General features: G+C 44.9%; 2 protein-coding genes across 2 annotated transcripts; both read left to right on the forward strand.

Moving 5' to 3' along the window:
• Positions 1 to 739: 739 nt before the first annotated feature.
• rab12 (RAB12, member RAS oncogene family) lies at positions 740 to 35,147 on the forward strand. The gene is made up of 6 exons (XM_078541025.1): positions 740 to 1,114; positions 10,719 to 10,779; positions 12,896 to 13,034; positions 18,343 to 18,432; positions 23,505 to 23,609; positions 33,513 to 35,147. The coding sequence occupies exons 1-6, from the start codon at positions 844 to 846 to the stop codon at positions 33,621 to 33,623; spliced, it is 777 nt and encodes a 258-aa protein (XP_078397151.1). The 5' UTR covers positions 740 to 843; the 3' UTR covers positions 33,624 to 35,147.
• A 62,225-nt stretch (positions 35,148 to 97,372) lies between these two features.
• Positions 97,373 to 321,668, forward strand: mtcl1 (microtubule crosslinking factor 1). Its single transcript, XM_078541012.1, has 14 exons — positions 97,373 to 98,789; positions 111,477 to 111,701; positions 116,136 to 116,294; positions 200,567 to 200,626; positions 209,101 to 210,426; positions 213,507 to 213,662; positions 220,595 to 220,717; positions 227,725 to 227,955; positions 230,778 to 230,954; positions 245,538 to 245,705; positions 247,831 to 248,082; positions 273,078 to 273,154; positions 285,060 to 286,611; positions 319,735 to 321,668. Exons 1-14 carry the CDS (start codon positions 97,794 to 97,796, stop codon positions 319,948 to 319,950), a joined length of 5,718 nt encoding a protein of 1,905 aa, XP_078397138.1. The 5' UTR covers positions 97,373 to 97,793; the 3' UTR covers positions 319,951 to 321,668.
• Positions 321,669 to 576,716: the final 255,048 nt, after the last annotated feature.

The following is a 576,716-nucleotide window of genomic DNA, read 5'->3' on the forward strand; positions in this document are numbered from 1 at the left end:
AAGGTTGAGTTAGATGGATTTTTCACTGATAAGGGAGTCAAGGAATATGGAAGGTAGGCACGAAAGTAGAGTTGAGGCCACAATCAGATCAGCCATGAAATGGCAGAGCAGGCTAGAGGGGCCAAATGGCCTACTCCAAATTGTATGTTTCTATATCTGTACTGCTCCAATTCTGACCTCCTGAGCATCCCTGGTTTTTATTGCTCCACCATTGGCACCAGTACCTTCAGTTCTCAAGGCCCTAAGCTCTAGAATTTCCTCTCTACACTTCACCTCTTTCCAGTTATCAACAGATCGCATGTAACTCTTTCGAGTACAATCACAGTTCTTGGTTTCCGGGAGTGGGACATGAACCCACAACCTTCTGATTCAAAGGCGAGGGTGCTATGAACTGAGCCACAACTGACACCTCCTTTCCTCCTTTAAGATGCTCCTTAAAACCTACCTCTTTGACCATGTTTTTGGCCCTCATGCCTGATATTGAGGTATGTCGCGCCAAATTTCACTTTATAACTCTCCAGCTTGGGATGTTTAACTACCTTAGAGGCACTTACTTAAAAATAGCGAACCCACATATAACAATTGGGTGAAAATCGCGTGCAATCAGCGCCTGGATGCTGCTGCCCCCCCTCCCCCTGCCAAGTGCCTGTTTCAGCGCCCCCTGACGGTTTGTGGCAGTGTTGCATCTCATTAATATTAATGAGCCGTGGGCCGGAGCGTCAGACGGCCCTCGCGGTGCCATGTGGGATACTGGAGGAGTCAGGTCGGGTCCTCCGGGCGCTGGATTGTTGTTGGCGGAAGGGAAGAGGCGGTGACACAGCGGGGGGGGGATCAGCGAGGCCGATGGATCGGACAGCCGGACCCAAGAGGCGAGGGCCCGGAGGCGGAGGCGGCCTGAGCTCCAACTCCCGGTCGCTTTCGGCCAACAGTTTGTCGGCCGGCGGGGCCTCGCCGAAGCCGAGCCCCGCTAGCTCCCGCCGCAGGAGGCAGCCGCCCCGGCCGGCCGACTACAAGCTGCAGGTCATCATCATCGGCAGCCGCGGAGTGGGAAAGACCAGCCTGATGGAGCGCTTCACGGACGACACCTTCAGCGAGGCCTGCAAATCCACCGTGGGTAGGTGTGGTTTTGGTTTGGGGGGAGAGAGAGAGAAGGAGGCGGCTCCCTGGGGCACCCAGTGTCTAGGCCCCCACCCCCAATACCCCCCCCCCCCTGCCACCCAGTGCCCAGGGCTGCCTCCTGCCCCCTTACCCTGGAAGGTGGGTGTTCTTGTTTACCCTTGTTACATTGAGTCAGCACCACAACCCCGCATTTCACCCTGCCTGTGTCTGCAAAGAGCATTTTTTAGCTCCCAGCAGCAGTGGAGAGGGGGGACACGGGAGAGGGGGAACCAACACTTTTTTTCCTTTTGGCTTGAATTCTTTTTTTCTCTGAAGTGCCAATGCTAGAGGTTTTGTGGGTGGTCGTGGCATCTTTGCCTTACTTCTCTCCAAGTTGATTTTAATCACTCTGCCATTGATGGCACTTGCTGATGCCCTAAACTCTGGATTTCCTGGCTAAACCTCTCTACTTTCCCTCCTTTAAGACACTCCTTAAATCCTACCTCTTTTTGATTCAGATACCTCCTTATGTAACTTGGTGTCAAATTTTATTTGGTAAAGCTCCTGTCAAGTGCCTTGGGGTGTTTTACTTTGTTAAAAATGTGAGATGACTGATAACTGTTGGTGACTCTATTTCCTAACACCCACATGTAATAAGCATCTATCCACATTATTGTGAAGTTTTATAAACGTGTTTGCATTCCAGTAATCTGGAATGGGGGTTAGTGCCCTGATTTTGTTGCATTTAATTCATGAACTCTTGGATTTATTTTGATAAATGCCTTTGAGTCAATGACCTATTCTGAGATATGGAAGTTCTGTTGCTTCTATATTCCCCAATTCTCTACAATAAAGGATTAAAGGATAACCACAGAGCTGACTGGGAATTGATTACCTTTGACTACTTGGTGAAAAATTCAAAAGCAAAATACTGCAAGTGCTGGAAATCTGAGCCAAAAAACAGAAAATGCTGGAAATACTCAGCTGGTCTGTTAGCATCTGTGAAGAGAAATGAGTTAGTGTTTTAGATGGATGACCCTTCTGATCATTGACCCAAAACGTTAACATTGGTGAAAAGTTCAGTTGGAGTAATCAAACCAATGAGACTAGAATGAGGATAGTGAATTAGATTTGGAAACAATACTTGTCTCTCAACAGTTTAGACATCTACAGTTAATGTAGATTTATTTTACTCTTCTAGAACCTCAAGAATAGGGGACATATATAGCTGAAGGGAAGGAGTGAGAGAGAGAATGATGAATTAATGGTTAAGTGAAGTTTTAGTTTTACAAGCTTGAAGTTGTTAGACGGTTATCAGATCTGTTAAAAATTAATTTACCTAAATGTAGTTAGGGTGTCAGACTCATTGTGGACTAAAGATGCTTCTTATTGACAACAGTTGTATCCCCTGTAAAGAACTCATAGAATGGGATCTGAAGCTGGATTGGGTACATGGAAGCAACATGGACTGACTTACACAGTGCAATTTATTGCGCCCCTCTCTGAGTGTCACGAGTTACGATGTGGCAGCTGTTTATTCCACACAAGTAGCTTAAGTTAAGGCTGCAATTCCAACGATTGATAGGTCCATCTGTGCGATTGAAGTGGTTTATCAGCTCAGGGTCCCTTTGTTTTGTAGTAATAGTGGGTCAGATTCAGGTTTGCCTTGTCAGTCACCATCCAGAGCCATCTGAACTTCAGCTTCTCAGATCATCTGAATTCCAGGGCTGGCTGAAACTCAGGAAACTCAGCTAAGCTACTGCTCAAGACATGGAGTAAGGCCAGATACCAACTTCAAACTCTATCTTTTGAAATAGCAACAGTGGCACTCCACTGACCACTGCTGCTATATCTGATTAGCAGCACAGGGACTTTATTGAAGCAAAGTCTTTGTCAGGGCTTTGCACAGAGCTGGAGTTCAGCAGTTATGTAGAAATTGAAACCTGTCGAATCCCTAACCTCCCACCCGCCCCTCCTTACTGACATTAGTCTGAAGCCCAGTGAATCAAATGTAGGAAAATTATTTGACCATCTCATCAGTAGCCAGTGAGATTGCTAGTGCAAATTTACAAGGTCACATGTTTGAGATTGCTCAAAAATGGACTCTCCAACAGAGTAGATTAATTCTGAGTCAACAAAGGCCTAATGAAAGCAGCCTCATGTTTAATATAAGATGGTTATATTAGAATGTTTTGCAGCTGCCACCTACAATATCTCAATGTGTAATTAAAATCTAAAGAGTGAAGAAGCACATCTGCTATTCAGAATAAAAGATTGAACGTCACTGATGTATCCTAAAAAATGAGGTACACTGGATCTGCTCAGACTACACAATTTAAATTCTATCCACGCTGTCATGACACTTCACAATAATATGAGCTTCAAGTCCAGAATTTTGGGAGAGGCTGAAGCCTTTGAAGCATTGTAAACATTAGAAACATGGGAGAATTCAATGGTTAAATATAATCATCTTATTGTGAAAGATGTATTTTTAAAAGCTTGGCTAATACATTTGGACATTAGATATTTGATTTGCCTGGCTGTGGATGGATATTGTGGAGGGATACATATTTCCCTCCATAAGGATTGTGAAATAAAAATATGTGAAATACTCAGCAGGTCAGACAGCATCTTTAGAGAGAGAAACAGAGTCAATGTTTCAGGTCGATGACCTTTCATCACATCTAGCAGATATTGTGGTAGCGGGCAGGGTGGGTGCAGAGAACAAATGGGTAGATATCTTAGGGTGGAAGACAAGAGTGATTAAGTGACAAAAGGGTTGGTGGTGTGACCAAGAGGGAATAGTGATGGGACAAATAAAGAAACAAAAGATGAGTCTAGATAAACTGTAAATGGTACAGCAGAACCATGACTAACACCTGCTGTCTGACGAAATGGGAACAGTTGTTACAACGTGAAGTTGTTGAACTCTTGAGTAATTGTGGAAACTCAAGTGTTCAGATTGGCGGCAACCTGATTGTCAGACTGTGTATAATCAGGTGACTTCTTCACCTAGGCATTTCTATTATGTGAACACAAAAATACTGATGGAAGAGGTTGACACTGAAAGTATGGCAACATCTACGATGGCCCAAGGTGCTTCACAGGACTGTAATCAGACAAAAACTGAGGCACAGCCAAAGGAGATATTAGTACAAAAATAAAAATACCTGAAAAAACTCAGCAGGTCTGACAGCATCTGCGGAGAGGAACACAGTTAACGTTTCAAGTCTGTATGACTCTTCAACAGAACTAAGGAAAAATAGAAAAGAGGTGAAATATAAGCTGGTTTAAGGGGGGTGGGACAGGTAGAGCTGGATAGAGGGCCAGTGATAGGTGGAGATAACCATAAGATGTCATAGACAAAAGGACAAAGAGGTGTTGAAGGTGGTGATATTATCTAAGGAATGTGCTAATAAGTGACATTAAGGGGAGAAAGCAGGACAAGCAAGGTACAGATAGCCCTAGTGGGAGTGGGGTGGGGGGAAGGGATCGAAATAGTCTAAAAGGTAGAGATAAAACAATGGATGGAAATACATTTAAAAATAATGGAAATAGGTGGGAAAAGAAAAATCTATATAAATTATTGGAAAAGGGGGGGATCAGAAAGGGGGTGGGGATGGAGGAGAGAGTACATGATCTAAAATTGTTGAACTCAATATTCAGTCTGGAAGGCTGTAAAATGCCTAGTCGGAAGATGAGGTGCTCTTCCTCTAGTTTGCGTTGAGCTTCACTGGAACAATGCAGCAGGCCAAGGACGGACATGTGGGCATGAGAGCAGGGTGGAGTGTTGAAATGGCAAGCGACAGGGAGGTCTGGGTCATGCTTGCGGACAGACCGAAGGTGTTCCGCAAAGCGGTCACCCAGTCTGCGTTTGGTGTCTCCAATGTAGAGGAAACCGCATTGGGAGCAGCGAATGCAGTAGACTAAATTGAGGGAAGTGCATGTGAAATGCTGCTTCACTTGAAAGGATTGTTTGGGCCCTTGGACGGTGAGGAGAGGGGGAAGTAAAGGGGCAGGTGTTGCACCTTCTGCGGTTGCGTGGGAAGGTGCCATGGGAGGGGGTTGAGGTGTACTTTTTAAAAAGCCAAGTGTATCCAAAAGAAAAACTCCAAATATTCTGATTTACTCTTTATCCTTTTCATGGGATTTCAGCATCACTATCAAGGCCAGCATTTGTTGTCCATCCCGATTGCCCTTGAACTGAGGGCAATTAAGAGTCAACCACATTACTGTGGATCTGGAATCACATGTAGGCCAGGCCAGGTAAGGATGGCAGATTTCCTACCATAAAGGACATTAGTGAGCCAGACGGATTTTTACAATAATCAATGATAGTTTCACGGTTGCCATTCTTGAGACTAGCTTTATATTCCAGATTTATTAATTGAATTTAAATGCTGCCAACTGTCATGGTGGGATTTGACCCCATGTCCCCAGAGCATTTGGTTGGGTCTCTGGATTACAAGTCCAGTAACATTACCACTACCCCACCGTCTGTCCCAAATGAATGAATATGAATTTGGTTATGTTTGGTTTTTGTTGCCCCAAATTCTTAACTGTAACAAGATTCCACTGTAATTGCAAATTCATTGCTTCATATTTCAGCACAAACTTCAGTGCTTCAGTAAACCCTTTCCACGCAATGGAATTAAGTATACAGACTAATTGTACCTTAATGTGCAAACTGTCGATCTTTGTCTTGAAAATTTCATTTATTTAAGACTGTGCTTCCTTCTTCTGAATTTCCTCAACAACGGAAGTAATTTAGCTTGTCTAATCCTGTTATCATTTTAAGCACCTCCATTAAATCTTCTAAACTCAAGAGAATACAAGCCAGGTTTATGACAGTTGTTCCCATAAAGTAAGCCTTTAAGCCCACGTATAATCTGGTGAATTTTCCAAGGCCAACATACCTTTCCTGAGGTTCAGTGCCCAAAAGATGGGGTTTGAGCAAGGATCTGTGCAACTAAAGCTTTACTTCCTCACTTTGGCGTTCCTTAACTCTATCCATAGTGTTTCACTGCCTGGCCGCATTTACTGAAATCCCTCTTCTGATGTAAGTGTTGCCTTTTTGACCTGGTAAACTGTTTCCTGCTAGGCATGACGCTCCCCTCCTGACCCCCTCCGCCAGCTGATTAAGATTGAGTCTGCAACAATTCCCATTTTTCTGGAATATTTGGAATTTTTCTTTTGGATACACTTGACTTTTTAAAAAGTAACCACTTTCTCAGTGATAATTGGAACAGAACTTTATAATTTTTAGTTTATATTGAGCTGTAAGCATTTATAGTGCTCCATTTTTCTCTTTGCTTGCAAACCTTTTTGTTTTAAGAATGGGCTGCAATTCCAATGATTTGAAGTGCTTTATCAGCTCAAGGTCCCTTTGTTTTGTAGCATTAGTGGGTCAGATTCACTTGTCAGTCACCATCTTGTTTTATTTGTCTACTTGTTTTAATACTTTTCAAAGAATATTTTCAATGTTCCCAAAACCCACTCTCTGTTGTCTTTAATAAAATTTGCTCCATAGTTCACAGCCTTGATCTGATGGTGCATTTGTTCTCCTATCTAAAGACCAAGAGAACAGGAATTGGGTTATACTAACTTGGTAAGCAACGCTATATGTAAAATACCGCGCGTATAAAATCATTCTCTAGGTCGTGCTGTGCAAGAAACATTGACAAATTTTAGCAAGTCTAATTCCATTCCTTTCACTGCACCTGTGCCCTCCAAACTCAATCATTGATTTTTGCTACTCCCTGCATCCCTTGAAGCTAGCAGGCTTTAACAACAGGATGAGGATGGGGGAGGGGAAAAATAAGTGAGAATGTGTTAATGGGATAGAAAGAAGCATTTTTTGCTGAGTGTGCAGTCAATGTCAGATGTTTCTTCCCATTGGTGGCATTCTCCAAGGAGGTCTTCAGGCACTTAACATTGGAGATCCACCTTTTTGGAGATTTCATAACCCACAGTTGAGCCTACATACCTGCAGATGAATAACACTGAAATGGGAGTAGCAGTGGTGGGTCTCTGCTTGAGTGCCAGCCTCATTGGACCAAAAACCGATCAGCTGAGGCTGAAGTAAAGCAGACTATATAAAAGTGAGTACAGCAATGCTATTGATGAGATAAAATTAATGAAAGAAAATGTGACTGACAACCAAAAATAATGTTGGGGAAATAGATGTCTGTGTGTGCAGTAGCACTTGTACTAATGAAAGGAGCAAATCTGACATCCTGAAATTGGCTGAGTATTGGTGGGATTTAAAGGAGCTTTAACTTTCAAACCACCTTTTTAGGAGGAGAGGTAGTTGGGGGAGAAAGAGAAGACGCTTTTCACTGTCCATTCTCCAAACTGATGGTGATTACTGCCACAGGGTAGTGTACAAGTTGGTGTTATCACCTGGGTAGATTTATTTCACTGCTAGAAATTTTGACCTCACTGCCAATCGGCTATGCCATATAAGACTGTAATCAGCTCTGCTTATCAGACACTTAAGTATTTTACTAATGCCTTTGGTTCTCAGTGATTTGCTTTCTTAGATGAGGTACTTTAAAAATATTTTTGGAAATTGGGTAATGCTAACCAAGCTGTATTTATTGCTCAACCCTATTTTCTCTCAGAAGGTGGTGATGGACCATCTGAGCTGCCCACAATCCTTATGATGCTCCCACAGCGGTGTTTGCTGGGGAATTTCAGAGTTTTGACTCTAACAACAAAGGAATGACGCTATATTTTCATTATGACAGTATATAACTTAGAAAAGAGCTTGTGGGTCATGGTGTTCCCATGATGTTGACCCTCTTGTCCATTTTAGCATTCAAGGTATTGGAGATTCGATATACTGTTGAAGTAATCTTGGCGAGTTGCCACAGTGCATCCTGGAGATTGGTTGTGTACGTACTTTGTGCACCAGCACCAGTGTGGGTGGGGTATTAGGTTCAATGCCAGAGGAGTTGATCGAACAGTCTGTTTTATTTTGGATGATATTACAGCTGTACCTATTTATCAGATTATTGATTTGAGCCTCGTTGGCAAAGTATAGCAAGGTCAGGCAGTGAGCCACTTGTGAGAGAACCCAGCCTCTGCCCTGCTCTTGATATTGCTGGTATTATTGAAGCTCAGGATGTTGATGTTGATAAAAACAAAACACTACTGCGGATTCTGTTTTTGTTTTGTTGATGTTGATGTTGGTTTAGTGCTGATGATACTATCCTCAGGAATTCCTGCAGAAATATTCTGATGATTGGCTTCTAATAACCACAACCATCATCCTGTGTCTTGGTTTGGTTCTGATCACTTCTGGGTTTTCTCATAAATCTCAGTTTCTCTAGGGTTCCAGGTGCCCTAGCCATTTGGTTGAATTTGATGTTCTTTTTTATTCTTTCATGGGATGGCAAGGCCAGCATTTGTTGCCCTTCCTAATTGCTCTTGAATTGAGTGGTTTGGTAGGCCATTTCAGTGGACAGTTAAGAGTGAACCACATTGCTGTGGGTCTGGAATCACATGTAGGCCAGACCAGGTAAGGACAGCAGATTTCCTTCCCTAACAGACATTAGTGAACCGGATGGGTTTTTATAACAATTGATGATGGTTTCATGGGGCAGAATTTTACACTGATTGAGCGGGCGCGCGAGATGGTGTTGGGCGAGCATCCCGGCATCATCCTGCGCTCATGCGATATTTCGGACGGCGACATATCGTGCCTGCTGACAATTAACAGGGCAGTTCAGCCCATTAACAGAGCAAATGACTCTGATTTTTCGTGGTCCGTCCAACCTCATAGTTGGCAGACGGGCGAATCGGCCAGATGGTTGTTACATTTTTCATGAAACCTCTTCCAAGGGCGGGGTGAGGTTTCTATTATGAAATAAAAATCTATGGGCAGCACTTTTATCATGCATTTTTTCAGGCGACTGATTGTGATGCTTAAACATTTTTTTCCTGATTTTAAAAACTTTATTTAATGCTTTTCGGGTCTTGAGCTCCCTAAGGCAGCTCACTGCCTTCAGGGAGCTTTCTGTCAGTGCTTGCCCGCGCCCACACTGACGTCAGCGCTCACCCTCCTTCTGTCTCTACCCCGACAGCACTGAGCTTCTCAGCACACGCTGCCGTGAAATCACAGTCGGCAGTCCATTTCCCGGCCGATCGACCTAAAATTTCTCCTCATGATCACCATTACTGAGACCAGCTTTATATTCCAGATTTATTAATTGAATTCAAATTCTGCCAGTTGTCATGGTGGGATTTGAACCCATGTCTCCAGAGCATTAACCTGAGCCTGTGGATTACTCATCCAGTGACATTACCACTATGCCACTTTCTTCCCTATGATGATTTGTTGAGCATTGCTAGTACATAGAAGTGCTTTAATTTGTAAAGTATTACTTTCAACAACTTGCTTGCATTGCTGATGCACCCATACTTTAAATAGTGTTGGGCCATTATTTAGGTATTTTCCTTCCCTATTTTGTCCCGTTGACCCAAGTAAAGGTTCTAGGTATAGTTAAATATCTTGTGGTAATATAAAGTTAGCACTTTTTTTCCCAAAATGATTACTACATTTAAGCCATAACACTTTGATACATAGTCCATTTTGTTTCTAGCTAAGCTTAATTCTGAGTAGCCTAACAGCTACATGTCATTCTGTTCTGGAGTTCTGGCGGTTGTGAAGCTCTCCAGTGTTCTTTTACCTCTGAGGGATGCTGTAATTAATTTCCACAGAGCATGCACCATTTTTCAATTGCATCCGAAGTTCTAAAACACATTAACAGCTAAGCATCTACTACATACCAACTATTTTCTCTAAAATGGACACGCAGGTGTTATTGCATTTGGTATCTTTTATTTTCTTTATTCTTTCATGGGATGTGAGCATCATTGGCAAGTCCAGCATTTGCTGCCCATCCCAAATTTCCCTTGAGCTGGATGGTTTACTAGGCCATTTCAGAGAGCAGTTAAGAGTCAACCACGTTGCTGTGGGTATGAAGTCACATGTAGGCCAGGCCAGGTGAGGATGGTAGATTTCCTTCCCTCAAGGACATTAGTGAACCAGATGCGTTTTTACAATATGGGTTTTTACCGTGGAAATAAAATTTAGATTCTGTGCAACATATTCTATACGTTAAAATTTAAAGTGAATGCCGAGACCTTTGGTAAATCACCCGATAGTCAGCAGCGGGTCATGCAGTGCCATGTAAGAAGTTTATTCCAGTCAAAAGGTGATGGAGTTCCCTGGTTTCAGCCCTAACAAGTGACTTTTGTAATATATCCTGTATTTTAATTTACGGCACTAGTATTTCACTTATACATTTAAGGTGTCATAACTGATAGTGCTGATAAAAGTTACTAAAATATTTATTATGTAACATCATGCTCTAAATTAGAGTGCATGCATTTCATCCGCCTGGACAGTGTATGTGCAGAAAGTTATAGTATCTCTCCTAATGTGTTGGGCAGCCTAACCTTTTCCATCCTTCCCATACAGTTATTTTCTTTCACAGCGTGTTTTGTATCCTGTTGGAAATGGTAATTTGTTTGCCTTTTTGCTTTTGAATTCAATCTTGTATTTGCTTTTGCTTCTTATTCCTCCTTTTCCTTTTACTATATTTTGTCTGTAGGTGTTGATTTTAAAATCAAAACAGTAGAACTAAGAGGAAAGAAAATTAGATTACAAATCTGGTAAGTGACCTACATGTCTCCAGCCATTGACTTGTTCACATTCCTCTTCCATTACTCCTCACTGATGAAATTTCTCTTACAAGCTCATTCTTGGCATTGGCTGGTTTTCTACTCTTGATGAGAGCTTGTGCAGTAATGTTTTGTGGCAATATACTATCTGATACAGCCCTAAACATTTTGAGACCAATTGGGATATCAGCATATTGTACACCAACTTTAATTTTTTTTTAAAAAAACACTGACTGAAGATGGATTTTTACTTATTTTATCTGTTGTAAATTGCTTCCATAGCTATAGTAAATAGTTTGAGGATTAACCTAGATTTTCAAACTGAGGTTTTATTTCCATCTCTTCCTTATGCAGTGTGCTTCACATTGGTTATGTTTACGTCACCTTAAAAGATCTGAGGCAAGGGAATATCAACAGTGTCCTGGACAGAGTGTTATGTTCTGTTTACATTCTTAACATTCCTTTAGCATGCGCCCTCAGCAGTCATTTCATGTTGTCCCTCTGCCACAACGCTCTCATCTTTAGACTGGGTGCCTTGTTTTCAAGCCCCCTTAGCTGCATCTCGAATCAGCCATTGTGAAGCCAGACCACTAGCCTGCCCCTTGTTCTGGTCCCCAGGTCACTCGTGTAACATTTCCTATTTTGTGTCCCAATGTTGTGGAAGAAAGAGAAAAGATTATCTTGACTTGCCTTTAGTAGCAGAAACTGTGCTTTCTGTTTGTGAAAGATATGGTATGTCTACCTGGACAGTAAAAGCAGAAACCAATAGCATGAAAACATGAGAGAGCACCTTAAAATTTAAAATAACCTGTGTTCCGTTAGAATCAATTCTTCCTGCTAATTCAGGTAATGTCTTTATTCCTTTTTTTGAGCCGTAGCAGTCCTAATTAAAAGTCACATAACTCAAATTATCGAATAATCGAATTATTGTGGGCAAAGAAATACTTCTGTTTGTCAGGGGTAAACAATATTCAAAAGTTAAGAATTTGCAAACAACAGAAAACAAGAACTGCCTTGTCTGTCTTTGAAGAGTATAAACCACCTGTGCCAATGTTGAGTGTTCCTTGGTCTTATTTAACACAAAGCATCTAATAAACTTGCAGGGCCACTGCTGCTGTATGCACTAATATATGGTGCGTAGGATTCCAGTCTTCCTAAATGACATCTGGCTGCCATACTGCCCCATCAGTGAGAATGAGTAATGCAAATATTCTGGCAGATAAAGTCTGTGTGACACATGGTTTGTTGTCAGTTGTCTTTGTTGTCATGCACTCTTTTGAACGGTTATAAAAAGATTACTAACACCCCTCACCCCCCAACCCTGCCACCCACCCCCCAACTTCCCAGCAGGACCTTGGCTTCGGATTGCTGCGTCACTCTTGAGATTCCTTATTCATCCATAGTCTTCAGTTAACAGTAGTCTAATTTCTAACTGTCTGTGTGTTCTCATCCCTCATCTGTGTGACTCTTAAGATCTGGCTGCAAGAGGCTGGCAAATAATAGCACTGTATCTACGGGAGCTTATGGAGGTAAAATGTACTACTTTATTCAAGCTGTGTTGTGTATTTGATAATACTGACCACTTGTGTTTATCCTTCTGCACCATCCAGGTCAAAATAAAGTTATTGAACTTAATAAAACTCTTTGGATTCTTTACCTGTCAAGCTAAACAAAATTAAATTCATGAACAACATTGAAGCCCTTTTTCTAACAATTTTTAAAGTTAAATGGTATTGGCCATCAATGCTGTAATGATTCATCCAAAGAAACCTTGTGCTCCTAATAATCTACGGCAATGTTTTATATATTCACTTAGCCTTTAACAAACTGATATTTATCAGCTGCTGAATATCTGGATGAATACTGTTCTGACCAAAATACTTTAATAAACCAGACATTTTATGGATTTTAATACTAAAAGGATTACGAGAATCTCTATTGCAGAGTTCTGGACTCTGCAATAGACTGCAGAACTCAATGTTTTGATTAGGATGGTGGCAGGGAGAAATGAACCAACTGGATAATGTACAAGAATGGATGTACTTCTTTGATATACCCAACTGTAAATATTCTTGATTTTTTTTTTTTAAATCACTTTTTTCTTCAGGGACACAGCAGGACAGGAGAGGTTCAACAGCATTACTTCAGCGTACTACAGGAGTGCCAAGGGAATTATCTTAGTGTATGACATTACTAAAAAAGAAACTTTTGAAGATGTACCAAAATGGATGAAAATGATTGACAAGGTAATGAAGATGTAGTTTTGCACATTCTTTGTAGTGTTAGTCCAAATGGTTTAAACGAATGAAAAGTGTTTTAAGGCTCTTAAAATTTCTATAGTTTGTAGTACTAAGTCAGTAGATGGGAATTTTCCAAATAAATTATAAAATTTCAAGATCTATACTGTTTGAGTCAGGCAATATATTTTCCTTTGATTTTAGTTGGTATTTAAAGAAAAAAATAGCTGGGCAGGAGTGCCTTTTAAGTCTGGACTGGTGAAAATTTCCACTTTACCAGCAAAATCTATTGGTTAATTGCATTTTTACCCATGTTTTATGATGGAACCACAGTTTGCATTTGCCTAGTGGTATAGGTAACAATTGCAGCCTGATGTAATATCTCTTTTTATAACACAATGACTGGCACAATAATAGCCCTCACCATCATAACCATAGAGGATTTCTAAATTAAGGGCACTGCTGATGAGTGGCCAAGGAGGATGGCTTGTGTGTAACTTTTGACTTAAGGCTTGTGTATGTAGAAATTTTCATTTTCCCCCTGTCTTCCCCTCCCAACAGTCTTCAAAAAAGACTTGCTGGTCACATTTATCAGCATAATGAGAGAAAGAGCAGCAAATGATTCAAGTTCAAATGTAACAACTCTAAATAATTGTTTTTTAAGTAACGTCAGAATGTTGTTAGAATGGTATTGTATCGCTTGCAGAACTGAAATTGTAGCCTCTGCACAATGCCGGGCATCCCTTCTCTGTTTTCATCTGCAGAGTAATTGTTCACTCAACCTTCATGGTGCAACTTTGTATTGGAAAAATGATATCTTTATTTACCATAATAACCATCATTGTGCGCTTGAGCCAAGTGAAATTGCTGTTAGTTCAGGAGTAATTGGCAGTTTTATATGATAGAATTGCTGCTACAACAAATATTTATATAGTACCTTTAATGAAACATCCCAAGCACTTCACAGGAACATTATCAAACAATACACCACTGAGCCACATGAGATATTAAATCAGATGACCAATACTTGGTCAGAGATAGGGGCTTTAAATAGTATCTTAAAGGAGGAAAGATGAGATGAAGAGCTATTGGGGGGGTATTTTAAGCTTGGGGCCTGGGCAGCTGAAGGCGAGGCCACCAAAGGTGGAACAATTAAAATTGGGGATGTACAAGAAGCCAAAATTAGGGGACCACAGATAGCCCGAAGGGTTGTGGGGCTGGAGGAGATTAGAGATAGGGAGAGGCGAGACCGTGGAAGGATTTGAAAATAAGGAAGAGAATTTTAAAACCCAAATTTTGATTGACCGTCATTCACTTCCAGTCAGAGAGCACAGGGGTCATAGGGGAACAGGACTTCCTGCAAGTTATGACACAGGCAGCAGAGCTTTGGATGACCTCCAGTTTACTGAAGGTAGAATGTGGGGACCAGCAAGGACTGCACTGGAATAGTTAAATCTAGAGGTAACATAGACATGAATGAGGGTTTCAGCAGCAGATGAGCTGAGATGGGTGCAGTCAGGTGATGTTAGAGGTGAAATATGTGTTCTCATTGAAGGCATGAATATGAGATTGGAAGCTTGTCTCGGGACCAACTGTGAGACCAAGATTGTGAACAGATTGGTTTAATCTCGGACTGGTGCCAGGGAGAGGAATGGAGACAGTAGCGAAGGAATGGATAAAGGCAAAATACTGCGGATGCTGGAAATCTGAAATAAAAGCAAAAAATGCTGGAAAAACTCAGCAGGTCTGATAGCATCTGTGGAGAGAAAGACAGAGTTAACGTTTCGAGTCCGTATGACTCTTCAGAGTTAAGGGAAATAGAAATGTGGTGAAATGTATACTGTTTAAGGGAGGTGGAACACGTGAAGGTGGATAGAAGGCCAGTGATAGGTGGAGGCAAAGGAGAGATTGAGAAAGATGCCATAAACAAAAGGTCAAAGTGTTGTTAATAGTGGTGGTACTGGCTAAAGGAGGTGCTAATGGTGACATTAAGAGTGGAAAGCAGAATGTGATAATGGCAGGACTCTGGAAAGTGACAGATGGCCCTCGTGGGGTGGGGTGGGGGGAAGGAGACGGTTTTGGGGAAAATAGATCGAAAAGGCTAGAAGCTGGGGATAAAACAATGAATACAAATGGAAATAAATTTTTTAAATAATAATAATGAAAATAAGTGGGGGAAAAATACATAAATAAATCATTTTAGAACATTGGAAGATCTCTTGATCAAAGTCATCCAAACAGTATAACTGGTCATTTATGTTTTGCTGTAGAGAAATTTTGTTTTTGCCTATGGTTTTGCCTACATTGTCAGTTGTTGAAATTAAATAACTTGAATATGGCAGCATAGAGACAATGTTACTGGACTAGTAATCCAGAGGTAAAAACAAAAAGCTACTGCGGATGCTGGAAATCCAAAACAAAAACAGAATTACCTGGAAAAACTCAGCAGGTCTGGCAGCATCGGTGGAGAAGAAAAGAGTTGACGTTTCGAGTCACTAAGGTGGGGCCCCCACCTTAAACCAGCTTATATTTCACCCCTCTCCTAACTATACTTCAGTTCTGTTGAAGGGTCATGTTGGACTCGAAACGTCAACTCTTTTCTCCACCGATGCTGCCAGACCTGCTGAGTTTTTCCAGGTAATTCTGTTTTTGTTTTAGTAATCCAGAGGCCTGGGCAAATGGTCCAGTGACATGAGTTCAAATCTCACCGTGGCAGCTGGGAAATGTAAATTTAGTTAGTTAAAAATAAATCTGGAATAGAAAAGGAAACTACCAGATTGCCCCAGAAACCCATTTGGTTCACCAGTGTCCTTTAGGGAAGGAAATCTGCTGTCCTTACCTTGTATATGATTTTAGACTCTCAGCAATGTGGTTGACCCTTAACTGCCCTCTGAAATAGCCTGGCAAGCCATTCAGTTGTCTCAAGTGATGGGCAGTAAATGCTCAGCTTGCCAGTGAATCACATGAATGAATAAAAAATAAACAAATAATGAAAGGATGCAAGGTGTTTTGGGATTTCCTCAGAATAGGTACGCTATAAATATAAGTCCTTATTTTATTGTTTTTTCATGGGATGTGGGTGTTGCTGGATCGGCCAGCACTTTTTGCTTGCCCATCCCTAATTGCTTTCGAGGAGGTGTTGGTGAGCTCAGACTCATAGACATTTACAGCACAGAAGGAGGCCGTTTGACCCATCGTGTCTGTGCCGGTCAACAAAGATCTGACTACACCAATCCCATTTTCCAGCACTTGGCCTACAGCCCTGGAGGCTATGGCAATACAAGTGAATATCTAAATACTTCTTAAATGTTATGAGAGTCTCTAACTCAACCACCTTTTCAGGCAGTGAGTTCCAGACTCCCACCAACCTCTGGGTGAAAAAAATTCTCCTCAACGCCCTCTTAGCCTTCTACCTCTTACCTTAAATTTATGCCCCTGGTTATTGACCCTTCTACCAATGGAAAAAATGCCTTCCTATCCACCCTATCTATGCCCCTCATAATCTTATACACTTCTTTCAGGTCCCCTCTCAACCTTCGCTGCTCCAAGGAAACCAACTCCAGCCTATCCAATCTTTTCTCATAGCTCAGACCCTCCAGCCCAGATAGCATCCTGGTAAATCTCTTCTGCACCCTCTCCAGTGCAATCACATCCTTCCTATAATGTGGTGACCAGAACTGCGCACAGTACTCCAGTTGTGGCTTAACCAGCGTTTTATATAGTTTCAGCATAATCTCCCTGCTCTTGTAATCCTACCTCAGCTAATAAAGGCAAGTATCCCATATGCTTTCTTAACCACCTTATTTACCTGCCCTGCTACCTTCAGGGATCTGTGGATATGCACACCAAGGTCCCTCTGATCTTCAGTACTTTCCAAGGTCCTACCATTTGTAGTGTAATCCCTTGCCTTGTTAGCCCTCCCCAAGTGCATTACCTCACACTTTTCTGGGTTGAATTCCATTTGCCAATGCTTTGCCCACCTGACCAATCCATTGATATCCTCCTGCAGTTTATAAGACTATACTCCTCACTATTTACCACCCTACTAATTTTCGTGTCATCTGCAAATTTCTTGACCATACCCTCTACATTTAAGTCCAAATCGTTTATGTACACCACAAACAACAAGGGCCCCAGCACCGAGCCCTGCGGAACCCCACTGGAAACAGACTTCCAGTCACGGAAACATCTCTCTACCATCACCCTCTGCTTTCTGCCTCTCAGCCAATTTTGGATCCAACATGCCACTTTGCCTTGGATCCCATGGGCTCTTACTTTCTTGACCAGTCTGCCATGAGGGACCTTATCAAAAGCTTTGCTAAAGCCCATGTAGACCACATCAAATGCATTACCCTCACCAGCACTGCCATCTTGAATTGCTGTAGTCCATGTGGTGTAGGTACACCCACAGTGCTGTTTAGTAAGGGAGTTCCAGGATTTGACCCAGCCACACTGAAGGAACGGCGACTATAGTTCCATGTCTGGATGATGTGTAGATTGGAGGGAATTTACAGATGATGGTGTCCCCATACATTTGCTGCCCTTGTCCTACAAAGTGGTAGAGGTCGTGGGTTTGGAAGGTGCTGTCGAAGGAGCCTTGGTGAGTTGCTGCAGTGCATCTTGTAGATGGAACACACTGCTGCCACTGTGTGTTGGCAGTGGAGGGAGTGGATGTTGGAGGTGGTGGATGGAGTGCCAATCAAGTGGGTTGCTTTGTCCTGGATGGCTTTCTTTAGGATAACTTTAAGGAAATTAAATTAGGAGGAACAAAACAAGGTTATTTTTAGCTGACTAGGGAATGGCCACTGATGGTTTTTGAGTGCCCAAGTAGATGTGCCAACTAGAAGTTGGTGACTTTCATTCTCTTGTTTGTTTGACTTGTACTCATTTTACACACACCTAGTGTCAGTAAGATTCTAATGTTGCTAATTTTGCAGGTTACTGAAGCTGTGCAACAAAATGGCCCAAGTCTTTCTACCCATTCTGATTAATTTTGTTTTACTCATTTGTGGGACATGGGTGTTGCTGGCTAGAACAGCATTTATTGCCCATCCCTAATTGCCCTTGTTCATAGGGCATTTAAGAGTCAACCACATTGCTGTGGGTTTGGAGTCACATGTCGGCCAGACTAGATAAGGATGGCAGATTTCCTTCTCTAAAGGACATTAGTGAACCAGATGGGACTTTACAACAATCAGCAATGATTTCATGGTGATTGTTGAACTTTTTTTAAGTTCCAGGTTTATACAGTCCTTGTATATATTCCACCACACTTTACTCCAAACAAATATTCATTTACTTGTTTTGTGATACACAGTATGCTTCAGAAGATGCAGAGCTACTATTAGTGGGAAATAAGTTAGATTGTGAAGTTGACCGAGATATCTCTCGACAGCAGGGAGAAAAGGTAAGAATCAATCCTAAAATATGACTCAGTTATGATGGAGGACATCCCAGAGTAACTCTGGTCGGTAAGTTCTTTGTTTAAAATCTTGCTCAAACTGTAACCCCAAGGAGTTAATGCTAGTGTTTACCATTGTCATAGAAAATGAGATATTCTGGCAAAAGTACATACAGAGATCACAAGATAATTAAGATGAGGAAGGCTATTTGGCCTTTTTCCTTGCAGAGACATTCAGTTGTAAAAACATGTTTGGATTTTCAATTCTGTTACAATCCCTGCATGTCTGTCCTGTATATTGATCACACACACTGAAGTAGAATTTCCAAACCTCAGTCCTAAATCTATCTTTATCTTGATTCTGTGTACTCTTCTCCTATGCTCAGATTTTAATCTTAATATTCTGGATGAACCTTTTTCATTCTTTTACTTGTTTTATATGTCTCGGTGCTGTGCTGTCACTCCTGGTATGCATTATGAATTTGATCATTATTACTTCTGACTTGTATTCTGCTGTTCTGACCATCTTTAGCCAAAAGTGCCAAGTGGTTTCCTACTGAGGTCCCCGGGATCATAGATGCTAGTCTTCAGCCAATTCGAGTTACTCCATGTGATATCAAGAAACAGCTGAAGGCATTGGATACTGCAAAGGCTATGAGCACTTACAATATCCCAACAGTACTACTGAAGACTTGTCCTCCAGAACTAGGTACCCTTCTAGCCAAGCTGTTCCAATACAGCTGTAACACTGACATCTACCCAATAATGTGGAAAACTTCCCAGGCATATCCTATGTACAAAAAGCAGGGCAACTCCAATCCAGCCAATTGCCACCCTATCAGTCTACTGTTGATCATTGGCAAAGTGATGGAAAGTGTTGACGTTTATATCCAATGGCACTTATTCACCAATAACCTGCTCACTGATGCTCAGTTTGAGATCTGTCTGGATCAAACGACTCTGGGCCACTTTACAGTATTGATCCAAGTATGGAAAAAAGAGCCGACTTCCAAAGGTGAGAGTGTGTGCCCTTGACATCAAGGCAGCATTTGACGAAGCGAAATTGAAGTAAATGAAAATCAAGGATAAACTCTCCATAGTTGGAGCTATGCCCAGCACAAAAGATGATGTTTGTGGGTGTTGGAGTCAACCATCTCAGCCCCAGGACATTGCAGCATGAGTTCCTCAGGGCAGTGAACTATGTTAGAACTTGGATCGCTGGCCAGTGAAGGATAGAATCATGGAGCCTAATTTTTATATACTTATGCCTGTACACTTATTTCCAGAAAGAGAATTGCACGTTGTATGCCTCCAACTAACAAACAAACTTTCTGTTTGTGCTTATAGGTGAGTTCCCAATTATTGCCCACCAACTAAATACAATTGACTCTCAATTAAGATATGATTAACACCCTAGGTCCAACCACCTTCAGCTGTTTCATTGATGTCTTTTCCTCCATCGTACAGTCAGAAGTGGGGATCTTCACTGATTGCACAATGTTCAGTTTCATTCACAACTCCTCGGATGACAAGTTGTGGGGAGGACGAAGTGGTAATGTCACCGGACAAATAATCCAGAGACCTAGGCTACTGCTCCGGGGACACAGGTTCGAAGCGCACCATGGCAGCTAGTGGAATTTAAATTCAATTTATAAATCTGGAATTAAAAAGCTTGTCTTAGTAACAATGACCATGAAATCATTATCAATTGTCATAAAAACCCATCTGGCTCACCTATGCCCTTCAGGGAAGAAAATCTGCTATCTTTACCTGGTCTGGCCTATGTGTGACTCCAAATCCACAACAATGTTGTTGACTCTTAAATGCCTGTTGAAATGGCCTAGCAAGCCACTCAGTTGTATCCAACTGCAACATAGTCTACAAAAGGAAATGAAAACTGGACGGATCACCCGGCATCGACCAAGGCACTGGAAATGACAAAGGCAAACCAGCCCTGTCAACCCTGCAAGGTCCTCTTTACTAACACCTGGGGGCTTGTGACAAAATTGGGAAGGTAACAGCCTGACATAGTCATGCCCACAGAATCATACCTTGCAATGTCCCAGACACCACCATCACCATCCTTGGGTACATCCTGTCCCAACAACAGGACAGACCCACAAGAGGTGGCAGACAGTGCTATACAGTTGGCAGGGAGTTGCCCTGGGAGTTCTCAACATCGACGCTGGACACCATGAAGTCTGATGGCATCAGTTCAAAATGGGCAAGCAAACCTCTTGCAGGTTACGACCTACTGCCACCACCACAACCACCGCCCCCTACCCTTCAGCTGATGAATCAGTACTCTTGCATGTCGAACACCATTTGGAGGAAGAACAGAGGATTGCTAGGGCACAGAATGTACTCTGGATGGGGGACTTCAATGTCCGTCAACAAGAGTGACTTGGTAGTGCAACTACTGACTGAGCTGGCTGAGTACTAAAGGACATAGCTGCTAGACTGGGTCTGTGGCAGGTGGTGAGGGAACCAACAAGAAGAAAAAAGCCACTTGACCTCATCCTCACCAATCTACCTGTCGCAGATGCATCTGTCCATGACTGTATTGGCAGCAGACAAAGTCCTGTCTTCACATTGAGGATGCTGTCCATTGTGTTGCGTGGCACTAACACTGCTAAATGGGATAGATTTTGAACAGGCCAAGTAACTCAAGACTGGGTAGCTGAGGTGCTGTGGGCCATCAGCAGTAGCAGAATTGTATGCAACTACAAGCTGTAACCTCATGGCCCAACATATCCCCCACTCTACTGTACAAGCTGGGGTATCAACCCTGGTTCAATGAAGAGTTAAGGTAGGCATCCCAGGAGCAACACCAGGCACACCGAAAAATGAGGTGTCAACCTGGTGAAGCCAAAGCACAGGGCTACTTGCATGCCAAACCATGAAAGCAGCATGCAGAAAACAGAGTTAAGCAATCCCACAACCAATGGATCAGATCTAAACGATCCCACAATCAACGCATCAGATCTAAGCCCTGCAGCTGCCACATCCAGTCGTGAAGGGCAGTGGACAATTACACAACTCCCTGCAGGAGGAGGCTGCACAAACCTTCCCACCCTCAATGATGGGGGACCCCAGTACAACAGGAAAAGACAAGACTGAAGCAATTTTAGCCAGAAGTGCCAAGTGGATGATCCATCTCGTCCTCCTCCAGAGGTTGCCAGCATCGCCGATGCTAGTCTTCAGCCAGTTCCATTCACACTGTGATATCAAACAACTGAAGGCAATGGATATTGCAAAGGCTATGGGCCCATGGCAAAAATCTGAACAGTACTGAAGACTTGTGCTCCAGAACCAGCCGTGCCATTCCACACCACCGTGAAAAATTGCCCAGGTATGTCCTACCCACAAAAAGCAGGACAAATCCAACCTGGCCAATTACTGCCCCATTCTCTCGATCATCAGCAAAGTGATGGACAGGGTTATCAACAGTGCTATCAAGCAGCACTTACTTAGCAATAACCTGCTCACTGACTCTCTGGGTTCTGCCAGAGCCTCTCAGCTTTTGACCTCATTACAGCCTTAGTCCAACCATGGACAAAGAGCTGAACTGGAGGTGAAGTAAGAGTGACTGCCCTTGACATCAAGGCAGCATTTGACTGAGTGTGGCATCAAGGAACCTAGCAAGATTAGCGTCGAGGGGAATCGCGGGGGGAAAACTCTCCACTGGTTAGTCATCCCTAGCACAAAGGAAGATGGTTGCTGGTTAGATGCCAGTGTTGTAGCTGTAGTTGAACAGCTTGGCTAAGGGCACAGCTAGTTCTGGAACACAAGTCTTCAGTACTAATGCTGAAATGTTGTCAGGGTTCGTTAGTCTTTGCAATATCCAGTGCCTTCAGTCGTTTCTTGGTATCATGATTAGCAAATTGAATTGGCTGAAGATTGGCATCTGTGATGCTGGGGTCCTCAGGAGGAGGCTGAGATGGATAATCCTCTCAGCACTTCTGGCTGAAGATTGTTGCAAATGCTTCAACCTTGTTGTTTGCACTGATTTACTGGGCTCCCCCTTCTTTGAGGATGGGGATATTTGTGGATCCGATTCCTCCTCCGGTTAGTTGTTTAATTGTTCACCACCGTTCATGACTGGATGTGGCAGGGATATAGAGCTTATATCTGATCCCTCCAACAAGAGAGAATCTAGCCACCTACCTTTAACATTCAATGATATTACTATAGCTGAATCCTCCTCCATCAACATTCTGGAGGCCACTGTTGACCGTAAACTTAACTGGACCAGCCACATAAATACTGTGGATACAAGAGTAGGTCAGAGACTGTATTCTGCAGCAAGTAGCTCACCTCTTGACCTTCCACAGTCATTCCACTACAAGGTGTTGATTGAATATTCTCCACTTGCCTGGGTGATTGCAGCTCCATCAACACTCATGAAGCTCACTATCGCCAAGACAAAGCCCTCTTGATCTGCACTCCATCTACCATCTTAAGCATTCACTCCTTCTATCCCAGCAGATAGTGCACATTATCTACACGATCCACTATAGCAACTCACCAAAGCTTCTGCAAAAGCACCTTCCAAGTCATGGCCTTGACCAAATAGAACAGGGGCAACAGCTCTATGAGAACAGTACCTCTTCTAAGTATCCCTCTCGAGTCAAACATCATCCTGATTGGAACTATATTGCCATTCCTTCACTATTGCTGGGTAAAATTCTGGAACTTCCAATCAGACAGCATTGAGTGTACATACTCCACATAGACAGCAGCGGCTCATGAAGGCAGCTCACCACTGCCTTCTCTGGCTGCATGTTTGCAGAACAAGATGGGAGAGAGGATTCAATTATTTTCAATGCCTTTGTTGCCTTAACCTGTTCTCAGTAAAGCATAATAAACTTGAGGAGAGATTCGTCTGTGACTCATTCTTTCGTCTTGATTTTTGTGAGAATAGATTTGTATGTATTCCTTAACAAGTTGCCTATGTAGTGCCTTTTCTAATTAAAATGGACTTGTTGACACTTTTAATGACATTTTTAATTTAAAATAAAAATGAAATTCTGGCTACAGGTGCCTTGTTAAATATCTTTAATGCTTTGTTTCCTTAGTTTGCCCTGCAAGTAACTGGGATGCGTTTCTGTGAAGCCAGTGCAAAGGACAACTATAATGTCAGTGAAATTTTTTTGAAGCTTGTGGATGACATCTTAAATAAGGCAAGTTCATTTAATTGAAGAATGAAGATTTAGAACATCAGGGTCTACTGTAACACTTCTGTGATCTTTATATATGATTGAGGCAATTGAGTTCATGTTACTCTAGATGCTCAGAATGCTGCATTGCAAAGATCAGTCCAAAAGTGGTGTATGAATTTGAATTGATTCCAATATGGTTTTAAAGTACTGTCTTACCACGTGGATGGTGTTCCTATACATGGAAGCAACTTCAAAACATTCATACAAAAGCGAAATACTGTGGAATGAAAACCGAGAATGCTGTAAATTCTCAGCAGGTCAGGCAACATCAGTGGAGAGAGAAACTGAGTTAACATTTCAGGTTGACCGTCTTTCACCAGAATTGGAAAAAGTTAGAAAATTAACAGGTTTTAAATAAGTAGAGGCAGGAAATGGGGGAAGAAGAGAAAAGAACAAAAGGGAAGATCGGTGATGGGGTGCAGGCAGGGCCAATGAAAGACAAAAGGGATGACAATACAAGGCAAAAGAGGGTGATAATGGGATAAGTAAAGAAACAAAAGATGGATCCAGAGCAGAGGTGGATTGCCCTTTTGGCCAGAGGACCACAGCTGGGTATGGGGACTGGCCATAAATGCTCAAGAAACTAACATAATGAAGATAAATTTTGGTATAATTAAGCACATAATCTTTATTATCGTGATAATTATGCTATCATAACGATGCATTACATACAATAGCAAAACCAAATGCACGCCGTTTTTTTGCACCCTCTTGGCTGAATGTGAACAATGCAGTTGGTCACCCCTCTTACAATAGTATCAAAGAACAAAGAACAAAAGAACAAAGAAAAGTACAGCACAGTAACAGGCCCTTCGGCCCTCCAAAACTGCGCCGATCATATTGCCCGTCAACTAAAACATTTTGCACTTCCGGGGTCGGTATCCCTCTATTCCCATCCTATTCATGTATTTGTCAAGCTGCCTCTTAAACACCACTATCGTACCTCCTTCCACCACCTCCTCTGGCAGCGAATTCCAGACACTCATTACCCTCTGCGTAAAAAACTTGCCCCACACATCTCCTCTATAGTTTTCTCCTCTCACTTTAAATCTATGTCCCCTAGTAATTGACTCTTCCACCCTGGGAGAAAGCTTTTGACTATCTACTCTGTCCATGCCACTCATAATTTTGTAAACTTCTATCAAGTCGCCCCTCAATCTCCGTCGCTCTAGTGAGAACAATCCGAGTTTCTCCAACCTCTCCTCATAGCTAATAACCTCCAGACCAGGCAGCATCCTGGTAAACCTCCTCTGCACCCTCTCCAACGCCTCCATATCCTGATAATGTGGCGACCAGAATTGCACGCAATATTCCAAGTGTGGCCTAACCAAGGTTCTATACAGCTGCAGCATGACTTCCCAGCTTTTGTACTCAATACCCCTGCCAATGAAGGCAAGCATGCCATATGCATTCCTGACTACCTTATCCACCTACGTTGCCACTTTCAGTGACCTGTGGACCTGTACACCCAGATCCCTCTGCCTGTCGATGCACTTAAGGGTTCTGCCATTTACTGTATAATTCCTGCTTCTATTAGACCTTCCAAAATGCATTACCTCGCATTTGTCCGGATTAAACTCCATCTGCCATTTCTCCGCCCAAGTCTCCAACCGATCTATATCCCGTTGCATCCTTTTACAATCCTCTTCACTATCTGCAACTCCTCCAACCTTAGTGTCATCTGCAAATTTACTAATTAGCCCAGTTACATTTTCCTCCAAATCATTTATGTATACTACAAACAGCAAAGGTCCCAGCACTGATCCCTGCGGAACTCCACTAGTCACAGCTCTCCATTCAGAAAAGCACCCTTCCACTGCTACCCTCTGTCTTCTATGACCAAGCCAATTCTGTATCCATCTTGCCAGCTCACCTCTGATCCCGTGCGACTTTACCTTCTGTACCAGTCTGCCATGAGGGACCTTGTCAAAGGCCTTACTGATGAGGGACCTTGTCAAAGACCTTACTGATGAGGGACCTTGTCAAAGGCCTTACTGATGAGAGACCTTGTCAAAGGCCTTACAAAGTTCGGTGCCATGATTTTTCTCTCCACAAGTGTTGTCTGACCTGCTGAGTACTTCCAGCATTTTCTGTTTTTATTTCAGATTTCCAGTATTTGCAATCTTTTTTTCTCTTGCCAATACAAATATTATTTTACTGTGATCTACAGTATGGTGTTACGAGAGCCACCAAGGGGAAAACGGCAAAGAAAGGAGAGAGAAAATGTGGAGAGACCAAAAGCATCTCAAGGCAGTCAGCATATCATGTGGGGAGTACAGTGACCTGCATCTCTTACCCCTCATTCCTAGAGCTGGGATTTAATAACCTCAGCACATTTTTAAGAGGTGCTACCAAGTGCATCTGTAGCCTGTTCCACGAACTTGGTGGACCCTTTGTTGTTCGAGTATGTTCCTAATTTTCAGTTTTCTCAAAATGCAAAATCCTAACCTGAGCTCACAAGCTCTTCATTTTTTATTGCATTTGTCATCTTTCTTCTAAAAATCTAAACCTTAGCTGCAGACCTAGCAGGAACCAAAAATACTTTTCCAACTTTTATTTTTAGAAGTGCAGAAGCAACTAATCTGTGAAATGTCCATCTCAAAATGTAGAAACAGAGATTGCTTGTGGAGATTTTCAGTCATATGTCTTGGGACTTGGAGCAGGTAGCAGCATTTATGCTTCAATATTTCAATCCCTTGTTCACCAGCAGAATCGAAGGTCATGTTTTTGTTGTGAATACAAATTTTCTACCCTCTGGTTCATTTGCCAATTACCTTAAATCTGTCTTCTCTGGTTACTGACCCTGCTGCCAGGAGAAACAGTTCCTCCTTATATACTTAATCAATACAGTTCATGATTTCAAACACCTCTATCAAATCTATCCTTAACCTTCTTTGCTCTAAGGAAAACAATCCCAACTTCTCTCATCTCCCTCCACATCCTTAATACCATAAATACGGCTAATGGAATATATAATGTAAAAAGTTGATAGGGTGTGTACACAGATGCAAATTTTTTTTAATAGGTATATAGCCATTTTAGTGGGTGAAGACATTCTTCGTTTGCCAGTGCAAACCTAAAGATCCCTGGCACCCATGGCACCAGACATCAACAAGAATCCTTCAGTGAGGGATTGGGAAAAATGGGGAAACAAAACAATATAAGAGTTGACTTGACTTTTCATAGAGTATTGAAATCTATGGGTAAAATAAGTTGAAGTTTTGAAATTTCTGTGTATATACTTGCAAAATCAAAAAGCTAATCTAATAAATGCTCTTGAAATGTATACTTAACTATGTGCAGCTTTCACTGTTTCCCCCATGCGCACTCATCCCTAACGTGGCAGCCACGCTCCCCAAATAGATTCTAGCTCCAGCCTTCGATCTGCTTCTGTTGGCCTTGAAGCACTTTCCTTGAAGCTCTTGGGCATTTACGTTTTACTTTCACAGCTCCCAATGCCAATCGACCAGTCACCAGGAGCAGTTGCGCATGCACACACAGTGCCATAGAAACATAGAAAATATGAGCAGGAGTAGGTCATTCGGCCTTTCGAGCTTGCTCCGCCATTCAATATGATCATGGCTGATCCTCTGTCTTAACGCCATGCTCCCGTTCTCTCTCCATACCCCTTGACGCCTTTACAGTCTAGAAATCTATTCCCTCTTTCAATATATTCAGTGACATGGCCTCCACATTGGCCTTCTCTGTGGTAGAGAATTCTGCAGGTTCACCATCCTCTGAATGAAGAAATTCCTCCTCATCTCAGTCTCAAATGGCCTACCCAGTATCCTGAGATTGTGACCCCTTGTTCTAGACTCCACAGCCAAAGGAAATATCATCCCTGCATCCAGTCTGTCCAGCCCTCTCAGAATTTTATACATTTCAATGAGATCACCCCTCACTGTTCTAAACTCCAGTGAATATAAGCTTAGTCAACCCAGTCTCTCCTCATATGACAATCCTGCCACCCCAGGAATCAGTCTGGTGGACCTTCACTGCACTCCCTCTATGGCAAGCAAATGCTTTTTCAGGTAAGGGTACCAAAACTGCGCACACTACTCCAGGTGTGGTCCAACAAAGGCCCAGTACAGCTGCAGTTAAACATCGTTGCTTCTATACTCAACCCCCCTCGCAATGAAGGCCAACGTACCATTTGCCACCTTAACTGCTTGCTGCACCTGCATGCTTGTTTTCAGTGATTAGTGTACAAGGACACCCAGGTCCCTTTGTATATCAACATTTCCCAATCTATCACCATTTAAAGAATACTCTGCCATTCTGTTTTTTCCACCAAAGCGGATACCTTCACACTTATCCACGTTATATTGCATCTGCCATGTGTTTGCCCACTCTTTCGAACCCAATCTGTAACCTCGTGGCCTAGCATAATTCCCACTCGGCCTGGCTTGATAGTAATGGTAATCAACCCTGATTCAATGAAGAGTGCAGGAGGGCATGCCAGGAGCAGCACCAGGCATATCTAAAAATGAGGTGTCAACCTGGTGAAGCTATACCACAGGACTACTTGTGTGCCAAACAGCATAAGCAGCAAGTGATAGACAGAACTAAGCGATCCCACAACCAATGGATCAGATCTAAGCTCTGCAGTCCTGCCACATACAGTCGTAAATGGTGGTGGACAATTAAACAACTCCCTGGAGGAGGAGGCTCCACAAACATCCCCATCCTCAATGATGGAGGAGCCCAGCACATCAGTGCAAAAGGTAAGGCTAAAGCATTTGCAACAATCTTCAGCCAGAAGTGCCGAGTGGATGATCCATCTCGGCCTCCTCCAGATGTCCCCCACATCACAGATGCCAGCCTTCAGCCAGCTTGATTCACTCCACGTGATATCAAGAAATGGCTGAAGGCACTGGTTACTGCAAAGGCTATGACAATATTCCGGAAATAGCACTGAAGACTTGTGCTCCAGAACTTGCCACTGTTCCAGTACGACTACAACACTGGCAACTACCAGGCTATGTGGAAAATTACCCAGGTATGTCCTGTAGACAAAAAGCAGGACAAATCCAATCCGGCCAGTTACCGCCCCATCAGTCTACTCTCGATCATCAGTAATGGAAGGGGTCATCAATCATGCCATCAAGCGGCACTTTCCAAGTGATAACCTCACTGACGCCCAGTTTGGATTCAGTCAGGGCCATTCAGCTCCTGACCTCATTACAGCCTTGGTTCAAACATGGACAAAAGAGCTGAACTGAGATGAGTGACTGCCCTTGACATTGAGGCAGCATTTGACCGAGTGTGGAATCAAGGAGACCTAGCAAAACTAGAATCAATGGGATTCAAGGGGAAAACTCTCCACTGGTTAAAGTCATACCTCGCACAAAGGAAGATAGTTGTGGATATTGGAGGTCAGTTATCTTAGCTCCAGGACATCACTGCAGGAGTTCCTCAGGGTAGTGTCCTCGGCCCAACCATTTTCAACTGCTTCATCAATGACCTTCCATCATAAGGTCAGAAGTGGGGATGTTTGCTGATGATTGAACAATGTTCAGCACCATTTGTGTCTCCTCAGATACTGAAGCAGTCCATGTCTGAATGCAGCAAGACCTGGACGATATCCAGGCTTGGGCTGACAAGTGGCAAGTAACATTTGCGCCACACAAGTACCAGGCAATGACCATCTCCAACAAGAGAGAATCCAACTATCACCCCTTGATGTGCAGTGGCATTACATCAATGAATCCCCCACCATCAACATCCTGGGGGTTACCATTGATCAGAAACTGAACTGGACTAGCCATATAAATGCTGTGGCTACAAGAGCAGGTCAGAGGCTAGGAACCGTGCGATGAGTAACTCCACTTCCTGGCTCTTCAAAACCTGTCCATCATCTACAAGACACAAGTCAGGGGTGTGATGGAATACTCTCCACTTGCCTGGATGAGTGCAGCTCCCACAACACTGAAGAGGCTTGACACTGCCCAGGACAAAGCAGCCCGCCTGATTGGCACCATATCCACAAACATTCACTCCCTCCACCACCGATGCACAGTAGCAGCAGTGTGTACCATCTACAAGATGCACTGCAGGAATTCACCAAGGCTCCTTCGACAGCACCTTTCAAACCCACGACCACTATCATCGAGATGGATAGATGCAAATAGATGGCAACGCCACCACTTGGAAGTTCCCATCCAACTCACTCACCATCCTGCCTTGGAAATATATCGCCGTTCCTTTACTGTTGCTGAGTCAAAATCCTGGAACTCCCTTCTTAACAGCATTGGGTGTACCTATACCCCATGGACTGCCGCGGTTCTAGAAGGCAGCTCACCACCACCTCAAAGGCAACTAGGGATGGACAATAAATGCTGGCCCAGCTAGGAAGCCCACACCCCACGAATGAATTTTTAAAAAAAAATCACTCAACTTGTCTAAATTGCCTTGAAGCTTCTTAACATCCTCCTCACCACTCTCATTCCCACCAAGTTTTGTGTCGTCAGCAAACTTGGAAATATTACATTTGGTTCCCTCATCCAAATCATTGATAGCTGGGGCCCAGTGATACCCCACTAGTCACCGCCTGCCACTCTGAAAAAGACCCATTTATTCCTACTCAGTTTCCTGTCTGCTAGCTGATTCTCAATCCATGCCAATGTAATACCTCCAATCCCATGTGCTTTAATTTTACACATTAACCTCTTTTGTGGGACTTTATCGAAATCTTTCTGAAAATCCAAATACACCACATCCACTGGTTCTCCCTTATCTCTTCTACTAGTCATATCCTCAAAAAACTCCAGTAGGTTTGTCAAATATGATTTCCCTTTCGTAAATCCATGTTGAGTTTGTCTATTCCCGTTGATATTTTCTAAGTGTCCTGTTATCATACTGATGTTAGGTTAACTGGTCTGCAATTCCCTATTTTCTCCCTTCCTCCTTTTTTAAATAGTGGGGTTAAAATTGCCAGCCTCCAATCTGCCAGGTCTGTTCCAGAATCTACAGAAGTTGGAAGATGACAACCGCATCCAGTATTTCCATGGCCGCCTCCTTTAGTACCCTGGGATGTAGATGTTCATGTCCTGGGGCTCTAAAGGCTTTCAGTCCCATTAATTTTTCCAGCAGTTTCTTTTTAGTAATACTAATTTCCTTCAATCCCCCCTTCTCACTAAACCCTTGGCTCCCTCGCATTTCTGGGAAGTTTTTTGTGTCTTCCTCTGTGAAGATGGATCTAAAGTAATTGTTTAATTGTCCTGCCATTTCTCTGTTCTCTATTATAAATTGTCCCATTTTGGACTGTAAGGACTGTTGGATTTGTCTTCACTAATTTTTTAACATTTTTAGAAACTTTTACAGTCCACTTTTATGTTCCTTGCAAGTTTACTCTCATCATCTATTATTTCCCTCTTAGCAAAGGAGGACCAAGAGTTTGAGTTATAAACTGCTCCCAATCCTCAGGCTTGCTACTTTTTCTAGCAAATTTGTATGACTGCTCCCTGGATCTAATACTATCCTTAATTCCTTTTCCTGTTGTATTTTTGTGCCAGAAAGGAATATATAACTGTTGCAATGCATACATTCGTTCCTTAAATATTAGCCATTGCCTATCCACAGTCATGCCTTTTAATTAAGTTTCCCAATCTATTAGCCAATTCACTCTTCATGCATTTGTAGTTCCCTTTGTTTAAATTTAGGACCCTAATTTCAGATCGGATTACTTTACCCTCTATCCTAATGAAGAATTCTATCATGTTATGGTCACTCTTCCCTAAAGGACCCTGCACAACAAGATTATTAATTAACCCCTTCTCATTGCACAATACTAAATCTAGGATAGTCTGTTCCCTCGTTGGTTCAACATACTGGTCTAAAAAAAACCACCTCGTACACACTCCAGGCATTCATCCTCCACAGTTTGTCCAGTCTTTATGTAGATTAAATTCACCCATGATTACTGTAGCACCCTTGTTACATGCATCCCTAATTTCCTGTTTAATGCCGTCCTCTACCTTACCACTACTGTTTGAAGGCCTACAGACAGCTCTCACTAATGTTTTCCGTGCCTTGTTGCTTCTTTGCTTTACCCAGACTGATTCTACATCTAGATTTTCTGAGATAATATCCTCTCACTATTGCACTGATTTCATCCTTAACAAACAACACCACATCACCTCCTTTTCATTTTTGCTTGCCCTTACTAAATATTGAGTACCCTTGGATAATCCAGTTCCCAGTCTTGGTCACCCTGCAGCCATGTCTCCGTAACCACAATCATGTCGTACTCATTTACATCTATTTGCACTGTTAATTCATCTACCTTATTGCAAATGCTCCATGCCTTCAGATACAGTGCCTTTAGACTTGTCTTTTTAACATTTTTACACATAGAATGCGGCGCCTGGACAAGGCCTGTGCACCTTATGTATCCTTCCCTGCTGCAGCTGCTGACTAGATTGGAAGCTCTTGTGGTCTCATTTGCCCAGGTCTGGTCTAGAGAAGGTGTAAATGGGAATAGCAGGACCATTACCAACAATTGTTGTCTGAAAAAATGGGGGCGGTGGCTGTGATCTGAAATTATTGAACTCTTTGTTGAGTCTAGTAAGCAGTAAAGTGCCTAATCAAAAGAAGAAGTTCTGTTCCTCGAACTTCCATTAGGATGTTCAGCAAAGCAATCACCCAATCGGCGTTTGGTGTCTCCAGTGTAGAGGAGATCTCATAGTCAACTGTGAATACAATATACTAAATTGAAAGGAGTACAAGTAAATTGCTATTTCACTTGGAAAGTGTGTTTCTGGCCTTTCGTCGTTGGGATGCAAAGAAGTAAAAGGCCAAATATTACATCTCCTATACTTGTGTGGGAACTTTCAATGGAAACGGGAGAGGGTGTTGGAGGTGATTGAGGGGAGAACCAGGATGTCACGGAGGGAGCAGTCCGTTTGGAATGCTGAAAGGAGAGGGAAAGGTGGCATTGGTGACATCAAGCAGGGCTTGGTGCCATTTTGAAGGAGGACGATCTGTTGCATGTGGAAGCTGAGGCCAAGGGGAACTCTGTCATGTGTCTGGGAGGAGTGAGAGCAGTGGTGTGGAAAATGGGTTGGGTGTGATCAAGGGCCCTGCTCACCATTGTGGAGGGAAATCGCAGTTGAGGAAAAAGGACTTTGTGTTGGTCTGCTCTTGGTTTCATCTCATTCTTTATCTTTCTTACTTTTCCTTCCACTTTCAAAGAAATATGATCTAATGGATGATGCATCCGATGTTGAGTGCTCGTGGCTGTCATGCATTGTCCAGTGATTTGTAGTGCTAGCAATTTATTTCATTGCAAACTGAACAGATGAACACAAAATCATAGTTAGCCTTCAAGAAATATTGAGTGCTACTTTTAACACCACACCCAATTTCAGGGCTGCCTCTCTTGAAGATTTAGCATAAATGCTACCAGTGGAGCAAGTGGCTGTTTTCACTTGCTGGTCTAGATGGACATCCTCCAGCACTGGGGAATGGTCTGTGGCCAAGATTGTTGCAACATAACAGACTGTGTGCAATCTTATCCAAGTTGTTTATCAATGTTTTCTGCAACTCTAGAAGCCTCGCTGTCAGTGTTTATGCTTCACATCAACCTCCCCACCAATCCTGTCCTTTAGTCCTATCAGTAAAGCCTTCTATTTTTTTCTTCTGTATTTGTCCAACTTCTCTATAAATGTGCTGTGCTGGAACGTTCTATAATACTGAACTGTGTTGGAAATTTACAATGAATGATTAAACATTATAGCAATGTTTATTATTCTATAAAGTTTGTTTTCTTTTCTGAAGTGTGCTTCAATCATTTGCCTGGATTTTCTTGAAATTGATTTTGAAACTTGCAGAAATGTAATATTTTATTTCCACCCTAATTTTCAGATGCCCGATGTACCCAGACGTGAATTATCAAACAGCATCCTATCGCTGCAACCGGAGCCTGAAATTCCTCCGGAACTCCCGCCACCTCGACCGCATGTTCGCTGCTGCTGACCAGTACTTTTCTGCTCCCACGCCATACTATGCTCGTACCCATGTCCCTGCGTTGCTGTAATACAATCAGCCTCGCCGTTGTCATCGTTGCACTTTGTAGGAATGATCAAAGAGGAGCTCAGACTAACTTTGTCTATGTGTGAGATTTTAAAATGGTATAGGATCAAATGACACTTCAGAATAACTGCACATGGTTTTTTTTAAAAAAAATATCCTCTGATCTCTGGCAAAGTTGATGTTTTCTATTCTAGTACTGTATTTATTGTTGGCGTGCAGTACCACGTGTTTCTAATGAGTTCGAAAGGACAGTTTTTTGGTACTCTAAAGAAAATCAGTCTGCTGAAAATGGCTGTCTAATAACTAGTGCAAAGCTGCCGTTTCCCCACAGTACGGCACTTTAATGCTACCTTCCTTTCATGAATAGTGCAAGATACGCACATTACAGCGGAACTAATAAAGCAAATTTGGAATATATTTTAGGAGGAGCGAATCCCATTAGGTACACGGTTTTAGTCTAGTGCATTTGTATGTCGATGCAGAGACTGCTATATGTACTTCTTCCTCCCTCAACCTTCAAGTGTTGGGAACTAAAAGGTAACGCTAAATTGCGATTTCAGTCACTTAGAAAAGCACAGTGTGTACCATTTGTAGCATAAAGGAATTGTCCCGAATCTGTTGCAAAGAATAATCAATGCACAGTGGCAGAAAAGGGTCATGCAATTTGGAACTTAATTTACTTTGTTTCAAAGACATAACACTATATAGTGGAAAGAGCAAAACTAAGATCCTTCTGCTTCAGTTCTCATCAGAAAGCTGACTGTTAAGAAAAGACACTTTGTGCTCACTTTGGAAGCACATATACTAAAAGCTAGGGGTGGTGTGGGCTAAGATTTTAGGTGGGTATTTTATAATGTATATGAAATTTCAAGTGGGCATTTTATAGAAGTTGCCTTATTAAGATCAAATATTTAAATTTTGGTCTGTTCAGAACCGTTTTGATTGTGCAAATGACTGCACCTCACACTTGCATCATAACAGTGAGCAGCACTCCCTCATAATATTGTTGAGTTTCAATTTCAGGTGCCAAGCACATTGTAAAATGGGTGCATTTTTACTTACAGAAAACCCACTTCAGACATGGCTCTTAATGCGAGCAACAAAGTAGCTTCCGTACCCAGTATTGCAGATTATTGTAGAAATATGTCAAATAAGAGTACAGTATTCATTTTGTTTATATTAATGGACAAGGAAGTAATTTTGATAACTTAAAGAACATTATGTATCATGGAACCCACAACAGGACAGATTCACTTTACACCTATACAGCTGTTGATTCCAGATTGTGCTCGAAGACATTGCTTTACATGGAGTATGAAGTAGGTCTTCCAACCCATTAGTGCATGTGTTATTTAAAAAGTGAAGTCTGTCTCTTTTGTTGGTGTAGCTGATTTTTTTTTTGATGGATTAAAATGTAAGCATGGTATGTAAAATTGTGACCTATTAAAACTATATATGCCTAAACTACTGAGCTGTTAACATTTTCATTTCCTAAGCAAAGCAATATTGACAATGGTCAACTCCAAAGGGGAATATGTAAGGATGCGACTCTTGCCCCATGTTTGGAATGGCAGTACAGGTGAGCATTGTTCAAGATCATTCCTTGGCTCTTTTAAAGACAGCTGCAACTTGTTGCCATGCACACACATTTACAGTTACTACACATGATTAACAACTATACTGTATATGATTATGTACTTTCTCAAAAAAAAAAGCTTCAGCAAAGATTTGGAAGAATTTTTATAGGCCTTAATGCTGCTTAAAATGAATGTTGGCTTGGGGTATGGCGTATGTGGGCCAATTTTTTATCGATTTAGGGCCTTCAGGGCCCATTATAAGGTTATTCCAAGCCTTAAAAGAATATTTGCCATGCTTTACAAAATGTAGCAACTCTTTTGAGGCTATGGGTTTTATTTAAGTGAATTGGGAAAGCTTACTGATGCTGTGCATGGTTACTATTTCTGCCCTTGTACCTCAAAAGTTACCTTCATTAATTCAGCTTCAATACTGACTAGTTTGTTAATTACTGCACCCATAATTTGTATGCTTCGGGCCTCAAAAGACAGAAGTATACTTCAAGTTTGGATCTTCCTTTCCCTGTGTAACTATCACTGCACATCAGAGGAGATCAGTCCTCATGTCATGCTAAGACATTTGAGAAACAAGGTGCTATATGTAATATTGATTTTCCTTCAATCAAGTATTACATTGTCTGCAAATCTTCCAAGTCTTTACTGTGGCTTCAGAGCCTTAAGCAGATTGTTTATAGAGTCTCCTCTTAGAGGGAAAGGTAGAAGTCAAATATAATGCTTTATAATTGTTTCATTGCAGCAAAATAAAATTAAACTTTAAACATGTATTTTTTAACCACTGAGTGAGGACCCCAGCCCCCCACTCCAGCTGTAGGCTATCTTTATTGATACATTTTTAAATACTTTGTACTAAGTAACCATGGAAAAGGGCAGTGGAATATTCTGATCACTTGGACTGTAAATTTTCTTCAGGTACAGGGTACTTAGGAGTCAATGCTCTCTTTATAACTAGAGCAGACGTACATTATTTTTCCAATCTCCAACCAATCATACAAACCTCAAAAAGGTGTTCTTGACTTGAATTCTACACTACTACACCTTGTCTAATACAGAGGAAGGTAAATAGTCATTTAGTACAGAACTTGAGTATTGCTGAAAAAAGAGACTTTTTGTCTTGGAGCCATCAGGACTATTTGCACGAATACCAATGTAAGGGAAAACAATTTACACTATGTGAAGAGAGTATATTGGTTGGCAAGTGGACTCTGATTGGTAGAGGTGTTGCCATGGAGAATGCACCAGTTAATAATGACTGACAGTTAACTGCTGAGCATTGTTTGAAATTTAAACCAGGCAGCTTGACTCTGTTCAAAGCATTGCCCTGAGGAATGAACCAGCGAATGGCTGTCACTTATTTTGTTTAGCTGAAACAGGTGCAATGTGTGTACATGTTCTTTCTGTCTGCAAAGAACAGGGCCTGTGTATTAATATATGTAGCTTCTAGTACACACAAATGCGCAACACCATGAGTCTGACTGACAGTCTTAAATTGGTTGTCAGTGTAAATCTTAGCACGCAGGATTATTTAGCAAATGCTTTACAATCACGGAATCACATCTAATGTTGGATACTTGTGTTTTGAATGCATGCTAGTCTTAATGATGGGTCTGAATTTGTATTCCTTGGACCTGCCGCTCAATATAACCTGACAGCTCAAAAGTTTAAAAAAACGCTTATTGGACTTGTGTAAGAACGATAAGCTGCCACGTGATATATATATAACCATGTTCTTCCTCACAGCTCACTGCATCTGCATACATTTGGGCTGCCCAAGACACAAAATTGATGTCCCTTTACGCACTATCTTATCTGTGACCATTTTTGCACAACATGAATTGGTCAAATGGTTGGGCAAATTGTTACATTGCCTATTTGACATTGCCAGCCTATTCACTAATTTTCTGCTTTGGGAAGCCATAGATATTTGCGCTGCAGCACTATATCATGGCGATCTTGACTGACCGACCATTGTCTGAATCGGTATTCAATGAAGTTATGAACTCGACAACTCGCGCAGCTGAGTTCAGTTTTAATGACATCATGTGCTCCCAAACTGATGGAGCTGCCATGGGATTTACTGCGGCCCAGCTCTTGCAAACATCTTTGTTGGGTTCCATGAGAAACGTGTCTTTAATGCATTGACACCCCACCCCTTGTATATTGCCAATAAGTGGATAATGTGTTTGCCATATTGAAATCTGCAGCTGCATGTAATAATTTCCATGCATGACTTAATGGGCTCCATTCAGCGCTCAAATTCACCTTTGAAATGGAGCAGTCAAATGAACTCCCCTCAGTGGATTCTCTACCACGGTCTACAGAAGCCTTCCGTCACTGGTCAATATAGGCATTGGGATTCTTACAGTTCTATGCGCTGTAAGATTGGCCTTATCGGCAGTGTCGTAAATAGGGCCTGAGCCATCATGCAAGCTTGATGCTGAAATAGGGCACATCAAAGGCATCCTGCAGAACAATGTCAACCCTGATCAGATCATTTTATGCTGTAAATTGAGCAAACCCAGTCTACCTCCGATTACCCTGGAAGGGCAAGGTATCGCAAAAGTTTGAGCAACAGGTGAAGCTAGCTGTTTCACGCTGCTAATATGGAGTAGCGACATGATTGGTATTCGCCACAATAGCATGCTGCCATCAAGTCAAAAAAAATTCTACCTGTCATGCATATGAATAATGCGGTATATGAATTTCAGTGCCAGTGTGATGCTAGGTAGGATCGTATCAAACAGCATGTCCCTTTCGTTGTTTGCAATTGGCAGGGTGCAGACTGTATCCAACCAGCCCGTGCTTGCGTAACTCAAAGCACAGTGTTCAACATTGGATGTGATTCTGTGATTGGACAACATTTGCTAATGCTGACAACCAATTTAAGATTGTCAGTCAGGCTTGCAGTGTGGTGTGTTTGCATGTACTGGAAGCTACATATATTAATGGAAACAGAAAAATAGAAGCAGGAATAGGCCATTTGGCCCTTCGAGCCTGCTCCGCCATTCAATATGATCATGGCTGATCCTCTATCTCAACGCCATACTCACGGTCTCCCCATACCCCTTGATGTCTTTAGAGGCTAGAAATCTATTTCCTTCTGAAATATATTCAGTGACTTGGCCTCCACACCCCTCCTGAGCTAGAGAATTCCACAGGTTCACCGCCCTCTGAGTGATGAAGTTTCCTCATCTCAGTTTTAAATGGCCTACCCTATATCCTGAGACTGTGACTCCTTGTTCGAGATCCCCAGCCAGAGGAAACATCAACCCTGTACCCAGTCTGTCCAGCCCTGTTAGAATTTTATGGGCTGAACTTTCCCCCTGTCGGGGGGGCGTTGTGCAGGGGCAGGCGGGAGCAAGAAAGAACCCGATCGGGTCCGCGCCGCCATTTTACGTGGGCGGGCCAATTAAGGCCTGCCCAGCGTGACACTCCCTGTGCGGGCGGTTGGGGGGCGCGGGGGGAGATTCCCAGAGTTGGGGCCTGCACTGCTTCGTGCAGAAATCTCCCTGAGGCACAGAGGCGCCTCAGGGAGATTAAGGTTTTAAAATTTAAATACATGGGGAAAAAAACTGTTAAAACATGTCTCATGACAGTGTCACATGAGCTGGGACATGTCAGTGAATTTTTAAAATAATTTTTATTGAATTTTAAAACACTTCGTGAAACCTCATGCCATTCGTGGATGACGTTTCATGAAAAATGCGAAGGCCGCCTGGGCTCTTCGCCTGCCCACCAACCTTAAGGTTGGACGGGCAGCTTATTTAATTGTTTTAATTAGACTTTAGCAGGCCTTAATAGACCTTTGACAGTTCGGCGGGTGCACAGCCAACTCGGCTGCGCGCCCGCCGAACTGAAAATCTAAATGATGTGCAGTGACATCGGGACACCCACCCGATGTCACCGTGCATCGTTTTACATGTCAGCGAGCGGGCCACGCCCCTGCTTGTCGACCGGAAAATTCTTCCCTGTATGTTTCAATGAGATCCTCTCATTCTTCTAAACTCCAGTGAATACGGGCCTAGTTGGCCCAAAATCTCCAATCTCCCAGTCTTAATACACAGGGCCCTGTTCTTTGCAGATAGTAAGAACATGTACGTATATTGTACCTGTTTCAGCTAAACAAAATAAGCGACAGCCATTCGCTGGATGGTTCATTCCTCGGGGCAATGCCTTGACCAATCAAAGTCAAGCTGCCTGGGTTAAATTTCAAACAATGTTTGGCAGTTAACTGTAAGTCACCATCAACTGGTGCATTCTCCATGGCAACCTCTCTTCCAATCAGAGTCCACTTGCCAACCAATCAGCACTCTCTTCTCATATAGTATAAATTTGTTGTTTTCCCTTACGTCAGTATTCTTGTGATTTGTCATGATGACTGCAAGACAAAAAGCTTCAACAAAATGTCTCTCTTTTTCAGCAATACAGAGGAGGGTACTTGATACTCCTGTACAGGTACTCCTGTGACAGCACAGTTGTAATTGGGAACTCTAAGGTAAAATGTATATGAAACCTTTCTTTTCTATCACTGCAGCAGTATTTAGTGATATTCTAATGAACAGTACACTGGCCAAGTTCCAGACAGGAAATTTGTATTTTTAGTTTCGTCTGAAGAAAGATAAGCTGGGGATCTATGAATAAAAAGAAGTTGGATGCAGCCGTAAGAAAGGGAAATGTCTGCTGCATAGGGTTCCTGTATCACATTTTGTTAGATATGAAACACATTTATTTGAAGCTTTCATGGTTATATCGGTGTAGGTCAGGTGTGCACATGCCCCCTGACTGAATATGGAAAGAAACGTGAGATGTGATCAAGAGTTCAGTTAAGTTGTATTGTTTCTTGGACGTTGGTTACGGTAAGGATTTTTTTGTTGACATACAGTTGGTATATGACAAACATGTATTGTTTATTTTGTATTACTTGATATTAAATTATGTACAATGTTTTCCTTGGCCATTGAATGTAGTTAAATAAATAAATTGGTTTCCTTCCCATACCAGTTACATAAATAAAATCTGCATGTAAAATACTGTGGTTGCAATCTCTTGGATATAGTTAGTTTTTCCCTAAATCCAAGTGAGTTCAAAAATCAAAAACATGTTTTGCATTTTAATATTTTCATACAAAAAAAATCTGTATTGCCTTGATCATCTGACAATGGCTTTCTGGCTTATTGTGATATCTGTGCTCAATCCTTTATTCACCTGATGGGGAAGAGTTGCAGACAGACTTATAAAAAATAATTAGAACGTGCATTGAGAATAACCAACCATCACGTCAATCATTGGAAAAGAAAATTGAAATGTGATATATATATTCCACTTCCCACCATTGCATGCTCAAAATCCAAAATGTTGTTGCAACAGATTCAGAAGAAAGCAAGCCAGCAAATGTTTGAGTATACTATTGCAGATAGCAAGCCCATGAATATTGGTGTACTTTGAGAATTATATTCTGCTACTTGGCTGAGTTTCTTAATTTAGCAGTGATGGCTCTTAAAAATTAGAGAGAGGGAAAGACCCATGAAATAAACCATGTTTATCAATCCTATAGGTAGGTACCTCTTATGCAATAATATATATGACGTCATGATCCCTGTGGGGAAGCCGTACACCAAAATAATCAAATTTATTGAATAGCCCCCAAATGAAGAGATTACCAACAAGATTCCACTTTTTGTAGCTTTTACTTTAAAACAAATCAGAACCAGCACAAATTACACATGAATTAACAAGTAAATTATACTTCAAATAAAGAGGTAAATTTCACTTTAAATAGTCAACACAACAAAGAAAAGTCTTATGCAACCATGAGCATCTGCTTCACTCTCTGCACAAATGTGGCACTGCATGTATACACAATTCCACAATATGCCAATCTTTATTCACACAGGGTAGATCGTGATTCCTATCCAACAGCACCTTTCACAGTCAAGTTTCATGGGTATAATTATCATTAGCAAGGTACACTTCTATAACCCTCTCTTCCTGGTGTAGCTGTCCAGGGTCCCTTTTCAACTGACCGACCAATAGCACCCCAGTTCATGGATTGGCCACTTCAGGGAAAACACCCTGCTCTTTAGCGCCTTTGGACTATTCACAGAGCTTTCCAAGTTTTAGACCTTTTTAGCCAGCTCACGTAATACCATCAAGAGCTACTGTCTCCTTTTCTGCCAAACAGAAAAACTGACTTCTTCCTGAGAGTGATTTGCCGTTTCCCCTCAAAAGAATAATTTATGTTCCTCTTTCTGCCTTTCCCACTTTTTTTGTATCTGCATCTGTGCACTGATCGCCCTCACCCTCCAGCTCCTCTGCTTGTAGCTCTCGCTTGTGTCTGCCAGCCACATGGCTCCTTGTCTTAATTTTCTTCCTGTTGGCACTGCCTCCAGGCCAAGGGTCACCAGGTCACATGGACCAATATTTCTTACTATCCAAGAAAATTACAATTGATCCCTTTACAACAGATGCAAGCTCTTAGAAGTCCTTTTCAAACATTCTTAAAAACAATTACAGATTCCATAGACATTTTAAAGAAATTACAGATTCTCTTTACTGCTTCTGGGTCAAAGCTTGTCATAATAGTGATTGGAGACATTTAAGGTGTGATCAATGCATGCTATATAACATAATAGATCTCACACATCATAGCTCGTGGATAATTCAGGGGAAATGGTAGTATTATGGTTCTGTTACTGGACTAATAATTCTGAGGCCTGGATTAATGATGCAAGATGCAAGTTCAAGTACCACTATGTCAATTAGGGAATTTAAATGCAATAAATAAATCTGGACCATAAAACTATGGGATTCGTGAAAAAGTCATCTAGTTCGCAATCATCCTTTGAAAAAGGAAATCTGCTGTCCTTACTTGATCTTGTCTGTATATGACTCCAGAACCACAGCAATATGGTGACTCTTAACTGCCCTCTGAATTGGCATAGCATGCCACTCAGTTTTATAGGGATGGGCAGTGATGCTGACAGACTGTGAATAAATAAATAAAAGATGAAGATGAGGAGATTGAACATTATGGGGTAGAGTTAGAGAGGATGTTCAGGTCAGCAATGCAGGCCATAAGGCTTAATTTTGAAGTCATGTTTTGGAGCAAGGCCAGGAGTAGAAACATTTCTGGGACTGTGGCCAGGATGCAGTGGGTTCAAGAGCTGGGACCAGACATGCAGTCATCCCTAAGGTTGAGCCTATGTACGGGTTTGTGTCCATGGATACAAAGTTCCTGGCAATGAGGCTAGAGGGAGCAATAGGTTCAATTCTCTAATTACAAAGAACATTTATGCACTATTATAGATACGTTAGAAAATTTCACATACACATGCTCATAAATGCTGCTTTTAGCTGAGATCACAAACATTTGCATCTTTTTTATCTTAAGTATAGTTACCTACATTTATCTTAAAGGAAATAAAAGAAAGATTTGCATTTCTGTTGTGCCTTTCTTGATCGCAGGACTTCTCAATGCACTTACATCCAATGAAGTTCCCTTGAAGTATAGTCACTGTTGTACAAAACGTGTCAGCCAGTTTGTGCACAGCAAACTTCAACAATGACCTGTTTTTGCTATGCTGATTAAGAGATAAATATTGCTCAGGACACAACGCCATTGCTCTTTGAAATAGTGCCCTGAGGTTTCTTACATCCACCTCTGTGGGCTGACAGTGTCTCACTTTATCATCTCATCTGAAAGACATCACCTCTGACAGTGCAGCACTCCCTCAGTACTGCACTGAAGTGCTGGCCTGGATCTTGCACTCCAATCATTAGAGTGGGTTGTGAACCCCCACCCCCCCCCCACCCACCTTCTGACTCAGCGGTGAAAGTGCTACCACTGAGCCGCAGCTGATAACTTTGACTGTCCATTGTGAAGTAAAGTTTATAAATTGATGCTTTACTATGTTCTTATTTCTAATGCAAAAGAAATTCAGTTACCTTCAAGCATTCGTAACCAACAGTTGCTTCCATGGTTTCAGTGCAGTGATGTTTTTTTTTCTACAACTCAAGTAGATGAGGCATAGAAACGGCAAGCAATTGTGTGTTGTGAATAGACAGCGTAACTGTCTGATTAAAATATTGTAACCTTTAATTTTGAAATGTGACCTTGCTACTTTCAGGAGAGGAGCTGAATTCTGGGAATTGAAATGGTCAGATTGCTCGCACACTGACTTGTACCTTCTTGGAGTTGGCAGTCAGGTTGAGCTTTGGGAAGCATGTGAAGCCAAGCATTGGGTCTCTTGTAGAGAAGCAGATGGAAAAAATGTTTTTAATGTTTCAAGCACACAATTAGGTAGCTCTAGATATTTGAAGGTGTTATGGGTCAATGGGAAGAATTTTCTGCCTGTTGGGTGGGCGGAGCTGGAGCAGCCGCGAGCGGGCGTGGACCTGATTGGCGCCCGCGATTGGGACTGCGCCGCCATTTTGCGCGGGCGGGCCAAGTAAGGCCCGTGAATAGCAGGAGTGTGCGGGCTGTGGCGGGCGTGCACAGACCTCCGGGTCCAATGGCGACCTAGCTGTCTGTTTAAAGGAAGGCCTGGCAGCCTCCTGTAGGCTGCTCGCAATGTACTGTTGCCTTGTTGAAGGTATCATTTTTTGGAGGAAATATTCTAGTATCTGCCTACTTTGGTGCCATTTAAGATCCTGTGTGCTGCTCAAAGAAGAGTAGAGAGACCTCCTGGCCAACATTCATTCCTCAGACAACATCAATCCTGTGATTTGCCTTTGTCAGGAGTTTGCAATGTGCACACTGGCTGTCACATATACATTTCAAAAAAGTAATCTGTTGATTGACAGGATGTCTCAAAGTGCTTTACATTATGAGGAGATTTTATGCAATGTATGTCATTCTCTAAATTAGTTTAATCCTAGGAATTAAGTAATCTCTCCTGTAATGATATTAGAGATCATATTTCACTGCCATGTCCTCAGTTTACAGATTGCAGCTGAAATTACTTTCAAAATATATTTTAAATTAATTTATTGGTTACCTATTTATTGATGGCTATTTGCTTACTGATTCCTAAATTGATCTCTCTTTTGCTAGTTTACTATTTGCTGATTTAATAGATTCTGTACAATGCACTTATAATTTGTTTGGTTGAAATGACATCTATATATTTTTTTAAAATACAGCCAGGTGCAGGTTTAATGTGCACTTTCATAGGTGACATAAAATCATAAGAAATAGGAGCAATGTCAATATTTTCCTAATATTACTGTGGGACACTCAAAAACAGGTTATTGTTGGTGTGTGTGTATAGTGTGTGTGTGGTTAATTTAATTAAACTAGAGATGATTAGACTGCAAGGTTTAAATTATCAAAGGAGCTAAGTGTAAAACAGGCATTTGAAGAGGAGATGAGTAAAGCTAGGGTGAGGTCAGCAGATTCAGTGTGAATGAAATTTGCATTTTTTAGATAAGTGGAGAAGTGTTTGATTTTCAAAGGGACATGGAAAATATTTACAACTGGCAAGATAAATAAGGCAAGTTTATTATGTTGATTTTTCCAGAAAGTGCTGGCCATAATGATAACATGAAAGATTGTTATATTCTGGGAAAAGTAACTTCTAAAGGCAAGTTGAAACAATGGGATTTTCAGATCAAAAAGGGAGAAATATATTTAAAGAGGGATAGAATGCTGTGTGAGGTGTGGGATCTCGAAAGGTGACTGTGTGAAACAGATTTGGGGAACCAAAGTTGTGTTAAAAGCTTTTGGAATTCCATTGTCCAGTGGGTGCTTGTGGCGATATTGCTGGATGACTTTATAAATATGGAATCTATTTGGACTGTTGCCTTAAAGGACACCTCCTTGGGAGTCTGGTTAAGTAGAAATTTTGGGAACTGTTATAACTGTATAACTGTGTATCTTGGGCATGTTTAAGTTTTTCCTTCTTTTGTTAATAATTGTTTTAATTTAATCTTTAAAATCTCTAAAGGCGATAGTGGACTCATTACTTCTGAATTCAGTGCACCAGCCATCTTGTAATAAATTCAAATTGCAAAATTGTTGTAATAGCGTGGCCAAGTTTCCCTTGTGGATTTGGTCAGCCTGGCAAACACCACCTGCCATATTATAACAGCAGGTGTAGGCCCTCAGCCTGCTCCACCATTAAATAAGATCATGGCTGAAATAAAAAAACAGAAAGTGCTAGAAAAACTCAGCAGGCTGGCAGCATCTGTGGAGAGGGAAACAGAGGCAATGTTTCGAGTCCAATATGACTTCTTCATGTTCTGTTGAAGAGTCATACGGACTCGAAACGTTAACTGTGTTCCTTTCCGCAGATGCTGCCAGACCTGCTGAGTTTTTCCAGGTATTTTTATTTTTGTTTTGGATCTCCAGCATCCGCAGTTTTTTGCTTTTATGACTTCTTCATGGCTGACCTGATTGTGGCCTCAACTCTACTTTCCTGCCTGTCCCCCCAATAACCCGTGACTCCCTTGTTGATCAAAGATCTGACTAACTCAGCCTTAAATATGTCCAATGACCCAGCCTCCGCTACTCATTGGGAAGAGAACCCCAAGGACTAACAACCCTTTGAAAGAAGAAATTCCTCCTCAGCTCCATGTTATTTTTAAACTGGACCCCCTAATTCTAGATTCCCCATGAGGAAAACATCCTCTAAGCATCTACTCTGTCAAGTCTCCAAAGAATCTTATGTTTCAATAAAATCATCTCTCATTCTTCTAAAGTCTAGTGAGTACAGGCCCAAACTCCTCAGCCTTTCATCATAAGACAAACCCCTCATCCCAGGAATCAGCCTAGTGAACCTTCTCTGAACTGCTTTTAAAGCAAGTATATCTCTCAAGTAAAGAGACCAAAACTGTACACAGTGTAACCTCATCAATGTATTGTAGCAAGACTTCCCTAATTTTATACTCCATTTACTAAAGACTAACATTCCATTTGCCTTCCTAATCATTTGCTGTACATGGTGGTTAACTTTTTGTGATTCATGTACAAGGACACCCAGATCTCTCTGTATCACAGCATTCTGCAGTCTCTCTCCATTTCAATAATATTTTGCTTTTCTATTCTCCCCACCAAAGTAGACAACCTCACATGTTTCCACTGATTACTCCATTTGCCAAAGCGCTGCACATTCATGATATCTATATTCCTTTCCAGGCTATTTGTATCCCCTTCACAACTTGCTTTCCTACTTATCTTAGCATCATCAGCAAATTTGGCTACAATACAGTTGGTCCCTTCATCCAAGACATTAATATAGATCGTAAGTAGCTGAATACATACTTGGATGTCTCAATTTTAGCTGCTGTGGACAGACTGGACAGAAGACTTTATATTCAAGAAGCTTAAATGACTGCAACTTGTATCTTGCTGCAACTTAATGACTGGAAAAGGAACCTCTTTTAATAACACTCTTTTTTTTAAAAAATAGTAAATTCAGGCCCAAACTGATCTAAAAGTTTTATTGTTCAGGAATAACAATTCTGATTCTCAAAATTAACTAAAATGTTTTAAATCAGTTTATTAGTTCCTCGTTTGTTGGCAGCTGACTGATTCCTAAATTAGTAGCTCTCCTTCTAGCTAATTAATTTAACAAATTTAAAATGACGCTGTGAGTTCAGTGAAATGGCCTTTGCAGAGTTAGAAAACAAGAATTTTTAAAAATTCCTTTGAAAGTTACAGTAGAAATTTGATGTGAAATTGTGTGGCTAGTGAAGTAGGAGGGTTTCTTTTGTTCCATATGCTTTGTAATTGGCATTTTAACTAAGAATTAAATTGGTAATTACAAAATAATTTGCAAGTGTAATTTCTATGGGCTCATGTCTGAGAAGTTGCAGAAATACAGAATAGCCACCAGGAGTCACTAGAAGATAACTGTTACTCAGCCATTGCTCTGGGCTAAGTAGCAGAAGTTAGATTTAATAGCATCAGGCTATTTTGTTAATCTCCACAATTGTTCTGTGGGTGGCTTCTTTTTTTGTGTTTCTGAAGGCAAAGGTTATTCATGTTATAATTAATCATTCTCATTTAAAGTAGTGCCGGCAATGGTACTAAAGACTTATGCTCCAGAACTAGCCAAGCCGTTCCAGTACAGCTACAATACTGGCATCTACCCGGCAATGTGAAAAAATGCCTGTCCACAAAAAACAGGACAAATCCAACCCGGCCAATTACTCCCCCATCAATCTTCTCCCAATCATCAACAAAGTAATGAAAGGGGTCATCAACAGTGCTATCAAGTGGCATTTACCAGCAATAACCTGCCCACTGATGCTCATTTTGAGTTCTGCCAGGGCCACTCAGCTCCTAACCTCATTGCAGCCTTGATCCAAACATGGACAAAAAAAAAGGTAAACTCAAGAGGTAAGATGAGAGTAACTGCCCTTGACAACAAGACAGCATTGACCGAGTGTGGCATCAAGGAGCCCTAGCAAAACTGAAGTCAATGAGAATCCACTGGTTGGAGTCATACTCTCTTAACTGCAGGGTTTACATGGCTGGTCCAGTTCAGTTTCTGGTCAATGGTAAACCGCAGGATGTTCGTGGTGGTGCATTGAGTGATGGTCATGCCATTGAACATCAAGGGGGGAGGGTGAGATTGTTGGAGATCAATATTGCCTCGCACTTGTGTGATGCAAATATTACTTGCCACTTATCAGCCCAAGACTGAATGTTGTCCAGGTCACAGGCTGTTTCAGTGCATGAAGAGTTACAACTGGAAATGAACAATTTGCAATCATTCGTGAACATTCCCACTTTCTTATGATGGAGGGAGGGTCATTGATGAAGACACTGAAATGATTGGGCCGAGGACAGTATCTGATGGCTTTGCAGCATCTGTTTGTTCTAGTTTATAGGACTTACTGCATATTTCCAGCAGCCCCAGGACAGATTTTCTCTTCATCGGGCGGGCCCAGGAGCAGCCGGGAAATGGGCCGCCACGCGCAACCGGGCCCCGACCGTGATTTCACATTGGCTGGCCAATCAATGACCAGCCAGCGTGAAACGGGGGTGCTGAGAACCTCAATGCTGTCGGGTGGGGGAACGATGTGGCTGCCTCAGGGAGCTGCAGAATTTTACATTGAAAAATGAAGATTTCAAAAATAAGGGAAACATGTCCCCGCATGTGACTCAGTCACATAAATAGGGACATATTAAAAATGATGTTTAAAATTTTTTATTTTTAAAATTACTGTTGTAAACCTCATCCCGCCCGTGGATGAGGTTTCCTAAAATATCCAAAGGCCGTTTGGCCGATTCGCCCGCCTGCCAACCATAAGGTTGGACGGGCAGGAAAAAATACTTCTTAATTAATTGATTGATGGGCTTAATAGCCCTCTTAATTGTCGGTGGGCGTGCGCTGCTGACACTCGCGCGCGCCCACTGACCGAAATATCACGCGAGTGCACGATGTCGTTGGGACGGTCACCAGACATCATCGCGCACTATTTTATGCTCGATCGGGTCAGGCGCGCGCCTACCCGTGGGATGTAAAATTCTGCTCATTGTAAAGTTAGCTCAGTGTGTTCTGAGATGTGTCCTTCTACCTTGGACTGTAGGCATGGGATTTGGTTCTTAGATAGACTGTAGACATAGTCTGGTATCTGTGTAACACCTGTTTATTAGTACTACATCTAAACAGGTTACAGAGTAGGCATGTTGCTCCTAGGCATGATTCCAATCTCTCTCTCTCTCTATAGAGTCTAACACATGACCTACTGATGTTAGTGGTACATCATCATCTGCGTCACACATTAGCATATCCCATCTGTTAATCCTTTATACTACACCTCCCTCAAGTGTACTGCCCTATTTTCAACAACAACCTGAAACTTATGTCTTTAACTATTTACATTACATTTCTGTAACTTGTTTTTTACAACTACAGATTCTACCCAACTCTAACTCCTACTCTTCCCCTCCCCAAGTCACAGTCCTGGGAGATTCAATCTCCCACAGCATTCTTGGCCCTTAGGAAAGACGTCTTCAAGACATGAGGGCTTTCTTCTGCATCTGGTAGGACATCGTCATCTACAGAATAGGACCACAACTCAGCAGCATTGCTGTCAGTAGAGCTGAGAACCTGAGTGTTGGCTGCAGGATGACTGAACTGCTAAGGCAATAAAGACTTTTCAATGAAAGACTGATCCAAAAGAGAGGACTGAAAAGAATCGACATTAGGACCCTCTGGGACTAGAAGAGAAGAACGCAGGGTATTCTGAGGAACTTGTTGCTCCCTTGACGGACTCTAGGAAGAAGCTTCAGAAGAAGAATGATCTTCAACTCCAGGGAAGACTGTCACAGCTGTGTCAAAGACTGAAAAGGCATTGAAGATCAGAGATTTCAATGAACTCAGATGATGAAGGAAAAAAAAACAACCAACTTCCTGTAAGACTCTCAGTAAAAGAAGAGATGATTTCCCAATGAAATTTTGGGAGTACTGTCTACTTTCTGTGAGCAGTGGTAAGAGAGCCACACTGCTCTCTGTGTGAGGTTATCCCACTATGGGCAATGGGAAGAATTGTTGGGGATATGGAGACAAGACAGCCTCACCTTCTGTAATGAGACAAATTTCCTGCAGACAATCAACCAGGGGACAAGATTGCTGTACAGGATTCTGCAGCTTCAGAAGTGCTAAAAATGCTGCCGCCGGTTCTGTGCTGACTTCCACCTCTGGAGGGAAGAAGACTTTCAGCTGGGACTGAAGTATGGGTGGCAATTGACTTTTACCCTTGGAAGGTTAGCTCTTTAGTAGCGTGATCCTCTATGGACTGTAACCTGGACTCAGGCAAAGCATTCTCTGTGGAAGATTCTTAGGCAAGATAAAGTAGGCAATACATTGGTAGATTCAGTGGAACTAAGATCTAAATGCTGCTCAGCCACTAAAAACATAGCTGAATCACTTAAGGAGAAACAGAGACTTCATATGGTGTGTCCATCAACTGGAAAGACAAACCATTCTCTTGGACCTCCACTTCCAAGGTGTCACTCAGTACAGCAAGGGATTCTTCTAGGAAGAGCCAATTCAGGTCCAGCAGGCCTTCGTGGGGATGGTCACTGTCTGCTGCAGTGCCTTCTGTATCTGATACCTCTGGCTTTACTTCATGAAGAACTGAGTGATTCATAACCTCAATCTCTGCCCAGGGTCTAGTGGATGGTGTCTCTGTGAAAGAAAGGAACTTACTGCTGAGCGTATAAACTTCCTCAGCTCCTGAAGGCTGAATTTCCACTGCTTCTAAATAAAAGGTTGAAGATTGTAGCGTGAAAGCCAGTGAGCCATTCAAATGATCAGCATCATCTGGGCTTTCTAGGATTCCTGGAAGTATGCCAACATCGCCACTTAAAAAGGATGTTGATTGTGAAGAACATAGAGAGAATCAATGATCTGTGACCCCTTGTAGCTGAGAGGAGCAATCACCCTGCCTTTAATTGGAAGGTCTATGCCGCCTGGAACTTGTAAGTTGATGTCTGATAGATAAAGGGTCATTGGCTGAAGCCAGTCGAGGTCATCTGCTACTATGTTATCCAGTATCAATTTTATAGGTAGTATTGAAGCCCTGAACTTGGACTGTAACCAACAGTCTGGATTAATACTACCTACTTCTCCTAGAAACTCTGTAATTTTGTCTTTTTCTTGACTCTCATTTCCTGGATAGAACTTTCAATTAAAATTGTTGGATTTGCAAAAACGCTTACAATGTCTGGTTTTGCCACACTGGAAGCATTCCATACCCCTTGCTGGGCAATCCTGGCGTCTATGCTGGGTTTTCATACCACAACACAAAATGGCTGCCACCATGTAGTTTCCCGCCCTTCCGCCTGGTTTGGGTGGGGCTTCTGCCCCTGGGTCTAAGCAATCTACGGAGCGATGTGAAGCCTTGGAGTTGCCCTGAATCTAAGCTTGGCCTTGTCTCACATACTGGACCGCTTGATCCAAAGTAAGTTCATCTTTGGTCTGCAGAAATTCGTTTTTCATCCTGGGTACCTACGACTATGAAGAACAGATTAGCTCACTCCTCAGCGCCCTGTACCCGTAAGAAGATATAGGTCAGTTAGAAATAATTCAATCACTTTCCCAGGTCATTGTGACCACTGGTTAAAATGTGATTGTTCAATTTATAAGTTTTGCTTCAGGTTAAGATAAGCATCATGAGACTTTAACTCCAAACTTGGAACAGCACCCCTCACTGTACCAGTATGATATTCCCATTTCACAAATCAAATATCCTTATGTCCATTACCTCCCCCGTGACCTTTATCACCAAACTGTTCAAAAGGACCTTTGTGTGGAAACACTGTCACTTTCATGAAGCAGCCCATGCCCAAATGGAGCAAGATCTGGACAATATTCAGGCTTAGGCTGACAAGTAGCAAGTAACATTTATGCCACACAAGTGCCAGGCAATGACCATTTCCAACAAGAGAGAATCTAATCATTGCCCCTTGACAATCAATGGCATTACCATCACTGAATCCCCCACTATCAACGTCCTGGGAGTTACCATTGAGCAGAAACAGAACTGGACCAGCCATATGAATACTGTGGCTACAAGAGCAGTTCAGAGGCTAGGAATCCTGAGGTGAGTAACTCACCTTCTGACTCCCCAAAGCCTTTCCACTATCTACAAGGCACAAGTCAGGAGTGTGATGGAATACTCCCACTTGCCTGGATGAGTGCAGGCTCAAAAACACCCAAGAACCTTCACACCATTCAGGACAAAGCAGCCCGTTTGATTGGCACCCCTTCCACAAACGTTCACTCCCTCCACTGATGAACAGTAGCAGCAGTGTGTACCATACACAACATGCACTGCAGAACTCACCAAGGCTCCTTAGGCAGTACCTTTCAAACCCACAACCGCTACCATCTAAAAGGACAAGAGCAGCAGGCACATGTGAACACTACCATCATTCCCCTCCAAGCCGCTCACTATTCTGACTTGGAAATATATCACCGTTCCTTCACTGTCGCTGGGTGAAAATCCTGGAACTCCTGCCCTAACAGCACTATGGGTGTACCTACACTGCATGGACTGCAGTGGTTCAAGAAGGCGGCTCACCACCACCTTCTCAAGAGCAATTAGGGATGGGCAATAAATGCTGGTCTAGCCAGCGACGCCCACATCAAGTAACTTAAGTTTTAAAAAATGTCCACGCCACTGTTCACAAAGGGAGGGTACAGACAGTACCTAACCAACTCCTGCTTGCAAAACTCAAAACCCAGTGTTCAACATCAGATATGATACCGCGATTGGACAACATTCGCTAAATAAACCTCAATGTGCTAAGGGTCATAGAGTCATAGAGGTCTACAGCATAGAAAAAGGCCCTTTGGCCCATCGAGTCTGTGCCGGTCAAACAAGTACCTAATTATTCTAATCCCATTTTCCAGCACTAGGCCCCATAGCCTTGTATGCCATGGCATCGCAAGTGCACATCCAAATACTTCTTAAGTAATTTGAGGGTTTCTGCTTCTACCAGCCTTTCAGGCAGTGAGTTCCCGATTCCCACCACCCTCTGGGTGAAAAAATTCTTCCTCACGTCCCTCTAAACCTCCTGCTCCTTACCTTTAATCTATGCCCCCTGGTTATTGATCCCTCCACCAAGGGGAAAAGTTCCTTCCTGTCCAGCTATCTGCCCCTCATAATTTTATACACCTCAATCATGTCCCCCCTCAATCTCCTCTGCTCCAAGGAAAATAACCCCAGTCTATCCAATCTCTCCTCATAACTAAAACTCTCCAGCCCAGGTAACATCCTGGTAAATCTCCACTCTCTCTAGTGCAATCACATCCTTCCTATAATGCGATTCCAGAACTGCACACAATACTCTAGCTGTGGCCTAACCAGCATTTTATACAATTCCAGCTGACAACCAATTTAAGATTGTCAGTTGGGCTCACAATGTGGTGTATTTGTGTGTACAGGAAGCTACATATATTAATACACAGGGCCCTGTTCTTTGCAGACAGAAAGAACATGTACACACATTATATCTGTTTCAGCTAAACAAAATAAGTGACAGCCATCTGCTGACTCATTCCTCAAGGTAATGCCTTGACCAATCAGGATCAAGGTGCCTGGTATAAATTTCAAATAATGCTTGGCAGTTGTCAGTCACCATCACTGGTGCATTCTCCATGGCAATGCCAACTGAAGGGGAGCTACTACACTCTCCGATTCCACAACGACCACACGAGACTCAGGCTTCTTTTAACCGGTTTATTCGAGCAAGGGAGCTGCTACCATTCTGTAAAATGGCAACCCAGCTCCCCGATCGAGTACCTTCCATTACTTTTGTACTATTTTCTTATCATAATACATTTGAGTACATTTGAATACATCCAATCGGTAACCGACATACCGGTTCCATGCTATCTCTATCCTATTGAGTACATAAACATGTGATTTTGCTACCCAATTATTCTAAAGCATGTATACATAATTATACTATCCAATCAGAATGAACTGCCTTCTTGAACTACTGCAGTCCATGTGTTGTAGATACACCCACAGTGTTATTAGGAAGGGAGTTCCTGGATTTTGACCCAGCGACAGTGGGTGGTGAAGGGAGTAATTGTTTGTGGATGTGGTGCCAATCAAGCGAGCTGCTTTGTCCTCGATGGTGTCAAGCTTCTTGAGTGTTGTGGGAGCTGCAATCATCCAGGCAAGTGGGAGTATTCCATCACACTCCTGACTTGTGCCTTATAGATGGTGGACAGGCTTTAGGGAGTCAGGAGGTGAGTTACTCGTCGCACAATTTCTAGCCTCTGACCTGCTCTTGTAGCAGTATTTATATGGCTTGTCCAGTTCATTTTCTGCTCAATGGTAACCCCGAGGATGTTGATAGAGGGGGTTTCAATGATAGTAATGCCATTGAACACCAATGGGCAATGGTTGGATTCTCTCTTGTTGGAGATGGTCATTGCCTGACATTTGTGTGGCATGAATGTTACTTGCCATTTGTCAGCCCAAGTCTAGATATTATCTAAGTCTTGCTGCATTTGGACATGGACTGCTTCAGTACCTGAGGAGTTGCGAATGGTGCTGAACATTGTGTAATAATCAGCGAACAACCCCACTTCTGACCTTATGGTGGAAGGAAGATCATTGATGAAGCAGCTGAAGGTGGTTGGGCCATCTGTAAAGATATTGCTGGGGTAAAGGAATAGTGGGAATTTGAATCGTCTTCTTGTGTTTGCATTGAGATCTTTCTGATGTAATACAGTTAATTTTTCTTGTTTAACAAATATTTTATTCTTTGTGTTAAAAGTTCATCAACAGACTCCTGTGAATTTGTTCAGTAACTTTCCTCCACAGTTTCTTTAAAAAAAACATTAGGATCTATCAAGCCAGGTTTCACTCTGGGATCTAACTTGTTCAGTATTAACAGCAGCTGGGATTGCAGCACCACAGTGCTGTTAAGAGACGGAGTTCTAGGATTTTGACCCACTGTCAGTGAAGGAACGGCAATATAGATCCAAGTCAGGATGATGTGTCAACATCGTGAAAGCAATTCTGCATAATGCAACACCTCATAAACTATGAGCTTAAAGATACAGGCACTTTCAAGTTATTTTTAACAGTGAGTTATGCAAATGCGCTCTCCTCCATAAAATAAATTTATGAAGCGTTTCCACTGAATCTTTATGTTTGTTGATTTTCGAATGAAACAAGATTTCAGAGACATCATAAATCATTTACTTGTTTTATTTTCCCAGTAGGGGAGTCCTCTTGATCAAATGACTATGATTAATAAAATTTGCTTATTAATTCTCAGCATACTCTGAGGATTCACTTTCTCCTCAAGCTACTTCTGGCCTGCTGGTTAATATTTATGCTGTTTTGACATGGAGATGGTAAATTGAGAAAAGTTGTTTCCACTGGTTAGTGATTCGGTAACTGGAGGATGTAAACTTAAAGTCCTCACCAAAAGAACAAAGGTGAATCTGTAAGAATTTTTTTCAACATAGAGAGTTGCAAGGACATAGAAGACCCTGCCAGAGCTAATGATGTTAGCAGAACGCATAGTCATTTCTGAAAGGGAAGTAGTTAAGAATCGGAAAAGAAAAATATTGGCAGGTTATGGGGGGAGGCCAGGGGAATGGTACTAATTGGATACTTCCTTCAGAGAGCTAGCATATGCATGATGTACTCAATGTCCTCCTTCCGTATTGTACAAATCAATGACCTCACAATGCAGTTGTTAGCTTGTTCATGTTAACATCAGTGAGGGTCATTTTGACTTTGTGTGATAATAAAATGGACGATAGCAAATCAGCAGCCTGTTTCACATTTTTCTTGATTGTCATTCCAGTTGGCTTCAAATCGAATGGTGAGCATAGATAAATAACTCTTAAGTATAAAGCAAGCCACCGCATAACATTTTTATAACATACTCCATGGCTTGTTATGCTAAACATTAAAAGATTGTGGAAAAATAAAAGCCCATAATTGATTCCTGTCCTTCCGGCTCAGGTTTATGGTCTAATTTCAGATTCTTTGTGACACTAATGATTTCCAGCATTGCTGCTACTTCGCAACTTAATCACACAGCAATGAGCAGTAGGGGGTGCTGATACACAAGACAAATGCCATTATGTTTCCACACATTAGCCTCCGGAACATCAAGAAACTGGTTGCAAGAATTCCGATTGTAAGGATAACCACCTTGTGAGGTGAAAATAATTATTTTACGTTTATAAATAACATCAGTATATTAACAAACTTAAGACTGTACTGTGCACACAAACATTCAAACATCCAGCATTCTAAGGCCCCTCCCAGGTCAGTAAATTGGGAATTAGAGAAGAGCACTTATCAATGGATAACACAAGAGGGTACTGCAACTCACACCTTGGAGTCTGAACCACCTGTAAGCTTTCTACACTAGGTACCGGATGATACTGAACACTTCAAAGAACAGTTTGAATCCAAGATTACATTGTGCTCATGATAGGTCTATGAATTCATATATCAATATCTGTCCCTACAACCCTTTGAGATATCTACGCTCCTACAATTCTGGCTTCTTGAGCATCCCTGATTTTAACTGCTCCACCATTGATGGCTGAGCCTTCAGCTGCCATGGCCCTAAGCTCTGGAATTCCCTCCCTAAACCCTTCTGCCTCTCTCGCTTTCCTCCTTTAAGACACCCCTTAAAACCTACCTCTGTGACTAAACGTTTAGCCATCTGCCCCAATGTCTTCCCTTATAAGGGAGCCAAGGTCACAATCCGATCAGTCATGATCTTATTAGAACAGACTAGAGGGGCCAAATTGGTCTACTCCTGCTCCTATTTCTTGTGTTCCTTTATTGCTGTGTGTCAAATTTTATTTAATAATGCTCTTGGGATATTTTACTACATTAAAGTGCTACATCAATGCAAGTTGTTGTTGTTTTAGTACACTCTCTGATACAACCCTGAGTAGGTCAGCTTCATCATCAAATCATTTTCCTTGAAGATGGACTTTCATCAATATCCTTCCATCTACGTAAGATGATGGTGCGAAGGCCTATGTGCTTTTGGGGAAGAAACCTAAATTTTATGTTGGAGTGATGGTCCCCTAAAGAACTAGGTTCCTCTGAAATGGCATTTCTGGTGAAGCACATGGCTTCCAGTAACTGATCATATGACCAAGTTGCCTGGGAGATAACTAATAGAAACAGCGTCCACCAAAAGTTAATTATAGTAGGTTCCTGGACGTAGTTCTGTTTTGCAAGCAGTTTGAGCTTAATTAGTTTTACAGTGAACATCTCATTCCAGCAGAGTTCAGTTGAAATTCTGTGTGCTGCCAAAAGATCCTTTCAAAAAAAACCCTTGATGACTGAGGGAACACAAAAGCAAAATTCTACAGATGTTATAATTCTGAAAAAAAAATGCTGGAAAAACTCAGCAGGTCAAGCAGCATCTGTGGAGTGAGAAACAGAGGCAAGCTGAGAGCATTCCATCGCACTCCTGACTTGCGCCTTGTAGATGGTGGGCAGGATTTGGGGAGACAGGGGGTGAGTTACTCATCGCAGAATTCCCAGGGTGGAATTTTACAGCCCCACCCACCACCAGAATCATCAGGTTTCGCTGAAAGTCAATGAACTTTTGCCTGGGCTGCCACAACCCCTGTGGCAGGTCCCACCACAGCGCGGTTGAAAAATCCCGGCCTCAGCCTATGACCTGCACTTGTAGCCACAGTATTTATATGACTGGTCCAGTTCAGTTCCTGGTCAATGGTAACCCCCAGGATGTTGATGGTGGGGGATTCAGCAATGGAATGTCAAGGAGAGACAGTTAAATTCTCTTTTGTTGGAGGTGGTCATTGCCTGGCACTTATGTTGTGCAAATATCTCTCACCGCTTATCAGCCCAAACCTGAATATTGTCCAGGTCTCATTGCACGTGGACAGGGACTGCTTCAGTGTTTGAGAAGTCATCAATGATGCTGAACATTGTTCACTGATGATTGCACATCGACAGTTCTGATTTCATGATGGAGAGGCGGTCATCAACAAAGCAGCTGATAGTTAGACCTAGAACACTCTCCTGAGGAACTCCTGCAGCAATGTCCTGGGTCTGAGATGATTGGCCTCTAAAAGCCACACCCATCTTCCTTTGTGCTAGGTATGACTCTAACCAGTGGAGAGTTTTCCCCGATTCCCATTGACTTCAATTTTGTTAGGACTCCTCGATGCCACACTCAGTCAAATGCTGCCTTGATATCAACGGCAGTGACTCTCACCTCTACTCTTGAATTCAGCTCTTTTGTCCATGTTTGGAGCAAGACTGTAATGAAATCTGGAGCCAAATGGCCCTGATGGAACCAAGCTGAGCATCAGTGAGCAAGTTATTGCTGTGTGAGTGCTGCTTCGTAGTACTGTCGGTGACACCTTCCATCACCTTGCTGATGATAGAGAGTGATGGGGCAGTAATTAGTTGGTTTGGATTTGTCCTGCTTTCTGTGGACAGGACATACCTGGATGATTTTCCACATTGCTGGGTATTTCCAGTGTTGTAGCCAGATTGGAACAGCTTCACTCGGGGCATGACCACCTCGGGAGTGCAAGACCTGAGCACTACAGCTGAGGTATTGTCAGGGCCCATAGCCTTTGCTGTATCCAATGCCTTCAGCTGTTTCTTGATATCATGGGGAGTGAATTGAATTTGCTGAAGACTGATGTCTAGAAACCCAGCTTCACACTGCGCCATCTCAGCATCTGGGTTGACTCATTGACGGGCAACAGCATGGACACTGGCAGAGTGGCAGGGTTCAGAGGACGAAAACTGTCTTCCTGAGAAAGGACATCAGATGTGTGTTCCATGGGGCCACTGCCTCCCCCCAACCCCACACCCTGCTCCACCTCCCCGGGCAGAGCGTCAGTGATGCTGGCTATCTGCCGGAGGGAAGATTGCTGGAATGCTAGGATGCCCTCCAAGACCCTTTGAAAGTGCCGGTATGTGAACTGGTGGCTGAGGGTGTGAAATCAAGTGATGGTGCTGTGTCTTCATCATCATTCTTTTCTAGCTCTCCATCCACTGCCTGGGCAGGTTGCACTTCTTGAATAGCTGAAACACCTCAAGAGTAAGATTGTTGTGAGGGGAGGGGGAAAAGTAAGATGTCTATGCTTACTCTATCTGTAGTTTTTAAGTCAGAAGAGACTGTGTATGAGGTGGAAGTGTGATGTGAGAAGAAGGATTAGGTATGAGGATAATGTCATCTTCCATGGATTCAGCCACACTGTTGTCCTCTATAATAATGTCCAGTCCACCCAAAAGGAGTTTGAATATGCACGCATACTCTGCCCCTCCAAGTAGTTCCTGCTCCCTCCGTTTGTGCAGCATCTTGGCCTGCAAGGGAGAGAAAAGTGCATGATGATTGTCATACAATTTGGATGGTACAGTTGTCATGGTTGATTGGTTGGCAATATGTGCATGATCTGTAAGATTTGAGTGTGAGGATCTGGTGGACCATGTGAATGTCAGGTATAAGTCCCAATTGATAGAGATTGTTGGTAATTAAGTGATGGGGGTGTGGCAAACTGAGCATTGGCTAGGATATAACATTTGAAGATTCAGTGACTGACCTTAACCACTTGTGTAAGGTCATTAAGCTTCTTGTGGCACTGCATCCAGGTCCTTGGAGCTAAATGCCTGGCATTCTGGCTATCTGTTTCCACTATATTCTAACCATGTGGCTGAAGGCCATCCTGCAGATACAGGGTATCTCTCCTGTCGAGGAATTATTATATTTTTCCTAATATTATTGTAGGTTGCTTTAAAGCAGGCTTGTGTGTGTGTGGGTGTGCGTGTGTGTGTGGCTAACTTAATTAAATTAAAGATGGTTAGACTGCAAAGTTTAAATTATCAAAGAAGTGAGGTGTAAAACAGGCATTGGAAATGGAGATGAGTAAACTAGAGTGAGGTCAGAAGATACGGTGTGAGTGAAATTTGCATTTTTAGATATGGAGAAGTGTTTGATTTTCAAAGGGACGTTGAAAATATTTTAAACTGGCAGGATAAATAAGGCAAGGTTATTATGTTGATTTTTTCCCCAAAAGTGCTGGCCATAATGATAACAGGAAAGATTTTTCTCTTCTGGGGAAAGTAACTTTTAACTACAAGTTGAAACAATGGGATTTACAGATCAAAAGGGATAAAATATAATAAAAGAGGGATAGAAGGCTGTGTGAGATCTTGAAAGGTGACTGCGTGAAACAGACTTGGTGAAAAGGCCTCTAGCCACCCAGCAAAAGGTTACTGTTCCAGTAACCAATGTTGTGTTAAAGCCTTTGGAATTCCATTGTCCAGTTTGTGGTAACATTGCTGGCTGACTAAATTTGGAATCTATTTGGCCTGTTGCCCTAAAGGGAGTGTATAGTTGGGAGTCTGGTTAAGTAGACATTTTGGGGAACTGTTATAACTGTGTAACTGTAATCTTGTGTGTGGGTATAAGTCTTTTCTTCTTTTGTTAATAAATGTTTTAATTTAACCTTTAAAACCGCTAAAGGTGGTAGTAGACTCATTACTTCTGACTCCAGTGCACAGGCCTTCTCGTAAGAAATATAAATAGCAAAATTGTTGTGATAGTGTGGCCAAGTTTCCCTTGTGGATTTGGTCAGCCTGGCAAATACCACCTGCCATATCATAATACTCCTCCTTTATAACTCCTCCATCAAAACCACCAGTTCAGCATTGAAAAATCTTGGTGCCCCCTTTCTCCCATAATGAACCAGTGTTCTTTGTTGTACAGCACTGTTCTGAATGATGTCAGCAGCTCTATCAGCCAGAAAGGTAAGAGGTACAGACTAGCTTTATTCTGCACGGGCTAGCTTTTAAGTAGCCCTAACAGGTAGTAATATTGCTGATGTGTGCAGCCAATGAACAATGTGAATATCGCTGACTGCACACAGCAATCAGAACTATGAGCAGGCAACATGAAGTTGGCATGTTGCCAGTGTTGTGTTGAACGGGTGTGCAGCAATGGTGCATTGCAATACCCGCGCCTGTTTCGGAGACTATCCAATTCAGCACCCCAGTCATTGTAAGCTAACTCATTGAGGTAACTCATCACTGCCAATTTCTTAAGAAACAATTTGTGGCCGTTTGTTGGGAAATCTTTTACTTGAGCATGTTAATTATAAATAGATAGTTCGTTGATACTCTAGTATGTAAAATCATGCCGGATTTATTACTAAGTCAGAAGAACAGAAGGCCTCAGATTCATTTGTAGTCTGTGGCCAGAATTTTATGTACCCAGGGAGCGGGCTGATAGGCGAGGAGGGAGTATAAAATCGGGTGGCATGGCAGGGGGAATGCCAGACCCATCACCTATCCACCTCTTCTGGAATGCCCTGTCATGTCCATCTTTGGGCCAATTGGGGCCCTTAAATGACCAAATAATGGCCACTTAATGGCCTCTTCCTGTTGCCCCGGTATTCGCCTGGTGAACCCTGGTGGTGGCCTTGTTGGCGGCTGTGGGGGTGCACCCCTTTTCGGGCACCTTGTGCCCAAACAGGGACATGTGTCCCTCCATGGTTCCCCCTGCCCACACCAGTTCTCCCCCTCTATTACCCCCCCTTTTCCAGGGACTGCCTCACTGGGCCTGACGCTACTGGGACTGGAGAGCTGCTAGCCATATAATTGGAAGGAAGTGAAAGATGATGTTTTAATCAAAATGGTGGAATATATCACCGAACTGCAATGTTATCACATACTGTACTATCTGAGTACTATTAACTGGTCCTCTTCTTCTGGTCTCTAACCTCCTCTCCTGCTGTTCCTCATCCAGCTTAGCCCATGTCCCATGAAATAATAAGAAAAGACGGGGTCTGAAGTCTCTCCCTGAGCCAATTAACAGCCCAATGGCTGTAAAATCAGGTCAGGGCTTCCTGGCCATGAGGAGGGAGCGTTCACTCCCAGGCGAGAGAGGGAAGGGCCACTACCTCTGAGTAAAGTTCCCGTCTGTGTTGAGTTTGCTGATAGCGGAATAGCTATCAGGTTGCTACAATTGACTGAGAGAGGGAAAGAAAATCAACCAGGATGCTAACTTCTGACCCATGCTAGACATTGGGTAGCAACAGAACTGGAGACGTTTGTGATGACATTGGGGTTGACTCATCTGCCAACACTCATGGTCAATTCTTGGACATGGAGAACAGCTATGTGTGGGACCATAACCCAGTTAACTAAACTGTTTAAGAAAAAACATATAGAGGAAGAAATGTTCTGGTCGCTAAATGCAGCAAAAGGCTTTAATTTTCAATGCATTGATGGTTTAAAGTAACAATCACAGCAATTGTATCCTTCCCTATAATATCTATTAATAAATGAAGAGAACCTGCTGCCACTTTGAGGCATCCCATACAATTTGGTTCCAGATTGGGCATTATTTACTGTGATTGCAGAAGCACGTTTTGCTGATGTTTCAAATTTACATGGGACTGGTTATGTGCACTGTCGATCGCAGAGCATTCTTGACATTTGTATGACTCAAAGGGATGGGAACAGGCATCAGTGAAATCAAGATGAGTCTGTTCACTGGTTACAGTCTAAAGTAGAGGACTGGATCTCAATGAGGCAGTTCTGTGTTTGGCTCCAAAGTATATTTCATCTGGGACCAAACTTTTCTCCAGTGCTCAATCTGTTTGTCCCTAGGCAATTGGAAAGTTAAAATTCCGAATTATAGTCTTACAAAAAAGTATTTTGTGCATTTTTTTAATTGAAATGCTACTTGTGAGTTATTAAATGGGCATTAGTGTAGAGAAAATGTATGAATCGGCCCCAGAGTAAACGTGCTGCTGCATAAACTAGAATGGAAACTGCCTGTTTATAAACCATCCCACCACTCCTGAACTTACTCAAAGCACCAAGCTTACAACTAATAAAATTAAATGCAAAATAAAATCTCAGTCAAATTGGGTTTTCCAGGATTAGGATTTCTTGCATGAATCATTTGCAGGTTTGATGATGGTTCTAAATTGGCACAGTCGACACAATAGGTATCCTTATGCCTGGCAAAGGGTCCCCTTAAAGATCTACTAATCTACTACCTTCATTGATTCAGGAATACTTGTCCTTCTATCTAAGTACATACGATCCAAGGAATTTTACCTATTACCTTTTCTCTTCTTGTTGCCACTATCTTCCAATACAGCTGTTTGTCTTTTACAGTGATGATACGTTATTTTGTGCGGGTCCGTTGCATTTTTCAATATATAGTTCTTCTCATTCCTGTAGCTGAGCTGAAAGAGCGAATGGATTCCATGTGTGTTAACCACACATCTGCTGCTTATTATTCATCACCTTGTAGGGTCTGTGCAGCCTTAAAACAAGTCAACTGGGGACAGTCATCTGCAATGTTTCTGAAATGTTTAATCTGAAGCTGACCTTTATGCTTAACTGCTATTTCCACAATCTCCAATGAGAACATCAATTGCCATCAGCACTTACGTTTTCAAATTATGTGCAAGTCATTTTACTACTAAAAGATTAATGGGGACAAATTCTTCAGTACATTAGGGCTGTGTTTAATTTAACTGTGCATTTAGCGGTAGTAATTTTATATATTAACACTAATAGTAAGGTACTGACTGTTACCCCTGAAACTCTTCCCGTGCATAAACAATTTGGAAAAACATTGACATACAAACCTGTCATTAACAGGGTTTTTTTATTTTCATTTGTTAAGGATCTGTAATTTAGCAATGAATTTGGTTCTTGCAATCTTACTCAGGCTACACTACACATACATATCGTGTCGTTGACACCAGTAAAACTCGGCAAAATTAAACAGAGGGGGCAGGCAAGAGTTTAGTAAGGATCAAAGTAGGAGACATGTAAGGAGCTAGTGAACTAGTTGCATTGCAGAATGGGAGCAACAGTGTCCTATCTGGCTTGCTGTAGTCATGTGACCTCTACCATGAGGATCTCCCTGCAGGCGCCCATCTTACATTCAGTCCAATAAAGACACTACGTGAGAAGGTCTGTAGTCTTTGAGCTTGTAACATGGTGTCAGGAGTGGTGCTGAAATTGAGTTTAGAAAAGCTGGAAGAGAAGCCACAGCTACTGAAAGCAGGATACTGAAATGTTCCAACCTGCTAAATTACTGCAAACAAACACAGACAAGGAAAAGCTAACACAAGCTGAAGGCTGCAAGCAAAATACTTACTATCTGCTCCAAAGTGTCTGCAAGGAATGTTACTTCAGTTACAGAGATATCATCTGGACAAAACGTACAAGCAAGGGAAACAGACGTACATCGCTGACATGCTGTCGAGAGCAGATGAAGAAAGTCGAAGATACTACAATAGAATGTGAAATCTTCCAGATTCAAAATGAAGCAGCAGCTTGGCATGCTCTGGAAGTCATCAACCTAGCAGAGAAAGAATCTGACTGAAAAGCACCTTGCTCAAATCAAGTAACTACCCAACAAGATGCAACTCTCTAGGTGCTGCAAGAAGTAGCGATGAAAGGATGGCCTGAGAGCATCATGGACACACCTGTGGTCACGAGAGCATATTGGGCATACCGCGATGAAGTGACAGCCCAAGATGGCATCTTGAACAAAGGAAATTGAGTCATCATTCCTAAGGAGGTGAGAGGAGAGATACTGAAGTGCTTCCATGCAAGCCATCAAGGAATTGAATCGAGCCTGAGGAAGACAAGAGGAGTGCTTTACTGGCCAAACATGATCAATGAAATTAAATACCATATTGGCCAGTGCGGTGCTTGTAACTAATACCAAGCTAAACAAGCTAGAGAGCTGTCAATGACGCATGACTTCCCAGGCAGACCATGGATGAAGCTGGGAGTAGACCTCTTCACTATAGCAGGAACTCTTTATTTTGTCACCACAGACTGCTATTCTAACTACTGGGAGACTTCAACAATGACAGGAGAAATAGTAGAATGCTTGAAAGCACACTTCAGTCATTACGGCATTCCAGACATTGTGATGAGTGATGATGGCCCTCAGTTCCTGAGTGAAGAATTCAGCCGCTTCACAAAGCATTGGGAAATGCAACATTATACATCATCTCCACAATATCCCAGTCAAATGGAAAGGCTGAGGTGGCAGTGAAAATTATCAAAGGAATCATCAAGAAAATCCAACACAGATGTATACAAGGCAATCCTTGAGTGGAGAAACACACCAACTGAAGGCATGGAAAGTAGCCCAGTCCAAAGACTAATGTCACGTTGCACCCAATCTACTCTTCCAATGGCAACAAAAGCTACTGAAACCAGAAGTAGTAATATGCGTGAGTGAAAAAATCAAGGTGAAATGGCAGAAAGCCAAATTTCATTTTGGCAAGGCTGCCAAACCATTACCAGAGTTGAGCATTGGAGAACCAGTCAGGGTACAAACCTTCAACACTCTCAATGGTCAGCCCACGTGGCAACTTGGGACATGTGTAGAGCAGTTGTCACCTCGATCGGACGTGGTGGAAGTGAACGACCAAAGATAATGGCTCAACTGCAGGGGAGGTGATGGCGTAGTGGTATTGTCACTGGCCCAGTAATTCAGGGTAATGCTCTGGGAAGCCGGGTTTGAATCCCACCATGGCAGGTGGTGGAATTTGAATTTGATAAAAAATAGGAATTAAAAGTCTAATGATGGCCATGAAACCATTGTTGATTGTTGTAAAAACCCACCTGGTTCACTAATGCCCTTTAGGGAAGGAAATCTGTTATCCTTACTTGGTCTGGCCTACATGTGATTCCAGACCCACAGCAACATGGTTGACTCTTAAATGCCCTCTGAAATGGCCTAGCAAGCCACTCAGTTGTGTCAAACCCCTACAAAGTCACAAAAAAGGAATGAAACCGGGCAGACCACCTGGCATCGACTTAGGCAATGTGGTGCACCTAAACCATATGGACTGCAGCAGTTCAAGAAGGCAGCTCGCCGCTACCTTCTCACCTGGCATCTAAGGATGGGCAATAAATGCTGGCCCAGCCAGCAAAACCCACACTCCATGAATGAATGAATAAAAAAAAAAAAATACGAACAACTAGAGAAGCTGTACCTTTACTGCAGGTGGCCGATCAAGAAGCTGAATGACCATCTCTCCCAGAAAACCACTGGTCCCTAACAATGGGAATGGAACAACAGCAACAGTTTCCATGGCAACAACAAATGCCACGGGAACAATACTCCATGGAGAGGGAACATCACCCAGTCGAACATCCAATGACAATGCACAGGCCTGCACGATTTAATATCTATGTATGCAATGCATGTGCAGTGAATGACGAGAATAGCGAGCAGCTTGTTAATGCATGAAATTGGTTGTGGTATAGTGGGTGACTTGGGTAACTCACAGTTACACATGATAGTGCACGCAAACTTGTCTTTTGTTCTTAGGAAAAGGGGATGTTTGTGTCTTTTGTTCATTATGAAAAGGGAGATGTTTGGGTTTTGAAATGCAATCATTACGGCATGTCCTATCTGACTTGCTGTAATCACAAGACCTCTGCCATGAAGGGGTCCCTGCAGGCAGCCATCTTACAGTCAGTTCAATAAGGACACTACACTTTGAGCTTTTAACAAACAGCAAGTCTCACTTTGCTAAGCTGAGGAAGGAGTAGCAGGAGAGGTGGTTAGAGACAGGGGAAGAGAACCACCATCGCATACTAATACTCAGATAGTACAGTATGTCTATCGTATGTAACAGAGGTAACCCAAGCTCAGTAAGAAATTCTGTACAAGGAGACTACACCTTACCTGAGATAGCATTTGAGAACTCTGTCATCTCCTAGAATCACACCTACATTTAAATAGCAAAGCCAGCATGATATTTGCTGTTGTTGCTAAACTTTTATTTTAGCGGGTCCACCAGGCATGTGCAGAAGACTTCAAATGGACCAACCAGTTTGCAAATCAGCACCACATTACAGAGACCACAGAGCCCCTGTTTTGATATGCCCGTGATCACATTAAGCTCAGCACTAGAATGAAGCAGCAACTGGGAGAAGCAGACACAGCTCTAGCCAAGTTGTGGATTGCCTTCGTATAGGGCCTATTGCATGCATGTACCCGTACAAAATCCAAGATGTTCATTAAGAGGACAGTTTGTAATCACGGGTAAAAATGGTTTTGTATGTCAATGACTATCTAAGGCTTCTCTATTAGAGTCTCCTTGAACTGTGTACAACCCACTTTCCTGAGGCTCCGTCCACTACTAAGTACCATCTACTTCTGCAAGGAGAAGGGCAATAAGCATTGAATGAGTCACCATTATTGAGCAAGAAGCTAAGATTGTAACAGGATGGTTGGCCTCTTGCACAGTAACTTCCCAAAGCACCAACCATTTCATTGTGTATATCCACCTCCTGTCGGCTGCTCCATTGAAGTCATCATCTGAGTCCTCTGCAGCGGAACCCATGTACGGCTTTACCCACCTCCGAGCTGGAAGCTGTCCTATCCCTGTCCACAAACCTGGCTGTAGCACACTCATTCCCTGTGTCTCACCACATGCAGATCCTGCCTCTGATCTATCCTCCAAGAGCTATGCGCAGTGTCAGTGTCCGAGCTGGTGGCTGCGAATGTGAAATCAAATGGCAGTGCTGTGACTTCATCATCACTCTTGTCTCACTGTTTCTCCATTGTCTGGTCAGACTGCACTTCTTGGGAAGGGAAAAGGCACAAGGTTAAGGTTACAGTGAGGGGAATGGGGGAAAGTAAGAGGTGCATGTTTACACCATTGCAACTTATAATTGAAAGAGATTGTGGGATGAGGGGGTTGTGAGATGTGAGAGGGAGGATTAGGTATAAGGGTAATGTGATCTTCGACGGTTTCAGCACCTCCGCTGGCCACATCCTCAGACAAACACTGATAGGCACAACAAAATGTTTTAAAGTGCATTGTCAACCACACCACTAAGAGCTCAATGACTAACTATGCAATGTAAATACTTCTGTCCCTAAGTTCCTGTGGGGATGAAATGTGCAACTTGGGCGAATGGGCAACAGGGCCAGATTTTGAGAGTCCACCCAGTTCCGAGTACCACTTTAAATTTGGGTAGGAAGGATTAAGTCGGTCTTATTCCCCCACTGCATAAAGTGGGTGAGTCTGGGGGATTTTCCAGGCTACACAAGGAATTCCACCAGTATACCCTTATAGAAGCTTAACAGCACTTACACCAGCTTACAGCTTGTATTGAATTTCATGGAGGACCCATCAAAAGCCTTGTGCAGATAGGAAGATACCTGAGTGCTTGCTTGAGAGCTGAATATACCCTTGTTTATTTTTACCTTTGGCTTGGCAAGGGCTTTGGTCTTCCTAGTTATGCTCACCAACATCAGTTAAGGGTGAGTGCCACTAAAGTGTCCATACAGCAAAAGCCACTTATCCTAACTATGTTAGGCTTCCACAGTTCCCCGGGTTTTTTTAAATTCTTTCAAGGGATGTAGAAGTCGTTGGCTAGGCCAGCATTAATTGCCCATCCCTAATTGCTCTTGAGAAAGTGGCGGCGAGTTGCCTTCTTGAACTGCTGCAGTCCATGAGGTGTAGGTACACCCACAGTGCTGTTAGGAAGGGAGTTCCAGGATTTTGACCCAGTGACAGTGAAGGAATGACAATATAGTTCCAAGTCAGGATGGTGTGTGGCTTGGAGGGGAACTTTCAGGTGGTGGCATTCCCATGTGTCTGATGCCTTTGTCTTTCTAGATGGTAGAGGTAGCAGGTTTGGAAAGTGCTGTTGAAGGAGATTTGGCGAATTGCTGCAGCGCATCTTGTAAATTGTACACACTGCTGCTACTGTGCATTAGTGGTGGAGGGATTGAATGTTGAAGGTGGTGGATGGGGTGCCAATCAAGCAGGCTGCTTTGTCCTGGATGGTGTTGAGCTTCTTGAGTGTTGTTGGAGCTACACTCATCCAGGCAAGTGGAGAGTATTCCATCACAGTCCTGACTTGTGCCTTGTAGATGGTGGACAGGCTTTGGTAAGTCAGGAGTTGAGTTACTCACTGCAGAATTCTCTGCCTTTGATGTGCTCTTGTAGCCACAATATTTATATGGCTAGTCCAGTTCAGTTTCTGTTCAATGGTAACCCAAGGATGTTGACAGTGGGGGATTCAGTGATGGTAATGCTATTGACTGTCAAGGGGAGATGGTTAGATTCTATTTTGTTGCAGATGGTCATTGCCTGGCACTTGTGTGGTGCGAATGTTACTTGCCACTTATCATCCCAAGCCTGAATATTATCCAGGTCTTGCTGCATTTGGACATGGACTGCTTTAGTATCTGAGGAGTCACAAATGGTGCTGAACATTGTGCAATCATCACCAAACATCCCCACTTCTGACCTTATGGGAAGGAAGGTCACTGATGAAGTAGCTGAAGATGGTTGGGCCTAGGGCACTATCCTGAGGAACTCCTGCAGCAATGTCCCAGGACTGAGATGATTGACCTCCAGCAATTACAACCATCTAGGTATGACTCCAACCAGCGGAGAGTTTTCCTCCTGACTCCCATTGACTTCAGTTTTGCTAGGGCTCCTTGATGTCACACTCGGTCAAATACTGCTTTGATATCAAGGGCAGTCACTTTCACTTCACCCCTGGAATTCAGCTCTTTTCTCCATGTTTGAACCAAGGCTGTAATGATGTCAGGAGCTGAGAGGTCCTGGCAGAATGTAAGTTGAGCGTCAGTGAGCTGGTTATTGCTAAGTAAGTGCCGCTTGATAGTTCTGTCGGCAACATTTCTCATCACTTTACTGATGGAGAGTAAAATGATGGGGCGGTAATTGGCCAGGTTGGATTTGTCCTACTTTTTGTGTACAGGACATACCTGGGCAATTTTCCACATAGACGGGTAGATGCCGGTGTTGTGGCTGTACTGGAACAGCTTGGTTAGGGGTGCAGCAAGTTCTAGAGCACAAGTCTTCAGTACTATTGCCGGAATATTGTCAGGGCCCATGGCCTTTGCAGTAACCAATGCCTCCGGCCATTTCTTGATTTCACGTGGAGTGAATTGAATTGGCTGAAGACTGGTATGTGTGATGCTTGAGCTTCCAAAGGAGGCCAAGTTGGATCTTCCACTTGGCATTTCTGGCTGAAGATGGCTGCAAATGCTTCAGCCTTGCCTTTTGCACTAATGTGTTGTGCTCCCCCATCATTAAGGATGGGGATATTTCTGGAGCCTCCTCCTCCAGTGAATTGTTTAATTATCCACCACTATTCATGACCGGATGTGACAGGACTGCAGAGCATAGATCTGAACTGTTGGTTGTGGGATTGCTTATCTCTGTCTATTGCATTCTTCTTCCGCTGTTTGACATGCAAGTAGTCCTCTGTTGTAGCTTCACCAGGTTGACACCTCAATTTTAGGTATGCCCGGTGCTTCTCCTGGTATGCCCTCCTGCACTCTTCATTGAACCAGGGTTGATCACTTGGCTTGACAATAATGGTGCGGTGGGGGATATGCTGGGCCATGAGGCTACAGATTGCAGTTGTATACAATTCTGCTGCTGCTGATGGCCCACAGCATCTCATGGATGCCCAATTTTGAGTTGCTAGATCTGTTCAAAATGTATCCCATTTAGCACGGTGGTAGTGCCACACACGATGGAGGGTTGAATGTGAAGATGGGACTTTGCCTGCATAAGGACTGCGGGTGGTCACTCCTACCAATACTGACATGGACAGATGCATTGGCAACAAGTAGATTGGTGAAGACGAGGTCAAATATGTTTTTCCCTTTGGTTGGCTCCCTCACCACCTGCTGTAGACCCAGTGTAGCAGCTATGTCCTTTAGGACTCAGCCAGCTTGGTCAGTAGTGGTGCTACTGAGCCAATTGAAGACCCCACTCAGAATACATTCTGTGCCATAACAACCCATTTCAGTGGGCATTTAAGAATCAACCACATTGCTGTGGGTCTTGAGTCACATGTAGGCCAGACCAGGTAAGAACGGCAGATTTAATTTAGTGAACCAAATGGTTTTTAAGACAATCATAAATGGTTTCATGGCCATCATTACTGAGACAAGCCTTTAGTTCCAGATTTTTATTAATTGAATTCAAATTCCACCAGCAGCTCTCCCCAGAGCATTAGCCTGGGCCTCTGGATTTCTATTCGTGTGATGTTACGACTGCACCACCGCCTCCCCCAGGTTACCTGACATCAGCAGGCTTCTTGCTTGGATCCGCTTCCACTAGTGGAGTGCAGCATCAGGATTATGTGTGTGTGTGTGTGTGTGTGTGCGTATGTGTGTGTAATGACAGTTGTCAGCTTGGCTTAGCAGTAGCACTCTCACCTCTGAGTCAGAATGTTGTGGATTTAGGGTTTAAGCACATAATCCAGGCTTACACTTCAATGCAACCCTGAGGGGGTACTGCGATGCTGTCTTTCAGATGAGATATTAATCTGTGACTGTGTCTGCTCTTTCAGGTCAATGTAAAAGATCCCTTGGCATTATATGAGGGAGAGCTTCACCCTGACCCAGAACAGACACTGATGCCCTAGAGAAATTGGGAATCCTTCCTTCTACAGCATGGGGATGAATTACCTTGGGTTCCCCTGATTTCATGCTGTAGTGTGGCAGAGCAGTAGAGACTCCAATGAAATGGTAGCAATGCCCGTTTTTAGTCATTTGTACCATTTCCCAGGCCTTCTTTGATCTCCCACTGGAAAACCCCAGCAAAAATTCAAGTTGTACCTATTAAGCCTCATATTTGTGTTTGCTCTGCCCCTTCCTAACTGGCCTAGTGTGTAGAACCAGGAGTCATCCTAAGACTATTCTCCCAGACTAACATCTAACTAACTAATCACCCATTCCATGACATGACAAAAACCTGATCTTCTCTACTTCATTGTTTCTAAGGCCATAAGACCATAAGACCTAGGAGCAGGAGTAGGCCATTGGGCCCATCGAGTCTGCTCCGCCATTCAATGAGATCATGGCCGATCTGATAATCCTCAACTCCACTTTCCTGCCTTTTCCGCCCATGATCCTGAATCATGATTTTAGGTAATAAATAAAAGCAAAACACTGCGGATGCTGGAGATCTGAAATAAAAGCTGAGAGTGCTGGAAAAACTCAACAGGTCTGGCAGCATCCGTGGAGAGAGAGAGTTAACATTTTGGGTCGAATATGACTCTGCTGAAGGAACGGTCATATTTGGCTCGAAACGTTAACCCTATTTCTCTCTCCACAGATGTTGTAGGACTTGCTGAGTATTTCGAGCACTTTCTGTTTTTATTTCGTGATTTTAGGTGGATCACCCATTCTTTCCGGAATGTTCTCTACTTTTCCCTGTCATGTCCATTAGCCTGGCACCTGGATGGAACAAACAGTTTTGGATTCCTCGCCACTTTCTACCACAATGATATCTGCCTTTTTTTTTGGCATGAACTATTTTTTCTCATTGGGTATCCATTTCTCCCAACACGCTGTTTGTTTGAGAATTCTCTTCTTTGTTTAACTGTCCTTGTCTGCGTGATAGTTGACTAAACATTGTATATCTATCAAACAATTTCAGACTCCCAGGAATTGCCTGCCAGAATTCTCCTTCTTCCCTGATGGATCGCCAGCCACTTCCCTCCCTCTGCCTCACTACTGCTCCCTAGCTGATGAGCGAGCGCTGCTGCAACATACATTCTTGATGCTGGAGCACATAGCAAGCATGGATCAGATCGTAGAAGAAGGGAGCCCCCTCGGTGTGTGAAATGCAAGTTCCCCAATAGCAAGTTTGAACTTGTGAAAGACTTGTCAATTTTTGGGCATCTTCAGGCCTCCATGTCACTGAGCACATTAACATCCCCCAATGAGGGCGGAATCATCCCAGATTTGCACTAAGTGCGGTAGCGGGCATGAAAAAGGTTTCACCCGCCGGCCGCAATGGTGGATTTTCGCACCGTATCCTCCCCTTCCCATCTCAAATTGTGAGTCACAGGAAACACGCTGGATTGCTGGCGGGCGGCCTCTGACTTGCCCGCTATGCCGTTACCTTGCCACTTCCCCACCCCAGCCGCCATATTTAAGCTGCAGTTGCATGCACAGTTCTCAACGCTTGCAGCAGAGGATTGCTCTGGTGAAGACATGGCCTCAAAAGCAAGGAAGAATGTCGGCCTCCGATCCAATGACGCACCCCTGGAACACCTTCTGGATGCCGTGGAGGCTTGCCGTGATGTCCACTACCCCAGCTCTGGCTACAGGAGGCCCACCAGTCTCACCATTCCAGCTCGGGAGGCAGTGGCAAAGGTGGTCAGTGCCAATGCTGCACACAAGAGGTCGGCCATCCAGTGGAGAAAATGGATGAATAATCTCATCCATGCCGCCAAGGTAAGTCAACCATCTCATCAACCTCAACCCACTCACTCACAAGCCCATCACACATTCACTGGCATCTCACTCACTGCCAGCTCAAGGTACATCACCACTCACCCTCTCACACACACCCTCTCATCTCCATCTGGCTTCATCTCCTCTGGAGATAGGCTCCTCATCCTGTCCATGGATGCACTCAGCACATACAAGCATGGCATCGTTTTCATTTGGCCTGGCATGTGCCTTGTTCACACCCTCTCCATCTGTCTTTATGCAGGACAATTTCACGCACAATTAATGGGAGAGGTCCCAGACTGGGAGTGGAGTGCCGGACATCAAGGTCCTCATTCTGTTTGAGAGTTGTGCGTTGGAGCTGGCTGGAGAGGACGTCAACCGTTCCTGCCCCAATGCTGAGGTCGGCAGCGAACACCCACATGAGGATCCTGCACCACATCATCCCTCTCTCAAGGCTACTTCAAGTCCACTGTTCTGTGTTCAACACAACTGCCAAGCACTCATAATCTTCACTTTCTGTCCTAGGCACATTGACACATTCCCTCAGACAACCTTGACCCCGGCCCCAGTGCTGAGAGCACCTTGGATGAAGACCCACTGAAGACCTGTCACGCCGCTCACCCATACCCTCCACCAGCACAGCGACACACACCTCGGTGGGACCTAGGTGTAGAGTAGCCTCGGGATCACAACCTGGTGGGCACAGCACACAATCTGTCCCACAGTCGGCAGAGGCAGGGACATCTTTGTTCACTGGCACTCAGAGGACTGCTGGAAGCAAGGAATCTGCTGAGTCCGAGTCAGATGATGAGTCTCTGGACTCAGTCCTCAAATCAGTTGGTGGAGCTGTAAAGACAATCACAGGAACGTCAGGAAGGGATGTCTGGTGCATTCCTCAGATTGCAAGCGTCAATGAAGGAGTCTGTCCGCCTTCAGTCCAAGGTGATAGCACTGGCATGCCGACGCATCGAGGTCAGCACTGGCACGATGGCAGCCACCATGGAGACCTTGGTCCAGGACATCGGTCCTGCGCTGCTGCGCGGGCTGAACTCTATCGCTGATGCCCTAGTTGGCCTCCAACAGTGTCTACATGAGAGGGGTGCCGGGTAGCTCAATCTCACTCCAGCTTCCCCTTCTCCTCAAGGAATCAGCCAGGGGCCATCAGGCACCCATAGGGAGGAGGACCAGCAGCTTAACACCCTGGGGCCATCCACCCAGGTGCCTCCAGGATTGTCCGGCCGATCCAAATCCCCTCTTCCTGTGAGCCCCGCACCTCCAGTTCCACAGGCCGAGGAGGGTGCAGCTGGTCCACAGCAAGGCATGCAAAGCAGGCCAGGGCCCTCCAGGTCTCTGCCCTGCAGAAGACACCCACCAAGGTCATCACAAACAGGGCCTAGCATTCAGCAGGCTGCCTCCAACTCCACTGTGGATGTTGGGAAGCACCAAGATGTAGCGGCAGGGTTAGGAAGGTTGAGAAGATGTAGTTGCACAGCCTGGGCATGGGTGTTACTCACTTGTACATAATGTTCTCTATTGTCAATAAACTCCCAAGAATATCTCCTTGCTTATGGCTCCTTGTTATGATGAGCAGTGTCCGAGTCACTCAGATGTGAAACCTTGGTTGCCGCGCTAGATACAGACAGGTGTCCCAGGCCAGGGCCTCTTCCCTGTGCAGTGTGTAACCTTCAGACCAAAGTGATGGTCCAGCCTCACACTCACTGGGCACATTAGTGACTCCTGCACCTTGACAGTGCTTGTCATTGCTGCCAGAATGTCGTGGGCAGGTGTCACAGAGTTCCGTCATTCTCTCTGTGCGCTCTCAGCACCTTTGAGGTGGGCTGGCCCCCCATCACTTCAGGACCTGTGACTGGTGACACTGTGCTCCTGAAGGAGTCAGGTACTGAAGGCTGACAAAGGATCAGGTATATTTAAAGTTTCACGGCTGTGTCTCCATGATATGACGCTGATTACAGAGCACACGTGAGCTGCCCTCAGCCAGACACGAGTCCGACATTCACAGAGGTTTTGTGAAGATCTATGGAGTATCCCCATTGCATGTTGTCATCATCCTCCTGGAATCTAGAGACTATTAGAGCCTCCATGACATGAGCCTGAGCACTGAGGGTATGTGCGCTGCCATCAGCCCCACAGGAGTTAAACGTTCACAGGTGCAAGGTGAGGATGTCAGGACTGCCCTCACTGCAACTCGTCATCGTTTTCATGAATCTTGCAGCATGAGGGCCTCCAGACAGGCTTCGTCTGGCCAGTACAATGGTCTCATCGCTGACATCCTCGCCTTTCAGGACCTCATCACCGTCATCCCCTTAACTGTTCTCCTCATCGGAGGAGATGTGCAGCTCTTCCATCTCCTCCTCAGCCAGCTCCTCCCCCCGTTGCAGCGCCAGGTTGTGGAGCACACAGCAAGTGACAATGATGCGCGACACCCTCTGGAGACGATATTACTGTGCTCCACCGGAACTGTCGAGGCACCGGAACCTCATTTTCAAAATGCCTATCATTTGCACCACCAAGGTTTGGGTCGCGGCATGATCCTCGTTACACCATCGCTCTGCTGCAGTCTGAGTCCGCCGCATGGGCATCCTCTGCCACTTCCTCTGTGGGCAGCACTTGTCCCCAAGGAGGCAACCCTGCAGCCTCTCTGGACCCTGGAAGATGTCAGAGATCTGAGGCCTGCTAAGGATCTAGGAATTGTGGGCACTTCCTGGGAATTGTGCGCAGACTTGTAGGGTGCGTTTGTGGTGGTCGTACACCAGTTGACCATTCAGCGAATGAAAGCCTTTGTGGTTGACGTAGTTGATTGCTTGTTGCCATGGAGACCTAAGCGCCTTTTGAGTGCAGTCAACGGCACCCAGGACCTGTGGAAAACCAGAGATCTGCACAAATCCCAGCGTTCATGCCTCTGAAATTTCCTGATCTGAGGGGTAGTATACAACAGCAGGGAGGTAAGGCTGGAACTGTATAAAACACTGGTTAGGCCACAACTGGAGTACGGCGTGCAGTTCTGGTTGCCACATTATAGGAAGGATGTGATTGCACTGGAAAGAGTGCAGAGATTTACCAGGATGCTGGCTGGGCTGGAGGGTCTGAGCTATGAGGAAAGATGGGATAGGCTGGGGTTGTTTTCCTTGGACCAAAGAAGATTGAGAGGGGACCTGATAGAGATGTATAAGGTTATGAGGGACATAGATAAGGTGTTTGAAGGAAGGCACTTTTTCCATTCATAGAGGGGTCAATAACCAGGGGGCATAGATTTAAGGTAAGAGATAGAAGGCTAAGAGGGGAGTTGAGGAGAAATTATTTCACCCAGAGGGTGGTGGGAGTCTGGAAAGGGTGGTTGAGTCAGAAATTCTCAAAACATTTTAGAAGTATTTAGATATTCACTTACGTTGCCATAGCCTCCAGGGCTATGAGCCAACTGCTGGAGAATGGGATTAATGTAGTCAAATCCTTGTTGACGGGCATGGACACGATGGGCCGAATGGCCTCCTTCAGTGCTGTAAACATCTATTAGTCTATAAGACTGTGCTGTTAACTTGAACCATAATGGATACTGGTCTAAACTTTAATAAAAACATTGCAGGAGGCTGTGAACGCCTCCACCAGTAACTTCACCATGGTCACCTTTCACAAGGGGATTCTACAACTTGCCCAGTCGTCCAATTGTTCTGCTGCCCCCTAAAATGCACATTAATTTGCAGTCTCTGCCCGTTCTGGAGCATTTGGTGGCATTTTCATGCTTTTGTGTTGTTTGAATGGGCAGGAAAGCTTCAGAGGCCCAACTCCAAGCATATCAATGGAGCGGCAGCTGAACAGCCTCAGCTGCGGAAGAATGCTGACTTTTGACAAGCTTTTCCACATGCGTGGCCGCTTCCCTCTCCCTCCCTCGGGCATGTGGTTGTGTAATTCCTTCAGTCTGTGCTGCCCTGCAAAACCCCACACACCCCCCTCCCCCCCTCAAGACACTGGAGCCCTTGCCCCAACACCACACTGAAAGCCAGCCAGAAAAATAATGACTTGCCTGTGCCCCCTGCAAATGTGTGTTGCCTCTTCCTGGATGCCTTATGGGTGATGCCCGCAAGTGGAAGAGAAGGCTCCACAAATATCCCCATCCTCAATGATGGAGGAGCCCAGCACATCAGTGCAAAAGGTAAGGCTGAAGCGTCTGCAACAACCTTTAGCCAGAAGTGCCGAGTGGATGATCCATCTCAGCCTCCTCTGGAGGTCCCCAGCATCACAGATGCCAGTCTTCAGCCAATTCGATTCACTTCACGTGATATCAAGAAATGGCTGAAGGCACTGGATACTGCAAAGGATATGGGCCCAAACAATATTCCAGCAAAAGTGCTGAAGACTTGTGCTCCAGAACTTGCTGTGCCCCCATCCAAGCTGTTCCAGTACAGGTACAATACTGGCATCTACCCAGCTATGTGGAAAATTGCCCAGGTATGTCCTGTACACAAAAAGCAGGACAACTCCAACCCGGCTAATTACCACCCCTATCAGTCTACTCTCAATCTTCAGTAAAGTAACGGAAGGTGTCATTAACAGTGCTATCAAGCGGCACTTGCTTAGCAATAACCTGGCGCCCAGTTTGGGTTCTGCCAGGGCCACTCAGCTCCTGACCTCATTACAGCCTTAGTTCAAGCATGGACAAAAGAGCTGAATTCCCAAGGTGAGGTGAGAGTGACTGCCCTTGACATCAAGGCAGCATTTGACAGAGTGTGGCATCAAGGAGCCCTAGCAAAACTGGAGTCAATGGGAATCAGGGGGAAAACTCTCCGTTGGTTGGAGTCATACCTCGCATAAAGAAAGATGGTTGTGGTTGTTGGAGGTCAGTCATCTCAGCTCCAGGACATCACCGCCGGGTTTCCTCAGGATAGTATCCTCGGCCCAACCACCTTCAACTGCTTCATCAGTGACCTTCCTTCCATCATAAGGTCAAAAGCAGGGATGTTCGCTGATGATTGTACAATGTTCAGCACCATTTGTGACTCCTCAGATACTAAAGCAGTCCATGTCCAAATGCAGCAAGACCTGGACCACATCCAGGCTTAGGTTGACAAGTGGCAAGTAACATTCGTGCCACACAAGTGTCAGGGAATGACAACCACCAACAAGAGAGAATCCAACCATTGCCCCATGATGTTCAATGGCATTACCATCACTGAATCCCACACTATCAACATCCTGGGGGTTACCATTGATCAAAAACAGAACTGGACTACCATATAAATACTATGGTTACAAGAGAAGGTCAGAGGCTAGGAATCCTGCGAAGAGTAACTCACCTCCTAACTCCCCAAACAAATCCTGTCCACCATCTACAAGGCACAAGTCAGGAGTGCGATGGAATACTCCCCACTTGCCTGGATGAGTGCGGTTCCAACAACACTCAAGAAGCTTGACACCGTCTAGGACAAAGCAGCCTGCTTGATTGGCACCACATCACAAACAATCACACCCTCCACCACTGACACACAGTAGCAGCAGTGTGTTGCATCTACAAGATGCAGTGCAGGAATTCACCAAAGCTCCTTCGACAGCACCTTCCAAACCCACGACCACTGCCATCTAAAAGGACAAGGGCAGCAGATAGATGGGAACAACACCTCCTGGAAGTTCCCCTCCAAGTCACTCACCATCCTGACTTGGAAATATATCGGTGTTCCTTCACTGTTGCTGGGTCAAAATCCTGGAACTCCTTTCCTAACAGCACTGTGGGTGTACCTACACCTCATGGACTGCAGCGGTTCATGAAGGCAGCTCACCACCACCTTCTCAAGGGCAACCAGGGATGGGCAATAAATGCTGGCCCAGCCAGCGAAGCCCACATCCTGTGAATGAATAAAAATAAGGTGTGCATTTACCTCTGAGTTCCCTTTGAAGTTCAGGTCACCATTTACATGCCTTTTAAGGGCATTCCTGAAGCATGCTGACGTGGGTGGTAAATTTGACATGGGGGGATGATTCTGGTGAGCAGGGCTTATAATGAGATGCTAAAATATTGAAATTAGGTTCTTGACATGCGGTGGTGGGAATCACAGCCGGCCATTGACGGGTGGAGCGGACGATCGCAAACAGGTTTCATGACAACATAAAACTGATTTTTGGCCTTCTCGCTATATTGTCTGCTCACGCCCACCATGATGCCTGCCGCCAATGGGACCGGATGATTCCGCGCTGAGACTAAGCATGGCAGTAGCACCAAAGCTAGTGCAAATGTCCAGGATCACAGACATTTCAGAGAGCTTCTGGAAATCTCTCCTCACAGCCATTGCAGCTTATAAGAATTTTTTAAAAATTCACTTACAGGATGTGGGCATCGCTGGCTAGGCCAGCATTTATTGCCCATCCCTAATAGCCCTTGAGAAGGTGGTAGTGAGCTGCCTTCTTGAACTGCTGCAGTCCCTGTGGTGGAGGTACACCCACAGTGCTGTTGCTAGCCTCTTAGGCCTAAAACTGTAGTCTCAAGGGATAGAGCCCAACATTTTTCGCAGAATTTTAACGGCACAGAAGGAAGCCATCCAGCTCTCCAAATGAGCATTATGGCCTAGTGCCATTGCCCTGCCTTTTCCCCGTACCCCTGCACATTATTTCTATTCAAATAATCATCTAAAGCCCCAATTTTAACCTGGAATGTAAGTGCAGTGCACCAGGAATGAGACCTGGGTCATTTTAACTCCTGGGCCTGATTATAATTTCTCGAGCCTGATTCTGCTCTGAAACCGATGGGAGTGATATAAAAGGTCCTGGAAATTGAGTAGCTGCAGGCTGCCACTGGGAGCCATTGGAAATGATCCTTGGCAAGAGAAGTAAAGAGGAGGAGGCACCATCACGATTGCAATTGAGATTGGAGGAACCCAGGGCAAAGGAGGCTCAAGGTTTGCTTGTGTGGCCAGGAGGAGCACTCTTTGATCACAGAATCACAAAATCTTTACAGAGCAGAAGGAGGCCATTTGGCCCATCGAGTCTGCGCTGGCTCCCGGAAAGAGCATTCCATCTAGTCCCACTCCTCTGTCTTATCCCCGTAACCTTGCACATTATTTCTTGTCAGGTAGCAATCCAATTCCCTTTTGAATACCTCGATCTAACCTGCCTCCACCACCCTTTCAGGTAGCTCATTCCAGGTAGTTCATTCCAGGCTCCAACCACTCCCTGGGTGAAAAAAATGTCCTGACATCACATTTACTCCTTTTGCCAATTATTTTGAATCTTTGCCATTTAGTTCTTAATGCTCTCTCGAATGGGAACAATTTTTCACTATTTACCGTGCCCATACCCCTCATGATCTTGAATACCTCTATCAAGTCTCCTCTCAGCCTTCTTTTCTCCAAGAAAAAGAGCCCCAACCTCTCCAATCTATCCACATAACAGTTCTTTATCCCTGGAATCATTCTTGTGAATTTCCTCTGTACTCTCTCCAATGCCTTCATATCCTTCCTCAAGTATGGCGCCCAGAACTGGATGTAATGCTCCAAATGAAGCCTAACTAATGTCTTATATAAGTTTAACATGACCTCCTTACTCTTGTACTCAATGTCCCTATTAATAAAGCCTAAGATACTATATGCTTTATTAACTGCTCTCTCAACTTGCCCTGCTATCTTCAATGACCTATGTACTTATATACCGAGGTTTCTCTGTTTCTGTACCTCCTTTAGAGCCTCTCTTTATTTTATACTGTCTCACCATATTCTTCCTGCCAAAATTGATCGCCTCACACTTCTCTGCATTGAACTTCATCTGCCGCTTGCCTGCCCAATCCACCAACATGTCTATGCTCTTTTGAAGTTCAAGACTATCCTCATCACAGTTGACAACATTTCCAATCTTCGTACCATCTGCAAGTTTTGAAATCATGCCCAACACACCACAGTCTAGGTTATTAATACATATCAGGAAGAGCAAGGGTCCCAATACTGACTCTTGGGGAACTCCACTACAAACCTTCCTCCAATGTGAAAAACAGCCATTTATCACTACTCTCTGCTCCTGTCATTCAGCCAGTTTCTTATTCCTCCATAAAAGGACATCAGGTGAACCCTTGAAGAAAGGTCTGAGAAGGAGTGTTTCTGATAGATATAGGGAGTATGATGAATGTCATGTAAGAGACTTGTTATAAAAATTAAGGCACGTTGTTTAATAAGAATGTGGCTACCAGGATAGAGAGATGGTGAGGAGGCAATCAAAAAAAGAGTAGGAGTAAATGGAGGTTTTTTGGATTAGTGGAATGCAGTGTCCCAATGATCTATAGTGAGACATCCTTTCACTTACAGAAAGGGCAAGTGGCAACTCCACAAACCTTTAGCCTCTCATTCTGTACGAGCCACAAGCAACAGAAATGTTGGGGAGTTCTATTGAAGTTCTGGTGATGTCAGTTCTTGCTTCATGAAGAATTTCTGCTTTTCTTCCTTCTTATCTTAAACATACATCTTAGAGCACATCAGTGTTCCTCCTGCTCTGTATGTTAGCTGTGATGTCTACTCCCCACCTTAGCAATGTAACCACTTCTCCTTTGCTTTATCTGTATGTGCTGATTGAAGATCCAGCTTCAATACATCTGTTTAATACAGAATCTTACAGAGAGAGGCCTGTGAGCCAATGTTAGCTCTTTGAAAGAGCTATCCAATTTGCAGACTACCCTTTCATCCATAGTCCTGAAATATTTCCTTTTTAACCAGCATTTTACACCATACTCTGCCACTCACCCAATGTCTCACAAACAACAGCTCACAGATATTCCTACCAGGGATGTAGATTGTGTTTACATTGGATAAGATACTCAACACATGTGAGCAGGAATAACCACTGGTGCTTTTCCTTTCCTCTGCAGAATTCTTGAAAATGTTGCCACTTCCCAAATCCGTGTCCATCTTTCTTGGAACTCCATCCCTTCAATCAGGTTTCCGTCCCACCACACGGAACAGCTCTTATCAAAGTCATAAATAACACCTGACAAAGGTAAACTGTCTCTCCTCGTCCTTGTCAAAATGTCTATAGCCACACCATTCTCCTCCAATGCCTCTCCATCATCATCCAGCTGGGTGGGACTGCACTTGTCTGGTTTATCAACCAAAATGTAATCAGATGTAGTCAAATCTGCAATGGTTTCTCTTTCTGCTCCCGCACTGTTATCTCTGGTGTCCCCCAGGGACATTCTTTTATGAATACTCAGATGGCTGCCATAGAGCCTCAAGTTCCAGAGTGGAAAGGGTTTTTTCCTCCTACAGTTTTGGACATCGTTTAGGGAGAGTGCTTCACTAACTTAGTTGGTGTCAATAAGCAGTGGTCATGGTGAAGAGGTGACCAGTAGGAGAGATAAGGCTAAAATGACACAGGTGATCATGCTGTCTCTCAGTATAACAACCCTCCCTCCAGCCTCTTCCAATGCCTGCTCAGGTAATGAAAAGAAAGCAGGACTAGGCTGTTCACACAATAGCAGAAGTATTGCAGCCTACAGTATTTCCATCTCAAGACTCAGCTATCCCGAAGTGAGGCCATCTCAATTTTAATAACACAGAGCTGGCGGTAATCTCATGCACTCCTACACTGAGGTAGTATCTAGCTGTAGCATCAGGTTAGGGTTATCTGGACTCACTTCACACAATAAGAAGCCAAGTGGCAGAAAAGAGTAGACACACACACACAGTGCTCAGAGACTAAAAATATTTGCATTATATTTGATGTTTGTGCAGAGGGTGACTTTCATCAAGCGGCATGAAGGACAGATTTGTGGGTTGCATTGAAAATGGAATGAATTACAGGTGAAAGCATTTGTGCAGAGCGAATAGGGAAAGTGTAACATTTGCAATTCAATTCTTCTTTATGAGAGTTGAATGAATTACTCTTGCAGGCAGAAAAATGTTCAGTTCCATGGGCTTGTGCTGTTGCTGCAACTCCTCTTGATAGTTCCATTGCTGCATTTGAGGACTTCTTCATAAGTCTCATGGCATCAGGTTAAATGCTTCATGTGGTAAAGGGGTAAAAAAAAAATCCTTAAAATTCTTGTTGAGTTGTTTTACAGGACACCCAGATACTGGAGATGCTACTTCAGCATGTCAACGGCATACTCAATAATAACTCTATGGGAGACAAGCACTTCATTATGTCTGTATTCAGCTGATGTTCTGAGTTACCACTTAGGTGTTATGCACCATGTCTTCTGCGCGGAGGATAAACCAAGGAACCTTGCTAAAATGAGGGCATTGTGGCAGTTTCCGGGGAAGTGAACATTAACTTGCAGAATGTGCTGATGGTTGCAGACGAGCTGAATATCTTTTGTGATTCATCTAGTGAAAATCTGCCTCTGAATTGCTTAGCAACTTGGTTTAAACATTCTGAAACGATGAAGATGACAGACTTCCATCTGCGTCATACTCCTGCTTGACCCAAATATGTTCCCAGCCTCCACAGATCTACTGTGTGGGCTTTCTGTTAAATGTCGATGCTCTCTGTGCCTTTCAAAAGGCATTGTTTCCTACAATGCTTCAAAGATATGCAAGAGAAAGCAGGTCCCTTTCAAACTAAGTTCTTGCCATTGCATGCTCCTTCCTATTTTGGTGGTAACACTATGATCATTGGTCCACTATTAATTCCTCTTTTGTTCTTGTCAGCTTTAAATGTATCCTACACCCTTTCCTCCATTGAACATCCTCAGGCTGTCAAAATTAAACATTGTCAGTTTTCTAAGTAATCCTTTCCCAAGGCCTCAAAACTGTGCAGTTCCTTCAGTCTCCCTTCCCTCCCATTGGGCTTTTAAAATGTAAGCTATTTGATCAATATTTCCTCTTTTGGCCCTTCTCTATTTTACTAATTCTAACCACGGTGCTGGACTGCACAATGGAGCTTGATTCTTTGCTTTGATTTAATAAAAATTGTTCTAGTACGTGGTGTAGTTACTGTTTCTTCACTTTAAGAAGTGGATTACAACATTTTCCATTCACCTCTTGTATTTGCCTTCCAAGTTGAGACCAACATGTACTCATGAAAGTCCTCCTTTGGCTGGTTACGAGAGGCAGTGGTACAGTGGTAGTGTCACTGGACTAGCAATCCAGAAGCCCAGGCTAATGCTCTGGATTCTCACCATGACAATTGAAGGAAGTTGAATTCAATTAAGAAACCTGGCATTAGTCTTGGTAATAGTGACCATGAAATGATTGTTGTGAAAACCCATCTGGCTGTGTGCTCCAAAATTCAATTTCAAGCGAGTTGTTCTACAGCATAATTATAATTTGGACATAATTATCAGTTGCACTCAAAACAAAATATAAGGACATGCAGGAACAAGTTTACTGATGTCGACAAGGCTGCAATTCTGATGCTAAGGTTAAATTGTATTGGAGCGGTTTAGTTTACACTAATCTTGGCTAATCCATCTTCTCCCTAGCTTGGGAATACTAAAAGAGTAGGTTAATAAATTTATACTCCCAGTTTAGGAATTTAGGTGCTCTCCCTATGATTTTCTGTTCATAATTATCTGTACAATTGTGCAGAACCATGATGTGTGCCTTCAACAGACAAACCTCCAGGAATGCCTCCAACCAGAGTTACCAGCTTCCAGTGGAAGGAAATATCAATTGGACAGAAGGCACAGCTTTAACCTTGTAGAAGGGATCTCTACATAGTGCATAGGGTCACACATGGTGTCATATCAGGTTCTACATAGCAGCCCCGTTGCCATAATGAGTAGAAACAGTTTTCATTCAATTAACGTTCATGTTCATATATTACCTGACTAGACAAACATCATAATGTATACCCAGAATACAGCTGAAATGCCTCATCCCAATTGGAAGAAGAAACACAAAGGATTGCTCTAAAGAGAACAGTGTTGCATATCTTTCTGCTGGTTCATTGTGAACAATTTGTACCGTATCATTTTATCATCACAACTTCCCTTCATCTGCAACCCTTTAACAGTTGCCTCACTGCATTTTTCTCTCCTGAGCCATGTATTTTTTTTTCTTTCACGAGATGTGGGCCATAAGACCATAAGACGTAAGAGCAAAAGTAGGCCATTCGGCCCATCGAGTCTGCTCCGCCATTCAATAAGATCATGGCTAATCTGATAATCCTCAACTCCACTTTCCTGCCTTTTCCCCATAACCCTTGATTCCCTTACTGATTAAAAATCTGAATATACTTGAATATATTTAACGACCCAGCGTTTACAGCCCTCTTGGTAAAGAATTCCACAGATTGACTACCGTCTGAAAGAAGAAATTCCTCATCTCTGTTTTAAATGGGTGACCCCTTACTCTGAGATTATGCCCTCTGGTCCTAGACTTTCCCACATGGGGAAACAGCTTCTCAGCGTCTATCCTGTCAAGCCCCCTAAGAATCTTATACATTTCACTAAGGTCGCCTCTTATTCTTCTAAACCCCAATGAGTACAGCCCCAACCTACTCAAACACTCCTCATAAGAAAATCCCTCCATACCCACGATTAACCTAGTGAACCTTCTCTGAACTGCCTCCATTGCCAGTATATTTTTCCTTCGATAAGGGAACCAAAACCGTTCACAGTATTCTAGGTGTGATCTAACTAGTGCCTTGTATAGTTTTAGCAAGACTTCCCTATTTTTATACTCCATTCCCTTTGAAATAAAGGCCAACTTCCATTTGCCTTACCTATTACCTGCTGAACTTGTATGCTAGCTTTTTGGGATTCATGCATGAGGACTCCCAAATCCCTGTGCTGCAGTTTTCTTCAGCCTTTCTCCATTTAAATAATATTCAGCTCCTCTATGCTTCCTGCCAAAGTGCATAACCTCACATTTTCCCATATTATATGCCATCTGCCAAGTTTTTGCCCACTCACTTAACCTGTCTATATCCCTCTATAGACTCCTTGCCTTCCCATTTATTTTTGTGTCATCCGCAAACTTGGCATTCACTTCCCTCATCTAAGTCATTAATATACATTGTAAATAATTGTGGCTCCAGCACTGATCCCTGTGGCACTCCACTAATTACAGGTTGCCATCCCGAAAATGCCCCCCTTATCCCAACTCTCTGTTTTCAATTAGTTAGCCAATCTATCCATGCTAATATACTACCCCCAACACCATGGGCTCTTATCTTATTCAGTAGCCTTATGTGTGGTACCGTATCGAATGCCTTTTGGAAATCCAAATATATGTCTACTGGTTCCCCTTTATCTATCCTGCTTGTTACCTCCTCAAAGAATTCTAATAAATTTGTTAGGCATTATTTCCCCTTCATGAAGCCATGCTGACTCTGCTTGATTAGATTATGTATTTCTAAATGCTCAGCTATTACATCCTTTATAATAGACTCCAATATTTTCCCAATGACAGATGTTAAGCTAACTGGCAGATAGTTACCTGTTTTTTGTCTCTCTCCATTTTTGAATAATGATGTTACATTGGCCATTCTCCAATCCTCTAGGAGTTTTCCAGGATCGAAGGATTCTTGGAAAATTACTACCAGTACATCCGCCATCTCTGTAGCTACTTCCTTTAATATATTCACCAAGGCTCCTTCGACAGCACCTCCTAAACCCACGATCACTACCATCTAGAAGGACAAGGGCAGCAGATACCTGGGAACACCACCACCTAGAAGTTCCCCTCCAAGTCACTTACATCCTGACTTGGAAATATATCGCTGTTCCTTCACTGTTGCTGGGTCAAAATCCTGGAACTCCCTTCCTAACATCACTGTGGGTGTATCCACACTACATGGACTGCAGTGGTTCAAGAAGGCAGCTCACCACCACCTTCTCAAGGATAACTAGGGATGGGCAATAAATGCTGGCCCAGCCATCCCCTGAATGAATAAAAAATCCGAGGATGCAACCCATCTGGTCCAGAGGGCTTATCAGCCTTAAGCCCCATTAGTTTCCCTAGTACTTTTTCCCTAGTGACAAATGTTGTATTTATTTCCTCCCCCCCGCCACCCACTTTTGTCCTATGATTATTTAGTATTTTTGGAATGCTATTAGTAACTTCTACCGTGAAGACTGAAGCAAAGTATTTATTCAACTCCTCTGCCATTTCCTGGTTCCCCATTATTATTTCCTCATCTTCATTTTCTAAGGGACCTATGTTCACTTTGGCCTCTCTCTTCCTTTTTATTTATTTAAAGAAGCTCTTATTGTCTGTTTTTATATTACTTGCTAGTTTACCCTCAAAGTTTAATTTCTCCTTTTTTTTGTCATCTTTTGTTGGTTTTTTAAACTTTCCCAATCCTCTGGCTTACTACTAATCTTTGCCACGTTGTATGTTTTTTATTTCAATTTAATACTGTCCTTAACTTCCTTGGTTAACCAAGGTTGGTTTATCCCCTTCCTTGAATCCTTCTTCCTCACTGGGATATAACTTTGTTGTGAGTCATGAACTATTTTCTTAAACGTCTGCCATTTTCAACAATCGTCTTTTCTGCTAAACTCCTTTCCCAGTCCCCTCCAGCCAACTCTGCCCTCACTCCATTGTAATTACCCTTATTTAAGTTTAGCACAGTTGCTTCCGACCCAAGTCTCTAACTCTGAAACAGAATGCTAAATTCTACCATATTATGGTCACTGTTTCCTAGGGGATTCTTTACTCTGAGATCATTTATTAAACTTGCCTCATTTCACATAACCAGATCCAAAATAACCTGATCCCTGGTTGGATTCACAACACATTGTTCTAAGAAACTATCCCGATTATACTCTAAGAATTCTTGCTTGTGTCTACCTCTGCCAATTTGATTTTCCCAATCTACATGAAGATTAAAGTCACCCATGATTAATGTACTCCGTTTTTTACATGCCCTCATTATATCCTGATTTATTCTCTGTCTTACAGTATAGCTACTGTCAGGGGGCCTATAGACTACTCCCACCAGTACCTTCTTCCCCTTGTTATTTCTTACCTCCACCCATATGGATTTTACATCTTCTGATCCAAGTTCCTTTCTTGCTATCGTACTTATTCCATCTTGTACTAACAAAGCTACCCCATCAACCTTTCCTTCCTGCCTATCCTTTTGAAAAGTCACATACCCCTGAATATTTAGTTCCCAGCTTTGATTTCCTTCTATCCATGTCTCTGTAATGGCTATAAGGTCATACCCATTAATCACTATTTGTGCCGTTAATTCTTTTATTTTGTTCTGAATACTACGTGTATTTAAGTAAAGGGCCATTAATTTTACCTTTTTACCATTTTTTCCCCTTTTGACCCTATTTGCTGCTGTTTTTTTATCTTTGTACACTCTATCCCTTCCTGTCACACTCTGAGTATCATTACCTAAATAGCTGCTCTGCCCTGTCCATGTCCTTTTGCTTTGTAAGCCTACATATCCCCTTTCCAGAGCCCTACCCCCCTCTATTTACTTTAAAGACCTCTCTATAGCCCTACTTATTCAGTTCGCCAGGACATGGTTCAAGTGAAGCCCGTCCCACCGGAACAGCTTCCTTCTACCCCAGTACTGGTGCCAATGCCCCATGAACTGAAACCCATTCCTCCCACACCAATCTCTGAGCCACACATTTAACTCCTTGACTTTATTTACCCTATGCCAGTTTTCCCATGGCTCAGACAGACAGCAATCCCAAGATTATTACCTTGGGGGTTCTGCTTTTTAATTTAGCTCTTAACTGTTCAAATTCTTTCAGCAGAACCTCCTTTCTAGTCCTATCAATGTTGTTGATACCAACATGGACGACGACAACTAGATCCCCTCTCTCCCACTCCAAGTTCCTCTCCAGCCCTGAGGAGTTGTCCTAAACCCCGGCACTGCGCAGGCAACACAGCCTGTGGGACTCATGCTCATGGCTGCAGAGAACAGTATCTATCCCCCTAATTATACTGTCCCCTGCCACTACTTCATTCCCTTTCCTCCCCCCACTTGAATGGCTCCCTGTCCCACGGTGCTGTGGTGAGTTGGCTCATCCTCTCTGCAGTCCCCAATTCGTATCCATACAAACTTCCCTTGTTGGACAGTTGCAGGGACTGAGGCACCTCAAACGCTACCCCGTGGATCCCCATACCTGCTTCATCTGCAGTCACACTCTCCTATCCCTGATCACAGACCAAATTTGAATGACCTAATTTGAGGGGTGTGACTGCCTCCTGGTGCAAAGTGTCCAGGTAACTTCCCCCCTCCCTGATGTGGCACAATGTCTGCAGCTCGGAATCCAGCTCCTTAACTTGGGTCCGAAGTTCCTCGAGATGCAAACACTTGGTACAAATGTGTTTGCTCCGGCTCACCTTATTGTCCAGCAGCGCCCACATGCTGCAGCAGCAACACATCACCCGTCCTGCCATCGCTATCGTATTTTATTCAATTTATTAATTAATTTCTCTAGTATCCCCACTCTTTACACTTCATTATAGTTTTTTTTATACACACCAGTATTGATCTTATACTTAACAAACTATATTTAACAAAAAGAGAGAAAAAAAGACCAGAGATCTAAACACAAACTAAAGACCTTACTTTACTTTAAAGGCTAGAAATACTCACGAATCAGCTGCTCTCCACGCTCTTTTCCCTCTCACGCTCTTTAATTGTCTCACACTCTCTCACTGTGAATGGCCCTACTGTTTTTCACACTCTATCACTCTAAATTACCACGCTGTTTCTCTCTCACTGTAAATGCCATTGTTTGCAAGGCCAGCATTTATTGCCCATCCCTAATTCCCCTTGAACTGAGTGACTTGTTAGGTCATTTCAGAGCACAATTAAGAGTTAACCACATTGCTGTGGACCTGGAGTCTAGGCAATGGATGGCAGATTTCCTTCCCTAAAGGGAATTAGTGAACCAGATGGGTTTTTACAACAACTGTCAATAGCTTATGGTCACTATTACTGAGACTAGGTTTCAATTCCAGGTTTTATTAATTGAATTCAAATTCCTCCAGCTGCTGTGGTTGGATTTGAACCCATGTCCCCAGAGCATTAGCCTGGATCTGCTAGATTACTTATCCAGTGATATTACCACTACTCCACCATCTATTACAAGATAAATTGTGTGGGTCATTTATTTGAAGTATGGAATAGGAATCCATTATGAAATTTGTCATGGCCATGTTACTGCTGCAAGCGTAGATACAAGAATGCACAACCCCAATTTTGCTGGGATTACAAAGCTGGCTAGCAATCCTGAAATCCAATCACAGAGTGCTGCTATTGATGAGGACCCAGTACATCAATGATCATTACCCATTTAAAGGTGATTTGTATATATGTAAGTATTTCTTAATGCATATGCTGGTGAATGGGGTTTCTAAATTGTCTCTGTCAATACAGCGCAAAATTCTTCCAGGAGTTCAGACTTACTCCTTATGACCTTAAAAGGGCCTCAAAATATACAGAGTGTTTATATTGGGAAGCAAACACTGAGGGTATGATCTTCAGTTCGAGTCAGTTTTACAATCGGAACATAAATATGCACAAGTGCAGCAATAATACTATCTTAGTTACATAGAGTTTTAAATCTACTTTTTGTGTGAAGACATATGTTAACTGAGCCAGGATTGTCAAATGTTACCAAGTATAAGGCAGAGGATGGATAGGATTTAGGAAAATAACTTTTCAAAAACTATATTTGGGCAAATGAGTTTGACAGCTGCATACTCTCATCCTTCAACTGCCCATGCTCCTGATCTCCATTTCGAGGTCCTGTGGCTTTTGCAAACATTTTGTCTGGTTTTGATATTTTGAGGGTAAACCACAAAATAAAGTCTGCTGAAAAATAAACCAAAAAGGGAAAAACATTCGCAAGCCTGGAAATCTGCGGCTTGAAATTCGGATGGATACGGCCTGTTGTTTTGGTTGTATTGATGCCTATTGAAGTAGCCAAGACGTGTGCACACTTCTGGGATGAGTTGCAGCAGACGCCATATTAGTGAGTGTGTTACCATGGGTGTAGTGAATGTCTGCTGGAAGTATGCAGAGAAGGTAGATCATGACATCAATCAGCGTGCAATGCCCCAGCTAATGTCCTCTCTTAACCATGCACAGCTCAGTATGCATTTAGCATCAGGAATGATCCTCCCCATTAGCGTTATTTAAAAGAATCATCTGACACTTACAGTTTAGTTGCTGGATAATTATTTGTGGCTGTTACTTCGATTCTGCAAGTGTTTGGTGCTTTCCAGAGTTGTTTAAAGTTGTAAAATTCTACAGGGAGTGGCGTGGCAGGTGATGAAGGAGTTTTTATTGACTTCAAGACTTCTGTACAAACAAACTGCTCCACTGGAGTATGAGCAGAGGTCACACAGAATAGGGCAAGCTGCTAGAAGAGGGAGGAGAAGCAATGGGGAAAAGGACTCTCAGTGGGAGATCGTAATCACCCAGCATGCTCAGGGAGCAATTCTTCTACCTGCACTTCTGCAAGATACAAAATAGGCAGAATTTTCATGTCAATGTAAAGGCAGGTTTGGAGGTGGGCAGTTTCTCACTGCCAGCTAGCATGACGCTTCCTGCCTTTTCAGGAAGGCGGCTTCTAGGGGGTGATCGCTATCTGCCAGTGGCAGGTAGACAATTTGATCTATTAAAGATCTTCCCGAGAGTGGATAAACCCCCCCACCACAATGTGGAGTGCATAGATGGAATGATGGCCTCCTGCAGCAGGGCATAGGTTGGGGGCGGGGGGCTGGGGGGTAGGTGAATAGAGAGGTGCATCCTGCAAAGCAACAAGCATGGATCTCCTGCAATTGTGGCCTGCCAGCTGTGGCCACAGTATCTTTTGTTTCAGGTACAAGTCTTTAGAGACACCTTTCCCTGACGGGCCAGCTGCTGAGAGCCTCGGATTTTCCGATTGGCTTTCCTGAGCCCGTTTGGCATCCTTAATTGGATGGGGCTCCTGAAGGTGGCCGCTTAATTGGCTACCTCCTTAAAATCTTTTCCAGGATCTCACCATGGCTACTCTGGGTTCCTGACTGTGGAGGCAGCAGCACAGTGGTAATGTTATCAGAGGACCAGGCTAATGCTTTGGAGACGTGAGTTCAAATCCCACCACAGCATCTAGGGGAATTTCAATTCAATTAATTAATAAGCCTGGAATAAAATGTTACATCTTATTAATAATGACTATAAAACTATCGGATTATCGTATAAACTATCTGGTTCATTAATGCCTGTGAGTGGAGGAAATTCACCATCCTTACCCAGTCTGGCCTACAATTGACTGCACTCTGAAACGACCAAGCAAGCCAATCAGTTAAAGGTGGTTCACCACTACCTACTCAAGGGCATCAAATGCTGGCCTTCACAGTGATGCATAAACATCCCAAGAATAATATAAAACAAATGCAGCCCAATGTTGGGATCAGGAGTCTGGAACTATAGTTCAGCCCGATGAGTGATGTCTGTGCTTCAGCAAGGATGTCCTCACTGAAATCTGCCATGTGCTGCAGTCACAACTGCAACCTGGAGCAGAACGAGGACCATGTTGTCCAGTGGCTGTGAAGTTGACCATGGAGATGTGTTGGTTTCCTTCCAGGGTGGAGCTAGAAATATTTGCAACATCTCGCAGTTTGCCATTCACTGTTGTGCCTATGGACACTCTTTCATTGAGAGCTAACTACATTTCATTTTCCCTTGCATGAGAGAAGCAGGGAGATTGAATGTATAGCTTCACCATGATTACAGACTTCGCCAGAATGCAATGTGATGTTGACTGCATGCAAATCACTTTGCAGGTGCTGTATGTCAACTCTGCCCTATATGTTGAGCAACTCAGCAGCAGAAGCATGAAGGGGGAGCATGTGTGGTTCATGCTGGCTGCACATTGCAATCGTGTTAATTAGCAAGCAGCATGAAGTTGGTGTGCTGCCTGCATCACGTTGAAAGGGTGTGGCTTAATCATGCATCATTGTCCCCACCCATTTAACCCCAACCCCATCCTCTGGCTAGAGTTGGCAACTCTGGTTGGATGTACAACCCCCATATCCCTGTTGTGGATGTGCCAGGTATGTTGAGTGGGCTGGAAACAGCGCAGAAGTCTAGGACCCATTCAACATTTGGAGCAGCAAATGACAGATCAGGGTGACCTTGAAGGCGAACACCAATGGAGCCATCCTCCACCCTCCCTCCAGCTTCGCCATTGGAGGAAGTCAAAGTTGTTTGGTGTACGGGGTTGGGGGTGGGGGGGGCAGTCCTGAGTATGTCGTATCAGCGGCAAGACTGGACTTGTGCCCATTAACTGCAGTGCCACTTTCTGTCGGAACTGCAGGCAGAAGGACATGTAACAAAAGACAGTAAAGAGATCAAGTGCTGCAACCTGTGTGGGGAGGTCAGCCATCTCTACAAGGCCTGCCCAAAACACAGCGCTAGCTACACTCAAATAATCAAAGGAGGAGCAACAAACAATGCTGTCTCAAGCGAGGTTCATGCCCAACAAGAACAAGGAACTTGGTGCACAAGGCAGTGCAAAGGAGGACAAGGCTTGTGAGGGGATGGTGGAAAACGCAACAGAAATTGACCAAACCCTTCCTCCTCCCCTCGAGAAGGAAAAGTCAATGGAAAAGGAAGCAGCAGAACAAGAAGGTGCTGGCAAACTATGAACAGAAAAAAACCTGAAGAAAAAATACAAAAGAAGGGAAAAGCCACTGTCCATGTGAGCAGCAAGAAGAGGCTGATGTCCTAAACTGACACCAGTGCTTGCTCCTCTTCAGATGATGAAGGACAAGGAAGCCGCCACGACAGAAAAAGCGGCAAAGCACCAAGGCAGGAACAGAGTCGAAGGGCCACCAGCCGACAAACAGTGGAGGTGACCAAGGGCCCCGGGAGCACCAGCTGTGGGTTGATGGGAGCAGCAACATGAACAACACACTCCAGTCCCGGGAAAATGAGAGCTATGACGCACCCCAGACCTGGGGATACCGGGAACTGCAACACAACCAACACACCCAGTCCCAGGAAAATTAGAGCAATGGTGCAGGAGCAGCAACGTCCTAGATGAGGGACAGAGTGCAACAACAACCTACTGAGGATAATCCAGACCTCCCTGGGTACACAACTCCTCTGATGTCACCCAGTCGATACAATGCTCCCAAGGTAGAGCAGGACTGTTATCTGAACCCTGCGATTGTGCAAGAGTTGGAAAATGCCACAGGTATGCAGGAACACACCCTGGAATTTGAACTTGGATTTGAATAGACATTTGGACTTTGGGATGGGTAATCTAAAATCTTAAAATGGGTTTAAGAATTGCCTCTATTAACGTGCAAAACATTAAAACCACTTTGCCTTGTATTGCCACCTTTGGTTACCTGGCTAACATCAAATCTGACATGGAGTGTGGGATACCGCACCTCAGCAGCTACAGATGGTGGTCAAGCTGATGGTCCCATGGGCTATCGATCTGGTCAGGAGAGAACAATTCTCTTTCCTCTGGCCTGGGTATCCTGCTGTGGGGAGGCAACTTCACCATCACTGGGCGGTCGCCTCCTCATAGCACATGTAATGTACAAAAATGCTTCCCTAAGACAATTAATGTGTACACCCTGGTTCTGAAGAACGAATGGCTGGCTGTCCTTCAGTAGCTCCCACTGCTGCTGGCCACATCCAGGCTGGTCATTCTGGGTGGTGACTTCACCTTAACATTGATGCAGCTGGACGATCCGACAGCAAACTGAATGCAGCGTCTAGACTCCTGATAGAAATGGTCAAAGATGCGTCTTCAGCAGCCCTGCAGATGGAGTGCAGCGCAGATACACCTGGTTGCTGCCAGATGGGTCCGTCCATTCCAGGTTAGTCTTCCTCTTTATGTCCCGAGCGTTCACTGTCAGATCCATTGATGTCAAACACGTGTTCTTCTCTGACCACTGCCTCCTACTGGCTAACTGTCAATTACAGGAAGACCAGAAGATTGGCAGGTGGACATGGAAGCTGAACGTGAAACTGTTGACCCCAGAGAACACTGAGTAACTCAAAGGAGATTGCAAAGTTTGGAGAACCATGAAACTCCTCTGAGTCCCGGTCACACTGGTGGGAAGCGATCAAGGAGAACATCAAGAGGTTTTTCATCTTCAAAGGTGTTCAGAAGCCAAGGCAGACACAGCGGGAAATGTCCCGACTCCAGAAAGACATGCAAAATCTGCTCCAGCAGCATTCAATGGGTGTTAATGTCAAGGAGGATCTCCAAGAGGTGTACATGGATGTTGCCATCTTCTGCTCGGATCCACTGTCGGTGCACAAACTGATGAACATCTGTAACTAGTTCAAGCTGGCCTCTGGAGCCAAGGCAAATCACGGCAAGAGTGGGGCCATGTTCTTTGCGAACTGGGATGACTGATCCTTTGTCCCCTTCACTGTCAGGTCTGACTACCTGAAGGTGCTAGGGATAAGGTTCGGAGAGGCTGGGTGTGTGCCAGAAACTGGGAGGAGTGCACAGCCAAGGTGAGGCAGAAACTGGGAATGTGCTAGCAAAGGCCCCTTTCCATTTCAGGTAAGAACTCGGCCATCAGGTGTGAGGTGTTCTCGGTGTTGCTGTATGTGGCATAGGTGTGGCCCATACCCTGATTCTGTGCTGCGGCGGTCACTCGAGCCATCTTCTATTTCACCTGGAGATCAAAGAGGGATTGTGTCCATAGGGACACCATGTCCAAACCTCTGGATAGAGGGGGAGAAACATAACCAACATCGCCCTCATCCTGATGGCCACCTTTGTGTGTGGCTGCATCAAGTTGTATGTAGACCTTCGGTACGCAAACACCAAGTGTCACTGCATGCTGAGGTTCTACCTGACCCCAGTGTTGCAGAGATGGGTCTGGCCATGCTGCCGCGGAACGCTCCAAGTAATTGGACCACCTGTCCCTCGTGGAAGGATTTATACAGAGAAACACCTTTGGCCAGAAGCTCATCAGGCAGTTGTCTGCATGTAACGTCATCGAGGCCCTGAGGGAAAAGGAGATGGTAGATCCTGTCAGATGGTTCCCTGAGCAGACTGTCAAAGTCATTTGGCAGAATGCCTCATCGCCAGAGCTTTCAACCAAGACCTAGCTTAGCTGGTGGTGAGAAGGGCACTCCCCATCAGATCCATCATGCATGCCCAAAGCCACTGCGTCACGTCACACTGCCCTTGAAGTGGCTGCCAGGGGTGGGGGGGGAGAGAGACAGGGCCACACCTCTTTGTGGAATGTGCCCTTGCAAAGAAGGTCTGGAGAGAGATGCAGTGGTTTTTGTTGAGGTTCATCCCGAGCAGCTCCGTGACGCAGTACTCTGTGCTCTATGGGCTGTTCCCCGGGACGCACACTGAGATAAACATCAACTGCAGCTGGAGGATCATCAACTCATTGGTCTTCCAGTGCAAAGAGTTGTCTATGACCAAGTGTTGCAGACTGGCACATTCCAATGTCCAGGACTACGTGCTGAGGGACAAACTAAAGCTTGAGGCAGGGGCCACAAAGGCACAATGGGGAAAGGCCAGCGCATAAGGCCTTTCAACTATGGTACACCTTTCAGCTCTAGAACCCCTCGGACTGTAAGCATGTTCATCACCGTATGTAGTAAATGCAGCTGTGTTGAAACACCTCAGACTGCAACATGACCTATGTATATAATTTGAATATCATTGCACTTCCTCTAAAGACCATTTTGAAATGTTTGTGATGTTATTTTGTTGTAATGAAGCCCCTCAGAGTGCAAAATGATCTATCATTGCACTTTCCTGTTATCACAATTTGAAATGTTTTGTAATGTTCTTTTAGATATTTTATGAATAAAGTATATTTTTTCAAAAAAATCCTCTGGTTGGATGTCTTCCCAGAGGTTGCATTGTGTTATTTTCTACCTTAAAACATAAAAAGAAAGAATTTCATTTAGATAGCGCTTTTCATGACCACAGGATATCTCAAAGTGTCTTACAGCCAATGAAGTACTTTTGACGCGTCCTCACTGTTGTAATATAGCTGATTTACACACAGCAAACTCCCACAAACAGCAATGGTCAAACAATCTGTCATTGTGATGGTGACTGAGGGATAAGTATTGGCTAGGACAGCAGGAATAATAAACCAGTGTTCAAAGAAAATTATTATTTTTTAAAAATTGGCCTTTAATTCCTAGAAACTTCAGGATAATCCTGGAGGGTTGGCAACCTTGGCTCATTTCAAATTAAGGACAGAAGTCATTCCTGCCCCCAAAAAAGACTAAATATTCAATTTTACGCATATAAACCCGATGCACGTAAAATTTTTTTATGGTTTACACGTACGCATAAGGCTACAACCTGCTGGCTGCATTTACTACACCAATGCTGGCTCCCAGTGCTTGGTTTACAGTGGGGCTGGCTGAGTACACACGCATGCGTTCAGCTACTGGCGTCAGGCGAGGTTGCAGCTTTTTATTATTTCTCAATCAATCAGGTCGGGAGCGGAGGGAAAGAGAGAGAGACAGCAGAGAGAGAGACAGACAGAGAGAGAAGGACAGGCATGGAGGAAACCTAACCCACAGCAGAGCAGGGAGGATGGGAGGCAGAGAATTGCCACATCACAGGCTGGATTGGTGTAAATAAAGAGGGATTAAAAGAAAGGGAGATGGCCACCCATTTGCATTTGCAATTTTCCGGGCAAGTGTGTGCTGGGTTTTAAATACAACTGGATCTGGACGGCCAGCAGACTTCTTGGAGAAAGACACAGAGAGAGAGAGAGAGAGAGGGGGGGGGGAGAAAAATAATCATCATATCTAAGGGAGAAGTGATGCACACAAAACGAGAGAGAGAGGTTGCTGGTGTGTTTTGCAAGGCTGCTCGGTGGGGATTGCAGATTCTTGAGCTGCTCTGCAGGGATGGAGACGGTGAATGAGAGCTCGGAGATTAAGCAGCAGCAGCAGCAGCAGCAATATGTGGAGAAGAAGCGGTTGAACCGGGCTCCCTCCCCGGCCAGACCTTTGAAGGATCTTCACTGCCGGGCTTCTGCTGCCAAGCCCTGCCTGCCATCCAAGTCGGGGGGATTGCCTTCGTCGTCTTCATCCTCCTCGCCGACTCTCTCCCTCTCCAAGCACCACCATCAGCAGCAGCAGCAGCAACAGGTCCCCGGGGTGCTGGCCCCTCAGAACCGGCTGTCCAGACGGAGCAGCGCCCTGGGGGCCAAGGACAAAGCCTCGTCCGCCGGCAAAGCGGGCTCCCCCTCGGCCAAGTCGCCGCTGTCCGCCTCCCACTTCACCAAAAGGGCTTCTTCCAAAGTGCACCAGGAGAAAGGCAAACATCAGCACCACCACCACCACCAGCAGCAGCAGCAGCAGCAGCAGCAACAACAACAGGGAGGCGAGCATCACCACCACCACCACCACCATCACCACCACAAGAACCAGGTGAGGAAAGCCAAGAAATGCCTCCTGATCGAGGCCAGCCCCGGGGCAGCTCCTGCCTCGCTGGCCGGCCTGGGGCTGGCCAAGATCAGCCACACCGACAGCAGCTCCGACCTGTCGGACTGCGCTTCCGAGCCGCTGTCGGACGAGCAGCGCCTGGCCCCGGAGCTGGCCACCACCAGCGACGCCGAGTCCTGCACCGGCTCCAGCGACGCCGAGAGCGGGAGGAAGGGCCGGGAGAACCGGGAGCAGCAGCAGCAGCAACAGCAGGAGGAGCAGGAGCGCCGGTCCCCGGTCAAAGCCGGCAACCCGGCCGACGGGGAACAAGGGCTGAGAACGGGGAAGGCGAGGCACGAGCAGCGGGCGGGCAAAGCCTCCAGCCCGGCTGAGCTGCCGGAGAGCGGAGGGAGGTTGCTGCAGCAGGAGCTGCTGAGAGAGATCGAAGAACTCCGGTCGGAAAATGACTACCTGAAGGTGAGGAAGAGATAGTCCGCCCCGCATAGACATGTTTTCTTTTTGTGTGCACTGCTCTTTATCTCCAACCGGGACTAACTCTTAACTCATCTGATTTCTCGTCCCCTAAGATTTGTCCCCATTTTATTTTCCTGCCCAATTTTTTTTTGTGTGTCACTCAGAATCCCTCATTCATCCTTCCCTTCATTAGGCTGTAAATTCTGTCACTAACATCCCCCAATTGATGATTTCCCCCCCTCACGATTTTAATTTTAACCCCCTAATTTTTATGAAGATCACCCTCATCGATGATCTCCAATTATGATTTCCATGTTAGTCTCTTCATTATTTGGTCACTAACATCCCCCAATTGATGATTTTTCCCCCCCTCACGATTTGATTATGATTTTAATTTTAACCCCCCCAATTTTATTTGAAGATCACCCTCATCGATGATCTCCAATTATAATTTCCATGTTAGTCACTCCCTTCATTATTTAGTCACTAACATTTATGATTAACACCACCCCCCCCCACCCACCTCCCTCCAATTTGATTTAAATATGGGTGCCCCCCCATTATTTTACAATAATGTGTTTAGTGCATGACTTGCCATCTGTAAAGTAAATGTCAGGAAAGTATTTCTTATCGGCTCAGTTGTAGCTGGGGGGGTTGAAGTAGAGTTTGCAGCAGCGCACGGCGCACTCCAGTCGGCGCTTCTGGACACTGTTTATTTTTAACGCTGTGGGATCTTGTTTCAAACAGTCCCATCCATCCTGTCACATTGCACGGATTCAAAATTAGCCAACGGGAGATGTCTGGCGGAGGGGGGTTGTGGTCGTGGGGAGGGTGGGGTTGCTGACTTTGAGAAGAGGGCGTCAGAGGGAGCTCTGGTTGGATAAGCGCTGCCGTTTAAGTTTTGTGACTGGCTTCTTGAAAAGATGCCGGTTGCCCGATGGATAAATAAGCATTTCGTTTTTGGTTGGTCGGGTTTGGGTGGGGGTGGGAAAGTAGTGTAGTTTTGTGGGGATGAGCATTTTTTGAATGTTGGAACGAGTGTGCGCGCACACACACACATATGCGTTAGCGGAGCATCCCCTGTGTGAACAGCAAAGGATGCCTTTGATTGTTGGGCGCAAGGAAAGTAACCCATCACACACACACACACACACATACATACATACAAGAACCCAGCCATTATAACGGACCCAGGTTTTGCCGTCAAAAGGGTGAGGCTAATGGTCCTCCCTGTTATTTACCAATTCAGGCGAGGGGCAGAAACGGGGTTTAACTCAAAAATCCAAATGTTGTTGCCCAGGTTGTGCCCCTGTGCCGTGGGCCTCACGGCAGCTCAATGTCTGCCTCAACGTTGAAATGCATTGAATGGCGTGAAGTTGCTCAATTTGCATGGTCAATCTGAACAGAAAGTTTGTCAAATCTTTTTCAAACCTAAGTGCCTTTTACTGATTACTCATTATTGCCAGTTGTGTTAACTACTACCAGTATGGGGTCTTATTCCTTCAACTTTTAATTGTAGTTAGAGTTGCTTTTAAAAATGATTTTTAAAAAAAACTTTTACTTTCTGTCTTTTCTCTCTCTCTTGCAGTCATTCTCTCTCTCTCTCTATTTTTCGTTAGTACCTGGTTTGCCATTGCATTCACCAATTTCATTTACATTTCCATCTCAGTCTTTCCACTTTTTTTTCTCAATGCTTCAATCTGATTGGCCCAGGAGATACACCGTTATTAGCTCTGGTCACTCAGATTGCAAATGTCCAGTTTCTCTCACCGTGATGTTATCAGTTCACATGTTGAGCAACTTATTGCACGAAAAATTTAAAAATCTAAACGTGCAAAGATAGGTCTAACTAGCGGCAGAAGCCATTAGATGCCCTGCTGCAGATTTGACCCAGTAATGATAAAAAAGAAAATTACATGGAGTGTCTGGGTGATGTATATCACTGCTGACAAAGTGACAGTTTGCTACAAGTCAGTTAATGTCCTAAGTCTGTGTTCCTTATTAGCCAGCTGGGGCCGTGGTAATAACACACTCACATTGCCAGATAATAACAACTGCCTTTGCATTATCTGTATGTATTGCCGTACAATGCACTCAGCCTGCAGATCCTTTCTAATAGTATTCTGGCTAGATGACTGATCCCCCCACAAAGCTGTTACAACAAAAGCTTATTCATATTCCGCTAGGATCATTTACATATTCTTTGTTATAGAGATGGCAGGAGATATTGCTCCCCATTTTTACACTGGAACGTGAAACCACCATTTGTGGACACACTGCATGTATCAAACTAAATCAGGCTTGATCAGAACAGACCCAGTTCATAATCAGCATTGCATTGTTTAAATTTCTTGTATATAAACAAATTTCAAATGGACAGTTGAGTAGTTCTATTAAAACCAGACCACTTAATTCTTGTTTGCTTGCAGTATTGGTTTGCAGTACTAGATTGGGATCTAAAAATAACTTTCAAATACATTTTCAAAAAGTAACTTTTCTGTAGCCAGTGACTGGATTCCAAATTTTACTGGAGTGATGTATTCAGCATAGAGTTTTGCTGCACACACATTTTGTGTGTTTAACTACATATGCTGAATGTTTATTTATGTACTATAATATGTACCAGAATTTGTCCATGTAACTGCATAGGCGTATAGATAGCATAGCTAGACATATAATTACATGTATAATGGATATAATTACATAAAGCATGATTCTTGATTCCTGAATCAAGTGCATAGGCCACGATACACACTTTCACTGAATGACTACCCAGTTGCCTGAAGACTGTGTAATATATATGTAATAATTAGTGCGGTGATATCATTAGGTTTATATAGTGCATCAGATCCAGTACTCTATGAAAAGATTGAATTTTGATCAATATGCTTTAATGTTGCACCAGTAATCTTGTGTGATATTTTCAATTTATCACCTCAAATTACACCCATTACGAGTGACTGACCTACAATCAGCAAACTTTATCATGGTATTTTTCACTGTTCAAGTGGGCATTTCCCTCCCCAATCATTTCCCTTATCTGAAATCATGACAACATTGAGGAAGACTGTATATAGATAGTTGTTCAATGTGAGCTTTATTCCAGAAGGAAAATATAGTGGATAATTTGAAAATATAGTGGATAATTTTAGGGGAACTCTTCATGATTATTCTATCAATTAATTTTGTTGCTGGTTTCTGAACAATATAAAGTTCACTTACATTTTAGCAATGAAGCTGATGTAGCACAAGCAATTTATATTAATAACTTAGATGAAGAGACCAAGAGTTTTGAATCTAGGTTTGCTGACAACAGAAAGCTTGGTGAGAATGTAAGTTGTGAGGAGGACACAAAGAGGCTGCAAAAAATGTGGACAGGTTAAGTGAATGGGCGACAAAGTGGCAGATGGAGTATAATATGCAGAAGTGTGAGATTATTTATTTTGGTAGTAAGAAGAGAAAGTATATTTTTTAAAAGGCATCAGACTTCTAAATGTTGATGTTCAGAGAGACTTGGGTGTAGCCGTGCAAGGGACGCTGAAAGTTAGCATAGAGATAGAGCAAGCAATTAGGAAAGCAAATGTCATGTTGACCTTTATTACAAGACAATTGAAGTACAGAAGTGACGAAGTCTTGCGTACAGGGCTTTGATGAGATCACATTTGGAATACTATGTGCAGCTTTGGTCTCCATATTTAAAGAAAGAAGAGATTTACCAGGATGCTGCCTGGGTGGGAGGGTCTGAGCTATGAGGAAAGATTGGACAGGCTGAGGTTATTCTCCTTGGAGCAATGAAGGTTGAGGGGGGACCTGATAGAGGTGCATAAGATTATGAGGGGCATAGATAGAGTGGATAAGAAGGCACTTTTTCCATTAGTAGAGGGGTCAATAACTAGGCGGTATAGATTTAAGGTAAGAGGTAGAAGGATAAAATGGGAGTTGAGGAGAAATTTTTTCACCCAGAGGGTGGTAGGAGTCTGGAACTCACTGCCTGAAAGGGTGGTTGAGTCAGAAACTCTCATAACACTTAAAAAGTATTTAGATATTCAATTGCGTTGCCATAGCCTCCAGGGCTATAAGCCAAGCACTGGAAAATGGGATTAGTGTAGTCAGACCTTTGTTGATGGTGCAGACATGATGGGCCGAATGGTCTCCTTCTGTGCTGTAAACGTCTATGAGTCTATGAAAGAAATATTTGCACTGGAGGTATTACAGCGAAAGTGCACTAAATTGTGTTCTATGATTAGAGAGTTGTCCTATAATGAGAGGCTTTTTAAAAAATTCATTCATGGTATGTGGGCTTCGTTGGCTGGGCCAGCATTTATTGCCCATCCCTAGTTGCCCTTGAGAAGGTGGTGGTAAGCTGCCTTCTCAGAATAAAAAACAGTCTCTCATCACAGAGAAACCAATATGGTGAACCTTCGCTGTAACACCTCCAATGCAAATATTTCTTTCTTATATGGGCCTATATTCTCTGGCATTCAGAAGAATGAGAGGTATCTCATTGGAACATAGAAGATTCTGAAAGGGCTTGACAGCATAGATACTGAGAGGTCAAGAAGCTTGACACCATTCAGGACAGAGCAGCCTGCTTGATTGGCGCCACATCCACAAACATTCATTCCCTCCACCACCAACGCACAGTAGCAGCAATGTGTACCATCTACAAGATGCACCGCAGGAATTTACCGAGACTCCTTCGACATCACCTTTCAGACCCACGACCACTACCATTTAGAAGGACGAGGGCAGCAGACAGATGGGAACACCACCGCTGGAAATTCCCCTCCAAGTCACTCAACATCATGATTTGGAAATATATCGTTGTTCCTTCATTGTCGCTGGGTCAAAATCCTGGAATTCCCTCCCTAACAGCACTGTGGATGTACCTACACCACATGGACTGCAGTGGTTCAAGAAGACAGCTCACCACCACCTTCTCAAGGGCAACTAGGGATGAGCAATAAATGCTGGCCCAGCCAGCGAAGCCCACATCCCATGAATGAATAAACGAAAAGGTTGATTCCCCTGGCTGGGAATCTGGAACACAGATGGCATGGTCTCAGGATTAGGTCAGTTGATCAGTTAGGACTGAGATGAGGAGAAACCTCTTCATTAAAAGCGTTGTGAATCTTTGGAATTCTTTACCCCAGAGGGTTGTGGATGCTCCATCGATAAATTTCTAATTAAAGCTAAGATAGGCAGATTTTTGGTCTCTTAGGAAATCAAGGGATATGGGGAGCAGACAGGAAAGTGGAGTTGAGACAGACCATCGGCTGTGATTGTATTGAATGGTGAAGCAGGCTCGAGGAGCAGTATGGTCTACTCCTGTTGCTGTTTCTTATGTTCTTATATCCTAGGCCAGCCTACTGTGCACATCAGTTAACTGGCAATCATTAATGGGGATTGGTGATGGAGTGTTTGTGACTGTTTATTACGGAGGAACTGGAGAGATTTGTTTCATTTGGCTACTTTGGCGGTTTTACACTTTTGCCATGGAGTTAATTAAAAATACAAGGACAAACAGTTCCCTTTTGCAAGCATGAGAATGTTTGGCTTTTGTTTGGGGTCAGCTACAGAGCAAAAGGTTTGGTGTTTGTGGTATTGAGACACCAGAATAAGTTTATGTGGTTACAGCTGATGCTCGTATAATGCCGACATGTCCAGTGGACAACTGTTTGGTTCTCTTTTTCCCCCCAACTGCTGACTATTTTTGGGGAAGTTATTCCAGTCAGGTTGCTAATTTCGTATTGGAGCAATAAATTCTGCAATGTGGATCTTCATCATGTCACATGAGCCACATAGGTTGTATGAAGAGAGTTGAGTTTGCAAATGGTTAATATGGTTAATACTACATTACTACATGTGCTACTTTCACATAGGTGTTAATGGTAATAAATTGAACTGGTCAATGTATGTGCAACAAAAAACTCACAGAGGAATGTAGCATGAGCAAGTTGAGAATTTCTGTATGAAGTTCACCGATTGGAATTTCTGCCTTTCCAAGTGAATCAGTTCCTTTCTGCTACTGTATTTATGTACAAATTAATTTCATATTTTTATTCTGACCTTTAAATTCATGGAAGCGCTTTGACTTTCCTGTCTTTCTATGCTTGACAGTGCTTGGAAAGTTGCTGGCTTTATTCTTCACTATCCCACAGTTCTGGCTGTGTTTTATATGCACTCCCACTGGACTATGCAGCAGCCCCCCGTAAATCACCTACACGTATCAGGGAATAACTTCACAAGATCATTGAAATGATATAGCACGAAAGGAGGCCATTCAGCTCATGGTACCTGCAGCGACTCTCAGCTGTTCCATTAGTCCCATTCCTCTGCCCTCTCCTCATAGTCCTGCAATGTATTTTCCCTCCAAGTATTTATCCAATTCCCTTTGAAAGTTACTATTGAATCTACTTCCACAACCCTTTCGGGTAGTGCATTCCAGGTTATAATTCGCTGTGTAAAAAAGATTCTCCATATTTCACCTCTGATTCTTTTGGTATTTGCCTTAAAGCTGTGTCCTTAGGCGACTGACCTGACTGGCAGTGGATACAGTTTTTTTTAATACTATAATTTGTACTATAAACTTCAGAATTGACAAAATAATTAGAAAGCAGGTGCAGAATTTGAAGTAAAACTTTTTATTTAGGTCAGTTGGCCACATTTTCATACAGTATTCCAAACAGAGTTTAAGTAACATTTTGTACAGGTTTAAAATGACCCATTCTAATTTACAGTCTATAAAATGAAACCCAGAACCAGGGCTAGGATTTTAGGGTCCCTCACACCCGAAAGGATATTACGGCCCTACGGAACTGAATGGAAATTTAAATGGCTCGTCGCACCCGTTGCCAAGGTGGGGAGAGACACACCATAGCGGGGCCATGAAATCCTGGTCCAGATCAGCCTTTTTGATAATAGCTGCAGATTCACCCGATGCCCATAATCACACCCATATCTGTTTCTGTTTCTCATTGGTTGTGGTATAGTTGAGAAAGAGGAAGTATAAAGGGCTCATTCTCTGATTGCGGGATTGTGACAAATCGAAAGTTCACCAGCCATTTTGAAAAAAATGATCAGTAGGCTGTTGAGCTTGTTAAAGAGGCAATTGACTGCAATTTTATGTTGCCCAGTCCATTTTTTGGTAGTTGCATAGGAAAAATGCTAGAGTGATTTACGCTAGGCATTAGGGGGCGGCACCTGCCTGGACCACAGGGTGCACCTGTCCCTGGATAGCTGGCCTCCTCTGTCTCCTCCTCATTTCCTCCTCACTGGAGGAGCCTCCTCCATGGAGATTGTGCAGGCAGGTGATGGACCTGCCGCTGAACAAGGACATGCAGAAGAGAGACAACAGTGGCAAGTCTGTGGTAGGCGAAGACACTATCCTGCACAGAGAGTCTACAGGTAAAAGGATGAATTACCTTCAGCTCTCAGAAGGCCAGTGTCTTTGCACAAGCCAGAGACGTTTGCGTCATATCTTAAGCTTCGGCTCACCATTGCATAAAGGAAGTAATGGATCCGATGTTTAGGTGAGCAAATGACTTCATCTCACTCACTACTAATGACGTTAGTCAAACTGAGAGAGCCAGATACTCCCCATGCATTGCTGGATACCCCAAAGATAGATTGCATGCATGTGGCTATCAATGCTCCATCGGGCCAGCCAAGGACATTTGTCAAGCGTAAAGATTTTCATTCCAGTGTTCAAGGTATGTGTGACCATCACCATGCAGCTGTGTGCCCACTATCCTGAGAGTAGTTCAAATTGTGAACACTGAGATAGGTAGATCATTGTTAGATAAGAGCATAAAAGGGTAGAAGACAAAGGTGTATACATGGAATTGATCAAAATTAATTAACAGAACAGGCTCAAGAGTCTGAATGGCCTACACCTGTACTTTTATTGCCTAAATATTCTTTTATTTCCATTCCCAATATGCAAAACCTAGCCTTTATCTACTGTTATGATTTCCATGGAGACCAATACTTTAAAAAAGATTTAAAACTTGCAGTTAATTTCTGAAAGAATGACGTGTAAAAAATTTACATTTAAAAACTTTTACTGTAACAATTGACTAAAAAAAAATTGATCAAACCCTATTTTCCTTTTGTAGGCATCTAATCTCTTCAGCTACAGAAAGGAATGTTTCCCTTTTATACTTAATCACCCACAGCACTCTCCACAGAATTACATTCTTTATAGCAAACAGTCCACAGTTGCTCCCAGCTTACAATGGGCTTGCATTTCTCCATTTCGCCAAGTAGTAACTTCAAGTGACTGCCTCCAGGCCCTTCGCTTAGTTTCTGGAGAGTTTCCTAAATCCACTACTCAGAGTAAAGCCTATCCCAATGATTCTTCCCCACTGGCCATGCCAGGATGAATCTCGTGGAACCCTTAGATAGCTGTGGGGTGCATCTTTTCAAGCAGACAGCATCTCCGTCCCACATCTGGCTGTGGTAGCACACAAAGCCAAGCAACTTTTTCTCTCAGCTGACACCCAGAACAGCTGTCTGTCTGTGATATTCATTGATTTGTGAGAAAGCCTGTAACCTGATCTCAAAAATGGCTTCCTTTACATCCTTCCCCAAGGTGACATGAATCTTATGGGCCTTATATCTAGGTAGAATTGCTAATTAGCTATTCTTGACCCTCAACTATCTTTCATCTTAGAAGTAAATGGACAATTTATAGCACAACTGTTTACAACCCGGTGTTTCCAACACCTTTCTGGGATTTCAGGAGACTTAAAGTCTACCCATTGTAAACTCAGAGACCGCTGTCATTGTTTCCAACTGTAAACACCCTGCGCCGCCTTCTCAGCTTTTTAAAATTTGTCCATGTGATGTGGGCATCACTGGCTAGGCCAACGTTTATTGCAAATCCCCAATTGCCCTTGAGAAGGTGGTGGTGAGTTGCCTTCTTGAACCACTTGCAATAAAAAAAACTAAGCCTTCCTTTGATCTCTAGCAATCAAACCACCTAGGCTTACTGTTAGGCAGTCACACACCATCCTGACTTGGAACTGTATTACTATTCCTTCCCTGTTGCTGGGTCACGACCCTAGAACTCTCTTCCTAACAGCACTGTGGTGTATCGACACCACATGGACCCCAGCAGTTCAAGAAGGTGGCTCGCCACCACCTTCTCAAGGGCAATTAGGGATGTGCAATAGCAATACCCATATCCCATGAAAGAATAAAAAAAAAACATGGGCATTGCTGGCTCACAAGCTGCCCTGGTGTACTACAAACAACAATGGAATAGTGCCCTGTTGAGGGGGTGGTTGGCGCATCTCCCAGAGAGTAGGAAGTTCCGTCCCTTAGCTCGAATTTCTGTGTCCGGATTGGCTGGGGGCTAATGGAGTGTTTTTAGTAGGTGCAGTCAGATTTATGGCAGATTTAGCTGTTGATGTGTTATACTGGGGATCCTTCCGCTGTTGGATCAGCGAGTCCAGCAGCAGCTGATCTTAGGAGCAAGATCAGTGGAGGTTAGTGATTCAGAAAGGAATGATGGGGGATGTAAAAGTGCATGTATTCAGAACTCAAGAGTATCAATCAACAGCAGCGTAATTTGCATCATCTGTTTGCTTCCATTACCCTCTGGGTTGTGGGGGATGGGCCTGTTTTGTGGTGAAGAATTGAGGACCCACTCTGTAACACAAGAGAAACCCTTTCTTTATATAACATTTCTGAAATGGAAAATTACCTGACAAATATCTCATAAACTGAAGCAAACCTATTGCACAATAATTTCCCCGTGGATGGGAAGTGACCTTGTGAAGAATATTGTGTTTTGAGACTGCAGCACAGATTCCATAGTTAGTTAGTGACTGATATGGGAGGTCTGCAGCTGGTTGCTTTATCCCCGAGAAAATGGGCAGTTCATCTTCTTGATTTCTTCTACTGTGTATGACGAGCGTTACTTTAGGTTCAGAGTATTTCCCCTCCCACACCTCTACCAGATAATAGTGCTCCCTTTTAAAGAGAATCCTGGAGAAAACCAAATTTAATGGACTCGATGTTCAATGGTTCAAACCCTAAATCTAGCCATCAGCTTTACTGTCGAACTGACGGTGGTTCCTCTCGTCAAATAAAACACTTATGGATCACTTATAAATAGGAGGGTGTGGCTGAGATTCAGCCCCTAACATCTTATTAGCAGTGGGGGAGTAACATAAATCTGGCAAGAACACAAAAGAAAAATAGCCAGAGTTTAACTTTTTAAACAAAAACATTTAGAAGTTACTAAGGAGTCCCGCACTGTTTGGAATTGTAAGAGGCTACTTCAGTCATGTAGCCTTGCAGTCTCACAAATGGTGTCCCCTGAATGAACACACATGTCAGGAACATCACCAAGGAGCAAAAATAGTTTGGAAGAGTGTTAATTTGTTTGAAATAAAAGTACAACTAACAATCGTAACAATAGAATAGAGAGCTGGGACAGAAGTTTAATCGAATCAAAAAGATTTCGCCACAGACAGCTGTTTTATTGGTAACAGAGAAACAATAACAGAACATGTTGGGACAAGCTCAGCAGGCCAGGTAGCATTTGAGAGAAACTTCTTGTGCTTCTCGATCTACAGATGCTGCTTGAGCTGCTGAGCATTTTCAGCATCTTCTGTTTTTATTTCAATTCTCAGCGTCTGCAGTGTTTTGTCAACCGACTACTCTCATTCTAAATTCCTTGCCCTTTCTTCGTATCCGCGAATGTTTTTTTCTCTTTAATCAAGTGTTTACTTGGGGAAAAAAAATTGTAACTGTGTAATGGAATACTCTCCACTTGAGTGCAGCTCCAACAACACTTAAGGAGCTTGACACCATCCAGGACAAAGCAGCTTGCTTGCTCCTGTCCACCACCTTAAATGTTCACTCCCTCCACCACCGGTGCACAGTGGCAGCAGCCTGTGCCAACTACAAGATGCACTGCTGCAACTTGTCAAGGTTCCTTCGATACCACCTTCCAAACCTGCGACCTTTACCACCTAGAAGGATAATGGCAGTAGACACATGGGAACACCACCATCTGGAAGTTCCCCTCCAGCCACACCCCATCCTGATTTGAAAATATATCACCGTTCTTTCACTGTCGCTGGGTCAAAATCCTGGAACTCCCTCCCTAACAGCACTGTGGGTGTACCTACACCACATGGGCTGTAGCGATTCAAGAAGAGGGTGAGGTGCTCACCATCACCTTCTCCAGGGCAACTAGGGAGGGACAATAAATGTTTGCATTGCAAGTAAATGGGATTAGGTAGGTAGGTCAGGTGTTTCTCATGTGTTGGTGCAGACTCGATGGGCCAAAGGGCCTCTTCTGCACTGTGATTCTGTGAAGTGATGCTCAGATCCCATGAAGGATAACATTTTGTATAAATTCCTGTGTATGTGCGGGTGAGGAACTTTCCCTGCTGTCTGAACATATCGGAAAACCATAGGTTTGCTGCCCGCACTTTTCTTTCCATTAATGTCTTATATTTCCGATATGTGTGCTGGTAGTGGGAGAGATTCCTTCATCTATGGCTCATGTTGGAAAACTCTCACACTGATTACCTCTTACAAATGTTTGTGTCCGATTCACATGTTGCAAGTTCTTAACTTCAGATATGAGTGAAGTCAGGTAATATTTTACCAAGCACAGGTAGTGGTTTGTGAAAGTGCAAAACACAGATTTAAAGTAACCCCTGTTAAACTACTTTGAAAAGAGATATTAAAGGCTTGGTCCACAGACTGGAATGGAACAGTTCAATTGAAGAACTGTCCATTCACCTTTGAAGCCTGGATTGCTGTTTAAAGTGCTCTAAAGTAATGGAGCTTGGTCATCATCTGTGCTGGCCAAAATGCTCAAATTTAAAACTCAATCACTTTGGCCCACATGATTGCCAAATTGGGAATCCTACACCATACGAGCATGACTGGTGTGTGAGATGGTAATGGCACATTGATGAAGTGATGGCTGTTCCTTTGGGGTTGAGATTAATACCGGAACTGTTGGGACAGAATAGAGAGAGCTTAACTCTGCAGCTGGCCCCTGCAGATGTGTGTAAAGAGAGAAAAAAAAACTTCCATCATTCTCCCAGCACGGAAACCTCTCATGTTAACAAGGTTCACTCAAAACAAAATTAAACTAGAAACAAAGTATCTTTTGCTAAAAAAGATTTTTTACAATACAAGTGGAAAATGTGAGATTTGTGAAATCAAACCTTTATTTTCACATTGTTTTGTCTCCTCAAGAGAGTAAATTTTCCCCTACTCCTCACTTTTCTTTTTCTTTGCCAGGCCTGAAGCTTGTATTCTTGAGGGCAGGTGCCCCATCTGCTTCCAATGCCCCAGCTGCCAGGAGATGCCAGCTGTGACTCTCTTGTCCAATTATTCCTCAGCTGGAAGACACTGCAGCATTCCCACATTAGATGATTCAGATCAGAAATGGGGGAGAGTGAGGCTCAACTCAACATCCTACCCCTCTCAGGCAAACTGATCCCAACCGCCCCCACCCACTTATTGAGGTTGCCACGCCAGCACTCGTGCCATCCCACTGCGCACGGGAATCAATTATCTTAATCGCACATGTGCAGGCTGTATGCAGCTCTTTCACATTTTGTTCATTGTTAATGAGACATTAGAAAGAAGACTACAGAGAATGTTGTGGCTAAACTGCTGTTAATTAGTGCTGTGTGCATGTTTAATGCCCAGGATGAGCTGGACGAGCTCCGGTCAGAAATGGAAGAAATGCGGGACAGCTATCTGGAGGAGGATGTATATCAGCTGCAGGAACTCCGCAGAGAGTTAGATCGTGCCAACAAAAACTGTCGGATACTGCAGTACCGACTCAGGAAAGCTGAACAGAAGAGCTTGAAAGTTGCTCAGACTGGCCAGGTTGACGGCGAGCTGTTAAGAAATCTGGAACAAGATTTGAAGGTAAGGTGGATCCTTTGACATGCTGTGCCTTGTTCTAATGTTACGATCCCTAATGGGAACCATAAACCAAAAATAACCAAATTTATCAAACAACCCCCAGATGAAGAAATGACCAAGAAAATTTCACTTTTTGTAACTTTTACTTTAACATGAATAAGAACCAATGGAAATTAAATATGAATTAACAGCAAATTATACTTGATAATTAAAAAAAAGGATAAATTTCACTTTAAATAGTTGATACAACAAATATACATCTCATACAACCACAAGCATCCGAATCACTCCCTGCAAAATGTGGCACCATGTGCAATCTCAGAGTCTTGCCAACTTGGCCTCTAGTACATAGGATCTCTCACTTTTCCTGTCAATCAATTTGGCCCTCAAGTCACGTTCACCGGCATCTGTATTCCATTCGAGATCTCCAGATATGGTTAACACCAACAAAGCACATGTCTATGAATCTTCTCTCACTGGGGTCACATTAGTCCCGATGGCATAGCTTTCCAGAGTTCCTCAACCGACAAACCAATAACACCCTAGTTTATGTTTGGCAATAAAATACCCAGCTCTTTAGCATCTCCAAGCTTTACAGTTTTCCAGGTTTTAGACCTTTTTAGCCAGCTCACACAGTACTTCAAAGAGCACCTTCTCCTTTTCTGCCAAACAGGAAAACTGACCTCTTCCTGAGAGAGATTTGCTTCCTCTCCTCACCACAATTTGGTGTGTGCTTCTTTCTGTCTCTGTCTGTCACTCATCACTCTCTGTGTCTTCATCTGTGTGCTGATTGCTTTCACCCTCTATTTCCTGTCTGTCTTCTCTGTGTCTGGCCACACAGCCTTTTTGTATTCTAATGTCCCCTGTTGGTACTGCTTCCAGGTCAAGGGTTGCCAGGTCACATGGACCAGTATTTCTTATTATCCAAGAATCAAACCCTTTACAATTGTGCAAACTCTTAAAAGTCCTTTTGAAGCATTCTTAAAAATAATACAGATTCCCTAGACATTTTAAAAGAAATGACAAATTTTCCTCACTGCTTCCAGGTCAAGTACCCATGTGAACAAAATGCAGACTTATACTAGATACTGGTGCAGTGCTAGATAAGCTAACACCACAATGTACTTTTGTGAAAAAAAAGGAGCTTTACCCAAGTGCAATTTCTAATTTCTAATTGCCTCTGCCTGTGTCATTTATATGGCAGCTTTGTACCTATCCACACACCAGTTAACTGTGGACTCACAAAATCATTTAGTCTCCCTCACTGGATCCCTGACATACAAACTGCTGTACTCTTGCCAGTTTCATTCATGCTCAGTCACATACACCTTCATTTATTCATCCATACCCGCATATTCATATGAGTCATTCATAAACAATCGTCTTGAAATAAATTGCCACAGCCATTAATGCACATATACTCATCAAAATAGAAAATGTTGGAAATGCACAACAATTTTGCGCACATAATTAAAGAGAAAGATACAATAATGTTTTTGCTGTGAACTGCATCTTTCAGCATTTGCAAGGTTTTCTTTATGTGCCTGTCTGTTATTCATTCATTTCTGCATAGACCTGTTCTGGTGGTGCAGAACAATATCAGTGAATTATTTCTGATCCCAATTCTACTCCTCAAGATAGCAAAACAGAAAATGCTGGAGACGCTCAGCAGCATATTTAGAGTGAACTGACTAGTAGGTGTTTTGAGTTTGCGACTCCTTCGTTAGAATTGAACTGGTTTACACACTTTACTCACCCACTATTTGACCCTGTATTTTGTTTCTGACTGTTCAGGAGAGAAGCAAATAACACATTCCTCACAATTTCTACCACCACAGGAAAAGTGAAAATCTGTCATTCATCAAATTCCCCCCTAAGATGCGTGCATGCACAGCCATGGAGCAATCTGGAATGTTCCGCACATTCACAATTAAAAGTCTGCTCACAACTTTGTAAGTGTGTCAAGAGAAACTTCCAGCATCATAAAGGTCATGACTTTTAAAATGTAAATATCCCATGGTCAAAAAGTAGTGCTCAGAGGAATTTGTAGATGTCCCCTCGTATAAAGAAAATTTAGAGGGAACATTGTCACTCATCCCAACTTGGCAGGGGCGGGGCCGTAAAATGCAGCGAGCCATTCAAAATTCCATTGACTTCGGTGGGATTGGAAGATCCCACTGGCGGGAGGGGCCATAAAATTCTGCCCAATGTCTTCTTAAGTTCTGCCTTTCTGTACAGCATCTCTTTTCCCGCCGAGCCCGCTTTTGTTTCCTATCTCTAGTCTGTTGCCTCCCTTGACTTCTTCATGGCCCTGTGTCCTTGCATCATTGATTCATTACATGGTTTCCCCTACTGTCCCTCTACTGTCCAATACCGATTCTTCTTGTCCCCTATCTGCATTCCTGCCTGTAGCCCTTACCTCAGCCTGGTGATTTTCTGTAGTTGCATTAGCCCTTCAAACATCTGTGTTCCTCAGGTGTACTCAGGCTGCTGAAATAAAAGAAACCATGTGTGTTATTTAAAAATTTTCCACTATCCCTTGGTAAAACATACACATGACACAAGATGCAGCAGAGTTTTGGGAGGAGGGAGTTGCACTTAATAAACAGCTAATGAGCAGTACCTTCACTGGGTTATGTGCATCCACTAGTGGTTCATCTTACATTGAGTCACCTATTGCCATTACTCTATCTGCACATGCACATACTTATTTGTATACAAAAAATTAATGCTTATTACGTACATATTCATGTTTAATCTCCATCATACTTGCATAAAACAATTGGCATTAAAATTGTTTTTGTATTTTCGAAGTTGGCTGACAATCTGGTTTTAAATTATTATTATTCCACTATTATTCCAGGTACTAACAGATTGGAAAAATATCACATTTCCTCCAGCATGCTCTACTATTAAGGTTACAGTAAAACATGGACACCATGAGCTCAAAAGGCTTTTGCTGAAGTGTGAAAATGCTCAGCACTTTTTATGAATGGAATGAAACAGATGAGAGCAATAGTAATGCAACTGAAATATTGGATGACAGAAAGGTGCACACACATCTGTGGACCATTGAGGACCCAATTATGTAATGGGAACTGCTCTGTAAATGTAGTGGTGTGAATGGCATCACTTTACAGAGGGTGAAGTTTGTATTGTTTGATTTTGAAGCCAACTGTAGGGCCTAACTATAAATCCTGCTGCTGACCATTTCATTAGCTGTTGAAGTACTGTTCGACAACTGTTTAGCTAATGAAGCTGTTGAACTCTATAGAATGACTTGGCATCTGAAGTGACAGCTTCCTTTCTGCACTGAGGAGCCTGTGATTATGGGGATCCTTTAGCTTCTTCGTCTAATAAGAAAGAAAGACTCACTGGCTATCGCAAAGTTCTTTACAGCCATTGAAGTACTTTCAAAATATAGTCACTGTTATAATGTAGGAAACGTGGCAGCCAATTTGCACACAACAAGTAGCAACATGATAACGACCAGATAACCTGGTTTTTGCACTGTTGGTTGAGGGATAAATATTGGCCAGGACATCAGAATTAACTTCCTGCTTTTCTTTGAAATACTACTGGGATTTTTTACGTCCACCTTAAAGGACAGGCAAGGCCTTGGTTTAACGCCTCACCCACAAGATGGTACCTCTGACAATCTAGCATTGCATCAGTGCTGCACTGGAGTGTCAACTCTTGATATTTGCGCTTGAGTCCTGTAGTGGGACTTGAACCCACAACCTCTGACTCAGAGGCAAGAGTTATGCTAGCTGAGCCACAGCTATAGGTATGCTAAAGAAAATTGACTTTCAATGGACCAATGTTGGGCTGAATTGCTTTTATGCATTGTTAACTTTTCTTACATTCTTTTCAAATTTTAAATTAGAAATTGTCAAAATTATTACTGTGCGTTCACACGTGTGTGTAGAATTTTTGGTGTGCTCCAACAGAGTGAAGGAAACAAATCCCAACCATTGCGTCAAAGACTGAAACATAAATGAAAATCAATTTGCAGAAATTTTCCTCTCACTAAATAAACACACCGCGAGGAACCCAAAAGGATTACTCACTGTGAAACAAGTACTTGTTTTCCACAACAAAAATATTTTGCTTCAAAATTTTTCCCCCTGCTGTAGGCACTGATCCTTACGGGGATAAGATTCCACATGCATTGTCTTCATATAATTCAACTAAGTGATAATTCTTTCTGTCTGAATCCAGTCAGTAATTTAGCTAAGGAATAATGAGGATACCTGTAATGCCATTACAGCGAACTTAGAACTGAGCATGGATTGAAGTCTGGTTTATATGGCACGGTATCAAGTTATGCATTTCATTTATTTTCAGAGCCTTGAGGGATTATTTTGAAGGATGTTTTTCCAGAGTACACCAACAATTTGAACTGCATTGACTTCGTTGTTCTGCTGTTGCTCCCAGGTTGCCAAAGATGTGTCCGTGCGCCTGCACCATGAGCTGGAGAGCGTTGAGGAAAAACGTGTCAATGTGGAGGATGAAAACGAGTCCCTTCGGCAGAGACTGATCGAAGTAGAAATCTCAAAGCAAACACTGCAGAATGAGCTGGACAGGATCAAAGAGGTAAGCGGAGGGTTTCAGGCATCCCTCCTATTGTACAGTGTTATTTCATGTCGAAGCCACCCTGTTTGTTCTAACTGTTGACATTTGGAAACCCACCAGGTTCATGTTGTAGAACGGAGTCAAAACCTTTGACAGTGACGCAAAAACAGCTTTGCATGCACAAGCCTTTATGCGGTGAAACCATGACTTTTGTTTTGTGCCTGGGGATCTTTCCTCGTGTCAGTGGGTTAGTCTGTACAAATCGGCAATGTGCAAAGCAGACTGCTAGCCTTTACTGGCTGAGTGAACCATCCCACCCTCAATGAGGAAAGTGCTGCCATATGGCAGCTCTTTACATTTGATGCAAGTGGAGCCATGTACCTGGTGTCATGAGAGAAAGGAGCATATCTGAAGCTGATACCATCAGAAACACGTGTGTCATCTCAGTGATACCATAGTGTTACCATCAAAGTCACGTCGCCCCTGCTAGTAGATTTGCAAGATAAATGTAATGTAGTGTTATAGCGTGTTTCAGCATTCCACATGAGAGCACTCTGCTGTGCAGCTCATCAATATGTTTGCAGTGCTTAATCCATGCAGTGTTGTACAAGTCACATTTTAGGCTTGATAATGTTTGGCAACCAAAGAGTAACTTAATGATCAATTATCATTATTTCTTCACAAATGTTAGTGTTATGGAGAGTTATTGTTGTCTTTTTGCACATATTTTGGCTTTGTTTGCTGTCTTTTTGTTTGTTTTTATATTTAAATAGTAAGTCCTAGCATTATCAGGAGGGACTACCTTGGAGGAGTTACTGAGCCCTACACTGAAGGAGCTAAATTATGGGAGCACTTATTGTTAAAGCACCTGAGGTCAATGCCTGTAATTCAACTCCCTCACACTGTGAAGGCTCAGTAAAAAAAAAGTCAGGGAAGACATACAAAATCATATTAATGATAGTGATTCTTTGCAATATTTCAATTCTTAAAAGAAGGTATTGGGGATGTTTGTTCCTTACAATGCTTATCTCTCATCTGCTCTTACAGAATTTAACATCATGATTGAATGGGATAGCCGTTACTTTGTTTGCTTTCATGATTGAAAAGCCTTGGTAAAGGACAAAGACAATCATCTACTGATACTGTTAAGAAAATAACAATTGAAAACTTTGGTCTAGTATATTGATTGTGTTTCTATTTTTTTTTCCTTGATTTTTTCATGGGACATGGGCATCATTGGCAAGGACAGTATTTGTTGCTCATCCCTAATTACCCTTGAATTGAATGGCTTGCTAGGTCATTTCAGAGGGCAATTAAGAGTCAACCACATTGCTATTGGTCTGTTTCTGGAGTCACATGAAGGTGAGGATGGCAGATTTCCTTTCCTAAAGGGCATGGAATTTTAACAACAAGTATGAGACTAGCTCATATTCCAGATTCATTAACTGAATTCAAAATCCACTAGCTGCCATGGCAGGATTTGAACCCACGTCCCCAAAGCCAGGGCCTCGGGATTGCTAGTTTAGTGACATTACCAGTATGCCATTATTTCCCCTAATTGTAACTGTGCTCCCAGCTCAGTACACAAACTGTACTGTCTCTCTTGCACCACAGGATCAAATTCCTTCTACCCATTCGTAAGGAGCACTTAAAGCGACCTAACTCAAGTTTTCACAGCTATGAAGGAAATTGTCAAAACTAATCCAGGCAAAATTTCCACCCTACTGAAGGGTTTGCATGCCAGGGACTCAAGTTTAAAGAACCACATGTATTTATGCAGCACCTTTAACATGGTAAATCATCCCAAGGTTCTTCACAGGAGTGGTGTCAAACAAATTTTGATCTGAGCCACGTAAGGAGATATTAGACAGGTAACCAAAAGCTTCGTCAAAGAAGTAGGTTTGAAGGAGTGTCTCATAGGAGGAGCGAGAGGTAGAGAGGTGAAGAGGTTTAGGGTGGGAACTCCAGGGCTTAGGGTTTCAACAGCTGAAAGGTAAAGGGCAATTATGATAGGAAACAAAATAAGAAAGGAAAGCATTGCAACCAAAAGGAATGAGTTACCAGGGACCTCAGTGGATTGCAGAACAGGCTTGAGGGGCTAAATGGCATACTCCTGTTCCTTTATTCCCCTGGAAGACTATTGAATTGGACAGTATAATTGGGCTGCACAATTGGATATGTTTCTAGAAAGAAACAGGATTGAAAAGGGAAGTAGGTGTTGACATTAATCAAAATGGGATAGATGTGAATCTAAGGTCAAATGGTAATTTCCAGTCACTAAATTTCATGTAGTATTTACTTATGTTACATGAGAAAGGAACATTAATACATTTTTCTACTTGACATTGGTAATGTGAGAACATGGAAGCGATTGTCTTCCAGCCATCCTGAGTGGAGTAGAGCACAGTGCTACAATTGGTTTCAGTCAGCAAGGAGCTTGACGCTTTCAGGAATCCATCACCACGCTAAGGAATCTCCAGATAAAGATAGTAATAAGTCCATGTAGGCAGAGTCTCTGGCCAGGATTTTCCGTGCCCACTGGCGTCGGGCATGTTCGGTAGCATGAGTGGACGATATGGCGAGAAGGCCAAAAATTGGTTTCATGACATCTTGAAACCAGTTTACAATCGCCCACTCTGCCCGCCGGTGGCGGGCCGCGTTCCCCGCCATTAGACGGAGTTGGGACCCTCATTGTAAAGCATCAACAAATCATTATAAGGCCAGCCCGCCAAAATCATTCCCATCCCCCCGCCCCCCCCACCATCAAATTGGATCATCCACCCATGTCGGCGGGAAAACATGCCGGTTGCAGAACACGTCTTGACAACTGTGACGTGCAAAAGTCGGGACTTACCACCAGGGCCTTGCTCACATCGTGGGCATCCAGGGAGCAGATGGTGCTGGAGCTCGACAACAACGGGATCCTGGAGGAACGCCCATGGCCTGCTGGGTGGATTCTCATGGACATGGCTCCGCTGTGAAGCAGCTCACGGAACGTGGAAAGTCACCGTTAATGCTCACGATGGATGATGGGTGGGAGAGTAATATATAGGGTCAACCGGGAGAGGAAGAGGTGCTGGGGGCTGAGGTTGGAATTGGGGGATTGAAGGTGTCAGAGGGGGTGAGGTTGGGAGGGGGGAATGAAGGTGTCAGAGGGGGTGAGGTTGGGAGGGGGGAATGAAGGTGTCAGAGGGGGTGAGGTTGGGAGGGGGGAATGAAGGTGTCAGAGGGGGTGAGGTTGGGAGGGGGGAATTAAGGTGTTAGGGGGTGAGGTTGGGATGGGGAGGAGGTGGTAACAGGGGAGAAATGGCAACTGGAGAGGTAGGTTTACAGGCGGCGGAAGATGTAAGAGAAGGAATTCAGAGGGGTGAAGGAGTGCAGAGAGGGGAAGGAGTCCAGTGGGAGGAAGGAATGCAGAGAAGGGAGGGAGTCAGTGGAGGGAGGAAGGAGTGCGGAGGGGGGAATAAGTCCAGGGGGACGAAGGAGTGCAGGGAGGGGAGGGAGTAAGGGTGGAGGAAGAAGTAAGGGTAGAGGAAGGAGTCGGGAAGGGGTAAGGAGTAAGGCTGGAGGAAGAAGTAAGACTGGAGCAAGAGGTAAGGCTGGAGGAAGGAGTCAGGTTGGGGTGGGAAGGACTAAGGGTGGTGGAAGAAGTAGAGGTGTCTAAGGGAGTCAGGAAGCGGGAGGGACTTAGCTGGGGGGGAGAGAGTCCGGTGCTGGGGCTGGGAGGGGGCACGGGTTGGGGTGGGATGACTAAGCTGGGGGGGGCGGAAGGGCTTCCCGGGGGTGGAGGGGGTTCCAGGATGGAAGGGGTCCGTAGGGAGGAAAGCGTTCCAGTGGGGAAGAGGTCCGGAGGGGGGATGTCCAAGTGAATGTGCAAGGGTGGGGTCTGATGAGTCCATGGCTGCCTCCTTGGGAGTGAACTGAGGGTGGGCGTGGGTATGAGGGAATGGTGAGAATGACCGAGGGCAGAGTGAGGCGCTAGGGTAGGAGGGTGAGGGTTCGACGATAGCAGTAGAAGGGACAATGAGGGTGTTTGGTGGGGACTCAGAGGCAGACATGGATCCTGGGGGTGGGAAGGAGGAGGTTGGGAAGGTGAGTGTGGATGGGGGTGGGATTTTCAGGAAGGAAGGGAATGCGCATGTTCACCTGGGCATCCCTGAAGGAAAAGGGTTGAGGCTGGTAGGTCATGGGGGGGAGGTGGAAGGTGATGCTGGGGGCTCAACTGTGATGGGGGAAAGGAAATGGGCGACTGGGGGAGGGGAAAAGATGGGGGAGCACACGAAAAACCAAATCCAGACCATGCTGTCCAACTTAAAACAGTCATGGTGGGTGAGATCATGTGATGCATGGGAGTGTGATCAGTGGGTGGGCGGAGATGCAGGTCAGCTCAGATGGACAACTGAAAGTGAAGCCCAGCAGGCAGCATTGAAAATGCTGAGGTAATTGAGGTGTGTATGTGAAGGACCCGCGTGCGTGGGAGAGTGCTTGCACAGACTCTGAAAGGCCCTGCCACACACACACACTTCTCCCTCCAGAATCACTTGTGGGCCAGCTGCTTCCTCTGCGGTGACAGAGGACGAGGTTGAGGGGCTCATAGGCAAAGGGGACTCGGAGGGAGAGGACAGCCTCTGAGATTCATGAGTGGATGACCCAGGGGTGTCCAGCTGCTGCTCCTCCTCCCCTCGAGGGCCCCGGCCTGACTCCTTGAGGGGAAGGAGCAGCTGGAAGGACATCGAGGTGTCCCATTCCTTCTCGCGTTGCCACTGCAGGAACTTACCCATGGCTCCCACAATGGGGTGCAGGTCTGCACACATCTCCGCGTTCTGCTGGACCAGGGTTTCCGTGGCATCCACCATCCTCCCTGTGGAGACCTCCATACACGCACATGTGGGCACCACTTTATCAGAGAGCAGCTGGACGCGCTCCTCCAACTCGTGTGCCACTCTGCCGAGGGCTTCCAACAGCTCTGCGTGATGCTTCCACTCCTTCAGTTGACTCTCCAGGATGAGTTGGAAGGCTGAATCCAGAGGCTCGTCTTCTGACTCAGACCTCACAGATGCCCGATTCCCAGCAGTCCTTTGTGTGCTGGGGAGCTTGGCTGAACCTGCCTCCTGCTGCTGCAGACATATGCCAGATTGTGAACCTGAGCCTGTTCTGGATCTAGGTCCCACCGAGGTGTGTATATCTTCGCTGGTGGAGGGTCTTGGTAAGCGCTGTGATGGGTCTTCCAGGCTGCTTATTCCCAGCTCTTCAATGGAGGAGGAGTCCTCTTGGCTGGAGATGAGGACATGGATGGAGCTGAGGGACTAGCTGGCTGAGGGTGTTGGTCGCTTGGCAGAGCTCCCTATGAACCAAAGCAGAGAGAAGTAGTGGAAGGCAGCAGAGTCAAAAGCAGGAGAGAGAGAGCACTCACGTTTGCGTTGAGAGAGGGATGATATGGTGCAGGGTCTTCGCCGCTGACCTCACCGTTACCGCAGGCACGGTCCATGTCACCAGCCAGTGCGATGGCACATTCCTCAAGGTGGGTGAGGAGCCAAGTGTGGGCCCGGCCTGGGACCTCTTCCCACTATTGTGAGCCAGCTTCTCCTGCATGAAACCAGATGGAGAGAGTGTGAGCAGGACACATGGCACTGCGTGGAATCTTTGTATGGTGAGCGGAGCCATGGACAGGATGAGGTTGTGAGCTCGAGAGGGTATGAGCCTGATGGAGATGTGAGGGTGTGTGTGAGAGTTAGTGGTGTTGTCTCTTGAGGGTTTGTGAATATGTGAGTTGAGAATGATGAGAACAGTGAATTACCCTGGCAGAACAGATGAGACCATTCATCCTGTAGCGGCACTGGGTGGCTGTCCTCTTTTGCAGAGCATTGGTGCCAACCACCGCTGCCCGTGCCTCCCATGCTGGATTAGTGAGGTTGCTGCCCATCCTGTGGCCAGAGCGGGGGTAGAGGACATCATGGCAAAACCTCCTCTGCACGAGGGGCGTGCCATTGAACCTGGGAGCTGCAGTCTTTTTGCCTTTCAGGATGTTTTCCATGCAGCAGTCGTGGACTGGAAGCACTGGGAGGTTTGTGCATGACTGGACTCTAAATATGGCGCCCGGTGTGCTGGTGCGGCGAGTTGATGGTGTGGCAGGCGAATGAGAGTCCGTTTGCCATGGGAGCGGCGGGTTTCCTGGGAATACATAATTAATGCGACGGGTTTGGGGTGATACGGTGTGAAAAGCCACAAAACGCCCCTCTCCCCACTCGCTACTGCACTTAGAAATCGTCCCAGATTTGCACTGTTTGCTCGATGAAATATCTGCCCTTTCCGTAGGCGCCCTGCTTATCTAAGTCTAGACAGCTCAGGCACAGATTGACTACAGAGATCCCTAAGTGTGCAAAGGTGCAATGCTGAATTTTTAAGCAGGTTCAACATTGCAACTTGCCAGCAGGGGCCACCCGTAAGTTTTATGCTGGTTGTCCAGTTTGATCCCCTCACCATACCCATTACAGTGTTGGATTGCAGTTTCATCTGATGCCAAGTGGGAAGAACCCCAGCCCCCTGTGGCAGGTCCAGCCCTCCAGACTGGTGGCCTTTCACCAGCAGCTCCCAGGACTCCTGTGGACCTGTTGGAATTAAGCTTTGGATTACTTTAGTTGCCATGAAGAGTTAACTTGATTTGCCTTCCATCAGCAAGTATTTAATTTCAAAGCCACCCGAATGCAGTAGACACCTACCTATTTTCTCACCTTCGCTCCCCTGGCAAGGAAGATAGCCACTAGCTGACCCTCAGGCAACTAACAAGCACAGGTTTGAGCCTTTGCTAGTTCAGACAGCAGATGCAGAGAGCATGTCTTGCTGAACAAATTTCGCCAGGCATCACCATTTATTCTTCTAACCAGAGACACCCTCTTGGACACAAACTGTATCCCACTGCATGCTGGTTCCATCTGTTCAGCAGCAATTTTCCCCCTGTGCGACCCGTATGTGATAAGCTCTGATCTCTGGATGTACAAGTACATTGTCTTGTAGCCAGTTTCGAGTCACATGCTCAGCTACCTCTTGCTTTTAATGTGACACTGCTGTTTTTGCCACTTCACTTCTGCTGTCATTGATTGTTTTTGCATTTAACATTCAGACTTTATTCTAAGTATTCTGTCACCAAAATCTGCTGAGTGCTTTAGTGGAAAATGTCAGATTGGAGTGCATTCCTGCAACTATCAAGTGCTTTTCCAGACCTTCAAACCTGCTATGCGTTGATAGGGAACATCTGAAGGTGGAGAGGCAAGCGATACATTTTCTGTGGATCCAGCATATAAGCCTCTTGTATTGGTCTGACACTCTTGTGCCACTGCTATTAATACTGCTGTTTCATGCCAGGACATAAAATAAGGCTGCTAAGCAGAATGTGTTGTTCAGCTGTATCACTTTACAACACAATACCATAAGAAATATGCTGATAAGAAATTTAGTGTCAATTTTTCACACTACTCCATTGCTTTTAGACTTTAAGATGCCCAAATGGACTATTATAGATTCCAATATCTCTGTTTTTCATGCCTGAATTCTTGAAATGTGTTTATCAAAAAACAGCTATGGGTTTTATTGCTTTGTTTTATTGTCCTGGTAAGATGCTAATAGGAAACCAATTTTTCCCAACAAAGGTAATTCTTAAGAATGTTATTCACCCTGAAGGTTTTAGTTTTCAGGTGTGTGCATCTGTATTCACACGTCACAGTCTGGTCTGTGGAGAGAAGGACTTATGCTGACCACTGTGGTATTTGTAACATGCTGTGTGAATAAGAGAGGTTGGGCTCAGATATTTGGAATTTTTTGAAATCTTGTATTGATTACTTAGTTAACTTGGACAGAGGGCTTAAAGAAACCATTGATGTATAATGAGGTATTCACCATCCAACCAATCCGATATTTGTAATGTTTGTTTAAATTTGTAGCTATTGTATTCTTTATCGCTGTAACAGGATATTTACTTCTCATTTCTTTTCACCCATCGTTCCCTTCCATGATATTATTGAGCTGTGCAATATTAATGGCATGTCAATTTTATTGTTAGGATGCACAGGTGAGGGGCATTGTTTAATTAAGTGCTTGGAGCCCATATAAATAGGGGATATCTGGGACACTGGGAGTGTGGGAGGAGAGCTGTGAGGCTGAACAAAGTCAATAAACTCTCTCTTTAAAGAAAAGCTCTGTGTCTTGGTTTCAACTTCACCAACCGGCTTGGATCCTATTAACATGCAGCACCATTGCTGAGCAGCAATTGAGCAAATTGTCTCTAGCCATCTGCCAATGCTACTCTACATAGTTTGTCATTGGCATAGGCATGATCAGATTTTGATCTCCTCCGTTCTATGATCATGCCTGTAACCTTAAAATCAGATTTACGCATTTATGATTTTTCCAATCAGATTTCTAAACAATATGATAATACCTGTGACTTTAAGCCAATTAACCTCTGCTCTTAAGAACATAAGAAGTAGGAACAAGAGGAGACCATACAGCCCATTGAGCCTGCTCCGCCATTCAACACCACCATGGCTGACCTTTGGCTCCAACACCCGTTTCCTGCCAGCTCCCCTTATCCATTGATTCCCTGAGAGACCAAAAATCTGTCTGTCTCAGCCTTACATATATTCAATGATGGAGCATCCGCAACCCTCTGGGGCACAGAATTCCAAAGATTCACAACCCCTTGAGCGAAGAAACTTCTCCTCATCTCAGTCCTAAATAATTGGCGCCTTGTCCTGAGACTGTATACCTGTGTTCTAGATTTCCCAGCCAGGGGAAATAACCTCTCAGTATCTACCCGGTCAAGCCCCTTCAGAATCTTGTATGTTTCACTGAGATCACCTCTCATCCTTCTAAATTCCAGAGAAAACAGACCCAATTTATTCAGCCTTTCATCACAACCCCCTCATCCTAGGGACCAACTTAGTTGAAGCTACTTGATGACATTTAATCAGATACCTTGACAATGTGATGATATCTGGTGACTTTAATTTTGATATCACTATCGCGATGATACTTGATAGTATTATAGCATTTTTTTTAAATGAGCAAGATTAATTTTAAAAGCATTGATATGGAAAAATTCCCTTTTCGTTTGGGTCAGTGGTGCAAAAATTAATTGTTTGCTGTAACATATCCTTTCCCCTTCTTCTCCCTCTATCTGGGGCAAATGCTCCTCTCTTAACTTGCCAAAAGGGACATTCTTCACATGAACTTAGGTAGGCACATTAACCATGAGTATCGTAGCTGGGCGTAGTCCTCCACACATGCGTAGCATAAATTACTGGCTAGCAGTGTTAGAACAGTAAAATAATCTAAGAATTTAGGATTCAAACGAGGTCAAACTGAAAGCATTTAACCTACTAAGTTATAATTTCCTGGAAGTTTTCCCCAGAGAAGGCAAGACTTCCAAGCCAACCATCACAGTCTTCCTATAATTAAACTTAATGAGTTTGACATAATGTGCATAGCGGTCCAGGTTAGGATTAAAGAGCTAAAATAGATTAATCTCCAGTGACGGAGAGTATATTTCCAATGGTGCCAGGTGAGACCAATATGGAACCTGCAATGATCATTTTAGGAAGAGAATGAATATAAAGGAGGACCCACTGAATTTTTCAAAAAAGGCAATGAAATATACACAGACATATTGGTATTGCATTGATAACCACCTAGAAGGACAAGGTCAGCAGGCATATGGGAACAACACCACTAGAAAATTACCCTCCAAGTCACACACCGTCCTGATTATATCACTGTGCCTTCAATGTTGCTGAGTAATATCCTGGAACTGCCTCCCTAACAGCACCACAAGGACTGCAGCGGTTCAAAAAAGTAGCTCACACCTCCTGCTTAAGGGCAGCTGGGGATAGGCAACAAATGCTGGCCTTACCAATGACCCTCATCTCCCATGAAAAATAAAAAAATCTACAGATCCAGTTAAGTTCAGTTAAGTCAACATGGAGTAGGGATCAAAACCAAGATCTTCCTGGAGCATATGGCTTAGTGGCACATCAGGCATTTCATTTTCTCACTGAGCTATTAGGGGAACCATGGAAATGTTGTCCGATTGTTAGGAAAGGACATTATTAAACCAAGCTAAATTAATTATTTCGTTCACCTGAAACTGTCACACTACATTGGTTAATTGAATTAGTTGGTGGGTGAGTAGCTGTTCAATGAAGCAGGAAGCAGGAAGGGCTAGAGCAGATAAGAGTAACACCAGGCCCAACCATCTTCAACTGCTTCATTAATCACCTTCACTCCATCATAAGCTCAGAAGCAGGGATGTTCGCTGATGATTAAAGCATTCAGTGCCATTTGCGACTTCTCAGATACTGAAACAGCCCGTGTCTCATGCAGCAAGACCTCTACAATTCAGGCTTAGGCTGATAAGTGGCAAGTAAGATTTGTGCCACACATAATATCCATCTCTAATTAAGAGAGCATCTAACCACCTCCCCTTGACATTCAGTACCATTGATGAATTCCCTTACCAGCGACAGGCACATCCTGTGAATGCATAAATTAAAAGAAAAGTTGTTTTTAATGTTCTAATGAAACTATCCCATTTTAATCCAAATTAGTTCAACAATCTGACAGGGATGGAAAAAAACTGGCTGCTACAATTGCGCATAGTGATATTCACTGTTTTTCCCCAGGACTTTCCTCTGTTAGAAATATTCCTGCTTCAACCTGGCCTCCCACTGCTGGTAAATGTGTACATAGCAGAAATACTCATCCCTATACTTGCACAGCTGGATGTATTATATCTCCTGTTGAATGGACAGTGAGCAATAAGTAGTACTTACTGGTGGATTATCGGATGAGATATTCAATTTCTGATAGGGTTATGGGATAGAATTTGTCGTCCCATGGGCGTGTGCCTGACCCGAACGGGAGTGGAATAGTGCATGATGACACCAGGCGAGCGTCCGATGTCATCGCACACTCTCGCGATCTTTTGGTTGGCGGGCGCGCGAGAGGCAGCAGCATGCCCACGGACATTTAAGAGGTCTATTAAGGCCTTTAAGTAATTAATTAAGCTGCATTTTTCACTGCCCGCTCCACCATTTGGTTGGCGGGTGTGCGAATTGTCCAGGCGGCCTTTGCATTTTTAACGAAACCTCATCCACAGGCGGGATGAAGTTCTGATGAAGAGTCATTCGGACTCTAAACGTTAACTATGTCTTCCTCTCCGCAGATGCTGTCAGAGCTGCTGAGTTTTTCCAGCTATTTTTGTTTTTTATGAGGTTTCCAAAAAAAAAACAATAAACATTTTTTTCACATGTCCCTATTCATGTAACTGAGTCACATGTGGGGACATGTTTATCTCATATGTTAAAAGTTTATTTTTGTATTTAAAATCCGTCAGACCCCTGAGGCAGCTCTGCGCCTTCCGGCAGCTGTCAGTGCGCGCTCCCCCACGCACGCGCACACCTCAGCGCGCGCACTCCTCCCACCCCCACCCCGGCAGTGCTGAGGCTCCCAGTGTGCGTTAATTGGCCAGCCAGCATGAAAGTGGTTGGAGCCTGATCACAGGCGGCGCCCGCCCAAGGAGGGAAAAATTCTGCCCATGGTTCCTCGATTTAGTTTTTTTTTGGGAGTTGGAGTAGAGAAACACTCAAAATGGCGGGTGGTTCTTATCTGTCCTAGGTGAAGGTATTCTATAAGGCAATACAGCGTCCTAACAAAGGATGGGACTGTCAGCATCTTGTGTTGCATGCCTTGCTTTTAGTAACTTTGCTGATAATAGAAAGTGGACTTTCAAGACCTGATTTAAACTTGGAGTTGGAGAAGATTCAATGTTTGTCAGCAACCAGGATCTAACTATGATGCATCCCAGCTGTGAATCTTTTATATCTAAACTTCTCTAACATATGCTAGTCATCACTAGCACAATAAAACTAAGTCAGATAGAATAAAGGCCAACATTCTTTCAATAGTAATATTCCTTTGAATAAATACCCCTTAGCAGTTTTCCAGAATATGGTGCATGTCCATGTGGAAAAACTGCTGGATTAGCCAAAATGTGCATTCGGTGCTGCCATTCTATGTTGACTGAGGGCTTGTACTGGCCTTCCCCAGTTGACCATTATTGCAAACACAACTCTAGGGCAACTGCACATGTGCTGTTCTCCCAGTTGTTGCAGTCAAACTCTACACAATGAACCAGATGAATTTGCAACACACAATCACTATGCGTGGTTTCACGATATAAATGGAATGTAAAAACTGAAGAAGAGGAAACTAAGTGCCTGCATTTGGGGGAATAAAGTGGAAATACTTGTCAATTTTTTAATGAGATGCAAGTTGTATCTTTATTAATGTGCAGCTGTCAGCTATGCTCCTATTCTTCAGTAGGTAAGTTCATTCTATAAAAAGAGAGAAGGATGCATTAATGGATTAGAAAGAAGCATAGAATTCATATTGTGTGGAGACGTACAATTGGACTGCATGGAACTGTGCTATTCCTGATAAGGGGAGAATTGTGAAGTATCATCTTTTTCTGATTCTCGGTGTCATTGTTATGCAGACAAATTAGTTCAGTTTGGTCATGAATGAAGGCTTTTGTGCAGTGACCTGATGCGTAAAGTACACATTGATTTCAGTGGCCGTGTAATATGCAGAGCTATCAACACAGTTAACATGGGGGCAAAGGCATCAATTTGTATGCAGGCCCTGTCCTTCAACCAATGCTGTCAAGCCAATGATATTAAACTGAAAAAAAAATGTGTAATCGTGTATTGAATACTAATTTGCTCAGCATGGAAATGTTTTCCTTTCTCTTAGGATAAGAGTGAAATAGTACAACTGCTCAAATTATAGACAGGAGCAAAACTACAGTTCCCAAGGGGTTGGAGTTTATAGTTAATTTGGTTACTCAGTGCTAAGGAGGGTAATATCTAAGCTTCAGCATTTTAATTTTTCCTGTTTCAGCCACATAAAAAAGAGTTTAAATATATTCCCCTGCCCAGGGTAGTGCTAACCAATGTTTCAGCTGCATTCCATCCTCTTGTCGCTTCCACTGTTAATATTCCTTCACTCGTTGTTCCAGTGCTCCATTTTCTGGGTCATTGCAGAAAAATAGCATGAAAGCAGAATTTAAATACAATTATTCGAAGCAATCACCCAAAGTGTGAACCTGCAGCTAGCAATATAGCAAGAAACAGCAGACAGCCAGGTGGAGTGGGGTGAGGGGGTGGTCTTCTTATCAGTGCCTAGCACAGAACAGTATCTAACGGATCACTGCAGTCCAGCTCTGTAGATATTTGGTGTGCTTTATACAAATCTTGACTTCAGCTGTCAAGAAACCAGAACTCTGCGTCCCGATGAAAGTAAACATATGGCCAAGTGGCTCCGTTTATGGAGTTCTGCTGTAAGGTGGTAGCCAGTCAACCGAAAGGAGCACAGAGCAAGGGTTTGTTTATACCTGGAGAGCTGTCAAATTGTTATGATCTATATTCATTTGCAATGGAGTGTTTACATGATACTTTACCTGATCAAGATTAGATCTCTTTTACTGTGATTGTGATACGTCACCTGTGGAATGCCTTCTGCTAACAAGTACTGCCAGTCTCATCTTGTCAACCAAGATAATGTTCTGCTGTAATACTGACAAAAAATATTACATGGACATACATTTAAGATTTTTATGGTACCTCTTCTCAGTGACCTGCAGCACAATCTGGGCGAAGAATCTTGTGCCAATGCCTTTTGCCATCACGAGACACCTGACAACCGATCCTATGACCCACTTTCCCTCTCTTTTGTTCTTTCCCTCCATGAGAAAAAAATTCCTATCCTCTTAGCTGTTTACATCACATTGATGTCCCTTTTCCATATTCACAGCTACCCCTTAACCCTCACTATCTCCTATGGCCTTGAAACCCCTGAAGATGACCACCCATCTCCAATTATTCTTTTGTTTCCCTCACCACATGTTCTCCTATCATCATTCAATCCCACTTCCTTCTGCATCCAAACCAGAAAAAAACTCAGAATCACACTCTCAAATTCCCACTTATCACAATAACTCTGCAACTGTTATCTTGCTTAGTCACTCCTTCACATTCATCCCCGCCTTTTGATATCTTCATCATCAGCAAAGCTTTCTCTGTCTTCCATCCCTATGGTTCCCACTCTGGTACTGCAATAATCTTTACTTCCTCAAGTCCAAAGGTGCAAGCCATTGGTCAGCAGATCTGACTGGACCACATCAAGCTCTAGTGGGCCTTGCTCTCCTCTGCTACAACCTGGAGAGCGGAAGTAGCCCCTGGCTCTTTTTTTGCACCATAAACCATCTCCTAATCCCGTTCCTGCTGCTCCCTCCAACATCACATTTCTCAAGCGGGAGCTGCTGATGAACTTTTTGGTAACAAATATAGAGAATGCCTGTTCCCCTGCCTCTCTTTTCACATTCCCCACCACCCTGAACCTTCCCCTAGCTCTGAACTCCTACCCCTCAAGTTCCTCTCCCCATGCCCTCTCACAGCTCAACGTGTCCATGAGTCCCAACTCCTCTTTTGTCAATCGCATGTTCATGGAACTCCTGATTGCCCATCCTGGCTTCCATGCACCTGATATTGTAAATGATTTGTGTGCTGGTTAGGCCACAACTGGAGTACTGCATGCAGTTCTGGTCACCATATTATAGGAAGGATGTGATTGCACTGGAGAGGGTGCAGAGGAGAATTTCTTGGTCTGAGCTATGAGGAAAGTTTGGATAGGCTGGGGTTGTTTTCCTCAGAGCAGCAAAGGTTGAGAGAGGACCTGAGAAAGGTGTATAAGATTATGTGGGACATAGATAGGGTGGATAGGAAGACACTTTTTCCATTAGTAGAGGGGTCGATAACCAGGGGGCATAGCCCTCCAGGGCTATGGGCCAACCGCTGGAAAATAGGATTAGTGTAGTCAGATCTTTGTTGACCGGCGTGGACACGATGGACCGAATGACCTCCTTTCTGTGCTATAAACACCTCTGAATCTATTTATTCTTGCTAAGTATTGACCCTTTTGAAATTGTCATTGTCACCCCCATAACGTAGGTGTTACAAACAGATCATTTGATTGAAGTCTTCAACCAATCCCATGGTCGCCTCTTTTAACTCTTATGCTAACTCCTGCTGAATTTCCTTACCCTTTCGTGAAGCACCTCGCGATATTTTTCGTTGTGTTAAAGGCTTCACAAGACTGCATGAGTACAAGTTATTATGACCTATGCTTGATTTCTCTATATTTCCAAACTATCACCCATCCCTAGTTTCTCTTTCCACTCCACACCTCTTGACCTGTTGTCACCTCTCAGATCCATAACCATCTTTTCCTGCAGCTCCATGTTTGAGTTCCACAAATCAGATTTCCGCTCTTTTCAATCACCATAAACAAAGTAAAAAACAACCTTTTCCGTGACTGTGACCTTTGTGTATTATGCCCCTTGGCCTCTCTGCAGCCTTTGACACAGCTGACCACATCGTCCTCTTGCAACATTATTCAACTGTCTGTAACGCTGTTCCTGATATCAGACTGTGCAGTATCTCACCTGCATGGATAGGGGGTCATTTCAAGGAACAAGTACGTGGGTTGAGATCGCTCCCTAGCAGTTGCTCATTAACTCTCTAGCAATTTGACTGCCAATTTAAACGTTGAGAATGTCGCATGTTGAAGTTAGTTTGAAAGTAAACAGGATCCATCTAGGATCTGTTTCCTGCGATTGCATGCCTTTCTGATAGCACAGTCATGCCCTCCTTACACTGTGGTGGTTAAGCCCACTTTTAGACCAGTTCCGTAGGCAGAGGCTACGTTGGGCCGAATGGCCTCCTTTCTGTGCTAAAAACGTCTCTGAGTCTATTTATTCTTGCTAGGTATTGACCCTTTTGAAACTGTCATCGTCACCCCCGTCACAGAGCCTGTTCAGCTCTTACGGTTTGAAAGAAGAACCGCGAATATGAAACACCAGAATCAGTTGCAGTTTCAAACAACAGCAAGTTGCTCAGTGTCATAAATAGAAATAAGAATCAGGTTAGACAGTCAAATGATCTGATCTTACCTATAATGAAATAAAAATAGAAAACGCTGGAAATGCACAACTGTTCAGTCAGCACCTAAAAGATACATTACATATGAATACAGCCCTGTGCCCATAGCACGGCTGCTCCTATCTGCCTAGTCCCCAATGCCTCCCAGTTACTGATTCCCTCAAATATCTATCCAGTTTCCCTTTGAAGTTTCCACACTATGTTTGTATCAAGTACCTTAATGAACAGTGCAGTGCACACATTCACCACCCTCTGACTAAAGTAATTAAATATATGCATTCCTGTCTTCTGAGCCTTTGCTTTCTGTTCTAGAGTTTGTGGCTATTGCAAACATATTTTTGAAGTTGAATTTATCTATCCCCTTAAGAAACTTGCATGCTTCAATAACATCTTTTTCCTGAGTTTTTATCTTCTGTTTTTCTCCTGACCAATTTTTATAATTTCCGTTCTCTTGTTTGTTTTTAATTTCATCTGTGCTGCTGGTCAGAATGGATTAATTTTCCTTTTCTCATTCAGATACTGACTGAACTGCTGTTTTTTAACTCACATTTCTGGCATTCCAGTTTGTCTTTTCATCCCTGAATTGTTATTAAGGTTTTATTCTGCCTTTATGAACATTATTAACATTGAAGAGTAAGCTGTTGTTTTATTGTGCCACCATGAATGTGAAATGTCAATCTTATTCTATAACTTTGGTATCACACGATTTTCTGTGTAGAGTCAAGGGATAGTGCAAGTGGGAATAATAGAGTTGTAATTTAATCCAAGAGTTTAGATAGGCCCTCAGCTTGAAATAAAATGGTTTATCAACATTGCTTATTCTTCACTCTTAAATTGTATTTTATAATGCCCGTTTACATCTTTGTAAAGTAAGGACAATGTGATTGACAGTGAAAAGTGACACTGAGATTACTTGGACTGAGAGGGTTTGTAATGTCATTGGTGTAGATTGGCAGGCTTAGATTTTGCTGGTGGGCCAGATGTTTCTCCATGTCATGGCATCCTGTCCCCAGTGTACCTGCGAAGGGTCATAATCAGGTCAACTTTGGTGGAGGGCTCCTGGCAGTAGATTTGGTGGCCTTTAAATGTTAAAGCACCCTTCTGTGACCTTGGCATTACTGGACGCCAGTAGCCCAATGCTGAGGCAGGAAATATGTTCACAGGCTCTGAATTTCAACAAGAGGCCCATCAAGAGAGGAACATCAACCAAAGCCATGGGACATTAGGTGCCCGCATTTAAATTTCGATAAGTTTACACCAGGTCAGCAACCATGTGAATTAGAAACCCACCCACTAATGCAGAATGAAGCACAGAAATTGAAAAACAAATACAGGAAATATAACTTGAAGAAGGTGAACCCTGTCTGGATTGCTCAGAATTTCTGTTTGCAGTTACTAAACCAAATTGAAAAGGTTACTTAGTCCGGAGACTATGTTATCAATGAGTTTGCTTTTATTTTGTCGTTTGGTTAATGTTCTGGTGAGGAGACAGCTTAGCAATTAAATGTTGACGTAACTAGAAACAAGGCCTGGGTTTGCCTAACTGCAGATCACACGGGAATAAATAGCATGAATATAGACAGACTATAATTGAGGGGTTCCCATGATAGAAGCCAAGCAAATGCAGTTCAAGCAATGTTGTAGGCAGCATAATGGTAAATTATAGCCTTGTATTCACTCAGAACCATTTGTTATTTGGATTTATGTAGAAACATTCACTTGTGTTACTGTATTTTTGTTATCAAGCGCAACTTGGCAATGCCGGCAGGTCTATTAAATAAAAGTACAGTAGTCCTGTGGTTATGGCACTGCACCAACAACCCAGAGTTGGGTTTGAATCTCACAGTGACAAACTTTGAAATTGATTTCAATATATCAGATTAGTTTGTGGACCAGCATAAGGAACCAAAAAGGCAATTGGATTGCCATAAAGATATAAATTGTTCACTAAAGTCTTTCAGAAAAGAGAGCCTGCTACTTTTACCAATTCTGCCCTTCACATTCTAGTCCCATACTATGTAGTTGACTCTCAATGCACTCTGAAGTGCCCTAGCAGGTCACTCAGTTATCAACAACTGCTAGTGGTTCACAGAATCACAGAATCATTGTACAGAAGAGGCCCTTCGGCCCATCGAGTCTGCACTGACAGTAGAAAGTTCACCATATCCTTAGGGAAATTAAGGGTGGATACGAAATGCACCCTTGCCAGCATTGCCTACATTCCAAGAGCAAGTAAAACAAAGAGGAGATGCTCTTTGTGGTCTAGCATGTAACATCCAACCACTCAAACTGCATCTAGCGATTGTTACTGACATTGTTTCTGCTGCAGTCCATGTGTTGTATGTACTCCCTAACAGCACTGTGGGTGTACCTACACCACATGGACTGCAGCGGTTCAAGAAGGAACTCACCACCACCTTCTCAAGGGCAACTAAGGATGGGCAATAAATGCTGGTCCAGCCAGCCAACCCCACGTCCCGTGAATGAATTAAAAAAAAATCACAACTTGTCTAAATTGCCTTGAAGCCTCTTAACATCCTCCTCACATTCCCACCACGTTTTGTGTTGTCAGCAAACTTGCAAATATTACAGCGAAGCCCACATCCTGGGAATGAATTTTTTTTAAAAAAATAGTTAAAACAGAAAAATATAACCTATGAGAAAAAAATTCAGCTTTGTAAAGGATAGTAAGGAAGACTTGCTTTTATATGGTGCTTTTCATGACCACCAGACATCTGGTGTTGTTAGAGTAAAGGGACTGTATTCAACAGAACATTAATGCTGGAGGAAGGAAGAGTGACAAATGGTGACAAATGGTTTTGAGGTTAGGAGCTTAATACTTGGGAAGCTTGTGTGAATCAGCTCTCCACACTAACTGCAGTAGAGTCCTGAGGCAACCCAAGGTTATGCCAAGGGATTTAAACGAGATAAGACACAAATTATGAGCAGAGTGGAGCTAGTATGAGATCAGAGCAATTATTACTTTTTAATCAGGTCCCAGTGATTATTCTAAATGCACCTTATGCGTAAATGGTAATGTAGTGGTAATATCACCGACTGGGAATCTAGGTTCAAATCCCACCATGGCAGCTGATGGATTTTAAATTCAATGAATTAATTAAAAAAAAAATCTGGCATTGAAAGTAATGGCCATAAAACTATTGTTAATTGTTGTTAAGAACCCATTTTGTTTTGTTCATTAATGTCCTTCAGGAAAGGAAATCTGCCATCCTTACCTGGTCAGGCCTACATGTGCTGGGAATTGCACCAGAAGAGTGTTTGATTTTTGGTCTCCTTATCTCTGTTTCCCCAGGCTGGGGAAAATGCTGTACCACGCAGAACAAGAGGGTCCTCGGGCTGATCCCTGGCCAATGCTGAGTGAGTGTCAGCCTGGGGTCAGGTGCAATAGAGTCCCTAAAATTTCCTTTTAGCAGACCCGAAAGCAGAGAGGATAAAGGCAACTTTTAGAAGTTACTAAGCTCTGAAGAAGGGTCATACAGCCTTGAAAGGTCAACTCTGTTTCTCTCTCCACAGATGCTGTCAGACCTGCTAAGTTTTTCCAGCATTTTCTGTTTTTGTTTCAGGTTTCCAGCAGCTGCAGTATTTTGCTTTTATTTTAGAAGTTATTATTGGTTTTCTGGGTGTCACCCCCCTAGGCCAGCATTTATTGCCCATTTCTACTTGTCAATCGCAGCTAAGTAGCTTGCTCGACCACTTCAGAGGGTAGTTAAGGGTCATCCACTGGAATCGCGCATGGGCCAGTGTGAGTAAAGATGGCAGCTGGGAATGAGCCACCTTGTGTGAGGGAGTTGTAACTATCCAGGAATGCACAATACAATTGTACAATTTTTACCGAAGGCTTGTTGCTAAATTTGTTGAGGACACAAAGATGATAGGAAAGTAAGCTGTGAACAGGACACAAGGATGCTACAAAGGGATATAGATAGGTTAAGTGAGTGGGCAAAGATCTGGCAAATGGAGTACAGTGTGGACAAATGTGAAATTGTCCATTTTGGTGGGAAGAATAAAAAAAGGAGCATATTATCTAAATGGTGAGAGATTGCAGAGCTCTGAGATGCAGAGGGATCTGGGTGTCCGAGTGCATGGATCGCAAAAGGTTAGTATTCAGGTACAGCAAGTAATTACGGAAGCTAATAGAATGTCATTGTTTATTGTGAGGGGAATTGAATACAAAAGTAGGGAGGTTATGCTTCAGTTATACAGGGCACTGGTGAGACCACATCTGGAGTATTGTGTATAGTATTGGTCTCCTCATTTAAGGAAGGATGTAAATGCATTGGAAGCAGTTTAGAGAAGGTTTACTGGACTAACATCTGGAATGTAAGGGTTGTCTTATGAGGAAAGTTTGGTTAGGCTAGTCTTGTATCTGCTGGAGTTTAGAAGAGTAAGAGAAGACTTGATTGAAACATATAAGATCCTGAGGGGTCTTGACAGGGTGGATACGGAAAGGTGTTTCCTATTGTGGGTGAACCTAGAACTAGGGGTCACTGATTAAAAATAAAGGGCCAGCCATTTAATGCCAATCCATGCCCCTCTACTCCCCACATGGCCCCTCATACCCCCATGTGCCCAGATCCTCATGGCCTTTTATAGCCCCTATGCCAACTTAGTTCCAACTCATGCCAACACATACATCTCACCCACGACCGTTCGCCCTTATCCCATCCATGCCAACTCACCCAGTATCCTTTGACAGTTCTTTGACAGCATTGATAATCCTTTGACAGCTTTGCAGTTCATTGACAGCTTTGACAGTTATTTGACAGTTTGACAGTTCTTTGACAGCTTTGACAGTCCCAAAGAGCTTTTGCACTTTTTACACACAATCATATTTACTTTAACAATCCCAAGGTGTGCCTTACCTCTTCCAAAGGGTGCCCCACTTTTCCAATGTGTGCCTTACCTCTGCTAAATGTGCCCTGGGACCATTTTTCAAAGGGGTGCCTTACCTCTTCAAAGGCGTGTCTTGGCAATCCGACTGAATCCGCCAAGTGCAGACCAGCTCTTACCTGGTCTAACCTGCACACTCTGGGTTTCACAGTCTTGGTCTACCAAAATACCACTTCAGTGGAGGCTGCTGCTGATTCAAATTATCAGCTCTTTAAATCATGCATGCGCGAACTGTAGCTCAACTCCGGTCCTCTGAAAATAGGAAGTGTCATGTTCGGGGGCGAGGATTTGTGGGCTCGTCCACCATTTTTGCTATAACAGAGAGGCTCTGCCATGTCGAAAATTTGGGCCAATCATTGGAATTCATCCCTCATCAAAGAGTCCATAACCGCTTGTAGCTGTCAATCAAACAGTGAAATGGTAGGCAACCTACTATGATAATGGATGGTTGTGAAATCAGTCATTCAGCACTAATTCAATCATGAAAGCCCTTAGGCTTATTGCAACAGACAGAGTGAAATAGCAAGCAATCTTTTTGGGGACATGTTCCCAAAGACGTAAAGGACTGGACTTTTAAATGCCTTGACAGCTTAGCAACTCCCTTTACCAGGTGTTTCTGATATGTTGACAGCAAAGTTTGACAGGTCTCTTTAACAGGCACTTCTGACAGTTTTGATAGTTGATTTTGACAGACCTGATGACAGTTGCGATGAGCTTAACTGTAATGAGCTTATGCACATTTTACACACAGTTACACCTGCTTTTAACAATTCCAAAGGGCACTTGACTGCCACCAAAGGGCACCGTAACTCCCCCAAAGAATTCCCGGGACCAAATCCAAAGCAGTACCTCACCTCTCCAAAGGAATATCCGGGCTATCCAAATGAATCCACAAAGGTCAGACACCTGCTGTCACCAGGCCGAATCTGCAAACTTCTGTTTTTGTGTTCCAAGGCTACAAAATCCCACTTGAGTAGAAGTAGCTGATGATTTAAATGGCCAGCTGTCTCCCTAAAAACATACATACCCGAAACCCGCCTGTCCCAATTCCTGCCCCTGCGAAAGTGTTTGGGGTCAGGACTTTTTTCGGCCACTTCCACTATTTTCGCCATGACAGAGAGGCTCTCTGTTGAAGGCTTTTTGGCCTTAATTTATCAATAACGTCAAATATTAAAATGGTGCTAATGGCTTAATTTGATAATGCAGAGCAGAATATCAGGATCAGATGTGAGAATGGAGAGTGTGAGCGGGGGAGGGGTGAGGGAGGGGGGTCCCGAGCATCGCAATTCGATTAAAGCAGGATAGATATTCAAAATTTCTATTGGGATCATTAACCTTCCTTAAATTTTACTGTTTTGTTTCCAAAAATAAAAAGGTTTTTTGCTTCAAGGACTGTGACAGAAGTTGATAAACTATGTCTCACCTTGTGTTCAGACACTCACTGGCAATGCTCTTATGGATAGAGATGCTTCATGCTAAGTCCTTCGCCTGAGACAGAATTTAATAGACTCTAAATACATGCCCTGTTTCAAATGAAATTACACTGCACGATGTGAAAGTTTTACAGCGTACTTACACTTTATATGGCCAATCTTGGGGAACCTGTGTTCAGTCGAAGAGAAGGATCTGGCTCCAATTGCACTCTATCAGTTAAGTCCTACCTTTCAATGCTCCTTTGCCTTCTCTCATTGCAGAGCCAGAGAAAACAAAAAGTGCTGTGGAGGAAGAGCTTTTCCAAGGATTGATGGTGCCAGAAGTGGTTCCTTATTCAGCCCTTCCCCAAAGTGTTCTTTTTCCTTCACTGTTTCACCTGTATTTATGCATGCTTATTCAGCATCAGCTGTTGGCTCAGTGGGTAGTATCCTCACGTTTACATCAGTAGCTTGTGGGTTGAAATCTCATTCTGGAGACTAAGGCACAAAATCTTGGCCGATACTACAGAATAATACTGATGGACCGCTGCAACATTGGAGGTGCTGTTCCTCAGATGAGAAGTTAAAGTGACCCAGTCTCTCCTCTCAGGTGGATGGAAAAAAAAACGTAATTATTTTGAGGAAGAATAGGGGAGTTCTCTCTGGTGCCGTGATCCAAATTTATCCGTCAACCAACACCGCCAAATTGGGAAATTTGTCTCACAGACTAGCCAAGCAATAGCCTGACATAGTCATACTCACAGAATCATACCTTACAGATAATGTCCCAGACACCGCCATCAACATCCCTGGGTATGTCGAGTCCCACCGGCAGGACAGACCTAGCAGAGGTGGTGGCACAGTGGTATACAGTTGGGAGGGAGTTGCCCTGGGAGTCCTCAACATCAACTCCAGACCCCATGAAGTCTCATGGCATCAGGTCAAACATGGGCAAGGAAACCTCCTGCTGATTACCATGTAACGTGCTCCCTCAGCTGATGAATCAGTGCTCCTCCATGTTGAACACCACTTGGAGGAAGCGCTGAGGGTGGCAAGCGTGCAGAATGTTCTCTGGGTGGGGAACTTTAACGTTCATCACCACTAGTGGCTTGGTAGCACCACCACAGACTGAGTTGGCTGAGTCCTAAAAGACACAGCTGTCAAACTGGGTCAGTGACAGGTGGTGAGGGAACCAACAAGAGGGAAAAAACATACTTGACCTCATTCTCACCAACCCGCCTGCCGCAGATGCACCTGCCCATGACAGTATCAGTAGGAGTGACCACCGTACAGTCCTTGTGGAGACGAAGTCCCCCGTATTCACATTGAGGATACCCTCCATCATGCTAAATGGGATAGATTTCGAACAGATCTAGCTACTCAAGACTGGGCAACCATGAGGCGCTGTGGGCCATCAGCAGCAGCAGAATTGTACTCAACCACAATCTGTAACCTCATGGCCTGGCATATCCCCCACTCTACCATTACCACCAAGCCAGGGGATCAACCCTGTTTCAATATAGAGTGCAGGAGGGCATGCCAGGAGCAGCACCAGGCATACCTAAAAATGAGGTGTCAAACTGGTGACACTACAACACAGGACGAACTGCATGCCAAACAGCATAAGCAACAAGTGATAGACAGTGCTAAGTGATTCCACAACCAATGGATCAGATCTTAGCTCTGCAGCTCTGACACACTCAGTTGTGAATGGTGGTGGACAATTAAACAACTCACTGGAGGAGGAGATTCCACAAATATCCCCAACCTCAATGATGGAGGAGCCCAGGACATCAGTGCAATAGATAAAGCTGAAGCATTCGCAACAATCTTCAGCCAGAATTGCCAAGTGGATGATCCATCTCAGCCTCCTCCAGAGGTCCCCAGCATCACAGATGCCAGTCTTCAGCCAATTCGATTCACTCCACCTGATATCAAGAAATGGCTGAAGGCACTGGATACTAACAATGTTCCGGCAATTGTACTGAAGATTTGTGCTCCAGAGCTTGCTGCTCCCCTAGCCAAGCTGTTCCAGTACAGCTATCACACTGGCATTGACTTGACAATGCGGAAAATTGCCCATGTCCTGTACACAAAAAGCAGGACAAATCCAACCTGGCTAATTACTGCCCCATCAGTCTACTTTCGATCAGCAGTAAAGTGATAGGGGAAATCAACAGTGCTAATGGGTATTTTTTGGAAGAAAGTTTGTCATGGGGTTCCCCAGAGATTGGTATTGGGACTTTTGCTTTTCCTGATATATATAAATGATCTAGATCTTGGTGTGCAGGGGACAATTTCAAAGTTTGCAAATGACACAAAACTAAGGAGAACAGTGTAGAACTTCAAAAGGACATTGACACATTGGTTGAGTGGGCAGATATGTGGCAGATGAAGTTCAGTGCGGAGAAGTGTAAGGTGATACATTTTGGTATAAAGAACATGAAGAGACAGTATAAAATAAAGGGTACAATTCTAAAGGGTGTGCAGGAGCAGAGAGACCTGGGTGTATATGTACATAAGTCATTAAAGGTGGCAGGACAGGTAGAGAGAGCTGTTTCTAAAGCATACAGTATTCTAGGCTTCATTAATAGGGGCATAGAGTACAAGAGCAGGGAGGTTATGATGAACATATATAAGACTCTGGTTAGACCTCACCTGGAGTACTGTATACAGTTCTGGGCGCCACACTATAGGAAGGATGTGAACACATTGGAGAGAGTGCAGAAGAGGTTTATGAGAATGGTTTCAGAGATGAGACACTTCAGTTATGAAGAAAAATTGGAGAAGCTGGGACTGTTTTCCTTGGTGAGGGGAAGGTCTGAGGAGACTTGATAGAAGTTTTCAAAATCATGAACGATCTGGTCGGAGTAAATAGGGAGAAACTGTTCCTGCTCATAAATGGATCGAGAACCAGAGGGCACAGTTTTAAAGTGTTTTGCAAAAGAAGCAAATGTGAGGTGAGAAAAAACTTTTTCACAGTGAGTAGTTAGGGTTTGGAATGTACTGCCTGGAAGTGTGGTGGAGGCAGTTTCAATTGAGGCATTCAAGAGGCCATTGGATATTATCTAAATAGAAACAACATGCAGGGGAAAAGGCAGGAGATTGGCACTAAGTTAAAATGCTCAGAGAGCCAGTGCAGACACGATGGGCTGATTGGCCTCCTTCTACACTGTAACAATTCTGAGGTTCTGTGATTCTATCAAACAGCACTTACTTAGAAACAACCTGCTCAGTGACATAAAAGCAGAGTACTGTGGATGCTGGAAATCTGAAATAAAAACTCGCTGGCCGCAATGGCAGCTTTTCACACCGTATCGTCCCAAACCCGCCACATTAATTATACTTTCCCGGGTTGCGCGCCATTTTGATGACGGGCAGGTGGGTGGGCTCCGATTTGCCTGCCACATTGTCACCTCGCTGCTTTATCACGCCAGGCACCACATTTAGCCGCGCTCAGTGCTTCCAGCCCGGGACTGCAGCAAAGACATGGCTCCAAAAGGCAAGAAGACTGCAGCCTTTTGGACACTGTAGGACTGCTGTGATATCTTCCACCCTGCTCTGGCCACAGGAGGGGCAGCTACATTACCACCCCGGCTTGGTAGGCGATGGCCGTGATGGTCAGTGCCAATGTTGCACAGAAGAGGTTGGCCATCAAATACAGACAGAGGATGAATGATTGCATCTGGCAACCATCCCATCACTCTAAACTCACACATTTAAGCCCATCACACATTCATTGGCCTCTCACTCATTGTCAGCTCAAGGGACATCACCATCCATTCTCACACACACCCTCACATATCCATCTGGCCTCATCTCCTCTGGAGACTACCTCCTCAGCCCTCGCCATCTTGAGGCCACTTGCACTGATCAACATGTGCCCCCACACATATGAACACACTCGACCTCTCTGTCCAGCAGCACCGACTCACCCTATCTCAAAGCTGTCTTTGTCCCCAGTTTCATTTTATTTTTCATCCCATCTGATGCCTTAACAAGAAACTTTTCCTCTTCTTTTCAGGTGCTAAGGAACGCAAGCTCCAACAACTTATTGATACCAACACCCATCTAGGACCCCCCATCCCTTCCCGTCCCTCTGATCCCATCCCGTCTTCTAATCCCAACCCTTCACGTGTATACATCATACTCTCTAACCTTCCCCTCTCTGTTGCTGAATGTTCTGTACTCAGTGAAGGACTCAGTTTCATACCCTTACGCCCTCACCTCAATGAATCTCGGGCTCGGCACGATGCTGAACTCTTCTTCCACCGCCTTCGTCTCCGTGCTCACTTCTCTGAGCAGGAGCCCTTCCCCCTCGTTCCATGGATCCTTTCACCCAACTCCAGTATTCTCCTTGCACCTGGACCCCTCCCTCTGGCCTCTTACCTGCCCTTGATCTTTTCATTGAGAACTGTTGGCGTGACATCGGCTGTCTCAATTTCTCTGACCCTCTCACCTACTCTAACCTGTCTCCTTCTGAATTTGCTGCACTCTGTTCTCTTAGCTCCAACCCTGACTTTGTTATCATACCTGCCATCAAGGGTGTCTGGCATACTGACCTCTATCTCACAGAGGCTGAGCGCCAACTCTCAGACACTTCCTCCTACCTCCCCCTGGACCATGACCCCACCACCGAACATCAAGCCATTGTTTCCAGGACTGTCACTAACCTCATCTCCTCTGGAGATCTTCCCTCCACAGCTTCCAATCTCGCAGTCTCCCAACCCCAGACAGCCCACTTCTACCTCTTCCCAAAATCCCCAAACAGGACTGTCCTGGTAGATCGATCGTGTCAACCTGTTCCTGCCCCACAGAACTAATTTCTTCCTATGTTGACTCCGTTCTCTCTCCCTTTGTCCAGTCTCTTCCCACTTACATCCTCATTTCCTCTGATGCCCTACGCCATATCAACAATTTCCAGTTCTCTGGCCCTAACTGCCTCCTCTTCACTATGGATGTCCCATTCCTCTATTCCTCCAACCCCCACCAGGATAGTCTGAGGGCTTAACCGAGATTCCCCCGCACTGTGGTTGACAGGGCCCTCAACCATGTCCAATCTATCTCCCACGTCTCTGACTCAAACCTTCCCCTCCCTCCCAGAACCATAATAGGGTCCCCCTTGTCCTCACTTTTCACCCCACCAGCCTCCGCACTCAAAGGATCATCCTTCGCCATTTCTGCCAACTCCAGCATGACGCTACCACCAAACACATCTTCCCCTCATCCCTTCTGTGAGCATTCCATAGGGACCTTTCCCTCCGGGACACTCCTCCATAACCCCCAACACCTTATCCCCTTCCCATTGGCACCTTCCCATGCAACCGCAGAAGGTGCAACACCTGCCTCTTTACCTCCTCCTGCCTCACCGTCCAAGGCCCAAACACTCCTTTCAGGCGAAGCAGCTCTTCACTTGCACCTCCTTCAATTTGGTCTACTGTATTCGCTGCTCCCTATGTGGTCTTCTCTACATTGGAGAGACCAAGTGCAGACTGGGTGACCACTTTGAGGAACACCTTCGGTCTGTCCACAAGCATTACCCAGACCTCCCTGTCGCTTGTCATTTTAACACTCCACCCTGCTCTCATGCCCACATGTCCGTCCTGGCCTGCTGCAATGTTCCAGTGAAGCTCAACGCAAACTGGAGGAACAGCACCTCATCTTCCGACTAAGCACTTTACAGCCTTCCGGACTTAACATTGAGTTCAACAACTTCAGACCATGTACTCTCTTCCCTATCCCCACCCGTTTTTTAATCCCCTTTTTTCTACATTTTTATTTTTTATCCACTTAATCTTATTTTTATTTTCATTCATTTATTCATGGTTTTATCTTCTTTTTTTATCCCCCCTTCTATCCCATTTTCTATACTTTCTATCCAAGAAGTGGTCTTTTCCCTTGCCTGAGGCCAGCTTCTCCCCTTCCCCAAGCAAGCCCTAGCCCTGCAGCCATTAAAAGCCATCCCCACCTTACGGCTGGTCTGGTAGGTGGAGACCTGCCCGTGAACCCCCCTAAAAGTGATGTGGTGCTGCCTGTGAAGCCTGACGCTGATGACTGCGAGTGCTGCCCAAAGCAAGGTAGAGAAACAAACCCTGAAGTCCCGAGTGAAGTGCAGCACAGTAATGCTGTGCTGTTGTGAAACATGCCGGCGTGTTTTCCCGCTGATGTGGGCGGACGATCCAGCAGGGAGTGGGGAGATGAGCCCGGCTGGCTGGCCTTATAATGATACACTGATGTGTTATGATGAGGTTCCCCACGTCCAATGGTGGGGAATGAGGCCCTCCATTGGCGGGCAGAGCGGATTCATGAAACCGATTTTTGGCCTTCTCGTCATATTGTCCGCTCACATCACCAAACATGCCCAATGCCAGCAGGCACGGATAATCCTGGCCTCTGTTTCTCGCTCCACTGATGCTGCCAGACCTGCTGAGCTTTTCCAGCATTTTCTGTGTTTATACGTGCTGACTGATACTTTAGTTTGGGTTCAACCAAGCCCGCTCAGCTCCTGACCTCATTACAGCTGTATAAATACTGTGGCTACAAGAGCAGGTCAGAGGCTAGGAATCGTGCGATGAGTAACTCACCTCCTGACTCCCCAAAGCCTGTCCACCATCTACAAGGCACAAGTTAGGAGTGTGATGGAATACCTTGCCTGGATGAGAGCAGCTCCCACAACACTGAAGAAGCTGGACACCGTTCAGGACAAAGCAGTCTGCTTGATTGGCACCACATCCACAAACATTCACTCCTTCCACCACCGACACACAGTAGCAGCAGCGTGTACCATCTACAAGATGCACTGCAGGAATTCACCAAGGATCCTTAGACAGCACCTTCCAAACACATGACCACTACCAGCTAGAAGGACAAGGGCAGCAGATAGATGGGAACACTACCACCCGGAAGTTCCCCTCCAAGTCACTCACCATCCTGACTTGGAAATATATCGCTGTTCCTTCACTGTTGCTGGGTCAAAATCCTGGAACTCCCTTCCTAACAGCACTGTGGGTGTACCTACACCACATGGACTGTGGCAGTTCAAGAAGGCAGCTCACTACCTCCTTCTCAAGGGCATATATGGATGGGCAATAAATGCTGGCCTAGGCAGCGACATCCCATGAATTAATTAAAAAACAGATAGACAGAGTAAAATAGCAAGCACTGGTTTTTTTCAACACTGCAGACAGTTTTTTCAATTATTTAGGGGTAGTTTCCTTGACAGTTCCCTTGATAGATGCTTTGACAATTCCAATGAGCTTTAGAATTTCAATTAGTTTATCTACTTTTTATACACATTCATGTCTACTTTTAACAATCCCAAAGGGCTCTTTAAGTCTCGTAAAGAGACTCCATACCTCTCCCAAAGGCCATCTTACCTTTCCCAAAGGTGTCCCGGAATCATATCCAAAAGGGTACCTTAGCTCTGCAAAAGTGTACCCTACCTCTCCAAATAACTTTGCTAACTTTAGACCTTCTACTGACAGGTTCAAAGCACACAAATCATGTTTTGGAAGTCCTACTAATGAAAATTGAATCCAACTGAGGCAACTGGCATTTTAACATGGTGCAGTTGCCTCCATGAACCATGGATGTGCAAAGTACAACCCACCCTTCACCCCCCACCTGCTTCCCCCATGACCATAGGTGCCATGTTTAGGGGGTGGGCCTTCCAGATTGAAACTTCTAGTGCCATTTTGGCTAAGCTGGGATGCGCTCCATCTGCATGAAAATTCAGGCTGTAGTGTCCAATTCGGGGAACTGCACTTTAGGGAGGATTTGGAGCTACTGGAGAAGGTACAGAAACTTGGCAGTGTGGCAAAAAGTGAAGATGAGGAGAATTACCTGCAGCAGGACATAGATAGGTTCCCGGAAATGGCAGATGGAATTTGATACAGCGAGGTGTGAGGTGATGCATTTTGGCAAAAGGGACGAGGTGAGGCAATATAGATTTACTAGCACAATCCTAAGGGGTCGGCAGGAGCAGAAGGACCTGGGGCTGCATGTACGTCAATCTTTGTAGGTGACAGGACATATTGAGAGAGTGGTTAAGTATAGCATATGAGATCTTGGACTTCATAAATAGAAGCAGTGAGTACAAAAGCTGGATAGTTATGCTGAACTTATCTAAAGCTATGGTTAGGTCCCAACTATAGTATTGTGTCCATTTCTGGTCACCACATCACCACACTTTAAGAAAGATGTGAAGGTCTTTGAGAGGGTGCAGAGGAGATTTACCAGAATGGTTCCAGGGATTTAGAAGATTTTAGTTACAAGGCTGGGTTGGAAAGGCTGGGGTTGTTTTCCTTGGAGCAAGGAGATTGAGAGGAGATTTGAAAGAGGTGGATAGGATTATGACAGGCTTAGGTAAGGGAGACAAGGAAAAGCTCTTCCCATTAGCTGATGGTACAAGGACTAGGGGACACAGGCTTAATATTTTGGACAAGAAATGTAGGGGGAATGTGAGGAAGAACATTTTTACACAGTGAGTGGTCGCTGTCCATGGGGGGGTGGTGGAAGTGGAAACAATCAATGATTTCAAAAGAAAATTGGATGGACACTTAAAGGAAATAAACTTGCAGGGTTTTGGGGATCAAGTGGGATTGACCAGATTGCTGTACGGGGAGCCGGCATAGACTCGATGGGCTGAATGGTCTTCTGTGCCGTAATTAAGTCTATGATTCTATAAATTACTCTATGAAAAGATTTACGAGAATGGTTCCAGGAATGACAGACTTCAGTTTCGTGGATAGATTGGAGAAGCTTGGCCTGTTCTCTTGGAGAAAAGCATGTTGAGCGGAGATCTGGTAGAGGTTTTCAAAATCATGATATGTCTGGGCAGAGTGGGTAGGGAGAAATTGTTCCCATTGGCACAAGGGTCGACAGCCAGAGAGCACCAATTTAAGGGAATTGTCAAAAGAACCAGAGGCGACATGAGGAAACATGTTCTACGCAGTGAGTGGTTAGGACCTGGAATGCACTACCTGAGAGGGTGGTGGAAGTACATGCAATCTTGGCATTCAAAAGAGAATTGGATAAGTACCTGAAGAGAAAAAAAATTGCAGGATTTCGGGGAAAAGGCGGGAGAGTGGAACGTGCCGGGCTCTTACAGAGAGACAGCACAGACACAACCGGCTGAATAGCCTCTTCTGTGTCGTAATCATGCTATGATTCTCTGGTTCACTGTTGACTTTATTTCACAACAATGGAAGCAGCAGGAGCGATTTCCCCACTGTTTGTTCAGTGAGAAAGGCAGGGCCCCGTAAATGTGCGAGTGAGGTATAGCAGTTAATTTGGGGGAGGTGTGGGGGGTGCGATCTTTTGATACAATGGCTTTTCTTTGAAAGTGCTGATGAGTGTGTGATTGAGTAATACCCTCACTGAGGTACAGTAAAGCTTCACTCTTTAAATGTAACACTGTCAAAGGTCTTTCATTGCTCACAGTGAGTCAGAGGATATGCTGCCTTCTAACAATGGGGTATTGTCATTAAAGAGCGATGAACAAAGTGTGATGAAGGCAGTGATACAGGAAATGGATTTGACACTTACGGCAAGTATGAGTTATAAACCAGATTGTTAATTGCTTAATAGACAACTGGGGACTGATAAATCTAGGACCAGATTTTTATTTTGCGTTACTGCAGGAAGTAATTTTGTTTTGCCAATTCTTCCTTGCTGCAACAAACAAGGTTATTCACAGGCACACTGACAGAAATAGGTCAGTGGTGAGTCTTTTCAGGTTTTGCTAATTAAAACAGAAGATTAAAGTGTGTGATATTTATGAGGATATGAATTTCTCAGAGGAATAATGAAATCAAGAGCTTAGAGAACTTGTTGTACTGAAGTAGGTTGCTGCTTAATCTGCAGCGGAACTGGCCCTTGTCCCCTCTCAATCCTCTGAAGCTTTAAATATCGGGCTTGTCTGCAGAAGATCCAAATCAATAGTTACATTATGGGTGGCATTTATATTATCTAAGAAAAACAGAAAATGCTGGAAATACTCAACAGGTCATGCAGTTTCTGGAAACAACCTTTCAGAATGAGAGGCTCTGACATGTGTTGCTGACCTGCCATGTTAACTTTTGTTTCTCTCTCTCCACAAATGCTGCCTCACCTGTTGGCTATTCCCAGCATTTTCTGTTTTTATTTCGAATTTCTGGCATCCTCAGTATTCTGCTTTTGTCTTGGCTTTTGTATTGTTTCTCTACAGGCTGCAAAGCTGCTATGTGAAATGAGTTTGCATAGTCTGAGGCAATTCCTAGTAGGCTCACAGGCCTACAACAAAACAGTCCAGAATTTGGCAGTGAACTGGACATTTCTAGATTAACGTAGAATTATAGAGGATTTTACAGTATAGAAATATGTCATTAAGTCCAATATGTCTACAACTGTGTTTATGCTGTACATGAGCCTTTTCCTAATTTACTTCATCTAGCCCTAAAGTATTCTATTCTTTCTCCCTCATGTACCTATCTAGATTCCCCTTAAATGCATCTGTGCCAATGGCTTTAACTATTCCCTGTATCAGCGGATTGCACATTCTCAGCACACTCTGAGCAAAGAAGTTTCTCCTGAATTTCTTTTTGGATTTATTACTGACTCTCTTAGATTTAAGGCCCCAAATTCTGGGATTATCTGAAAGTCAAAACATCTTCAAACTATCAAACTCCCTTTGTAATTTTAAAGAGCTCTATCAAGTCATCTCTCTTCTCTTTTCTAGAGAAAAGAGCACTAGCCTTTTAAGTCTTTCCTGCTGGTTATAAGCCCTCAGTTCTGGTATCATAACTTGTAATTTTTTTTTTGCACTATCCTTTTGCTATGTAGAGACTAGAACTTTGCACAGTACTCTAAGTGTGGCCTGCATGGTCAAGCTTCCATACAAGTTAAACATAACCTTCACTTTTGAACCCTGTTCCTGTAGAAATGAACCCCAGTGCTATCTCTGCATTTTGATGGCTTTGGTAACCTGCTCCACTATCTTTAATGATCTGCACCCTGAGATCCTTTGCACCTCTACCCCATTTAGACTCTCTTTTTCCAAAGAGTAGATAGGTCCTCTTACACTTGCTACCAAAATGCATTATCTCATACTTGCAAGTTTCATCCCTCCTGTGATTTTGCTATGGGTCGACCATGAGGGTGTAAAGTGTTGCATTCACCACCCTGCTTTGGAGAAAAAGAAACCCTTCTCCCGTTACATCCAAAAAAGAAAAAAAATCGGAGTGATAATTTGTATTCAGACGTATCATATGCCAGAAAAGTTGCTTTGTTTTCCTTGCTGAAAACTTCATCCATTTCAATGAGACCAGTTTTGGCTGATGAGACTAGGTGGCAGGGGGTTGGATTACTAATACCAGGGATAGAACAAGTAAGTTTCAAAAGCTAGTTTACTTGGATTTCAATTTTCTGCAGAGAGAGAGACAGAACAGTGGTGAACATGTTTTTCTGACTGCAGGGAAGTATGCAGTGGAGTGCCCTAAGGGTCAGTAATAGGAACATTGTTTTTTTCCATTGTTATATATGAATGACCTGGACTTTAGTATAGGGAGTACAATTGCAAGGTTTGCAGATGATAGAAAACTTGGCAACATGGTAAACAGTGATGAGGGTTGGGCTTCAGGAGGACATAGACTGGTTAAATGGGTAGACAGATGGCAGGTGCAGTTTAATGTGGCTTAGTGCGATGTGATGTATTTTGGGAGGAACAGCATGGAGCGTACCGAATGGTACTATTTTGAAGGAGGTGGGATGGGTGGTGCAAGAGCAGAGGGACCTGGTAGGGGGCATATTGCCAAATCCTTGAAGGTGGCAGGGCAAGTTGATTAAGAAAGCACATGGTATGCCTCAATATTGTAAATACAAGCGCTGAATGCAAAAACTAGGAAGTCATGATGAACCATTGCAAATCACTGATTAGACCTCAACTGGGGTACAACTTTTGACACCACTGTTAAGGAAGGATGTTATCTGGGAATTTGGGATTGATCTTTTTAAAGCAGAAGAGGCTAAGGGGAGATTTAGAGGGATTCAAAATTATGAGGTGTTTTGATAGAGCAAGTGGGGAGAAACTGATTCTACTGAAAGTGGGTCCTTGACCAAAGGCCATAAATGGAATGTAATCGGCAAGAGAACCAGAGGGGGAAGGAGGAGAAATATTTTCCACACTGTGAGTTAGAGTCATAGAGTCATAGAGGTCTACAGCACAGAGAAAGGCCCTTCAGCCCATCGAGTCTGCACCAGTCAAACAAGTACCTAACTATTCTAATCCCATTTTCCAGCACTAGGCCCGTAGCCTTGTATGCCATGGCATCGCAAGTGTACATCCAAATACTTCTTAAATGTTATGAGGGTTTATGTCTCTACCACCCTTTCAGGCAGTGAGTTCCAGATTCCCACCACCCTCTCGGTGAAAAGATTCTTCCTCACATCCCCTCTAAACCTCCTGCCCCTTACCTTAAATCTATGCCCTCTGGTTATTGATCCCTCCACCAAGGGGAAAAGTGCCTTCCTGTCTACCCTAGCTATGCCCCCCATAATTTTGTACACCTCAATCATGTCCCCCCTCAATCTCCTCTGCTCCAGGGAAAATTACCCCAGTCTATCCAATCTATCCTCATAACTAAAACTCTCCAGCCCAGGCAACATCCTGGTAAATCTCCTCTGCGCTCTCTCTAGTGCAATCACATCCTTCCTATAATGCAGATTCCAGAACTGCACACAATACAATACTCTAGCTGTGGCCTAGCCAGCGTTTTATACAGTTCCAGTATAACCTCCCTGCTCTTATATTCTATGCCTAGGCTAATAAAGGCAAGTATCCCATATGCATTCTTAACCAATTTATCTACCTGTCCCACTACCTTAAGGGACCAGTGGATACGCACACCAAGGTCCCTCTGATCCTAGGTACTTCCCAGGGTCCTACCAGTCATCATGTATTCCCTTGCCTTGTTTGTCCTGCCCATCACCTCACACTTATCTGGATTAAATTCCATTTGCCACTGATCAGCCCATCTGACCAGTCCCTCTATATCCTCCTGTAATCTAAGGCTATCCTCCTCACTATTTACCACCCCACCAATTTTCGTGTCATCCGCGAACTTACTGATCAACCCTCCTACATTCAAGTCTAAATCGTTTATATATACCACAAACAGCAAGGGACCCAACACCATTCCCTGTGGAACCCCACTGGACACAGGCATCCAGTCACAAAAACACCCCTCGACCATCACCCTCTGCTTCCTGCCACTCAGCCAATTCTGGATCCAATTTGCCAAATTGCCTTGGATCCCATGGGCTCTTACCTTTGTTATCAGTCTGCCATGTGGGACCTTATCAAAAGCCTTGCTGAAGTCCAAGTAGACCACGTCAAATGCATTGCCCGCATCTACACACCTGGTCACCTCTTTGAAAAATTAAAGAAATTAGCATAGAAAGGGAGGAGGTTCTAAGTGGGCTTAAAAGTAGATAAATCTCCAGGCCCAGATGAAATGTGTCCCAGGCTGTTGAGAGAGGCAAGGGAGGAGAAAGCAGGGGCGCTGGCAATAATTTTCAATACCTCTCTGGCCACAGGAGAGGTGCCAGAGGACTGGAGGACAGCCATTGTGGTACCGTTATTTAAGAAGGGAGGAAGGGATAAACCGGGAACTACAGGCCAGTCAGTCTAACCTCAGTGGTGGGGAAACTATTGGAAGCAATTCTGAGGGACAGAATTAATCTACACTTGGAGAGGCAGGGATTAATCAAGGACGGTCAGCATGGTTTTGTTAAGGGGAGGTCATGTCTGACCAATTTGATTGAATTTTTCGAAGAAGTGACCAGGTGTTTAGATGAGGGCAATGCATTTGACGTAGTCTACTTGGACTTCAGCAAGGCTTTTGATAAGGTCCCGCATGAGAGACTGATAACGAAGGTAAGAGCCCAAAATTGTTAAGATTTGGAACACACCACCTGAAAGGATGGTGGAAGCAGATTCCATTAGAACTTTCAAATGGCAATGGGGCAGGTACATGATGAGGATTAAGGAGTTCGGGAAAAATGTGGGAACGGGAAAATATGGTATGGGAAATTGGTCACTCTTTCAAAGAACCAACAAGGGCATGATGGGCTGAATGGCCCCCTGTGCTGGCAGATTCAATTTCAAGAAGAAAACAGTTGCCTCTCATGACTTAAGGATATTCCAAATTGCTTTACAGGCAACGAAGTGCTTTTAAAATGTCGTCACTGTTGTAATGTTGGAAACAAAACCAAACAAGACCAAACCAAAATATGTTGAGAAATCTATTCTCGCAGTGGCAGTTGTGCTTCTTACTGTCAGCTGTATTGCCTATATTAAGGCATAGAGAATGGCTACAGTCTTCACTGTTTAAAATAATTTTGATTTATGTGTTCAACTTTGCCAGGAAATCACAACAATTGCTTAAGAGGGAAAAATGCCATTTTAGCGTGTCTTCTTCTGTGTTATATTATCTTGTGTCAGTCACATTTAAAGAGGAGAGTAGGATTAAGCAGAATTAACTCTGTTCTTCAAGCTGAGCTGAGAAGAAATGAAACGTCTGTTTGTCCAGTGTAAAAGAAAATGAAGTTACAGGGGAAAACACATTCTCTTAAATTGAACCATAAACCCTAAATGTTATATAAGCAGATAAATTGTATACTTACCCGCCAAGGCAAGTGATACACTCCAATAGCAATTCAGGGTGCGAGGACACTCCTTAAAACCCACCTCTTTGACTAAGCTTTTGCTCATCTGCCCTAATATTTCCTCATGTAACTCAGTGTCAGCTTTTGACTGATATCACTCCTGTTGTGCGACATGGGATATTTTACTATGTTAAACGCATGTTGTCACTGTTGTTGTTGTAAAGTCCTTTGATGACATGGTTAAGCTTCATATAAATTTCAGCCTTTTTGTCATATAATTGTAAGCATTTTTATTATAGAAATGTAAGCTGTTATTTTCTTATTCATCTGTTTTATGCTTTGGAACTCCAGGGGGTCAGAGACATCTGCTGTGCAGAACCTTATCCCATTTGATGCCATAAAAAAAAGGCAGTGTATTGTGGGTAGATTTCCCCTTCCTTAATGCCAAGTTGGGAACTAGAGCAACAAATGTTGTCAGACATAAGTCACTGAGCATCATCATCATATATGGCAAGAAAAAAAGCTTTTCTCTTTCACACGCAAAAGAAGAGAAAATATAGACACCTTTTATTACACTGATACTTATGGACAGTTTAGTGGACTGCATTTTCTTGGAAAGACTCCCCTTTTTTAGCTTGCACTTTTGTTGCTCAGCAGCCTTCAAAGTGTCAGTGAGCTTCAGCATCATATGTGCCCAAGAAACCCTTTATCTTTACACTCAAAAAAAGGAGAAAAAGAGCCATGATTGAAGTGCAAGTCTGTAAAGCATCTTTTCACTCTGGAGGCTGTGGACACTCAGACACCAATTTTAAAATGGAGGCAAGACCTCACTTAAATAAAGTCCTCGGAGTCCCACCCGACCGCCAATCAGATTCACTACCTGGCCGGCAAGAGGCTTCATTCTGAGGCCTGTGGGAAGAAGCCTTTGTCTTGCTGAGTGCAAAACTAAGCCTTCCCTTAACCTGTAGTACAGAATATAAGTTTTCCCTTTTAGCAGTCTGACCTTCAACCTCTCTTTGTGGAGACAGGCAGTGTTGAGGTTGAGCATGCCTTTAGTGACTACTGTCATACACAGTTCCATGAGGGAGGAGGTGCTGAGGATGCAGTTAATGATAAGTCAGCTTCTTTGTCATCGGACTCTGCTGGGACAGCAACTAATTCTAACATTTGTTTTGTTCATTTTTAAAAATTTATTCATGGGATGTGGGGTTCGCTGGCTAAGCCAGCATTCATTGCCCATCCCTAATTGTCCTTGAGAAGGCGATGGTGAGCTGCCTTCTTGAACCGCTGAAGTCCATGTGGTGTAGGTACACCCACAGTGATGCACTGTACCTACAAGATGCACTGCAGGAATTCACCAAGGCTCCTTCGACAGCACCTTCCAAACCCATGACCACTACCATCTAGAAGGACAAGGGCAGCAGATAGATGGGAACACCACCACCTGGAAGTTCCCCTCCAAGTCACTCACCCCCCTGACTTGGAAATATATTGCCATTCCTTCACAGTCGCTGGGTCAAAATCCTGGAACTCCCTTCCTAACAGCACTGTGGACTGTAGCGGTTCAAGAAGGCAGCAGACCACCACCTTCTCAAGGGCAACTAGGGATGGGCAATAAATGCTGGCCTAGCCAGCGAAGCCCACATCCCATGAATGAACCAGCAACAGTGAAGGAGCTGCGATATATTTCCATGTCAGGATGGTGAGTGGCTTGGGAGGGAATTTCCAGGTGGTGGTGTTCCTGTTGTTTATTTCTTCCTTCCAGAATTGCTAATGAAACCCATGGGGCAGAATTTCTAGTTCGGCAGGCGGGCACGCGCCCGACCCGATCGGATGCAAAATCGCGCGAGATGACGTCAGGTGAGTGTCCCAATGTCACCCTGTGCTCGCTCAATTTTCCTGTCTGCGGGCGCGCACAAAAGCCGGAAGCGCAACAGCCGACAATTAAGAGGCCAATTAAGGTAATTAAAGGTGCAAGTGTGTCAGATTTTTTGTGGTCCGTCCAACCTTATGGTTGCTCCCACTCGCTTCCAGCAAGGTCTTTTGGCTTCTGCTTGTGCCACAATGGAAGCTGAGACATCGGCCATCAGAAGCTGCAACGCGGTTGGGTCCGCAAGTGCTCCCATGGAATTTGCTACAGCTTGCATGCTGGAAAGGAAGGGCTGCAAGCTCTGCGTGAAGCCCTGTGCCAAGTTCGAGCAGGACTCCTCCATTCTTCCCTGCAGTGACAGCAGGCTTTCTGGAAAGTCTGCCGATGCACCAACCATTTCAGTATGTGTGCCAATCCTATTTAGCCCATTTACAAATACAGACATTTGTGATGTAGGAAAACATTGCAGCTATTTTGCACACGAATAAACCCGGAAACAGCAATAAGAACAATGACCAATTGTATCTTATGGTGATATTACTTTTATCGGGTAGGAGGGGTGTCGGGCTGGGGGCGAGTGCCGTATTGAGACCGAGGGACCCCCCCCTTCCTTGAGCAAGAGACATTGGCTGGCTGGGACAAAACAAGGCCTGGCTGTATGTGAGATTAACAACTCTAAATTCTGATCACCAGACAACATACATTGGCAAGAGCATAGAAAAGAGCAACAAATTCTGACCCCCAGTGTAAATGGAATGAGCTGTGAAGAAAGATTAGATGAATGCAGACTATACAGTGAAAACCACCAATAACAGATTAATTAGTCAGTGCTGTTTGTTGGGAATTTGTGTGCAGATTTCCACATTTGCCTCTATAATGGTGGCTACAACAACAGCTTGCATTTATGCAGCGCCTTGAACATAGTAAAAGATCTCAAGATGCTTCACAGGAGCATTATCAAACAGAAGTTGAAATTGAGCCACATTAGCAGATAATTAGAACCGAGATCAAATGCTTAGTCAAAGAGGGAGATTTTAAGGAGCGTCTTAAACAAGGAGAAGGAGAGAAGTAGAGAGGTGCAGAGGTTTAGGGAGGGAATCCCAGAGCTTAGGACCATGGCAACTGAAGGCACGGTTACCAATGATGGAGCAATTAAATCAGGGCTGTGCAAGAGGCTAGAATTGGAGGAGCACAGAGATCCTGGAGGGCCGTGGGGCTGGAGGAGATTAGAGAGTTAGGGAGAGATAGGTAACACCATGGAGGGATTTGAAAATAAGGATGAAAATTTTAAAATTGAAGCTCTACTGGATTGGGAGCCAATGTAAATCAGTGAGTACAAGGGTGATGGGTGAGTGGGACTTGGTGTGAGTTAGGACACTTCAAAAAAGTATCTGTGAAGCACTTTAGGTTGTTCTGATGATATGACAGATGCTAATTATAAATACAGTAGTATGATGATTTGACCTGCAACTCCAGGGCCAAGAGTTCATAATACCACTCTAGCAAATTGAGGAATTACATTCAATAAATAATAATCATTTATAGATTTGCATCAGAAACAAATTACCTCAAAAACTGCCAGATTGTTGTAAGAACCCAACTGATTAATTCATGTCCTTCTGGGAAGGGTCCTGCCCAGTCTAGTCTGCTTGTGACTCCAGCCCCACACTGTGTGGGTGACTCTTAAATATGTCCTCTGAAGTGGTCTAACAGGTCGGTCCATATTAAAGCTAGAAGGGCAATGAACGCAGTCCTTCAAGTGTCACCCACATCCTGGGAACAAATGAGAAAAGTTCTTTCTTTATAGCAGGGATCTTGCTGAGATCCATAAAATATTAAATGACAGAGAAGATAATCCCTTTGAAGTAAGAGTGGTGGAGTGAGTCCAGATAACATGACTTTAAAGCGTTGAGAAGTATATTTAAAACAGATACTCTAAGAGTGATAAATGATTGAAGTAATCTGCCAGGGTAAGAGAAACAAAAAACTGTTCAAAATGCAGCTGGTTGCTATCATTAGAGAATTAGGTAAAGACAGAGATGTTCTTTAGTGGTCCATATGTCCTGTACTTCTCCTATTTTTATGTGGCGAGTTCTTAAGCTTCCGGTTCTGCAGTGACCAAAATGGTCAAATCAGTTCTCTCTGTTCTGTTTTTTAAATCACTTCTCCCATTTGTGCCTTCAGTACATCACTGTGTATAAAACCTACTGGATATCAGACAGTGTGTGATTTAATATACCCTCCATCCTCTCTTGGGAATTGATTTCAAATCTAGTACAGACAGCTGCGATAGGAAATAGGGCTATTCTTTTTGCTGGCTGGTGGGCCCTTCTAAGTGCAGTAAACTTTGTGCTATCCGGCACTGTACCAACAGAATTCCTAACAGCGCAATTTATTTTAAAGCCGGTCACTTTCAGTGTTCAGGTAATGCATTCTTTAAAAGAAAGCTAATAACCATAACAGTAGATTGCAAATCTACAGAAGTCGTTCTTTGGCTTTACATTGAAATTATTAAATTGTTGGGTAAGCTTTGGTTATTGTACCTGAACAAAGATATACTGCTCAAAGCAACTGTCAGTCAAACTGACAGCTCAATTTTTTTTAAAAAAGCTGGTCTGAGGGTTGTGGTGTCAGCCGCGGTGTCAGCTTGGTCTTCAGTTGTGGTGGCTTTATTGTGATGCCCTGCTGTGCTGGGGCTCTTCACTGCCCAGCTGCTTCCCCTCTTCCCTGATCCCCTCAAAGACAGAGCGGCACCTTGCCTTGTGTCCGGAGTAACGTAACTCCTCATTAACCGGCATTTTTGATTAACTGGCACAACTCATTCCCAGAGCATCCTGGATAATAAAGATTTTCCTGTATGACAGAAAGAAAGAACTTGCATTTGTATATCACATTTCAGGGCCTCAATGTCCCAAAGTGCTTCAGAACAATGAAATATTTCTGAAAAGCAGTTACAGTTGTAGTGCCAGAAAATGTTGCAGACAATTTGCACACAGCAAGGCACCATATGGAGCAATGGGATAAATGACCAAATAATCTGTATTTTTTATATACTGATGCTGATTGAAGGGATACATATTGGCCAGAACCTTGCGAGAACTCTGCTTTGCTTCTAAAGTGGTACCCGTGGGATACAGTGAGAGAACAGAAGGGGCCTTGGTTTACTGTTTCATCCAAATGATGGCACCTCTGACAATGCAGCACTCCTACAGTGCTGTACTAAGTACACTAAAGTTGCCCATTGTTAGCTCTGTTCCTAATCAGCAACACAAAATAGACCATAATTTGACACTAGATTGATCCTCTCACTCAAAGAAGCCTAAAGGATAGCTGATGATAGCTGATAGATGATGGCCTATATTGATAGGCCATTGTAGACACATCTTTACCTTAGATCCAAATGACTTTTTTGTTAACTTTGAAAGGGTAAATATGCAGTATTTTTCTTTTGATTCTTATTCTTTTCTGGTACCTCCAGGCCCTACATCAAGTGCCAATGAAAGGGTAAATAGGCCATCAGAAGTGTTAACACTAAGAGACCAAATTTAACCCTTTAATTTTCTTCCCTCCATGTGGGTTTTGCATTATGGCCATCACCATCATTTGTGTCCGAACGTTCTGTAATATCAAGAAAAGCCTTGCCTAGTCAGTCCCCAAGGCATTGCTGGTAGAAGAGACCGCAGCGGTCTGTCACGTAATGTTGAGGAGTCTTAATGAAGTTAATGAGTCATGTAATGTTAAGCTGAATATGTCAACTACAGGTGCATGAGCATTACTATTTTTACACATCATTTCCAATATATGATAAACATGTTTTATTGGATTGGTTTTCTCTACAGGTATACCAGTCTGAAACCCTCAGAATGTATGATTTTGTCTATAATAATTGAGATTGTAGTCAACACTCAACAGTAAAGTAGATTTATACTTCTCTCCCTGCTCTGATATACCATGAAAACTGACATTTCACTGGCTCATGAAAGTGATAAATTGTTCAGCACATCGAAAGTAGTGATTGATGTGGAACGTGATGTAGGGCAGCCAGTGAATTGATGCAACATCTATGAACTTTATTAGCCTCTTAAGGTTTTAAATTACAGTGTGTATCTCCATCCACATTTATGTTACTTTAAGTGATTATATATTTTCGATAATTTCACAGTAAATATTGGGAACACATTCATTTAGAATCTGGACACTAAGAAGCGCAACATTTTGAAAACTATATTCAGGAAAGTGGTATCAGCTTGTGTGTGGCATCAGTAAAATGGAAAAGCACCATCATAGGTGAATGTACTTTGATTTTCTACCCACATTAGTTTACTAAGCATAAGGCAGTTGGTGTATATTACAGAGACTAACACACAGGAATAGATTTTTAGCCCCCTTTGGGGGCGGGCACAGAGGCGGGCAGGCATGGAATTTTGCGTTGCCTGCCTGCATGCCAGTTGCCCAACTCTATCCCACCCCTGGGCCATTCTCCCTAAGGTGAATTGGGGGCAAGGAGCAGATGGCAATTGAGTCTGTTAATGGCCACATAAGCCCAATTGTCAGAGGACAACTCGGATTTTCCAGTCGGCCTCCAGGTCCCCACAGGTGGCGGGGCAAGGTGCAGCTGCCTGGACCCTCTCGGGGTGGGAGGGTGGTGGTGCGGGGGCAGCTCCCCAGGCAGGCTTAGAGGCCCCCCTTCTGCCAGTTTCGGTTCAGCAGCAGCCACAGGTCCATTGTAGAGGGCCTCCACAACTCCACCTCTCCCCCGCCACTGTGGCGGCCCAGCTGCAAAGGTGTTTTTTTTTATATTTCAGATTTGAAAAAGTTGGAGAGAGGGTGCCTCCATTTTGGATCTTCCTCTACCTCATTTACCTGTGAGGGCACCCTGCTGCTGTTTCCATGCTGTAGGGCCTCCTGTTGGCCCTCTAGCATCAAGAGTCTGCTCGCTGTCCTTAATCTAACGGTGAGCCTGCCCTCTGGCCACTAATTGGACAACTCAGGGAAAATCACAGGCGAGTGACTGTTTCCCACAAAGTGCAGGCTTCTGACCACCATTCGAACCTGATGGTGGTCAGAAGCTCGCAGTCTGCAGACTGTTGCATGGCCACAATTCAGCGAGGGGTTGAAATGAAAGCTCCAGGTATGTTGCTGCCCTACAACATAATACAGATTGTATTATTACTGTTAAGTAAACCAATGCCTGTAAGCAAAGCAAATTCTTAGCAGTTTTGCTGGATAAAGAGACATGCTGTCAAAGCTTTTTGAACTGCACTCATCAGGACAGAATTCACAAGACTACCAACTGTAAAGAGAACGTCAGTTTATACTGCATTAGAAGAGCGTGCTGATTGGTTGGCAAGCAGACTCTGATTGGGAGAGGCGTTGCCATGGAGCACGCACCAGAGAGCAGTTAACTGCCAAGCTTTAGTTTAAATTCAAACCAGGCAGGTCGACTCTGATTGGTCAAGGCATTGCTATGGGGAATGAACCAGGGAATGGCTGTCCCCCAAGCTTTCGTTTAGTTGAAAAATTCTCCTTCTGGGCCTCCTTGCCTTCTCTTTCTTTGCTCCCTCACTGTACAGACTCCTAAAACTCAAACTCTGTACTGTGAGAAGATTGCACTGCATATTAAATGATAGGAATTTTAACCATGGCTTGTCGCAAAGGCCTATAAAATACAAGAGAAGAAGATATGCCAGTCTCAATGAGAAAGAATGTGAGCAAATGCAGTCCAGACAAAGAGGACAATCTTTCTGCAAATGCAATAGAGCACTGCCAAAAATCTTGTGTAATTAAGAAAACCAGCATCTTAATTTGATTTGAAATGTAGTTTGGGCCAGCTTTTGTCAGTGAGTTAGGACACTGTCCTTTTTGAGCTTATGTAATGAATAGTAAAATAATAAAAGGACCCTGTTGTCAGGAATACAGGGCAGAGGCTGCCAGAACTATGCCTTGAATGGGAACATAGATGGCTACATAGTCTGGCCTGTGGATACACAGAAAATAATCACAGTATTCTGCAGGGGGTCCACACCTCTAGCGTTTTTTGCAAGTCACTGTGACATTGGGAAGGTCCGGAACAATCGGATATAATCTTAAAATTAGAGCTAGCCATTCAGGGATGAGATGAGAAAGTTCTCCTTCAACAAAGACTTGTGGAAATCTGGAACCCTCTTCCCCAAAAAGCTGGGGTGGTCAGTTAAATTTGCAAAACCGGGCTTGATAGATTTTTGTTAGGCAAGTTTATTAAGGGCAGAATGTTTCGTCCCGCGGGCGGGCATGAGCCCAACCCGAACGGGAGTAAAATAGTGTGCGATGACGTCGGGTGAGCGTCCCAACGTCATCGCGTGCTGAGGCGACATTTCACTCAGCGGGCGCACGCGGGTGCCAGAGTGACCTGCCATTAATTAACGGGCCACTTAAGGCCATTAACAGTCCAATTGTCTGTGATTTTTCCTTGCCTGTGCAATGAGCAGAAAATCGCACAGGCAAAACGGGCAGGTGGCCAGCCTGACATTTTCACAAACCTCATCCAAGGGCAGGGATAAAAAGGGTCAGCAGCATTGCCAGTGTGAGCAGTGGAGAGTTTGGGAGACAGTTTGCAGCTGGTTGCTTATTGGTACTTGGCAGCTTCATCTCTGTTTGGGGCTTCATTTCAGGACTCATTGCTGCCAGGCCCCCAGGGGATTCAGACTGTGTGGACCCTGCCAGGTATCGGACAGCCTTCCCTTGCCCTGTTAATGGGGATTGCGGTCTCTGCTGGAGGTGCCTCCTCTGAGGAGGAAGAGAGAGAGAAGGGAGGGGAGGCCAGGTGTCCCGATGCAGCTTCCAAGAGATGGACTGGTGGGAGGAGAGGCGCAGGCACAAGGGGCGCTGGGCCAGCAGGTAGTCCAAGGTGGAAGGGGCTGCTGAAGATGTCACTATCCAGCTGCCAGGGTTTACGGGCAGTGATACTGCTACCTCAGTATGTCTGAGGTACGATGCCGAAGGAGGCTCCGACTCTCAAGGGAAAGCATGACCCCCATTTGCCAGATGATTGGGCCTGATATCAGCTCCGACTGTGTGGGTGGACAACCCATGCCAGTAGCTCTGAAGGTCACAGTGGCCCTCAACTTCTATGCCTCCAGCTCTTTCCAACGGTCAGTGAGGGATCTGTGTGAAGTTTCCCAATCAGCTGTCCACAGTTGCATCAAGCTGCTGACAGAAGCTCTGTTCAGGCGGGTGCTGCCTTTTATTCTTTACTGTACGGACTCCAGCCAGGCTGAGCGAGCCAGAAGCTTTGCAGCGAATGCCGGATTCCCTCACATCCAGGGTGCCATCGACTGCACACATGTGCCCATCAAGGCGCCAGCGGGTCAGCCGGGTGCCTTTGTCAACAGGAAGGGATTCCACTCCATGAACATGCAGATAGTGTGTGATCACAGGATACAGATTCTGCAAGTCTGTGCAAGGTGCCCTGGCAGCTCCCATGATGCTTACATCCTGAGACACTCCCAGGTCATATATACAGCACAGAAACAGGCCCTTTGGCCCATTGTGGCCATGCCGGCCATCAAGCACCTATCTATTCTAATCCCATTTTCCAGCACTTGCCTCATAGCCCTGTATGCTATGGCGTTTCAAGTGCTCATCTAAATACTTCTTAAATGTTGTGAGGGTTCCTGCCTCTACCACCCCCTCAGGCAGTGTGTTCCAGATTCCAGCCACCCACTGGGTGAAAACAATTTTCCTCAAATCCCCTCTAAACCTCCTGCCCCTCACCTTAAATCTATGCCCCCTGGTTATTGACACCTCCACTAAGGGGAAAATTTTCTTCCTATCTACCTTACCTATGCCCCTCATAATATTGTATACCTCTATCAGGTACCCCCTCAGCTCTCTCTGCTCTAAGGAAAACAACCCTAGCCTATCCAGTCTCTCTTCATAACTGAAATGCTCCAGCCCAGGCAACATCCTGGTGAATCTCCTCTGCACCCTCTCCAGTGCAATCACATCCTTCCTATAGTGTGGCAACCAGAACTGCACACAATACTCCAGCTGTGGCCTAACTAGCATTTTATACAGCTCCAACATAATCTCCCTGCTCTTATATTCTATGCCTCGCCTAATAAAGGCAAGTATCCCATATCCCTTCTTAACTACCTTATGTACCTGTGCTGCTGCCTTCAGGGATCTATGGACATGTGCACCAAGGTGCCTCTGATCCTGGGGTCCTACCATTCATTGTGTATTCCCTTGCAGTGTTAGTCCTCCCAAAATGCATCACCTCATACTTCTCAGGGTTAAATTCAATTTGCCACTGCTCTGCCCATCTTACCAGCCCGTCTATATCATCCTGTAATCTAAGGCTTTCCTCCTCACTATTTACAATATCACCAATTTGCGAATTTACTGATCATACCTCCTATGTTCACATCTAAATCATTAACATACACTACAAACAACAAGGGTCCCAGCACCGATCCCTGCGGTTCACCACTTGTCACAGGCTTCCAATTGCAAAAACAACCTTCAACCATCACCCCCAGCCTCCTGCCACTAACCCAATTTTGGATCCAATTTGCCAAATTGCCCTGGATCCCATGGGCTGTACCTTCTTGGCCATTCTCCTATGTGGGACCTTGTCAAAAGCCTCACTGATGTCCATGTAGACTACATCAACTGCACTACCCTCATCTACACAATTAGTCATCTCCTCGAAAAATTCAATCAAACTTGTTAGACATGATCTCCCCCTGAAAAAGTCATGCTGACTATCTTTGATAGTCTTTGACTTTGCCTTTCCAAGTGGAGATTAATCCTGTCCCTTAGAATTTTTTTCAATAGTTTCCCTACCACTGATGTTAGACTCACTGGCCTGTAGCTACCTGGTTTATCCCTACTACCCTTCTTGAATAATGGTACCACACTCGCTGTCCTCCAGTCCTCTGGCACCTCTCCTGTGGCCAGAGAGGATTTGAAAATTAGTGTCAGAGCTCCTGCAATCTCCTCCCTTACCTCACATAGCAGCCTGGGATACATCTCATATGGGCTGGAGGATTTATCTGCTTTTAAGCCCACTAAAATCGCTAATACCTCCTCCCTTTCAAATGCTAATTTGTTCAAGTATATCACAGTCCCCCTCCCTGATTTCTACAACTACACCATCCTTCTCCATCATGAAAACAGATGAAAAGTAATCATTTAAAACCTCACCTATGTCCTCCAGCTCCACGCACAGATTGCCACTTTGGTCCCTAATGGGCCCCACTCTTTTCCAGGTTATCCTCTTGCCCTCAATATACTTATAAAATGCCTTGGGATTTTCCTTTGCCCGCCAGTGTTTTCTCATGCCCACCAGTGTTTTCTCATGCCTCCTCTTCGCTCTCCTAATTACCTTTAAGTACCACCCCCCCTCCCCCCCACCCCACACTTTCTATACTCCTCTCGGGCTTCTGCCGTTTTCAGCCTTCTATCTGCCATAAGCCTCCTTTTTTTCCTTATCCAATTCTCTATATCCCTTGACATCCAAGGTCCCCTGGACTTGTTGATCCTACCCTTCACCTTTACGGGAACTTGTTGACCCTGAACTCTCACTATTTACTTTTTGAATGACTCCCACTGGCCTGATGTAGACTTTCCTACAAGTAGCTGCTCCCAGCTCACATTGGCCAGACCCCGTCTTATCATATTGAAATCAGCCTTCCCCCAATTCAGGATCTTTATTTCTGATCCATCTTTGTCCTTTTCCATAACTACCTTAAATCTTACAAAGTTATGGTCACTATCCCCGAAATGCTCCCCCACTGACACTTCTACCACTTGCCCAGCTTCATTCCCTAAGATTAGGTCCAGTACCGCCCCTTCTCTCGTAGGACTTTCTACATGCTGGCTCAAAAAGCTCTCCTGGATATATTTTAAGAATTCTACCTCCTCTAAGCCTTTCATGCTAAGACTATCCCAATTAATGTTGGGGATGTTGAAATCCCCTACTGTTATTACCCTGTTATTTTTACACTTCTCTGAGATATGCCTACATGTCTGATCCTCTATCTCCCCCTGACTGTTTGGAGGCTGATAGTACACTCCCAGCAAAGTGATTGCCCCCTTTTTGTTTTTAAGTTCTACCCATATGGCCTCATTTGAGGAAACTTCTAAGATACCATCTCTCTTACTGCAGTAATTGACTCCTTGATCAATAGTGCAATGCCACCTCCCCATTTACACATCCCCCCCCCACCCCCCCCCCCCCCCCCCACCCCGCCCCCTGTCATGCCTGAGGATTCTATACCCTGGAACATTGAGCTGCCAGTCCTGCCCTTCCCTCAACTATGTCTCCGTGATAGCAACAATATCATATTCCCATATGTAAATCAACGCCATCAATTCATCTGCTATACTTGTAAGGCTCCTTGTATTAAAATAGATGTAACCCAACCTTGCATTATTGCCTTGTGCCTTAACAGGTCTATATTTGCTCTGCCTCCCAGACTGATTTAGTTTCTCTCCTATATTTGGTTGTGCATCATCCCCTACTGTACCTCCAAAGATGCCGAGGCTCTTCAGTGCCCTAGCCCGATTGAATGGATGGCTGCTGGGTGGCAAGGGCTGTCCGTTGAAGAGGTGGCTCATGACGCCTCTCCGCCACCCAAGAACAGAGGCAGAGCAGCGTTACAATACGAGTCATGCCTCCACAAGGGCGGTGGTAGAGAGGACCATAGGTCTTCTCAAGATGCGTTCCGATGCCTGAACCGTTCACTATAATACTCCCAGAGCGGATGTCACTGATTGTGGTTGCATGTTGCACTCTCCACAATCTGGCACTGGCAAGGGGGGGACCCACTGGAGGAAGGGGATCTTGACACAGCTGCACAGGCCACAGATGATGAGTGCAGTAGTGAGTCCGAAGATGAGCACGATGAGGAGAATGCTGAGGGTGTGGAGCCAGACCTTGGCAACCTCCAGGGAGGGAGGGACACCAGGGACGCCTTGATCCAATGCTCCTTCAGCTAGGCTACCAAAGATCAGCTTCAAACGCATGCCAGGGCTGCCGCCTCCATCCCAGATGTCTGAAAGGACCCTTTCATTTGAACACAAAGAACACTCAGTGCCTGTGTAATAAAGTTCAGAGCCACGTATGTCCAGCATTACAGACTGGTGTGCCCTGCACCAATAAAATAAAGAGGAGAAGCATGCTCAGGCCATGACAACAAAAACAAAATTGATCTCTTTTGACAGTTCCAAACTATTTACATAAAATTATCTGCTCTTCATTCCCAGACCAGTATAGATAAAGTAAACATAACTAAACATAAAATCACTTGTGACCTGACCCTCATATGCTCATGGTGCCTTTAACTTACGTTTGCGAATGCTACATCCAGGTGCTCCCCCTCGCTGGCACCGGCATTGGAGATAGCCTGCTGACTCTGCTGTCTTGTTGGCATTGATGACCTTGGCCATGGTCCTCTGGCCTGGGAGCTGCTGTCATCATCCAGAGTGCCCTGAGAAGAGCCCGCAGAGCTGACAGGCAGCTCGTGCACCAACGTGAGGTCGCTGTGAGCCTCCCTGCACAAAATTGATGGACGGGCACCTAGCTGGGGTACTGGGTGCCTCATCCATCTCTCACACTGACACTGACCACCTGAGGTCAGTGCCTGCGTGAGGGTTTGCAGGTCCAAGTGCAACTGCAGGAACCGCTGATTCTGTCCCTGGAGCAACCTCTCCATGAGAGTTGCCAGTCTCTCAATGGAGGAGGCATTGCGCTCGCTCATGACAGTCAACGCAGTTCTCATGCTCCGCATGGACTCCTCCATCATGGAAACCATGGCACACAGACCCTCATGGATCTCCGCCAGATCCTCCCACAGAGCTCGCTGGACATCCAGCATCTGCTGCTTAATGGACAACTCCAGAGGCCCATCATCAGCCTTTGACTGAGCATCGTCCTGGTCCTCAGCAGTCCTCTGACTGCCGGCGCCCTGGGCATTCTCTGCCTCCGCTTGCATCTCAAGCGAGTGTGAAGTGCCCTCAACAATGTCCACCAATATATTAGCCGCCACTCTAATGCCCACTGAGGCACTGGTATCTGTGCTGGTGTCTGCTTCAGAGAGCTGGTGTTACGCAGGTGCAAATGATGCCTGGTGGTTCTCTGGTGTCAGGGGTGGCCCCTCGGGTTCTGCAGATCGGACGCCTGCTGGTGAACCTAAAAGGGAAAAGAAGGACACCTCATTAGTTAAAGTCATCAGACTGTCACTGTGCATGCCAGGCACCCTGGTGAGACAATGGAGATCTGCATTATGGTGCCATCGTCTTTCAGTGATCAGTGGGGGCTCCAGGTTCAAGGCTCACATCAATGAGCAACCTACACTAGAATGGTTGCACAACCCGAAAGCCTTACCTCTGTGCACTGCGCTCTTACCTTTGTCTGACCCTCCTGCCTCTCCACGCCCGGTTACATGGGAGCGTGCTGGCTCTCCAGCTCGAAACAGGAGAGCAGCAGCAGGTTGGGTGGGCCTTCACCTGGACGTGCCCTCTCGGCTTGGTTATGGCTCATCTTCTCCTGAAAGGACAGAGGAGCATTGATTAGTCCACTTTTTACCTGCAGCGCTATTGCCGCCTGGCCAATCCCAGCTGAGGAACACCTTGCACTTGCAGGGCACATCTGAGTCGTGGTCCTCGAGCTGCAAGGCACTCAGTCCAAACAGCCAGGGCTCACCCCCTTGGCCAGCTCTGGCATCATTGACAGTTGGCACTCAGACTCTAGCACCCCTGAGGTCCATGGGGCGTTGGCCACACCCTAACACATCTGCACACTGACCCATGCCAACACGGTATTCATCCTTCCTGCACGCAGCAGGTCATTGAAACGCTTCCAGCACTGCACCCATATGCACTGCACCACGTCATGGCTGCTCACCAGGGCTTCCACCTCCACCCATGTCCTCTTGGTGAGGTGCGGTGGCCTCCTCCAACCATCTCTGGGGACAAAGATGTCCCTCCGGGCAGCCACCTCCTCCAGGAGTACAGTGAGGCACTCAGCAGAAAAGCGGCTGCCCGAGTGCCCTCCTGCCTGGTGTTTGCAGCCGCACTAGGCTCCATTGCTACAAAGGCAGACAGGCGTCCTTCCCTGGCAGCCATTCTGGGGCTGTCTGGGCCATTTTTAAACCGGCCGCCGGGTCACCATTGGACCTGGCAGCCCCCCACACCCCGCTCAGGCCTTCCCAGCCAGTGCGGAGCCGCATTTCACACTGCGTGAAATCGCGGTCGAAGCCTGATCGCAGGTCAGTTTCACGGCCGCTCTCAGGCTTGCCCGTTTTGCCCGCCTGACGAGGGGGAAATGCTGCCTAAGGGTTAGGGCTGATCTGTATTTTTGCTCCATGTACCTGCCTTGGTTCCTTAACATCCGCTAGTTCTGGATTTTCCCAATGTCACAACAACTTGCAAAAATCTAGAGGTGGGGACCCCTTGCAGAATACTGTGATAATTTTCTGTGTACCCACAGGCCAGACAACTGTAGCCATGCTATGTTCCCATCAAAGGCACAGTCCTGGGAGCCCCTGTCCCGTATTCAAATTAAATGTCGGAAGTGCTTGAATGGCCTATTCATGTTCCTATGCTCTTGTTCTACAGTAGAAAGGGTTGACTTGCCTCAGCCTCCATGGCCTCTATCGGTGGAGCTGTAGTGCTGGCTGCCTCTACCTTTCTCTCCCTCCACTGTGGGAAAAGCACCAGGCTGGTTTGCTTCCAGTCTGAACGCAGCTTTTTCTTTTAGTATTTCCTTGACACACACAACACACACATACTCAGTCAAACCGAAAAGAAAGCTCGGTGATCAGATTCTATTGAAAACAAACAGCTCCCACTGACGTCAATGCCATGCAGCGTTCAAACAGCCACAGAATACAACTTCTCTCCGGAAAGTCGGAGTGGTTGCCTCAAATGCTTCAAGAAAGAGTTTCTCTGTCCAAATTTTGCAACGGCCGCTCAGAAAAAATATCAGCAGTTTTGTTTTCTCAAAGGGAATCAGAATCAGTGAAGGTAATTATCAAGCACGTGCGGGTGTGGAAATCTGGCAGTAACAGGTGGGTGATCTGCTGAATCTACCCCCACTCAAGCCTGTTGTTCCTTTCTGCTGAAGTCAGTTTTCTCCCCAAATGAAATTGAAAATTACCACCATGAAAATATCAGAACAACAACAACTTGCATTTGTACAGCTCCTCTAATGCAGTAAAACATCCCAAATTGGATAATTAGACAATACTTATCCCAAAATAGGTGTATTAGAAAATAGCTTTTCCTCCTAATTTCTTCATTGCCCATGGGATACAATTAGGTCACAAAACTAGTGGGAGAGATCGTAAGCATTGTCCTTTAAATATCTTTCTACTTTCAGGCTCCCTTTTTTCATCTTTTGTTTTGGATAAAGCTGGACAAAAGGCTGCAGACCAGTGGAAACCAGCTGGACAGCCAGAGGCAGCTGCAGTTTTATCCACATATCCAGTAGCATACTTCCTGGCTGATATTCCCTTCCACTCACTTTCATGGAACTGAATATCAAGCAGGGCCTATAACAGGCTGCTGATGTGGTAGCGCTATTTAGCTCTACTGCCCAGACCAAATTCCAACCCAGGGTGTTCTTAAACGTACATATGCAACCATCCATGTGGTGGAAAACTTCCTGTGATACCCTTAACTAGGCAGGCATTAGTATCTCCTGAATGTTCATTAAAAAATCATTGGAAAGTGATAACAGAACTTTCCTTTATTATTAAAAGCAAAATACTGCGGATGCGGGAAATCTGAAATAAAAACAGACATGCAGAATCAGACATGCTTAATATGGAAATGAAGGACACACATCATGAAGTGCATCATTCTTTCATTGTACAGAAGATAGTCATTTTGTTCCAGAAAGAAGTCAAACTGAACATATGTACCTCTTAGCTAAAAGTAAACAGGAAAAGCAATTAGCAGTTACCTGACTGAAAATACATCTGATGGAAAGCCATGGTACATTCACGCTCTTAAAAAAAAATGTTCTGAGTGATAGGTAGTTGTTAACAGTTAAGATGTTAATGGACCAATGTTGGTTGTCTCCTCACGGACTATAAATAACTGCAACAGCAATAAAAAAACACCTCAAACCAATTGTGTTGAAAAGTTTTGCGGGTTGTGAACAAACAGCATGAGATAAAACACTAGCAGTTAAGTTTCTGACGCACAATGCTTTGAGGTAGTCAGGCTGTGGAAGGTTTGAGAAGGTATAGGAGAGATCATAGTGCTTTGAGAAGAAGTCTCAGGTTCACCTTCCCAAGGGCAACTAGAAAAACGATGAAACAGAAACAGAATGCAGAATGCAGAAGAGTCATACGGACTCGAAACGTTAACGCGGTCTTTCTTCTCCAAAGATGCCGTCAGACCTGCTGAGTTTTTCCAGCCATTTTTGTTTTTGTTTCAGATTTCCAACATCCACACTATTTTGCTTTTATCTTAGAAAAACGATGGCCTTGGCACGGATCGCTGGCCAGAGAATTTAATTTTAAGAAAGTTCCGTTGCCAAGTGCATTTTTTTGGGGGGGGTGGGGGTGGGTGCAGGGCTGGGGAGGGTGGATCCACATGCCGGTTTGCAAAATTTTTGCATGTTCAACAGCTGGATGAACAAAATAGTCGTCATTAAACCTGTTAAAGGCAACTTAGTTGTGCTGGAAGGAGTATTATATTACAGGTGCATCGTGATTGGTTTATAGAGCACAAAGTCACATGGCCCACCATTTTCATTTCGAATATTAACCTACATAGCATGCAGAAGATTTATCCTTTGATCCTTTAAAATTAATCCTTTAAAAAAAGGATAATGGGCGGAATCTTCCGGTCCCGCCAGCCGTGGGAATTGTGGCGAGCGGGGGAGCTTAGTTTGACAAAAATCAGTTTCGCAACATCAGGATGAATTCTGTTCTCGGGACTCCAAAGGCAACAAACAATGTCGGGAAGCCCGTGTGCAGGCATTAGTATCTCCTGAATGTTCATTAAAAGGCCACGTCACCGGGATTAAGTTCCTCACCAGCGAGAATTTCGAATGTGCAGTTTTATGACTGTATATAAATGGCGTGCCCCAGGCGAGCTTCACTTCTGTTATGTCAGTAGGTGCTGCTTTCGCCTTCTTGGGCACTGCTCATAATGTCACTCATATCGGCTGCTGGTATCACAAACCACGCGAAGGCTGGAAGGGGGTGAGTAGGGTGGAGCGGAGGCTGGACCCGTGAGACAGGCTAAGTGGGGAAGAAAGGGAGGCTGTCTGGGTGCCTTTAAATATGGCGCCCAGGCCTTTGAACCCATGAGGGAACAGCGGGGAGAGCCAATTCCTGTCCACCCCCCCACCATGTGATTCGCCGTGCTCTGCTGGATGCAAGATTGCCCGTGTTCAGCCATCCCGCTCTCCCAGTGGAAATCCCTCGCACTTCAGCGCCCACCACAGAACTTAGATTTCAGAGTGGAACCTTTTGGATGAGTGGCTCCATCCGCCTGCTCTGGTGGATGTAAAGGGTCCCTTGGTACTGTTTCAAAGAGGTGCAGTGGAGTTAGCCCCGGGTGCCCTGGCCAATTATCTGTCAGTGGGAGATTATTGTGTGCAAAATTAGCCGCTACAGTTCGTACATTACAAACGTGCCCACACTTGAAAAGTAGTTCAATACCTGTAAAGAGCTTTGAGATGCCCGCTGGTGATGAAAAGTGCTTTATGAATGCAGTTAGATTTCCAGAAGGCATTTGATAATGTGCCACATCAAAGGTTATTGCAGAAAATAAAAGTTTATGGTGTAGGGAGTAACATATTGGCATGGATAGAAGATTGGCGAGCTAAGAGGAAGCAGAGGGTAGCCTTAAATGGGCCCTTTCCAGGTTGGCAGGATGTGATGAGTGGTGTGCCATAGGGAAATGGGCTGGGACCTCAACTTTTTACAATTTATATGAATGACTTGGATGAAGGGACTGAAGGTATTGCTGCTAAATTTGCTGGTGACACCAAATATAGGTAGAAAAGTATGTTGTGAGGAGGACATAAGGAGGCTTACAAAGTGACATAGGTAGGTTAAGTGAGTGGACCAAAACCTGGCAAATGGAGTATAATGTGGGCAACTGTGAAATTGTCCAGTTTGGCAGGAAGAATAAAAAAGCTTATTATCTAAATGGTGAGAGTTTGCAGAGCTCTGAGATTCCGAGGGATCTGGGTGCATGAATCACAAAGGGCTGGTATGCAGGTACAGCAGGTAATAAGGAAAGCTAATAAAATGTTATTGTTTACTGTGAGGGGAATTGAATACAAAAGTAGGGAGGTTAATCTTCAATTGTACAGGTCACTGGTGAGACCACAACTGGAGTACTGTGTACTGTATTGGTCCTCTTATTTAAGGAAAGATGTAAGTGTGTTAGAAGCAATTCAGAGACGGTTTAATAGACTAATACCAGGAATGATTGTGTTGCCTTATGAGGAAAGGTTGGACTGGTTAGGCTTGTATCCATTGGAGTTTAGAAGAGTAAGAGGCGACTTGATTGAAACCTTTAAAATCGTGAGGGGTCTTGACAGGTTGGATGTGGAGAGGATGTTGCCCTTTGTGGAAGAATCTAGAGCTAGGGGTCATGGTTTAATAATAAGGGGTTGCTCATTTAAGACAGAGATGAGGAGAATTTTTTCTCTCAGAGGGTTGTGAGTCTTTGGAACTCTCTTCCTCAAAAGGCAATGGAAGCAAGTTCTTTCAATATCTTTAAGGCAGAGTATGATAGATTCTTGATTAACAAGGGGTGAAAGGTTATTGGGGGAACGCGGGAGGTTACAATTAGATCAACCACGATCTTATTGAATGGTGGAGCAGGCTTGAAGGGCCAAGTGGCCTGCTCCTGCTCTTACTCGTATGTAAGTCTTTTTTAAATGTAATTTCAGGGAGTGATTTTCCCCATATACTCCAAAGAGCAATCAGAAATGGCCAAGGTAAGGTCTTGAGCTACAAACTCAGTTTAGCCCGTCATCTTGGTAAAGGTTTTGAAACGCTTGCGCTAGGAATGGCCACCCCCAAGGATCATTAAGACTGTGATTGACAATGAACTTGTCCACTCATTAAAGAGGCTGTACATCATTTTGGTGGCTTGTGCTTAAACTAACAACCTCTCCTAGCAGTGACCAGCTGAACAGGAGTAAACAAGTTGTTGCTGAGGGTCTTGAGCACTACTTTTGAAGCTTTCAATGTTTGCTTGCTGCTGGTGATGAATTGCGTTTGAAGAGGATTTTTGAGATCCATCGGGAGACTTTCTGGGACACTTTGTTGAGACCTCACTAACGCCCTATTAACATTTTGCCCAAAAGTTCTCTGAGGACCTCATCTAAAGAGAGTTTTTTGTTATTCATTCACGGGATGTGGGCTTCACTGGCTAGGCCAAAATTTATTGCCCATTCCTAGTTGCCGTTGAGAAGGTGGTTGTGAGCTGCCTTCTTGAACTGCTGCAGTCCATGCGGTGTACGTACACTCACAGTGCTATTAGGAATTTGACCTAGCGACAGTGAAGGAACGGTGATATATTTCCAAGTCAGGGTGGTGAGTGGCTTGGAGGGGAACTTCCAGGTGGTGGTGTTCCTTCTGCCCTCGTCCTTCTAGATGGTAGTGGTCGTGGGTTTGGAAGGTGCTGTCTAAGGAGCCTTAGTGAATTCCTACAGTGCATCTTGTAGGATTCCTAGTCTCTGACCTGCTCTTGTAGCCACAGTATTTATATAGCTAGTCCCGTTCAGTTTTTGGTCAATGGTAACCTCAGGATGTTGATAGTGGGCGATTAAGCGATGGTAATGCCATTGAACGTCAAGCAGCAATGGTTGAATTCTCTCTTGTTGGAGACAGTCATTGCCTGGCACTTGTGTGGCGCGAATGTTACTTGTCACTTGTCAGCCCAAGCCTGGATATTGTCCAGGTCTGGCTGTACTACTCTACCTCATTGAAGACATTAGAGGAGTCACTATGAGGAAAGGAGTGCTTAGTTATCAGGATCTTACAAGGTATCCCCCTTGATTGGGAGGAGGAGATGAGGCTAGGCTTGGTTTTGTAATACCAGCACACTCCACACCTTCAGTGGAGTTATATGTCTAGAAGTTACATATACAGCTCCACAAAAGTTGCTTCCAAACAGCGCCACCAGGCATGTTTAAATTATGGTAATCATCAATTAACTTTAATATTGTGGGCTAAAACCAGACTTTCAAACAGACGTGTCCTATTAGCGCAGCACTCAGTTAGCATCTGTTTGCACCCTTTCACCAAAATAACCCCCTTACTTCTTTCTGTTATTATCTGCCTTTAATGATGTCCCATGGTAGCAAAGTTCTTCAAGAGCCATTTATGCTGTCCTTTCTTGTCATTAATCATGTTATTAATTAGTTGAATACCTGACTTCTGCCCTAATTCTATGATTGAAAGTGGAACACTCCAATTGCTTGTCTTAATAAGGACGTTACCAAGTCTCTCTGTAATAAACTGAAGTGTGTTCTTGCATAGAAATTACAGAAATTACCACACAGAATGCAGGCCATTCGGCCCAACCTTAGCCTCTGCATGACCATGGGTTTGTAAATTCAGCCCTGGGTACCACCACGTGTGTGAAACTTCGAGATGAAATTTACAGGCCACCCACAGAAAAACAGGTGGGGTGAACTCATAAATTAGGGCCCCATGCCATCGGCTGGCCCGCCCATCCCTGCCCCCACTACAATTTTAAGGGCACTGGGGGAGGTTTGGATAGGTCACCCACCCGTGCTCCAATCGAGGTCCTTAAGTGAACAATCAGGGCCTCTTCCTGCCGCTGTTCTGATATAACAGGAAGTAGGAGAGGCCTTTGCCCAACGTGTAACCCTGTGAGCTGTTGGTCAGCAAAAGCGGGGTGGGGGTGCCTCCTTCCTAGGTCTCCGTGTCAATCGGAGACCCACCTACCACAGTTTTGGCTCCCCACATCCACCCTCCCCTCTGCCCTATTCAACATGGCCCCACCCTGCCCATGCTGGGGCCTGTCAGCCTGGTCCCCAGCGAGATCTAGGACTTAGCTGAATGCCTGGGTCCATCACCACCTGCAGGAGCCGCAGTGGCCTGCTTGGCACTGCTGGTGTGCAGCGCTGACGGTGCTTCCGATTGGCTGACAGCTCTGTGAGGCGGGACATCCCCCTGGTGATGTAGAAGCCCCGCCTCCTACTAATTAAAGGGCCGTCACCTGAAAAATTAAAATGTGGCAAGCCGACTAAGCCAAGGCAGGCTCACCCCCAAAACCTACGCTGGGGTGCGGGGAGCCCTTCCTCAGCATGAAATGCAGCCCAGGATTTCTAAGATCCACCCAGGCCTGGGAGCAGTGAAAAAAAACCGTTAACATTCTTGGGATTTTTGTGGAGGATTTTTTTCCCCCCTATTGATGTTCCAGTTTGTAAAGTCAATGCTGAAAGGCTCCAGTAGAATTTTAAATTTCCACATTTGAGACCTGTTTTCAAAATGTGTGTGAATGAGCACCATTACTGCGATACCAGTTATAACGCTTCACATCCTGTCAGAGAGTCCTTTCAGCAGTGCGCAGTGACATGCTGCCTTTTCATAGTGCAGGGCCTGTTCCAAACTATCAAAGAAGGGCTTATTGTGAGATGGTGGAAAATGATCCTGAAAGAAAGGATGTCAAGCAGCCTTCCACATTCCACAGCTAAGGCCTTGAAATCTAGTTATCCAAAGAGCATGAAACACAAACATTGAGTGCTCAGACTGAGAATCAGTTTCCTTTTATTCTTGGGGTGTGGGCGTCTCTGACAAGGCCGACGTTCATTGCCCATGAGGAGGTGATGGTGAGCCGCCTTCTTGAATCTCCTTCAACAGCCCCTTGGGATCAAGGTTGTCTCTGGTTCGATGGATTCTGAGATGCCTGATCAGCCCAACACTCGATCTGCCGTCTCTGCCACATGCGGGGAAGGTGGTGCTTGAAGGGTTTGGTAGGTGAGGTGCTTGGAGGTCTGTTCGCTTGCTCTGACGCCTGGACTTCATCTCTGCATGCTCCCGATGGAGTCTCTCATTGCCTTCCCGAACACACCTTCTACATTTTGATCGGTCACAAGCCAGGGACTCCCATGAGTCAGCAGGGATGTTTGACCCCTTCAGGGATGTTTTGAGGACAGCCCTAAAGCATTTCCGCTGGTCCTCTTGGGATCCTTCTGCCGTGATCCAGTTCCAAGTAGAGCAGTTGCTTTGGGAGTCTGGTGTCAGGTACACGAACAACATGTACCGCCCAGTGGAGCTGGATTTGAGTGATTAGTGCATCGATGGTGGGCACGCTGGCTTGGGGAAAGATGCCACTATTGGATCAAGATTCTTTCCACGTTCTTAAATACAATGGAGGGCTTGCAAGTGCATTTCAGAGTGCTGTGGGTCTGGCCAGATTGGGTAAAGATGACAGATCTATTTCCCTAAAAGATATACCCCAACTCGCCACTCACCACATGGCTCTATCAAACCCCCTCTGGACATGAATCAAACATCTCCAGCTCCAAAACATTGATGAAACCTGGAGGAAATCTTTGCTAAAAAACACCCTTCCAAATGAACATGTAGGGTGGAATCTTCTGGCCCTGCAGGAGGTGAGGGAGGGCGTTGGGTGGAGGGGGGGGGGGGGGGGGGGCCTGAAAATTTGGTGGGTTGGCATCAGGTCCGATACCCGACGCCTTCCTGTCGCCACCCATGGTAGATCTTCCTGCTCCACCTCCCTTTCAGACCCTTTTAATTAATGACCACTTAAGGGCCTCTTCCAGCCTCCATTGTAATTTTTGCAGGTCCGGGCAGGCCCATGCGGCCTACATGATTTGGTAAACAGTGCGGCTGCATGTCAACTAGTGTTGAAGGGGCAGGTTGCTCAATCTGCACTAACCTGTGCATGATTGAGAACATGGGCATTGGGCAAGGGGGTGGCTGCTCCCCCATCCCCCTGCCTTTGCTTCCAACTCCCCTGCCCTCCACTCCCTGTGACCCCCACCCCAAGAAACACCCCTCTCCCATTACTTACCTTTCTTCTGGGTCCTGGGATTCAGGAGGGTGCTGTTTCAACAGCAGCCACAGCCTCCTCCTCGGCACTGTCGGTCACAGGAGCCACCAGCCTCTGATTGGCCGGCAGCTCTTGGTGGGTGAGACTTCTAACTCCAGGGACTTGATTCTGGAGGAAGGCCCACTGGTAGCCCTGAATCTACCTGATTGGCATAAGTTCCGGCAGGCCTTCTAAAGAAGGGGCAGTGAGGATTTCACACCAGTCCCCAACCAGCAGGTGAGACCCTCGCTACCAACAGAATATCCTGCTCATTGTCTCAGACTCAATATCTCAATAACCAGGTTCTAATCTCCCCTGCAACTGTGGACAACCCTCAGTAGGGTACTGACAGGACATAGCCACCTGATGTACATGTGGCACCCCAAAACATCACCCGGCTGCAACTGCGGAAACCCTGACCAAACCATGGAGCACATAATAACGTCTTACCCTCGACTCAAGTTTGAGGGCATCATCCTGGAGTTACACTTATTCACCAGGACTGGTTAGGAAAATTGACATTAAAACTGTGACAACAGTTTTCACTCCTAAAGCCACCTTCCAAACCCATGACCATCTAGAAGGACAAGGGCAGCAGATAGATGGGAACACCACCGCCTGGAAGTTCCCCTCCAAGTCAACCACCATCCTGACTTGGAAATATATCGCCGTTCCTTCACTGTCGCTGGGTCAAAATCCTGGAACTCCCTTCCTAACAGTGCCATGGGTGTACCTACAACACATGGACTGCAGCGGTTCAATAAGGCAGCTCACCACCACCTTCTCAAGGGCAACTAGGGGTGGGCAATAAATGCTGGCCCAGCCCGTATTGAATGAATGAATGAATAAAACAAAATTGAAAGAAAGAAAGAATACCAGAATTCTACAGGAGCCAACAGTTGTCAAACACTGCGAGCGAGTTGGCAGTACCTGGAAAGCAACGTCTGAAACAAATTCTGCATTAATTTGTAATGCTGGGGAGAAAGCATCATGCCCTGTGTGACTGTTGCAATCTTTTTCTTGTCCTTCAACACCAGCAACATTTGACACCCAAGCAGAGATCACTTCACCCTTGCGGGAATTGCAATCTGTATTGGGTCAATTTTCCTGTAAAGGAGCATTGACTGTGACTCCACCAAAGGATAAATCCACACTCTTTACCTCAGATGAACCCATGAATCAATAGCTGAAATTACTGCTCAAGTTCAGGAAAAAAAAGCTTTTCTCTCGTCAACACAACTCCAGACAGTGATGTTGTCGTGGAAGTTTCACTTCTTGGCTAGAGAGTGTACAATGGTTTTAAATGTTATTGAATCTCTCTGGGCACAGTGTCACACGAGGGATCCATTCCAATTTAAAAATCTTCCTAAGGAAAGGCTTCAAGTTGATGATTAATTATCAGGGAGCCTCCTTTCCAAATTGTTTTTTCAGTTCAGCCGATCCACTTCTTCCTGCCTATTTTGACATTATCTTTGTCCAAAGTATCTTTACGTCAACAGGTGTTAGACCATTCACCCTTCAAAGACTTACAATGCTCAAAACAACAGATCCTATATCCAGTAGGATAAGATCCTTTTTGGTCCTTCTTGGTGGATAGGAGGTTCTTATTCCCCTTGGTTCAAGGGTCCATAACCAGGGGACATGGATTCCGAGTTAGATGTAGGAGGTTTAGAGGGGATTCAAAGGGAAATTTTTTCACCCAGAGATGGTGGCGATCTGGAACTCACTGCTTGAAAGGGTGGTAGAGGCAGAAATCCTCTCAACATTTAAAAAACTTCTTGGATATGCACTTGAAATGCCGCAGTTTCCAAGCCTGCAGACCAAGATCTGGAAAGTGGGATTAGGCTGAATGGCTATTGGCCAGCCAGCCTGGACATGATGGGCCAAATGACCTTTTTCCATGCTGTAAATTTCTATGATTCTGTGATTAAGTTTCTTTCGATGAATATATTGCCACCGTGCCTGTAAACATTTCCATGTCTAGTGTTGGAACTCCTTTCTTCTATGGGGTTCATTGCCATGTGAAACTCTGGTAAAATGGGTGTAGTAAATCCTCGAGAGGTATGCTATGGTTGGCTGTGGTGTTAGTTGTGACAAAAATGGTCCTTATGTACATGTTTTGCTTAGCTTTAAACCCCACACGGCGAGGTCCATTTTTTATTTAATAAAAGCAAAATACTGCGGATGCTGCAAATCTGAAATAAAAACAGAAAATGGTGGGAAAACTCAGCAGGTCTGACAGCATCTGTGGAGAGAAAGACAGAGTTAACATTTTGAGTCCGTATGACTCTTCTTCAGAGCTTTTAACATATGGGCTCGAAACGTTAACTCTGTTTCCCTCTCCACAGATGCTGTCAGACCTGCTGAGCTTTTCCAGCATTTTTTGTTTTTATTTCAGATTTGCAGCATCCGCAGTATTTTGCTTTTATTAAAGGAAAAATGGACCTCGCAGTGTGGGGTTTAAAACTAAACAAAACATGTACATTTTCTGTTTTTATTTGCATTTTTTCTTCATGTATCTCTTTTTCTTCTATTGGTTTTCCTCTGTCGTGTATTGCACCATTTCAAAGGTCTCGCTTGAGGTGCAGTGGTGGCTAAGGGTAATTTATTCTGTCACCTTTTCTCCCGTGCCTTCCTCTTGGGAAGTCTTGGTTTGTTTTTAGCATGGAATGCATGAGGTGGGCACATTATTGTACAATGTCTATTGGCATCACTGTGTTAGCTAATGAGTTGCACTGTGTCAGTCATTGAGTTGGAGGTGGGTTGGGACTTAGGACAGAGCTCACAGCCTACAAAATCTTATTTAAACCAGCACAAAGTCTCGAGAGCCTATTTTTTTAAACAAGGGCCGCTAGGAACTAGAGGAAACAGAACTCAATACAGGAATTACATTAACTTCTCCTGATAAAAACAGGGCGATCTATCCAGCAACATGCAATGATTGAGCGGCAGTTACACACTACAATTTAATTATTTCTCCAGATTGCAAACTCAAAGTACTGCAGATGCTGAAAATCTGAAATAAAAACAGAAAATGTGGGAAATACTCCACAGGTTAGTCATCATCTGTGGAGAGAAAAACAGAGTTAAAATTCCACCTCTGTGTCCTTTCATCTGTTTTTCATTTATCATTTATGATGATGATTTATGATAATTATTTATGAAACTTCTGTAATAAAAAAAACACACAAGCAACAAAGTACATTATCTTTCTTCAGATTTTATTTGATCCACTCTCTCTATTTCCTTAGGTAGATTCCCCTAGTAAAGCTCATCATGCATGTCCCATTGTGCTTGTAGCAAGTAGTAAAAACAGGAGCAGCTTTGTCAGAGGTGATGTAGTGTGCTGGATAGGGATAGTTTGACCATGACATGTAAACAGCATTGCAAGCAAATGTTTGAAAGGCGTTTAATTTGTGAGGAGTACGACTGGTTGCACACAGTTGGGACCTCCATAGCACATCTGGTACGCAGTTGCATCAGTGTAGGGATTAATGCATCTGAGCTGAACCTGGTGAGAGGGATATGCATACGGTTGGGATTTCTTTCCATCTGAGATGCACGCGGGTTGATTTGGCCGAATTCACTCAGTTGAATGCTGCATGTGTTTGTCAGTGGTCCATCCTGTCATGAGTGCAGTTAGAGTTATAGACATCTGATAGAAATCTTTAATCCAAGCAAGATGTCTTGTAAAGGCCTGACTCCGAAATGGCTGAGCAAGCCACTCAGTTCAAGGGCAATTACGGATGGGCATAGCGAGCTGTGACAGGCAGGAGATTATCTATAGAAGAGATTTGTTATAGTTTCTAATGGTAATGTAGTCTTAACAGTTTCATATTGCATCTTTGTGAGATGATTGTACTTTGTGCTTTATTGGCTGCAAAGTACTTTGAGATATCCAGTGCTTGTGCAAGGTGCTATAGGAATGAAAGTCTTTTTTTATATGATTCCAAAAATTCTAAGCAAGTAAAGGCTGGAATTCTGAGAGACAGCACAGTAATTTGCTGCTACATGTTTTGCGTAACATAGTATTTCAGTGGAATGAGAGTAAAATCTCCTGCTTTAGATTACAACGCACAACTCCAGATTTGTTGGTTGCCTCGAAAATCCACAGGCAGGATTTTTAGGTCGGCGTGTGGGCGCGATTGGCGGGCCTGGGAGTGGCCGGGGAAATGGGCTGTCGCTCGCGATGGGCCCTCGTCCGCGATTTCACACTGGCCGGCCAACGAAGTGGATCGGCTGAACTGAAAAAACAATTTGGAAAGGAGACTCCCTGATAATTAATCATCAACAACTTGAAGCCTTTCCTTAGGAAGATTTTTAAATTGGAATGGATCCCTCGTGTGACACTGCGCCCAAAGAGATTCAATAACATTTAAAACCATTGTACACTCTGTAGCCAAGAAGTGAAATTTCCACGACAACATCACTGTCTGGAGTTGTGTTGACAAGAGAAAAGTTATTTTTTTCTGAACATGAGCAGTAATTTCAGCTATTGATTCACGGATTCATCTGAGGTAAAGAGTATGGATGTATCCTTTGGTCACAGTCACAGATTTCTTTCCCTAAAGGGCATTAGTGAACCAGATGGGTTTAATGACAATCGACAATGGTTTCACGGTGAGCATTAGACTTTTAATTCCAGATTTTTAAATTGGAATCAAATTTCACCGTTTGCTTGTTATTCGCAGTAAGAGGTTGTGGTGGAAGAATTAATCCAGGCTGGTCTTTTTGGTTCAAGCTGGTTTATTTTCAAGACAACTTCTCGGTGCTACTGACTTCCAAGTCGCTTCCCCACAAAGTGTTCCAGCTGTATCTTTTTATTCTATTAAGATGGGATAATCAATACCCATCACCTGTTTAGCTAGCAATTATCTTTAACAAGGTGATTGCCATGTTGACATTGCTGTGGTGAGATTTGAACCCAGGTCCCCAGAGGATTACCCTAGGTATCTTAAGTACTAGCCCAGTGACAATACCACTACACCCCCTTGCTTTTAGCATTGCTTTTAATAGGAAAATCTGATTCGCTTAAAGATTTTTCACTTAAAGTTGCACTATTCCAGAACACAACAATACTTTAAGTGAGGAAGCACTGTGTTTAATTCCTTATTTAACAGCACATACAGTTACATTCTGGTTTGAGGAAGTCTAGATTAGCATTGGGGTTTCTTGCTCTAGACAGGGATATGTTCAAGCTGGCCACTTTGGAGAGGCAGTAATTCAACTGTGTCATGTTTAGCCGTGATTAGAATTGGCCGCCGCAGTGACTACCATGCCTGTTCTCAGCAGTTCATTACTGGAGCAGCGCTCATCAGAATTAAAGGATTATTGAGTGGATAACACTGGAAGTAATCTGCCCACCAGACTGTGATGGCCCAGTGTCAGATTCAGGGAGGTGACAAGGATTCACCCTATCTTGTCAAAGAAACGGGTGGATGTTTATTCCAATAAATGTCTTGTGACAGTTGATAGACAGTTGATATATTGTGCACCTTGACGGATAATCGTACCTTTTTTCCATCCAAGATTCAATTGAAACTGTCCAGATTTCTTGAGAGCTCCCAAAGTTATATACCAGATTGAAGACGCAACAGTGTTTTGCTCTTGTTGTTGGTGACGATGATCGGAGCGAAAAGGTGGCCTTATCTCAAGCAGCCAACAAATTAATCGCAGCTTGTAAATAAAATCGTGCCCATGTACAATCCACAACAATATCTTGCATTTATGTAGCATCTTTAACATAGTAAAAAGTCTCAAGGTGCTTCATAAGAGAGTTATCAAAAAGAAATTTGACTCCAGGCCACATAAGGAGGTCTGACAAAAAGCTTGGTTGAAGAGGTAGGTTTTGAGGAGAATCTTAAATTGAAGAGAGAGGGGGGATTAGGGAGAGTATTCAGGGTTTATGGCCCAGACAGCGGAAGGCAAAGCTCCTGGTGATGGAGCAATTCAAATCAGGGCTGCACAAGAGGGTCAAATTGGAGGAGCGCTAAAGTCTTGGAGGTTTGTAGGGTTGGAGGAGATTACAGATATAGGGAGGGGCAAGGCCTATGGAGGGATTTGAAGGTAAGGGCTGAATTTTGTCAGCTCCGAAAAAATCCGGCCACTGAGGCCGAAACTCCAGTGGGCCAATAGCACCCTTGACGGCACTTTGCCAGAACCGGCCAATTAGGAGGGTACTGCTGGGGCCACCATCCAGTTGAGGAGGATGGCCCACCTTCCCGAGCTGCCGGTCCATTCAGAGGATGGCCGCTGATCAGGTTGCAGCATGTGGAAGAGGACACTTAATGCTGAGACGCCTCTGAAAACATGTAAGTGTCTGTGAGGGGGCTGGAGCCAGGCGGTCAGCGTGGTTGGGGGAGGGGTTGTATTCGGAGTGGTGTGGCGTGTTCGGCGCAGGGGCAACCATTGCAGTTGGAGGGCATGGAGCATCAATAAGTAGGACCCCCCCCCCCCCCCCCCCCCCCCACCCCACCCCACCACCCCCCCACCACCCCCTAGCCCCCAGGAACGGGCTGAGAGGCCACTAGTGTTTACCTGATGGTCTCCCCATGTGGCAGTGGAGCCTCCAGGCATGGAAGAAATGCCTACAGAGGTGGGGAGTGGCCCTTTAAGTGACCATGCGGTGAGAAGACATTGAGCTGCCCTCCTGACGCTGTCACCCACCACCCACTTGCCAGCCTTCCCGCCTCCCAGCCCGCATCCAAAGGGCTGGGAAAATTCAGCCCAAAGACAAGAATTTTAAAATCGAGGTTTTGCCAGATCGGGAGCCAATGAAGGGGTCAGCGAGGAGAAGATGATAGACAAACAGGGTGGATGCTACAGTGAGCTCCTTCTGTATCAAAAATAGGCCAGTGCAACCTGAATAACACTGTTTGGTTAGACTCAAACCAAAAATCAAACAAAATCTGACTAACTGAAGAAAATCTGCAGGACTATATTTCATCCTGAACTCCTCTTGCAACATGGAGAGAATTGCTGGCCTGATTACAAGGCTAGCAGCCAGTGAAGGGATTCCTGCTGGTTGTTCGTATGCTGCACATTTTCCCAGAGGGCTTGTGGGAGGTGCTTGGGTCGAAGGTCAGAAGGAGCATTGTAAGCACCAGGTTCGGGTCCAAGGGGCGGGATGGGGGAGAAACAAATGGTAAAAAAACCATGTCTTTTTTTAAAGAATATTAAAGTTGGCCTCTCTACTGCAACTCCCTCCACCTCCGACACACAGTAGCAGCAGTGTGCACCATCTATAAGGTGCACAGCAGGAATTCGCCAAGGCTCCTCAGTCAACACCTTCCAAATCCACAACACTACCATCTAGAAGGACAAGGGCAGCAGACACCTGGGAACACCACCAGCTGGAAGTTCCCCTCCAAGCCTCTCACCATCCTGACTTGGAAATATATCGCCGTTCCTTCACTGTCGCTGGGCCAAAAGCCTGGAACTCCCCCCCTAACAGCACTGTTGGTGTATCTACACCAGTTCAAGAAGGCAGCTCACTGCCAACTTCTCAAGGTCAACTAGGGATGGGCAATAAATGCTGGCCGAGCCAGCGAAGCCCACACCCCATGGGTGAATAAAACAAAAATCATTCAAAATGGATGCTGTGCAACTTGAAGCATTGCCTAACATTTAATTTAAATAGAAGCCAGCAGTCGCACCAGCCTAGCGCAGGGTTGTGTTACCTCACCAAACTACATTCACCAACCTTGTTGGGATGTGCTGAGCACCTGAAGGACTGCAGACCTCTGTGGCCTATGCTCCAGGTAATGGGCACTCAAGGCACTGACAATATTGGTTAATGGTCTCATCCTGTATGCATGAGTTTGACTTAATAATCCCTGAAAAGCATCAAGCTCCCGCTATCACACACCAGTTTTATTCAGTGAAGATTGATCCCTGGATTTCTGTCCATAAATGGCCTGCATTGAAGATTGAATTCTTCTCTCAATTTTCTTCCATTCTTATCAAATGATTAATGTTTTGCCCACCACTGTGATGGGATAAGCAAATGTTCTAAAAACAGTGGTAAAATCTAGAAAAGTGTATATCTTACTCTTAATTTTCCTCTCTCTTTCTCTGTCTTGTGTCTGTGTCTCAGCTTAAAACCATAAAAACACAGGAGTACAGGTAGTCCATTCGGTCCACCACATCTGTACTGGCACATTGTTGGAGCAATAATCCCACTCCTTGCTGTTTTACCATAATCTTCCCTGATTAAAGTATTCAATCAACTTTCACTTAAAATAAGCCATAGTTTCTGCCTGAACCAGCCCCTTTGGTGAAACATTCTGTGCTCCCACATCTCTCTGTTGACAAAAATTTTCCTAATGTCTCTTAGTGACAATTTTAAAATGATATACCTTTATACTGACTTTCCAATCAGACAAATTAACACTTCCCTAAGCACTCCATCAAAATCCTTCATAGTTTTCGAAAAATCTACTAAACCACTTTTAACCTTCTGTATTTCATTGAAAATAATCCCGAACTTCAACACTCTTCTCATAACAATTTCCCAACCCTAGCATCATTCTGATGAATTTCCTCTGCATGCTCTCTATGGTTATAATATGCTGTTACAATCCCCGTAAAGACTGATACCTTTTAAAAAGAGGTTTGAATCCCCAGTGACTGACTCTAAGGATCACCCAACAAAATTTCATGATTTTACTGTAACAAACTAAAATCCACATCGACTAAACATTACTTGGTAGGCGACCAATACACTAAACAACTGAAAAGGTATCCACTGTGCCAAAACTTACTCACACGACAAAAACCCCACTCTGTGTTCATACATATTTCCACACTCTCTGCAGAACTGTAACCTTTACAGGAACCAGTCCAAAGTTACTCCAAGCTTCCAACGAGCTCGCTTCTCCCTATTTTGCTGAGTTATAACATGCAGTGACTGTCGAAAGTCATTTCCCTCTGTCTTCTGAGAATTCCCAAAACGACTTCCAGCAGGAAGGCCCACTCCAGCGACTACCAGGGTGAATCTTCCAGTGTACTTAAAAGGACATAAGGACAAAAGGACTCTATAAGGGCATAAGAATATAAGAACATAAGAAATAGGAGTAGGCCATTCGGCCCCTCATGCCAGTCCATCATTCAATAAGATCATGGCTGATCTGCCCCAGGCCTCAACTCCTCTTTCGTGGCAACTTCTCATAGCCCTCAACTCACCAATATTATAAAAACCTTTCTATCTCCTTTTTAAATACTTTCAGTGATCTAGCCTTCATAACTCTCTGAGGTAGAGAATTCCAGACATTCACTACCCTCTGAGAGAAGAAATTCCTTCACATCTCAGTTTTAAATGAGCATCCCCTTATTCTGTAACTATGTCCCCTAGTTCAAGACTCCCCCACTAGTGGAAACATCTTCTCAACATCTACCCTGTCAAGGCTCCTCAGAATCAATAAGATTCTTCTAAACTCTGATGAATAAAGGTCTAACCTGTTTAGCCGTTCTTAATAGGTCAACCCCTTCATCCCAGGAACCAGTCTAGTGAATCTCTTTTGAACTGCCTCCAATGCCAGTATATCCTTTCTTAAATGCGGGGACCAGAACTGTACACAGTACTCCAGGTACGGTCTCACCTACACCCTGTATAGTTGTAACAAGACTTCCCTATTTTTAAACTCCAAGCCCCTCGCATTACAGGCCAAAATTCCATTTGCCTTCTTAATTACCTGCTGCACCTGCATGCTAACGTTTTGTGTTTCTTGCACAAGAACACCCAGATCCCTCTGTGCTGCACTTTTTTGGAGTCTCTCTCCATTTAAATAATAGTCTGCCTTTTGATTTTTCCTACCAAAGTGCATGATCTCACACTTTCCTACATTAAACTCCATCTGCCAAGTTTTTGTCCATTCACTCAACCTATCTAAAGGCCCTGCCTCTTCAGCTAGAGAATGATCTTCCACCTGCATTCTGCCTGGTGGCCAACAGGGAACAACCTTTCCCCCTGCTGTTCACATCAGCTAATATTTCCCTGTCTCTCTCTTTGGGACTCTCCCTCTCTCTCTGTCTCTCTCTGTCCCGGCTCTTTGAGTCAGACTGCCTGACAGTCTGTAAGTCTGCCCATAGTAAAGCCAGCTGCTCATTTTTTTATGTCCAAGAGTGAAGGCTGTTAGGTTTCAATAGGAATTGACCTGGGCCCCCTAGCCCCCATGGCAACCAGGTCACATAGGTTCATCGTCAGTACGAGGTCACATGTCCCTCTCCATTACTCCATTTTACTTTTAATTTAAGGAGATAGTTTAAAACATAACCATTTCATAGAACCCAAACATAACCATCTCATAAGAACTCACACTTGTAACAGCACATTCCATTATGGGCTATCAAAAAATTGTATATAGCCTAACTCTGTAGCCTAACCACTTTTTCTACATATTTGTCATTACTTTGATGTTCTTGCACTCTGTACTTTATGTTACAAATTCAAAGTTTATATGTTCGTTGTGTTTTTGGGGTTATTTAATTTAAGGCAAAATGCAATGAAGTGGGGTTCATATGACTTGCTCCAAACCTTGCTTAACACAAGCCTGGATAGCTTGATTGTTATGGGGACAGTGAGGCCCAGATTGTTTTACTGGGAAGAAGATGCAAGATGTTCTGCAAACACCTGCAAACGGTGTCAAGAACATCTGTGCTGACTCTGGGTAGACTATTGGTCTCCAAGTCTCACAGGGAGGTGTTAGGAATGTCAGGTTTTATAAATTGTTGTGCTTTAAACTGGGTATTTCATTCCAAGATCGAACTGAGTTGGCGATATAGAACATAGTTAATCAGCATTTCTCTCCCGATACAAGGTCTGTGTGATTCATGTTGCCATGGAGATGGGCTTCAGGATGGGAGGTGGTGGCAAAGTGGTATTCTCACTGACTAGTATTAAGAGACCCATGGCAATGCCATGGGGACATGGGTTCAAATCCCTTTGTGGAAGATGGTTAAAATTTGAATTCAATAAAAATCTGGAATTAAAAACCTGATGACAGGCTTGAAATCATTGCTGATTGTTATAAAATCCAACTGGTTCACTAATGTCCTTGAGGGAAGGAAAACTGCTGGTCTGGCCTACATGTGGCTCCAGACCCACAGCAATGTGCTTCACTCTTAAATGCCCTCTGGACTGGGGCAATTAGGCATGGGTGATAAATGCTGGCCTAGCCAGTGATCCCATGAATGAATTTTTAAAAATGCCACAGAAAGCCATTGTAGTATCGACGTATTGTTTTCTTAAGATGTCCCTTATGCTCACAGACTTGTCAGCCTGCAAGAATTTGGGAGAGAGTGAGAGCAGAGACATAGAGCAGAATTTTGCCCTCGGATGGCGAGCGGGCCCCACCGGCTCGGCGGCGGGCAGCCAGCCGACCCCCGCGGCCTGCCCGACAGGAAGTGCTCTGCGCTTCCTGTTTGGGGGGGGAAGGAATCCCCATCTGTCAAAGTGCGCTCTTTTGCGCATGCGCACGAAAGAACGCGCTGCCTCCTGAGACCAAGTACTGCCTCAGGGAGATTCGTGACAGGTAAGTTAAGTGTAAAAATAGAAACATTAAAAAATTATTAACATGTCCCCCTCATGTGACAATGTCACAGGAGATGGGACATGTTAATAAAAAACACATAAACTTTATTACTTTTTTACAAAACGGACATGAAACTTCATCCCGCCAGTGGATAAAGTTTCATGAATAATCTGGAGCCCGCTGGGGCTCCCGACCTGCCCGCCAGCCTTAAGGTTGGCCGGGCAGGTCTTTATTTACTTTAATTAGCCTCTCAGTGGCCTCAATTGATGTGTGCCACAGGCAGCAAATCATGCAGTTCAGTGCCCAGTAATCTGGCAACAGTCACAATGCTTTCATGTGCCAACTGCACTTGAATCACCAAGGCCAATCAAAGGTTGGCTACTGGGCAACAAGAGCTAATGACTCCATTGGACAGCCCATGCACACACCCACAGTATCCATGCAATAAAAGCCATGCTACCATACTAAATGCGATAGAGCAGACCATTGAGTAGATCCATTGCTCTTGCCGCTTGGACTGCTCTGGAGAAGCCTTGCAGTACTTGGCAAAGCAGGTGTCAAGACTCATGGTGCTCTGCTGCACGCTACACAACTTCGCCAACCTGAGAGCCAGCTCTTGCAGTAGCAAATGGCGAGTGTGCGGAGGAGGAAGAAACATGGAGGGATCAATCGAGACTACCCCTTTCTTCGTGGGCTGTCCGTGAAGAACTATTTTGAGTGCAATACCAGTAACCGCTATCTCAATTCTCCATTCAATCCTACATCTGATCTTCCCTCTGTCTCTGACTTTCCCTCTGTCACTGACCATCACAAAATCCACTTGGCCGCGATGCAAAAATAAAAAACCACTGCAAAATAAACATTCGAAACCAAATTTAGAAATGAAATTATTCCCTATTTCGTACACAAATTAACTAAACTTTGTGCCTGTCTCCTGTGTGCCTTTGCCTGTCCTGGTGCTCCTACATTGTGCTAACCCAGTGGCTGCAGCATGGTTGGTGGAAGGCTGCTGATTCTCAGTGCAACAGGCTGCGGAGGACCTTGGAGGATGCCCTCGAGCAGCTCTGTGCCCAGTCGGCTCGGTTTCAGGCTGTACCATCTCAACATGGGTGACAGCAGCCTGGGCTGCTTGGCTGATGGGCACTGTTGGAGTGGCAGGACGGGAGAACAAGTACCATCATCTGAGGGAGGACGGCAACGTGGAGCCGCTGTCACCCCCCCAGAGCAACACCTCAGCAATCCTAGTAACCTGGACTGCTGTCACACTCTGCAAGGCTACAGGCCTGATAACAGCTTTCTGAGCTTCCACTGCAGCAATCAGATTTCTGGTGGAAGATGTTTGTCCTGTAATGGAAGCTGAGACATTGACTATCAGGCACTGCATCATAGTTGAGTCCACAAGTGTGTTGATAGGGTTAGCTACCACGTCCATGTTGGAAAAGATGGGCTCCAAGCTCTGCACAAAGCCCTGTGCACTTTGTTGCTAGATTCCTCCATACTCCTTGACATTGACTGCAGGCTTTCTGGCAAACTTTCCAAAGCATCAGCCATTTTGTTGTGCATTTTTTTATTTGTTCGTGGGATGTGGGCAGCACTGGCTAGGTCAGCACTTATTACCCATCCCTAACTGCCCTTGGGAAGGTGGAGGTGAGCTGTCTTCTTGAACCGTTGCAGTCCATGTGGTGTGGGTACAGCCACAGTGCTGTTAGGGAGTTCCAGCATTCTGACCCAGCGACAGTGAACGCATAAGCATTGTAGGTCGCCCTACTGAAGACCTCATCTGAGTACTCTGCAATGGAACCCATGTACAACCTTGCCCTTCTCCAAGCTGGGAACCCATGCTATCCTTGCCCACAGCCCTGTTTGCAGTGCACTCATGCCCGGTGTCTCACCACATGCAGACTCTGCCTCTAATCTATTCTCTAATGTGGAGTGGCAATATCTGAGCTGCTAATGTGAAATCAAGTAACAGTGTTGTATCTTCATCATCGCTCTTTCCTGGCCAGATTACACTTCTTGGGCACAAGAGCAAGGTGGTAGTGAGGAGAGCAGGGGAAAGTAAGAGGTGCATGCTTACATCATCTACAGCTTGTTAGCAAAAGAGATCATGAGATGAAGTAGGAAGTAAGATGTGAGGAGGGGGATTAGGTTTGAGGATACTGGCATCTTCAATGGATTCAGCCCACCTCTGGCTGTGGCCTTATCAACAGTCATTCCAAATATGGCCAATACTGCCGCTTCTGTGGGAGTCTTCTGTGCAAGCAGCGCCTGTCCTCTTCTGGTTAGCTCCTGCAGCCTCAGGTTATGCACAACTTTTGTCCTGCAAGATTGTGTCAGTGAGTGCTGTGTAATCTGTCTGGATGGTGTGGCCCTCATGGTTGAATAACTGGAAGTGTGCATGCAGCCTTGAGATGTTGCTGTGAGGCTTGTAGCTGTGCTAAGTATGTGAGGGTGCAGTGAAGTGTATGGAAGTCAGGTACGAGTCCTGATTGATAGAGATTGTTGGTAGGTGAGTGATGGGAGTGTGAATTAAACAGTGTCTGAGACTAGTGGTGCAATTGGTATGATATGGGGTTTGAACATGCATTCTCTGACCTTGACCACCTAAGCACGGTTAGTGAACTTCTTGAGGCATTGCATCCAGCACCTCAAGACTTTGCTCCTTTACCCTCTGCTCCCAGTGCCTTTTGATTGTGTCTCTGGAGAGCCTTCTGCTGCTACAGGACATCTCTCCTCTTTTCAACAACCTTCACTAAGGTCCCCAGTGCAGCATCCAAAAACGCTGGAGCCTGTGCTCTCTCCCATACTCTGCCATTCTTCACTGTTTCTCAGGATAGATTCACTTCCATCCTGATTCCCAGCATCTATTCTAGTCATAATGCATTTCCCCTTTAAGAGGTGCAGGCTTGCTTTAAACGGTGCTAGGAAGTTACAATTTCAGGACCCCCTGCTGATGTGCACAGCCAGTGAACAGCATGATTAGAGTTGGTTGCTCACAGCAATCATCATGATGAGCAGGCAGCACAAAGTTGGTATACTTTCTGCAGTTCAATCAGCAGGCACCGGTTAAGCGTGCATCCTGATCCCTGCAGCTGTTTTTGGAGCTATCCAACTTAGTTCCTTCAGCCTTTACTTCAATAGCATTACCCCTTTCCTTATTGTTTTTTTACGACATGTTCACACCCTACAGTCACTTTCTGACCTTGCACTATTGCTGGGTAACATGGGGTCATTTTCTGAACTTGCAGTGTTGGCAGGGAACCTTGAGGTCAGGGATCTGTCTGGGTAAGCGCTATTCAAATTTTCCACCTGTAATTTTTGCATGCTGAAATTCCCAATGTGTATGTGTTCCAGTGGGCGAATCTCCTTGCTGGCAAAAAAAAATTGGAAAAGGCCCGAAGAGAGAGTCACATTGGACATGAAACATTAACTCTATTTCTCTCTCCACAGATGCTGCCAGACCTGCTGAGTTTTTTCCAGCACTTTGTGTTTTTATTGTAAAAGTTACCCTGCTGTCTCAGATCATAATTTCATACAGTACATGCTATGTTACAGATTACACTGTTACATACATAGAGGGCATGTAAAATACTGAATAACTGTATGGCCGTGCTTGATACTGGTGTTATAGACAGGAGAGAGGGGCAAAACTGAATTCCTTTATTCTCTCACCATCGTCCATAAGCAGAGGTTTTTTTTGTTTTAAAAATAGGCTGAGGTGCTTATTCCAAAAACCATTTGTTTGTGCAATCAATCTTTAAAGTGACCCACTCCAAACTCTTAGGAATGAAACAGAAGTTTAGTTTATTCACACATTCAAACCAGGGAGGATGATCACAACTTCACACACACACAAGTATACATTAAGGGGATAGGATAGAGGAGTTTTACAACAAGGACTAACTTAACAGCTAAAAAGAACCACAGAAATGGATATCAGTTCACGTTCCAGAGCCCAGAACACCCAAATTCAGAGAGGGTTCGCTCACAGAGAATTTCCAGTTCAGATGAGTTCCTGGCTGAAGGCAGGAGTGCAGAATTCCTATAAGATGATGGTGCCGCAGTCAAATGTGATTGATATTCAAAGACTTGGTCTGCTTGGCAGGTGGTGGCCAGTAGCTTCCAGATAAACAGACTTTGAGGAGGGCTTGCTGCAGGCTGCTTGGTCAGCCTAGAGTCCTGCTGGCAGATGCTTGAAGATGGGAGATAAATTAGCAGACTATCCTGCTTCTGGGTTTTCAACTGTATATCGAGATTTTGAAGTGGTCACTTGGGTCATGTGACCTCCTTCCTCCACAATTATTTCATAAGGGGATGTTTATCTGTTGTCTGGATCTGGCTTATGTTTGGTGGCTCGTAGTGTCCCATCCATTACCCTCTGAAAGAGTCATTATCCATATTGATGACCCTGTTCCAGGTAGCTATTGTTTTGGTAGACCTTCCACTAGAGGTGTAAGCTTATAAAGGTGCAAATGACGTCTGTTTCCTTTCAATAGTTCTTTTTTGAAATGGACCTTGTCAGTCCCAGGTATGTGATTCTATGAGAAACATGTCAGGGCATGTCTCCAGCACAATCCATATAATGCCTTAGTGGTCACTTTACAATTCAGGTGACTTGTGGCATCCATCTTTTGGTTCAGGACAGTTCCTTTTTAAATAAGCAAAATAGAATGGTTTGACTTGTATAGTTTATGATTTCTTTCATTCTTAGAGACGTGTCACTGGGTCCAATGTTATTACTACTGAGGGGAATTGGTGGCTCAATCTAGCTGAGATGGCTAGGGTCATAGGAGGCTGGTCCTTAGCAAGGGGCCCCTATCTCCTGCGGTTTGTTCAGTTGCATACACAGCCTGTGCATTACTTGCTTTCTTTTTGTTCACTCCCCTGTATTTTTAGCTGCCTGTCTCCTGCAGGCAGCTGGCTGGAAATTTGAGAGTGAGATGGGCTCTTTGATTACCAGCCCTGGCTCTTTTCCTTGCTGGAACCATCAGGAGGTGGAATGACCTCAGTTGGAGGTAGCTCATGTGTAGCATTTGACCCAGGCTGGGATGCCTTGCAGTATCTGCCAGCTTAGCTGAGCATCAGATGCTCAGTGGGCCTGTGGCATCTTCAGAAGGTATAAACGTATGCAATAGAATCAACCACTATGAGGAATAGAGCTACAGAAATGCTGGGAGAGTGAGTTAGAAGGTATTTTGTGGCCCCCGTATCACACTCTCCGGTTTTACAAAAGTCTTTTTCATGTTCTTCACTGAAGATTAGTCAACATGTCTGAAGTTTTAGTACCTCAGCCTCCTCAGTACATTACACTCTAATGCTGAATACCTTTTTTTTTAAACAGTTCCCTCATTAACAGACACTTCTCAATTCACCCCTCTGTGTACACCAATTTGTAAAGCATATGTTTCATATAAAATGTCTCTCTTTGTGATGTATTTCCACTGCTAAGCTTTCTAAGTAATCCACCCTTCTCTGTAATGTGGATCTCCAATAAAAGACTGCTTGTTGCAGAGCCCGTTCTCAATAAAACACATCTATCTGTACCGTGCTTCTCTCCGTAATTCATGCACCCTATAAAAAAGCCCTTGCTGCACTGTATGTGCCCCATAAAATCTATTAGCACATCCTTCAACAAATCCCAATAAAATTCTCATTTGTAAGATGCCAAGTAAAAGCTCTTTTTGTACTGTTTTGAGTTCCAAAGCGTGATATAAATCACATTCTTCATGGTTTTTTTCACCAAGCGAGAAACCTGCTTCCAGTCTGCTCTGTAAAAACCCCTAATGTGTTAAATCAGATATGAACCTGCAAAATGTGAAAAGGGCAGCTGAAAAATAACCTGTGTAAAATATCAATGATGTGTGTCACTGGTGTGGCTCGCTAATGTAAATATGGCTAACAACATTGATTTGCATTAAAATCTGTTCCTATCATTCTATGAGACTTACTATTAATTCTATTTTCTAGGGATATAATAAATAAATACTTTATAGAAGTAATATCATATTCCAACCTTAAAGAAGCAGTCAACACCAAAAAGGCCATTGTAATTCACTCATCGCCTGCTCTTATCCTTTGCTGTTACAAAGAAACTCTTAGAACGCAACGTCAGCGACAAGGAATTCTCTGATTTTCAATTATCTAAACAACACAATCCTGTTTTTGTGTAAATATTTTTGATTTATCAACAGTAGACATTACACATATGAAGGCTAGAACTGGCTGTGGGCATTGCTGGAGATCAAGGTCTGCCACAGTACAAAGGAAGATTAAGCACAGTGCTGCTCTGTGAGGTTGGAGATTGGAGTCTCCTCCTACATACTCACATGAGACAAAATAGGATTGAGAGGAATGCAATGAAAGCACCACAAGATTCACAGTGTCTATGCTGTGCACTTTCACCCACATCCATGGACAATCACACAGAGTGCAGTTCAGGAGAGAGCATCATTCAGTGTTGTGACCTTGACCTCGTGCTGGTGAAGTTATTGGTTTCACCTGTGAGGGTGAAGTGTATGACATGCTCGTCTTAGTTTATTTATAATCTCGTGGATGGTATTTGTTTCATATGTGGCTAGGATCCTAGGAATACTTAAATATAAGGTCATAATATTCACTTTATGGTATTATCCGATGCTGCACAAAGCTGTAAATTTAAACTGGGCTTTGCTTAGCTTCTATGTCAGTAAAGCTCTGAATTGTCTAAGCCTTTATTATGTTGACATTCCTGAGATCTCTATCCATAAAGGGCATTTGCATTCAAAATCTATGGGCAGAATTTTCCGGTTGGCCTGTGGGAGCGTGCCCGACACACCGATGTGTAAAATGACGCGTGATAACGTTGGATGTGCGTCCCGACGCCATCGCGATATTTTGTTCAGCAGGTGCTCACTGGAGTCGGCTGCGCGCCTGCTGAGATGTTAACGGCCTATTAAGAAATTAATTGAACCACTTGTGAATGTTGCCCGTCCAACCTTAAGGTTGGCGGGCAGGCGAAAAGCCCAAGCAGCCTTCGCGTTTTTCAGGAAACTGCACCCACGAACGGGATGAGGTTTCCTGAAGCTTTTATCAAATAAATTTTCATAAATATAAAAACATGTCCCCACTCATGTGACACAGTCACAGGAGGGGATATGTTTAAATAAGTTTTTAAATTGTTTCTTTAATTATTTTAATATCCATTCAATCTTCCTGAGGCAGCTCCATGCCTCAGGGAGATTGCTGCGCGCATGCGTGAAAGAGTGTTGGCCCTGAACTCCCTCCTCCCCCACCCACAATGCTACCGGTCCTGTATTACGCTGGGCGGGCCTTAATTGGCCCGCCCGCGTAAAATGGCGGCGCGGAGCCGATTGCGGTCGGCAATCAGCTCTGCGCCCGCTCCCGCCCGGAGAAAAAGAAAGGTTTGCATTTATATATCATCTTTCATAACCACCAGATGTTTCAAAGTGCTATACAGCCAATGAAGTACATTTTTTTTTAGTGTAGCCGCTTGTAATGTAGGAAATGTAACAGCTAATGCGTACACAGCAAACTCCACAAACCGCAATGTGATAATCTGTTTATGTGATGCTGATTGAGGAATGAGTATTGACCAGAGCATCAGGGATAACTCCCCTGCTCGTCAGTGCCATGGGATCTTTTTTGTCCATCTGACAGGGCTTTAGTTTAACATCTCATTGAAAAGGCAGCACCTACAGCAGTGCGGCACTCCCTTAGTCTTGCACTGAAGTGTCAGATTTTTTGAGGTCAAGTTCTGGAGTGGGACTTGAACCCCAAAGGCTACAGTGCTACCAACTGAGCCACAGCTGACATTACTAGGAGAAAGGCAAAGTAAACTAGGAGGAAGTATGTTAAAATTGGGGATTAAAGGCCTGTAGATAGCAGGAGAGAAGGGAAGACCGAGGGAGCTAAGGATATATTGGGTTGTGACAACCTGTTAGAGTTTAATTGGTTATGAGCATGGTACTCTCATTTCGGCATGTGTGCTGGCAGACAGTGAAAGGAATCCTGAGCATTCTCCACATGTCAAGTTCATGATCTCAGCCCGACTGCCAGGATGGTGCTGAGTGTAAACCACACGGAACTGCCTAGCAACAGAAGGAAAAACTGAAGTCAACACAGGCTGTTCTGGCATATCCCTTAGAGGTCAACTGCAGACTGGACTTTGCACTCTTCCTGGAGTGGGTTGATTGACCGCCTTCTCAGCCCCAGTGTAATATATCGGTGAGGAAAAACTAGACAAGTGAAAGAGGTGAACAGCAATCATTAAAATTCTGCACATGGAAGTCCTATTCCTGTTCTGGGGCCTTAAAACTGTCTCTACTTTCCAGTGTGGAGGTTTGAATGGAACAAATCTCTCTAATGCTGTGGGTTGTACCAGTTAAACAGATCAATTGCTTGGAAAAAGGCAAGATGATGCATTATCACACTTGCGAGTTCTAAAGGTTTTCTTCATAAATTGGTGCAGCATCGAGTGTTGAATATCTCCAAACCAGCTGCCTTAAGTTTGTTGAAAGATCTGCGGAGAATGTGGAGGAACAGCGCAGATGGGGAGCTGTTGTGAAATTTAGTGCCATTGATATTTTACATAATGTGTCATAATCAGAACATGACAGAGACCAACTATTCTCTGCACCACCATATTCAGTGTTTGAAACCTGAATATACTGTAACAATAAAGAAACTTTGGAGGGCCAAGTATCAGTGATGCTCTCTAACTGAGAGAACAGAATGACTGAAAACTTGATAACGTAAAAATAAAGAAGGGTTAAAAAAATAATAGGCACAGATTTTTACGAAGTGCAGTGCTTTAAATAGGATTGGACAGAAAGGCAAACTTGCATTTTATCTAGTGCCCTACCATAACTGTTACAGTCTCCCCGTAACCCCCAGACATGGAATGTTAAAATCCCATTCTTGCCAGCAGAGCTCTCCATGGCCTCACTCCTTGCAACCTTCTCACCCCAGTTTCTTCTGGTCCTCTCACTGCTGCATTCTTTGCTCCTCAACCTGCTACCTCCACTGTGGCAAAACCTACTGTTAGTCCATTCTGTGGAACTCCCTTCCTAAGTCTCTCTGTCTTTCCTCATCATTTTCCACATTTAAAAGCCTCCTGAAATAATCTCTATGGCTTGAGTGTCTGGGTCACCTTAACTGCCCCACAAAGACCCGGCTTCTCTTGCTGCTTGCCCTTGTCAAGTTGCCATTGTTATTCCAACACACATGGTAGAGAGTGAAACACTTTAAAGTGCTGTTGTTTTATTTGTAAGGGCAATTGTTTATTATCCTGGAGAGGGAAAGAATCTTTGTGTTATCATTTAGTATATACGGCACAGAAACAGGCCATTCAGTCCAACAGATCCATGCCAGTATTTATGCTCCATGCGAGCCTCCTCACACCCATGTTCATCTAATCCCATCAGCATTTCTTTCTATTCCTTTCTCATTCATGTGTTTATGTAGCTTCCCTTAAAGTATTCACCTCAACTACTCCTTGTGGTGGCATGTTCCAGATTCTAACTATTCTCTTGGTAATGAAGTTTCTCTTGAATCCTCTATTGGATTTATTCGTGACTGTCTTTCATTTGTGGCCCCCTAGTTCTTGTCTTCCCCAGGGCCAGGATTTTACAGCCCTTCCCGCCTGGTGCGATATTACGGTCCCGCCGAACTGAACGGAGGTTTGAATGGCACGCCGCATCCGCTGGGGGGGGGGGAAGACAAGCCGCAGCAGGGCCCGAAAACCCTGGCCCAGATGTGGAAGCATCTTCTCTGAGTCAGTCCTATCAAACCATTTCGGAATCTTAAAGACCCTATCAGGTCACCCTAAAGTGCACTATTTTAACTTTAAATGCTGCCATCACAAGGGATATAAATTGGCAAAAATGAAATTTATTTACGTCACTTTGACACATTTCCACATCAAATCAGAATATATATGCTCCTGAAAAGTGTGAGCAATAGCAGTAGAAATGTTCCATTTGGAATGTCTAGTCTAATCCTATCCATTCCACCCTCTTCCAAGACCACCTAGTGATAGATAACAGTCCTGGTTGGTGGTGATATTGATTATTAGTTTATAGTTTATTATTATTTTATTGTTTATGATTTTAGTTGCAGCTTCCTCTCTCTTTCTCTCTCTCTCTCTCTCTCTCTATCTCTCCTAGTTCACCCCAGCCCCTTACCTACCAGGTTCTCAGCCAAGGCCTTCAGTAATAGAATTGGTACAGGTTTTAGCCAGAGCACACCTTGAACGTCACTGGTGGGCTCACCATTGCTTGCTTGGGGTTGGTGGTTGGGGGAGGGGGTGGCGGTGGTGGTGGAGCTTGCAGTGGAGGGTTGGGGGGGCCTATTGACTCTCCATGAATAGTCAACCTGTTATTTTAGCAATGATTCACGTGAACTCACTTCCCAGTGACTCTGCACCAAAAAGGGAAAAAATAATATTTAGCACAGTGGAAGCTTTTCCTTCTTTATTCTGTCAAGGGATGTGGGCATTCGTTGTGGGCAAAGCCAGCATTTATTGCCCATCCCTCGTTGCCCTTGAACTGAGTTGCTTGTTAGGCCATTTCAGAGGGCAGTTAAAAAGTCAGCCACAGTGTTGTGGGCCTGGAGTCACAAATAGGTCAGGTCAGGTCAGGTGAACCAGATGGGTATTTTCAACAATTGATTATACTTATCATGATCATCATTACTGAGATGAGCTTTATATTCCAGATTTCATTTGAATTTAAGTTCCAGCTCTCATGGTGAGATTTGAACCAGGAATCTACAGGTTTGCCCCAAAATCAAGGCTACTGTCCTGTGTCCCGGGTTGAAGCTTTATACATATTTCAGGCATTTAAAGTTAATGCATGCGCAGTGCACATATGTGCACCTGCACTGCTCCCGGCTGTGCCCCCCCGCCCCCCCCAAAGCTATATCAGAAGCTCCCTGCCCCCCAGTTTCAGACGGCCTGATAGCCCTTCCCCCTCCTCTCATAGGTCTGCAAACCACCTCCGCCCTCCCATCTCTAACAGGTCCACTAGAGCCACCCCCCTTAGCCACCACCCCCCCCCCCCCCCCCCCCCCCCCCACCCACTCATATGGTCCCCCACATCAAAGTGTCCCTTAATTTCTTTCCCTCAGAGTTGGTCAGTGGCTCTGCCACTGTCTCCTCCATAAGGCTAATGCATTAAAAGAATTAACTGTTTAAAACAGAGGAGGACTGTGATTAATGATAGCTTTTAAAAAGGAATGGAGTCTTATCACAAAGGTTATCTGAGCAGCATCAGCCTTCAACAGCTAACCTGCCTGAGGGCAGCAGATGTCTTTCTGCACCCAGAAAAGCTGAGGACTAGTGAAGCCGTAGACTTAAGTAGAAAATAATTCAGCAGCCATGTCAGGAAGACTATTTGAAGGGAAGGGTTTCAGCACTCAAATCATTACAAATTAAACAATATTTCCAGTTGTTGTATAAAGGCTGAAATGACCATGGTGACAACCATATAAATGTACTTCATTGACTATAAAGCACTTTGAGACGTCCAGTGGTCATGATAAGGATGAGATAACTGCAAGCCTTTTCCGATAAAAAGGTGAAAAGATTGTCAAATCATTGTTCACTGGTGCAATTATTATACAAGTTTAAAAATAATTGTTAGATTGCAACACTTCGAAGTGTTCTTCTGCCACTTGCCTACCATATTAACTGAGGTGTTAAGCTGTTTATTTTAAATCTTTTTATAAGTGGGTGGTGATTTTGTTTTTTCTCCACCTGCACCCGATGTGAATGTTTATGTTATATCTTATCTTTTTTTCACGATAGCTCTTTGGCCTTTGTATCTTACAGAGCTCTTTGAAGAGAAGAGGAAGCCGAGAGCTTTACAAAGATAAGAAAAGTGCTACTCAGGTAAAGCATCAGCACTGGGGAGACCCCCACTCCACAGTAATGTGTTCCCTGACCCTCCATGTTTGATTCAATTCCTGCTTCCTTTGGGGCCAGATACCTTTCAGCTGACTTGTCAATGTGATGATTTAATACAATGGTCCTTCATTTTTTCGGAAGAGTCACTGACTTAAGTTGATATATAAAAAAAGCAATAAACTCATTTTGTAACTTTAACCTTTTTATTCCAAGGTTTATTACGCGACTTCCCCGTGTGTATTTTTGTGTGAATGGTGAGTGCTGACGAATCACTGAGGGAGTGGCAGGGGGGCACTGGGGAGGAAGGAGGCGAGGGGGATGAAGCAGTTATTGTCCCAACCATAGGAGGAAAATTAATTAGAGAAATATTTTACAAAGGTAAATGGCAGCAATTAAGAAACTCACTTAAACTACATTAGTGAAGCCACCAAAGTGAAGGGACCGCCCATTCTGGCAAATAATAGAAACAGGAAGAGGAGTGAGAACTTGGGGGTGGTGGGGGCATGTGTGCAGGGTGCAAGCCCCTGGTTACAATGTGAATGTGGAGAAGGAAAGCCATTCTGCCCATCTTATTTGTTCCATCCTGAAAGACCGTGTCGTCCAGTTGTTGTTTAAATATTTCCAGGGTTTTTGCCACTATACCACCTTACCATAAAGTGCATTTTGGTCACTTTTTATGTGTAAAAGAATTTGCTGGTATCGGTCCTAAATCAGCCATTAATCAGTTTGAGGCAGTGCTCCCCTTGTGCTCGTCATTCAGTTTCAATTCATTTATTGGATACACCTTCGCCAGGCATGATATGCTGGGGTCTCCTGTGGGATTGCAGATGACTCTCAGTTATTGTGGGGAAATGATGGGAAAGGAACCTGGTCCTAGATGAACAATATCACTGAAAGCCCATTGATCAATTACCTTGAGCACCAGGCACTTGGCACTGGATCTCACAACCTTGCATTCATTAACAGACAACCTGCGAGACATCATGCCATTGTGATCCCAGTTAATGTTGCAAGATTTTACAGTGGCCTTCGTTGTATTTTTAAAGCTTTTAGCCTGCCCCCTCTGTTGTGATATCCAGACTGCAGATCACCATGGAAAATGGTATTGAGAATTCTACAATCACTCACATGAATGACATGGCCAGACCAACACAAGATCTTCTCACTTGTGGCCTCGATTCCAATCCAGTTGCTGCATTTCAGATTATCTGCGCTAGGCCTCCTGTCCTGCCACTTGATGCCTGTGATACTTTGTAGATAGCGCAACTGAAAATGGCCAAGTTGACTGATTTCAAGGTGGTTGCAAATTCACAACCCCAATCCCTGTGAGGGTAATGCTTGTTATATACCCGACGTTTGTTGGCAGGCTGTCTCATTCTGAGAATGTCTCCACTCGAGCCTGCCAAAGATGAAGCTGGTTTTGCCAACCCAGTGAGTGACACCATGGTTGATTTGTGGCATCCCATGAGAGAAAGTAACCAAGGCAGCAGAATTTGACTGTGATCTCAAGTGGAAAGTTACTGCTTGAAGCCACAGTGGTTGTGGCTGATGGTCTGGTATGAGTTGTGCCATGACTTCACTTCTTTGTTAAATGAACTTCAAGGGCAAAGCGCTGTGCCACCCGAGCAAAGCAATCAGAGAGCAATTGGATGTCCTCAAGAGCTTAGGCAAGTAACACACAGACATGGGGAAGAGCATGTTGTGAGTGATTATTTGCATTACTTCAGTTTGAAGATGCCACCACCATTATGATATCAGGTATAAATTCCTGTCAGCTCTTGAACCCCGCAAGCCATTCCACGGTAAACAGTGCGTGAAACAAACTAGGGCTAGAACACAAACTTATTTGATGGTATTAGTGCCTGCAAACAGTAATGGCATGTGGCCATGATCTGTTACCAGAACTATCATACCAACATGGAAGTGGCCATGCTCTCGAAGGGCACCAGAACATCACAGAGAACGGAGTCGAATGCCTTTGATAAGTCAACAAAAAGCACAGAAATCCTGATGCTCTTTACATTTTTCCTCGATTTGGCGGGGCTGATGTGCGGCCAGTCTAATACCTCATTGGATTTCTGGAAGAAATATTTTCTGTTAGTTTGCTTGTTCAGTCGGCAGAGGATGATGGATGGAGGTGAAAATTATGCCAGCTATTGATAAACGCGACAGCCCGCACTTGCAGGAATGCACATTGTTTGCATCTTTGAAACTTTGTGTCCATTCCATGTGCCCAGTCTTGATCCTAGAGGGCCAGGAGTCTGCTCTTAACATTCCCCTGCCTTGCGCAGAATGTGGTTGATGAGTCGTGTCTTTTTTAACATTCTAAAGTTACTGGATATTCACAAGTCCCCAAGTTGCTATGCACTGCTGGTAAGCTCTGCCTCTTCCCACCTGCTCATCTCAATCCTCACTACCAGCTGATCTGCTGGCTTGCTGCTCCCCCCCTCAAGTCCACCTACAGCTGCCTGGCCTCCCTTGGAGCGGAGAGAGCTCACTCAGAAATGCCTCTCCTATGCCGAGTAAAACTCCTCGCTACAGATTAGAGCGCTAGCGGCAGCAAGCGCTCACCTCCAGTGATCCAGTGTTGGTCACACTTCAGCAAGCTGATCTTAGTAGAACAGCCAACATTAAAATCAGTGGAGCTGTACTTTTTTTTTAACCTTCTTGTGCTCAGCAACAAAGTAAAATGCTGACAGCCCCAGTCACGTGGAGCTCCCGTTTCAGGCAAAAAGTGTAGCAGGTAATCGTCAAAACAGATCATTACACTGCACAGACAAAAGTATTTTTGTGTCAAGAAATACTGAGATAGTAACAAAAGTATTGAATTCTTGGGAATTTTTTTTGACCAAAAACCAAAATTTACATGTAAACACTAAAATTTATCTATGCGTTGTTTGTTGATTTATTGTTGGTTACCTGATGTGTTTTTTTATTCATCCATGGGATGTGGGTATCACTGCCTAGGCCATGCATTTATTGCCCATCCCTAATTGCCCTGGAGAAGGTGGTGGTGAGCTGCCTTCTTGAACCGCTGCAGCCCATGTGGTGCAGGTACACCCACGGTGCTGTTAGGAAGGGAGTTCCAGGATTTTTGACCCAGCGACAGTGAAGGAACGGCGATATGTTTCCAAGTCAGGATGGTGAGTGACTTGGAGGGGAACTTGCAGGTGGTGGTGTCCCCATCTATCTGCTGCCCTTGCTGTTCTAGATGGCAGTGGTCACAGATTTGGAAGGTGCTGCCAAAGGAGCCTTGGGGAGTGGCTGCAGTGCACCTTGTAGATGGTGTACACTGCTGCCATTGTGCTTTGGTAATGGAGGGAATGAATGAAAGGTGGTGGATGGGGTGCCAAACAAACAGCCTGCTTTGTCCTGGATGATGTTGAGTTTCTTGAATGGTGTTCGAGCTTCACTCACCCAGGCAAGTGGAGAGTATTCCAACACACTCCTGACTTGTGCCTTGTAGATGGTGGCTTTGGGAAGTCTGGAGGTGGATTTACTCTCTGCAGACTTACCAGCCTCTAATCGACTCTTGTAGACACAGTATTTATATGGCTGGTCCAATTCAGTTTCTGTTTAATGGTAACCCCCAGGATTTTGCTAGTGAGGGATTCAGCGATGTTAATGCGATTGAATGTCGAGGGAAAATGGTCAGATTCCTTCTTGTTGGAGATGGTCATTGTCTGGCACTTCTGTGGCACAAATATTACTTGCCATTTATCAGCTAGCCTGAATACTGTCCAGGTCTTGCTGCATATGAACACGGAATGCTTCAGTATCTGAGCAGTCACGCGGGGTGCTGAACATTGTACAATCATCAGCGAACATCCCCACCTCTGACCTTATGATGGAAGGAAGGTCATTGATGAAACAGCTGAAGATGGCTGGGCCTAGGACACTACCCTGAGGAACTCCTGCAGAAATGTCCCGGGACTGAGATGACTGATCTCCAACAACTATAACCATCCTTCTTTGTGCTAGGTATGATTCCAACTGGCAGAGAATTTTTCCCCTGATTCCCAATGACTTCAGTTTTACTAGGGCTCCTTGATGCCACACTCGATCATATGCTGTTTTGATGTCAAGGGCAGTCATTCTCACCTCACCTCGAGAGTTCAGCTCTTTTGTCCATGTTTGAACTAAGGCCAAGAACTGAGAGGCCCTGAAGGAACCCAAACTGAGCAGGTTGTTGCTGAGTAAGTGCGGCTTGATTGCACTGATGATAGCACGTTCCATCGCTTTGCTGATTATCGAGAGTAGACTGACGGAGCAGCAATTGGCCGGGTTGGATTTATCCTGCTTTTCGCGTACAGGACGTACCTGCGCAATTTTCCACAGAGCCAGGTAGATGCCTGTGTTCTAGATGTACTGGAACAGCTTGGCTAGGGGCATGGCAAGTTCTGGAGCACAAGTCTTCAGTACTATTGCCAGAATATTGTCAGGGCCCATAGCCTTTGCAGTATCCAGTGCCTTTAGCAATTTCTTGATATCTTGCGGAATGAATCAAATTGGCTGAAGACTAACATCTGTGATGCTGAGGACCTCCGGAGGAGGCCAAGATGGATCATCCACTTGGCACTTCTGGCTGAAGATTGTAGCAAATGCTTCAGCCTTATCTTTCGCACTGATGTGCTGGGCTCCCCCATCGTTGAGGATGGGGATATTTGTCGAGCCTCCTCCTCCAGTTAGTCGTTTAATTGTCCATCACCATTCACAACTGGATGTGGCAGTACTTCAGAGCTTAGATCTGATCCATTGGTTGTGGATTCATTTAGCTCCATCTATCGCTTGCTGCTTCCCCTGTTTGGCACTCAAGCAGTCCTGTGTTGTAGTTTCACCAGGTTGGTACCTCATTTTTAGGTATGCCTTGTGCTGCTTCTGGGATGCCTTCCTGCACTTTTCATTGAATCAGGGTTCATCTCCTGGCTTGATGGTACTGGTAGAGTGGGGGATATGCCGGGCCATGAGGTTACAGATTGTGATTGAGTACAATTCTGCTGTTGCTTATGGCCCATTGCGCCTCATGGATGACCAGTTTTGAGTTGGTAGATCTGTTCAAAATCCATTTAGCATGGTGGAGGATATCCTCAATGTGCAGACAATCTCCACAAGGTTGCTCCTACCAACACCATCATGGACAGATCTACGATAGTTAGATTTGTGGGGACAAGGTCAAGTAGATTGTTCCCTCTTGTTGGTTCCCTCATCACCTGCCGAAGACCCAGTCTAGGATTTGGCCAACCTGGTTAGTAGTGGTGCTACCGAACCACTCTTGGTGATAGAAATTGAAGTCTCCTACCTAGAGTACATTCTGTGCCCTTACCACCCTCAGTGCTTCCTCCAAGTGGTGTTCAACATGGATGATTCATCAGCAGACATGGTAACCAGGCCCAGGAGTTAAAATGGCCCTTAACTCACATGGGTGACGTTATTGACGCTTCCCACTACCACCTTCGAATCAAGATTGTGCGCATATCTTGGGATTATTGTATTCAATATTACAAATAAGTACCTGTCACCAATTGGTGACACTGTGGTGAATATAGCTGCTACATGGAGACAATTCTCAATCTGTTCCCCCTAAACTCATGATGGGAAACCCAGCTATGGGAACATTAAGAAATATCAGATAGCGGAATCTCAGCACAAATTCAATGGATTAGGCAGGAAAACTTAACACCCCTGTAATATGTATCATCATGATTATGTCACGGAATTAATTGGCAGTAGGGACCCGCCCCTGACATAGATTAATTTTAATGAGGTAACTATGTTTTGTCATACTTTTGTTCAATTTATTGAAGACACCAAGGCTAACATTAATCAGATCAGTAATTTGGAAAGTGCTGGTTTCCTGTGCCCTTCTGCTTTTCTTTAAGTAATAGGACATGGTTCGGCAACCTCGATTTGCCTGTATAGATGAGGTTACACCAGAGTCAGGTGGGCACCTTGTCTGCCTGAAAAAAACGACCCAGTGAAAGTGGCAGTGGGTGGGAATAGGACAGTAATTTTTCTGAAGTGATTTTAACCCACCGTGCCCAGTAGGAATGGAAGGTCTAAGTGATTTTAACCACTTAGACCTTCCATTCCTACTGGGCACAGTGGGTTAAAAGTGCCCCCTCCTACCCACCCCCAGCCCTCCTTGTCAGCATATGATGTTCCAAGTTCAAAGATCAGGCACGGTTTGACTAAGGTAATATAATGTTGTTTTTCCTGTATATTTTCATATGTGATTGAGACCAAAAATTTCTCTAGCACTGTAGCTGTGTAATGCTGCAGTGCTAGTTTCTCATTTTTGAGATGCTTTAAAGATATTTGATGGGTCAGCCTCCCCGACAATCTGAACAGAATTGCAGCAACTCTTACCCTGTGTAATGTTCACCAATTCAATTTGATAATGTTTACACAGGCATAAATTTGTCAAATCTCACCAATCGGTATAGCATGTGTCAATTCCTTTGTTGCTCCTCCCAAAATAAAAGATTCCATTGAGTTATAGCCACAGGAGGAGGCCATTCGGCCCATTGAGCCTATATCAGCTCTCTGTAGAGCAAGTCAGCCCCACTCCCATGTAGACTAATTGATCAACCGGTACCATAATTCACCTTTCAGTTTGAATTTATAGATTAATGGTTTCGGCATGGTAATGTTCAAATTTTTCCACAGGAGAATTATCCACCCTGCAAAGACACACATTCCCCTCATTGATTTGCCCTGAGGCTTGTCTGACAGGAATGGAACGTGTTGCTGGGCCGGCACCAACATTACTCTCAGCGAGCTGCCAGCAGGTACATCAAAAGTGTCCTGATGAAGACCCAATATACAGGCTTCCGTTGTCCCTTACACGGAATGAAAGATAGACAGACCCACCTCATTAAAACCTGCTCTCGGGCTTTTGCGAACATTAGCCTTCGGACTGGGCTTTGACTGATTGGCTTGTGGTACAATTTCCACTCGCCCCCTCTGCAGAGGCACCAGCCCTCCATGTCAAATGAAAATTTGCTTTGGCTTCAACCCGCAGGCTGGGAAGGGAGGGGAAAAACGTCAGGCAGATTTGTCGTACTTGCTGACCATCCAGTGATCCCTCAAGCTGGGCTGTGATGCCCCGCATGGTTACATAGCCTGCAGTTAGTCTATGTGTAAAGGTATGCACGAAGAATCGAAGCTGGAGAAACGATCAGCATCTCCTACAGAGCTAATTAACTTTTTTTTAAAAAAAAGCTGGGCACTGATATTTTTCAAAGATCAGACCTTGATAATTAACTTGAAAATGAAACAATTCCTTTAGCGAGACATTGCAGCTTTCCATTAGAAAAATAAGCTTCATGTGGCTACCCTTTATTGGTTTATTTTTTGCCTCATTAGGTTGTGTAGAGTCTCCATTAATGGCACTATTAACCTGGTACAAGTGTAGCCTAGGGCTTTTTATCTGATAACACTCCTTTAAAACCCCTTAGGACATTCCACTATATTAGAGGTGCCATGTAAATGTAATTATCTGATTGTTTGAGGGCAATCTGCCTCTTGGTCACACCCCCCTCCATCTCCCTCGGGGAGATGCTTGGTATGTACTTCACAGCAGTTTACTCATCCTTCAAAGTTGATCTAAATGGAATATGATAAAAAAAATTGATTTAAGTTGTCCGCATCAAAGTTTTACTTGCACGGTATTCACCAGCAATCAAAGCTTGAAATGGGAATGCATTAATTCCTCACCCACAGGTTGACCTGCTCAGCATGTGAATTTGCTGTGAAGTGCTTAGGCACATCCTATGGTCATGAAAGGTGCTATATAAATGCAAGCCTTTCTTGCTTTTGTAGCTCAGCGATCCAAATCGGACACCCCAGTTAAGTAAAACCCTAGAAGTGAGAAGAACGTTGAAGAAACTTGCTTATGTGTCTCCCTAGGTATAATTTGGAAAGGCTGTCGAGCTGTATGTGTGGGATACTTGGGTTACAACATAGAAAGACTTGCCTGTGTTCAGTCCTTTGATCTGTGTGCAAGTTGAATTCTTGGGTCTATGACGGAAAGAATTTAGTGTGATCATTCCTCTTCCTGTGTTGTGTCAGTGAGTGATGACTTGGCAATTCCAAGCCTTTAAAGTGTATTAGGAATCCACAGTTGTGCTTTCCAGATGTGATGTGGTACTTTCAGGGAGCTCTGGCCAATTGGCATTATCTAGTTTTCCTTCTGTTTAAATCAGTGGAAAGTCAGGTAGAGTGAGTGTTCAACTTCCTGTGTGTGTCGTTCTGCACCATAAGTGCCTGACCTTATATACATTTAGATCCTTAAATTAATCACTGATAAACCTCATTAAACTCAGTTTTCAAAAGTGTGCATACTGAATTATTGAGTAAATGATTGGAAGACTTTGGTAACTGGCCCTTCTAGTCACAATAATCATTTTTAAGGTTGACTTCTGTAGAGCTCATTGACCTGTTAATCTTTCTAAATTCAGGAAGATAGTGCTGACCTCAGGTGCCAGCTCCAGTTTGCAAAGGAGGAAGGCTCTTTGATGCGCAAGAAAATGGCAAAACTGGGGAGGGAGAAGGATGAACTGGAGCATGAACTACAGAAGTACAAGTCCATCTACGGGGACGTGGACAGCCCACTTCCCACCGGAGAGGCCGGAGGACCCCCCAGTACCAGAGAGGCTGAGCTAAAACTGCGCCTGAAGCTCGTGGAGGAAGAGGCCAACATCCTGGGCAGGAAGATCGTTGAGCTGGAGGTGGAGAATAGGGGGCTCAAGGCCGAGATGGACGACATGAAGTGTCAGCACGATAAGGACTGCCTTAACCAGGAATACGTTTCAAGCATTCCTACCTCACCGCACGGCGACTCGGTTGAGTCCGCCACGGAACTGCGACGGCACCTGCAGTTCGTGGAGGAAGAGGCTGAGCTGCTGCGGCGCTCCATCAGCGAGATCGAAGACCACAACAAGCAGCTCACCAACGAGCTCAACATATTGAAGTGTGGGCCCGGCCAGGAGCCCACCTGGATCGAGGATGGTGCACTGAAATCCGGCGGATCCCTTCAGGAAGAGCTGAAAGCGGCTCGGCTCCAGATTAATGAGCTGAGTGGCAAAGTGATGAAGCTCCAGTACGAGAACCGGGTGCTGATTTCCAACGTGCAGCGCTACGATCTGGCGTCGCACCTCGGCCTCCGCACTGCCAGCCCCAGGGACAGCGACGCCGAGAGCGACCCGGGGAAGAAGGAGAGCGATGGCGAGGAGAGCAGGGGTCCGCCCCAGCCCAAAAGAGAGGGGCCCATCGGCGGGGAGAGCGACTCGGAAGAGGTCTGTGAGAAAACGTCTGGCTGCGGGAGCAGCAAGCCCTCTGACATCACCGACATTTGCACCTTGGAACTGCTGAGGAAGAGAGAAGACACGGAGTCGCTCGTCAACATCAAACGCGAGGCCGAGCGTCTGGGCAGGACTGTAGACCGTCTTATTACAGACACCGACAGCCTGATCTATGATGCCAAGCTGCTGGTGACGAGCGCGGCCTCGGACCAGGGGTTCAATGAAGACGGGGAGAGAAGTGAAAGCAGAAACGAGCCTGAGCTTTTGGATACAATCAACACCAGGATGAAGGCGTTTCGCTCGGAGTTACACACCTTCATGGAAAAAGTTGACCATCTCGGGGAAGGGCTCAGGGAACAAATGGATGACCTGTCGCCAATGCCAAACCTGACAGAGTCTGCCAGCTTTCTTTCCTCGGTGACGTCCATGTCTCGAGACTCTCCTGTCGGCACGCTGGGGAAGGAGCTTATCACCGACTTCCAGGTAAGCAAGCGGGCCTGCCTGCTTTTAGATACACGCTGCTGTTGCTTCTGCTACTGCCTTTAAACTAAATAACACTTTGCTTCTTTACTAAGCATAAACCAAACTACACTAAAACACGTACTAAATACATTCTGTACTCAGCTCATGGATCTTGATGTGAAGCCTCAAACATACTTGGAAAAATTGTAAGACCAACAATTAGGCAGGCCTGTTAGACTCTAATGAGCAGCGTTCATTTACATCCAAGTGTCAAAAGCTCATAGAGACTGGCTCAAATATAATTAGGCTACTTAAAGTATGGCAGTATTCAAGTTCTAGATTTTCAAAAAAATTATAAAACCCCCTTTTACTTTAAAATGCTTTTTTTTTACAGTAGAACTGCCATTCATTAAAAAAATACACAGCCCCTGTGCTTGATTTTCTGACCATTCCCTTTAATGCAGGGAAAAATCAGGAGCTGATGGGCACAGAAACAGAAATTCGACCCTCTGTAGGTTTAAGGGCAGTGTGCCATCAAGTCTGCTCACTCTCTGCTGTTCCTGGGCCATCACAGATCAGGTGCAGTGGCAAATTCAGTGGTGCAAAATGTCATGTTTATCACACGTTCTCTTGGTGATAGTCAGACGAAGGGATTGGGGGAAGGGAAGCAGCTGCTTCATCCCTGAACTCGAGCAAGCCCAGAACAGCTGACCTCAGGCAGGAGGAGGAAGTGCCCCCCCCCCCCCCGCTCTTCCAGAACAGATTTTCCCAAAATATCGGTATATGCACCTTTAGAGTACCGGTCATGAGCTGCGAAGCCACTATGCGACTGAAATAGTAGCATGAACCGTGCTTTAATTGCTTGCTACGTGAAGCAAAATAGGGTTTGCACTTGTTTGGTGCAGACCAGACAGGCCAGTCTTACTGTCAGCTGATTGGACATTTCCAAAATTTCTGACCCTTGAAGTAAAAGCCCAGCTCTTTTCCCACTGGACGAGGATGAATTGATTATTTGGGTTATGAAAGCTTTCAATAAGTTTCCAATGGCTTCACCTCAGATTTAAAGCCATGATTAATCCCTTTCTGACCTTTCTGTCATTGGACCCTTTGCTGTCCTACCCTCCCCTGTTTGATTTTGAACTTTGCAAAATATGACAACTTTGTTTAGACCGTTTGAGCGTGTTCATGTTGGCGTTACAGAATGAGATTTCTAAACCTGACAAAGCTGACATCCTGATAGCTCAGTGGTTAAGTGCACTATGTAATGGAGCACTGACCCAAACAAACAGGATCGACAATTGCTTTATGCCGAGTTAGTTCATCACAGCAGGGAAAGTGGTGGGGGCACTACAACCGACCTCAGGCTAGTTAAGCTGGCACATACCATGGCAGACAGGTATATTTTACGAAGCTATAGGTTGCCCTGTGAATTGACCCTGCTCATTTCTTTGTTGTGCTGCAATTCGTTTAGCCCATCACAATGGACTGTTAAATTAAACTAGTAAAACTTTCCACATAAGTGTGCAGATTTTTGTAATTCAAGGCTATTGAGGGATAGGGACCAAAGTGAGTAAATGGAATTAGGATTCACATCAACCAAGGTTTAATTGAATAGTGGAATAGCTGGAGAGGCTGAATGGCCTGCTGCTGATTCTATGTATATCTACCGAAGCAGTTAGAAGCCATGATTTCATTGTACCTGACAGCTGAGTAAAATTTATATAAAACTTTAATTAATATTCTTAATTCCTTTTTATATATAAATGGTAAGGAGTTTTATCTATTTCATTGATAGGCCTGAGAAATCTGTAAATGTTGAGCTGTCAGACTCCACCAGTCAAACAGCCAATCTCACTGGTTACAATTCAGTTTGTGCCTTCCCAATATGGCCTTGCTTGGGTAGAAAATGGCAGCAAGCTTGGCGGGAGTATTAATGATTGGAAAGTGCACGTACAAACTTCAAATTGCGAGCTTCAGCCCCACCTCTCCTCTGCCGTAGACACCTCCAGGTCACTAATCACTGACAAGCGTTGTGTTGATTGTGGCTAGTTTGGAGTTTATCTCCAGTGCTTTCCATGGTTGGAATAGTTTGCTGGCAACCACTGTCCAATCCCAGATGTCAAAAATAGCCACTTTGGCAAGTTGCTAGAGGCCTGATGACATCCAATGAAATGCTATCTCAGTATGAGCTATTGACTTCAAAGAGGAAATGGAAACAGAAAACATTAACCTCTTCAACACTGCACATAGCATATTGAAAGGCTGTTATGATTAACTTAAGAGTAGTTTATAAAAGTCACTAGACTTCCTAAACATTACTATTGGTGATGTTAGCAGATAAATGTTTAATACATTTGTCCGGAAGTGTAGTGAGGTAATACCTTATTTAAAATAAACAGGTTAACACCCATGTTAAAATAGTGACCAAAGCAATATAATTTCCCCATTGTCATCATCAACAGGAATGAGTAGGCTTAGCTGTTCATTAGTTCATTCGTTCTAATCACTATGAGTTTCTCGGGTCCCTTGGATCCCATTCCATGAGCTGAATTACAGAATATCAGAGGCGGTTCAAGATTCACAATTCGCTTAATGATCCATGGAAAGACACAAGGTGCACATGCCATGAAATCAAGCATCCCGCCTTCCTCTACGCAAGGGAGTGCGTGGTGTCCTCGGACGCAGCACAACGATTAACGGATGGTACTTGCCATTGGCTGAGGAACCACCCCTGGATGATGCTTTATGCATGGCTACTGCGAGGATAGGCAAACCTTGTACCAAAATTCTTTCATGATCCGTAAGCTTACCGTTGGTTTGATTCATGCATCCTTCATTGCATGCGCCTCATAACCAGTGTTTGCATTCTTTTTTCCTCTCTTTCTCTTTTTTCTTTTCAGATGTTTCAGCCCATCATTTTGCTTATACTCATTTTGGTTCTGTTTTCATCACTCTCTTATGCCACTGTGTTTAAGTTGGTTTTTCTTTTCACGCTTTTCTTTGTCTTGTAGTTTTTTAGTCGTCTACTATACCCATTTTTGTTTTTTTTATTTCCCCCCTGTCCTTTGTTGTTTTTGTTAAATCGCCCATGCACTCAACAGTCCAAACTGAGGGACCAGCCAGATTGGCAGCTAGTCCCTGATCACAGAGAGGAGCAAGAGACCCTCCAGACTCGAGGCGCCATGGACCAAATCCGCAAAGCTGATGGAGACTACAAAATATATAGGACAGAAGACGAGAGCTGTTTCAGTTCAGAGGTAACTAAAGAACATGCTGTCTGTGTTTTGAAGGGAAAGAATTTTGAGTGACATAGCAGTTCCAGTCCTGTGGAGCTAGGTTCCCAATTCGGTGGAATAGGTTCAAATCCCTTGGTTACGATCCCCATAGAAACTGATAACTTTTAAAAAGAGATATGAACTTTTTACAGACTAAACAGAGGATCGAATGACAAGATTTCACATTTTAAAAATGTTACTATAACAATCCAACTAAAATCAACATTGAATAAACGGTATTTAGTCGGCATCTAATACACTACATTACAAAAAGGTATTCCTAATTCACTTCTGAACACAACTAAAATCCCCACGCCACAAATATACATTACCCAACACTCTCTATAGACCTCCAGTCTTGGGCCTAAAGCCAAACTCCTTCCAACTCTAACAGGATACCTTCACCCTGCTTCACAAAGGTAAAGGTAAGCCTTGGTTCGAACATGGACAAAAGAACTGAACTCCAGAGGTGAGGTGAGAGTGACTGCCCTGGACATCAAGGCAGCATCTGACCCAATGTGGCATCAAGGAGTTCTAGCAAAACTGGAATCAATGGGAATCAGGGGGAAAATTCTCCACTGGTTGGAGTCTTACCTAGCACAAAGGAAGATAGTTGTGTTCACTGGAGGTCAAACATCTCAGTTCCAGGACATAACTGCAGGAGTTCCTCAGGGTAGTGTCCTAGGCCCAACCATCTTCAGCTGCTTCATCAATGACCTTCCCTCCATCATAAGGTCAGAAGTGGTGATGTTTGCTGATGATTGCACAATGTTCAGCACCATTCATGACTCCTCAGTTACCCAAGCAGTCCATGTCCAAATGCAGCGAGACCTGGACAATATCCAGGCTTGGGCTGACAAGCGACAAGTAACATTCGTGCCACACAAGTGTCAGAAAATGACCATCTCCAACAAGAGAGAATCTAACCATCACCTCTTGACATTCAATGGCATTACCATCACTGAATCCCCCACTATCAACATCCTGGGGGGGTTACCATTGACCAGAAACTGAACTGGACCAGCCATATAAGTACTGTGACTACAAGAGCAGGTCAGGGGCTAGTGGTCCCTCCTGACTCCCCAAAGCCTGTCCACCATTTACAAGGCACAAATTGGGGGTGCCACTTGCCTGGATGAATGCAGCTCCCACATCACTCAAGAAGCTTGACACCATCAAGGACAAAGCAACCGCTTGATTGGCACCACATCCACAAACTCCTTTCACCACCACCGACACACAGTGGCAGCAGTGTATATCATTTACAAGATGTACTGCAGCAACTCAGCAAGGCTCCTTGACAGCACCTTCCAAGCCTACAATCACTACCATCTAGAAGGACAATGGCAGCAGATACCTGGGAACACCACCACCTGGAAGTTTCCCTCCAAGTCACTCACCATCCTAACATGGAAATATACCGCCGTTCCTTCACTGTCGCTGGGTCAAAATCCTGCAACTCCCTCCCTAACAGCACTGTGGGTGTACCTACACCACATGGACTGCAGCGGTTTAAGAAGGCAGCTCACCATCACCTTCTCAAGGGCAATTAGGGATGGGCAATGAATGCTGGCTTAGCTACTGATGCTCACGTGAATAAAATGAATGAATTAAAAAACTCCTCCAATGTCCTTTTAAACAAAGTTCCTTTCACCTAATCCTTTGAGCATAATTGAATGGACTTCCCATTGCAAGTTTCCCTCTGATGATTCCACAGTCTCTAACTTTTCACAATTCTTTTTCCCTCAAACATGGGTTCTGTCCTTACCAGCCCTCTGCTTGCTGCTTATCCCAAACACAGTCCTTTTCTTCTGCCTGGCATAGCAGTACCTGTTGTGGGTCATCTTCCCCGAAACCTTCAGCCTGCCTTCCACTGTGAGTCTGCACTTGGCAAGGCTAGTTGCTCCGCCCTTTGTGACCTGGGGCAACATTTTCTCCCCCCACCATGAGGGGGGATGTGCGGGAGCGAGCATGGGCAGGCGGGCAGACGGCCCTCCAATCGGCGCCCCCAATTGGGTGCACGCTGCCATTTTTTATGGGCGGGCCAATTAAGGCCTGCCCAACGTGACGTCCGCACGGAAGCGCTATGCTCTTCCTGTGCGAGCGGGGAGGATACCAAATGCAGAAGTGCTCTCCGCTCTCCCTGAGACTAAGTGCTGCCTCAGGGAGATCGGTTCCCAAAGTGAAAAAGTTATTCTGTCGAGAATATCATTTACCATCCATGTCCCCATATGTGACGATGTCACATGAGTTGGGACATGGACATAACTTTAAATAAAAGTGAATCTTAATTTCTCAATTCAGTCATGAAACTTCATTCTGCCCGTGGAGGAGGTTTTGTGCTTTTTCAGGTGGCCGCCAGCTTCACAACGTCCCCCATACTAGGGCATTCTGTTTAAACTTATGTTAAAAGAGACAGGTTAAAACATAACCATCCTATAAAACCTAAAGTCTCATAGAAACCTATAAAATTCTAACAGGACTAGACAGGGTAGAAGCAGGAAGGATGTTCCCGATGATGGAGGAGTCCAGAACCAGGGGTCACAGTCTGAGGATATGGGGTAGACCATTTAGGACTGAGATGAGGAGAAATTTCTTCACCCAGAGTGGTGAGTTTGTGGAATTCGCTACCACAGAAAGTAGCTGAGGCCAAAACATTGTATGTTTTCAAGAAGGAGTTAGATATAGCTCTTGGGGCGAAAGGGATCAAAGGATATGGGGAGAAAGTGGGGGCAGGTTATTGAGTTGGATGATCAGCCATGATCATAACGAATGGTGGAGCAGGCTCGAAGGGCCGAATGGCCTACTCCTCCTATTTTCTATGTTTCTTTGTAATGCTTGGCTTGAACATTTGGGATTGCCCATGAGGGCTAGCTTTGCCTTTGATCATCGATAATTGGGAGGATTGTAAAGGAGACAAAAAGAAGGGCATTCTCGAGTTGCAGAGATCATGATGTTGTCTATGTAGTTCAGCAGATCATGATTGAAGGCGTGAACATTTATCAATATCCTGGAGTTTTGTTTACCTAACGCATAGGATCAGTGAGTATAAATGCATAACTTTCTCTTAGAAATGCAAATGGGTGGGGTAGAGCCTGAGGAACTGTACATTAGGGGGAATTTTACGATCCCTGGTTGGTAAATTTGCAGGTGGTGGGTGGACATGTAAAATAGAATGGGTGGCTAGCCCAAAACCCCAGGCTCACCTTTCAGTGCAACACCCATGTTCCTTCTCCTTGGGATAGCTTGTAGCCTCAGCAGCGGCCACTACTGAGTTCTGGCATTGCTGGGATTGCTCACCTGCCGATTAATCCGATTGGCCGGAAGCTCCCAAGGGTGGGACTTCCTTTCCCTGAAGGACACAAGTCCCACTCTCAGCTCGTTAAGGCCGCATCACAGCCCTTTTCAAAGTTGGTTGGCTCAAGGCTGACTTTTCTACTGGGTGCAGGAGCAATACATTCCCCTCACCAACCCCACAACCTCCCACCCCTGTAAAATTCACTCCGTGATCTCTGGAAGGATTGGCTATGATGAGGTGAATTATTGGTTAGTCAATGTCTGATGGGTTAACTAAGGACCAGCTCTGAACACCAATGGAAGTACCCCCCCTCTCTTTCTCTCCCTCTCTCTCTCCCTCTCTCTTTCCCTCTTTCCCAATAGGAAACGATCAATTTAATAACAAGAAAAATGCAGGTAGACTAGAAACAGTCCAAAGTGAAGACAGAGGCCTATGTAAGAAAAATAGGGCCTTTCCCTGGAGTGGAATCTGACCACACTGTGTTTTTGCAACAGGATCAGTCTGCATTCCAAGTTACACCTAAGCATTGGAGCGATGAATCATACAATCCTGACCTTGCGTTTTAGAAACATGCGTTTTTTTTTCTGTTTCTGGCATTGAGTCAGTTTTAACACTTCCAGTGTACTCAATTTCTTATCAGTATGACAGTGTCCAACATAACCATCCACACACCACAATTGTAGGGAAGCTCCTCATTAGAAAATATCTTTATTTAGAATGTATTTGTGATGGTAGTTGCAAGAGAAAGATGACTTGGATAGTTTGTGCTGTGTACAATGTTTCCCACCAGTAGTTGGAAAATCAGCTCTTGTGTTTGCACTTGATAGACGCGTGTGGGACATGGGGAGTGCCGGAAATTGTTCTAGAAATAGCTTGCCTCATTTTTTTCGTGGAGGTGTTTGTAGAGCCAGGATAAGTAGGAATGCAGGGGTAGCCCCACAAATGCACTGTGGCCCACTGCCAACTGCTCAACATCTCTCTTCCCAACCCTTTCATTCCTCACTTTTAGTGGCCGATCTTGACTGGCTGGCTCGCTCATGGAGTTGCCAGATTTTCAGACCTCTGGGTGGAAAAAAGTGCCTGCTGACGTTCATTGAGCACTCGGCAGTTGGCACAAATGATGATGATGAGACCTGAATCTATCAATGACTAGGCCCTTCGATGCTGACCTTAGGCAGATCCACCAATTTTGGGTAAAAATTCAAAAACCGCTCCTGAGAGCTTGAGTTTTGCTGACATTTTGACACACCTAAGAAAGGAGAAAATAGAATTTACAACATTTTAGTTAGTGGAAAACAAATTTTAAATAGATATATCAGGAAGAACATTTTTACCTAAAGAGCAACAACTGTTCAGAGTAATATTTGAAGTACAGTAATGAAGACAAAAGCAATATTTGCAGTTAGATCCCTAGAGGGACAACCTTTACGGAATAAATGACCATACCTTATACATGGAGAAGAAAACAGTTGACGTTTCGAGTCCTCACGACCCTTCGGCAGAACGAAGGTCGTGAGGACTCGAAATGTCAACTGTTTTCTTCTCCACCGATGCTGCCAGACCTGCTGAGTTTTTCCAGGTAATTCTGTTTTTGTTTTGGATTTCCAGCATCCGCAGTAGCTTTTAGCTTTTTGTTTTTATACCTTATACATGACTGTTCTCGTGTTCATATAATCGCAGGTTATTTCATTTTTTTTTAAAAAGAAAGTTAAATTAAGTTGATTTTGCTTATCACTGTCCTTTTAGAATTCTATGTCACCTCAGTACACGTTAATGAGATGTTGTAGGCCTTAGGTTTGTTTGCACTGAGAGTGGTGATGAATACTTTCAACATAGCTCGATATTAATAGATGTATATTAGTAACCTGGACTTGAGTATACAGGGCATAATTTCAAAGTTTGCAGACGATATGTAACTCTGAAATGTAGCAACAAAAAAAAATGAGGTAAATAGTAACAGACTTTAGGAAGACATTAACAGATTGGTGAAATGGGAAGACATTGTAGATTAAGTTTAATGTGGAGAAGTGAAGTGATGCATGTTGATAGGAAGAATGAGGAAAGACAATATGTACAATTTTAAAGGGGTATAGGAACAGAGAGACCTGCAAGTGTATGTACTCAAATCTTTGATGGTTGCAGGACCATTTTAACAAAGAAATAGAGTACAAAAGAAAGGACGCTAAGCTTTTTTAAAGCACTTATTATGTTCATTTCTGGGCACTGCAAGGTGGGAAGGATGCCAAGGCCTTAGAGAGGATGCAGAAGAGATTTACTAGAAGTGCAGCAGGCATGAGGGGCTTCGAGTATATGGAGAGACTGGAGAAGATGTTTTCCTTAAAGCAGAGAAGGCGTTTTACTAAAGGCATTCAAAATCATGAACATGAATCAAGAGTGAAAAAGGAGGAACTGTTCCCAGGGTCAGGAATCAGAGGGCACATATTTAAGGTGCTGACAAAAGAACCTGAGACGACATGAGGGAACTTTCATTAGTACATTAACTCTGGAATACACTATCTGAAAGGGTGATGAAGCAGATTCAACAGTAACGTTCGAAAAAATTGGAGAATTACGGGAAAAGGGGAAAAAAATGAGGCTAGGGAAAAGGACAGGGGAGTAGGTTTAATTGGATAGCTTTCCCAAAGAGCTGGCACAAGCATGATGGACAGAATGGCCTCCTCCTGTGCTGTGTCATTCTATGATTCTAAGAGGAAGAGGGAAAACACAGGAAAGAATACAGGAGGCTTCAGAAACCTCAATATTAGGAAAAGATAAAGGTGGAAAGATTAGGAGAACACAAAACATGTGGGGATTGAGGAGAAACAGGTCGATGTTGTGAATGTACAATTTAATTTTGGTCTTTTTTATGAAACTGTTCAGCCAGGAGAAACATTAATCACTTCTGTTCTCCCATTCTATTCTACAGCGTGAATCCTTCTGCGGTTAAGGTTAGACCATGATGCTGCTTTTGGTATCTGGTGGCGTACAAAGGTTTAAATAGCTCCAAGGAAAACTGCATGTGTGGTTTTAATGCAACGCAGGTGTAGGTTTTCCTTAAGGTCAGATCTCCTGTTGTTCATTAGTGGGGAGCTCTTTAATGAGAAATAGTAACTAGAAACACCGCAATCCAATATTCAGAGAAAGCAGGTAATGATAAAAGGCCACATTTGGAGAATCAGTTGGACTAGCACATCTCAATACTGATATCACTGTTTGTCAATAAATATTTTAGCATCTTTAATCCTGAAACAGAGAACTGGAGGGCAATTAAATACGAGGGGTGAAATTCCTTCTATTGGTAATTATACTATTTAAAAATCCCATTTTGTCGTCACCTGCCCTTTCCTGTGAAATTACTGACAGGAGGGAGTTCATTGCAGCTCAGGCACACAAGTGGTCCATTATTGCTGCTGTGGTTTTCATCTGCATTAACAATGTGCACAGTCTTAGATTTCACAGTCACACACAGTGGGTAATATCCAAGGTTCAAGAGTAGAAGCTTCATTATCATTTCTGTAATAACTCAGAAATTCTTGAGGAAGAATTCTGGAAAAGTGTCAGGATATTTATTTATATGGCTTCAACTGAACATGTTCCTTTGTCTCAAAATGCACAGCTCAGGGAATCCCGTGTTTTACCGGAACAGGACCTATCTGTTCAAGAGCTCCAGGTTCGTCTGGAACAGGAAAGACAGCTTCGGGAGGATGAAAACGAAAAATTCACCAGCAAGATCATCCAGGTGGGTGCAGGCAATTGCTGAGTAAAACTATCCAAGTAGGTTAATGCAAGATGCTCAAAGAAAGTTACACTTAAAAAAAAGAATGGTATCCTTGCTAATTGAAGTGCTGCAGAATCATTAAGTCCCAAGTTTAATCCCTTGGTCTCTGCTCAATCAGCTTTTCTCACTCAGGTCTTTATTTGGATCGCTACCGTTGGTCTTGGTGCCTTTAGGTGAGGGAGAGGTTCTTGCACCTGATTCCTATCCAGTGAACTCAGACCATGAACTCTGTCCTCCATTTTGAATTTCTCCCCCCAGCCTTTATCTTGTCCTCGTGTTTTTCCTTTCAGACAGTGTTGATCTTTATTCTGCCATTAATACTTACTCTGGACCAATGCTTTGTTTCTTTAACATTATCATTACTAGTCCCTTTGCTTTATGTTCTTTGTCATTTAATCACCCCTGCCCTCTAACCTATCCCTGAACCCTTTTGCTCCACCTGCCTCTCCCCACCTTTTCAACAGTATAAAACCCATTACCTCTCTACCTCCCCAGTTCCGAAGAAGAATCATATTGGACTCAAAACGTTAACCCTGTTTCTCTCTCCACAGATGCTGCCAGACTGCCTGAGCTTTTCCAGCACTTTCTGTTTTTATTGCTATCCCAGTGATCTCAGTCGGAAAGTATACGTGTGGGTATTAGGTGAGGGTGATGGAACCACTCGCATAGTTTAGGTTCGCAGCTCAAGAAAGGCAATTTGACTAAGAAACAGAGGATGGGCAGCAGCTATGGAACCATAAACCAGAAGGAGCTGTTTCTTTTTCAGAACGAGTGGGTTAAAAGTCAGGATAGATTTGATGGATGAGTGTTTAGCAAGGAGGCCAATTTTTCGCTGTTTAGGTTGGTGTCATCTCATATGTGATTAGAAACCAAATCTTGATTTGCAGTTCCATTTGCAAGAAGGGATAATGGAACAACAACACAGTATTCTATGGCACTGATGTCCAGGACACAGCCCCAAAATCCAGCCAGAAAAAGAAGAATTAGAAATTGTATCTTTTTTTAAAAAAAGAAAGCATGTCCTCGTAACACTTGGGAATAAGAGGTGATTTTGGACCTGTTCCAAAGTTCTCCTCTATTGGGATTTTTCTGGGGTCAAATCTGTTGTCTTTTGTAGACTAATTGATAGAAGCTGACCTGCTACAGAGACTGACCTGCTATGTAGACTTATTGACAGAGATTGATTTACTATGATTAGATAACAGCTCTATTATTTTTATCCTGTGCGAGTACCAGGGTGGTAGAAGGTAAACTTGATGGATCTTGGTCTTTTCTCATCTAGCCATTCTTAAGTTCCTAACAGGAGTCTCTTATGGTCTCCCTTTGTTTTTGCTTTCAGTGACCTTAGTTTCTTTGTGTATAGGGAGTCAATGTGTGAGCCTTGTGTCTGGCTCCCAGCTCCAAAGAGTTGAACATTCCTGTTTCCATGACTGTGGTGTTGTGATTTGCTGGTCTTGGCATTAGTACTGTGGGTAGGTGCCAAGCAGAAACCCTGGTGTGGAAGAGCATGCCTCCTGACAGCTTGCTCTTTATGGTAGAAATGGGGCCTTGGAGCAGGTGACTTGCCATTTTGTGCATAGGTAATTCATGACCCTGACAAAAGTACATTGTTTGTGAACATTCAGAACGACCTTTGCTATCCTAATGAAGTAATGCGGTTAGCATTCAAAGCAAAGCATTCTGCTCTTTTTGATATTTCAGTGAAGAGAAGGGGCAGAAAGTCGGGGCGGACATGAAGAGGTTCTTTTTTAACTCAGCAACTTGGATGTAAACTTAAAAGGGAAACATTTGCAGGGGTATGGGGGCAGAGCAGTGGAGTGGGGCTAAGTGGACAGCTTTTACAAAGACCTGGAAACAGGCGTAATGGGCTGAATGGCCTTCTCTGCCGTATGACGCTGTGTATGAAAGACAGCGATTACCTCAGACCGGGTTCTTCCCAAAGCCTTCTGAACGATGTGCTGCTGGGCTGTGTAGAAATCTACAACTGTATTTGATTTTATTCTCTCGGCTGTGGTGTAGCAATTGCTTGTCTTCCATGCTGCGTATTCGAGGAAGGAGAATATCATTGCAGCTCATGCTTTTTGCTAGGCTTACTGTAAACCTTTCCAGGGAATTTCGGCTCCAAGACAAAAGGGGATAAATGCAATGTTGCTCCAAGCCAAGTTTCTGTGCAGAGTTTTACAGCCACGATGATGTCATCCTTCCCACAAGCACACCACGTGAAGAAGCAGCAATAGTTTCCGCCAATCATGAGAAAATGAAAAGGGGGGACAAAGAGAATTCCCTCACAAAGCTACACTGAGGTTAAGAAACATTGGCAGGGGATTGTGTTCATGTGGAAAATATAGAGTCAGATTTGTCATGAGACTTATTGAATCGCCTGGAAAACAAATAGGCTCCTTTGGTGAAATGTAATAATCATTTCGCGTAGCAAATGTTGTTTAATTTCTAGAATGTAATGTTACTGGCCTAATACCTCCTTTTCCAACGCAGATCTTTCAAGTCCTGCCAGTTGAGGTCATTGAACCAGGGATGGCTACAGGCTTTTTATTATGGTTCCAGTTGAGTTGGTGATTAAAAACATACCGTTACATCTTCCACACTGGGATTTCTAATTATATACAGCGCTTTATTCAAGATTTGATTAATAGTGGGTGGCGCAATGGGTTAGAATCAGGTCCTGAATCCTACCCAAATTGATAAGGAGCTTCATGTGTCTGAGGGAAATCAGGCAATACAGATTTGCACTAAGGGCGGTAGCGGGCGGGAAAAAGGACGTTTTAACCGCCGGCTGCAATGAGGACTTTTCGCACCGTATCATCCCTTTCCCGGCGCCTTATTAATTATGCATTCACGGGGAACACACCGGATTGCTTCCGGGCAGGCTCGGATTTGCCTGCCACACTGTGACCTCAGCGCTTCCTTGCTCCAGGCACCACATTTAAAGTGCACCAGAGTGCAGCCTACTTCATGTCTTCAGATCAGGCCTGCTCCAGGCGACAGATGGCCCCGAATGACAAAATGTCAGCAGGCCCAAATTTAGAGATGCCTCTCTGGGTGCCTGCTGGACACAGTGGAAGGCCGCCGTAATGTTCTCTACCCATGCTCTAGCCGCAGGAGGTCCACCAGAGTCACCATTCCGTCCTGGGAGGTGGTGACAGCAGCGGTCAGCACCACCTGAGCACAGAGGAGGTCAGCAGTCCAGTGCAGGAAGAGGGTGAATACTCTCATCCATTCCACCAGGGCAAGACAACCACCTCATCACTCTCAACTCACACACTCACAAACCCATCACACACCTCAAGGGACAGCACCACTAACCCACACACACGCACACACACTCACATCTCCATCAGGCTCATATCCTCTGGAGCTCAGGTCCTCATCCTGTCCATTCCACTCACCACACAAACATTCCATGCAGGGCCATGTGTCCTGCTCACATTCGCTCCATCTGTTTTCATGCAGGAGAAGCTGGCTCACATCAGCAGGGAGAGGTCCCAGACTGGGAGTCAAGTGGCCCACATTAGGCCCCTCACTCTCTTTGAGGAGCATGCCATCACGCTGACTGGTGAGGACATGGACCATGCCTGCAGCGACAGTGAGGTCGGCTGCGAACACCCACGTGAGGATCCTGCAGCCCATCTTCCCTCTCTCAACACAACTGTGATGTTCTCTCTCCTGCTTTTGACTGTTGCCATGCATTAATTATCTCTACTTTGTTTCACAGGGAGCTCTGCCAACTGACCAACACCCTCAGCCAGCCAGGCACTGAGCTCCAGCTAAGAGGACACCTCCTCCATTGTAGAGCTGGAAATAAGCAGCCTGGAAGACCTGTCACAGTGCTTACCCACACCCTCCACCAGCGCAGAGACACACACCTCAGTGGGACCTAGATCTAGAGCAGGCTCGGATTCACAATCTGTTGGTCACCACACGGATACATGTCCGCAGCAAGGGGGGGCAGGTTTAGCCCAGCTCCCCGGCACTTGGAGGACTGATGGGGTAGAGACATCTTTGAGGTCCGAGTCAGATGACGAGCCTTTGGACTTGGCCTTCCGATTCATTGTGGAGAGTCAGTAGAAGGCGGGGGAACGTCACGCAGAGCTGTTGGAAGCCCTTAACAGAATGGCATGCGAGTCAGAGGAGTATGTCCGCCTGCTTTCTGTTGAAATGGTGCCCACGTGTACGCGATGGAGGCCTCCAGGAAAAGGATGGCAGATGCCATGGAGACCTGGTCCAGCAGAACGTGGAGTCGTCTGCAGGCTTGCACTCCATCACGGTAGCCATAGATGGGTTCCTGCAGTGGCAATGCGAGAGGAAAATAGGGCACCTCAACATGACTCCCGGGGGCTCCTTCCCCTCAAGGAGTCAAGCCAGGCCCTCGGACATCCGAAGGGGGGAGAAGCGGCAGCTGGACACCCCGGGGTCATCCACTCAGGAATATCAGTGGCTGTCCTCTCCCTCCGAGTCCCCTTTGCCTCCTTGTGTCTGAGATTGCGCTGAATTTGCTCAGAAAATGGTTAGGACCAAGCAAACAGCGCACAAATCCACTGGAGGGAAAGCTCCTCGCAAACAGCTGGTACCAAACCGGGCCGGAAGAGTGCTCCTGCCACAGGTAGAGTAAAGTAGCCTCAACGCAACAGACCCGGCACTATGGCTCTGAGGGAGATCTGCTGCTACCAGAAATTCACCAAGCTGCTCATCCACAAACTGCCCTTCCAGCGCCTGGTGCGAGAGATCGCTCAGGACTTCGAGACAGATGCCCTCAACCTCGTCCTCTGTCACTGCAGAGGGAGCAGCCAGCTCACAGGAGATCAGCCAAAGCAAGCCGGGACCCTCAAGGCTTCGGCTCTTCAGAGGACGCACGCCAAATTCATCAGAGGCAACAGAGCCAACCATTGTACAGGTTGTCTCCACCCCTGCTGTGGATGTCAGGGCAGCACCTAGCCTAGAATTTCTGATCACAAGTGGTTGCATGGATGAACACATTTTGTCACTTGATAATCTGAAAATAAATTAAATTTCACTGAATAATGTGTAATGGTGCCTTTCAACTTCATTTACAGGCTTCACGAGTCCTCTCCCTGCATCCCCCGTGCCCACGAGCAGTTCAGCTACACGCAGCCGGACCACGAGTGATTCTGGAGGGAGACGTGTGTGTCTGTGGCAGGGCCTTTCGTGCAAGCTCTCTCCCAAGCACACGGAGCCTTCCTCCATCACACTCATCTCACTGTCCCGAGCATTTTCAATGCTGCCTGCTGGGGTTCTCTTTCAGTTGTCCATCTGAGCTGACCTGCATCTCCGCTCACCCACTGATCACACTCCCATGCAGCACCTGTGCCCGTCCAACGAGAGGCTCCGCTCACTTGCAATATGAGAAAAATTGTAGTCATCATGTTTTTCCTCAACACCCCTGCCCTTTCCCCTCCTCCATTCACCCATGCCCTTTCCCCCATCACTGCTGACCCCTCCTGACATCACCTTCCACCTCCCCACCATCACCTACCAACTAGAACCCTTCAACCCTTCTCTTTGCAGATGTCCAGATGAACATGCAGGTTCCCTACCTTCCTGAGAATCCCACCCCCATCCACATTGACCTCCTCGGTCCCACCTCCAGGGTCCATGTCTGCCTCTGAGTCCCCACCAATCCCCTCGCTGCACCTGCTACCGCTGTCATCGCACCCTCACCCTTCCACCCTTCCGCTCACTCTGCTTTCTGTAATACTCACCATTCCCTCCTACCACACACACACACCCTCGTTCGACCCCAGGAGGCAGTCATTGACTCCACAGACCCCTCCTTTGCACATTCATCTGGACATTTCCCCCCTTAATCCCCCCTCCACCCTTACTGCCCCCTCCACCCTTATTCCATCCTCCAGCCTTACTCCTTCCCCCGTCCAAACTCCTTCCCCCGTCCAAACTGCTTTCCCCCCTCCGAACTCCTTCCCTCTCCAAGCTCCTTCCTACCACAAAGTCCTTCCCCTCTCCAAACTCCTTCCCTTACTTTTTCCTCCCCTTTTACACCTACCTCCCAACTTGTTGCATTCTCCCCATTACAAGAGCAAGGCTCTAATGATAAGTCCTAACTTCTGCCCGTCACACTTGTCCAGAAGTGTTTTTTTCCCACTGGCATAATGGTAGATCTGGCATGGGGGGTGATTCCGGCCAGGCCTTACTCTGCATCCCATTAGTGGGATGCAAAGCGGGTTCGTGCTGGCCTCTAGCAGGATTGGCGTTCTGCCATGGTGGACACCATCGGATGATCCCACTGTGCTTTCACGCTGGCATGAAACCGATTTTTGGCCTTCTCGCCATATTGTCATTCCCCCCCTGCCTACCCTACACCAATGGGGTCGGAAAATTCCAGTCAATGCTGCACTTCCACATGTTGAGTTGGATTCAACTCCATGTCAAACTGGTGAGAAGGAGCTCTTCTCTATCTTTTGCTTTAGGTGAATTTTGACCGTGTTTCACTCGGCTCCAATTGGGAATAAATTTCACAAATTACACAAAAGCATATTGTTCAGCAACAGTTGACACAGGATCGGCACAGAGGGATCTGAGTGTTGGTGTAGCAGACGTAAGTTCCCCTCAGATGGAATATGGTACAAAGCTCAATGTGGCCTGAAAGTGCTTGATTTTAGATGTAAAAAGTTTTTAAAATTGCTCCATTTTCAATGCTCGATGAGACAAAATTCATTTCTCCCAGGACGTCAAAATTGGCGTACACTCAGTACTCAAAGACCTTTAAACTTGCATGTGTTAATAGTGCTTCTCCTGTATGTGTGAGGTGAAGATTGGAGTAGAAGGATGTAGTGCAGGTACCAGGATCTCATTTTTTTTGAACCCCTAAGTAAATCCTGGGGTGATTTGTTCTCCTGGAATCTTTAGCTTCATTTTTTGGTAAACCCACGGTGCTGTTAATAATATTTTGTTTGCCACTAATTGTTGTGCCCCAGATTGAAGAAGAGAACCAGAAGAACCTGCTGAGGAAAGACTTTGAAGTGCAGAGCCTAAACTTGCAGAACAGACTGGAGCAGAAGTCATGGAGCCACGAGAGGACCCTGCTGCTGCAGGAGATGAGAATGTTCAAACAGAGCACGTTCCTGTTCTACGTCAAACTTAAATGGCTGCTCAAACACTGGAGGCAAGGCAAGAAGAGAGAATATGGTGGGGAGGACATATTGGAGGTAGGTCCAAACTCTGCATCATCAAATCTGCACAGCTATTTTTCAGCCTTCAACGTTTATTTATTGGAAGTGACATTTGGTGAATAGTTGAAAACAGTGTGGGCAAGGCCTGTACAGCAAATGGTCGGATGCTGAGAAGTGTAAGGGACCAAAGAGACCTTGGAGTGCATTGTCTGAAGATCCCTGAAGGGAGCAGGGCAGGTTGATGAGGTTGTCAATGAGGCATCCAGGATATTTTCCTTCATAGAATTTAAGAGCAGTGATCTTTATGTAACACTAGTTAAGCCACAGCTAGAGTATTGCGTACAGCTTTGGTCACCACGTGACAGGAAGAATGTGATTGCACTAAAGAGGGTATAGAGGAGATTTACAAGGATGTTGCCAGGAATGGAGAAATTTGGCAATGAGGAAAGATTGGATAGGATGTTTCTTTGGAACAGGGGAGGCTTGCTACCAGCTGAAACAGGGCTTAGAGATTTTGATAGAGCTATTACATATCTATTGCAGGAAAGGATACCTTGTGTTAAAACTATAGATTGTGCCAATGTTGTAAAGTCTGCTCCCCTCTGATTTCTTCAGGTTTTGTGTTTGGATACAGCTTTTTCACCCCAGGCTAGGAACAGTGTAGAATGAAATGTAGAGATCATGTTGTTATTCGCAGTCAAATCAAACAGAATGGAGAGTGAACAAGTCAGAGTTCCGGATTTCCTCACAGATGTGAAAGAATTAATTGCAAAGTTACTTGAATCTTGAGTGCTGCGGACTTGGCCTAGTTAGCATGAACAATTGGTGCCACCGTGTTAAATAGATCGGTTGAATTAAAGAACACTACGGTGCATATGTACTTGAGCTTTATATGCAGCAACATGTTTAATGTGGACACATTCCAATGAAAATTCTGTTGCTAGATCAAATCCGTTTCTTTTTGTCGAACTTGAATGACCTTTGATAAAGGGACTGCGCAGACCTGTTAGCGTCCAAGAAGAGAGGAGGGAGACTGTTAAGATTTGCAGTGGAGTTACTTTGTCGAAGCATTGGCAGAGATCTGGGCTCTAGGTGTGGACCTGTCCTTTATCTTTTCTCGCAATTGTTGGCCCATGTTTCATTCTTTTTCCTCTTTAATGTTTCTTTATTTCTCATGCTCTTGTGACACCCCTCCTGTGCCTTCAGCTTGCAGCAAGCACCCTCCCAGCTCACTCCACTATTTCCACTTTCTATAAGTCGTCATTATTTCACTTATGGCCTTTTATTTCACCTGTTCTCTATTTAGCAGAATGAAAGCCATTGAACACATGACCTCCCTCTCTGTGGCCTGTTGGTTCTCTCATCTTTTTCACCATCCTTCGCCCCTTTTCTCACTATTTTCTCAACCACACTGAAACACCTGTGAACCTCTTAGCTGACCACCTAATGAGGGTCCGGTCAGAATGTTAAAACATGCCTTTTGTCATTTTTGATGTTGAATTGGCCTATTGTGTTTGCTCAGTATCTTGTGTCTTTATATCAGTCATAGTTTTAATCTGGCTGAAGATGCTGCTGTATGAACAGGGAGGCACCATTGTGAGATGAACTAGTTTTACTGACAGGAAACCAAGGCTACAATACAGGGCATCAAGAAAGGACAAGGTATATTGACCGAATGACTAGGTGATGACCAACATGGATTTTAAAAGCTGCAGTTGGTGAGGATTGAAAATGCTAAGAGAGGGAGAGAGTTATGAGGGTTGAGAAAGGATGAGTTTGGATAGGAGACAATCCGGATGAAATTTGACATGGACAGAGACGCCCCTTATACATTCTGATGATATTCATGGTTCTGATGTCAGTGGAACTGAATCTCAAGTGAGTGGTATCACCGGCAATAGGTGTGATAGATTCTATCTACTTTGTGTCCCTACCCATGTCCAATCTCATCTTTGAGTTCTGGGGAGTAACTTCTTGAGAACATGCTGCCAGTGGAGAACCTTACCCACGGACAACAGACAGCTGACAATCATGGGCACACTGCCCAGGCTTTTCTGATCATTCAAACTTTCCTAGTTCATCCACCCCCCTCCTTGCAACTTCACAGGACTAGAACCAGAGGTTGTAGGGAGCAGGAACAGCATCTGGGGTGACATATATGGAGCTTAGGGGGATGGCAAGAGAAGAGTACAGGTGTAAATTCTTCTCAATGAGGAGGGAGCATAATAAAACTGTTTATTTCTAATAGATTATATTTTAAAATACAGATTTTATAAAGACTTGTTTTTGCGGTCCACAACATTTGCGGCTGGATAAGTGAATGACGCAGGGGGCTAGTGACAATCAGTCTGGTGCAATTGTCCAGTTTTAACACTGGACAGGTGTTTCGGTCCATTTTGAGACAGCGAAAGCTGGTTGAAGTCACAAGGTGGCAAGACAAAGCAGTTTAGAATGAACAGCTAAATCCTAAACTGAGAAGAATACAGGATTAGTATTCTGGAGGCATGCAATCAATTAGGCAGAAGGATTATTTTCAACTGAATTGAATTCTGTAAAAGTACACAGCTCTCTTGTAGCCACTTTACATCACCATTTCTTTTGAGCCACTAAATGCTGACACCTGGGTGACGTGCAGAAAGCACCAGACCACTGAAGATCAGGATTAAGCAGAAGAAAGATGTTAGCTTCTAGTTGTGAACGTCCCAAATAATTAAAGATTTTTTGTATTAAAAAGATGGAAACTGCATCACTAGGGGAAAAATTTGGGATAAATTAATGTTTATTCCAGAAATACTGACTGTGAACTTGCACGGTTAAAATTTCAACGGCTTCTTTAACATACAATGATATGTTTTCAGTTTGAACAGATTGAAAACTTGCCTGAACTGAACCTGCTTCTTGAACAGAAAGAGCAAGACCCTGACCAAGAGGATAGTGGCTGTGTGCTGACTGAATACTCCCAGCTTTCCTCTGCAGAGAATGATGACCATAGACCACAACTACAAACAAAAGAGTTACTTCAACACCAAAAGCAGGTGTGTATCACCTTTTCAAGCACACCGCACACCGTACATTGTTCTCCTCCCATCCTCTCCGGCTTCAATTAGTTAGAATTTATAGACTGATCTTGAAAAAGAACCAGCTGATGAGGCTGGGGGTCTCCCAGTACCAGATCAGCAGGTGGATCTTCAATGAATAAAACTGCCCCTTTCTGTAAGATAAGAAGCCTGATGCTGTCTTAAAATTAAATTGTTTATCTTGAACATGATTGTTGGCATAATCTTACTGGAGGTTCCATGATCGCCCGGGGACTTGATCCTCTTTTCTAAGAGTGCTAACAGACTGCAACAATTTGTCTTCACTCATTAGGGCCATCTTTCAGTGATTTGGTCATTTACTGTTCAGCTCAGTCCAAATTTCTTGCTTATTGGGCTGTTTCTAAAGTCTCCTGATGATTGCACTCTAAAAGTAGTTCGTTGCTCTTTGAAACAATTGCACAAAATGGAAGACACAGGAGTTGATTTGGGATGCAGTATACAAGTAATTTGTGATGTGATATGTGGTAAATGTAGCATTATTTGGGAAGATTTTAGGCCTATGGTTGCCATAGCACTCCACCAACAGGGTTTTCCTCACGTCATGACTAGTTCTGTTGTAGACTAATTAATAGAGATTGATTGCATTAATTAGCAATGCATGTAAATGCAAAGCTAGTTTTTTTGGACACTAGAAATACCAAGAATACAGCTCAAATAAGCCATTTCAACCGCTAAACATTTTTGTTCACGTTCTGCCATCTCACAACCATTGAACCAAAACCTCATATCACATCATAAGATATCCTCTTTGCATAATCTTCCATTTGCAACAAGTGGCAAGTCCCATGTGGTTCTTCTCTACCAAAGCTGCTTTAAAATTGACTGTTACAAGGCAGTCCAGAAATGTTTGTTCCTCCACTTTCCCTCCCTCCATATAAGCAAAGGCCTGGCCTACACTTTGCACCCCTCAGTAGCGCACTTTAGATTGAGAGCTTGAAATTCAGATATAGTTACGTATTATATTTGGAATACAGTATTGGAGTAATTTGAGACTTGACATGTGGTAAGTGTGGCATTGATTGGGAGGAACAGGTGGTTTTTTTGATATATGGTTCACAAAGCTCTCCACCTCAGGTCATGTCTGGGTTTGACTGTCTGGGATCTGATTGGAATATGTAATTAATAAGGATTGACTGCTATGATTAGTCAACAATTCCATTAACATTGGATCATGCAATTCCAAGGTGGTAGTTGCACCTTGAGGAATGTGGAAGAGCAGCAGCAGGTGAACCTGAAAATGAGGTGCCAACCTGATGAAGCTACATGCATGTTAAACAATGGAAGAAGCATGCGATAGTCAGAGCTATCAATGGATCTGATCAAAGCTCTGAAGTCCAGCGACATTCAGCCATGAATGATAGTAAGCAATTAAACAGCTAATAGGAGGAGGAGGATGACCATTCCTTCCTCAACAATGGTGGAGCCCAACTTGTAAATGCAAAAGACAAGGCCGAAACTTTTCAGACATGTTCAGCCAGATATGTCAAGTAAATGATCCATCTCAGCCTCCTCCTGAGCTCCCCAGCATCACAGAGGCCAGTCTTTAACCAATTTGATCCACTACACATGATATTAATAAACAGCAGAGTGCATTGGATACAGCAAAAGCTATGGGCCCAGACAACATCCCAGGTGTAGTTCTGAAGACTGGTGCTTACAACCTAGCTGCGCCCCTAGTCCAGCCTTTGCAGTACAGCTGCAGCACTGATATCTGCTCAACAATGTGGAAAATTGCCCAGGTACGTCCTGTCCACAAAAAGCAGGACAAATACAATCCAACCAATTACTGCCCCATCAGGTTATTCTTAATCATCAGCGAAGTGATGGAAGGGGTCATTGACAGTGCCACGAAGCTCCGTTTGGGATCCCACAGTACCACTCAATCCTGACCTCATGGTCCAGATGTGAACAAAAGAGCTGTTGTCAAGAGGTGAGATGACAGTGACTGCTCTTGACATAAAGGCAGCATTTGACTGAGGAAGGCATCACAGAACCCAATGGGAAAACAGTGGGGAGGTCTCCACTGGCTAGAATCCTATGAAGCACTTAGGAAGGTAGTTGTGTTTGTTGGAGACCAATAACCTCAGTCCCGGGACATCACTGCAAGGGGTTTCTCAGGTTAGTGTCCTAGGCCCAACCATTTTCAGTTGTTTCATCAATAACTTTCCCTCCATTATGAGGTCAGAATGGGGATCTTCACTGATGATTGCACAATGTTCAGTACCATTCACGACTCCTCAGATACTGAAGCAGCCCATCTCTAGATGCAAGAATTGGACAACATTCAAGCTTGGGCTTGATAAGTGACGAGGTAACATTCATGCCACACAAGTGCCAGGCAATGACCATCTCCAGCAAATGAGAGTCAAACCATCTCCCCTTAAAATTCAGCTGCATTTCTGTCACTGAATCCCCCATCTTTAATATTCAGAGGGTTACCATTGACCAGAAATTTAACTAGACCAGCGATATAAATACTGTAGCTAATAAAGCAGGTCAGAACTAGGTATTTTTTGGCACATGACTGGGGTTCATTGCTACAGGGATAGACTTGAAAAGCAGAGAGTTATGTTAAACTTGTACCAAACCTTGGTTAGACCACATTTGGAGAACTGTGAACAGTTCTGGTCTCCATATTGTGACAATGATATACAATGAGAAGGTGGAAAAAAGATTTACATTAAATCAAATTGTGTCATTTATTTTATCATCAGAGTGTGCCTAATCTAACGTCATGTGTCACTTTAGAAATGTGAGTAATGACAGACAGAACTTATCAGCTGGTAGGGTTGGTGGCAGTCAGTGAATACGCTTTACCACTAACGTTCCGATTTATTAAGGAGTATAGAGCACAGTGGATTTGGTTAATGGTGATTGAAATGGATGACAAGGGTTACAGAGTGCCCATTCCTCTTCCACAATGGATCATTGAATAGTTAGTTTTTTTTAATGCTGTGTACGGGTTGCAGTGTGGAGGCTATGGAGTCATAGGTGGAGTCACTCTATAAGTATTCAGATCAACAGCATTATACTACCATAAACCATTTGAAAGACAGATTTTGAGTCATGGACATTTAATTAACATCAGTGTTAGGGGTATTATTTGCAAGCTTGTTTTAAAGACAAAAAGGGGAGAAGCTAAATCTGTGTTTTACAGCCAGTCTCCCAACACCCACCGCCTCCTTCACCACTAAACCTCAGTCCCAACCCAGAAAACTGTAATCGTACAATTCAGAGGTATTCTGAAAAAAACATTGTATCCAGAAGCTAGGTTTATTTTTAACATTATTTGTATTACAGCATTAAGCTATAAATGTAGCTTTTTGTGGCTCTGCCCATTGGTCTGCATTTTTAACATTAATTCTCCCTGGGGCCAAAGGGACTAAAGCAAAACCTGCCAAACTCTACAGGCAAGGGAGCTAGAAAACAAGCACTAAGTTTGTCTATGTTTCCATTGTCATCAAATATTGGGGGAGGGGCAGGTATCCGATTCTGGGCAGAATATTTCAATAGGTGTCTGCTAATGTTGGGCCATTAGCCACATAAGTCAACTCAGTTGTATAAAACTCTTCGTATTGGAACCTGCATACTTTTAAGAAAATGAAGGCTGATCACCTTTGTTTAGAGCTTTGAGGTGGCCAGATTTCAATTTTGAAGATCATGAAGGAAGTTCAAGTCAATGTTATCGATGTAGTTGTTCACCATAACAAAGGATTCAAATACTAGCAGGCCTTAATAGTAAGAAAAGAAACCTTATTACGCTAAATATATAACTTTTGGAAAAGCCAACTAGAGAAAAATCATCAAATAGTATAAGTGAGTGTGCAAAGGAAGTCCTGATGAAGAGTCATACGGACTCGAAACGTTAACTGTATTCCTCTCCACAGATGCTGTCAGACCTGCTGAGCTTTTCCAGCTATTTTTGTTTTTGTTTCAGATTTCCAGCATCCGCAGTATTTTGCTTTTATGCAAGGGAATTAGCTGCGTTTCTGGCCTCTCCTGACTGGCCTCCCAACTTCCACCCTCCATCAGGTCATTCAGAATTCTGCTGCCTCGCTCACCTATTACCCCTGTACTTAGTGAGTTATGCTGGCTCCTGGTTAAGCAATGCCATGCCCCTCCCTACCTCTGTAACACCCTCCAGCTCTACAACCCTCTGGGAAGTCTGTGATCCTCCAATTCTGAGCTCTTATGCATCCTTGATTTTAATTGCACCACCATTGATGGCTGTGCTTTCAGCAACTGAGACCCTAAGCTCTGGTCTCTAGCCTTTCTTTCTCCCTTTTAAGGTTGTCCTTAAAACCTTACCTCTTTGACCAAACTCTTCCCTAATGTGGCTCAGTATCAAATTTTGTTTGATAATATTTCTGCCTTGGGACCTTACGTTAAAACTATATAAAAGGCAGTTGTGTTCTGGAAAGGTGTGAGGACAAGCCAGAAAGGTGGGATTTAGATCAATCCAAAAGGGACACACTTGTTGGCCTCGATATTTAACGGGGTGCAGGGGCAGTCAAAAATTGCCAAAAACTCTGACAAGGCTGGGGTCGCAGAGTTCCTGCCGATCTTGACGGCTGTACTTCATTATAATTATTTGGATCCTTTTCCTGCTTAGCAGTGGACTGGCAGGTAAAAGCAACGGCAGGAGTTGACAGTCAGGGACCCTTTGGGCTGTCCCCTGACATTCGGGAGGGGGTAAGTTGGTGGTGGTGGGGGAAGGGGTGGGAGGGCAGAGGATTGGGCGACTGTGGCAAGGAACAGAGTAATCTGACACCAGGAACAGAGAGATAGGCTGCAATCAGAAGGGAGAGGCCAAAGGGTTCCTTGAGGGGCCAGGAGGCACTCCAGTTCCTTCCGATGCACAAGCACAGCAGCAGTGAATTTTAAACGGTGCTCCCAATTACACGGTGGGGGGCCTGATTTAAATGTCAGTGAAGTGTCCCACCTCTCCGTTTCTGGACACTCAGACAGCACGATATCCATGCTTGTAAAGAGAGTTAGGATCGCTTTGTTGTCCAGGGGAGAGGCTGAGGTGGGGAGTGGTGGGGGTAAATAGATTAATGTCCTCAAATCCAAAAATGTCTTTTCTTGACAGAAGTTTTGAATTTTTGAGAAGGTACAGTACTGGAGGACCATATTCTCATTACAGAGCAATGTTGCCTTGTTAAAAGACATCTGGAGTAATTTGGGAAGCTGCTTTCTTAGTAACTATAGTGCTGTGTAATAATGAATGAATAGAATTCCTCATTCCTGTAGGCCACAGCTTATTAGCACAGTATGAGGGGAGGTTGCTTCCACCCTGCATGAAAAGGTGGTTTCCTTCCCCCGTTTCCATTTTAATTGGTGCCCAAGAGACAATCAGGGCAATCAGAGCAGGCAAACTGCTCTTCCGACCTTTAGAAACCTTCCGTATAAGCTTTATTTACGTGACAACGATTGTTGTTGTGTTGCTGCCTGTTTCTAAACGTACCCTGATGAGTCACAGGACTCAGTTCATAACAGTTTTTGCTGACAGGGAACACATGAAAGTTGTCCTAACTTGTACTGTACAGGCTGGGCAATGTTGCTACCAAATGATTGACAGGTAGCTGAGGTTGTTCGAAGTAAAGTCACATTAGATTCCTTGAAAGCATTTTGCTTTGCACGCACTTCCCAGGGTTAACTTGTGATTGATAGCTTCTCCTGTGACCTACTCGTAGTTGTAATGATTGTGCTGACGCTCATTCTACACTGATTGCAGCCAAGTTGAACAACACATTGCTATAGATCACTATCTGAACAACAAGATCATAAAATATAGGACTTTCTGGTGGCAAGCTTCGTACTTCCACACATCGGCTGACCACCCCTCCCCCTAGCCTCTCTGAAGGAGTTGGCATTTCAGCCTCTGACTAGCACCCTAGGTAGGTGAGGTATTCTAAACAAATTTTTAAACAGTTTGGATTTGGACAAGCTGAGTGAATGGGCAAATGCATGGCAGATGCAGTATAATGTGGATAAATGTGAGGTTATCCATTTTGGTAGCAAAAACAGGAAGGCAGATTATTATCTGAATGGCTATAATTTGAGAGAGGGGAGTGTGCAACGAGACCTAGGTGTCCTTGTACACCAGTCGCTGAAGGTGAGCATGCAGGTGCAGCAGGTGGTAAAGAAGGCAAATGGTATGTTGGCCTTCATAGCCAGAGGATTCGAGTACAGGAACAGGGATGTCTTGCTGCAATTGTACAGGGCCTTGGTGAGACCACACCTGGAATACTCGTGCAGTTTTGGTCTCCTTATCTGAGGAAGGATGTACTTGCTATAGAGGGAGTGCAGCGAAGGTTTACCCGACTGATTCCTGGGATGGTGGGACTGATATATTAGGAGAGATTGAGTTAGGATTATATTCGCTGGAGTTCAGAAGAATGAGGGGAGATCTCATAGAAACCTATAAAATTCTAACAGGACTAGACAGGGTAGATGCAGGAAGGATGTTCCCAATGGTGGGGGAGCCAAGAACCAGGGGTCACAGACTGAGGATATGTGTAGACCATTTAGGACTGAGATGAGGAGAAATTTCTTCACCCAGAGAGTGGTAAGCCTGTGGAATTCGTTACCACAAAAAGTAGTTGAGACCAAAACATTGTATGCTTTCAAGGAGTTAGATATAGCTCTTGGGGCGAAAGGGATCAAAGGGTATGGGGAGAAAGCGGGAGCAGGCTATTGAATTGGATGATCAGCCATGATCATAATGAATGGCGGAGCAGGCTCGAAGGGCCGATTGGCCTACTGCTGCTCCTATTTTATATGTTTCTATGTAAATCACCATTACTCATGCAAAAGAAAAATGCTGCAGATGCTGTAAATCTGAAATTAAAACAAAGAATGCTGGAAATACTTAGCAGGTCAGGCAGCGTATGTGAAGAGAGAAACAGAGTTAATGTTAGGGTGAAGATCATTAACCTGGAACATTAACTCTGTTTCTCTGCCGGAGGGACTGCCTGACTTGCTGAGTATTTCCAGCAGTCTCTGATTTCTTTTGATCACCATTACTTATGTTAACAGTGAATGTTAATTCGGGGTTGCATCACAGCTAAGTTTGGTTCCACCCATGGTGGACTTGCACACCGACGTACTGACATTACTGAACAGCAAGAAAGAGCAGAATCCCTTGGGCGCCCTCTCCATAACTCAGAGGCACTGAGACCAATTGCCATTGTTAAATGTCAGACAACTTAGCACAAGCCAAGTATAGGACCTTATACTGGCTGGATAAATCCTCTCCCATCGGGGGAGCTCATGAATGGGATCCTCACTCATTGGTGGAAAGGAAAATGCGCTTTCCATTTTCTCCACTCCCCACCTAAGGGTGCTGACTGTTTACAGCACAGAAGGGGGTCATTTGGTTCATGATATCTAAGAATATAAGTAGTAGGAGCAGGCCATACGGCCCCTCGAGCCAGCTCTGCCATTCAGTAAAATCATGGCTGAACATCTATGTCAGCTCCACCTTCCAGCCCTATCACCATAATCTCCTGGTTTCCTTAGTATCCAAAACTCTATCAATCTCAGCATTGAATATGCCCAATGACTGAGCATCCACAGACCTCCAAAGATTCACAATCCTTTGAGTGAAGAAATTAGTCTTCAATGGTTGACCCCTTATTCTGAAACTATGGCTAGAATTTTTGCGCGACCAGAGAGGCTCTGCAAAAATGGCAGAGGCCTGGATCTGGAAGTCCCACCCCAAACCGCCATTTTGTAGAAGGTGGAATGTTCTAATGTTCACATCCATGGCTCATGGAGACAGCTACACATGTTAAACTGCAGCTGCGTCAGTCAGATCTGATTTTGGCTACTGGGATGTTCAAAACACAACTTGTGCACTTTACACCTGGTAGGGAAAAGATTAAAGTTACCAGGGTTCTTTGGAGAGGTGAGGTACTATTTTGGAGAGATAAGGTACCCTTTTGATTATGGCCCTGGGGTACATTTGAGAAAGGTCAGATGCCTTTTGGGAGAATTAAGGTCTCCTTTGGGAGAGGAAAATTGCCCTTTGGGATTGTTAGAAGTAGAATGGACATAAAAAAGTTAAAAAGTGCATTAATTCATTAGAACTGTCAAGCTCATTGGAACTATCAAGAGAACTGTCAAGCTAGCAAGGCATTTAAATGCCCAGCTCTTTAAATATTAGGGGAAAAAACTATCCTCAGTGTTAAAAAAAATCAGTGCTTGCCATTTCACTCCTTGTCCGTTGACATAAGCCTGGGGGTTATAGTTCCAACCTATCATTATCACAATAGGGTGCCTGTCAGTTCACAGTTAGATTGACAGTTCTAAGTGGTTATAAAGTCTTTGAAATGAGACTATGAATACACAAGCTTGTTTCCATAAGGGATTAAGGGAATTTAAATGTAGTGAATGGGTTTTTATCAACTAGAGTTTTTTTTTAAAATAGTGAATTCACCAATTGACACTTAAGAACTTTATTTAATCTCGGCATGGGTCCTGAGGTCTGCCCATGGTGGACTCTGGGTAAGTTGGCATGGAAGATATAAGGGCAAAGAGTGGTGGGTGGAGGGCATGAGTTGGCACTAAGTTGACTTAGGGGCTACAAAGGGCCATGGGTGGTTGGTGGAGGGGCATAGGTTGGCTTTGAAGGTATGAGGAGCCATGGTGGTAACTGGAGGGGAATAGGTTGCCATGGACAGTTTGGGGGCCATGAAGATGGGTGGGGTCAGGGGGTGGCATGGGTTGGCATGGATAGGGAATGAGAAGTGTGTGGGTGGTGAGGGGGTGTGAGGGTTGAGGGCTGGAGGGCAGTTTTTTTGCTTTATTCATTTTTTGATACCTTCGACAAAGTGGCAGAGCACCGAGGCCGGCCTTCCATCCAGCCAGCCAGCCTGGCAGCCTCTGAACTCTTTCCGGGGACACCCGCCACGACTCCCATTATTACCTGCCAACGCCACCCACCCCCACCCCCAACCAAAAATCAGAACTTCCAAGACACTTTTTCCCAGGTCAGTTTTGCGGAGCCGGGAATTTTCTCGACTCTGCACTCTGCACTCACCCAAGAGCGAAAATTCAAGCCTGTGGGTTGAACTTTCAGGGGTGGGAATGGAGGTGGGCGGGACCCAAAAATATCGGCGCCGGCCAGTGTGCCAGTTTCCCACGCCAGTCCTGGTGCTGACCATTTTTGATGGGGGCAGGATCGGGGTTGGCAAGGGCTACCCGTCCAGGTGCAGCAAGCAGCCAATTAGAGTCGTTAAGGGCCTAATTAAGGCCAATTAAAGAAGGCCGACTTGGATTTTCCAGTCAGCATACAATTTCTGACACTAGTGGGGGCCAGTTTAGGTGCACCGGCAGTGGGAGGGGGGTGGGGGCTGGCGGTTTTAGGAAGCATTAGTTGGGCCTGGTTATGGATCCCAAACCTGCCCCCCAATGGAAAATGTAGCTGTATCGCTCCTAGACACTGCAGCCAGGGGAAACAACCTCTCAGCACCTACACTGCCAAGCCCTCTCAGAACGTTATGTTTCAAGAGCGTGCTCTTTGTTAGAACAATACATAAACTAACCTCACTGCCCTGCATTTTCCCCATTATCTTGCATTTCTTCTAAATATTTATCTGATTTTCTCTTCACAGGCACAATGGTCACAGCTCCAACATCATACTGCAGAAATACATTTCTCCTGAATTGCATGCTCATTCTCAATGACAGTTTTTAATTGTTCAGTCCAATCTCCTGCAGGACAGAGCTTGCCTTATTGTCTGAAATTTGGAGGAATGTTGTCTCGATTTCCCTTTTCCTGTAGCTCTTACCTCCAGTACATTCCACTCACAGAGCTTCTCCCGGCTTGGCTTGTCCTTGTCTCTACCTTCCTTTGATTCCGCTCCCATTGTCTGATTCCAGTCCGTCCCAGTGCCTGTGATGCTCAGCACTTCCTGTGGTGCAGCAGCGGTTTGCTAAAGTCGCAGAGGACAAATAAAACTGCTTGAGTCATGGCAGCAGTAAAGTGAAGATTTTTCCAGCCAATGATAACATTCAACCTTTCCCCCCTCTGCTGGAGTTGCTCCATTTTTGGCTAATCCTAAGGGCACCTGATGCACTTTGGTATCTCCAAATGGCCATACCTGGTTCTTGAGAAACAAGGTTGCAGCTACTACCAGGGAATGCTCCCGACCACATCCACAGCTTGTGCATTTGGTGTGGGGATTAGTTATAACCTGGCCGGCCCATTGGGGTAACGGACGAAATTGGGTGCAATACTGGAATGACAACCCCGCAATTTTCCTGGATGTAAACCCTGCATTTCACCTGACCTCGTAGGTTTCCCACCCAGTGAGTTAAATTCAAATTAATTCCATTGGCTCTAATTTGTCCTTGTAATCCATACTTAATTTTAACTGTAAGTACCCGTACTTACAAGAAATAAAGAATTTCAGTGCATAATATGCAAAGTGAAGGGTTTACCAACTGAGGTAAAATCTTCCCATCCCGTCAACCTATACTGACAAGGTAGAACATGAACCTTTTTATTAACTAACAGCTGTGCCTCTATTCCAAGGGATGTTTCATCTTATGCTTGACACACATTATTGTCTGTGGCAGCAGCTGATTCAAATACAATTTTACTTCAGAATTAGAAACTGAATGTTTCTAAATACCGAGGGTGGTATGTCTTTCTCAGACTCCGTGCTGTATAAGCAAGCCAAGAATTTCCTTATGGGTATTGAGAAAATAACAAATTCAGCTGTAGAATTAAGCTGATACTCCATTCTAACATTGCAGTACACAGGGGACATAGTGGGGAGAGAAATGGGTTTTAACTACCATAAGTCAAAAATAATGCTGAGCATTCTCCAGGGTGGCATTGGCTTGTGGATTGGCTCCATGATTTCCTGAAAAACTATTTCCTGCTTGGAATGGCTACAGCCAAATTGTCAGAAACAATCAACAACCAGCTCTTAATTATGGATTTCTTTAAAAACCCATATTGTTCTGCTTTATCACAACTGCCACATTTTAAAACTACAACTTTGCTTCCGAATTTGTTATTCTGAAGCTTGTGGTGGAGCTGATATACTTGATGTCAACAGTATCAGTAACTTGGGCACCACACAGTGTGTATCCTAGCCATGAGGAGACCAGGACTAGGAAATCGTTAGGTGAGAGGGGCTTGTGAAAATTATTTATCCAAGGTGAATGTGCAAACTCCCTTTCCCCCGGTCAAGCAGTTTTAACCTCTTAATAAATTGGATCCAGACAAAGGAAACATGATTCAATTGAATCTATGGGAGTCTTATGCCAGTTGGCTGGCTTCCCCGGATTCGCAGCGGTTGTTATGACTCACTGCTCCCCATTGTTTATGAGCAGTTTTAACTGCATCTTTAGACATATTTGGGACCGAGGATATAAGGTAGCGTGTTTGCCATCGGTTTTCAAATCGGTTTTGAAGGAGAACCACATGATATCATCAGTTCCGTTCTGTCGGTCTCACTTCATCTCTATACTTGTCAGTTTGATAATGCATTTTTTCTGTGGCTGTGTATGGATAAAGAGAAACATTCTCCACATAGATAGAGATGTTTTTCCTCTGGTGAGGCAACAGTTGTCTTTCAGAAGTTAGCACAGGAATGCGTCAGCATTTACGACTAGTTCATTCAATAGAAGCAACAACGGCCAACAAACTCTATTGTTTTGTCAGCAACCATAGTAGCATTGCATTGTATTGCTATACCTCTGTACCTCTACCTTGGAATTGGTAGATCGTGCGGTCACGTCTCACTCCAAGGCAACAAGCACACAATACTAGGGGACATGCAAGTGTAAGGCTGGGGAGATGCTGAATTATTGCAGGGGCAGTCCTCTAGCAGAAATAATCTGAAATGCCATCTCTCAGTTCCAGGAGGTGTTAAAGATCCATTGGCACTATTCAAAAAAGTGCAAGGCATGCGCCTTGTTTCCTGGCCAACATTTATCCCTCAAACAACACCATCAGAAACCAATCAAGTGATCATTTGTTTCACTGCCACTGGGGATGTTAGCATAGTGGTAATGTTACTGGAATAGTAATCCAGAGGCCTGGACTAAAGCTCCAGAGATATGACTTCATAATCCCATGGCAGCTACAGAATGTAAATTTAATTAATTAATAAAATCTGGAATAAAATACTAGCCTCATTAAAAATGATCACAAGCCTACTAGAATGTCCTAAAAACCAATCTGGTTCACCAGTATCCTTTAGGGAAAGAAATGTGTCAACCTTACCTGGTCTGGCCTACATGTAGCTAACTCTTAAATGCCCTCTGAAGTGGCCTAGTAAGCCACTCAGTTGTAGGTGGCTCACTACCATCTGCTCAACAACAGCTCTCTCTCTCTCTTCAGGCACTATGCCCTAAGAGTGTAACATGAGCCTCCATGTTAATCTTGCTCCGGAGGTGTGGATCATCTTCGTCGGTGGTACGTTCATCCAGTTTGCCAGGCTCTTTAAAAAGGATCTTTCTTTGTCTTATCTTGATCTCTTTTACCATTGACCTTTCCCATTAGCATCAGACTTTCTAAATCATGATTTCGCATTACATGCCCGAGAAATTTCAACTGTTTCTTCTGACTTTGGATAGCCCAGTTCTTTTGGTCTCTGACGTTATTAGAATCTCTTCATTGGGAGTGTGACTTGTCCAAGATATCTTCATTATTCACCTCAAAAACCAAAACTCTGCAGCCTCAATTCTTCTCTGCACTGCTTCACTGACCGTCCAACACTTACTTCCGTATGTCAAAATTGGTGCGATGTAGCGTTCCAGGATTCTCAGCTTTGTTTTTGTGGCTAATTTTGAGTTGATCATAATCTTTTTCATGTTTTGAAATGCATCTTTGATCATTCCAATCCTTCATCTTATTTCTTAGTCACACTTTCCATCCAATGTTAACATACTTCCTAGGTAACAAAATGTGTCTACCTGTGTGACCTTTTCATTCTTCACTGTGACCTTACATTCTGGCATGTTTTTTTTCTGGACACCACTAGACATTTTGTTTCTTTCCATCTTTGCTCAGCCCTTTCTTCTCACTTTCACTCATTCCTCTATCTTTTGCAGTTTCTCTTCAGAGTCGGCAATAAGGACGGCGTCATCGGTGTTTCTTATATTATCAAAGCAGTAACCTCCAACTAATAATCCAGGAGGGTCTTCAATCTCTCTTTAAATATTTCCACTATGCAAACTGAATAAATCTATGAGAAAACACACCCCTGTCTGACCCCTCTTTTAATCTTCACAAAATCGCTTAGATCATTCTCAAATTTTAAGGCTGGAGTTTGTTGCCAATAAAGATTTCTTTTCACTCGCAGGTCTTTGGCTTCAAGGTTAAGACACTCTAACTTGATCGTCAGTTCTCCATGTTTAGAAATGCTGGTCTTTCCAGCGATGCTCACATCGCAAGAATTATCTTTTTTTTAAAAGTAGAGTTTTAATGGTTGCGAAATGCCTGCTACATTTTATTACGCAAGTCAAGGGGAGTGTTTAAATGCAAATTTTTCATAAGTTGCAGCGTTGGAATTCTATGCCCCCTCCTTCCCTAAGAGGAATTGTATTTTAATCACTAGTGCTTGCAGGGCTCTTTTATTATTTTCCGATTTTCTCCTGACTCATGCTGAGGTACGTTTCCATGGAGACAGGCAGCCCTCCATTCCTTCCCCTGAACTGCCATTCTTAATGAAGAGGGTAGACAGGTTTGGGTCAGTGAGCCTTTTTCTATGGAAGTTATCACAGCCAAGTCTGATCTTGTGAGCTCTCTCTTCAACAAAGTTTCAGACCTTCTGCTGAATGTTATCAAGGTTACACAGAAATTTGGTGATTTACGCTAAGTGTAGCATTGCATTAAACAAGGATAAATTGCCTCTAATTGACTTTAGGCTTTAGGATTGTATTTTGACAGGAAAGAGTTATACTTAACAATAGGAGAAAACCCTGTTTATTTTTGCAAAACAAGGGTTACTGTAAGTTTTGTGTTAAAACAGTTGCATGATGGCAGAGTTAGTGCCTCTGGTCAGGAGAGAGGAATGTCTTCCTGGCTTGCCACTCCCAGTTGTGGTGTAGTGATCCATGCCGGGAAGTAGATGTGGGTGTTGGGGTTAGGTCAGGGTCAAACTTTGGACACAGTGCTCTCTGTGATTAAAAAGCCTGCTTAATAAAGAATGAGCACGTGGGCCTATTATTGTCCATGGAATTCCATCAAGAGTTACTATCTTCAGGAGAAAAAGGTATAAAATTAAGGACACAGAAAATTGGGGAAAGGGGCTGGAGAAATCCTTGACCCATTTTAGAAACACATTTAAAAATGTGGCGAATAGCAGGCAGTAGTTGCATTTAAGGGGAAGCTAGCTAACACATGAGGGACAAAGGAATGGAAGAAAACACTAGCAGATAAAGAGGTGGCTCCTGTGTGGTCATAAACATAAATGTGGGCCAGTCAGGCCAAATGGCCTGTCCCTGTGCAGTACATTTAGTGCAATTCTAAAAGTGAGTTCCTCATTTCCACAGGCCAGAGAAAACCGAAGGATTCTGATTGCTCTGAAGTCTATTTTGGAGGAGTTTGGTGCTGAGCTCGGCGACGAGGAGAAGCGTCGCTACGAACTACAGCAGCAGTATGCAAATGAAAAAGCTGCCTGGGAAATGGAATACACCGAGCAAAAATGTCAACTTGCCCAGGTACTGGCAACACTTACCTTGCCCAGTATGTGAGCAGTGAATGACAACCTCCAGAACTGGGTAAAGATAGGTTCAAGTTCACTGCTCTCATTCCCTGCTGTGGGCAGTTTAGCTTCCGATACTTGCTGTGTTCTCTGAAGAAGTAACATACAAAAGGACAGTGCCGATCAACCATAGCTTTAAAAATTAATTGTTAAAAGCCATTAGTTAGTATAAAATGACATTTCTCTGTGGTGGTTAACATTATTGCTGTACTGAGTGTGACAGTGACCCTGTGAAGGGGTAGATACATGAAAATGAAGGTCCAACACATACTCATATTTTGCCTACTCACTTTCTTCCTTCCTAATTTAAAGCTCAGACTTTCTTGCTGGAGTACAGTTGCCTAGGTGCCAGCAACCTTCAGGGTACTGGTCATTCACCACGGACAATGAGCGAGGACTATTAATTCCTCCCCTCCCACACCCCTCCCCCAACTCCCCGTTCACTTGGCACTGGTGAGAGGTGGTGGGGAAAACAGGAGGTGGGCAGTTTAAAGGGAGTTTAATTTCAACCGTTCGCTTCCCAACCTTGCCGACAGCAATTTCAAAATTGCAGGTGGCAAAGAAATCCGTTTGAAGTCTTTAAAAATGGCCCCATCAAAGCCTGACTGCTAATTTTATCTGAGGGCTGAGCAGTGATTGTTTCTCCACCAGCCCACGGCAACCAGGAGCTCCAACCAGGGCCAGAAGATGCCCAGGAAAGTGAAGTTTTAAAAATGTATTAGAAACTTTAACGTGAGCTGAAAGAAACAGGATTGCTCCTCCAGGTCTCACAAGGGCACCTCAGACCTTCCCTATCCTGGACCTCTGCCCCCTCCCCCAACCGTTGTGGCCAGGATGTTGCCATGTGACATGCTCAGTCGATTCTGCTCCCAAATGGGTCAATGCTGCTCCTAGCTGGACCTGCTGCTCACTAGACCCGATTCTCACCAATGTTAAAATGCACCCCTGGGTGCCAGTAGACTGTGTGAACATCGGAGTGCCCCTCGCTCACTGCCCAAACATGATTGCAAGGAAAAGAAGGAACCCTGGCTGATTTTATTTTCTGTGACACGAAGGGTCAAATGTGACACTTGTACAGCTGCACTCACTGAAGTCAGCTAACTCAACACTACTTGCTGTGCGTGGTGGTGGTAGAATTGGTGGAAACAGGGCCGCAACGTGAACGCTTCTACCTTGGCCCCTAATGTTTAAGAGCTTCATGAACAGTGTTGTTCCGTTACAATCAACCCCATCTGAAGCCCACATCGCCTTGTGGAAAGACCGGCTCGCCAGTCTCAAACAACCCCCAGCGATGGAAATTCTACTAGATGAAAGCCTTCCCCCAGGAGCTAATTGCAACTGGGCAACCTGGAAGTGCCTTAACAGACTTAGGACTGGTGTAGGTCATTCAAAGGTGTCACTAAGCAAATGGGGATATACAACCTGCCCGACATCTTGTGAATGTGGAACTGAGCCACAGACTATGCAACATCTCCTGCAATGTTTACCGCTAGAGGAACCCTGCACTGTTGCAGATCTTGCCGAATTCGACAACAAGGCACAAAAATGTGTCCAGTTCTGGCTGGGCCATGTATAGACTGTTTGAGGATCGCATCTGGAAACCTTCCTGATCCATCTCACTCAGTTGGAGCATCTATCCATTTTTTTTAATATTTGTTCATGGGATGTGGGCATCACACGTTTATTGCCCATCCCTAATTGCCCTCATTCAGAGGGCATTTTAAGAGTCAACCACAGAGTCACATGTAGCAGATTTCCTTCCCTAAAGGGCATTAGCGAACCAGATGGGTTTTTACTGATATTCATCATCAGGCTTTTAATTCCAGATTTTTTATTGAATTCAGATGTCACCATCTGCTATGGTGAGATTTGAACCCAGGTCCCTAAAGTATTACCCTGGGTCTTTGAAATACCAGTCCAGTGACTATGCCACTGCCTCCCCCAATTTGCTGCAACTAAGCCTGTCAAGCTGTTATGAGATTTCGAATTTCTTTGTAGAGTTCCTGATGTTAGAATTGAATAAATACTTCAGCATTAACAATTAATTTTGGTATTTGGAAACTACATTTTTTTTTTGGCAGTTTGAAGAGCGGGTCGGGAAGCAGTCTGCCAAGAAGGGCTCCATTGATCCCAAAGATGTGTTCAAGCGGGAAAGGGAGGAGCACCGGAAGCTGTTGGCCGACAGTCACAGTCAGGTGATGGATCTCCACTGGCAGCTGCAGCACTCTGAAAAGAGCTGGAAACACGAGAAGGTGGAGCTGCTGGACAGGTTTGACCGAGAGCGACGAGAGTGGGAATGGCAGATGAAGGAGCTACAGAGCAAACTGGAGCAGGTGGGTTACAAGGAGGAGCTTGTCAGGGGAAAAGGAATCACCTTGTTACTGAAGAGGCTGTCAGTGGTTGAAGCTGGTTACTTAATGTTGGGCTCCATCGCCTACCGAAGTCTGGCTTTACATCCATTGCTACACTGAGTTTATTCAAAGTGGACGTGTGGTACTGCAGATGTAGCTTGCAATGAAAGAGTTGCCAAAATAATATCTCTCATCGGTAGGGTCAATTTGAGTCAGGGGAAGAGGGAATGTGAGATACCGTTCTTCATAATAAATAAAATGCAATCTTTACCATTCAGAACAAAAGGTGCATTTAGCAGGAATTGACTGAGAAAAATAGTGTGCTGCTGAGATTTTGTACTCAATAAGGAAATCTTCCCTCTGATCACTGTTTGTTAGTGAAGTCAGAAACCAGTTCTCTTAAGGACATTAAAGGCTTCGCAGGAAATAACAAACATTGGATGGAGAGAGCGAATTTCCTCACCATTTTCAGCATATTTCCAGTACATCAGTCCTACTCTTCACAGAACAATTTCATTGGCTGTAAAGCACTTCAGGATGTCCTGAGGCTGTGAAAGGCGCTGTAAAAAATGCAAATGCATTTTTGTGGCAGAAAAATCAGGCACAAGATGTGGCAGCCAGTGTTCTTCTGTAAAAATCACACCCCCGGCACTACCTCAGGTTTACGTGTCCCTCTCATAATGTGACCTTTTATATGAAGGGGAGGGGTTTCTGACTCTGAAGATTCTTAATTAATGAGCTTCATTGACAGTTTCTTCTGTTGGGAAACACATTTTGGGCCAGTTTATTTCTTGCCATTCTGCATAAACGCCTGGACTTGCTTCACAATACTTATAATAGAGTCAGCCCACCAGCAGATCATCCCCCCTTCCCCCTCCCGCACCGCTTATCATAGTCTGGGCTTCTCAGCAGCAGGTATGGCATTACCTAGGGGAACATGCTTGTTCTCCATTATCATGGAGGAAGAAGAGCAGCAGAGGAGATTCAGGCAGCCTGCGAGGAGAACGCTGTGGAACTTCAAGAGGACTTAGACATGTTGGTGGAGTGGGCAGATAGGTGGCAGATGAAGTTGAATGTGGAGGAGTATGAGGTGATGCATTTTGGTAGGAAGAACATGGACAGATAATATAAAATAAGGGGTGAAATTTCAAAGGGGGTGCAGGAGTAGAAAGACTTGGGTGTATATGTGCGTAGATCATTGAAGCTGGCAGGACAGGTGGAGAGAGCATTTAATAAAGCATATAGTATCCTGGGCTTTACTAATAGGGGCATAGAGTACAAGAGCGAGGAGGTTATGCTGAATTTATATAAGACACTCATTAGACCTCAGCTGGAATATTGTGTACAGTTCCGGGCACCATATTATAGGAAGGATGTGAACACATGGAGAAAGTGCAGATGAGGTTTACAGGAATGGTTCCATGGATGAGAAACTTCAGCTATAAGGATAGATTGGAGAGGTTGGGACTGTTCTCCTTGGAGAGAAGGTGGCTGAGAGGAGATTTGATAGAGATGTTCAAAATCATGAGGGGGCTGGACAGAGTTGATAGGGAGAAGCTGTTCTCACTCGTAAAAGGATCAAGAACGAGAGGGCACAGATTTAAAGTGATTTGCAAAAGAAGCAAATGTGACGTGAGAAAAAACTTTTTCACACAGCGAGTGGTAATGGAAACAATTTGCTGGGATATGGGGAAAAGGCGCTAAGTCATAATGCTCATTTGGAGATCCGATGCAGACATGATGGGCCAAATGGCCTCCTGTGCCATTACAATTCTGCGATTTTTTTCCTGTGGCTCTGTGATTTCTAAGGAGGCTGCACCTCACGCGATATTATCCTCATCGTGGAATGCACAGGCAGTGTACAATGAGATGTGCATGAGAACTGTGAGCTTCATCAAAGAGGCAGTAGGGCAACACTGTCACCTGCATGAGGAGCTGCAGCCAGCCTCTTTTGCCTGCATTGCTTTCTCTGTGGCTATGAGAACAAGAACACAAGAAATAGGAGCAGGAGTAGACCACAAGGCCCCATCGAGCCTGCTCTGCCATTCAGTACGATCTTGGCTGATCTTGGGCTTCAACCTCATTCTCCCGCCCGCTCCCCATATCCCCCAATTCTCTGAGAGACCAAAAATCTGTCTATCCCAGCCTTAAATATATTCAACAATGGAGCATCCACAACCTTCAGGGATAGAGAATTCCAAAGATTTACAACCATATGAGTGAAGTAAATGAATGCAACCACAGGACTCAATAGTCATGGCTCATCAGGCAACCATAGGGGATCCCAACACGAAGTCAGCCCACCAGCACTCTAATTTCCATGTGCTAACACCAGATTAATCACATCCTACATAGATTTTATGCCAATCATTACCCCCAGTGAATATGAAAATTCATCCTCAGGAAGTGTTCCCACTATATTTATGACATCACTAGCAGACAGTGATCAGAGCAAATCTTCCCTAAAAAGTGGGTGAAATGACAACTTTGAAATTAGGTACATAGGAAATTAACTATAGTCCTCAAGATAATGTTGGCATCGCTCTCTGTTAGAGAGAGAGGGGGAGAGACAATGGTTATATAATTTGAGGGGCACCACTCTACATCAAGCATGGGGCAGGATGAGGAGGAAGATCCCTAGTCTACCTCAGCCAGAATGGGACTTGAACGCATACGTTGGAGGCAGTTCAGAGGAGGTTTACCAGATTAATACCTGGAATGAGCAGGTTGTCTTATGAGGAAAGGGTAGAACAGTTGTTTCCACTGGAGTTTAGAAGAGTGAGGGGTGACCTGATTGAAGTATACAAGATCCTGAACGGTGTTGACAAGGTGGACGTGGAAGGGATGTTTCCTCTTGTGGGTGAGTCCAGAACTAGGGGGCACTGTTTTAAAATTAGAGGTTGCCCTTTTAGGACAGAGAAGAGGAGAATTTTTTTCTCTCAGGGGGTTGTGTGACTTTGGAATACTGCCTCAGAAGGCAGTAGAGACGGAGTCATTGAATATTTTTAAGGCAGAGGTAGTTAGATTCTTCTTAGGCAAGGGAATCAAAGGTTATCAGGGGCAGATGGAAATGTGGAATTCGAAACACAAACAGATCAGCCATGATCTTGATGAATGGCAGAGCAGGCTTGAGGGGCCGAATGGCCTACTCTGTTCCATTTTGTATGTTCATATGTTGGTGTTATCCTGAACCACATGCTAGCCATCCAGGTTAACTGGCCCATCAGTCTTAGAATTATGCTTGAAATGCTCTTTTTCCAGAGGCTGTTTCGAACCTTAGGCTGGAAATGCCATTTCTGAACATTTTGATCAGATATAGTCGTACAGTAGTTGGTTGGAAGTACAGGACTTGATTTATGCTGAAAAAAGAGACATGTCGAAGATTTTCATCTTGCACCCATCAGGACATTTCATAAGAATACCAATGTAAGGCCAAAACAACAATTTATACTGCATGAGGAGAGAGTGCTGATTGGTTGTCATGTGGGCTCTGATTGGTAGAGGCATTGCCATGGAGAATGTACCAGTGATGGTGACTGACAGTTAACTGCCAAGCATAGGAACCATAGAGGTCATATGGGTCCATAGGGGTTTTTGGGGCCATATCTTGGCATGGGGGCATGAGGGGCCATGGGCTTTGTCTTAGAAGCATACCTTGGCATGGGAAGCAGGAGGAGGACCTTTTAAACTTACCCTTTAAAAGGTCCCCTCATGCAGACTGTGGTTCACGACATCTCTGAGCTGCTATAAACTACGTCTCATTGAAAACCTGGCTCGATTCCGTGAAAATTGCAGAGGACTAGGGCATGCCTATCCATTCAATGGAGTCGACCAGGTCATACAAACATACGAGCTACAAGTAGGAGTAGGCCACTCAGCCTTTCAAGCCTGCCCCGCCATTCAATAAGATCGTAGCTGATCTGACTGTAACCTCCCGCCTACCCCTGGTAATCTGTCACCGCCTTGTTTAACAAAAATCTATCTACCTCTGCTTTGAAAACATTCAGAGATCCTGCTTCCACTGCCTTTTGAGGAAGGGAGTTCTAAAGACTCACTACCCTCTGAGAGAAAAAAATATTCTCCTGATCAGGTCGGGAGTGCAGGGTGCAGGCTTTTGACCCAAACCAGCCTGCATCCTTAAAAGATGCTACCAAAAGTTGGAAACCCTGGGAATGGGGTCGGGAATACTGGAATCAGGTCCCAGCTGCCACTTTTAAAGGGCTCCTGAGTCATCCTGACTCAGTGGAAATCCAGCCCATGGTCAGCGATAGGGCCTTGTTATTTATATATCCATTTATTGTCCTGGTTTGTACGCTCTCAGCTTCAACTTGACAATTCTGAAAATCTTCTGATTGAAACATCAGAAAGAAAATCCACAAGTTATGGGAGAATGTTGCACTGAATCAGGGGTTTTGGCTGAGCATATGGGCCTGCTTACTAAACCACAGTGCACAAGTATTCACATTTGATGCAACTGAAAATGGATATCAAACACAACCCTCCAACCTCATACTGCTTTTGTGGCACCCCGCGCCTACAGGATAGCAAAACCACCAATAAACCGGACCCTAGGAAACCATGAGCAGATCCAGAATTAGGACACCAATGAGCTAAAATCTGTCTGTGCAATATTAGTAACCAGCGGGTTTTCACAGCCATTAAGTAATGCCTCAGTTTGATATTTTAGCGAAAGTAATATCTTGTTTTAAATAATAATTGGTGGGTAGAATAAATTTCACAAATTCAACATTATTAATGCATGTGTTGCTGATATTTGTGATTACAGCCCACAGGATGTTGCACACAAGCCAAAGAAAGGGAAAAGCAAGCATTCATATCTGAATACAAACTGGGAATGGCAGGGTAGTGGTTATGGGCAGAATTTTACTTCCCGTGGGCAGGCGCGAGCCCGACACGATCAGGCGGAAAATCGAGCGAGGAGACGTCGGGCGAGCATCCCGACATTGTCATGCGCTCGCCCGATATTTCGCATAAGTCGGAAGCGCGCCCGCCAACAACTGAGAGAGCTATCAAACCCATTAACAGCGCAGTTGTCTCCAATTTTCCATGGCCCGGCCAGCCCTACAGTCGGCGGATGGGCGAATCAGCCAGGCGGCCTTTGCACTTTTCATCGAGCCTCACCCAAGGGCGGGGTGAAATTTCCGTTATGAAATAAAATAAAAATAAATATCCGTGGAGCGCATTTTTAATCAGCTATATTTCCAGGTGCTTGATTGTGATGCGTAGGCATTTTTTTTATGCAGCTTTTTAAACCCTTATTTGATTATTTTCAGGTCTGCAGCTCCCTGAGGCAGCTGCCTGCCTCCAGGGAGCTTTCTTGCAGCGCTCACCCGCACCCACGGAAACGCCATCGCCCGCCCCCACCCCGCAGTGCTGAGGTTTTCTGTGCGCATGTCACGCTTGCTGGCCGTTAATTGGCCAGCCAGTGGGAAATTGCGGTCAGGGGCCGATCACCGGTCGGGGGCCCATTTCCCAACCGCTCCCGGGCCCGCTGATCGCGCACGCCCGGCAAAGGTAAAATTCAGGCCTATGTTACCGGACTAATAACTCAGACAATGCAAATTCAAATCCCACTGTGGGTCTTTGTAAATTTAAATTCATTTTTAAACAGTTTGGTGCTAAAATCTGGTCTCAGTGAACGTAGATGGTATTCTCAGATTTTCCCTGGTGTTTTGCCTTGCGTTGTATCTCTCCTAGCCTTATTCTATTATAAGCCTTTCATGTATAACAGAAAGAACTTTAGTGTTGCCATCTTTTTGGACACATTTCTCTGTCAATTTTTCAATATTATAAATTCTTATGGGCACATTTATCATGTAAACGCATCAGACTATAACTCTCACCACTGGATGTCGCCCTTCTGCACAAATTATTTAAAGTGCATTTTGGAAATTTTTCAAGCAGCAATTTCTTCTCAGTAATTGAAATTTCTAATGTCCAAAATAAGAGTTTAAACATACTTCAAAATGGCGTGATTAAACTAAAACACTGATTTTATTTTTATCCCATTCAATGCCTTCATTAAAGGTTTTCCTTGAAAGCATCAATTATTCCTCAAACATTTGGCTTGATATTCTTTGCCCAGAGCTGTGATGCCATGAGATGAATTTGCCACAGGACAAAATGGTGCTGATTGGATGCTGAGTTGACTGATTGGACGAGCCATTGCCGTGAAAAGAACAATAAGATCATTTTCTCCTGTAGTCTAAATTACTGTGATCATTAGAAATTTGGAATTCTTCCATTTGTCCTGATGAGTGCAAGACAAAAAGCTTCGGCAACATCTCTCTCTTTTCAGCAATGACCAAAATCTATTTTGTCATTTTCAATAGAAAAGGTTTTATACAGGTACAGAATTTTGTAAAGTAATCGAAATGGGCCGATTACAGCCTCTTTCGTGCCCTGTTTTTTGCTATGAATTATCATTGTGTCTTTTGACTAGCAAGATGGCAGAAGAATAACTAGATAAACCTTGGTCTTGTTTCGGCCAGCAATTCCTATATTTCTATATGGGATATGGGGTAGACCATTTAGGACTGAGATGAGGAGAAATTTCTTCATCCAGAGAATGGTGAGCCTGTGGAATTCATTACCACAGAAAGTAGTTGAGACCAAAACATTGTATGTTTTCAAGAACGAATTAGATATAGCTCTTGGGGCGAAAGGGATCAGAGGATATGGGGAGAAAGCAGGAGCAGGCTATTGAGTTGGATGATCAGCCACGATCATAATGGCCTACTCCTGCTCCTAGTTTCTATATTTCTATATCCTGTCTAAGCATTTGCATTGTGCCTGATGTCCTAGGATGCATTAATACCATTCTGGTTTCCAAGATTACTGGAAACCCTGGAGAAATTGCTGTTTACTCTATTTTTGAATTCTTTCTCAGGAAGTGGTGATTACTGGCAAAGCCAGCATTCATTGCCTGTTCCTATCAGTCCTGAGAAGATGGTGGACTCCCTCCTTCAGTCACTGAAAGGAGTTTGATAAAATTCAGTAGCTTGTTTTGCTGCTTCAGCGAGCAGTTAGTGTGGGATTGACATTACACGTAGGTAAGGGTAATATGTACAGAGTATGGCAGTGCAGTGGTTTTGTTAGTCGGCTGGTACTCTGAAGGTTTGGACTAATAATCTGAAGGTGTGAGTTCAAGTCCTACCACAGGTATTGTTAAATTCAGTTAATTAAATAAATGTGGAATTAAAAAACTACTGTTAGCAGGTGGTGATCATGAGATCACTGGGGATTGTTGTTAAAGAGCAATTTAGTTCAATAATGTCCTTCAGAGAAGTAAATGTTCTGTTGTTACCTGGACTGGTCGCCATCTGACTCCAATCCCCCTGCAATGTAATTTACTCTTAACTGCCCCCTGAAATGGCCTAATAAGCCATTCAGTTTTATCAAACTGCTACAAAAAAACTGGAATCCACACAGGCTACAGTGGCTGAAGAAAGCAGCTCACTTTTCACGGGCATTTAGGGTCGGGTAATAATTGCTGCCCTTGCCAGAATCTCATGAACAGATAAAAACGTTTTCTTCATTAGTGAACCAGTTAGATTTTTACAATAACCTGACAGCTTCCTGGTCACTTTCACTTTTCAAACTCTCCAACTTTTAGGGTGGAATTTTCGGGATTATTCGTCGCGTATGTGAGGTTGGGTCTCACAGCCCTTTCAGCCTGTGGGTAGTCCTGACAGATCACCAGCTTTATTTTAATGAGGCTCAATGGATAAATTAGGCGCGGGGAATGCAAAGCAGGACGGGAACTCCACTGGTCTCTTCCATGGAGCCAAGCCACCCATTGTGATCTAAACAGGAGGGCCAGTCAATCAAAATGAGCTCAAAATTCTTAACAATACTCATCTATGGTAATTTCATAGCTGGCTTCGGCCATCCCTTTGAGGACTGCTGACCTGACTGCTTTGTCTATAGTTCCACTGGGCCAATTCAAATTTCGTCAGAGCCATATCTATGTCTTGGAGGCATTACACATTAATGACGTTCGAGCGGGAGCCCAAGGTGTCTATTTTCCCGCATGCGCCATGATAGGGGAAAGCCGCAGGTCAGTTGCAACAGAATGTTAAGTCCTCCAGTTTCACCTTCGACCCCCTACAACACCATTCACCGTATCACAGAATCTTTACAGTGCAGAAGGAGGCCATTCGGCCCACCGAGTCTGCACTAGCTCCCTGAAAGGGCATTCCACCTAGTCCCACTCCTCTGCCTTATCCCCGTAACCTTGCCCATTCTCTCTTTTCAGGTAGCAATCCAATTCCCTTTTAAATACCTCAATCGAACCTACCTCCACCACGCTTTCAGGAAGTTCGTTCCAGACTCCAACCACCCTCTGGGTGAAAAATGTTTCCTCACATCACTTCTACTCCTTTTGCCAATTATTTTGAATCTGTGCACTCTAGTTCTTGATGTTCCCTTGAGTGGGAACAGTTTCTCACTATTTACCCTGTCCATGCTCCCCAGGACCTTGAATACCTCGATCAAGTCTCCTGTCAGCCTTCTTTTCTCCAAGGAAAACGGTCCCAACCTCTCCAGTCTATCCTCATAGCTACAGGTCTTCATCCCTGCAATCGTTCTTTTGAATTTCCTCTGTATTCTGTCCAATGAATGACAGTATAGCAAAAAACAAGGCGTGAAAGAGGCTGTAATCGGCCCATTTCGATTACTTTACAAAAATCTGTACCTGTATAAAACCTTTTCTATTGAAAATGACAAAGTAGATTTTGGTCATTGCTGAAAAGAGAGAGATGTTGCTGAAGCTTTTTGTCTTGCACTCATCAGGACAAATGGAAGAATTCCAAATTTCTAATGATCACAGTAATTTAGACTACAGGAGAAAATGATCTTATTGTTCTTTTCACGGCAATGGCTCGTCCAATCAGTCAACTCGGCATCCAATCAGCACCATTTTGTCCTGTGGCATAAATTGTTGTAATCATTTGAAATTTGGCATTCTTGCATTTGTTCTGGCGAGTGCAAGATGAAAAACTTCAGCAACATGTTTCTCTTTTTGGCAATATTCAAACTCTGTACTACCAATGACTGTAAAATAGATTTTATTAAAGAGTTAGTGCAAGAAATTCTATCTTTTGACCAGGTGAAATATTACTTGTGCATCTTGGAAAATGGCGCACATTACATATGTTCAGTCTACAGCGTTGATCTTTAGCTAGCAACACTTCAAAAATAATTCAGTTGATAAACTTAAACAAGTTGTCATGAAATGGGTAATGTTCCGGTGCTTTTAATTTCTTTCTAAATTTTACTTTGGGAGTTAAAAATTTCAGCTTTTGTTTATTCATCCACGGGATGTGGGCTTCGCTGGCTGGGCCTGCATTTATTGCCCATCCCCAGTTGCCCTTGAGAAGGTGGCGGTGAGCTGCCTCCTTGAACCGCTGCGGTCCATGTGGTGTAGGTACACCCACAGTGTTGTTAGGAAGGGAGTTCCAGGATTTTGACCCAGCGACAGTGAAGGAATGACGATATATTTCCAAGTCAGGATGGTGAGTGACTTGGAGGGGAACTTCCAGGTGGTGGTGTTCCCATCTATCTGCTGCCCTTGTCCTTCTAGATGGCAGTGGTCATGGGGTTGGAAGATGCTGTCGAAGGAGCCTTGGTGAATTCCTGCAATGCATCTTGTAGATGGTACACACTACTGCTGCTGTGCGTCGGTGGTGGAGGGAGTGAATGTGGATGTTGTGCTAATCAAGCGGGCTGCTTTGTCCTGGACTGTGTCAAGCTTCTTGAGTTACTGAGAAAAAAACTGTGGACAAAGGTTTTTTGAAAAAGTATAATGAATGAACCATTGGCTCATCAACTTACCGTGATGGCAAAAGTTCACATGTGAAATGTGTACATAGGAATTTACAGTGGAAAAAATGGACATAAAAGTGTGAGCAAAATATGTTAGATTTGTGGACAGTAGTTGGGTTCAGACATAAGGGGAGGGATTCTAAATGCATATGGGTTTCTGCTTAGGAAACTATTGGTTTCAGTTAAATACCTGCCCAGCTGCAGCAGAATGACATTTATATATTACAGTAAAACTCTTGAGGTCAATTTTAACCATACTTTCCCAGGGGAAACTGGTTGTGCAGGCAGTTAAAATCAACCAGGTGACTAACTCACCCTCTCTAGATTCTGCCATCTTTAATTTTAACCTGATCTTTTGAACAGGCAGCAAAAGCTCCCAGTTATAACCAGTGCCCTCCTTCTTCAAGCATGCACATTGGCATCAGGTGATGTCATCAGGCCCCCCCCCAAACCATCTTAATTCTGACCTGAGTGGGGAAGTTTACTCTTTTCCTGCTGGTTAAGGTCAAGTGAGAAGAGGATCAAAAGCAAAAGAGGCAATTTTAACTGCTGGAACTCATCAACGTGTCACTGACTGACTTGCCTCCTGGAATGAGTAAGAACAGGGCAGGAGGCGACTGCTGGCCTCCAGAGATCTGTGTAGTCGCCGGCTGCCCGCTGATACTCAGGTATGTGTAAGGTGACGGGGAGGATGTCTCACGATAAAGAAGCAGGGAGGCCTAAACTTTTCCTTGTGGGGACTGGAGGAGCATTCCTGCTCCTCTGGTCCCCCACAGAGGCAAGTAAAATCTTATCGTGAATGACCAGTTTTGCTTCCAATAATCTTCTCACTTCACATACCTGACGGGGAAGCCACAATGGCTCCCCAGCTCAGAATGGAACTTAAATTGCGATTGGAGTTGATGGCATAGTCAGATCCTCTAATTATTTTTTAAAGGACGCTACTGGTTTCTGGCAGTTGCCTTTGCTGCCTGCTCAGGAGAACAGGTTAAAACTGCAGACAGGGGACGTGATGGGTAAGCAACCCAGTCGATATTACTTGACGACCCGGCCTGTTTTCAAAACTGTCAAAACCTCTTCAAGGCCTCCGATACTATCCAGCTCGGCATTTAAAAGGTTTAGTCTGGACCTCAGCACAGGAAGGGGGCCAGAGGGCCCAACCATAGCCCCAGCAGTCAGGAGGTATAACTGACGTAATGTATTTCACACCCTCAAGACAGCAGAGCTGGAAGTGGCCTGGAGACAAAGACAGAGGAACAACAGATGGAAGATGACAACAAAGCCAAACACAAGATAAAAGCTAACGGAGAACCAGATGGTTTCCTGATCTATTTGCTAATGGAACAGAAGCACTCCTGACAGTGCGCTCACACCTGTTTACACTTGGAAATGCATATCCGTCACAAGGAGGTGACAAAAAACATGCAAACCAGCCTGCCACCGAAAACCAATGTTCCAGTACCTTGATATCAGGACTGGCCTCATCCATATTAAACTATAAAAAAATTACAATCAAAATCAACACAGAAACAAAATCAGAACATGTCTGAAACGCATATAGTCACGTAGTTTTAAACTACATCAAGATCTCCGCACCTCTGATCTGTGATTTATGACGAAATTGTTGGCTTGGTTTGCAACATGTACTTCACAAAGGCCTGGATTTTCACTCCTGGGTTGGGAGTGCAGGGGCATTTCTCAGCTCTACAAACCTGACCTGGGAAAATGTGCCCCGGAAGTTGGGATTTTTGTTCCAGCGTGGTGGGGTTCTCTGGGAGTCGGGTGCCTCAACCCCCGGGATCGAGTGCCAAGGTGCGAAGGCCTGCCTCTGTGCTCCAGCACTGTGCCCAAGCTTTTAAAAAAATCCCTCCAACCCTCACCACTCTCACCCCCTCATCCCGCCACACTCCTCGTGCCCCACCCATGCCAACTTATGCCCCTATAACCACTCCATGGCCCTTCTTAGCCCCGATGCCAATTTAGCTTAAATTTATGCCAACAAATGCCCCCCACCTTTGCCCTTACACCTACCATACCAACTCACCCAGTATCCATCATGGGCAGACCTCAGGACCCATGCTGAGATTAAATAAAATGAAGTTCTAGGTGTCTGTTACAGACTTTATTTAAAAATCTCTCATTCATAAAAACCCATTCACTACATTTACATTCCTTCAACTACATCCTTAGAAAAGCAAACATTTCATTCATGTTTAACCTCTTATCAAAACAAACATTGGAATTGATAGTCCCACTTCAAAGAGTCTATAACTACTTGGAGCTGTCTATCAAACTGTGAAATAGAAGGCACCCTACTGTGATAATGAAATTTATGAAATCAATTATGCATCACTAGTCCGGTAATGGTAGTCCTCAGGCTTATGTCAGCAGAGTGAAATAGCAAGCAGTGACATTTTGAAACACTGCAAACATTTTTGAAAGATTTAAAGGGAAGTAGTTTTAAATGCTTTGTCAGCTTGACAGTTGCTTCTTGCAGTTCATTTTGATACTTTGACAGTTGCTTCTGACAGTTCATTTTGACATTTTTGACAGTTCCAATGAAATTGACAATGAATGAGTTTATGCAATTTTTTACACACATTCATGCCTACTTTTCACAATCCCAAGGGGTACCTTACCTCTCCCGCAAAGGGCACCTGACCTCCCCCAAAGTTGTCCCAGACCATATCCAAAGGGGTACCCTACCTCTCCAAATATCCCACCTCCCCACAGGACTCCATAAAGTTTAGACCTTCTCCTACCAGATCTAGTCCATGCACGTTGTGTTTCACGCACAAAAGCTACACATAAGTGGTGGCAGCTGCTGACTTATATGGGCAGCTGCCTCCGCAAAATGGTCAAGCGCAAATCCCGACTGGGGCCCATTCCTGCTGTCGAGAAAATGGGAGGTGCCGTGTTCGGGTTGGGATGGGGGGGTGGCGGTGCAGGACTTCCTCGGATTTCGGCCTCTTCCGCCATTTCCGCAATTATGGCGAGCCTCTCTGTTATTGCGAAATCCAGGCCAAAATGGCTGATTTATTTTAGAAACAGAGAACACTGGAACGCCACAGTTGATGGAGGCCACGGTCACGTTAGCCTATCTTCTCTCAGAAGCTGACGACTAACCTGTTATTCCATTCCAACTTTTCAATATCCACACAGTTCATTCTAACTTTGATATTTGATTCGAATCTATTGACTCTAGCTAACGCCTCGTGGAGAGCTGGAGTGTGAAAGTGCTGGTGCAGAGGCAGGTTCATTTGGCAGTCAGGAATGTGAAAAATGTCACTTTTTAGAAGCTCAGCACTATTGTAGAATGTGGCTGGAAATATCTGTCAGGGGCTGTTTCCACGTTTGATGAAGTATCAGATAGAAACTTCTAGAAGCACAAGATCTTGCAGTAAGAAATTGAATTGAAATGAAATGTATTGATAAACAATACAATAGACAATATTCTGGTTTCTAGTATCTAGCTTGTAATATGTAGAAAGGGAGCTGTGGTGTAATTATGTGCAGTCAGCTTCCTGCACGGTTAGTCTTAGAGGATTAAAGGATGTTTGCCATGGATCAGTACTGTGCCTGCCCCTGTTTGATAATGAAATTTAAAAATATTTTTGACCACTACACCCTTTATTACTTTACAGAACCACTGACAGCTGGAAGATTTGTGTGTGGAAAAAGCCAATTATTTTTAATAGTAGGGATTATGCTTCAGCAATGGGGGAGGGAAGGGATTGTTTTGAGGATAACCCAACAGTAGTGTAGGATAAAGATTAAAGGGGACTTCCTTATGGAAAAATTTATGAAGCTTCTTAAACTCTTGACTATCTCAGTCAGTGATTGTGTCATATCATAGCCATTTAACACAGTGAGTAGCCTCGTGGGAAGTGACACAGGGTTGGCCCTTTGAATGAGGCCTGCTGTATTTAACTGTGAATCCTGTGTCACAACCCGTGTTCTTAGCAGCTGGGAGCTGTTCAGAGCGATATAATGGTGCCACTGTCTGCGGTGTTCAGTCTATGGAGATTTTAAGGTCTATCGGTTTTCTCTAAAGGCAGCTTGCTTCAGTCAGTGTCTCAGAACTTCGACAGGAGTTGGGCACTCTCATATGTTGTTTAAAACCTTCCCACCAGCCCATTAATGTTGCATATGAAACTAATGCTATTGTAAACATTTTTGGCTCATTTCTCTTAACAAATTTGTGCCGGCCATCTCAGTGCTTTACATGGTATTGTTAGTATGCTGTGCTCTGCCTAGAGCAGCAATGCTGGGCTATGAAAAGCAGCGCCACAAGTAGATCGTATGGTCTCTTCTTCATGACCATCCACTCCCGATTCTGGACCCGTTGTGGAAGAGATATTGATTCAGAAACACAAGCAAGCATTTGTCTCCCTGAGAGCAAAGAGTGGAGTGGTGAACCCAGTACTTAGCTGATTGCTCCACAAGGAAACTCTTCCCAATCCTGTTTCCTTCAGGGCCTCACTGCATCAGAGTCATGAGCTGCCTGATTAGGTTTATTTGTGATAGAGAGAACAGTAATTATAACCATCTGAACTGTTCAGATGAGGAAGATAATATTGATTTAATCTAAGCTGATTTTTTTCAGCCTTGTATTATTTTGCACGTCTGATTTGGCCACTTGCCTTTGCCCGTCTAAAGCTTAAAGAATGGTTGCACATTCCAACAGCAACGCAACTTGAATATATAAAGAACTCTATCACAGTTTCCAGCATGTAAGACACATTTCTAGCACTGCAGACAAAGTTGGCAGGATTTTGCTTTTCACAACAATACCCAAGTGAAACCTGTGGGAAGGAGATGTGCACTGACCTTTCAAAAGAAGAAAGACTTGCATTTGTATAGCGCTTTTCATGACCACCAGATGTCTCAGCCCAATGACGTACTCTTTAAAATGTAGTCACTGTTGTACTGTAGGAAACGCAGCCGCTAATTTGTGCACTGCAAGTTCCCACAAACAGTAATACGATAGTGACCAGCTATTCTGTTTTTGCAATGTTGATTGAGAGATAAATATTGGCCAGGACGCTGGAGATAACTCCCCTGCTCTTCTTTGAAATAGTGCCCATGGGAGCTTTTGCACTCACCTGAGCAGGCAGATGGGGTCTCTGATTGGCATCTCACCTGAGAGATGGCACCTCCAACAGTGCAGCACTCCCTCAGTACTGATTGGAGTGTCTAGCAAAGCTTTTGACTTCTTGTGCTTTCAAGCTGTAAATTTGCAGTATAAGGTCAGGCCATGAAAAGAAGGCTTGAAGGACCAGCTGGTCCTTTCCTATCCTTCAAATTTGTGCTTGTTTTGTATATTTTTTTCTCTCGAGACACATGCATAGCTTTAACAGTGGTTGCTTTTTCTACAATGATCATTGGCAAAGGAGCCAGGCTGACAAAATGTAATTGGAGACATGATAGCGACTTACCAACAAGGTTCAGTGAGAGGGGCAGAAAAGAATGGGATTGCAACAATGATGGTGAGGTGGAGCAAAGGTTGCAGTGGTAAAAAGTACCTACCAGCAAGATTCAGAGCAGAGAGCCCCATAATCAATATGAAGTTGGTGGGATGTATAAGTAACTACAAAGGTTCGGTTAAAGACTGGGACTCACCAGGGAAGGGTGGCTGGTAAACTGAAGAGTGAAGAATTGGATTTGCTTAGCACAATCAGGAAAGGAATTTTGGCAGCACATAAGGTGACGATAGACACCTACTTACCGACTAAGCATGACGGGCAGGATTCAACAGAAACACTGCTGATAGACTTCACACAACTTTCCCTATGTTTTTTTCAGCATTGCACTCATGCAATTGAGGTCAAAGGTAAGGTTACCTCATCACAGCTCTGACCCACCAATCCGTGCTGCCTGATTTTCTGCAAAAATAATTTCTTATTGAAAATCTAAGGCCCGGATCGGGAGCCCTTTAAAAATAGCGAGTGGGATCCGATTCTGGGATCCCTGCTCCCGTTCCTGTTTCTGGCAATTTTTGCCAGCAAGGGCTAAGGGTGCGGGTTGCCCACCCACACGCACCATCCCACCCTTGCCAGCTCTTCCATCGCATGGTGGGCAGTTCAAACCCCCGCCCCCACCCGTCCAAAGGTTTGTCGAGTTTGGTCTCTTCCATAAGTAAGTGTGGTTCCCGGCACCTCAGAGGAGTGGTGAACCATAGGAAAACCCCAGTCCCAATACAAAAGGAACCTGCCCCTCCAGTTTCGATAGTTAGATGCTATAGTATAAATTAGATAGTATTTTTACAGCAGCGAGTAATGATAGGGCTCTGTCCTGTAAATGAAAGTTGACCATTATGTTGATCAGCATTGTGTAGGTGTTGAGATACACTACAGCACTTTTCCAATTGGAAAAAGTGCTATTATGCATTCAAAACTAAAGAAATCAGTGCTTGCGAACTCTAGTGTTATCGGAAGTGATTTAAATGTCTGCAGTGCTTTAAATTTGAAAAAAAAAACTGGTCTGCAGCTTTCACTTTCCATCTCTGAACAGCAGTGTACTTCACTTGTATGTGAATGTTAAACTACTTAGCTAGAATGAGAATAATACACTTAAATTATAGAGGGCAGAATCTTGTTGAGGCTTTGGGGAGGGTCTCATCTGCCAGCTGGAGAGCTGGCGAGAGACCCTCGCTGCCTCTTTTTGGGAAGGTCCACTGAACCACACGTCAATGAGGCAGTGGCGAGGCCAGAGGTAGGACTTCCCCTGGAATCGAGACCCCGCCTACCAAGAGCTGCCGGCCAATCAGAGGCTGGCAGCTCTCATGCTCAGCAGCACCACAGGGGAGTCTGTGGATACTGCTGGAAGGACAGACACCGGAGTCCCAGGATTGCGGAGCTACCCAAGTCACAGGTAAGCAATGTGGGGGGGTTGGTGTTTGTGGGGTGGGGTGGGTAAGGGGAAGAGGGCATGGGTGGTCAGCAGCAAGGACTGGGGTGTGGCTCTCAGCGGGCCCCCCTTCCCGATGCCCAGTCCCTCGATAGGGCGCTGATTGCCTTTGATCGAGGGACCACCCCCACCCTACTGGGAGCTGACAGGCCCATCTGCAGCTGAGTTATTCCCAGCGGCGGGGGATTATGCACTTAAGTGGTCATTAATTGACCACTTAAGGGCCTCAATAGGCCACAGGGTGGGAAGGTCAACATGGGCCTTCCCATCCAGAACTTAAACCTGGTGGAGGCAGGAAGGCAACAGGGTTCCAGGACACCACCATCCCATCTAATTAAATGTCCAACCCACCTCCAAGCTCATCACCAGCGACAGCAGAATATTCCGGGGTTGGGACTACAAATTGGCCAGACTAGTTTTTGGTTATGGAAATTTCTGAATGTAAAAGTGCGGTGTTAGAATAAGGTCCATTATTTCTGGTTACTTCTGTGGCTTGTGATGCAGAAGCTTTCATTATTACATTTACAAAGGCACTCATTTTCATCGGCAACGAAGCAAACATCAGACCTTGAACCATGATCGCATGTCCTCCCCTGCCTCTACACCGGTTTTGGTGAAGCATGGCAATCTTAAAACCTAGCTTTCGCTACAAACAGTGATCGTAACTAGGCAGTGACTTTGAGCATGAGAGATAGCCCATGTAACATTCCGCCAGCCTCTGTGTACTGGGCCTCTGTGAAGTTAACTCATGCGTCTGCTCCAGTACTGCTGCCTGGAACAGAGGAGACAAGCACACCAGAGGTCAGTGCATGGATACCAAGCTTGTGAGCATCCTAACCACTATGCTCTGAGGCAATGGAGCAGTGGTGGGTGATTCATATGGAGACCATTACAACATAATGCCACATTCTCAACAGCTGCTTCCATTCCGTTTTCAGCTGTTAAAACAATTGCCTGTTAGAAACCACCCTCTTGTGTTCCTAATGCAGCTTCAGACCCAGCCCTGGAAAGGAGAGGGCCATTTCACTGACCAACAGGAGCCAGTGCTGGAGGCCGTTGGACAATGTCCGGCACGAGAGAGCCTTCACAGTCGTCGCTCACAAGGCCACAGGCCTTTCTTGGAATCAGAGAAACAGCCGTGCAGAGAGCATGCTGCATCCTTTACTCTGAAGGAAGGTAACAGGTTCCACACGCCTCCAGATTTGTTCCTTGACGCCTTGTCACTTGACCCATTAAGTGGTACCGAGGGCCCTCAGCCTTTTGGCTTGGAAAGCAAGAAGAAAACGTTTGCCATCTGCCTTAGCGAGGTTAGTCCTAACTGCGGCATGAGCCAGCCTGCTGTCAAACGATATAAACGTCGAGGCATGTGGCTGTACTAACTGACGCACCATTTCCTTCACAGGGATTTGATATCATTTACAGGAACCTCCTGGTAAAATTCAGGCCATGTCATTTTACCCAGTTTGTAAACTGAAGCTGTGCAGTGACATATTTGGTAATATGAAGATGTTGAGTCATAAGCTGTATGCTTCTGCTCATCCTTTTCCTGACAGCATGAACTGAGCTTCTCCGAAACTCCAGAAAGTATGACCATGCTTCCGAATGAGTTAGCTGTGATATTTACAACTTCATAGGAGCTTTTACTTTGTGCACTAGATGGAACGAATGGTAAACTCAGTTTACAAATAGCAGCTTAACAGTTTGCTACACTTGACATTGAAAGAGCATCCTTTCCCACATGCTTTTCAGTGTAGGCCAGTTCAATTAGACTCTACTAGGTTTCTGTACTTACGTCAACCAATTGAAGGGTAAATCAGCTCCTCCAAAGTGACCAACGCAAAACTTTTTATAGTTTAAAAAACTCTGACATTTTTTGTGTTAACAAAACGCCATCAGAACAATGCACTTTTCATTAACATGAAATGTCTCCGGCATTTAAACAGCAGTGAACAAAGCCCTGTTTTGTCTTCTGAGTGTGCAGAGAGAGAGAGACCTATATTGCCTGAGCACAGAGTGCTGCATGAAAGCACTACTGTCAGAGGGGACACCTGGCTGGGAATGCTGAAGCTTTGCGGCTGACAGTTCATTTTTAATTTGAGGAAAAAGTTGCATTTTTTTCTTCAAAGAAGCACAAATTGTTTTTCCCCGAAGGAGAGGAAGATTGCTCTATCTACATTGAACCACAAAAGGCCGCTTGTCCCACAGTGTCTACTCTTGAATTCTAATACGCTGAAGTCAATTATGTGATTTTTTAAAATTAATATGAATCAGGGTTTTGCACTGTGAAGTAAAATTGGAAAAGCTCACTGTAAGGAGGGCGTAGTGCCACCCCATTCCTATAATCAAGGTTGTTTATTGGGCACAAACTGCAGCTCGGTGGCACCAGTTCCTGGGCACGATCAGCATCGTCCAGTAATCCCCTAGTGGTTTATCATCCGCTTAATTGACAGCTTCTGCTTCCAAACACTCAAGGCGCCTGCATAAAACAGACGTTTGGCCCCCTTGAATATGTTAATCAGGGGCAATCACCTGCTCCAGAACCTCAATGCCAAATTTGACAAAAGCTACACACACCTCACTCAGTTTTTCCCAATCTACAGTGTTCAAACAAGCGTCCTTAAATGGTCACTGGAGGCTGCTGAATGAAGGACCAAGTCTCTCCTTTTCTCACTTAATTCAATCTGGAGCACTCCTGCTCTGCCTGGTTTTACAGCAGTACTGCAGGCCAGTGATGGCCCATGTTCACCCCCTCCCGTTTGCCTGCCTCCCCTCCTAGGATTAACCTGCAGGCCCATCCCACTGGCTAAGCCAGCCTTTTCATGAAGATCCCAACCAATCAGGATGCCAGAGTGGCATACGCAGCTGGTTTGGTATCACAGAGATGAGGTCAGAGGGCCAGTCTGGAGGAAGCCTTGGACTCCTATCATCAGGCACAGATTGCAGAGGCATCAGCAATTGGGAACTGATTCACAGAGATTCTTTGATTAGAAACAAATTCTCTTATTTTGTGGTCAGTGTTTGCTGTTCAAAGAAATTGCCTCCCTGAGATCATTTCTCATTTTAACTCTTATTTGACAAGGATATTTACTGTAAATTCCATGCAAAAGAAAATGGAGGCTGCTTTGTAACTTCACACAACCAGCTTTTGTTGAATTAACTGAGGACAGAGGGGCAAACATAAGATGAAATACTTCTCTGTTGCAAGCTGTCCCTGGTGTAGCCTAGGCAAGGAATGGTAAAACGCTTTACAACTGTAGCTCTCAGACAACGGGATCTGCTGCTTCCTGTGAGCTGCAGTAGTAATGGACTGGGATGCTGAGCTGCATTTTAATCAGGGTCTCAACTAGAACTCAGACATGGTACATTCTGCAAGTGTGTTCACTATATCTCAATGCGGTGCCTCACATTGACAGCTGCTCCATCTATCGAGTGGGGCAAGAGATAACAGGATACTCCATCTTGAGAGGAAGTTATTGCTATTTAGCTAAACTTCAAACAGTTTTTTTTTTCAATTTGCCTCGCCAAATGGAGATGTATTTCTGTGCCAGTCATGTTCTTGTGCCTTCATGCCATGTGCAATTTGTCTTTTTTAATCCAATATGCCCAGGTACAGTAGCAAAAGTATATTTTTTTCTGCACAGATCTTTGCACCCCGTCAATGCTTCAGAACTAAGTTTCAGGCAAATCTTTCACTCTTTCAGGATGATGATATAGGAGGTTGGGAACGCAAGTTAGGGATCCAAATTTAGCAGGTTTCAGTAATTTTCCTTTGGGCATTAAGGTTGAATTTGCCATATTACAATATTATGACATACCTTGGAAAATTGGTTCCATCCTTGGCCTCCTCCTGTTTCGCATCGGAATGTCATCCCTCAGCAACATCACCCAAAAACATTGCATCTGCATTGGATGTGGCGATGATGCGTAGTTTTTACCTGCCCACTTCCATGACTGTCTTTCGCACATTACGCTGTGAATGAACTAATATCTAACAGTGAGCAAAGGCACCCTGTTTGGTTGCCATCAGAAATTCAGTAGATCCCATCCCCTTTACAGGATTCCCTGTCAAGTTCGAGCCAACAGTGCACAGCTTCGATGTCCACATCCCTGAGCTGAGTTTCAGCACACAAATCCAATTAGTTACTAAGACTGCCTATGTCCACCTCTGACATGTCACCCATCCCTTTCTCTACTTCAACCCATATCTGCTGAAACCCTCAACCACACCTTCATCACCCTCAGATAACTTTTCAAATGCCCACTTTGCTGGCCTTTTGAGTTCCACCTTACATAAGCTCCAAATCATCCAGAGCTCCATTGTCCATATTCTGTTCTGCAAAAATCCTTCTCATGTATTGACCTTATCTTTGCCTCCGTTATCAGTCTCCATTGGTTCATTGTCCATCTGCATCTTGATTTTAAAAACGTGAAATCACTCCATGATCTTGCCCGGTCTTAAATTTTCAACTATTTCAACACTATCTCCCTGTCCACCATTTCCATACTGTAAATTTTTCCCTCCCACTACTTTAACATTAGCGTCAGTGCCTTCCACTGTACCATAAGGGTCTGGCATAGAAAGGGTTAACGTGGGACTGGGTAATGTACTTCCCATATTGTGATGTAAGGGAACATATGACCCAAGTCTAGAGGGCAGTTTTGTACTGGATAGAAACGTGTGTAGAGGCAAGCATGGAGACAGGTCCAAGTTTAGAACGTATTCTGTATATATTTATAGTTATGAGTAGTTAATAAACATTTACTATTAAACTGTACAAGACTCAGAATCTCATCATGAGACCTACTGAACTACACACATCTTACAACATGGTGGCAGCTATTGGAACAACCCAAGACCTCACAGAAGCTGAAGGAGAAGTTTAAAACCTGGAAGATTGAAAAAGCAGCATTCTGACCGGACCAAAAGCACCAGAAGCAAAGGCACAGAATGAGATCACCAGAGAAAAGCTCAAAAAAGCAAGAATGGCAACAGAAGGCAGAAATAAAACCCCGCACTACAGCAGAAGACATCATTGAGCCCTGTGCTGCCAGACCTGACGAGTTTTTCCAGCATTTTCTGATTTTATTTCAGATTTCCAGCATCCACAGTGTTTTGCTTTTAATTGGGGATGTTGGAGAAGGAGATTCCTTAGATGTATGATTGCTTCAGGCCTAGGCAAAGAAACAGAAGCTGAACTGGTTAACACACTACTTTATTTGGTAGGTCCAATGGCCGACCATTTAATAGCTAGACAAGGAATCAATGAATCCTCAGCAAAATTTGACAAAATTTTAAAATCATTTGACACATATTTTAACGAGAGCAGTAAAAAGATGCTTAAAATAGCAAAGTGTAACAAACTTGTCCAACAGCCAGGAGAACCTGTTAACTCCTTCATTAATGAGCTGCACAGAATAGCTGAAGATTGTGACTACGGTGACCTGAAATCAGAGCTAATCAGGGACAGAATTATTATATGAGTGGCAAACGATGCGCTCTCAGCCAAGTTCCAAGCTAAGATTTGACCCTTGAAAAGGCCATTCAGATTGTCAGGCAATCCAAAATCCATTTTCAGCACAGATCCATCTTAAGGGGCAAAAGCAAATCATGGTACAGAGCAACCCCCACTGTCCAGCTAGTAAAACAGCAGAGGATCAGGGACACTCTCGGCCAAGGGAAGCAATACCTTAACTGACCACTAGAGAGTGAGCGACCATGCCAGCTGTGGAGCCAAGCCACCCCACAGGCTTGATCAATATCTGCCAGTCTCAGCACAGTTTTTTAATTGCAACTGCATAGGACACCTTGGAAAGCTATGCAAAGCTAATACAACCAGAAGTACAGGTGATCCCAAGACTATTCACAAAGTCGAGGTACCACACTAAGAGGAAATACAAACATGCTACTTGGGTCACTGATGGGATCAGAGATTTCTGTTCTGGAACACGGAGATCTCAGTTAATGGTGGCCTCACAAACTTTAAATTGGACACAGAAGCCAGTGTTACGATCCTCTCAGACCAGGAACCATAGCTGAGAGACCTCTGGCTATGAGCAACAGACACACAACCCTATGGGCCTGGTGGAATTCGATTTCCAGTCATAGGCATGATTCTGGAACCATTAATGTATGGTGGCAAACAAACTTTTGAAGTCATGTACGTCATCTGTACCCAGTCTTTTTCTCTTCTGAGCAGAGATGCCCGTGTTGCCCTGAACCTTCTTCAAGTGTCAGAAGACGTCAAAACAACCTCTGGTCATCAATTACACAGAACGGCAAATTCCCAAGAGTCCCAACAGAAAATATGCTCTCAACAAGGACTTCAGCTCTGAACTGTCTTCATTCTTTGCAGAACTGATTTGTCCACGTTCTTTGCAGGTCCCAGAAGATTCTCGTTGGTCAGACCAGCCAACCACTCAAATGGTTAGCATGATGTCTCGAGTGAAAGACAGCCAAGAGATGAACCAGCAGCCAGAAGAACCACTGGCTCTGACATCTGTTGGTAAGATACCTCAAGACACCGCGACACAGACGCTGCAAACGTCCGACCAGGCAACCATTAGCCAGATGATGCTGGAACAGAGAAGCAGCCATCAACTGACCACAGCACACCTCAGTGAGAAGCAAACCAATGTGAACATTATTACACAGAAAGCTAAACTGCAAGATGAGCCCATTGATAGATCACACCCACACAACAAACATCACGCCAAACCACACGTAGAAAGAAAAACAGAATGAGCACTATAGATGAGTTGCTCTCCCCATAAGGAATGGGATAAACCAATGACCATCGGTAACACCAGATGGGAGTTGAGAAGGAGAGGTTCAACTCCAAATGAAAAAAGAGAATTACGCCAGAACGACCACATCCAAAGTAACCTCCTATTCATCAAGGTTTACCCAATACAACAGAGTCTACCATTCCTCCGACTGTTGTAAAGAAAAGATCTGGAAGAATTATAAAGCCTTCAGACCACCTGAGCCTGTAAATGCGGAGACTTTAGGGGGGGAAGAAAGGGCAGTAGAAGTAACATAAACATGTTGAGTAAACAGGAATGTATTTATAACCATGTTGGATAAAGACTTAGTCTTAGGGAGTAGTATAAGGGTCTGGCATAGCTAGTGTCAGCATAGGACTGGGTACTATACCGCCCATATTGTGATGTAAAAGAACACATGACCCAAGTCTAGAGGGCAGTTTTGTACTTTGATAGAGACATGTGTAGAGGCAAGCATGGAGACAGCTCCAAGCTTGGACCTTCTTCTGTATTAGGTATATAGTTATGAGTAGTTAATAAACACTTAATGTTAAACTATACAAGACCCAGAACCTCTTTGTGAGACCTACCAAACTACACACATCTTACAACATCCACCATCTCACTCCCATGCTCTGAAGTCACTCCTCAAACCTGTTTTTTCTTGGTGTATCTTGCCCTCTCTTCAGATATTCCATTAAAATCTATCTCGTACGTCACATGCTCTTCATCCTATCTAATCCTCTTTAGGCCTGACACCCAACTCCAGGGCGCCTTGAACAACCTTGCGACAGTAAAGTCACTATACAAGTTGTTTAATGACATTTGCCTACGGTGAAGAGCTAAAACTTGTGAAGCAAGGAAGTCAAACTGTTCTCCAGCACTAATTATATCATCAAAGTAACCAAGTTGAACTGACCCAATAATAAATTAAAGATGCCTTTCAGCTGTTGTGATTATAGTATTTAATGCAGTGTGATTGAGCTGATAGTATAGGCCGGAATTTTCTGGCCCCGTCAGAGCGGAATGCGCCACGGGAGATTCGGCAGCCCAGCCAAAAGTCCATTGGCTTTTGGCAGGACCGGGCGATTCTGGCAGTGGGTGGGCGTCAAAGATCCCTTGGACTGGAAAATCCCACCAATTTTCTTTAAAGACATACAGTGTATTGCATGGTGATGCTGCGTTCCTTTGTTTCTAAATGAACATGCAAGATCAACTGCTCAAGGGCATTTGCAGGTCACCCACGGAGCCGTTTCATAAGCAGAAGAACATTTGGAACTCACCATCACTTGTTAAAATATATCATTTGACACATTGCAATTGAGGCAGGTTGAAACTTCTCTGGAGTGTGCTTAGTGACTTTTTTTATATTAGGAAGTGTAACAATAGGGTGTAAATATCAACACTGTCACAGAATAGAGCTCTGTGTAACATGCAAAGTGCTTCTTTCCATTTTACAGGCTCTGAATGAAATATGTGAGACCAAGGACACGGCTGAGTTCCAAGAAAAAGAAACTCGGAAAGCAAATCTTCAGAGGTACAAGATCAGATTTTGTTGTAATGTTCAGTTGGTGCTTGCTGGTTCTCCGAGCAATATTTAACTCGGCCCCTCGAGCCTGCGCCGCCATTCATTAAGATCATGGCTGATCTGGTTGTGTTTTGAGTTCGACATTCCCATCTACCCCTGATAACCTTAGATTCTTGTTAAGCAAGGGAATCAATCTACCTCTGCCTTAAAAATATTCAGTGACCCTGCTTCCACTGGCTTTGGAGGCAGAGCTCCAAAGCTGCACAGTCCCCTGAGGGAAAAAAAATTGCCCTCGAGTCTTTCCTTAAAGGACGACCCCTAATTTTAAAACCATGCCCCCTAGTTCTGGACTCATCCACAGGAGGAAACACTTTTTCCACATCCACCTTTTCAAGACCATTCAGGATCTTGTATACTTCAAACAAGTCACCCCTCACTCTTCTAAACTCCAGTGGATACAAGCCCAGCCTGTCCAATCTATCCTCATAAGACAATCTGCTCATTCCAAAACCCCAGGACCTGATGGCTTACATCCTAGAGTTCTAAAAGAGGTCGCTTCAGAGGTAGTGAATTTGTTGGTTATGACTTCCCTAGTCTTTTAGGTTCTAGTGCAGTCTCAAATGATTGGAAGTTAGCAACTGCAACACTGCTATTCAAGAAAGGAGGGAAAGAGAAAATAGAAAACAGCAGGACAGTTACCCCGATCAGCTGTTGGGAAAATGTGGAATCTATTAGTAAAGACATTTTAATGCACTGAGAAAATCATGATATGATCAGATAAAGCCAACATGGTTTTACAAAAGAGAAATCATGTTTACAAAGTTATTAGAGTTCAGAATCTCATACAAGAACAGAATTACCTGGAAAAACTCAGCAGGTCTGGCAGCATCGGTGGAGAAGAAAAGAGTTGACGTTTCCAGTCCTCATGACCCTTCAACAGAACTGAGTAATATAAGGAGAGGGGTGAAATATAAGCTGGTTTAAGGTGGTGGGGGGGGTGGGGAGAGAAGTTGGGGGGGGGGTGGTTGTAGGGACAAGCAGTGATAGGAGCAGATAATCAAAAGATGTCACAGACAAAGGAACAAAGAGGTGTTGAAGGTGGTGATATTATCTAAGAGAATGTGCTAATTAAGAATAGATGGCAGGACACTCAAGGTACAGCTCTAGTGGGGGTGGGGTGGAAATACTGACAGGGCATTACAGGTATAGATTTAAAAATAATGGAAATAGGTGGGAAAAGAAAAATCTATATAAATTATTGGAAGAAACAAAAGGGAGGGGGAAGAAACGGAAAGGGGGTGGGGATGGAGGAGGGAGTTCAAGATCTAAAGTTGTTGAATTCAATATTCAGTCCGGAAGGCTGTAAAGTGCCTAGTCGGAAGATGAGGTGCTGTTCCTCCAGTTTGCGTTGGGCTTCACTGGAACAATGCAGCAAGCCAAGGACAGACATGTGGGCAAGAGAGCAGGGTGGAGTGTTAAAATGGCAAGCGACAGGGAGGTTTGGGTCTTTCTTGCGGACAGACCGCAGGTGTTCTGCAAAGCGGTCGCCCAGTTTACGTTTGGTCTCCCCAATGTAGAGGAGACCGCATTGGGAGCAACGAATGCAGTAGACTAAGTTAGGGGAAATGCAAGTGAAATGCTGCTTCACTTGAAAGGAGTGTTTGGGACTTTGGACGGTGAGGAGAGAGGAAGTGAAGGGGCAGGTGTTGCATCTTTTGCGTGGGCATGGGGAGGTGCCATAGGTGGGGGTTGAGGAGTAGGGGGTGATGGAGGAGTGGACCAGGGTGTCCCGGAGGGAACGATCCCTACGGAATGCCGCCAGGGGGGGTGAAGGGAAGATGTGTTTGGTGGTGGCATCTTGCTGGACTTGGCGGAAATGGCGGAGGATGATCCTTTGAATGCGGAGGCTGGTGGGGTGATAAATGAGGACAAGGGGGACCCTATCATGTTTCTGGGAGGGAGGAGAAGGTGTGAGGGTAGATGTGCGGGAGATGGGCCGGACACGGTTGAGGGCCCTGTCAACGACCGTGGGTGGAAAACCTCGGTTAAGGAAGAAGGAGGACATGTCAGAGGAACTGTTTTTGAAGGTAGCATCATCAGAACAGATGCGACGGAGGCGAAGGAACTGAGAGAATGGGATGGAGTCCTTGCAGGAAGCGGGGTGTGAGGAGCTGTAGTCGAGGTAGCTGTGGGAGTCGGTAGGCTTGTAATGGATATTGGTGGACAGTCTATCACCAGAAATTGAGACAGAGAGGTCAAGGAAGGGAAGGGAAGTGTCAGAGATGGACCATGTGAAAATGATGGAGGGGTGGAGATTGGAAGCAAAATTAATAAATTTTTCCAGGTCCCAACAAGAGCATGAAGCAGCACCGAAGTAATCATCGATGTACCGGAGAAAGAGTTGTGGGAGGGGGCCGGCGTAGGACTGGAACAAGGAATGTTCCACATACCCCATAAAGAGACAGGCATAGCTGGGGCCCATGCGGGTACCCATAGCCACACCTTTTATTTGGAGGAAGTGAGAGGAGTTAAAGGGGAAATTGTTCAGTGTGAGAACAAGTTCAGCCAGACGGAGGAGAGTAGTGGTGGATGGGGATTGTTCGGGTCTCTGTTCAAGGAAGAAGCTAAGGGCCCTCAGACCATCCTGGTGGGGGATGGAGGTGTAGAGGGATTGGACGTCCATGGTGAAGAGGAAGCGGTTGGGGCCAGGGAACTGGAAATTGTTGATGTGACGTAAGGTGTCAGAGGAATCACGGATGTAGGTGGGAAGGGACTGGACAAGGGGAGAGACATCTTTTGATTATCGGCTCCTATCACTGCTTGCTTGTCCCTACAACACCCCCCCCCACAAAGCCCCCCCGCCCCCCCCCCCCACTCCAACTTCTCTCCCCCCACCACCCCCCCACCTTAAACCAGCTTATATTTCACCCCTCTCCTAATATTACTCAGTTCTGTTGAAGGGTCGTGAGGACTCGAAACGTCAACTCTTTTCTTCTCCGCAGATGCTGCCAGACCTGTTGAGTTTTTCCAGGTAATTCTGTTTTTGTTTTGGATTTTCAGCATCCACAGTAGTTTTTTGTTTTTATTTCAGAATCTCATAATTGTTTTGAGGATGTAACTAGTAGGGTAGAAAAAGGGGAGCCAGTGGATGTTATATACCTGGAGTTCCAAAGGCATACAATGATGTGGCATGCACAAGGTTAACATACAAGATAGGGCACATAGAGTTGGGGTAATATATCAGAGTGGATATGGGATTGGTTATCAGGCAGGAGGCGGAGAGTAAGAATAAATGGGGCATATTCAAGTTGGTAGGCTGACAATGGAGTGCTGCAAGGATCAGCTCAACTCGTTACAATCTATATTTATGACTTGGATGAAGAGGCAAGAGAGTAACGTATCTAAACTAGTTGGGAATGTAAGAGAGCATGAAGGAAAACGTGCATTTATATAGTGCCTTTCACAGCACCAGGCATCCCTCCTTTAGAGGCAGTGACATGCTTTTTAAAGTTTAGTCCCTGTTGAAATGTAGGACGTTTGGAAACCAGTTTACACACAGCAAGTTGCCACAAACAGCATTGTGATAATGGCCAGATTATCCATTTTTGTGATGTTGATTGAGGGATAAATATTGGCCAAGACAATGTTCTTGTGTAATATAATGGGGACAACTCACCTACTCTTTGAAATGGTTCCAAGGGATCTTTAATGTCCACCTGAGAGGCAGACAGGACCTCAGTTTAAGCTCTCATCCAAAACTTGGTAAACTGTAAGGAGTTTGCAAAGAGGCTGCAAAGATGGATGGACAGATTAAGCAAGTGGGCAACAAGTTGGCAGATGGCGTCTAATGTGGGGCATTCTGAGGTTATCTGCATCAGTAGTATAAATAGAATAGAAAAACAAAGTTTTTTAAGTGTGTGAAATTTCTAAAATGTTGATGTTCAGAGAGACTTGGGTGAACTTGTGCAAAGAACACATAAAGTTAGCATGTAGGTGTGGCAAGCAATTAGGAAAGCAAATGACATGTTGCCAAGAAGATTGGAGTAGAACAATAAGGATGTCTTGCTACAATTGTCCAGGGCTTTGGTGAGAATACACCTCGAGTACTGTGTGCAGTATTAATAGAGTGTATTCGGGATGGTTTCCTAGAAGAATATGTTGTGGATCCAACCGGGGATCAGGCTATTTTGGATCTGGTAATGAAGAATGAGACAGCTTTAATAAATGATCTCAGAGTGAAAGATTCTCTAGGAAACAGTGACCATAACATAGTAGGATTTAGCATTCAGTGAGAAACTTGGGTCGGAAACAACTGTGCTAAACTTAAATAAGGGTAATTACAAAGGAATGAGGACAGAGTTGGCTGGAGTGGACTGGGAAAGCAGTTTAGCAGAAAAGACAGTTGATGAACAATGGCAGACATTTAAGAAAATAGTTCATGACTTACAACAAAGGCATATCCCAGTGAGGAAGAAGGATTCTAGGAAAGAGATAAACCCATCATGGTTAACCAAGGAAGTTAAGGATAGTATCAAATTGAAAGAAAAAACATACAATTTGGCAAAGATTAGTGGCAAGCCAGAGGATTGGGAAAGTTTTAAAAACCAACAAAGGATGACCAAAAAATAATAGAGGGAGAAAATAAACTTTGAGGGTAAACTAGCGAGTAATATAAAAATGGACAATAAGAGCTTCTTTAAATATATAAAAAGGAAGAGAGAGGCCAAAGTGAACATAGGCCCCTTAGAGAATGAGGTTGGGGAAATAATAATGGGGAACCAGGAAATGGCAGAGGAGTTGAATAAATGCTTTGCATCAGTCTTCATAGTAGAAACACTAATAGCATTCCAAAAATACTAAATAATCAAGGGGAAAATGAGGGAGGAGGAAATAAATACAAAAACTGTCACTGGAGAAAAAGTACTGGGGAAACTAATGGGGCTAAAGACTGATAAGTCCCCTAGACCTGATAGGTTGCATCCTAGGATATTAAGGGAAGTAGCTACAGAGATAGTGGATGCACTGGTAGTAATTGCCCAGGTATGTCCTGTACACAAAAAGCAGGACAAATCCAACCCAGCCAATTACTGCTCCATCAGTTTACTCTCGATCATCAGCAAAGTAATGGAAGGGGCCATTAACAGTGCTATAAAGCAGCACTTGCTTAGCAATAACCGGCTCACTGATGCCCAATTTGGGTACTGCCAGGGCCACTCGGCTCCTGACCTCATTACAGCCTTGGTTCAAACATGGACAAAAGAACTGAATTCCTGTGGTGAGATGAGAGTGACTGCCCTTGACATCAAAGCAGCATTTGACCAGGTGTGGCATCAAGGAGCCCTAGCAAAACGAGTCAATAAGAATCAGGGGGAAAACTCACCACTGGTTGGAGTCATACCTAGCACAAAGGAAGATGGTTGTGGTTGTTGGAGATCAGTCATCTCAGCTCCAGGACATCACTGCAGGAGTTCCTCAGGGTAGTGTCCTCGGCCCAACCATCTTCAGCTGCTTCACCAGTGACCTTTGTTCCATCATAAGGTCAGAAGTGGGGATGTTTGCTGATGATTGCACAATGTTCAGCACCATTCGCGATTCCTCAGACACTGAAGCAGTCCATGCCCAAATACAGCAAGACTGGACAATATGCAGGCTTGGGCTGACAAGTGGCAAGTAACATTCACGCCACACAAGTGTCAGGCAATGACCATCTCCAACAAGAGAGAATCCAACCATTGCCTCTTGGTGTTCAATGGCATTACCATCACTGAATCCCCCACTATCAACATCCTGGGGGTTACCATTGACCAGAAACTGAACTGGACTAGCCATTTAAATACTGCGGCTAAAGAGCAGGTCAGAGGCTAGGAATCTTACAGCGAGTAACTCACCTCCTGACTGCCCAAAGCCTATCCACCATCTACAAGGCACAATTCAGGAGTGTGATGGAATATTCCCCACTTGCCTGGATGAGTGCAGTTCCCACAACACCAAAGAAGCTGCTTGATTGGCACCACATCCACAAACATTCACTCTCTCCACCACCGACGCACAGTAGCAGCAGTGTGTACCATCTACAGGATGCACTGCAGGAATTCACCAAGGCTCCTTCGAAGCACCTTTCAAACCCAAGACCACTACCACCTAGAAGGATAAGGGCAGCAGATAGATGGGAACATCACCACCTAGAAATTCCCTTCCAAGTAACTCACCATTCTGATCTGGAAATATATCGCCGTTTCTTCACTGTCGCTGGGTCAAAATCCTGGAACTCCCTTTCTAACAGCACTGTGGGTGTACCTACACCACATGGACTGCAGCGGTTCAAGAAGGCAGCTCACCACCACCTTCTCAAGGGCAACTAGGGATGGGCAATAAATGCTAGCCCAGCCAGCGACACCCACATCCCGTGAATGAATAAAAATAAAATCTTACAAGAAACCTTAGATTCTGGAAAAGTCCCAGAGGATTGGAAAACTGTCATTGTAATACTCTTATTCAAAAGGGGAGGGAGACCAAAACAGCTAACTTTAGGCTAGGTAGCTTAACATCCATCACTGGGAAAATGTTAGAGTCTATTATAAAGGATGTAATAGCAGAGCATTTAGAAATGCATAATATAATCAAGCAGGGTCAGCATGGCTTCATGAAGGGGAAATCATGCCTGACAAATTGATTAGAACTCTTTGAGCAGTTAACAGGCAGGATAGATAAAGGGGAACCAGTAGATGTAATACATTTGGATTTCCAAAAGGCATTCGATAAGGTACCGCACATACGGCTTCTTAATAAGATAAGAACCCATGGTGTTGGGAGTAGTATATTAACAAGAATGGAGGACTGGCTAACTAATAGAAGACAGAGAGCTGGGATACGGGGGGGGGGCATTTTCAGGGTGGCTGTAAACTGTAACTAGTGGAGTGCCACAGGGATCAGTGCTGGGACCACAATTATTTACAACTTATATTAATGACTTGGATGAGGGAATGAATGTACTATCGCCAAGTTTACAGATGACACAAAAATAGGTGGGAAGGCAAACAGTGAGGATGACAGAAAGGGCAGAATTCTCCGCACCTGCCCACTGCCGGGATCTTCTGGTCTCGCCACAAGCCAATGGATCTCTGGCTGGGGCACTACCTCACCCGCGGCGAGTCCCGCCCACAATGGGGCCGGAAAATCCCAGCCAAAGAGTCTACAGAGGGATATAGACAGGTTAAGTGAGTGAGGAAAAACTTGGCAGATGGAATATAATGTGGGAAAATGTGAGGCTATGCACTTTGGCAGGAAGAATAGAGGAGCTGAATATTATGTAAATGGAGAAAGACTGAAGAAAGCTGCAGCTCAGAGGGATTTGGGGTCCTCGTGCATGAATCACAAAAAGCTAACATACAAGTTCAGCAGGTAATAGGGAAGGCAAATGGAATGTTGGCCTTTATTTCAAAGGGAATGGAGTATAAAAATAGGGAAGTCTTGCTAAAACAACACAAGGCACTAGTTAGACCACACCTAGAATACTGTGAACAGTTTTGGTCCCTTTATCTAAGGAAAGATACACTGGCATTGGGGACAGTCCAGAGAAGGTTCACTAGTTTGATCCCTGGTATGGAGGGATTTTATTATGAGGAGAGGTTGAGTAGGTTGGGCCTGTATTCATTGGAGTTTAGAAGAATGAGAGGCGGCCTTATTGAAACATATAAGATTCTTAGGGGGCTTGACAGGGTAGATGCTGAGAGGTTGTTTCCCCTTGTGGGAGAGTCTAGGACTAGAGGCATAATCTCAGAGTAAAGGGTCGCCCATTTAAGATGAGGAGGAATTTCTTCTCTCAGAGGGTAATGAATCTGTGGAATTCTTTACCACAGAGGGCTGTGGAGGCTGGGTCGTTAAGTATATTCAAGGCTGAGATAGACAGATTTTAAATCAGTAAGGGAATCAAGGGTTATGGAGAAAAGGCAGGAAAGTGGAGTTGAGGATTATCAGACCAACATGACCTCATTGAATGTCGGAGCAGACTCGATGGGCCAAATGGCCTACTTCTGCTCCTACGTCTTATAGTTATGGTCTTACTCAATGTGCAGTTCATCTCAGCTCCTCTGGGCTAGGGCCGGAAAATGCATTGACTGTGACTCCCACAGGAAAGTATTCATCTGTGGGCATCAGGTGAGGATAGGGTTGGGGTCAGCTGTGATGCTCTATTTGGTAAAATAAAACACCAGCACTCACTAGGGCACGTATTGATTCCTCTACCATTCTGTCAAATGGGGCAGTGGCAGGATTAAGAACACTAAAAATAAATGAATTACTGCCTCACTGCCGCTTACGTCCGCCCTGTTTGCCCATTTGGGTCCCAGCTGGGAAATGGTCAACCACAACTGCCACTACAAACAACAGGGCAAAAAGAAAAAAGAAGTAACCTTTACATAGTGCCTTTCCCAACTGCAGGGTGTCCTAAAGTTCTTTACAGCCAATGGACTACTTTTGAAGTGTAGTCACTGTTGCAATGTAGGGCATGATGCACTTAGGAGCTCAATGCCATTTTAGAACTCCCAAAAGGTGACATGTGCTGGGCAAGCCTTATTTATATTCTTTCATGGAATGTGGGCTTCACTGGCAAGGCCAGCATTTGTTGCCATTCCCTAATTGTCCTTGAACTGAGTGGCTTGCTAGGCCATTTCAGAGGTCAGTTAAGAGTCGACCACTTTGCTGCTGACCTGGAGTCACATGTAGACCGGACCAGGTAAATATGGCAGATTTCCTTCCCTAAAGGACATTAGTGAAGCAGATGGGTTTTCGTGACAATTGACAATGGTTTCATGGCCACCATTACTGAGACTGGCTTTTCAATTCCAGGGCCAGGACTTTACTTATGGCGGGCGGGCTGGGCGGGGGTGGGCGCGGAGCCAATCGCCGCCTGCGATCGGCTGTGCGCCGCCATTTTACGCGGGCGCGCTAATTAAGGCAAACTCCTGCGTAATGCGCGGCCAGTAGCGCTCAGCGCTACCTGTGCAGGTGAGGGGAGGAGGGAGAGTCGGAGCCTGCGCTCTTTGGCACATGCAGCTCCGTGCCTCAGGGAGATTGAATAGACAATAAAAAACTTCAATGAATGATGTAAACATTTATTCAAATATGTCCCCTCATGAGGCAGTGTCACATGAGTTCGGACATGTTTGTAAAGGTGGGGAAATTTATTTAATTGTTTTATAAAAGCTTCAGGAAACCTCATCCTGGCCGCTTGGGGTTTTTGCCTGTCCGCCAACCTTAAGGTTGGACAGGCAGCGTTCTTAAATACTTTAATTACTTTTTTAATGGCCTTAATAGGCAGTTGACATTTCGGCAGGCGCGCACCCGCCGAATGAAATTTCGAGATGATGCGCAATGATGTCAGGACGCACGCCCGATGTCATCACGCGTCATTTTAAGCGTCAGCATGTCGGGCCCGCCCCCCCCCCCATGCCGACCGGAAGATTCAGCCCCAGATTATTAATTGAATTTAAATTCCACCAGCTGCAATGGTGGGATTTGAACTCCTGATCCCAGAATATTATCCTGGACTACACGCCACCGTCTCCCCCACCCACTGCAAGCTATGCCCAGTGGAACTCAGTACAAAGTAGTCTAATTCACGGAACATAAAGGGATCACTGGAGGCTGCTTCTAAATTGCCGCACAGCTGAGTGGTTTCATGAGTTTTGGTAGAACCAAGAGGAGCATAAATGCACATTCTGACCCCTCAAATATTTCGCCACTTGATGCTTGAGATTCTGAAGAGTCCCATTCCCCCTCCGCACCTGGCACAATCGCCTGCCCCCACCCCCCCTTTATGTTGAAATGGCGATCTTAGCTCTGCCGAGGAATTGCAGGATTTACAGCCCCATCCCATCTCCGTCAGCTAGTTGGAAATGCACCAGTAGCTTGTCCATCCAGTTTATATCAGGCCTGACCACATCAAAACGGCTCTTGGTAATCTTCCCAAGAAGCATCACACATTAAAATTTACCACAGTCTCTTGACTCAATTATGAATATTGGTTGCATGGACAAGCTGCTGGAGGTCACCATGAATGCCATTATGAATCAGTTCCTTCCTGAAGAGAAGTGAACAGATTAGAGTAAAAGAGACAGGCTTGACAGACTAATTAGTCTTTTCCTGTCCACCAATATTGAATGTCCATAAGAGAAAATAAAGTTCATTTGTGATGAATGTATTTTTGGGATTGTCTCATTTTTTTGACAGTGGCTAGAACAAAAGCTGGCTCTTCCATCTCAAGTGTTCCTATCATCAATCATTGCCTTTCAGCCCATTGTGACGATATCGGGCAGATGATATTTAAAACAGCTATATTTCAGATTTGAAATATGAGCCAAAATGTGAACTCAGCTGATAGACCTTGCGCTGAATTATCTGCGCTCATTTTAGGACAATTTGGAAAGAAGATGTCACCTTTTTTGGGTTGGCTTAGGCTGGTTGTTCTAATCTGTTTAGACATAAGTGGAAGTTCTCAACGACCATCACACTCCCTAGTTCCCCCAACCAGTGTTCAGTTGGTAAATGTTCAGCCCAATATAGGCCATCAAGATCTTAGGTTCAATCACTAAAGTGTGGCGACTTAGCTGGTGGGGTAGCTGCAGGAATGCTTGAATCAGAACCTTAACCTCTGGGTTAGAAAAAGGGAAGAAAAAAAATTGGTCAATGTCTGTTCACAGCAATCCCATGAAAAATGCATCTGGATGTTTGATGAGGACACAATTGATCCCATTACTTTCTCTAGAAAAGAGAAGGGTTAAGGATGATGTGACAGAATCTTTAAGATTATGAAATGGTTCAATAGGACAGATGGAGAGATGTTTCACTTGTGGAAATCTGACCAAACTAAGGGCCTTTTAAAAAAAGATAGTCATCAATAAATCCAATAGGAAGTTCAGGAGAAACTTTTTTATCCAAGGAGTGGTAAAAATGTGGAAGTGGCCACCACAAGGAGTAATTGAGGCAAATAGCATTGCTCCACTTTAGGGGAAGCTAGACAAGCACATGAGGGAGAAAGGACTGGAAGGATATGTTGATAGGATTAGATGAAGAAAAGTGGAGGGAGGCTCTTGTGGAACATAAGGATTGGCTTGTTTCGGTGCACCTCTATGTAAGTCAATGAAGATTAAGATTTGAGTAGTTCTGAAGAGGTTACAGCACCTATGGGTAGCCTGCAGGGTGCTGACATAATGTATTCCACTGTCACCTTGGGTCAGTTGGAAGGTTGTGGATTTGGGACCCACACCAGGAATTAGAGACAATATCACCAATGCAGCAATGCTGCCCTGTCAGAGGAGGTGCAATCCTTTGGTTTTTTTAAATTCATTCATGGGATGATGGACAAAATTCCCTAACTGCCCTTGTTCAGAGAGCATTTAAGAGTCACATTGCTGTGGGCCTGGAGCCACATATAGGCCAGACCGGGTAAGGACAGCAGATTTCCTTCCCTAAAGGGCATTATTGGTCATTATTTGATTCAAATTTCACCATCTGCCCTGGATGGAATTTGAACCTGGGTCCCCAGAGCATTACCCTGGGTCTCAGAATCACTAGTCCAGTGACAATACACCATCGAGAAGCTGAAGTCTTTACAATCTTTTCCTTTGGCTCAGGTGAACAGTAATGATCAAGTGACAAGATTCAGAGCAGGAATCTTCTCCCAAGTATTGGCCAACATTCCTATTTCAACTGCAAAATAAAACAGATTAAGAATCTTTCACCTCATTCTTGCTTTTACAGAATAGCTGATACTTTTGTACACATAGCAACAGCCTGGAGACTCAATGAAATTGATAGTGTGAAGTGGTACAACCACTGTCTGAGTTATTGTTTGATAGTACAGTCATTTTCAATCCTTAAGCCACAGCTAAAAATGTTCTTGTTTTATTCAAAGGGCAAAGTCGGTTTCCTCCATGTCAGAGTTCCAACGCTTGATGGATAGTTCCCCTTTCCTGCCCGAGAAGCACTTACCCGGTAGTCCTGAGCTACAGATAAGCATCACTAAGGATGAGACGACCCCACCTTTGTCTCCGGATGACCTGAAGTACATTGAAGAGTTCAACAGAAAAAACTGGGAGTACACCAACAGGGATAAACCAACAGAAGCCTGGACGGAAAAGACTGAAAGTGAGAAAATGGTTAGCAGTTTACCCCCGGAACCTTTCCAAGCTGCCTCATGGTACCTCACAACTAGCACCACTATAACAACGAACACAACGAGCAGCCAAGATTACAATCAAAAGCAGCTACAATGGAGCAGCGTGGTTCCAGATAAAATTGGAGTGCGACTCTATCACAGCCCACCACTCATCCGCAGGTTTGATGAGTCAGCACATCCAAATAAAGATGGGACAAAGGTAGTTGATTCAGATTATGCCTTTCCCAAGATCAAATCAAATGGGAATGTAGTTGAGCCAAAGGGAGGATCGCCTGATGTATTTGGAAGATGGCCATGTGACATTGGCAAGCACCACAAAGATCTACTAGAGGGTGGGCTCCGCCCCATGGAGCACCCAATCTGTAGTACTGTTGGCTTTGCTTCATCCCTGCATGACCTTAAAATATCTGGCAATATGAGTGATGACATGAAGGAAGTAGCTCATTCAGTCATAAGCCGAATACGTTCTAACTCAATGGAGCCCCAGTTCAAAGACATTGCATGTCAGACTAATGGTGTCACAAGTACAGGAACACAGACCACCCAGACCATCAGTGTAGGTCTGCAGACAGAGTGCCTTAGGAGCATCAGCAGCAGTCCACACAAGTGTTTGACACCAAAGGGAGGCTCAACTCCAGTGTCGTCGCCCTCGCGAAGTTTGCGGAACAAACAGGTGGCTCCTGGAGTTGAGAAAATGCAGGCAAAATTTGAACGTGCGTGCTGTTCACCAAAATACGGCTCGCCAAAGCTGCAAAGAAAAATTCCAACAAAACCTGATCAGCCTAAAGATCGAATTTTGCCCAACAATTCACAGAAGGGATTTAATGAATCAGCCTGGGCCAGATCGACTACCACCCGAGACAGTCCAGTTCACACTACCATTAATGATGGCCTTTCGAGTTTGTTCAATATCATAGATCACACGCCTATAGTTTGTGACACTGTACAGAGGTTGTCCAGGTCCATAAGTAGGTCTAAGCCCGCAGAACCCAGGTCAAATTATGTCTTAGTTCAGGAGTTTTTGAAGAGTGTCCGAGGCAGATCGCCAAGTCCTGTCTTGGCCATAGAATCAGAGATGGAAGGAGATGGTGAGGATCTCATTGCAAGGCAGGGACTGTCTCTTTCTCCAGGATACACGCTTACTGAAAACTCTGCCAGGATTTTAAACAAACAACTTATTGAACAGGCCTTTAATGAGGAACAAAGTCCAACTAAGAACAACCAGAAACCTGCCAATGATGATACGAAGGCAGAAGATGCAGATGGAGCTTCCCCAGGCACCCTTGAGGTAATTCTTTATCCTTACCCTGCCTGACATTGTTTAGAATGTTGTTAAACTAAAACTTTAATCATTAAAAAAACTACATATTTCTGTGTACTTTGCAAAGGACCTGTGGCTGCAAGCTGTTACAGGTGAAGGGCCTAGAGTTTTATTTTGGACTTTATATTCAACTAAATCCTAACACTATGAGTGATGGGGGATTGGGTTCACCAAATTATGGGCTCACACAGTGAGATGAAAGTTAGTTTTTGCCTTGTTCATGAGGAGCGTGTGCCCAAAGTCCCAAGGCTGCTCTGAATTTTAAATGAGTGTCAGGATTGATCTCAGAGCTTGAACATTTGCTAAATGCCCAACAAAGCAAGCGGCTTTTACACCTTGTAAATATCTACAAGTCTCCTTTCAAACCAAAGTGTTGCATTAACAAAGTGAAAACAAAATCGTATTGTCTCTGGTCACCACTTCCAAGGACTTAATGACAAAGTCATAACTTTGGAACCTATCCTGGATTTTGTGATGCAGTTGCTGATTAATGGTGCAAATGTTTGGTTCACACTAAAATCAGTCGGGAACCCATGAATTGACTAAATTTATAACTCCTATTTTAGATCTCACTTAGGTGCTTGGCTGATCCTAAGAGGCAGTGCTTTACCCTGTGTCCATACTTGTACTGAGTCATTATTATACTGCATGGCAAGTGCCACTCCAGTGGATAGAAAATTGTGCAGGTGCTGCTGACGTTCACAATTCCCGTTCTCTATCCCTGTTGCCATGTCCTTTGTCCACTGTCACATCTCACCTTGGACTTTAAAGTGACTTTTCTCCCTTTCAATCGTGAAAGCCCCACTCTTTTAGGATAGATTTCCACTGGCATCATTTGTTCTTTGGTCCTTCATTCACTGGTACATTGGCCAGTGATTTAACCTTATGGGACCTTACAGTGAAGCCTTACAATACATATGCCAATGGGGGGTGTTTTCCAACAAGGGTGACTCTAGAGGGATTAGGACCCTGAATGATTTTGCCTGCATGACTCAAGAGCCACTGATGCCAAGCATGGCACTGTCCAGGCTGAGATCAGTTGCCTCAGCACTGAACACTGGACACAGGACTTCTAATCTTCAGTGCTCAACAATTCACAGAGTGAAATCACTGAGCTATCAGACAGCCTTGGGGGAAAAAAATGCTAAAATGCTTTATTTTTATTCTCAAATTCCTTTGGAAGCAGTGGAGGTAGGAGCGAAAAGTGCCAGTAAAGGAGAGCAAGAAATGGCTGCAAGAGAGTGAGAGCTGCAAGGACTGAGGTGGCAAATTTGGCAGCTGTCAGCAGGAATTAAAATTAGCTGCCCAGTGAAGCCTCGCAACTGAGATCTGGTCACATTTATTGGAGGAATAAGTCGGTCGGAAATGAATTCTTTTGTCCCCTATGAAGAAATGTTTTGACATTATTTTGTTTTATACTGTGAATCCCCCAGGACTGAAAGAGAACAAGCCATCAAATAGGTCACCTGTAATTAGGAACCTTTTAGGACTTAGAAGGGAATTGATAAAGTAGATAGAGAGAGAGAGAGAGAAACTTTTTACCACTGGGTTGAGGAGTCCAGGACAAGGAAACTTAACCTTAAAATCGGAGGCAGACCATCCAGGAGCGCAGTTAGGAGCATTTCACCCCATAAAGGGTGGGAGAAGTGTAAAATGCGCTCTCACAAGAAACAATCGATGCCAGCTCCATTAATGATTTTAAATCTAAATCTGAGATCACTAGATTTTTGCTAGCCAAGGGCTAAATGGATATAGATCAGGCTAAGGCAAGTAAATAGAATCAGGTGCAGATCAACTCTGGCCTCATTGAATGACAGAACAAGCTCGAGAGGCTGAATGGCCCACTTCTATACCCATGTTCCTACAACACTGAAGCTAATTTACAATTCAAACTTCTTGCTGTAGTTCGTTTTGAAAATGCTGGAGCAAACCGAGCAGTGTGAGCCTCAAACCTACTTGCCCCTCCAGTGACATGAGAGCCAGTCCTCTGCCTTTGGAGTTACAGAATAAGCCAATGCTTGTTGTAACACCACAAGCTAATATTTGGTATAACTGGAGTCAATAGGAATCAGGGGGAAAACTCTCTGCTGGTTGGAGTCATACCTAGCACAAAGGAAGATGGCTGTGGTTGTTGGAGGTCAGTCGTCTCAGCTCCAAGACATCACTGCAGGAGTTGCTTAATGTAGTGTCCTTGGCCCCACCATCTTCAGCTGCTTCATCAATGACCTTCCTTCCAAAATGAGGTCAGAAGTGGGGATGTTCACAGATGATTGCACAATATTCAACACCGTTCACGACTCCTCAGATACTGAAGCAGTCAGTGCCCATATGCAGCAAGACCTGGGCAATATCCAGGCTTGGGCTGACAAGTGCCAAGTAACATTTGCACCACACAAGTGCCAGGCAATGACCATCTCCAACAAGAAAGAATCTAACCATCACCCCTTGACATTCAATGGCATTACCATCACTGAATTCCCCACTATCAACATCTTGGGGGTTACCATTGACCAGAAATTGAACTGGGCCAGTCACATAAATACTGTGGCTACAAGAGCAGGTCAGAGGCTGGGAATCCTGCAACCAGTAGCTTACCTCCTGACTCCCCAAAGCCTATCCACCATCTACAAGGCACAAGTCAGGAGTGTGATGGAATACTCTCCACTTGCCTGGTTGAGTACAGCTCCAACATCACTCAAGAAGCTTGACACTGTCCAGGACAAAACATCCTGCTTGATTTGCACCACATCCACCACCTTCAACATCCACTCTGCCCACCACTGATGCACAGTAGCAGCAGTGTGTACCATCTACAAGATGCACTGCTGGAACTCAGCAAGCCTTCTTAGACAGCAGCTTCCAAACCCACGACCACTACCATCTGGAAGAACAAGGGCAGCAGACAGATGGGAACACCACTGCCTGAAAGAACCCCTCCTAGCCACTCACGATCTTGACTAAGAAATATATCGCCATTCCTTCACTGTCACTGGGTCAAAATCCTGGAACTCCATCCCTAACAGCACTATGTGAATGTACCTACACCACATGGACTGCAGCAGTTCAAGAAGGCAGCTCACCAGCAGCTTCTCAAGGGCAATTAGAGATGGGGAATAAAAGTGCTGGCCTAGCCAGCGATGCTCACATCCCATAAAAGAATTTAAAAAAAAGATCTCCCCAAGACCTTTGACTCAGTACGCTGGGAAGCTCCATCTTCCCATTTGAAGAATTGTGAAGGTGCCAGCGATTCACTCTGGGGGTGAATGGAGAAGCTATTTTTAACATAAAATATGAAAATAGAAACCATCATCAAACTGTCAATGCAGCTCTTACCCTGCCAAGCAGCAGCTTCGTAAAGTGTGCTAAACCCACAGAACCCAGGCCATTAGAGTTAGCTTCATTAGCTTCTTTTTGGCACTAATGTCCCAGGAAAAGGAGAGAAGGACAAGGGATAGGCTGTCCTTGCAAGGCGAATGACTAGCACTCAGAATTATAAGTATAAGAAAGGCTTCCATTCACGGGGTAGTCAAAGAAATCCAATACAGAAAGTTGTTGGAATTTGGAACTCGCTACCACAAGGAGTAGTAGATACAAATTTAATAGGTAGAGAAAGCAAGTTAAGCACTTGAGGGGGAAAGAATTCGAAGGATCTGTTAATGTTAGATGAAGAGGAGTAGGAGGCTTGAGTGGAGCATAAACAACGGATGGACCATTCGGGCCAGATGGCCTATTTCTTGCTGTAACTCTTTCTAAATAAGATGCAAACACACTCTGCCATGCCAAGCCTCAGACTCGGCATCTCCAATGTTGACTGCTCTGTCCTTTTTTATGGTGACCTTTTCCTTAGGGATCAGTGTTTGCCATGAAGTGGATGCTCCTGTTTTGCTAGTTGTTGCCTTAGACAAGGCTTTTCAACATGATTGAGCCAGTCTACTGTAGTGGGCACAATAACAGGTAAAAGCGTAGAAATAAAGGGTGTATCCAAAACAGGGACAAGTTCCCCACTGACTTCTCCGGAGAGCCTTTGCTCTCTGGACTGAAACATCTTAAATAAATTATTTTCTCATTAACAATGAAGACAAGAAAATCTTTAAAATGATTTATCTTACTATATTTGCAATGTACAAGCTATTTATATGCATAATCTTGTTTCAAATTAATATTTTTCAGCTGTTTCTTTTTGATTTATAATCTGTGGGTTTATATCGATGAGAGCTTTCGTATTAACTCAATGGCCTATGCACAGTCATCATTGAGACCTTCAATTCTATTTTAATACCAAGATCCACAGTAAATTTGTTAAACCTCATTGTATCTAAAGCAGTAGATCGGAGACAATTCGGTCAAACCAGATGCTTCATTTGTCAATTGATTTTCGGTTAGTGAACAACTCATAGAAGCCACAACGGAATTACAAGTGAGCTAAAACCAATAGGTTGCTCGTGTTGGAAATTCCCATTTTGTAACTGAGTCATTGGGGAGAATATGCAAGCCCTGACATCTTGTACGAGTATCTTGTTTCTTCATCTGTGACTGATCTATTTGGAGAAGGTCCTGTAATACTATTAATCACTGCCTTCAAGAACCTGATTGTTTATCATTGTCCCAGTTGGCAGCTGTGGCTCAGTTCCACTCACTTTTTGAGTCAGAAAGTTGTGAGTTCAAGTCCCACTCCAGGCACTTGAGCACATAAATCTAGGCTGGTACTTCAGTGCAGTACTGAGGGAATGCTGCAGTGTCAGAAGTATCATTTTTTTTTTTGGATGAGGCCAAAACTGCCCCCTCAGTTGGATGTAAAAGATCCAATGGCACTATTCCATTCAAGAGCTGAGGAGCTTTCCCAGTGTCCTGGACAGTATTTATCCCTCAATCAAGGCCACAAAAAAACAAATTATCTGGTCATTATCACATTGCTCTTTGTAGGAGTTTGCTGTTGCAAATTGGCTGCTGCATTTCCTACATTCCAACAGTGACTACATTTCAAAAGTACTTCATTAGCTGTAAAATGCTTTGGGACGTCATGAAGACACTATATAAAAATGCAAGGCTTTCTGTTTAATAACAACTGTGTCAATGTGTAACTTTGCTCTTTATTTTGTCTTATTTATCTTCTCCTGTCTATTCTGCCCAGAGCCAAACTCTCTTACTAACCACCCCCTGGGGACTCTAACCCTGCCTGCCTCACTGCTGTAAGTTCCTTGTTAACAACCTTAGTGACGTTTGATCTATCCGTTTCATAAATATTGGCGGAGAGATGCTTGATTTTAGTTTAAAAACGAGTTACCTGTGTTATTACATTGAGACTGGATCTTCCATTCTTTGATCAAGTTTATCACTATCAAACCTTCTCAGCTATACAGTTTTAGGAGAATGAGATTTGAGTGGTCTGACTGAAGTTGGAGTGAAGAGGAAGGCTAGGTGGTACAGTGTCTTGCCTTTAACATTTGTCTTCAATTAAGTGTATCAGGCATCTTCATACTAAACCTAGAGCATCTGAGGTGAAGCATGTAGTTTCTCTCAAGTTAACATGTACCAAATGTATTTAGTATCTAAGGATAGAGTATGGGGTATGGAAATGTAACTCTGGTGTAATATAAGATGATTTCATTGGCCCCAAAAATTCTATTTGCCCCACTGTGGCAGAGTGAGCCCTCTGAGTCCGCAAAATCTGGGAAACCTCAGACCCTGTTCCAAATTATGGAGACTAGTATCTCAGACCTGTAAAGATGCCTCAATGGCATCATGTCACTCAATAGCTGAGAACAGGCTTGGGCCACTCCTCAGATTGTCAGGGCACACAATGACCTCCAGTATCATTTACCTATGGCTTCTAGTCTTCTGGAGTATTTACTGTTGCCTTAGTAGGGCTTAACCCAGCTCTCAGCTGGCATTAGTTCCTTTTAGGCCTACCAAGATTACAATGGGTCAAACTCCAGCATTGCCTGGGGACTCTTCCAGACATGTCTGCTTGTTGTGGCAGGGGTCCAAGCAGAAGAAGTGTGTTTTCCTCCCCTACCTGGGAAATTAGAGTTCACCTGTGGGGTATGCCCAGCACAATTGCTTTCTGCCTAGTATTCTGGCTTCCCTGAAGATGGATCTGCCACGTTAACACCCACAACTAATTTCAAATTTTGGACTCCGAGGTTTAAGGGTTGGTGTTCATTGTTGGACCAATACGCAACAGTGTATTTCCACCTCACATGTACCTACTCCTACAGAACAGCAGAAACAGCATCCCACTGAGCTTTCACCCTTCACTTCAGAGCAGCATGCAATCATGACAGATCTTAGATGTGAGGTAAAATGCTCCTGCTGAGGAACTGGCTGAAGTGCAGTTTGATATGATATTCAATAGACAAAGTTCTGTTTATAAAGGTGCCTATACATTTGAAGTTTGCTATCACATTATATGGGGAGATGATGCTGTACTGGTAATGTCACTGGACTAGCAATCCAGAGGTCCAGGTTAATGCTGTAGGGGACATGGGGTTCTAATCCCACAGCAGCTGGTGGAATTTAAAATTCAATTAATAAATCTGGAATATAAAGCAAGTCTCAGTAATAGTGACCATGAGAACTATCATTAAAGTTGTAAAAACCCATCTGGTTAATGTCCTTTAGGGAAGGAAATCTGCCATCCTTACCTGGTCTGGCCTACATGTGATTCCAGATCCCCCACAGTAATGTGGTTGACTCTTAACTGAAATAGCCTACAAGCCATTCAATTAAAGGGCAATTAGGGATGGACAACAAATGCCGGCCTTGCCCACATTGCATGAAAGAATAAAGAAACATATCACTGGATAAGACTGGTGTTGTCCAAGTCCAATCAGGTGGTTGAAGTTCAAATTTTAAAGTTGTGAGTTCAAGCTGCATGATGGATTTGAGCTAATAAACTTGACTGGCACTTCAGTGCAGTACTAAGGGAGTGCTGCATTGCCAGAGATGCCATGATATATGGGAGACCGCTGTCTATCTGCTAAAGTTGGACATAATAAATTGTATGGCACTGTGAAGACCAGCAGAGGAGTTTTTCTCGGTGCCCCGGCCAAACACTCTTCCCTCAGCCATCATTATCAAAAACAGGTCATCGATTCATTTACTGTTTATGGAACTTTGCCTGCATTCAAATTAGATGTCTATTTACCGCGCAACAACAGTGACTACTGCAGAAATGAATAGCCTGTGAAACTTCCCCACCTGCACAGTAGCCCACTCCAATTGCCCCCTACTCAGAATTACCAAAGGGTCATTGCTGGTGAGATGGGAGCCTGGCATTGATGTCTATTTGGTCAGCTGTCAGATGTGAGCAGGATAGTGTTAGACTTCAAGAGGACATAAATAGGTTGGTGGAGTGACCGGCACATGACAAATGAAATTTGATGCAGAGAAGTGTGAATTGATACATTTTGGTAAGAAGAGAAAGCAGAGGGAATATAAAATAAAGGGTACAGTTCTAAAGATTGTGCAAGAGCAGAGAGACGCGGCGGGGGATGAGGGGGGGTGGTTGTGCATAGGAGGTGGTAGGCCAGGTTGAGAAAGTGGTTAAAATGGCAAATGGAATCCTGGAATTTATAAATAGCGGCATTGAGTACAAAAGCAAGGAAGTTATGGCAAACCTTCATAAAATACTGGTCCAGCCTCAACTGGAGCATTGTGTCCAGTTCTGGGAACTGCGCTTCCAGAAGGATGTGAGGGCTTTGTGAGGGGTGCAGATTTATGAGCATGGTTGCAGGGATGAGAGACTTTAGTTACGTGGATAGGTTGGAGAAGTTGCGGTTGTTCTCCTGCGAGAAAAGAAGGTTGAAGGGAGACTTGATGGAGGCGTTCAAAATCATGGAGGGTCCAAACAGAGTAGAAAAGGATAAACTGTTTCTTTACTTGTACCATTACCGCTCCTTTTGGCCTTGCACCATCAAAAGTGGTTTGTACATGAAAATCAGCGTCCAGTGGCAATTAAAGGATGGTCTAAATCTTTAAGTACATTAATTAACTGTCTGTAGGTCAGTGACACATTAACTCCCTCTCCGTGATTGGTCCTTCCATTTTTTCCCCCTCTCTGCATTCGTCCTCACCGCTTTTTCTTTAAGTTTCCAACCTTATTAAATCGACAATTTATCTGTTAGCTGCCATAACCTGTCATTTCTCTTTACAATTGTTCACTGGCCTGATGTGTGCTTCCAGCTTGTTCTCCTTTATTTTAAGTATCAGAATCCACCTTCAATTGTCAATTGTGATTCTCCTTCCGGCCAACTCGTTTGGAATTGTTACTGGTTACCTCTCTTGTTCTGCAAAACTTCCATTCTTTCAACGCTCCTTTCTCTTTGGCCCACGCCACGGGTGAGATTTTCTGGCCCTGTCCACTGCTGTGACTGTCCGGTCTGCTGAAAGTCAGTGGGCTTTTGGCTGGGCCACTGAATCTCCCACCACGACAGTTCCAGAGACTCCCGGCCCCCATGCCTCTCCTGCGCTTGTCCTTTTTATTTCATTGTGTTTTTAATACTTTTTCTCAGTGGTCAAGAGATTATGAATATTAATTATTATTATTTAGTATATGAAAAACAGTATTAATAAGTTATTTCAATAGCGGTATTAGATGCAGATTTTTTAAATTTCCATATTATGCCACGGGTATGGCAGCCGTTCACAAGTAAAAACTACAATGAGATTGAACAATTGGATAGGTAAATTGAAAATTGCCCTTTAGCTTTGACAAAATTGTGGCTGAGGGTCGTGAAACCTGGACTTTCAGTGGCTGCAGGTGTATGTTATGACACGAAGTTATAACCTGCAGCTTTCTTTCACGGGATGTGGGCATCACTGGCTAGGCCAGCATTTATTGCCCATCCCTAATTGCCCTTGAGAAGGTGGTGGTGAGCTGCCTTCTTGAACCGCTGCAGTCCTTGTGGTGTAGGTGCACCCACAGTGCTGTTAGGAAGGGAGTTCCAACATTTTGACCCAGCGACAGTGCAGGGACGGTGATATAGTTCTAAGTCAGGATGGTGTGTGACTTGGAGGGGAACTTGTAGATGGTGGTGTTCCCATGTGTCTGTTGCCCATGCCCTTCTAGCTTCACAGCAATATTCAGTTCAGGCTTGAGGATTTTGAAATTATTGTTTAATTGTTGGCTTTCAAATGATAGCACTGCTTCCCAGTTCCATAGCAGGTTCTATCATCTAAATTAAGAGACAAGTAGGAGCACGAAGGATGTGTAAATTTTAGGACACGATTGTTAAAATAGATTAGCTGGCCATTTTTGACATTGCTTTTTGTGTGAGACCTTGCGGTTTACGAATTGGATGCCACATTTGCTCACATTATAAAACTGACTACACTGGTCATCTCAAGAGACCCCTCTGTTCCCATCATCTCAGTCACAGCCAAGTCCATATTTGATGCCATCTTATCTCCCTCATCACTCACATCCTGCTTCCAACTTCCATTCCATTTCCTTCTCTGGGAAATAAATCCTCTCACAAATCAATTGCAACAACAATTTCAAACTCCCATATATCAAGCCTTTGGCCCTCCTTAGGTCAGGATAATTCTACGTCTTAGCCCAGTAGAACCCTTACTTTTTCCTACCCTGCTCATTCATCCTAGTGGTGACCCTTCCATGTTGGCACTCCCTTACATCCTAGGGGCGCAGACTTGGAACAAATATGGTGCACAAGTGGTTCACCAGATCTGGCTGAATAACATCAAGCCCTTTTGAACCCTGCTCTCCTCTACTCAAAGTTGCGGACCTACATTACCTCCCAAAATGGTAATGCCTCACTTTTAAAACTCCAGGACCATCCTGGAATGTTTTTTAAATATCGTCACACTCTGTGCATTTTGTGCACTGATCCATTGGTCACCCATCAGTTGATGGTGACCTCAAGGGCACACTTTACTTCTGCATCTAGTTGCTCTACTCCAGTATAATCGATGAGAAAGATGATGGTGAGACCAGCATTAAGCAATTTCACTAGCAATATCAACAAGTGAGCTTAGCTAAACTGGCTTCGCCTCCAGAATCTGGCACTTTAAGTCAGTCCCAGGAAGTGCACAAATCAAGCTAGTAATGTCATTGGCCAGCATTTTCCCATTGGCGTGCGGGGGCAGGCCCTGCACGTTCACCCGTAAAATGACGCGCGGTGACGTCGGGCAAGCGGAGGAGCTGCCGCCCTTATCCGGAGCGCCCTGAGAGGAGCCCGCAGAGAAGACAGGCAGCTGCTGCGCCGACGTGAGGTCACTTCAGACCTCCCTGCTCACCGTGGATGGATGGGCACCGAGCTGGGAAACTTGGTACCCAGACCATCTCCCACATTGGCAATGACCAGCTGAGGTCAATGCTGATGTGAGGGCTTGCTGGTCCGAGCGCATCCCCAGGAAGCCCTGATTGGTCTCCTGGAGGAGCCTCTCCACGAGAGTCGCTACTCTCTCCATGGAGGGCACATGGTGCTCGGCCATGAGGCTCATTGCTTTGGCAATAGTCCACGTAAGCTCCTCCACCACGGACGCCAAGCCAAGCATAGCCTCATGTATCTCCCCCAGATGCTCCTGCATACCCGGCCGCATTTCCTGCACCTGCTGCATCGCAGATGACTCCAGGGCCACATCATCAGTCCTCCGACTGCTGGCGCCATGGGCACTCTCTGTCTCTGCCAGCTCCTCCAGCGACTGTGAAGTGCCCTCACCACTGTGCCCCAGGACACTAGCTGATGTTCTAATTCCCACCGAGGTGCTAGAATCTGCGCTGATGCCTGCCTGGCAGAGATGGTGTGACGCTGATGAGTCCGTGACTTCAGGGCCCTCAGGTGTGAGAAGGGGGCTTCTGCTGCTCCTCCTCCCGTCCCTGCTCTGCTGATGCTGAAAGGAAGAACAAGGACATTTGATCAGTTAATGTGGAGACAATGTCAATGTGTATCCCTGTCCCTGGATCATTATGTGCTCATCCTTCCATAAGCAATGGTCAAGCCATGCTGCAAACTTTAATCACTGAACATTCAGCACTGCCATGGCTGTTGGGAGAACAATGTTGACCTCACTGCTGGGCACACATACCTGCCTGTGGCACCCCAGCCTCACCAACACTGGTGGACCTGGGTGCATGGTGCCTCTCCAAATCTAGGACCTCCTGCTCGAAGTGGCTGAGGATCACCAGCTGGGCCGGCCCTCCGCCAATCCTCACCCGCTCAGCGGCATTATGAGCTTTCTTCTCCTGAAAAGGAGAGAAGAGCGCTGATTAGTGCTAATTGTACCTGGACTCTCTTTCTGTACGGCCCACCCCAACCAGAGTGGGACACTGCAGGGCTCCAGTGCGTCCTCACCCTGCGGCTGCTGAACACTCACACAAAGATGCTAGGCCTGTCCCCCTTCCTCCCCCACCCCCTTGGCCAAATGCTGCCTACATCACATTAGGCACCACACGGTCTAACCTTCCATTGCAAGGAGGCGCAAGCACGTGGAGTGCAAAGGACAGCAGATTGATCAGTGCCACCCCTCCCAGCATGTCATCACCCTGACTTTGGCATGTCCTGGAGTTCCAGCACTGCGCCTAGGTGCAGCTCCTCCACAGACTTGGAGGGGGGATGTGGGGTGGGGGAGGGTGCGACAGGGTGGGAAAGCCTATCTGCTGGGTTAAGAGAGCAATGCCAATATGGTACTCACCCTTCCTGAGTGCAACAGATCGTTGACACGCTTGTGACACTGGATCCAGGTGCGCTGCACCACGTCGTGGGAGCTCACCACCTCCGCCACCTCCTCCCAGACACGTTTGGTCATGGTGGGGGGGGGGGGGGGCCTCCTTCTCCCGTCCTGGGGAACCAGGACCTCCCACTGTGCTGCCACCTCCTCGAGGAGGGCAGCAAGGCAATCGCCTGAGAAACGAGGGGCACAGTGCCCCCCTGCTCTACCCTCCTGCCTGGCCTGCTCACCAGCAGCGCTCTGGGAAGCCCTTCCACTGGCCATGATTCACTGCCTTTGAAAGGCTGCAGCAACGTTTTAAAACAGGCCACCCCCCACCGGGTCACCACCCACCGCCCGCCTACTCCCGCCATCCTCGGGAGCCCCGATTCATGCTGGGTGGGCCTTAATTGGCCCGCCCGCGTAAAATGGTGGCGCGGACCCGATAGTGGGCGGCGATCGGGTATGTGCTCGCCTGTACCCACTCCCGCACTGCCCGCCCGACAGGCAGAAAATCCTGCCCGTTGAGTTTATTGTGTGTACGTGTTGACATCATCAGCGTGTGTCACACGTCAGGAACCACACGGAGCTGAAGAATTTACGCTTTGAAAGGTAAAAATTAGTTTAAAAAATTGCTCTTTTGATATTCCAGCAACCCACAAACACCCAAGAGCATTGCTGAAAATTATTTAAAAAGTCACGGCATAGTTGACTATTCATCTGCTGTGCCATCTACCGTTTATGTATGAGTTAAAAAAGGAATATTGCATTTTTCAATTCAGAAGCTCTGAATAAGTAATAAAAGGTAATAAGGAACTCCCATATTACAGTACTGTTGCCAAGACCTTAACGGAGCCCCTTATTCAATGAACAGCACATTATTGAGAGTTTAGACAGAAAAACACGCAGAAATTATACCATTTTTCACTTTGGGTTTCATATTTCCATCCATTCTAATTGATAAACTGCAGCTGTTTTATTTTGCAAGAAACATGAGCCTAAACATCATGATTATTTAGGATCTAATAATAAACCTTAATTTTTATGATTGTAATTCTGCAAACTTACAGGGATAACACCATTTTAAAATATTACATTATTTGCTTCCAAGCACATGAGAGGTGATGCTACTTAAGTTCAAACTCATCGTCCCATAACTGTGACAGTGGCATCATGACAAAAATCTTACACGTTTCTTCACCTCATCAAACAAAAGAAGTTCAAAGAGGCACTTTCATAGGAAGGCAGTGCCACTTTGCATCTTATTGGCAAGCGTTTGTAAAGCATAGTTCACCGTATCACATTGCGTTGAGAATGAAAAGTGTTGGCATTAAGTGTAATAGTGGACCTGTGTCTCCGATTACAGCACAGCTGCAGAAAGTATTTAAACCTGCGTTGCTGTGTGATGTACCTCCCACACAGCCAGATTGTGGTCTGTTGCGAAAATTAATTTTTAAAAGGCAACTTGTCAATTCGGTAAAGGACTGTTTCACGGACAAATTTAGGATCTCAAACAACTGGTTTTCATCCGTAGTTTAGCCCGTTGATTTTGGCCAATGACCAAGGAGATAATGTTCAAGAAGGAGCACTGAATCCAGAATGGCCTGACCTAGACCAAGTTACACTTGTTTCAGAAAAATGTGAATTTGGCACAGTTCAGACATTTGGAGAGTCAATTCCACCCATATGCTGTGCTCTTATGAGAGACAGGCATGTTGATAGTCCCTCAGCACACTGTTGTACAGTTTATCTTGCCCAAGGTTGGTTCCTGCACAGGAATGGCTGTTGACAACTGTTGGTGATTACAAGAGCTTTTGTATTTCGTTCCAATCTTCACACCCTCAGTATGTTTCCAGCATTTTATGTTTTTCTTTATATCTTTTATATTTTGCGCTGGTTTAATGATATGTATCAATTTTTCACAGATATAAAGCAATCAGTACCCACACGCTGTCTGTTCTTTTACTGAATTGGTATCTGATGCCTTTTGGTTGAGCAATTTTATTTCGATTTGAAGAACCAAAGTGAAGGGCCAGAGTTCACAATATGGGACACACCAAAATTGAAAGGAGTATGGGTGAAATGAAGATAGAGAAATAAAGGATTGGATTGGGTTTCAATGGGGGTGATTTTTATTGTGGGTGAGGGTGAAAAACAGGTGATGATGATTCAGATTCGGGTGTTATACCTCCCCCCATTTTCATTTCCATTGACTTCACCAATGCATCCTGTTCCAAGCCTGATACAACATGATCTGCTTTACACTTACCACCCAAAATCAAAATTACCCCCAATAAGTGAGGCCTACAGGAGGAGGATGAGCTGGTAGGGTGAAGTCTGTATTAGTATTCAATCTCAGAATCACCAGCAAGACCAGTATTTATTGCCCGATCCTGACTGCTTCGACAAGGTGGTGGTGTGCCATTTTCCTGAAACTCTGCAGTCTGTGTGGTGAATGTGCTCCCGCAATGCTGCTAGGTAGGGAGGTCCAGGGTATATACATATCTGTATATCCATGTCCATATGCGCATAACCTGAAGGAGAACTTAGTGTTCCAATGTATCTGCTGCATTTGTCCTTCTGGTGATTGAGTTTGTGGGTATGAGAGGCACTACCAAAACAGCCTTGGTAAGTTGCTCCAGTGCATCCTGATGGTGTGCTGATAAAACAGACTGCTTTGTCCTAGACAGTGTCAAGCTTCTTGAGTTTGGTTTGCAGTCACCTAAAATGAGTTTCATTTCAATATTTAATGAGAATCATGCATTCATCTTCCACTCAGTTGCCTAAATTTGTTTAGACCAGTCAGAGCTCATGCTTAGTAAGCTAAGATTTCTGGGTCTTGAGAAGCATAACAAACAATCCTCAAAGGGACTGCAAGAAGCTACTCAAAAAAAGTCCCCAAAACTTTCAGAAATATTAATTTTTGTAGAGTCAGAAGGAAGAGGAGTGCTCCTTATGGCTGTAGAAAATGCCACTGCCGGTCTAGCCTCACCCTGCTCCTGAGTGCCTCCCATTTCCTACCGCCACCCTCCTCCCACCCCCAACCAATCTTTGAGCTTCAGCATCAGCTGAAATTGGCTGATCTCCATTAAGCAACCTGTATCGGAGCATCTTATATTTTGGTCCCCCATTGATTTTCAGATGGTTACAGTGACAGCATCCCTTGTTATCCACATCTACTGATTCCAGGCCACTGACTGACATTCTGCTTGCAGAAGCAAATTAACAAACAATTACTAAAATGCCTGGCCAGACCATGGCTAACCTGCATACTAGGTGAGACATGACAGCAAAAATTGGTGTATGCTCTCATTGCTCCTGGTATCAGGACAAAGGTTTATCTTGTCAGTCTAGTTTAGGATTTGTGGTTGAATGGTTCAGGTATCCTTATGACTCATAACCAGCCTTAGCTTAGAGTAAATCTAGGTTTTACCTAATTACCTTCCAATGCAGTTACTATCTGCTTCACCTGGCAGTGCCATCATGGTACAGGGTAGAAGGTAGTTAAAAGAAATTACTATATCAAGTGATTAGCTCTTTACAGATTTTAATTATTTTGGTGCTTCTATATTTACTTCAGTTCACAAAATTAAGTTCTTCTGAGAGGAGTTCAGTCAGTTAGTAGACTGAATAATATGCTGTCTGTTTTTATCCTGTTGCTAAAATCCATTTTACCTCAGTCACCTTGTGTGCATCATATTTTCCATCCACACTGCCTCTGCTATTGTTGAAAGGATGAGGGAGAGAAGAATCTTGACCTATTAGGCCTTATCCATTTTGTACGTAGTTAAGAGCCCCATCAACAATGTGACTGAACATCGGCCTTCGAACTGAAGATTACATACTTGTTTCCTGACCCCATCCTGCTACGCCAGATATGTTCATATGTTATCAGGGTCCCCTGCAAAAATTAACACGTTAACAAGGAGCCCTGCAAATGTTGACACATCATCAGGGACCCCTGCAATAGTTATCCTGATAACATACTGTCAGGGTTGTCTGCAAATATTGACACACTCCCACTTCTCTACCCCCTCCCTCCCCCAACCATCCACCCACCACCCCCTAGCTCGATCCTAACGTCAACTGCCCAAAGAAAAACGGTGTTTTAAAAATGTTTATTAGAATGCAGAAAGTGGGCATCATGGCAGCGCAGTGGTTGGCGCTGCTGCCTCATAGCTCCAGGAACCCAGCTTTGATCCTGACCTCAGGGGGAGAATTTTCTCGCCATCGGGAGGCCGGTCAGGAGGGGGCGCGAGCAGGCGCCGAGCCGATTGCTGCCCGCGATCGGCTGCGCGCCGCCATTTTGCGTGAGCGGGCCAAGTAAGGCCTGCCCAGTGTGATATGCACTCAGAAGCGCTCAGGGCTACCTGTGTGGGTGGGGGGAAGAGGGAGAGTCGGGGCCTGCGCATGCGCACGAAAGAGCGCAGAAATCTCCCTGAGCCACGGAGATTAATTTCATAATGAAACATTGAAAGAAATGAAATTATTTAGACATGTCCCCTCAGTGTCACATGAACTGGGACATGTTTATGAATTGTCATGAAAATTTTTATTGAATTAATAAAACCTTCATGAAACCTCATCCCACCCGTGGATGAAATTTCACGAAAAATGCAAAGGCCGCCTGGGCTCTTCGCCTGCACACCCCCCCCCCCCCCCCCCCCCGCCAACCATAAGGTTGGACAGGCCGCCCTGACGAGTACTTCAATTAGATTATTAATGGTCTTAATAGGTCTTTGACAGTTCGGTGGGCACGCAGCCGATTCCGGTGCTCGCCCGCCGAACTAAAGATCAGAATGACACGCTTTGATGTTGGGATGCACGCCTGACGTTACCGCGCGATATATTACGTGTCGGCGAGCGGGGCTCTGCCCCCACACGCCGAACAGAAGATTCTGCCCCAGGTGTCTGTCTGTGTGCAGTTTGCGTGTTCTCCCCGTGTCTGCGTGGGTTTCCGCTGGGTGCTCCGGTTTCCTCCCACCATCCAAAGATGTGCTGGTTAGGTGGATTGGCTACAGTGTGTGTGCCCTGTGATGGACTGGCGTCCCATCCTGGGTGTACCCCCCCTCATGCCGAGTGCCTAATGGGATAGGCTCCAAATCCCTGTGACCCTGAATTGGATGAAACAGTTCTGGAAAAGTGAGTGAGAATGCAGAAGGTGCATAAAAGTACACAAATCTGATGGTAGGCAGAAATCTCTAATATTGGGAACCATGTGCTAAAATCTGACATAGAGAAACATCCTCGCTACCACCACAAGACAATAAGACGTAGGAGCAGAGTCTGCTCTGCCATTCAATGAGATCATGGCTGATCTGATAATCAACTCCACTTTCCTGCCTTCTCCCCATAACCCTTGGTTCCCTTACTGATTAAAAATCTATCTCAGCCTCAGATATACTTAACAACCCAGCCTCTACAGCCCTCTACGGTAAAGAATTCCACAGATTGACTACCCTCTGAGAGAAGAAATTCTTCCTCATCTCTGTTTTAAATGGGCGATCCCTTACTCTGAGATTATGCCCACTGGTCCTGGACTCTCCCACAAGGGGAAATAACCTCAGCATCTACCCTGTCAAGCCCCCTAAGAATCTTATATGTTTCAATAAAATCACCTCTCATTCTTCTAAACTCCAATGAGTACAGGCCCAACCTACTCAACCTTTCCTCATAAGAAAATCCCTCCATACCCGGGATCAACCTAATAAACCTTCTCCGGACTGCTTCCAATGCCAGTATATCTTTCCTTAGATAAGGTGACCAAACCTGTTCACAGAATTCTAGGTGAGGTCTAACTAGTACATTTTATGTTTTAGCAAAACTTCCCTATTTTTATACTCCATTCCCTTTGAAATAACCAACATTCCATTTGACTTCCTTATTACCTGCTGAACTTGTATGTTAGCTTTTTGTGATTCATGCACGAGGACCCCCAAATCCCTATTCTTCTTGCCAAAGTGCATAAGCTCACATTTCCCACGTATTCCAAGTTTTTGCCCACTCATTTAACCTGTCTATATCCCTCTGTTTACTCCTTGTGTCATCCTCACCGCTTACCATCCCACTTATTTTTCTATCATCCGTAAACTTGGTGTTAGTCCATTCACTTCCCTCTTCTGATTAATATATATTGTAAATAATTGTGGCTCCAGCACTGATCCCTGTGGCACTCCACTAGTTACAGGTTGCCATCCTGAAAATGCCCCCCTTTACCAACATTCTGTTTTCTATTAATGAGCCAATCCTCTATCCATGCTAATACGCTACCCCCAACAACATTGACTCTTACCTTATTAAGTAGCCTTATATGCGGTACCTTATCAAACGACTTTTAGAAATCCAAACATATTATTTCTACTGGTTCCCCTTTATCTATCCTGCTTGTTACCTCCTCAAATAATTCTAATAAATTTGTCAGGCATGATTCCCCCTTCATGAAGCTATGCTGACTCTGCTTGATTATATTATACATTTCTAAATGCTGTGCTATTACATCCTTTATAATAGACTCCAACATTTTCCCAATGATAGATGTTAAGCTAACTGGCCTATAGTTACCTGTTTTTTTATCTCCTTCCCTTTTTGAATAAGGGTGTAACATTGACAGTTTTCCAATCCTCTGGGACTTTTCCAGAATCTAAGGATTCTTGGAAGATTACTACCAGTGCATCCACTATCTCTGTAGCTACTTCCTTTAATATCCTAGGACACAACTCATCAGGTCCAGGGGACTTATAGGCCTTTAGCCCCATTAGTTTTCCTAGTACTTTTTTTCTGGTGATAGTTATTGTATTTATTTCCTCCCCACCTTTGCCCCTTGATTATTTAGTATTGAAATACTATTGGTGTCTTCTACCGTGAAGACTGATGCAAAGTATTTATTCAACTACTCTGCCATTTCCTGGTTTCTCATTATTATTTCCCCAGTCTCATTCTCTCAGGGGCCTATGTTCACTTTGGCATCTCTCTTTTCATATATTTAAAGAATCTCTTACCGTATGTTTTTTATATTATTTGCTAATTTAACCTCAAAGTTTATTTTCTCCCTCTTTATTATTTTTTTGGTCATCTCTTGTTGGTTTTTAAAACTTTCCCAATCCTCTGGCTTACCACTAATCTTTGCCACATTGTATACTTTTTCTTTTAATTTGATATTATCCTTAACTTCCTTGGTTAACCATGGTTGGTTTACCCCCTTCCTTGAATCCTTCTTCCTCACTGGGATATATCTTTGTTGTGAGTCATTTTTCTTAAACGTCTGCCATTGTTCATCAACCGTCTTTTCTATAGAACTCCTTTCCCAGTCCACTCCAGCCAACTCTGCCCTCATTCCTTTGTAATTACCCTTATTTAAGTTTAGCACAGTTGTTTCCGACCCAAGTTTCTCACTCTCAACTGAATGCTGAGTTCTACCATGTTATGGTCACTGTTTCCTAGGGGACCTTTTACTCTGAGATCCTTTATTAAACTTGCCTCATTCCACAATACCAGATCCAAAATAGCCTGATCCCTGGTTGGATCCATAACATATTGTACCAGGAAACTATGCTGAATACACTCTATGAATTCTTCTCGTGGCTACCTCTGCCCATTTGATTTTCCCAATCTACATGAAGATTAAAGTCACCCATGATTAATGTACTGTGTTTTTTTACATGCCCTCATTATCCCCTGATTTATTCTCTGTCTTACAGTATAGCTACTGTTAGGGGCCTATAGGCTACTCCCACCAGTGTCTTCTCCCCCTTGTTATTTTTTACCTCCACCCATATGGATTCTACATCTTCCGATCCAAGATCATTTCTTGCTATCGTACTTATTCCATCTCGTACTAACAAAGCTACCCCACCACCCTTTCGTTCCTGCCTGTCTTTTCAAAAGGTCACATACCTCTGAATATTTAGTTCCCAGCTTTGATCTCCTTGTAAGAACACCTCCATAATGGCTCTAAGATCATACCCATTAACCTCTACTCGTGTCATTAATTCAGTTATTTTGTTCTGAGTACTACATGCACTTTAAGTAAAGAGCCATTCATTTTGCCTTTTTACCATTTTCCCCCTTTTGACCCTATTTGCTGCTTTTTTTTTATGTTTGTACACTCTGTCCCTTCCTGCCACACTCAGGGCATCATTACCTAAATAGCGACCCTGCAATGCTGCCATACCCTTTTGCTTTGTAAGCCTACAGCCTCCAGAACCCTCCCCCACTCTATTTAATTTAAATCCCTCTCTATAGCCCTCGTTATTCGATTCACCAGGACACTGGTCCCAGCACAGTTCAAGTGAAGCCTGTCCCTCCGGAACAGTTCCCTTCTACCCCAGTATTGGCGCTAGTGCCCCATGAACTGAAACCCATTCCTTCCATACCAATCTTTGAGCCATGCATTTAAGTCTTTACTTTATTTACCCTGTGCCAATTTTCCTGTGGCTCAGGTAGTAATCCCAAGATTATTACCTTGGAGGTTCTGCTTTTTAATTTAGCTCCTAAGCATTCAAATTCTTTCAGCAGAACCTCCTTTCTAGCCCTATCGATGTCATTGGTACCAACGTGGATCACGTTAACTGGATCTGTCCCCTCCCACTCCAAGTTCCTCTCCAGCCCTGAGGAGATATCCTTAACCCTGTCACTGGGCAGACAACACAGCCTTCAGGACTCACGCTCGTGGCTGCAGAGAACAACACCTATCCCTCTAATTATGCTGTCCCCTGCCGTTACTATGTTCCTATTTCCTCCCCCCACTTGAATGGTTCCCCATACCACGGTGCTGTGGTCAGTTCACTCATCCTCCCTGCAGTCCCCGCTCTCACCCACACAGCTTACAAGAACCTCATAACTGTTGAACAATTGCAGAGGCCGAGGATCCTTGAACGCTACCCCGTGGGTCCCCATACCTGCTTTACCTGCAGTCACACCCTCCTGTCGCTGATCACAGACCAAATTTGAATTACCTAATCTGAGGGGTGTGACCAACTCCTGGAGTAAAGTGTCCAGGTAACTTATCCCCTCCCTGATATGGTGCAATGTCTACAGCTCGGACTCCAGCTCCTCAAATTGGACCTGAAGTTCCTCGGGCTGCAGACACTTATTACAGATATGTTCACTCTGGATCACCTTGGTGTCCAGCAGCGCCCACATGCTGCAGCAGCAACACATCACCCATCCTGCTACCACTATCGTATTTAATTTAATTAATTAATTATTCTGCTGTTTACACTTGAAGAATCCCCCGCTGTTAACACTTTATTGTAATTTTTTTTACGCCAGTATCAATCTTATACTTAACAAGCTATTTTGAAGAGAGAGAGAAAAAAAAACGACTAGAGACCTGAACACAAACTAAAGACCTTACTTTTACTTTAAAGACTGGAAATACTTACCAATCCTATTCACCAATCAGTTGCTTTCCCTGCACGCGCGTCATGTTGTGGTTCATGACATTACTTCCGCCGCTGGTCTCACATGAACTCTCCCCACTCTCCCTGCCATTTTTAAAATGAAGTCTCCCCACTCTCCCCGCCCTTTTAAAATGAACTCTCCCCACTCTCCCCGCCCTTTTTAAAATGAAGTCTCCCCACTCTCCCCGCCCTTTTAAAATGAACTCTCCCCACTCTCCCCGCCCTTTTTAAAATGAAGTCTCCCCACTCTCCCCGCCCTTTTTAAAATGAAGTCTCCCCGCTCTCCCCGCCCTTTTTAAAATGAAGTCTCCCCGCTCTCCTCGCCCTTTTTAAAATGAAGTCTCCCCACTCTCCCCGCCCTTTTTAAAATGAAGTCTCCCCGCCCTTTTTAAAATGAACCCTCCTCGCTCCTTTTAAAATGAGCTCCCCCAACTCTGCCTGTTCTTTTTTAAAATGAAGTCTCCTTGCTCCCCGCGCTCTTTTTTAAATGAACTCTCCCTGCTCTCCGTGCTTTTTGTAAAATGGAGTCTCCTCGCTCTCCCCATTCTTTTTAAATGAACTCTCCCTGCCCTCTGCGCGCTTTTTAAGATGAAGCCTCCCCGCTCTCCCTGCTCTTGGTAAAATGAAGTCTCCTCGCTCTCCCAGCTCTTCTTAAAATGAAGTCTCTCCACTCTTTTTAAAATGAAGCCTCCTCACTTTCCCCGCTCTCTTTAATATAAAGTACCCCCACTCTCCGTGCTCTTTTTAAAATGAAGTCTCCCCGTTCTCTGTGCTCTTTTTTAAAATGTAGTCTCCTTGCCCTCCGTGCTCTTTTTAAAATGAAGTCTGCCTTTTCTCCCCACTCTTTTTTAAATGAAGTTTCCTCGCTCTGCGCTCTTTTTTAAAATGAAGTCTCCCTGCTCTTTTTAAAAAAAAACCACAGCCTGGTCTTCCTGGCTGGAGGTTTTTACTCATGGACAGCGCACTCCCAACAGCGCTCCCTACAGGTGCCCCACAGCCCAGAAGTAGATCTTCTGATGTGCTCCAGTAAGGATGATACAAGAGAGATCTTAAAAGAGCAGAAGAGCCCTGTAGATAGCAGGCGAAGCAGCCTTGGAGACCTTCCAGAGACTGCAGCCTAAGCAGATAAGTAAGTAGAGGCCAAATTAAAGGGAGAGGAAGCATCAGCTAGGGCCTTTCCTTCCTTTACTGCAACTTGGAGTTATTATTCCATTACCCCAGGCCTGTCATCGCCTTCTCCTCAGTGATTATGGGATCCAGCAGTAGCAAGGTTGTGCGAGAGGGAATTAGAATAAGAGGCTAGGCTGTGCCCAACCATGTTGGCATTTACATGCAACAGATGGGCAAAGGGCTGGCAAACCCCAAACCTAGCAGGAGGGGACGGGGAGAAGCAGATTAAGGTCAGAAGGGGGAGCAGGTGATAAACCATGTCGCCTTATTCCCGTGTCATTTCCACCACTATCCAGTAAGATTAAGGGTGGGTTAGCTGAGGAAAGTTCAGTTATACAAATACCGGCAACCTCAGGCCAAGGCTGTGCCGGATTTCAGATCTTGCCGGATTTCAGATCTTGCCGTATTTCGGGTTGGGCGGTTCGGGTCAAGCCAGGCTGGGTGTGGTCAATGCTCACTCAGAGTGCAGGAATAGACCAGGGGAGAACTGATGGGCTGCACACCGTGCCGGTGCAGCACCCAGCTGAATTATCCAGATAAGTTGTTTTTTTTAACTCCATTAAAATTGATGCGTGGCACATTTCTAAAGATGTCCGAGTTTCAGTCATCTCTGGCTTTTGGACAGCCAGATTCGAGACACTGTACCGTCCTGTTATGTGGTTCTACTGCAGTCAAGTGCACAAATGTGCGGGAGTCACTTAGTGGGATCACGTAACAGGGCGTGAACATTGTGGTACGACCTCTAAGGTCAGATGAAGCTTCAAGTTTTACAGTCCTCATTGCTTTGATATTTCCCAGTAGTTTCTGTGGTGGCCTCTTCAAAACCAGTCAGTGCTAAGTTACTTGGGACCAGTATGTGTCTGTTCCCATCAATTATATGCCAACTTGCCCTGCAAGCAAAAATTATTGCAGAGGTAATGAAAATACATAGGCTCATGATTATGCTGTGCAGCTGCACAGTTTCAGGCCCATACAGTGAATGAATTTTATTTGTGTGAATTCCCTTTTAGATTTATTCGGGTAGACATATGCCTTTTACCTTGCATCCTTTCATGTCCTCATTCAAGCTAAGCATTCTTTGCCCTGGATCTACTTTGGCAGTATGCAGCCAGGCACCATACTGTTAGGATCGTCAAGCATGAAAGGATTCATCTGTTGGAAATTGTTTGTATGACTGGCTGGGGAAGGTGCTTATCATATCAGAAAATATTGTTGCCTTGCGCCTTGATTCACTGAGGTCCCATATACTTTTCCTGCGGCAGAATCTTCGGGTTGGCGTGCGGGGGCGGGGCCCCGCTCACCGACACGTAAAATGATGCGCGGTGATGTCGGGCGTACGTCCCGACGTCACCACGCGTCATTCAGATATTCAGTTCGGTGAGCGCGCACCGGAGTTGGCTGCGCGCCCACCGAACTGTCAAAGGCCTATTAGGGCCATTTAAATATCAATTAAAAAACTTAACTGAAGAGCCCAGGCGGCCTTTGCATTTATCATGAAACCTCATCCACGGGCGGGATGAGGTTTCCTGAAGGTTTTAAAAATGTAATAAAATTTTTAAATAAAATTCATTCACATGTCCCAGCTCATGTGACACTGTCACATGAGGGGACATGACTTAAATTTTTTTTTGTCTTTATTAAAATTTTTAAAAATCAAACTGATCTCCCTGAGGCACCTCTGTGCCTCAGGGAGATTTCTGCACTCTTTCGCAGCTCTTACAGGTCCCAAATTCTGCATGCACCCTTATCTGCAACTTCCTCCCTTCCTTGCTGCATGAGGTGCTTGAGTAAGGGCAGCACAGGCCCCATACTAAATGTCCTAAATTACTGCCTGATTTCACCGGGTCCCTACAGAAATCTCAAAACTTCTGTGTCAAATTGAGGTTTCTATTCAGACCCATTTGATAAACGAGTAATTAAGGAGCTACATTACAAATTGGTTAGCTTTATCTGATAAATAGAGAAGCAGAGTTGGCATTTCGAATCCGTAAGACCCTTCTTCAAGGGACTCAAAATGTCAACTCTGTTTCTCTCTCCACAGATGCTGTCAGACCTGCTGAGTTTTTCCAGTGTTTTCTGTTTTCGTTTCAGATTTCCAGCATCCGCAGCATTTTGCTTTTATCTGAATCTTTTACCTAGTGTGTTAAATTTCTTTAAACATGTTTTATTGAGCTTGTCTAGAACAGTTTGATCAAGATTATTTTTAATTATTTTTCTATTTATCAGATAAAGCTAACCAATTTGTAATGTAGCTCCTTAATTACTTGTTTATCAAGTGGGTCTGAATAGAAACCTCAGTTTGATACAGAAGTTTTCAGATTTCTGTTGGGTCCTGGTGAAACCAGGCGGTAAGTTAGGCCTAGATTTAGGCCCACAGATCAAGTGCGCACAGTCGGGAGAATTCCCAGCTCCGTGAAGCCAACATCTGAAAATGTCTGACTGAACATCAGATTTTCATTTGGGCGTGGCACAGTTCGCTGGAAGTTAGGCACGGTGCCCCCAGAACGAGTGCAGAGAATGCGGGCTGTGGAGGCGGCTGGGTGGATGCCCTGTCTCGGTGCAATGGCACTGTATCAAAGTTTTTAAAACACAAAACAAACATAAAACAGCCCTCCAGCCCTCACCCCTCAAATCCCCTCAACCACACACACACACACAAACACACTCACTCCCCATGGCCCATCCATACCAACCCATGGCACCTCATCCTCCCCCAGCCATTCCTCATGGCCCCTTATACTTTCCATGCCAACCTATGACCCTCTGGCCATCCCCGTTGGCTCCTCAGACCTTCTATTCCAACCTATGACCTTCTGCCCACCCCCCATGGCCCCTCTGACCCTCCATGCCAACCTAGGCTTCCCCAACACCCCACATGGGCCCCTTTATAGCCCATGCCAACTTAGTGCCAATGCATGCCAACCCATGATCCCCACCCACCACTCTTGACCCTTACACTTCCATGCCAACTCACCCGCAATGAGCAGACCTCAGGACCCATGCTGAGATTGAATAAAATATGGTTCCTCAGTGTCAGTTGGAGACTTTATCTTATAAAAAAACACTTTCATTAGTAAAAACCCATTCACTACATTTGCACTCTTACAGCTACATTACCTGAACCGGAACCTGAATGGGAACAGGACCAACACCCTTGCCGTCGGTGGGGGTTTAAACTAATTTGGCAGGGGGTACAGAGTAGAAGTAGTAGGGGGTGATGCACAGACAAGTATAGAAGAAAAACCAAGTCAGCCTGGAAGGCAGAGTGTATGTAGTCAAGTTAAGGCACAAGGGAGCATGGCAAGGCTGGATGGCATTTATTTTAATGCAAGGAGTCTTGCAAGTAAGGCAGATGAGTTGAGGGTGTTGATTAACACATGGGGATATGATATCATTGCTATGATGGAGACATGGTTGAGCGAGGGGCAGAACTGGCAGCTCAATATTTCGATTTTTAATATGATTAGACAGGATCTGGCCAAAGTGGACTGGGAGCAGCTACTTGTAAGAAAATCTACATCAGAGTAGTCATTCAAAAAGGAAATAGTGAGAGTGCAGGGCCAACATGTCCTCGTAAAGGTGAAGGGTGGGACCAACAAGCCCAGAGAACCCTGGATGTCAATGAATGTATAGGGTTGGATAAGGAAAAATAGGGAAGCTTATGGTAGATACCGAGGGCTCAAAACAGCGGAAGCCCTAGAGGAGTATAGAAAGTGCAGGGGGTTACTTAAAAATAAATTAGGAGAGCGAAGAGGGGGTATGAAAAAACACTTCCATTAATAAAAACCCATTCACTATATTTGCACTCTTACAGCTACAATAAAGGAAATAAAGGAAAATCCAATGTATTTTATAAGTATATTACAGGCAAGAGGATAACCAGGGAAAGTGTAGGGCCCATTAGGGACCAAAATGGCAATCTGTGTGAGGAGCCGGAAGACGTAGGTGAGGTTTTAGATGAGTACTTTGTATCTGTATTCACTATAGAGAAGGACGATGTAGGTATAGAAATCAGGGAGGGGGACTGTGATATATTTGAACAAATTAGCATTGAGAGGGAGGAGGTATTAGCGGTTTTTGTGGGCTTAAAAGTCGATAAATCCCCAGGCCCAGATGAGATGTATCCCAGGATCCTGTGGGAGGCATGGGAGGAGATTGCAGGGGCTCTGACACTAATTTTCAAAGCCTCTCTGACCACAGGAGAGATGCCAGAGGACTGGAGGACAACAAATGTAGTACCATTATTCAAGAAGGGTGGTAGGGACAAACCAGGGAACTATAGGCCAATGAGTCTAACATCGGTAGTAGGGAAATTTTTGGAAAAAATTCTGAAGCACAGAATTAATCTCCAGCCAGAGAGGCAAGGATTAATCAAGGATAGGCAGTATGGCTTTATCAGGGGGAGATCATGTCTAACAAATTTGATTGAATTTTTCCAGGAGGTGACTAGTTGTGTAGATGAGGGTAGTGCAGTTGATGTAGGCTACATGGACTTCAGTAAGGCTTTTGACAAGGTCTCGCATGGGAAACTGTTCAAGAAGGTAAGAGCCCATGGAATCCAGGGCAATTTGGCAAATTGGATCCAAAATTGGCTTAGTGGCAGGAGGCAGTTGAAGGGTGTTTTTGTGACTGGAAGCCTGTGTCCAATAGCATACCGCAGGGTTGAATGCTGGGTCCCTTGCTTTTTGTATTGCATATTAATGATCTAGACCTGAATGTAGGAGGTATGATCAGTAAGTTCGCAGATGACATGAAAATTGGTGGTCTGGTAAATAGCGAGGAGGAAAACCTTAGACTACAGGACAATATAGATGGGCTGGTCAGGTGGGCAGAACAGTGGCAAATGGAATTTAATCCTGAAAAGTGTGAGGTTATGCATTTTTGGAGGCCTGACACGGCAAGGGAATACACAATGAATGGTAGGACCCTCGGAAGTACAGAGGATCACAGGGACATTGGTGTGCAAGTCCATAGATCCTTGGAGGCAACAGGAGAGGTAGATAAGGTGGTTAAGAAGGCATATGGGATACTTGCCTTTATTCATCAAGGCATTGAATAGAAGAGCAGGGAGCTTATGAAGGAGCCGTATAAAACGCTAGTTGGAGTACTGTGTGTACTATAGGAAGGATGTGATTGCACTGGAGAGGGTGCAGTGGAGATTCACCAGGGTGTTGCTTGGGCTGGAGCATTTCAGCTATGAAGAGAGACTAGATAGGCTAAGGCTGTTTTCCTTAGAGCAGAGAAGAATAAGGGGGGACCTGATAGAGGTATACAAAATTACGAGCGGCATAGATAGGGGAGATAGAAATAAACTTTTCCCCTTAGTGGAGGGGTCAAAAACCTGGGGGGCATAGATTTAAGGTAAGGGGCAGGAGGTTTAGAGGGGATTTGAGGAAAAATCTTTTCACCAAGAGGGTGGAGGGTATCTGGAACTCATTGCCTGAAAGGATGGTAGAGGCGGGAACCCTCACAACATTTAAGAAGTATTTAGATGAACACTTGGAATACCATAGCATACAGGGCTGGAAAATGGGATTAGAGTAGATAAGGGCTTGATGACCAGCGCGGACATGATTAGCTGAAGGGCCTCTTTCCATGCTGTAAAATTCTATATGTCTCTATGACATTATCCCTTATTCAAACAAATATTTCATTTAATTGCATAATCCCTTATAAAAACGAATTTTGGAATTCAAAGAGTCCATAACCACTTGGAACTGTCAATCAAACAGTGAAGTAGCAGGCATCTTACTGTAGTAATGGACTGTTGTGAACCAGTCATGTTGCACTAATCCAGTGATAGTAACCCTAAGACTTGTCAACGGACAGAGTGAAATAGCAAGCACTGATTTGGAATATTGGTTCAGCAGTGGGGTGGTTGTGCTGAGGAGCCCTTCCCTTCCTCAGCTCCACAGGAGGTTTAGATTAACTTCCTCTATCCTCCTGCATGACTCCAAGGTCTGGATTTTCATTACAGCAGAGCAGGATATGGTGGTTACAACTTGGCAGGGAAGGGAGGTGAAATACAGAGAGCATCTGTAAAAAGCTAAAACAGCAGGAGTGTGAAGGGAGAGAACAGGGCTCAACTCATCCACTGAACGTCATCAATAACCAGCGCCCATGGGTTTTTTTTTCTTTATTCATTTATGTGATGTGGGCATCGCTGGCTAGGCCAGCATTTATTGCCCATCCCTTATTGCCCTTGAGAAGGTGGCGGTGAGCTGCCTTCTTGAACCACTGCGGTCCATGTAGTATAGGTACACCCACCATGCTGTTAGGGAGGGAATTCCAGGATTTTGACCCAGTGACAGTGAAGGAATGGCAATATATTTCCAAACCAGGATGGTGAGTGACTTGGAGGGGAACTTCCAGATGGTGGTGTTCCCCTGGGCCTGCTGCCCTATGCTGTAAATTCTATGTTCAGAATGTTTCCTTAGAAAAAGTGACATTGGCCATAACCACAAACCCAGGCTGCTAATAAGAGAGGAAAGAATGGGGTCACAGCCATGGTGTGGGGACAAGAGGGGCAATTATGCAGAGTGAAGGCAGGGTTCCTAAAAGTTTGGGTCATTATCACAGACCCAGAGAAACTGCAGGCTGCTAAACTGGAAAATGGAGAACTTAAAATAAGGCATAGGTCGTTTTCAAAAGATAGGGAAGGAAATAAGCGGTTCATTCGGAAGTTGCTCTGTTATGAATAGGACACTGAAACCTTACATCCATTACCTTCATTCCAATATTTCACTTTGACAATAAAACTTGTCACAGTTCACTTAGGACCTAAATATACTGGGGCAGATCCACCCAGAGGCCAGGGTATGGACCGTCACGAGGACTCTCAGCTTTCAGGTTACAGCCCCTGCTTTTCAACATAAAGTTACCTGGCATATTTAATATGGAAATTGCGTATTACAGCATCATTTCAGATGCTGTATGCAAATGTTGACATTGTAAAATGGATTTTCCTATGGGCGGAGCCTGATATTGGGCTCTCAATGCAATTTGAATTGAAATGTAGGGGCCTATTCTTTTATATTGATATACAATAGGTTTTAATTAGGATTACCCCCCAGATAAGCTGCATATGTTCATCTACTTAGAGTCAACTGCATCCTCCCTTTTGTATTTTTTCAGTCATTTGACTAAGGATGTAAGTGGCACTTTTTAAAAAATTTGATGCTCAGAATTTTCTGCCCTGTGAAAACAGCCTGTGCCTTGTTTTAAACTCTTGATATTGATCTTGCAGCTTATCAGTTGTCAGCTTCTCTGGGCCTGTTTAGTGTTGGTCACACTGAACAATAGATACTCCATTGTTACAACAAGGATTGGCTGATGGTTAAGTCTAACCTCACACGAATCACAAAGAACAGGTCACCTCTGTATTTCATGACTTCATTGGGCGGGATTATCCCAGATTTGCACTAAGTGCGGTACTGGGCGAGTAAAACACAATGGCTGCTTTTCACACCGTGTCGTCCAAAACCCGCCACATTAATTATGCATTCCTGGGAAATGCACCGTTTCCATGATGGGCGAGCTCTCATTCGCCCACCATGCCACCACCTCACCACTTCAGCACGCCGGGTGCCATTTTTAAAGTGCAACTGTGCGCAAACCTCTCAGTGCTTCCAGCCCGGGACTGGACAGGACGGCCCCGAAAGGCAAAAAGACTGCAGCACCCCCGGTTTAGTGACACATCCTTCAAGTGCCTTTTGGATGCCGTGGAGGCCCGCCATGATGTCCTCTACCCCTGCTCTGGCCACAGGAGGGGCAGTAACATTACCATTCCAGCATGGTAGGCGATGGCAGTGGTGATCAGTGCCAATGCACTGAAGAGGTTGACCATCCAATGCAGATAGAGGACAAATGACCTAATCCGTGCTGCCAGGGTATGGCAACCATCTCATCACTCTAAACTCAAACATATAAGCCCATCACACATGCATTGGCATCTCACTCACTGCCAGCTCAAGGGATATCACCACTCATTCTTTCACACACATTCTCACATCTCCATCTGGCCTCATCTCCTCTGGAGACTGCCTCCTCAGCCCTCACCATCTTGAGGCCACTTGCACAGATCCACTTGTACCCACCACACACCCTGGGATACCCCCCTTCCCCAGTATAGCCCTCACCCTGCAGCCTCTTCCCTTGTCTGAGGTCACTTCTCCCCCTTCCCTAAGAAAGCCCTAGATTTGCAGCCGTACAAAGCCACCCCCGCCTTATGGCTGGTCTGGTAGGCAGAGACCTGCCCATGAGCCCCCTAAAAGTGATGTGATGCGCTCTGCGAAGCCTGGAGCTGATGACTGCGAGTGCTGCCTGAAACAAGATGAACAAACAAACCTCAAGGTCCCAAGTGAAGTGCAGCTCGCCAGGTGCACGTCACTTATGTGGAGCTGTGAAATATGTCGGCGTGATTGCACAATGTAGGTGGACAATCCAGCCAGTGGGGGGGTGGGGGAGGGGAACGAGTCCAGCGGGCTGACCTTATAATGATATGCTGATGTATTACAATAAGGTCCCCAACATCCAATGGCGGGGAACGCGGCTCGCTGAGGGGACGATTGCAAACTGGTTTCACGATGTTGTGAAACCAATTTTTGGCCTTCTTGCCATATTGTCCACTCACGTCACCGAACACACCCAACGCCAGCGGGCACACTCACTTCCTGAAGTCATCCTGTTGCATTCATCTTCCCCGACCTAAACAACAAAGTAGGTCTCAGGCCACTGTGAATGGCACTGTATAGCTAGCCACTGAGAGCATTGTGATGATGCCATAGATAGGGAGCGCCACATCATTTCCTCACCCTTTCCTTTCTGATTGGGAACTACCTGGATTACACTTCCTCATGATCACTTAACTGAGATAGAGAGCCTACGCTGGGGGAGGGGGAAGTATGGACCCCTCACACACCTTTCTAAGCTATTAGCCAATTTGCTGTCCCATTATGCTGCATCTCAACTTTCCATTTAATTATATGCAATTATTTCCATTTGTCAATAGTTACATAGTATAAATGTATGATGTATTGCAAAAAGAAACTTTGCTTATGACCCAGCCAACATAGCCATGGGTAGGGGTGTATCTCTCCCAGAATTTTTTTTCCTGGAGTACCCTGAAACTCAACTAAGTTGGAAAAGCTCAGAATATTTCCTGGAGGTGTTCTACATAGAGCAGAATTTTACAATCAATGGACGTTTGAATGGCTCGCTGCATTTTATGGCCCCGCTCTACTGCGATGGGGGCCGTAAAATTCTGCCCATAGACTGTAGAACATTCTATGAAGTGCACTGGACCATTTTTTTGAATGTATTCTTGGGTTGTGAGCATTACTGGCAAGGCCAGCATTTGTTGCCCATCCCTGATTGCTCTTGAAAAGGAGGTGGTGAACCGCTGCAGTCCATGTAGTCTACTTCCACATTGGTGCTAAGGAGGGAGATTCAGGATTTTAACCCAGTGACAATAAAGGAACAGCGATATAGTTCTAAGTCAGGATGGTATGTGGCTTGGAGGGGAACCTGCAGATGGTGGTGTTCCCTGGAGGTGCTCTAAAAACAATCAAGCTGCTATCCTTGTTCTTCTAGGTGCTAGAGATCACGGGTTTGGAAGGCACTGTTGAAGGAGTGTTGGCGAGTTGCTGCAGTGAACCTTGTAGATGGTGTGCAATGCTCTCACTGTGCACCAGTGGTGAAGAGCGTGAAAGTTTAAGGTGTTGGATGGTATGCCAATCAAGCAGGTTCCTTGGCTTCACAGAGTTCAGGGGCTCCAAAGAGAATGCTCTCCATTGCAACAAACAACCAAATCACTATGTCAACCAGCCGGATATTTTTCAGATTCCAAGTATTTCTACCTGTCACCTATCAGTATTTGGACTTTGTCTCACCTCTCACCCTGAAGGTACTTACTGTAGCTGCATTATGGTCTCATGGGCAGCCATGCAGTACTATTCCCAAATGGTCAGCCTTCATGTTTGAACATGGATAGCCAGTGTTGGGATGCGCTGCATAACATTTGCACACCGATACTTTCCAGCAAAGGTTTTTTTGAAGAAGTGCTGTGCTAATTATATAGTTCTCTAGTCACTGCTTGCTGTTCAGGAAAATGATCCTTCATACCAAGGTCTTACCCAGGTTACTTGAATCAATTTCAACTGTCTTCTGTCCAGGATATTTTTTCATTCATCATCTTTCAGGATAAAGAGCAATTGAATATTATGGCTGTCAAATCTCATAAGAATAGATGAATTCTCTGTGGTTCAGCTCTAGTTAAAAAAGGTATTCTATTATTGGACGCTGGGAATGATTTGTCACCTAGACTACTGAAACTCAATTTCTGTGAAAAACTAAGGATTGGATTAATTGTTAATAAAAATGTCTATGATACATGACATTGACATTGCAGGAAGTATTGGCCTGATTGCAATAAGTGAGATTGAGTGAGTAGTTGTCATTGAACAATGCTCAGATGTTCATTTCATGAGTTTGAAATCTACTCCTTATCACATTGCCAGAATAATTCTTCATCACTCTTACCATTATTTGTTTAATCAACTGGAATTGTTGACATCATGGGCCCAGTTTTAACTCTGTAAGCGGAGGGTTTGAGTGAGTTAAAATCTCGCCCAGTGAATCCGTTTATATGTATGAAGTTCAGTCTAGGTGAGGAGTAATGGCCAGTGGTAAACATGTTCCTTACAAAACTTCAGTGAGAATCCATTGAGGTGAAAGGGACAATAAAAGCTGACTTGAGCTGATGGTAGAGCTGATCGATAAGACTTGTTATTGTCTTTCCACCATTGCAATGTTCTAATCTTGCCTTTTTCTTCTGTTTCCTGGTTGTAAGGAGTTACCTTGGTCCTCAGTAGCTCCACCACTAGAACCCTGCTTCTCACGCCCTGCCAGACCAGCCAACCAACGTCCACCGTCACGATGGGCTTCGCGCTCCCCCTCTGCTTCCCGGTCTTCGTCCTCTGGGGATTTAGCTTGCGCTGGGCAACCCAGAAGCAGTGAAGCACATGCATCAGAGTCACGTCACGACACAGAGCACAAGAGTGCATGATCCACGGGTCAATAATAAGGAGCACTGAAATTCACGTTCACAGCAACTCTACAAAGTGGCCGATCCCAGTCAGCAATTGAAGTTCTATGGATTCGACAGATCAGAAATGGAGAAGTAAATGTTGTGTAGCAGACCTATCAAACAATGGATATGCCTGTACTGCAAATTGAGACCAGCCAGCATCCATTGGCTGTAAAGATGGAGATTTCTTTGCTTGCAGTTTAGGAGTCTTTGTTATTTTTTTCATTAGCCATTGTGGAGAGTAGACAAAGTGGTTTGAAATGTATGCAGAAAAGACCATGAAGGGCCCCCTCCCGCTTCCATTTCTTCCACCATTTAAAATGTTCGGTGAGGATTTGTTCTTTCGTTGCTGCTTTCAGGAAGAAGCCAAGTTAAATTTTTAATCCATGTGATGTGTATTCAGTGTAGTTTTCCTGGCAGCTGGAAACCCAGTGGTAACAGCGCTGAGCCCCTTGTTGAGGTGGAGAACACAAGTTTAACGCTCACAGGGCTACTTGTTAGCCAGATCTGTGATGGCAGTTGGGATGAGTTTCTTGGACCAGACTGTTGGCTATAGGATCTTACGTTCCACCAGTGGGCAAGGGGGAGAGATGGCAACCCACATGGTTGGTCCCCGTCCAGTCAAGGTTGCGCCTTCTGTTTTGCTGACCACTGAGCAGCGGTGGATGTAACGGTGGCTGTGGAGATGTCTACAGCTCAGATGGCTCTGCCACCCATGAAGGTTGCATGGAGACATTAGGTCAAGTCAAGTGGGGGAATTTTCTTCCCGGTGAAAAATTCCAATAAATGCAAAAAAAAAACGTTAAAAAATATTATCTACAATAAAATTTGTAACTATTATATCAACAAAGTCTTGTAATTCATTGCTTACATTAGTATCCACAGTGTTACCATACAGCGTTGCACACCTCAATATGACGGTTATAGTGTCCAGGTATTTGCCCGTAAAATGTAGACTCCATATAACAGGAAGAAGAGAAGGAAATCAGAATCCTGAGAGGTTGAAGGGGTTGGAGTGGTCTCTCAGTAATTTGGGCTGCCTTTTTTTTTTACATTGCACTGTATTGTTTTTCATGTAAAATAGTCCTAATAATATTCTTTTACAAAGCATTAATTTTATTCTACATTTGATGCCAGTGAAACTTTGTAAAGTGCTTTATATTGATTGAAGCATTAGTTATATTGTTGCAAAGAGCCGCCAGTGCACTCGATGAAAGCGAGCTGCAGCGTACATATGTAGGGACAAGAAAAAGAAGTTATATCGAATAGAGTTTTTTATTTTCTTTTGCTAGAGCAAAAGGCAGAAAAAAAGAGATACAGACAGTCTTAATAAGTTAGATGTAAGATGGTACAATACTTGACTTGCATGCCATTGGGTCCATAGCACTTTAGTGCATGTATATAGCTACTGTACCCCAACATCACTCATAAATATGAGGAACAAAAGGACAAAGAATCCACTGTAATGAAGTTGTGAGGTTAATCATGTACTGTATTTTAATTATTGGTGTTTCTTGCATTAACTAGGGAGAAAGCATTTTTAACTAAATTATTGTAACAGTTCGACTGTCTGTGTACAGCATTGATAATTTTTGGAAAATATTGAAATATTGTTCAAACTGAATATTGTCATGGATGTCTTTAGGGTTCAGTGTAAGAGATAACTTACCCGTAAATAAAAGTCCGAATTTCCAACATCTGATGTTGCCTTTCAAATTCATTTGGAGTGGAAGTGTGAAAGAGATAATCAATATAATGCCTCAGGCCCATCATCGTGAGCCTATGCATGACCAGAACTGCTAGCAACCATAGTGGCTCAACCACGCGTTAGGATAGTAAATTGTTAGAAGAATGTACACATTTGAACGATTAAAATTATTTCAACTCCCAACTTTTCTGTTCCATTTCAGGGCAGGGAATTTAGGGAGGGAGTTTTATGGAACAGCTAAAAGAACTACCCCAATAGTGAACTGGAACAGAAAATGCCCAGCAAGCCACATGTATAGGAAATGAAGGATTTGGGACAGAGGCTAAAGGTAAAGAAGGCCAAAGTGTTTGGCAGGCAAAACATTAGAGGGAATTTGAAATCAATACAAATACAAATGGGGCCCAGTGAATATCAATGAGGATTTGAATAATAACTGAGTAGGATATAGAGTGAGGCACAATGTGGGGAAGGGGTGGAGTACTGAATGAGTTGGACTTCATGAGAGGTGAAAGTTTGGAGGTCAGAGAGTTGAAGAAATCTAGAATGGAATCGTCCTGGATTTGCAGTAAGTGCAGTAGCGGACAGGAAAAAGGATGTTTTACCCGTCGGCCGCAATAGCTTTTCACGCCGTATCATCCCATTCCCACCTCATTATTAATTCATTCCCAGGAAACACGCCAGGTCGCTGGCAGGGCGCCTCTGATTCACCCGCCCCACCGTCACTTCAGGCCTTCAGTAATCCGGGCACCATATTTAAAAACCACTCCTGCACAGAGCTAGCTCTCTTCAACAGATAGGAAGCTGCTGGGAACTGACAGCTGCCAAAGGGAGGAAACATGCTGCCCCCAGATTCAGCGATGCCCCCCTTGAGCGCCTACTGGACATAGTGAAGACTCACAGCAAAGCCCGCTACTCCTACTCTGGGCAAAGGCCAGCAAGCAAGGTCACCAATCCACCGTGGGAGGCAGTGGCAGCGGTGGTCAGCGCCAGCGCCCTGCAAAAGAGCCATCCAGTGCAGAAAGAGGATAAATGTATTCATCCGTTCTGCCCGGGTAAGTCAATCTTCTCATCACTCAACTCACAAACCCATCACACATCCACAGGGATCTCACACCTCAAGGGACAACATCACTAACTCTCACACACACCCTCACATCTCCATCAGGCTCATATCCTCTCGATCTCGCATCCTCATCCCGTCCACCACACAAACATTCCACACAGTGCCATGCTTCCTGCTCACACTCTCTCCATCTGTTTTCACGCAGGAGAAGCTGGCTCACAACAGCAGGGAGAGGTCCCAGACTGGGGCTGGAGTGGCTCACATTAGGGCCCTCACTCACTTTGAGGAATGTGCCATCGCGCTGACTGGCGAGGACGTGGACCGTGCCTGCAATGACAGTGAAGTTGGTGGCGAACGCCCATGTGAGGATCCTGCATCACATCATCTCTCTCTCAATGCAACTGAGTGCTCTCTCTCCTGCTTTTGACTCTGATGCCATGCACTAATCATCTCTACTTTAGTTCACGAGGAGCTCTGTCAAGTTACCAACACCCTCAGCCAGCCAGTCCCTCAGCTCCATCCACGTCCTCATCTCCAGCCAAGAGGACACTTCCTCCATTGTAGAGCTGGAAATAAGCACCCGGAAGACCTGTAACAGCGCTTACCCACACCCTCCACCAGTGCAGAGTCACACAACTCGGTAGGACCTAGATCTAGAGGAGTCTTAGGTTCACAATCTGATGATCACCACACAGCCACATGTCCGCAATAGGAGGAGACAGGACCAGCTGAGCTCCCCGGCACTTGGAGGAGTCAGATGACGGGTTTCTGGATTCGGCCTTCCAACTCATTGTGGAGAGTCAGCAGAAGGTGTGGGAACATCACACAGAGCTGTTGGAAGCCCTCAACAGAGTGGCACATGAGTCAGAGGATTGCGTCCGCCTGCTCTCTGATGAAGTGGTACCCACACATATGCGTATGGAAGCCTCCATAGGAAGGATGACGGACACCATCGAGACCCTGGTCCAGCAGAACACGGAGATGCATGTAGACCTGCACTCAATTGTGGTAGCCATGGGTGAGTTCCTGCAGTGGAATCGTAACAGGGAAACAGGGCACCTCAAAGTCCCTCCAGGAGCCCCTTCCCTTTAAGGAGTCAGGCCAGGGCCCTCGGGCACCCAAAGGGAGGAGGAGCAGCAGCTGGACACCCCTGAGCCATCCACTGAGGAATCTCAGAGGCTGTCATCTCCCTCTGAGCCCCTTTTGTGACCCGCTCAGCCTCGTCCTCTGTCACCACCGAGGAAGCAGCTGGCCGACAGGAGGACATCTGCAAATCGGGACCCTCAAGGCTTCGGATCTCCAGAGGACGCACGGCAAAGTCATCAGAGGCAACAGGGCCAACCATTGCACAGGCTGTCTCCACCCCTGCTGCAGATGTCAGGGCAGCACCTAGAAGAAGCGGTAGGCCTAGGAAAGTTAAGAATCTCAGATCACAAGTGGTTGCATGGATGAACACATTTTGTCACTTTATAATCTGAAAATATATTCACTTTAAACTGAGTAATGCGTGATGTTGTCTTTCAGCTTCATTTACAGGCTTTGTGAGTCCTCCCCCTGCATCTCACAACCACTAGCAGTTCAGCTGCACACAACCGGACCACGAGTGATTCTGGAGGGGGAAGTGTGTGTGTGACAGGGCCTTTCAGAGCCTTGTGCAAGCACTCTCTCCCACACACACGGAGCCTTCATCCATCACACTCATCTCACTGTCCCGAGCATTTTCAATGCTGCCTGCTGGGGTTCTCTTTCAGTTGTCCATCTGAGCCGACCTGCATCTCCGCCCACCCACTGATCACACTCCCATGCAGCACCTGTACCCATCCAACACGAGGCTCCACTCACCTTCAATTTCAGAAGCATGGTTGTTGTAAGGTTTGTTTTCAGCTCCCCCGTCCTTTCCCCCATCACTGTTGATGCCACCCCCCCACCCCCGGCATCACCTTCCACCTCCTCATCATCACCCACCAACCAGAAACCTTTTCTTTCCAGGATGTCCAGGTGAATGTGCACGTTCCCTATCTTCCCGGATATCCCAACTCCATCACATTGACCTCCCTGACCTCCTCCTTCCCACCCCCAGGGTCTGTGTCTGCCTCCAAATCCCCACCCACCACCTTCACCAACCGTTCTACCGCTACCGCCGCACCCTCACCCTCCCACCCTACTGGCTCCCTCTGCCCCCCCCACCCCGTTCCTTCCTACCACGCCTACCCTCAGTTCGCTCCCAGGAGGCAGCCATCAGCTCCACATACCCCTCCCTTGCACGTTCACCTGACATCCCCCTCACTCCCTTACTCCCTCCTCCCAGCAGACTCCTTCCTGTCGCCGCACTCCTTCCCCCGTCCGAACTCTTTCCTCCCCCGGAATCCCTGCCTCCCCAAACTGTTCCCTCCCCTGCAACATCCTGGCCCCTCAGAACTCCTTCCCTTACTCCTTCCTCCCGCCTTAAACCTACCTCCCCAGTTGCTGCATTCTCCCCGTTACACCCTCCTCCTCCTCCCCAGTATTCCCACCCCACCCTCCCAACGTCTTCCCCGACACCTTTGTTCCGTACCTCTCAACCTCACCACTCCCCCAACACCTTCCCCTCCCCCGCCCGATTCCAGCGCCACAAACCCCCTGCCCCCCTGGTACACCTTCCTCCTCCACTCACAGCTGGACCTCCCTCTCCCCACCTCGACGATCATCCCGTAGCAGCCCATGACCAAGACCCCGGTGCCCCAAAGCAGAAGCCAGACATCAACATTGACTTCCCACCTTCGGAGAGCTGCTCTGCAGCAGAGCCACGTCCATGAGAATCCACCCAGCATGCGATGCGAGTGTTCCCCTAGGGTCCGGCAGCTGTAGGGCTCCAGCATCTTCTGCTCCCCGGATGCCTGCGATCTGAGCAAGGCCCTAACAGTAAGTCCCAGGTTCTGCACATCACACTTGTCAAGGTGCTTTCCACTGACATGCCCAGATGATCCAGCTTGGCGGAGGCGAGGGGGGAAGGTTCCGGTGAGCAGGGCCTATAATGATATGCAGATGTATTAAAATGACAAGCTGGATTTTCAGCTCGGTGTGCGGGCTCGCACCCGGCGCGCACGAGCGTGAAATAGCATGGGATGGCGACAGGCGAGCATCCCGACGTCACCTCACACTCGCGCGATATTCTGGTCGGCGGGCACGCACGGAAGTCAGCATCGAGCCCGCCGACAATTAGGAGGGCTGCTGAGCCCATTAATCTATTAACTAAAGTGAACTATTCCCTGCCCATCCAACCTCACGGTTGGCGGACAGGCAAATAGGCCAAGCAGCCTTTGGTTTTTTGAGGAAAACTAACCCGCGGGCGGGATGAGGTTCCCGATGTTAATTAAAAATAAAATAAAAAGTTTTTTAGAACTCATTTTCAACATGTCCCTAATCATGTGACAGAATCACATGGAGGGACATGTTTTCCTATTTTTTCAAAAAACGTTCACGTTTCATGTGAAAATCTTCCACTCCCTGAGGCAGCTCTGTGCCTTCAGGGAGCTTTCACTGAGCGCACCTGCGTACATACGCTGACTTCTGTGCTGGCCCTGTTCCCCAACCCCACCCAGGCAGCGCTGAACGTTTCAGCGCACGATTGATGCTGGTTGACCATTAACTGGCCATGAAATCGCGGTCAGGGCCCGATCGCGGGTGGCAGGTCGTTGCGCAGCCTCTCCCGGGCCCGCCCACCGGTCCTGCATGGCGAGGGGAAAATCTTCCCCGATGTTCCCGACGCGCGGCAGCGGGAAAGGCGGCCCACCATTGACGGGCGGAGTGGACGATCACAAGCTGGCTTCACGGCAACATGAAACCGATTTTTGGCCTTCTCACCATGTTGCCTGCTCACGCCCACCATGCCACCCGACGCCAACAGGTTGGAAAATTCCAGCTGCAGTCTGGAGATGACAATAGCATTGATTCAAGATTTTTATGTGACCATAGAATGATTCAGCACAGAAGGAGGCCATTTGGCCCATTGTGCCTATGTGAGCTCTTCAATGGAGATATCCAACTAGTCCCAGTCTCCCCACTCTTTCCCCGTAGGCCTGCAATTTTTTCCCTTCAAGTATTTATCCAATTCCCTTCTAAACGTTACCATTTGGATCTGTTTGTGTCATCCTTTCAGGCCGTGCTGTAATGTGACAGAGGATGAGGAAAGACCACCAGGGCCCATCAATATTCACCCCATCCTCTAGATGGTGAAGGCATTCTGCACAAAGTGTAATTCTCACCTAAACATTAAACGCTGCTACCTTGTGATAGGTAATTTTTAGTGGTGGAAACAAGATTTTAAATCTTGGTCAAGCAGGACACCAAGATTGCCAACAATCTTATGTAACCCCAAAGAGTAAGTGCAAAAGGATGGAGTAAGTGGCAAGACTCCAGTATTTTTGGCATGGGGAAGAATATGATGACTGCTTTTTTTCGAGTGTTCCATTGGAGGAAATTCTGACTCATTGACAGCTTGCTATAAGACAATCTGGTCACACAGGAATAGCTGTGGAGATGAGGAAAGAGGTGTAGTGGTATATTGAATTTTCTTGCATTCAGATAAGGCTCTAACCTTGGAGTAGGCTAATACATTATTTGCCCAGTACTTTATTTGCAACAGCAGCATAACATCTGCAAGCAATACATCTACACACACACACAAATAGGAAACCTCTCAGGAATTTCCAGGGAGTAACCATAAAACACTTGGGAACAGAGTACCCAAAGCCCTCAGTGCAGTTTGCATACTTATACCAGAACAAAGATATACTCATTAGCATCCATCATCATGACACAACATGGCCTCTCATGCATGTTAAATGTCTTCCCTTCAGAAAACCGGATTATTCCAGTTCTGTCACCAGGATCTCTCATACGCAACTAGTTACCTCCTGTCTTTCACTTACTTAACCCTTTCCTGTTGTTTCTGACTTCTTCACTCCTTTGATATGTTCTCGTCCCTATTAGAAAAAAAGAGTTAGCGATTTCTAGACAATATTGGATAACAGCATTCAGTGCTTTTCCAATATGTGCCCTGCATGAGAACACTGCATGCACTCCCTGCAACAAACATTGATTGAACCTATTCACTGCAAACAAGGCAGATCTGGGCACCATCAGCACAGAGAAACTGAATCCATGGCTAGAGATGATTAAAGAAGCGACATCCAAATGAGGAAAAGGAGGCAGCTAAGGAAGAAAACTTGAGGTGAATATGCAGGACTATGAGGAGAAACCTTTACCAGAAATGCCATGGCTGCATTGGGATAGGTTGAACTGGAATGAAACAGAAGGGGTACCATGGAGGCAAGCCATAGAGGTGGTGGAGAAGAGATTGAGGATAAGAAATCACCAAATGTACTTAACCATCTGAGTTGCCCCTTCCATAACTTCCACTGTCATGTAATCATAGAATCATTGAATAGTTTTAGCGCAGAGGAGGTTATTCAGTCTCTTGTGTCCGTGCTGGCCGACTGCAAGCTCTTCCTACCAAAATGAATCACTTCACACCTCTCTGCATTAAATTTCATCGGTAACATGTCCGCCTATTCCACCAGACTGCCCATGTCCTTTTGAAGTTCATGACTATCATCCTTACAGTTCACAATACTTCCAACTTCTGTGTTATCTGCAGATTTTGAAACTGTCCCATGTACACACATATTATACAGCATCTAATTATAACCATTGAAGTTGACAAGCTCTTTTAAACTTCACTGTTAATAGGTTCACAATTCCGCAACAAACTTACCCCAAGGTTCACAACTCCTCTGAGATGCTCCAAATCATGTCAAAGAATCACAGAGTTGTTACAGCACTGAAGGAGGCCATTTGGCCCTTGGTGTCTGCCCCAAACCTCCGAATGAATAACGTACCTAGTACTAGAACCCCATGTTCTCCCCTTAACCCTGCGCATTCTTCCTTTTCAGATAATAATCCATTCCCCATTGAATGCCTTGATTGATTCTGCCTCCACCACACTCCCTGGCAGTGCATTCCAGATCTTAACCACTCGCCGCATCAAAAAAATTTCTCCTGGTGATGCCATTGCTTTTTTTGCCGATTACCTGAAATCTGTGCCCTCTCTTTTTCAATCCTTCCACCAATGTTTCTCCCCATCTATTCTGTCACGACCCCTCATAATTTTGAATTCCTCTATCAAGTCTGCTCTCAACCTTCTCTTCTCCAAGGAAAACAGTCCCAACTTTTCCAATCTATCTGCGTAACTGAAGTTCCTGGAACTGTTCTCGTGGATAGTTTCTACACTGTCTCTAATGCGTTCACATCTTTTCTAATGTATGATGCCCAGAACTGGACGTAATTTTCCAGTCGAGATCAAACCAGTGCTTTATACAAGTTCAAAATAACTTCCTTACTCTTGTACCCTCTGCCCCACTAATAAAGCCTAAGATATGGTATGCTTTATTAACCCCGCCCTCAACCTATCCTGCCAATTTCAAAGACATATGCACATACACACCCAGGTCCCTCTGATCCTGCATCTCCTTTAGAAGTCTCCTCGTAAAATGGGCCAAACTCCACGGAACGGCCCAATTCCCCGCAATGGATCAGTAGCTATCCACACCCTTATTCCAGGCCACAGAAATCCCACAGGCCGGGAATGGGGACAGGAATCCCGGAATTGAGTCCTGCCTGACATTTTTAAATCCCCCGCCTCCATTCTGACACATATGGAGGCATGAAAATCTGGGCGTCAGTCTTTGTACAGAATAAATGACCCATGTTTATAAAGATGGGGATCCCAGCACCATGCATCCAACTATTTTTTTAAGTATTGCTGAAAGAGACATGTCTAAGCTTTTTGTCTTGCACTCATCAGGACACTTTGAGGAATACCAATATAAGGGGGAAAACAACTATTTATACTGTATGCTTAGAGAGTGCTGATTGGTTGGCAAGTATCATTGCCTTGGAGAATGCACCAGTGATGGTGACTGACAGTTAACTGCCAAGCATTTAAACCAGGCAGCTTGACCCTGATTGGTCAGTCTGATTGGTCAGGGCATTATCCTGAGGAATGAGTCAGCGAATGGCTGTCACTTATTTTGTTTAGCTGAAACAGGCGCAATGTGTGTACATGTTCTTTGCGTCTGCAAAGATCAGGCCCCTGTGTATTAATATATGTAGCTGCCAGTACATACAAATGTGCCACACTGCGAACCCAACTGACAATCTTAAATTGGTTGCCAGCATAATTCTTAGCACATTTAGGATTATTTAGCAAATGCTGTCCAATCGCAGAATCAAATCTAATGTTGGACACTGTGTTTTGAGTTTTGCAAACACGGGCTAGTTGATTACGATCTGTACCTTGCCCATTGCAAACAGTGGCAGGGACGTGCTGTTTGAAATAGTCTGCCAATCTTTGGGTCATATAGCCTACATACCTAGCATCACACTGGCACTGAAATTCATATATCACATTATTCATTTGTGTGATAGGCAGAACGTCTTTTTGGCTTGACAGCAGTATCCTGTTAGTGGCGAATACCACTTGGGTTGCTACTGCATTGTAGCAGTGTGAAACAGCTAGCTTCACCTGTTGCTCAAATTTTTGAGACACCTTGCCCTCCCAGGCTAATCTGAGGTAGACTGGGCACTTTTCAGGGCCAAAGATGACGGCCTTAGACCTGTTCATGAGCTTGCGTGATATACAGAGAGAAATGATCTCATCAGGGTAGCCATTATCCTGCAAGATGCCTTTGATGTGCCCTATTTCAGCATCAAGCTTCCATGCTGAGCAAATGACTCGGGCCTACTTACAAGGTTGCCGATAAGACCAATCTTATAGCGTGTGGAACTGTAAGAACCCCAACGTGTATATTGACCAGTGAAGGTAGGCTTGCGGTGGACCGTGGTAGATCATTTCATGCTGTATGTCACGCAAATTCAGAGACTAACTGCCTGCGGAGAAGAAGGGGCTTTACAAGACGACACAAGTGGAACTGGTTTGTATTCTAACAGCAACAACAGCTTACAGGTTATATAGCGCAATCAACATAATGAAATGTCCCAAGATTGTTTCACAGGCACTTCATGAAACAAATTATGACATTGAGCCACATAAGAAGATATTAGGTTAGATGGCCAAAAGTTTGGTTAAAGAGGTAGGTGTTGAGGAGTGATTTTTTTTTTAAAAGGGGGAAAGCGAGGTAGAAAGGCAGAGGAGTGTAGAGAGGGAATTCCAGAGATTAGGGCCTTGGGAATAGAAGGCACGGCCACCAATGGTGGAGCAATTAAAATCAGAAACGCTCAAGAGGTCAGAATTAGATGAGCACGGATATCTGGGAGGATTATGGGATTGGAGGACATTACAAAGATCGGGTGGGGTGAGACCATGGAAGGATCTGAAAACAAGGATGAGAATTTTAAAATCAAGATGTTGTTTTACTGCAGCCAATGCAGGTCGGCGATAGGAGGTCATGTGATAGGGTGATAGTAGAATGGGACATGGTGCGAGTTCAGACACTGGCAGCAGAGCTTTGGTTGAACTCAAATTTACAGAAGCTAGAGCGTGAGAGAACAGCAACCAGGGATGCATTGGAATAGTCAAGCCTAGGGGAAACAAAGGCATGGATGAAGGTTTCAGCAACAGAAGAGCTGAGACAGGGACAAAGTCGGGTGATTTTACAGAGGTGGAAAAGATGGCACAAAAATGTGGTCAGAAGCTCATCTTGGGGTCAAATATGACATCGAGGTTGCAAACAGACTGACTTAATCTCAGACTGTTACCAAGGAAAGAAATGGAGTCGATAGCTGGGATGAGGTTTGGATAATGGCTTCAGTCTCCCCAATATTTAATTGAAGGAAATTTCTGCTCATCTGGTACTGGATGTCAGGTAAGTAAACTGACAATTTAGCATCAGTGGAGGAGTCGAGAGAGATGGTGTGGAGTTAAACTGTGTCGTCAGCGTACATGTGAAAACTAACACTGTGCTTTTGGATTAAGTTGTTGAGGGGCAGCATGCAGGTGAGAAATAGAAGGAGTCCAAGGATAGGTCCTTGAGGGACACCAGAGGCAATGCTGCAGAGTGGGAAGAGAAGCCATTGGAAGTGATTCTCTGGTTATGGTTAGGTAGATAAGAATGGAATCAGGTGACAGAAGTCCCACCCTGCTGGATGGCATTGGTGAGGCATTGGAGGAGGACGATGTGGTCAACCAATTTGAAGGCTGCAGACAGGTTGAGAAGGACGAGGGGGGATAGTTTACCTTTGTCACAGTCACATAGGATGCCATATGTGTCTTTGCTAAGAGCCATTTGGTTATTCAGGGTCAGAAACCTGATTGGAGGGATTGAAATATAGAGCTCTGGGGAAGAATGGTCAGAGTTGGGAGACGACAACATGCTCAAGCACTGTGGAGATGACTGGGAGGTTGCAGGCGGGGCCGACGGTGGGTAAAGGGTCAATTTTTTGAGAAGAGGGTCATGACGGCAGATTTGAAGGAGAGAGAAGGAGAACACCTGAAGAGAGAGAACCATTAACCAAGCAAAAGCAAAATACTGTGGATGCTGGAAATCCTAAGCAAACACACAAAATGCTGGAAAGACACAACAGATCAGGCAGCATCGATAAGAGAAACAGAGCATTTCAAGCCTGTGACCTTTCATCAGAACAGTATCGGCTAACATGGGAGCCAGGAGGCGGTCAGCAGTTCATTGAAAATGGGGTCAAGGAGCAGGATGTGGCTCACATGGACAAGGTGAGCTCAGAGAGGGCGTGAGGGGAGAAAGGAGAGAAACTAGAGAAAGATGTGAGTTCAGGGCTAGAGTAAAGGGGAAGTTTTGAGAAAGCTTGGCCCTGTGGGCTTGTGGAAGGGACAGACACAGCAGAGGTAGCTGATTGGATGGCTTCGATCTTAGTGACAAAGAAGTCCATGAGTTCTTATATATACTGTTGGAGGTGAGGGTGAGAGAGACAGGAAAGATGGGTTTAAGAAGATGATTTTCAGTAGAAGAAAGAAGCCGGGGGTTTATCTATTCATTCCAGTGTGATCCTAGAATAGTGAGTAGCGTTAACAGATGAGAGCAGGACCGGGTAATACTTTATGTCACCCAGGTAGGTCTGGCGTGGATGGCTAAACCAGTCGTCCACCATATCCTTTCAAGTCTGCTTCTCTTGGACTTAAGGGAGTAGAGATGAAGGGTGTACAAGGGGAACTACCAGGGTGTGAGAGAGTGATGGTTTTACTGGAGACCAGTGCATTAAAGGTGGAGGTGAGGGTGCAGTTCAGCCAATCAGGAGCTGCAGAAATGTCGTGTCGAATGCAAAGGCTGGATAGTTGGGATTTTGAAAATGCAGTTGCAAGTGAATTGGAGGATAGTTTATTCCAGGGGCAGATGCAGAAGGAGGTAGTGTTCAGGTGGAAGGGGGGATGCGGATGGTGAATGATACAAGGAAGTGATTAGAGATGGTATAATCTGTGATTGATACAATGGGACTAGTAAAACCACGTGAGATGGCAAAGTAATAGGATTAGCCAAAAATATAGGTTGGGGAGTTTACATGGAGGGAGAGATTTTGAGAGGATAAGAGGGCAGTGAGTTCAGAGGAGACAAAACATGATGAGTTGATTTAGATATTGAAATCACTGAGGATGATAAGTCGTTCAGTACAGAGTTTGAGGGAGGAAAGCAGTGAAAAAATCTCACTGATAAAATGTTTACTTGGGAAGACAGTACTGAACAACTATTTTGAAAGAGAGGTGAGGGAGGTAGAAGATGGCGAAATGCTCAAAGCAAGAGAAAGTGCCAGAGGATTAGGCAGTCAGGCCAAGGTGTGATCTGCTAACAAGTATCATGCTGCCACCACAATGGTCTTGATAGGGCAAATGATATAAGATGTACCAGGTAGGAAGGCTTCCTCAAGGGGAAAGGTGTCATCGCCCCTCAGCCAGGTTTCCATTAAATCCATGATGCAATCATCCACAATAAATTAATGGACGGCAAGGATCGTGTTCGCGAATGAAGGGACATTCTGCAGCGAGATGCGAGGAGGGGCAGTGAAAGATGATCTGCTAGTGAAGTTCACAGAATGAGTCGTGGGAGCGGTAAATTGTACAGGAAGGAGATTGGCAATGTTAACTCCCAGCAGGCGAACCAGGTGGCAAGATCAATGAGGGATTGGGATTGGGCAGTTGGGATTGCTGCTGATAATAAGCCAGCACTGAGAGCCTCGATGAGCCCTTCAGAGGGTGTGAGAGAGGCACAGAGGGAAGCTGTAGTATTATCTATGTTAGAATCAAGCTTGGCTGGCAGAAAGAGAGCAGGAAGGTTGAGGAGTACTGAAGGGTTCGGGTAGGAGATTGGGAGGACAGTGCACCTGAGAGTGAAGTGAAAGGAAACATGATGACAGGAAAGAGCAATAAAGGGAAATGAAGTAAAAAAACAAGCAGAAGTGGAAGTAGAGTGATGGGCTCAGACCAAAATATCTATGGGGTAGCATCCTCCGATTTTGACAAAGGCATTTGTTATTTTTTCTGTCAGTGTGTGGATTCTAACTTTTTTAGAACAGTCACACTTATTCCTTAAAGGTGAGTTAATCCCTTTTCTGTGAGTTTTGAGACGTTTTTAATAACTTTTATAATTGAGTTCTTAAGGTGTACTTTCATATATATTAAAACTATTGTCCATTTTCATACATGGTCCTTACTGGAGGAGTATATCAGGGGCAGAACACTTCTGTCGGCATGCGTGGGTGGGCCCGATACACCGACAGGTAAAGTGACACATGATGATGTTGGGCCAACAGGAAGTGCAGTTGGAAGGGGCAGCAGAAGACGCCACTATCCTGCTGCCAGGGTTTACAGGCGGCAAAGCAGCTACTTCAATATGTCTGAGATGCAGTGCCAAAGGAGGCTCCGTTTCTCAAGGGAGAAAGTCAACTATGTCTGTCAGATGATCGGCCCTGAGATCAGCTCCGACTGTGTGGGTGGACACCCCATGCCAGTGGCTCTGAAGGTCACGGTTGCCCTCAACTTCTATGCCTCCAGCTCTTGGCAGGGGTCGGTGAGTGATCTTTATGGAGTCTCCAGTCAGCTGTCCACAGCTGTGTTAAGCTGGTGACAGATGCTCTGTTCAGGCGTGCATTGACTATCATTCACTACCGCACAGACAAGGCCAGCCAGGCAGAGCGAGCCAGAGGCTTCGCGGCCATTGCTGGCTTCCCCCGTGTCCAGGGTGCAATTGACTGCACACATGTGGCCATCAAGGCACCAGCGGGTGAGCCCGGTGCCCTCGCCAACAGGAAGAGCTTCCACTCCATGAACGTGCAAATAGTGTGTGATCACAGGATGCTGATTCTACAAGTCTGTGCAAGGTACCCAGGCAGCTCCCATGACGCTTACATCCTGAGACACTCCCAGGTGCCGAGGCTCTTCAATGCTCCAGCCCGGCTTGATGGATGGCTGCTGAGTGACAAGGGCTATCCCCTCAGAAGGTGGCTCTTGATGCCTCTCCGCCATCCAAGAACAGAGACTGAGCAGCGGTACAATAGGAGCCATGCCTTCACAAGAGCGGTGGTAGAGTGAACCATCGGTGGTCTTAAGATGCATTTCCGAAGCCCGGGCTGTTCAGGGGCGCACTGCAATACCCCCCAGGTCGTGTGTCACTGATAGTGGTTGCATGCTGCACTCTTCACAATCTGGCTCTGGAAAGGGGGGAAGCAGTGGAGGAAGAAGATGTAGTTACAGATACTCTGGCTGCAGATGATGAGTCCAGTAGTGAGTCTGAGGACGAGCACGCACAGGAGAACACTGAAGGGATAGATGCTAACCCGGGCAACTTCCAGGGAGGCAGAGAGAGGCTTTGATCCAACGCTCCTTCAGCTAGTCTACCAAAGATGAACCACCAACACATGCCAAGGCTGCAGGCTCCATACTCGATACCTGAGAGCAACATTCACCTGGTCAACATCATGCACTATTTGCCTTTTCAATAAAGCTCAATGAGAAACAAGTCACTCATAACATCGTGGGTTACCCTGCACCTGCAGAACTAATGAAGCACCCAGAGGCTTGTTGAGAACCAAAACATTTAATGATTGCTAACTTGCATACAGAAATCAAAGTCCATTAAAAGGTGTTGAACAGCACATCTACTTAAAAACAACTGAAACAGGGGGGGCAGAAGAAAACCACCAGTGTTAAGCCCGTGTTGTGCTTAAGGTGATTTATGTTTACATTTGCGGGTGCTGCAACTAGGTCCTCCCCCCTCGCTGGCACTGGCATTGGAGACAGCCTGCTCACTCTGCTGTCCTGTTGGCCTTGATGACCTTGGTGGGCGTCCTTTGGCCCGTGGAGCCTGTGCTGGTCCCGCCTGGGAGGGAGTGGCCAGTGCCACGGCTGGCATCTCCCCAGTCGCCGCAGCCTCATCAGATGCCATGGTAACTGGCAAAGGGGCGGAGGAGCTGCTGCCATCAACCGGAGCGCTCCTGAGAGGAGTCCGCAGAGACGACAAGCAGCTTGTGCGCCAACGTGAGGTCGCTTTGGACCTCCCTACTCACCATTGAGGGATGGGCACCTAGCTAGGATACATCTCCCACACTGAAGCTGACCATCTGAGGTCAATGCCGCTGTGAGGGCTTGCAGGTCCGAATGCATCTCCAGGAAGCCCTGATTGATCACGGAGACCATGGCACGCATTCCCTCATATCTCCGCCAGATTCTCCCGCACATCCTGCTGGACTTCCAGTGTCTGCTGCCTCAGGGATGATACCAGAGGCACATCATCAGCCACTGACTACAGACAGCACTGACAGCCACTGACAGCATGTTTACAGTCCCCAGCAGTCCTCCGACTGCCAGCACCCTGGGCACTCTCTGCCTCCACCTGCACCTCAAGCGAGTGTGAAGCGCCCTCACCATTGTGCACCGAATTACTAGCTGATGATCTTATCCCCATCGAGGTGCTGGTATCTGCGCTGGTGCCTGCCTGGCTGAGATGGTGTGACACTGGAGCGTTTATATCTCCTGGGTCCTCAGGCGTCAGCGGCAGTCCCTGTGCCTCCTGAGTGTGGGCGAGCTCCACAGAGGCTGAAAGGAAGAAGAAGGACATTTGATTAGTGGAAGTCGTGACACTGTTAATGTGCATGCCTGGCACCCGGATCAGGATGCGCTCCTCCTTCCATTATCAATGGGCAACCCATGTTGGATGCTGGAGTCAATATACAGTCAACAGTGGAATGTTTGCACTGACAGACATTGTGACCTCTGTACACTGCACTCTTACCTCCCAGTGGCACTCCAACCTCACCGCATGCATGGCGCCTCTCCAGCTCCAGTGCCTCCTGCTCGTATCTGTTCATGATGAAAAGGTGGGGCTGCCCTCCACCGGTCTGCATCCATTCTGCATTATTGTGTGTGGTCTTCTCCTGAAAGGAGAGAGGGACATTGATTAGCCCACCCTGTACTTGCATTGCCATTGCAGCCCTGCCACCCCCACCTGAGTGAAACATTACAGGGCTCATCCGATTCGTGACCCTGGAGCCGCCATACACTCACTCCAAGCAGCCAGGGTTGACCCCCTTGCTTAGATGCTGCCTCCATCACATTTGCCACTCACACTCTAAGACCTTCCAAAACCACGAGCACTACCACCTAGAAGGACAAGGGCAGCAGATGGATGGGTACACTGCCACCTGGAAGTTCCCCTCCAAGCCACTCACCATCCTGACCTTGAAATGTTTCAACGCTCCACCACTGTCGCTAGGTCAAAATCCTGGAGCTCACCCCCAAACACTACTGCGGGTGTCCCAGCACCACATGCAACGGATACAGAAGGCAGATCAGCACCAGCCTCTCAGGAGCAACTAGGGATGGGCAATAAATGTTGGCCCAACCAGTGAAGGCCACATCCTGTGAATGAATGAAAGCAAAAACAAATTCTGAGTTGGGGGGGTGGCAGGGGGTTGGGTGGGGAGGGGGGTCGGGGGGGGGGTGTGTAATGGAGCCAACCTAACCACTGTGATAACTGAGCTATACCAACATGGTACTCACCCTTCCCAACAGCAAGAGGTCATTAAACCGCTTGCGGCACCGCACCCAGATGCGTCTCACCACATTGTGGGAGCTGACCCTTTCTGCCACCTCCTCTCAGGCACGCTTTGTTATGTAGTGGGGGGGGTGGGGGGGCCTCCTCCTCCTGTGCCTTAGCACAAGGATCTCGCGACATGCTGCCACCTCCTCAAGGAGGGCAGCGAGGCATTCATCCGAAAACCTGGGGGCCGATTGCCCCGCTCCTGCCCAGCCTGCCCGCCATAAGCAAAATCCTGGCCCAGGTCTTGGTCTGACTGTGTTACACTGAGAGGTTGAAGCAATTAATCCTCAAGTGGTGCCACATGAGACACTATTGGAAAAGACTAAAAGATTTGAAACTAGAGTAAGGTAGAACATTAAAGACCAGTTAGAAGAAAGAAACAGAGGGGTAGATTGTTGTTGGATCCTAGTCACCAGTTTGTTGGATCCTGTTCGTATGCTTGTTGTAAGAGGTGGCCGATTTGGTATTAACGATAGAGTTGAGTAGCAGACACTTCATAGGTAGAAACTCTGTGTTTATTTATAAAGGTAATCAGCAGCAGCTAAACATGCACTTACACTTCAAACTCTATCTCTATACTACACTACTACTAACTACTGACCACTAACTACAGAGGTAGCCCGCGCTACTCTGCTATTGGATGCTAAGATCATGTGATCTTCCATTATAACATTCTTCTTAAAGGTATATTACACATCAGATTACCACAATTTCAATGCTGCACAGGTGTCAAACTAGCATTGTTGTCCAGCGTAGAAGCTGCCTGATTTTCATCTCTCTTGATTTGCCCTCCTGTGGACAATACTGTACAGTTGTCTGCATTAGATTTTATCTGTCATTGTTCAGCCCACACACATACTTTGTTTGACTCACTCTGTAATTTCTGGGCTGCTTCTGTTCCTGGGGGCCTCGTGCAAATTCTAAAACAGGGCAGCCTGTGAAGTCCAGGCATCTCTCCAAACAATGGAAGACACAGGGGGATCCCTGCAAACATTCACACGCTCCAAGGGATCTCCTGTCCTAATATCCAAAATCTAATGCCAGCTACCCAAAGCAAACAGTGTTATCATTACAGAACATATTTATTAGCATGTATAGGATTATAAAACTAATGTATGAATAGGTGAACAAAGGCAAAAAGATAGAGAAATCTGATGTTGCAGATAGAGTTGATGGCCTTATGGACCCTGCCATATCTCTGAAGGTCCTAGGGCCCCAGCTGGAAAAGTGTATGTCACTTGAGGTTCATTCAGCTGGATATTGACACATAGCGGCGTCAGATGCACAACACAAAATTAACCGAGTCCAGTTCTCATTTCATGATAGCCTAACAAAACCAGGAATCTGATTAAAACATTTAACTGGCAACTAAGAAATTATCACAATCACCTAAAGAAAGGAAAATGAATGGGTCAACTCAGTTAATGAAACTTCTACGCAATTTGAAAGGGCTTTCCCTTTTCTTAGATGGTCATGTGTGTCCTTAAAGCGACACTTAGATGGGATAGCTTAAGACAGTGCAATGTCCCAGTGTACCTCCTTCATGTTATGAAATGTAATGTAGACTGTTGGGTGAAACGTCAGGCTGCTTGCAAGAGCATAGCTTTAGGCAAGTTTTACTCTGGCCAATCTTTTAACACTGCATTGAATATCAGCTCTTTTCCAATTAATGTACTGCCAGGGGAAAGATGCTTTCAACACAAAGGGAAGTCATAAATCATTTCATTTCAGAGCAAGCCGACACAGAGGTCAGACAAAGTGCAACTGTCTAACTTTGATACATCAGCATGGCTCATTAATTAGATCATTATGAGACACCTTTGATTTGAGCAGACTGATTAAGATAGGACAGTTTAAAGAGACAGGCAGTGGTTCTGTTTAAGATAAATCTTTGGGAAAGCGATTGGTAAATGTTTTTGCCTATTGATGGTCAATGGATGGAAAATGGAAAATGAAAAATTTAATGTATAACGTGTTGGGATTTTAAATGAGAACATTCTACCTGTTTCCTGCGGACCACTGCAGATAACATAATAATCCATTTCAGACTATCGGCACATAGCCTGGATATTTGATACTAAACCAATCAAGTGCCTTATTTCTTTTTTAAATGTGCATTAGGCATCATAACAACAGGATAAAGCCAGAAAGACCACAACAAGCATGGATGTCTCATTAATGTAATCTTTGTTGGTTGATGGTTGTATGGAGAGGCATGAAGATATTTAAACAGTGTAAGACCCTGATCTTTCACCTGTTATTTTCTCTGGCAGAGGTCAGACACAGCATGCAGCCAGGGAGTAAATGTTCAACACCGCTACTTTCAACAATTTGTATGGACCTTTCTGAAATATTGGACCCTATTAATATGATACCATCTAAGTTATACCATGTTGACAGAACTGACACACTTAAACGCCAAATGCATTATATTTGTGCCAGAGGGAAAATAAGACTTAAGCAAGAGAAGATGTGCCGTTTCCCAAGTTTCTACAGCTCTTTCGACAAAGTTCTGACCGACTCTCATCAGTTTCCTCTGTGCGCCCGTCCTTACTTTCCTCATGGCCCCTCCCTCAGTACACCCTCCTCTTCCACAGAAATTCGCCCCCACTATTTATTTCTTCATTCTAATAAATGATTTGCGAATCAGCTTTGGACTCCTAGTCCTTTTAAGCTTTACCTGTTCACAGAATCACAGAATCACACAGTGCAGAGGGGGCCCTTCGGCCCATCGAGTCTGCACCGACATGTGAGAAACACCTGACCTACCTACCTAATCCCATTTACCAGCACTTGGCCCATAGCCTTGAATGTTATGACGTGCCAAGTGCTCATCCAGGTACTTATTAAAGGATGTGAGGCAATCTGCCTCCACCACCCTCCCAGGCAGCGCATTCCAGACTGTCACCACCCTCTGGGTAAAGAAGTTTTTCCTCACATCCCCCCAAAACCTCCTGCCCCTCACCTTGAACTTGTGTCCTCTCGTGACTGACCCTTCAACTAAGGGGAACAGCTGCTCCCCATCCACCCTGTCCATGCCCCTCATAATCTTGTACACCTCGATCAGGTCGCCCCTCAGTCTTCTCTGCTCCAAAGAAAGCAACCCAAGTCTATCCAACCTCTCTTCATAACTTAAATGTTTCATCCCAGGCAACATCCTGGTGAATCTCCTTTGCACCCCCTCCAGTGCAATCACATCCTTCCTATAATGTGGCGACCAGAACTGCACACAGTACTCAAGCTGTGGCCTCACCGAGGTTCTATACAACTCCAACATGACCTCCCTACATTTGTAATCTATGCGTCGATTGATAAAGGCAAGTGTCCCATATGCCTTTTTCACCACCCAACTAACATGCCCCTCTGCCTTCAGAGGTCTATGGACACACACGCCAAGGTCCCTTTGTTCCTCAGAACAAAGTGTCACTGATGGTTTGCTTCTAGAGTTAACTTTCCTTTATTATAACAAATAATGACATTGAGATTTTCTCAGGCGCCCCATCATTGCCATCATGAACACTTATGATTCGGACAAATCTTCACCTTGGCATTTTTATAGGATCAAAGCAGTTATTGTGCCACAGTACTTTCCAGAATCTGCTTGCGCCCTCATGTACCATTGATGGTGCTGTTCCTGGATTTCTGAGGCTCTGCCACTCGTTATAGTGGACAGTCAGTCAAACTGCCAGAGAAATTCAACCCCTTTACTCTGTGCTTTGCCTTTCAAGATGCACATTAGACAAGTTCGGAAATTGATAGCCAAAGCTGGTTACATACTTTTTCAGCAGGTTGAGTACAGAGGAATATAATATGAACTACTGAGCTCCTGGGTAACTTACACATTTTATTGCTTCACCGATTCATGGCAAACTGATAACATTTTCCCCATTAGCTTTTCAATTATCCCTGCTCTTGCTTCTAGCATTTCAAAACTATGAATCCATCATCCCTACATTCAATTTACAGAAGGTTATCTCGACCTGAAACATCAACTGTTTCTCTCCACAGATGCTGCCCAACCTGTTGAGATTTTCCAGCATTTTTTGTTTTTATTTCATATTTTCAGTAGGCGCCTGAGTGACCAATTAAAGGTCACATAAGGGCCTCATTCTGCTGCCACGGGTATATTACCTGTGCCGGTGGATGCCCATGCCATGCTGGAAGCCTGGTAGTTTTAGGTGGGTGGGCAAGAATGGGAGGGCCCTCTTTTGGAGTCCCCCTGGTCCCATTGGAGGAACCCCACTCACTCCCCCCAATAAGGTCTTTTTTTTAAAATTCATTCATGGGATGTGGGCTTCGCTGGCTGGGCCAGCATTTATTGCCCATCCCTAGTTGCCCTTGAGAAGATGGCGGTGAGCTGCCTTCTAGAACTGCTGCAGTTCATGTGGTGTAAGTACACCCACAGTGCTGTTAGGAAGGGAGTTCCAGGATTTTCACCCAGAGACAGTGAAGGAACGGCGATATATTTCCCCCCTTTAAGCCTCCTCCTTGACCTCTTAAACTTTGCCCCCCACTCCTCTCCCAGGCCCTGGGCTTACCTGAGCTACTAGGCCTCGTAGCTGTGGTCCCAGTAGTGGCTACCTCCTTTCTGAAACAGCTGGGACTACAGAGCTGTCGGCCAATCAGAACATCAATATTAAACTAAGGTTGTAAAAAGAGCAATATCAATGAAAGTCTTTCCTTTTTATTTAACTGTAAATTAAGGGGAAAACTGAAAAATGTTGAACAGCTAAAATAATAACAGAAAATGCTGGAAATATGCTGTAGACCAGTAAAGTGTTAGAATCATAATTCTCAAGACTGAAGTTTTTTTAATAAAATGGAAGGACCTGGCATGACCTGGTCACCTGGATGCTAACCTGGGATTTTTTTAAAAGAAGGTCAAAAATTCACCTTGGAACTGTAAACAAGCAGGCCTCTTCCAAGAAATCACCTGACCGAGATGGTACTTGAGAAGGAGTTGTTTGTTTGGTTGAACTGCAAGGAATTTTACTTAATGAAAAGCTGGGAGACAAAAAAGGCAATCACATGGGAGAGAGGGAAAAAACTTAAGTTGTGAACCTGCTTGTTGTGAAGGCAGTCTCGTTGGAGAACAAGCTGAGGGAAGAAGGCTACCTTGACTGGCCCCCTCTCTCTACCTTGCCTATAATTGTGTGTGGCTATCTATCAACCTATAGCCAAAGAACACTCATCTGAGTGTAACTAGTCTGCATTTGGATCTGCAAAGCTGAGAGTTGGCGAGAACTTCCAGGCATCCACTGGGACCACCATGAGAGAACTCCAGGTCGACAGATTCGAGACCCTGCGGACTTTATCCTTTACTTTATAACATTCATCCTCCAAAGCCCACCTCTGCAGAGAGACGCTATCTGTTTGTCCTTTATCTATGTGTGTGTATGTCTTTGTGTGTGTGCTGGGGGAGTTCTTTAGGAAGAGATAGATAATTATACTTCCCAATTACAATTGTGTGTGAACCAGTACTTGGCAACTTGTTAAAAGGAGTTTTGTTTTAAAATAAATTAATCATTCTGAGTTTTTGAAAGAAGCCTGGTCAGGGTCTCTTTTCTTCTACAGGTATAGATAAACCTGTATAGGTGTAGGAAAATTAAACATTTAAATTAATGGTACAGCCTGCAGAGTAGTGGGGCTTAATAATTCACACACTCCTCCCATCCTGGTCATAACAAAAGAGAAATAATAAGTTATGGTATGGGGAATGGGCATGGGGAGATGGGGTGGAACTCTCACCTTCAATCAATTAACGCCACTCCCAGCGTTAAATTGCGGAAGTGAAGCCCAACGCAAACTGGAGGAACAGCACCTCATCTTCCGACTAGGCACTTTACAGCCTTGCGGGCTGAATATTGAGTTCAACAACTTTAGATCTTAAACTCCCTCCCCCCAATCCCACCCTGTTTCTTCCCCCTCCCTTTTGTTTTTTTCAATAATTTATATAGATTTTTCTTTTCCCACCTATTTCCATTATTTTAAAATCTACAACTAATACCTTGTCAGTCTTTCCACCCCACCCCCACTAGAGCTGTACTTTGAGTGTCCTGCCATCCATTCTTAATTAGCACTTTTCTTAGATAATATCACCACCTTCAACACCTCTTTGATCCTTTTGTCTGTGACATCTTTTGATTATCTGCTCCTATCACTGCTTGCTTGTCCCTACAACCACCCCTCCTCCCTGAACTTCTCTCCCCCCCCCCACCCCACCTTAAACCAGCTTATATTTCACCCCTCTCCTAACTATACTCGGTTCTGTTGAAGGGTCATGTGGACTCGAAATGTCGACTCTTTTCTCCACCGATGCTGCCAGACCTGCTGAGTTTTTCCAGGTAATTCTGTTTTTGTTTTGGATTTCCAGTATCCGCAGTAGTTTTTTGTTTTTAAATTGTGGCAGGGCAGCCGTGGACAGGCACCACCCCACCCCCACCCCGCCCAACCACCTCCAACCTTTTAGCCAGCAAGGGGTGGGAACACCTACTGCACCCTGTAAAATGCAGCCTACAGTTTTCACTTTCATTCATGGACAGCCTCCAGCGATTCCCTTAAGGAATGCTAGTTAAGCTGCTGAAGTCCCAAGACAACTGGACAGATTGTGCATGGTTTACACTTCACCCATTTGAGGACCAATTTTGCATAGGGGTCCTACAACTTGTGTTAAGACCTTAATTAACATATGCCAGATGCCGAATGCCTGTTTCAAGCAGCACCCTGCACACCTAGAGGTCACTACTTATAAAACTTAGCTAGCCAGGTGGCGAAGGATAGAATACTGGAGCCAAATCTTGATTCACTTATAAGCTTTTATGTAAAGAGACACACATTACATATCATGCGCTTCTCTTTCATACATATGAACATAGGTGAGGTCCTACTTTATACCCACTACCTAAATACAACTAACACCCAATTGATATACAATTAACAACTGCATCCCAATTTGGCAGCCAGCACACTTCTGGGAGAGATCGCTGTTACAAATTTGGATCCGCTGTAGATAGCCTCCCAGATTCAGTGTTTTTGCACAAATGCTTCTTCAATCTCCCTGAAGCCAAACTGAAAGAACACTGGCTACTACAGGGATTGATACAAATACGTTGTCAGCTTTAGTTCATGGCACATGAACATACAGAGCAGCACATTTAATTATTTCAATCGGTATAATGGGTCTTTGTGTAATGGTACAAAATAATGAGTCATTACTCAAAGACAAGGTGCACTGTCTCCCCGCATCAATTTATTTGGCTTAAACAAATTTGCTGGGAATTTCCTCAGGGCTCACCCGGCTGACTGGGCTGGTTTAATTGGAAGATCGGCAGAAACCCTGTTTACCTGTCGATCTGTGTTTCTACCGATCTTACGCAGAAGTTAGTGTCTGATCAAAAAAAAAACCCCAAGGAAATTCTTGGTGATTAACCCTTCTACATTCCTTCAGGTTAGAGCAAGACTTACTTTCCACCATTTTCTGTTTTTACTTCAAGGCTCTCCTTCCCCTGCCATATCCCTTCTATTTTTTTACTATTCCCCACCCCCAACACACCGCCGGAACACGATCTATCAGCCTAGTGTGGCCATGGTTCCTGCTGAGGTTAAACAAATAGAGCAACAATTGTGAATGATTGTTAGAAAATTAAACTATCCTTCACTGTCCCACCATATGCTACCCTTTGAATTTAACCCCCAAGAGTTACACTTGGTTCTAAGTACTATTTTTAACATATTACACTGCAGAAGCACAGTCAGAATTTTCAAAACATGATATTTTCACATGAACAATTTTGTGAGTCAGTGCCTTCAGGAGAGGCAAGAAGAAGACAGCTGAGGTGAAAATCGAACTACAAAACAATGTTTTCCACCACTGGATCTCTTGAAAATATGAATAGGAGGGGAAAAAATGCAGGTCTATCAGAGCTATTGTCTAAATGACCAAACTTCTGTTGTTATGAACAATGTATAAATCTTAAGTTGAACATATATGTGTGTGCGTGTGTGTGTGTGTGTGTATGTGTGTTAAAATGGCTTCAGTTTCATTTTAGGTTGTTTGTGAGTCTTGGTGCCTGGGAGCCTGAATAGATTCCTGACTAGAAGGTCAGGTCTTTTGGGTTTGTTGGTATACATACATTCTTAATGAGGTTTTACAATCCCTGAAGTTAAAGAGATGGGTTAAGAGTTTTGAGATTCTGGGGAAAATAAAAACACTAAGTAGAAAAAAACTTTACTGTTGCCTAGCAACAGTGATCAAGTGACACAGTCACAGAAAAAAGACAGGAAGATGGGAGAGTTCAGTGTGTGTCAGGCAGTGAAGACAGGGATTTTCAGCTCTCTGAGAACAAAACACGACCAGGCTATCAGGACAGTAGTTGATTGAATAGTCAGTGATAGAACTCAGTAAAGTGATCAGTTTAGCAGAGGTGCTACTGGAAGATTGAATTTAGAGTGCGGGTTTTTTTGGGTGTCTCGGGGAAAGATATGAGTTGGGTGAAAATCATCAAGTGAATGCTCAGAAATTCACCAGAAGAAAACCATTTGCAACTGTGCCAGCCCCAAGAGAGAAGCCTATGGGCGGAATTTTCCCAGAATTGCACTAAGTGCGGGGGTAGTAGGCGGGTAAAATGGATTCCTACCCACTGACGAAAATGGTGGGTTTTCACGCCATATCATCCTGAGCCTGCCTCATTATTTATTCACTCCCGCAAAACTCACCGTTTCCATGGCGAGCAGGCTCTTATTCACCAGCCTGCCATCATCCTGCTGTTGCAATATGCCGGCTGCCATCTCTAAGAGGCAGCTGTCAGCAAATTGCTCATCGCCAGCAGCTCATCACCACTGCCCAGGAGACATGGCCAGCAAGGGGAAAAAGAAACAGCCCCCCCCTGCTTCAATGACGGGTCCCTCGAGCAACTGCTGGATGCCGTGGAAGCCCTCCGGGAGGTGCTCTACCCTGGCTCTGGACGCAGGATGGGCAGCAAAGTCACCAACCCGGCTTGGGAGGCAGTGGCAGCGGTGGTCAGCACAAATGCCCTGCAGAGGAGGACAGCCACCCAGTGCCACAAAAGAATGAATGATTTCCTCTGTTCCGCCAGGGTAAGTTACTCTTTTCATCACTCTCAACTCACACACTCACAAACCCATCACACATCCACAGGGCTCTCACTCACTGCCGTGCAAGTGACATCACCATTCACTCTTCACACACACCTTCATTGTCTTCATCCTGTCCATGGGACCACTCGCCACCCACACAGGCCAGGCATACTTATCATCTGGCCTGGCAGACATTGTGATACACTCTCCCCATCTCTATCCATGCAGGACAAACTGGCACACAACAGGAGGGAAAGGATGCAGACAGATGGAGGGATGCCGAAGATCAAAGTTTTGTCAGAATTCGAAAACAGAGCCATCCAGCTGGCCGGCGATGACTGGGACTGGTCCTGTGCTGTCAGTGAGGTCGGCGGTGCTCTACCAAGTGAGGATCCAGCAGTGCAACATCCATCAGATAACCATACTGTGCGTGATGTGCCCTGCTTCACAGGCCACTGCCATGCACTAATTATCTCCCCTTGCTTTCTCAGGCACATCTGCCAAACAGCTGACAGAGTCCATGACCCAACGCCTTCAAGCAAGCTCTGAAGGAACCTCTGAAGGGGAATCTGAACGCACCCTCCCTGAAGTCCCATCACAGCCTCACCCACACCCTCCACCAGTGCAGAGACACACACCTCGGTGGGACCTAGCTTTAGAGTAGCCTCGGGATCACATTCTGGTGAGCACATCGCACTTTCTGATCCACAGCAGGCGGAGGCAGGGACTTCCAAGGTCCCTGGCAATTGGAGGACTGCTGGAGGCCAGAACGTTGCTGAGTCCGAGTCAGATGATGAGCCTCCGGACTTGGTCATGTCACAGTTGCTGGAGCTGCAAAGACAAGCTCGGGAACATTGGGAAGGATGTCCGCTGCACTCCTCAGATTGCAAGGCGCAATGGAGGAGTCTGTCCGTCTTCAGGCTGAGATGATAGTGCTGGCATGCCAACGCATGGAGGTCAACACTAGTAGGATGGCGGCCGCCAAGGAGACCTTGGTCCAGGACGTTGCTCCTGCACTACCGCAGATGCCATAGTTGTCCTCCAACAGAGTGTATATGAGAGGGGTGCTGGGCAGCTCGATCTCACTCCAGCTACCTCTTCTGCTCACGGAGTCAGCCAGGGGCCCTCGGGCACCCATAGTGGGGGAGGATCAGCAGGTGCAAACTCTGGGGCCATCCACCCAGGTGACTCTGGGAGTGACCGGCCCATCTGACTCCCCTCTTCCTGTGACCTCCGCAGATCCAGCTTCACAGGCCGAGGATGGTGCCACTGCCACCAGGACCCCAAAAGCAGGCCGGGGCCCACCAAATCTCAGCTTTCCAGAGGACACCCACCAAAGTCAGGGTGTCACAGTCGGCAGGCTGCCTCCACCTCGGCTGTGGATGTCCAGGGAGCACTAAGACGTAGCGGCAAGGTTAGGAAGGTTAAGGAGAATTAGTTGCACAGCCTGGGCACGGGTGTTCACTTATACATAATGTTCACTATTATCAACAAACTCCCAAGAATTTCTCCCTCCCTATGGCTCCTTGTTCTGATGAGCAGTGTTCGTGTCACTCAGATGTGAAATCTTTCTGCACAAGATAAAGGCAGGTGTCTCAGTCCAGGGCCTCTTCCCTGTGCTCTGTGCAGCCTTCAGACCACAGTGATGGTCCAGTCTCACACTCCCTGGAAACATTACTGATGCCTGCACCTTGGCGGTGTTAGTCATTGCTGCCAGGATGTAGTGGGCAGGTGCCACAGAGTTCTCTCATTCTCTCTGTGTGCTCTCAACACCTTTAAGGTGGGGCTGGCCCCAATCACACCAGCATCTGTGACCAGTGATGCTGTACACCAGCTCCTGAAGGGCTGAGGTGCTGAAAGCGGAAACAGCATCAGATGTTTCTAAAGTTTCATGGCTGCATCTCTGAGATGGCTTTGATCGTGGAGCGCAAGCGAGCTGCCCTCGGCCAGACAGGAGTCAGATATTCTCAGAGGCCATGTGAAGATCTATGGAGTGTCCTCACCGCATGTTGACATCATCTTCATGCGATCGAGCGACTATTTGGGCCTCCACTGCATCAAGAGCATTCTCACAGAGAGTATTTGCACATCCAGGAGCCTCTTCTCAGTCTTCTACGGTCTCTGTAGGCCATCAGGCATACAGCTAGGTCACCAGAATCCATGATCTTGACGTGGTCCTCCTGCAGCATGAAAGAGAGAGAGAGACGTGGTTATTATGGCTATACTTAGCACCTTTCCTGGCCCTGTGTGACTGCCCCTTAACGCTTCCCGGAGAGTGCTGGTCACCCCTCGGATGGCCAAAGATGAGTGCGCTGCATGGCTTCCCTGTCAACCTGCAACATGGGGACACTGGTCCAAACCAGGATGCTGAGATTGCAAGGGGCTGTGAGCATCTCCAGCAGTGACTGCTACATGGCCAGCATTGGCGAGGAGATTGTACAACGTGTGCAGCCCAACTGCTCCGCAGTCCAATAAAGTGGTGGCGGACTTGAAGTCTGTGCCGGGGGTTTGGAGGTAATGTATGGAGCGCTTGGTGGCTCTGTGGTGCCTCCTCGTTGCTTGCATGGGTGGGCAGGCTAGGAGCCTGACCCCAATCATATCACTGTAGCTGCACCTGATCTGTCTCAGTTGCAGAGGCATGGCCAGTTTGACTGACCATGTCGGTTTACACAAGTGTCACTGATGCATGGCCACTTCCCTCGCTTACCCTGCCCCCCACCTCGATTGCCTGATTGCGCGGGATGCAGTGCCAGGGCAGCACCTGACACCTCCCCCACGCCCCCCCATCCCCACCGACAACGGTCGCCTCTGAGGCTGACCAGCCCTTGCCCCCACCTCCTGGTGCCTCTGAGGCCTGTAAACAATGGGCAAGCTGTGGAGAATGCTGCTACTCACTCACCTCAGTTCCCCCAAAGTGAAGGCTGCCAAGTGCACGTCGCCTGTGTGCTGTTGTGAAACATGTTGGTGTGCTTTCCGGCTGACATGGGCGGACGATACGGCGGTGGTCCAGAAGCCTGGCGGGATGGCCTTTTGAATATATCCTGATGTATTACAATTAGCTCCCCACTGACAGCTGGCGAGAAATGTGGCCCGCCATCGGCAGGCTGAGCGGACGATCGCCACTTGCCTTCACGCCATCATCAAGCAGGTCGTGCCACATATCATGCCTGCCACCAGCAGGCTCAGGAAATTCTGCCCTTCGTGTCAAGCTAGTGGTAGCTCTTCACTGGTTTATATGTGCCTGTAAAGATATTGCTGGAAATTTGAAGTGCCTTCTTGTGTTTGTATTGACATCTTTCCAACATATTTGCCCGGTGAAATATAGTTCATTGTTGTTTCATAAACATTTTATTCTTTGTGTTACAAATTCACCAGCATTTGTTCAGTAACTTTCCTCCACAGTTTCTAAAAAGAAGTTGGGTTCTATCAAAACAGGTTTCACTTGGATCTGACTTGTCCAATATTAGCATCAACTGGGATTGTAACACTGTCAGAACAACTTTACACCACGTTCTGTTTTCTTCATACAATTCTGTATATTCCTTCATTTTTTTATAGTTATGTAACCTGAACTTCAACTAAATGCAACAAATACCTCCACTCAACCTGCCCGAGTTGAATGTTGATCTAAATCATTACGAGCCTCTTACTAGCAAAGTATCTCATCTCTGCTCAGCATTGTACCCAATTGCCCAGAATTTGCTTGCTAGTCAAGGTTGGGATTTTAAAATAGCTTGCTATTACCAAGCCACAAAATATTATAAAAGCAAATCTATATACTTTACAATACCATACGTTTAGAAATGAAATGGTCTTGAAATCTCTTTGGTTTTTCTCCTCAGTTGACATTGAAGCATTAGGGTATTTTGTAAATATGGTTGTGTGTGTTATTGTGCGTGCATATTGATCCCCTACTGCATTAACCATCAAACACCAGAGTAACAAAATAGCACCTTTAATTCTATCAGAATATGACTCATTTCCCATCTTCCTAATCTGCCTAAATTCTTGCTGAAATTTGACATTGATCCAGATTGTTAATCGATTAGAAATGAAACTATGGCTTGATCTCTGAATGCATTCAGAATGAAAATCCTCCTAATTACAGTGATTTCTAGTATTAGCTGTGATTCTTTTGTCATTCTGCATAAATGCATAATTTAGCTAAAGCTGAGGTTTAGGGTAATGCTTCAATTCTTTTTGTAACCTGCATGGCTCATTTGTTATTCATTCATTTAAATTTTCTACTTGTTCCAGTATGACTAATTAGAAAATAAACATTAATCAAGGACCTTCTTTTTATTCGAATTTGTATTTGATTTAATTGCTGATCATGCTAAAAATGAAAGACATCAGGTTTCAGCAGTAGGGGAAGAGGTTGGTGTGATGGTTGCTCACTGCATTTCCCAAATGCTTTGAAGCCAATGAATCACTTTTGTCATTGTTGTGACTTGTATGAGCGTGACAGCCAATTTGCATATGGCAAGATCCTACAAACATCAATATAATAATGACTAGGGTCTCAATTTCCTCGAACTTGCTCCTGTTCTGATGCCTTATCTAGAACCATAGAATGCTTGCAGTACAGAGGGAGGCTATTTGGAGGAGCAATAGACCTACTGGCACTCTTCTGCCTTTCCCCCATTAGCCCTGCATATTTTCCCTTTTCAAATAATGAATTCCTCGATTGAACCTGTCTCCACCACACTTTCAGGCAGTGCATTCCAGATCCTAACTACTCACCAGGCCAGAAGTGTGAAAGAAAGCCCCGCTCACCTGGATAAAAGGGGTTTCTGTCACTCTTTCATCAAAAATGCACCTCTACTCTATTTCGACCCTTATTTTCCAATGAGTAGATAGCCTCCCCCTTTATCTTCTGTCAGCACACCACCTCACACTTTATAGTATTGAAATGTGGTTGGCATTACAGTGTTTCATAGTATTATCTGTGATTATGGTGTCATTCTGCATGAATGCATAACTAAGCTAAATCTGAGATTCAGGGTAATTCTTTAAATTTTTTGTAACCTGTTTGGTTCATTTCTTATTCATTCATACCCACTCTGCAGGCATGTTAACCTCTTCTTATATTCTGTCGCAGTCCTTCTCAGTATTAACTATACCTCCCTTTCATCTGCAAATTTGGTTTTGTGCTTTGGGCTTTTGAGTCCAAATCATTTATGTAAATGGTGAGCAACAGTGTTCCAGCACGATCCCTGTGGAACACCATTTAGGACTGAATGATGGAACAGGCTCAAGGGGGTGAATGGCCTACTCTTGTTCCTGTGTTCCTAATGCACCAAAGCCATACTGACTGACTCAAAAACCAAGTGGGTGCAGCCAAGATCTAGCACAGCCAGAAACAGAAGGTAGATCAGATGCGACCAGATTATTGACTATCCACAATTCTCAGAGGTGATTATAGTTAGCAACCAAAGTATAACTGTGTAAGGAAGAGGTAGCTGATTGGAGTGAAAGAGCAAAAAGGTCAAGTACACAAGGCAGCACTTACAATTAGACTGGTCAGCTTGTTTATTATGCAGTATTGCTTTTGGAGGTGATTAATGAGCTTATAAGAACTACACTAATGAACATGTTACATCAGTTTATTAGAGCTTATGTCTGCCACTGATAGGGTTTTGGTTAAATTGTGGCTTTATCTGGTATCTGGCAGATAGAAAGCTCATTAATTTGAAAGCAAAGCTAGGTAGGAGAAACTGAAAGTGAAAATCAGTTGCAAACTTTTTAGAAATGAGAACCTCTTTTCAATTATGTAAAATGGTGCTTCAGAAAACATCCCAGACCAGACTTATGAACTTTCACAATGGCTGAACCTCACAGAGAGAGTGCAATGAGCGTGAGATAGAACTATAACAGGGGCTTTTCTAAAGAGAGAGAACAAATATGAACTGACTGTCAAGTCCTATTAAAGTACTCAGAAATTATGCTTCATCTACCTAAATGATAATGAGTAATCACAGCGGTTAATAAAGCATACAGTATCCTGGGCTTTATAGATAGGGGCATAGAGTACTAAAGCAAGGAAGCTGAACCTTTATAAAACACTGCTTCGGCCTCAACTGGAGTATTGTGCCCGATTCTGAGAACCACCTTTAGAAAGGATGTGAGGGCATTATAGAAGGTGCAGAAAAATTCAAGAGAATGGTTCCAGGGATGAGGAACTTCAGTTATGTGGATAGATTGAAGAAACTGCATGGGCCTGTTTTCCTTGGAGCAAGGGCAATTAAGGATGGGCAACAAATGCTGGCTTTTCCAGTGACATGAAATAATAAAAAAAGAGTATTGCTGAAAAAAGATACGTGCTTTCGAAGCTTTTCGTCTTGTACTCATCAGGACAGTTCATAAGAATACCAATAGTAAAGGGAACAACAATTTATACTGCATGAGATTAGAGTGCCGATTGGTTGGCAAATAGATTCTGGCTTATAGAGTTATTGCCATAGAGAATGGACCAGGGAACAGTTAACTGCCAAGCTTTTGTTCAAATTCAAGCCAGGCAGGTCTACTCTGATTGGTCAAAACATTGCCATGAGGAAAACAACCAGGGAATGGCTGTCCCTCAAACTGTTACTATGCAGTAGCAACACGAGTGGCATTATCCACCAACAGGATGGTGCCATCAAGCCAAAAAGATGTTCTGCCTATCATGCAAATGAGTAATGTTGTATATGAATTTTAGTGCTGGTGTGATGCCAGGTATGGCTATGCATCCCAACTACTGACGGATCATATCAAATAGCATGTCCCTTTGGCTGTTCACAACAGGCAAAGTACTGACCATACCCAACCGGCCTGTGCTTGCAAAACTCAAAACATAGTGCCCAACATTAGATGTGATTCTGTGATTAGGCAAGGCTTCTTAAACAATCTTGATTGTGCTAATTACACTGAAATACAACTTAAGATTATCAGTCGGGCTTGCAGTGTGTCTCACTTACGCATGCTAGAAGCTACATATATTCAGACACAGGGTCCTGTCCTTTGCAGACAGAAGGAGAATGTCCATGCATTGTACCATTTCCAACTAAACAAAAGCTTGGGTGACAGCCATTCCCCGGTTCATTCCCAATGGAAATGCTTTGGCCAATCAGAGTCGACCTGCCTGTTTTGAATTTGAACAAAAACTTGTTGTTAATTGTTCTCCATGGCAATGCGTCTATAAATCAAAGTCTATTTGCTAACCAGTCAGCACTCTCTTCTCATGCAATATAAATTGTGGTTCCTTTTACTGTTGGTATTCTTGTCAGCTGTTCTGATGAGTGCAAGACAAAAACTTCAACAGCATGTCTCTTTTTTCAGCAATACTCAAGTTCTGTACTACCAAACGACAATTAATAAAAGAGAAGATTAAGAGGCAATTTGATAGAGGTGTTCAAAATCACGAGGGGTCTGGACAAGATAGATCGGGAGAAACTGTTCCCATTGACAGAAGGGTCAAGAACCAGAGGTCACCGATTTAAGGTGATTGGCAAAAGGAGCAACGGTGACATGAGGAAAAACATTTCTAAGAAGCAAATTTTAAGATCTGGAACACACAGCCTGAGATTATGGTGGAGACAGATTTACTCGCGGCTTTCAGAAGGGAGTTGGGTATTTATCTGAGGAGAAAAAAATTGCAGGGCCTTGAAAAAAAGGCAGGAGAGTGGGACTAAATAAATTGCTCTTGCAGAGAGCTGGCATGGACACAGTGGGCTAAATGGTCTCCTTCTATTCCATGATTACTGAATGAATAGAATCAGGACTAGAGTAAATGTGTTATCTCTCCTGCCTTACCACAGGCAGTGGGCCTACATTCATGAATACATTATCATGAAACATACAATTATTTTTTAAAATGTTCTATTTTCACAAATCAATCACTAGATTTGCCTTATGGATTCGACGGATGGACTGTGTTTGACAGATGATAGACCCTTCACTTCACAATCTATCACAGCATCAATTGTAAAAGATGGTTTGTTATGAGTGATTGAGACCTTTTTGTTAAATATTTGGACCATATTTTCCAAATGCATATAGAAGACACCCTTTCACCTTCATGTTTTTCAAATTCTTGTTTCATTGCTACAAAACTACATTTGGGTGATGACCTTGTCACCCACAAGGGCTGGAGTCAGGGTCAAGAAGTAATATGCTAAAAACATACCAGTAAACGTTTCAAAGCAGGGAGAGTGGAGTAAAGAACTACTTCTAAATTCCGAGCTCTTCAAATTTGACTATAGTCATAGGATAGATAAATAAAGCCAACCACATGGGTATTCAGTTTTGACTTAGGTTCACTTGTTGGATGCAGTGGTGAAGCTGACTGAAGTGCTTTAGACTAGAAACTAACTGAAACATTGGGAGCAACTTTAACCTAACATGCCCTTGGGCAGGATTTTACGTCCGTTGGGCGGGCGCGCGCCTGACCTGATTGGGCATAAAATCTCACGTGATGATGTCGGGTGAGCATACCAATGTCATCATGCACTCTCACGATCTTTCGATTGGTGGGCGCGCGCGAGAGCCGGCAGTGCGCCCACTGACAATTAAGAGGCCCATTAAGGCCCTTAAAATGTTCATTAAGTTGTATTTTTTGCTGCCCACTCAACCGTTCAGTTGTCGGGCAGGCGAATTGGCCAGGCGGCCTTTGCATTTTTAACGAAACCTCATCCATGGGCGGGGTGAGTTTTCCAATGGTAAGTGAAAAACTTTTTCCACTTCATTTTAAACATGTCTCTCTTCATGTGACTGAATCACGTGCGGGGAACATGCTTATGTAAATTATTAAAGCTTTATTTTCCTTTGCCCAAAGCTTCAGCTTCCTGTCCCAGCTCTGTGCCCTCAGGGAGCTTTCATTCCGCGCTCCCCCGCGCATGCGCAGACTTCCACGCTCGCCCTCCTCCGGCCCCATCCCCAGCAGCGCTGAATGTTTCAGCATGCCTTTCACGCTGGCTGGTTGTTAATTTGTCAGCCAGCATGAAATCGCAGTCGGGGTCCAATTGTGGGCAGTGGTCCTGTTTCATGGCCACTCACAGACCCGCCCACCTGACAAAGGGAAAATCCTTGCCCCATGGGATCGGGTGGAACTTTGATTTCACACTGTGCGCAATATTACTCGTTGACTAATGGGGAACAAAATCAGGCCGATTGTGCCCAATCCCATCAGTTTCCTGACTGGCAGGAGAGGTTAAAATCGGCCTACTTGGTACAGTGTAAAAATTGGTGCTCCACTTGACCCGGTGGGTTGAAACCGTATTGCCCAAGACTGAGCACATTAAACACAGAGAAATCCTCACATAGTAACGTAATAACATTACATTGTCATGGCCACTACATGACACATTATTGGCTTCAGTGGGTTTAAAGATGACACTGACACACAATAATATGAGCCTATAAAGGATTACCATGCCCCTTCTGGAACATATTTCTTATACTGGGGCCAAAACTAACTGGCTAGACGTAAAAGTTGCCTGTCTGATCTTCATTTCATTAAATGATGTCTCCAACAGACGTGTGCAGTTTTATAGCCAAGCAGCAAGAATGTGAAAAACACAAAGGTGAGAGGATGTCTTCTATGTGCATTTGGAAATAGCAGGAAATATTTAACAAAAAGGGACCCAACAAGTTGGCTTAAAATTGCCTAATAGAAGCAGGATCAAGCTTTTTATACCTTCAAAGCTGTTCCTTTTTGAGTGAGCTAACATGGACCAAATACTCACAGCCATTTTTAATGACCTTGAAATGTGCTATAAGACCATAAGACGTAGGCGCAGAAGTAAGCCATTCGGCCCATCGAGTCTGCTCTAACATTCAGTGAGATCATGGCTGATCTGACAATCCTTAACTCCACTTTCCTGCCTCTTCCCCATAACACTTGATTCCCTTACTGATTAAAAACCTGTTTATCTCAGTCTTGAATATTCTTAATGACCCAGCCTCTACAGCCCTCTGCGCTAAGGAATTCCACAGATTGACTACCCTCTGAGAGAAGAGGTTCCTCCTTATCTCTGTCTTAAATGAGTGACCCCTTACTCTGAGATTATGCCCTCTGGTCCTAGACTCTCCCACAAGGGAAAACAACCTCTCAGCATCTACCCTGTCAAGCCCCCTAAGAATCTTATATGTTTCAATAAGGTCGCCTCTCATTCTTCTAAACTCCAATGAGTGCAAGCCCAACTTACTCAACCGCTCCTTCCTATTACCTGCTGACATCATATGTTAGTTTTTTGAGATTCATGCACAAGGACTCCCAAATCCCTCTGTGGCTTTCTGCAGTCTTTCTCCATATAAGTAATATTCAGCTCCTCTATTCTTCCTGCCAAGATGCATAACCTCACATTATATTCCATCTGCCAAGTTTTTGCCCACTCACTTAACCTGTCTATATCCCTCTGTAGACTCTTTGTGTCATCCTCACCACTTGCCTTCCCACCTATTTTTGTATTATCTGCAAACTTGGCGATAGTACATTCACTTCCCTCATTTAAGTCATTAATATATGTTGTAAATTATTGTGGCCCCAGCACTGATCCCTGTGGCACTCCACTAGTTACAGGTTGCCACCCTGAAAGTGCCCCCCTTATCCCAACTCTATCTTCTGTTAGTTAGCCAATCCTCTATCCATACTTATATACTACCCCCAACAACATAGGCTCATATTTTATTAAGTAGCCTTATGTGTGGTACCTTATCGACCCCTTTTGGAAATCCAAATAGATTGCATCTACCTTATCTATCCTGCTTGTTACATCCTCAAAGAATTCTAATAAATTTGTCAGGCATGATTTCCCCTTCATGAAGCCATGCTGACCCATTCTAACCCCCATCCTACCCCTGGATCTATTCTATCTTCTTTCCTAGCCTCTCGACCAATCCTACCCCCCTCCTATCCTACCCCTCTGACCCATCCTAACTCCCCATCCTACTCCCCGACCCATCCTAATACACCCCTCCCACAACCCCATCCAACTCACTTACCTTCTCCCTGGCTTCTCAAAATGGCTGGGACCTTTAAACTTATCTGGTTTACAACAGCTAGTGCCGTAAAAAAGGGGCATGGCTTCATTTCCCCCACCGCTGCTGCACTGCACAGAAGGCTTCAGGAACCCGCTGCGCTGCATTTTCCTCACCAGGCTTGAGTTGGAATGTCAGGTGAGAAATGTGCAGCTCCCGACTAAGGTAAGTAAAAAGGAGGGGAGTTAAGTATAAATCCGATTGTGATTGCCGCTCCTTGGAAGTTCTGGTCCATTATGTTGCTCTGTGATGATTTCTCTGTGTTTAATATGCTGAGTCTCGGGCAATACGGTTTCAAGCTCCCAGGGTGCCTGGAATCTGTACATCAACTTACATAAGGGCACAGAAACCACGGTGTCAGCTGTGGCTCAGTTGGGTTCAAGTTCTGGCTCCAGGCCATGAGCACAAAAATCAAGGCTGACACTCCAGTGCAGTACTGAGGGAGTGATGCATTGTCAGAGGTGCTATCTGACACACTCTTTCCCTCTCTCACTCTCCCACACTCACTCACTCTCTCACTCCCATGCACACACTCACTCTCTCACTCTCCCACACTCACACACTCATTCTTTCACTCCCACACATGCTCTCTCACTCCCACACACTCACATGCTCACACTCTCACTCTCTCACTCCCCACACACATTGGAGGCTGTGGCGTAGTGGCATTGTCACTGGACCAGTATTCTAGCTACCCAGGCTAATGCTCTGGGGACCTGGGTTCAAATCCCACCACAGCAAATGGTGAAATTTGAATTCCATAAAAATCTGGAATTAATAGTCTGATGATGACCATGTTGATGGTTGTGAAAAACCCATCTGGTTCACTAATGTACTTTACTGGAGGAAATCTGCATTCCTTACCTGGTGTGGCCTACATGTGACTCCAGACCCTCAGCAATGTGGTTGACTCTTAAGTGTTCCTGAACAAGGGGATTGGCAATAAGTGCTGGCCTAGCATACACACTCTCTCACTCCCACACCCACATACTAACCATCATCCCCCTCCCTGGGACTTCTGCAACTTTGCCCACACCAAGCCCCCTGCAACTTTAGCCTTCCTGGAGTCCCCTGTGGCTTTGCACTCACCAGGCCCATCAGAGGGCACCCATGGTCCATCCAGCCCCCACCCCCACCATGGAGTAAATTAAACTAGAGGCCCCCTTGGACCTGACAATCCCGTCCTCCCTTGACTTCTCTCACACCGGACCTGCCTCTGCCCTCCTGCTCCCCCAAGCCTGCCCGACCCCATGACCCTCCTTCCGATTCCCCAATCCCGAACAGCATTTTTCAAAATTCTGTCCATAAGGTCTTCAATGGTTGAGTCCAAAGACATGGGGGGCCAGATCAAAATGGACGCCGCATCAGGCCTGCGGACTGGATGTTGGACAAGCCTGACCTAGAAGGGCAAGGGCAGCAGCTGCGTTGGAACACCATCACCTACAAGTTCCCCTCCTAGACTCACAACGTCATGTCATGGAAATATATCGCTGTTCCTTCACTGTCACTGGGTCAAAACCCTGGAACATTTTTATATAAATTTCCCTCAAGAGATTAAGTGATATAGAGAATTCCCTATTAGCACTCACGAAACAGCATTTTGTTATAATCCAATTAGGGACCAGTAATTTCTTGTTTAAAGTAGCCAAAATTTGAAATCTCAGTTACTTACTAGGAGAATAATGCCACAAGATTCCACAATTTTCAACAAATAGAAGAAATTTTACTATACAAGAATCAATAAAACAAACAGTCAATACTATTCATCTTATATTCTAATATGCAGAATTAACATGGGTTAAACATAAATTAACAGGAAAATTGCAGTTGAACGCATCACAAACTGCACATTGAATGACAGACACAACATGACAGATCCCACAAATTTTCTCAGCATCCACCCAGACATCAGTGATCACCTTGAGTCACAAAAATCCTTTAAAATCTGTCATCCTCACAAGGGTTTTCAGCTCCTGTCCTGCAAGGATGGAGCTTATGTTTTCCCTCAACAGCAGCCCTAGCTTAGCTTGGAAGTCCCCTTGCTTCTTCTGGCTGAAATGTGTTGTCAGGCAACAGGACTCAAACTTAGAATGCCCCGACGGCTACTCACCTCCCAGCTGCTCAATCTCTTCTCCCAAGGCGTCAACCCACTGGGCTTACAAGGCTGTACCCCACCATCTAATCATCGGAATGCTCACAGCTTTTTAGCTGAGCTGAGCAGACAGCTTCACTTCAGCTTCACTGAGCTGACACTTCTCCAGCTTCCTGGAGCAGCCAGCCACTTCAGCGTCGCTGAATTAACCACTACACCTCATGGACTTTCTGTGCCTCAATCCCAACTGAGCTGCTGCCAATCTTCTTCTTTGCCTCAGCTCTCAGCTGCACCGAGCAAGTGCTGCTCTTGGGTTTCCCTGAGCCCCAACTCTCAGCTTTGCGGATAAATTTTACAACAACTGCAATTTGCATTTATATAGCACCTTGAATGTCTCAAAATGCTTCACAGCTGCATAGGGCGGGATTTTCTGGCCCCGTCCGCCACCAGGATCGTCTGGTCCCGCCAAAAGTCAATGGACTTCTGGCTGGGCTGCAGAGTCTCCTGTGATGGGTCCCGCCACAATGGGGCTGGAAAATCCCGGCATGAATTGGAGGCGCTTCACAGGAGCTTTGCTGGATTGATACCTGGAATGAGCAGGCTGTCTTATGAGGAAAGGTAGACAGGCTGGCACTGGAGTTTAGAAGTGTGAGGGGTGACTTGATTGAAGTATACAAGATCCTGAACGGTGTTGACAAGGTGGACGTGGAAAGGATGTTTCCTCTTGTGGGTGAGTCCAGAACTAGGGAGCACTGTTTTGAAATTAGGGGTCGCCCTTTTAGGACAGAGATGAGGAGAAGTATTTTTCTCAGAGGGTTGTGTGATTTTCGAACTCTCTGCCTCCAAAGACAGTGGCCATTGAATATTTTTAAGCCAGAGGTAAATAGATTCTTGTTAGGCAAGGGAATCAAAGGCTATTGGGATAGATGGGAATGTAGAATTCGGAGTGCAAACATATCAGCCGTGATCTTATTGAATGGCGGAGTAGGCTCGAGGGGTCGAATGGCCTATTTCTGCTCCTATTTCGCATTTTTATATGTTCGTATAATCAGAAAAAAGTTGACACACAAGCCAAAAAAAGGAGACATTAAAATAAGAGACTAAAAGCATGGGCAAAGAGGTGGGTTTATTTTTTTTTACTTTTTAGCAAATGTACCCACCCGCTACCACAATCTTCCGGACCCGCCGCAAGTCGATGGACTTCTGGCTGGGGCGCTGCCTTGCCTGTGGTGGGTCCCATCTGTGATGGGAGCCGGAAAATCCCAGCCATAGTGTCTTAAAAAGAGAGAAAGGTCATTGGTCTTTCACAGACAATATGAAGATTTGATCCATTGCCCAATATGGATAAAAGCCGGATTCATCACTGTTCTAAGTTGGGGAAGTCACTGTTTTGGGAGACATTTGAAGAAACCTTGGCTCCTCGCTGCATCACATGCTGTATATAGTGCACACTGCAGTCACAGTGCTGGTGGGGGGAGTGGATGTTCAATCGCTCTGGAAGCGAATTTAGACCGGGGATTCATCATCGTACATTTAAAGAATTCGCATGATAGTGTCACTGGCCTGCAAATACAGCAGCAATCCCAAGAGTCATTTTCTGATGTATTGGTGAAATCCATATAAAGGCAGAACAGTTCCATCTCCACAGATTTAATTTAAAGGATGAGAAAATGAAAGGACATCCCTGAGAATAAAAGAAACAGTGACGAACATAAATTACAATGCGAAGGAATGGCAGCAGCATAGTCTCACAGGAGACAGGACTGCAGTTCTGGAAACTTCTCACTAGAATAATGGAGCGCAACTAAATATATTTGGAGAAAATAATCAGGAATAATCTCTACAAACATCGATCATTTAGGAAGAAATGTGAATTTGACTTGCCTTTGTCAATCCGGTAGAATTTATACTTAATTGCAAAAATAAATTCAGGTTCCAAACCAGGATAAATGCGTGCAATGGTACAGGAACTATGAATATATTTTCACAAGTCTTACCACAATAAAGGAGTAGAATCACCACAGGATGTCTTTAATGTTCCATACAAAGAAAATCTAAATAAATTATGCTTCACGCTTAATGGAATCCTAGGACAATTTACAAGGGTCAATACCTAAACAATTCGAGCAGCTGCCACTTCAGCTCGTGGCTGACTGTACCTCAATTAAAGAATTACAAATCAGTTTTGTTATTCTTTCATGGGATGTGGGCTTCCGTTGGCTGGGCCAGCATTTATTGCCCATCGGTAGTTGTCCTTGAGAAGGTGGTGGTGAGCTGCCTTCTTGAACCGCTGCAGTCCATGCGGTGTAGGTACACCCACAGTGCATTGGGAAGGGAGTTCCAGGATTTTGATCCAGCGACAGTAAAGGGATGGTGATATATTCCCAAGTCAGGATGGTGAGAGACTTGGAGGGGAACTTCCAGGTGGTGGTGCCCCTGTGCACCTGCTGTCCTTGTCCTTCTTAGTGGGAGAGTTCACAAATTTGGAAGGTGCTGTTGAAGGAGACTTGGTGAGTTGCTGCAGCGCATCTTGTAAATGCTGCTGACACTGCTGCTACTGTGAATCAGTAGTGAAGGGAGTGACTGTTGAAGGTGATGGATGTGGTGCCAATCAAGCGGACTGATTTGTCTTGGATGATGTTGAGCTTCTTGAGTGTTGTTAGAGCTGCATTCATCCAGGCAAGTGGAGAGTATTCCATCACACTCCTGACTTGTGCCTTGTAGATGGTGGACAGGCTTTGGGGAGTCAGGAGGTGAGTTACTCACCACAGGATTCATAGCCTTTGACCTGCTCTCGTAGACTCAGTATTTATATGGCTAGTCCAGTTAAGCTTTTGGCCAATGGTAACGCCCTGGGTGTTGATAGTGGGGGGGATTCAGTGGTGGTAATGCCATTGAATGTCAAGGGGAGATGGTTAGATTCCCTTTTGTTGGAGATGGTCATTGCCTGGTATTTGTGTGGCATGAATGTTATTTGCCACTTGTCAGGCTAAGCCTGGATATTGTCTTGCTGCATTTGGACATGGACTCCTACTGTATCCGAGGAGTCGTAAATGGTGCAGAATATTATGCAATCACCAATGAACGTCCCCAGTTCTGACCTTATTGTTGGAGGTGGTCATTGGCTGGCACTTGAATGGCACAAATGTTACTTTCCACTTATCTGCCCAAGGGTCTTGCTGAATATCGCGAACATCCCCACTTCTGACCTTATGATGGAAGGAAGGTTATTGATGGAACAACTGAAGATGGCTTCCCTGAGGAACTCCTGCAGTGATGTCCCGAGACTGAGATGATTGACTTCCAACAGCCACAACCATCTTCCTTTGGGCTAGGTTTGACTTCAACCAGTGGAATGTTTTCCCCCTGATTCCCATTGACTCCAGTTTTGCTACAGCTCCTTGATGCCACACTCAGTCAAATGCGGCCTTGATGTCAAGGGCAGTCACTCTCACCTCACCTCGGGAGTTCAGCTTTTTTGACCATGTTTGAACTAAAACTGTAATGAGGTCAGGAGCTGAGTGGTTCTGGTGGAACCCAAACTGAGTGCCAGTGAGCAGGTTATTGCTGAGTTCATGCCGTTTGATAGCACTGTCAATGACACTTTCCATCACTTTACTGATGATCGAGAGTAAATTGATGGGGCGATAATTAGCTGGGTTGGATTTGTCCTGCTTCTTGTGTACAGGACATACCAGGGCAATTTTCCAAATTGCTGGGTAGATGCCAGTGTTGTAGCTGAACTGGAACAGCTTGGCTAGGGTGCAGATAGTCCTGGAGCACAAGTCTTCAGTACTATCGCTGGAATATTGTCAGGGCCCATAGCCTTTGCAGTATCCAGTGCCTTCAGCTGTTTCTTGATATCATGTGGAGTGAATCAAATTGGCTAAAGACTGGTGTCCGTGATGCTGGCGACCTGGGGAGGAAGCCAAGGTGGATCATCCACTCGGCACTTCTGGCTGAAGATGGTTGCAAATGCTTCAGCCTTATCTTTTGTGCTGATGTGATGGGTTCCTCCATCATTGAGGAGCCTTCCCCTCCTGTTAGTTGCTCATTATCCACCACCGTTCATGACTGTATGAGGTAGGACTGCAGAGCTTAGATTTCATCCATTATTTGTGGGATCGCTTAGCTCTGTCTAGCGCACGCTGTCACCACTTTGCTGCCACCTCTGGTGGGTATGTCCTGTTAGTGGACCAGGACATACCCAGGCATCGTGATGGTGACGTCTAGGGCTTTGTCTATAAAGTATGATTCCGTGAGTACATAAGAACTAAGAAATAGGAGCAGGAGTAGGCCATTCAACCCTTCAAGTCCCCCACTGCCATTCAATGAGATTATGGCTGATCTGCTACTTCAACACCATTTCCTTCCACTCTCCCATATCCTTTGATATTTTCACCCTTTGATTGAAGAAATTCCTCCTCATCTCAGCCCGAAATGGCTTGCCCCTTATTCTGAGACTATATTTCCTGATTCTAGACCTCCCAGCCAGGGGAAACATCTTTCCTGCATCTATGCTGTCGAGCCCTGTAAGAGTTTTGTATGTTTGAATGAGATCACCTCTCATTCCTCTAAACTTCAGGGAATAAAGGCCCAGTCTATTTAATCTTTCCTCACAGGACAATCCCTCCATCCCAGGAATTAACTTTGTGAACTTTCATTGAGCTCCCTCTACAGCAAGTACATCTTTCATTAAGTAAGGAGACCAAAACTGCACATGATACTCCAGAGGCAGGATTTTCGAGTTGTCGGGCGGGCACTGCAGGCGGGTCCGGGAGTGGCTGGGAAACGGTCAAGCGCCCATGGTTTCACATTGTCTGGCCAATTAGTGACCAGCCAGCGTGAAACGCGCACTGAAAGGCTCAGAGCTGCCAGGGTGGGGGGCGGGAGGAGTGTGAGCGCTGAAGTCTGCACAGGCGTGGGGGAGCGCGCAATGAACACACCCTGAAGACAGAGAGCTACCTCAGGGAGCTGAAGAATTTTAAAATCAAAAAGAAAGATTTAGAAATTCTGAAAAAAATGCCTCCGCGTAGGACTCACTCACATGAACATATACGTCATGAAAATTAGGTCAGAACATTTTTTTAAATGAATGTTGGAAATCCCATCCCGGCCGTGGATGAGGTTTCCTCAAAAGTTCAGAGGCTGCCTGGCAGATTCATCCGCCCGCCAACCGTAAGGATGGACAGGCAGCAAAAATTTCTCTTAATTAATACTTTAATGGTCTGGAATAGGCCTCTTAATTGTTGGCGGTCGCGCTGCGGACTCTCGCGAGTGCCCGCCAACCGAAATATCGGGCGAGTGCACAATGATGTCGAGACGCTTGGCCGACACCATTGCGCGCTATTTTACCCCCGATCAGGCCGGGCGCACACCCACCTGCAGAGCGTAACATTCTGCCCCAGGTGCGGCCCTATATAATTGCGGTAAGCCACCTTTACTCCTATACTCAAGTGCTCTTGTAATGAAGGCCAACATACCACTTGCCTTCTTAATTGCTTGCTGTTACCTTTCAGTGACTCATGGATAAGAATACTCAAGTCCCTTTGAAATTCACTACTTCCCAGCCTCTCACCATTTAAGAAATACTCTGTATTTCTGTTTTTATTAATAAAGTTGATAACCCCACATTTCTTCACATTATATTCCATCTGACAAATTTTTTCCTACTCATTTAGCACTGATCCTTGTGGTACCCCACTAGTCACATCCTGCCAGCCTGAAAATGATCCAAATACACCACCTCCACCAGTTCCCCCTCATCTATTCTGTTAGTTACATCCTCAAAAAACTCAAATAGGGTTTCCATTTCATAAATCCATGTTGACCCTCCCTAATCCTGCTGTTTTTTTTCTTGGCCAGCTCGGTCAGTATTTGCGCCATTCTTGGTGATGGACATTGAAGTCCCCCACCCAGAGTACATTCTGCACACTTGCCACCCTCAGTGCTCCCTCCAAGTGGTGTTCAACGTGGAGGAGCACTGATTCATCAGCTGAGGTGGGGCTGGTACATGGTAACCAGCAGGAGGTTTTCTTGCCCATGTTTGACCTGATACCATGAGATTTCATGGGGTCTGGAGTTGATGTTGAGAACTCCCAGGGCAACTCCCTCCAGGTTGTATGCCTCTGTGCCACCACCTCTGCTGGGTCTGTCCTGCCCGTGGGACAGGGCATACCCTGGGATAGTGATGGTGGTATCTGGGACATTATCTGTAAGATATGACTCTGTGAGGATGTCTATGTCAGGCTGTTGCTTGACTAGTCTGTGAGACAGCTCTCCCAATTTTGGCACTAGCCCCCAGATGTTAGTAAGGAGGACTTTGCAGAGTCGACAGGGCTGAGTTTGCCATTGTCATTTCCGCTACCTCATTCAATGCCAGGTGGTCCGTCCGGTTTCATTCCTTTTTTGAGACTTTTTAGCGGATTGATACAGCCAAGTGGCTTGTTAGGTCATTTCAGAGGGCATTTAAGAGTCAACCACATTGCTGTGGGTCTAGAGTCACATGTAGGCCAGGCCAGGTAAGGATGGCAGATTTCCTTCCCTAACAATTTACAACAATTGACAATGGTTTCATGGTCACCGTTCGACTCTTAATTCCAGATTCTTTTTATTGAATTAAAATTCCACCATCTGCCGTGGTGGGATTCGAACCTGGGTCCCCAGAGCATTACCCTGGGTCCCTGGATTACTAGTCCAGCGAGAATACCACTACATCGGCGCAGGTGCAGTGGCCAGCCGCAATGGCCTCCCAGGCCAGAGAGGTGAGGCTGGTATTCTTTCCACAGCCATCCCTGGAATAATCGCATCCTTACACCCCCCGCACTCCTCATATCAATGCCTTGAGAGCATCAGGGCAGAAACGGGGTACAACCTTCCTCTTGTGGCTTGTTGCCTTCTTTCTGTGGTCACCAGACATCTCGACATCTGAAAACAGGTGGGCTGAAGAGAGTGAGGTGTGTGTGCTTGGCTGGCATTTAAATAATGCAGGTAGACCTTTGACCCCATCAGGTAACAGTGGGCGGATGAATCAGCTCCTGACACGTCAGGTCATTCGGAGAGATACTCGCCTTTGCATAATTAATGACCTTCCAAGCGCTGTATTGGCACGATTTCCCACCATTCCAAGCAGCGGGAAACACACCATGGAACCTGCCCGCCACCACACTTAGTTTCAAAACTGGAAAATTCTGCCCTGAGTCTGTTTATATCAAGGAAATGAATATAGCAGGAATAAATCTGACTCTGGTTACTTAGCGTCAGACCTGGTGGGATCTGCAACTATGAATAAATTGGAATGTGAAATCCAGTGTATGTAAGTGAAGTTTATTCCGTAGTGTCGGGGGTTGGTGGGAGCATCAGGCAGGGTCAACAGCCTGATTGTCCGCGAGTAACAATAATTTGCTGTATGACTAAGACACAAATGGAGACCCAATCAGAAAATCTGCCTCAATATCTTAGAGTAACATAGTCATAAAGAGCCATTTACGACACAGAAGGAAGCCGTTCAGCCCATTGGGTCCATGCCAGTATAGCTTGGGTTCTGTTCATTTTTTGACAAAGTAATTTAGCCTATATGTGTTGGTCCTCAAGTGTGATATATTCTACCTTTCGGGAGAGACAAGGGAACGTAGTGGGCTTCTCAGCAAACATCTCCAGCAAACATATTCCCCACTTAGGGTTACTTCTTAAAACTGGTCATGCTAAACCATGCACAGCATTGATAAGATGCAGGTTTCAGTTCATAAAGGCTCTGCCTGCTAACGGAGGCTGTTTTTCCTGGGAAAATAGCTAGGATCATGACAGTGGATCTTCTGTATCTCTTGCAATCACTAGAGTTGCTCCCTCAACTAAGGGCACATCCTCAACCAACAAAAAGTTAGGACATAAATGAAGAAATGCAGCACCTAGGTACATGAAGCATGTAACACCAGTGTCATTTGCTTTCTACCACTTAAAAGCACCTAGTCAAAGCTATCAATGATCTCTTTTGTAATAACAGCTGAGTTTGCTCTCTCTCCTTGCTCTCTTCAATTTCTCCATCACATTCGCCGTTGCTGCCCATTCCATTCTCTGCCATCGCCATCTCCTTCACTGTTTCCCTCTGTGTCTCTGCTTCTACTCATCCCAATGCAGTGACTACATCCCCTCAAACAGCTTTTCCTTCCATCTCCACAAGGTCACCTCTGGTGTAGCCCAGTGCTTCGTCCTTGGTCATCAATCTTCATCTACGGATGACCCGCTCCACAGTGCCATTCACAGATTTAAGGACAGCTTCTGTATGTACAGTGATGACACTGCCACAATGCTACCTCCAGGTTCTCATCAGCAATTCATTGTTTACAAACTGATATGTGCACCAACATTTAATTCATAGCAGGCAAGTCCAAGCAATGGCTGGGCTGTTTTAAATGAAGGCACCTGGAATGATCTACAGAGTGATAGAAAGTGGAATGGCCAATGGCTGTGCCCTCTCTGATTCGCTACCATGCTCGCTGTGGTGCATTCTAACTAGAAATGTAAGAAACATATGCGCCCTGATTTTAATTCCACCTCCCACCCTGGATATCAAACTGTGGGAGGGGGCAGTCCAAGAAGCATAGGGGACTTGCTCCTCTTTCTTGCACCTGTTTTTGTTCTGGCTTTTGCTGTTGTTGACCGATCCCACACAGAAGTATGAGATCTCCCCTTTATCCCCTCTGTATATCCTCCTCTATTCAATCAAAAACCTTGATGCTGCCTTCAGAACCCCTTCCTGCTATTTGGAAAATCACAGTTTACGTGGTTTTCCTCCATCTTGGCATGATTTGGCCCTCCATGCTCCACCCCCTCCTATATAATGGCCCTCTGTAACAACTATTTGATTGGTAATAGAGTCTTCACACGGATGTTATCTCTAGAAATGACTTTTCAAGCAATGAGCGTTTTACAAGTCACATGGTATCATCAAGACAATCGTTTGCAAATACAGAGGACAAGTCTTCATCATCAGCTTTGCTGTGTGGTAAAAATTCATAATTTCTGAGTAAAGTCGTTAGCTTCTTTAGTTAAAACCTGGTTAACTGAACAAAGTGATATTGCTTCTTTTATAATAATTTCCTTACAATTCAAATGTTCTGAAGAAACACAACATTGTACTTAGTAATTTTGATTCATAGCACTCTGCTTGACTGCCAAACTATAAAATGGATTATTTCAATATAATTATCAAACACACACTAATGATACACTGCAATGATATCAAATGAAATGAGTTTCCTTGCAAGAATGCTTTTCCACTTTATTTTGAGTGAGTGAACATTAAATAAACATGGTCTGAAACTGTAAAAAGAAATGTTTTAGCTAATACTCTTGGAATGAGTAGGCTTTATCTTCTTTTGCCTCACGAGCTTTCTCACTGCACTTTTACAATTCATATTTCCTTGATGATAAATAACTTCTTGATGATAAATATTCAAAATGTAGGTACACACATTAAACATTTAATTTCAGCCTTAATTAAATATCTGGGCCAGGATTTTACCTTTGGCGTGTGGGCGAGCGAACGTAATGTGACGGGCGGTGACGTCGGGCGTGCGTCTCGACATCACCGCGCACTCGTGCTATATTTCGTTCGGCGGGCGTGCGCTGGAGTTGGCTGCGTGCTTACCGATAATTGAAAGGCCTATAAAGGCCATTAACAGGGTAATTAAGTTGAAGTTTAAGCTGCCCGTCCAACCTTACGGTTGGCTGCCAGGTGAAAAGGCCAAACAGCCGCTGCATTTTTTAGGAAACCTAATCCACAAGCAGGATGAGGTTTCCTAAAGCCGGTACAAATTAAATAAAAACTTTATTTTTAAATTAAAAACATGATACAGTCACATGATGGGACATGTTTCATTACATTTTTATTGTTATTTAGTAATTTTTTTAAAAAGCGCTTCGATCTTCCTGAGGCAGCTCCGTGCTCCGAGGGAAAAATTCTGGCCCTGGCTGTGCACATTGAAATGAGCAACCTTCTCATGGGCACAATGCAGCATGACACCGAGTCAGACAAGAAGATCCCAGATGCTTCCTGGCCCTTAAGTTGGCAGATCTGAATTGGCTGCAGTCACCCTATGGCTATGAAAAGGAAAAATCAGTCCGCTTTCCACTCAGGATAACTAGTCACCAATACCGACTAGAATCATAGAATCATGCAGTATAAAAGACCATTCAGCTCACCATGCCTGTGCTGATTCTTTGAAAGAGCAAGATGGATCATCCGCTTCCCAGCTCCTTCATCATAGCCCTGAAAATATTTCCTATTGGAAGGTGCTTACATGTTCAGTTTAAGATGAATTAGGCACTTGTCTGCAACGTGACTCACACAGCAAACGAGAATAAACAGGGCCAGAATTTACATGTCCCCGCCGGGCATGTTTTCGGCCATGGGTGGAGGGGGAGGCGGGTGCCCAACCCACCACCTTCCCACCCACCCCAAAGCTCGCCCCACAACGCAGAAGATGGGAACGCTAAAACTGGCAGCCCACCTGCCATATTTAAATAAATAATTAGGGGTCAATTGAGCTTGTTAACAAGTCAATTGACCCCAATACTATGCCGCCCATGCCAAAATATGGTTGGTATGGTCAGTTGGACGGGAGTGGGCAGGCCATTTTTTCCCAAAAGTTTTTAAAAGGCCAGGAAGGAAGGGATGTACTATCTTTGGGGGTGGGGGTCAGGGTGCCCTTTGCGCACTGGGGGAAGCCCACATTGATAGTACACCCCCTTTCTTCTTATCTGCCTGCTCTCTAAAACCCACCATCCCCCCTCCCCCTCCCCCTCCCCACCCCCACTACCCCCCTCCCTAACCTTGCCAAAACGCTCTCTGCCCAATACCCAGAGCTTAACTTAATCCGGGATCCATTGGCCTTCTTCTTCAGACTGGTTGCAGCCCCAGCAGCTCCCACTAATGAAATATTGATGCCGCCGTGACTGTTGGAGCTGCTGGTCGATCCGATCGGCCAGCAGCTTCCGAGGGCGGAACTTCCTCCCAAGCGAGGGGGCGGAAGCCCCACCCTCCAACAATTCAGCCCGCCTGCAGCATATTATGGCTATGGGGAGGGCTGGCATGGAGTGAGTCAGGTTCTGGCTGACTTTACTCCTGGTGGGGTGGTGGGGGGAGGGGGTGAGCTATCCGAACCCCACCCTCCCCTCAAATATGTAGCCCATAATCTAGGCTAACACTCCAATGCATTACTGAAGGAATGCTGCAATGTTGCAAATGCAATCGTCCACATAGGATGTTAATTCAAGCTCTCCCTGTGTCCTTGTCAACATTCAACTCTCAAACAACATCACAAAAACAGAAGAACTAGTGATTCATTCATATATTATTTATGGGACATTGCAGTGCACAAATTGCTGGCTATGTCTTCTGTCATAACAGCAACTAAATTTCAGAAGCAATCCATCATTAGTAAGGTGCATTTAGACATCCTCAGGAACAATAATGTGCTTCATAAATGCAAGTTTGTCCTTACTCTTAACATCATTATCATGTCACAAACCTTTTCAAATCCCATTCCTTCAAACAAAAATCCTCCCAGTTTGCACACGATCCATGTGTTCTATTTAATGTATCCTATTTTTGAAGAGTCAGTTTCTAAATAACAGTGAAATATGTTTTGATGTATGATTCAAACTACAGGAATTTGCAGTTGCAGGACAATGTTTCGGTGTAATGTGAATTTCAAAGTGTATTCTGGCAAATCTATAGTTAGACTGAAAATGTTTAAAACATTTACAGAAGTGGTACCAACCACAGTTAGCATAATACTCGCCAAGAGAGAATGTCTATGGACTCCATACACGAGTGCTGAAAGCCATGCTTCCAAAGTAAGCTTCATGCACTCGCTGTCCATGTTTTTTCTCAACATATCACAACAACCATCATATCCCAGAAGGGAAAACCAATTTAAACCAGTATTCTTATTTCCCAGTTTTTACTGGTGTTCCATTTTAAGGTGTACAAGACCAGTTGAGACCAGTATTCTTATTTCCCAGTTTTTACTGGTGTTCCATTTTAAGGTACACAAGACCGGTTGGGACCAGTATTCTTATTTCCCAGTTTTTACTGTTTTTTTCATTCTGGGTATAAATCTCATTTCTGTGCGAGTTGCTCCCCCCAAATTAAAAAAATATGAAAACACGTACCAGAATGCAATTTTCACTGCAGCTACCAGCATGTGAATGGCGCTGAAACGCTTTTTTAATAATTGGAAATGGGGCTACTGTGGGAAAAAGTGCTTTTCATTAAACTAAAGTGGATGGCATGACAAGTAAAGATGGAGCTCTGCTTGTGCACTACTGTATTATTAGTCATAAAGTCATAGTTAGTTATGGCACGGAGGGAGGCCATTTGGCCCAGCGAACCCATGTGTGCTCTCTTTCCCATCTACTGTATTGTGGGGCGATCTTTGGGGTGTAAGATTAAGGAAGGCAATTAAAAAGCAGGACCTCAAGAGCAGTAATCTCAGATTAATCCCAGTGCCAAGTGTTGGTGAGCATAGGAATAGGAGGATTGATTGATTGAACACGTGGCTAGAGAATTGGTGTGGGGGGGTGGGGGGGCATCAAATTTCTGAGGCATTGGGACCGGTTCTGGGGCAGGTGGGACCTGTACAAGATGGACGGGGACTAATATCTTTGTAGGAAGATTTGATAGTGCTGTTGGGGAGGGTTTAAACTAGCTTGTCGGGGGGTGGGAACCTAAGGGGTAGATAAATTGGAAGGAAGTAAAGCTGGTAACACGAAGTAGAAAAGTAGCACGCAAAATTAGAAGGCAGGCGAAACAAAGCCGAGTATCAACTAGACTTAGAATTCAGAAGAATGTAAAAAGGATGAAGTTAAGGGCACTCTGTCTGAATGCACACAGCATCCGCAACAAGGTAGATGATTTAAAGGCACAAATAGAGGTAACTGAGTACGATCTAATTGCCACTATGGAAACGTGGCTGCAGGGTGACCAAAACTGGGAACTGAATATTCAAGGATATTCGTCGTTTAGGAAGGACAAGCAGAAAGGAAAAGGAGGTGGTGTTGCGCTGATAATAAGGGCTGAGATCGGTACATTAGTAAGGGAGAATCTCAGTTCGGAAGAACAAAATGTGGAATCTGTTTGGATGGAGCTAAGAAACAGCAAGGGGCACCAAGCATTGGTAAGGGTTGGCTATCGGCCACCAAACAGTAGTGGTTGTGTGGGGCATGGTATTGATCAGGAGATTAGAGAAGCATGTAGCAGGGGTAATACAGTAATCGTGGGTGACTTCAATCTGCATATAGACTAAACCTAATGGGCACTAATGCTGTGCAAGATGAGTTTCTGGAGTGTGTTAGGGGTCATTTTCAAGAGCAGTATGTTGAGGAACTGACTAGAGAACAGGCTATTTAAGATCTAGTATTATGTTATGAGAAAGGGCTAATTAATAATCTTGTTTTAAAAGAAATTTTAGGGATGAGTGACCATAATATGATAGAATTTTACATTGGGCAGAATTTTCTGCCTGTTGGGCGGGCGGGCCCAACCCAATCTCTGGCGGGCAGGGAGACGATCCCCGCCGGAGAAGCGGGCCCCACCGCCATTTTACGTGGGTGGGCCAATTAAGGTCCGCCCAGTGTGACGTCTGGCAGGAAGCGCTTCCTGTGCGGGTGGGGTGGGGAGATTCCCCAAAAACGAGAATGCACTATTTCGCGCATGTGCACAAAAGAGCGCACATCTCCCTGAGGCTAAGTGCTGCCTCAGGGAGATCCCTTCCACGTTGAAAAATATTAAAAATTTAGAAAAAAAAATTCCCTAACATGTCCCCCTCATGTGACAATGTCACATGAGATGGGACATAATAACTTTAATAAAAAATTTTAAAACACTGCATGAAACCTCACCCGCCCGGATGAGGTTTCATGTTTTCTCTATTTGCCGCCGGGGCTCCTGGCCTGCCCGCCAAACTTAAGGTTGGACAGGCAGGTTCTTTAATTGTATAAATGATCCTGTCAATTTATACAATTATTGGTCGGCGGGCCCGCAGCTGATTTTGCTGTGCCCCCACATTCCTGAAAATTTAAATGGGGCGCGATGACATTGGGGGTTCCGCCTGATGTCATCCCGCGTCATTTTACATGTCGGTGAGCAGGCCCCGCCCCCTGCTTGCTGACGGCAAAGTTCTGCCCAATATGTTTGAAAGTGAGGTAGATCAATCTGAAGCCAGGGTGTTAAATTTCAACAGAGGAAATTATGAAAGTATGAGGGGAAAATTGGCTGAGGTGGATTGGGAAAATACATTAAAAGGTGTAACAGTACATAGGCAATGGATAGTCTCTTTAAATAATTATTACATAGTTTAGAGTAACTATATATTCCTTCAAGATGCAAAAACCCAAAAAGAAAAGTCAGTCAACTGTGGCCAACAAAAAAAAGTTAAGGATTGTATAAGATTAACAGACAAGGCCTATAAAGTTGTCGGAAATAGAAGTAAGCCTGAGGATTGGGAGGATTTTAGAATATAGCCAAGGGGGACCAAGAAACTGATAAAGAAAGGGAGAATAGAATGTGTGTTGTGAGGAAGATGCAAGGCAGCTTCAAGGGGATTTGGACAGATTTAGTGAATGCAATATAATGTGCAAAATGTGATGTTGCCCACTTTGGTAGGTGGAACAGATGTGTAGGGTATTTCTTAAATGGTAAGAGATTAGAAAGTGTAGATGTACAAAGGAACCTGGGTGTCCTCGTCAATAAGTCATTGAAAGTTAACATGCAAGTGCAGCAAGCAATTAGGAAGGCTAATGGTATATTAGCCTTCATTGCAAAAGGACTTGAATGCAGGAGCAGTGAAGTCTTGCTTCAATTGTATAGAATCCTGGTCAGACTGTGCCTGGGGTATTGCGTGCAATTTTGGTCTGCCATAGAGGGAGTGCAACAATGGTTCACCAGACTTGTTCCTGGGATGGCGGGACTGTCCTCTGAAGAGAGATTGGGGAAACTGGGCCTGTATTCTCTAAGAAGAATGAGAGGTGATCTCATTGAAACCTACAAAATACTTACAGGGTAGATGCAAGTAGGATGTTTCCCCTGATTGGGGAGTCTAGAATCAGGGCACACAATTTCAAAATAAGGGGGAAGCCACTTAGGACCGAGGTGAGGAGATTTTTGTTTACTCAGAGGTTTGTGAATCTTTGGAATTCTCTACGCTGTGGAACCTCAGTCATTGAGTAAGTTTAAAGCAGAGATTGACCAATTTTTAAATACCGATGACATAAAAGGATAAGGGAATAATGTGGGGAAAAGACATTGAAGTGGGTGGTCAGCCATGATCGTATTGAATGATGGAGCAAGCTCGATGGGCTGAATGGCCTACTCCTGCTCCTATGTTCCTATCTCAGTGAAGAAGGGGTTCTTTTTCACTCCTGAAGTGTAGCTAGGTAAATTCAGCAGCTAAAGCCACATATGCAGGATTCTGTCGAACAGGTGGATTTTCAGCAGGTCATGAAGTTAGTTGATTCTAGTCTTATTACTAGGAGCTCAGTTTTCTGTACTGCTGGACTTGGAAAGTAACAGGCTTAGAGACTTTATGATGTTACAGTCTCCAGTCTTGTGGCATAGATGTTGCTACTACTGTTTTTGCTGTGCCGTTTGAGGATCGACTGTTTCTCCCTGATTCTTGGGCTAAGATTCGTTATCTGTAGTCAGTTTTAGTTATGTGACCACATGATCGATACTTATATTGTCCACCCAGAATGATTTGAAGTTAGAAGCCATTGCTATACAACAGGGAATGGTTGTGACCATTCATACCTACTTATGATAAATTGGATCATAAATCTACAGTTCCCTTTGTTAAGCTTCAAGTTTGGAGACAGTGGGCTGAATTCTCATTGGTAAAAACAAAAAACTACTGCGGATGCGGGAAATCCAAAACAAAAACAGAATTACCTGGAAAAACTCAGCAGGTCTGGCAGCATCGGTGGAGAAGGAAAGAGTCAACATTTCGAGTCCTCACGACCCTTCAACAGAACTGAGTATAGTTAGGAGAGAGGTGAAATATAAGCTGGTTTAAGGTGGGGGGGCGGGGGGTGGGGGAGAGAAGTTGAGGGTGGGGTGGTTGTAGGGACAAGCAAGCAGTGATAGGAGCAGATAATCAAAAGATGTCACAGACAAAAGGATCAAAGAGATGTTGAAGGTGGTGATATTATCTAAGAAAATGTGCTAATTAAGAATGGATGGCAGGACACTCAAGGTACAGCTCTAGTGGGGGGTGGGGTGGAAAGACTGACAAGGTATTAGTTGTAGATTTTAAAATAATGGAAATAGGTGGGAAAAGAAAAATCTATATAAATTATTGAAAAAAACAAAAGGGAGGGGGAAGAAACGGGGTGGGGATGGGGGGAGGGAGTTTAAGATCTAAAGTTGTTGAATTCAATATTCAGCCCGGAAGGCTGTAAAGTGCCTATTTGGAAGATGAGGTGCTGTTCCTCCAGTTTGCGTTGGGCTTCACTGGAACAATGCAGCAAGCCAAGGACAGACATGTGGGCAAGAGAACAGGGTGGAGTGTTAAAATGGCAAGCGACAGGGAGGTTTGGGTCTTTCTTGCGGACAGACCGCAGGTGTTCTGCAAAGCGGTCACCCAGTTTGCGTTTGGTCTCTCCAATGTAGAGGAGACCGCATTGGGAGCAACGAATGCAGTAGACTAAGTTAGGGGAAATGCAAGTGAAATGCTGCTTCACTTGAAAGGAGTGTTTGGGCCCTTGGACGGTGAGGAGAGAGGAAGTGAAGGAGCAGGTGTTGCATCTTCTGCGTGGGCATGGGGAGGTGCCATAGGTGGGGGTTGAGGAGTAGGGGGTGATGGAGGAGTGGACCAGGGTGTCCCGGAGGGAACGATCCCTACGGAATGCGGCCGGGGGGGTGAAGGGAAGATGTGTTTGGTGGTGGCATCATGCTGGAGTTGGCGGAAATGGCGGAGGATGATCCTTTGAATGCGGAGGCTGGTGGGGTGATAAGTGAGGACAAGGGGGACCCTATCATGTTTCTGGGAGGGAGGAGAAGACGTGAGGGCGGATACGTGGGAGATGGGCTGGACACGGTTGAGGGCCCTGTCAACGACCATGGGTGGAAAACCTCGGTTAAGGAAGAAGGAGGACATGTCAGAAGTTTTCATCTTCAGGAGGGCACAAAACTTTGTGCATTTCACCCGGGACCAGGGCAGCCAGAGTGCAAGAGCGATTGGATTCGCCCAGATTTGGGTTTCCCACGGGTTCAGGGTGCAATTGACTGCACTCACATGGCACTCAGATCTCCATCACAACACACAGCGGGCTACAACAACTGCAAGGGCTTCCATTCACTGAATGTGCAGCTAGTGTGTGACCACCACAAACACATCCTGCAGGTGTGCGCATGGTTTCCAGGGAAGGTCCATGACGTCTACATCCTCAGTCGGTCACAGGCCCCTGGAGCCTCCCAGGGTCCACAGAGGCTGCAGGGATAGCTCCTCAGGGACAAGGGCTACCTGCAGAGGATGTGGCTGAAGATATCCCCTGAAGATGAGGTTCCAGTGCCTGGACCGGCCTGGAGGAGCCCTGCAATACAGGTGATGTGTGTCACGCATCGTCGTCATCTGCTGCGCCCTTTACAACCTGGTGCTGCAACGGAGAGACGAGCTGGCTGAGGAGGAGATGGAGGAGCTGCACCTCTCCTCCGATGAGGAGCACGCCGATGGGGATGAGTCTGAGGAGGCCCTTGGAGGCAATGATGATGGGGATGAGGCCCTCGCACTGGCCAGATGAGGCAGGCACGCTCGGGAGGCCCTCATAGCTGCCATATTTGTGGAGGATGATGATGACATGCAGTGAGGAGACCCATAACATCCTCACATCGCATTTGTGAATGTTTGACCCAGTCTGGCTTATGGCAGCGTGAATACCCTCTGTGAGAATGCTCCTGTCATGGAGACACTGTGGAGGCCCTAATAGTCGTTCGATTACAGGAGGATGATGATGAAATGCAGTGAGGACACTCCATAGATCTTCACATAGCCTCTGAGAACGTCTGACTCCTGTCTGGCCGAGGGCAGCTCACTTGTACTCTGTGATCAGGGTCAATCATAGAGATGTGGCCATGAAACGTTAGAAACATCTTAAGCTTTGTCCGTCTTCAGCACCTGACCCCTTCAGGAGCTGGAGCAAAGCATCACGGGTCACAGATGCTGAAGAGATGGGGGCCAGCCCCTCCTTAGTGGTGCTGAGAGCACACAGAGAGAATGAGAGAACTCTGTGGTGCCTGCCCACAACATTCTGGCAACAATGACAAGTACCATCGAGGCGCAGGCATCAGAAATGTGTCCAGGGAGTGGGAGGTTGGACCATCACTTCGGGCTGAAGGTTGCACAAAGCACAGGGAAGAGGCCCTGGACTGAGTCACCCGCCTTTTATCTTATGCAGAAAGGTTTCACATCTGAGTGACACAAACACTGCTCATCAGAACAAGGAGCCATAGGCAGGGAGACATTCTTGAGAGTTTATTGACAATAGTGAACACTAAGTACAAATGAGTAACACCCGTGTCCAGGCTGTGCAACTAACTCTCCTTAACCCTGTCCTAACCCTGCCACTACGTCTTGGTGCTCCCTGGACATCTGGACATCCACAGTGGAGGTGGAGGCAGCTTGATGACTGTGACACGCTGTCTACGATGACTTTGGTGGGCATCATTTGTAGGATCGAGACTTGGAGGGCTCCAGCCTGCTATCGGGGTCCTGCTGTGTGGCAGTGGCACCCTCCTCGGCCTGTGGAGTTGGAGCTGCTGAGATCACAGGAAGAGGGGATTCAGATGGGCCGGTCACTCCCAGAGTCACCTGGGTGGGCCCGGAGTGATCCTCCTGCAGATCCTCCTCCCTATGGGTACCCAGGGGCCCCAGGCTGACTCATTGAGGAGAGGGGGTAGCTGGAGTAAGATTGAGCTGCCCCTTGTCCCTCTTGAGTACGCACTGTTGGAGGCCAACTATGGCCTCAGCGATGGAGTTCAGCCCACATAGCAGTGCAGGAATGACATCCTGGACCAAGGTCTCCATGGCGGTCGCAATCCTCCCAATGTTGACCTCGGTGCGTTGGCATGCCGGCACTATCACCTCAGGCTGAAGGCAGACGGACTCCTCCATCATTGCCTTGCAATCTGAGGAGTGTGGTGGACATCCCTTCCTCATGTTCCCGATCTTGCCTTTGCAGCTCAGGAACATTAGGGGGAGGCGGTGGCGTGGTGATATTGTCACCAGACTGATAATCCGGTAACCTAGGGGTAACGTTCAGGTTCGAACTCCATCACGGCAGATGCTAGAATTTGAGTCCAATAAAAATCTGGGATTAAAAGTCTAATGATGACCATGAAACCATTGCCGATTGTCATTAAAACCCATCTGGTTCACTAATGTCCATTCGGGAAGGAAATCTGCCGCCCTTACCCGGTCTGGCCAACATGTGACTCCAGACCCACAGCCATGCGGTTGACTCTTAAATGCTCTCTGACCAAGAGCAATTAGGGATGGGCAATAAATGCTGGCCTAGCCAACAACGCCCATATCCCATGAACAAATAAATAAAAAGCTCCAGCATCTGTGACATACCCAAGTCCAGAGGCTCATCATCTGACTCGGACTCAGCAAAGTTCTGATCTCCAACAGTCCTCTGCATACCGGAGATCTGGGAAGTCCCTGCCGCTGCCTGCAGTGGATCAGACAGTGCGATGTGCTCACCAGATTGTGATCCCGGGGCTACTCTAAAGCTAGGTCCCAATGAGGTGTGTGGTGGAGGGTGTGGGTGAGTGCTGTGTCGGGACTTCAGGGAGGGTGCCTCCAGATTCCTCTTCAGAGGCCCATCAGTCTCACCACTCTGTCTTGGAAGAGGTGGTCAGTGCCAATGCTGCACACAAGAGATTGGCCATCCAGTGTATAAAACAGGTGAATGATCTCATCCGTGCTGCCAGGGTAAGGCAACCATCTCATCACTCTAAACTCTCACACCCTCAAGGCCATCACACATTCACTGACACTTCACTCACTGCCAACTTAAGGGAAAACATCACTCACTCTCTCACACATACACCCTCACACCTCCATCTGGCCTCATCCCCTCTAAAGACTGCCTCTCAGCCCTCACCATCTTGAGGCCACTTGCACAGAACAACATGTGCCCCCCACACACACCCTGGGATACCCCCCTTCCCCAGTACAGCCCTCTCCCCGCATCCTCTTCCCTTGCCTGAGGCCACTTCTCCCCCTTCCCCAAGCAAGCCCTAGCCCTGCAGCTGTTGAAAAGCCAAGCCGCCCTACGGCTGGTCTGGTAGGTTGAGACCTGCCCGTGACTCCCCCCTGAAAGTGGTGTGATGCTGCCTGCGAAGCCTGGGGCTGATGACCATGAGTCCTGCCCGAAACAAGGTGGACAAACAAACCTCAAAGCTCCCAGTGAAGTGCAGCCCGCCAGGTGCACGTGGCTCGTGTACAGCTGTGAAACACATTGGCGTGATTGCGCGCCAATGCGCCCAGATGATCCGGCGTAGGAGGATGATTCCGGTGAGCAGGGCTAATAATTAGATGCAAATCAATAAAAACAATGTTCCCGACACGTGGTGGTGGGAAGTGCGGCCTGCTATTGATGGGTGGAGCGGACAATCGCAAACTGGTTCCACGATGGCGTGAAACCGATTTTTTGCCTTCTCACCATATTGTACTCCCACCACTCGCCATGACAGCTGATGCCAATGGGGCTGGAAAATTCCAGCTGTTAACTCTGTTTCACTCTCCACAGATGCTGCCAGACTGCTGAGTTTTTCCGGCATTTTCCGTTTTTATTTCAGAAAAAGATGCTCGTTTTCCTCACCTACCATCTCTATTCACGATCCATAGTAAGTTAGGTTGCAGGCATTATAAGAAGGATGGAGTGCATAACAAAGTGATGTTACAATGTACCATTGGTTATTCCAATGGAATATCATTAAGCTCTTTCTGTCAATCATTTTCCGATGCAATGGGGGCCAGCATTGGGACCGGTGATTTTCTTGTTACATATAAATATCCTGGACTTGGGTACAGGGTGTACAATTTAAAGTTTGCATATGATACAAAACTTGGCAAGCAGACTTCAGAAGGACATAGGCTGCTGAAACGGGCAAACGGATGGCAAATGTAATTTAAAACAGATAAATGGGAAATAATGTACTTTGGGAGGAACAACGTGGAGAGGCAGTAGAATCTAAGTAGGACTATTCTGAGGTGGGTGTAAGAGCAGAGAGTCCTGGGGGTGCATAATTCCCAAATCATTGAAGGTGGCAGGGCAAGTTGATAGGTTGGTTAGGAAAGCATATAGGACACTTGACTTTGTAAGTGGAGGCATTGAATACAAAAACAAAGGTGTCATGCTAAACCTTTCCAAATCACTGGTTAGGCCTCAACTGAGTATTGTGTACAGTTTGAGACTTCACAGCCTAGAAAAAAGAAGTCAAGGTCTTGGAGGGGTACACAAACAGGATAATACGAAAGATGAGGGGCTTTTGTTATGAGAGTAGAAAAGCTGGGGTTGTGCTCCTTAAAGCAGAGAAAGTTTGATGGAGACCTAATACAAGTTTTCAAAATTACGAAGGGCCTTGATAGTTCAGGTAGTGAGAAACTGTTTACAAAGGAAAGTGGGTCGGTAACCAGGAGTCATAGATTTAATATAATTGTAAAAGAACTAGAGGGGAAGTGATGAGAAATGTCTTCACGCTGAGGATTGTCATGAGCTGGAATACATTACCTGAAAGTGCGGTGGAAGCAGATTCCAGGAACTTTCAAAAGCCAATTGGGTACGTACTTGAAGAGATTAATTTGCAGGTTTGTGAGGGGAAGGTTCAGTTGAAGGATTAATTGAATAGCTCTTTCAAAGAGCCAACACATGCACAATGAGCCAAATGGCCTCGGTTTGTGTTGTAAGATTCTATGAGCAGATTTCTCATTGCCATGAGGAAATGGGTTTGGATATAGGCATTGTCATCGAGGGAGGGCTACGCTTTTCACATGATTCAAAAGCTTTGCTTCCCTTCCGTACAGAAAATAACGGACCTGCCACACTGGCTACCCCCCATTGCTGTCCTGTATTTCCAAAGTGATCTTTCTTTTCGTACGACTGCTTGCTATAGGAAACTGGAAGCCCTGCATTTTGGCTTTAAGCCCAGGGCAGAAACGTCCACTTCCCTCAGTCTGTTGTTTCCTCCAGTCAGCCTGACTCCAGTGATCTTTAGTCAAGCTGACGGCCCCCTCCCCACCCAAAAGAAGGATCCACCAGCCAAACTTGGCAATGACCTCGGCTGAGTTCAAATGAAGTAGCAGAGGTGACTGTGAACAAGCAATGGGAAATGAAAGTACCTTGCAATGTCTTCACTTCACTGGTTCAGACATCCCGCCTGCATTTGAACCTATGTTTCACCTCGATGAATTTAGCCCCTTGAGGCCTAAGTTTAGCTTAGCAATAACATTAATATTGTACATTACACCCATCAGCTGAAATGTAGTCATGAATATAACTATTTTTATTGCAGTTGAGTTTGTGGAGCAGGGACCCATTCAGCACCACCAAAGTCAAAGCCAGTAGGTAAGATAATGGAGTAAATCAAGAAGTGATTGCGGGCAATGACATGTTTACATTCTACAGGTGAAGATAAGCTTTCAGGCCCTGCAAAGCAATGAGTTTTCATTTCAACACAATAAGAGCACAGATTATTGTATTTTTAAAAAAACCTTATATCAAAAAGGATAACTATCTATCCAGAGACTGTGGGCAGTACCTCAGCTGGTAAGTTGATGCCTCATACACAGCGCTTAAAAGTAGGTCAGCTTGCCTCAGAGAAATAAAAATGACCTGCCTGCAATCACTACTGACGATAAAAATAATCCACGCACTGAAGTCATGTATTTGCACTTTATCAGAAATCAGGATAGCTTCAATGATGAGGATAATGTTCAGATATATATGTATGTAGCAGTGAATAAAACATTACACAGCACAGCCTATTTCAAATGATTTCTATGTATGGCTTCTCTGTGCACATTGACTTAATATAGAATCAAAGAATGTTACAGCACAGAAGGGAGACCATTCGGTCCATCATACCTATGCCAGCTCTCTGAGTTATCAATTATTCTCACTTTCTGTATTCTTTCCCTGTAGCCCTGCAATGGTTTTCCTTTACAAACATGAATCCAATTCCCTTCTGAATCTCTTGAATCTCCTTCCACCACCCTTTCACGCAGCTCATTCTCGATCATAACAATTAACTGAGCAGAAAAATAAATTCCCCTTGTCTCCCATCTGGCCCTTTTGCCAATTAGTTTAAATTTGCATCCTTTGGTTTCCGACCATGTTACCAGTGGAAACAGTTTCTCCCTATCTACACTATCAAAACCCCTCATCATTTTAAACAGGTCTATTAAATCTCCCTATGGCCTTCTTTGGAGAACAATCCCAGCTTCCCTAGTCTCTCCAGCTAACTGAAACCCCTCATCCAAAATGCCTCACTTCCCATTCCTCTATGTCAAATTTCACCTGTCATGTCTCTGCTCATCTCATCAGTCCATGTCCTCCTGAGGTCTGCTACTATCTTCCTTACTGTTTATTACACTCCCAAGCTTCCTGTTATCTGAAAATGTGAAAATTGTGTCGCCTACACCCAAGTCTATGTCAGTAATATATTTGAGAAAGATCAGTGGTACCCATACCACCAAGAGAGCTATCCAGGCTAATGCAGGGATAACTCCTCAGTCTTCTTCGAAATAGTGCCATGGGATCTTTTACATCCGCCTGAAAGCAGACCGAGCCTCGGTTTAACATTTCACCTGAAAGACTGCTTGGGAGTGTAGCCTAGATTTTGTGCTCAAGAATGGGACTTGAACCCACTACCTTCCAACTCAGCTGAGAGAGCTACCAACTTAGTCACAGCTGATATTGTCACAAAACTACTAACCAACAACTTTTAAAAATAACCACAGAGGGTGGAGTTTGAGCTGGAAGCGGGATTCAGGCAAGCAGGGGCAACAAACATCCCCAAAGAGTAATAAAAGGCACAGACAATTGGAATTACTGGGCCTCATTATAACATGATCAGCAAGCTGGGTTCCTAACTGTGTCAGTAGAGGGCCACCCACCCAGGTGCAGTGCAAGATTATGGTCAGCGTCCGAAGGCCCATTAAAGTGTGAAGGCACCTCTTAAAAAGAGGATACATTCAATTCTACCAGATTGCTAACTAATACTGCTGATTTTTGCAAATGCATCACAGAGCAGCCCCCACCACCCCAGTTCTCTGATGCCTCCCTAGAGGTCCTGGTGGAACAGATTTGGGCAAGGAGGGAGCCTCACTTTTCTAGGGATAAAAGAAGGCCTGTACAGCAGGCCTGGAATGAGGTGGCCGAGTCTCTGAGTTAGAGGAGCATCACCATCAGGACCTGGATTCAGTGCACAAAACACTCCCAAGACTTGTCAAAGGCAATACGGAGTGAGCACCGTTTCTTATCTCTCCGTCTCTCTGCGTTGTACCTGCCAACAGTCCTTGCCCCCTCCCTTTGTCTCTGAACACTTCCTTCCCTTGCTTCATAAGGGAACAATATATCACCTTCCATTCTCATTCCAAAGACACATTCACCTGATGTTTGCTGCCTTCACAGCAAGGAATGGCAGCATTCCACTCTCACATGCTAGTAATCGCAGAACCACAAACTTCTCCCGTGCCTTCTCTGCATTCCAACATTTGCTTTCTGCTGAACGCCCTCCCACCCTGGGCCTTGCTTCTCCTCAGTCTCTTAGTATGGACTAAGTATGCCTCTTAGTACATTACTTTCAGAAGCCCCTAGTCGTGTGCATTTCCCTTTGCCCTAGCCGCTCATTAGCTCCTGTCCTCTCTTGCTGCAGGTGCACACAGCACAAGGGAGAAGATGAGTAAAACCCAGGTCGGGACACCCTGTATTCTGGCCCTCACCCAGGTGAAACAGCAAGCACAGGAAATCAGTGGTCCATTCAAGAACAAAGACCATTGAAGCTGTCCTCAATCATCCCACACAGGGAGAAAAGAAAGAGAGATATGGGAGAAAGCATCTCTACGAGACTTTTATGCACCTCCAAGCAGTGAGTGCAAATTCAGCAGGGACAATGGCCTGGCAGCAGGTCACCAGGTGGAGTGATGGATCGTGCAAAAAACCTGAGGCTGAAAGAAGGAGAACAATAATTTGCTAGCCAGCTCGGGTTTACTAAAGTTGCCGCTATGTTCCATTGCTGTGCTGAATTTTCTTTGTACACCATGTACAGTACATGATTTTTAAAAAAAAATACAGCTACCTCCGCTAGTCAATCATAGACTCATAGTCATAGAGGCCTGCAGCACAAAGAAAAGCCCTGATCTCAGTGGCCAGTGTCAGTGTGGGAGATGGATGAGGCACCCAGTATCCCAGCTAGGTGCCTGTCCATCAATGGTGAGCAGGGAGGTCCAGAGCGACCTCACGTTGGGGCAAGTGCTGCTTGTCATCTCTGCAGGCTCCTCTCGGGATGCTCTGGATGATGGCAGCAGCTCCTCCGCCAGTGACCATCGCATCTGATGAGGCTGCGATGATTGGGGAGATGCCAGCCGTGGCCGCTCACTCCCAGGTGGGGCCCGCACAGGCTCCACAGGCCAGAGGACGACCACCAAGATCATCAAGGCCAACAAGACAACAGAGTCAGCAGGCTGTCTCCAATGCTGGTGCCAGTGTGGGAGGAGTACCTAGATGTGGAGGCCCTGCCTCCCTGGAGGTTACCAAGATCTGATTCCACGCCCTCAGCATTCTCCTCACCGTGCTCATCTTCGGACTCACTACTGGACTCATCATCTGTGGCCTGTGCAGCTGCGTCAAGATCCCATTTCTCCTGTGGGTCTCCCCTTGCCAGTGCCAGATTGTGGAGAGCACAGTATGCAACCACTATCAGTGATACCCGATCTGGGGGGTATTGTAGTGCTCCCCCTGAATGGGGTCCAGGCATCGGAAACACATCTTAAGAAGACCTATGGTCCTCTCTACCACCGCCCTTGTGGGGCCATGACTCACATTGTAACGCTGCTCTGCCTCTGTCCTTGGGTGGCGGAGAGGCATCATGAGCCACTTCTTCAACGGATAGCCCTCGTCACCCAGCAACCATCCATCCAGTCAGGCTGGAGCATTGAAGAGCCTCGGCACCTGGGAGTGTCTATGGATGTAATTGTCATGGGAACTGCCAGGTACCTTGCACAGACTTACAGAATCTGCATCCTGTGATCACACACTGTCTGCATGTTCATGGAGTGGAATCCCTTCCTGTTGACAAAGGCACTCGGCTGACCCACTGGCACCTTGATGGCCACATGTGTGCAGTCTATTGCACCCTGGACATGGGGGAAGCCAGCAATCGCTGCAAAGCCTCTGGCTCGCTCTGTCTGGCTGGCCTCTTCCATACAGTAAAGAATAAAGGTCAATACCCACCTGAACAGAGCTTTTGTCACTTGCTTGACACAACTATGGACAGCTGATTAGAAGATTCAACAAAGATCCCCCACTGACCCCTGGAAAGAGCCGGAAGCATAGAAGTTGAGGGCCACTGTGACCTTCAGAGCCACTGGCATGGGGTGTCCACCTCACAGTTGGAGCAGATCTCAGGCCTCTCATCTGACAGGTGGAGGTCACTGTCCCCCTTGAGAAACACAGCCTTCTTCGGCACTGCACCTTGGACATATTGGGGTAGCTACATCGCCGCCTCTGGCAGCAGGAGAGTGGTGCCTACTGCAGCCCCTTCCGCCTTGGACCACCTGCTGGCCCTGCGCCCCTTGTGCCTGCACCTCTCCTCCCACAGGTCCCTCCCCTGAAAGCTGCATAGGGACATGTGGCCTCCTCTCCCTTCTGCCCCTCTCTTCCTTCTCAGAGGAGGTGCCTCCAGCAGAGAGCACAATCCCCATCCCCAGGGTAAGGGAAGGCTGTCTGATACCTGGAAGGGTCCACACAGTCTAAATCCTCCGGGGGCCTGGCTGACAGCAATGAGTCCTGAAATGAAGCCTGGAAATGCTAAGAATGAAGCCCTGAACAAAGATGAGGCTGCCAAATACCAAAAAGCAAACAGCTGCAAACTGTCTCCAAAACTCCCCACTGCTCACACTGGCAAAGCTTCGCTGAACCTTTTTATCCCGCCCTTGGATGAGGTTTGTGAAAATGTCAGGCTGTGGCCACCTGCCCGTTTTGCCCGTGCGACGAGCAGAAAATCGCACAGGCAAGGAAAAATCACATTCAATTGGACTGTTAAGGGTCTTAAGTGGCCACTTAATTAATGGCGGGCGCCAGTCTGGTGCCCGCACGCGCCCGCTGAGTGAAATATTGTGCGAGTGCGCGATGACGTCAGGACGCTCGCCCAATGCCATGGCGCACTATTTTACTCCCGCTCGAGTTAGGCGCCCGCCCGCCCGGAGGTGAAAAATTCTGCCCCACGAGTCACTGGGACTTGTGTCCAGCACACAGCATGAATCAGAGCTCACTGCAGTAGCACAGAAACAACAGATGACACAGCCTGTAGAGCAGGAGTAAAACTAGAAGGTCAAGTTTAACACTAAGTTAAAAGGATGAGTTTGGCCTCAAGGTAGGAGATTAGCAAGCTAGCTATTATTTATTTTCGGGAGGTCTCTTCATTTTAAATGCCAATTCTAGCTCTTTCGGATCTCTTTAAATTATTAAAATTACAATGGATACTTTCTCAGCTTAGAAAGCCAAACCTCTTCAGCAGCTGGTAATGGGGCAGCAATTTAATGTCAAGAAATGAACCAAAGAATAATCCAGAAAATTAAATACAAACCAAAACAAAAACAGAATTACCTGGAAAAACTCAGCAGGCCTGGCAGCATCTGCTGAAGGGTCATGAGGACTCGAAACGTCAACTCTTTTCTTCTCCGCCGATGCTGCCAGACCTGCTGAGTTTTTCCAGGTAATTCTGTTTTTGTTTTGGATTTCCAGCATCCGCAGTAGTTTTTTGTTAAATACAGACCAGTTAGTCTTACTTTCCAATGAGCATTTTGCAATCTTCTGCTGCTATTGGAAAATTGTGCCGGCTATCAGCCCTTATCACTGTGGGTTTAATTTGGGCCAGGCAGTGATGAGAGGGGAAACACCCTGGCAGCAGTGCAAGGCAGGATTATTAACCCTCTGGGGAGTATAACATGGAACAAATTTCCAAGCACCTGGAGCAACATTCCCATTTGGCATGGATTTCTGGGAGGCAGATCACTCGATCAGCCATATGGAATTTTGTTGTAGAAATATCAGAGTCGATGGATAAAGAAAACACAGTGGATGCGGTTTATACATTTTCTTTTAAAAAGGAAGTATTTGAAAAGGTACCACACGAGAGACCCATTGTGAAGCCAGTGGGATCTGCTATATGGATAGACACGAAGCAAGGAATTTTCCAGACTGCAAAGAGATGCTGAGTTGTTTTCCACAAGGGTCTGTGCCGGGGTCGCTCTTATACTTACTACATACATTGATCTTGAAATTGAAGGAATGGTAGAGACTTTCACCACAGAAAACCATTCAGCCCATCTCGTCTGTGGGAGCTCTTTGCTAAAAGAAGGCAAAACTAACCCCACTGCCTTTAGACCATTAGTTGCATTTGTGCCTCTGCTTCAAATGTGTTTCTCATCTTCCCTTCATAGATACAATGGCCTCTCTCTCAAACACCCACTATGGTAAAATACACCACGCTCTAACACCTCTTTATGCAAAGAAATTTGTCCTCGTCTCTCTCCCTACTCTCAGTGATCATTTTAAATTCAGGATACCTCATCACTGAATCCCCATCCAGAGGATGTAATCCCTATTCACTCCATCAAAACCTTACCCGTAATTTAAAAAAAAAATCTCCTCAATCTCCTCTTAGCCCACACTGGCCCGGATTTTTGCCACGATGGAGAGGCTCTCTGTCGTGATGAAAATCCCGGATATGGCCGAAAATTCTAACTGTGCCCCCCAACACCCCCCACTCCCCGCCAAACCCAACATTTCCCATCTCTGTGGGGATCTCAGTCAGGCCAAGGTTTGCACATGCTCAATTCACGGAGGCAGCTGGCTACTTAAATCACCAGTTGTCTCCACTGAAGTGGGATTTTGGAAGAACAGGAGTGTGAAATCTGGAGTGGGCAGGTTAGACCAGATAAGAGGAGCTCTGAACTTGGTGGATTCTTATGGATAGCCAGGTTACCCCTTTGGAGAGATAAGCCATGCTTTGGGAGAGGTTAGGCACTCTTTGGGATTGTTAAAAGTGAACACGACTATGCACTTTTTATGCACAAACTCATCAGTGCTGTCAAGCTGTAAAAGAGCTGTCAGGCTGTAAAGGAGCTGCCCAGCTGTGAAAGAACTGCCCAGCTGTCAAGGAAACGTTAAGGAGTTGTTCAGCTGTCAATGGTATGCAGGAAGTGTTAAACTTGTCAAAGCTATCCAGGAAGTGTCAAAGCTATCCAGGAACTGTCCAAGGATACTAGGTGAGTTGGCATGGAGGGGTAAGGGTAAAGAGTGATGGGTGGGGGGGGCATGGGTTGGCATGAGTTGGCATACAGTTGACATGGGGGTATGGGGGACATGTGGTGGTGGGGGCTTGGGCTGGCATAGGTTGGCATGGGTGGGATATAGGGAGTGTATGTAGAATGGAGGAATGCTTTTTGTTTCATTTATTTAAACACAATACTGAAGCACAAAGACAGGCCTTGCGCCAAGCTGGCCTCTGCACCCGGTAGCCTCTGCACTTGTTCCTGTGTCGCCCGCTCCAACTCTTATTTTAGCTCCCACACCACCCGCCCCCGCCAACTCACAAACGAAAATCTGACGTGCAGGTGGACATTTTTAAAGGTTGGATTGGCCGAGCCGTGAAATCTCCCGACTCTGTGCAACCGACCCGGGGACGAAAATCTGGGCCACTGTCTCAGTGCGTTATAACATTGCATAGCAGTTCAGAAAATGAATGAACTTAACCATCTATCCCACTGACTGCCACGTGCAACACCCTCCATGCCAGATCCCCGATGGATAAAGGCAGGACTTCCGCACAGGGAGCCTCCGACCGGCAGGCCCCTGCCTCCGCCAGACAGAAGGACAGAATGTCCCGGCATGTCTGTATGGTGGATAAGGCCGAGGAAGTGGAGGGTGTGCAAGACCAGCCCAGCCCATACAGGAAACCCCTCCACGCAGAGTGGAATGGCACAGAGCGAATTTCTGAGTGATGGCACAGGTTGTGGGGCCAAGGCTGCCAAGGAATGTTTCAGGGCCTTTCAGGAAATTCCATCAGCTCAGATGGAAGTGCAGCACACGCACTTCACCACCATGAGTTCAGTTGGGGGTGAGCACCACATTTTTAAAGTTCTTGATGGCTTTGGAAACTGGCGTGGTGCCAGCTCTTCAAGCCACATCCAGCCCGCTCCTCCACCATCCAATAAGTCCCCGAGTCTGGTCACCTTGGCAGTTCGTGTCTTCTCCTCTGCCCGCCACATGAACCCGTACTAGTGAAGGTGCGGATTGCTAAGCAGCTGCTTCTGGACAATAGCCACCACACCTGAGAAGAGAGAACTACGGCAGGAGGCTCCAGACCCTGATCAGTTCCTGGTAAAGGACAGGCAGTGCTTGAAAGGAGGCACAGAGAACCCTCCACACTGAGTGACTCTTTATATCTACTCAAGTGAAACCCCAATTAATGTCCCCCACCTGTATATAATTAAATCCAGTTAATATACAATTAACAATGAGAACAAGTAACAGGCAAAGGAAAGATTTACATTTATGCAGTGTCTTATGTGACTTCAGGATACTAGGCAACTACACAGCCAATGAGGTACATTTAAAGCGTAGTCACTGTTGTAATGTAGGAAACAGAGCAGCCAATTTATGCACAGTAAGTTCCCCCAAAGAGTATTGTAATAATGACCAGATACATGTGGAAAAAACATCAGGGTAGGCTTGATGGGTTAAATTGCTACATTCTGTACAGAAACAATCTATGTATGATTGTATATGTATCATTGCAAATTGTTTTGCAGATGATAGCCATATGAACATACGTAATAGGAGCAGAAATAGGTCATTCGGCCCCTTGAGACTGCTCCGCTATTTATTAAGATCATGCCTGATCTGCTTATGTTTCAACTTCCACATTTCCATCTACCCCCAATAACCTTTGATTCCCTTGCCTAACAAGAATTTATCTAAAAATATTGATCTTAAAAATATTCAACACCTTCGGAGGCTGAGAGTTCCAAAATCTCACAACTCTGAGAGAAAAAATTTCTCTTAATCTCTGCCCTAAAAGGTGACCCCTAATTTTAAAACAGTGACCCCTAGTTCTGGACTCACCCACAAGAGGAAACATCCTTTCCACGTCCAACTTGTCAAGGCCGTTCAGGATCTTGTATACTTCAACCAAGTCACCTCTCACTCTTCTAAACTCCAGTGGAAACAAGCCCAGCCTGTCCAACCTATCCTCCAGGCATCTCCTCTGAACCACCTCCAACGCATTTACATCCTTTTTAAATAAGGAGATCAAAACTGCACACAGTATTTGAGATGTGGTCACACCGATGCCCTGTATAACTGAAGCATAACATCCTTACTTTTATGTTCAATTCCTCTCGTCATAAAGAATAACATTCCATTAGCCTTCTTGATACGCTGTACCTGCATACTAACTTTGTGTGACCCATGTCCTAGAACACTTAGATCCTTTTGCACCTCGGAATTCTCCGTTTAAGTAATACTCTGTTTTTTCATTCTTCATGCCAAAGTGAACAACTTCACATTTTCCCACATTATATTCCAGCTGCCAGATTTTTGTCCACTCACTCAACCTACCTATATCTGTCTGCAACCTCCTTATATTTTCTTCACAACATACTTTCCTACCTAGCTTCGTGTCTTCTGCAAATTTAGCTACCATGCCTTCACTCCCCTCATCTAAGTCATTGATGTAAATTGTAAAAAGCTCAGGCCCCAGAACAGACCCCCGCGGGACTCCACTCATCACATCCTGCCAATCAGACAATGACCCATTTATTCATACTCTCTGTTTTCTGCCAGCCAGACAATCTTCTATCCAAGCTAATATGTTACGCCCTGCACCATGATCTTTATTTTCCACAATAACCTTTGATGAAACACCTTATCAAATGCCTTCTGGAAATCCAAGTACAGTATGTCTATGGGCTCACCTTTATCCACTGCACATGTTACTCCTTCAAAGGACTCTAATAAATGGGTTAAACTTGATTTCCCTTTCACAAAACCATGCTAACTCTTCCCAATTACTTTGAGTTTTTCTAAGTGCCCAGCTATAATCTCTTTAATGATCGATTCTAACACCTTCCCCACGACAGATGTCAAGCTAACTGGCCTATAGTTTCCTGTTTTCTGCCTCTCTCCCTTTTTGAATGGAGGGGTTATATTTGCTACTTTCCAATCTGATAAAACCTTTCCAGAATCTAGGGAATTTTGGACAATAAACACCAATGCATCTACCACCTTATTAGTCACCTCTTTTAAGACTCTAGGATGAAGTCCATCAGGACCCAGAGACTTGTCAGCCCCCAGCTCCATCAGTTTGCTCAGTATCATTTCCCTAGTGATTGTAATCTCACCAAGTTCCTCTCTCCCTTCCACTTCCTGATTTACAGCTATTACTGGAATGTTTTTTGTATCCTCTATCGTGAAGATAGAAGCAAAAGATTTGTTCGTTTCATCTACCATTTTCTTATTATCAACTATTAACTCTCCATTCTCACTCTCTAGAGGACCAACACTCACTTTACTTTCTCTTTCCCTCTTTAAATACTTGTGGAAACTCTTGCTGTCTGTTTTTACATTTCTAGATAGCATCATCGCAAACTCTAATTGCTTTCTCCTGATTTACCTCCTAGCCATCCTCTGCCGTTCTTTATCTTCTGACTGATCATCTGATCTGCCTCTCATCTTTGCGCAGCTATAGCTTTTTCCTTAAGTTTGATGGTGGGTCCTCCCTTTAGAATTGTAGTAGGATTATACATATTCTGAGTATCCTGAAATATCCCCTTAAACATCTGTGTCTGCTTTTCTATTGACCTATCCCCTAGCCTAGTATTCCAATTCCCTTCAGCTAGCTCAGCTTTAATGTCCACATAGTTGCCCTTATTTAAGTTTAAAATACTAATCTTAGAACCACTCTACTCCCTTTCAAACTGGATGTAAAATTCAATCATATTGTGGTCGCTGCTACCAAGGGGTGCTTTCATTCTCAGATCATTAACTAATCCTGTCACATTACACAATACCAAGTCTAATATAACCTACCCTCTGGTTGGTTCCAGAATGTGCTGCTAGAAAAAACTATCTTGAGAGCATCTTACTACCAATATTGGTGCGGCCTTTGAACTATTGGCTAGAGCAACACATGCCAGGCACCCAACTTGCAGCTTTCCCTTTTCAGTTCACCCTTTCCCTTTTATTTCACAAAACTTATTACTAAGGCTTGGGCAGTAGGCTAATTAGTTCAAACAGGATGAAGGTGATGGAATGGATCAGTGATGCTATTTATATAGTTCGAGCTGTCAATTTGTTTGCCGTGGCCAATGAAAATGGGGCCAAAAATCTGACAAGTGGACATTTATATCAAGCAACACATGTATTAACAGTGAGACCTGGGGGCAACAGTCTTCACTTTTAGCTTTTATACCTTAGCGTGGTCATAGACCCCTCTTAATATTTTACTACTTTTGCAAGGTTGTGAGTATAGCTGTTAATATATTTCTTCATTTTAAGCACAGTGTGCCGTTCCATTGCTTCACTTGTTTACTAAGCATGGAAAATATATTAAAAATATCCTCTGAGTGGGTTAATGAATATAAATGAAACTATCGGAGAAGGGTGACAGTAACTGTTTACTAGGAATTCATTACGTGCCAGGAGTGACTTTGCTCAGCCAATCAGGTAACCCCACTTGTGACTGATTTTCCTGGAATTGTTTTAATTCACTGTTTGCAGTGGATAACATGAATGCATTATATTGTCATGCGTGTAAATACACATTTCAGTGTTTGGTTATTCAGCTGCTTGTGAATTGCAATTTAAGATGATTTAAAGGACATTGATAGTGTAGATAGAGAGAAATTATTTCCTCTGGTGGAAATGCCCAGAACAAAACGGCATAACCTTCAAAATAGAGTTAGATCATTCAGAAGTGATTTCAGGAAGCACTTCTTCGCACAAAGGTTACCGGAGGTCTGGCGTTCTCAAGTTGAATCTAGGTTAATTAAAAATATCCAGACTGAGAGTGATAGGTTTTTTGCTAGGTAAGCGTATTGTTAGGAACTGGAGATAGTTTTAAGCAAATTATATGAGTATTTGTGGGTGTCAGGAATGAGTTTTAGCTTTAATTTTAAGTTGAATTTGTACTTCTGTATGTGTGTTAAGAAAGGGAGAACTTGAACTTTAGTTTCACTTTAAAAGAGGCCTACATTCTAATGTGGTTTTACAACCCTTGAAGGGGAGTTAAAACAGATACAGGGCAGAAAAAAACTGTGCTGTTGCCTAGCAACAGGGGTCCAGGGAGAGAGGCCCCGCATAGGCACAAAGAAACCGAAAACAGCTTGAGTTCATTCGATCATTCTGCTCTAAGGTGAAGGGAACGGTTTAAGTCTCCCTCTAGCTGTCATACTAGCAGACTGCTGAGGAGAATAAGTTTAAGAATCTTAGAAGAGTTGCTCTAAAGTTAAAGTAACAGTGAATGTCAAATGAGTCCTGGGGTCTCAAGGGAGATACCAAGTTATCAACAGTCTACTGGAAGAGGGGACTGCAGGGATCAGGTCCTAAAGGAATAAGCGAAAAGCCCAAGAAGCCCTTTAAGTTTAGTCAAAGGACAAGGACAGGAATCTGGAAAAGATCCTGTTAAGTAAAATTAAGAGTGAGGAGCAGAGAAAGGCCCCAAGCTTAAAGAGAGAAAGCTACAGGATGCAGATTTGAAGCAAAATAGGCTTGAGAGATGCCAGAAGATCCAAGGAGACAGCCGAAGGTCTGTAACTCTTTACTATAGGACCTGGTGATGCAGTGGTGTTCTGTTGGCACAGCTGAGCACTTAAGAGAGAGTGTGTAGAAGGCAAAGTTTGAATGCATGTGGCAATCCAGGAGGCGGGGCAAGAATTTCGGAAGAAGAGTTTGAAACCCTGGAGGTGGACCCTTGTGGAAGGTATCCGAGACTGCTTGGGGACCGCATGGGCACTGCTTGTGGCCAATCAGATTGGCCAGCAGCTTTCTGAGGAGGGATTTACTCCCGGTGAGGAGTGGAAGAGCCACCTCTATGCAATAATGCTTATTGGAGCATGAAATCGCTGATGGGCAGGCAGTATTGGCGGGGAACACCCCTGGTGGTGGGAAGGGAAACCCTGCCATCTTAAAAAGCCTGGCCTTGGTTTCTGACGCCACTACCAAGTTATCACTATTTACTCTATCGAGGCTCCTCATTATTTTGAATACCTCAATCAAGTCAGTTCCAAGTAAAACAACACCAGTCTATCCAATCTTTCCTCAGAGCTAAAATTTTCCAGTTCTGGGAACATCCTCGTAAATCTGTACGCTCTCTAGTGCAATCACATGCTTCCTGTAATGTGGTGACAAGAGCTATACGCAGTACTCAAGCTGTGGTCTAACTAGTGTTGATTACAGCATAACTTCGCTGCTCTTATAGTCTATACCCTGGCAAATAAAAGTCAGTGGCCACATGCCTTCATCATCATCTTATCAATCTGTCCTGCTTTCTTTAAGGATTTCTGGAGGGACACTGCAAGACCCCCCATTCCTCCACACTGCTCTCTATCCTCCCACTTATTGTGAATGTTATTGCCTTGTTGCACCTTCCAAAATGCATTACCTCACACTTCTCTGGAACATCATAACGTGCCTTCTCTCCTGACAGGTTCCAAATAACCTGCTGCATATTTCCAGAATTCCCTGTTTGCCTTTAGATTCCTAGCATTTGCTGTTTTTCTCTTCCTATTTTAAACTAATGTCTTTTCTGAACTAATTAAGCTACCGAAATTTAACTGAGAGAATTCTTAATACCCACTCTCACCTTCAACAATGCTTTAACATCAAATTACACTTGTATGGCATGCCTCAAGCAAATCAGACTCAGAGACCTTACAAGAGGTAATCTCGTACACACACCTGCAGGGGGGGAGAGGAGGGACTTTCCCCTCGCTGGGCGGGCACAGCTGCCCACGGTTGGGCCTCGACTGTGATTTCATGCTGGCTGGCCAGTTAATGGCCAGCGCGAAACAAGCGCTGACAGCTGCCGGGGGTGGGGGCAAGAAGAACACGAGCGCTACAGTTTGCGCATGTGTGGGGGTGCACTCAATGAAAGCTCCCTGAAGGTTTCGCAAAAAATGCAAAGGCCGCCTGGCCTATTTGCCCGTCCGCCAATCAAATGGTTGGACAGGCAGCAAAAACTTCAAATTAATTAATTGATTAATGGGCTTAATAGCCCTCTTACTTGTCGGCGGGCACACTGCCGACTCTCACGCGCACCCGCCGACCGAAATATCGTGCGAATGCGCGGTGAGGTCTGAACGTGCGCTATTTCACCCGCGGGCATGTCAGGAGCGCGCCCGCACGCCCAGCTGAAAATCCTGCCCTTGGGCTTTTTGGATGAGTGTTAACTGAATAAGATTTTTTTTTAACAAGAATAGGGTTGTCAAGGATACTGTAGCCCTTTAAAAAGATGGGGGGGGTATTACATTGTAAATGAATATAAGAAAATGACAGACTTGTTGAAAATTTATATTGGGTGGATTTTATGGACATGGATGGATTACCTGCGCCCCCTGCAACTGAAAAGTCCATCTCCATCGTGCCGACCAGAAACCCTGCTGGCCCACAGTGATAATCCACTGGAAGCAGTTTTAAATGTGATCAAAGTTATCGCGCCCATACCTGTCAATGAAGAACTACCCAGCCCAATCTCACCATCCTGCACTACGTTCACACCCCTGCAGGTCACAGCACTTCAAGTTGACATCCACGTACTTATTAAATGCAGTGAGAGTTTCTGCCTCCACCACCCTTTGAGGCAGTGAGTTCAAGGTCACCCTCTGAGTGAAAAAATAAAAAGCGATGATCAGAGTGGGGCTTCTGCCCCCGTCTGGGAGGAAGTCCCACCCTAGAAAGCTGCCAGCAAATCTGATTGGCCAGCGGCTCAGGGGTCCCAACAACGCCAGGATTGAATAGTAGCCACGGTTGGGACTATTCCCAGTCCGTGGAAAAGAAGTGTCATGGATGCTGGAATTCATGTAAGTCTAGGGATTTTGGATGAGCTTGCCTGGCAGGGGGAAGGAAGAGGCGGGGGCCATGGTTTACAGGCTGGCGGGGAGTGGGGGGTGGGGGGGGTGGTGGGGGGGTGTTGGTGGGCGCAGTACAATCTTGGGAAAGGGGGTGCCTCCGATGGGCACAGTGTGGTAACCCTCCTTCCTACCTGACAGCAGCCCATGCAGTGAAAGCTGCTAGGCTGCTTGCCTTGCATTTGCCTTCCCCTGTCACACATATTACAGCGGTGGAGGCAGAATGAGGCCCTTAAGTTGCCATTAATTGGCCACTTAAGGACCTCAATAGGCCCAAGGGCAAGCTTGCTGCCTGACGCCTTACCACCATAATATGGGAGACAGCTCAGGGGTGGGTGGGAAGGCAGGGGCAGGCTACCTGTTTTATTTTACAAGAGCCCCCACTCCCCACCTGCACATATGCCAGAGGGGGCTGTAAAATTCACCCCATTGTGTCAGTCTTCACACAGAGGAAGAGGATATTATACCTGACATTCCCAGCCAAGTAATAGGGAATCAAGCACTGGAACTCACTAAAGTTAATGTAAGCAGGAAAACAGCATTAGAAAAAATAACGGCATTAAAAACTGACAAATCCCTAGGACCTGATGGTTTTCATCCCAGGGCTTTTCAGGAATTAGTGAGGAAACTGCAGACGCTTTAGCCATTAACTTCCAAAGCTCCTTTGATTCAGGAATTGTGGGTTTAGATTGGCAAATTGTAACTGTAACTCTACTAATTAAGAAAGATGGTAGAGAGAGACCAGGAAACTATAGAACTGTCCAGCATCTGTTGTAGAAAACTTGTAGGGATCTATAATTAAGGATAAATTGATTGAGCATTTAGAGAAATTTGGGCTGATTAGAGAGAGGCAACATGGATTTGTGATGGGCAGATCATGTCCAATGAACATAAGAACATAAGAAATAGCAGCAGGAGTAGGCCATTCGGCCCCTCAAGTCTGCCCCACCATTCAATAAGATCATTGCTGATCTGCCCCAGTCCTCAACTCCTCTTTTATGCCAGCTCCTCATAATCCTCAACTCCCCGATATTTCAAAAATCTATCTACCTCCTCTTTAAGTACTTTCAGTGATCTAGCCTCCACAACTCTCTGGGGTAGAGAATTCCAGACATTCACTACCCTCTGAGAGAAGAAATTCCTTCGCATCTCAGTTTTAAATGAGTGTTCCCTTATTCTGTATCTATGTCCCCTCGTTTGAGATTCCCCCACTAGTGGAAACATTTTCTCAACATCTACCCTGTCAAGCCCCCTCAGAATCTTCTATGTTTCAATAAGATCACCCCTCATTCTTCTAAACTCCAATGAGTAAAGGCCTAACCTGTTTAGCTGTTCTTGATAAGTCAGCCCCTTCATCCCAGGAATCAGCCTAGTGAATCATTTTTGAACTGCCTCCAAAGCCAGTATAGCATTTCTTAAATACGGGGACCAAAATTGTACACAGTACTCCAGGTGCGGCCTCACCAACACCCTGTACAGTTGTAACAAGACTTCCCTATTTTTAAACTCCAACCCCCTAGCAGTACAAACCAAAATTTCATTTGCCTTATTAATTACCTATTACACCTGCATGCTAACCTTTTGTGCTTCATGTACAAGAACACCCAGATCCCTCTGTGCTGCACTTTTTTGGAGCCTCTCTCCATTTAAATATTAGTCTGCCTTTTGATTCTTCCTATCAAAGTGCATGACCTCACACTTTCCTACATTAAACTCCATCTGCCAAGTTTTTGCCCACTCACTCAACCTACCTATATCGCCTTGCAGATTTCATATGGCCTCATCACAACATGCCCTCCCATCAATTTTTGTATCATCAACAAATTTGGATACATTACACTCTGTCCCCTCCTCCAAGTCCTTAATATAGATAGTAAGTAATTGAGGCCTTAGGAATGGTCCTTGTGGCACTCCACCAGCTATGTCCTTCCAACCTGAAAAAGACCTATTAATCCAGACTCTCTGTCTTCTGTGTGTTAACCAATCCTCAATCCATGCTAATACATTATCCCTAATACCATAAGCTCCTATCTTGTACAATAACCTTTTATGTGGCACCTTATCGAATGCCTTTTGGAAATCCAAATACACTACATCTACCTGTTCCCCTTTATCAAATCTGCTTGTTAAATCCTCAAAGAACCCTAGCAAATTTTGTTAAACATGATTTCCTTTTCACAAAACCATGCTGACTCTGTTTGATTGCGTTAATCTTTTCTAAATGTCCTGCTATTTCTTCCTTAATAATGGACTCTAGCATTTTCCCAATGACAGATGTTAGGCTGGCTAGCCTATAGTTTCCTGATTTTTGTTTCCGTCCCTTCTTGAACAGGGGCATCACATTAGTGGTTTTCCAATCTGCTGGGACCCTCCTGGAATCCAGTGAGTTCTAGAGTATTTCAACCAATGCCTCCACTATCTCTGCAGACACCTCCTTTAAAACCCTTGCATGTAGGCCATCAGGTCCTGGTGACGTGTCTGCCTTTAGCTCCATTAGGTTGTCAAATACTTTGCTCCTCATGATAGGGACTGTTACAAGATCTTTCCTCCCATTAGTTCCTTGCTTATCTGATTGGGATGTTTATAGTGTCCTCCACCATGAAGACTGATGCAAAATATTGGTTTAAATTATCTGCCATTTCCCTGTTCCCCGTTATCAATTCTCCAGTCACATCCTCCAAGGGTCCCACGCTCACTTTAGCCATTCTCTTTCTAACTGAATGCTTGAGGAAGTAACTAAAGTGGGAAGCATGGGAATATAATTTATATATAATATAATATGTGGTTTATATGGATTCATAAAGACATGCCAGAAGTTTCACATAAAAGACTATTAATTCAAATTACAGATGTTGGAACTGAAGACAAATTATTGGCCTGGTTGGGAGAATGGTGAGGCAGTAGAAAAGAGCAGGGATAATGAATGGGTATTTGCTTGAATTGGTGGTTGGTGATGCCCTTCAAGGATCTGTGCTGGTGCCTCAACTATTCACCATATTTATTAATTACTTAGACAACACAATAGAGAGCCATATATCCAAGTTGGCCAATGACACAAAAATTGCCGGTGTAGTAAGTAGAGTATATGGGAACATATAATTACAAAGGTGCATTGATAGTTTAAATGAAACTATGGCAAATGGATTTCAATGTTACTAAGTGTGAGGTCATCCGCTTTCAGCAAAAATGAAAAGATCCAAGTACCCTTTTAATGGTGATTATGTAGGAACATTGGAGGCCCCAATAGATTTAGGTGCCCGTGTACACGGATCACCAAAATGTAGTAGTTAGTCACAAAAAATAATCAAAAAGTCAAATGGAATGTTAGCCTTTAGGGGTCTATATTTAAACGGGATGATGTACAGTGTACAGTTCTAGGCACTGCACCTTAGAAAGGATCTATTGGAGTGCAGTGCAAATTCACCAGGATGTTATCAGGGATCAAAAAGTTAAATTATGAAGAGAAATGCAAATTAGGTTTGTATTCTCTCCAACTGAAAAGGTTAAAAAGAGTGATTTGATTGACAATTCTAGGATTTTGAGAGGGATTACTAGCGTAGATAGGGAGAAACATTTTCCCTGGTGATGGGTCTAAGACGAGGAAACGACCTCAGCACTATCGCTAGGCCATTCAGGACAGCATTTAAAAAATACCTCTTTACACAAAGGGTGACGGAAGTGTGGAGCTCTGTCCCACAAAAAAAAACAATAGGTTCTAGTTCAATAAATGATTTAAAATCTAAGATCGATAAATTTTTGCTAAACATAAAGGTGATAATGGGTATGGGGCAGAATTTTGCCCTTGGCAGGTGGGCTCAGCAAGGGTGGGCGGGGCGGTTGGGAAGCCGCCCGCGATCAGCACCGCACCGCGATTCCACACTGGCGGGCCAGTTAAGGCTTGCCCAGCGTGAAACGCGGGCAGCAGCGCTGAGCGCCGCCTGTGCAGGAGGGTGGGGGGGAGGAGACCGAGCAGGCCAAGCACAAACTTCGCGCATGCTCGCGAGTGAGCGCTGCATAACCTCCCTGAGGCACGGAGCTGCTTCAGGGAAATGAAGAGATATTTTTAAAAATAATTTTTAAAAATAATGCCCCATGAGGCAGGGACGTGTTATTAATGAAAAATTAAACTTTTTATTTTATTTTTATTTGCTTTTGGAAACCTCATCCTGCCCGTGGATGAGGTTCCCGAAAAAATGCAAAGGCCGCTTGGCCTTTCCGCCTGCCCGACAACTGTACAGCGAAAAATGTATGTTAATTGATCACTTAATGACCTTAACGGGCCTTTTAATTGTCGGTGGGTGTGCTGCCAACTCCGGCGCGCACCCGCTGGCCAAACTATTGCGCGACTGCACGTTGACTTTGGCACGCTTTGGCCGAAGTCAACGTGCGTCCTTTCACGCTCGATTGGGTCAGGCACGCACCCGCCCGCCGAGCGAAAATTTCTGCCCATGGAGCCACTGTGCGTAAATGAATTTAGATCGCAGATCAGCCATGATTTTGTTGAATGACCAAACAGGCTCGAGGGACTGAATGGCCTACTCCTTTTCCTATAAATTGATGTCTTTTAACTTCGTTAATTTTTTTTTTAATTCGATAATCATTTTGATAGTGTATGTTGGTCATGTGACCCCACAACTTGGCTTTTCCGAAGCGGGACCTGAGACTCAAGCTCCTATGATTAAGATAGGCCAATATTAGCTTGAGAATGCCTAATACTTTAGCATGGAATTCACTTCTCTGTGATGCTAATTTTATCAAAATAATTAGTAGTTACTCAGGATAATTGCAATGGAAGAGTTGACCCATCCTGCATCCAACACAGGTTACAGGCCTATTTCCGATGGTTTAGGTGGTTTAGATAGTTCCTTTTTCCCTTTGCTTGTCATGCGAAAACCCCATCTCTCCACCCTCTTAAAGTTTTTCACATTTCTTTATTTCTTTATACCTTTGTATCTTTAGCAAATTTTTCACCAGGGATTTCGATAGTGTGATGAAATTTAAATTTCAGTTGGAGACTTTATAAACTCTCTTGGTGTCAGGTTTACTCTGTAACGAAGAAGTTATTCACATTGCATGACTTATGACTTGCTTCGCAGCGTAGATTTATTTGTCATTCTCTCTTCCTTGCTGCTACTAAGTCAAGGTCAGTTGGCTCAATTTTTATTTTAAACTTGGAAAATTAACAAAATTCCCTCTCATTTATTACTGGTGGCAAATTGCCTTACAGAGACCTGGATACAGCTGGGAAACGACAAGATTAAATATCTGCTGCTTTTGAATGTCTATTGCTGAAAGCTTTTTTTAACGGCTTCACAAAGAATAAATCCTCACACTGTCAACCCTTCATTGCACGGCGAGTAGTCCAACAGGCAGTGTCTACAGTGAAAACCAATGCTGCTGAAAGAACGGACTGCAGACAAAATGGAAGAACCTCACATAATCAGATGTGTCAGATGCAGAGAAGCCAGAAACAAACCGAATCAGAACAGTTGATTTTGGGTTGCCAACTCTGATTGGACATATTCCTGGAGGTTTCATCACATGACCTCCTGTCGCCAACTGCCGCACCCCTAAACCCCAGCCGTTGGTTATCCAACCTGTCCATCATCACAGTGCAGCACCTTCCTCTGCCAAGCGGAACGTGAATAAACTCTTCATTAACCAATGTAATGAGTCTTCAGTATCAGTGTGACTCGCATGTTTGATATTTTTATAACTAATGAATAAAACTATTCAAAGTGGGGTTTTTTGAGTCTTGCTGAAAAAGGAGACATGTCAAAGCTTTTCACCTTGTACTCATCAGGACACTTTGCAAGAATACCAATATAAGGGGAAAACAACAATTTAACAATTTATACTGTATAAGATTATTTGGCAAGTGGACTCTGATTGGTAGAGGCGTTGCCATTAAAAATGCACCAGTGATGGTGACTGACAGTTAACTGCCAAGCATTGTTTGAAATTTAAACCAGGCAGCTTGACCCTGATTAGTCAAGGCATTGCCCTGGGGAATGAGTCAGTGAATGGCTGTCACCTATTTTGATTAGCTGAAACAGGCAATGTGTGTCTGTCTACAAAAAACAGGGCCCTGTGTATTAATAAATGTAGCTTCTGGTACACGTTAAGCTCCAACACTTTTTCTCTTGGGTTATTCAAGGGCAATCCTGCAGGGTTGGCAACTGTAAGTTGTCTTATGAAATTCCCTTTGGCTGCTGCTAATGGTTTGAAACTATTGTGGAAATGAGAGACAGATTGCGAGTATATTGTGGACACCTCACCAAGTTTGCAGTTGACCATCAGTTTGGACTGAACTGAGCCAAAGAGCTTTTTTTTTATTCATTATGGGATGTGGGCATCACTGGCTAGGCCAGCATTTATTGCCCATCCTTAGTTGCCCTTGAGAAGCTGGTGGTGAGCTGCCTTCTTGAACCGCTGCAGCCCATATGATGCAGGTACATCCACAGTGTTGTTAAGGAGGGAATTCCAGGATTTTCGCCCAGCGATAGTGAAGGAATGGCGACATATTTCCAAGTCAGGATGGTGAGTGACTTGGAGGGGAACTTCCTGACTGGAACACAGAGGCTACCACTGGGGAGAAGGATAACCAAGATTTCTTGATGGCTCCCATTCTTTAATCAGTGATTTTCACCATAATTTTCCACACTTCAGGATTTAAAAATCCCAACAAATCTAAAGGGAGAAATTCATCAGACACTCCCAGCTCAAACTGTATCAAGCCACACTACTGACTACAGCTATGGGCCCAACATCTTCCCTTCACCTTGGGGTTAACAGCAGGGTCAAAGACGGAATGGAAGACAACCACCCTTAAAGTGTCTGGTAGACAGTTTCTTCAATGCAGGCCTCGAAGTATTATTGGAGTCACAATCTAACCTAAAAATTAAATGAATATGAGTTCAAAACCCAGCATGGCAGTCTGAGAATTTTGAATTTAGTTAAAAATCTGGAAATTAAGAAGCTGGTATCAGTAAATAAGACTGTGAAGCTATTGGAATGTAATAAATCTCCAACTGCAAGGTTTATTGACGTTGTTTAAGGAAGGAAATCTGTGGTCCTTATGTGGTTTAACCTACATGTGTTTGCAGTCCCACACCAACTACCCACTAATGTGGTTTAGGAAGCCGCTCGATTGTTTCAAACTACTGCAAAGAATAATAATCAGACTGTGGTTCAAGTTCTCAGGCAACCCGGGAAGGGCAACAAATGTCAGCCCTGCCAGTGACACCCGCGTCCTGAGAATGAATACATTTTGAAAAAAAATTGAGTCCTCTTGGAGCACATGAGAATGGGCCTGTTTGGAGTGTGTGGGAAGAAGTCATTAGCCTCTGTGACACAAGTCATGCAGGTGGTGGTGGCAGTGGAACTATATCTCTGGAAGAATATAAGAAGCTAAGAAATAGGAGCAGGAGTAGGCCATTCAGCCCTTTCAGCTTGGTCTGCCATTCAATGAGATCATGGCTGATCTTCTGCTTCAACACTATTTTCCTCCACGATCCCCATATCCCTTTATGTTTTCCTCATCTCAGTCCTAAATGGCCTGCCCCTCATTCTAAGACTTTTTCCCATGGTTCTAGAGCCCCCCCAGCCAGGGGAAGCATCCTCCCGGCATCTACCCTGTCGAGCCCTTTAAATATTTTACATGCTTGAATGAGATTACCTCTCATCCTTCGAAACTCCAGAGAATACAGGCCCAGTCCCACATAGGGCAATCCCGCCATCCCAGGAATTAGTTTGGTGAACCTTTGCTGCACTACCTCTGTGGCAAGTATATCTTCCCTTAGGTAAGGAGACCAAAATTGCACACAATACTCCAGGTGCGGTCTCACCAAGGCTCTATATAATTGCAACCAGCCATCTTTACTCCTACACTCAAATCCTCTTGTAACAAAGGCCAAAATACCATTTGTCCTCTTAATTGCTTGCTGAACAAGCTTTTAGTGATTCATGAACAAGGGCACCCAAATCCTTTTGAAGTTCAACACTTCCCAGCCTCCCAGCATTTCTGTTTTCTGTTTTTCCTACCAAAGTGGATAACCTCACATGTCTCCACATTGCATTCCATCTACCAAATTTTTGCCCATTCGACTAGCCTCTCCTTGAAGTGTCTTTGTATCTGCCTCACAACTCACAATGCAACTCACAACTCATCTGTAAATTTGGAAGACTTACCTTTAATCCCCACATCCAAATCATTGATATGTATTTTGAACAGCTGGGGACCAGACATTGATTCTTGTGGTCACAGCCACAGCCTGACAACCTGAGAGTGACTCATTTATTCCTACTCTCTGTTTTCAGTCTGTTAATCAATCCTCAGACCAAGCCAGTATATTACCCCAATCCCATGTGCTCTAATTTTGTTTATTTTGTTTTGCCTCTTGGGCAGGATTTTCCCCTCATCAGGTGGGCGCCGCGGGCAGGCTCGGGAGCGGCCGCGAAACTGACCGCTGCTCACAATCAGGCCCCGACATCAATTTTACACTGGCTGGCCAATTTCACGCCAGTGTAAAACGCGCATTGCAGTGCTCAGCACTGCCGGCAGGGCGGGGGGGGGGAGGAGGTTGGGGGCGAGCGCTGAAGTTTGCACATGTGCGCAAGTGCGGACAATGAAAGTTCCCTGAGGCACAGAGCTGCCTCAGGGAGTTGAAGATTTAAAAAATCAGAAATAAAAAACTTAGCAATGTTAAGACCATGTCCCCTCATATGACTCTGGACAGGCAACGAAAAATGTTATTCAATTATAACTTTAATGGCCTTAAAAGGCCTGTTAATTGTCGGCAGGCCCGCTACCGACTCCCGCGTACACCCGCCAACTGAAATATCGCGCAAGTGTGCGATGACGTTGGGACACTTGCCCCGGCAAATTTCTGCCCCTTGTGTGGGACTTTGTTAAAAGCTTTCTGAAAATCTAAATATACCACATCCACTGTTTCCCCCTTATCTATTCTGCTAGTTACATCCTCAAAACTCCAACAGCTTTGTTAAACATAGTTTCCCTTTCATATATCTATGTTGACTCTGCCAAACCCTACCATTATTTTCTAAGTGTCTAGTTATCACATGCTTTATTTTCGATTCCAGCATTTTCCCTGCTGCTGATATTGGGCTAACAGGTCTGTAGTTCCCAGTTTTCTCTCTCCCTCTTTTCTTAAATAGTGGGATTATATTTGCCACCTTCCAATCTGCAGGAACTGTTCTAGGGTCTATAGAATTTTGAAAGGTGATCACTGGAAGCCAGGATGACAGTAAAATGCCACAAGAAGTTTAATAATCTGATGTAAACAGGCAAGGAAAAAGTAGGATGAACTGAGAGCGCACATAGAAATAAATAAATATGATTTGATCGGCTTTACAGAAACATGGCTGCAGGAGGACATGTGTTGGGACCTGAATGTTAAAGGGTACAGGATATTTAGGAAGGACAGGAAGTGAGGAAAAGGCGGAGGAGTGGCTCTGTTAGTTAATGATGGTATTAGCACAATAGAGAGGGATGATCTGAGTTCAGGAAACCAGGATGTGGAAACAGTTTGGATAGAGATGAGAAATGTGAAAGGCAAGAAGTCATTTGTGGGAGTCTGTACAGGCTTCCTAATAGTAATCACATGGTAGGATGGAGCATAAAGGAAGAAAAAACGGGAGCTTGTCAGAAAGGCACGGCAATAATCATGGGAGATTTTAATCTACATATAGACTGGAAAGGTCAGATGGACAAAGGTAGCCTAGATGAGGAGTTCATAGAATGTTTCCGGGATAGTTTCTTAAAACAGCACATTCTGGAGCCAACCTAGAGAGCAGGCTATACTAGACCTTGTATTGTGCAACGAGATGGAATTAATTAATGACCTCAGAGTGAAGGCACTCCTAAGTAGCAGCGACCATAATATGATTGAATTTTACATTCAGTTGGGGGAGAGTGGAGTGGGTCTGAGACTATGTTTTTAAACTTAAATAAGGGCAAAAAAATTATGAGGGCTTGAAAGCAGAGCTGGCTAAAGTGAATTGGCAAATTAAGTTAAAGAAATTGTCAATAAGGATGCAGTGGCAAACATTTAAGGGATATCTCAGGATACACAGAATAGATACATTCCAATAAGTAAGAAAAAGTCCAAGGGACGGACACACCATCCATGGTTAACTAAAAAGAGTAAAGATAGTTTCAAAGTTAAAGAAAAATTATATAATTGTGCAAAGATAGGTGAAAGGCCAGAAGATTGGACAGAATATAAGGAATAGCAAAGGATGACTAAAGGTTAATAAGGAGGGGAAAATTACAGTACAAGAGAAAGCTAGCCAGAAATATAAATCAGAGAGTAAGAGTTTCTATAAATGTTTAAAAAAGAAATGAGTTAACAAAGGTAGCGTTGGTCTATAGAAAGTGAGTCTGGAGAATTGATAATAGAAAAAAGGAAATGGCAGGTGGATTGAACGGGTATTTTGCACCAGTCTTTCCTATAGAGGAGACAAGTAACATACCAGAGGCAGTTGTAAATCAGGAAATGGAAGGCAGGGAGGAACTCAGAAAAATTATAATCGACAGAGAAATGGCACTGAGTACATACGAACATGTGAATTAGGAGCAGGAATAGGCCACTCGGCCCCTCGAGCCTGCTCCGCTGTTCAATAAAATCATGGCTAATCTGAATTACTATCTGAGCCACAGGCAAACTGGCATAGGGTAAATAAAGTCAAGGAGTTAAATGCGTGACTCAGAGATGGATGTGGGGGGAATGGGTTTCAGTTCATGGGGTATTGGGATCAGTACTGGGGTAGAAGGGAGCTGTTCCAGTGGGCTTGACTTGAACCGAGCGGGGATCAATGTCCTGGCAAATCAGATAACTAGGGCAGTTGAGAGGGCTTTAAACTAACTAGATGGGGGAGGGTTCTGGAAAAAGGATAAGGTAGGCTTACAAAGCGAAAGGACATGGCAGCCTTGCAGAGCAGCTATTTAGGTAATGATACCCAAAGTGTGACAGGAAGGGACAGTGTACCAAGATAAAAAAAACAGCAGCAAATAGGGTCAAAGGGGGAACAAATGGTAAAAAGTCAAAATTAATGGCTCTTTACTTAAATGCACGTTGTATTCGGAACAAAATAATTGAATTAACAGCACAAATAGAGGTTAATGGGTATGATCTTACAGCCATTACGGAGACATGGTTACAAGGAGATAAAAGCTGGGAACTTAATATTCATGGGTATGTGACTTTTCAAAAGGACAAGCAGGAAGGAAAGGGTGGTGGGGTAGCTTTGTTATTGCGAGATGGAATGAGTATGATAGCAAGAAATGGCCTTGGATCAGAAGATGTAGAATCCATATGGGAGAAGGTAAGAAATAACAAGGGGAAGAAGACACTGGTGGGAGTAGTCTATAGGCCCCCTGACAGTAGCTATATTGTAGGACAGAGGATAAATCAGGAGACAATGAGGATATGTAAAAAAGACAGTACATTAATCATGGGTGACTTTAATCTTCATGTAGATTGGGAAAATCAAATTGGCAGAGGGAGACACAAGCAAGAATTCACGGGGCTGAACTTTCTGGTTGGTGGGGGGGGGCGGCGAAGCAGGCACGGGCGGGCGCGGAACTGATCACCGCTCGCGATCGGGTCCGCTCCGCCATTTTATGCGGGCAGGCCAATTAAGGTTCGCCCAGCGTACTTCACGACTCCTGTGCACAGCGGGAGTGGGTGGGCGGCAGCGGGTGTGCTCAGGCCGCTGGGTCCAATGGCGACCTGGCGGCCTGTATAAAGGAAGGCCCCGACAGCCTTGGAAAGGCTGCTCTCAATGGCTGGGCGAAGGGCTGTGCAGAGGGGCAATGAAGTTCATGCAAGTCCAGAGGGTAGGCCATCGGAGCAGGCCAGGCCGGAGGGTAGGCCAGGCCGGAGGGTAGGCCATCGGAGCAGGCCAGGCCGGAGGGTAGGCCAGGCCGGAGGGTAGGCCATCAGAGCAGGCCAGGCTGGAGGGTAGGGCTAGTGTGCCCCTCATTTTTCAGATGACCACCTTGCTGCCCTCCTCAAGGAGGTGGCAGCACGGTGGGAGGTGCTGGTTCCCCAGGATGGGAATCGGAGGCCCCCCCCACATGACGAAACGTGCCTGGGAGGAGGTGGTGGAGGTGGTGAGACCCCGCGATGTGGTGCGGCGCACCTGGATACAGTATCGCAAGAGCTTCAGTGACTTGTTGCGTTCTGGCAGGGTGAGTACCATGTTGGCATTGGTCATGTAACCCAGAAGGTCGGCTTACCCCCCTGCTGTTCCCACCTCCCCCCCCCCACCTCCATTGCTTGACATATTAAATTCAGATATGTCACCATGGCTGAGACTGCCTCTTTTCTTCTGTATGTGGATGGTTTCCTAAAATGTAATGAGTGCTTTGTGGCTTTATTAACAAGGCCCTTAGTTACTGTTCCTAACCTGGCAGATTTTGCACTTAGGTGTCGAATATGAAGCCTACAGCCCAGGCTTGTCCTGGTGGTCTCTCTGTGTTGTGCTAGCTGAAGGTTCGTTGGATTAAAACCTCCCGGGTGTCCCTGTCTCCCTGGAGTAGTCCCGGGTCAGCGTTTACCCCCTCATTATTTCCTTGTGTGTGCTCATCCTCGGACTCACTGCTGGACTCATCGTGTGCAGCCGCAGCCATTGAATCGACGAGTCATCGTCCACTGCGTCCCTCCTTTCCAGCGCAAGATTGTGGAGAGCACAACATGCAACCACTATCAACGACACACGATCTGTGGGGTACTGCAGTGCACCCCCTCAGCGGTCCAGTAATTGGAAGTATATCTTGAGGAGACTGATGGTTCTCTCCACCACAGCCCTTGTGGAGGTGTGGCTCCTATTGTACCGCTGCTCAGCCTCTGTTCTTGGATGGCGGAGAGGCGTCATGAGCCACCTTCTGAGGGGATAGCCCTTGTCACCCAGCAGCCATCCATCCAGCCGGGCTGGAGCACTGAAGAGCGCTAGCAACTGGGAGTGTATGAGGATGTAGGTGTCATGGGAGCTGCCTGGGTACCTGGCATAGACTTGTAGAATCTGCATCCTGTGATCACACACTATCTGCACGTTCATGGAGTGGAAGCCCTTCCTGTTGACGAAGGCACCGGGCTCACCTGCTGGCGCCTTGATGGCCACATGTGTACAGTCTATTGCACCCTGGACGCGGGGGAAGCCAGCAATCGTCACAAAGCCTCTGGCTCTGTGTCTAGCTTGCCTGGTCCCAACAGTAGTGGATGAAGGTCAATGCACGGCTGAGCAGAGCGTCTGCAACCTACTTGAGACAAGTGTGGACAGCTGATTGGGAGACACTGCAAAGATCACCCACCGAGCCCTGGAAGGAGCCAGAGGCATACAATTTGAGGGCAGCTGTGACCTTTAGAGCCACTGGCATGGGGTGTCCCCCCCACACAGTTAGGGGAGATCTCAGGTCCAATCATCTGACAGATATAGTTGACTGTCTCCCTTGGGAGTCGGAGCCTCCTGCGGCATTGCACCTCAGACATATTGAGGTAGCTGCTTCACCGCCTGTATACCCTGGCAGCAGGATAGTGGCGCCTTCTACGACCCCTTCCACCTTGGACTACCTCTTGGCCCTGCACCCATTATGCCTGTGCCTGTCCTCCCAAAGATGGCTCCCCCTGGAGGCTGAATGTGCACTCCTGGCCTCCACCCCCATTGAGCCCTCCCTTCCTCCTCAGAGGAGCTGCCTCTAGTGGACAGAACAGATCCCATTCTCAGGCTAAGTGAAGGCTTCCTGAAACCTGCAGGCCCAGAAAAGATTACTCACCAGAAGGTTAAGAGTCCAGACAAAGCAGCTGGAAGTACTGCAGACACACAGACAAGTTTCAATAACTTTGAAAAATAAATATTTTACAGTGCACAGTCGCAGGGCAGAGCCCTCTTATCCCACCCGTGGATGAGATTTATACAAATCTCTCCTACCCACCTACCTGTTGTGCCCGTGCACCGACCCGATGATTGCACGGGCGCCGAAAAATCGGCATCGATTGGTGAGTCAAGGGCCTTAAGTTAATTAATGGCCTATTAATTAATGGCGGCACGCATCGGACATCATCGCACACCCGCCCAACGAAATATCATGATGGCGCACAGTGATGGCGGGACGCTCGCCCGGCATCACCGCGCGTCATTTTACACGTGGACGTGCGGGGCCCGCCCCCGCACACCAATGGGAAAATTCTGCCCATAGAGGGAATCCAACCAGGGATCATGTGTAATGAGGCAGGTTTAATAAATGATCTCAGAGTAAAGGATCCCCTAGGAAACAGTGACCATGATATGGTAGAATATAGCATTCGGTTTGAGAGTGAGAAACTTGGGTCTTAAACAACTGTGCTAAACTTAAATAAGGGTGATTACAAAGGAATGAGGGCAGAGTTGGCTGGAGTGGACTGGGAAAGGAGTTTAGCAGAAAATACAGTTGGTGAACAATGGCAGACGTTTAAGCAAATAGTTCATGGCTCACAACAAAGATGTGAGGAAGAAGGATTCAAGGAAGGAGATAAACCAACCATTAATATCAAATTGAAAGAAAAACATACAATGTGGCAAAGGTTAGTGGTAAGTGAGAGGCTTGGGAAAGTTTTAAAAAACCAACAAAAGATGAGCAAAAAAAAATAGAGGGAGAAAATAAACTTTGAGGATAAACTAGCAAGTAATATAAAAATGGACAGTGAGAGCTTCTTTAAATATACAAAAAGGAAGAGAGAGGCCAAAGTAAACATAGGCCCCTTAGAGAATGAGGCTGGGGAAATAATAATGGGTAACCAGGAAATGGCAGAGGAGTTGAATAAATACTTTGTTTCAGTCTTCACAGCAGAAGACACTAATAGCATTCCAAAAATACCAAATAATCAAGGGGCAAAAGAGAGGGAGGAAATAAATACAATAACTATCACTAGAGGAAAAGTACTAGAGAAACTAATGGGGCTAAAGGCCGTTAAGTCTCCTGGACCCGATGGGTTGCATCCTAGGATATTAAAGGAAATAGCTGCAGAGATAGTGGGTGCACTGGTAGTAATCTTCCAAGAATCCTTAGATTCTGGAAAAGTCCCAGAGGGTTGGAGAACGGCCAATGTAACACCCTTATTCAAAAATGGAGGGAAACAAAAAAAGAGGTAAGTATAGGCAAGTTAGCTTAACATGTGTTATTGGGAAAATGTTATTATAAAGGATGTAATAGCAGAGCGTTTAGAAATACATAATCTAATCAAGCAGAGTCAGCATGGCTTCATGAAGGGGAAATCATGCCTAAGAAATTTATTAGAATTCTTTGAGGAAATAACAGGCAAGATAGATAAAGGGGACCAGTAGATGTAATATATTTGGATTTCCAAAAAGCAATGGATAAGGTACCGCACATAAGGCTACTGAATAAGATAAGAGCCCATGGTGTTGTGGGTGGTATATTAGCATGGATAGAGGATTGGCTGACTAATAGAAGACAGAGGGGAGAATTTTCTCCCCGTTGGGGGTGGTGCTGGGTGGGAGCGGGCACGGGCAGGTGAGCAGCCGATCGCCACCCGCGATCGGCTGGGCGCCGCCATTTTGCGTGGGTGAGCCAATTAAGGCCCCCCATAGCGTGAGTGCTCCCTGTGTGGGCAGGGGCAGTAGGCTGAGTCAGCAAAAGAGTGCAGAAATCTCCCTGAGGCACAGAGCTGCCTCAGGGAGATTAGTTTGATTTCTAAAAATTTTAATAGAGAAAAAATAAAAATTTTAAGACAGGTCCCCTCATGTGACAGTGTCATATAAGCTGGGACATGTCAATGAATTTTCATTAAAAAATTTATAAACCCTTCATGAAACTTCATCCTGCCCGTGGATGAGATTTGATGATAAATGCGAAGGCCGCCTGGGCTCTTCACCTGTCCGCCAACCTTAAGGTTGGACCGGCAGCTCAGTTAATGATCTTAATTGGAATCTAAATGGCCTTAATAGGCCTTTGACAGCCCAACGGGCGCGTAGTCGACTCCGCTGCGCGCCTACCGAACTGAGGATCTGAATGACGTGCGGTGATGTCGGAATGCACGCCCGACGTCACCGGGCATCATTTTATGTGACGGCAAGCAGGGCCCACCCCCGCTCGCCAAACAGAAGATTCTGGCCAGGGAGTTGGGATAAGGGGGGCATTTTCAGGATGGCAACCTGTAACAAGTGGAGTGCCACAAGGATCAGTGCTGGGGCCTCAATTATTTACAATATATGTTAATGATGTAGATCAGCGAAGTGAATGTACTATCGCCAAGTTTGTGGATGACACAAAAATAGGTGGGAAGGCAACTGGTGAGGATGACACATGGAGTCTACAGAGGGATATAGACAGGTTAAGTGAGTGGGTAAAAATGTGGCAGATGATATATAATGTGGGAAAATGTGAGGTTATGCACTTTGGCAGGAAGAATAAAGGAGCTGAATATTATTTAAATACAGAAACACTGCAGAAAGCTGCAGCATATAGGGATTTGGGGGTCCTTGTGCATGAATCCCAAAAAGCTAACATACAAGTTCAACAGGTAACAGGGAAGACAAATGGAATGTTGGCCTTTATTTCAAAGGGAATGGAGTATAAAAATAGGGAATTTTTGCTAAAATTATCCAAGGTACTAGTTAGACCACACCTAGAATGCTGTGAACAGTTCTGGTCCCCTTATCTAAGGAAAGATATACTGGCATTGGAGGCAGTCCGGAGAAGGTTCACTGGGTATGGAGGGATTTTCTTATGAGGAGAGGTTGAATCAGTTGGGCCTGTTCTCATTGGAGTTTAGAAGAATGAGAGGCATCCTTATTGAAACGGATAACATTCTTAGGGGGCTTGACAGGGTAGATGCTGAGAGGCTGTTTCCCTTGTGGGAGAGTCTAGGACCAGAGGGCATAATTTCAGAGTAAGGAGGTGCCCATTTAAAACAGAGATGAGGAGGAATTTCTTCTCTCAGAGGGTAGTCAACCTGTGGAATTCTTTACTGCAGAGGCCTGTAGAGATTGGGTCTTTAAGCATATTCAAGGCTGAGATGGATAGATTTTTAATCAGTAAGGGAATCAAGGGTTATGAGGAAAAGGCAGGAAAGTGGAGTTGAGGATTATCAGATCAGACATGATCTCATTGAATGGCGGAGTAGACATGATGGGCTGAATGGCCTAATTCTGCTCCTACGTCTTATGGTTTTATGGTCTTAATATAACCTCAATCCCACATTCCTGCCTACCCCCAATAACATTCACCCGCTCATTTATCAAGAATCTATCTAGTTCTGCCTTAAAAATATTCAAAAACTCTGCTTCCACTGCCTTTTGAGGATGAGAGTTCCAAAGACCACAATCCTCTGAGAGAAAAAAATTGTCCTCATCTCTGTCTTAAATGAGCAACTCCTTATCCTTAAACAGTGACCCTAGTTCTAGATTCTCCCACAAGAGGAAACATCCTCTTCACATCCATCCTGTCAAGATCCCTCAGGATTTTAAAGGTTTCAATGAAGTCGCCTCTTACTCTTCTAAATTCCAGTGGATACAAGCCTAACCTGTCCAGCCTTTCCTCATAAGACAAACCACCCATTCCTGGTATTAGTCTAATAAACCTTCTCTGAACTGCTTCTAACACATTTACATCTTTTTTTAAATAAGGAGACCAGCACTGTACACAATATTCTAGATTTGGTGTCACCAATGCCCTGTACAACTGAAACATAACCTCCCTACTTTTGTAGTCAATTCCTCTCACAGTAAATGATAACATTCTGTTATCTTTCCTAATTACCTGCTGTACCTGCATATTAACCTTTCGTGATTCATGCACTAGGACACCTAGATCCCTCTGAATATCAGAGCTCTGCAATATCTCAACATTTAGATAATCAGTTTCTTTTTTATTCTTCCTGTCAAAATGAACAATTTCACATTTTCCCACATTATACTCCATTTGCCAGAACTTTGTCCACTCACTTAACCTATCTATGTAACTTTGTAGCCTCCTTATGTCCTCTTCACAATTTACTTTCCTAGCTACCTTTGTGTCGTCAGCAAATTTAGCCACCATTCCTTGGGTCCCTTCATCCAAGTCATTTATATAAATTGTAAAAGATTGAGGCCCCAGCATTGATCCCTGTGGCACACCACTCGTCACAACCTGCCAGCCAGAAAAAGACCCATTTATGCCAACTCTCTGCTTCCTGTTAGCCGGCCAATCTTCTATCCATGCCAATCTGTTACCCCCTACACCATGAGCTTTTATTTCCTGCAATAACATTTGATGTGGCACTTTATAAAATGCCTTCTGGAAACCTAGGGCAGAATATTGCCGTTGGCATGGGGGGAGGGGGCGGGCCCAACACGCCGAAGCGTAAAATGATGCGAGATGATGTTGGGCGTGTGTTCCGACGTCACCACGCGTCATTTTGATATTTCGTTCAGCGGGCGCACGCTGGAGGCAGCTGCACACCCATCGAACTGTCAACGGCCTATTAAGGCCATTAAAAAAGTAACTTCCCTTATTAACAATGCTGCCTGTCCAACGTTAATGTTGGTGGGCAGGCAAAGAGTCCAAGCGGCCTTCACATTTTTCAGGAAACCTCATCCACGGGCAGGATGAGGTTTCCTGAATGTTTTATAAATTAATTACATAAATTTTGCTACATTCACATACATGCCCAGCTCATGTGACACTGTCACATAAGGGGACATGTTTAAATAATTTTTTACTTTATTCATAAAAAAGTTTTATTATCAACTTAATCTCCCTGAGGCACGGAGCTGCCTCAGGGAGATTTCTATGCTCTTTCATGCACATGCGCGAAACAGCGCAGACCCTGACTCTCCCTCCTCCTCCTGCCCACACAGGTAACGCTGAGCACTACTGGCCACGCATTACATTGGGCATAAAATGGCAGCGCGCAGCTGATCGCAGGTGCTGATTGGCTCCGCGCCTGCCCACGGCCGCTCCCGAACAGCCTGCCCGCCCTAGGAAAGATTCTACCCCTAAGTACAGTACATCCACTGGTTCCCCTTTATCCACAGCACATGACTCCTTCAAAGAACTCCAATAAATTGGTTAAACATGATTTACCTTTTACAAAACCATGTTGACTCCGCCTGATTGCCTTGAACTTTTCTAAATTGATGGAGCTGCAGGTTGACAAGTGCCCGGCTCCTGATGGACTTTATCCTAGGGTCTTAAAGGAAGTGGCTAGTGAGATAGTTGATGCATTGGTTTTAATTTTCCAAAACTTCTTCAGGGCAGGTCCCATTAGATTGGAAGATAGCAAATGTAACTCCATTATACAACAAGGGAAGGAGACAGAAAGGAAACTAAAGACCAGTTAGCTTAACGTCTGTTATGGGAAAAATGTTGGAAGCTGTTATTAAAGAAATTTGGATAAGTTCAAGGTAATCAGGCAGAGTCAACATGGCTTTGTGAAAGGGAAATCATGCTTAACCAACTTATTGGAGTTCTTTGAGGAAGTAACATGTGCTGTGGATAAAAGGGAACCGGTGGATGTACTGTACTTAGTTTTCCAGAAGGTATTTGATAAAATGCCACATCAAATGTTATTGTGGAAAATAAAAGCTCACTGTATCGGGGGTAACATTGGCATGGATAGAAGATTAGCTGGCTAACAGGGAGTGGAGAGTAGGCATAAATGGGTCTTTTTCTGACTGGCAAGATGTCACGAGTGGTGTTCCACAGGGATCAGTGCTGAGACCTCAACTGTTTACCATTTATATAAATGACTTGGATAAAAGGATGGATGGGATGGTTGCCAAATTTGCTGGTGACACAAAGATAGGTAGGAAAGTAAATTGTGAAGAAGACATAAGGAGGCTCCAAAATGATCTAGATAGGTTAAATGAGTGGGCAAAGATCTGGCAAATGGAGTATAATGTCAGAAAATGTGAAATTGTCCATTTTGACAGGAAGAATAAAAGAAAAGCATATTATCTAAATGGTGAGAGGTTGCAGAGCCCTGAGATGCAGAGGGACCTGGGTGTCTTAGTACATGAGTTGCAAAAGGCTAGTATGCAGGTACAGCAAGTAATTAGGAAAGCTAATAGAATGTTATCATTTATTGCAAGGGGAATTGAATATAAAAGTAGGGAGGTTATGCTTCAGTTATACGGAACACTAGTGAGACCACATCTGGGGTACTGTGTAAAGTATTAGTCACCTTATTTAAGGAAGGATGTAAATGCGTTGGAAGTAGTTCAGAGAAGGTATACCAGACTAGTACCAGGAATGGGCAGGTTGTCTTTTGAGGATAGATGGGGCTGACTCGGCTTGTACTGCTGGAGTTTGGAGGAGGAAGAAATGATTTGATTGAAACTTTTCAGATCCTGAGGAGTGGATGGGGAGAGGATGTTTCCTCTTGTGGGAGAATCTAGAACTAGGGGTCACTGTTTAAAAATAAGGGGTCACCCATTTAAAACAGAGGTGAGGCAAAAATATTTCTCTCAGAGGGTGGTGAGTCATTGGACCTTTCATAGAATATTTTTAAGGTAGAGGTGGATAGATTCTTGGTAAGCAAGAGAGTGATAGGTTATTGGGGATAGGCGGGATGCAGATTTGAGGTTGCTATCAGATCAGCCACGATCTTATTAAATGGCGGAGCAGGCTCGAGGGGCTGAATGGCCTATTCCTGCTCCTTGCTCATATGTTCGTATGTAGTCCCTCCACCACCCCTAATGCACTGTTCTACCATGCATGCCGGTCCATTTTTCCCGTTGTTCATGGGTTCAAATAGAGGACTTTAATGTTGTGCCCTTGCATTATTACTCTCCTAACTGTCACCTGTGCATGGATCTCCCTTCACAGCCTCACATGTACCAGCATTCACCTCCCATATCTGCACTTCCTTCCAGCACAAGTCATGCCTGTAACACTTAGCATCTGCCGCCACCTGGGTCCTTGCACAAAAAGATGGCACGTAACGTTCATGAGAATCAGACAATGGAGATTGGATTTTTTTCAACACAAAAACAGAATTACCTGGAAAAACTCAGCAGGTCTGGCAGCATCGGCGGAGAAGAAAAGAGTTGACGTTTCGAGTCCTCATGACCCTTCAGCAGAACTGAGTAAAGTTAGGAGAGGGGTGAAATATAAGCTTTTTTTTAAGGATTTTTTTATTCATTCATGAAATGTGGGCATCACTGGCAATATCAGTATTTATTGCCCATCCCTAGTTGCCCTTGAGAAGGTGGTGGTGAGCTGCCTTCTTGAACCGCTGCAGTCCATGTGGTGTAGGTACACCCATAGTGCTGTTAGGGAGGAAGTTCCAGGATTTTGATCCAGCGACACTGAAGGAACAGCGATATATTTCCAATTCAGGATGGTGTGTGCCTTTGAGGGGAACCTGCAGGTGGTGGTGTTCCCATGCGTCTCCTACCCTTGTCCTTCTAAGTGGTAGGGGTGACTGGCTCGGAAGGTGATGTCAAATATGGGCCCTGAGCCTTACACTCGATCTCTGAGGAACTCCTGGGGAAGCACTTAGAGAGGACTGTTTGGTCAGTTACCTAAACAACTTTAGCTTAAAGAAGGCAACTAAAGCAGGCCAGACCTGCTCCCTGTTCCAATGATGGCACCCACAGGCTTGGCTTTCCGAACTGTTGGAATCCCTGCTGAGTCAAGTCTGGGTCAATTGTTATATTTGTGGCGATTTCTTAGTGATATTTCCAGTCCCACCAGGGCTGGACATCTCAGGCAGGAGAGAGATTAATGGTTCTGGAACTTGCAGCAATCTCTCCAGGCTGGCAGGGCCAGCTGAAGGTAAATAATGTAAACAGTTTTGCCATTCTTTACATTGCTGTTTGGCATTTGATTGCATCAACCCACGCTGCTTTTAAATTTCAAGTCACCCTCAACTGCCTTTGCACCCCGCTCCCCCTCACCTGCATTAGATCCCCCCATCAGTTGTACTGACACACACTCATCGGTATTGGCACCCCTTCAGCTGCCTTGGCACTGCTAGCAGCTTGATTGACACCCTCCTGGGCTGCCTTGACACCCCGCAGCATTGGACCGGAGTGTCGACCTCGATTTGTTTGCCAATCTTGGAACCAGCTGAGCCACGCTGTCACAAGGTCGGTCCTGGACAAATCTGTGGAACAAAAAAAAAGAATGAAACGCGATGAAATATTAAAGGCAGTTTCTCCGGAAGGTTTGGACGCTTTTTTTTTTCACATCGCTTGGAGCTGGTTTATTGATATTTAATCGTTGTAAGAAAAATCGCACCGAGCACTGTTAAAAATGAGATGTGAGAGGAGTGTGCAGTTCACCGTAAGACTGTGGAACTACATTGCAACATATGGTATTGGAAAAACAGCAGAACAGACGCAGGTAGCGTTTACAGTGGCTTACAGCCGAGTCCCCAGGGCTTGTAGTGAATCGATAATTCAACCAGCTCCATGAAACAGAATACATCAACTCAGCCAAAAATAGTAACGGAGTCAAGAACTTGAACCAAGCTGTCTGCTGCATGCTGCATTTTTCACATTAGCACTGACTGATATGTATCTCTTCCCTGCTCCCTAAACAGTGGAGCCAAAAGCATTGCCTTCCTAACTGCTACTTCTCATCCACTGTCAGATTCGAAAATAAAACCCCAATTATTTACTGCCAGGGCCCATTCATTTTTGACGTTTTAATATCTATTATTTATTTATTGATGTTAATATAAAGTCAAGTTCTTGTTATCATCTCCTTATTAAACCCTGCCTGAGGTATTTTGGAACATGATATTTCCATGCATGTGTGCACATGTTGTCACTTCAGATTATCATGCATCAAGAAGCACAAACAAATGAGGATCTGGGATGTCTGTCCTCATTTCACCCTTGGGAGGCTGTCGTGATGTCGTCAAATATCTATTCTCTCCACAATGTGGGTCAGAACTGTCCAGTGAAACGCAGCTGTGGAAGTGAGTGAAGGAAAGAGCAAAAGGTATAAGCACCAGCAAGAAAACCCCAAATAAGCTCTAGGCTGCACATTATAGAAGAACATGGTCAATTTATGGGAGTGTGTAAACGGAGCCTTCAGGCTTCAAGTCAGTGGGTAAATTCTGTGAACTTTGCTTTCCCGGTTTCGAACGCAAGCTGCGCCTTTCGTTGTGGTACCTCATTGTTGCACATTGCCAACCTTTGTTTTCACCAGTCATAACATAACCATAGTTCTAGGCTGAACCTGTAACCGTGGAACCGCCTTTCTAAATGTACAGTGTATTGTGGCTCACAATTCAGACCCCAAGGCCGTTCTAATGAGGAGTTCAACCACAGCAGCTTGCATTTATATAGCGCCTTTAATGTAGTGAAACATGCCAAGGGGCTTCACAGGAGCTTTATGGCATAAAATTTGACACCAAACCACATTAGGAGATATTAGGGCAGGTGACCCAAAAGCATGGTCAAATGGATAAGCTTTAAGGGGTGTCTTAAGGGAGGAGAGAGAGAGAGGCAGAGGTTGAGGGAGGGTCTTCTAGAGTTTAAGGATCAGACAGCCGTCAATGGTGAGACAAGGGAAGTCGAGGGTGCACAGCAGGCCAGAACTGAAGGAATACCGTGTTCTCAGAGGGTAAGGCTGGAGGAGGTTACAGAGATAGAGAAAGGTGAGGAGGCCTGCTATCTGAAGCTGAACCAGACTGCTTTCAACTTTGATGTCCTACTTGACCCTGAGTTGGACTTCCGACCTCACATCCTCTTCATCAGCAAGATCATCTACTTCCACCTGCATAACCTCGACTCACTCCTCAGCTCATTTGCTGCTGTAACCTTCATCCATGTTTTGTTACCTCTCGGCTCAACTATTCTAATGTTGCCCTGGCAAACCTCGAAGATACGCAGTAGGCTTGAATTGAAGGAGTGAAGAGATCTTAGAAGGATGGTGGGGCTGGAGGAGGTTACAGCGATTGGAAGGGGCGAGGTCGTCAAGTTATTTGTAAATGTGGATGAGAGGAGCTAATGTAGGTTAGCAACGCAGAGGTGAGGGGTGAATCTGACTTGGCGAGATTTTGGAAATCGGCAGGAGAGTTTTGGATGAGCTGAAGTTTATGGAGGGTGCAAGATCAGAGGTCACCTGTGGTTCATGACTGAAATTCTAAAAAGCCTCTTTTACTCTAGGATGTGGATGAGGATTTACAGTGAATTTTCCTTTACCTCACACTGGTTTATTCTCCAAATCAGACCCTATCGACGATTCTAATACCAATCAGGCACATAAAAAATAAATCACCAAAAAATGGCTTATCAGCAAATTATTTATTTATTTTATTGATTAATTTGCAATGTTCTAACCTGCTGTGCCCTGGAGTGAAGTGTTTCTTGTTAATTTGCCTGATTTAACATTATTCTTCTACTGTTCCCTAACAATGTACTATGACCCAAATTCAGGCCATCATCCAGCACCCCTGCTGCCCCGTTGGACTTTTCTTCCCATCCCTCACATTAACCTCCCCATGGCTTATTACTGTAGGGTTGATTTTAACGTTTGGTGCAACCGATTGATAGAGCATGCTGGCTGATCACCCACAAGGGGCAGTCATGATTTTGAGGCCACAGCCTCCGTTACATTGGTCCAGCTAGATGTGAGTCACCATACTGGTGTCCCAATGCAGCTCGCCAATCAAGGCCTGCCAATATTGGGCCGCCCCAGCTATTAGCAAGGTAGGTACAGGGGCAGCATTATGACGGCAATGGGAGGCTCCAGGGTCAGCAATTGATTATGCCTGCATAAGCATTTGGGCCCCACTAAAATAATTCCAAATTTACTTTGTCTGAGCATTTTTGGCTTCATCGTCCATGGATCCGATGCAGCACACATGTTCCAACCGGTTCCAACCTGAAGTACTATGTGGGTCTCCTTGGCTTCATGCTGTTCCTCCTCAGGATGAGTCTAAAAGGGCTAAATTATGAGGGTAGGTTGCACAGACTAAGCTTGTATTCCCTTGAATAAGACTAAGGTGATGTAGTTAAGGTGTTTAAGATGACTGAAGGATCTGATAGGGTAGATACAAGAACACAACAAATAGGAGCAGAAGTAGACCACATGGCCCATTGAGCCTGCTCCACCATTCAAAATGATCACAGCTGATCTTGGGCTTCAACTCAATTTTCCTGCCTGTTCCCCATTCCCTTTAATTCCCTGAGAGATTGTCACGTCTCACTGGAGACAGCGGACTGTAATATCAAGCCCCACTGTTCCCCAAGCCACGACAAACAAGAACATAAGAAATAGGGACAGGAGTAGACCATTAGGCCCCTCGAGCCTGCTCCGCCATTCAATAAGACCATGGCTGATATTCTTATGTTTTGATTTCCACATTCCCATCTACCCCCGATAACCTTTGATTCCCTTGCCTAACAAGAATCTATCTGCCTCTGCCTTAAAAATATTCAATGACCCACCTCCACCACCTTCTGAGGCAGAGTTCCAAAGTTGCACAACCCTCTGAGAGAAAAATTTTCTCCTCATCCCTGTCCTAAAAGGGCAACACTTAATTTTAAAACAGTGCGCCCTAGTTCTGGACTCACTCACAAGAGGAAACATCCTTTCGATGTCCACCTTGTCAAGGCCATTCAGGATCTTGTATACTTCAATCAAATCACCCCTCCCTCTTCTAAACTCCAGTGGAAACAAGCCCAGTCTGCCTAATCTTTCCTCATAAGACAACCCACTCATTCCAGGTATCAATCTAGTTAACATTCTCTGAATCGCTTCGAATGCGTTTACATCCTTCCTTAAATAAAGAGACGGACACTGCACACAGTATTCGAGGTGTGCTCTCACCTATGCCCTATTTAACTAAAGCATAACATCCTTACTTTTATGTTCAATCCCTCTCGTAATAAAGGATAGCATTCTATTAGCCTTCTTAATTACTTGCTGTACCTGCATACTAACTTTTTGTGACTCATGTACTAGAACACCTAGATCCCTCTGCACCTCAGAATTATGCAGCTGTTCTCCATTTAAGTAATACTCTGCTTTTTTGTTTTATTCTCTTTTGTGAAAAGTTTAACCAAACCACCAGATTGCCCCAATTCTACCCAACTGTTTAATTTAGATTAACAGAATATATGTACCAGGTTTGTAAACTTAATGATAAATAACTGTTTATTGAAAAAACTGTCATTAACCAATGGCAAAGGAAAGAAATATGAACTACTAATTTCTAACTCTATAATTTAAACTCTCTCCCTTCTTAAATTCCTATACACACACACACAGACACACACAACACATAAGACACACAAAAACATGGATTTTAAGGGTGGTATAAAACCGTTCAATAGCACCAATTCCGGAGTACATAATTCAATGGGTTGATTTTGATCGATGTCTTCCAAATTCCTTTCAGTTCTTGTTGACGGCACAAGGTGGTTTTCCAGCACTTTCAGTATCTATTTCACTGGTTGAGCACTTATAGAGATATAGAGGTATAAACAAATCCAGCTAACTATTATTGTGGAATGACTGGAATCTTCCACACACAGGAGAATGAGGCTTTAGGTCTTGTTCCTTTCAGGCTAAGAGCTATTCTGCTTCACTGCCCTCACACAAAAACCTGGTCAGGAGCCAATTAAAATGTTGTTTCCAGGCAGCTCCCTTGGTCCAGGACTCCTTTCCAGCACCATCCTGTCTTTCATGGCACACTCTATTCCAGGACTGCAACATTGTATATATCTCTCATCCTGTTCCAGTGGACATGTCTTTCAAACTACAGCCATTGTAATTTTAATCTACAGTCCAACAGAAAATAAAAAGATATGTTCCTTACAAGACCAAAAATCTGTCTATCCCAGTCTTAAGTATATTCAACAATGGAGCATTCACAACCCTCTGGGGTAGAGAATTCCAAAGATTCGCAAGTAATTTCTCCTAATTTCAGTTTTAAATGATCACCCCTCATCCTGAGACTGTGGCTCCATGTTTTAGACTCCCAGGCCAGTGGGAACAATCTCTCAGCATTCACCCTATCAAACCCCTTCAGAATTTTGTCGTTTCAATGAGGTTGCCTCTCATTCTTGTGAACTCTAGAGAATCCAAGTCCAATTTACTCAGCCTGTCATCATATGGCAACACCCTCATCCCAGGTACTAATTTAGTGAAACTTCGCTGTACCACCTTCAATGCAAGTATATCCGTTCATAAACATGGAGACTAAAACTGCACAGAGTATTCCAGATGTGTTCTCACTAAAACCCTGTACAACTGTAGTAATAGGGTAATTGTAGATAGAGGGTAATTATTTCTTTTGGAAGGAAAGTCCAAAACCAAGGGGGCATAGAGCCAGGTCATTCAGGGCTGGTGTCAGGAAGCACTTCTTGGACCAGATTTTCGCGGAGTCTGGAAGATTCCAGAGACCTTTAAGAACAGGGGGCAGATGCAGAGGTCCCACTCCTGTTTCCAGTCGATACCATTTTTGCAGGTAGTGGAAAGGGGGAAGGGCATGAATCACGCAGGCATGAAACACAAATCTGCTGGGCCATTTGGAAATAGTTATGAGTTTAAACAGGCACAATTTTCACAGCTCCAAGTGCCTTAACCCACAGTGTGGGAGTAACAAATTTATGGTGGTGTAAATTCTTCTGAAGGCCTCAGGAAAAGGCGCATATCCCTTGTGCAGGGCTCTGCAAAGTAACATTTGAAACACAGAAGCCTTACTACAGAGAAAGAGGTTGGCGGTAGGCCATAAAGGAGGAAGTGAAGGGGGGGAGGGGGGAGAGGCCTGTGAAAGAGGAAGGCCAGATCTGTGTGTTCCCCCACCCAGGATTATTCCTTGCTTCGGGCAGCCAAGCGGGAGACAGGGCAAACTGCCAGGCTCACTGGGTGAAGGGTGTGTAGTGGAGGAAGGAAGCAGAAAAAAAAAAATTGGCTGCAGGACCTTCCCACATATGGACGATGGAAGAAGGGCAGCTGCAGAAATGTGCGGCCAGAGCCAGGCTTCCCGGCCAGGAGTTGGCAGAGCCGCCACAGAGAGCAGCAGGAAGGAGGAGGAGGTGGAGATCAGTGTTACCAGATCAGCGGAGGGCGTACCATCTCCGAAGAAGATTTCTCATCATGACTGAGAGGCAGTGCAGGTGAAGGCTGCAAGAGAAATGGTGAGAGAAATCTGTGCAGTGGCGAAGGAAGATCTCGCACTCCATGATTAACTGACCCCCATGTCCTGCTTGTTACACCCAAGGTTAACATGGCCCTCAATTTCTATGCAGTTGGCTGCTTCCACGGGTCTGCCATAACCCTCTGTGGCATCTCTCTATCAGCCGCCCATGATGCATCACCACCATCACCGATACACTCTTTGCATGGCTGGGAGAACACATCAACTTCCCACAGATGTGGCGCTGTAGACGGAGAGGGTACCGGGCTTTTGCCTCCAAGTCCACGGAGTGGTAAACTATACCCACGTCACTATAAGGGCACCTGTGCAATAGCCGGAGACATTCGTGAACAAAAAACTGTTCCACTTATCAACGTGCAAGTTGTGTGGCCTTCCTGCATATTTCCCCGGCAGCTACCATGACTAAATTATTCTGAGGCATTCGCATCTGCCACAACTTTTCCAGCCCAGACCCTAGGGTTGTGGTTGGTTTCTGAGGGACAAAGGGTACCCTTTAAAGAGGTGGCTGCTTACTCCCTTGAGGTGGCCAGAGACAGGATCCCAAGTCGCTACAACAGCCACTCACAAATGAGGACCACGATCGAGCAAGCTATTGTCATATTTTTATAATGATATAAAGACACCAATCACTCATAGGGGATTGGGTAAATAGGTTCTGGGTTCATTTATTGAGACTAAGAGAACAGACATACATGGGTATAAAGCTTGAAGACAACAGCAGCAGAGCTGTGTACTGTGCTCTGATTGAAAAACAAAAGTGAAACTAAAACTGGATCGCATGACACACTTCCTTTCAAGTGATAGCACGCTGCTATCTCTTAAAGGCATATTTCAACAGCTATTGGCCTGTTAAAGATTCTGTTCAAATCGAGCTACCTGCCTCAGGGTCAAAAATTTTGCTCCTTCATACAAATCTGGAAATCTCCCTTAAGATGCTGTTGTGGTTAAGTCAATTGAAAGTATTTTTTTGTTAGGCAAGTGTATTAAGGTTTTCAAAAGCAAGGCAGGTAGTTGGAGTAGAGATACAGAGCAACTATGATCTAATGTAACTGTTGAACAGGCTCAAGGACTGAATTGCTTCACCTGTCGACATGTTCCATAGGGCTCCTAGGCTGGTGGTGGCCCAGGTTGTTTCTGTGGAGTCTGGAAAAACATTCAGACCTCACAAAAATAATTCCAAACTTTAGCTTTTCTGGGTATTTTTGGCTCCATTGCTCATAGTGTGCACTCTGACCAGTGCCAACTTAATATGCTGTTGAAGTCTCCTTCACTCCATCCTACACTCCCCCTCCTCTTCTTCTATGTTACAAGATAATTCCCATAGCTAATATCATGCTTCTGAGAAACCCTTAGTCCAACTAAGAGCTATAGGAGTGCTGAAGAAGTCCAAAAATTGCTGGGTAGTGTGATCTCTATGAGAAGCAGTTGTTATGGCACAGTGGATGGTAAATGCCGAGCTGCTCAAATCTCAAAGGAGAACTTGAAAGAGCTGTAACAACTGTTTTGCAATTTGTATTTGATTTTGAGATGCGTGCCATGAATTCAGTAGTAATGAGTCCACTGAGACTTAGAGGGTTTTTACAAAACTAAATTAAACATTTATTAATAAAAGAAAAGATTTTACACACATACATAGCTCTACAAATTACTATTGTGATAACTCCTAGCTCCTAATTAATCTAGTTCTCAGTTACACCTTCATTAAGACAACAGTAAAACAAAAATGGATTTCAACAGATCCAGGCAAAGCACTGGACAGTGATATTCAAAGTGATTTTTTTTTAGCTTCGGCTCCTGTAGGTAGCAACTTAATGCACAGAGGCTGGAGGCTTTTCACACTTGTGTTAGATCTTAGAATGCCTTCCCCCTTACACATAACCTCATCTCCTTTATTCACATTTCTCCCTTATTAATGTAAATTCCATTGTTCCATTGTTTGCAACTTTACTTTTTCCATAATATAAATCTTTCAAAGTACTCATATTATCAGTAGCCCTTAGGAAAAATAAACACAATGTTTGACTTAGCTTCATATGGCTAGGTGTAACATCTCATAATCTCTTTGAAATTCAAACTACTCTGGTTTATCTAAAAATGCAAATGTTCCTCACATTCTAAAACTTCCACCATGTTTACGTATTTAGCATTTCAAACCTAGCTTCCCTTTTGATCACTCAAAATATCTAGGCCATCTGCCTACAGTTCAATTATATACCACATACACACACACGTACACACAGAGAAACTAACCCAAACCGCACTATTAACCTACCTTCAAAATAAATCACAATAATATAATGGAAATTAATATATTTTCATGCCACAGTGAGAAGCAAGTATGGTAAATATAGTAGGTCAGGTAGATTGTAAATAGCATGGGGGCTATCACACAGCTTTGCCTGACACTGGTCCGGGTTTTGAAGGCGACTTCAGATTTAGACCTCCCACTCAAGAGAGTTGTGATCATATCGTCATGAAGCGGTTTACAGGATTGTGATGAAGTTTCCTGGACGTCTAAATCTTTGGCGCACAATCCACGGAGCCTCGTGATTTATTGAGTCCAATGCTTTGGTCAGGTCGATGAGTGCGATGAAGGGTTCCTGGTGTTGTTCTCAATATCCTACTTGGATTTGTCTGGAAACAAAGACCAGTCCAGAGGTTCCTCTGGAAGGTCTAAAACCACACTGTGCCTCTGGGAGGATTTCCTCAGCCACAGGAAGTAGACAAGTATGTATTGCCAAAAAGCACAAAAGGAACCTGGGGAAAACATTTAAAGGGCGAGAGCAGGGTGGAATTTTGTTTTTCTCTGTTTATGTGCTGCTAATGTACTAAGGTGCAAGTCAATTCACCCCCAAATTTTCAGCTCAGAACAGCCTTAACTAATTTCCTTTGGTCCTAACAAGAAAATTGAGGAATTTGCATTTATATAGCATCTTCAATATAATACAACGTCTCAAAGCACTCATTAAAGTTTATTATTTTCAGTTAAAAAATCTACCGCAAGTGCCTTAAATGGAATGTGATATAATAACTGCCATCAATTAATAACCTTTATTTCATCTCTAGATACAATGCCAGTGAAAGATTAAAAGTAGAAGGAACACAGGATACTTATTTTCAATGTATTTTCCCCCCACGGACGTATTCCTAAAGGAATAGTTTAAAAAGGATTACTTTGTTAGAACTTGCAGGTCTCCCAAAAAGCGAATGTCAGATATTGTGCAAACCTGGGAAGATTCCATCCTAAGTGCGGTATTGGGTGGGAAAAAGGGCGTTTTACCCGCCGGACGCTATGGCGGTTTTCGTGCCGTATCGTCCCATTCTCATTCATAATGTATTCCTGGGAAATACGCCGGGTCACTGGCGGGGAGGCTTCTGATTCGCCCACCCCGCCGTCACCTCAGGCCTTCAGTAATCCGGGCACCATATTTAAAGGGTGCCCCTGCACAGAGCCATCACTCTCAAAGGGATCGGACACTGCTGCGAACTCATAGCTGCCATTGGGAGGAAACATGCTGCCCCCAAATTTAGCGACACCTCCCTTGGGCACCTACTGGGAGCAATGGAGCTCTGCCATGAAGCCCTCTACCCCAGCTCTGGGCAAAGGGCCAGCAAGCAAGGTGACAAATCCAGCATGGGAGGCAGTGGCAGTGATGGTCAGCACCAACGCCCTGCAAAAGATGTCAGCCACCCAGTGCCAAAAGAGGATGAATGATCTCCCCCGTTCTGCCATGTTGAGTCACTCTTCTCCTCACTCTCAACTCACACCCTCACAAACCCATCACATATCCACAGGGATCTCACTCACTGCCAGGTCAAGGGGCATCACCATTCACTCTCTCACACACCGTCATTGTCCTCATCCCATCCATGGAACCACTCACCACCCACACATGCCAGGCATCCCTCTCATCTGGCCTGGCGGGCATCCTGCTTACACTCTCTCCATCTCTATTCATGCAGGACAAGCTGGCACACAACAAGAGGGAGAGGTCGCAGACTGGTGGAGGAATGCCTGACATCAAGGTCCTCATGGACTTTGAAAATAGAGCTTCCAGCTGGCTGGCGATGATCTGGACCGCTCCAGTGCTGATGGTGAGGTCAGCGGTGCTCAACCAAGTGAAGCTCCAGCAGTGCAACATCCATCAGACAGCCATGCTGTGAGTGAGTTCTCCTGTTCTGCAATCCTCTGCCATGCACTAATTATCTCTCCTTGCTTTTGCAGGCACATCTGGAAAACAGCCGAGGGGTCCATGACCCAGGCCCTCGACTCAAGCCCCGAAGGCACCTCTGAAGAAGAATCTGATGACACCCTAATTGAAGTCCCGTCACAGCGCTCACCCACACCCTCCACCAGCACAGAGACACACATCTCAGTGGGACCTAGTTCTAGAGAAGCTTTTCTGGGTCACAATCTGGTGAGCACATAGCACTGTCTGATCCACAGCAGGTGGCGGCAGGGACTTCCCAGGTTTCCAGCACTCAGAGGATTGCTGGAGGCAAGAGATCTGCTGAGTTCAAGCCAGATGATGAGCCTCTGGACTCAGTCAAACCTCAGTTGCTGGAGCTGCAAAGACAAGCCTGGGGACATCAGGAAGGAATGTCCACTGCATTCCTCAGATTGCAAGGCACGATGGAGAAGTCCATCCGTCTTCAGTCTGAGGTGATAGCGCCAGCATGCCATCATTATACCAGCATAACACTGGTAGGATGGCAGCCACCATAGGGACCTTGGTCCAGGACATCGGGCTTGCATGGCTGCACGGGCTCAACTCCTTCACTGACGCCATTGTTGGCCTCCAACATTGTCAATACGAGAGGTGTGCAGGGCAGCTCAATCTCACTCCAGCTACCCCTTCTCCTCAAGGAGTCAGCCAGGGGCTCTTGGGCACCCATAGGGAGAAGGATTAGCAGGTGTGCACTCCAGTGCCATCCAGCCAGGTGACTCCAGGAGTGACCGACCCATCCGAATCTCCACTCCCTGTAACCCCAGCAGCTCCAACTCCACAAGGAGGGTGTCACTGCCACATAGCAGGACCCTGAAAGTAGGCCGGGGCCCTCCAGGTCTCGGCTCTCCCAAGGATGCCCATAAAAGTCAACACAGACAGGGCGTAGCAGTCAGCAGGCTGCCTTCACCTCTGCTGTGGATGTTGGGGGAGCACCAAGATGTAACGGCAGGGTTAGAAAGGTTAAGAAGATATAACTCTTTCGAGTACATTCACAGTTCTTGACTTTTTTTTTTGTTCAAAGTCCTGGAGTAAGAAGATGTAGTTGCACAATCTGGGCACGGGTGTTAATCACTTGTACGTAATATTCACTGTTATAAATAAACTCCCAAGAATGTCTCCTTGCCTATGGCTCGTTGTTATGATAAGCAGTGCTCGTGTCACTCAGATGTGAAACCTTGGTTGCCGCACTAGATACAGACAGGTGTCCCAGGCCAGGACCTCTTCCCTGTGCAGTGTGTAACCTTCAGACCAAAGTGATGGTCCAGCCTCACACTCACTGGGCACATTAGTGACTCCTGCACCTCGGTGGTGCTGGTCATTGCTGCCAGAATGTCGCGGGCAGGCATCACAGAGTTCCGTCATTCTCTCTGTGTGCTCTCAGCACCCTTGAGGTGGGGCTGGCCCCCCCATCTCTTCAGCATCTGTGTCCGATGACGGTGTGCTCCTGAAGGGGACAGGCTGACAAAGGATCAGGTGCATTTAAAGTTTCACAGCTGTGTCTCCAAAACCCTGATCACAGAGCACAAGCAAGCTGCCCTCAACCAGACAGGAGTCAGACATTCACAGAAGCTTTGTGAAGATCTATGGAGTTTCCTCAATGCATGTCATCATCACCCTCCTGGAATCTAACGACTATTAGAGTCTGTGCTGTGTCTCCACAACATGAGCCTGAGCACTGAGGACTGAGGGTATGTGCGCAGCCATCAGCCCCACAGGAGTCAAAACTCAGATGCAAGGTGAGGATGTCAGGACTACCCTCACTGAATCTCGTAATCATCCTCCATGAATCTTGAGGCTATGAGGGCCTCCCAAGTGTGCTGGCCTCGTCTGGCCAGTGCAATGGCCTCATCGCCAGCACCCTCGCCTTTGAGCTTCTCATCATCGTCATCCTTTTGACATCCTCCCCATCGGAGGAGACGTGCAGCTCCTGCATCTCCTCCTCAGCCAGCTCCTCCCCCATTTTGCGGTGCCAGGTTGTGGAGCATGCAGCAAGTGACGATGATGCGCGACACCCTCTGGGGACTAGGAAGTTCTGAGGAACAAAGGGACCTCGGCGTGTGTGTCCATAGATCTCTGAAAGCAGAGGGGCATGTTAGTGGGGTGGTGAAAAAGGCATATGGGACACTTGCCTTTATCAATCGAGGCATAGATTATAAAAGTAGGGAGGTCATGTTGGAGTTGTATAGAACCTTAATGAGGCCACAGCTGGAGTACTGTGTGCAGTTCTGGTCACCACATTATAGGAAGGATGTGATTGCACTGGAGGGGGTGCAGAGGGGATTCACCAGGATGTTGCCTGGGATGAAACATTTAAGTTATGAAGAGGGGTTTTATAGACTTGGGTTGTTTTCATTGGAGCAGAGAAGACTGAGGGGCGACCTGATCGAGGTGTACAAGATTATGAGGGGCATGGACAGGGTGGATAGGGAGCAGCTGTTCCCCTTAGTTGAAGGGTCAGTCATGAAGGGACATAAGTTCAAGTTGAGGAGCAGGGGGTTTATGGGGGATGTGAAGAAAAACTTTTTTACCCAGAGGGTGGTGACGGTCTGGAAAGCACTGCCTGGGAGGGTGGTGGAGGCGGGTTGCCTCACATCCTTTAAAAAGCACCTGGATGAGCACTTGGCACATCATAACATTCAAGGCTATGGGCCAAGTGCTGGTAAATGGGATTAGGTAGGTAGGTCAGGTGTTACTCACGTGTTGGTGCAGACTCGATGGGCTGAAAGGCCTCTTCTGCACTGTGTGATTCTGTGATTCTGTGACTGTATTATTGTGCTCCACTGCACCTGTCGAGGCACCGGAACCTCATTTTCAAAATGCCTATCATTTGCTCGACCAAAGTCCGTGTCGCGGCATGAGTCTGTTGCTCTGCTGCAGTCTGAGGTCGCTACCCAGGCATCATCAGCCACATCCTCTGTGGGTAGTCCTTGTCCACGAGAAGCCAACCCTTCAGCCTCTGTGGAGGATGTCAGGGATCTGAGACCTGCTGAGGATGTAGGAGTCGTGGACGCTCCCTGGGAATGGTGCGCAGCCCTGCAGGATGTGTTTGTGGTGATTGTACACAAGCTGTACAGCGAGTGGAAGCCCTTGCAGTAGGTGTAGTTGACTGCTTGTTACCACAGAGATCTAAGCACCACATGACTGCAGTTGATGGCACCCTGCACCTCTGGAAAACCTGAGATCTGTGCAAATCCCAGTGCTCCTGCTTCCTGGCTTTCCTGATCCCAGGCAAAATACACAAAGTTCTGGGCCTTCACGAGGATGGCATCCATGACCTCCTGGATACACGTGTGTGTGGGGGCTTACGAGATCCCACACAGGTCACCTGTGGAGCCCTAGAAGGAGCCACTGGCGTAAAAATTGAACGTCGTGATCACTTTCACGGCCACTGGCAGTGGATGCCCTCCATGTCCCCGTGGCGCTAAATCCTGCAGCAAGTGTCATATGTGACTGACCAGTTCCCTTGACATGCACGGTCATCAGTGACACTGGTTCTCAGTCATCTGCAGGAATGACCGGCGTTGTCTATGGACCCTGGGTCTAGCGAGGCGCTTAAGAGCGACATCTTGCTGTGGATCTTCAGCTGCCTGCACAGCAGACCTGCCGCCCTCCATCTTTAGGCAGGTGCTCTTCCCTTTGCCGAGCCAGGTGCCTCCACCACTCTCTTCTTCTTGTTCTCCGGTCTCTGTAAGCTGAGGCAGCCCACTAAACCACCAAGCTCCATGATCCTGATGTTCTCCTCCTGCAGGATCAAAAAGAGAGATGTTTGAGATAGCACGGGTGTACTAAGAGCCTCTCTTGGTTCAGCCTGAAATCCCCTTCACGCATGCAGGAGAGTATTGGCCACCACTTGGGTGGCCAGTGTGTAGTGCGTGCCATGGTTGTCTGAAACCCCACCCACCTCCTCCCCACTCCACTTGACCATTTGGTGGCAGCTTTGCCCAGTGGATTGAATGCTGTACCTGCACTGCAAGGCTGCACTGGTCCAAACCTTAACAAAGGTTTATTTGAGGGGCTGTGAGCACCTCCACCAGTGACTGCGCCATGGCTACCTTTCGCAAGGGGATTATACAACTTCCCCAGTCGGCCAATTGCTCTGCTACCCCCTAAAACGCACATTAATTTAGAGTCTGTGCCCAATGGGTGAAAAGTTCTGGAGCATTTGGCGGCTCTTTCATGCTTTTGTATTGCTTGAGTGGTCAGAAAAGCTTCAGAGGCCCAACTCCAAGCGTGTCAATGGAGCTGTAGCTGAACGGTCTCAGCTGTAGAAGAATGCTCACCTCTGACAAGCTTTTCCTTCCCTCACTCCCCCTCCCCCAACACCCCTGGCATGTGCTTGAATATTTCCCTTAGTCTGTCTGTGCTGTCTTGCCCCCCCACCCCCAGGTCTGGCCTGCACTGGAACCCTTGCCCCGGAGCTACACTGAAAGCCAGCCAGGAGAAAGCAACCTGCCTGTGCACCCCCTGGGTGTGCGGTGCCTCTTCCTTGATGTCCTACGGGTGATGCTCACGAGTGCTGCCCAAGGTTGTGTGCTCTCACCTTCGAGTTCCCGCCGAAGTTCAGGTCACCAGATGCAGGCCTTTTAAAGGCAGCGGTGAAGCACACCGTTCTGAAGTCACGCCGACGTGAGCGGTAAATTTGACGTCGGGGAGGGGGGGAAATTCTGGCGAGCAGGGCTTATAATTAGATGCAAATGTATGAAAATGACGTTCCCTATGTGCAGCGGTGGGAAATGCAGCCGGCCATTGACGGGTGGAGCGGGCAATCGCAAACTGGTTTCATGACAACATAAAACCAATTTTTGGCCTTCTCGCCATATTGCTCCACCCCCCCTACCCACCCCCCCCCCACACCCCCCACACCCCTCCCACCCCCACCCCCCCACCCACCCCCACCTCACCCCCACCCCCACCCCCACCACCCCTCCCACCCCGCACCACTCCCACCCCCACCCCCCACACCCCTCCCACGCCCACCCCCAGCCCCCCCACCACCATCCCCACCCCACCACCCCTCCCACACCCACCCCCACCCCCACCCCACCCCTAACCCCATCCCTCCCATCCCCACACCCCTCCCACCTCCATCCCCACCCCCAGCCCCCCCACCCACCCACACCTCCCACCCCCACCCCCCCGCCTACCAACAGGGCCAGAAAATTCCGGCCATACTGTTATAAACAATCCAGAATTCTAGCGTCCCCACCAATTTGTAAAGGTGGTTGATCAGGTAAATTCTTCATAGTTCATCATGAATGAATAGTGGGACATGGTTGTGGGGCTGGGGGAGGGGAGGAAGAGAAATGGATTGGGAGCAGTTGGAAGAGAGTGTACTGAAATCTAGAGCCAAATGGTGATCTGCCATGTAGTCCTGGTGATCTTCAGAAGTTTGATACATTTTTGTTTGAATACACACCTCAGGTCATCGACCTGAAGTGTTAACTCTGTTGCTCTCCGCAGATGTTGCCAGACACGCCGAGTATTTCCAGCATTTTTCCTTTCTATCGTATGAGAGGTCAGACTGTACTCGCTGCCAATTTAAACATGGAAACATTTGATCAGAAGGACTTAGTCAGTCAGGTGCATCAATTTTTTTTTGCAAAAATATTTGTATTGGCATTTGACATGGGAAAATAAAGCACTGGCAGCTGCATTTTTTACATTTTCAAGGCTGTTTCCTTGATATTAATAAGAACAGTAGACAATCATCCGAACACTGACAGTCATAAAGAAATGGAAAATTACCTTTTTCTTCATAGGGAATGCATTTCAAATAAGCTAGAATCTCAGCACAATTTAGTTTGATGAAAAGCGATGTATGACTTTCGGTTGATAAACCCACAGCCCTGAATTTCAACCCTGACAGATTTAGCACAGTGGCTCAGATTCAAACAGCTCCAGGCAAACAAGCAACGCCTGTCAAATTCCAACACCGGACTATTCAACCATGAAATGCTGCTTCTTAGGCGCGCAGTATTTACTTTAACGCTGATGCGATTCAAAATAATTAGGGGACAGACCCGGGCTGATTAAGGTCAGACGCTTTCACAGAAATAGCTGTGTTTTTTCAGCAAATTAGAAGTGTAATGTAAAAACAAATCCATTTGTTTTGTCTTAGTTCTGATGAAGGGTCATACGGACTCGAAACGTCACCTGTATCCCTCTCCGCAGATGCTGTCCGACCTGCTGAGCTTTTCAAGGCATTTTTGTTTTTGTTCTAGATTTCCAGCATCCGCAGTATTTTGCTTTTATCCATTTGATAGTTATCTGTTTTATGATCAACTTTGGCACCTGATCCTTTTGGGAAAATTGATGTTGCTGTGCTGAAGCTAAATGGTAATAATTATCCATACATGTGCATTCCAAGAATACAGAGTGCTAAGCATTTGTAGGACACCTCTTGTAGAGCAGTCAGTGGGCCCACTTGATAAAGTTCCTTCTGCTGGCCAGAATAAATTTGAATGATTAATTATGGCTAAAATTTGATTTTTCCAATATCTAGAGTACACGTGAAGCCAGCACTAACAAGAAAGACGTGCATTTATACAATATTTATTATTTTCATTTTCATGCAATGAGCTACATCAAAATGCACTGTTAGAATATTAGTACAACCATTTAACACAGCAAGACCCCAAGCTCTCAAATACCCTCCCTACACCTCTCTGCCTCTTTACCTCGCTTTCCTCCTTTAAGGCACTTCTTAAAACCTATCTTTTTGACCAAACATTTGGATATCTAATCTAATATCTCCTTATGTGGCTCGGTTTTGTTTTATAATGCTCCTGTGAAATACCTTGGGATGTTTTATTACATTAAAGGCACCATATAAATATAAGTTGCTTTTGTTAATTGAGGGATGGATATTGTTCAGGGCATTGGGAAAGCTCCAAACAATTTTTTGAGAAATGTCATGGGATCTTATTGTGTGCCTCAAGCAAAATATGTTTCTAGTTTAGCGAACAGTTCCCATAAGTTGTAAATGTTCTGTGACTACAAACAGACATTTTTGGTCAACTCTTTTATTGAACAGTTTTCAGGATGTTTTGAAAGATTTCCTAATGTGGGCAACCAAGCACAGAATAAACCGCCCTCTGGCATCAATGTCATATCATTCAGGAACTGACTTCAAAACACCAAAAATAGTTCAGAGCAATTCTGTGGCTATGTAAATCAGGTCAGCCTGTCAGATTCAGCAACTAGCAGCCTCAGTGGTCCAGAACTAAATGCTTTCCTTGTTAACCTTCTCTAACCCTACAATGCTCTGAGATCCCTGCGTTCCTCCAAATCTGTCCAATTATCCCCAATTTTCATTGCTCCACCATCGCTTTCAGCTACCTGGCCCTAAGCTCTGAACTTGCCTTCCTAAACATTTCTCCCTTGCTACTTTTCTCTTTCCTCCTTTAAGACGCTCTTTAAAACTTAACTCTTTGACCAAACTGAAAAGAGAGACAATTTACCAGAGCGTTTCATCTTGCACCCCTGAGGACAAACGCAAGAATGCCAAATTTCAAACAATCAATTTGAAATCGCAACATGTCTCTCCTTTCAGCAATATTCAAGTTCTGTACTGCCAAGCGACTCTTTGGCCAAGGCTTTGGTCCCCTGTCCTAATACCTCTTTATGTGGCTCAGTCACAAATTTAGTTTGATAGCCCATGTGTAGAGTTCCTTGGGGCATTTTATTACTTGAAAGGCAGTATATAAATGCCAGCTATATTTAAAAGTCTCAATCAATATCTGTTTGCTGTTGTTGGAAAGCTCGATCTGGGGTCTCCATTGTTTTGCCTTGTGTTTCCCCTGCAGGCTTCAAGATGTGCTCAGATACCGCAGAGGGTGGCAAATGTCCAATTCATTCTACAACTCCTTACCCGCCTGAGAGCATGTCATAAATAAAGAGCTGAGTGGAAAACAAGCTTGTTAAGTGGCAATCAAGCCCCAACGTTCAACGCACTCAGTGAAGCATTCATGTACATTACCACGGTGATGTTAAGCGAATAACTTCAATTGGTTTTCAAAAAGCAGCCGAGCTTTTAATCAGGACTGCTGCTACTACTCATTCTAGCCCACAAACTGACGTCTGCCAATTGCTTTTGAAAGCCAATTGCTCTTTATAGATTTGTCATTAAACCAAGAAACCTGCCATAGTTATGACCGTAAGGTCACTTAAAGGGCAAAAAATTGCTTTTGGTGTTTTTTTTGGCTAGCCATATAGTTACACTGGAGTTATGGTTATTCATGTTCCACTTGCTGTTATTTCCTGCTGTTAACAGAGGATGAGGGACGCACCAAATGCAGGCAAAGAATTTCATCTCAAAAGGGCGATAATATCACAAGGAGGAGCCAACAACTGTCCCACGCCCCTTCATCCAACTACAAACGCACTGGAACAGACAGGTCTGCTATGATCTTACCTAAAGAATGGTACACAAAGGACATGAAGTTAAAAAAAAAACAATAAAATAAATCTAAATTATATTTCATAGCATCAGAGAATGGTTACGGCGCAGAATGAGGCTATTCTGTCTATCATGCCTGTGCTGGCCCTCTGAAGGATATTTTAAACAGAGACATTTTAGTAACTGAATGAAGCGCTCAACATAAGAATTGCACAGCCTAAGAAGAGAGCTTTATGTTAATACAGCATTTATCAGAATCTCAGGATATCCCAAACCTCTTTCCAGCCAAGGAAACATTTCTGAAGTGGAGCCATTGCTGAAATATGGGGAACGTGGCAGCCAATTTGCCCACAGCAGGTTCTCACGAACAGCAATGTGATAATGACCAGATAATTTGTTTTTTTTAGCAATGTTGGTTGAAGGATAAACATTGTCCAAAACACCGGTGGGGCGGGGGGCAGGGTAATACCCCTACTCTTTTTCGAAATAGCGCTGTGGGATAGTGCTACATGGTCACAATCTCAGAATAAGAGGTTGATCATTTAGGTCGGAGATGAGCAGAAGTTTTCTCACTCAAAGAGTTGTGAACCTTTGAAATTCTGTGCCCCAGAGAACTGTGAATGCTCAGTTGCTGAGTACATTCAAGGCATAGATCAACAGATTTTTGGATACTAAAGAAATTAAGGGATATGTGAATAGTACAGGAATGTGGAGTTAAGGTAGAAGATTAGGAATGCTCTTATTGAATAGTAGAGAAGGTTCAGAGGGCTAAATGGCTGACTCCAACTCCTAATTCTTATGTTCTTATGATTTTTTACTTGGACCTGAGTGGACAGATGGGCCTCGGTTTAGCATTTCATCAGAAAAGGACAAGACTCAATACAATTTATACTGATTAATGCTTCTAATTTATCTACTTATTTATTTATATTGTTTGAAAATTCATGAGACTGAGTGGACAATCTGTCCTATTTCTTGAATAATCTAGATTAGCCTTAGACAGTGGCTAGGGAGAGGGACCGAGCCAATGGTTAGGAAACAGAGATTATGGCTGGGATTTTATGTTTGCAAATCGGGACCAATGCTGTCCCGTGCATGTGTAAAATCCAGCTCCATGACATTCGGTTGTGAGCCCAACATCAACATGCCATTTTCCCATTAAATTTACAATTCACCCTCCATTTTAAAAAAAAATGATTAATGGGCAATTAAACTTGTTAACAAGCCAATTGATTCCAATATTACACTGCCCATGCTATAATGCAGTTGGGGTGGGCAAGAATGGGGAGTGTGCTTTATCACTATGAGGTGAAAAAACGGGAAGGAACGGGCTTACATCCTTTGAGGGGTGCCCTGTGTACATTGGGTGCAGCCCCCCCAGATGATACCCTCCCTTTGTGCCTCCCCACCAGGCCTCCAAAGCCCAACTCCCCCCATCCTCCTCACCTCCTCCCTAAGATATCCAATCCCTCCCTGCCCAAAAATCCCAGACTTAGCTGAGTCTGGGATCCATTGCTCTCTTCATCATGGGACTAGTTCCAATTGTAATGGGTTAACATCAAAAGCACCTGATGTTCATATAACTATGACATAATGACACGTGACTAAGTACAGAGATCTGGAAGGAGGAGAAGTCCAACCTCATGCAGAGTTCCTAAGATATACATAGCACTGTAAATAAATAATAATGGTTTTAACAGCCTACAGTCTTGAGTCGCTTACTTAGGGAAAATAAACAAAGAACTCCATCTGGACCCCAAATACATGATGAAACATGGTGGCAGCGGACAGAAAATAAAAGACCCAATAAAATTCCAAGGAAAGATTACAGACCTGACAAATATATAGATCCTTGAAAGAAGGATGAAAGGAGCTGATTAAAGACTCATCAAAAAAGTTGGAGCATTACAGGTGCAGCAGATGCAAGCTAAGACACAGACCCAGATACTTGATGGCAGTGAACACAGGCCAGATTCAATGAAACAGCAGCAGGTCCAGAGCTTGATTCAAGCATGGAACCTACACTGCTACTCCTAGAACCTTTCTGAAGTGCTGAAGGCATGCTACATGCTCAGTACTGGGAGAACCGGGGAAAGAGGTTTTCCAGGTTTGGACCATTTCTGGTTTGCACCAAAAGGAACAAAAATATCAGGTCAGTACTTTACTCTATGAAGTTGGAGCTATTGCTGATGACATAGTAGTGAGACAGGGAGCCGTTGAGGCTTTAAGCTCTTACAAGGAAGTCCTCCAGTCATTTGATTTGCATTTCAGCATTTGCAAAAATTTAATTATGGACTAGGCAAAAGTTAACAAGTGAAAACAAAGACCAGGTGAAAGTGTGGGTTTGTCCATCAGTGATCTATACAAGCTGTCAGAAAATTGTGATTAGAAAATGCTGAGGAGAGATGAATTGATTCGTGATTGCATAATAGCTGGGGTCCTAAATGAAGTTCTATCAGATCCCTTGCAAATGAGAGACGACCTACCTCTAATTAAGGCAGTGCAAATCCTGAGGCAAACTGAGCTCAGAAAGCAAAATAGAATGCTTGTTCACGGGGAAAAGGAGGTCCCAAGGAAACAAATGAGTGAGGCCATTCAATATGTACATCAGAAGAGGGAAAGTGCGCCAAAACAGAAGCCCGCAAAAATGGGGAGAAGCACACCAACTGCCATCTTGAGATGCTCTCGGTGTGGCAGGAGAAACCTAGATAAGGAAGAATGTCCAGCAGAGGGAGCAGAGTTCCATAACTGTGGGAAGTTTGGGCATTTTAAAATTGTCTGTCGATCTAAGACACAGATAGCCTGCAAATAGAAAGACAAAATATTAAGGCCAAACCACATACTTGAGTGAAAAAGACACAGAAAAAGGAAATAACTTTCCTAGAAAAAGTACATGAAACAGAAAATAAATACGAGAGCATTAAACTTGAAATGGAAGGACCCCCCCCCCCCCCCCCACAGAGTTTAAATTAGATACGGGGCAGGTGTTTCAGTCTTATCTGATGAATTAAAGTGGCTTAAACACATTATACTACAGCCATCATCCATCCAGTTACAAGGTCCAGGTGGGACTACACTGAAAGTCATAGGACAACACCTGGCAGGATAGAGAAACCATTGGACCTCTGTAAATCATACAGAACGAAGAATCATTGTTATTAAGCAGGAAGGCATGCTTACAATTGAAGCTAATCTACAAAGTTGATGAAGTTACTAATGAGCAGTACAGTAGCATATTCAGGAATGAATTTCCAAGATTATTTACAGGCTTAGGAAAACTGAAGGCCGAATGCCGTAAGAGCTGATGCTAAACCAATTTGCCTCTTGAGAGTGAGGAAGGTCCCTCACCTACTCTTGGACAAAGTCAGGAGTGAATTAAGCACATGTTATAGTGGGGGGTTATCTCTCCAGTTATAGTATAAGGGTCTGGCACATACAGGGTTAATGTTGGACTGAGTAGAGTAATGCTCACAGTGATGTAAGAAGACCCAGACCCAAGAGTCAGTGTGGTGTTGAGCAGAGACGTGTACAGGCCTAGACATGGAGATAGCTCCTTGCCTGTACCCTTTACTGTATATATGTATATAGTTACAAGTAGTTAAAAAAGACTTGCTGTTGACCCACTGAAGACTGTGTTTAAGAGACACCGTTCTGTAACCAACACCCTCCCAAAGCCAGTAACAACAATAACAAAGTGGTGTTCTAGAAAGTCAAATGACTCAATTAGAATCTGTATGGGCCTGACTAAACTAAACAAATCAGTAGAACGTGAGATCCCGCTGATGGCATCAGTGGATGAGAGTCTTGCCAAACTAGCTAAAAGTACCCTATTCAGCAAATTAGATGCAAACAGCGGATTTTGGCAGCTGCCTCTGGGCAAAGAATCCAGACTGCTGATCATTTTTATAAGATTATTCGGTTCTTATTGCTTTTAATAGATTACCATTTGGAATTGCATCTGCTCCAGAAATATTCCAGAGGAACAATGTCTCAGTCCCTAGAAGGCAAGGAAGGATCAAAATGCCAAATGGACAACATACTGGTAGATGGCTCCACGAGGGAGGAGCACGACCATAGGGTGAGAGCAGTCCTGAGAGTTCTAGAGGATTCAAATTTAATATTGAACGAGAAAAGTGTATTTGCAAAACCTATGATTAAATTTTAGGGCACATTGTGTAAATCTCAGGAATAACAGCTGATCCACAGAAAACAAAGGTGATTAGAGACTTTCCACAACCCAGGAACATTACAGAGCTATAGAGATTCCTAGGAATGTTTAACCAGCCAGGCAAGTTCTCACCAAACTTAGCAGATGCCAATGAGCCATTGAGACAGCAGTTGGGACAAGGTCAACAGTGCTGCTGGAATGTGGACCAGCAAAATGCTTTTGAGAAGATCAAAAATCTTCTAATTTCTCCTTAAATTTTTGATCACTACGATACAGAACTGCCGACCATAAGAGCAGCAGATGCATCATCTACAGGCCTGGGTGTAGTTTAATTCCATGCACAAAGAGATGATAAATGCAGACTAGTTTATCCTCAAGATCACTGACAGACACAGAAAAAAGATATGTGACAGCTGAGAAGGAAGCACTGGCAGCAACATGTACATGTGAGAAGTTCTCAGAATAGGTGATGGGACTGTGGTTTAAACTTGGAACCAATCATAAGTCATTAGTCAGCTTTCTCAATACAATGGAGATTGCGAGGATGCTGCCTACAATTCAATGCTTCAGACTGAAACTAATGAGGTATGATTCAGTAACTGAGCATAGTCAGGGGAAGTATCAGATGACAGCAGATGCACTATCAAGAATATTAGTTGAAGGAACCAAAATAGAGGATTTAAATTTCACCGAGGAGGTGGAAACGTATACATCACTCATTACCAAACACCTGCTAGGTACTGCAAAGGACTTGCCAGAGCTCCTCAGGGTAATGTGCCAGGCCCAATTATCCTCAGCTGCTTCATCAATGACCTTCCTTCCATCATAATGTCAGAAGTGGGGATGTTCGCTGATGATTGCACAATGTTCAGGACCACTTGTGACTCCTCAGATACTGAAGCAGTCCATGTCCAAATGCAGCAAGTCCTGGACAATATCCAGGCTTGGGCTGACAAGTGGCAAGTAACATTCGTGCCACACAAGTGCCAGGCAAATCCATCGCCAACAAGAGAGAATCTAACCATCACCCCTTGACAGTCAAAGGCATTACCATCACTGAATCCCCCACTATCAACATCCTGGTGGTTACCATTGATCAGGAACTGAACCGGACTAGCCATATAAATACTGTAGCTACAAGAGCGGGTCAGAAGCTAGGAATCCTGTGATGAGTAACTCGCCTCCTAACTCCCCAAAGTCTGTCCCCATCCACAAGTCACAAGTCAGGAGTGTGATGGAATACTCCCCACTTGCCTGGATGAGTGCAGCCCCAACAACACTCAAAAAACTTGACATCATCCAGGACAATGCAGCCTGTTTGATTGGCACAAACATTCACTCCATCCACCCCAATGCCCAGAGGCAGAGTGTGTACCATCTACAAGATGGACTGCAGGAACTCACCAAGCCTCCTGAGACAGCACCTTCCAAACCCACAACCACTACCATCTAGAAGGACAAGGGCAGCACACACATGGGATTACCACCGCCTGGAGTTCCCCTCCAAGCCACACACCATTCTGACTTGGAACTATCTTGCTGTTCCTTCACTGACGCTGGGTCAAAATTCTGGAACTCCCTCCCTAACAGCACTGTGGGTGCACGTATACCACATGGACTGCAGCGGTTCAAGAAGGCAGCTCACCACCACCTTCTCAAGGGCAATTAGGGATGGGCAGTAAATGGTGGCCTAGCCAGCAAAACCCACATCCCATGAATGAAAAAGAAATATATAAAACAAGAACAACAGCAAGATGATAAATATGTCCAGATAAAGGAATACTGTGTGATAGGATGGCCAGGCAGTAGTCCTAACAACCCAGTACTATGGCAGGACTTTAAACAAAGAAAGCACCTCACAATATTTGATGACAGAATAGTCATTCCGAGAACACTTCACCTTCATATTCTCCAAAAAATTCAAGGTTACTTAGGGATAGCAGAATATCGAACAAGAGTCCAGTAATCAGTCTGGTGGTCAGGCATTACTCGTTCTATTGAAGAGCTAATTATGAATTACCTTACCTGTGCAGTGAAGAGCTAAGTGCAAATAGAACCTTCACTTTTCCATGGGAGTGCCTGGGAATAGATGTATTTGATTTTAAAGGCAAGGTTTTTCTTATTGTCATTAATTGCTACTCCAGATGGATTGAAGTGAACAGATTGCACAGCATCACGGCAGAAGCAGTCATTTATTTACTGATGACAATCCTGAACATTGTAGTGTCAGATAATGGACCACAAATTGTTAATGCATTATTCCACAATTTTACCAAGGTATGTGGATTCATTCATGTGACGAGCTCACTCCGATATCCTCAAGTGAGTGGAGAAGCTGAGAGAGGTGTTCGAACCATCAAAGACTTGATAAAGAAGAATAAAGTTCTCAACTTAGCCCCTCTTAGTTATTGAACCTCATTGCTACTAAATGGGTTCTCACCATCAGAGTTGTTAATGGGATGACGGCTGAGAACACGACTTCCAGCTCTGCAGCAGAAACGAGAACCAAATATCACCTTGGAATGACCATGAGGGAGTTACAAAACATGAGGAGAAACAAAGAAAGAAATAAGCTCATAACTCCAAGGCACAGAGCACAAGACACGTGCTACAGCCCGGGGAGAGAGTATGGATATGAGACCAACAGAAAGGAAGTATCATAACAGAAAGAGTTCCACAACAGAGATACTACAGGATTGAGAGGGACCAGGGAAATACGAGGAGAAACCACAGCACCTTAATATCCTTGGAAAGAAAGCCAATAGAAACTTGGGCTTACTGTTCAGATCTGGATAAAGGCCAGGAAGAAAAAACAAGACAAAACTCTATAACCACCCAGGAGAAGGACACTCCTATTAAACGAAGTGAGAGTGCAAATAGTTCCCGACCTCAGAAAGATCAAGGAGATTGGTCAAGGCCCCTTAAAGACTAACCCTGTGTAGTATGAGACTGCGGGGGGGGGGGGGGGGGGGGGTGGTGGGGGGTGGGAGAGAATGTAGGAGGGTGTAGAGTTAACATCAGAAGCACCTGATGCTGATGTAACTATGATGTAATGACACATGACTAAGTAACAGAGATCTGGAGGGACGGGAAATCCAACCTTGTGCAGAGGGTCTAATATGTACTTAGAGCTATAAATAATAATGGTTTTAACAAGCTATAATCTTGAATAGCTTACTTAGGGAAAATAGATGAACCTCGGAGAACCCCATTTAGACCCCAAACACATGACGAAACACCAATAGCACCCACTACTGAGTTCTGGCGCTGCTGGGACTGCTAGAGATGCCCACCAATTAGACTGGCCAGCAGCTCTTGAGGGTGGGACTTCCTCTCAATGAGGGGCAGAAGTCCCACCCTCTGCTTGTTTAGACCGCCCACAGCATGTTATCATTGCAAGGCAGACTTCTTAAAGTTGGTTGGTTTGCGGCTTACTTATCTAATGGGGGAGTGAGACAAGCAATACCTGCACCACCCACCTCATAAAATCCAGCCCTAGGGCTGAGGCCAAAGACAATGGATTTGGTCTTCTCAATGTGTATTTAATTGCGGGAAATTTCTGCTCTTCCTTGGATTTCGGATACACTGTGTGACAAATTCGGTGCGTTGGAGGGGTCAAGAAAGGTAGGGGCGAGGTAGAGCTGGGTGGCATCAGTATAGATGTGGAATCTGACATGTTTTTGGAGTGTTATGATGGACCACAGAGGGATAGCATGTAGATTTAAAATAGGACAGGACCAAGAGTAGATCTTTGGTGGATTCCAGAGTTGGCAGTGCCAGAATGAGAAAAGAAGCCATTACAGGAGATTCTCTGGCCAGGGCTGAATTGATCAGAATAGAGCCACATGAAAACAGTCTGACTCAGTTGAAGGATGGAGGACAGGCATTGGAGCATGACATTACTAGGCGCAGTTATGATATGACAAAGCTTTAGAGAAAACTGTTTTGAAGGTCTCATTTTGTAAACCTTAGCCTGAGTTTAAAGACTGTTTCTAAAATGGACTCTGAAAGTCACGTCTCCTTGTGGATTTTGGCTGGAACCCCTTCAGCCAGACAAAAAGGAGATGTCTACTGACATGTACATTTAAAATTCAATGAGTGTTTCAAAGAGTAAATAGAAACTCATTGACTTGATGGCTTTACCTCCAAATACAAAGACACTAACTGATAAGCCACTGTAAGGTATGAACAACCTTGACCCTTTAATCACTTCAGGGGGCTAAGGAGACTTCGAATAACTGTAATGGAATTACCACTTTCCTTATATGGCATTTTGTGCAGGTCACATGATAACAGTGGCCATCTTAGCTTACCTGCAAAAAGCACTGAACAGGGCAGGAAGCTGAGAGATCCAGAGAGAAACATCTTTAAGAATCTTCAACCCAGGGAGAGACAGATAATGGCATCTAGAAACAGCCAGGGCTTCTGCTGTAAGTAACCAAGAAGTTTAGAAGTGCCACGTCAGCAGAACCAGAAGAAAGGAACCTTCTCTCCCCCTTGTAAGCCTTGATTCCACTGAATGAGCTCACCTGTTAAAGCAACCTCCAGCAATTTGACAGTGGAAGCCATCGCAGCTGCAGAGACAATCCTCAATCCTGCAATTTCAAAACCTTGACTTCAGACAATGCAACATCTCAACTTCAAAAATATCAGGCCTGCACCAAATATGGACTAAACTGATCCAATTTTTATAAGTATCGTTTTATCTTCATCTGTAACTAATCTTTGTGTGTGTGTGTTTGTAATTTTATCTTTTCCTAAGTGACTTCCAGAGCAATAGAGTGAAAAGAACTAAACTTTTTTTTTAATAAAAAGGCTTTGCTGCTGGGTTATTTTAAATTGAATTTCTCACTCCACGGATAAGAAAAGACACCCACACATACAAATACATTGCCTGCAGACAACTTTAGGGAAACACCTTCTAAAGAATCCATGACTGTTAAAGGCTGTAGACAGGCTGTTAAAGGCGAGAAAGCTCAGGGCCATATTGGATGTCATTTGTGACCATGATAAGGGTCATATCAATACCGTGGAAGGGACAGAAACCTGATTGGAAAGTTCTAATAATGGATTTGCAGGAAAGATGGGAATGAATTTGAGACTTGACAACACATTCGATCAGTTTGGGGAGGAAAGGGGGCTGGAGATGGTTGATATCAAATCATATCCCATTGAAACTAACCTTCAACTGCACAACTGTTACTGAACAAGATGTAGGAAGCCACACACACTCATTGGGGTCTGAAGTTCCCATTTCCTACAGATTGTTGAGGCTACAAAACATTTTTTTTTAATATTACCGGTCATTTCAACAACTCCACATCTGCTGTAACTGTTATAATAGTCTTAAACTCATTAATCCCAGGCACACATATATTCGGAAACCAAAGCTGAAACCTTCACTGTGTCTTATTTTTCCCACTTAGTCCTCCATGTCATCCACTTTTGCACCTCCTACTTACACTAAGCCGAATTTGAAAAATGTCAAGTTATTTTTTAAAAGGAAGTCCTTGGGCAGGAATGACGGAATGCAAGGATTTTGTGATTTCTCAAGACCAATAACTTTCTTGAAATGTAGGACCAGAAGATATGGGATAGCACAAATAATTAGCAAACAACAATCTTGCTGCACACATCAGAAGTCCAAATGGATAACACTATCAGAGGTTCCAGATCACAAAAAGGCCTTTCTGCATATCAAACTCATTTCGCTATATGATATTAAGAACAGCATTTCAGTGTATGTTGGTTCTTTTTTTGTGTGTTAGAGAAGACATTTCGAAGTCTGTTTGTAACAGGGGAGGGACTTCCTTCTATTATTCTTACTAAACTGTTACATCTTTAAGCAGACCTCTTCAAGGGAGTAATGTATGATTTTGTAAGGAGGTTGGTGTTTATCCTATACCGCACTTGTTTCCTGTTCCTTCTGGTCCTGTTCTGCTCTACCATAAGGCTATATGTGAGACATAAGGTAGGAGTAAAAGACATCATTTCCTGGGGAAGCCTGGAAACCCTGGAAGGATGTGCCCCCTTGACACAGGGAAGGAGCACCCAAAAGAACCATCCAAGCTGCCAACGCCTCAGGGTCTGTCTTAATCTCTACTCTTCCAACGCACTCCCACAGTGTTCTAAAAGGGTTGCATCATTTCAACCATTAGTCTGTACTGGATAAAATCACCAAGCACTTGGAGGAACTAGTTAATCAGGGTCAGTTAGCAACATTTTCTAGTTTAAGGTGGGGGGAGAGAAGTAGGGGAGGGGGGCGGGTGATGTGGTTGTAGGGATAAGCAAGCAGCGATAGGAGCAGATAATCAAAAGATGTCACAGACAAAAGAACAAAGAGGTGTTGAAGGTGGTGATATTTGAAAGCGGGTTTTAGTAAACACCTTGTCAAACACCAGGAGAGAAATGGAAAGCAATGAAGGTGAACAAGGCAAAAGAGAGATACGGAAATCCTGTCGGAGAGAGGAGCAATACTTCTTCAAGGTAGGCATTTCTTGAAGAGGAGTGGCAGTCAATTAAACACAGAGATAAAAGGTTTTGACAAGGTGTTTACTAAAACCAGCTTTCAAATATCACCACCTTCAACACCTCTTTGTTCTTTTGTCTGTGACATCTTTTGATTATCTGCTCCTATCACTGCTTGCTTGTCCCTACAACCACCCCGCCCCCCCAACTTCTCTCCCCCCACCTTAAACCAGCTTATATTTCACCCCTCTCCTAATATTACTCAGTTCTGTTGAAGGGTCGTGAGGACTCGAAACGTCAGCTCTTTTCTTCTCCACCGATGCTGCCAGACCTGCTGAGTTTTTCGAGGTAATTCTGTTTTTGTTTTAGATTTCCAGCATCCGCAGTTTTTTGTTTTTATTACATTTTCTAGAGGGCAGTCTAAGCTTGACCAACTTTATAGAATTCTTCAGAATTACTCAAAGCAGATTGATCAGTATTCCCAAGATGGGTTCTTAAGAAGTAAAATTTTACACTACAAACAATAGAAATTTGTGAAATTATTGCAACGATGCTTTTATTAACTTGTCAATGTGTTACTACTTTATGAGGATACTGTAGCCTGCTGCCCTACATGTGATGACATTAATGCACTTTCCTTTCAGTCAGGCCATCAGTAGCTCCCTCAGCATTCATGCATCAAAGGAACATATACAGCAGAACTTAATGCAGGCAATAGGGGTCTCGCCCGCCAGCTGGGGAGCTAGTGAGAGCCCAGAGTGCCTCCTTTGGGGAAGCCGGTCGCATTAAGTGCCCATCAGGCAGCAGGCCTCCCCTGGGGCCTTGGGACAGAGGTTTGGCTCTCCGAGAGCTGCTGGCCTCTGTGCATTGCAGGCGGCGCCAGCGGGAGTGGTGGCAGCTGTCAGCAAAGCAACCAGGGAGAGGCCAAGAATCGCCGAGGGATCCAGACCACAGGTAAATGAGGGGAGGATTATGGACGTGGCATGGAGGGAGGGTGGTCATGGGGCAGGCAGGGTCAGCAACGAGGGCAGCAGGGTGACTCTCAGTAGGCCTCCGCTCTTTCTGATGTCGGTTCCCTTGATCAGGCACTGTAGGCCTTTGAATGAGGGCTCCCCCTCACCTCCTTGAAAGGTTGCATGGGTTTGCTTTTTAGGCTTCCTGTATGATGAGTCTCCTGCCGGCCCCTGGGCTGAATACCAGCAGTGTTGGAATGAGGCCTATTAGTCCATTTAAGGGCCTTAATTAGCGGCAAGGCGGGAGGGCTCGATATAAGCCTTCCTGCCTGAGTCTTAATTGGGGTGGGAAGGCAGTGGGGCCCCCATCCTCCACCCTCCACCCCCCCCCCACCCCACCCCCAACCCCTGATTAAATTTCCCCCGCCTCTAAACTCACCTCAGGGAAAGTCATTAAAATCCACCCACTGTTTTAAAATACTCAACAGGGAATAAAAAGACCATTCCACTTAGTAATAATTATTTAAACAGCCCTTTCATCTTTGTGTATTTCCACCTTCCTAATGTAGCTTCAAAGTCAACACCAGATTAATTGTTGGTGACTGTATAACTGCTCACTAACCTTTATCTACAGACATGTTATTGAAAATACCTACGTCGTCCCTCTCACTTGTGAACACCGACACAGAGTATTCATTTAGAACCTTACCTACGTCTTCTGGCTCCACACACAAATTATCATTATGGTCCTTAATGGGCCCTATTCTTCTCCTAGTTATCCTCTTATACTTAATGTACTTGTAAAATAACTTTGGATTTTCCTTTATTTTACCTGCCAATATTTTTTTCATGCCCCCTTTTTGCTCTCCTAATTTCCTTTTCAAGATCCCCCCTACACATTCTGTGCTCCTCTAGGGCTTCCGCTGTTTTGAGCCTCGATATCTGCCATAAGCCTCCCTTTTTCTCTTTATCCAATCCTGTATACTCCTTGACATCCAGGGTTCCCCGGATTTGTTGGTCCCACCCTTTGTCTTTACTGGAATATGTTGGCCTGGTACTCTCCCTATTTCCTTCTTGAATAAGTCCCACTGCTCTGACGCAGATTTATTTAAAAGTAGCTGCTCCCAGTCCGCTCTGGCCAAACCATATCTGATCTTATTAAAATTGGCCTTCCCCCAATTTAGAACACTGATTCCTGGCCCATCCTTGTCCTTTTCCATAACAACCTTGAATCTAACGGAGTTGTGATCACTATCTGCAAAATGCTCCCCCACTGATACCTCTACCACTTGCCCGGCTTCATTCCCTAAAATTAAGTCCAGGACCGCCCCTCTCTTGTAGGACCTTCTACGTACTGGCTTAAAAAGCTCTCCTGGATGCATTTTAAGAATTCCGCTCCCTCTAAACCTATCACACTATGACTAACCTAGTTAACGTTGGGGAAGTTGAAATCCCCCACTATTACTACCCTATTCTTTTTACACTTCTCTGAAATTTGCCTCCATAGCTGCTCTTCTATTTCTCTGACTGTTTGGGGACCTATAGTACACTCCCAGCAATGTGATTGCTCCTTTTTTGTTTTTCAGTTCTGCCCATATGGCATGCTGTGGGAACTAATATAGCTCCACCTCTTCTCTTGAGCCGGCCATCTTTGACACTTGTTTCCTGCTGCAGCCACTCCTCTACATTGCTGAAGACATGTTTTTGGGGATCGCTCCCCTTTACTCAGGTTGTCCATCCAATGGAGATTGCAATTCTTCACTTTTTCTGCAGACTGACCTTGCTTGTTTTATCTTAAACTCAGGCTGACTTCAAATTGGCAAAAACTGGAATTTCAAACCACCTAATCCTGGTAATTCCATCCCATCCTTAAACAAAAATGAAAGAAAACCAAGGTGACTGCAGTGGTGCCACAATGTTCAATGTTTCAAGCCTCAATGTATTTAACACTTCTTTGGCTACAGAGACGCTAGGGCAGGATTCTGTTCCATTTATAGCTCTACTAAATAAAATAAATGTCATAATGTGTGATGCGAACAAGGGATCTGGCAAAAACAGGGCATCATCTAAAGAATGCTCAAAACGTGCCAGCAGTGTACCAGTCTAAATATCACATGGCTAAGAATGCTTTGGAGGCAGGCTGCCAACATTTTCAATTTATTACATCCAAAGGATACAAGAATGGTATTTATGATTATTTATTTATTATTATTTATTATTATTATTTATGATTATTGCAGCAATTTCATATCTAATTTTGTTTACCAAAGAACTGAGTGGAGACTGAGTTACAGGGACTACCAGTCGGGTATGAGCACTGTGAAAGCACTTTAGACAGATCAAAATTCATCTGGCAACGCACAACACCACATATAGTTTTTTGCAATCAAGTTTCACAAGATGACTAGCTGATACAGTAGCTAGATGAAAATTCTCACCCGCAGTTCTGAATAGCAGAAAATACACCTTAAAATGTTGAAGTAATACCAAATAATTTTCTGTTTCAATGTGGTCTGTTACTACAAGAGACCTTTATTTAACTTCACCAGGAAAATGTGCCCCTAACATTGAATTCTATTTGACTATATTTTTGCTGCAGTGCAGTGAGAAAGAAATTAATTAATGGCTTCAATTCAGGGACTATTATTTGTCATGATCATTTTTAACTGTCGCTTTCTGTTATGTAACAGGCGAGCTGCAAATGTTGTCTGCTTGAAGCACTGGGCTGATTTTATTTTTGTAGCAGTTTGTACATTCAATCCTTTAGCATTTAATCCTGTTACATTTTCAAATTCCTGGGGAGACATGCTGTTGAAATATTAATGGGAATGCAATTGAATCGACCAACAGGGCTTCCTGGAAACTGATGGGAAAGTATTAGCATGATTTCTCGCCAAGTGCACTCCTATATCCTAAATTATAGTAAAGTGAGTTCAAGATTTTTGGAGGGTATGTTACATGATGCCAAACACCAATGGAAGTCTGAGAGGCAAACACATTAAAAGCTATAAGGCCAGACCAAAGCGGCCAGATTGAATTCTCTGAGCTTTCACATAACCATCATATAAATATTGATTTTACTGTAAAGCATGAGGTGTTTGTGCATCATGTCTAGAGGTCTTCAATTAGCAATCACAGGAAGAAATCATGGGGAATTTGAAAAGAAAATCCTACCGTTTCATTTCCCACTTGGACATATGCATGCATATATAGATTTCGCTTGTCACTTCTTGCTATTTCTTCATGCTGCTGGTTTGGCAATGAGTTTGATAACAGTCAAATATATTTCAGAATTATGAACCAATTTTCAGTATAAATAACTGTCAGGAAATCACTCCAAAGAATTCATGTCTTAACTTGCAATGGAGGTCACTTAGACACGCACCTGCTCCAGATCCCACTTTTTGTCATATGCTATCATTTGGTACCACAGTTACCACTCTGTCAGCTGTGGCTCGGTTGGTAGCGTTCTTGTTGCTGAGTCAGAAGATTGTGGGTTTATAGTCCTGCTCCAGAGACTAGTGCTCACGAGGATGGCGGGCAGGCCGGGAAAGCCAGAAGCCCAGTAGGAGAGCCCGCAGCAATGTCCGGATAGAGATCCACCGGGAGAGGTGAAAGCTGCTGGAGATGAGGGAGATCCAAGGGGTGCCACAAAAGACCCCCCTCTTCAGTGGCGACAAAGTACTGTGAGCTGCCTCAGGGTGGAGGGTGGACTCTTCCAGAAGTATGTCTGTGCCAGCTATTCAATGGTGCCCTTGTGGAGCCATGAGCAGAACTGTATCTCTCCTCAGTGGCACTGTGTGGATTCTGATTGGTGTCATCAGCCAGGTCTTCTTCTAGCAGTATCCCTCGCCTCCAATGAGCCAGCGCTGCAATCGATGCGATGGGTCTAAGACTCATGGCACTTGGGAGTGGTTGAGAACATAGGCATGGTGAGCTCTCCCTGGGTAGCACGCACAAACTGAAGGATTTCATATCAGCTGAGCATTCAAAGAGTGAAAAACTTTCCTGTTGATGAATGCAGCTGGTTGCTCCCAGGGAGCTCTCAACACCACCTGTATTCAGTCTATAATCCCATGCATTTGTGGGAATCCCGTGAGTGCTACAAAACCCAATGCTCTGGCTGCCTGGCTCTTGGAATCCAAACAGAATTTCACAAATTCATGTGCTCTTCTGAAGAGAGCATCTGTCACCTCCTGGATGCATGTGCTTCGCAAACTGGGATATCCCGCAAAGGCCCCCAGTGGGGCCCTGGAAGGAGACACTGACAGAGAAGTTTAGGGCTGCTATCACCTTTAATGGCACCAGCACGGGATTGCCTCCCAGTCCTTGTGGGCATAGATCCTCATTGAGCAGCTGGTTTATGCGATTAACCACATTCAGGACATCCTAAGGCACCACTGGCATTGCCTTTCACTCATCTGAACGTAGCTGCACTGCCTGTGATATACCTGATTTTGAGCCAATGCTCCTTGTTACCCCGGCCTATGGGTGTCAGCATCCTGCACTTCTTGAAGCTTTGCCCTTGCTGCCTCTTGCTGCTTTGGCCATTGCTGCTCCTGGGCCTGAGCCACCCTGCACTAGTTCCTCCTCAGTTAGAACATAGCCCGTAGAAGGGCAGGGTTATCTTGTACCATCATCATGAAGGCCTGAGGTGAGCTATGAACAAATTGCATCTAGACAACATACTACTTGAATCCGAGCCCCATCCCTGATCCTTTAAGTTGTGCTAAGCCCAGTACCTGGTATTAGTCTACCCCTGGCCTCCCCTACTCCACTATGGTGAAGCCCATCCTGGAGGACCACAGATGAGTTCTCCTCTTGTTCATACTTCCATGTGCATGGAGACTGCAGCGTTGACCTGGGTAATGAAAGCCATGTCAGCGCACTCTCCCTCAAATACTATTGGTCTCCCCTCCATTGCCTTCGAGACACATTCGAGAGACCCAAGGCCTGTCTGCCTCGTTGCAACATTGCCTTGGCCTCTGCCTGTCCATCCGCAACATCCTGGCCCCCATCCTCACCATCACCTCCCCCTCCCTCATCATCGAAGAAGTCTTCCCAGTCTCTCCCTCTGCAAAGTTGAGTGAGGTTGTGCAGAGCACAGCTTACCATGATCATCTGTGGGGAATATTGGACTCCATCTGAGCGGTCAAAACATCTGAACCTCTTCAGTCACACACAAGTGGGCACTAAGCCGGATTTTCACCTTCGAGGCGGGGATTGGCTGTTCGGGATTTTCCCGACATCCCAGCAGTGCCTGCCTGCCATACTTTCATCCTGAGGAGGTGGGCACAAGCTGCCTAGAGGCCTGCCACCTCCCCAAGCACCTGCCGAGGTCCATGTGCTGGTGGAGGGTGCAGGGAAACGCCATGACAGTACATCCTCTGAGGATTTAGAGTCATCAAAGGTGGAGCTGGAGGTGGAGGTGGAGGTGGAGCTGGTGGTGGGGCTGGGGATGGAGTGGATGGGGGTGGGATGTCTCCTCTTCTGCTTGCTGATAGCTGGAGTGGAGAAGAGAAAGATTTCGCTGATGGTTATGCACACACCCTTACCTAAACAATGTCTCAATCTGTTGGTGCATCTGACAACTACAGACTGGAGGTATCCTCACCGGCTTCCCATGAGAGTCCTGTCTCTCCATCAGTCCTGGCCCTCCCCGGATAGATCTGCAGCCTCCTCCTTGAATGGGTGGAGGTTCCAAATATTCGGCAGTCTGCCACGGGCCTGAGACCACTCCCTCCTGTTGTGAGCCTTTTTGTCCTGCAGGCAGACAGAAGGATTGAGTGTGATCCCAATGGGTGATTGAGCAGTTTAGGAGCCTATGCCACCTCCTGAGCACCGGCCCAACTTGGCCCCAGCCCAGCCCAGTAAGTGATTAACAAGCGCACTGTCCTGGTGCAACATTGGCAGCATGTAATGCCTGTCACACACTGCACTTGCACAGTTACACTGCCTGAGGCCCCAATGAGCAGCTCTTTATGGTGACTAGACGGTGCCTCTTACCCTTGCGGAGCACAGCAAATTGTTCATCCCTTTTTGGCACTGCACCCAGGTTCATTTGTGGGCCTCACTGGCACTGATCTGTGCTGCTACCTCCATCTAGGCCGCCATGGTCAGACAGGAGGGCCTCTGGCTGCCATCCTAGGGGAATAGGACCTCCCACCTTTCCTGGATGGCCCGGAGGAGAGCCTGCCTTGAGGCATCACTGAACCATGGGACCACTCTCCTGCTCCGTGACATTCTGGTAACTGCAGTGGGCTTCCCCCTTTGAAACAACAGCCAGACTGATGCTCTTGGCTTGCAGTGAGTGAAATAAGAACAGAAAGTGCTGGAAAAAAATTCAACTGGTCTGGCACCATCTGTGGAGAGGGAAACAGAGTTAACATTTTGAGTCTGTGATGATGGTGATGGTGAGGAGGAGGGGAAGGAGGAGGGGGAGGAGGAGGAGGAGGAGGACGGGGACTGGGAGGGGGAGGGGGAGGGAGAGGAGGAGAACAAGAAGACTGGTTCAGAATTTTCAAATCCCAGTGCAAATTAGCAATCCTGGCACCAGGAACACTGAGTTCCATTTTAAGGTATACAAGACTAGTTTAGACAAGTTTTACTGGTACCCTTCATTTTCAAGTTTTACTGGTTTTTCCCTTCTGAAAAAGAAACATTTTCAGGGCTGTGGGGAAAAGGTGGGGGAATGGCACTATGTGAATTGCTGTTGCAGAGGGCCAACACAGACATGATGGGCTGAATGGCCTCCTTCTGTGCTGTAACCATTCTATGATCCCATGGTTCAATCTAATCATGTTTCCAAAGTGAGTGAAGACTGGCTGCAGCACCACATAAGAGTAAGAAACAAATAGTCATTTGGCAGTACAAAACTTGAGTATTGCTGAAAAAAGACATTTTGTCAAAGCTTTTCGCCTTGTGGCAATGTTAGAAATGCAGGCCCCTTTAAGAGTAAACCAGGACTAGCTTCAGAGTGAATTGAGAGCAGGTGATGCTCATTGGAGGCTATATTTCAGAGCTGGGGTTTTTATTTTGCAGTGGGGAGGGTTTTTCCTTCTGGTTAGGGAGGGGATCAAGAAGGGAAGAATGGAAATTGTTATGTCTACTGAACTATAGTTTAACAATAAGACAGTTGTGAGTCACAGAATGTCTTCTGCTGCCTGATTCAGTAAATGGATATTCACCTATTAAACATTTCACTCATCAGGACAATTGCAAGAGTATCAACCTTGGGGAAGCAACAACTTTATACCAAATGATAAGAGAGTGTTAATTGGTTGGCAAGTGGACTCTGTTAGGGGCATTGCCATGGAGAATGCACTGGTTAATGATGACTGACAGTTAACTGCCAGGCATTGTTAGGAATTTAAACCAGCCTGCTGAAACAGGCACAATGTGTGTACATGTTCTTTCTGGCTGCAAAGAGCAGGGCCCTATGTATTAACATATGGTACACCAGTTATAACTGGTGTGCTCTCCATGGCAACGCCTCTACCAATCAGAGTCCACTTGCCAACCAGTCAGCACTCTCTTCTCGTACAGTATAAAGTTGTTGCTTCCCCTGACACTGGTAATCTTGCAACTGTCCTGATGAGTGCAAGATGAAAAGATTCGACAAAATGTCTTTTCTCAGCAATAGTAAGAAACAAAAAGTGACTGAGCATTTGTTCAAATACTGTTCAGCCCAAACCAATGAATAAACTGAGAATTTGCAAGGCTTTCAGGGCATACCATTTTCCAGAGCTAAATTTTGCAACAAAGATTCTGGATAAAAAGAAATTCTTCCGCATTGTATTCAAATCAATCCTCATTGTTACATCTCCTTTTCTAAATTATGCTTTCTCAAAACTCTGGAAACTTTTCACATGCTGGCTTTGATATGTTGATATTTCTTAATAACAAATCCATTTGTTTTGATTCTTCCAGACACCCTTGCATCATCCATAAACTTAACATGATCGAAAACTCTGTTGCCCATAGCCTGACTCAGGCTACCATCTCTGTGCTCACTAACCTACATTTGTTCCCAGTCCTGCAAAGCCGTGTTTTTACTTTAAGTTCTCAGTCTTGTTTTCAAAACCCTCCATGGTCTCACTCCTACGTGACTCTGTAACCTCCTCCAGCCCTACAACCCTCCGAGATTTCTGCACTTTTCTAATTCAGGCCCCTTGAGTGTCACCGACTTGCATCTCTCCATCTTTGACGGCTGTGCTTTCAGCCTGTGGGGAAAAGAAATGGTCCCAAACAATACAGATTCAACTTTTCATCTCATAGTGAGGACAGCAATGGTAAGGAGATGGGCCATTGGCTGGTACCCAGGATACTTTACTAATATATTGTTGAAATAAACCAGTTAAGTGCAAATCATAAAACACTTTTACAGCACATCTGGTAAGCAAAGCATTATCAGCTGATTATTTTAAATATTTTGAAAAATGCAAGAATTCAAGAAAGCCAATATTACTTGGAGATGGAGCTGGACAATTGTTCCCTTTTTCTGCTCACTGCCAAACAGTCACTAAGTTGATTTCAGTCAGCCCAGAATTTTACAGGTTTGAAGTCCTTTCCAAATATAATCAGCACCCCAGAGAGTAAAACGTATAAGCGGACAAAAAATTCCAATAATGTGAAATGACACAAAAAAAAAATTCTGGAAACAAATAGTGATTTGGACGGAACCGGCAAGATAAAGCTAGGTTAATATTTAGGACAAAACCCATCAAAGAGGGCTTGACAGAGTAGATGCAGGAAGGATGTTTCCCTTAGCTGGGGGGGTCTTAAGATCCAGGGGACTAGGTTTCAGAATAAGGGATAGGCCATTTAGGACTGAGATGAGGAGGAATTTCTTCACTCAGGGGGTGGTGAATCTTTGGAATTCTCTGCTCCAGAGGGCTGTGGAGGTTCAGTATGTTCGAGACTGAATTTCTACCTGTTAAAAACATCAAGGGATACGTGGATAGTGCAGGAAAAGGAAAAGATCAGCTATGATCTCACTGCATGGCGGAGTTGGCTCAAAGGGCTGAATGACCTACTCCTTCTCCTATTTCTTATGTTCTTAATCCAATAGATTGCCTTATCGTGAAAGAATGTTTCACCCACGCACGAGATAGCAAATAAAATTAATACGGAATCTGACATGGAGATGTATTCGGCCTGTATTAGATATGGAAAAGTAACTGCCTGGAATTAAGTTCATTCTTTATTTTACAGTCTTCCAAAGAAACCTCAGCTCCACACCCTCAAATTCACAGCTAACCCTCCGGTACAAATGGGGAGGGTACATAATAGGCTGGGGTTTCACAATCCGCCTGAATTTCCTCTTGTTTAAAGTTGCAAAATGGGATTTAAACTCATTTTAAAACTCAGCCGCTTACACAGAGTTACTGGACCCAGGAGTTAACATGGACATGGGGGCCCAGCCCGGCCCACTGACTGGAAAATCGCCATCCCTTGAAGCACCGGAAGTGGTGAGCACTCCCGAGGACTGCAGTCAGTCCTGGACCAGGAGCAGTGATGGAGACCAGAGCACAAGTTAACTGGAGTGGAGTTGCCTCACTGGGACCAGCCAGCTGCACCCGGTGAGGGGAGAGGGTGGTAATCGGGTTCAAGCGGAGGAGGGGGGGGGTAGCCTTTTCAGATGGGGTGGTCTACGGGGGGGCACAGGGTGCCTAAACAGGAGGTAGTCCCCATCCCACACCTGGCAGCCTCGTGATGTGCTGAACCATCACTGTAGTATAACAGCCCGGCACATACAGGGCTAACGTAGGACTGAATACAGCACCGCACACACAGTGATGTAAGAAGTCACGTGACCCAGACCCAGGGGTCAGTATGGTGTTGAGCAGAGATGTGTAAAGACCTAAACATGGAGGTAGTCCTAGTCTGTACCCTCTACTGTACATGTGTAAATAGTCTACTTGTTAATAAAGACTTACAGTTAACTGACTAAAGGCGATGAAGACTTCTTTAAGACGTCTTTAATCAGTACCCTCCCAAAAACCGCAACTGCTGATATTTTACCAGCGACGCTCAGAAGAGGCCATTAAATAGCCATTAGCTGGCACAGCGCGTCCAGCTAACCAACCTAATTTTACGCCCCTTCCCCCCAACACCTGTCAGCCTGCTCCTGGGGTGGAGAGGGTAAAATTCCAGCCAAATTCTCACCCATAGGCCTGAATTTTGCCCTTGTCGGGTGGGCGTGGCAGACGCCCATGGACCTCAGAGGTGCTAGAGGCTGAGTGCCAACTCTCAATGACACTGGAGCTGGCCAAGGGGGTGAGCCCTGGCTACTTGGACTGGTTGCCTTGCAGCTCAAGGGCCACAACTCGGATGTGCCCTGCAAGGTGGTCCTCAGCTGGGATTGGCCAGGCTGCAATGGCACAGCAGGTAGAGAGTGGACTAATCAATGCTCCTCTGTCCTTTCAGGAGAAGACAAGCCATAACCAAGCAGAGAGGGCACGTACAGGCGGAGGCCCACCCAACCTGCTGCTGCACTCCCGGTTCGTGCAGGACGCCCCAGAGCTGGAGAGCCGGCAAGCTCCCCATGGAGATGCGGGGGTGCCAGACGAAAGTAAGAGTGCAGTATGCAGACATGAGACTATCGGACTGTGCAACCATTCTAGTGTAGTCTCCTCACTGATGGGAGCCTCAAACCTGGAGCCCCCTTGATCGTTGGGAGACGATGGCATCATGATGCAGGTCTCCATTGTCTGACCAGGGTGCCTGGTATGCACAGTGACAATGGGATGACTTAAACTATTGACATGTCCTTCTCCCTTTTAGGTTCACCAGCAGGTGATCAATCTCTGGACCTCAAAGGACCACCCCCAACATCGGGGAACCACCAGGCATCATTTGCATCTGCGACACACCTGCTCTCTGAAGCAGGCATCAGCGCAGATACCAGCACCTCGGTGGGCATTAGAGCAACGGCTAGTATCTCGGTGCACATTGGTGAGGGCACTTCACAATCGCTTGAGGTGCAGGTGGAGGTAGGGAGTGCCAGGAGGACTGCTGGGGACCAGGACGATGCTCAGTCGAAGGCTGATGATAAGCCTCTGGACCTCCATTAGGTGGTAGATGCTGGATGTCCAGCGAGATGTGTGGTAGGATATTGGGGAGGTCCATGAGGATATGCCTGCCATGGGGTCCGTGAGGGAGGAGTCCATGTGGAGCATAAGCACTGCGTTGACCCTCATGCCGAGTGCACTGCCTCCTCCACTGAGAGAGTGGCGACTGTCATGAAGAGGCAGCTCCAGGGGCAGAATGAAGGGTTCCTGGGGTCACACTCAGACCTGCAAGCCCTCACACATGTACTGACCTCAGGTGGTCAATGCCAGTGTGGGAGATGGATGAGGCACCCAATATCCCAGCTAGGTGTCCGTCCATCAATGGTGATTAGGGAGGTCCACAGAGACCTTGCATTGACACATGAGCTGCCTGTCGTCTCTACGGGCTCCTCACAGGGCGCTCTGGATGACGGCAGCAGCTCCTCTGCCCCTCTGCCAATGACCGTTGCATCTAATGAGGTTGAGGCAACTGGGGAGATGCCAGCCATGGCACTGGCCGCTCCCTCCCAGGCGGGGCCAGTACAGGCTCCGCTGGCCAGAGAATGACCGCCAAGGTCATCAAGGCCAACAAGACAACAGAGTCTGCCTCCAATACCGGTGCCAGCGAAGGGGAGCACCTAGATGTAGTACTCACAAGCGTAAATTAAAGGCACCATGAGAACAAGAGGGGCAGATCTCAGGCAGTTTTATGTTAATTTATATTTAGTTAATGCATACTGGTCTGGGACTTAAGACATGAGAGGTTGATGTAAATAGCCTGTACCTGTCAAAATGATATAAATCTGGTTTTGTCATCATGGCCTGACTATGCTTCATCTTTTTATTTTATTGGTGCTGGGTATGCTGTAATGCAGGATATAAGTAGGTCTGAATTTTATTGCACAGGTAATGAGTGCTCATTGTATTCAAATGAAAGGTTCCTTTCAGACATCCGGGATGGAGGAGGCAGTCCTGGCATGTGTTTGAAGCTGATCTCTGGTAGCCTAGCTGAAGGAGCGTTGGATCAAGGCGTTGGATCAAGGAAGATCCTCTTCTTCCAGTGGGTCCCCCTTGCCGGTGCCAGATTGTGGAGAGCACAGCATGCAACCACGACCAGTGACACCCACTCTGGGAGGTATTGTAGTGCACCCCCTGAACAGTCCAGGCATCGGAAGCACATCTTGAGGAGACCTATGGTCCTCTCTATCACCTCCCTTATGGAGCCATGACTCGCATTGTAACGCTGCTCTGCCTCTGTTCTTGGGTGGCAGAGAGGCATCATGAGCCACTTCCTCAACGGGTAGCCCTTGTCACCCAGCAGCCACCCATCCAGTCAAGCTGGAGCATTGAAGAGCCTCGGCATCTGGGAATGTCTCAGGATGTAAGCGTCATGGGAACTGCCAGGTTACCTTGCACAGACTTGCAGAAACTGCATCTTGTGATCACACACTGTCTGCACTTCCATGGAGTGGAATCCCTTCCTGTTGACCAAGGCACCCGGCTGACCTGCTGGCACTGTGATGACCACATGTGTGCAGTGAATGGCACTCTGGATACAGGGGAACCCAGCAATCGCTGCAAAGCCTCTGGCTTTCACAGGCTGGCTGGCCTTGTCCTTACGGTAAAGAATAAAGGTCAGTATCCACCTGAACAGAGCTTCTGTCACCAGCTTGATGCATCTATGGACAGCTGATTGGGAGACTCCACACAGATCCCTCACTGACCCTTGGAAAGAGCCAGGGGCATAGAAGTTGAGAGCCGCTGTGACCTTCAGAGCCACTGGCATAGTGTGTCCATCCACATAGTCGGAGCTGATCTCAGGGCCGATCCTCTGGTAAATCATGGTGACGGTCTCTCTTGAGAGGCAGACCCTCCTTCGGCTTTGCACCTTGGACATATTGAGGTACCTGCATCGCTGCCTGTAAACTCTGGCAGCAGGATAGTAGTGTCATCTGTGGCCCCTTCCACCTTGGACTACCTGCTGGCCCTGCACTCCTTGTGCCTGCACCTCTCCTCCCACAGGTCCCTCCCCTGGAAGCTGCATAGGGACACCTGGCCTCCTCTCCCTTCTGCCCCTCTCTTTCTCCTCAGAGGAGGTATCTCCAGCAGAGACCACAACCCCCATTACCAGGGTAAGGGAAGGCTGTCTGATACCTGGAAGGGTTCACACCGCCTGAATCCTCCAGGGGCCTGGCAGACTGCAATGAGTCCTGAAATGAAGCCTGGAAATGCTGAGAATGAGGCCCTGAACAGAGATGAAGCTGCCAAATACCAATAAACAACCAGCTGCAAACTGTCTCCAAAAATCCCCACTACTCACACTGGCAACGCTGCTGACACTTTTTATCCTGCCCTTGGATGAGGTTTGAGGAAATGTCGGTTGGCCGCCTGCCCATTTTGCCTGTGCAACAAGCGAAAAATCGCACGGGCAACGAAAAATCTCAGACAATTAAGTGACCTGCTAATTAACGGTGGGTGCCACTCCAGCACCAGCACCAGCACCCAAACGCGCTCGCTGAGCAAAATATTGCGCAAGGGCATGTTGACGTTGGGACGTTCGCCCGACATCATTGCACACTATTTTACTCTTGTTCTGGTTGGGCACGCACCCGCCCGACAAGGGAAAAATTCCTTCCATAGAATCAGATGATGTGCAAAGCGGTTATCTGATCCGAGCCTGCCCGTTCCCGTCAGTTGGTCAAGAGTCACGTTTTGCATTTGTATCTTGTTTTATTTTTCATTTCCTTCTACGGAAAGATTCCTTTACCTCCTGAGACTTACACCCGTAATAGAATTAACAGACAGCTAGAAATCTATGGGGAGATTTTTTCCATTTCCTCGTTTCTTCAGCTTCCCCCTCCCTTCAATCCACAGAGGCTCACTTGACCTCTGCTGCAGAGTTGTTTCCAGTAAAGTCGGTTTGGCACAAGTGAGGAAGGTACAGATTATTTTTTATTCATTCACAGGTTGTGGGTGTCGCTGGATGGGCCAGCCTTTATTACCCACCCCTATTAAAACCCCATTAAATGAGCAGATGAGAGAGGAGTATTTATTCCATGAAAAGTGCAATTATTTTTCCTCAAAGTGCAAATGTGTTCTAGGCTACAATATAAAAACAGATGGAGTTAAATCTTCTTTGCATGGAAGAAGGAGGAGGGGTCCATGATCAAAACATTTAGGTCCATGGTCGTTTGTCTCCATCAATCAGTATTTGCTTCAAAAGTAGTAAAAATGAAAAACATTCTTTTTTAAACAGCTGGAGAGATTAATTAGCAAAGGGAAAGTGTATCTCAACTATTTTATTGTATATATTTCCTGGCCCCAGTCAGTCAGAATCCAAAAGCTTTCTTGCAATTTTTCCCATGTGATTATTTAGTATGGACACACTTTTGAAATTTCTTTAAACCCAGCAAATCTCACAGGAAGAACAACCTTGTAATTTTTCCTTTAAAAGTCCACCTGCAGCGTCAAGTCTTTCAGGATACAACCAGGAAACCTAATCTACATCAGTAAATTAGCACTGCCTGAGGGACTGGGCCACATTTGACCCCTCAGTGAAGTCAGCGTAAATTGGAGAGGTTCCAATTCTAGACACGCTCATTCTAGTTTACAGGGGAAACAGTAATAGGCAGACAAACTTGTCTGCAGAGCAGGATGCATTCTCCTGGACCAGCGATCAGCAGCGGACTGTAGAATTATTATTGGCATCATTCCAGATCCATCTACTGCCCGGCTGCAGATCAAATGAGGTGGAAGGCGGACAGTGAATACCTCCTAAAGAAACATCATGATGCTTTTTTGGAAGTTTCCAGTTAAAACAATCGGACAGGCATTTGCATTGACAGAGTAGACATAGGGATGTTGGATAAATGCCTTAAATGTTCATTCATTGATCTCAATAAGAGTAATTATTCGTCTTACATTTCAGAGATACTAAGCAGGATACAGTTTGTGTGGAAGCCTATTAAAAGTACACTTTCAATCGTTTTTAATGTAGTTGTGATCTGTGATACAAGCAATTCATTTTACATCTCTTTTCCAACCCTGTTACTGCCACAAAGAGCCACTTAAATGCAGCAGAAGGTGAGAAGATTTCTAGTTCTCTGTTTAATGGAGGAGAAGTGGGCTTCTCTTCTTCTGCGCTGAAATACTTATTAATTCAAATTGTATTGTGGTCCGTAACACAGTTTCGACAATCCAACAACGGGACGGCTGTTTATAATTTGTTCGTTAGCACAAATTCAAAATTAGTTGAAATGCATCACTCCTTTCAGAACTGTAATGCATTAATGTATAAGAGGCCTTGCTAAGTGAAAGCGGCAAATTAATGCAATCCCCAGCAAAAAGACTTTGGCAAATTACCGTTCTGTATTTCAACGCTGGTAACACGACAGCCTACCCCTGGTTAGATGCCTTGATTTTGACTAGGTCTGGACAGCTTTTTGGTTTTTTGGACAAATTTCAAGTATCTTAGAAAGATGATGACGCAATCTGTTGGAACCACAGTGTGTTGCCCTGTGGAATGGCAGGATGTAGATTTATGGCCGGAACTGTCCATGTGTTTACTGCTGCTAGACACTGATGTGTTCCTGACAGAGGTATTGGGTGGAAAGTAAACCCAAGTCCCCTGTACACACCCCAAGTACCTGGTATCAATCAGAGTGGCATTGGTGGGCTGAGGTTGCTTAATCGGCAGTGGAATAGGAGGGGGTGCGGGGAGGTGGAATCTCAAGAAAAGGGACTTTAAAAAAAGGACTCACTCACTCAAAAATACTTTGGTACATTAAGATCCTTATTTTAATTTTTATAAATATAAAGATGGCATCAATGATGTCAGAAAATTAGTATTTATAAATAGATTCATGTGTGGTCTGTATATAAACATCACCTTTGAGCACCGAATGACCAAGATCATAGCTCAAGTGTTTGGTAAGTCAACAGGCTCTGCCAGCTTAGACTCCTCTGTCTCAAGAAACTACAATAGATAGATAGATGCTCCAACTTGCCTTTCTCCAACCCTTTTACTGAATTTCAAATTATAATAACAAAGAGGACAGTTTTCATTTCTACCAGTTTCCAAATTTGGAAAGGAAGAACTTAATCCCTGATTCAGTTTTGTAAATTTGAACTCAGGGCAGCTTAGAACACCTGTAAAATCATAAAGTAAAGGTGAAAACAGGGGGGAAATGACATTTCTTCCAAATCATTGCCGTAAGAAAACTAATCCACATATCAGGTCAGTTTCACCAAACACATTTTAGACATTGTTTTGGTAAATCATTTGTTAAAGGACATTGGCCTAGGGGAACAGATGGTGCAATGATTATAGTTTTTCAGTTTCTGGGACCTGAGTATAATTCTGATAAGAGGATCTTATGTGAAAAGTATTTAAGCACTCTCAAGCCAATTCCACGTCATATAACCCTGCCCAAAATGACAAGTTCCATTAAGGAAGCTGCAGGATGGCTGCTGTGTGAAATGGAAAAGGTTTTACTGCAGGAGAATGTTCTCTGAGGCTGGGGCTGGGACATGATGTTGCGAAGGATCCAGTGTGTTTTTTTTAATTCTTTCATGGGATGTGAGTGTTGCTGGCAAGGCCAGCATTCCTTGCTCATCCCTAACTGTCCTTGAGAAGGTGGTGATGAGCTGCCTTCTTGAACTTCTGCAGTCCATCTGGTGCTGTTAGGAAGGGAGTTACAGGATTTCTGATCCAGCAGCAAAGGATATAGCTCCAAGTCAGGATGGTATGTGTTTTGGAGAGGAACATGTAGGTGGCGGTGTTCCCATGAGCCAGCTGCCCTTGTCATTCTAGGTGGTAGAGGTTGCGGGTTTGGAAGGCGCTGTCGAAGTTGCTGCAGTGCATCAGTGATGGTGCAGGGAGTGAATTTTTAAGGTGGTGGCCTGGATGCCGATTATGCAAGCTGCTTTTTCCTTCTTGAGTGTTGTGGGAGCTGCACTCATCAAGGCAAGCGGGGAGTATTCCATCACACTCCTCACTTGTGTCTTGTAGGTGGTGAACAGGCTTTGGGGGAGTCAGGTGGTGAGTTACACGTCACCAAACTTGCATCCTCCAACTTGCTCTTGTAGCCACAGTATTTATATGGCTGGTCCAGTTCAGTTCCTGGTCAATGGTAACTCCCAGAATGTTAATGGTGGGGCATTCAGTGATGGTGCTATACCTGAGTGCTTAATGCTGACAGTGGGTCCCTGAAATGAGAAAGTAGTATTCCCCAATGATAATATCCCTTACCTTGGAGAAGCCTAATAAAAACATAGGCTAAACTCCACATCTTTGGAGGGCCACACAGGTGAATTTGTCTCATGGTGGAATACAGTGTGGTTCCAATTACCCAGCAATTGTTCAGTCTAACCGAGCTCAGAATTAAGTTGAGTTCTTTATTTGGCTATGTATGCCATACTATAACTTTATCCGCCGGAAGGTAACGGTGAAAAATGGGCAGCTGGCTAAAGACAGATAGCATTAAGAAGAACACAAAGTAATGAGAGTCAAAGTAATGAGATTTGTCTTGCCCGTATCAGTAAACTTGCTCAAATCACTAATGAGACAACGACTACTGACACATCATGCAAATCTCAGCCTGCAAAGCGAAACACTGACACGAGACATTAAAAAGGATTTATGTCAAAGGGATCTAAATATGATTTTAAAAAGTACATCAAAATTGGATTTTCCTATTACCCCAAACATTGTGTTATTACAAAAATTACCCCAAACAAATAACCTCAACTGTCACATTAGTGACAAGTAGTGCTAAAGTTAAATATGCATATTGTAGTTTGTACATTTTGTACAATGCCTGGGCTTTAAAGAGGTTAAAATATGAAACATTTTGCTGGTAAGAGTCCACAGTCAGCTGGTAGATCTGGAAGGGGTACACAATAAGTAAGGTTTGGGAACTTCTGGGCTAAGCAAATGAGTATTAATTAAAAATGTAAAAGTATGATCTTGTAAACTGCACCATGAATAAACTGTGTGATGAATGAATGAATACATTGGTTCTTGGCTTTAATTTTTGCTTCCCCGTTTTGTTTGTCAGATCCTGCAACATGACGTCAAGGTAGGTCCGGATAACAGCAATGATATACAGCTCTTCTCCCGCAGGCTAACACAGCACTGGCTTAATTAATATTAGCAGCATTTGTTAATGTTGTCAGCTCAACCCAATTTGAGCTTAAATTGCAATTCACTCTTCACTTAAAGGCATCAGTGTAAGTGTTGAAAACGTTTTAAATGGACTATTCATCTGGCATCTATTAATCTGATAAAGGCCAGAGCCTTATTCTGATCCTTTTTAATTTCTGCAAATGAATAAGGATAGAGGTCCACTTGAAGCAGGCGCGGTTTGTGAGGATCCACGGAGAGTGGGACTCTCCCGGCTGAAGCTGGGACTGAATTGTTGGCTCCCAGTTCGAGTAGCAGCAGCATTCCTCCATCAAGAGCTTTCAACTTCCCAAAGACAACAATTACCTGAATCTTCGGGATCGCCAGAATATATACAAATCTCGGAGAATTAAGTTACAATGGAGTTTCCGGTCAGCTGCTGCATCCATCAAAGGAGGAAGGGGAGAGAGAGAGAGAAACTCATTGCAGTTCACAGCTACCGATAGCTGTGGGGCAGAGACAATCAATGGAGCACAAGTGACAACAGCGTGAAAGGTTCCTCTTTCTGCCCCAGGCGGTTATTAGCTAATGCCCACATCACAGTGCTGCCTCGCAATGCTTGTTTTTAATATAGACACCACTGTTTTTATATATGCAGCAACACTTATAATACATGCAATACTTGTAATATGTGCGACTGTTTTTTAATATATACAACACTGCTGTAATACATGCATTTGATATAAGGCACACTTTTTCATCCATTTGACATTCATACCTATCAATGATCAGCATTTAACACTGACCACGCTCAATTGACTGCCTTTGTTCATATGAGAGTGTTGCTGATAGAAACCAGTAGTTCTAACTATCTGAGACACGTTTGACTAACTCATTAATCAACCCTTTCGCCTGCACTCATCCCCCAGCTCTGGTTTTCTTTCGGCTGTTACGAACCAGCTTCTCCTGCAAGAAGGTTGGGGGGAGGGCGAGAAGTATGTGGTTCCTGGTCAGGGCTGTGGAGACGTGTAGAGCAGCTTCATACAATCTGCTTGCTGAGAGGGAGAAACAGCAAGCTGTGAGCAGGATGGGAGACAGGTCATGTGCAGAGAGAAATAAAAGCAACGTCAGAGTGAAATTCTTTCAATGTGTCACAAAATAAACGACGATTGTGTCTGAGCTGAGGGTGACAGCGTTTGAGTATGTTAACATAAATTAGGAGGTTTGGTGCAGTGTCTCCTTGTGATTGGAGGAGATTTTCTAGAGTCCTATTGGAGAACTGGGTCAGAAACTAACCCCATTCCTTGTAGGGTTTTAGTGTCCTGAAACTTCCTGCTTTTCAATTTTAGGGGAAAAAAATGGTTTCCGGTCTCTTTAAAGCTTCAGCCAGATTTTAAATCCTGCAGTAAGGCACAGGGGCGTCCATCCCACTGTGAGTGAGCTGTCAGTGAGACATGTTTTCTCATGACTGGACTGGGACTCAGCCAACATTTCGAATTAGACTGGCTCTGAAATTCATTTGGGGCTGGTCAGGTGTGATTTGTGTAGTGCAATGGTTTTGAAAATGGCCACTCATACCAACTAACTATAAGGAGTAATTGAGACATTGAACATATATGCATTTCAGGGGAAGCTAGATAAACAGGAGGGAGAAAGTAATAGAAGGATGTTAATGGGATTAGTTTGTGAGGCTGGGAGGGATTCTAGTGTGTAACAAAAAAACACCAGTATGGACCAGTTAGGCTAAATGGCCTCTTTGTTGTAAATTCTGTGAAATTCCTTGCAATCATGGGGCTAGGACATAACAGCTCCGAATGCAGAGCTTTGTCTGAGTGCAAAGGATAATGACTATGATTACCAATTTCTGTCGTCTCTGGAACAATCAATTCCAGGGGCAGTTTTCAGTCAGCGATGCCCTTGCTAATGCCAGGCAACATAATGGCTGTCGTCATTGTAATATGCCTTTAAGGGATTGCAGCATGACATCACTAGAAAGGAAGTTTGTCATATGATCCGATGTTGGTTTTGCTTTTGGTGTCTTTATAGCAACATAAAAACACAACAGTCATTACTTTTTATTTAGCTGACAGCACCCAGGCCGCAAAAGTCAGCATTACAATGATGAGCTGTTAGGAAACCAATGTACAGTTTGGCCATTCCCAAAAGAGCACCAACTTTCCCCTGGCAGGGAGTATAAGCTGCTATCCAAAAGACTGCGGGCTTTGCACCAGCTGGTGATATTCCATCAAATTCCGGTAATCTCCCATTGTACCTGTGTTGCTACTTAGGCACCATGACGACCTGCAGGGCACAAGTAAATTGAAAGGCCTTTCATGCCTAAATTGTCCAGATGGTACGGGACCACCAAGTTCGAAGCGTGTGTGTTAATATCTGCTTCTACAGGAATCTCCGTGACTCTCACGCCTTGCACCAGTCTGACGTTTACCGAGTTCTTCCAAGAGGTGAGAATTCTTGATGATTGGTGCCTGGAAGATGCAGACTACTAAAAGAGCATGTGATTTAAAATCCACCATGGCAGTTTAATTATATTTCTGCATTCATATTCATGCTGACTCCAAGTTTTTCTCATATAAAAATCCTGCCACCTGTACATAGTAAAAGAAGTAACAATGTAAATTCCAGAGTCTCCATACTCGTATCTCCACCATGTGTCAGCTATGGTAGCACTCTGAGTCACAAGATCCTGGGTTCAAGACACACTCGAGCTTGAGCACAAAAATCAAGGCTGACACTCCAGGACAGTACTGAGGATGAGACATTACTCCCACACCCCATCTGCCTGCTTGGATGCTTGGTAAAAGATCCCATGCCACTATATTGAAAAAAAGCAGGGGAATTAACCCGGTGTCCTGGCCAATATTTATCCCTCAATCAACATCACAAAAAACAGGTTATCTGGTCATTATCACATTGCTATTTGTGGGAGCTTGCTTGTGCAAATGGCTTCTACGTTTCTGACATTACAGCAGTGACTACACTTCAAAAGTACTTCATTGACTATAAAGTGCTTTGAGTCATCTGGTAGTCACGAAAAGCCCCATATAAATGCAAGTCTTTCAAGTTATTCTTACAATTCAACCCTGGCTTATTGCTCTACAGAGACCATGCTCCAGCCACATAAGAACCAACATAACCTGTGGAGCACTTCAACACTTCAGAGCTGTTCCTGCTCTGCCATTGTAATCTTGCCCAAAGCATTTCGGTCTGAACAGGGTTTCTGCCAATCTTCCAATGAGGATGTGGTGATGGAGCCGGAGAAACTCGGAAGAAATTCCTGGCCATGATCAACTTAATCATGTGACAAATCCCACTGCGAAACATAGAAAATAGGAGGAGTAGGCCATTCGGCCCTTCAAGCCTGCTCCGCCATTCAACATGATCATGGCTGATCCTCTATCTCAACACCATATTCCCGCTTTCTCTCCATATCCCTTGATGCCCCTAATATCCAAAAATGTAATTTCTTTCTTGAATATACTCAGTGACCCAGCCTCCACAGCGTTCTGTGGTAGAGAATTCCACAAGTGGACCACCCTCAGAATGAAGAAATGTTTCCTCATCTCAGTCCTAAATGGCCTGCCCCATATCCTGAGACTGTGGCCCCTGGTTCTAGACTCCCCAGCCAGGGGAAACATCCTCCCTGCTTCCAGTCTGTCTAGCCCTGTTAGAATTTTATATGTTTCAATCCAATCCCCTCTCATTCTTCTAAACTCTAGTGAATACAGGCCCAGCTGAATCAATCTCTCTTCAAATGACAGTCCTGCCATCCCCGGTATCAGCCTAGTGAACCTTTGCTGCATTCCCTCTATGGCAAGTATATCCTTTCTTAGGTAGGGAGAACAAAACTGCCCGCAATACTCCAGGTGTGGTTTCACCAAGGCCCTGTATAACTGCAGTAAGACATCCCTACTTCTGAACTCAAATCCTCTTGCAATGAAGGCCAACATACCATTTGCCTTCCTAATTGCTTGCTGCACCTGCCTATTTACTTTCATTGGCTGGTGTACAAGGACACCCAGATCCCTTTGTACATCCACATTACTCAATATATCACCATTTAAATAACACCCTGCCTGTTTTTCACACTGAAGCATTAACTTCACATGTATCCACGTTATACTGCATCCGCCATGTGTTTGCCCACACACACAACTTGTCTAAATTGCCCTGAAGCCTCCTTGCATCCTCCTCACAACCCCGCCCAGTTTTGTGTCGTCAGCAAGTTTGGAAATATTGCATTTAGTTCCCTCATCCAAGTAATTTATATATATCATGAATAGCTGAGGTCCAAGCATTGATCCCTGCAGTACACTATTAGTCACCACTTGCCACTCAGAAAAAGACCCATTTATTCCCACTCTATGTTTCTGGTGTGTCAACCAATTCGCAATCCATGCCAGTATATTACCCCCAATCCCATGTGCTTTAATTTTGACCACAAGCCTCTTATGTGGGACCTTATCAAAAGCCTTCTTGAAAACCAAAGTCACCACATCCACTGATTCTCCCTTATCTATTTTACTAGTTACATCCTCAAAAAATCTCCAGTTGATTAGTTAAGCATGATTTCCCTTTTATAATTAGACTGTCTAATCCTGTTAATGCTTTCCAAGTGTTCTGTTACCACATCTTTTATAATTGACTCTAGCATTTTCCCCACACGAGATGTTAGGCTAACTGATATTTAATTCTCTGTTTTTTCCTCTTTCTCCTTTTTTAAATAGTGGGGTTATATTTGCCACCCTCCAATCTGTAGGAACTGCTCCAGAGTCTATAGAATTTTGGAAGATGACCACCAACCAATGCATCCAATATTTCCAGGGCCACTTCTTTTAGTACTCTGGGGTGTAGATTATCAGGCCCTGGGGATTTTTCAACCTTTAACCCCATTAATTTCTCTAGCACCATTTTTTTTACTAATACTAATTTTCTTCAATTCCTCTCTCTCACTAGACCCTTGGTTCCCTAACATTTCTGGGAAATTATTTGTGTCCTCTTTTGTGAAGACAGAACCAAAATATTTGTTCAATTCTTCTCCCATTTCTTTGTTCCCCATTATAATTTTCCCCATTTCTGACTGTAAGGGACCTATATTTGTCTTTGCTAATCTTTTTCTCTTCACATATTTACAGAAACTTTTACAGTCAGTTTTTATGTTTCTTGCAAGTTTACTCTCATACTCCATTTTCCCCTTCTTGATCAATTTTTTTGTCCACTTTTGCTGAATTCTAAACTGCTCCCAATCCTCAAGCTTGCTGTATTTTCTGGCAGTTGTATACGTCTCCTCTTTGGATCTAATACTATCCCTAATTTCTTTTGTAAGCCAAGGTTGAGCCACCATTCCTATTTTATTTTTGCACCAGACAGGAATGAATAATTGTTGTTATTCATGCATTCATTCCTTAAATATTAGCCGTTGCCTATCGACTCTCAACACTTTTGGTGTGGCTCCCCAATCCATCATTGATAACTCGAGCCTCATACCCTCGTAGTTCCCTTTATTTAGATTCAGGACCCTAGTTTCGAATTCAACTTCTTCATTCTCCACCCGAATGAACAATTCTATCATTTTATGGTCGCTCTTCCCCAAGGAAGGCACAACAAGATTGTTAATTAATCCTCTCATTGCACAATACCCAGTCTCAGATTGCCTACTTTCTAGCTGGTTCCTCAACGTATTAGTCTAAAAAACCATCACACACACACTCCAGGAAATCCTCCTCCACAGTATTATTGCTAGTTTGGTTTGTCCAATCTATATGTAGATTAAGTGTACCCTTATTGCATGCATCTCTAATTTCCAGCTTAATGTTTTCCCTTACATCTCCATTACTGTTTGGGGGCCTTTTGACAACCCCCACAAACATTTTATGCCCATTGGTGTTTCTTATCTCCACCCAAACAGATTCCACATCATGATTTTCCAAGCCAATATCTTTCCTCACTCAACACAAAAACAGAATTACCTGGAAAAACTCAGCAGGTCTGGCAGCATTGGTGGAGAAGAAATCAGTTAACGTTTCGAGCCTTCACGTCCTCACTATTGCATTGATTTCTTCCTTTACTAAAGTGCTACCCCATCTCCTTTCCCTATTTGTCCATCCTTCCTAAATATTGAATACCCCAGGATGTTTAGTTCCCATCCTTGGTCACCCTGTAGCCATGTCTCCATAATTGCAACTATTTCATAATCATTTATATCTATTTGCGCTGTTAATTCATCTACCTTATTGCAAATGCTCCACGTATTAAGATACAAGGCTTGTCTTTCTAACCTTGTTAGTCCTGTTAGCTTTATTTTGCACTATGACCTTATTTGTTTTTCATTCTTGTTTTTTCTGCCTTCCACTTTTGCTTCTTACTTTTCTGTCTTTTGTTTGTGTCCTTGTTTCCCCCTCCTCTGTCTCCCTGCTCAGGTTCCCATCCCCCTGCCATTCTAGTTTAAACCCTCCCCAACCGCACGAGCAAACACCCCCTTGAATACATTGGTCCCGGTCCTGCCCAGATGCAGCCAGCCCTGTTTGTACTGGTCCCATGTTCCCCAGAACAGGGCCCAATGTCCCAGGAATCTGAATCGCTCTCCCCTACACAATTTCACGTATTCATCTGATATATCCTGTTATTTCTACTCTCGCTAGCATGTGGCACTGGTAGAAATCCTGAGATTACAACCTTTGAGGTCCTACCTTTTAATTTACTCCCTAACTCCCTATTTTCAGCTTGTAGGGCCTCATACCTTTTTTTTACCTATGTCATTGGTACCAATGTGTACCACTACCACTGGCTGTTCACCATCCCCCTTCAGAATGCCCTGCAGCCTCTCTGAGACATCCTTGGCCCTGGGGAGGCAACATACCATCCTGGAGTGTCTTTTGCGGCCACAGAAACCCCCATCTGTTCCTCTTATTTGAATCCCCTATCACTATAGCCCTGCCACTCTTCTTCCTCTCCTCTTGTGCAGAGCCACCCGTGGTGCTATGGACTTGGCTTCTGCTGCTTTCCCCTAGAAGTTGTCTCCCCCAACAGTATCCGAAACGGTATATCTGTTAGAGAGGGGGCCGGCCACAGGGGATTCCTGTACTACCTGCCTTCCTCTACTTTGCCTGGATGTAAGTTCCCTGCAGCTCCTTTGTTCTGTATAAATTAGTTAGCACACCATCATCTGCTTTTTTGTTGAGAATCCCAAACCCAAATTGTGCAACGGAACAGAATCTAATCTCTGCTCCCACTTAAAAGTTGTTCATCGTGTGTCTGGGTTCTCTCACTCTCTGCTAACAGCTCAAGATAAATAGTCGGCTTACCTGCATCATGCACATCTCCTAATTTTTGTTTTAAGATTTGGACCATGGCCCATTTCACTTCCTTTTCTCCAGTAAAAGTGACTACAGCCTTGGTTCTTTTATCACACGCACAGGAGCATGGAATACCATCGAGTTCATCAACCCAACACTGTAACCTCATTCACCCATCCTCTAACCAAGTGAATTCCTCTGTTAAGAGCCGATTAGAGATCATTAACATTTCAAAAGAATTCTGAATACCTCATTTTAACCAATCTAATTACGCCACAAGATTTTACTTTTTTTAAAAAGCAAATCACAAACTTTATTGTATTCAGAAAAAATTTAACAAAACCAGCACCATTAACTTAATAATATTCTTTATGACCTCTAAGATAAGGGCAAAATACTGCGGATTCTGGAAATCTGGAAAAATTTGGAAACAAAAACGCTACGGACTCAAAATATTAACTCTCTCTTTCTCTCCACAGATGCTGTCAGACTTGCTGAGTTTTTCCAGCATTTTTTGATTTTGGTTCTTTATAACCTCATATATTATGCTCAGGTTCACTTCTTACTTCCCCCCAAGAATTCTCTCGTAAGGCAAATTAATCTTAAAAAGTTATTAACTTCTGTAGGGACCGCCCATAAGTATGCCACAGTCCGCTGGAGAATTCTCCTCAGCTCCAGCTATTCTCAGAGGTAATGCCAAAACTTTCAAACAAGCACCAAGATGTAACTTGGCTGGTGGTGAGAAGGGCAATCTCCATCAGATCCTTCATGCACACCCAAAGGCCGGGATTTTCCAGCCCCGTTGCGGGTGGGACCCGCTGTGGGAAAGGCGGTGCCCCAGCTAGAAGTCCATTGACTTGTAGCAGGACCAGACGATCCTGGTGGTGGATGGCTGCGGAAAATCCCACCCAAAGTCTCTTCGCCACCATATACTGCCCTCAAGGCGACTGCGGTGGGGAAGAGACAGTCACACACTTCCTAGTGGAATGTGCCTTTGCAAAGAAGGTCTGGAAAGAGATGCAGTGGTTTTTGCCAAGGTTCATCCCGAGCAGCTCCATGACTCGAGACTCTGTGCTCTACGGGACATTCCCTGGGACGCACACTGAGATAAACATCAACTGCAGCTGGAGGATCATCAACTCGGTGAAAGACGCTCTTTGTCTGCCTGAATCCTGCTGGTCTTCCAGTGCAAAGAGTTGTCCACAACCAAGTACGACAGACTGGCACATTCCAAGATCCAGGACTACGTGCTGAGGGATGCACTAAAGCTTGGGGAAGGAGCTGTAAAGGCGTAATGGGGAAAAGCCAGTGTACAGGACCTTTCGGGCATGGTACACCGAGGGGCTGGTAACCGTGTAGAACGCCTCGGGCTATAAGCTTGTTCTTGAATGTACGCATAAATTCAGTTGTATTGAGGCACCTGAAAGTGCAACATGTTCTATGGAAAATTCTATGGAATGTTCTATTGCAATTTCTGTAATGACCCTTTTGAAATGTTTTGTAATGCTCTTTTAGATATTTTATGAATAAAGTATATTTTTGCGAAAAAATTCATTTACCCTCTCTTGACTGTGGAAGCCTCAGTCCCTTGTCCTTGTTACTTTCCAATACTTCCAAGCTAATCTGCTGGTTACTTTCTATTGCATTGAGACACTACAGATTCTCCCACTAGCTTCAAATGATAATCTTCCAGTTTCTGTTCCACACAAGATTGAAAGTGAGATTAAGTTTTACCCACCTTCCACATGGTCAATGATGAAATTAGTGTTTTACTTGGCTTAAAGTGCATGTCTGTCTAACTTCCATATATTTTGGTTAACTTCTCTCAGTGTGCTGCAAACCACACGAGGTCCAAACTGCAACTAACAACCTCTCCCAGCAAACACCCAGATAAATTGAAACTTGGGAGGCTCCCTAAGCTCCATCCATCTCTATGACAACATAGCCTGCTCTGGGCTATCCTCAAATTGACCAATAAGCTAATTATCCCTAATTTAGAATTTCTCCAGCTAGGTAAGCCCGCCTGCTATTTTAGAGCTCTACCTTTTCTATTCTGCATCTATTAAACAAACATGGGTAACCTTCTGAACTGCCATTTCTTAGGTATTCAGGCAATCACTAAAGTCCAGAATTTTAATTACCTTACTTTCGCAACAATAATCCTCAAGGAACTAAACATTACCTCTAAAATATTAACATGAACCATGAACTATTGTAGATATTTGCAATACAGAGAGGGAAATCTGGAAAACTCAGACAACGTGTTGCCTACAAGGGAGGAGGAAACAGAGATGATAAATTTCAAAAGGAAATTGGATGGGTTCTTGAAGGAAATAAACTTTAGAGCTACAGGGATAGAGACTAATTGGATTGCACTATAGAGAGCCGGCACAGACTCAATAGGCCGATTGGCCTTCTTCTGTGCCTTAATTCTTCTCCAACTCTACTTCATACTTCCCCATCATCACAGCTAGCTAATAATCCAGAGAATGTGATTTAATTTTCTTGATGGCATTTTAACAATGTGAATTCAATTATTCAAAATTGGAAAAATATAAAAAAGTGACCATGAAACTTCTGAATTGTTGTAAAAACTCAAATAATATTCTTTAGGGAAGGAAACCCATCTTCCTTACCCAATCTGGGCAATATGTGACTCCAGTCTAACACCAGCGTAATTGACCCTTAACCGTCCTCTAGAGAGGACTGCAAGCCACTCGGCTGTATTAATTACTGACTTTCACCTTCACCATACAGACTGCAGTGGTTTAAGAAGGTGGCTCACCACCACCTTCTGAGGTCAACTAGGGTTGGACAATAAATACCGGACTTACCACCTGCATCCTAAATAAAAAGAACACAATACTCTCTGGAACTGAAAAGATGTGTGTCAAATACCCCTTTAAAGGACTCAGTGGCCATTTGCTCACCATGTATGTCAGGGGTTCCCAAACTGTGGGTCGTGACCCGTGAACTCCAGGGTCGTAATAGCGGCCATGGAGCGGAGAGTCTGCCGGGAAAGTTCTGGGATCGGCTCAAAGGCCCCAGTCATACACACGCCCGATTTTATTTCTCTCTGGCTCGCAGTTTTCGGGGAGGGGAGGGGGGTGAATGAACTCGCACAGGAAGCTTCAGTGTCTACCGTGAGCATGCCCAATTTTTTTTTTCTGGCTTGTGGGAGGGGAGGGGAGTGAACCTTCAAGTGACCCCATGCATGACAGGGTCACATCAATCAATGGGAATCCCAAATTGGAAGATCAGGGGGAGGCAGTGGCACAGTGGTATTGCCTCTGGACTGGTATTCCAGAGACCCAGGGTTTGAATCCCACCATGCCAGATAGTGAAATTTGAATTCAGTAAAAATCTGGAATTAAAAGTCTGATGAAACCAGTGTTGTAAAAACCCACCTGGTTTACTAATATCCTTTAGGGAAGGAAACCTGTTGTCCGTACCTGGTCTACATGGCACTCCAGAGCCACAGTAATATGGTTGACTCTTAAATGCCCTCTGAACAAGGGCAGTTAGGGATGGGCAGTAAATGCTGGCCTAGCCAGCAATGCCCAGATCCCATTAATGAATAAAAAAAGGTAATGGGGGAGGGAGGTCACAGCAACTGGAGGGTTGGGGTGAGGGGTGGGGCCAGACAGGGAGTAGCCTCTTGTGTGCAGAAAGTTCCCAAATTCCTCATTGACATGGTGGAACAGGCTGAGAGTCATTTTGATCATTAGCAGCAACTTGCTGCTCACAGCATGGACAAATTTTTATGCAGATAACATTTTCACTAAATAGTTTGAATTTAAAACACAGATTTTCATATGCTTAAAGTTTAATGCATGAACTTTAATAATTAAATATTGAAGGTTACTATCCTGCTGTTTTCTTTTATCTAGTGCCCCACCCTACTGAACAGCTGAAGGCTACCAACCACCCCAACCCTGCTCAACACTCTCATACCCACCACTCGCCCATCCCATACACAGAAATCTCATGAGGCTGAGGCAGTAAAATGGGGTCACACTGGGAAAAGGTTTGGGAAGCACTGATATAAGAACATCAGAAATAGCAGCAGGAGTAGGCCATATCACCCCTCAAGCCTGCTTCACCATTCAATAAGGTCATGACTGATCTTTGACCTCGGTTCCATTTATGTTCCAGAGGCTGATAATTCTTTGAAAATAATTTTTCTTGGCCTTTAACGTAACTCTTGGGACCCAGGGATCAAATCCTACCACAACAGATGGAGAAATTTGATTTCAATAAAAATCTGGAATTAAAAGCCTGATGATGACCACGAAACCATTGTCGATTATTATAAAAACCCATTTGGTTCACTAGTGTCCTATAGGGAAGGAGATCTGCTGTCCTTACCTGGTCTAGCCTACATGTGACTCCAGGCCCACAGCAATATGGTTGACTCTTAAATGTCCTCCAAACAGGGCAGTTAGGGATGGGCAATAAATGCTGGCCTAGCCAGCAATGCCCAATCCCAAAATGAATAAAAAAAAGAGGGAAAATTCTACTAGACCTTATCCTCACCAATCTATCTATTGCAGATGCATCTGTTCATGACAGTAAAAGTAGGAGTGACCACCATACAGTCCTTGTGGAGATGGAGTCCTGTCTTTACACTAAGCATAACCTCCATCGTATTGTTTTGGCACAACCACCATGCTAAAGTGGGGTAGATTTCGAACAGATATAGCAAATCGAAACTGGACATTCATGAGCCACTGTGGGACATCAGCAGCATCAGAATTGGATTTAACCATAATCTGTAACCTCATGGTCTGGCATTTCCCAACTCTACCATTACCATCAAGCCGGGGGATCACCCCTGGTTCAATGAAGAGTGCAGAAGGGAATGCCGGGAGCCACACCAGGCATACCTGGTGTCAACCTGGTGAAGCTGCAAATGCCAAACAGCAGAAGCAGCATCCAATAAACAGGGCTAAGCGATCCCACAACCAACGGATCAGATCAAAGCTCTGCAGCCCCACCACATCCAGTCGTGAAAGGTGGTGGACAATTAAACAACTCACTGGAGGAGGAGGCTCCACAAATATCCCTATCCTCAATGATGGGTAGCCCAGCACATCAGTGCAAAAGATAAGACTGAAGCATTTGCAACAATCTGCGGTGGATGATCCATCTCGGCCTCCTCCTGAGATCCCCAGCATCACGTTTGCCAGTCTTCAGCCATTTCTATTCACTTCACATGAAATCAAGAAATGGCTGGAGGCATTGGACACTGAAAAGGCTATGGGCCCTGACAACATCCTGGCAATAGTACTGAAGACTTGTTTCCCAAAATGATTCATGCCCCAAGTCAAGCTGAGCTCAGATACAACACTGGCAACTATCCGGCAATGTGGAAAATTGCCCAGGTATGTATGTCCTGGCCACAAAATGCAGGACAAATCCAACCTGGCCAATTACTGCCTCATCAACCTCCTCTCAACCACCAGAAAAGTGATCGAAGGGATCGTGCACAATGCTATCAAGTGGCACTTACTCACCAAAAATCTGCTCACTGATGCCGTGCTTGAGTGCCACCAGGGCCACTCAGCTCCTGACTTCATTACATCCTTGGTCCAAAGATGGACAAAAGAGCTTAACTCAAGAAAGGAGGTGAGAGTGACTGCCCTTGATATCAAGGCAGCAGTTGATTGAGTGTGGCATCAAGGAGCCATCGCAAAACTGGAGTCAATGGGAATCGGGGGGAAAACTCTCCGCTGGTTGGAGCACAAAGGAAGATGGTTGTGGTTGTTGGAGATCAATTATCACAGCTCCAGGACATCACTGCAGGAGCTCCTCAGGGTAGCGTCCTGGGCCCAACCACCTTCAGCTACTTCATCAATCACCTTCCCTCCATCATGCAGTCAGAAGTGGGGACATTTGCTGATGGTTGTGCAATGTTCAGCAACTCCTCAGATATAAAGCTTAAAATGCATTGGTAAATTATGATTTGGAATCAGGTGGAATCTTGGGTAGAATGGCAGCATCACTTTGGCACATCGTGGCTTCCATCCACCCAGTGCTTGTGGCCCCTGACCCTTGACCTTGCCTGCACCTCATGTTCATTAAAATAATTTTGGCCAGCCGCCCGAGGGCCGGTAAAGGAAGAGGATTTTTTTTTTAAATGTAAACGTTGCAAGGTTAGGGAGGTGAATTGATTTTACCCACAAACACTTCAATTCCCTCGGCCAGTGTTTTCCGTCGTCGGGCGGGCTCGGCTGAGGCGAGCAGGACCCACTGCGAAACGGACCGCCGCTCGTGATTGGACCCCGGACCGCAATTTCACACTGGCTGGCCAATTAACTACCAGCCAGCGTGAACCGCGCGCTGCAGCGCTCAGCGTTGCCGGGATTGGCGGGGGGGGGTTGAGGGCAGGGCGGAAGTTTGCGCATGCGCGCAGGTGCACGCACAGAGCTGCCTCAGGGAGCTGAGGTTCTTTAAAATAAAAAGTAACGAATTTAAAAGTGTTAAAAACACGACCCCTCCGCATGAGGAAGCGCGTGTTAGAAATGAGTCCGAAAGTGTTTTATTTTTGTTTTCACTCGCGGATCGAAACCTCATCCCACCCATGGATGAGGCTTCGCGGAAAATCCCAAGGCCGTCTGGCCGATTCGCCTGCCCGTCAACCGTAAGGTTGGCCACGCAGCGAAGAACTTCTTTTAATTAGTTAATTAGGGGCCTTAATAGGCCGCTTCATTGTCAGTTGGCACACTGCCGACTCCAGTGTACGCCCGCCGACCGAAATATCACGGGAGTGCGTAATGATGTCGCGTCATTTTAGTCTCGTTCGGGTTGGGCGCACGCCCGCCCGCCGAGTGTGATATTCTGTCTCTTCAGCCTATTTAAAATGTTAAGCTCCCCTTTCCCTATGGCATAGCAATACTTTATGTCAAAAATCTGCTGCTGTTCCTAGTATCCAGCACTCCCACAACACAGCAACAAGAAGTAAAACCTATTCCCCTCATTTGCATACCGTTTCAATATGTCCTCCCCTACTTGGATGGATGGTCAATATTACTGGCAGCAGAAAATCCCAGAAGATGCATCAGGTGGTAGCTTCCTGCCAGATTTTCCATCCTCATTCAATGAAATTATTGAGGAGCAGTGTAACTCAAGAGGAAAATCGGGTCCACTTTAGAAAGTCTGAAGGGATAAGCAGTTGGGGCACTAAAGGAATTCCCAGAACTGTACTATATTAGGGAGTTTATCTTGAATTGGGGGAGGGGCACGTTATCTCCTTTTCACCAAATACCTGGTAATGGCATGACCCTCAGCTTTATGTATAGCATGTATCATACCACATGTGAATGGTAGCAGTAAGGTGAGGAACAAGCACCCGGTGGATTTCCCTCATATCTGTCATGTCATTATAATGATATAATAGGCACCAATCGTTCATAAGAGATTGGGTAAACATGCTGTGGGTTCATTTAAGTCTAGGCACATGAGAGCAGTTAAACATAGGTATAAAGCTTGAAAGTATCAGAGCTGTGTGTGTGCTCTGCTCAAAGCAAAAGTGAAACTAAGACTGGATCATGTGAAATATTTCCCTTCTAGAGATATCATGCTGATATCCCTTAAAGGCACATTACAACAGTGTCTGCCCTATTTATGATGCGACCCAGGACCACCATGTGGAAGGTGCTGGTAGACTTCAAATGTGGCTGTAAAGGTCCAGGGTTCTGTCAATGTAGGGAGAGAACCTTGTGGTGGCCTCCTCTCTCTCCAGTTGACTCCAGTGAATTCCCCAGTGAAAGTGTTAGTCGCCCTGAGGCCTTCAGCAGGTCTTCATTTAGATATTCAGGATTTAAGATCTCTTGCCAGGTGTTCTGGAGCTGTAGAAACATCCCTGATGTAGCACCAGGGGCTTTGGCATCCTTGCATTGCTTGGCTCCTCCTGGATGCCACGAATCCCAGTTGAATAACATACATACAAAGCTTTGATCTAGAAGAATGAGTTGGAGCTGGAGCATATGTCGATGGGTGGTCGGAGTTTTCACAAATTTCCACCTTTGGAAACCAAGACTCGTTCAGACGACAGGGCATCTCTGAAAAGCACAATGTCCAAGTTTGTGCTTCCATTTAATTTCACATTAAGCTAAAGTGGAGCCAAAGTATATTTGTTAACTTTATTCCTTTGAAAGTCAGGATCCAAGTTTTTTTTTAACAGGAATGGGGAAGCTGGACAGCCTTTTAATGAATTCTGGACACATTTTACCAACTGCTGAGGAGGTGTCAGTTCCGATCGTTCAACCATCAATTCCCTAAGAAACTTAAATCAGTGCTCTGCCACTTAGTTAGTGCTGGCATCTTGTATGCTGTCAACCTACTGTATTAGAGGGCATGATGGCTCATCTGACAAGACAAAAACAGAAAGCTTCACTCTCTTCTACTCAGGACAGAGAAATTCTGGGTTTCCCCTCTCCCCTGTGGCATCCATTCAGATACAAGTTGCTGATTTAGCTGCTCTCAGTCTGCAGTGTGTAAGTCATTGTTCATTTCAGCTTTTGATGCACTGACTGTAAGCCAAGGCCATAGTTCTTCCCTGCTGATGAGGCAGAATTGAAGCATAATTAAACAAAGATGTAATTGTCCATCCTGTCAGCCGTGCCCCTTGTGTCAATGGGCACTTTTATCACAATTACAAAATGTTACAGTTTGTGTTAATTGCCAGGACAGTGTGCAGTTCCAAATGAAACACTGTTGAATAATAATGGACTGTTGGCATGGAAGTGCTCATGGCTGTTGTAGCAAGGAATGCTGGAGTACACAATTGGTTTGTTGAATGGCCAACACTGCTCAAGCTCAGGTTCCACATGGTCGAGGGGAAGCTAACTATGAACACAGTCAGGGTACAGTCATTTGAGAGAGATCACAGAAAAACAGAAGGAAAAAGGGCATCATGCCATGAAGCCTTTGTTACAGTCTACATAGCCTGTATCTGTTACTAGAATGCCTGCAATGGCTAAATCTTGGTAAACTCTAATAAAACCATAAGACATAGGAGCAGAAGTAGGCCATTTGGCCCATCGAGTCTGCTCCATCATTCAATAAGATCATGGCTGATGTGATAATCCTCAACTCCACTTTCCTGCCTTTTCCCCATAACCCTTGATTCCCTTACTGATTAAAAATCTGTCTATCTCAGCCTTGAATATACTTAATGACCCAGCTTCTACAGCCCTCTGCGGTAAAGAATTCCACAGATTGACTATCCTCTGAGAGAAGAAATTTCTCCTCATCTCTGTTTTAAATGGGCGACTCCTTACTCTGAGATTATGAGCCATGTAACACTGAAATCAACGCATTAGCGTGAATTTCACATTCCTTGCAGCAAGGGGCCAAAAATTGTAAGATTTTAAAATGTAAACTTTTTGGCTATCTTTACTATTGTTGACATAAATCATGAGAAAAGTGCAATTGTGAAGAAAAGGAACATGCAACACTGTCAGCTCCCTAATTAAAAATCGGATGGTTTTGAAGCAAATCAAGGCCTGGATTTTCACAAAGTCATGTCATGAAACTACCATATTTTTCATATTATTGTGGTTTATTGTAAAGTAGGTTCATGAGTGTGATTGTGTAATGTTCTGTCTGTGTGATTTAATTGAATTTGCGTCTGCTGGACTGCAAGGTTGAAATTATCAAAGGAAGTTAGGGGTGAAAGGCATTTAAAATGCTAATGAGTAAACATAGCTGAGGGCTTAGCATGTAGGGTGTGAAGGAAATTTGCATTTTTAAATAAGTGAAGGGGTTGTTTAGGTTTCAAAGGGATGATAGGATATTTACAGCTAACAAGATAAGCAAGGCCAAGCAGTATATTTATTTTTCCCACAAGGTACTGACCATGTTGGCAACATGAGTAACTTTTATACTATGGGAAAAGTAACTTTCCAAAGACATATAGAACAATGAAATCTACAGATTAAAGAGAGAGAAACATATATAAAGAAGGATGGAAGGCCATGTTGTGTGTGGCGGGGGAGGATGGGAGCATGTAATATCTAAAAGAACCGTGTAAAACAGCCTCGGGAGAAGAAGACTCAAGCCACTTTTGCAGAAGTCTGCTGTGTCCAGTAACCAAAGTTGGAGAAAAACTTTGTAATTCCACTGTTGAGTGGGTGCTGTGGTAAACTTGCTGGATTGCCGATTTAAAGTTAAAATCTATTTTGGACTATTGCCTTAAAGAGGATGGGTAGCTGGGAGTCGGGTTAATTAAGAATTCTGGGATTTGTTATAATATTAAGTAACTGTAATCTTATGTATGCGCTCGAAATCTTTTCTTTGGTTAATGAATGTTTTAATTTAATTTTTAAAATCTCTAACAGTGTTAGTGGGCTCATTGCTTCTGAATTCAGTGCACAAGTCTTCTCATAATAAATACAAAACCATTGCGATTGCATGGCCAAGTTTCCCTTGTGGACTTGGTCCACCTGGCATACATCACCTGCCATGTCATAACAGTCGGAATGACTCCAAAGCCCTTTAAAAATGGCAGGTGGCTTCGATTCCAGGATTCCCAACCCCATTCCTGGGCTGTGCGATTTTCATGATTGCCTTTAAAGGGTACAAGCTGGTCTTTGCCAAAAGCTCACACCTGACGGTCCTGACCTCACCAACACCATTGCGAAGATAGGCATTTTCTATTCCTCTGCAATTTCCAGGGAGTTGGGCCAAGTTTTTAAAGAGTTGTGGTTCACAGCCCCTCTGAGGAGTTGTGATACTAGTCTGCATGAGGGGACCCTTTAAAAGGTAAGTTCAAAAGTCCTCCCCATGCCACCTATGCCAAGTTACATTCCACCCACTCCCATGTCCTCTCATGGCCCCTATACCGAACTCTACCTGCTTTTATTTCTACCTTCACTTTATGTGCTAACTTTCTCAGTTTAGCCTTAGTCGAGGATGTCAAATTATCTACTATTACATCTTCTACTCCCAGGAAAGTCTTAGCAACACTCAAAGCCATTTTATTTTACTAATGTATAAGAAACCTTGTATCTGTCCTTTCATCCTTTGCCAATTAGTATTAATCTGTGTCCGATCACCCATTGTCCACGTTTCAAAATCCTGCAAGAGCCCCCAATCTATGTTATGACCAGGATGGGAGGAGTGCACAGTTTCTCTAGCCCCGCCTTTCTGCTAGTCACATTATAAGTGTAAATGTTTAAATCATTCACCAAAATGGTTACCTTCATTGCTGCTAGATCCAGAATAAAAGAGACTTTATCGAGGCTTCTTTCAATAAACTCAGAATGATTGATTTATTATGAAATGAAACTTCTTTTTTAAAACAAGTTGTAAAATTGGTTAACATATAATTTGTAATCCAGAAGTGTAACGATTTACCCCTTTTAAAATCCCAGCACACACAAAAAACAAAGGATGAGATAAATAAGGCCTCTGCAGAGGATGGCATAAGGGAATACTTCATGAAAAAGGTTAAAGTTTCAAAAGGTCTTAACGCTGTCGATTTGGTGGCCCTGCATGTGAAGGCGGAGTGCTGGTCACAGTAGTTGTCCGGAAGTCCTTTCCAAAGGATCTTTGATGAAACACTGTCTTTGTTAACTCTTACTTGTCACAATTTTGCAGGCTTTCAAATATAGATGAGTTATTCTGAGATGAGGAGTTATTCTGATCGAAGGTGAACACCCACTCTGGACTGCAGGTAATATACAGGGAGAGAGAGAGGGAGAGGAGTAATCTTCCTTCACAATTTCCTTCCAAGACACACACTAATTTTAAAAAAACATGTTCAGACAGAACTTCTCCCAGGCCAGGTGTTTTTCAGTCAACCTGCAGGAGCCCACAGCCTGGCAACTGCAGTTTTTAATTTTAACTCAAGTAAACAAAATAACTATTATCTCCCCCAGGTGTCTTGCTGGCCACTTATCTGAGGTCATGTGATTTCTTAGAAAAAGCAACTTGCCTGCAGACCAAAGTGAACTTGTAACCTTTTAGAAAACAAACTCAGGAGAGTGTCAAAATGATTCAATGCCCTTCGAAATTTTTATGGAGCATATAGTTCTTGGAGATATGGATTTCTAACAGTGAGACTTGCTATGAGTAGGAATGCGAGCAACAGAGATTTATATGACCTCAAGTTTACAGAAGGTAAGCGTGAGGTGACATCCAGGCGTGTGTAGGAATAGTCAAGTCGCACAGCATCAAAGTCATGGGTGAGGGTAAATTTAGAGCCTTCAATATTAGTATCCTTTAAATAGTTAATTTTCATTTTATCCCTCTAGACCTGGTGACCTGAAGTTACTTTTACAGATTCTTCCCTGTGTCACAGTGAGTTTACTTCTCACTGCTCCTCTCATGATTAGGCCTCTCCACACAACTTTTGGCATGGCATATGAAATAGCAAAAGTGAGTCACACAGCAATTTGCTGGATTCTCCACACCATATTAATAGCTTACACTGTGATTTTCAACGCACTCAGGCCCCACCATATAAATAATTTGGAAGAACTTATCTTTGACCCTACTCCTTAAATGTGCTTTGCAGATTTATAACTAAATCTCTTCATTTTTCAGGAAGCCTACTAGAGCTGAGAGCCAAGATCAGCTCTGCTATTAAACATTTCCCTGACTGCAGACGTTTAAAGACAGAAATGTGTACATGAACTGCAGAAAATGTCTAAAAGAACTGCCTGTGATGAATTCCATACTTTACTGAAGGACCAGGAGAATTAAAGTGGGGCATTTACGGTTCTGTGGAATGCCAAAAAATTCTTTTATAGAACGTGAATTCTAATATATTGTTTAGTTTTGTCACCTTTTTTTTTATTAAAAGCTGTTTATGAACGCTGGACTTTGGCCATCCACATTTTGAGTTTCTTCCTTTGTTTTCTCCCTCTTCCACGAGACAAGTTGAGTCGTGTTGGGTTACAGCTCCATGGGTACTCAGTCGTTTATGAGTAAGAATGGATGTTATTGTTTAAATATTTTTGGGGAACATTGTGTTGTTCTGTGAGGAAGGCCGTGGGTGGGATTTTCCCATCATGTCCGCGGTGGGTTTTGTGGCGGGCGGGAGCGGAGGATCCAGCGGCAGGCAAAAAAGTCACAAATCCGCGGTGCTAAAAATAGGTTTGCAGTTCTCCCGTTGGCAGGTTCGCGGTTGGGGGGGTGGGGGCTGGGGGTGGGTGGGGGTCGGTTATCCTGCTGATTAATGGTGCGAGTGCCATTTACATTCATTAACAAGTCATGAAGGCTCGATAAAACATCGGCTCGCCGGAATCTTGCCTGGCCTTCCAATCCAGCAGGAATTTACATCGACCTCAAGCCCGTTTGAGAAGGGGCACAAGTCAGACTTCAGTTCACCGGTAACTTCGAGGTGAGTGCAACATACATAGCCTGCCTGTCATAGCGCTGCACCGGTCTCATTGCGATGAACGCCACTCTGCTGGGGCTGGAGGGTTGGTCTGCTCCTGCTCTTTGCCTACATTGGCCCAAGGAACACCGCTTGTGCTGCGGCACTCATGCCGCATGTTCCCCAGAAAGTGAGCCCGAGCCTAATCTACATCTGTGCCCCACCGACGTGTGTGTCTCCGGGCTGGCGGAGGGTGCGTGTGAGCGCCGTGATGGTTCTCCTGGAGCTTCCACTTCGGATGTAGTCTGGGGCTCGCACTGGTGGTGCTGGACTGACTTGGGGGCCTTGATCTGCTCGTGCCTAGAAAATAGAAAATAGAGTTTCAGTTATTGAGCATGAGCTAGATAAGACTGCATGTGACTCTCTGTGAGTGTCAGGATTTGATGAAGTGATGGAGGTGTGATCCTTACTAGGTTGGTGGCAGAGACCGATTCCCCTTCCCCACAGGAGCGATCCCTGTCCACTCCCCAGCCAGCTCACCTGCAGCCTCCTCAAACTCAGTGAGGGCAATGATGTCGGCCGCTCCTCCCCCGGTCTGCAACCTTTCGCACCTGTAGTGCACCAGTTTGACCTGTATGAAGAAGAAAAAAAGGCATGTGAAGAGAAGGGATGGAGCAGAGGCTGGGTGAGATGCATGTCCCCTGTGTGTGGTGAGCCCTCCTCAGAAGGGCCAGAGGATGGACTGTGAGCAACATGTTAGATGGGTTGGTGGTGATGTGAAAGTCTCGGTGAGAGAACGAGTGTTGATCTGTGTCCCCCGCCAATGGTTGCGTGAGATTCCTGAAGAGAGTAGCCGTTTGAGTGCATGATGCCATGATGAGAGTTTGATATTGGAGGGTATTGAGGATGACTTACCCTGGCGGAGCAGATGAGATCATTCATCCTCTTCCTGTACTGGGTGGTATTTCGGGTGCAGTTACCAGCCACACTGACCTTCCTTGGAGAAGAGAAGGCTGAAGTATTTAAAATCATGATGGGCCTCAGCAGAGTAGATAGGGAAAACTGTTCCAATGTGGAGATTAAGAGGAGGTTTGATAGAGGTATTCAAAATCACGAAGGGTCTAGACAGAGCAGATGGTAATAGTGGAAACTGTTCCCACTGGCGGAAGGATCGAAAACGAGAGGGCACAGATTTAAAGAAATTTGTAAAAGTAGCAATAAAGACATGAGAAGAATTTTTTTCATGCAGTGAGTGTTTAAGATCTGTAACGTGCTGCCTGATGGTGTGGTGGAGGTAAGTTCAATTGAGGCATTCAAGTGGCAATTGGATTATTATCTGGAAAGGAAGAATATGCAGGGTTATGGGGAGAAACCAGGGGAATGGCATTAGAAGCACTGCTGATTCGGAGAGCCGGAGCAGATAGAATGGGCTGAATGGCCTCTTTCCGTGCTGTAACAATTCTGTCATTCTGTGAACTGGGGCAAGTTGGAAACAGCAGCCCATTTTGTTTTTGATTACTCTCCAATTTCCTGTTGGAGGTGACAGGTGATAAGTAATATGGCTCCATATATGGATGGGCATATTTTACTGATATGCAAATGATAAAAATGCATCATCCAACATATTTTCCATTATTTGTGCCACAGCAAAACGCGACACCAGAGTCTACACATCCCAGATTTCCAAAGTTGACCTTGGCAGCAAGGACGAGTATGTAAAGTTTGTTGACCATAGTTGCTAAACATCACAAGTGAAACCTTTGCCCTTTAGAGTTATGATCTGGTTTTCTATTGTACAGAATAGCTTTTTGCCATTATTATTCATTTTTTAAATTTCCAGTCTGCTCCTTTCAAAGCTTCAATCAGATGGTCTAAAATTGGGATCTGATCACTACAATCCCATCACCAGCAGTGGTTCTCCCTCAGCAACAAATGCAGTGGTGCCAGTACAATGGATAGATTGGGCAAAAAGCGGCTATAGTAATTAATCATACCTAGGAAAGATTTAAGCTCTGTTACATTAGAGGGTGATGGCGCATCTTTAATTTCTTGGACCTTGCCTTCACCAGGATGCAATCCCATAGAGTCCACTCTGTGACCCAGGTAGGTTACCTCCGGTGCTTGGAACGTTCATTTTTCTCACTTCAAACGCACACCTGCTTCCATACATCTTCTCAGCACTTCCTCAACGTTGAGTAAATGTTCAGCTTCGGTCAGTCCAGTGATGAGGACGTCATCTAAGTAAACGACCACATGTGGAAGTCCCTGCAGGAGACTCTCCATGGTTCGCTGAAAAATAGCACATGCTGATGAAACTCTCAAAAGGTAATCGGGTGTACTGGGAGAGGCTTTTATGAGTATTAATTGTCACGTATTCTCTTGACATGCTACCCAATTCCAATTGCCGATAGGCATGACACATGTCTAGTTTTGTATATGACCTGCCTCCTACTAACTTGGTGTGCAAGTCATCAATTCTAGGAACGGGGTATTTGTCCAACTTTGTTGCTTTGTTGACTGTCAGTTTGTAATCACCTCATGTACGCATAGTCTGGTCTGGCTTGACAAATGGGACTGTGGGTGCAGCCCACGCAGAAAACCAAACAGGCTGAATTATTCCCAGGTTTTCCAACCTGCGCAACTCTGCTTCCACTTTTTCTTTTAGTGAGTAAGGCACTGGTCTGGCCTTGAAGAAATGTGGTGTTGCCTGGGGATCAACGTGCACTTTAGCTTGCATGCCTTTCAGTTTTCCCAATCCATCTTGATAAACAGTGTCATATTTCTTCATGAGCTCTGGAATTTCATTGGACACCAAATGGAATATTTCTGACCAGCCAAGTTTTATTTTCTGCAGCCAATCACGAACCAAAAGACTGGGCCTCTCCCCCTTTACAATTATCACAGGCAGTTGGGCTATCTGTTGTTTGTAGCGGACTGGGACAGCAGCAATGCCTTTGACCTGAATAGATTCTCCAGTGTAAGTTCTCAGTTTGGTGGATGTCTGCTCCAATGTCAATGGCTGACTCTCTTCACTGAGGTACTTGAACATGTGCACCCCAACAATAGTAGTTGAAGCACCGGTATCCAGCTCCATCTGCAATTGCTGCCATTCACTTGTACTGTCACTGTAATGGGCTCAGATTTAACAGCAGTCATATGATACAGAGAGTATACATCAGTAGTAGCAGCCTCAGCCTTTGCTGTATCAGTTAGCTCAATTAGATTCATTTGCTGTTTTGCTGTTTGCCTATCCTTTGTTCACCACTGCCTGTGTCCTTTCTTGTGGTGACAATTGCATTCTGCCTCTTTGAATCTACATACGTTTGTTCCATGGCTTCCTCCACATCTGTAGCAAATGCGTATCTTATTAGCTGACACTTACCATTAGGCTTCCTAAGTCTTCATGTTTGGGCATAAAATTGCGTTTAAATTCTGCCATTCTGTTTTGTGCGCCACGCTCAGCAGTGGGTTCTTGCCCAACATAGAATACGGCGCTATTATCCCCGTGCTGCAAAGCCTGCGAGTCTTTCTCAGCACCTTCCATAGCAGGAGAAAGTTCCAGGGCGCGCTTGAAATCGCTGTCAGATTCGGCTAGCGAGCAGTGCTGTATGGCATCGTCCTTGATTCCGCATACAAGTCAGTCCTGCAGCATATCATTCACGGCATCCCCAAACTCACAGCATTCGGTTAACTGTTTCAGATTCGCCGCAAAGGTAACAATGGACTCTCCCGGGGCACGAACTCTTGAATTAAACTTGAAGCGCTGCATGATCACAGCTGCTTTGGGCTAAAAGTGCGATTTCATGAGTTCCATAATTAAATAGAACCCAAGCCGCTCGACATACTGACTCCAGTCTTCAATGTTAGCATCATATGAATCGATTCTTCCAAACAGCAACACAATTGGTAAATTGTTCAACTTCGTTTTACTCACATCAACCAGGGTGAAGTACGCAGCAGAGGTTGGTTTTATCCTCGTCGCCAAATGTAATAACTTGATGGAGCAGCAGGTTTGGTGAAGAAAAGGCTAAAGTTTATTTAGGAGACATGTAGAAGTGCTCGCACATTAGACGCGATCTCTCCATCTGAAGCCCCGTTCACAGGACTAGCCGTACAATTCACTTATTGGTCAAAGCCCCCATAATCACATCACATGATGAGCGATTGACAGGAGGGGGGGACAATACATCTAGTTATTACAATGGACAAAAGAGCTGAACGTTAGAGGTGAGGTGAGAGTTACTGCTCTTGACATCAAGGCAGCAGCTGACAGAGTGTGGCATCAAGGAGCCCTAGCAAAACTGAAGTCAATTCAAATCAGGGGGAAAACACTCTACTGGTTGGAGTCATACCTAGAGCAAAGGAAGATGGTTGTGGCCTTTGGTCATCTCAGTTCCAGGACATCACTGCAGGAGTTCCTCAGGGCTGTGTCCTGGGCCCAACCATCTTCAGCTGCTTCATCAATGACCTTCCTTCCGTCATAAGGTCAGAATTGGGGATGTTTGCTGAAAATTGTACAATATTCAGCACCATTTGCAACTCCTCAGATATTGAAGCAGTCCATGTCCAATTGCAGCAAGTCCTAGATAATACCCAGGCTTGGGCTGACAAGTGGCAAGTAACATTCATGCCACACAAGTGCCAGGCAATGACCATCTCCAACAAGAGAGAATCTAACCATCTCCCCTTGACATTCAATGGCATTACCATCGCTGAATCCCCCACTATCAACTTTCTGGGGGTTACTATTGACCAGAAACTGAACTGGACTAGCCATATAAATACTGTGGCTACAAAAGCAGGTCAGAGGCTAGGAATCCTGTGGCGAGTAACTCACCTCCTGACTCCCCAAAGCCTGTCCACCATCTACAAGGCACAAGTTAGGAGTGTGATGGAATATTCTCCACTTGCCTGGATGAGTGCAGCTCCCACAACACTCAAGAAGCTTGAGACCATCCAGGGCAAATTGCCTGTTTGATTTGCACCCCATCCACAAACATTCACTCCCTCCGCCACTGACTCACAGTAGCAACAGTGTGTGCCATCTACAAGATTCACTGCTGGAACTTACAAAGGCTCCTTAGACAGCACCTTCCAAACCCACAACAGCTACCATCTAGAAGGACAAGGCCAGCAGATAGATGGGAACGCCACCATCTGGAAGTTTTCCTCCAAGCCACTCACCATTCTGACTTGGAAATATATAGCTGTCACTGGATCAAAATCCTGGAACTCCCTTCCTAACAGCACTGTGGGCGTATCTACGCACAAAAACTGCAATTGTTCAAGAAGGCAGCTCACCACCACCTTCTCAAGGGAAATTAGTGACGGGCAATAAATGCTGACCCAGCCAGCGAAGCCCACATCCTGTAAATGATTTAAAGAAAGGAAAAATGCATGTTACTTTTGGAGTATTTATTTGGTCTTCTGTTCCAGCAATTGCATCGCTCATAGAACTCTTAATGTGAATGAGATCCAATAACTCAAAAGCTACAACAGATCAGCAGGACATAAAGCACAGCACCACAGCTCAATACATTCATTGAGAGATAAGCTTGGGCCCAATTTTAACTCTGTGCGAGCGGGTGGGTTTTGAGTAGATTAACAATCGAACCTAAGGCCAGTAAAGACAAGAAATGTTAGGAATCCGCTTCCTTTGGTGTTCAGACTGCCTTCACCTAACTTGTACAGAACCTTAAGCATTAAAAATAACTTCCACAGGTCACTTTATACAGGACAGAAGCAAGCGAATTGGGGATGTTGGCTGGAGGTGTTATATGTTGGTTAATTTAGCTTCAGAATGATTACTGCAACATTGGTATATCTAAACAATAACTCATCTATTATATTGAACTAAACTATGTACAGCTACCAATGACTAGGTGTTACACTGCTGAAGCCATGAACATTCTCCCTCTCGACTCCTGGTAATGTGTTCTCTCATATCATCATTGTGGGAGGTGCTTCCACACATTAACCCTTACAAAGCCTAATACTAAATTGGAACAGTCAGAAAGGGGGATTGAACACATTTGTAAACGTTCTGGGGTAGTAGAATAGCAAATAGGGAGTTACAGATATTGGGACAAAGGAGGTCATGGTTTACACGTTGTGTAGTGCAGCTGGACTAGGCAGCTGATCAGGGAGACGGAGTCAGGATTAAAGAAAGGAAATGTTTAGCAGCAACCAAATAGAATGTCTCTGGTTTTCCTCATGTTTGACTGTACAGAACGGGCTTTTATTTTACATTCCTGATCTTGGATCCGATGCCTCTGTCTGAAGGAGTTACCGATCTGCGACCTTTTCCTTTTCCAACACAACGCTCTTTGATGCCAATACAAGCCTGGGTTTCAATCGATAATATTCAGCAAAACATTTGTGTTTAATTACGAGCATTTCTATGTTTAGTTTCGATATTTTAAAAAAACCTTCATAAATTAAAATGATTTAGCTTCTGGTATCCCTGCTATATAGACCAAAAAAAAAAAATTTACAAATTGTACGCGTGAGCATTACAATGCTGGAGTTGTTAATAATGCCACCTGCCATGTTACCAATGGATTAAACCAGGAAAAATGTTATATAACTGTGCTGAGGCAGTAGGCTTACTAGGCAAAATAATTCGGTTAGGTGGTGCCACCACACCTGTTGAAAATTGTGTGTGTATAGAAGCTGAGTGAAAGGAGGATAAGGTTTCACTGTGATGCCTTCCACAGTCAAATATCCCACTGTTATTCTATTCTCGAACATGGGCATATCAGGCAGGATTTTCAATCACTTGTGTGGGCGAACTCGGAAAATGGCGCTTGGATGATGTGTTAGTTTTCCAAAGCCTCTTTGACTCACTAGGCCAGGAGTTTTTGGATGGCAGAGTTTCCCTTCTCGCCATCTGAGGAGTCAGTGTCGAAGACATTGCCACTGATACTTGCTGCCCTATAGCCATTTGACGTTCCAAGAAACGTTAGTTGACCGGAGATGGGAAGTCCCGTCTCAGAGAGCTGGCAGCAACCTAATTGGCTGGTAGCTCTCTAGTCCCAGCAGCGCCAGAAGCTGCAGCGGACAGGACTGAGACAGCAAACAGTCCCCGCAGTCTAAGTCCCGGGGTCCAGGGCCAGCTCAGTTTTGGGGTCTCAGGGCAGGGAGGGGAGGTGGGGGCCAGGGTGGGAGGAGAGGGGGGGGGTCAGTGCAGAGGGGGTTGGGGGTGCTGACGGAGAGGCCTGGGGGACGTGGGAGCACCCGCAGCAGTGGAGGAGGGGATGCCCGAGGTTGATAGGAAGCTGCTGATGAAGGCATCCTCCCACCCCGCTTCCCTGACCGAGGCCTGAGCAGGGTCACTTTTCAAGCTTCCCCTTTGCTCCTGAACCGCTCTGGCCAGCCTGAAAATTGAGGCTGGGTGGGAAACGGGCCTTAAGGTGATCATTAATTCAGCACTTCAGGGCCTCAACTGGGGCAAGGGTGAGCAGGCTGGCCTAGGCCTCAGCCGTCCCATCGTAAAATCGAAGAGAGGTCGGGGAGGGCGGGAGACCAGTGGGAAGGCCATCCGAGAAATTTTACTGCCCCCACCCCCGCCTACAAACCCGCCAGTGGAGTCTTTAAAGGGAGTGTGGAGGGCGGGAGCTGGGAACCTGCAAGACCCCAATTAACTTGCTGTTAAGCTTGTTGAAGAGCTTCTTAACAGGCTGGAGAAGGACAGAGTAACATTTTCAAAGTTAGTGACAGAAAGAGCGAACAGGCTGAGGCAGTCAGTGCACAGCTGTCGGGAGCACCCTGGGGCGTCATTACTGTGAGCGCTGGTGAAAAATCTTGTATGAGAAAGGAAAGTCAAACTGAGGTTCTCATGCAGTAGCACAAAGTTACAATCGATTGAGTACGTGAGGAGTGTGTTCGGGCACCTGCACGCACTGCAATGTTGCTGGCTCCCCCTGCCCTCCTGCCTGTCCCATTCTTTCAGGCAACAGGGAGACCAGTGATGGCTGCTGTTCACCTTTTAAAGCCGCCTTCCAGGCCTGAACACAACTCCGGGCTAGTTCATGCCAATTTCATTGAAAATTGCATTGACTCAGTGTGGGTTCAGGACTCGCAAATAGTCCCAATATTGGACTCCCGACCCTGGACTGAAAATTCAGGTCCTAGAATTTATAGTTTTGGAACAGGCCATTCAGCCCGGCAGCTTCATGCTAGTGTTTATACTTCACAGAAGCCACCTCTCTTCATCTAACCCTTCAAGTGATGGAGAAGCCCAGGACATCAGTGCAAAAGATAAGGCTGAAGCGTTGGCTACAATCTTCAGCCAGAAGTGCAGAGTGGATGATCCATCTCGGCCTCCTCCAGTGGTCCCCAGAATCACAGATGCCAGTCTTCAGCCAATTCAATTCACTCCACGTGATATCAAGAAACAGCTGAAGGCACTGGATACTGCAAAGGCTATGGGCCCTGACAATATTCCAGCAATAGTACTGAAGACTTGTGCTCCAGAGCTTGCCGCACCCCTAGCCAAGCTGTTCCAGTACAGCTACAACACTGGCATTTACCCAGCTATGTGGAAAATTGCCCAGGTATGTCCTGTACACAAAAAGCAGGACAAATCCAACCCAGCCAATCACCGCCCCATCAGTCTACTCTCGATCATCAGTAAAGTAATGGAAAGGGTTATCAACAGTGCTATCAAGCGGCACTTGCTTAGCCATAACCTGCTCACTGATGCCCAGTTTGAGTTCCACCAGGGCCACTCAGCTCCTAACCTCATTACAGCCTTGGTTCAAACATGGACAAAAGAGCTGAACTCCCGAGGTGAGATGAGAGTGACTGCTCTTGACATCAAAGCAGCATTTGACAGAATGTGGCATTAAGGGGCCCTAACAAAACTGGAGTCAATGGGAATTGGGGGGAAAACTCTCCGCTAGTTGGAGTCATACCTAGCACAAAGGAAGATGGTTGTGGTTGTTGGAGATCAATCATCTCAGCTCCAGGACATCACTGCAGGAGTTCCTCAGGGTCATGTCCTCGGCCCAATCTTCTACAACTGTTTCATCAATGACTTTCCTTCCATCATAAGGTCAGAAGTGGGGATGTTCGCTAATGGTTGCACAATGTTCAGTACCGTTTGCAACTCCTTGGATATTGAAGCAGTCTATGTCCAAATGCAGCAAGACCTGGACAATATCCAGGCCTGGGCTGACAAGTGGCAAGTAACATTCTCGCCACACAAGTGTCAGGCAATGACCATATCCAACAAGAGAGAATCCAACCATCGCCCCTTGATGTTCAATGGCATTATCATCACTGAATCCCCCACTATCAACATCCTGAGGGTTGCCATTGACCAGAAACTGAACTGGACTATCCATATAAATACTGTGGCTACAATAGAAGGTCAGAGGCTAGGAATCTTGCAATGAGTAACTCACCTCCTGACTCTCCAAATCCCATCCACCATCTACAAGGCACAAGTCAGGAGTGTGATGGAATATTCCCCACTTGCCTGGATGAGTGCAGTCCACTTGATTGGCACCATATCCACAAACATTCACTCCCTCCACCACCAACGCACAGTAACAGCAGTGTGTACCATCCACAAGATGCACTACAGGAATACACCAAGGCTCCATCGACAGCACCTTCCAAACCCACGACCACTACCATCTAGAAGGACAAGGGCAGCAGATAGATGCGATCACCACCACCTGGAAGTTCCCCTCCAAGTCACCCACCATCCTGACTTGGAAATATATCACCGTTCCTTCACTATCACTGGATCAAAATCCTGGAACTCCCTTCCTAATAGCCTACACCACATAGACTGCAGTGGTTCAAGAAGGCAGCTCACCACCACCTTCTCAAGGGCAACTAGGGGGTGGGCAATAAATGCTGGCCCAGCCAGCGAAGCCCACATCCCGTGAATGAATAAAAAAAAAATCAACATATCCTTCTATTGCTTTCTCCCACATGCTAATCTTGCTTCCCCTTAAACGCATCTATAATATTCACCTCAACTATTCACTGAGTTAGTGAGTTCCACATTCTCACCACTCTCCGGGTTAAGATGTTTTTCCTTATTCTCCTATTGGAATTATTAGTGACAATCTGATATTGATAGTCTCCAGGTCTACACTCCCCAGCAAGTGCAAGCATCTTTTTCAGGTTAACCCTATCAATATATATCATGGTGAGTTGGGGGGAGGGGCTGCTTCTCCTCTATGGCGCATATGGCCCAGGTCAGGACCCCCAGATGGGCTCAATTCTACCATTGAATCAGCCAGTACATCTGGCCCAAGCGATGTATTGACTCCACATTCTGTCCCTGTAACCTCAGCCAGTGCCATGGAAATTTATGGGCAGAGAATCTATGCCTCTAGCTAACCCTTCCTATACTGCTTGACCGCCCCTTTCCCCACTAACCCTAGAAAGCCTCCTACGGAGTAAGTTCAGGCCCCTCCATACCTGCCTGCATAAGTTGCAGACATTGAACAGTGCTTGCACTGGATGCCTGTACATTGTTAGCTCCTAGAGTTCCATGGGATTCAATGGAGCATATCACACAGAAACTGTACTCTGCTTTGTTCAATGAAGGATTTTCAATCCACCTTAACTGACTTCTGTGCTCCTTTTGGATTTTTACTTGGCAGGAACTCAGGCAACAATTCAGCCTTTGGCAGTCAATACAAGCACAGTATTACAGTCAGCTGCACTGGCAAATGTAAGCAACATGACGGCTGGTTTACAATCTGGTCTCAGTTTGAAAAGCCAATGTGCAGATATACAAACTGCTTTGCTTTCGCTAACTCCGACCACATTAAAGACCCTGCCCTGAGGGGCTGTTTGGCTGAGATTGTGCTCATTTTTTAAAAATCCATAACCTGAGGTAAAGGACATATCACACATGGGCATGGAAAGAATTTCAAATAACAATATTTATTGTCATTTTTTTACTTAGATATAGCCCCATGGGCATCTTAATTGACTTCCAGTCAACATCCGATATATGACCATGGCCTCGACCCTCTCTATCAGTGTAGCCTCCTCCAGCCCCACAGAGCCCACTGAGGTCTCCGTGCTCCTCCAGTTCTGGCCTGTTATGTATTTCCGAATTCCCATTGGCAGCCATGCGTCCTTGTATCAGGACTCTAAGGCAGTGTTGGCTAATACGCCAGCCTCTCACCACATGCGGGTGAATCAACCACAAACATGTAGCAAATTGATGCTATTCATCGGGCAGAATGCTTTGTCCCGTAGGCGGGCACACACCCAACCCGAGCGGGAGTAAAATAGTGTGCGATGATGTCGGGTGAGCATCCCAATCTCATCACGCACTCCAATGATATTTCGCTCGGTGGCAGCGCGCAGGTGCCGGAGCGGCGCCCGCCATTAATTAAGCGGCCACTTAAGGCCATTAACAGTCCAATTGTCTGTGATTTTTCCTTGCCTGTGCGATATTCTGCTCATCACACGGGCAAAACGGGCAGGCGGCCACAGCCTGACATTTTCACAAACCTCATCCGAGGGCAGGATAAAAAGGGTCAGCAGCATTGCCAGTGTGAGTAGTGGGGAGTTTTGGAGACAGTTTGCAGCTGGTTGTTTATTGGCATTTGGCAGCTTCATCTCTGTTTGGGGCTTAATTCTCAGCATTTCCAGGCCTCATTTCAGGACTCATTGCTGCCTGCCAGGCCCCCAGGGGATTCAGACAGTGTGGATTTTTCCAGGTATCAGACAGCCTTCCCTTACCCTGGGGATGGGGATTATGCTCTCTGCTGGAGGCACCTCCTCTGAGGAGGAAGAGAGAGAGAGAAGGGAGAGGAGGCCACATGTCCCTATGCAGCTTCCAGGAGAGGACCTGTGGGAGGAGAGGCGCAGGCACAAGGGGCGCAGGGCCAGCAGGTAATCCAAGGCCGCAGAAGACGCCACTAACCTCCTGCCAGGGTTTACAGGCAGCAATGCAGCTACCTCAACATGTCTGAGGTGCAATGTTGAAGGAGGCTCCGCCTCTCAAGGGAGAGCGTGACCTCCACTTGTCAGATGATTGGGCCTGAGATCAGCTCAAACTGTGTGGGTGGACACCCCATGCCAGTGGCTCTGAAGGTCACAGTGGCCCTCAACTTCTATGCCTCTGGCTTTTTCCAGGGGTCAGTGGGGGATCTGTGTGGAGTCTCTCAATCAGCTGTCCATAGTTGCGTCAAGCTGGTGACAGAAGCTCTGTTCAGTCAGGTACTGAACTTTACCGTACGGACCAGGTCAGCCAGACACAGTGAGCCAGAGGCTTCGTGACGATTGCTGGCTTCCCCCACACCCAGGGTGCAATAGACTGCACACATGTGGCCATCAAGGTGCCAGCGGGTGAGCCCGGTGCCTTCGTCAACAGGAAGGGATTCCACTCCATGAACGTGCAGATAGTGTGTGATCACAGGATGCTGATTCTGTGGGGAACATTATCCCCCGTTAGGGGGGAGGTGCGGGAGCGGGCGCTGGTGGTCAGCCTTCCAATCGGCACCCCGGGTCGGGGGTGGGGTGGGGGGGGAGGCTGTCATTTTACGTGGGTGGGCCAATTAAGACCCGCCCAGCGTGACGTCCGCCAGGAAGCACAATGCACTCCCTGTGCAGGCGGAGGGGGGATTCCCTCAGCCGGGGGTGCGCTCTTCCATGCATGCACGCGAAAGAGCTCCCAGATCTCCCTGAGGCTCGGTGCTGCCGCAGGGAGATCGGCTCCAATTCAAAAGTTGACAGAAAAGTAATAAAAAAATTTCCCTGACATGTGCCCTCACTGTCACATGAGTTGGGACATGTCCTTAACTTTTATTTAAACATTTGATAAACCTTTAAAAGCCCTTATGAAACCTTATCCCGCCCATGGATGAGGTTTCACGCTTTATCTGAGGCCTGCCAGGGCTCCCGGCCTACTCCCCAACCCTAAGGGCAGGTCCATCAATCAAGTTAGTGAGTTTTTTAATGGCCTTAATAGGCCATTGACAGTTCGGCGGTGGGCAGCCAAATCGGCTACGCGCCCGCCCAACTGAAAGTCTAAATGATGTGGGGTGACGTTGGGACGCCCGACATATCCCCGCTCGCCGATCAGAAAAACCTGCCCTGTAATTCTGTGCAAGGTACCCTGGCAATTCCCGTGACGCTTATATCCTGAGACACGCCCAGGTGCCAAGGCTCTTCAGTGCTCCAGCCTGACTGGATGGATGGCTGCTGGGCAACAAGGGCTAACCACTGAAGAGGTGGCTCATGATGCCTCTCCGCCACCCAAGAACAGAGGCAGAGCAGCGTTATAATGCGAGTCATAGCTCCATAAGGGCGGTGATAGAGAGGACCATAGGTCTTCACAAGATGCGCTTCTGATGACTGGACCATTCAGGGGAGCACTACAATAGCCCCCAGAGGGGGAGTCACTGATTGTGGTTACATGCTGCGCCCTCCACAATTTGGCACTGGCAAGGTGGGATCCACTGGAGGAAAAGGATCTTGACGTAGCTCCACAGGCTACAGACAATGAGTTCAGTACTGAGTCCAAAGATGAGCACGGTGAGGAGAATGCAGAGGGCATGGAGCCAGGCCTCAGTAACCTGCAGGGAGGCAGGGAAACCAGGGATGCTGTGATCCAACGTTCCTTCAGCTAGGCTACCAAAGATCAGCTTCAAAAGCATGCCAGGGCTGCCGCCTCCATCCCAGATGTCTGAAAGGACCCTTTCATGTGAACCCAAAGAACAGTCAGTGCCTGTGCAATAAAGTTCAGAGCCACCTATGTCCAGCGTTACATACTGCCATTCCCTGCACCAATAAAATAAAAAAAGTGAAGCATACTCAGGCCATGACGACAAAAACACAATTTTTGTCATTCAGACAGTTCAATAATCTTAACAGAAATGTTTTTGGTATTAAACATCAGACCATTATACATAAAGTAAACAAAAATGAACATAAATTACCCGTGCACTGTTCCTCTTGTGCTCATGGTGCCCTTAACTTATGTTTGCGAATGCTATGTCTAGGTGCCCCCCAACCCCCTCGCTGGCAGCGGCATTGGAGGCAGCTGCTGACTCTGCTGTCTTGTTGGCCTTGACTTTGACAGTCGTCCTCTGACCACTGAAGCCTGTGCTTGGCCATTATGGTAAACACAGTACTCTCACTCTGCATGGACTCCTCCAGCATGGAGACCATGGCACACACATCCTCGTGGATCTCCATCAAATCCTCCTGAACATCTCGCTGGACATCCAGCATCTGCTGCCTAATGGACGACTCCAGAGGCCCATCAACTGCCTTTGAGTGAGCATCGTCCTGGTCCCCAGCAGTCTAACTGCCGGCGCCCTGGGCACTCTCTGCCTCCACCTGCACCTCAAGCGATTGTGAAGTGCCTTCACCAATGTGCACCGAGATACTAGCTGCTGCTCTAATGCCCACTGAGGTACTGGTATCTGCACTGGTGCCTGCTTCAGAGACCGGGTGTGGTGCAGGTGCAAATGATGCCTGGTGGTCCTCCGGTGTCAGGGGTGGCCCTTCGGGGTCTGGAGATCTGCTGGTGAACCTAAAAGGGAGAAGAAGGACATGTTAAAGTTCAGCTAGGCTACCAAAGATCAGCTTCAAATGCATGCCAGGGCTGCCGCCTCCATCCCAGATGTCTGAAAGGACCCTTTCATGTGAACCCAAAGAACACTCAGTGCCTGTGTAATAAAGTTTAGAGCCACCTACGTCCAGACATGTTAGTTAAAGTCATCACACGGTCACTGTGCATGCCAAGCACCCTGGTGAGACAATAGAGATCAGCATCATGGTGCCCTTGTCTTCCAATGGTCAACGGGGACTCCAGGTTCGAGGCTCCCATCAATGAAGAGGCTACACTAGAATGGTTGCACAAGCTGAAATTTTCACCTCTGTGCATTGCACTCTTACCTTCGTCTGGCACCCCTGCCTCTCCGCGCCCGGTTCCATATGGGGTCTGCTAGCTCTCGAGCTCCAGGGCATCTTGCTCATACCTCGAAAGGATTAGGAGGCTAGCAGGGCCTCCGCTGGTCCGCGACCTTTCTATATTGTTGTGGGCCATCTACTCCTGAAACAACAGAGGAGCATTGATTAGTCCACTCTGTACCTGTAGCGCCCTTGCATCCTGGTCAACCCCAGCTGAGAAGCACCTGGTGGGACACATCCGAGTCATGGCCCTCGAACCGCAAGGCACTCGGTCTAATACCCCTACAGGGGTCATCCCCTTGGCCAGCTCCGGCATCATTGACAGTTGACACTCAGACTCTAGCAGCCCTGATGTCCACAGTGGGACAGCCACACCTTAACACATCTGCACACTGACCCACGCCAACACGGTACTCACCCTTCCTGAGTGCAGCAGGTCATTGAAGTGCTTCCGGCACTGCAGCCAGGAGCACCGCACCACGTTGTGGCTGCTCACCAGCGCTGCCAATCCCTCCCACGCCCTCTAGTCGAGGTGCAGTGGCCTCCTCCTCCCATCCCTGAGGACAAGGGTGCCCCTTCTGGCAGCCGCCTCCTCCGGGAGGATGGCAAGGCACTCAGAGAAGCGGGGGGGCCAAGTGCCCACCCGGACCTGCCCTTCCGCCCACCGCGTCCAGCTGCACTCGGGTTCATGGTGTCGGTCCAGGGCAGCGTCCTCCATGGCAGCCTTCCAGGTGCTGCCTGGGCTGCTTTTAAACCGGCCGCCGGGTCACCATTGGGCCTGGTGGCCGACAGGCCCCTGCCCCCGCTCGGCCCTTCCTGCCCAGGGCGGAGTCACGTTTCACGCTGGGCGGGCCTTAATTGGTGGGCCTGACCGCGGGCAGCGATCTGTTTCGCGGCCGCTCCCGCAACCACCCGGCGAGAGGAAAATCCTGCCCATCAGGTGAGAGATTTCGATCAGATAGACATTAGCTCCCCCATGGCAGCCCATTGGACCGAGGACAGGAATCCAGACTCTGGCTCAATCCTGCAGGGAAAACAATCTTTAACGTTAACATTTAGCTCCATTAAGACATGTGGTTAAAGAGACCCCCACTGAAGGAAGTAAAGCATGTTGAAATATTTTAGCCCTTACACCAAAATTGGATGCTGTGTTGTGAATAAATGCTGCTGCTATAGAAATATTCTTTGACAAAGCTGCTGTCACAGTGCAGTGCATTAATGTATTGCTCACCTTTAGACCTGTCCTTCAATCCCAATTCATCCCTGGGAGATTGTTACAAGATTCACCCCATCCTCTGTATCATGTGGCTCCTAGGGTGACCAGCTCAGTTTGATGATCACCAAAATCCAATTAGGTAACACTGCTCCAAGATGCTGAATTCTCTCTCCAAATCTCACCGCCTTTCCACCTCTCCCCTTTTAAGATGCTTCTAAAAACCTTTGTCAAAGCTTTTAGTCACATGCCCTTATATCTCCTTGTGCGTCTCACTGTCAAATTATGTCAGACAACATTCCTGTGAAGCGTCATGGGCATTTTACAGTGTTAAAAGGTGCTATATAAATGCAAGCCATTTTTACATTGTTTAAAAGCTCAAGGAAAGTGAATGTGGATATTGCAGAGTTGCAGTAATGAGCCATCAATATCAACATTCCACAATCAGCATTAAATGCAGATTAACACGGCATTCACAAGATGTTCTAATGTCAGACAAAAAAAGACAAGGGAACAGAGGGGCCCCTAGCCTCCAGCGAAGCACAGGCCAAGTGGGAATTGTACGTATAAGAAGACCTGATGGGATTTTAATTGAGCGTACAGATCTGGCTAGACCAAATCAGAAAACAAATCACCAGTTCTGAAAAAGGGTTTTTTTTTAGTCCTTCATCGGATGTTAGCATTGCAAGCAAGACCAGCATTTGTTGTTCATCCCTAACTGTCACCTGCTTGAACCACTGCAATTCAACTGTGAAGATGGGAATTCCAGGATTTTGATCCAGCAACAGTGAAGGAATGGCAATACAGTTCCAAATGAAGGAACGGTGATATAGTTCCAGGTCAGGATGGTGTGTGGCTTGGGCGGGAACTTGCTGCTGGCGGTGATCTGCTGCTCTTGTCCTTCTAGGTGGTAGAGGTCACATCGGAGGTGCTGTCAAAGGAGTCTTGGTGAGTTGTTGCAAAGCATTTTGTTGATGGTACACACAGCTGCCACTGTGCATCGGTGGTTGAGGGAGTGAATATTTAAAGTGGTGGATGGGGTGCCAATCAAGCAGCTGCTTTGTCCTGGAAGGTGTCGAGCTTCTTGAGTGTTGTTGGAGCTGCACTCATCCAGGTAAATGGGGAGTATTCCATCACACTCCTGACTTGTACCTTGTAGATGGTGGGCAGGCTTTGAGGAATCAGGAGGTAATTACTTGCTGCAGAATTCAAAGTCTCTGACTTGCTCTTGTAGCCACAGTATTTATATGGCTAGTCCACTTCAGTTTCTGGTCAATGTTAACTCCCAGGATGTTGATAATGGGGGATTCAACTATGGTCATGCCTTTAAATATCAAGGGGAGATGGTTAGATTCTGTCTTGTTGGAGGTAGTCATTGCCTGGTACTTGCCACTTATCAGCCCAATCCTGAATGTTGTCCAGGTCTTGTTGCTTGGGTATCTGAGGAGTCACGAATAGTGCTGAACATTGTACAATCATCAGCAAACATCCCCACTTCTGACCTTAAGATGGGGGGAAGCTCACCACATTACCAGAAGGATATGGAGGCGTTGGAGAGGGTGCAGAGGAGGTTTACCAGGATGCTGCCTGGTCTGGAGGTCAATAGCTATGTGGAGAGGTTGGAGAAACTTGGATTGTTCTCACTAGAGTGACAGAGATTGAGGGGCGACTTGATAGAAGTTTACAAAATTATGAGTGGCATGGACAGAATAGATAGTCAGAAGCTTTTTCCCAGGATGGAAGAGTCAATTACTAGGGGACATAGATTTAAGGTGAGAGGAGAAAACTTTAGAGGAGATGTGCGAGGCAAGTTTTTTACGCAGAGGGTAGTGAGTGTCTGGAATTCACTGCCAGAGGAGGTGGCAGAAGCAGGTACGATAGTGGTGTTTAAGAGGCAGCTTGACAAATACATGAATAGGATGGGAATAGAGGGATACGGACCCCGGAAGTGCAAAATGTTTTAGTTGACGGGCAATATGATCGGCGCAGGCTTGGAGGGCCAAAGGGCCTGTTCCTGTGCTGTACTTTTCTTTGTCCTTTGTCATTGATGAAGCAGCTGAACATGGTTGGGCTGAGGACATGACCCTGAGGAACTCCTGTCCTGGACCTGAGATGACTGACCTCCAACAACCACGGCCATCTTCCTTCATACTAGGTATGACTCCAACTAGTGGAGGGAAATTGGAACTGAGATCTAATACTACCAACTTGCCCTTCATTAATCTATCACATTCACCATCAGGAAAATAATTTCACCTGAAAGAGACTGTAACCACCAGCTAAAACTACTGGAAAATAAGACAATAGGGCATATACATAACAGAGTCCCTCTTTTTGTATAAGAACAGGCTTACCAAGCCCCCAATAAGGAAGGTGGGAAGCGTGCGCAGGGCACAGGCTGCAAGTAAGTAAGGGGAAGATGTGTAGAAGACTCAGAGGGAGAAATCTCTGCAGGGGTCTCTGCAGGTTACAGGAGGACAGAGGGAGAGATGCACAAGGGATGGGCTGCAGGGGTTGAGGGCTGCAAGCTCTTCGCCAAACCCCACCTTGTTCAACAGCACCTTCCAAATCTGCGATCTCTGACACCTAAAAGAATAAGGACAGCAGGCACATAAGAACACCACCAGCACGTCCCCCTCTAAGCCACACACCATCCTGTCTTAGAACCATGGGTGGAATCATCCAGTCCCATTGGCAGCAGGTGTCATGGCGGACAGTGGGGAGGAGAATTCGGCGTGAGGGGCAGAAATCGGTTGTTGTGAAATCACAGCGGGATCATCCAATGGTGTCCGTCATGGTGGAACGCGAATCCTGCTGGAGGTCGGTGTGAACCCGCTTTGAACCCAGCTAATGGGATGCAAAGTAAGGCCCGGCCGGAATCATTCCCCCACCCCCACGCCAGATTTACCATTTCCCCAGCGGGAAAACATGCTTACCCAGAACACGGCCGAACATGTGTGATGTGCAGAAGTTGCTCAGATCGCAGACGTCTGAGGAGAAGATGTTGGAGCCGCACAGCTACTGGACCCTGGAGGAACATGTGCATTGCATGCTGGGTGGATTCTCATGGACATGGCTCCATCGCGAAGCAGCTCACGGAAGGTGGGAGGTCTCCGTTGATGCATCGGCCCTGCTTTGGAACATCACGGCCATGGGCTGCTACAGATGATCAGTGAGGGGGGTGGGGGGAGAGGAAGGTCCAGCTGTGGGTGGGAAAGGAAGGTGTACCGGGGGGTGGCAGGTTGGGGAGTGGGGGCGGGGTGTGGGTGAAGTTGGGAGGGGACAGGGACAAAGGTGTCGGGGGGTGAGTTTGAGAGGGATGAGAACGAAGGTGTCAGGAGGGGAGTGAGGTTGTGGTGGGGGCAAAGGTGTCAGGTGACTGAGGTTGGGTGGGGTTAGGAGGGAGTATGGGAGGAGGGGCTGTAATGGGGGAGAATGCTGTAAGTGGGGAGGTAGGTCTAATGGGGTAAGAAGGTGTATGGAAGGGAGTTCTGAGGGGGGAAGGTGTCCATGCGGAGGAGGGAGTTCAGAGAGGAGAAGATGTCCAGGGGCAGGAGGGGGTCCAGAGGGGGGAAGGTGTACGGGTGAAGGAGGGAATTCGGAGGGTCAAGCTATCCGGGGGGGAAGAGGAAGTTCGGAGACAAGAAAGTGTCTGGGGGAGGAGGAAGTAAGGGTGGAGGAGAGAATGATGATGGAGGAGGGTGTAAGGGATGAGGTGGGAGTAAGTGGGGTGGATGTCCAGGCGAATGTACAAGGGAGGGCTCTGTGGAGTCAATGACTGCCTCCTGGGGAGTAAACTGAGGGTGGGCGTGGTAGGAGTAAATGGTGAGCATGAGAGGGGGCAGATTGAGCCAGAAGGGTGGGAGGGAGGGGGTGCATCAGTAGAAATGGCAGTGAGGGTGGTCAGCGGGGACACGGAGGCAGACATGGGTCCTGGGGCTAGGCAGGAGGAGGTCTGGTAGGTCAATGTGGCCAAGGCTGGGGTTCTCCAGGAGGTGGGAATGTGCACATTCACCTGGACATCCCGGAATGACAAGGGTTCGGGTTGTTAGGTAACGGTGGGGAGGTGGAAGGTGATGCTGGGGTTATGGGGGAAAGGACATGGGTCACTGGAGGAAGGGAAAGGACAGGGGGGCTTTCAAGAAACTTGACTACAACCATGTTTTTCAAATCAAAAGTGAGCAGAGCCTCATGTTGGATGGGCGCAGGTGCTGCATGGGAGTGTGATCAGTGGGTGGGCAGAGATGCAGGTCAGCTCAGATGGACAACTGAAAGAGAACCCCAGCAGGCAGCATTGAAAATGCTTGGGACAGTGAGATGAGTGTGGATGGATGAAGGCTCCGTGTGCGTGGGAGAGAGTGCTTGCACGAGGCTCCGAAAGGCCCTGTCACACACACACTTCTCCCTCCAGAATCACTCGTGGCCTGGCTGCATGCAGCTGAACTGCTAGTGTGGGGCGGGGTTGGGGGCGGTATGCAAGGGGAGGACACGCGAAGCCTGTCAATGAAACTGAATTATGCATTATTCGGTGAAAGTGAAAGTATTTTCAGATTATAAAGTGACAAAATGTGTGACACGAGCCCACGCGACCACTTGTAGTCAGAATTTTTTAACTTTTCTAGGCCTACCACTTCTTCTAGGTTCTGCCCTGACATCCGCAGAAAGGGTGGAGACAATCTGTGCAATGATTGGCCCTGTTGCCTCTGATGACTTTGGCATGCGTCCTCTGGAGAGCCAAGGCCTTGAGGGCCCCGGCTTGCTTTGGCTGTCCTCCTGTAGGCCAGCTGCTCGCTCTGCAGTGACAGAGGACAAGGTTATGGAGATCACAGGCAAAGGAGACCCTGAGATTCCTGAGTGGATGACCCGGAGGTGTCCAACTGCCGCTCCTCCTTCCTTTGGGTGCCCAAGGGCCCTGGCCTGACTCTTTGAAGGGAAGGAGTATCTGAAGGGACGTCAAGGTGCCCCATTACCTTCTTGCATTGCCACTGCAGGAACTCACCCCCACCCCAGCTACCACAATGGAGTAGGCATCTTCTACTCCTCTCCAATTTTCATAGAGTCAGGCCAGTTTTTAAAGAGTTATAGTTCACAGCCCCTCAGAGGGGTCGTGAACCCTAGTCTGTAAGGTGTTGACCTTTTAAATGGTAAGTTAAAAAGGTCCTCCTCATGCTCCCTATGCCAAGTTACGCTCCATTCCTCCCATGGACCCACATGCCTATGTCCCCCTATCTACCCCCTGTCCCTTCACGCCTCCTATGCCAACCTCTGCCCTTCTACCCATCTCCATGTCTCCTCATGCCCCTATGCCACTCACAACCCGGTCCCTGTGAAATGAGTGAATGGTTAACAGATTCAGACAGATAATCCCCCCCTCATTGTTAGCGAGAAGCAGTGACTCAACAATGTGGCATAAAAACAGATGACATCTCTGCCCAAGGAAATACATTATTCTGGCTGGAGTCAAAGGGTTTGCTGATCACACACTGACACGAACACTCATACAGGCACAAGAACATACACAAACACTCATACAAGTATTTACACACAAAGAACCTTCAAGAGTGAGTCACAGCAAATTAAACAATATGAAGGTTGAATCCAAGGGACTTTATATTTAAAGTCAATTTAACAGCTGATAAGAACAGCAATTACACTACTCTGAGGTCAAGGAAAGCCTTTCCAGGAAGAATCTGTTGACAACACACTTCTAAGGAGAGAGAGAGAGAGAGAGAGATAGACGTGCAACAATACATTTTTAATCACCACAACTTATCTCAAATGTTAATTAAGTCCATTTCTAAACCTATACTTCATTTGTCAATTGAATTGCTTTGTGTTTTTTACTGTGATTTCAAAGGTTAAAAGGAGAGGCTATGCTATTAAATGTTACCTACACTTAAACCATTTGGCTCACATTACATAAATATTATTTTAATATTGACTGCAACTGAGGGCTGTTGAATCAACAACCCTTTCTCCTTTGAGACTTCGAAAGGAGTAGGCAGGGCTTTTTACAATGGCCTCAGCTCTAAGGCTATTTCTGTAAATACTTGAGAGAAGATTGGACGGCAATAAATGGACTGTGAGAACATTTGTTGAACCAGAACTTAAACTCAGTCACAATTCCGTTCACACACTGTGATAGGGAATAAGAGCTGCTGCTTTACAACAACAGTTTAGACTTGGCATTGTTGCTTCATAGATAGACCTCAGACTGTTACGAGCAGAAAATACACAAATGTTTTGAATGACTTAAATATAATTAGGTAATTGGGTCAATTTAGCATAATTGTGCAGTATTGATATGCATCCGAAATAGCCCCAAGGGTGTGAGTGAGCCCTCCTCTATCGCAAGCTTTGGCTCACATCAGTGTTGGAGAAATGAGCATTTTTCCACCCAGAAACAATGCCTGTTATTCTTGGGTCAGGTAAACACACAGCGAAACTGCCACCCTGCTCCAAAACTGTAGCTCAATCCAATCAGAGAGGGCCGGGTCACACTAAATCCGTGTGACATTTCCATTTCTACACCATCCATCTCCACAGCCTATTTCTGTAATAAGGCTGCTCTCTAATGTAGGATGTAGGAAGATTTATGCTGTATTATTATTCCCTTCAGAATTAGTTTCAGTGTGCTTAAACTATGGCTTCAAAATCACCTTCTGGCATCTTGTTTCATAGAATCAGGGAATGTAACAGCACAGAAACAGGCCGTTTTGCATATCAAGGCTGCTCAATGTAATTCACCGACAGTAATGCTCCTGCACGCTCCCATATTATTAATATTCTTTTGTTACTGATCAATTCCCTTTGAAACTTACGTGTGGAATTTGCTTCAATAACAATTTGTGACAGAGATTTCTACATTCTTGCCATTGTCCGTGCAGATTTGTTTTCTAATCCTACCCCTTTCGAATCATGGAACGAGTACAGCACAGATAGAGGCCATTTGGCCCATTGTGCCCATGCTGGCCTTCTACAAGAGTAACTCAGCTAGTCCCACTCCTCCAACCTTTTTCCTGTAGCCCTGCAATTTATTTTTCTTCTGGTGCTTATCCAATTCCCTTTTGGAATCCATGACTGAATCTGCCTCCAGCTGACTCTCAGACATTGCATTCCAGATCCTAACCACTCATTGCATAAAAAGGTTTTTACTCAGGTCTCCTTTGGTTCTTTCACCAATCACCTTAAATTGGTGCTCTCTGGTACACAACCCTTCCACTAATGGGGATAATTTATCTCTATCTACTCTGTCCAAACCCCTCAAGATTTTGAACCCCTCTATCAAATATCCTCTCAATCTTCTCTTCCCTAAGGAGCACAACCCCAACTTCTCCAGTCTACCCTCAACCATATTTGTAAATCTTTTCTGCACCCTCTCTAAAGTATTCATTTCTGCCTAAAATATAATGCCCACAATTGGACACATACCATTTAGTCCAACTTTTAAACAGAACCTTGCCTAGTGCATCTGGCCCTTCATGTCTTACACAACATGGAGGAATACAGGGAAAGTATTCCAACCATGATTCACCATGGGCATTCATGATAAGGCCCCTTTAATATGGTAATCAGAGGCCAAAAGCCTATTGTAATCGTTAGTGGCTACTGCTCGATTCAAGGATGACATCTACTCAGGATCATGAGTTTCTCCATGGACCTCCACGTGTGAACAGGCTGATTCTTGACCCACGCTAATGTCAAAGCTATTATACTTCAAGGAGAGCTTTGAAGTGTCTTTGTAGCATTTCCTTTGCCCTCCCCTGGAACACTAACCATCTGAGAGTTGAGAAACAGGACCTGGTGGGGAAGATGGTTTTCGCCAATCCTTGCACAGCGCTCACTCCATCAAAGTTGATTTTGTAGGAGTTTTGTCTGAATGCTTGTGGAGCTGACTCTAAAAAGGACACTAATGTTTGTTCAACAGTCTTCTCATTGAATCTGGTGGATGTGGCAGAGGCATATTGTATGAGATTGACCTTAAACCTGTAACATGGCCCTAATGCCATACTGGGCAAAAACTGAATGAAGCATGCACTGACTTTGCTCTACTATGGTTTCCCAGGTTGACAACAGCCAAGCTAGGGAGTCCTTACAGGGACAGTGAAAGCTGCCAACAAAGTGGTGAATTCTCCAGTTTGCAATTACCTCAATGAAGCAAGACTAGTCATAATCAAGGCAACGTCAATAAGAATATGGACCCCTGCTGGCCTGCCACTTATATTCCTACCCAGGCCTTATCTATAGGATTTTGGATAACTAGACAATATTTTGAAGTTTGTGACCATGTAAAAAATCCAACTTTTTCCCCCACATACACATATTGTATTTTGAATTTCTTCAGTTGTTCAATTCTTCCGTTTGCCTTTCTGTATATTGCGTTCCTTTTCACGATTTTGAAATTTGAGTTCGAAATCTTCCTCAAAACAACTTCAGAATGGCTGGTGCGGGAAATGGAAGAAAAATGGCACTGAAGCAGGAGGGGCTGTTCTTCAAATGCTGGAGCTGAGGTACATTGTTGGGGCAGAGTAGAGGGAAGTTTACTTTGCATCTGTCTGTGCTATACCAGAACTTTGCTTTTTTTTCCTCATTTGTTTGTGGGATGTGGGCAGAGCTGGCAATTCTACTGCCCAATCCTAGTTGCCCTGTGAAGGTAGTGTTTGATCATCTCCTTGAGTCGTAGCAGTTCTTGTGGTGATGATGTTCCTGCACACTGTGAGGTAGGGAATTCCAGCATATCCAGCCGGCTATCATGAAGCAATCATGACCTATGTCCAATTTAGCACAGTGTGTGACTTGGAGTGCAGTTTGGAAGTGAAAGTGTTCTCCATGTGATGGTCCAAATCTTCCGTTCAGGGTCGGAACCTTTAATTCCCACCCTGATCAGACCACAAAATACAAACTTAACTTCCAATGGAGGATCCTGCAGAACTCAGTCAGCGCAGGAAACCTCGGAAGGAGCACCGGAAAGACCCCACACAGAATCCACACCCCTTTTTTTACGGCACTAGCTGCCATATTCTATAAGCAAAGAGCTTCTTTGAAAAGCTACAGAGAGGTGGATGAGGGAATAGGGTGGGTGAGAGGGTAGGGGGGTCAGGTAAGTGAGTAGGGGGTGTAGGGTGGCAGCTGGATAGGTTGGTGAAGTCAGGTCAGCTTGGGTCAGCAGGAGTCGAGGGTCAGGAGGGAGTCCGGGAGACTCGGGGGTGTCGGGTGATGGGGGCTAGTCAGGTCATGTTGGGGGTAGTCAGAGGGTCAGGGGGATGTTGGGGGATATTTGGGCTGGTCAGAAGGGAGTCAGAAGGTCAGGGAGGTAGTCAGGTGGTGGGGGCTCACTAGTTTGGGTCAGTAGGGGGCGTCGTGGGTCAGAAGCTAGCAGTTGGAGGGTCAGGGGATAGTTGAGTGGGTCAGTGGGGGACCTGGATGGTGGGGCTAGTCAAGTTGGGCGGTGAGGGGTGTTCAGGGTCAGGGGGAGTTGGGTGGATCAGGCAAGGGATTCAGAGGGTCAGGGGGATAGTCAGAGGGTAAAGGGGGGAGCCAGGGGTCGAGCGGGGGAGTCAAGAGTGGTCAGTGTGAATGACTTGGGGGGTCAGTTGTATAGTTATCCAGGTATTAGGCCATTATTCCTGGGTAAGTAAATCGAAACCATCCAAAATCTTTGACTCTGCCCCAGAGTTGGAGACTTTTTTGGTGGGTCCCAGTGAGCAGGGGAATTTCCTGTCGGAAATTCAAACTTCCCAGGCAATTCCCTTGCACTGGAACTTCTAAGGAATCCTGTAGCATATCTTGGTGGGGGGTATGTCCAGTCTCCAACTATCCAGAGACAGGAAGATCTGGGCTAATATTGCTAGTGTACTCCTCAGAGGTAGCGGTCTCAAGGCATGAAAATGGTATTGAAATATACTTGATGAACTGTTGCAGTGCACCACGTAAATCATGCATACTGCAGTCACTGTGAACTGATGGATGGGATACATAATGAGCAGGGGCAGCAATCGAGTGACCAAGTGATTGCCTAGAAAGATAAGGGCACAAGGTGCATGGGAATATCACAACCTGCAAGTGTTGAATAAGTGCAAGAACTGAATAATTAGGGCTGTAGAGAGGGCTTTAAACTAAATAGAGGGGGAGTGGGAATATGTAGGCTTACAAAACAAAAGTACATGGCAGCTTTGCAGGGCAGCTATTTAGGTAATGATACCCAGAGTGTGATAGGAAGGGATACAGTGTACAAACATAAAACAGCAAATAGGGCCAAAGGGGGAAAAAAATGATAAAAAGGCAAAATAATGGCTCTTTACTTAAATACACGTAGTATTCGGAACAAACTAAATGAATTAACGACACAAATAGAGGCTAATGGGTATGATCATATAGCCATTACAGAGACATGGTTACAAGGAGATCAAAGCAGGAACTAAATATTCAGGGGTACGTGACTTTTCGAAAGGACAGGCAGGAAGGAAAGGGTGGTGGGGTAGCTTTGTTAGTATGAGATGGAATAAGTACAATAGCAAGAAATGATCTTGGATCGGAAGATCCATATGGGCAGAGGTAAGAAATAACAAGGGGAAGAAAACACTGGTGGGAGTAGTCTATAGACTCCCAAACAGTAGCTATGCAGTCGGACAGGGAATAAAACAGGAGATAATGAGGGCATGTAAAAAAGGCAGCACATTAACCACGGGTTACTATAATCTTCATATTGATTCGGAAAATCAAATTGGCAGAGGTAGCCACGAGTTAGCTACCTAGCTATAAGCTAGAGTATATTCGGGACAGTTTCCTAGAATAATATGTTGTGGATCCAACCAGGGATCAGGCTATTTTGGATTTGGTAATGTGTAATGAGGCAGGTTTAATGAATGATCTCAGAGTAAAAGATCTCCTAGAAAACAGTAACCATAACATGGTAGAATTTAACATTTCGTTTGAGAGTGAGAAACTTGGGTTTGAAACAACTGTGCTAAATTTAAATAAGGGTAATTACAATGGAATGAGGGCAGAGTTGGCTGGAATGGACCGGGAAAGGAATTTAGCAGAAAAGACAGTTGATGAACAAGGACAGACATTTAAGAAAATAGTTCATGACTCACAACAAAGATATATCGCAGTGAGGAAGAAGGATTCTAGGAAGGGGATAAACCAACCATGATTAACCAAGGAAATTAAGGAGTGTATCAGATTGAAAGAAAAACATACAATGTGGCAAAGATTAGTGGTAAGCCAGGGGATTGGGAACGTTCTAAAAACCAACAAAAGATGACCAAAAAAAATAAAGAGGGAGAAAATAAACTTTGAGGGTAAACTAGCAAGTAATATAAAAACAGACAGTAAGAGCTTCTTTAAATATATATAAAAAAGAAGAGAGGCCAAAGTAAACATAGGTCCCTTAGAGAATGAGGCTGGGGAAATAATAATGGGGGACCAGGAAATGGCAGAGGAGTTGAATAAATACTTTGCATCAGTCTTCACAGTAGAAGACACTAATAGCATTCTAAAATACTAAATAATCAAGGGGAAAAAGAGAGGGAGGAAATAAATACAATAACTATCACTAGAGAAAAAGTACTAGGGAAACTAATGGGACTAAAGGCTGATAAGTCCCATGATGGGTCGCATCCTAGGATATTAAAGGAAGTAGCTACAGAGATAGTGGATGCACTGGTAGTAATCTTTCAAGATCCCTTAGATTCTGGAAAAGTCCCAGAGGATTGGAAAACTGCCAATGTAACACCCTTATTCAAAAAGGGAGGGGGGCAAAAAAACAAGTAACCATAGGCCAGTTAGTTTAATATCAGACATTGGGAAAATGATAGCGTCAACACTAAAGGATGTAATAGCAGAGCATTTAGAAATGCATAATATAATCAAGCAAAGTTAGCATAGCTTAATGAAGGGGAAATCATGCCTGACAAATTTATTAGAATTCTTTGAGATTGTAACAAGCAGGATAGATAAAGGGGAACCATTAGATGTAATATATTTGGATTTCCAAAAAGGGTCGATAAGGTACTGCACATAAGGCTACTTAAGAATCCATGGTGTTGGGGTTAGTATATTAGCACGGATAGAGGATTGGCTAACTAATAGAAGACAGAGAGCAAGGAAAGGGGGGCATTTTCAGGATGGCAACGTTTAACTAGTGGAGTGCCACAGGGATCAGTGCTGGAGCCTCAGTTATTTATAATATATATTAATGACTTGGATGAGGGAAGTGAATGTACTATCGCCAAGTTTGTGGATGACAAAAAAATAGGTGGGAAGGCAAGTGGTGAGGATGATACAAAGAGTGTACAAAGGGATATCGACAGGTTAAGTGAGTGGGCAAAGATTTGGCAGATGGAAGATAATGTGGGAAAATGTGAGGATATGCGCTTTGGCAGGAAGAATAGAAGAGCTGAATATTATTTAAATGGAGAAAGACTGCAGAAAGCTGCAGCACAGAGGGATTTGGGGGTCCTCGTGCATGAATCCCAAAAAGCTAACATACAAGTTCAACAAGTAATAGGGAAGGCAAAATTGAATGTTGGCCTTTATTTCAAAGAAACTGGAGTATAAAAATAGGGAAGTCTTACTAAAACTATACAAGGCACTAGTTAGACCACACCTAGAATACTGTGAACATTTTTGGTTCCCTTATCTAAGGAAAGATATACTGGCATTGGAGACAGTCCAGAGAAGGTTCACTGGGTTGATCCTGGGTAAGGAGGGATATTCTTATGAGGAGAGGTTGAGTAGGTTGGGCCTGTACTCATTGGAGTTTAGAAGAATGAGAGGCAACCTTATTGAAACATATAAGCTTCTTAAAGGGCTTGACAGGGTAGATGCTGATAGGTTGTTTTCTCTTGTGGGAGAGTCTAGGACCAGAGAGTATAATCTCAGAGTAAGGGCTCGCTCACTTAAGACAGAGATGAGGAGGAATTTCTTCTCTCAGAGGGTAATTTAACTGTGAATTCTTTACTGCAGAGGGCTGTAGAGGCTGGGTCATTAAGTATATTCAAGGCTGAGATAGACAGATTTTTAATCAGTAAGGGAATCAAAGGTTATGGGGAAAAGGCGTAAAGTGGAGTTGAGGATTATCAGATCAGCCATGATCTCATTGAATGGCAGAGCAGACTCGATGGGCCGAATGCCTACTTCTGCTCCTACGTCTTATCGTCTTATGGTCCAAGTCACACATCATCCTGTTTTGGGAATACTTCGCTGTTCCTTCATCATTCTTGGGTCAAAGTCCTGGAACTCCCTTCCTAACAGCAGAGTGGATATTCCTACAGCACATAGCCTACAGCAGTTCAAGAAGGTTGCTCACTACCTCCTTCTCAAGAGCAATAATTATCAACCAGCGATGCCCACGTTTCCTGAGTGATTGAGGGAAAAAAAGCTCTTTGCCAAGCTTCTTAACTGCTGTTGCGGCAATCCTCATCCAGGCATCTGATGACTATTCCAACATAATACTGACTTGAGCTGTGTGGATGATTGAGAGGTTTTGAGAGATCAGGAGATGAGCTATTCATTACAGAGAACGCTATCTGTGGCCTGCCATTGCAATGGTATGTTCAGTTAATGTTCTCATTGGTTTGTTATCAGGGTTTTGTCTCAGGATTTGTTAGCTTCTTATTCTAGAAGAGATCTCACAGGAGGCGCTGGTCTTTGTTCAAAAACCACTTATTAACATGTTAACTATTTACAAAGCTAGAGTTGCTCTCTGATGTACGACTCAGACATCCTCAATCAGTGAGTGACATCACTGCGATGTAGCTTCTTTTCAGATGCTCAGTGTGCTCTTATCCGAGTTAACCATTTACTCTACACCTCCCACCACCCACCCCCTGCCCCCTGCCGAGTCTTTATCCCCCATACTATTTTACACACATTCCCATACACCTCCCCACCAAAGTCTCTTCTCTTAAAGGGAAAGTCTCTTTAGTGGTTTCATCAATCTCCCTGAACGAGTGCAGAGCTTAAAGAAACATAGAAAATAGGAGCAGAGAATTTCATTCAGCCCTTCGAGCCTGCGCCACTATTCAATATGATTATGACAGATCCTCCATCTCAATGTCGTACTCCCGTGCTCTCCCCATACCCCTTGACGCCTTTAGAGCCAAGAAATCTATCTATTTCCTTCTTAAATGTATTCAGTGACTGGCCTCCACAGCCTTCTGTGGTAGAGAATTCCACAGGTTCACCACCTTCTGAGTGAAGAAGTTTCTTCTCATCTCAGTCCTAATTGGCCTACCCTGTATCCTGAGATGGTGACCCCTTGTTCTAGACCACCCAGAAGAGGAAACATCATCGCTGCATCCAGTCTGTCCAGCCGTGTCAGAATTTTATACGTTTCAATGGGTTCTCCTCTCATTCTTCTAAACTCCAGTGAATACATGCCTAGTCAACCCAATCTCCCTCATCCAAATCCAAGCACTGATCCTTGCGGTATCCCATTAGTCACCGCCTACTACTCCGAAAAAGACCCGTTTATTCCTACTCTCTGTTTCCTGTCTGCTAACCAATTCTCAATCCATGTTCTGGAGTAGATGGGAATCCTGCTGCCCTGAAGTCAATTCGAGAAGGCTGTCATTCCTGGTTTCCTTTGTTTATGGTGTAGTAGGTGTGACACGCTCTTCTCTTGAGGGAACTCTGTCCATGCTGTTAATGGTTTTCTGTCCATTGACACTCGGGTTTATCTTCTCTGCTGAATGATGCCTGGCTATGTTCTGACTAGGTACGATCTCGATGGTAGTCGTTTTTCAATGACCATTCCTGCACGGCCCTGGTCTCTGGTTCATAACCCCTCTCCTCTTCCCAGAATCAAAAGGTCTTGAGTTCTATGCTGCTGGTTGAATCTACAAGCCTGATTTGTTTAGTAGGCTTCTTCCTTCTTCCTGGCTCAATCATAGTCTTCCCCCTTGACACTCGGCAACAAGTTGTGGGGCAGGAAGGGAAGTTGAGTCTTCAGCCTGTGGCCCACCAGGAACTCACATGGGAAAAACCCATTGTGTAATAGTGTCAAGTGATAGCTAAGCAGAGTGAGCTCAAAGTCAGCATTCTTCTTCAAGAGGCCTTTGACAGTGCATACTCCTTGCTCAGCTTCTCTGTTAGCCTGGGGGTATGTTGGGGAACTCACGGCCTGTACAAATCCATGTGACTTTGCGAAGGAGTGAAAGCACTCAATGACGAACTGTGGTCCATTATCAGGGATGACAATGTCCGGAATGCCATGTATAGAGAACAGTTTCTTTAAGGAGGTAACAATGGCTTCGGAGGTGAAGCCATGAACTTTTGTACCTCCATCCACTGGAAATGATAGTCGATCACCAGAAGAAAGATTTTCCTTTTATAGTTAAACAAATCCATGCCAAGGTATTCCCAAGGCCTTGATGGGGAGGAGGAGGGCAGGAGTGGCTCATTCTGCTCCTGCCTCTGGATGGCACAGCTGGAGACCACCTCTTCAGCTGAGGGCCGCAGAAAAGCTGAAATCCCTGGCCACCATACAGACTGCTGTGCCCTGACTTGACACTTGGTTATGCTGAGATGCCCTCTATGGATCTTCTGAAGGACTTCCAGGTGGAGAGCTTGTAGTGCCACCACTCTTGTATCATATACCAGGAGGTCATCTACGACATTGGAGTGGTGCCACTGTTCGAAATATTGTCACAGGACGGGTTGTTTGGGAAGTACTGTGGCTATCAGTCCAGGCGGTACCTACAAATCCGGATTGGTCACAATCTTAGAGTGGAAGTGCGATATATAGTCCGAAAATTTCTCACATGACCAAGTTGCTGCAAGGGCTTCCTTTTCGATAGCACCATAGCACTGTTCAACTTGATGCACAGAAAACAGGTCTTCTTTTGCTATCACTTTGGACCTGCAATAGAACTGCTCCCAGTCCCATTGCAGATGCACCATCTACCACTATCTTGGGAAGTTCAGGGATGTAATGGGCTAGGACCTCTGAGGCTGTTAGCTTCATTTTAATTTGCTCGAATGATCACTGTTGGCATGAATAGACAAAGGGGCTTAGCGTCAGTCTTGAATGTAATGTGATACACAGTCTTCAGCTTACCAAGCCTGTAAAGAGTGTAGGGAATCCCCTCCGTAATTCATTTTCTGGTGTCTTTACATTGGTGATTTACATCACCAACGTTTTGAAGCAGGTTTAGAGCTGTGCAGGCTTTTCCACTCAATTGAGACTATGCTTGCTTCTTAACGGCATACAATGTTTCAGGAATTACCCTACCTTTCTATTTTAGTGTCGTCTCCAGCTGGCCTTGAACATTTAACTTGATCCCCCGGACCTTAGAGCTGAATAGAGGACAGTTGCAGTGTCATGTTATTCAGCCATGAGACTCTGTCAGATAACACTGAGACAGCATCTCCTGTGTCTAGCCTGAATTCGGTCAGATGCCCATTTACCTCAATGTCAGCAATCCAAAACTGGTTTTGATCTTCCTTGATTTCTCCCAGGAAGGTGCTTCCCTGATTGTCAAGGTCTGGAATTTCTTGAATGGAGTTTCTTTTAATAGATTTCTCCTTCTGCCTTGTAAACTCTGATTTCCTGGAATGACAGGCCATTTTAAAATGACCTATCTGGCCGTACCCATGGCACTGTGTAATCTGGGCAGGGCATTCTTCCCACTTGTGGACCTTCTCCTCATCACAGCGAGGAAAATGGCGGTTGGCACCTTCTCAAGGCGTTTCATTGGTTGCTGCCTCGCTACCCCTTCAGTTTTACAACCCACAAATTGAACAACTTCATTGGGCTGTTCTTGAGAAATTTCCCTCGCATCTGGAGAAAAAGCCTTATTCTGCCTCTGCTCGTCAGCCTGTCTGGCCAGTTGTATATCTTTGCTTAAACTTAAATCTTCTGAAGGTTGTAAGGAGCCAGAGAGACGCTCATCTAAAACGCCAACGAATACTCGATCTCTGATCAGGTCATCTTCTAATGTTCCATACTCACAATTTGTGGCTAGGCTGTACAAGTCATTGATGAATGGGTCAATTGCTTCACCCTGTATTTGACTGCGCCCGTTCAACTTCGCCCTCTCAAGAACAATATTTTACAAAGACTATGTATGAGTCAAAGGCTCCAATGAAATCCTCACAGGAGGCTGTCTCTGTGTTTACCCCTAATTGGGCGAGCTGTGCTCCCAACAGCGAATAACAAAACACTAACTTGATCTTTGTTCTCTTGAGCGATAAGGCCTGAGGTTTTGGGATATCAGGTAAAATGTTTTCCCCAATTTTGCCATTGCTCAGCCTGTCTGGGGCCATCAATATTTTGAAAGGATTCTGATTTGAAAGTAGTAGCCATTGCTCACCAGGATCCGAAGTTGATTTTTTCCACTTGTCCTGCCAGACGCTGGGTTGATGTTGTTACTAGATGGTCATCGGGGTGGCTGCTGGGTTGGCCTTGAAGTCCTCCATCACATTTTCAGGCAGTGCATTCCAGATCCTAAATACTCACCGCGTAAAAAATATTTTCTCATGTCGCTGTTGCTTTTTTCACCAATCACCTTAAAATGGTGTCCTCTGATTCTCAACCCTTCAGCCAATGGGAAGAGTTTCTCTCTACCTACTCTACCTAGACATCTCATGATTTTGAACACCTCTATCAAATCTTCTCTCAGCTTTTTCTTCTCTAACGAGATCAATCCCACCTTCTCTAATCTATCTTTTCAACTGAAGGGTGCAGAATGTTCTCTGGTGGGGAGACTTCAATGTCCATCACCAAGAGTGGCTCGGTATCACCACTACTGACTGAGCTGGCCAAGTCCTAAAGGACATAGCTGCTAGACTGGGTCTGTGGCAGGTGGTGAGGGAACCAACAGGAGGGAAAAACATACTTGACCTCATCCTCACCAACCTGCCTGCCACAGGTGCATCTGTCCATGACAGTATTGGCAGGAGTGACCACCACACGGTCCTTGTGGAGACAAAATCCTGTCTCCACATTGAGGATACCCTCTATCATGTTGTGTGCCACTACCACCGTGCTAAATGGGAGAGATTTCAAGCAGATCTAGCAACTCAAGACTGGACACCATGAGGCGCTGTGGGCCATCAGCAGCAGTAGAATCATACTCAACCACAAGCTGTAACCTCATGGCCCAGCATATCTCCCACTCTACCATTACCACCAAGCCAGGGGATCAATCCTGGTTCAATGAAGAGTGCAGGAGGGCATGCCAGGAGCAGCACCAGGCATACCTAAAAATGAGGTATCAACCTGGTGAAGCTATAACACAGGACTACTTGCATGCCAAACAGCATAAGTGGCAAGTGATAGACAGAGCTAAGTGATCCCACAACTAACGGATCAGATCTAGACTCTGCAGTCACAGAATCACAGAATCACAGAATCTCACGGTGTAGAAGAGGCCCTTCAGCCCATTGAGTCTGCACCGGCACGTGAGAAACACCTGACCTACCTACCTAACCCCATTTACCAGCACTTGGCCCATAGCCTTGAATGTTATGACATGCCAAGTGCTCATCCAGGTACTTTTTAAAAGATGTGAGGCAGCCCGCCTCGACCACCCTCCCAGGCAGTGCATTCCAGACCGTCACCACCCTCTGGGTAAAAAGGTTTTTCCTCACATCCCCCCTAAACCTCCTGCCCCTCACCTTGAACTTGTGCCCCCTCGTGACTAACCCTTCAACTAAGGGGAACAGCTGCTCCTTATCCACCCTGTCCATGCCCCTCATAATCTTGTACACCTCGATCAGGTCGCCTCTCAGTCTTCCCTGCTCCAACAAAAACAACCCAAGTCTATCCAACTTCACTTCATAACTTAAATGTTTCATCCAGGCAACATCCTGGTGAATCTCTTCTGCACCCCCTCCAGTGCAATCACATCCTTCCTATAATGTGGCAACCAGAACTGCACACAGTACTCCAGCTGTGGCCTGACCAACGTTCTTTACAACTCCAACATGATCTCCCTACTTTTGTAATCTATGTCTCAATTGATAAAGGCAAGTGTCCCATATGCCTTTTTCACCACCCCACTAGCATGCCCCTCCGCCTTCAGAGATCTATGGACACACACGCTAAGGTCACTTTGTTCCTCAGGACTTCTTACTGTCATGCCGTTCATTGAATACTTCCTTGTCAAATTACTCCTTCTAAAGTGTATCACCTCACACTTTTCAGGGTTAAATTCCATGTGCCACTTATCTGCCCATTTGACCATTCCATCTATATCTTCCTGCAGCCAAGACACTCAACCTCACTGTTAACCACCCAGCCAATCTTTGTGTCATCGCAAACCTACTAATCCTACCCCCCACATAGTCATCTATGTCGTTTATATAAATGGTGAATAATAGGGGACCTAGCACAGATCCCTGTGGTACGCCACTGGACACTGGCTTCCAGTCACTAAAGCAGCCTTCTGTCATCACCCTCTGCCTCCTACAACTAAGCTAATTTTGAATCCACCTTATCAAATTATCCTGTATTCCATGTACATTTGCCTTCTTTATAAGTCTCCCATGTGGGACCTTGTCAAAGGCTTTGTTGAAATCTATATAAACTACATCAACTGCACTACCCTCATCTACACACCTGGTCACCTCCTCAAAAAATTCAATCAAATTTGTTAGGCATGATCTCCCTCTGACAAAGCCATGCTGACTATCCCTGATCAAACTTTGCCTCTCCAAGTGGAGATACATTCTCTCCTTCAGAATTTTCTCCAATAGTTTCCCTACCAGTGACGTGAGACTCACTGGCCTGTAGTTCCCTGGCTTATCTCTACAACCCTTCTTAAATAGCGGAACCACATTAGCTGTTCTCCAGTCCTCTGGCACCTCCCCCGTGGCCAGAGAGGAATTAAAAGGTCAGAGCCCCCGCGACCTCCTCCCTTAACAGTCTGGGACACAAATCACCTGGACCTGGAGATTTGTTCACTTTTAAGCCTGCCAACACCTCCAATACCTTGTCACTCCCTATATCAATTTGCTTAAGAACCTCATGGTCTCTCTCTCCGAGTTCGATACCTTCATCATCATTCTCTTGGGTGAAGACGGATGTGAAGTATTCGTTCAACACTCTAGCGATGTCCTCTGGCTCCACCCATAGATTGCCCTCTTGGTCCCTCATGGGCCCTACTCTTTCCCTGGTTACCCTCTTCCCATTGATATACTTTTAGAATATCTTGGGATTTTCCCTACTTTTCCCAACCAGAGCTTTCTCATATCCCCTCTTTGCTCTCCTAATTGCTTTCTTAAGCTCCACCCTACACTTTCTGTACTCCACTAATGCCTCCACTGATTTGCTCCCCTTGTACTTGCTAAAAGCCTCTCTTTTCCTTCTCATCATATCCTGAATATCTCTGATCATCCATGGTTCTATGGGCTTGTTACTCTTTCCTATCACCCTAGAGGGAACATGTTGAGCCTGTACCCTCTGCATTTCCTTTTTGAATGCCCCCCCACTGCTATTCTGTAGATTTCGCCACAAGTAGCTGTTCCCGGTCTACCTTGGCCAGATCCTGCCTTATTTTACTAAAATCTACTCTCCCCCAATCCAAAATATTTTTTGCAACTTGTCGATTTCTTTGTCCATAACAAGCTTAAATTGGGCCATGTTATGGTCGCTATCACTAAAATGCTCGCCCACCACCACCTCGGCCACCTGTCTGGCTTCATTCCCCAGAATTAGGTCCTGCACTGCACCATCCCTTGCTTGACCCTCTACGTATTGACCTAAACCTGTACATATTTCAAGGAATCTACTCCATCCAAGCCCTTAACACTATGTCTATCCCAATTAATTTGGGAAAGTTGAAATCACCTAATATAATTACCCTATTGTTGTTTTTACACACCTCCACGAATTGTGCACATATTTGCTCCTCAATTTCCCACTGACTATCTGGGGGTCTATAATAAACACCTAACATTGTGGCTGCCCCTTTTTTATTCCTAAGCTCTACCCATAAAGCTTCATTCGATGCCTCCTCCAAGATATCATCTCTCCCTACTGCAGTAACTGACTCCTTAACTAATAATGCAATGCCTCCTCCTCTTTTACTCCCTCCCCTGTCTCGCCTGAAGACTCTATATCTCAGAATGTTGAGTCCTGCCACATCCAGTCATGAATGGTGGTGAACAATTAAAAACTCACTGGAGGAGGAGGCTCCACAAATATCCCCATCCTCAATGATGGGGGAGCCCAGCACATCAGTGCAAAAGGCAAGGCTGAAGCAGCAGCAACAATCTTCAGCCAGAAGTGCGAAGCAAATGATCCATCTTGGCCTCCTCCGGCCAGTCTTCAGCCAATTCGATTCACTCCACATGATGTCAAGAAATAGCTGAAGGGTATGGATACCACAGGCTAATGGGCCCTGACAATAGTACTGAAGACATGTGCTCCAGAACTTGCCGCACCCCTAGCCAAGCTGTTCCAGTACAGCTACAACACTGGCATCTACCCAGCAATGTGGAAAACTGCCCAGTTATGTCCTGTACACAGAAAGCAGGACAAATCCAACTTGACCATTAGTCTACTCTATGTCATCAGTAAAGTGTTGGAATGGGTCATCAACAGCGCTATCAAGTGGCACTTGCTTAGCAATAGCCTGTTCACTGATGCTCAGTTTGGGTTCTGCCAGGGTCACTCAGTTTCTGACCTCATTACAGCCTTGGTTCAAACTTGGACAAAAGAGCTGAACTCCAGAGGTGAGGCGAGAGTGACTGCCTTTGACATCAAGGTGGCATTTGACCAAGTGTGGCATCAAGGAGTCCTAGCAAAACTGGAGTCAATGGGAATCAGGGGGGAACCTCTCTGGTTCGAGAAAAAACTGGTTGGAGTCATACCTAGCTCAAAGGAAGATGGTTGTGTTTGTTGGAGACCAATCATCTCAGTTCCAGGACAGGAGTTCCTCAGGGTAGTATCCTAGGCCCAACAATTTTCAACTGCTTCATTAATGACCTTCCTTCCATCGTAAGGTCAGAAATGGGGATGTTCACTGATGGTTACACAATGTTCAGTACCATTCGTGACTTCTCAGATACTGAAGCAGCCCATGTCCAAATGCAGCAAGGCGTTGTTATGGTAGGCAGATGGTGAATGCCAAGCTGCTCAAATCCCAGAGGGAAACTTGAAACAGCTGCCACAACTATTTGCAATTTGTATTTATTTCAAGATGTGGGCTTTGAATTCAGTAAAAAGACTAAATGAAACTTTTATTAACAAAAAGAATTATCTTAAGCACATACATAGGCCTACAAATTACTACTATGATAACTCGCTCCCCTAATTAATGTAACTCCCAATTACACCTCCATTAAGGCAGCAGTAAACATAACTTTAAACAGACCTAGACAAAGCACGCACCCTAGACAGTCAAAATCAAAGTGAGTTTTTCCTCACCTTCAGTTCCTTGTTGACAGCAACTTGAAGCTTTTCACGCTTATGTTAGATTGTAAAAATGGCTGCCCCTCACACATAACCTCACCTCCCTTGGACAGATTTCTCTCTTTTCAACGTAAATCTCATTGTTTTGACATATCTTTTCAACTCTACTTTTCTAATAATAAAAATCTATCATAGTACTAATTTTATCAGTAAGCTTTGGGGAAAATAAACATACTGCTTGACTTTGCCTCTGTTGGCTAGGTGTAACACCTTACTGCCTCTTTGAAATTCACTACTCTAATTGATCTAAAAATGCAAATGTTCCCTTTACACTTCACATTCTAAAACTCCAGCCATGTTTACCTATTTAACATTTCAAACCTAGCTCCTCTTCTTGATACATCAAAGCCTTCATACCAGTTGTCTTTAATTCAATTAAGTCACACACACACACATACACACACACACACACACATGCACACACACAATATTATTTAACCAATAAATTCCAATAACATTATGAAAATTATTATATTTTCCTGACACCTGGACAATACCTAGGCTTGGGCTGACAATGGGCAGGTAACATTTGCACCAAAGAAGTGTCAGGCAATGACCATCTCCAACAAAAGATAATCTAACCATCTCTCCTTGACACTCAATGGCATTACCATCGCTGAATCCCCCACTATCAACATCCTGGGGGTTACCATTGATCAGAAACTGAACTGGACTAGCCATATAAATACTGTGGCTACAAGAGCAGATCAGAGGCTAGGAATCCTGTAGTGAGTAACTCACCTCCTGACTCCCCAAAGCCTGTCCACCATCTACAAGGCACAAGTCAGGAGTGTGATGGAACACTCTCCACTTGCCTGGATGAGTGCGACTCCAACAACGCTCAAGAGGTTTAACACCATGTAGGACAAAGCAGCCACTTGATTGGCATCCCATCCACAAACATTCACTCCCCCCCCCCTCCCGACTGACGCACATTAGCAGCAGTGTGTACCATTTACAAGATGCACTGTAGAAACTCCCCAGGCTCCTTAGGCAGCACCTTCCAAACCTACGACTGCTACCATCTAGAAGGACAAAGGCAACAGATAGATGGGAACACCACTACCTGGAAGTTCCCCTCCAAACCACTCACCATTCTGACTTGGAAATATATTGCTGTTCTTCCACTGTTGCTGGGTCAAAATCCTGGAACTCCCTCGCTAACAGCACTGTGAGTGTACCTATACCACCAGGACTGCAGCGGTTCAAGAAGACAGCTCACCACTGCCTTATCAAGGACAATTTGGGATGGGCAACAAATGATGGCCTAATGGCTAATTCCTAAAATTTTAATAACTTGGCAAAGAGCCTCTTTAAAATGGCTGACGCTATATCTGCCTGTGACCCTCGAACAATAAGAGCTATTTGGCAATATCGAAGAATTTTGCACCTCATTATCTCTGAAGAGATCCTGATGACCCCCTGTGGGCTACAGAGACCAAATTCAAAGGGAACTATACAGAGGTCATCTACATTTCATAAGCCAGGCCTGGCGAACTGGAGCCAATGCATCTGCTAGGACAAAAGACCTGCAACCACCCTGTAAGACTTAATGGTTGGAACAATAACAACCTCAGGGACCCAGACAAAGGGATACACCCCCTTTGTCAAAGCCAAGGTGGAGAGGTGGGAGTCATGTGACATGAGCCCCTAGCTGGTGGAACCAGTAATATTGCCTTGTGGAGCTACAAAGCTGTCTACCATCTTTCCATCTACCAAGTAGCAGCACAGAAAAGGGGCTCTGTCCAGGTTTGAATGCCTGGCCCCATCTACACTGTTTCGACTGGAACCTCTGAACCATTGCCTCCAAGACTAATTCATCTCCGCATGCCTATCTCATCATGGAGGTCATCTTTATTGGAAAAGTGAATTATCCAGCATCAGTTCAGCCTGCCGACCTCAGTGAAGGAGTGCACCATTGCACTTTGATTCCGGACTCTGGACACCTGTGAAACAATAATTCCTTTTTCTGTGGTCTTTGTCCTGTAAATCTTTCTTTCTCTATCCCTCTTTTATAGTATAAATTCACAGGGGGCTACGTAGTGACCCCCCTCCCCAACTCCCCCCCACCACTGCATCTTGAGTGTGTGCAAATAAACTGACCCTCTGAGTTCATCTCATATCGAGTTTGCTATGGGGTTACTAATAGAAATTGGATCACATTAAAACTGAGGGGTCGGAAAATACGCCACTGCTTATAAAGGGGGAAGTAAATCAAAACACCTTTCTGTTTACAGACAAGTGGTGAGAGGAGAAATCAGGGCTGTTTAAATTAAACCCTCTTACATCTGTAACGCTATTAAAATAAAACACTTCTCTGTATTAAATTCCATCTGCCTCTTGTTCAACTATTCTACTATTCTCTTCAACTATTCTATGTCCTCTTGAATTTTTTCACTATCCTCCTCATAGTTCACAATACTTCCAAGTTTTGTCTTCTGCAAATTTTGAAATTGTGCCCTTGTACACCTAAGTCTAAGTCATTAGTATATGTATGTCGGGAAAAGCAGTGGTACAAGTACTGACCCCTGGGGAACACCACCATATCCCCTTCTCCGGATCAAACAACAACCATTTATCATTCAGTCCAGAAGTATGAGGGGAGAGAATGCACCACCCTCACCAACAAAGAGATTGTCATTCTTAACTTTCATTAGGGTCATTTCTAGTTTGTTGAAGAGGCAGAAACCTGATTGTAGGAAACAAAACAGAGATGGACAGGGACCTGGACCTGGGTGGTAACAATACATTCCAAGACTTTTTGAGAGGGAAAGAAATTGAATTTGGAATGATAGTATGGAAAGAGAAGAGTCAGGACACCAGTTTTGAAAGATTTGGGAGTAGAACCTGAATAGATAGAACTACTTACAAGATTGTCTAAAGCTGGGATTGGGAAGAAGAGTTGTGTTTTCAAGTTTAGTAAGAATGGGGTTGAGGGAGCAGAAGGTAGTTGTCATATGTAAGATAATATTGAAGAGAGTGGGGTGGGTGCTTGAGGTAGCCATGGCACAAATTGGAGAGAAGGAGAGAAAGAGAAAGAGAGAGAGGCGGGGAGAGAAGGTTTCAAGGCCAGATGGGGCGCATAACTGAGTGAGAGGGCTGGGGGACTTGACTCAAAATGAAGAGGAAGCAGAAGAGGTAGCTAAATAGATTGTCTCTTTTTGGAGACCAAGAAATCTATCATCTCATATTTGTTGTTAGAGGTGAGGGTGGAGCGGGCAAGTGAGACGATTTTAAGGAGGTAGTAGTAGAGAAAAGGAACCTGGGTTATCATTGCCATGTGGCCGAGGGACACTCACTCAGGGAGGGACTTGCAAGAATTTGATGCAGTGCCCGTGAAGGAACGGTAAGATAGTTCCAAGTCAGGATTGCTGGGAGAGGAACTGCAGATGGTGGTGTTCCCATGCATCTGCTGCCCTTGTCCTTCTAAATGGGTGTCACAGGTTTGGAATGTACTGTGGAAGGAACCTTGGCCAATTGCTGATCCTAGAGTAGTGGGGCTTTTTAGTCAGATGAGAATAAGACCCAATAGGGCTTACCAAATAGGGCAAGAATAAGACCCAATAGGGCAAACCAAATCTACTAGCTGTAGGCTGGACTTTATTACTTCATAATCAGAGGAATTGTGAATGAAAAAACAGTGTAATTGTCAGTGAACAAGGTCATTAATGAAGCAGTTAAGGATGGTTGGGCTGAGGACATTTCCCTGAAGAACTCTTGCTATAATGACCTGATGACTGGCCTCCACAACAATTTGCCTTTGCTTCCAGTATTGGAAGCTTTTCCCTTTGATCCCCATCAACCTTAGTTTTGCTAGTAAATGCTTGATGTTGACATTGAATGCTGAAAATGAAAAGATTTCCATTCCTAATGCTATCATTCCTTACCTTGCTGAGCACCATAAAAAGTATTTAGGGTTTCTCATTTAAATATGCATATTGACTATACTGTAATTCAGGTTGGACTAGTTAAAGTGTGGACACCCACGTAACCCTGAAGAATGTCAATTGTGCAATGTAACGGTGGCAGTAATTTAATTTGTATCTTTTGATTGCAGACCATAATAGCTTTAATGCTAGACCTGTATATTTCCAGACCACATAAACTCTGGCCTTCTATATATAGATTGTATCTTTCTATCAAAATGTTCATTTTTAGTCAATGACTGCATGTTAATACAGCATATCTAAAGTTGTTACTATTAGGGGTGTTTAGATGTGAAATGTAAACTATATATGACTGCAGTGGGTAGAGTTTCCATATTAAGACATGTACGTGCATGGTCTGAGTAAAAGGTGGTGGCAACCTGGTACTTATCTGTCAACCCTTCTTCTCCAAACTGCAAAACAAAAACTCAGTGCTTCTGAAATTAAAAAGTTTGAGTTTTAATTTTTCTGTTCTGTCATTTTGGGGTATATTTTCACCTTCACGTCAAATTTCACCATCTGCCATGGTGGGATTCAAACCCACGTCCCCAAAACATTACCCTGGATCTCCGAAATACTAGTCAAAAACAATACCACTATGCCACTGCCTCCCCTGTTGATTGGGGGATAAATATTGGCCAGGACACTGGGGATAATTGCCCTGTTCTTCTTCAAAATAGTGTTATAAACATCTTTTACACCCATCTGAGCAGCAGGCAGGACCTCAGTTCAACATCTCTTCTAGGAGACAGCACTTGCTCAGTGGAACACAGGAGTATCAATCTAGATTATTGAGCTGAAGTTTCCACTGTGGGCCTTGAACCTACAGACTCAGAAGTAAGAGTGCAACCCAGTGAGCCACACTTGTACTGCTGAGGTAGAGCCAGAGTAAATTGCCACCTTTCTACAAGAGCCCCACTGAAACATGAATGCACTGTTTTCTTTGACCAGCTGGCCAACCTGCTGTGCATTTCCAATGTTATCTACTTTTACTTAAGCTTCATTGTTTATGGTCCAACAAGGCTAAAATATTAAAATACTAAAATCAATTTTATTCATGCAATAACATTTACCTTAACTCCTTGTTACCATTAAATGTGCAGTACCACTACTTTAAGCACAGAATCCAATTGTGGAAAACATATTTACTGTAATTGACATGAGCAGTGACAATTGCTCAGGTCAGGTAGCTTCCAGTAACTTCCAGTAACTACAGCAGAGATATATTTTAGCCACACCACAATGTATGGGCATTATGCAGTATGACATTGTTATTAAATAGTACAATAGCTGCTTATTGGGATTATTTTTAGGAAAGTTAATGGAACCCATTTTGAACCACATTTGTAATTGACATGCACATGAATTAATTCACTTCCTGGACAGCCCAATGAATGATTCGATCTGATTAACAGAAATTACAACTGTGAAGTGGAAGAGGTACTAATAAACCTGACTCTGCACTGGATGAACCTGATCTTTGGCTGCACTGTGAACCTGCAGATAGCAAATAAGTCACCGGTTTTACATCCTGCCCAATATTTATTTTCCATTGAATCGTTCTGGTGCCCAATTCTATTTCTTTAATTAATTCCCTGGATATAAGCATTACTGAAAAGGTCAGTTTCTATTGCCCATCTCTAATGTCCATATACAGCTGAGTGATTTTCTAGAACATTTCACAGGGCAATTAAGAATCATTCCACAGGTAGGCTAGACCAGACCAGACCAGGCAAGAGCAACAGATTTATATCCCTACAGGCTAATGGTGATCAAGTTGGGGTTTTACTGCCATCTGCATCTTAGTGGTCACTTTTACTTTTCATTTCCAGGTTTTTTTGCAAGAAAAATTTTTGAAAATAAATTCAAGTTCTCATGGCAGGATTTCAGCTCATATTCTCAGGATTATGAGCCCAGCTGCATTACTCATCTAGCTGCATAGCGATGACACTCCATTACTTATGTAATAACTGGCTATCTGTCCCTGTACTCCAATTGTGAATGGCAGATGCTTGCCTGTCACATACAGGACAATGGAAAATAAATATGCAGGGCAGATAAATTACCATGTGCAGCCACAGATGGACGTCTGTTCTGCATTGCCCCTTTAACAGAGATTGATACAACTTAATGTAAAGATTCAAATTAAGTTAACTTTGAATGACCATGAATGAACCCAAAACATTTCAAATCACTCCATATTCAATAATAATTGTCCAACTTTATATTTGACCAGTTGCTATTAAAAACACAGAAAATGTAATACACAGTCATATACATTTGATGTACTGATTTCACAGAACTGCCTGGAACTGCCTAGAACTCTGCATCTCGAAAGAAACGTCATCAATCTTATAATCCTAAAGTAAAACTGGTGTCCATATGAATCAGCTGCTGTAAAACTTGCTGCTCTCCAGCTTTCTCAGCCTTCAGCAAGTGGTCGTACTCTGCTACAGGAGAAGAAGCTAGTTATCTGGTGAGTATCTGGCAAGTGACTAAGGTTTATTCTATGCCTAAGGTTCAAAATAGTCTAGCAACTGGTGGTAAGGTTAATAAAATATATAAAAACAAAAGTAAAGTATATAACTGAATAAAATAATTAAATAGTTAATTAGAACACATTAAGGATGTCAGGAAAGGGTGTGTCACAGCTGCAGCATGTGGGAGCTCCTGGATGTCAGTTTGATCCAGGGCAAACGTGTTTGCAATAAGTGTTTGAAGTTTGAGCAGCTTCAGCTCAGAGTTTATGAGCTGGAGGCTGAACTTCAGACACTACGACGCATCAGGGAAGGGGAAAGTTACCTGGATTCGTTGTACCAGGAGGCAGTCACACCTCTTAGGACAGGGTCTTCTGATTTGGTCAGTGGTCAGGGACAGGAGAGTTGACTGTAAGTAAAGCAAGTAAGGGGGCTCAGAGGGCAGGAGTACAGGAGCCTCAGCCCTTGCAATTGTCCAACAGGCTTGAGGTTTCTTCAGCTTGTTTGGATGAGAGTGGGGGCTGCAGGGTGGATGAGTTGACTGGCCATGGCACCGAGGTACAGGAAGCCATTCAGGTGGGGGGGAGCAAAAAGGAATGTAGTGGTAGTAGGGGACTGTATAGTCAAAGCGATTGACACCGTTCTCTGCAGCAAAAGCATGAGTCCAGAGGGATCAGCGCTGGGACCTCAACTGTTTACAATTTATATAAATGACTTGGATGAAGGGATGGATGGGATGGTTGCCAAATTTGCTGACGACAAAAGATAGGTAGGAAAGTAAGTTGTGAATAGGTCTTTGGAACTCTCTCCCTGCAATGGTGGTGGAAGCAGAGTCTTTGAATATTTTTAAGGCCGAGACGGATAGATCCTTAGTAAGCAAGAGGGTGATAGATTATCGGGGTTACGTGGGATGCAGATATCTGGTTATTATCAGATCAGCCATGGTCTTGTTGAATGGCGGAGCAGGCTCGAGGAGCTGAATGGTCCATTCCTGCTCTCCATTCGTATGTTCATATCTTCGTAACATGGATAGATTAATTTGTTAGAAATTGCAAACAGCCACTTAGTTAAGTCTACTTCACGCCTCAGTACAAATGACCCAAAGATCATGCATCACTCTGTACTTCAATCACTTCTATGCAGCATAGGCCTTCCATTCTAGCAGTGCAACAGCCTTGTGGAGTAAGCCATGCTGTGGTATGATATCACTCATCACCACCACAATCCCTGTTGAAGTAGTAGTGTCAGAGTACAAATAATTTCAAAGGCCAGTGAACAGTACATTGGACCATAAGCAAGTGATATGCAAAATGATACCAGGACTCAAAGGAGTACGTTATGAAGGCAGGTTGCACACAGGAGGCTTGTATTCACTTGAATATAGAAGATTAATCGGTGATGCGATTGAGGCAGGATTTGTCAGGATAGATAGAGAGAAATTATTCTCTCTGGTCGGGGAGTCCAGAACAAGGGACAGTACCTTAAAATCAAATTCAGAAGTGATGTCAGGAAACAATTCTTCACACACAGGGTAGTGAGAATTTGGAACACCCTCCCCAAAAAAAAGCTGTCGAGGCTTGGTCAATGAACATTTCAAAACTGGCATTGCAACCGGGAGGGAACGAAGGAAGCAAGGTGAGTAGGTAGAGACCAGCCAGTATCTAACTGAATGGCGGGACAAGCTCAGGGATCTGAATTCCCGGCACCTGTTATGTTCTAGGAGAGGAGGAGCACCAACGAAGTTCTGGTTCTGGATGGAACTTTACCAACTATCTAGCCCCATTAGGTAATATGGCAGAGTATTTAAGGATGACACTGATGCCAAAATGATCCCATTTCTCACCTTTAAAACTTACAAAATGTCCCATAAATAACAAAAATCATTTTAATTAGCATTTAATTCTATTGTAACGAATCAAAAATTTTTAAGTTAAACGTAACACAAGAAACTGTACTGTGCCAACAATGGCCAGTTTTCCTAGAGAACGAACATCGGGCTGGCAATGGGCAGAGCAATCACACCACCTACCCGACAGCACTAGTAAGGGCCCCAACAATTGTTAATGTGCCTCCTCTGAATGGGATTGGCGAGCTGCCAGCACTTGATGCTTTTCAGCCATGATAAAGGCAGCAGCCCCCGCACCCCTCCCCCACCCACCCCCACACTACCCCACAACACAATTCTTTCTTCTGACGGAGCTAAACAGCTCCTCTTGCATATAGACACAATACTTGTCAAGAGGGAACTTGAGAGCTTATTTATGAATAAATTAACAAGGTTATTTTATATGGGATGAAAAATTGGTTTGAATGTGTGACATTGGTAAATAAATTCACAAATGTTCAACGCTTTGGTTAACAAAGTCTTGGGACTAATTTCTCCTCAAAGTGGTGCTGTGTGAAGTCTGGTCAAAATTCATTATCATGCCAGTCATTGTTGGGAAGGAGAGTTGGAGCAAGGCACCAGCTGTATGCGAATGAGAGGCTCTGCTGTGCTCAAATAGAGGGGAAAGAAAATATCGACATGACCCCTTGTATTATCCACAACAGCAGTCAGGAAGCCTTGCAGATGATCTGGCCTTCTGCAGATCATTTCAATGAAGTTGTTATAGCAACATGTCTGCACGACAGACCAGACAATTGCTTTCTCCTTTTTTTTATATACATACACATTTCCCAATTCTCAATTTCCCAATTCTCCTTTCTTGGTCAGCAGTCACCTCAGGTAACAAGAGGAGGGAAATAGATTAATGGGGACATTAGCTGTAATAAAGTTTCAGCAGTAGTCATTTCTAATGATCTGCTATGGCTTCAGGGCAATAAGAAGGGCAACAGTGTGGAATTGACAAACCAGTTTAACAAAATTAATGGACCTGGCTAATGCAGCCGAGCCCTCTCAGATCTGGAACCTGGCGGAACTCGGATAAAACACAATACTCCCAAAGGCAGGACTAGGTAGGAGCCACTACAGGCTCCCCATCAGCTGATCCATTAAAGGAACAAAATGTTTCCTACAGGAGGGGATGTAAACCAGGCGTTCTTTAAGCCTTTAGGGACCAAATATTTCTCACTGTGTTTTGTAGATTGGCTAAAATATGTTGAGAATAGAACAAAACTTTGCTTCCATCGTTTTGAACACAAGCAGTGGCCTTGTATCTCATCATTTCATATTTAATCTAAAATGATCTTTAAAATTAATTGTGGAGATGGTTATGCAGCAAATTGCTATAAATGGGATAAATCCAAAGACAGGTCAATAATACAAATCAGACTAAAATGTTAGATATGTAGGTCTATCAGCACTCAAAGTATTAATTTGTCTTTCCTCCTCTACAAATGCTGACTGATCCATTGTGTGTTCTCAGTATTATCTGCATTTATTACTGATGGTAGAGGGATGGGCTACTGTGTACTGCTTGTCCAGTATCTGGCCTGAAGTGCTGATCCCTTTGGCAGTAATATAAACTGATACCAGTGGAGGCATACTTAAACAGGAATCACAACTGTGACTATGACTGTGGCACATTATCCCCTTTTATTCTCCTCAATCTGTCTGCAACCTTTGACACAGTTGTCCACACTTTCCTCCAATGTCTCTTCCATTGTCCAGCTGTGCGGGGCTGCTCTTGTCTGGTTTCAATACCCAGTCACAGCCGGAGCATTTCCAGCAACGGTTTCTCTTCCTGCTCCTTCCATGAGCAAGTTCCCCTCCAGGTCATCGATCATCTGAATTGTGTTATGATCCCAGCTGGTGTTACTACTGGCCAAGTCGGATGCCAGGGTGGAACCCAGCTTGATAGATCCTAACTTTTATTTTTTGCTTAGATACGTGGAGAGTAGCTACTGAACGGTGTCACAGGTGTTAGGAAATAGAGATAGTTTAAGTAAGTTATATGGGTATTTGTGGGTGTTAAGAATGAGTTTTAGCTTTAATGTTTAAGTTTGATTTGTATTTCTGTATCGGTGTGCTAAGAAAAGGATAAGTTGAGTTTTGGTTTTACTTTAAAAGATGCCTTTAATTCTAATGAGAGTTTATGACCCTAAGAGAAGTTAAGCAAACACAAGAGTAGAAATAAAACAGAAAATGCTGGGAAAACTCAGCATGTCTGACAGCATCTGTGGAGAGAGAAACAGAGTTAATGTTTCGAGTCTGTATGACTCTTCTTCAGAGGTAAAGAGAAGTGGAAATGTGATGGAATTTATACTGTTTGAGGGGGTGGAGCAGGTAAAGCAGGATAGAAGGTCAGCGATAGGTAGGGCTAAGGAGAGATTGACAAAAGATGTCATGGACTAGACAAAGGGAGTATTAATGGTAGTGGTGAAGACAAAAGAAGGTGCTGATAGTGGTATAAAGGTAAGAAAGCAGAATGTGTTGATAGCAGAACAGGGGTCAGCACCCAGTGAAATAACAACATAGAACAAGTGACAGATAGCCCTTTGGTGGGGGGTGGTGAGGGAAGGGGGCAGTGGTTGAGGATAAAAAAAGAATTTAAAAAGGGATAAAAGGGGGGATAAAAAAGGAATAAACAATGAATAAATGAATAAAAATGAAAATAAGTAAATAAAAAATAAAAATAAAAATGAAGAAATGTCATACAGACTCAAAACTTTAACTCTGTGCCTCTGTTCAGTTGCCACTCTTCACGTATCTAAACAAACAAATAAAAGTTAGGATCTATCAAGCCAGGTTCCACCCTGGGATCAGTCTTGTTCAGTTGTAACATCATCTGGGATCATAACACAGGGGTCAGCTGATGAACTTTTAACAAAAGAATAAAACGTTTATTAAACAGGAAAAGACAAACTATATCACAATACTCTTTCACCCTCAACTATACCTCTACAGATATATATAGATTTGTAAGGATAACACAAGTTGTAAAAGCTTCTTATACTCTATGTTTACAGTAAGTACAGAGTCCACATCTACCAATAAGCAACCTGTGGTCAGACACACCACACTCTGAAACCAAGTGACAGATGCCACCCCAGCCAGATGCTATAGATCTCTCATCAACTCCCCCCAGACACTTGTCACACTGTGAGCCAACCAGTCTCACTGAACTCCGTCTTTCACACGAGGGCTCCCAATCTCCACTCTCCAAGAACTTGCTTCGGAATCTTCCCCCAAATGCCGCTTTCTCTCAGGCCTCTTCTGCAAGGTTCTACCTCTAGGGTTTCGAACTCTCCTTCTGATGTTCCTCTCCTTACATGCATCACCCTGTGTGTTCAAGCTTTGCCTTCCATGCACTCTCTCTCATATGCTCAGCCATGCCAACAAGACACCACTGCTTCACATGCCCATAGTAAAGAATTACAGACCTTAAGCTGTTTACTTGGATCTTCTGGTTTCTTGCGAGCCTATATTGCTTTAGGCCTACATCCTGTAACTTCTCCCTTTAAGCTTGGAGTCTTTCTCTGCTCCTCGCTCTTAACTTCACTTAGCAGGACATTGTCCAGGTTCCTGTCCTTATTCTTTGACTTAGCTGTCCTCTTGGGGCCTTTCCTGTTCCACTCCCTAGTTTTGGGGGCTTTCTTCTTTGGTTTTTGGAACCTGTTCCTTGCAGTTCCCTCTCCTGTCCAGCCTCTCTGGAAACCTGGCTTCAACTGAACTAAAATTGCTTTTCCAGTTTTCTCTGTCTCTGTGGCTCCCTCTCTCTGGAGCCCTTTTGCTACGCAATAGCACAGTCTTTTTTCTACCTTGGTTTAACTTCCCTTCAAGAGTCGTAAAATCTCATTAGAATGCAGGCACACAAACAAAGCCTTAGACCTGCTGTCTCCACACTAAAATGAAACGAGATCCCAGGTTTCACCTTTTCAACCCACAAATGCAAATACAACTTACTTAAACTATCTGTATTCCCTAACACTTGGAAACATGTTGCCATTTTGCTAGGTGAAAATCCTAACAGCATTGTGAGTGTACTTCCACCACAAAGACTGCAACAGTTTAAGAAGAGGTCTCACCACCACCCTTCCATGGGCAATTAGGACTAAGTGCTGGCCTTACCAGCAATGGCCACATCCCACGAACAAATAAAAACAAATACTTCTTGATTTCTGAAAGCACCTCTTGGTTTCTTTGCCATCACACCCCCTCTTCTTAATCTACATGTTGCCCTTTGGTAACATTATTGGCAGACACATGATCTGCTCCACATGTTCACCCAGCTCAACCTCTCCACAACCTTGGCCCTTCCACTGCCTTAGTGTTGTCCCTCTGCTTGTCTGACATACAGATTTGGGTGAGTTGTAACTAATTCCAGCTAAGCATTGGGAAAAGTAAAGCCATCAAACTCCATAATTTTGCAATCAATTCTAACTCCTTATTATCGAAGATTGAGCCAAATTATTTGCAACATGATAATTATCCATACACAACCATCACTGGCTGGTTTATATGTTCTTTTGGATATGCCCTTAAACTGATGCTTTGATCCTCCCCACCACCAGGACCACTTTCTTCCACTTATAAAGAATTCCCCACCTCTGCCCCATTGGCTGCTGCATTCCTCATCCATGCCTTTGTCACTTCCAGACTCTATGTTCCAATGCTCTCCCAGCATGGCTTCTTATCCTCCACTTTGTGTAAACTTTAATTCATCCAAAGCATTGCTTGCCTGTGTCCTTTCCTGCACTGAACTGTTATTGCCATTGGGCGTCTCAGAGTTTGAATCATTTCAATCAATAGTGACATCAACTGCATAAGAACTATCATGTATCTCCAGTTGACAGCACTCCATCAAGATAAAACATATGTTAGGTCCTGGACTAGCAATCCTCGAACAGATTTTCATCTAGTGCTGGAGGCAGGAATGGGGCCGGGAAAGAAAAAGCCTTAGAATTTTTGGCTGCAATGTCAAAATTCCAATGCCTTTGTGACCCTCCCCCCGCCCCCACCTATTTTCGTGTGGCCTTTTTGTGGCTCAGGAAGGCCTTGGGTCACAACCCCACACAAACCTCTTCCAAGGTCGGAGGCACCCTATAGCAAATTTGAATTTCCTCCTCCCCACAGCACCACCACACTATTGTCGTGTGCTGGTGCAGGTTTTGTAAACTCTAAAACAAACCCGCCTCATTCGAGAGTTCATGACCACTGGGGGAAGCATGTTGAGGAATCGGGAACAATCTGACAGGTAAGTGTTAAATGTTTTGATACCTTAAAATGTCACTATTAGATGCTGTGTTTTAAAGTAGATGTGTTTCAACTGTAGTAATTCATCATAGGGCTCTGTCCTGAAAAGAGAAGTTGACCATACATTGACGAGCATTGTTTAAGCGTGGAGATGCAATAAAGCACTTTTCCATTGGAGAAAGATACATAATAAGACCATAAGACATAGGAGCAGAAGTAGTTCATTTGGCCCATCACATCTGCTCCGCCATTCAATGAGATCAAGGCTGATCTGGTAATCCTCAACTCCTCGTTCCTGCCTTTTCTCCATAACCCTTGATTCCCTTACTGATTAAAAATCTGTCTATCTCAGCCTTGAATATACTTAATGACCCAGCCTCTACAGCCCTCTGCGGTAAAGAATTCCACAGATTCACTACCATCTGAGAGGAGAAATTCCCCCTGGTCCTAGACTCCCACAAGGGGAACACAACCTCTCAGCATCTACCCTGTCAAGCCCCCTAAGAATCTTATATGTTTCAATAAGGTCACCTCTCATTCTTCTAAACTCCAATGAGTACAGGCCCAACCTACTCAGCCTCTCCCTCATAAGAAAGTCCCTCCATATCTGGGATCAACTTAGTGAACCTTCTCTGGACTACCTCGAATGCCAGTATATCTTTCCTTAGATAAGGGGGCCAAAACTGTTCACAGTATTCTAGGTGTGGTCTAACTAGTGCCTTGTATAGTTTTAGCAAGACTTCCCTATTTTGATACTCCATTCCCTTTGAAATAAAGGCCAACATTCCATTTGCCTTACCTATTACCTGCTGAACTTGTATGTTAGCTTTTTGGGATCAGTGGATGAGGACCCCCAAATCCCTCTAATGCAACTTTCTTCAGTCTTTCTCCATTTAATTAATATACAGCTCCTCTATTCTTCCTGCCAAAGTGCTTAACCTCACATTTTCCCACATTCTATGCCATCTGCCACATTTTTGTCCACTCATTTAACCTGTCTATATCCCTCTGTAGACTCTTTGTGTCATCCTCACCATTTGCCTTCCCACCTGCTTTTGTGTCATCTGCAAACTTAGCGATAGTACATTCACTTCCCTCATCCAAGTCACTAATATATATTTTAAATAATCATGGTCCCAGCCCTGATCCCATTGACACTCCACTAGTTTTGTATTCAAAACTGTAGAAAAATGTGCTGGAAAAAGTCCAATTTGAAAAAGAAATTGCCATGCTATTGAAATTTTAAAATCAATTGAACCACCTGCTCTACTCCATTGATTGATAGGCAATCTGCTTCGAAAGGGAAATGAAATACCATCTGATCTTCCAGTATCATTGTCTATGAGCTTCAATGATTTGTTTTGACAGCTGTGGCCATTATGAATGCCTGGCTGAGTTTCAAAAGCTTGGGAACCACCTATCTCAGCAGGGGGTTGTGTTCATGTTTTGATCAACAGTTCTAAAACATAATTAAACAATTACCTTTCTTTCAAGTGATAAGTGAATAAATGTTTTTTTTTTACTACAAATTGACCACTTGAGCATATTTATATTTTCTGAATGGCTTTTATGAATGAGAGCTTTTTTTCAGTATGAAGTGTGTTTGAATGAAGTTCTATTAAATCATTAGAAGTTTATGTTAATATCCATTTCAAAGACATCCTGAAGTCTGCCCATAAAGGATACTGGATGAGTGGCTATGAAGGATAGATGGAGGACATGAAGGAAACATGGAATGAACATGGAGAGTATGAGGGGAATGGAAGGGCATGAGGTGTGCATGGGCTGTCTGAAGGAGCATGGAGCAGTCATGAGGTGGCTTATGGTGCATGGAATGAACATGGGGAGTATGGAGAGGGCATGGGTATCGGGGGCATGGAGGGAGTGTGGGGTGTATGAGGGGAAATGGAGGGAGCATAGAGTGGCATGGAGAGTGTGAGGGGGCATGGGGGAGGTACAGGGGTTATTTGGGGCTGAGTGGTGATGTTTAGGGGGCATAAGAACAATATAGAGAGCTAGTCTGCTGTCGCTGAGAGCCGAGGTGGGCCTTCCAAACAGCCCATTCCCACACACCCACACTCCTCCCACATAGCATCACAGCTCTTAAAACCTGACTCACGCTGGCCACAACTCTCAGAGACAAAAACATAGCAGGAACAGGTTTGGAGGTGGACTCAGGTTATGAAAGTCGGTAAGGGACCCAACTCACATTTTGCTGGCCGGAGACGAAAGTCTGAGGCCATGAGTTTAAATCCCAGTATGGGAAGTTGTGAACTTGAGCTCTGTAAATCTGGCAATTTATTGCCAGCCCACAGAAAAAATGCTGATAGGTTGGAAAACCCTCACGATTCACTAATGTCCCTTAGGAAGAGATTTTGCCACCCCTACCCAGTGGTGTTACACATGAATCCAATCCTCTACAACATTGTTAACTTTTAAAACCCTCTGAAGTGGCCAGGCAAGCCAACCAGTTCTAAAAACAATCCTAACACCCAAGTTCAGAGCGCAAACCCTACAGAGAGTGCGGCAATTGATGAAAAGGCCAACCACCAATATCTCAGTCAGCAAATGTAGCCCAGGCATTCGCCCATAACCTCAAACTAACACAGGAAAAGGAAAACAAAGAACTCATTTCATAATAGCAAACAGTTTGTTCACAAATCATTGAAATAATTTTATCTCATTAAGGAAATTACAAACAGAGGGAACGTGTTTTAATTATTTACAAGTACTCAATAGGACCCTTACAGAGCTTCCATTAACAGTAAAGTTAAGCATCTCTGTCACCTGCTTAACACCCATCAATAACGATTGCTGCAATCTCAGTTTTCCATTTTATTGTCTTCTCCTGAGGGCAAATTTAAGACTCTCGATTCCAATCAGTGTTTAATGCCATCAGCATGGATTCGGGACCCATTTCATTTGTTCTTGTTCTCAAATGAGTCTCTTTAATTATTCTGCATGGGATTATCCTTGGGTAATGTGCCCCCTGAGAAGACATGTTATCTGAAGGTAGCCTTTGGAGGAACGTTTGAGGACTCTGGGTCTATACTTGGTGGAGTTTAAAAGGATGAGGGGGAATCTGATTGAAGCTTACAGAATACTGAAAGGCCTGGATAGAGTGGACGTGGGGAAGATGTCTCCATTAGTAGGAGAGACTAGGATCCGAGGGCACAGCCTCAGAGTAAAGGGAAGACCTTTTAGAACAGAGAAGAGGAGAAACTTCTTTAGCCAGAGAGTGGTGAATCTATGCAATTCATTGCCACAGAAGGCTGTGGAGGCCAGGTCATTGAGTGTATTTAAGACCGAGATAGATAGGTTCTTGATTGGTATGGGGATCAAAGGTTATGGGGAGAAGGCGGGAGAATGGGGTTGAGAAACTTATCAGCCATGATTGAATGGCGGAGCAGACTCGATGGGCCGAATAGCCTAATTTCTGCTCCTTTGTCTTATGGTCTTATGGTCTTTGAGTAGCGCTCTGATGAGAGTAAAAGGGGTGTTAGTTGTTCATGTCAGAAGACATGGAGCCTCACTTTAGAGTCTCCTATCCAGAGACTGGCTCACTGCTCACAAGCCCACCAGTCAGCTGCATCCTCCCATCTGTTCAGGACTTTACCTTTGACCGAGTGCGGGCAATGAATAATGTGCGTAATCAATGTGCATGAGCCACACAGGATTCCAACTGCAGGATAAGGAAGTCATTAATACCCAGGCAAACAGCCAACCGAAAAAACACAGAAAAAACTGAAAAAAACACAGCTTCATAAAAGCTGACCCTGCCTTGGAAAATCTGAAAACTCAAAAATGACCTTCAAAATGAGCCCTGAAGAGCAGGAAATTGCAGGGCTATAGGGAAATACACAGGAGTCAAGCTAATTGGATAGCTCTTTCCAAGAACAGTCACAGGCATGATGGGTCGAATGGCCTCATCCTGTGCTATAAGATTCTATGATTGTAACGCATGAAGGTGAGAAATTACACTGAGAGTGTAGTGGGATATGTCCAGGCAATAATTCATTCTGCCAATGTACCCAATAGCGATCGCTTTAATCTTAGTGAAACAAATGCTAAAGTGCTTAAAGCGCAGTTTGCCACAATGGTGGAGTTTAAAATGGTGAAGGGGGCTGTGAGTGCTGCCAGTTTCAGGATTATTTTCTACGAGGATCTGGAGACTTGACCAAGAAAGTTTAGCTTTTTGACAAATTATTTTGCAATCGACTAGAATTCTGACTTTCAGGCCAAAAATAATTTCTCCTGGCTGCGTTACAGGTAAAATATGGAAAGAAAAGTAATTGTATGGTCTGCAATAAATCAAAGTAAATATGTTAACACCATCTGTTATAGTAAAGCATAGAGGAATGTCATATGAACATATTAATTATCCATACACTACCATCACCAGCTGGTCCTTTGAATGTGTCAGACGGATTTATTTTCTTCCACATGAATAGAAAATGATTACCCACTCTGATTAAAAAAGTAAAACAGGAGCATATACTAGAAGCTGGGTCTTATGTCCATCTTGCTGGAGCCCATTGAAATACATGGGTGGCATATTATAGCGCCATATCGGGTATCCTTACTGGGCTAGTTTTCATATCATGGGTGTTATGTGGGCAATAGATTTCCAGTTGGATTCCGACATGAAGTGACAAGAAATTTAAGCATCGTTACAAGCCTTCGAGGGCTTTGTCTGCTGAAAAGACCTGCACAGATTATCCTTAGATAATGTGCCCCCTGAGAAGACATGTTATCTGAAGGTAGCCTATGAATGGTGCTGTGATGAGAGTAAAAGGGCTGTTAGTTGTTCATGTCAGAAGACATGGAGCCTCATTTTAGAGTCTCCTATCCAGAGACTGGCTCACTGCTCACAAGCCCACCAGTCAGCTGCATCCTCCCATCTGTTCAGGACTTTACCTTTGACCGAGTGCAGGCAATTTGAAAAATGTGCGTAATCAATGTGCATGAGCCACACAGGATTCCAATTGCAAGATAAGGAGGTCATTAATACCCAGGCAAACAGCCAACCGAAAAAACACAGAAAAAACTGAAAAAAACACAGCTTCATAAAAGCTGACCCTGCCTTGGAAAATCTGAAAGCTCAAAAATGACCCTCACTATGAGCCCTGAAGAGCAGAAAATTGCAGGGCTATGGGGACAGCACAAGGGAAGTCAGGGGCATCAAAGGCCCAGGTAAGAGCCTGGGATCACCTATAACTTGCAGATAAGGGAAGGTTCGGGGTGGTCCTATTAAAGGTCGTTAAAATTTAGAGGGGTTTTATGGAGTTAAAAAAAGAAAATATTTCTGCTTGTGGGGTACAAAAACTAGAGACCATGAATATAAGAAAGCCACTCACAAATCTAATAGGAAATTCAGGAGAAATTTCTTTACCCGGGGAGTGGTCAGAATGTGGAACTTGCTAACTTGTTGAGGTGAATAGCATCGATGTATTTAAGGGAAAGCTAGGTACGTACATGAGGAATAAAGGATTAGAAGGTTGTGCTGACGAGTTGGATAAACTAGGGTGAGAGGAGGTATGGAGCATAAATATCGGCATAAACCAACTGGGCCAAATGTCCCATTCCTGAGCTATAAATTCCACGTAATAAATATTCTGTTGTGCTTTTGGAGAAGAGCGTTTATTTTGCCAGGAGATGATTGACAAAGAGGCCATTCAAAGGAAGCAAGATTTTGCGGCAGAACTGTGGGTAATCGAGCAGCATCACTATGAAGACATCTAGTTGCATAAAGACAGGCCGCAGTGATGGCAAAGAGGGCAGCTACTGCTGGAGTAGAGCAGAAGGGAGATGTCCCAGTTCCTTACCATTGAAGGGGGGGGGCTTGAAGGTAAAGTATTGCAAGAGGTGGCTGAGTCCCCTCAACAACAGCAGCATGGTGCCAGGTTTTGCAAGCTCACCAGGAGGGAGAAAGCAACTATGAACCTTTACACAGATTGAAAAGTGCATTTGAGCCAGACAGCAGCTGTCTGGCGTTTCCTATTACTCAATATAATAATACAGCTAAAAGCAGCTGGGAAGGCTGCACAATAAGGATTGACTCTCCCGTCACAAATCACTCTCACTCCACACAACAAAGTTTTTTTAATTCTTTCACAGGATGTGAACATCACTGGCAAGGCCCATCCCAAACCACTCTTGAGAAGGCAGTGGTGAGCTCCCTTCTTAAATCGCTGTAGTCTGTGTGGTGGAGATACTTCCAAAGTGGTGTTAGGTAGGTCATTCCAAGACTTAACCTGCAAAGATCAAATCAGCAAGAACACCTTCACAGTGCTTGTAACTCCCCTTGAATTCCAAAGTAAATGGAGTTTTAATGTTGTATACAATGTTACGGTGATGAAAGTTTTATATGTCTGTGCGTGGGAAGGCACAGGAGGCAGGTCACAGCTACTGAGAAGAGGACCTGGTCCAGTTCAGGAGGTCTACAGCTCCAACAACGGAATTGAGGAAAATGGCAGGAGATGGTGAAGCGTGTCCTCACTGAGGGATTCTTGTTCTCTTTCCACCCTGATCAATATGTCTGAAAGGGCCAACCTTCAGGACTCTTCCATCTAGAAGAGAGCAACGATGATGAGTACAGCTGCCCTACATCTTCAGAAGAATGGCAAGTTTACTCATCATCATCGCTCTTTTCTACTTGGAAAAGCCCTGAATGTTGACCTGGATGGAAAGAGAATGTGAGGCCCTCAGTGAAGACATCATTAGATGGGACCACGATGATATGGTTAACCATGGCAACAGTCAGTAGCAAAGGTCTTTGAGCAGCCAGCCTTTTCACTCTTGCCCTTCTGCAAGCATAGTGAAATGATGGCTTGTTGGAGGATGGTGCAAGCTGCTCGAGAAGCTAATGCATTTTCCTGCTAAATGTTGCACCAGTGGGCCAATGCCCCAGTGTTGCACAAACTAGCTGGACATCGAAGGGAGTGTCCCAGGGTGGGATTTTTCAACCTCAATGCCAACGGGCATTGTCGTTGGCGGGACGGGAAAACTTGAAGAGCCGCAATGACTCTCCAAGTCTTCCCGTCCTGCCTGCGATGATGCCCGCTGGTGTGAGGACCGGATAATCCCGCCCTCAGATGGCAGACCCATGTGAGTTCTGTCAGTCACTCCTTATACTGTGGACAAGTCAATGGAGGCCAGGGCTATGTATTTGCTGCTCCCCAATTTCCATAGAGAAAATAGTGTACTCCTTTGGTCAAGAAGACAAGCCATGGCCCGATAGATGCGCCTGTGACTGGCTGATGTAGCAATGCCACCCCCGCAATGGCATAGAAATTGAGTGCTGTGGAAATATTGATTAATACAAAGAGTGAAGTAGAAACTTTAAACCGCAGTTATAGGTCCTTTTCCAGGCGGTGACATTCAGTCTGAAAGATTCCCTATTAGACCAGAGCCTTCACAGGCACTGCTCCCAACGGTGGACCAAGGATATTCACCAGGGCTTAAAAATCCAATCAGTTAGATAGTTCAAGAACTGATGCTCGCCTCCTCTAGATGCAGACTAACTGCTGCTGCCTCCAAATAGAAGGTCCTATGATCCTCCTCTTTAGGTAGCAAAGACAGAGGGAACCTGGGTTGTATCCTGCTTTCAACAGAATTCAGAATCACAGAATTGTTACAATGCCTTTCGGCCCATCATGTCGCCCTCAGAATGAGCAACTTACGCAGTGCCATTTTCCCACCTGCTCCCCCTAACCCTGCACACTCTTCCTTTTCAAATAACAGTCTAATCCCCTTTTGAATGCCTCAGTTGAACCTGCCTCCACCCACACTCTTAGGCAGTGCATTCCAGACCTTAACCACCCACTGTGTGAAAAAGCTTTTCCTCGTGTAATAAGTTTTTTCTCATATGCTTTGCAGCAGCCAGAGGTTTGAGAAATGTTACCCCTTTAAGATCCAGAACAGCAACAAAGAGAGGGTGTTTTACGCAGATACTAAATTTCCTGTACCTCAGGATTCCTGCTGACTCTTCTGAAGAAACTTTTCATTTCTTGGCTGGCACCCCATTTGTAAATGAGCACCTAGAACGGGGTCTTTTACTGGTGCTGGGACAGGGAATTACAGCTCCGGTTGTTTCAACATCATAAACATGGAGAAAAGGATTCACTCGAATGCCTGGGCCTTTTTTAAATTCATTCATGTGATGTGAGTGTCACTGGCAGGGTCAGCATTTGTCCCCATTCTTCGTTGCCCTTGAGAAGGTGGTGGTGAGCTGTTTTCTTGAAGCTCTGTAGTCCATATACACTTTTTCAAGTTTTCTGTTCAATACAACTGAGTGGCTTGCGAGGCCACTTCAGAGGGTAGTTTAAGAGTCGACCACTTTGCTGTGGGTCTGGAGTCTTATATCAGCCAGACCAAGTAAGGACTGCATGATTTCCTTCCCTAAAGGATACTAATGAACCAGATAGGCTTTTACAACGATCTGGTAGTTTCATAGCCACCAGCATTTTATTCCAGATTTATTAATTAATTCAATTTAAATGCCACCAGCTACCAAGATGGGCTTTGAACTCACATCCCCAGAGCATCAGAGCAGGCTTCTGGATTACTAGTTTAGTAGCTTTACCACAATGCTACCATTCAGGGGCAGTGCTGTGAAAGCCTTCTCAAATGAGGGCAGGGGGCTTGTGGGCAGTTCCATAGGTTCAGAGGCCTAGCACAACAGGTCTCCACCCATTCTCCTGGTTGGCTGGGCCTCCTGTTCAGCTTCTCCTCGGGCACTACACCTAGGAAATCTGGCTCTATTACTGTGCCAGCTGGCGGCAGGGGAGAATGAAGGATTCCCACGGCCATTGCTTCGGATGGAAAACACGTTGAGAATGAATCAGGAATATGCCTGAAACTTTGTCTACTCCGGTTCCTCCTTACTTGGACAAATCAAAAAGGTTCTCAAGCAAATTCCCGGTCGCATGCTGCACGAGCACCTGCCTCAGGCACCAGCCTCCTCTCCTCCTTTTGTTCAGTAAAAGAAAGTTTCTTCTGTTGCAGACGGTGGGGCAGCTGTCACAGGCTGCTTGCCACCGAGTGCAGCCACATGTCAGAATAACTTGAAGATCCCCAGCGGACCCCAGGCTAGGAGCGGAAGAAAATGCAGCCCTGTCCTCCCCACTTAAATAGCACCCACCAGCTGCCACTGACACAAGCAGGCAGCAAATGGAGCAGACTCCAGGACATGTGGGAACTCCCGATAACCTTTTCGATCATAAAAAGGGACCAGCCCACTCATGAAATGAATTTTCGGTTTTGCACTTGTGTCAAGCAGGGAGGAATAACTGAAAGGGAGAGTTACGATATTAAAATCATAAGATCACTAATTATCTTCTTTTAATAGAGCATTGGTGAACCCTCTTTTGGTCGGTTTACAAATGCCCTGCACAATGTCAGGCTGTGTTGAAAACACTTACTTGTGTGTCGTACTGTGTGACCAAAAAAAAAAAAAGACACATGACTGTTTTGTCTCTTCCTCTCCCCACCCTTCCCCAACACAAAAAAGAGATTTGCCAAAGAGCTTTTAATGAAGATGGCACTCATTTAATAAGCTCATCTGTAGCTAAAAATTTCTTTTATGTAGAGAAAGCATTTTGCATCTCAAAAGGAGCAAATCAATTTGTTATAGCCCAAGGCTATACTTCAGACCGTGACCACCTAAGATACTATTGGGAGGCTGAACAAATTTGAACTTCTGTTCCAAGACTTTCATTGAAGTTCATATAGAAATGAATTCTCAGTCTGTTTGCATGATTGATTATAGCCTTGTGATGACTGGCTGTTTTGGCAGTCAGTGTCACCCCACAGCAAATTAAGTACATATTCATAACAAAATAAACATGTTGAACTAAAAACCTGAATTTCAGGCAATGATGTTAAACAGCAGTGACCTCTAGTGTGCAAGAATATATTACTGAGTGTTATTGTTCCCTGTAACAAACTGGGACCAATTCTCCACTTACAATATTCAATACAACAGGCGTTGAGACTTCCCAATTTTGAATACCCTCTGGTATTTTAGTTGTAGAGAATAAATGAGTTTTAAATCCAAAACTTACTGCTAATAATATGAAAAAGCCAACACCAAAGGGTTGTACCTCAAAAGGACGGGAACCACTATCCCCGCAGGGAGGTTCACTGGTGCGGTTGGGGGCCGGGAAATGTCGGGTGACGTGGCGGGAGGGGGAACGATGACGATATGGCGAGAAGGTCAAAATTCAGCTTCACGCCGTCATGAAACCAGTTTGTAATCGTCCGCTCTGCCCGTCAATGGTGGGACGTGTTTCCCGCCACTGCACTTCGGGAACCTAGGGGAGAGTTTTTAGCTCGGTGGGCGGGCGCGCCGGAGTCATCCCGACGTCATCGCGCACACGGGCGATATTTCAGTCAGCGGGTCGCGCCGGAGTCAGCATCGCGCCTGCCAACAATTAAAAGGCCTCTTAAGGCCATTAAAAAATTAGTTGAAAGAAATTTTTTGCTTACGGTTGGCGGGCAGGCAAAAAGGCCAAGCGGCCTTTGCATTTTTTAGGAAACCTCACCCATGAGTTTTCTAACAGCAAATATAAATAAAATAAAAATTTTAACATTTAATTAATAACATGACCCTGCTCACGTCTCAGAGTCACACGAGGGGACATGTTTAACAACATTTTTAAAATCTTTTGTTTTTGATGTTTTAAACTGTTCATCTCTGTGAGGCAGCTCTGTGCCTCGGGGAGGTTTACAAGTCTGCACCCACACGTATGCCCGAACTTGCGCACCCGCCCTCCTCCCCACCCCCCCACCTCCCCACGCCACCCCCACACAGGCAGCGCTGAAAGCTGCCGCTCACACTTCACGCTGGGCGGGCCGTAATTGGCCCTCCAGCGCAAAATCACGGTGCGGCCCCGCTCATGGGCCACCCGCCCCCGCCAAGCCCGCCCGATGAGGGAAAATCCTCCCCCTAATTTCAACACTTTAGCGCCTCATTATAAGCCCTGCTCACTGGAATCAGCCCCCGCCCCACTCCCCCACGCTGGACCATCCGGGTCACACCGACATGTTTCACAACAAGAAATATGCACCTGGGTGGCCTGCACTTTGCTCAGGGCTTCGAGGTTTCTTTACCTATCTTGCTTCGCAGTCCATCAGCGCCAGGCTTCACAGGCAGCACCACATCACTTTTAGGGGCCCTCACGGGCAGGTCTCTACCAACCAGACCAGCCGTAAGGCAGGGGGTGGCTTTTCAATGTCTGCAGGGCTGGGGCTTGCTTGGCAAAGGAGGAGGTGGCCTCAGGCAATGGAAGAGGCTGCAGGGCCAGGGCTGTACTGGGGAAGGGGGTTATCCCAGGGTGTGTGTGGGGGCACAAGTTGATCTGTGCAAGTGACCTCAAGATAGTGAGGGCTGAGGAGGCAGTCTCCAGAAGAGATGAGGCCAGATGGAGATGTGAGAGTTTGTGTGAGAGAGTGAGTGGTGATGCCCCTTGAGCTGGCAGTGAGTGAGATGCCAGTGAATGTGTGATGAAATTATGAGTGCGTGAGTTTAGAGTGATGAGATGGTTGCCTTACCCTGGCAGCACAGATGAGATCATTCATCTGTTTTCTGCACTGGATGGCCGACCTCTGTTTTACAGCATTGGCACAGACCACCTTTGCCACCACCTCCCAAACCAGAGTGGCGAAACTGACGGGCCTCCTGCGGCCATAGCGGGGGTAGAGGACATTGCTGCGGACCTCCACGGCGTCCAGAAGATGTCCCAGGGATGCGCCACTGAATTGGAGGCCTGCACTATTCTTGGCTTTTGGGCCATATCTTCACCCTCCTGGGCTGCAAACATTCAGAAGTGTACACGCAGCTGCAGTTTAAATATGGCGCCCTGCGTGAGGAAGCGGTAAGGTAATACCGAGATGGCGTGTTTCCTGTAGCTGCATAATTAATGAGACAGGGGTGGGATGATACAGCGTGAAAATCCACCATTGCGGCCGCTGAGTAAAATGACTTTGTTCTCGCCCGCTACTGCACTTTGGGCAAATCTGGGATGATTCCACCCACGGAGGGTTTAAACTAAATTGGCAGGGGGAGTGGGCATCAGTTTATAGAAGTAGAAAAGAGGAATAAGATGCATGAAGTGAGAGTGTTGGAGAATACTAGAGGAGGAAGTGCCACATTAGATAAGAGAGGAGCAAGATGGGCTACAGGAAAGCAAAGACAGGTCTATAATGCATATATGTAAACCTACAAAAAAGGTTGATGAGCTACAAGCACAAATAGTAGTGTGTGAGAAGATGATGTAGTGGCAATAACAGAAACAAGGCTTAACAAAGGTGAGGACTGGGCTCTTAATATACAAGGATATAAATGTTCAGAAAAGATGGAGAAGGAAAAAAGGGAGGTAGGGTGACAGGACTGATTAGGGAAGACAATGAAGTGTTGGAAAGAGAGGGTGTCCTTGAGGGGGTCAGGACAGAATCCATTTAATTACAGTTGAGAAGATGAGTGATCACGTTACTTGGGATATTATACAGGTCTCCAAATAGTGAGAGAGACAGAAAGAGATAGAGGAACAAATCTGCAGGGAAATCACAGAGGTATGCAAGAACTATAGAGTGGGGATATTGTAGGGGGGGAGGGGTGGCACTTTAATTACCCAAATGTCGATTGGATAATGTTCGAGGAAAGGGTAAGGAGGGGGAGGAATTTCTGAAATATGTTCAGGAGAACTTCAGTGGTGGGTAAGGTTTTGGAATCAATAATCAGGGAAAAAAATCATCAGGCACTTGGAGAGGTTTGAGTAATTAAGGAGAGCTAGCATTGATTTATAAAAGGCAGATCATGTTTGACTAATCTTATTGACTTTTTTGATGAAGTAACAGAGAAGGTTGACGAAGGGAATGTGGTGGATGTTGTCTATGCAGATTTTCAGGAAGTGTTTGACAAAGTACAACTTAAAAGGCTGGCTAACAAAATTGAGGCTTATGGAATAGAAGGCCCAGTGTCTAATTGGATAACAAAATTGTCTTAAGGACAGTGTAAGATTAAGGGATCTAAGAGAAACAGGCTAATGCCACAATTAAAGTGATAGAGAAATGTCAGACACATGTATGAAGCACTGACTCATTAATATTGTTGACATTCATTTCTAGGTTATAGTAACATAGCAAAGAGCAATGGCAACAAAGCTTCTCTTGGAATTAAGGTTCATTCTTAGAAAAGGCAGCTGATGGGTGACCTAACAGAGGTCTCTAAAATGATGAAAGATTTTGATAGAGTGGATACAAAGCAAATGTTTCCTCTTGTGGGGAAGAGCATAACCAGAGGCCATCAATATAAGACAGTCATCACAAAATCCAATAGGGAATTCAAAAGGGAACTATTCACCTAGAGAGTAGTGAAAATGTGGAACTCACCTCCACACGGAGAGGTTGATGTAAATAGTATAGATGCACTTGAGGGGAAGCTAAACAAGCACATGGGGAAGAAGGGAATAGAGGGAAATGACAGTAGATATAGATGAGAAAAGGTGGAAGGAGTTTCAAATGGATTATAAACAGCAGTATGGGCAGTTTGGACTGAATGGCCTGTTTCTGTGCCAAACATCCGATGTAATCCCAGTTATTCCATATACAAGAAGCATTCATCTCAGTTTCATCTGCAATTCTGTTTGAGGCCAAACCTGTGCATTCTATTCTGGGATTTTTTTTCCCCCTAAACCTGTCCTTTCTAAACGCTAAATGAAGCAAATCCATTCAGGACATTAAAAAAAATCAGGGTTAAGAAGAGGCCTGTGCGCACTTGTCCGCAAACAGCTGCCAAGAAAATCCAATGCAGAAACATATCCTTTCCACTCTGATAGCCGAAGCTCTACTGTAATAGAGGCGGTGGTGTAGTGGCACTGCCACTATCCTAGTAACCCAGAGACACGGGGTAACGCTCTGGGGGCCTCGGTTTGAATCCCACCATGGCAGATGGTAGAATTTGAATTCAACAAAGATCTGTTATTAAAAGTCTAATGATGATTGATGTAAAAGCCCATCTGGTTCACCAGTAAAGGAAAATCTGCTGCTCTTACCTGGTCTGGCCTACTTGAGACTGACAGCAATATGACTAACTCTTAGATGGCTTGGCAAGTGGGGTTATGGGATGTGGGGTTCACAGGCTAGGCCAGCATTTATTGCACATCCCTAATTGCCCTTGAGAAGGTGGTGGTGAGCTGCCTTCATGAACCGCTGCAGTCCATGTGCTGTAGGTACACCCATAGTGCTGTTAGGGAGGGAGTTCCAGGATTTTGACTCAGCAACAGTGAAGGAACAGCGATATATTTCCAAGTCAGCATGGTGTGTGTCTTGGAGGGAAACTTCCAGGTGGTGGTGATCCCATGTATCTGCTGCCCTTGTCCTTCTAGGTGGTAGTAGTCATGGGTTTGGAAGGTGAGGAATGAAACCAAACGGACCACTTGGCATCACTTAGGCACCGGAGACGACAATGGCAAACTCAACCCTGTCGACACAGCAAAGTCCTCCTTACTAACATCTGGGGGCTAGTGCTAAAATTGGGAGAGCTGTCTCACAGACCAGTCAAGCAACAGCCTGACATAGTCATCCTCACGGAATCATATCTTATGGACAATGTCCCAGACACCACCATCACCATCCCTGGATATGTCCTGTCCCATTGGCAGTGGCGCAGTGATATACGTTCAGGAGAGAGTTGCTCCTGGAGTCCTCAACATCGACTCCAGACCCCATGAAATCTCATGGCATCAGATGAAACATGGGGAAGGAAACGTCCTGCTGATTACCACGTACCGCCTCCCTCAGCTGATGAATCATTACTCTTCCATGTTGAACACCACTTGGGGGAAGCACTGAGGGTGGCAATGGCGCTGAATGTACTCTGGGTGGGGGTATCCATCACCAAGAGTGCCTCGGTAGCACCACTACTGATCGACTTGGCTAAGTCCTAAAGGACATAACTGCTAGATTGGGTCTGCAGCAGGTGGTGAGGGAACGAACAAGAGGGAAAAACATACTTGACCTCATCCTCACCAACCTGCCTGTCGCAGATGCATCTGTCCATGACAGTATCGGTCAGAGTGACCGCCACACAGTCCTTGTGGAGACAACGTCCCATCTTCACATTGAGGATACCCTCCATCGTGTTGTGTGGCACTACCATCGTACTAAGTGGGATAGATTTCAAACAGATCTAGCAACTCAAGACTGGACATCCATGAGGCACTGTGGGCCAAGAGCAGCAGCAGGATTGTACTCAAACACAATCTGTAACCTCATGGCCTGGCATATCTCCCAATCTACCATTACCATCAAGCCATGGGATCAACCCTGGTTCAATGAAGAGTGTGGGACGACATGCTAGGAGCAGCACCAGGCATACCTAAAAATAAGGTGTCAATCTGGTGAAGCTATAACATAGGACTATTTGCATGTCAAGCAGCATAAACAGCAAGTGAAAGATAGAGCTAAGTGATCCCATTAGCAACAGATCAGACCTGCCACATCCAGTTGTAAATGGTGGTGGATAATTATACAACTCACTGGAGGAGGAGGCTTCACAAATATCCCCATCCTCAATGATGGAGCAGCCCAGCACATCAGTGCAAAAGATAAGGCTGAAGCATTTTCTACAATCTTCAGCCAGAAGTGCTGAGTTGATGACCCATCTTGGCCTCCTCCGTAGGTCCCCAGCATCACAGATGCCAGTCTTCAGCCAATTTGATTCACTCCACGTGATATCAAGAAACAGCTGAAGGTGCTGGATACTGCAAAGGCTATGGGGCCTGACAATATTCCGGCTATAATACTGAAGACTTGTGCTCTATACCTTGCCGTGCTCATAGCCAAGCAGCTTCAGTACAACTACAACACTGGCATCTACCCAGCAATGCAGAGAATGCCCAGGTATGTGCTCCACAAAAAGCAGGACAAATCCAAACCAGTCAATTACTGCCTCATCAGTCTACTCTGGATCATCAGTGAAGTGATAGAAAGGGTCATCAAAGGTGCTATCAAATGGCACTTGCTTAGCAATAACCTGCTCAGTGACATTCAATTTGGATTCCGCCAGGGCCACTCAGCTCCTGACCTCATTACAGCCTTGGTTCAAACATGGACAAAAGAGCTGAATTCCAGAGGTGAGGTGAGAGTGACTACCCTTGACATCAAGGCCACATTTGACCGAGTGTGGCATCAAGGAACCCTAGCAAAACTGGTGTCAATGGGAATCAAGGGGAAAACTCTCCGCTGGTTGGAGTCATATCTAGCACAAAGGAAGATGGTTGTTGTTGTTGAGGTCAATCATCTCAGCTCCAGGACATCACTGCAGGAGTTCCTCAGGGTAGTGTCCTCAGCACAACCATCTTCAGCTGCTTCATCAATGACCTTCCTTCCATCATAAGGTCAGGAGTGGGGATGTTCGCTGATGATTACACAATGTTCAGCACCATTCACCTCAGATACTGAAGCAGTCCGTGTCCAAATGCAGCAAGACCTGGACAATATCCAGGCTTGGGCTGACAAGTGGCAAGGAACATTCACACCATTCAAGTGTCAGGCAATGTCCATCTCCAACAAGAGAGAATCTAACCATTGGCTCTTGACATTCAACAGCATTACCATCGCTGAAACCCCCAGTATCCCCCACAACCTGGGGATTACCGTTGATCAGAAACTGAACTGGACTAGCCATATAAATACTGTGGCTACAAGAGCAGGTCAGGGGATAGGAATCCTGCAGTGAGTAACTCACCTCCTGACCCCCCAAAGCCTGTCCACCATCTACAAGGCACATCAGGAGTGTGATGGAATACTCTGCATTTGTCTGGATGAGTGCAGCTCCACCAACACTCAAGAAGCTTGACAGCATCCAGGACAAAGCAGCCCGATTGATTGGCACCCCATCCACAAACATTCACCCCCTCCACCACCAATGTACTGTGGCAGCAGTGTGTACCATCTACAATGCACTGCAGCAATTCACCAAGGCTCCTTAGACAGCACCTTCCAAACCCACGACCATTACCATCTAGAAGGACAAGGGCAGCAGACACATGGAAACACCATCACCTGCAAGTTCCCCTCTAAGCCACTCACCATCCTTGGAAATATATCGTCATTCCTTCACTGCCGCTGGGTCAAAATCCTAACGGCACTGAGGGTGTACCTACACCACCAGGACTGCAGTGGTTCAAGAAGGCAGCTCACCACCACCTTCTCAAGGGCAATTAGGGATGGGCAATAAATGCTGGCCCAGCCAGTGACTCCCACATCCCATGAATAAATTTAAAAATGTAGTCTAGGCATCCATGGAAGGGCCTCAATCTGTCCCAAAGACTTGCTCTGTAGAGGTCTTTGGAGTGGTCTCATACCACTTAGAGATTGCAGTGCTGTTAAATGGCTTTCCACTGTGCCATGCATAGCACTGGTGGAATTCACTGTCAATTAGGGGCATATTCTGGTTAGACGTAATCCTGGAGGCATCTTTATATGACCTTCTGCCTCTAACCACTCTGCCCCCATACTCCCACCGAACTCACCCAATCTCACGGTACATTGCCTTACTGCAGCCAATCAGAAACATTCATCACTCAATTTAACCATCAGCCAAACAGCCTTTTCCTCTCCCCACCTCCGATATTTCTATTACATATGGGTTCAAAAAGGCTTTTTTTACATAAGCATTTTTCAATAGTCCATACAAGCGTCCTGGAGATTACCTTTCTTTAGTTCCAGAAGACACCAGGGCAATCCTGAAGGCCAACCTACTGACCAATGACATCTTCCTCTAGTTGTGCCATCAGCAGCCACTGCTGCTTATTCCTGCTCTGTATGTCACCCAATGTATTCCCCTCACCCTCACTCTCTAATTCCCCCAGAATGGACATTCAATGTGTTGAATGGTTTGCATTGTCTGAGGGGGTGTGCTGACACTGTTGAATACCAAGAGGCCTGTCCCTTGATTCGCTTCACATCACGAGGCAAGGGAGGTGCACCTTTCATGGTATTTACTCCATGCAAATTAGGTGCCCTCCACCCCCCCCGACCACTGAGCCTGCAAATTCTGTCTGGCACAATCCTAGCATGACTGATGGGAACCTATCCTGTAGAATTACCAGCTCCCCATATTCCTCATGGTTTTCTTTAATTCTGTTAATCCTAGTTTATTCACATGTATTCCTTTTAAGATTAAGTGTAGCTTCAAATTCTCTACTCACCTGTGGTAGACATAGAAGAAACCCCTTTTCTTCTTCAAGGATTATCAATTTGCTCTCCGCGCATTTCCCGCTCTGACCTGTGGTCCAGCTTACTGACGTTTCTATCCAGTAACTTGACAACAAGATGTCACTTATCTAGAGAGATTTTATTGCGGGTTGGAAGAACAAAAGCTGAGGACCACTGTGCCCACCCCACACACCCACCCCCCCTTCCCCATGGGGAATGTACAGGACCTGGATTCCTCTATATAATTTTGGTCTCCTTACTTAAGGAAGGATATGGTTCCATTGAAAGCAGTTGAGAGAAGGTTCACTTGGCTAATTACTGGGATGAAAGGCTTGTCTTATGAAGAAAGTTTGAGCAGGTTTGACCAGTACTCACTGGAGTTTAGAAGAATGAGAGGCGATCTTATCGAAAAATATAAGATTCTGAAGAGGCTTGACAGGGCAGATGCTGAGAGGATGCTTCCTCTCGTGGGGAAGTCTGTAACTAGAGGCACAGTTTAAAGATAAGCGGTGGGATTTTCCAGCCCCGCCCACCACCCAGGATGGCCAGAGCCACCAAAAGTCAATGAATATTTGGCTGGGCTACCAAATCTCCCACAGCGAGTCCCTCCACAACGGAGCCAGAAAATCCCGGTCAAGGAGCCTCCCATTTAAGACGGAGATGAGGAGGAATTTCTTTTCACAAAGGGAAATTTGGCATTCTCTTCCACAGAAAGCAGTGAAATCTTGGTCATTGAATAGATTCAAGGCCGAGTTAGACAGATTTTTGATTGACAATGGAGTCACGGAATATTGTTTAGTCTTGCTGCTTGCGGATATGGACTGCTTCAGTATCTGAGGAGCCGTGAACATGCTGAACATTGTGCAATCATCAGCGAACATCCCCACTTCTGACCTTATGATGGAAGGAAGGTCGTTGATGAAGCAGCTGAATATGATTGGGCCTAGGACACGACCCTGAGGAACTCCTGCAGTGATGTCCAGCGACTGAGATGATTGACCTCCAACAACCACAATCATCTTCCTTCATGCTAGGTATGACTTCAGCGGTGGAGAGTCTTCCCTAGTTTTGCCAGATCTCCACGATTCCACACTCGGTGAAATGCTGCCTTGATGTCAAGGGCAGTCACTCTCATTTCACCTCTTGAGTTCAGCTCTTTCATCCATGTTTGGGCCAAGGCTGTAATGAGGTCAGGAGCTAAGTGGCCCCAGTGGAACCCAAACTGACCATTAGTGAGCAGGCTATTGCTAAGTAAGTGCTGTTTGACAGCATTATAAACAAAACTTTCCATCACTTTGCTGATGGGGTGGTAATTGGCCGGGTTGGATTTGTCCTGCTTTTTGTGTACAGGACATACCTGGGCAATTTTCCACATTGCTGGGTAGATGCCAGTGTTGTAGCTGTACTGGAACAGCTTGGCTAGGACACAGCTAGTTCTAGAGCACAAGTCTTCAGTACTATTGCCGAAATATTGTCAGGGCCGATAGCCTTTGCAGTATCCAATGTCTTCAGCTGTTTCTTGACATTACATGGAGAGAATTGAATTGGCTGAAGACTGGCATCTGAGATGCTGTGGACCTCTGGAAAAGGCCGAGATGGATCATTAACTCAGCACTTCTGGCTAAAGAAGTAAGCAAATGTTTCAGCCTTGCCTTTTGCACTGATGTGCTGGGCACCCCCATCATTGAGGATAGGGATATTTGTAAAGCCTCCTCCTCCAATTAATTGTTTAATTGTCCGCCACCATTCACAACAGATGTGGCAGGACTGCAGAACTTAGATGTGATCCATTGGTTGTGGGTGCACTTAGCCCTGTCTATCGCATGCTGTTTCCGTTGTTTGGCACGCAAGTAATCCTGTGTTGCAGCTTCACCAGGTATGCCTGGTGCTGCTCGAGCATGCCCTCCTGCACTCTTCATTGAACTAGGGCCGAGCTCCCGGCATAATGGTAATGATAGAGTGGGGGATATGCCAGGCCATGAGGTTACAGATTGTGGTTGTATACAATTATACTGCTGCTAATGACCCACAGCGCCTCATGGATGCCCAGTCTTGAGCTGCTCAATTTGTTCAAAATCTATCCTATTTAGCACGGTGGTAGTGCCACACAACACAATGCGAAGGCAGAACTTCGTCTCCACGAGGACTGTGCGGTGGTCACTCCTATCAATACTGTCATGGGCAGATGCATCTGCAACAGGTTGATTGGTGAGGACAAGGCCAACTATTTGTTCTCTCAATGCCTGCTGCCATCTATTTAAAATAATTAGCAAAAGAATGAGAAGAAGGAAATGAAGAAAACTTTTATCGCACAGAGGGTTGTTAAGATCTGGAGTGCTCTGCCTGAGAGAGTGGTGAGAGAAGATTCTATGAGAACTTTCAAAAGGCAATTGGAGGTGCTATTGAAGAGATCTACTAATTAGCACTGTTATAGGAAAAGTGCTGGGTGGTGGGTCTAAATGTGACAGCTCTTTCAAACAACGAGCACAGACACAACAAACCAAAGAGCCGCCTTCTGTGCTGTAAGATTCCAATTCCATAGGGTCATACTATGTGACTAGAAATTAAGAACTGAGGCTTTGTGAGGATTGTCTGGCCGACAGGTAACATTAACCATGAATAGTCATAATTATGCTTCAAGTAATATTAAAGATCAACACTTGGCCACTCACCAGTCCAATCTATTAAGGAGTTACTGCATGAGGAGGCAAGCTATAAACAAGCACATTGTACAAACCTGGGCTTTTTTTTTTGCACTGAACTATTCATTTTGATTTATTAAGTGAGATGTCGCCATCTAGTGTCCAGGCAAATCATATAACTCGGAGCCCTGGATGGAGCTTTAAACTAAGGTGGATAGAGGGAGAGTTTGAGTGAAGGGAAATTTAGAAAACAAAAGAGAAAAGCTGAGACAATAGAGCAGTGTAATAATATGGGTAAAGACAAGCAGAGTAGGACAGGAAAGGACAGAGAATAGTGCATTAGTAATAAAGTCCAAGTCAGGGAATAGCAGTAAGAAAATAAAATTAAATCCTCTTTATCTGAATGCATGGAGCATTCACAATGGATGAACTAGTGACACAAATAGAGATAAAAGATTTAGACTCAATCGTCAATACAGAGACGTTGGTACAAGATGGCCAAGGTTGGGAAATAAATATTTCAGCATACACAACATTTTGAAAGGACAAGCAGAATGGAAAAGGAACCCTGATAGTGAAGGATGGCATAAGGACAGGAGTGAGAAAGGATCTTGGCTCAAAAGATCAGGGAATAAAATCAGTACGGTTGGAGAGTAGGAATAGTAATGGTCTGATATGCTGGTAGGAGTAGTTTATAGGCCCCCTAATAGTAGTTGCAACATTTGGACAGTGCATTAAACAAGAAATTATTGGAGCTTGTAGCAAAGGCAATAATTGTGAGGAACTTTAATCTTCAAATGGACTGGATCAATCAAATTGGCAAAGTGGGGCCTGAAGGTGATTTTGTAGAATGATATCGTGACAGTTTCCAGGAGCAATACGTTTTGGAACCAACTAAGGATAAAGCTATTTTAAGTCTAGTATTGTGTAATGAATTAGTGCTGATTACTAATGTCGTAGTAAAAGATCCACTTGGAAATAGAGATCATAATACAACTGAATTCCATATTCAGTTTGAAAGCAACATACTCCAACCACAAAGAAGAATGTTAAACTTAAAACAAAGTCAGTTGCATAGGTATGAGGGGAGAACTGGCTAAAGTTGGCTGGGTGATAGTCTAAAAGGTGTAGCAGTAAATAAACAGCGAGAAACATTTAAGGAAACAATTCAAAACACTCAACAAAAATACATTCCACTGAAAACAAAAAACTCAGCAAGAAAGATTCATCCATGGCTTACTAAAGAGGTTAAGGATAGTATTAGATTAAAAGAAGAATCCTATAATGTTGCAAAGAATAGTAGCAAGTCTGAGGACTGGGATTCCTTTGGAAATTAGCAAAGGGCCACATAAATTTGATTTAAAAAAAGAAAAATAGAACGTGAATGCGAACTGACCATGAATATAATAACAGATGATAAGAGCTTTTGCAAATACAGAAAAAGGAGAGAAGCTAAAGTAAATGTTGGTCCCTTAGAAGCAGAGACAGGAGAAATTATCATGAGGAAATGGCAGAGTCATTGAATAAGTATTTTGTGTCTGTCTTCACAGTGTGCCTGGGCTGGAGGAGTGTGGGAATGAAATCAGTGTACAGACCAAGTTCTGATTGTTACCCAAGTGATTGAAATTCAGGCTGGGTTGGATCACCTTCTTGTAAATCAGTATCTAGCCCAGATTATCATTTTGTAATTTAGTGTGAATTTGATGTTATTTTTAAACTTGGGTATAATTTATCACACACTCGTGGCACTGAATATGGGCAGTTAATCAAAATACCTGTTCATTATGTTGTTCTACATTTCATTAAGAGAGAGAGCACTTCAGTCCAAGAAGCATTACCAACAAATTCAAGCTACAACTATCTCAAGGAGCTGCACTGAATCAATTCAGAGCCTAAATGCAAAATTAAACAGGTTTTTAAAAAAAAGTTACTGTAGTCATTAGGAGTGAAGAGTTCATCCAACATAGCATTGTTAACAGATTCAATTTGTTTTGACAGTTTTAGCTTCCTACAGCAGAATTTTTCTGAGGTCACAAACTATATATCAAGGAAGAGACATGTATAGGGATGTATTGAAAGCATAAACCACAAAGTAGATCAGACAATAATGCACCGTTCACTTTGTCATATCTGTGCTGCACTTGAATGCAATCTACTGGATCTCCATTTCTGCTTTACTATATTTTCTTTCATGGACATTAGGTTTATTTTACAAATGTTCCTATTTTCTGCAACTAGTTTTGTGTAAATTTACCACACAATGTCATTCTCTATGTTGCTCGGTTTAAATCTTTGACTCATTAAAGCTTATCAGGGGCAATTCCATGGAAATGTCAGTCTTCGCATGGTGCATGTATGGGCACCCACCTAGAGTTGCCAATTCCGGTTGGGTGTAGTCCTGGAGGTGTCATCACATGGCCTCCGGCCTGCAACGTCCCTGTGCTCACGCTCCCACCATTGGTCCACCTTTAATATAAAACATAAAGTAAAACATCCATCTTTGTGTCGCACTGCTTTCCCACCCCAATTGGAAGGCAGTTCAACTCTTCAGTACCAGAATGAATGGCCCCATCTAAACAGACTTCCCGTCACGTCCAATATTTTTATAACCAAGAAACGAAAGTTTCCAAAGAAAATGTATAAAGAAACACATTTCTTTAAAAGCTCCTAATATTTCTTTCTCGCAGCAGTGTCACGAAGATTAATCTTTAATTACTGGAGACTCCAAGGCAATGCTGGAGCATTGGCAGCTCTACACCCTGCCCGTGGTATTCCATCCATTCATTTACGTGGATAGGAAAATCGCAGGATTGATACATGTAATTCTCCTCTATATCCACTGGAGCTGTACAGAATAAAATCCCCTGCAAATATTTACCATTTGAAACCTTAACACAGCAGTCAGCAAACATTTTTTATCCAAAGAGCCTTTTTTGCAGAAATTTGCCTGAAGTACAAACTGTTTGGAACCACAAAACAATAAAAGGGATTAACATTAGAAAAACATCCATTTTCTACTCGGAATAAAACACCAATAGCAAATTTGCTAATAAAAATGAAAGAATGCTTCTTACGAACAGACAAATTAGGAGCAGGAGTAGGCTATTCGGCCCCTCAAGCTTGCTCTGCCATTCAATATGATCATGACTGATCTGATTGTGGCCTCAACTCCACATTCAGCCTACCCCTAATAACCTTTCACCCCCTTGTTAGTCAAGAATTTTTCTATCTCTACTTTAAAAATATTAATTGACCCTGCCTCCACTGCTGTCTGGGGAAGAGAGTTCCAAAGATTCACGACCTTCTGAGAGAAAAAAATTTCTTCTCAACTCCATTTTAAATGGGGGACCCCTCATTTTTAAACTGTGTCCCCCAGTTCTAGTCTCTCCCACAAGGGGAAATATCCTTTCAGCATGCACCCTGTCAAGTCCCCTCAGAGTCTTAAATGTTTCAGTAAGATCACCTCTAAATCTTCTAAGCTCCAATGGATACAGGCCCAGCCTGTCCAACCTTTTCTCACAGGATAACCCCTCCCATCCTTGGTATCAGTCAAATGAACCTTCTCTGAACTGTTCCTAATGCATTTGTATCCTTTCTTAAATAAGGACGCCAAAACTGTACAGAGCACTCTAGATGTGGTCTCGCCACCGCCCAGTACAACTGTTTTGTTTTCCTGTTTTTATAAAAGACTTTGCAATAAATGAAATTATGCTTTGTTTTGAATATGTCAGTAAAGTCATCTTTAAAACAGAATTTTTGGCTCAAAATGTTCAGAACAAAGACAATTTTCCAGCCCGTGGATTCTTATGATATTAAAATACCTTATAATAGCATTCAGTATAATTTATTATTTTCAACTAGTTTAGAAATATTAATGTTGCAATCCTAAAACCTGATCTTCAAACCCAAGGACTTATTTATAACCAATGAGTAGATGTATGACCCAGCATGATGCCATTTTTTGTTAAGAAAATCATTTGGAACCGTGAAATGCATCATAATTATCCACCTTAGGTTCCCATAGAAAAATTGAGCTAGCTTTTAGTTCCTTGAGTTGACATTCTCTAGACTTAATATTTTAGAATTTTTTCATGAAAATGAGAGCCGGCTAATAAAGCTGATAGAGGGGTGATGTGGTGCAGGATCGTCACCTGGGTGTTCGCTGCCAACCTCACAGGCATGGTCCATGTCCTCACCAGTCAGTGTGATGGCATATTCGTCAAAGTATGTGAGGGGTCTAATGTAGGCCACTGCACTGCAGTCTAGGATTTCTCCCTGCTTTTGTGAGGCAGCTTCTCCTGCACGGAAACAGATGGAGAGAATGTGAGCAGGATGCATGGCACTGCGTAGAATATTTGTGTGGTCAGCGGAGCCATGAACGGGATCAGGACAAGAGCTCGAGAGGGTATGAGCCTGATGGAGGTGTCAGGGTGTGTGTGAGAGTTAGTGGTGTTGTCCCTTGAGGTGTGAGGTCCCTGTGGATGTGTGATGGGTTTTTGAGCGTGTGAGTTGAGAGTGATGAGCTGGTTGACTTACCCTGACAGAAGGGATGAGAGCATTCATCCTGCATTGGATGGCTGACCTCCCCTGTGCACCGGTGGAGCTTACCGCTGTCACTGCCTCCCAGGCCAGATTGGTGGCTCTGGCGGACCTCCTGCAGCCAGAACGTGGGGAGAGGACATCACGGCGGCCTTCCACTGCATCCAGCAGGCACGCCAGAGAGGCACCACTAAACTTGAAGGCTGCCAACTGCTTTGCTTTCAGAGCCATTTGTCACCGGGGCAGTCCTGGCCTGAAGACATGAAGTAAGCTTCACTCTGATGCGCTTTAATTTTTTTTTTCATTCATTCAGGGATGTGGGCTTCGCTGGCTAGGCCAGCATTTATTACCCATCCCTAATTGCCCTTGAGAAGGTGGTGGTGAGCTGCCTTCTTGAACCGCTGCAGTCCATGTGTAGGTGTATCCAGAGTGCAGTTAGGGAGGGAGTTCCAGAATTTTGACCATGTGATAGTGAAGGAACAGCGATATATTTCAAAATCAGGATGGTGAGTGACTTGGAGGGGAACTTCTAGGTGGTGGTGTTCCCATCTATCTGTTGCCCTTGTCCTTCTAGATGGTGGTCACAGGTTTGGAAGGTGCTGTCTAAGGAGACTTAGTGAATTTGTTTAGTGCATCTTGTAGATGGTACACACTGCTGCCACTGTGCATCAGAGGTGGAGGGAGTTAATGTTTGTGGATGTGGTGCCAATCAAGCGGGCTGCTTTGTCCTGGATGATGTCGAGCTTCTTGAGTGTTGTTGGAGCTGCACTCATCCAGGCAAGTAGGGAGTATTCCATCAACCTCCTGACTTGTGTCTTGTAGATGGTGGACAGGCTTTGAGGAATCAGGAGGTGAGTTACTCGTCACAGGATTCCTAGCCTCTGACCTGCTCTTGTAGCCACAGTATTTATATGGCTAGTCCAGTTCAGTTTCTGGTCGATGGTAATCCCCAGGATGTTGATAGTGGGGTATTCAGTGATGGTAATGCCATTGAACATCAAAGGGTGATGGTTAGATTCTCTCTCGTTGGAGATGGTCATTGCCTGACATTTGTGTGGCGCAAATGTTACTTGCCACTTGTCAGCCCAAGCCTGGATATTGTTCAGGTCTTGCTGCATTTGGACATGGACTGCTTCAGTATCTGAGGAGTCGCAAATGGTGCTGAACATTGTGCAATCATCTGCGAACATCCCCGCTTCTGACATTATGATGGAAGGAAGGTCATTGACGAAGCAGCTGTGGTTGGGCCTAGGACGCTACCCTGAGGAACTCCTGCAGTGATGTCCTGGAGCTGAGATGACTGACCTCCAACTACCACAACCATCTTCCTTTGCGCTAGGTATGACACTAACCAGTGGAGAGTTTTCCCCCTGATTCCTATTGACTCCAGTTTTGCTAGGGCTCCTTGACCTTTGGTCAAATGCGGCCTTGATGTCAAGGGCAGTCACTCTCATCTCACCTCGGGAGTTCAGCTCTTTTGTCCATGTTTGAACAAAGGCTGTAATGAGGTCAGGAGTTGAGTGGCCCTGGCAGAACCCAAACGGCCAGGTTATTGCTAAGCAAGTGCTACTTGATAGCACTGTTAATGACCCCTTCCATTATTTTACTGATGATGGAGAGTAGGCTAATGGGGCGGTAATTGGCTAGGTTGAATTTTTCTTGCTTTTTGTGTACAGGACATAGCTGGGCAATTTTCCACATAGCCGGGTAGATGCCAATGTTGTAGGTGTACTGGAACAGCTTGGCTAAGGGCGTGGCATGTTCTGGAGCACAAGTCGGTCAGTAGTGGTGCTATCGAGCCACTCCCCCTAAATATGGCACCTGGAGCGGGGAAGCGCTAAGGTCACGGCATGGCAAGAAAGTCTGAGCCTGCCCGCTAGCAATCCAGGGTGTTTCCTGTAACTGAATTATTAATGAGGCAGGACCTGCCAGGAATGGGGCGATACATCGTGGAAACCCGCCCCCGCCATTGCGGCCAGCGGGTAAAATTACTTTTTTCACGTCTGCTACCACACTTAGCCAAATCCGGGATGATTCTGCCCAAAGAGGCTGCAAAGGGATATAAGAAGATTAACGAAGTCAGCAAGAGGGTGACAGATGGAGTACAATGTGGGAAATAGGAGATTATTCACCTTGATAGGAAGAATAGAAAAACAGATTGATATGTTGGCCTTTATTGAAAGGGGTTTGGAATACAAGGGATAGGAAGTGTTGACACAATTCTAGTCTTTGATGAGACCATACCTGTACAGCTTTGGTCTCCATAGCTAAGGAAGGATATATTTGCCTTGAGAGAGTTTGCAATGAAGGTTCACTAGACTGATCCCTAGGATTGAGGGGGTTATCCTATGAGGGAGAAAGATTAAGTAGAATGGGTCTCTACTCTCTGGAATTTAGCAGAATAAGAGGTGCTCTCATTGAATCATACAAGAATCTGAGAGAACATGCTAGGGCAAATCCTGAGAAGCAGTTTTCCTAGCTGGAGAGTCTCGAACACAGGGACACAATCTTAGGATAAGGGGTCAACCATTTAGAACTAGGATGAGGAGAAATTTCTTCACTCAAAGGGTTATGAATCTTTGGAATTCTCTACCGCACAAGGTGTGGATGCTTAGTCATTGTGTATGGTCAAGGCAGAGATTTATAGATTATCGTGCTCTAGGGAAATGGGGATTAGGTGGGAAAGTAGAGTTGAGGTCCTAAATCAGCCATAATCTTATTGAATGATGGAGCAGGCTCGCGAAGCCATATACCCTGTTCCTGCTCTTATATCTTATGTTGTCAGACCCAGAGAACACAATTGACAGCTTGGTTTGACAAGTAACTCCCCAAACTTCACTCCAGGATCACAGTGTGCTGCAAAATACACATTCTTTTTGTCTCAAAATTATTGCGTTCCATCAAGTTCGATTGCTGACCAGGGAAACCACCTGAAAAAGCACATGTGAGTAATCCAATCACTAGCATTGCTGAATCCAATACTGAATATCAGAGAGGAAATAACTCAAAACCCCGCCTCGGCTGTTTGGGAGATCCCTAGCCATATTTCAGGTGAATCTGGCAACTAATTCACTGTTTTCGGGGACCCCATCCCTTTATAGTCCACCTCCAAGAGCTGCCGGCCATTCAGAAGTCGGAGAGCTGGTGCGGAGTCGGAGAGTTAAAAGTGCCCTAGAAGGGGCAAAACTGAGAGAGGAGCCAGAGAGCTAGAAGAGCGCGAGAAGCGCAAGACTGAGAGTGGAGTTGGGAGTTAAAAGAGTGCAAGAAGGGGAGAGACTGAGAGTGGAGTTGGGAGTTAAAAGAGTGCAAGAAGGGGCAAGACCAGAGGTATGCACTTGAAGTGATCCTTTGGGCTACATTAGAGTGGTTCAGTTGGAGATTGGTGAGAGAGAAACTTTTAAGGGTTAATTTCAATCTAAAGTCTAATCTTTCTTTAATTTAGCAACTACCTAAAGGTTGCTCTTTGTGTTGAGAGAAGGTGAGTTTTATTCCAGCTTTCAGACAGGGTTATACAGGGTCTGCTTGCAGCTGCAGCTAGTAAATTAGTTAATTGGCATAAACAGGTTTTCAGAAGCTAGATTCAGACAGCACAAAAGCAAGCCATCTACAGTGCTGCATTGGGCTGCACTGGAGTGCTGCATTGGGCTGCACTGGAGTGCTGCATTGGGCTGCACTGGAGTGCTGCATTGGGCTGCACTGGAGTGCTGCATTGGGCTGCACTGGAATGCTTCAGTTGGAGTTTGGTGAGAGAGAGTTTGGTCAAGAGGAAAGGAGGTGATCCTTTCATTTTCTATCTTTCCTCAGTAAGAAGAGCAGCAGCCTTGGCAAGTAGGATTGGTATTTCTTCAGTCCTTAATATTCTTTAAACTAGGGGAAGTAAAAGTAAAGTGAGTAATTTAAGGGTAAGTCATGGCAGGGCAGCTCAACCAAGTGGAATGCTCCTCCTGTGTGATGTGGGAAGTCAGGAACACTTCCAGTGCCCAGAGCGACCAAGTGTGCAGGAAGTGTCTCCAGCTGCAGCTACTTGAAATAAGTGTTTCAGAGGTGGAGCTGCATCTGCAATCACTGTGGAGCATCTGCAAGGATGAGATCTTCATCGATAGCGTGTACAGTGAGGTGGTCATACCGCAGGTAAAGAGTGCACAGGCAGAATGGGAATGGGTGACCGCCAGACAGAGTAAAAGCACCAGGCAGGTAGTGTAGTCCCCAGGGTCCATCTCCCTCTCAACTGGTTTTCCATTTTGGACACTGCTGGGGAAAATAGTTTCTCAGAGGAATGCAGCAAGAGCCAAGTCTGTGGCACCACTAGCAGCTCAGCTGCACAGAGGTGGGGAGAAAAGAATGGGACAGCAATAGCGATAGGGGAATCTATCGTAAGGGGAACAGATAGATGTTTCTTCAGCTGCAGACGCGACACCAGGATGGTATCTTGCCACCCTGGTGCCAGGGTCAAGGATGTCACAGAGGGGATGCAGGACATTCTGAAGGGGGAGGGTGAACAGTCAAAGGTTGTGGTCCATATCAGTATCAATGACATAGGTAAAAAGAGGGATGAGATCATGAAAGCAGAATATGGGAAGCTAAGAAATAAATTAAAAAGCAAGACATCAAAGGTTGTAATCTCAGGATTACTCCCAGTGCCACATGTGAACATGATCAGGAATAGGAGAATAGACAGATGAATGTGTGGCTGGAGAGATGGTGTAGGAGGGAGGGATTTAGATTCCTGAGGTCATTGGGATCAATTCTGGGGAAGATGGGACCTGTACAAGCTAGACAGGTTGCACCCCAACAGGACTGGGACCAATATCCTCGCAGGGGTATTCGCTAGTACTGCTGGGGAGGGTTTAAACCAGATTGGCAGGGGGGTGGGAACCTGGGGGAGACACAAGAGAGGGAAACAAAGGTAGGATTGAAAGACAGAAAAGTAGAAAGCAAAAATGGAAGGCAGAGGAAACAAGGGCTAGAAGCAAATAGGGCCATAGTGCAAAAAAGATGTGTAAAAATGTTAAAAAGACAAGTCTAAAGGCACTGTATCTGAACGCACGGCGCATTTGAAATAAGGTAGGTGAATTAACAGCACAAATAGATGTAAACGGGTACGATATGATTGTGATTACGGAGACATGGCTGCAGAGTGACCAAGGCTGGGAACTGGATATCCAAGGGTACTCAATATTTAGGATGGACAGACAAAAATGAAAAGGAGGTGGCATGGCATTGTTAGTTAAGGATGATATCAGTGCAATAGTGAGAGGGAATATTGGCTCAGAAAATCTATATGTAGAATCAGTCTGGGTGGAGCTGAGAAACAACAAAGGGTAGAAAACATTGGCAGGAGTTGTCTATAGGCCTCCAAACAGTCGTGATAAGGTAGGGGGCAGCATTAAACAGGAAATTAGAGGTGCATGTAACAAGAATGCTACAGCAATCATGGGTGACTTTAGTCTACATATAGACTGCGCAAACTAAATTAGCAAAATACTGTGGCGAATCAATTCCTGGAGTGTGTACAAGATTTTTTTTTAGACCAGTATGTTGAGGAACCAACTAGGGAACAGGCTAACCTATATTTGGTGTTGTGCAACAAGAAGGGTTTAATTCATAATCTTGTTGTGCGGGGTCCTTTAGGGAACAGTGACCATAACATGATAGAATTCTTCGTTAGGATCAAAAGTGAAGTAGTCTGATCTGAAACTAGGGTCCTAAATCTTAACAAAGGAAACTATGAAAGTATGAGGCGTGCATTGGCTAAGATAGATTGGGGAACTTCAGTAAAATGCATGACAGTAGATAAGCAATGGTTAATATTTAAGGAACAAATGTATGCATTGCAACAGTTATACATTCTTTTCTGGTACAAAAACACAACAGGAAAAGTGGCCCAACCATGGCTAACAAAATAAATTAAGGATAGTATTAGATCCAAAGAGGAGTCATATAAAGTTGCTAGAAAAAGTAGTTAGCCTGAGGATTGCGAGCAGTTTAGAATTCAGTAAAGGAGAACCAAGAGATTGATTAAGAGGGGAAAAATAGAGTATGAGAGCAAACTTGCAAGGAACGCAAAAGTGGATTGTAAAAGCTTCTATAAGTGTGTAAAAAGAAAAAGATTAGTGAAGGCAAATGTAGGTCCCTTACAGTCTGAAGCGGGAGAATTTATAATAGAGAACAAGGAAATGGCAGAGCGATTCAACAACTACTTTAGTTCTGTCTTCACAGAGGAAGACACAAATAACTTCCCAGAAGTACTAGGGAACCAAGAACCTAGTGAGAAGGAGGAATTGAAGGAAATTAGTATTATTCAAACAATAGTGCTGCAGAAATTACTGATAAATCTCCAAGGCCAGATAATCTACACCCCAGGGTACTAAAGGAGGTGACCATGGAAATAATGGATGCATTGGTTTTAATCTTCTAAAATTCTGTATATTCTGGAACAGTCCCAACAGATTGGAGGGTGGCAAATGTAACCCCACTTTTTAAAAAGGGAGGGAGGAGAAAACAGTGAATTGCAGACCAGTTAGAATAACCTCATTAGTAGGAAAAATGCTAGAGACTATTATAAAGGATGTGATAACAGGGCACTTGGAAAATATCATCAGGATTAGACAAAGTCAACATGAGTTTATGAAAAGTTACAAATCTACTGGAGTTCTTTGAGGACATAACTAGCAAAATAGATAAGGGAGAACCAGTGGATGTGGTGTATTTGGATTCTCAGAAAGCTTTTGATAAAGTCCCACATAAGAGGTTAGTATGCAAAATTAAAGCACAAGGGATTGGGGGTAATATATTGGCATGGATTGAGAATTGGTCAGCAGGCAGGAAACAAAGAGTAGGAATAAATGGATCTCCATCGGAGTGGCAGGCCGTGACTAGTGAGATCGCAGGGATCAGTGCTTGGGCCCCATCTATTCACAATATACATCAATGATTTGGATGAGGGAACCAAATGTAATATTTCCAAGTTTGCTGATGACAGGGTTTTCCATCCGTTTGGCGGGCTCGGTGGAAGTGGGGGCAATCGCAGAGCCAACCACCACCCGCAATCAGTTCCGCACCGCAATTTCACGTGGGTAGGCCAATTAAGGCCCACCCTGCGTGGATCACAAGCGGAGCGCTACCTGTGCAGGCGGGGGAAGGAGGGAGAGTCGGGTCCAGCGCTCTTTCACGCTCTTTCAGGGAGATTGAAGCGCTTTTTAAAAGAATAAATGAGTACAATAAAAATTTAATGAAACATGTCCCCTCATGTGACTGTGTTTTTATTCTTCAAAAAAAGTTTTCATTTAATTAGTATTAGCTTTAGGAAACCTCATCCCGCTCCTGGATGAGGTTTCCTAAAAACTGTAAAGGCCGCTTGACCTTTCCGCCTGCCCCGCCAACTGTAAGGTTGGACAGACAGCATAAAATTCATGTTAATTACCTGTTTAATGGCCTTAATAGGCCTATCAATTGTCAGCAGGTGCGCAGCCAACCCCAGCGCGCGCCCGCCAAACGAAATTTCGCGCAACTTCGCGATGACATCGGGGCGCACACCCGACGTCATCACGCATCATTTAGCATTCTGGCGTGTTGGGTGCGTATCCGCACGCCGAATGGAAAATTCTGCCCTTGGTGGGAATTTGAGCGATGAGGAGGGTGTTAAGAGGTTTCAAGGCAATTTAGACAGGTTGAGGAGTGGGCAAATACATGGAAGATGCAGTATAACATAGATAAGTGTGAAGTTACCTACTTTTGTAGGAAAAACAGAATGGCAGAGTATTATATAAATCGTGATAGGTTGGGAAATGTTGATGTACAAAGGGACCTGTGTTGGTCTTCATTGCGAGAGGACTTGAGTACTGGAGCAAGGATGTCTTGCTGCAGTTGTACAGGGCCTTGGTGAGACCACACCTGGAGTATTGTGTACAGTTTTGGTCTCCTTACCTAAGAAAGGACTTACTTGCCATAGAGAGAGTGCAGCGAAGGTTCACCAGACTGATCCCTGGGATGGCAGGGTTATCATATGAGGAGAGATTGGGTTGACTAGGCCTGTATTCACTGGGGTTTAGAAGAATGAGAGGGGATCTCAATAAAACATATAAAATTCTGACAGGGATAGACAGACTGGATGCAGCGATGATATTTGCCCTGGCTGGGGGGGTCTAGAAGAAGGGGTCACAGTCTCAGGATATGGATTAGGTCATTTAGGACTGAGATGAGGAGAAACTTCTTCATTCAGCGGGTGGGGGACATGTGGAATTCTCTATCACAGAAGGTTGTGGAGGCCAAGTCACTGAATATATTTAAGAAGGAAATAAATAGATTTCTGGACTCTAAAGGCATCAAGGGGTATGGGGAGAGTGCGGGAGTATGGTGTTGAGATGGAGGATCAGCCATGATCATATTGAATGATGAAGCAGGTTCGAAGGGTCAAATGACCTACTCCTGCTCCTATTTTCTATGTTTCTATGCACTATCGGCAGATCCAGCAGTGACACTGAGAGTAATGGCCACTGCTGGGACTGCACCCAGCTGAGAGGTCGCAAAGTGAGTGGGGTCGAGGGTTGCAAGGGCCAGCCAGGCACGCCCTGGCGGAGAGAGGTTGCTGTGGGCAGGGGAGGCATTGCCACCTGGAGCCCCTACCTGGGCCACAGTGTCTGATTAGGAGTATACCACACCCCCTCCCCTGGCCCCCGTCTCAAGCCCGCTGGACGGTTTCCCCCTGTGGCAGATGGTCCATCTGCGCCACTGGCAGTGGGAAGGGTCCTTAATTGATCATTTAAGTGGTTCAATTAGCCTCTGGGCAGGAGGGCTGGCCTCCACCTTCCCTGGTACTGGCAAAATGCCATGGTGGTGGGAAGGCAGTGGGCCCAGCTTCCCTCGCCATTTTACGGGCTGGTAAAATTCAGCCAAGTAAATTTAGTCTAATTCACCCCACGCCCGACCACAGCTCACTGCGACGGGTTGGAACACTAAAAGCCACAGATGGAAATTTCATCACACGTTGAGAATCCTAATCTCAGTCAAAGGTATCCAAAGTCAAACTGAATAGAGAACTCCAGGGAAATTCATAAAGGTGAAACAACTTGGACCAATCTGTCTGCTTGCCTAGTTACAGTGTAGGCTTGGCAAGACCCAGTGATTGTACGTCAACCCATGCGGTGCCACACAGGGAAGGAAATATTTTCAATTTTAGGATGGGGAGGAAGGAAAGATTTAATTTCCAAAATTGCTCTGTATTTGATGATTGTTAAGTTTGCTTCAATGCCGTGACTGATTGATGTGTCACTCTGCTGATTGCCATCATTCATAGGGAGTTAGGTGGGTAGTTTTATGCACGAGATACCATTGGTCCTGCAGCGAACATTGTGTCACCATTTGTCAGAGCTATCTGAAGGTCAAGGCTTTATGGAGATGACCCAAAAAAAAACAAGAGATTCTTCAATTAGTCATCTCTGCGTTCTAGGCTATGAACATTGTAAGAATAACATACTCTTTCTTCGTCACTTCTTCCTCTTTGCTTAACATTGTTCTGTTGCGTATTTTGACAAAATGCCATCACCTGAGTTCCTCCTTGGATGCTCACAACGTGTGGACAACTGCCAACTCCAGTGCAAATCAGATGGGCATGAGAACAAGGTGTCTGATTCATTTACCCAACAGCATTTGCCAGAGGAACAAATCATTTTTGTAGTCAACTTCATTTGCGTCAAGCTCCAAGCACTCAATCTAAAGTTGGCATCAAGCTTGGCATTCTGACAGCACTTTCGCAACTAGTGCTGACAGAATGCCAAGCAATGTTGGCCTCAGCCTACGCCACCTAGTGATCATCATTGCCGCCTAGCCAATGCAGATAAACCAACAATCCCAGCATCTTGGACTACTATTCTGATGTCAGGGGCTACCCCACTGAGGATATGAGCCCTGATCCCATTCAGTCCAATGTTAAAATAGGGACAGGCGTAGGGACAAATTTACCAACAAAACATGGGCTGGATTCTTCCTGAAATTAGAAATGAAAAGAAAAGGAAGGCTTGCATTAATATAGCATCTTTCATGACCTCAGGATGTTCCAAAGCACTCTGAAGTCAATTAAATATTTTTGCGGTGTAGTAACTGTTGGAATGGAGGACACATGGTGGCCAATTAACACACAGCAAACTCTCACAGTGATGAATATTGGCCAGGACATCACAGATAATTCCCCCGCTCTTCCTCAAAATAGTGCCTTGCATCCACCTGTGAAAGCTGATAGGGCCTCAGCTGATCATTTCATTTAAAAGAGAGAATCTCTGGCAGTGTGGCACTCCTTTAGTATTGCATTGAGCTGTCAGTCTAGATGTTTGTGCCCAAAATCTCCAGAGTGGGTCTTGAACTCACAACAGCCTAACTCAGGGTGAATCGTGGTCCTGCTTGACTCAGGGTCAATAGGGTCCCTACTGAGCCATGGCTGACACATGAATTGGCCAGGACGGTGCAGATTGAAGGAAAAAGCTGCCAGTGAAACCAGCCAGCACCTCATTGTCTAATGATTATTTCCTTTCCCTGACAGGACCGTCAATGGCCTTTCCTTCCCTATGCAGCAGGTTTCACTCCTATCTATTACATTACACAGTTCCCTGGGCCATGAAATATTATGTAGTAATATACTGAAAACTTTGATAAAATTGCCCCAT

Source organism: Cetorhinus maximus, chromosome 4, assembly GCF_964194155.1.
Source record: "Cetorhinus maximus chromosome 4, sCetMax3.hap1.1, whole genome shotgun sequence".
In the NCBI taxonomy this organism is placed as follows: Eukaryota; Metazoa; Chordata; class Chondrichthyes; order Lamniformes; family Cetorhinidae; genus Cetorhinus; species Cetorhinus maximus.

What these genes read in the sequence shown, in the direction of transcription:
- rab12 (XM_078541025.1), top strand. Translation starts at nt 844, where the DNA reads ATGGATCGGACAGCCGGACCCAAGAGGCGAGGGCCCGGAGGCGGAGGC. An exon ending in AAAATTAGATTACAAATCTG is followed by an intron (nt 10,780 to 12,895) that starts GTAAGTGACCTA and finishes TTTTTTCTTCAG; the next exon opens with GGACACAGCAGGACAGGAGA. An exon ending in CTCGACAGCAGGGAGAAAAG is followed by an intron (nt 18,433 to 23,504) that starts GTAAGAATCAAT and finishes TTGTTTCCTTAG; the next exon opens with TTTGCCCTGCAAGTAACTGG.
- mtcl1 (XM_078541012.1), top strand. Translation starts at nt 97,794, where the DNA reads ATGGAGACGGTGAATGAGAGCTCGGAGATTAAGCAGCAGCAGCAGCAG. An exon ending in AGAGCTGTTTCAGTTCAGAG is followed by an intron (nt 213,663 to 220,594) that starts GTAACTAAAGAA and finishes CAAAATGCACAG; the next exon opens with CTCAGGGAATCCCGTGTTTT. An exon ending in GTGGGGAGGACATATTGGAG is followed by an intron (nt 227,956 to 230,777) that starts GTAGGTCCAAAC and finishes ATATGTTTTCAG; the next exon opens with TTTGAACAGATTGAAAACTT.